The sequence below is a fragment of the Equus caballus genome, chromosome 3 (genome assembly GCF_041296265.1).
Source record: "Equus caballus isolate H_3958 breed thoroughbred chromosome 3, TB-T2T, whole genome shotgun sequence".
NCBI lineage: Eukaryota > Metazoa > Chordata > Mammalia > Perissodactyla > Equidae > Equus > Equus caballus.
In genome coordinates, this window is record NC_091686.1 from 123,956,696 (window position 1) to 124,520,453 (window position 563,758).

A 563,758-nucleotide genomic window follows, 5' to 3' on the forward strand; every position below is an offset into this window, starting at 1 on the left:
CTCTGGGCCAATCGGCGCCCGGCGCCTACTTAACATGCACGCCGGCCGCCAGTCAGCGAGCGCGGGGGCCGGGCCACCACGTGCTGTTGCTAAGCTTGGGCTTCTAAATTGTTACTACCGCGGCCGGCCTATCGGAGCCGAGCTTCGCATCTGTCAACATTCTCGGTCTGGCCCGAGGCGTTCGGCCGGCTCCCATTGGCCCCGGCGCGCCCCAGCACCCGCCCCCGGAGCCCCAACGCCGGCCCCTATTGGCTGCGTCGGCCGCCGCTCGCCCTTATGTGTCAATTTGAGGGCCTGAGGCGGAGGGTGGCGGCCCAGCGCGCAGCGAGTCCGCGGGAGTCGGGGAAGTGGGGCCGCCGGGCGCGCGGGGCGAGCGGCGAGCGGAGCCGGCCGGAGCGGGCCGGGCAGCAGCCGCCGCCGTCCCGGAGCGCGTGGGCGGGCGGGCGGGAGGATGGAGCTGAATTCCCTGCTGATCCTGCTGGAGGCGGCCGAGTACCTGGAGCGCAGGGACCGAGGTAGCGCCCGCGCCCCTTTGTGCGCCGGGCCGCGGGCGGGCGGGCGGCGGCGGGGCCGGGGCCGGGGCGGGGGCCCGCTGACCGCGCCGTCTGTCCGCAGAGGCCGAGCACGGCTACGCCTCGGTGCTGCCTTTCGACGGCGACTTCGCCAGGAAGAAAACAAAGGCGGCCGGCCTGGTGCGCAAGGCCCCGAACAACAGGTACCGCCCCCCGCGCGGCCGCCCCTCGCCTCGCCTCCGGCCCGGGGCCTGAGCTCACCCCTTCGTAGCGTCCTCCCCTGGCCCGAATCCCCGGCCCGCAACCCGGCCGCCGCCGTGCTTCCCGGCGGCCAGCCTGGAGGAGGAGGCGCGCCCGGGCCGCGGCTGCAGCCCCGCCCGGCCGGCCCCGCCCGCGCCGTCGCCATCTTCCCGCGGCCGCGCCTCCTCGGCCTCTCGCGTAAACAGTGCCACGCGTACAGCGCCCGCCGCCCGGGGTCTCCTCCCGCAGCCGCTCCCCGCCCCCAAGTTGTTCTGGACTTCTCCGGGCAGGAAAAAAGTTGTCAGTGGGCGCTGGCCGGTACCCCGTGGATCCGGGGAAACTGAGGCTCGGTGCAGAGCAACGTGGGCCTGCCTGCCCTGACCTCTGCTCGCCGCGGGTGGGTGGGCCGCATCTCTCCGACAGTCTTCAAGGGCCGAGCCTACTTCTGGACTGAGCCCCATACCCCCAGGTCACTGGACAAAGAAGGTGCCCAGAGGCCCTGCCCTGGGCCCCCAGCCCTCCCTTGGTGCCCACCACTCTCTGCCCAACGTCTTGACACAAGTGAAACTGCAGCGACAAGTGTAGGGGTCCCCTTTTTTGGGATAGGAAGCCCTTTTTACCAGGGCCAGAAGAGGGGCAGGCTGCTATGCAAGAGCCCCTCCTGTTGCCAGCAATCCCCCCCTCCTTGTATCTAGGCTGCAGAAGCCTTACGGCTGGGATGCACATCCCAGGGTGGAGTGTGGGGACCCTCAGCTAGGGTTCCCTTGGGGTTCCACTCTCCTGGCTGTCATAGGACTGCAGCACACCTGGCACTGCCCAGGGGCCGCTTTGGCCCCAGACCATGTCACCAGGCTGGGAGCTGCGATTGCAGGGGGCTTCAGGGCCCCTTGGCAGAGGGTGCGGCTCATTCCTGTGGCCTGCCTGTTCTTGGGAAACAGAAAGGCTGGCACAAGGACCAATCTCCTGTGACGTCTTGGCGCCCTGGGCCTGGCAAAGAATTGGTTGGGTCTCATCTGCCCTGGCTGGACATGCCTCTGAGTCCCAGCCCCTGCTCCCCTGCTGGGGACAGTTTGGGAAAGGACATGAGTGTGCGGAGGGTGGGGGGGTGGGTACGACTGCCTCAGGCCTCCTCAGTGAGCTAGCCAGGCTCCTGCTGCTGGCTCTTGCTGTCCCCAGTGCCCAGCCACCCATGGAAAACTCTGGGACGTGACCTTGGACTCCCATGGCATGGGGTCCCCAAAGCTGATCACCAGAACCGTAGTTAGGCCTCTCCAAGTGCTTCCTGTGTACTAAGTTTTTAATGCACGTGCTAATTAATATTGACCCAAGCCCATGAAGAAGATATTATTTTTATCTCCATTTTTGGGTGGAGGAAACTGAGGCATAGAGAGGTTGAACTCCTTGTCTGGGGCCACCCTCTCACCTCTGGGACTTCTGTTCTGAGGTGGGGCACTGGCCTTCTACATTCTGCCGGGATGGAGACCTTGAGGGTGCCAGGGAGGGACCTAGAGGGTCTCCCGGGCCCGGGTGCACCTCCCTGCTGGCTCCTCTGGGCAGAGCCTGACCCCACCAGTGCCTGAGGCACTCCAGGGCTCACAGAGATGGCTCCTCAAGGCAGTCCTGGCCTGGAGGATCCCGGGCTCTGACTTGGCAGGGCAGCCCCACGCCTGCAAGGCTCTGCAACTGCTAGCACAGTTGGGCCTAGGCTGCAGGGTGGGCAGTGGGGCAGGAGGGCAGCATTTGGGGCAGCAGCCCCAGTAGTTGCCAGGGCTTTAGGACGGACTTTCAGGAGCAATGGTTCAGCAGGAGGCGACTAGAGCCAGCCTGCTGGGCGTCAGGTCCTATAGGAAAGTGGACAGAAGAGAAGCTATCTCAAGGGGTTAAAGTGAGGACCTAGCCAGGCGATGCCAGGAGTGTGCTTAGTATAACCCCAGGGGGTTGTCCCACCTCTCCCCAGGCTACCACAAGAAGCATGGCCCCAGGACAGGGTGCTCCTGGGACCTGAGAGAGGACTCTCCCTAGAAGGCTGCCATGGGTATCTGGACCTGGGAGGAGCCCCAGGAAGGACTTTGGGCCCGCTCCGTCCCCTGGCTGCCCCTCTTCCACCAGGACGGGGTCCAGCCCAGCCTGCGAGGGGGCAGGCAGGCAGGCTTCTCTATGTTAAAGGACACTCACTGGCCTCTCCCTGCTTCACAAGTGAGCAGACCTACGGACCCACACTGTCCAGCTGAGGTTCAGGCTGGCAGGAAGCTGGATGGCTGTGCCCCTCCTGGCCCTGGCCAGCCTTGGCAGAGGTTCTGAGGCTCCTTGCCCAGCCCATGTGACCAGCAAGCCCTCGAGGTCCCTGGAACCTGGGTCTGGAGCCTCTCCTGAGGCTGCACAGGGAGGCCCAGAAGCTGGCTGCCCCAGTGGGAGGAGGGGAGGTCTTGGGCCGAAATTCGCTGTGGTGGGGCCACGAACCATGGCCGGTGGCAGAGGCAGGCAGGATGGGCAGGCACTCTGGCCTGAGGGGTGGGGACAGGAGACATCTAGTCCTGAATTCCTGGAGCAGGAGAGAGTGAGCGCAGGCAGCCAAAGATCAGCAGAAGTGCCAGGAAGGAGTGAGGGGTGGAGGGCACAGGGCTCGGTCTGTGTGCGCCCCGAGGTGGCCTGGGCTCTCTGCTCACACCTGAGGCAGCCCGGGAGGCCTCTGCCTGGACTGAGAGGGTGACCTGGAGCTGGGAGCCTGGCCCCACAGCCTCGCTGTCCTGCAGGGTCAACTCTGGTGCTGCTCACTGCAGTGCTCGGGGCCCTGTGCCCCTGTCTGAAGGGGTCAGATGGGTAGGACTTGAGCAGCAGATGGGGCCACTGTCCCCAGAGAGGCTAAGCTCGGGCCCAGGGCGGCCAGTCCTGCCAGACCAGGGCCTGAGGGAAGTGGAAGGGCCAGCCTTGGTCTCCCCGCTGTCCACTGGCTCAGGAAGCATCCCCATCTCAGAGGCCCCCTTGTGGGCTGATCCCTCGTGAGCTGGGTCCACTCTGTCCCTGAGTGTCCCCATTGGTATGATGGGCTGTGATCATGCGGGTGTGTAAACTGACAGGGTGGGCATGGTGTTCTGGCTGGGGAAGTCTAGACAGGACCGCCCATGTCCCAAAGTCCTGGCTTCTGTGCTCACTTGCAGTTGGCCCTTTGTGGCAGCCTGTGTGACTCCAAGGACACTGCTGGCCTTGGGGAGTGGGCAGCAGAAAGGCTGGTGGCTCAGTGCCCGGGCAGCCTTGGGAGTACAGGGTGGATCCGCCCCAGGACCAGCCATTGCTGGTTGTTGGGCCTCGCCCGCTTCTGCTGGAAGGGGACTTGGACCCTCCTGCTGGCCAGAGCCCTCACGTGCCTCACTAGGTGAGCTGGGCAGCCCAGGGCACCCCTGGCCACAGCTGCACCTCTCTGTCTCCTGTCCGTGTCATGTGGTGAGAGGTCCCCCCAGCCTTAGGTCAGCAGCTGCTGACCTGCCCCAGTCCTCCCTGTCCTGGGCCATTCTGGGGCCTAGACCCTCCCCCACCATCTGCAAGGTCCCTGAGTAGAGCCTGGCTCCTGTGCTCTGGTGGCTGGGCAGCGGAGTGAGCTCTGTCTTTCTGTCTCTCTAAACAGGTCTTCACACAATGAACTAGAAAAGCACAGGTAAGCAACCCCTTGTCCCCCACCCCCGTCCCCCATGTGAATTGTCTGACATGTCCCACCCACACTTCTGCTGAGGGGATGCTGCGTCCATCCCCCCCTGTGTCCTGGGTATGGCTGATGGTGCTGCCACGTTGTGCCTTCGTCTTGGGAAGTGTCAGTCTTGCAGGAGGAGGCCGGGCTCTACTCTCAGGCTTCCAGCCTGGGAGGCAGGGGCAGGGGCCCAGGCCCTGCCATTGGGAGCTCAGCCTGGGGTCCAGAGCCAAGTAGGGGTCAGGGACTTGGGACAGGGTCCCTTGCATTGTAGGTCAGTGAGGGTCAGCTCCCTGGAGGAGGAGATCCATCCACTTTGGGGTGTCTGAGCCCCTTCGGGAGCAGCTCTTAGCCCTTGGGATGCTGGCCTCCATCCAAAACGGTTCAGCAGTCTTGGTCTGGGGCCCCCTGCACCCTGGGGCCTGCCTTCCAAGGAGCTGGAGTCTTGTCTGTGGGGCAGTGGGATGGGCAGCCAGTCCCAGGTCATGGCGGGCCTGGTGGGAAGCTCTGGCCCAGGGCAGGACCCAGGGGAGCCCATATCAGGCCCACCTGCTGACTGCAGGACCGAGTCTGCTCTGGGTCCTCCTGTGAGGAACAGGGACCTGCGGTGAGAAGCGAGAAGGGCAGCATGGTGGCCCAAGGATGGTTTCCCCTCTAGCCCAAGTCAGCTCCGGATTCCTCCTCTGGCTGGTCCTGGCCTAGCTGCTCCGGCTGCAGGCCTCGCTCTGCCCACGGGGCTCTGCAACCTTGGACCTGCCCTGCAGTGAGGATGAGGCACAGGCAAGTTCGGCCCCTGTGGATGGGTGCCTTTGTGGCTGATCTCAGCGGGGCTGGTGGAAGCCATGGGTGGGTACAGAGGCCCCGAGGGCAGAAGCCCTGATACCAGGACCAGGGGTGACCCCCCAAAGGATGCTGGGTGGTAGCTTTCTCCTGACCTTTGCTCCCATCTGAGAAATGGGCCAGTTCTTCTCTCCATTTTTGGGCTGGAGTGTGGGTGTGGGGGTCTGGCCTGCTGTGGGAAGTTTGGTGCTGGGCCAGTTCTCTCTGTCCCCTCCCACCACCACATCTACGCCCACGGGAGCACCAACTTCCGCTCCCCTGAGATCCAGGCCTCTGTTGGGCGGGCGCTGGGCAGGGACAGAACGCCGTGTTCTCTGGAGGAGCCACACTTCCTGGACTGGTCCTGTGTGTTTGAGGGGTTCCTGAGAGGCCGTGGGGGTGGGGCAAGTGCAGGTGCCCAGAGAGCCAGGCAGACCCTGGAGTTGCTCCCAGGCCAGAGAGGTGGCCCTCATTGACCTGGACCCAGAAGACTGGGCGGTCGTGTGGGGGTGTTTTGGGGACAGCTTCCTCAGGGTGGTGCCTGAGAGGACAGCCCCTCAATGTGGACAGATAGAAGGGGGATGACGTTGAGAGGGGGGTGGGTAGTAAGGGACTGGCAGCCTGTGGAGGAGGACAAAGGCTGGCCTTTGACCCCGTAACTGCCCCTTGACCCTGGCCTTGGTTTCAGCAACCTTGTCTCAGAGCCCGCCTTAGGCTGGGCCTCATGGGTCCCTTTTGAGACACACAGGTGGGATGGGTGGGCAGCCTGGGATCTCTGTGCACACCCCTCAAGCCCAGGGAAAGGGACTCTGTTCCTGGCTGGCCAATTGGCAGGTGTAGGCAGCCCTGAGGAGCCCACAGGCCTGGAGCAGGGACCTGCTTGGTCGGGACCTCGGTCATGGCTCTACCTGTGACTGCCCGATGCTGATGCCGGATGCCTCTGGCCACAGGAAGGGCTGTGTGCTGTCCCAAGGAAGGAAGGAAGCACCTGGCTGGGTCACCCGGCCAGCCCCCAGGGAGGCAGGCCCTGGACATTGCCTTTGCTGGAGGTGTGCCCGCCTTGGGCCTTTGGGCCTTCCCCTTGCCTGTGCTCTCAGCCAGCCGTGTGCCTCCTCCCCTTCCTCCCTTCGCAAACAGCAGCTCCAATGGGTCTGCTAGGGCCAGTGCTCAGCTAGTGACCCTGGGGGTCTGGGGGTCATGGGAGCCAGGTGTTCCTTGGCAGGATGGTCCCCCTGGGTCCAGCTCCAGGCTTTAGCTTTTGCATGTGTTGGGGGAGGGGGTCCTCAGTACCCCCCTGCTGTGGCAGGGCCTATCCTGAAGTTGGGCCCCTGCCCACCCTTCCCCAGCGTGGAGATGGTGGTCTAGGCCCTGGGTGCATCCCTCTGGGGGAGGCCTGCAGCGCAGCTGCCCCGAGCAGCTCAGGCCTCCCTGTGTGCTGCTGGCCCCCTCTGCCTGATGCAGCCCCATGCGGCCTTTATAAACCTCACAACGGCTAGAAAATGCAGGTGAGCAAAAAGGGAGAGTGGGGCTACGCTTCTCATCCCACCCCCAAGGGGACTACCATTCCTTCGAGCGCTGGGGGACCCAGCAGGAGCTCTGGATCCTCGGAGGAGGAGCAGGGCCTGTGGCAAGGACTAGGCTGCAGCTAGCTGCTCAAGATGGGAGCTGCTGTTAGGACTAATGGCAGCGATTCCCAGAGGCAGGTTCTGCCTCCTCAATCTACACAGAGTTCCTTTGGGAAGTGGTGGGTTTTCAAAGCTCCCAGGAATGCTGGGGACAGCCGTGAGGCACTGGCAGAGGGTCTGGGGCACTGTAGCGGCTTCAGAAAAGGGTTTACCGAGAGCCCAGCGCTGCCTCAGGCTGTGGGGCCTTGGCACCCTCCTCCAGCTCCAGGGAGGCTGTGGGGATGCCCACTCCCCACAGGAGTGGGACACGGACTCAGGGTAGGGACATGCCCAGGCCCCAGCAGCTTGCAGTCCTGTCTGAGTGCCCTCCTGGGTTGGGTGGATATGCTGTCTAGTGTTAAACATTGCTTGGGTATAGTCCGATGTCCTAGCAGTCTGTTCATGTACGTCACGGATGCTCATGGACCACCCCTGTACCCTACTCCAGAGACAGCTGTCCTAGGCAGCTAGGAGGCCTCGCCTGCATCCTCCTCCTTCTCCACGTGGGTACTAACTTGGATACAAAGGGGACCTTGGTATCCGCTATTTCCTAACTTGACCTTTCACCTGACACCGCGTGAGCACTGTCCCCGTGTCCCTGCGCTCTCTACCTCCTCGTCCAGGTGCCCGTGCAGGACACGCGGCCACACTGCAGGGTTCTTAGCGTGGCCCCTGGTTAACACAGATGCTGCTGCAGTGAACGTTGGTAAACGCAGTCTCTGCATCCCTGTGGGGCTGTTTTTGTGGGACCAAAATCCTAGAAGTAGAAATGCTGGTCAAGGGTTTGAATCGCTGCAGTGGCTTCAGAACTGCCGTCCTGTTGCTCTCCCACCAACGAAGCCCGCACTCCTTTCATTTCAGCCCAAATTAGTCACTCCCAGTGAGTTTTCTGCTGCCGGGTGACTGTGAGTTGGAGTCAGTTCTGTGTTGGAAGAGCTGTCTGTGTTCTGCAGCTTGCCTGTTTGTGTTCTTTGCCCGTTTTCCCGTTAAGATATTCTTCTTTTTTTTTTGATGTGTATGAGCTCAAAATGTCATGAATACTAACCGTTTGTCTTTTATATGTATTGCAAATATTTTTCTACTGTTATTTGTCTTTTAGCTATGTTTTTTCTTTCTTGTACAAATGTGTCTTTTTCTGATTGTAAAAGTAATATGTGGTTTGTTTTAGCATAGAAAACCTGGAAAATACCAAAAACAAAAAGAGCACAAAGCCAAAGAAATAAACGTTGCCAACCGCCTCACCTGGAGACGCATGCTTCCTGCTCTTCATTGTGTCATGTTGAGTCTCTTGTGTGCGTCTGCTGTTTTTATTTTTTTAAACAATATTGCGTCGCTTGTCACAAAGGTGGTTCTGTATGCTGATTTTTTCGCTTAACATTCATGATGCGAAAACACAGAATACACTAAAATGATGATGTGGTTGTCTCTGGGTGGTGGTATTTGGGGGTACTTTTCATTTATTTTCTTCTTCCTGTTGATTTGCATCTTCTGATTTTCCGCAGAGCTCACGTACTGCGTATGTAATCAAACGGTAGATTCTAAGAATTGCCATATGTTATAGAATGAGTGGGTGAGGGAACCCTGCTTTCCAACTTAGCTCAGGTGGTGGGACCGTGGGGCCCATTGTGGAAGGGGGTGCGAGCCCCTCCTTGAGCACAGAGCTGTGCTCCTCGGTGCAGCTCTGCCCCTCCCACCCCACAGTTCCTGGCCCCATTCTCAGTGGGGCGGCCGGAGTGCTCACCCCCTCAGAGGCGAGGAGGCTGAGGTTCCCTGGACTCTGAGTGGTCGTGCAGTGATGGCCTGGGACCCGGAAGTGTGAGTTTGGGAGCCCATCGGTGTGCCCCCTTCCCCAGCCCCTGTGTCCCTGTGGGAGTAGGGGCTCGTCTCTGAAGATCCTCCACATCGAGGGACAGTCTGGAGCCTCCTCACACGCAGGTCCCCAGAGCCCAGGCTATTCAGGCCCCAGCTCTGCGTGGCCCTTGGCCAAGCACAGCCTTCGTCCCATGTCCAGGACGTTCTTAAAGTCTGACTTGGGTTCACCTGGAGAACTTTTAGGCCCCAGAGTGCGATGGGCTGGGGTGCCCGTTGGGGAGGTGGTTTGTCATTGGGGTACTATGTGGATATGGGTGACAGACTAGGGCCATGGGTGGCAGTGCAGTCAGCCCTCCTCCTGCAGGGTGGGGCTGTTATCACCACTCTGCAGACGGGCTCCTGCCTCCCACCCAGCTGTCCCTTCCCTCCCTGGGCTTTGGGTACCCCCTCTGTCCAAAGAGAATAGCAATCCCTGCCTGCTTTCCTCCCAGGGTCCCTAAGGCTAAGTGAGACTGTGGACTTGCTGGGGCTTTGGGACATAGGGAACAGAGATGAGGTGGGACAGCAGTGTGGCACTCGCTGGAGGAGGAGCATGCGCCAGCATTGGCGATAGCACAGCAGTCAGGCAGCAGGTTGTCAAAGACACAGAGAAAACCTCCTACCCCTTGTCCTTGCAGTTCTTCTCCTAAAAGCTTAGCCTAAGCAGAGCATTGCAGTTCAGAAACAACCACGGCAGCCTGCAGGGGCTCTGGTGCCCTCGGATGCTGAGGCACGTGGATCATGTGGACGTGGCCGAGGCCCCAGGCCCTCACAGTGGCCAGAGTATGCTTTGGGGGTGAGCTTTAGCCACTCCCCTCTCCGTGATCTCCGCCAGTCTGCCCTCCCCAGATGAGATGCACCAGGAAAGGCAGCGTTTCTGCAAGGGCAGATCCCGGTCAAAGCCCCTTGCCTAAGGCCCCTATGTGGACAAATGCCACTGAGTCTTATGGCTCTAGTTTTGTGAAAAAACTGCATTCATCTGCATGAACAAAGGGACAAGATCTGGAATGAAGCAGTTCCCAAAGGGATTCCCGACTCGGGGTGGGAGGGACTGGTTCACAGCCTCCTTGGCCTGGATGGACTTGTGTTTCTATGGTGATGAGAGTGAGCAGAGAGCACCCTGCACTTGGTGAGGTGGGGGATGTGAACCTTGTCCGAGGCCCCTGGATCTCCGGAAACAGCCTGAGCGGTACCCTGCGCCGCCTCCACTCCCCGACCTTCTCCCAGTTGTCTCCCCTCCCCCTGGCCCCCTGGATTCCACTGTGGCGGGTGGTGACAGCAGGGTGAGCCAGGGCTCTTAGGCAGTCCCTGGCCGTGGCTCTCTGAGGCTCCAGGGGGCCATGGTAGGCTGGGTCCACACAGACCTCAGCCACAGGTCCTTTTCTTCTCCTGGGGCATCTCGAGGGCTGTGGGGTGCCGGGCTGCCCCAGGGGCCAGGGGCGCTGCTGGCCAAGTTGGGAAGGTAGCCCCAGAGAGGGACCCTCAGCAGGTCTTTGCAGGAGTCCAGCTGGCTGCCTTCTCCCCTCCCCCAGACCACTCTGCCTTCTCTGTTGCCCCTGCCATTGCCCCCATGGGCTGTGCTGCCCTGGCCTGATGGTTCTATTTCTGGCTCTTTCAGACGAGCCAAACTCAGGCTCTACCTGGAGCAGCTCAAGCAGCTGGTGCCCCTGGGCCCTGACAGCACCCGCCACACCACACTGAGCCTCCTGAAGCGCGCCAGGATGCACATCAAGGTGAGCAGGGCCACATCCCTAGCCACTGCCCTGGCCACCTCCCTCGGCTGACTCCAGCCTATCCCCATGTGCCCTGGGGGAGTGACCAGAGGGCCCAAGGATGGGGTGGGAGCTGCCCAGCAGGTGCACATCAGGCGCCTAGGCTCTCTGGTGGTTGGGGTATGTGCAGCAGCGGGAGCTGCTGAGGGTTGAAGAGGTCACGGGTGCATGTTGGGGTTTGTTGGTCAGTGGTGGGGGTGGGATGTAGCGGTGCCAGGCTGGGGGAGGTGGAAAGGGGTGACAGATCGCCCTCTGGGGCCCTGGGCTCTGAAGGGGCAGCAGCTGAGAGGAGAAGTGGGGCCAGGAGGGGAGGGGGTTCCTTCGATGCTATTGTTGTGAGGCCGACAGGAATTAAGTGGCCTAGTGGTGGGGGGATCTTCTGGGGTGGAGGGTGGGGGTTGGTCTCTAGGGGCTGGCAGTGGGGTATGGGCTGAGTGAAATGTTGCCCGGGGCAGGTTCCCAAGGCCTTTGGACTCAGATCTGCTAGTTTTGGGGTCTTGGGATACTTGGGCCACCCAGGGCGGTTCTCAACCCCTTCACAGGGTCCCTTGCAGGGCCCCCTGAGCCTGCACAGGCATGGGTACTCCCAGGCAGGATGGGAGGAGCTTAGAGAGATGCACAGCCTGTGCCCTGGGGCCCTCACAGAGCAGACAGCGTCTTAGCACACAGGAAGGTGTGGAGAAGGCGAGAGGGCAGGGTGAGGTGCTGCAGGCACAGGCTGGGTGAGGCCGCAGTGTGCAGGAACGAGCCACTATGGGCAGCGCTGTCCTCCAGGAGGAGGTACCAGCCCAGGGCTGGGTGGTGCTGTCCCAGGGTTTCAGGCCCACACATTACTTGGCCAAGCTGGCTGGTGACTGTGGGCCTTTTGGAGCTGGTCAGCAGATACAGAGCACAGGGCTGAGAGGTGGCACCAGTGTGACCACCTTTTGGGAGTAAGAAGCGGGTGCATCAGGCTTTTGGGGCTCACGCCATGTGGGGGATGGGAAAGGTGCCCTGCCCAGGCCTCTGTGCCCCAGTACCTGGTCCCTGTGTTGGGGAGGGCCTGACCGCCAGGCTCACAGCTCCCCCTACCCCCAGAAACTGGAGGAGCAGGACCGCCGGGCGCTGAGCATCAAGGAGCAGCTGCAGCGGGAGCACCGCTTCCTGAAGCGGCGCCTGGAGCAGCTATCGGTGCAGAGCCTGGAGCGCGTGCGCACAGACAGCACAGGCTCTGCAGTCTCCACAGACGACTCGGAGCAAGGTGGGGACATGGGGGCAGCCCTCACCAGTCCTTTGGGCACATACTTCATCCAGCCACTAGGTGGGAAGCTAGGAGGGTGGGGCTGGCCAGGGAGGTGGCCTGGGGAAGGGGTGGGGATGGCAGCAGTGGGTAGCAGATGCCCATGGGACAGTGTGTCCCTGGCACTGTCCAAGTACCCTGCGTACAGTGGCAGAAGTGATGGGATGACGAGGGCGAGGCACAGAGGCCAGGTCATGTGCCCCTGTGAAGGTCAGAACCTGGCTCAGGCTGGGCAGTGTGCTTTGGGGTCTGTGTTCATAACAGATCTGCAGACTAGGAACCCTGTCTTTCCCTGCACCCCAGCGACAGGCTCTGACTTTGAAAGGAGCCCTGGCTTGCACCCTCACAGTGTTTGACCCCATCCCCTCTGTTCTGGGTCTCCCCAGAAGTGGACGTAGAGGGCATGGAGTTTGGCCCCGGCGAGCTGGACAGTGTTGGCAGCAGCAGTGACGTGGACGACCAGTACAGCCTGCAGAGTGGTGGCTGCAGTGACGGCAGCTACGGGCCCCCCTGCCGGCGGCCTGGTCGCCCCAGCCTCTCGTAGGCCTGGTGCCCTCTGCTCCTTGGCCCGCCTGCCTGCCTGCCTGGCCAAGTGTGTCAACCCTCCAGTCCTCGCAAGCCTCTGCACAGGCCCACTGCTGTGCCATTCTGGAAGCTCCAGCTGCCACCTGGGCTGCCCGCCTCCGCCCGCCTGCCGGTCAGGGCCCACCGCGCCGCCCGCCCCTCCCAGCTGGACAGGGACCCCTGCAGGGAGGCGGGGCCCAGCTCTCACATCCCGGAGCCCAGCGTAGCCGCCCACGGTCTGTTCTCAGATTCCTAATCATTCCAGAAGTATTAAATATCATTGCTGCAAACCTCGGCGGGCGCCGTGTGAGGGGCTTAATGACCACTGCGGGGAGCTCAGACCCCAACCCTGGATCCCAGGACCGAGGAAGGAAGGAAGGCGTGGCTCTCCGTCCATCCATCTGTCCATCTATCTGTCGGTCCACGTAGGCTCCTGAGGCATGGACAGAGGGATCCATGAAGGGCGGGACTCGGGTGAGCACCCTGGGACAGGTGGGCGGAGAGGGGCCCTTGCACCCCACTGGTGTCGGGAGCCAAGGCTGGATTCCTGGGGTCAGGCTGGGCTCCTGGGGTCAGGCCGGGCCACCCCACACCAAGCTGGGCGGCTTCTGCTCTGTTAGGTCCCTCAGATGTACACACGCACACGCCTAGGCACACATGCCCATCTGCACACGCACCCACACACACGTGCACACACACACACACACACACACACACACACGATCACCAGATCCAGAGATCCCAGCACCCACAGGGCACATGTCCTGGGGTGATTGGCCGTCAGGGGTCACCTGGGCTAATGCTGGCTCCTGGCCTCTGCCTGGCTCCCCTTCTCCCCCCCAGCTCACCTGCCCAGGCTGCACAGGGCAGGGGGCTTCTCCTCCCAGCAGGGCTGAGGTGTGCTGGGGGCCAGCGAGTTGATGCCACTGGGTTCTCAGGGGGCTTTCTTATCTCCCTTTTAAAAAAAAAGCAAAAAAAATTGCTGCACTGCCTAGCAGCCCAGAACAGGGCTCTGGGAGAGAGGCTTTTCCCAAAAAACAAACGAGAAGCATTTTTAAAAAGAGAAAAAAGCTCTAAAGACTCCCAGCCAAGTGACGTCAGCGTGTGCCGCCTCTATTTCCTGTAGGAGATTTTTGTACTCTATTTTCCTAGCCGTTGTTGCGTCCTTGTTTGCTGAGGGGTGGGAGCAACCCAGCATCTCAGGGACTCGTCTGTCTGTCACCGTTGTCCAAGTGTGCCTTGTGTCCCGTGTCTGGCCCCACCCCGACCACCACCACCAGCATCTCCCTCGTGGCTCACGGGACGTCCCCAGCCTGCCCAGCAGGTGCCCTCCTTCCCTCCTCTCCATAGGGCAGCCCCTCTCAGCAGCCACGGCTCCCTGGGAGTGAGAGACTGCTGGGCCAGGTTCTGTCACCTGGCAAGAGGGGCTGTGATCGGCCCCCCAGTGCTGCCCTCCCTGGCAGCTGGCAGGGACCTGCTGTGCATTCTGGCCTCCTAGTTGGAGGCCTGCTAACCAGAGAAATACGTTCTCCCCTGTACCCAGCTTGAACCCTCCCCGCTCCCCTAGCCTGGGGCGAGGGCTCCAGATTTCAGACAGTGGCAGCTCATAAAGACAACTGTTCACCCTGGGTGGTCAGGCCTGAGCATTAGGAGGCTTATTCTGGCCTTTTGTTCCCGATGTCCTTGTCCCTGGGGACCATACAGCAATATTTGGGTGGCAGGCTGTGGGGCTGACCTGCAGCAGTGACTGCCTCCCTCTCTGGTGCATTGTAACCAATTTCCAGATCGTGGGGGAAAATTCATGTTTATCTTTGGTCACGCCAACAGACACCCCAGGGTGGGTGGCCTACTGAGGCAGAAAGGGGTCCCTGGAAAAGCTCTGGCACAGAACCTGCCCTACGGGGCTCGGGATGTTGGATGAAGAGCAGGCTTGTAGGGACACAGTGCGTGGAGCTGGGGAGACTGTCCAAACGGCTTGTTGGTGTTTGCAAGGAAAACTGTTCTGTCAGCATCTCCTTGCAGCTCCACTGGGGTGTGGAGTGCCCAGTAAGGGCTTCTCCTGTCTGCTTGAGCATGTCCACTGAGCGTTCCTTGCGAGCACCCCAACACCAGCTGAGCATGGCGGGAATGCCTGTGTTTGAGAGCCTGCTTCAGGAGACACAGTACCAGGCCCTGGGATGGTCTGTGTGCTGAATTTTTAAAGCATCAGGTCCCTGCCCCACCCCCCAACACCTGGGGGAGGTTCTGCTCCCACCTCTCGCCAGCAGAATCCTACGCAGGTGGCCACTTGTGGCCCTTAGTCAAACTTCCTGGCAGCTCAGCCTATAGCTTTTCAGGCCGTGGTTCCCAAGTGGGCTGGGGAGTTGGCCTCCCTGGCCACCCAGGGGTGCTGTGGTCCCAGATGCCCTCCTTGCCACCAGCAGATATGTGAGGGGTAGTCCTTGGGGGTCAGGTTCTGGTGCTAGGAGTTACTCACACATCCATCCGCCCTCCCTCTGGCTCCCTGCCATTTGCACAGGTGGCCACAGGGACCCAGACAGGGCCCTGCTGAGGCAACGCTGGATTGTTAAGAACATATCTGAGCATTGTGAGGTCTGTAGAAAGCAAATGGGATCAGGACAGGGCCATTGGGGTGCCTGTGCCCTCTGTCCATGTGCCCTTCCATGCCCATGTGGGCCACTGTGGCACTCGGTGGCCGAGATCCTGGAAACCCCAGGCTCAGGTTTGGGTTCCCACCCTCACTAGGAGGTGGCCCCCACATGCCAGGAGACTACCACCCCGGTGCAGGCCTAGCTAGCTAGGGAGGCTGTAGGAAGGCTTCCCTTCCTCGGAACCCTGGGCCCCCCTCTGCAGATGGGGTCTTGGAGGCATGGTGCCCAAGCCTGGTTTCCCAGGTGGATTCCTAACTATGGCCCCCTTTTCTGCCCCAGACAATCTCCATCTGCTGGATGTGGCAGGCTTCCCCCACTCCCTCACCCTTGTCCCTCTCTAGGCCAGCTAACCTGGGGCCCTCTCCCCACTGCCCGGCACACAGGACTCTGACCCCTGGCCACATCTAGGGCAGTAGGGCAGGTTCTGTGCCGGAGGCTGGGGCTGCCCAGAGGGCCTGGTGCTGGCCAGGTGGGTGCATTACAAGATCCTTGCTGGAGAGAGATGGGCCACCCACCCGCCTGTTCACCGGGAGGGACTGTGCTGTACCATTCTGTCTTTGTAATATAAATACAGATTTTTATACCTCACCCCTCTGGCTTCTAGTTCTTTCCATCTCCGTGTTTGGCTCTCCTCCCCTCACCCTCCTTAGGGAGCCTGAGCCCACTGGTGGCCTCGGTGGCCCTCACTGCCCTGCCTACAGCCTCTGCTTTCTGGGAGGCTCGAGAGACCACAGTCCTACCCCACCTGCCGGCTAGCCACTGCTGAGACCCCACCATCTACACCATCTACAGCTGGACAGTCACACCTGGAGTTGAATGAAGGTGGAGGTCAAGGTGGAAGTCCCCTCCTGCCCACCTTGCTCCCCCTGCCTGTTTGCCAACCAGGAGCTCTTGCTGCCAGCATTGACTTTGCCCCTGGCCCTGGGGCTAGGGCATTGCTTCATGAAAACAGCTTAGCCCTTAGGGTGCTCCTTGTTGGCCAGGTGTCCTCAGCCAGGTGCCCTGGACCAGGTGACCTCAGCTTGCTTCCTTGTGCTTATGCCCTTTCTGCACAGTACCTGCTGGCTCTCAGGGATGCACTCTGAGACACCCTCCTTGGCCTTGTCCTCAGCGACCCCAGAACATCCCAGGCCCAGCCTCTGCCTCCTGCCCTGAGGACATGCTGTGCAGGGTGGGGGTGTGGAACAGGGTGCCCCCGCAGCGGGCAACCAGGGGATGAAATGCCCACCTCAAGTGATGAAGAGTTGGCTAGCCAGAGCAGGGCTTTCCTGGGAGCTCGGGGTTGCCATTACGGCCACGCAGCCACAGCACACTGGGGTGGCTCAACGAGACCCACAGGCAGGGTTTGGGGTGTCAGTGGGAGAGGATCTGCAGGGACTCCAGAGGGGAATCTGAGTTCCTCCTCCCTCCCAAAGCAGGCAGCAGTACTCTGGCCTCTGAACCTGTGTGAGTCCCCCTGGGCTCCCCTAGAAAACAAGGGATTTCCTACTGGGAATGCACCTGGGGCCTCTTAGCCACACTGGGGATTTGGGTGTGAATATAAATGGGGGCATTTGAATTCCAAATACTCCTATGACTTAAAGTCCCCACCACTTTTTATTGAGGGCATGAGGGCTCCAGGAGCTGTGCTAAGCACCTGACATAATTAGCCCCTGATGTCCTCACACTGGGCCCATCTCACAGACAGGAAACTGAGGCTCAGGGTAGGTACCCACCTTCCCCAAGTGGGCCTGGGACCCAACCCTGGTCCTCTGTGAAGACCCTCTTGCTGCAAATTCCATCTCCATATTTCAGGCTTGGATTACAGCAAGCACCCCCAAAGTGAGACATCTGCCTCTGTCTCAACCCTCCACCCCATGCTCTTCTTGGCAGCCAGAATGACTTCAGTGATCTTGTTGGCCCCTAGCACCTCCAGGATTAACCCAAGTGCCTGCTCTCTTCCCATTGGCTCCTATGTCTTCAACTAGGCCTACTCCCACCCTTGCTGCCCTCCGTCCCTCTGCACTCACCACCCCCTCCTCAGCTCACAGCTCAGCTGGGCCACCTCCTCTGGGAGGTGGCCCAGAGTCTCCTACACCCCTTCCTGGTACATTTTTGCAGGGATTATGGCCTTCCAAATCAGGTGCTGGTCTAACCTGGGCTAATCAGCTGCAGGGCCCTTTCCATGCTGTTTCCTCTCCTCCAGTCCCTAACCAGGCCAGGCCCCATGCACGCCAGCCCCACAGGGATCTTTCCAGAATGTGAACGGGATTATGCCACTTACCTGTTTAGCTCGCAGTGGCTCTCAAGGTCTCCTTCCTCTTGGCCTTCTGCCTCCTCAGCTCATCCTGAGGCCCTTTTTGAGACCCTGCCCCCTTCTTCCCACAGGCCTCTAAGCATCCTCCCACAACTACCCCCACCTCCTGTCTGGCCATCTTGGTGAGCTCCTGACCCCAACCGGATTCTGAGTTTGAGGATTGAGTTTTCACCTTTATCGCATGAATGTCAAAGCGATGGAAGACAAACTCACTATACTCCCACCCTCCTCCAACCCCACAGTATAAGTGGTATCTTCTGTTTTCTTCCGAATAGGAAGGATTAATACAAAAAAGTTCCACTTTCTTGCTCAGTTGGAAACTGAGTCATCCAGACTTGCTCTCTCTGTCCATCAGCCCCAGGGTTCTGTTCTGAAGGTGGCTCTCTGCCCCTGCACGCTCTCATGTCACCCTGAGCCATCTGGCTCCTCCTCTCCCCAATGCATGGGAGCCTCCTTGCATCTCTCGCTTGCCTCCTTTTTGTCACTTTTGTTACTGCAGAATCAAGCTTCTAACACGTGTCTGAGAATGTCACTCCTCTGCTTAGAAACACCCCACTCCCCGTTAATTGAAGCATGGAGTCCTGCCGCCATCACTGAAAACTACATCTAAAAACAAACGATCTTTAATATCAGACTACAGTTTAAACATACCTGAAAACACATCATCCAAAACCTAAAGTACTTTTTTTTTTTTTGAGGAAGATTAGCCCTGAGCTAACTACTGCCAGACCTCCTCTTTCTGCTGAGGAAGACTGGCCCTGAGCTAACATCCATGCCCATCTTCCTCTAACCTATACATGGGACGCCTACCACAGCATGGCTTTTGCCAAGCCGTGCCATGTCCGCACCCGGTATCCGAAATGGCGAACCACAGGCGGCTGAGAAGCGGAACGTGCGAACTTAACTGCTGCGCCACCGGGGGGGGGGGGGGGGCCCCTAAAGTACTTTTCAATATCAATAGGAGAAAAAAGATTCCTACAGGAAGAAAAAAAGGACAAAAAGTCAACCACAAGAACACTTGCTGCTCGCAGCTCTGTTTAGTCCATTCTATCCTCATGGGCTTTCTCAGGGAAGATGCATTCCTGGGTTCCCTTTATCTTTTGACTCTGTCAGTACCCCACCAAAACCTCAAGGAATTTTGATTGGAGGAGAGAAAGCTTGTCCTGGAAGTAAGCGTAACATACTTGCTTTCTTAAAATCCAAATGCAACCTCAAGTGCAGAAATGCCCCAATAAGTAAAATTTCCAAAGAAAACTTTCTAAGTCTGTATAGTTAAACCTATTTTGTTTGTCATTTTATTTGGGGGGGGATGGGGGGGTGGGCGCTAATCCCATTGTGGTTTTTATTTTATATTTTTATGGCTTTTTTTTGGCCTCACAAACATCTTTCAAGCAAATAACTAAAGTCAGTAATTCAAACTCACATGGAGAATTTGTGGGCCCAGGAAACGACACAGGAGTCACCAGGAAAAGTGGACTTCTAGAACGGCCTCGTTTGCTCAGGTTCTCACTCCCCTGTCCCCTGGGAATCTTTCTATAAAGCAGCCCCTTTTTTTTCTGGCATCTTTACTTCTGTCTCCTCTGAGTTCCTCCTCACAGTCTATAAATATCCCCAAGTTCCTCTCATCTTAAAACAAAACAAAACCCAAACCCTCCCCTCAGCTCTGCATTCCCACCCCCTCAACTCCTGTCATTCTGCCCCTTCTCTCTTTCTCCCTCAATCTTTGCCTCCTCAGCAAAACTTCTTGAAGGCGCTGCCTGCACAGCCTCCACTTCCTCCCCACAAGCCAGCTCAGCTCCCTCCCATGCTGCACACCGACCCCATCCCTGCTCTCTCCTTGGGCCAAGGGAGCCCTCTGGTCCAGGGCCTCTAAGCTGGCCTCCCAGCTCACCAACAGGACAGACTGTCTCCTCCCAGGTCCAGCCCCCTGGTTTCAGGCCACACTGCTTTGACTTTTTCCCCCTATAATGCCTGTTTTCCGTTTGTTTTTAGAGTTTATTGACTTTTAGAAGAGGAGGATAAAAAAGTAGAAGAAATAAAGAATTAATAGGAAATATCTTCAACTCAAAATTCATTCATATCTGCCTTAGAACATTCTGTTTTCTGTTAAAAAGATTAAGAAAAATCCTCCAGAAAGACTTCTGCCTTTCCAGTGTCACACTAGACTAGGACATTGTCTCACAAGCCACAGTAGTATCATTTGATGCTGGGGGTAGGGGGAGTACTGACTATGTAGTAATGACCGGTATCCAAACCTCGGACATTTAGACGTTAATTTGTAGAAGATTGGTAAGTAAAAAATGATTTTTGTCCAGTAATATGCAAATGAATTCTGTCCAATATAAATGATAATGCCAAAGGTCTGGTGTCATTGCACTGTGGCCATCAACCAGATTTGCATCGAACTTTGCAATCTGATTTCAGCACTCTTTCATTGACTACACACGGCATCTTCCTTGGAAACTGCGTTTCACCTAGAGTTAAATCCGTCTTTGACACGTATCCACTCTTTGTTAATGTGAATTATATTTTCAACCTTTTAAAAGTTATATTTTGAAAATGGGATTGTGGGGGGAGTCAGCTTTTGCTTAGTGGTCAGGTGAGGCATTGGGAATCAAGTACTTTTTGCAAAATAACGTTCATTGTAAGAGACAGTAAGGGGAGCAGTAACAGTTAAACCCTAAGACCTCCAGGCACTGCTCCGATTGCTCTAGATCCACGAGCTCGTTCACCCCTACCTCTTCTCGAAGGGGAGGGTCATTGAAACCCTTTAGGATGCGACGCAGAGGCCACCGGGCCGAGAACTGCCGCGTCGCGCAGCAGGCGAGCGACAGGGCCGGGGGCTGGCTCGGGTGCGTGCTCCTGACCCCCGCTAGGCTTTCCCTTAAAAACAGCCCCATTGGAGGACGGGGACTCGGGGTATGCGGCGGGCAGAACTTAAACGCACGTGAAAGCTGAACTGGGAGGAGGAGCCCGCCGAGGGCCCAAGCGCAGGGCAGGGGCGCTTAGGGCGCGAGCGCCAGACTTGCGGCTGGAGGCCGACTCCAGTAACCGGGCAACCAGCCCACGACCCCTCCCCGCTCCGGCCCCGCCCCTGAGGCAGGGAGTCAATCAGCTCGCTTACTGCAGATGGACGTCAGATTGGGGGCGGAGCAGCGCCTGCTCAACTCCGCCCCCGCCGCCCGCCTCTTCCTGCAACGCTCCTGCGCAGACCGTCAGCGTGCGGCACCCCTGCCCCTGCCGCCGCCTCGGCTTCTGCGCGTGCGCAGTCGCGGCGCTCCCGTGAGGCAGTGCGAGGCGCGGAGAGCGGCGGCGGGTTCTTGAGGGGGCCCGAGCGGACCTCCCTGAGGTGAACGGCGCCGGGCTCGCGGTGTTGGGCGTCGCGGGGCGTGGGGCTGCAGGAGCGGCGCCGGTCGCCGGGCTGCCTCTTCTTTCCGGGCGCCCCTGGAGACTCCTTTCAGGCCTCGCGAGGAGCTGTCTGCGCGGCGCAGTCGCGGTCCGCAGGGCGCGGGGTCTGGGGCGCCGGCGAGACAGCGGTGGGGGCGGGCAGGTCTCCGGTGGGAGCAGGGGCTCCCGTGGGGCGGGGGCGCGGGCGAGAGCGGGGCCCTGTGGGGCGGGGCGCTGGGCCGCGCGGGCCTGAGGCGCTGTGGGGCTCCGCTGGGCCGGTCGGCTGGCTGGGATTTGCGCAGCTCGTGTAGACGCCGACTCGGTGGTTTTTGTGGATGTATCTTGTTAACGCGCAACCATGTCGTTAAGTGAACCGCACAAAACACAGGCGGAGACCTTGCCCCGAGTGCGTTACGTGTGTCCTCGGTCGTGCGGCTTGTCGCCGTCGCTGAGGTCCGCTCGGCGCCGTCGTCGCGGATTCTTGGGGGGAGCGGTGGTTGAGCAGGGAGAGGGCCGAGATGTTTGTGCTGCTCACGTCGAGGGTGGTGCTTAAACCTTCGCCTCGCTTTCTCCGCTCTAGGCTGGTCGCGTCCGGACGCGCGTTCTTGAGCGAATGGCGGGTGCTGATGGGGTCCCTGAGGTAAACGTTTATTTGTGTTTTCCTGGGAGACGCAGGGCAGAGAGGCTGCTCAGCCACAGGATGGCTTGGACTTGGTTGGATCCATTTATTTTGAAGTAAAAACTGAGCTGTTGCTGTATAAAATATATATTTTAAACCATTTTATCTTTGGGAAAAATAAGATTTTCTTGATAATTAGGTTTTCATGATTGTTGCAGTGTGCTAACTGATACCCTAATTGTTTATTTTGTTATCTTCATCAAACGTTGCAGCTGCAGCTGTCTCTGGGTTAGACGGTTCCCAAATATCATGTGACATTTATTTGTATCATCGTTTTAAAAATATAGTCGCCTTCTTTGTGGTCTAATACTTGTTTTTTTCCTCCCCTAGGAGATCTCATTATAGATTCTAGAAATATTTTTTCTCCTTCTCTCTGGACTTAACATAAAATTAGTTTTGTTTGTATATTTATTTTCTAAATCTTAACACCGTAAACCCATACCAGTTACAGAAAATTTGGGTAAACCATGAGTTGTGGAAAAGAGTTTGTGGACACATTAAAAAAAATTAATTATCCCAAAGCTGATATTCTTAATGGGGAAGATTTTGACTGGTTGTTTGAGACGGCTGAGGATGAATCGTTTTTGAAGTGGTTTTGTGGGAATGTGAATGAACAGAACGTATTGTGTGAAGAAGAATTGGAAGCTTTTAGCGTTCTTCAGCAATCAGGCAAGCCCATCCTAGAGGGGGCAGCATTGGATGAAGTTCTTAAAACCTGTAAAACTTCTGATTTGAAGACACCTATCCTGGATGACAAAGAGCTAGACAAATTAGAGGATGAGATCCAAACTCTGCAGAAATTAAAGAACCTGAAAATTCAGCGACGTAATAAATGCCAGTTGATGGCTTCGGTAACTAGCCACAAATCTCTGAGGTTAAATGCTAGAGAAGCAGCAGCCTCTAAAAAGCTGAAGCAGAGTCAAGGGATTCTTAATGCTGTGAGTACTAAGATCAGTAATGAACTTCACGCTCTTACTGATGGAGTTACAAAATTGATGATGTTCTTCAGACATTCTAATTTGGGTCAAGGGACAAATCCTCTGGTGTTTTTATCTCAGTTGTCCTTGGAAAAATATCTCAGCCAGGAAGAGCAAAGCACAGCAGCATTGACCTTGTATACCAAAAAACAGTTCTTTCAGGGTATACATGAAGTAGTTGAAAGTTCAAATGAAGAAAACTTTCAACTTTTGGATATACAATCACCATCTATTTGTGATAATCAAGAAATCCTTGAGGAGAGACGGCTAGAGATGGCAAGGCTGCAGCTAGCATACATTTGTGCTCAACATCAGTTAATTCACTTGAAAGCAAGTAATTTGAGGATGAAGTCAAGTATAAAGTGGGCAGAGGAGAATCTTCACAGCCGCACTAGCAAGGTAAACATAAGAAATGAGACTGGATTCATATTGTAATTCTTAGTAATGGAGGATGCAATATTGAGATTAAAGAACTTTAGAAAGGGATATAATAAGTAATTACATTGCTTGTTTTCTGTTTGTTCAGTGCTTAGCTGTGATGTGTTTCATGAAAACAGATCCTCGTGTAAGTGGAGGGCAGATATAATGATTGTAACCTCAACCACATTATCTAGCTAATTTTAAACAGAAATACTTTCACATTCTGAATTTGAAATTTATGTTGGTTCAGATATAGATGACACTGAAATTTCCTTTTTAATGATGTGTGGGTAAAGAGCCTCATTGCTGTGTTATGGGTATTCTGCCTTGTTTGCTCTGGCCAGAGCATGGTGCTAAGGAAGTCAGAGATCCAGTTCAGAAACCTGATTCTTTGTTGAGAATGTATAAGATGTATTGCAGAATATCCATCTGCGCTCTGGGAAAGCTTGTTTCTTGGTAACTGAACTGCTAGATAGTTGAGTAAAAATACAGCTTTTCTGAAACTGAATACCAGCACCAAGTTAGTTACTGTAACTGACATGAACCTCATAAGTGTGTGAAGAAGTCCTGTCATTGCTTAGAAGTGCTAAAATCAGCTACTGAGATAACTTTAAGAAAAACTTAAATAGCGTACATTTGCATTCAGTGAGTAGTGTGCTAATAATTTTTTTTGAGTAAGACAAGCATGATAAAATCTCTGTTTTGGTAGCCTTTACTGTATATATCTTGTACTAATAGCATTAAAATTTAGCACTTCACACTGTCTTTACCCTTGGCTCAGTCTACACTTTTCCTTTTTAAACTGAGGTTTTGGCTTTTGCTAATATGAAGTTGGTTTTTATTAGTGAGCATATTATCTGATAATCTAAAATGGAAAGTGAAAATAATTTTATACAGGAGGTTGAAATGTGATTGCTTTCTTTGTGTAGGCTCTTGGCAAAGATAATTTGGATGCTGAAGTTTCTAGTTTGAAAAGTGAGATTCTGAAACTTGAAGAACAAATTGCTCGTATAAAAGACAAAAGTTTGCCTGCTGTGGTAAAAGAGAATGCCCAGTTATTGAATATGCCAGTTGTAAAGGGAGATTTTGATCTGCAGATTGCTAAGCAAGACTATTATACAGCAAGACAAGAGTTAGTTTTAAATCAGTTGATAAAACAAAAGGCATCATTTGAACTTCTCCAGTTATCATATGAAATTGAATTAAGAAAGCATTGGGACGTATATCGTCAACTTGAAAATTTGGTTCAAGAACTTAGTCAAAGCAATATGATGCTCCACCAGCGATTAGAAATGCTAACAGACCCATCAATATCTCAGCAGAAAAATCCAAGGAATACCATTGATACCAAGGATTCTTCTTCTCATAGGTATGCTTCATTGTTTCTTTAGTGAGTATTTTTCCTTTTGTATTTTGTAAAATACAAGAGACGAGTTTGAACTAAAATTGTGGAAGTTTAAAGAAAATCTTTGCACTCCAATTTTGGCCTTTCTGTTCTTCCACTTTTCTTTTACATGCCTCTTTTTTCCTTTTTAATTTCTTGCACTCTTTTCCATTCACGTTAAATCTGGAAGTAGCTACTTTAGATCTGAGGATGGGTCAGAGGAATGAATATACACAAGGTCTTATTCACCTTTAGGCAGCATTTTACAGGATTTTACATTTGTGGTAGGAGTTTACAGCCGAAAGTTTGAATACAGCTTGGTGTGTAGTAGCTAGGTATTGCTGGGCAGAGAATTGACTGCATTTGGAGAAGGTGGCAATAGAGAGGAGAGGAGAATTCATTTCAGTGTTTAGTCGGGTGAATGAATGAGAATGAATGCTAGCTCCCAACCTTTTCTGGATGTCTAAGCAATTGATGGTATGGGGATACTGAAATGACAGGGCTAAAGTAGTCAAAAGCCTCAAAAATCTGGATCCTACTCATGGTTTTCCTCTAGGACTAGAGGAAAATCATCTAATCCTTTTATTATTAATGAAATGAGGGGCATGGATAGGGCTGCCTCATTGCACAGTTTCAGAGGGTTGCATTGACATCAGGATCTATGTGAATGGTGCCCCCTGGAATTGTGTAGTCACATCCCACAAGAACGAAATTGGCAGCCTTGGGCTTGAACCAGTTTTATGAAATCTGTTGCAACTTGTCCATGTAATTAAAACAATATAAATATATATACTTTTGAATTATAAGAAAAAGAGTAGACCCTTTTTGTCAGGTATGTGTAGAAGGTGCTGCCTCACATTTTTCCATTTGCCATGTAGGATTTTTCTGTCATTAATATTTGAAGTATTAAAGTGGCCTCATCGCTCATCATGAGTTTAATTTATCAACCAAATATGGACAAGACTGGAGTAGCAAGTTTACTGTTACTATTTATGTAGCTCTTTATTGTTTAGTTTTTTTACATTTTACATTGTTTATATTTTCAATTTTTTTCTTTTAAATCTACCACACTCCTTTAAAATAGGTGGGTTATTAAGATGTGGAAATTAAATTTCAGAGGTTAATAACCTAGGTTTCACCTAACAGCCAGAATTCAGACCTGGGTCTTCTGTTTCAAGTTCATTTCTGTTTCTACTACATCATAGTTGTATTCTGTGAAAGAAGTGTTTTCTTGGGAGATACCTTTGAAATGTACTTTGTTTGAAGTAGGCTAATGGCAGTTAAAGTAAAAAACAATTTTGTAACTAAAACTTGGGAGATGGGAAAACTGGAAATTCAAAAATAGTTAGAATATGTATTTCTGTAATGAGATAGTATTTTGGTTGGAATGTTTCCAGTTGCTTGATTTAGCAGCTGACAGATTAATAGTTTTAAGTTTTTAGCTATCCTCAAAGATGCCCCAATACAGTGGATTGTAATTTTGAAAACTGTACTGACTTGAGAATTTTTTCCTATAATTTTTACTTTCACGTTTTAGGCTTTATCAACTTTTAGAAGGAGAGAATAAGAAAAAAGAATTGTTTATAACCCATGAAAACCTGGAGGAAGTGGCTGAGAAATTAAAACAGGATGTTTCTTTAGTACAAGATCAGTTGGCAGTATCTGCTCAAGAACATTCTTTCTTTCTGTCCAAACTGAATAATGATGTGGACATGCTTTGTGATGCTTTGTATCAAGGAGGAAATCAGCTTTTGCTTACTGATCAGGTGGGTGCTTGCCATAGTAATTAAAAATGCTTTTAAAAATGTTCCTTGTAAAAGATATTAAAGAAAATGTTAACATGAGAAAATATTGCCCCAAATCCTATTGCTCTAATATAGAATTTATTTTTTTATATCTTGTAGTTTTTGTTCACATATATTTCTCAGGTAGTTTTGATCAGTGTACATGAAATTTTAAAAATTTATGAACTATTTCAGACTAAAAGGGTATGTAATGTTTATGCTAAGAATTTTTAAAAAATAATAAAACCACCACTTAATTTTTTTCACCTATCTTAGCAAATAGAGGATTGCCCTTCTGTCTTTAAAATCCTTAAAACGGGCTGGCCCCGTGGCACAGTGGTTAAGTACGCATGTTCCACTTCGGCGGGCCGGAGTTCACTGCCTCGGATCCTGGGTGAGGACATGGCACTGCTTATCAAGCCACGCTGTGATAGGCATTCCACATATAAAGTAGAAGAAGTTGGGCATAGATGTTAGCTCGGGGCCAGTCTTCCTCAGCAGAAAGGGGAGGATTGGCAGCAGATATTAGCTCAGGGCTAATCTTCCTAAAAAAAATCCTTAAAATCCTCTGTATACACTTAGTGATAGCATGCCCCTCCTAATAGCATTCCCCTCCCGTCTTCAAGGGCTAACTACTATGTTTAATTTTATAATTTGCTTGCTTTTATTTATAATTCTATTACACATATCTATTTCTAGACTGTATATTGTTTAGTTTTGTATGTTTTAGAACTTTATATACATGGTGTTATATTGGATATATTCTTTTGTAACTTCTTAATATTTTGATATTGAGATTCATCCGTGTTGATATATGTAAAGCTGTAACTCATTCTTAGTTTTCTCTTTTATATAGTTAGTATTCCATTATATGAAATTCCACATTTTAATAATCTGTTCTGTTGACAATATTTAGGTTATTTCCAGCATTTGCTATTGTAATCATACTGCTGTGGATAGTCTTGTTGCATGTCTCATAGTTGGGCATGCACATGTATGCGCACACACTCTCAGGCTTGGAATTGCTGGATCACAGCTTCAATTTTGCATGGTATATCAAATTGTTTTTCAGAGTGGTTATATCATATACCAGCAGTGTCTAAGAGATGCTATCTATCCACTTCCTTTTCATCACAAAGCATTGTCTGATTTATAAGTTTCTCTTAATCTATCGATGTAAAATAGCATTTCATTGGGGCTTTAATTTGCATTTCTCTCATCTATTAGATAATTGTGTAAAAAGCTCCTGTGATGGTGAATTTGAAAATTTCTCCTTGTAGTTCTATCAGTTTTTTATGTTTGAGTCTATTTTATGAGTTGTATCCAAGTTTAAAATTGCAGTGAATTATTATCCTGGTGCATTTAAATTGCAGTGAATTGAACCATTTGGCATTACATAATGACCCTCTCTATTCCTATTATGCTTTTTGTCTTAATATTCTTTTGTCTGATATTAATATTTCTATATCATCTTTCTTTTGGTTAGTATTTGCAAGGTATATGCTTTTTACCTTTACTTATGTATCTTTTTTTATTTTTTATTTTTTTATTTTTTATTTTTTTAAAAAGATTTTATTTTTTCCTTTTTCTCCCAAAAGCCCCCCGGTACATAGTTGTGTATTCTTTGTTGTGGGTTCTTCTAGTTGTGGCATGTGGGACGCTGCCTCAGCGTGGTCTGATGAGCAGTGCCATGTCCGCGCCCAGGATTCCAACTAACGAAACACTGGGCCGCCTGCAGGGGAGTGCGCGAACTTAACCACTCGGCCACGGGGCCAGCCCCGACTTATGTATCTTTTTTAATTCTTTTTACTTAGCATTATGAAATAAACATTTTTACTCTAAATAATTTTCTTAATTTTTAATGTTACAGTATATTTTTCATTTATTTGGTTGGTTTTTTTTGAGGAAGATTAGCCCTGAGCTAACTGCTGCCAGACCTCCTCTTTTTGTTGAAGAAGACTGGCCCTGAGCTAACACCATGCCCATCTTCCTCCACTTTGTATGTGGGACGCCTACCACAGCATGGCGGTTGCCAAGACGTGCCATGTCCGCACCCGGGATGTGAACTGGCGAACCCCAGGCCGCTGAGAAGCGGAACATGCGAACTTAATCACTGTGCCACCAGGCCGGCCCCTAATGTTACAGTGTATTAATTTAATTACTGTCATAATTTATGTAACCAGTCCACCATTGTTGGATATTTTGATAGTCTTCATTTTTTTCTTTTGTTTGTTCTTGAAAAACATCATGTATATCTTGCTTCTATAGCTTATTTTCATTGGATACTTTCATTTGGATGAATTCGTGAAAGTAGGATTATTGGATTCCTTGGGTATACACATTTTTTAGGGGGGCCTTTGATACTGCCATATTGCTTTTGAAAGGAGTCATACATGTTTACAATGCTACAGCACTATTTAAATGTCTACTAGACACCTCTGATCATATGTTACATCGTCATTTTATGAATTGCTAAGAAAGAAAAAACTTTCAGCTAAACTGACAGAATACTTTTTTATTTAGAATTTTTATTTCATATTTATTAGAAGTTATATTGCTTATTAGAAGATAATTTTAGGGGTAGGTAGACATAGATTTTGAATATATATTAAAAAGAAAAACATAAAATGGTTAGGCTATTTCTGAAGTTTCACACTGTGTCCAATTCTTTATTATTTGACTCAAAGTTGTTGTCTGTGTTTTTCCACACTGTACATCAAGAATGTTGGTGATATAAAAAAAATTAATAACCCAGTTAAAAAATGGGCTAAAGACTTGAATAGACATTTCTCCAAAGAAGACATACCAATGGCCAACAGGTATATGAATAGTTGCTCAATGTCACTAATTATTAGGGAAATGCAAATCAAAGCCACAGTGAGATACATCATCTTACACCTGTTAGAATGGCTATTTTCAAAAAAACAAAGACAGCAAGTGTCGATGAGGATGTGGAGAAATTAGAACTCTTGTGCACTGTTGGTGGGAATGAAAACTGGTGCAGCTGCTGTGGAAAACAGTATGAAGGTTCCTCAAAAAATTAAAAAGTAGAACTACCATGTGATCCAGTAATCCCACTTCTGGATATTTAAATAAAAGAAATCAGGATCTCAAAGAAATATTAGCACTCCCACATACATTGCAGCACTACTCATGATAGCCAAGATGTGGAAACAACGTAAATGTCCATCAGTGGAGGAATGGATAAAGAAAATGTAGTATATGCATACAATGGAATATTATTCAGCTTAAAAAAAAAAGAAATCCTGAAATATAGGAAACTATAGAAAACATGGATGAACCTTGAGGAAATTATGCTAAGTGAAATAAGCCAGTCACTAGGACAAATAATGCATGATTCCGCTTATGTGAAATATTTTAGTCAGACTTGTAGAGCAGAGACTAGAATGGTTGTTCCCATGAACTGGGGAGGGAGAAATGGGGAGTTGTTAACAGGTATAAAGTGTCAGTTATGCATGATGAATAAGTTCTAGAGATCTGCTGTGCAATATTGTGCCTGTAGTCAATAATCCTGTATTGTACTCTTAAAAATCTGTTAGGATGGGAGATCACATGTTAAATGTTCTTACTACAATAAAAGAAAACTCTTTTTAAATGTTGGCGATAAAGCATTTCTAATGAGTGTCTGGTCAATAACGATCACATGATGCTCTTGATTATAAAATGCATATTGATTTCAGATATGTTAAAATGTGAAAGATTGCGTCTTTGAATCACTAAAATATGAAGGTTTCACTATAATCTTTTTTTTTCCCAAAGATTTTATTTTATTCCTTTTTTCCCCAAAGCCCCCTGGTACGTAGTTGTATATTCTTAGTTGTGGGTCCTTCTAGTTGTGGCATGTGGGACGCTGCCTCAGCGTGGTTCGATGAGAAGTGCCATGTCCGCACCCAGGATTCGAACCGATGAAACACTGGGCCGCCTGCAGCGGAGCGTGCGAACTTAACCACTTGGCCACGGGGCCAGCCCCACTATAATCTTATTAGATATCATTATTTAATGTTTTTCCCTAGCCATGAGGTATAAAATCCCATCCATGTCAGTTTTTTTTTTGGTGAGGAAGTTTGGCCCTGAGCTAGCATCTATTGCCAATCTTCCTCTTTTTGCTTGAGGAAGTTTGGCCCTGAGCTAGCATCTATTGCCAATCTTCCTCTTTTTGCTTGAGGAAGATTGTCCCTGAGCTAACATCTGTGCCAGTCTATCCTCTGTTTTGTATGTGGAGTCACTGCCACAGCATGGCTTGATGAGTGGTGTGTAGGTCCGCACCCAGGATCCGAACCCATGAACCCTGGGCTGCCGAAGCAGAGCATGCGAACTTAACCACTATGCTGTTGGGCCAGCCCCTGCGTATCAATTTTAACTTGTATTTTTATTATTAATGAAGTTGAACATTTTTAAATATCTACATGAGTAGTATTTTAGCAACTGTTAAGATCTTCAGTATGGAAATTAAAGGTGAGATTGTTGTTTCTCATTATATTCAAGTTTACCAAGTTTTTCCTCAAAGAGAGATCACTTAATGTAGATATTAGTGGATTTTTTTTTTAAAGATTTTATTTTTTCCTTTTTCTCCCCAAAGCCCCCCGGTACATAGTTGTATATTCTTCATTGTGGGTTCTTCTAGTTGTGGTATGTGGGACACTGCCTCAGCGTGGTTTGATGAGCAGTGCCATGTCCGTGCCCAGGATTTGAACCAACAGAACACTGGGCCGCCTGCAGTGGAGCGCGCGAACTTAACCACTCGGCCACGGGTCCAGCCCCCTATTAGTGGATTTTTTTAAAAATGTAGTTTAAGAAGTACTGCTCCCTGGAACTGGCATTTATGACACATGTTAAACTGACATTCTTGAATTTGTACATTAGAATCACCGGAGCCTGTTGAAATATAGCTTCCTGGCCCTGTTACAGAGTTTGAGTAATTTAGTGTGGAGTGAGATACAGGAATTTATATTCATAATGAGCATCCTAGGTATTTACCATGCTCATGGACCACACTGAGAAGCTGTGGAAGGTTGAGGTAGTTAAAGCTACAGATTTTCTGAGAACCTTTTTGATAATACTGGCTGAAAATTTATAGGAGTAGAGTATGTGATAAGAAAGCCATGGAAACTTGTTAATAAACTACTTTTAATGTTAGGAAGTAAGGAATTTCAATTTAAGTGTGAAAGGTTCAGTATGTCTAGGTTCTTGAACAGGAGAATTACATGATAAGTCAAGATTGTTGAATGTCATGTGTAATTTTATCTTCTATAACAATGTGAAAAAGAAAAATGAGGATCTTTGTTGAGGTAATTCTTTTTTATTGGTAATTGCTTCATTTTAAGGCTTTCTCAGTACTGCCTATGTCTAGAGTAAACAAAGATTAGGGTAAAACAAAGTTTGATTGATTAAGCAGAATGTAAGTTCCATGAAGGAGATAGTGTGTGTTCTTGTATTTGTAGTCTCTGAAACAGCGCTTGGCACATGGTAGGCATTTAGTAATATTTGTTGAATGTATGAATATGCACAACAATTTACATATCAGGTACTCTTCAGTTTGCTTTGAGTCACGTAAAATTGCCTATCAGAAGTTGTTGGAATTGATGTTATGTGGAATTTATATTAAACCTACTATGAATTAATTGAGATTCATTTATTGTTAGAATTGTGGGAATAATTTTTAAATCATTTAGATTCTTTCCCTGTAAATTACACTTTAAATTATAATTGGTGTTGCAAATAGAGCTCTTGCATTAAAAGCATTTTTATTTTCTTTTTAGGAGTTAATGGAGCAGTTTCATCAAGTTGAATCTCAACTGAATAAGCTAAATCATCTCCTTACTGATATTCTTACTGATGTGAAGACAAAAAGAAAAATTTTGGCATCTAATAAATTGCATCAAATGGAAAGAGAATTATATGTTTATTTTTTAAAAGATGAAGATTATCTGAAAGATATCGTGGAGAATTTAGAAAACCAATCAAAGATTAAGGCTGTTGGTCTCCAAGATTGAAAATTACTAAAAACTGAGTCCTTACCACATATGCTATATTTTAATGTTTTATGTATTAAGAGAATAAACACTACTAAAATTTTAAGTTTGAAGTCAATGGAACATTTCATTTAATGAATTGAAGTATTATATCAATTTGTGGGTTTCCTTATATAATGTTCATAGTGCTAGTGCTTTTTATGACTTGAACATTTGCCTGGTGATACTTAATCCTGGTGACTTCTTACTTACAGGGAAAAAGCATTATTAAATAATGCAGACATTTTTAAATAAAGTTAGTTATATCTCTCTTTTACTATTTTTTTTGAAATAAATTTTCTCCTGTTAAATATTTTGAAAATTTGTGGAACTGTGAATTGACATGTTAGTATATGGATAGCCAAGTCTCCTCTTATTTGACTAAAGTAAAATTCTGTGACTCAGACTATTCCCCCATAATTCCTTGCTATAGACAGACTCCTTTAATGTTCCTACTTACATCACAAGAAACGTCAAGTCTCCACTGGCCATTGTTCACTTTAGAAGCTGGGTCCTGGGGACTCAAAATTTCTTCAAAACAGATCTCAACGTGCTTGACTTCATTGTAACTCATACATCATGAATGGCTTTTAATGAAATTTCAAAATTCCATAGAAATGGTTGCTCAAAGGATTTATAATGCTCATTTAGTCAGTTTCTTTGGAGTAAAAATGCTTAAGTGTTAGATTGTATTAGTTGGGATACAAATGTAGTATTTGGACAATTAGAAGTTATTTTAAGACTTGGTATAAAATAATTTGAAGTACCTCAACAGTTATTTACATCAAATGCTTCTTGAGTGCTTGACTTCTACATGGGCTATGTTAGATACCATGTAAGCTTTATAGAGAAAAGAGAAGATATAGATATTACCTTCAAGAATATTCCTGCTCCAAGAATATAGAATGCCAGTGTAAAAACTATACATTTTAGGTGGTCTTTATGGGATTTTTTAGCTATAGCCATCAGAAAATGGGTATGCTTAGGTGACAGCTGAGAGCTGATAATTTTTGTAATCCATTGAGCAAAAATGTTTTGCCGATTATTGTACATGTACATTATTTAAAAAATGTTTATTAACTAGGTCTTAATATGCTTGAAAAATTGGTAGCAATAAATTTTGTTTAAGATTTTGATATTAGCTCCTCATGGGTGACTGATTTTCCTGTTCTACCTTGGGATAGAGAATTTACGTAAAGTTTTTCTTTTCTCCAGTAACGTGGAAAAATATGTCACCTGGTTTCCTGGCTCACAGAACCACAAATTCTGTTTAGATTAGTGCCAAAGATGTTAGATGTATAACCAGCTACTTGATTTGTACTATCCCTTCCAGACCTTCACCCACTCAGCCCAGAGGGTCAGTATAGCTGAGTAGTAAAAGTGAAAGAATGTCAGATTGTGTCTGCCATAATTACCCAGTCAGTGAAACATTTTTACGTTATTAGATTTGTATATTTGAAGATTATATTTGTTTCAAACCTCAGGAAGTATTTGAGTAGGTTGCTTGCTTCAAAATGGGTTAACTAGAAAATACGTGCTTTACTTTGTTACCTGTTTACTGTAATACCCCGATTGAGCCTCTAACCGCTTTTGATTTTTGCTATCCTACCTGTTTTATGGGGACGACTGATACCTATTTCATGTGGTGGTTAATATAGTAGTTTTTATGAAAGTCTCAGTACATAAAATTTTTCAAATAACTTAATCATTTCTTATTTTAAACTTACAAAATTAATATATGGGTGTTTATCTTATGTTTAGGATTTTATGAAAATGGAAAATTATGAGGCATTTGTAGGCTTTGATCTCTCTAAGATACCACTCTCCACTGTTGCTCAGAAGATTATGTCTGCTATGCATTCAGGTGATTTAGTGGAGTCTAAGAATTGGAGAGAGAGTGAAAAGAGTGAGTAATTTTTAAGAACTTTTCTATCTTTTGTTACCTCAAATGTTCATTATTTATTTATTTATTTTGAGGCAGATGCGCCCTGAGCTAGCATCTGCTGCCAATCCTCCTCTTTTTGCTGAGGAAGACTGGCCCTGAGCTAACATCCATGCCCATCTTCCTCTACTTTACTTGTGGGACGCCTGCCACAACATGGCTTGCCAAGCAGTGCCATGTCTGCACCCGGGATGCGAACCAATGAACCCCAGGCCACCAAAACGGAACGCATGCACTTAACTGCTGTGCCACCGGGCCGGCCCCTCAAATGTTAATTATTCTTAAGACTAAGGTTTGACAGGCTGGCCTGGTGGTGCAGTGGTTAAGTTTGCATGCTCTGCTTCCATGGCCTGGGGTTTGCAGGTTCGGCTCCCAGGCACGGACCTAGGACCCCTTGTCAAGTCACACTGTGGTGGCATCTCACATAAAATAGAGGAAGATTGGCACAGATATTAGTTCAGGGCCAGTCTTCCTCACATACACACAAAAAAGACTGTTTGGAAATGAAATGTAGCAAAATTATTCTATAGAACTTTATATTGTGTAGGGAAGTTCCTGCCTCTGAATGATTGGAGCCCATCTTCTCCTCACTTTACACCATTCAATGATGACTGAGTTTCTGCTCACCAAATTTCATTTTCTCTTAGCTCTTACCGCTTTAAAAATGTAACACTCTCTTCCTCATTCCAGGAATTTCTGTCATACATTCCCTTAGAATCTGGATGAGCTATTTAAGTCACCTCAAAAGAGATGGGCTCTTTCACAGTGCCTCTTGCCTCAACCTTAGCTCTTGAGTCGTTGAACCTGGACATAGTATTTGCTTATTGTGTGTTGTCGACAAGAGAAGTGTTTTTGACAGTATGTGTGTTATACTGCCATAGAAACATGAACTCTTAGGTGTTAAAGATCAGTAGATCTGTGTGTATATGTTTATGACCTGGTCTAACAGAAAAAGCAGTGACACATCCTCACAACTGTGGCTGAAGTGTTTGGAACACCAATTTTTTTTTGGCTAACAAAGCAGTTTTTATTTTAGATTTCTAAGTCTGGGTGAATAATTTGTTGTTTGTTTCTTTTCTACAGAGTAAGTTATAAGTGAGTGAGATGTAACTCAGTAATTATATTGAGATGAAATAATTGAGAGTATTGACAAATTGTGCAAAAGCTGTTATAAATGCAGTTACTTGATTAAGAGATAGTACTACTTAATATTTTGATCTATTCATATTCAGGCATCTTTTGCATGTGTGCATCTTTACTGTAGAAGTCAGTCAGGAACTGGTATGGATTTTTGGATGTGGACCACGTACATAGCAATTAATAGTATTTTAGGGGGAATGGTGGTGGGGGGGAATAGTGAAGAAAGGTAAATATTTAAACATCAGAGAGCTTTTTCCTTATTCTGTGTACTTGCTTTCTAAAATAAAAGAGCAGTGTGCACTTGACAGAGGTGGAAATATACTTCCCTTCAAAAACTGATAAGAATAGTGAAATACTTCTGATAGGTATAATGTGAGTCTCTGTTGAGAAAAACTTATGGCTGTCAGCCCATCTCCTGAACTCTCTTGTCATGCTCCTAGATACCCTGTAAAAATCCTAGTTTACATAAATTTATTGAGGAGATAATGGAAAAAGATAAGGTATTACTTTTCTGTCATGTGTTCTTGGATTTGGAAAAGTAGTGGACTTCTCGTAAGAATTTTGTGTTATCTATTGCTGCGTGACCCTGTTACCATAAACTTGGTGACTTAACACACATTTGTTATCTTACAGTTTCTGTGGCTCAGGAGCCCAGGCACAGCTTAGTTGGCTCCTCTGCCGGGCTGTAGTGCAGGTGTCACTTAGGGCTGAAATCTCATCTGAGGCTCGAATGGGGGAGCATTCATTCCAAGCTCGCATGGTTGTTAGCAGAATGCAGTTCCTTGCAGGCTCTTGGACTGAAGGCCTCAGTTTCTCGCTGACTGTTAAGCCACTCTCAGTTCCTTTCCATGTAGTTCCCTTCATAGACAGCTTGCTTTTGCAAAGCCAGCAAGAGAGTGTCCCTAGCAAGACTGACATAGTCTTAGGTAATCACAAACATCCTGTCACCTTTGCTGTGTTCCATTGGTTAGAAGTGAGTCAGTAGGTCCCATCCACACTCAAGAAGAGGGAGTTACACAGGGTGTGAATACTAGGAGGTGGGGTCGTGAGACTGTCTTAGAGTCTGTCTACTACAGTGTTTCACCAGTTTTATTCTTACTTCATTTGAATCTGAATTAAAGTGTTGGTGGATTATTGATGAGTGATGCTGGACCTAAGACCTAATTGATTCCTGGACTCTTGTCATATGCTGAGCTGTTATTATGTCAAATTCTTATTTCTTGATAAGTAAAATATTATAAATTATTGTTTCATTTCTGAAAGCCCATTTAATACCAAATGTCAAAAATTGAACTCAGAAATCAGTGGAAATAAATTACAAATATTTGCTTTTACAAACACTTATTAGGTAAAATCAGACAATGTTAAATGTCACTTTGGGGTCTAATTTTCTGATCTGCTAGACTGACTGAGCTATCTCGATATAGAAATCTAAGGATGGGACTGTGTATATCTTTGTGCAGCAAGATCAATCTTTACTTAAAAACCCTTTGCTGTGAAAAAACAGAAGCTGCAAAAACTTAAAATACAACTTAATGAATTAATATAAAGAGGACATCTATGTAACTACCACTTAAATTGCCAACACCTCAAAATTTCCTTCTTAATTAAAGCCTTCTCCCTGCTCAAAGGTATCCTGACTTTTTGTGTCAGCCACTTCCCACTTTCTAATCATGGGCATTTCGTGTGTTCCAAAGGCGTTTTGGGCAGAGATGATTTGTCCGCCACACCAGGGTCTGTCCTTCCCTTCTGAGGCACACGATCAGACTACATGGCTCAGTCTCTGCAGTTAGGTGTGACCAAGTGACGGGTTCCCGGTAGTGGGTTGTGCTGTCAGGTGGTGTGTGCCATTTCCTGGGTAGACCCAAAGACTCCAACTCGCTACCTAGCTGGCCTCTTTTCTTCCCTCCACTTGGAACCTGAAATGATTCCTTTCCTACCCTGCAAATGATAACAGCGTCCTAGAGGATTGTGGAACACCATGCCAGAAGGAACCTGGGTCCCAGAGTGACTTCATGAAACTAATGCACCACCAGCTGAGACCACTCGCCTCAGAACATGAGAAAGAAATAAACTGCTTTTTCTTCTTTCTTCCGTTGTATTGTTGGGTCTTTTATGACTGTAAGCTTAGCTTTTTACCCTAACTCATGCACCTTTAAACTAGATTCAGAATTGGATTCATCCGACTTAACTGGTGCCATGTATAGGATTATGCATATGATTAAGTACATATTTATTAGAATATGTCTCTTTGTTTTAAGTACCAATAGAAATCAAATAACATTTTCCAGTACACATTTATCCAAATTCTGTTTTATTTTAACTTTATAGAGCTTAGAGGTGAATATAGTGTTTTCCAGTAAAATAAAAACATTTTTACAGACATTACAAATTAATACAAGTTTGAGACGCATAAAGGTAAATATCCAGCTCATTAATGTGGAAGTCTTTGCGATTTCAAGGACAGATAACAAAAACTAAATGAGAAAATGGATCTGTTTTGATTATATTCATTCTAGTCAAGAGTATATGGATAAACATTGTGTATTATTTTTATTTCTATCAAATAAAATCCTTACGTCCAGTCACTTAGCAAACTCTGCCAGGTGTTAGATTTGCATTCCCACTACCCTAATTCAGGCCTTCATTTCTTCTCTTTTGGATTTTTGCAGTAGTTTGATTGCTGTTTGCCTTCACTTTAGTGCCACTTTGGTCCTGCCTTTGCACCATTGCTAGAATTAGCTCAGCTCTTGTGCTTGCTTCTGCAAGATTTATCTACAGAAACATTCCCACGTATTCCTACAGGGTGACCTGGCCCCTGCCTGCCCTTTTTAGTCTTACATCCTACCACATTCTCTCTCGTACTTCATGCCCCTTTCACATTTGACTGTAACTTCCAGACATGGGACATTTTCCAACTTCATCATCTACTTTTTCTCTCCTTCACTCAGAACGCTGAGTGGTGAAATCAGCATTTTACAGGGCTCTGCTCAAATGCAGTGATAGTTCTCGCATTACAAGAGTGCCTTATTGCAAGTAAACTGCATTTGATTTATTTGCAACTCCACTTGTGGAACTTACTGTGAAGTAGTTTTTGGTATTTGTATAATGCTTGAACTCTTGGTATGTTTTGAGCTCTTTGAAGGGTAAGGAGTTATCTTTCTTCTCACAGGTGGGCTCATGTGTATTCAACTTGTACTGTTTTGTAAGAGCTTTCTACAAACATAAATATATGGAGGATTTTACTGTTTTAATATATATGTTGTAAATGTTTTCCTCAACATTTTTAGGGGGTCTTTTCTACTAAAAAGGTATTTTTTAAAAAAAGAAAAAACAACCAAAAACATGAAGTCCGTAAAAAAAAATTTTTTTTTTGCATACACAAGCGTAGTGAAAGGATTCAGATATACATTGTTTTCTTAGTTCAGGCTTTTTCTTCTTTGTTGAGCCCTCTTCCCTTATTGCTAACCCAAGTTAACAGCTTAGTATGTGCCTCTTATATTTCTGTTCATTTGTTTCCGTGATTATAATTTCCACGATTATAATTATAGCTTGTGTGTGCATGCACACTGTGTGGCTGTGCTTTGCCATCCAGATGAGATTGACTGAGGCCTTTGTTGCAACTGTATCACGTTTGAGCTTCCTCTTCACTCAGTCCTGCTTCCCAATAGCACCCCCAGTAAATTTCCTGCAGGCGAAGCTCAGTCTGGTTCCAAGGGAACCTGATCTGCTTCAGTTGGTGCCAGGAGTAGTCTGAGAAAGCTGACACGGCGTTTTGGAGTTTGGTCACCCTCAGGCAGGCTGGCACTGATGACTTCATTGCAAGTTGTAGGTGGAATGTGAGTGGCAGCAGTGCAGTGAAAACCTTCGCTAGAGTTGGCTGGTCTAGCATACCAGTGGAAGCAACTGCCCAGGCTGCTGGGACAGTCCTCATTTGAAAAGTACAAAGCAGTGGGAAACAATGCAATTGGTGGCTGTGGGTGGGAATAATAGATCCTTTGGAGAAGGACAAAGGCTGAGGGTGATTAATTAGCAATTAAAGGCTAAATGTGATAGATTACTAGAGGGCTTCCTTGGTAGCCTATAAAGAGACCACCTGCAACCACAGGCCCAGTGCCTAGTGCCGTCCTAAGACTTGTAGAGCTCCAGAGAAGGTTGAATTCTCAGACCTGGCAGGTGTGCTGCCTAAGGGTCAGGGCCTTGCTCAGGAAGAGCACCCAGACCCTGAGATATGGGTTGGGGACATCTGGATTAGTGCATTCACTTCCTCAATCCCAGATACCTCTGGGACCTGCAGAAGTGGCTACTCTTCTCTGTTAAAGGCCAGTGCATCACCCCCCTCCCACCCCCCAGCTTGAAGGCAATGCAAGAGGTTTCTGTCTTGAAAAGTAATGCATGCTCTTTCAGGAACTGCCACCCCCTTCCCTCCTGGCCCTTAAGTCACAACATAACCTGGTCAAGAGGTACTGGGCCTGTTAAAGGAGTGTATGAGACATAGGTCAGTCAGGGAACAGAAACTGTATAATTTGAACAGAGAAAGTTTAAAGCATTATTTGCTAGTAATGAGATTAGTTACTAAGGAATAAAGAGAACTCTAAAGAATATGGTAAATGCACGTGGAGCAGCTACCCGAAGTAGAGGGCCAAAGGAAGGAACAAAATTGGTATGACTTGGCCAGTTGACTTTCACTAACCTCTGTCATCTGCTGTGTTAGTACAGACACCTTGGGCTCTTTAATGGAGTAACCACGGGGCTGGGGTGGAGGCTGTGTGGGCACAACAGCATGCTGCTTTCACTCACCAGGGCTGATCTAGCTGTTGCCTCTGCTGAATGTCTAACCTTCCAACAACAGACCAAATGCTGAGTCTCCAGTAGTACCATCCTTTGAGGAGAACAATCAGTCACTTGGTGGCAAGCTGAAAGTGCTGAACTCGTTGTGCCCCCAAAGGTGCCGTGATTCATCTTGACTGGAATTGACACATATTCCAGGCATGGGTTTGCCTTTGCTGTTTGCAGAGCCTCAGTGAGCTCCATTATCCAAGGCTCACAGAGCATTTGATCCACTGACGCAGAATCCGCATAGCATCACATTGGATGTAGGGACCCACTTTCCAGCAAAGGAGCTGCAGTGGGCACATGATTGTGGGACCCACCAGGTTCCCTCACAGCCACACACCAAAAACACCAGCCTGATAGAGTGGTGGAATGGCCTGTAGCAGGCAGAGCTCAAGTGCCAGCTTGGAGATGACACCCTGCAATGATGAAGCAGTAATCTCCAGGGTGCGGTATGTACTGTACATCAGTGACTATTACAGGGTGCATTGTCCCCCATTATATGTAATTAAGGGGTCTGGGAACCAAAAGGTGGAAGTGGGAGTGTCCCTGGTTACCATCACTCCCAGTGCTGCACTCAGTAAATTTGTTTCTCTCCCCTCATACTTCTGGGTTCTGCAGGTTTAGTCTTGACTCCCAGAGGTGAAACCCACCAGGGACATAGGAAGAGTACCATTCAGTTTCAAGCTATGGCTGCTGCCCAGTCATTTCAAGTTCGTTATGCCAACAGACGGGCAAACAAGGAATGTAATCTCCATCCCGCTAGAGATGACCTCTTGGTCATCAGGAGAAGTTAGGGCTGCTGTTACATAATGGGGCCAGGGAAGCATATACTTGGCACCTAGGTGATGGTTGGTCACCTCTCAGTCCCCTGCCTAAATTTGATGGCCAGTGCAACAGCCATGGCCTGAGAAGGGCCTGGTGATTAGGGGCTTATACCTCTCAGGGATGAAGGTTTGGGTCACTCAATCAGGTAGACTACCTAAGACTAGCAGAGGTGCCAAGCCAGGGTGAGGTGACCTTAGAATGGGTGCTGGAGGAGAGAAATAAGTATCATTTGCAACTTTGAGACCAGCTGCAGCAACAAGGAGATGCAGTTTATCCCATTAACCTTCCTTGTGAAAGTTTCCCCCAGGAAGAGGCCCACCAGAATCCTGAAGGAGTCGCTCCCAGAATGTATGTGAAGAAAGTGGCTGTGAACAGTCCAGTGTAGTGAATGGTAGTGTAGGACTGTAGTGAACACCGTGGATGCCTGGACCCCCTGTGTTTATGCTAAACGATTCAGTGCCCCAGCTGCTGAGACTGTTGCTGGCTCGCTGCTCACACCACAGCCCCTCTTAGTGATTGCCACAGCTGCAAAGAGGTTTTTTTTTTGCCCACGGGCACACCCCTTTCCCAGGAGCAAACAATCCAATGACTGGTTGGTGCCGGGGTATAAAGGCCCAGCTCCCTTGATCCAACGGGGTACAACTCTGCATGGCCATGCCAGATCCAGAGCAGGCCTTTCTAGTCACTGCACCTTCGCCCAGTGCTCCTTCATTCCTGACAGACACTGATCCTGAAAGCACTCCCCAAAAACCTTTCTGAATGCAGGCCTTCATCTCAGAATTGGCCTCCCGGGGACCAGACCTGTGCCAGTGTATGTATATAACATACTCATAAATGTACATCAGTGGAGAGATTTGATCATTGTTTTAAAAAATGAGATCATGTTTTCACAGATTTCTACATCTTCAAGTCAACCGATATAACTCAAAGTCATTCTTTTTAATGACTATGTGCTTGCTTCATGATGTGGAAGTTACATAATTTATTCCTCGACTTCCCTCGTGATGAGTGTCTACTTTTCTTTCAGTCCTTTGCTATGAAGCAATACTGGCATAAACATTTTGGTTAAAACTTATTTACTGTTGCATATATTTCTATGAAACAGATAACTAGGAGTGAGGTTGGTTGGTTAGATGATTTATGTATTTATATCTCTGTTTTTATTGAGTAGCATACACACATACACATAAAGCACATATATACTGAATTATAGCTCAAAATTTCACAGTCTGAACACCCTTGTAACCTTCACCCAGATCAAGAAACAGAACAGTAGTAGTACCTTCGAGGCCCATCTCAGCTCCCTTTGGGTCCATCCTTTTCTTCCCAACTCCCAAGGGTGATACATGTATTTTTAATTTTAGTAAGTGTTGACAGTTTGCTTTCCAAAAAGATTCTAACTGTTCACATTTGTACCAGCAATGCATGACAGTACTTCTTCTCTTCCATCTTCAATTATGTTTAATTCACTGACTACTAGTGAGTTTGAGTATTATATCATGTTTATTTGCTTTTTGGATTTGCTGTTTTGTGTATTGCCTCTGCCTATCTTTTGCTCATTTTTCTCTTGAATTGTTTGTCTTTATTGGTCAACGTATAAGAAATTGTTGTATAATACAGTTGTTAACCCTTTGTCATTTTTGTTCCAAACAGTTTTCCCATGTATTATTTTCTTTCAGAAGTGGTGCTAGGGCCAGCCCTGGTGGCCTAGTGGTTAAGTTTAGCGTGCTTCGTTTTGGTAGCCTGAGTTCAGTTCCCAGGTGCAGACTTATGCCACTCATCGGTCAGTGGCCATGCTGTGGTGGTGGCTCACGTACAAAAAGAGGAAGATTGTTAGCTCAGGGCAAATCTTCCTCAGCAAAAAAGAAAATGAAGAAGAAGCAGTGCTAATGTACTATCCTTATTTATTAATCTGTCCTTTTCTACTGAATTGAGATACCATCTGTGTTGTATATTAAAGTATCGTAAGTCCTGCAGTCAGTTTCTGGGTTGTCTGTTCTGTTCTAGAGATCTTTTTGTCTGATCCTATACAAATATCATGTGGATTTGATTATAGTGGCTTTATAATGTGTTCTGATAATCTGGCAAGGCAATCTTCTTTTATTTATTTTTTTTAACTTAACTGTCTTGTCTATTTTCAGATGTTTAGTATTTAATATGTACTTTGAAATTATTTTTCAATTAAAAGAGCCCTGTAGCATCTCTGATTGGAATTGCATTAAATTTATATTTGGAAGAATTAAACATTTTATGCTTGGGCTAATGCTGTGTCTTTCCATCAGCATTGATGTTGTTTTATGCCATTTCATAAGATACTAAGTTTTCATCGAGTGCCTTGTGCCTTTCTTGTTAAATTTATCCTAAGTATAACTTTTTCTATTGTAAGTGAAAGATTTCCCCCCATTTGTGTTTTTCGGTTGTTCTTGTTGCTGTAGAGGGAACATGTATCACAGTGGTTATGAGCAGACTCCTCAGTCATGTCTCTGGAGTTGAATCCAGGTTCCATCACTTAATTTTCAGCCCAGGATTATTAAAATTAAATTTAAATCAAAAGTTTGTGTTAATGATATTTTACTAAATCTCTGTTCCATTGCTATAGTGTTCAGTCTAAGAATTTCTTCAAACCTTTAATACTTGCAACGTTCTGTAAAATGTTGACCTTGGGTTTTTGGACTCAAGTATTCAAATGCAAATACTAGGTAACAATTTTTAATAAACATTTCACGATTACATAGATCTGTCTATAGTAAGTTTGGAGATACTGTACATAAATGTTTATTACAATGCTAATATGCATTTTGGAGGTGATTTTATTACATTGTTTTAAGCAAGTAAATAATGAGTAAATAGCATGATTGTAGAGGCTGTTTCCAATGTTTAACTAATTATATGACTTAGATTTCAATATTTCTTTAATGCCTCGTTTCTTTTTTGTGTTTTTAAAAGCTGCAGAAGTGGTAAAAAAGTCCAGTGTTAAGAATTCAGTAGTACTTGAAGATGGGAAGAATCAATCACTGGGAAAAAAGGTAAATCATTCCAAATATGAATAATTCTAGACAGATAACCTTCACTCATTCAACACACTTATTAAGTGTCTACTGTATGCTAGGTGTTATGGACACAACGGTTAAAAACAAAGTTCTTCTTCTCCAGGAGCTTATAGTTTAATTTGTATGAGGAGAAGGGGAAGACAGAGAAGTACAATAGATCTCTGCAATACGGTGTATTAAGTGCCATGATGGAAGTCAGTCCCAAGTGCTTTGGGAATGGTAGGAGAGACATCTACCCACTTTTTGTGCTGTTTCATTTTGCTTTTTCGGGGTGGTGGGGAGAGAAGTCTGGGATGTCTTTTTGAAGTATGAAAAGTATATCTGAGTTGAGATCTACAGGATGATTAGGAGATGGTCAGCCTAAAGATCCCCACCTTTAGAGGGTAGGGAAAGGACTTTGAGAACATTTTTCAGGTTAAAGGAAGAGAGCTTGGAACTTTGAAGGAGTGGAAATAAAGAGAAGTTTACAAAGTAGGGGATATAAATTTCACAATGGATGAGTTACATGGTTTGGGCTTGAAGGAAGAGATGAGAAGAGGTCTTATCACCAAAGACCTTGTATATGAAACAGTGGTGGAGGCAGCATAGTGGTTAAGAGAATGGATTGTGGAGCAAACTACATGTGTTCAAATCACAGTCTAACTTCCTCTAATCTAAACTCCCTGTAGTAAAATGGGGATGATAGGACTGCTGCTTGGTTGATGGGATGATGGTTTGCCCCTGAAGTGGAGGGAGGGGCATTTTCAACAGAGAAGGGACTGTGCAGCCCTTTGTAAGTAAATTCTTTCAGCAGTGTTCAAATTGTGCTCCTTGGATCCCTAAGGCAGAGGTCTTCAAACCTTGTTGCTCCCTTTCTCTCAAAAGAATTTTGAAAAGCCATGCATCTTCTGACATTTTAAGTTGACATTTATAATATTTGCTGCAAATTTTAAAAGTTTCATAGGACATCATTTCTGGTGTATTGATAATGTTGACATTTTAAAAACTATTATATCATCATTTAGGATATATCCACTAAAATCTAAATGCTGTACTCTGGCACCTTGATATCCATAATCATCCCTTTAAAAAAACTTCAGCAGCATATTTTTGAACAATCTGAATTTTTGTATGTTCATTTTTCTCCTTGAACTCCTTTTCTTGTATATTCCTCCACAGAATTTTTAATGTAATATAATTTTATGCTTTAGTCTTTTCTTGAAGACCATATGATATTTCTCTGCAATGAAAATGAGTATAAATTTAAAATTTCTATGACCATGTGACCAACTGTTAAAACATTTTCTTTCAAAATTATTTTTAAAGTACTATTAGTGTATAATTGTTCAAAACAGCATAAATGTCATAAAATCTGAAAAATAAACATTCAAAATAAAATTTTATTGTAAATGAACCCATAGTTCATCATGTCAAATGGATAGGCATGCTTTTTTCCCGTTGGTTGGTTTGTGAATCTATGAATGAGTATTGCACATTGCTAGATCAAGATAGGAAGAGGATTGCTGCTGAGCCATATTTTTTTTTTAATTTTTAGTAGATAGATTAACATATCAAATAGTTGCGGTGATTTCATTTTCTCTATAAATGGTCTTTACTTGGAAGTTGTAAATTATTATTCTTCACTCTTACGCACATCTGCAACATATTCCCATCCATGGCATCTCATTACATGCACAATTTCAATACAGGGGTGTGGCTGGAGACTTTGTTGAACTCCTGCCTATCCCAGCTTATGATTCACATATGCACTCCTACCTGGGTTGAGAAAAATCACTGCTCTAGAAGACGCTATATAATTTCATTAGAAAGTTTATTCTAGATGATATGAAGCTGTGTTCCTACTTTACCTTAGATGAGTTTTATCAGAAATTAGTTTGGTTTATATATCTGTTTTATGAATCCATATTCTAATGAAATATTTTCCATTTTTTGATAGAATCTTAGTTCTTTTACAAGCCAGACATCAAGAGCTTCTGTCAAACTCTCTTCTCAGTTTTCCAGTATCAGACTCACAGATCAGCTGTCTACTGACCAAAAACAGAAGGACATCAACTTGTTGGCTCCTTCCAGTTGTTTAATTCCACAGTGTAACCAAGAGGCTTCAGTTCTACAGAAACTAGAACATAAAAGAAAATATTCCCTAAAAGAAAATATAAATAATGAAAATAAGGGAAGCATGAATCTTAAAAGAAAACATATTACATACAATAATTCATCAGAGAAAACAAGTAAACATATGGCATTGGAAGAAGATGCTGATGAGGTTGGACTCTACCTAAATTCTGGGAACTCAAGAGCATTCAAAAACCATTTTTGTGATATTAGGTATTTGGATGATTTGGAGAAAAGCCAGCTGATTGAAATGCTCAAACAGGCAGTAGCCTTGGCGCTAACTCTGATATATAAGGATGGTTCAACCCAGCTAAGAGCTGACCAGGTTAGTAAACAGTGTTGGTTTTTGTTTGTTTGTTTTGGGGTTTTTTTGGCACCATAAAAGAAATCCATTTTCTTAGTGTCTGATTTTGAGAGGAGAACTAGAAATAAGATTTTGAGCCTCCCCTTCTCCCTTAGTGGCAAGTGATTGATAATGCATAGTTCTCATCTGTTTTTTAAGAAACTGCCAAAATGTTTTCCAGAGTGATTGTACCATTTTATATTCCACCAGCACTATACAAGGGTTCCAAATTCTCCACCTCCTTGTTAATACTTGTTGTTGACTGTCTTTTTTATTTTAGCCATTCTAGTGGGTGTGAAGTGGTACTTCACTGTGGTTTTAAATTGCGTTTCCCTAATAACTAATGACATTGAGTATCTTCTCATGTACTTGTTGACCATTTGTGTGTCTTCTTTAGGGAAATATATATTCAGATCTTCTGCTCATTTTTTGATTGGGTTGTTTGTTTTCAGTTGCTTTATCTTGGATCTGTAAGGGTTCTTTATGTATTCTGATACAAGTCTGTTGTCAGATATATGATTTGCAATTCTCCAAATCTGTGGCTTGTTTTTTCAATTTCTTGATGGTGTATTTTGAAGCAGAAAAATTTTTTAATTTGGTGAACTCCGGTTTATCAGATTTTTTCTTTTATTTCCTGTGCTTTTGTTGTTGTATTTAAGAATGCTGTGCCTATCCCAGGTCATGAAGATTTACTCCTGTTTTCTTCTAAGTTTATAGTTTTAGCTCTTACATTTAAATCCATTTTGACTTAGTTTTGTGTATGGTGTGAGATAAAAACATAAATCTACCCTTTTGCATGGGGATTTCTAGTTTTCCCAGTATTATTTGTTGAAAAGACTCTTCTTTCTCTGTTGAATTTCCTGGCACTTTTACTGGAAATCAATTGACTATAAATGTAAGAGTTTATTTCTGGACATTCAATTCTGTCCATTCATCCATATGTTTTTCCTTATGACAGTACCATGCTGTCTTGATTACTTTATCTTTGAAGTAAGTTTTGAAATCAGGGAGTGTGAATCTTCCAGCTTTGTTTCTCTTTTTCAGTATTGTTTTGGGTAGTCTCGTTGCTTTGCGTTTCCATATAAAGTTTAGAATCAGTTTGTCAACTTCTGCAAACATCCAGCTGGAATTTGATACAAACTGTATTGAATCTATAGATTAATTTTGGGAGTTTTGCCACTGTAACAGTATTCAGTTTTCTGATCCATGGAGAGGGGGTATCCTTTCATTTATTTAAAACTTCAATTTTTTTTTAGCAGTTTTGTAGTTTTCAGTGTAGTATACAAATCTTCCTTTTTTTGAAAGACATTTTTGCTGACTAAAAAATTGTAAGTTGGTAGTTTTTTTCTTTCAGTAATTTAAAGATGTTACTCCACTGTTTTGTAACTTACCTTGTTTCCCACAAGAAATCTGCTGTCATCCATTTCTATGTTTCTATCTAGGTAGTATGCAGCCCCCCCATCTCCCCTACCCTGGCTTCTTTCAAGGTTTTCTTTTTATCACTGGTTTTAAGCAATTTCATTATGATGTGATTTGGCATAGTTTTCTTCATGTTTCTTGTACTTAGAGTTTATTGATCTTCTTGGTTCTATAGAATAACTTGGGAGAGTTGGCATTCTTATTATTTTGAGTTTTGTAGCCTTTGAGCATGGTATGTCTCTGTTATTTAGGTCTTCTCTGATTTCTTTCTTCAGTATTTTGTAGTTTTCAGTATACAGATCCTATAGATATTTTGTTGATTTCTAAGTATTTCATTTTTTGGAATAGTTATTATAAAGAGTAATTTCTTTTTCTTTAAAGTTCATTTTTATATGTTTATTGCTAGTGTATAGAAATACAGTTGAGATTTTTGTTTTGGTCTTGTATCCTGTAACCTTGCTAAACTCGTGTATTAGTTCCAGGAGTTCTTTTTTGTAGGTTCCTCTGAGTTTTCTATGCAGACATTCGTGGTATCTGTAAATAGGGACAGTATAATTCTTCCTTTCTGATTTATATGCCTTTATTTCTTTTTCCTATTGTATTACACTGGCTAAGACTTCCATTATGATGTTAAATAGAGAGGAGACCAGATTTGGAGAGTAAGATCATGAGTTTGGCTTTTGGCCTTGATTGTCACAAAAAGAGTTGTTTGTTTACAAATTTACAAGTTTTCTCTTTTCTCTCTGCTTAATTATAAAACATGACATATTTTTCTTAAATAAACACATTGTCTATGTTTAATATTGAAACTTTATTTTATTGTGTATTCACAGGCTCTAGTTTCCCCTGTTAAAGGAATTGTGATGTTACTACAGAGCCACACAGAAGGCAGCAGTGGTCCTCTGGATGCCTCAGCCTCTTACTGTGTTCTTGAGGAAGGCTTCACACCCAGTGATCAGTTTATCTACATAAAAACAGAGCTCTCTTGTATTTGGAGCCAGGAACAGGAGGCACATAGTCAATTTGCCAGGTTCGACATCTTCACTCATTACCTTAAATCTTACTTACATGCCTGCTTTGTCCTAATTTAAAGTTTCTGAAGCTCCAATTTTATTATGTAAACTTTTACAAGTTTTGTATGGGCACATGAAAATAAAATGGATCTAAATGACAGAAACCTCTACAAACATTGGCTCTCTCCCCCTCAAAGAGCTTCTGGCATGGAGGTTTCATCCTTTTGTGGGAGCTTGCTCCAGAATTTGAATCAACATCTCAATGAAAGTTGGTGAGGAAAACATCATCCCCAGGCCTGAAAACCCAGAGTCACTGCTAGAGTCCCAGATGATTTTCCTCATCACACTCGTTCACTCACTCACTGCATTAGAAAATGAATTTATCACTGTCTTCAAACAGTAAACTGTCCTCAATACCACCAAGATATTATGAATTTCAAAGCTTCATGTCTGTGAACATAAACAAGACGTGTCTCACTTGGACCTGCCCTCTTAGAATCTTAGAATAGGCAGGGATGCCCCTTCTCAATCCTGAAAAGTCCTATTGTAGGTTGGAGCCTGTGCCTCTTGTCACTCTTTCTTTGCACATGCTGTCAGCCCCGTTGAAGTTTCTGCCTTGGGTGGGGGCATCCACTTCCTGTCCGCCCAGCCCTCTGAGTTCAGGTCAATTAGTGCCCCGAGATTGCTCCTTAAAGCCGCTGCCCTGAAGAGGAGTTCAAGGAGGCTCAAGGATAGAAGGTGGGGAGCCTGGCCCTTCCTGTCTAATACAGTCTCAGTAGGCCTTGATGAGTTTTCGGTAACTGTTATGTGGGTCCCAGGCTATTGATAGTGATGCTCTCAGCTAGGAACTCCTGAGGCACTTGCCAGGGGACGTATTACTGGTAGTGAGCCCCCACAGACGTTTCCCCCACAGGGGCCAAAGCTGTGGCTGGACTAGCCTTTGTGGTTCTTATTATGATCACAGGACACACTTCAGCAAAAAACGTCAGGCAACTTAGAGACTATAAGATTTATTATTCATCGGTCCTGGAGCGTACCCAGCATGCCCGAGGGCCACACAGCGAGGTCTTCAGTAGACAAAGAGAGAGCATTGACCTAGGGCTCTGCTTTTATTAGGATCTGAGGGTGGGGTGCGTAGGGTTTCAAGGGTTCAGTCTTTATTGGCTAGTTTAAAGCCTAAGAGAGGGAATTAGGACACGGTAAGGGAGAAGCATGGTCACTCTAGTGGTCAGTTATCTGGATCACCCAGGGCCTTCTGAGGAGGGACCTTCATGGGTGGGGAAGACCTAGATCCTTATCTGCTTGGTTTGCTAATAGCTGTGTCATACAGCTGGCAACATGTCTACCCAAGATGGATGTCTTTTGAAATGGTTGCCTCAGCAATCAAAAGCTTAATGTCAAGTACTTACACTACAGTAACTTTGATGAGAACAGGACAGTGTTTGACTAATATAGCATTCTGCTCCCAAGAAACCCATAAGCTTCCTTTTACATAGTTTTCTTTTGAAAGAACAATTTGGCAGGTCTATTCTATGGAAGATCTCTGTGAGAGTAGAGCCCTAATATTTGGACAGCCTTTTCTGAATTCTGGATTTATATATCCTACTCGACATCTGCTTGGACATCTAGTAGTCACTTCAGCCTTAACATGTGCATCTGCCAGAGTCCCAGATTATTTTCCTCATCACACTTGTTCACTCACTGCATTAGAAAATGAAGTTATCACTGCCTTCAAACAGGAAACTGTCCTCAATACCGCCAAGATATTATGAATTTCAAAGCTTCTATCTTCCCTGAAACTTGCCTTCTACAGCCTTTGTTGTCTTAGTTAGTGTCACCGTTAGCCCTCCATGAGCTCAGTCCGTTATCTTTAATTTATCTCTCTTTTTCTGTATACTTCCTCTCAGCTCTTAGTGAATCCCATTGGTTCTGCCTTCAAAATACAGGTAGATTCTGACCTACTCTCATCCCCTCTGCTGCTGCCTTTCCTCTGCAGGCCTTTACCTCCTGACTGAATTGTGGCAAGGAGCCTCCCACCTCCACCTGCCCCTTCTGTCTGTTTTTAGCACAGCACCCACAGAGGTCCTGTTCAAACGTAAATCAGATCATCTCACTCCCCTGCTCAAAACCTCTAAAAGCTCCTGCTTTGCTCTGAAGGAAAGCCAAAGTTCCTACAGTGGCCCTGCAGGTCTACGTACCCAACCCCTCTGCTGCTTCTTGGTCCTCTTCTCCTCTTTCCCCACTCTCACTGCTGTTCCCGAATGTGGGGAGCATGCTGCTACCCCAGGGCCTTGTACCAGCTGTTCCCTCTCCTTCAGTATTCTTCCAGATATCTGCGTGATTCACCACCTCATTCCTTTGTGTTTCTCTTTAAACAAAGAAAAGCAAATTAGGAAAATACAAAGTAGAGAGAATGGTATAATGAGCCCCATATACGCATCCACCCAGACCAAACAGTTATCAAAGGTTTTTCCGTACTTCCTTTATCTGTCCCTTTTTGAGGGGAAGGGTGGGGAGCTGGGATTAAATCCCAAACATGTCCTTTTACCTCACTTGTCTCAGGAGTTAGCTCTAAAAAACATGGTTTTTTTTGTTTGTTTGTTTTACATAGCCACAATGCCATTCTCAAAATTAACTGATGTTATACCCAGGCCAAATTTTAAAAATGTCCTTCTACACTTGATCTACTGGGATCAGGACCAACAAGGTCCACATGTGACATTTGGAGATCATGTCTCTTCTGCCTCTTCTAATATGAGCATCCTCCTACCCTTCACCCCATCTTGCAGAAGGTCCCACTTTCTGGACGTACCTGTTTCCTCATTGTGGCAATCTTTAACTGGTTTTCCTTTTCTCCATATTTTCTGTAAAGTGGAGTTTAGTTCTACAAGCTTGATTATTCAAGTCCAACTTTTGTTACAAGAAAACTTCTCTCAGTGGTGCCATATGTTTCTTCAAACCATCTGTGATGCAGTTGGTGGCCAGATTTAGTAAATAAAACTACAAGATGTTAAATTTGAGTTTCAGATAAACAACTAATTTTTAGTATATCTCAAATATTACATGAGACATTCTTACACTAAAAGGAAAAATCTCCAAAAAATATTTACATTTTTTCAGATAAAAATTATTCACTGTTTTTCTGAATTTCAAGTTTGACTGGGTGTCCTGTATTCTATCTGGCTACCTTTATGATGCAATTGTGTTGTCCCAATACCATGATGCTGAGATAGAGCCGTGGGTCAGGTGGTGGCAGCACGATCCCGCCTTTGTAAACTTCCCCAGCAGACTTTCCCCTGTGGTTTGTCTATCGATGAGGGTCATTGGAATCATTTTTAAATTATGACTTGAGGATGATGATTTTTCTAACTATCATTTATTCCACATTTATTGGCTAAAATTTTCTGTATAGAACTTTCCTTCATTAACTAGGCTTTTTGTTCTCCTTGTCATTCAAGTCTTTACATAGGTATTACCCTATCAGTAAGGCCGTGCCTGACCACCCTGTATAAAACTGTACCCCATCCCAACAGCACACATGTTCCCTATCTCCTTTCCCTGCTCCATAGTTCTCTGAAATACCACCATTATCATTCTCTCTTACTTGCTTGTTTTGTTTACTGTACATCTACCCCAAAGCTCTCTGGAGGCAGGGATTTTTATGTTTTGTTCATTTTTATATCTCCACAGCCAAGAAAGTGCCAGAGAGCGTGTGCTTAATAAATATTTATTCAATATTATTACTCAATGAATGAGTATTGAGGTTTAATTTTTATAAGTTCCAGGACAATTATATGAAGACATTGACTCAAATACCATAAAATTGGAAGTAATAATCCCAATTCTATGATAGTATCTTTGAGATTCAAAATGAATTTAAATCATATTTAAATTAATAGACACATACATAATTTTTTTGCACAAAACATATTTAACAACATTTGTTAAATACCCATGCAAGGTCTTTTCACATACATGCTCTCTTTTCATTTTAACATTAACTGTGTATATTAGGTGTTATTAGTTCCATTTTATATGTGAGGAAACTGAGACTCAGAGAGATAGAGATAGAGAGGTAGTCATAGGTCATCCTTGAGATTTCAGCACAAGCCTCCTTTCTTAATACTCAAGTCTAGTTTTTTTATACCATAGCTGCCTTTTTGATTTGTAATTGGGACATAATTGACTTATATAACTGACTTATAAAACACAGTGTTTTAGCCACTTTGTCTTACAAGATATTCTTTTTGTTGTCTTATCAAGATAGAAGCATCTCTTGTTAGTGGGAGATATTGTGGTTATTAGATGACCTTGTTAAGGACTCCTGGGTTCCCAGCATACAAGAGCATCACAGTGGAAGGAACTCCAGTTGTCTCCAGTTCTTCTCCTTTGCAAACTTTCATCCCCCTTCCCCTTCTCTCCTCCTGTACACCCTCTCCCAAATCCAGTAGAGCCAAGACCTGAAGCTGTGCAACAGTTGGCACTTTGCCCTCCCTAGCATCCTGGCCCCTCTCTTCAAGGGAAGCCAAGCTAAAATCATACAAGAAAATGAAAAAAGCCTAAAAAGATCTTGTCTCTGGAGCAAGCCAAGCAAAATCTAACTATATGTTGACTTAGTGTGCAGACCTATTTGGGCTCCTAGTTTCTTTCTTCCTTGGCCGTTTCCAAAGACCCTCATTAATGTGTTAATAAATTGTTACTGTAGTAGGAGATTTATAGCTTGGGCCTTGGCAGCAGTTAGATAGGGTCTCAGACCTCAGCTTTGCCACTTAGCAGTTGTGTAACACTGGGAAAATTGTTTAACCTCTCTGAGCCTCAGTTTTCTTATCTGTAAAGTGGATCTAGTGCCTGCCTAATAGGATTGTGATGAGGATTCATTGCAATACTCCTTGTGAAGTGTTTAGCATGGGATCTGCTCCTGGGGAGTGTTTAATAAGTGTTAACTACTATGAATCCCATATTCATGGATCATGATGTAATGGGGAGAGCAAACTTTCAAAGTAAATTACACTATAGCAAGTGTGGTCCTGGCTGTAGCAGATGTCTGGACAGGAAGGAGGAGAAGGAACATAGCAGAGGAACAAAGCCCTGCCTGCGATCCAGGCAGACCCTCCTGAAAATAGCGCTTGAGCCGTTTTCAGGAATTGTGGGAGGAGAATTTTAGGCAAGAATACAGCATGTGCAGTGGCTCTGGAGTGTGAGGGGACGTTGCACAGTCTGGTGACAGAGGAAAGAGTATTCAGTGTGAGCCAAGGATAGAATGTTGGGAGGGAGTGCTGGGAGAGCAGGCTGGAGAGTTGTGTTAGGGCTGGCTGTAAAGAGCCCAAAATGTGTATGCTCTGCTCAGGAATTTGGGTGTTAGTCTGTAGGTAATGGGGCTTTGCCCAGGGATTGGCTCTGAACAGCTGTGTGACCTTGGATTTGTTACTTAGCCTCTCTGTGTCTCAGCTTCATAATCTGTAAAGTGCAGATAATAAGTAATACCAACCTCACAGGATTTTTGAATTAATCTATGTAAAGCTCTTAGAAGAATGTCTGCAACGAAGTACTATTTAAGTGATAGCTGTTAGTGGAGTAGCAATAATTTTTTTCCAAGATGAAAAGTCCTAAATTAATGTCTAAATCAGTGAATTTCCTTTCATCTTCTAGGGATGTGCTGTTTCAAATACTGAAATGTAAATGTCCTGTTATTTGTTTTAATGCAAAGGATTTTGTGAGAACAGTGCTACAGTTTTTTGGTGATGATGGCAGTTGGAAGCATGGTAAGTTATAGCTGGTTGGCTGAAAGTACAGGAGGCCCCGGACTTGGGACTGGCTCCTGAAGCGGGGACGGTCTTCTGGGGCTGAGCCCTTAACCTGCATTGTCTGCCATAACTTCAGGTAGGTAGTGTCAGAATTGAATTGAATTCTTGGACACCCAGCTGAAGTCTGCAGAGAACTGGAGTTGGCGGTGTGGAAAACCCACACGTGTGGTGTCAGAGGTGGTGTCAGAAAACACAACAGAGTACCCATCACCCAGTTTCAACAATTATCAACTTATGTCCAGTCTTCTTTCCTGTATAACTCCTCACATTTCCAAACCCTCATCCCCTGGATTATTTTGTAGCCAATCCCAAGCATCATATGATTAATCTGTAAATATTTCAATTATATGACTAACATATGAGGATTTCACTTTTTGTGTGTGTGAGGAAGATTAGCTGTGAGCTAACATCCATGCCGATTTTCCTCTGCTTTGCATATGGGATGCTGCCACAGCATGGCTTGATGAGTGTGTGTAGGTCCATTCCCAGGATCTGAACCTGCAAATCCCAGGCTGCCAAAGCGAAGTGTGCAAACTTAACCACTATGCCACTGGGCCGGCCCCTGAGGATTTCATTTTTAAGATGATACCATCATCATCTCCCCCTCAAATTAACAATAATCTTTTTTTTTTTCCTTAAAGATTGGCACCTGAGCTAACAACTGTTGCCAGTCTTCTTTTTTTTCTTCCTGCTTTATCTCCCCAAACCCCACTGTACATAGTTGTATATCTTAGTTGCAGGTCCTTCTAGTTGTGGCATGTGGGATGCCGCCTCAACGTGGCCTGACGAGTGGTGCCATGTCTGCGCCCAGGATCCGACCCAGCGAAACCCTGGGCCGCCACGGCAGAGCACGCGAACTTAACCACTCAGCCACAGGGCTGGCCCCTCCATCTTCTTTTTTACTTAAGGCATTATCTGTTCCATTTATTTGCTTTTGTGTGTTGCCAGTTTAATTTTTATTTCTGAAATGGCTTTTTAATTTCCCTTTCCTGAATTCTTCCATTTCTTCATTCATTTTTCTTTTTCTAAGTCACCTAATTTCTAAGTATTTCTAATTCTGGTTTATTTATTTTTCATGGCTTTTATTATTTTCTTAATGTTTCTTAGCTCATTTTAAATCTATTTTGTTGGCATTTCTTTTTAAACTACTGGCACTTTCTCCCCAGTGTGGAGTTTGTCCTAGCAGGCTTCAGTTTGTTAGTCACAAGAGTTTATAGGGACCAGCCCCCAGACCATTCCAGTGCTGTCAGACCTTCCCCAAGGATTTTCAAAAATATACGTTAAGAACCCTTAATTTTGGGCCATCAGAGCTTTGAAAAGGCAAATAGAGTGGAATAGTCCTACTGGGTCAGTTAGCATTGCTAGACAGTGCTATATGAAGTCATGCATAGTTGACTTGAGTGGCACGCAGCCAGAATGACTGCCGACTTTGTCTCGCCAAACTCTCCAAAGTTCCAAATCTACCAGTGTAAGAGACTCCCTAGTCATCAAACAAAGAAGTCATGATACTGACTGTTAGTAAATATAAATCTCTTAGACTAGTATAATTTAAAGATGCCAAAAAATATAATATTTAGTGTGATGTGAGCTAAGACTACAGTTTTGTTTAAAGACAAACTCGTTACTTTTGTATAGCACAATTCAAATTGTTAAAGTAACTTGAAGGCCGGCCCCTCGGCCGAGTAGTTAAGTTCACGCGCTCCACTTCGGCGGCCCAGGGTTTCGCTGGTTTGGATCCTGGGCACGGATATGGCACCGCTCATCATGCCACAACTAGAAGGACCCACAACTAAAAATATGCAACTATGTAGCAGGGGGCTTTGGGGAGAAAAAGGAAAAAAAATAAAATCCTAAAAAAGGTAACTTGAAAAAACAATCACATAGAATTCAGATTTATCTCTTAATTTATGAGCCCCTCTTTATCCATTTATAACTCCCCCTTCATATCTAAAACACTCTGATACTAAAATTTATCTATTTAGCAAATATCATTTTTATTTTTTAAAAAGCACCTTCACATATGTCTCACAGATAATTATAGTAATCTTTTCTCCCAGTTTTCAGATGAGAAAACTAACACTTAAGGGGCAAAGTGACCTCCCTGGCTCACAGGGTGGTCTGGCGCCCTGGTTCTTTTCACACATTGTGATGCAGCACATCTAGTTGTCTCACAGGATTTTCCTCGCATCAGGGTAAATGCCCAAAACATCAAGCGTCTTTGCCCTCGCACACACTGCCCAGCCTCCCCAGAACTCAATGACGAGGATGCCATTTGCTCAGGCAGCTTCTCATCACTCTTGCTTCTACTCACAAGACTTGGATTCCTGAACGTCCCAATGCGAGGCGAGGTCAAAGGTGGCCTAGGAACGTAGACCAGTGAGAGACTGGAGGAGGGGAGGACTTGGAAAGAGTGGATTCGTTGACATATGTGATTGAAAAGCCAGATGGGGGAGAGGTGCATGGGGCAGTGAGAGGCTTGGGAGCAGGGAGGGGAAGAGAAAGGTGGGGAAGAGGAGACAAGAAGTGTAGCTGAGGATTCTGACTTTGATCCCTTTTAACATTTTTGAGAGATCCAAATTCCAAGTTAGTTTGGAGTCTCCACCCCTTTTTAACTGTTTGGGATCCATTCCCCATGGAGATTGGCCATGTGGGACCTGGGGGGAGGATGCTCTTATCAAAGATTCGAAATTCTTTAGGAATGACAGAGCATCACTTTGATACTTAGCTGTGTAATTTGAGAGGATGGTAACACTATTATTATTAATTTGAACCTTGAGAACCTTGTAAAAGCAGGGAAAAGTACAATTATTCATTTTTCTTAGAATGATTAAAGGACCTTTTTCTCGTTAGTTGCTGACTTTGTAGGGCTAGATCCCAGAATCGCTGCATGGCTTATAGATCCTAGTGATGCTGCTCCCTCTTTTGAAGATTTAGTGGCAAAATACTTGGAAAACTCCATCACAGTTAAAGTGAGCAGCACATATGGAAATTCCTCAAGAAATATTGTGGTGAGTTGTTTTAAGATAAGGTTTTGTCAACCTTAATGTAACCCTAATTTTTCTCTAGAAACTTTTTCTGGTTCATAGACAGTCCAATAGTAAAGAATATTGCTGACATTCATTTTTACTTATTCAGCGCAAATGCTTTTTACTCTGACATTTCTGGAGGAAGATATTCAATAAGGATGGGTAATTTCTCTTCCTTCGTGAAACTGTTCCTGGGAAATCCCATTCACAGTGTGATCCTTCTAAATGGGTTCTCTGGTGTCAGAAAGTCAGCTGCTCCATGAGTGGAGAGCTGCTTGTTTATAAATTCTTAGTGCTGGTGATATGGCTGCTGTGACAGAGGGCCTGGGTTGGCCACTCCTCAGTCCACATGGGGAGACTTGTAGAAGCTGCTCCAGGTATGTCTCTCTGAGCCCCTCTTCTGAAGATGCCCCCGATTGTTAAGAACCACTGTCCGGAGAAGCAAGGGTGCTTGCAGCTTTGGAATCCTGCCTGGAGCTCAGTGAAAGGGAGACTTGACACATGGCAGGCTCCAGAGGAGGTGTCCCAGTGGGAGCAGCGTGGGCCACATGGGGCCACTCTGTTCAGGCTTCCTAGTTGTAAATTAACAGCTACACCTTAAAAGCACAAGTCAAAGAATATGCAGAGTACTGAGGGGGCACAGAGGAACAGGTGGCCCTGGGAGTATACCCAGCGTGAAGTACTGAGCCAGGAGATGTTGTCGTCCTGCATTTTATCCTACAGACCTTCTGTGAGCGAAGGTTCTGTGTCAATGGCTTGGGTTTGAGAGTACAGAAACTTGCTTTCCCTTAATTTAAAAAGAGTTCTGTCAGAGGAATATGGGGCAGCTCACAGACTCAGAGAAGAAGCAGAACCAGGCCTTGGGAAGTCAGGAGCCAGGCGGCTCTGGGGACCCACAGAGCGGGAGCCCACAGGGCCTGGGGTGAGAAGTGAGCCATGACCTTTTGATCCGTGTGTCACTTTTTTCAAGATTAAAAGTTCCAGCGCTTCAGATGTTTTGTTTCCCTCACTGTGTCACATGTCTGCCCTTGGCACGTAGGGCAGGACGTGGAGAGTAGAAGTCCTACCCAGATTCTATGTTGTGGGGAGGGAGCTTCCCCAAACGGAAGCTGAGATATTACTGAAAGAAGGAGTTGTCCATCTCAGTGTTATCAGTCCCAGTGTACAGATAAGTAAACCAAGGTGCAGGCCACGGTTCACACTTTGGATTTCTGACTCTAAAGTCCAATTTCTTTCTAGTATACACGTGTATGAGTTAGGGATGGGAGTGGCTGCAAGGAACAAAACGCCAACCACACAGGGTGTGTTTGTCCCTTACAAGAAGCTGCTGGCCCTCACCCCGGCTGGAGCAGCTGCTCACAGTGCTGTTGGACTCTTCCATTCAGCCACTCCCTTCGTGCCATTGCCTTACGGTTCCAGCAAAGCTTCATCCTAGGGCCCTCGTCCACACTCCAGTCATCAAAAAGGCAGCCTCGGGTAAATTTCCACTTGTGTCTTATTGGTCAGAAATGTGTCTCTTGTGGAGGCATGCAATACAGGAGTGGGTGGAAGACGGAAGTTGGGCCCACTAATCTATAGGATCTGCCAGCTGTGCTTCTTTGAACAACTGGTATGAATTGTTCAGGAAAATGAAAGGGTATTCGGGATAGAGCAAGTAGCATGGAAACAGTAGGGAATCACAGGAGAATGTGGCTCTTCTGAAGGAAGCAGCAAGACCTCACATGGTGAGAAGGAAGATGACTGTGGGGAAGGAAGAGGAGACACAGCAGGGCCTATGCCCGAAGGGTCTGAGCCTGCTGGGAAGACTGATCTTGTCCTGAGGAAGCTTCGGAGTTGGAGAACTGTTTAAAGTGGGAGTCGCTCAGCCAGCTTTGTTGTTTAGAAAGCTCATTCAGGCAGCACTGCGGCAATCTGCCAGGCAGCAGCTGAGAAATTTACATGGATGTGCTCATGATGCCTCTGGACTAGTTGTTCACAGAAGAGCCAAGACCAGGAATGACTAGAAAACACATGCCAGGGTATGTGCAGCCAGCCTTTGGCTCATTGTGGGGAATTTTCTCTAACTTGAGGCCTTCAGCAAAAAAGCTGAGTCTGACTGGCCTGGAGTCTGGAGAGTCATTTGGTGGAGCAAGGTGTTCAATGGGAGAAGCTGGGGCTCTGGGTCAGTGGAGGGAGAATTAGACTGAGCGTTGGGGGCTGCAGCTCATCCCATCACCCTATTTATCAGTTCAACACAGACCCTGTTTGTCCACTTCCAGGGCATCTGTGTGTGTCATCTAGGGCGAGGATGGACGGTGAGTGTGGAATGTGCAGTGTGGCTCCTCAGCTTGCTCATGGTGGGTGGAGGCTGTAGGAGTAGAGAGGTCAGGTCCATGTCCTCCTGTCTCTACTACTGTGTAGGCTTTGCATGTGGGGCATTTTGCATCTTTGTGGTTCATTTCCTGTAAAATAAGAAAAAACTGGGTTGGAGAGAAAGTGTGAGGTGACAAGTAGCTTGCATTTGCCCAATAAGATGCACGTTCTGTACCATGGGAACTCATCTACTTGAGGCAATTGGTGACACTGCCAGATGCATCATATCTGCCATGGAAAGACTTGTGCGACATAGCTGGTAAATATTTTTGTGAATTTTGTCACTTCCTAGATTGTGACAAACATTGCCACCAAGTTTGCCTAATTTTTAATTCTTTTGATCTTTTATAGAATCAGAATGTGTGTGCGAACCTGAGGATACTCTACAGACTTACGATGGGCCTTTGTTCTCAGTTGAAGGCAAGGCATTTTATTATAACTTCCGGTTAGCAGGCACTCTTGCTCACTGTTTGTCCAAGAGCTGTCTTTCATTCACACCCATACTCACAGGAAGCAATACCTGCAGTGTCTTTGAATGTGCAGGAAATGAAACATTGAGTTCTAAGGCCACCTTAAGCTGCACATCACTCATAAAAGGGTAGTCCAGATGACAAGACCTGAAGTTTTAAAAATGTTTTCTATAGGCTGAAAACAATTGCAATATTTTTTAAAAGCCTCCAATTCAAATGGAATATTTTTAATGCTGCAGTTAACATAAAAGCTGAGAGTTTATTTTACTTAATAGTGAAATGGACACAGCTCCACTCAATCAGAGTTTCATTGGGAAGCAGAGGGCATTCACAGGAATCATTGAGCAGAGATGAATGAAGGGACTGTGTACTGAGGCAAGAGCAGGGGCAAGGGAGCCAGCAGGGGATGGAGAAGCCTCCAAGGACAGGTACTGGCTAGAAGCTTTTCAACCCCTAAGCTTGAAGGGCAAGCTGTTACTAGGACCCTGGGAGAGCAATGGCGGCAGGGGGCTCCTGGTCAGGAGTCAGGCACCAGAAGCTGTGGCTGCAGGTGGAGAACTGCAGTCAGCAGTACACTGTGGGCTGGTGGGCAGGGTCCAGGTGGGAGAGAGGAAACCCACTTCTTTCTCCTTCTACCAGCCCCAAATTGGCAAAACCAGCCTGAGTGCAGAGAAGGAGTCCAGGTGAGGTGGCCTGGAGGGCATTAGCCCTTCCTCGAGAGTGAAGAGCAAGGCAGAGAATGGCTCTGGAGGGGCAGGTTGAGAATGTGAGGGCATAAAGGAAGAACAGATGAGGCTGAAGACTCTCTCAGGTAGCAGCAGGAAAGAATAAAAGAGATGGAAACTGATAAAGAGCTTGGAAGATGCTCTGAATAAATGGAGAGATGTTTCATGCTCCTGGAGGTGATGACCTAATATAAAGATTTCACTTCTTCCCACATTACTCTATAAAGTCAATGCAGAATCAATGAAAATTCTAGTTAAACTTTTGGAAATTCAGTAAACTATTCTGAAATTAAAATGGAAGACTAAAAGTCTACAAATACCTAAATCAGACTTTAAAATGAGAAAGATTAAAGAATATTGGGAGTGGGACTTGTCCTACCTGATATTTCTAAATATCTCTACCAGGTCTGGGTAATAAAATTGGATACTTGAAGGAAATAGTTCTATTAGGGAGGAGGACGGAGCAGAGGAGTGGCTATTGGATAAGAAACCAACCATGTCTTCTATAGTAGTTGCCTTAATTCTAGCTCAAGGAAATTAAGTAGGCTTTTCAGTGAAATGCAGATAAAAATAATAATTTAAAAGTAACATTGATATCATTTCTTCCTATGAAACAGATTTATGGTTTGTGGCAACTATTTTGTACTTTGGAGCTTCCTCTGATACCAATTTTGGCAGGTAAGTTACCATAAAGATGATGTACAGTCATGTTTCTAGAGAATTCTTTACATTGTTGGGAATGACTGTTTCTCTCCTAACTTATTTTAGGGTGGGTAGTGTATCATGGGGGCATTGAAGAGGTAGCAAGCCATTTATTTTCCCTTTCTGTAGCGAAAGGGGTTGGACCCTATCACCTCTTGATCTAGAGGGACTAGAAGGTTCTGACATTTTGGTCATATGGGATCCCTCTGTACTGTCCAGTTCTGCCAGATGCCCTGGCCAAGGAGTGAGCACTGACCTGACTCCCAGGGTCCTCAGAACAGCAATGTGGGGGAGGATGGCTGCCTGGATGTTTTACATGTCACTGTCGTCCCTGGTCCTGGTATACTGTCCTTTAACCTTTTCCTCTTTGTGAGAACTCCTAGAAGAACTGTTGCAGGGCTCTCCTCTGCCTTCACCTCTGTATCCCTCTCTCTCCCGCTCTGCCCAGGTCCTGCTGGGTCCCTAGGAAGTCAGAGCCTTGACCAGTGCCCTGCAGCCGAGCTGGTGGAGGGGCAACTCTATCCAGAGTGTGGCTGACCGGTGCTTGTCCCCAGGCCCACTGCCACCATTGCTGGGCTCAAATACTGGCCCTAATGGTCACTTCACTGAGGTCGGCTCGCAGCAGGTGCTGTCATTTTTGTCCTTATCAGGGAGTGAGGCTCACTCCTTGCACTTGAGTCTTTCACAGAAATGATTCATTGATGCAGCACAAACATTATCTGCTTTGGTTTTTGAATCACAGTAATGGAAAGCCACAACATTCAGGTGAACAAAGACGAAATGGAGAGGACTTCAGCAGTTCTTGGGGTATGTTATTATTTCAGACCATTTGTACTTGTTAGCTCTCTCCTAGGATAGGGTGGGTGTAAAGGTCAGAAAAGGCCTTTCTGAGTTCTTCCAGTGGTAGTTCTAGAGTGACTTCCCCTCTCTTCCCTTCCTCGTTTGCCCCAGACTGATGCTGCCACTGTTCCTCCTGTCTCTGACTCCTGCAGGGGAGTACCATGCATTGAAAAGATTTAAACAAGCATTATATCTGGTTGTTCCTCCATGTAGATGTGTGCATGGTTTAATGGATCCTCAGTGTCCTTCTCAAAGGTTCTTCTTGCAAGGACATTGCCCCCTGTAGTTTGGTGAGGGGAATTCATGCGTTTCTTGGATTCTTTAAAAAAGTAAAAACAAAACTTTCCAATTGTGAAAAAGGAAAAATACCGAGGGTTGGATAAAGATGCATGAAAACATGCATTAAAATGTTCTACTTAAGTTACTTTAAAGGAAACTTCAGTATAACCATCACCTTGGTCAAAGCATAGAAATTCCAGAAGCCCTATGTGCCCTCTTCCTGCTGCCAAAAGTAACCCCTCTCCTGACTTTTGTCCTCATTATGTTGCTTTTCTTTGCAGTTTTCCCATGTCAGTGCCTAAACAGTATAATTTAGCTTTCGTTTTGAACTCAGTTGATAGTTGTGCCTGACCTCTTTTACTCAGCCTCTGTATCTCAGCTTCACTTATGTCACTTGGTGCTGTAGTCTTCCATTGCATGACTCTAGCCCACTGCTGATAGGCATCTGAGTTGTTTCCATTTCGCAGTCATTACAAACCATGCTCCACTCTTGAGCATGTTTCCTGGGCCCCTGGGCATGTGCTTCTCTGGGGTGTAAGGCAGAATGGGGCTGCTGCAGCACAGGGATGGTATTGCTTAGCTTTATTAAGTAACACTGAATTGCTTTCCAAAGGTGCACTTACCAGAAGTGCATACAGGGGCCTGTCATTTCACATCCTCACCTGCACGGGTACCTCAGACTTTTAATAGTAGCCACTTTGGTGAGGACATGATGGTATCTCATTATGATTTTGGTTTATATTTTCCTGATTACTAGTGAGACTGAATAGCTTTTCTTATCATCATTAGCTATTAGGAGTTTCTCTTTGGTAAAGGATTTGCTCAAGTTTTTAACCCATTTTTGTATTGAGGGTTTTGTCTTTCTCTTATTGGGGCATCTTGATATATTCTTGTTACAAACCTGTTACATATACCTTCTCCCTCTTTGTCTTACCTTTTTACTTTCCTAATGACGTTTTTTTGATGAACAAAAAGTACATTAATTTTTAACTTAGTGCAATTTATTAATCTTTTTCTTTATGGTTAGTGTTTTGTGCATCCTGTTCAAGAAATCTTTCCTTACTTCAAGCTCATGAAGTATTCTCATGTGTTATGTTTGAAAGCTATTTTCATTAGCCTTTGCATTTAGGTTTACAACGTACCTGGAACTGACTTTTTCTTTTTATGTGAGAAAGAAATTACATACAGTGAACACTGCAAATCTTTTAAATTTATTGTGATAAAAGACACAACATAAAATTTACTGTCTTAACTATTTCCAATTACACAGTACAGTGGTATTAAATACATTCACATTGTTGTGTAACCATCACCACCCATCCATCCCCATAACTGTTTTCATCTTGTAAAATTGAAACTCTATACCCATTAAATAATAACTCCCCTATGATTTGGACTACTCTAAGTACCTCATATAAGTTGAATCATACAGTGATTGTCTTTTTGTGACTGGCTTATTTCATTTAGCATAATGTCCTCAAGATTCATCTATGTTGTTGCATGTTGTCAGAATTTCCTTCGTTTTTGAGGCTGAATAATCCTCCATTGTGTGTATATACCACATTTTGCTTATCCATTCATCTGTCGACGGATACAAGCAATTTGGCTTGCTTCCATGTTTTAACTATTGTGAATAATGCTACTATAAAAATGAATGTACAAATATCTCTTTGAGATCCTGCTTTCAATCCTTTTGGTTATATACCCAGAAATAATTGCTAGAACTTATGGTAATTCTGTTTTCAGTTTTTTGAGAAACCACCATACTGTGGTTTGGTAAAACCAAACTGAGAAACCACTGCATCATTTTATGTTCCCACCAACAGTGCACAAGTTATTCCAATTTCTCCACATCCTGTCAGTACTTGTTTTTTCTGTTTTTTTGGTAGTAGTCATCCTAATGAGTGTGAGTTGGTATCTCATTGTAGTTTTGATTTGCATTTCATTAATGATTAGTGATGTTGAGAATCTTTTCATGTGTTTATTGGCCATTTGTATATCTTCTTTGGAAAAATGTCTATTTAAGTCCTTTGCCCATTTTTGAATCCAGTTGTTTGTTTTTTCTTGTTGAATTTTAGGAGTTCTCTATATATTCTGGATGTTAATCCCTACTCATATATATGATTTTCAAATATTTTCTCCCATTCTTTGTGTTGCCTTTCTATTCTGTTGATAGTGTCTTTTGATGCATAATTTTTAAACATTTTCATGAAGTTCAATTTTTCTACTTTTTCTTTTGTTCCCTGTGCCTTTGGTGTCATATCCAAGAAATCATTGCCAAATCCAATGTGATGAAGCTTTTGTCCTGTGTTTTTCTTCTAAGAGTTTTATTGTTTTAGGTCTTACATTTAGGTCCTTGATCCATTTTGAGTTAATTTTTGTGTGTGGTGTTAGGTAAGGGTCCAGCTTCATTTTTCTGCATGTGGACATGCAGTTTTCTAGCACCATTTATTGAAAAAAGTGTCCTTTCCCCATCAGATGGTCTTGACACCCTTGTCAAAAATCATTTGGCCACATCCACAAGGGTTTATTTTTGGGCTCACTATTCTGTTCTCTTGGTCTGCCTGTCTGTCTTTATGCCCATACCACACTATTTTGATTACTGTAGCTTTGTATTAAATTTTGAAATCAGGAAATGTGCGTCCTCTAGTTTTGTTCTTTTTTCAAGATTGTTTTAGCTATGCAGTGTCCGTTGAGATTACATAAGAATTTTAGAGTGGATTTTTCTGTTTCTCAAAACAATGTCTTTGGGACTTTGATAGGGATTGCATTGAATCTGTAGATCACTTTGAGTAGTATTGACATCTTCATATATTAAATCTTCCAATCCGTGAAAATAAGATGTGTTTTCATTTATTTGTCTTTTTAAATTTCTTTCAGCAATGTTTTGTAGTTTTCATTGTACAAATCTTTCACCTCCTTGGTAAAGTTAATTCCTAAGTATTTTACTCTTTTTGATGCTCTTGCAAATAGAATTGTTTTTTTTTTTAAAGATTTTATTTTTTTCCTTTTTCTCCCCAAAACCCCCTGGTACATAGTTGTATATTCTTCGTTGTGGGTCCTTCTAGTTGTGGCATGTGGGATGCTGCCTCAGCGTGGTTTGATGAGCACTGCCATGTCTGTGCCCAGGATTCGAACCAACGAAACACTGGGCCGCCTGCAGCAGAGCACGCGAACTTAACCACTTGGCCATGGGGCCAGCCCCTAGAATTGTTTTTGGAAATTTCCTTTTCAGATTGTTCATGTGTAGAAATGAAACTGATTTTTGTGTGTTGATGTTATATCCTTACTTTGCTGAATTCAAAAAATTCTAGCAGTTTTTTTGTGGAATCTTTAGAGTTTTCTACATACAAGATCATATCATCTGAGGCTGGCCCGGTGGCACAGTAGTTAAGTGCACACATTCCACTTCTCGGTGGCCCGGGGTTCACTGGTTTGGATTTTGGGTGCGGACGTGGCACCGCTTGGCATGCCATGCTGTGGTAGGCATCCCACGTATAAAGTAGAGGAAGATGGGCATGGATGTTAGCTCAGGGCCAGTCTTCCTCGGCAAAAAGAGGAGGATTGGCAGTAGTTAGCTCAGGGCTAATCTTCCTCAAAAAAAAAAGAGAGAAAATAAGATAAAATAAAATCTCTTTAATTTGTGGCCTAACTTTTGGTCTATCCTGGAAAATGTCCCACGTACACTTGAGAAGAATGCATATTCTGTTGTTCTTGGGTAGTTTTCTGTATGTTTATTAGATCTGGTTGGTTTATTATTGTTTGAGTCCTCTGTTTTTGTACTTATCTTCTGTTTGGTTGTTCTATCCATTATTGTGGGTGGGATACAGTCATGTGTTGCTTAATGATGGGGAGACATTCTGAGAAATGCATCATTAGGCAATTTTGTTGTTGTGTGAACATCACATAATGTACTTACACAAACCTAGGTGGTATCACGTACTACATACCTAGGCTATATGGTACTGATCTTATCGGACCACTGTCATATATATGTTCCATCATTGGCTGAAATGTTGTTATCTGGCACATGACTGTATTCAAGTCTCCAACTATTATTGTAGAACTGTCTGCTTCTCCCTTTAATTCTTTTAGTTTTCCTTCGTATATTTTGATGGTCTGTCATGAGGTGCATAAATATTTTTAATTGTTATATCTTCTTCTTGTGTCAAATATAATGTCATTCTTTGTCTCTTGTAACCATCTTTGATTTAAAGTCTATTTTGTTAGATATTAGTTTAGCCACCCCTGCTCTGTTTTGGTTACTGTTTGCATGGAATATCTTTTTCTATCCTTTTACTTTAACCTGTTTTATCTTTGGATTTAAAATGAGTCTCTTATAGACAGCATATAGTTGGATCATGTGTTTTCATCCATTCTGCCAATCTCTGTCTTTTGATTGGAAAGTTTAATCCATTTACATACAGTTAATTACTGACAAGGAGAGACTTACTTCTGTCTCTGTGCTATTGGTTTTCTATATGCCTTATAGCTTTTTTGTCCCTCATTTCCTACATTACTGTCTTCTTTTGTGTTTAGTTGATTTTTTTGTAATGAAATATTTAAATCCCTTTCTCATTTCCTTTTGTGTATATTCTATAGTTATTTTCTTTGTGGTTACCATGGGGATAACATTTAACATTCTAATGTCATAACACTCTAATTTGAATTTATACCAGCTTAACTTCAATAACACAAAAACTCTGCTTCATTACAGCTCTGTCCCTCCCCCTTTCAGTTGTTGATGTCACAAAATTACATCTTTATATATTGTGTGTCCCAAAACATAAACTAATAATTTTTTAAATGCCTTAGTCTCTTGTATTATGTAGGAAACAAGATTTGGAATTACAAACTAAAGTTACAGTCATCCTAGCTTTTATACTCATAGTTGGTTTTCTTTGTAAATCATGTAGAAAACAAAAAGTGCTGTTACAGATTGTTACAATATTACTAGCTTTTATAATTGCCCATGTATTTACTTTTATTGAGGTATTTATTGTTCCATATGGCTTCAAGTTACTGTATAGTGTCCTTTTATTTCACCTTATAGGACTCCCTTGAGCATTTCTTCCAGGACAGGTGTAGTGGTGACATCTCTCTCAGCTTTTGTTTATCTGGGAATGTCTTAATTTCTCCCTCACTCTTGAAGGATGGTTTTGATGGATATAGGATTCATGGGTGATGGTTTTATTCTTTTAGCACTTTGAGTATATCAGCCTGCTATCTTCTGGTCTCAAAAGTTTCTGAGGAGAAATCCATTAATAGTCTTATTGAGCATCCCTTGTATGTGATGACGCTTCTCTCTTGCTGCTTTCAAGATTCTCTTTGTCTTTGTCTTTTGAAAGTTGATTATAGTGTGTCTCAGTGTTTATCTCTTTGAATTCATCTTACTTGAAATTCGTTGAACTTCTTGAATGTTTATATTCATGTCTTTCATCAAATTTGAGACCTTTTCAGTCATTATGTCTTCAAATATTCTTGCTGCCCCTCTCTCTCTCTCTTCTCCTTCTAGGATTCCTACAATGCGTATGTTGGTCCACTTGATGGTGTCCCATAGGTCCCTTAAGTTCTGTTCACTTTTCTTCAGTCATTTTGTTCTTCAATCATTTTTCTTTCTGTCCCTCAGCCTCAATAATTTCCATCGTCCTATTGTCAAGTTCACTGATTCTTTCTTCTGCCTACTCAAATCTGCCTTGAATCCCTCTAGTGAATTTTAAATATTAAATTTTTTCAGTATGTTTCAGCTCTAGAATTTCTTTTTGGTTTCTTTTACATTTTCTGTCTCTTTATTGGTATTTCCATTTTGTTCACACATCATTTTCTTGACTTTCCCCACGTCTTCTTTTGGTTCCTTGAGCATCTTTAAGACAGTTGTTTTAAAGTCTTTGTCTAGTAGATCTGCCATTATGTCTTCTTTTCAGGGACAGTTTCTGCTGATTTATTTTTTCCCTTTGAATGATCTATATTTCCTGTTTCTTTGTGTGCTTTGTGACTTTTTGTTGAACCTGGACATTTGAATCTAATAATGTGGTAACTCTGGAATCAGATTCCTCCTTTTCCTCAGGGTTTGCTCCTTTTGTGTTATTGGGTTTTTTATTTGTTTGTTTATTTTGCTTGTTGTAGGTTGTCTCTGTTTTGAGGATCAGCCTGAGCTGTAAACTTAAGGTGTTCTCAGTTCTTTTCTGAGCCTTCCCCTGGGCATGCACAGTCACTTTCTGTTTTCGCCATATATGCACTTGCTTTTGACTGTCCTTGTCTTTAATATCTGGCTTCCAAGAGGAGAAAAAGCAAAAAATGAAAGAGGAGAGAAAAGGGCACCAACCCTTTAAATCCCCTGGAAGTCACTTCAGTGGAGAGGAAGGGGCTTGCAACAACGGAGGAGGTGCAACGACAATGGCAGCCTTCCTCTTCATCTGCACCTCTTGTCAGAAGCAGCCATCAGAGCACAGATCCCTGATATTTGGAGGAGAGAGTCCTCTTTGCCCACCTTGATTCCCATAAGCTGTGTGCAAGCTGCTCCAGGAACACGTGCACAACTGCCTGCTGTGTAGTTGGGGGTGGGGATGGGTAGCTGCTTCTGTGCTAAGAGCTGAATTCGACCAAAATTAACCACTTTTACTGCCCAAGACTTCCCCTGGAAGTTGCAAGCCTTCAACAGACTCCAGAGTTCTAGAATGGTTCCATCAGACAGATTCTGCCAGCGCAGCTGTTGTCCAGGTGGGGAGACGGACTCCAGAGTTCTAGAATGGTTCCATCAGACAGATTCTGCCAGCACAGCTGTTGTCCTGGTGGGAAGACAGACTCCAGAGTTCTAGAATGGTTCCATCAGACAGATTCTGCCAGCGCAGCTGTCGTCCAGCACCCAGAAGGCTCCTTCTTGTCCCCTGTCAATCTATACCCCCAGAGATAGTCATTAATCTGATTCTGTCCCCAGTGATTTTGAGCTTCATGTAAATGGAACCACACAGTAGGGGCTCTTTCATTCTGGCTCCTTTTGCTCACATCCTGTCTGTGGGATTCATCCATTTGGTTGAGTGTAACAGAAGTTTATTCCAATAAAAGTTGCTGTATAGCACCCATTGTAAGAAGGCACCCTAATTTTTTTATGCCCTCTCCCTTTGGTGGGTGCTGTGATCACAGTGGCTGTGACTATTTATGTACATAACCTGTGGTGGATGTGAGTGCTGCTGTCTCTTGGTTTTATATCCAAAAGTGGAATTGCTGGGTCACAGGGTGTGCATATGTTACCTGTAGCAGATAACTTGCAAATAACTATTTGAATTGGTTGCAACCTTTTCCAGTCCCATTTGCTATATCCTCACCCACGCAGTACTATCGCTCTTTTCACTTTAGCCATTCTGATGGGTCTGTAGTTGTACCTGTGGATTTAATTTGTATTTCCCTCATGAGTATAATATTGAGCACCTTTCATATGATTGATGGTATTTTGGATATACTCTTCTGTGATCCAATTTTTCAAAGACTTTGCCTATTTTAAAATTTCGGTTAACTGACTTTCTTATTGATTTGTAGTTCTTTATATCTTCTGTATGTCAGTCCTTTATAATATATATTGAAAATATACTTTCTCCCAGTCCAGGATTTGGCAAACAATGATTTGTGGGCCAAAACTATTCTGTGGCCTATTTTTGTATGGCCTGCAAGTTAAGAGTGGTTGTTACAGCTTTTTGGGGTTTTTTGAGGAAGATTAGCTCTGAGCTGACAACTGCCCTCCAATCCTCCTCTTTTTTGCTGAGGAAGACTGGCCCTGAGCTAATATCTGTGCCCATCTTGCTGTATTTTATATGTGGCATGCCTGCCACAGCATGGCTTGAGAAGCGGCGCATAGGTCCACATCCAGGATCTGAACTGGTGAACCCTGGGTTGCTGAAGCAGAACGTGTGAACTCAACCACTGCACCACTGGGTCAACCCCTGGTTGTTACAGTTTTTTAGAAACAGACTAATAAACAAAAATAGGGAAGAGTATGTAATGGAGAATATATGTGGCCCATAGAGCCCAAAATATTTATCTGGCCCAGGCTATGTTTTAGCTTGTCTTTTCACTCTTTAATAGTGGTGTCTTTTGTTGAACAGAATCTCTTCATTTTTTGTTTTTTTGTTTTTGTGAGAGTAAGATTGGTCCTGAGCTAACATCTGTTGCCAATCTTCCTCTTTTTTTTTCACTTGAGGAAGATTGTCTCTGAGCTAACATTTGTGCCAATCTTCCTCTGTTTTATGTGGGATGCCACCACAGTGTGGCGTGATGAGCGGTGCTGGGTCCGTTCCTGGCATCCAAACCTGCCAACCCCCAGCCACTGAAGCAGAGCATGGAAACTTAACCACTATGCCACCAGGCTGGCCCAGAATCTCTTCATTTTAATGAAGTCCAATGAACCATTTTTTAAACATTTAAGATTTTTTTTGTGCTAAGAACTCTTTTTTTTTTTTTTTTGAGGAAGATTAGCCCTGAGCTAACTACTGCCAATCCTCCTCTTTTTGCTGAGGAAGCCTGGCCCTGAGCTAACATCCATGCCCATCTTCCTCTATTTTATATGTGGGACGCCTACCACAGCATGGCTTTTGCCAAGCGGTGCCATGTCTGCACCTGGGATCCGAACTGGTGAACCCTGGGCTGCCAAGAAGCGGAAAATGCGAACTTAACTGCTGCGCCACCGGGTCGGCCCCTAAGAACTCTTTGCCCTCTAGGAAAGATATTTTCCTGCGTTTACTTCTATAAGCTGTAGTGTTTTAAGCCTATCATCCATTTCAAATTAATTTTTCTATATAGTATAAAGTACAGTTAAGATTTTTTTTCCCCGAATGGATTTCCATTTATTTCAGCATCATTTATTAAAAGTGCCATTGTTTCTCCACTGAATTAGAGTAGTGTCTTTGTCTTAAATCAGGTTTCTGTATATGTGTAGATCTTTTTCTGGAATTTGTTCTGTTTCATTGGTTTATTTGTCTATCCTTGTGCTAATACTCCCCTGGCTTAGTTACAGTAGCTTTATAGTATGTCTTGATATCCTATAGTAGAAATTCTCCATCTTTGTTCTTCCACATGGTATTGGCTATTCTAGGCTCTTTGCATTTCCTTATAAAATTATGTGATATACTTAAAAAAAAAAAACCTGCTTGGATTTTGATTGTATTTTCAATGTGTATGACAAACGATTCCTATGCAGACTCTATAGAGAACTCCTATCAATAAGAAAAAGCCAGTTAACACAGTTTTTAAATGGGCTAAATATTTGAAATAATGAAATAATCTTTCTAATGAAAAATATGCAAACCTCTACCTGTGATGCCACAAGGACAGCACAATCAACCTAGCTGAGCCCAACCCAAATTGCCGACCCACAGAAATGGGAACAAACAAAATGGTGGTTGTTTTGGTGTGGTTTGTTATGGGGCAGTAGGTAACTGATGCAACCTGGCTCCAGCTTCCGCTCGTGAATGGAGCACTTTCAGTCCCTGTTTTGCTGCATGACCGGAGCTCCAGCCTGGCTGCTGGCCCCAGTGCCCAGCTGGGCCCTGGCCTCAGCCCTGCTGCTGCTTTGTAGTTCTCATCTATTTCTGCTCCAAAGAGACATTCATGTTTTGTGGGGGTTTTCCAAACTGTCTTCTTATTTTTCTCTGTTTATACTAATCCATTACTGCTGTGTGTTTAAACACAAAGAATGCATTAATGTGTGAATTTATTGTACTATTTTAGCTGGAAGCTCATGTTCTCTTAATTCTTTGAGATCAATTTGTTACTGAATTTTTTGTTTCCTAAGGTATGACTTATTCCTGAAGGGATCCATTATCTGTCTTTTAATGCTTTGGTCTTTTGTTTTTCTTGTTATCATTTGTTTCTTTGACTACAGAGTTTTGGCATACTTTAACTGAGAAAATTGTTTCTAGGTTTTTCTTTTTGCTTAGATACTATTTTTTGTATTATACTTGTCCCACTCGTGATTTCTCTGGACCCTATTTGTAAACTTCTTTCAGAATTTTAGCCTAAAGGCACTTCTCTTCTGATAAAGAGTAGATGCAGATGATATTTCACCAGAGTTGATTGGTTTAGGCTCTGCTCTCTCTTTTCTTTTATAATTTTTTTTAAAGTACTGGCCTTCTTTTCTGACTAAAATGGTGGGGAGGCGAGGGCTTTATTAATTCAGCGTGTCCTACTGCTCTGCTCTGCTCAGCGCTGTATTTATCAGCTATTTCATAAGGTATGTTTGTTTTTTTCACCTGGACCATCTGTGCCCTAGTGAAATGAAAAAGAGAAACCTTAACTACGTAGGAGTCAGGAAGGCCTGTAGGGGGAGCCCTCAAGCCCTATCATACACTGTCAGTTACTCCAAATAGAAAGAGAAGTATGCTTGCATCTCAAGACAGGAAAGTGTTTACTACTTTCCTACTGATGAGGAGGAAGGGAGACGTCTCTCCCCGCGAGACAGCAGCCCAGGCAATGAGAGATGCTGCAGCTCAGCTAATGAGAAGCTGTTGCTGCCCCCAGTGGACCATCCTTTGGAACAGCTCCTCCCTCTCCCCCTTTTTCTCTATAGAAGCAGCTCCCCTCTTTTGTTCTGTAGATTTGCCTTAGGTTTACCATAGCATGCACATTCAAAATTGCAGCTTTTTGGTCTATTCCTACATAGACTTGTTTTGCGAGTAAAACAGCTGGCTGCTTTTCTAAGTTGACACTCAGCACCACTCATCCCTGGCTGCGTCCCCGTTTGGGCTGGTGTGGCTGTCCAGAGTGCTGTCGCTTGTTTCTCCTGCAGCTGCTCTCTCTGTCAGGAGGAAAGCCTCTACATGGTCATCGCTGTAGTCACCATGTGGCTTGGTCCTGACTCTTCTGCCTTGGGATCTTTCGATATCTGGAAGTTTATGATGTGATGCTGGGTCCCTTTTCTAGTCATAATATTGCTAGAGAATTCATTCTTTCCTTCCTTCATTTTGGTGTATTATTTACTACTTTTGCTTCTTTCAGCTTGCTTCCTTAGGTTTGGTGGAGAATGATTCTATGAGCCTGAATATTCCACCATGAGTCAAAATATGTAGTTTTTAATGTCCATTTTGGTAAATTGTAGATTAGTTTTTATTCTCATAAGAGCTTTTGTTGGGATTTGTTTGATGAAAAAATTAAATAATCTTAAATTGTGAAAACAATGAGATAAATTATGTTTATCACATTCACAGTCTCGTCTCAAGGAATTGGAGCAAGAAGCCCATTTTGTTGCAGGAGAACAGTTTCTTATAACAAGTAATAATCAGCTTCGAGAGGTAAAGCTAAATTTTACTCTTTTATAAAATATACTTCTTATTCAGGGGTTAAAGGAAGATTCATTCTGAATTTATAAATATTATTTTACGTTGATTATCTTAAAACTATTTAAGTTATTCATGTTCTCTCACATTAAGATTCATTACTTCAAAGCCTTTAAATCCAAGAAAAGTATTAAATCAGAATTTATGCATTTTGTAACATCTAATCGGGTATGTCTTCTCTGGTTGGTCGCTTTAACTGTGTTATAGTGATGTTTGATTTTTCTCAAATCTGGGACTCTCTTATCACATGAAATTTCTTTTGTTGAAGATCCTCTTTGGCAAGCTAAAGCTGCACCTGCTGAGGCCAAGGGAGACTCTTCCCAAAACGGGGCTGCAGGGACACCTGTCCACATCAGAAGCCATGGTAAGGTTTGAGAATCGTCCTCTTTTTTTGAAATTGATAGTGTAACTGCACCACATGTGAGTCAACTCCCAGACCAGCCTGGCTTCCAGCAGTGGGACTTGCCAGCAGCAACCACCATGGAGCAGTTCAGTTTGATCGTTTCCTCTTTATGGCAGAAGTGCTCCTACCCCACGGTTGCCGTCCTCCCTATGAACCAAGGAGAAAGAGGCAGACAGTACAGTTTTCCAGAAGCAATCCGTTGGCTTGATTTCCTGAAAAGGACAATTTGGTGGAATTTTGTTCTGAAAACCAGATTCTTGACAATCTAGTCATGACCTCTTTGTTTCATGCCCCTGCAAGAGACTAGAAATGGGAAAGGTCTTCAGCCTTCTCCTTTCCCCAGATTTATTTTAGAAAATTTTAGGTGCTCTTCTCTTGAGAGGAATACATTTTTTAAAAGACAGGGAGTACTGAGATTCTACTCTATTAAAGTTGCAGAGTAGAAGTAGACATTTAGAAGCCAATAAGTAATATTACTGAAAGCATGCAGGGTAGAGGTCAGTAAATAAGTGGATTCATGTTATTATGGTGAGAACTAGGCTCCAATTTGTACATTCTGTTCTTGTTCAACATTTGACTTCGCAGCAGAGGAAAGCTTCCTTCTAGACTCCTTCTCTGTGCATAGTGCCCCTCCAGCACTACACTTTCTGCTTGTGTCAGCCCTGGAGGAGCCCCACATTCACTGACTCTCCCCACACCTGGCCCTCAGGGGGTTCAGGTGGCAGTTATCTATTGAGTCACGGACTTCTGTGGAGTGATGTTCTACTGAAGGGACTTGAATCTGCCTTCTTCCCCAAGTCTTCCTTATCTTAGTGAATGGCCTGTCCTCCTGTGTCCTTGGGGGCCAGCAGTGGGTGGAGCAACAGCAGTGGAGTCAGCCACCCTGCCTACCTGCACAGCTTGGGCCATGTTACTTGACTGCTCTGTGCCTTAGTTTCCTTATCTGTAAAAGAAGGATCATAATAGTGCCTCTCTACTTGAATCTTGTGAGGATTCAACAAGTGCGTGTGAGAGAGAGAGAGAGTGTGTGTGTGTGCGTGTGTGTGGGTGTAAAACAGTATTTAGGACCGTGCCTTACATATGAGTTCTCAAAAACCAATAAGTATTGGCTATTGTTATTAGCTACTTCATCCAAAAACCTACAAGTCATCTTTAATTTTCTTTCAGACTCACCCCACAGCAAGTCTCAGGATCTCTACGTACAAAAATATGTCTTGAGTTAGCCTGCTTCCCTCCAGCACTGTCACCCCTTAGTCTTCTCCCACTTAGATTCTTTAAAGCCTCCTAAGCACTCTCCCAGCTTCTACTCTTAGCCCTGCGGGTTATTTATCACATCCAGGCAGAAGGATCTTTTAAAACATTAGAAAAGTCGTGTTACTCCCCTGACTTAAACTTCTGATGGCTTCATGTGAGACTCAGAATAAAATCCAAGTTCTGGATTTTATTTAAGGTGTCCTCTGGCCTGTGGGTCTGCCTTGCCTCCTATCACTCCTTTCCTCCTTACTCCCTGCACCCCACTGAGCACACTGTTTATGCCATGGATTTCTGCACAAGCTCTTTTCTCGGTCTGGAGACTCTTCCCACAGATTTTGCATGGCTGGTTCTGATTGTCAGCTTAAGTGTTGCTTTCAGAAAGACCTCCTCTGGTCACACAGATGACAGCAAGGCCCTCATCACTACCTATTTCTTCACCTTGATTTGTTTTTTCCATACAACTCTCCATTACCTAAAGTTATCTCACTTACTTGTTTGCTTATTCCACTAAGATGTAGGTTGCACAGATCTAAGACCTCATCTGACTTGTTTGTCACCTCCCAGAACCAAACGGCCTAGAGCTAGCACCTGGTGGGGCTGAACTGAATGTCTGTTGTTTGTTCATGGAGCACCGTGACAGCAGGGAGCAGAACCCATCTTCCTGGAGAGACTCCAGCATGGATTTTAGCACCCGTATGACAGAGGTGGGCAGTATGCCCTAAAGTTCCAGCAATGGCAGTACCTGGGAAACCCACACCTGAACTGGGGGTCTCGGGCTGATTTATTCTCTGTCCTGGCACCAGCTGGCAGTGTTGCCCTTCCCTTTGCTGCTCCTTAGTGCTTGCAGACAACTAACAACGTAAGAAAGGAAATGTAATCTCTTCTGGTGTCGATGTGCTCTTTTGTAGACAGAATTGAGACAATGACCTTAATTTTTTTTCACAAAGATATGATTGACATCAATCATATTAGCCTTATTTTCTTCTTTAGTTAATCAAGTCATACTTTTAACATAAAAGTTAGTAAAAGATTAACTTTTATTAGGCAACACATGTGTGTGGTTCTAAATTTGAAATTAAGACTCCTTCTGCCTACTTCTCTTCACCTTCCCTATTCCTCTCCCCATGGGGAGGGATTTAGACTGGATAAAACGGGTGGCCTGGAATGGTTCAAAAGGACATGACTGTGGTCTTAGATATGGTTTTATTAGATTTTATTTTTCAGAGTAGTTTTAGGTTCACAGCAAAATTGAGCAAAAGGTGCAGAGAAGTCTTGTATACCCCTTGTCCTCCCCCCACAACAGCCTCCCCCACTAGCAACATCCCCCACAAGAGTGGTACATTTGTTACAATGAATGAACCTGCATTGACACATCATTATTACCTGAAGTCCATAGTTTACATTAGGGTTCACTCTTGGTGTTGTACGTTCTATGGATTCTAACAAATGTGTAATGATATAATGATGGATATAATATATCCACCATTATAGTATCATACAGAGTAGTTTCACTCCCTAAAAGTCCTCTGTGTTCTGCCTATTCATCCCTCTCTCCTCTCAACCCCTGGCAACCACTGATCTTTTTACTGTCTCCATAGTTTTGCCTTTTCCAGAATGTTGTATAGCATAGAATCATATAGCATTGGAATCATATAGCATGTAGCCTTTTTAGATTTGATTCTTTCACCTAGCAGTAATGCATTTAAGGTTCCTCTGTGTCTTTTTGTGATTCGATAGCTCATTTATTTTTAGCACTGAATAATACTCCATTGTCTGGATGGTCTACAGTTTATTTATGCATCTACCCACTGAGGGACACCTTGTTACTTCCAAGTTTTGGCAACTATGAATGAACCTGCTGTAAATATCCATGTGCAGGTTTTTGTGTAGACATAAGTTTTCAGGTCCCTTGGGTAAATACCAAGGAGCAGGATTGCTGGATCGTATGGTAAGAGTATGTTTAGTTTTGTAAGAAACCACCAAACTGTCTTCCAAATGTGGCTGTACCATTTTAAATTCCCACCAGCAATGAATGAGAGTTCCTGTTGCTCTATATCTTCATCAGCATGAGGTGTCAGTGTTTTGGATTCGGGCCATTCTAACATGTGTTAGCTATATTTTAAAAAGACCACTCTTGTAACTGGTTGGAGAATGGAGGAGTCTCATTAATAGGCTGCTGCTGTAGTGTAGGGGCTGATGTCTCAGTAGTCCAAGTGAGAACAGTGAAGATGGAGCAAAGCAGATGCATTTTCAGAGAACTTTTATAACAGAAGGGAACATCTGTGAGTGTGAGTTCATGTGAGTGTGAACAAAAGTCAGGAATGTGGAGTAATTCCTGGTTTTCTTAGTTGTGCACCTAAGAGATGGCCACTACTCAGGGAAAGCTGAGAAAAGAGTGGTTTATTGGGGGGGACATCAAGCTTTCAATCTTGGACATGTTAAGACAGAAGTGTTCACAAGACATTGACACAGAGATGTTGCACAAGCATTTGGGTCTGTAAGAAGTCTTGTGCTGGAGATACACACTTGGAAGTGGTCAGCTGATTTTTATTAAAGTTACCCTGGGATGGTGGTCCTCTACCTTGACAGGAGCTTTGGAAAAATGCCCGTGTCCAGGCCCATGACTGATCCACAGATCAGAGTCTGATTCTAATAAGCAGCCAACATTGATAACCACAGACTTAAACTCTGAGAAACTGACATTTAGAGGTCAGGGAGGAGGTGCCAGTGAGAGGCTATGGAGTGGTCAGAGAGAGAAGGGAGATGAGAAGAATGTGGTATCAGGAGCCAACACAGGGAGTGTTTGATAAAGCTTGTGGAGTGGCAGGCAGCTATGGCACTGTGCCTCTGCTCATTAACCAACTCTGGTAGGGCCTTATCCAAAGTTTTATGAAATCAAACACTCAGTTCTTTTCAAGTGTTCTCAGATGGCTTGAGTCAAGATATACAGGGAGACTGTGGTTAGAATGTTATTTTGTGAGTAAGGTATCAGGGTGGGGAGAGCTAGTTGATCTTAGGCAGTTTCTTGGCTAAGTATTTTCATACACTTTCATCCCCCAGGGATAGTTTTTCTAAGAAAACTGCAATTCTAGATTATACTAAGGCAGAATTCCTCCCCCTGGGCAATGCCTGCTCCAAGCACACCAATGTTGGTTCTCCTGTTTGTGTGTCCCTGGCTAGCCAAGACTCTTGTATCCTCAGTCTTTATTCAAACAGAGAGTGATACAATTCCATGGCTTATACTATTTCATTAAAATTATATCATCAGTTCTTCCCCAATTTGAGTTATAGATTCAAAACAATTCTATTTAAAACCCTAGCAGGAGTTTTTTGTAGAAATTGACAAGCTGATTCCCAAATTTATATGGAAATGCAAAAAACTAAGAGTGAATACAATCTTGGGGAGCATTATTAGAGGACTTAATCTATTGGATATAAAGAGTAATCATACAGCATAGGAGTTACTAGGAATTAATTAAGCAGTAAAGTGTAGTGTTGATTCAAGGATAAACAAATAAACCAATGGACCCAGGATAGAGAATTTATAAACAGACCTCCATATGTGTGTATAAAACACATGATCTCTGAGAGGGGTGGCACTGCAAAGTAATGAGTAATAATGCCTAGTTACATAAATGATAAGGGACAAGTGCATCTATTTCATACCATACACAAAAATAAATTCCAGAGGACTGATGTCAGCATCATGGCAGAGTGAGTTGTTCCCTTTGTCTCTCCTCTCTAAGTTACAACTAAATGGACATTCATTAACCAACAGAGGGTTCCATGCACAGTACAACAGGATGTCTGAGAGACCCACGCAGCTGTGCATCAGAAGGTGGGTGGACTGGATCCCTGGGAGGCAGTGGAACTAGTGGGTGCACCCCTCCCCCTCCCCAGTGACAGCAAGCCAGGTCACAGATCCTTACACAGTGGCTGATGCAACTGTAGAAGGAGGTGGGGGCAACCGGGCCCATTCAAATGCTCTGAATTGTAGCCTGGCCTGTGGGAGTGCCCACTGTGCCGTGGCAGCCCCGCTGGTGTGAACGCTCCCCACCGAGTCACAGTGTCTCAGCCCTGCAAAGGCACCTGCACACTGAGCACAGCGCAGGCAAGAAGGCACCCCTCCCACCTAGCGCAACAGCTCAGCCGGTCCCCTGCCAAGCACAGCAGCTCTGCCTGCATGAGAGCAACCCATCCACCAAGCACAGAGGCCCCACCTATGGTGCCCAACCTGCCTGCCCAGCACAGAATTCCTGCCCACATGAGCACAACCTTCAGAGCAGCTGTGGCCAGCTCACACAAACACAGAGCATCCCTACCTGCACAACTTCCAGCAGACGGGACAGGACCAGAAAACACAGCTTCTGCTCTCCTCCAATGGTGACACATGGATTCTGGAAGCTGAAACTACCACAAATGTGCAGGCAAAGGGTCAATTCATCAAACACCATGAAGAACTACAGTAACACTTCAGAGCAGAAGAAAAATGACAAGTCTCCAGAAACCAATCCTGAAGTCACAGAAATTTACAATCTAAATGACAAGAGAATTCAAAATATTTGTCATAAAGAAACTCAATGAGTTACAAGAAAGCTCAGGAAGACAGTTTGACAAGCTCAGGAATAAAATTATTGAGCAGAAGGAATACTTCACCAAAGAGATTGAAACTCAAAAAAGAAAAGGCAAATTCTGGATATGAAGTACACAATTAATGAGGTAAAAAAATAACCTAGAAACCATAAAAAATAGAGCTGATGTTATGGAGAACAGAATTAGTGAATGAGAGGACAGAAATATAGATATGCCTCAGGTAGAGGTGGAGGAGAGAAAACTAAGATTTTTTAAAAATGAAGAAATTATTTGAGAAATATCCAAATTAATTAGGAAAAGCAATATACAGATTATAGGTATTCCAGAGGGAGAAGAGAGGCAGAAAGGAGCAGAGAGGTTATTCAACGAAGTAATAGCTGAGAACTACCCAAACCTGGGGTACTTACAAGTACATGAAGCCAATAGAACTCCTAATTACATCAATGGAAAAAGACCTTCTCCATGGCATATAATATTAAAACTGGCAAAAGTCAATGACACAGAAAAAATATTAAGGGCAGCAAGGCAGAAGAAAGTAACCCACAAAGGAACTCCCATCAGGTTTTAAGAAGATTTCTCAGCAGGAACCTTACAGGCTAGGAGAGAGTGGAATGATATATTCAAAATACTGAAAGACAAAAACTGTCAGCCAAGAGTAGTCTATCCAGCAAAACTATCCTTCAGATACAATGGAGAAATAAAAGCTTTCCCAGATAAACAAAAGCTGAGGGAGTCCATCACCACTAGGCCTGCCTTACAAGAAATGATGAAGGAAGCCCTCCTACCTGTAACAAAAAGGCAAAGATTTATGAAGCTCTGAGCAAAGAGATAAATAAACAGACAAAATAAGAAAATTGCAGCTCTCTATAAGAACAGGTTAGCAAACAATTATAACTTAAAAGATAAAGGGAAAGAAAGCATCAAAAATAATTATAAACACTTCAACTTAGTGACAAACTCACAACACAAAAAAGAATAATTTGAGACAACAATAACTCAGAAGAGGAAGAGGAAAGGGATGGAACCTGCTTAGGCTGATGGAGATAAGAGGCTATCAGAAAATGGACTATCTCATCTATTAGATCTCTTATACAAACCTCATGGTAACCACTAAAAAAAAATCAGAGCAGAGCCACAAAACATAAATAAAGAGAAAACTGAGAAAACCATCATAGAAAACCACCAAACTAAATTGGCAGTCAGAAATACAAGGGAAAAGAAACAATAGAAATATAAAACACCAGGAAAACAAGAGAGAAAATGGCAGTATTAAGCCCTCATACATCAATAATCACTGTAAATGTAAATGGATTGAATTCTCAAATCAAAAGACACAGAGTGGCTGGATGGATTAAAAACAAGACCCAACAATATGCTGCCTCCAGGAAACAGATCTCGACTCTAAAGACAAACATAGCCTCAGAGTGAAGGGATAGAAGATGATACTCCAAGCAAATGGCAAGCAAAAGAAAGCAGGTGTTGCCATACTTACATCAGACAAAGCAGACTTCAAGGTAGAAAAGACAGTGAGAGAAAAGAGGGGCAGTATATAATGATAAAAGGGACATTCCACCAAGAGGGAATAACACTTATGAATATATATGCACCTAACACAGAAGCACCAAAGTATATAAAGCAACTACTAACAGATCTAAAGGGAGAAATTGAGAAGAATATGATAATAGTAGGGGACCCCAATACCCCACTTACATCAATGGATAGATCGTCTAGACAGAAAGTCAACAAGGAAACAGTGGCCTTAAATGAAACACTAGACCAAGTGGACTTAATAGATATATATATAAAACATTCCTTCCAAAAACAGCAGTATACACATTCTTCTCAAGTGCACATGAAACATTCTCAAAGATAGACCATATGTTTATGAAGACTGAAATCATATCAAGCATCTTTTATGACCACAATGCTATGAAGCTAGAGATCAACTACATGAGAAAAGCTGAGAAAGGCACAAATATCTGGCAATTCAACAATATGCTACTGAACAACCACTGGATCAATGAAGAAATCAAAGGAGAAATAAAAAAATACCTGGAGACAAATGAAATTGAAAACACAACATACTAACTCTTATGGGATGCAGCAAGAGTGGTGCTAAGAGGGAAATTTAGAGCAATACAGACCTACCTCAACAAACAGGAAAATCTCAAATAAATAATCTGAAACTACACCTAGTGAAATTAGAAAAAAGAAGAACAAACAAAGCCCAAAGTCAGCAGAGGGAGGGAAATAATAAAACTTAGAGCAGAAGTAAATGAAATAGAGACTAGAAAAAGAGCAGAAAGGGTCAATGAAACTAAGAGCTGGTTCTTTGAGAAGATAAGCAAAATTGACAGACCTGTAGCCAGACTCACTAAGAAGAGAGAAGGTGCAAATAAATAAAATTAAAAATGAAAGAGGAGAAATTACAATGGATACAACAGAAATACAAAGAATTATAAGAGAGTACTATGAAAGACTATATGCCAACAAATTGAATAAACTAGAAGAAATGGATAAATTCTTAGACTCATACAACCTCCCAAAACTAAATCAAGAAGAAACAGAGAGGGGCTGGCCCCATGGCCAAGTGGTTAAGTACGCGTGCTCCGCTGCAGGCGGCCCAGTGTTTCGTTGGTTCGAATCCTGGGCGTGGACATGGCACTGCTCATCAAACCACGCTGAGGCAGTGTCCCACGTGCCACAACTAGAAGGACCCACAATGAAGAATGTACAACTATGTACCAGGGGGCTTTGGGGAGAAAAAGTAAAAAAATAAAATCTTCAAAAAAAAAAAAGAAAAGAAAAAACAGAGAATCTGAATAGACCAGTCACAAGCAAAGAGAGAGAAACAGCAATCTGAAACCTCCCAAAAAATTAAAGTCCAGGACCAGATGGCTTCTCTGGAGAGTTCTACCAAACATTCAAAGAACAGTTAATACCTATCCTCAAACTATTCTGAAAATTTGAAGAAGACAGAACACTTCCTAACTTATTTATGAGGCCAACATTACCCTGACACCAAAACCAGACAAGGATAACGTAAAGAAGGAAAATTACAGGCCAATATCACTAACGAACATAGATGCAGAAATCCTCAAGAAAATATTGGCAAATAGAATATAGCAATAAATTAAAAAGGATTATACACCATGATCAAGTGGGATTTATACCAGGAACACAGGGATGGTTCAAGTTCCACAAATCAATCAGTGTGATACACTGCATTAACAAAATGAGAAATAAAAATCACAGGATCATCTCAGTAGATGCAGAGAAAGCATTTGACGAGATCCAACATCCATTTATGACAAAGCCTTCAATAAAATGGGCATAGAGGGAAAGTACCTCAACATAATAAAGGCCATATATCACAGACCCACGGTCAACATCATACTTAATGGTGAAAAACTGAAAGCCATCCCTTTGAGAACAGGAAGAAGACAAGTGTGCCCCCTCTGCACTCCTAGTCAATGTAGTACTGGAGGTTTTGGCCAGAGCACTTAGGCAAGAAAAAGAAATAAAAGTTATCCAAGTTGGAAAGGGAGAAGTAAAACTTGTGTTTGTGGATAACATGATTCTATGTTTTGAAAACCCTAAAGAATCTACCAGAAAACTATTAGAAATAATCAACAACTACAGCAAAGTTGCAGGGTACAAAATCAACCTACAAAAATCAGTTTCATTTCCATACACTACTAACAAACTAGCAGAAAGAGAAGTCAAGAATACAATCCAGTTTACAATCACAACAAAAAGAATAAAATACCTAGGAATAAATGTAACCAAGGAGGTGAAAGACGTATACACTGAAAACTGTAAGATATTATTGAAAGAAATTGAAGGAGACATAAGGAAATGGATATTCCATGCTCATGGATTGAAATAATAAACATACTTAAAATGTCCATATTACCTAAAGCAGTCTACAGATTCAATGCAGTCCCAATCAGAATCCCAAAAATATTTTTCACAGAAATAGAACAAAAAATCCTAAAATTTATATGGAACAATAAAAGACCCCAAATTGCCAAAGCAGTCCTGAGAGAAAAGAACAAAGCTGGAGGCATCACAATCCCTGACTTCAAAATATACTATAAAGCTATAGTGATAAAAACAGCATGGTACTGGCACAAAAATAGAGACACAGATCAATGGAACAGAATTGAAAGCCTAGAAATAAAACCACATCTGTGGACAGCTAATCTTTGACAAAAGAGCCAAGAACATACAATGAAGAAAGGAAAGTCTCTTCAATAAATGGTGTTGGGAAAACTGAACAGCCACATGCAAAAGAATGAAAGTAGAACATTATCTTACACCATACACAAAAACTAATGCAAAATGGATTAAATGTAATGTAAGCCTGAAACCATAAAACTCCTAGTGGATTAAATGTAATGTAAGCCTGAAACCATAAAACTCCTAGAAGAAAACATAGGCAGTACACTCTTTGACATCAGTCTTAGCAGCATGTTTTCGAATACCATGTCTACTCAGGCAAGGGAAACAAAAGAAAAAATAAACAAATGGGACTATATCAGACTGAAAAGCTTCTGCAAGGCAAAGGAAACCATAAATAGAACAAAAAGACAGCCCACCAACTGGGGGAAAATACTTGCAAATCATATATCCGACAAGGGTTTAATTTCCAAAATACATAAAGAACTCATACAACTCAACAACAAAAAGAACAAACAACCTGATCAAGAAATGGGCAGAGGACCTGAACAGACATTTTTCCAAAGAAGATATATGGACAACAGGCACATGAAAAGATATTCAACATCACTAATTATTAGGGAAATGCAAATCAAAACCACAATGAGAAATCACCTCACATCCGTCAGAGTGGCTGTAATTAACAAGACAATAAATAACAAATGTTGAAGAGGATGTGGAGAAGATGGAACCCTCACGCACTGCTGGTGGGAATGCAAACTGGTGCAGCCACTGTGGAAAACAGAATGGGTATTTCTCAAAAAATTAAAAATAGAAATACCATATGAGGGGCTGGCTCCGTGGCCGAGTGGTTAAGTTCACGCGCTCCGCTGTGGCGGCCCAGGGTTCGGATCCTGGGCGCGGACATGGCACCACTCATCAGGCCATGGTGAGGCAGCGTCCCACATCCCACAACTAGAAGGACCTACAACTAAGATATACAAGTATGTGGCGGGGGGTGGGGGGGGCGTTGGGAAATAAAGCAGGGAAAAAAAAAAAGATTGGCAACAGTTGTTAGCCCAGGTGCCAATCCTTTAAAAAAAAAAAGAAATACCATATGATACAGCTGTGTCACTACTGGGTGTTTATCCAAAGAACTTGAAATCAACAAGTCAAAGAGATTCATGCACCCCTATGTTCATTGCAGCATTATTCACAATAGCCAAGACCTGGAAGCAACCCAAGTGCCCATCAACTGATGAATGATAAAGAAGATGTGGTATATATATATATACACAATGGAGTACTACTCAGCCATAAAAAAAGACAAAATCCTCCAATTTGCGACAACATGGATGGACCTTGAGGGTATTATATTAAGCAAAATAAGCCAGACAGAGAAAGACAAATACTCTATGATTTCACTCATGTGTGGAAGATAAACACAAGGATAAAGAGAACAGATTAGTGGTTACCAGAGGGCAAGGCAGGGATGGGGTAAAGGGGTAAAGGGGCACATATGTATGGTGACAGATAAAAACTAGACTATGTGTCATGAGCATGATGTCTATACATTTAATGTACACCTAAAATTACACAATGTTATAAATGAAAAGAATAAAAAATAAATTCGAAGTGAATTTTGTATCTAAATATAAAAAGTAAAACAATAAATATTGTAGAAGATAGCATAAGAGAATATCTTCAAGACCTTGAGTTAGGTAAACATTCTTAAACAGGACACCAAATGCATCAACCATAGAGGAAAAGATTGATAAGTTGAACAACAGTAAAATTAAGAATCTCTGTTTATGAAAAGACATTGTTAAACAGTAATGAAGCAAGTCACAGAAGGATAGAAGATATTTAGAATAAATATAACTGATTAAAGAAAACCCTGTCCAGAATAATGAATTCCTACAAATAAAGAAGAAAAAGACACACAAACCAATTTTTTAAATTGGCAAAAGACATGAACAGGGGTTTAATTAAAGAAGATATACAATTAGTCAATAAATATATGACTACTATCCAACTTTATTAGTCACTGGGGAAATACATTTACTATGGTAAGATATCACTTCACATTTACCAGAATGGCTAAAATTAAGACCTAGGATAACATGCAATGGCAAAAATGTGCAACAGCTGCAACTTTCACATGTTGCTGATGAGGGCATAAACTGGTGCATTTACTTTGGAGAACTGGCTGTTATTATCTCTGCTACACTTGACCCAGCAGTTTCACTCTTCTTTATGTGTATATTCAACAGAACTGTGGACATATGTTAACCAAAATCTACATACGAGAATGTTCACAGCAGAACTATTCATAATAGCCCTAAAGTGGAAACAACTCACATATCCGTCAAGGGTGGAATAGATAAATAATTGTCCTACATTCAAACAATAGAATACGGCAGTAAAAGTAAATGAAATACTGCTTCATATAACAACATGGATAAAGCTTAAAACCATAATGTTGAACCAAAGAACACACACACAAAGAATACCTATGCTATCTCATTGATACAAAGTTCAAAAACTGGGAAAAGTGGCCTTGAAGATAGAGGTCACAGTGGTAGTTACCTGCGGAGGAGGACAGGGACCTGCTGGGGAACCTGGAATATTCCATCTGGGCAGCAGTACCCAAGTGTGTTCACTTTGTGATAATTTAACAAACCGTGATCTTATGATCGTGTACTATCTGGTATGTACGTTATATTTTGACTTTTTAAAATTAATTAAAAAACCCATAATCGTATTCTGGTGTTACCTCCCTGATATTGTGCCCAGATAACTGTGATTCAAATGTTGGATATTCCAAAACTATTGAGTTACACCTGTAGGCATTTTCTTAGTTTATTCTCCTATGTGGTATTTTACATGCCCTAGATTTAGATGTCACTTAATTAATTAATTAATTAACTTATTTATTTATTTATTGTTGAGGAGGATTGGCCCTGTGCTAACATCTGTGCCAGTCTTCCTCTGTTTTATATGTGAGATACCACCACAGCATGGCTTGATGAGTGGCGTGTAGGTCAGCACCTGGCGTCTGAACCCATGAACCCTGGGCCGTTGAAGCAAAATGTGTGAACTTAACCACTGTGCCACCAGGCCAGCCCCTAGATTTACTAATTTAAATCTCAAGAGAAATCTTATTTCCAAGCTCATGTGAACTGCGTTTAGCTCCCATGTAGACAACAATGATTTTGTAAGGGATTAAGATTAAGATGCTTGATAAACTGAGTTTATTGTGAATTTTCTTCTTGCAAACTATGCTCTATATAGACCGTTTATTATTAGGACTTTCTCCAGCTGGAAATAGTGTTTGAAATGTTTAAATTAAATGAAAGAATTATATTGGTGACATTTATTCTCATTTTTCAGTTAAATGTTCTGCAAAACTTTCATCCATTACCCAAGATAATTTTGGAATACAGGCAGGTAAGTTAATTTTATTTTTGTAAGAAAGTTGGTGCTGAAGGAGAATCTCATGGCACCACCTCTCTGTTCATAGAAGTCCATAATCACTGAAGTAGCCCTGACAGCATTCCAAAGGGAGTATAGTTTGTTCATCTTGGCCTTGTATTAGTACTGCTTGCTTGTACCCTGACATCATTTTACTCAAGTCTCCAATCAGCCCTGCCCAGCATTGTGAGCCAAAGGAGTCATAAATGGAAGCGGACTAATGAAAATTTGGAAGGAAATATTTGGTGTGTCATTATCGTGAGACTTCACTGTGAGTTAGACCTGCATCAGTACTGAGTTTAGAAGCCTCTCACAGGAACCTCCTCTGTTTCCCCATTTCTAGGCCTGGCGAAATTACTCCGTAGCAGTGTTTTATCATCTCACGTTAACGTTTACTGATTTATTGACATGCCCACCTTCCTCTTCTAGCTCCTCATGTTTTCTCTGTTCACATACCTGACCTTTGTTCTCTGTTGGTGGTGAACTACATTTATACCTCTTGTCACTGCTGACACCATTGGTCTATTACTTACTGACCCAATGGCTTGCTGTCTTTGTCAGGGCTTGGCAGCTGTTAGAGAGCGTAATGGTAGCAAATGACCCTTTCTCCTTGAAGTAATGAAAGGATTGAAAGAGAACTAAAAGGAACACCAGAGAAGACACTGGATCATGGGTAATTGGGAACTCTCCATTTATCTTTGCAACTTTTCTGTAAAAAAGAATTATTCCAGAATAAAAAATTTACTTAAAGAGGAGTAGGGTCATATCTTTATCTATGGATCATTGTTACTTAATTCTAGGTACCGCATAAGGCCATTTCAGGGCCTCCTGAAGTCATCTGAAGTGACATCAGTGGCACATGCCCAGCACTTTATGAAATAGTACTTTGGTGCTTTTTCCTATTTAAATACTTAAAGAAAATGATTATTTTTGTCTTTGTAATCTAGGTTCACAAGATCAAGTCAACCTTTGTGGATGGATTACTAGCTTGCATGAAAAAGGTAATTGAACCCAAAAAAGATATTGTGATTAGGAATATGGTTTACACATGAGTTCAGGTACATGTAGAATTTCTTTAAATTTTAGTCAATGATGAAATAATCTGATATTCTTGAGGCTATGAACCATGATTTTGTTATTATTCGGGTCTCTTTATAGCATAAATTGACATTATACCTTAAAACTTCATATCTATGTGGAAGCTCTGTGGCTGACCATATGCTTTCACATCTATTATTGCATCTCTTTTCTGCAGTCATTTGAGACAGATGTTTTAGTTCACACATGAGGAGCCTGCAGTCAGAGATGTTATGTGACTTGTCTGAGGCCACACAGCAAGTGACAGCCCCTGTCTGGGATGCACAACCCCACCTTGAGTCCATGCTGAGCCCCACCATGGCCTATCAACCCCCTTCTCCCCATGCACAGGATTTTTAAGTGACATAAAGACCAACATGTCCTATTGCAGTTTCTGCATGGGTTGGGCGAGATTCTCCTTTACCCACCCTGATCACACATCAGGAGTTTCCTAACATGCAGGGACATTTGGGGACTGGGAGTTTAGCGCCAGTAGCTCATGGACATCTGGAGGAGAGCAGTGAGGGTTGTGTGTTGTAGGTAAAGACACTGAAGAGCCCAGCACATTCTTGACTTCATATAGCATTGTCAGAGCTTAAACTGATTCTTTTTAACTGATTAAGGGCTCCATTTCTTCTACGTGGAATCAGACTGGAACTGTGACCGGAAGACTATCAGCCAAGCGTCCCGTAAGTTAGCTCTCCTGTTAAAAGCCAATTTCCGTGCCTTGGAATAGAATTGCCTAGATGTGTGTTTCCCTGCGAACTGTCTGTTTCTAAGAGGGGACACCATAGTGATGGATTGTGTTTTTGTCTTTTTCTTCATTCAGCTAATGTTTTTTTAGCGCCTACTATGTTTGGGGAACACAGTAGGGAAACAAGACACGTGGTCCCTACCCTCATGAAGTGCTGAGTTAATGAGGGCTTTTTCCCATCCAGAGAGTCATGCACGCCGCTGTTAAGGGCAAAAGGAACACCCCATTCCCACTCCCCTGTCTTTGTTTTCGGGTTTGTAATGGACAGGTAGCTTCTGATTTCCAGAAATATGTTGAAATATCTGATGCTCTGATGGCCACCTCCATTTTTGGTTGTTGCTCAAGAAAAAAGCCGTAAACGCCCTTGAGTTTGCGATGCAGCTTTAATGACACGTAAAGCAATTGACTTTTAAAATGGCTTTATATTTTTGAGTTAAAGGCGACTCATTACTAATTTCTCGTTACAGAACAGTTCCTCAAGTACAGACAAGAAATGTAAAAAAAACTAATAAAAGTCACCAGTTATTCCACCATGCAGAATTAACTGTGGTTAACATCTTGGTTAACATTAATTTGGTTAACATCAGACTTTTTGCTAAGCACGTGTATTTATAAAATACTATTTTTCTACAAAAATAAAACCACATTGTTTTATGTTACACTTTTTAATTTAAGATGTCTTGATGTCATACATCAATACATATTGATCTGAATCTATTTTTAGATTCAAATATTTGAAGTATTTAAATATTTACTATATAATACATATACATATGAATATATGTTCATGGTAAAGAAATTCAAGTAATGTGAAAGTTTATAGAACAAAAAAATATAAATCATCTTTCCCTTCCCTTCATAATATGTCTGTCTATCCCGTGAGTCCCCTCTGTTAATGCTCTGGACTGCGTTCTGCCAGGCCTTCATCTGGGCCTGTGCTGATATGGTATACCTAGTGCACCTAGGAAGAAGGGGGGTGACTGTGTTAGGAGGAGAAAGAGGGGCTGAGACTGGGTGGGCTTGCACAGGGGTGTACAGGAGCTATGGCCTTTTGGCACAGGATCTACCCGAGGACTCTAAGCTCTTGAGTCTCTGGCTCTCTCCAGCCTCACACCCACTCTGGGAAGGTCTTATTTTGGACATCCCACTTTAGAGAGCTCTTCTGTGGTCTTTATCCGGCTGAGTAATACTAGTACTTCTGTTAATAATATCTCCTCTGAAAGCAGGTGCTGCTGTTACACTGCCCTTCAGTTCTTTTCTCAACCTACTCTGCCCACTGCACCCTTTCTTTTAGGTGATGCTGCTTTTCATGGAGGAGTTATTTAGGAATTATACTGCAAAAACTCACTTTTTATGGGGGTCCTTGCTTTTCTCTGTATGAACTTATAAGTTCCCATTTTCTATTAAATTTCTAGATTAATCTCTTGCTGTGCTTTATTCTCTTCCAGAAATTTCTAATGTCTCTGGTGTGCAGGTAGCACTCCTCCCAGGTTTTCAGTGATGTTCTAGGTTTATTTATTTTTCTGTCAATTCAGTTGAACTTTTGGAAAGAGGAGATGTGAACATAAGGTGTACATTCAGCCACCGCCTTTAACTGGAGTCTACATCATTATTTTAATAGCTGCATTATAGTCCACTTAATGACTGTTCCTATTGATGGTCATTTAGAGTGTTTTCAGATTTAATTGTTTTATACAGAGATACCATAAACACATGTATATTTTTGGTATGTTTTTCTGATGATTTTCATAGCATAAATTCCTAGAGGTGGAATTTTTGAGTCAAAGTACGTGTGTATTTTTAATGCTTTACATTGCTAAATTGTCCTCCAGAAAAAAATTATTTTATATTCCCATCAAACAATATGTAAAATGCTTGATCCACTACATCCTTACTAATACAAGGAGTTCTCATTTTGGTTACTATTTCCTGACTTGTTTTTTAAATTTCCATTCCTCTAAAAATTAAGTGAGGTTGACTTCATAAAACGATTATTCTTCTGTGAATTGTCTGTTCATGTCATTTGCCCATTTCTCTGAGGGATGTATATTTTTTTCCTATAGGTATGGAAAAGCCCTTTATAATAAAGATTAACCGTTTGTAAGATGTTGAATTATTTTTCTCATCTTTTAATATTTTAAGATATATTTACAGATTAATATTTTAAATATAGATTTTGTTTGCTATACTTAAAATGGCTTTTTTATTATACGTATAATATATGATAATTCTAAAGAATTCACTCAATAGATAAAAATATAAATAACAAAGTAAAAGTCACCTGAAACTCCAGAGCTCTGTGATAATCATCATTAACATTTTGGTGACCATCACCTGGTTTATCTTTTTATGCACGCACACACTCTTACATTAATAGGATTAGATCATATGTGTTGTTTTTATTGTAGACACTCCGTCGCCACACTCATATCTCAGCCCCCCACCCTCAATCTGCAGGAGCCCATGTAAGCAGCCAAGTGTGTATACATTCATGTGTTCCTCCAGGCTTATAATAAGATCTTATACAGACCCATACGTATCTACACAGACATGTAATGACTTTGTCATTGTTTATTTTTCAGAATTAGAGTTTTATTTTTCTGCTTCTTGCTTTTCTCTCTCAGCAACAGCTCGTGGAATCCATGCAGGTTATTTGACAGAGTCCCATTTCAATTTCATTAATCTGTGTTCTTCTCTTTCTCTGGATGTTCCTCTGCTGGTGCATGTACTTCATGTCCAATTCTTTCCCTCTAAGAGCAAAGCTGCAATAAGCATCATGCACGTATGTCCTGGTGTATTGGTACTTGTATTTTTGCAGGATAGATTGTCAGATGTAGAATTACTGGGCCAATGGATATTACATTTTTACTTTTAATAGCTGTTATTAGATTGCCTTCCAAAATGCTTTCAGCTTTTGACATTGCCGTGAGCAATGTCTGTACTGAAGTGTCATTTCAGAAAGGCTTTCCTCAGCTCCAAGATTATTTAAATACTTACCTTTGTTTTCTTGTGGAACTTTCCTGCTTTCATTTATTTCACATGTAAAACTTGAATTCAGCTGTGCAATTTAACCAGATACTATGTAGGTTACATAAAATGGCTAGTGCTTGAATTACATTTTTTTTTGGTTTAAAGCATACAGTATACACTTGATTAATATTTTTAAAAATCAGATTGTAACTGTTTTACAACATTTCTAGAAAGCTAGTTTCTCACACACACACACCCTTCCAAGAGAAAGTTATTGCTATCACTTGATTACTGAAGCTCTTCATCACCAACCTTTGTGTTCTGTTTCATGGTTATTTCTGATAGTAGGAAAATGTAAAATGTTTTTGTCTTTTGATTCACCTGCTTCTTTCCCATACTTTGACATTTTAATGAAACATTAATTGGTTATGGTTTTATTTAAGAACTGTGAGAGAATAGTTTATTCAATTGTTTCAACTCCTGTCTCAGTAATATATATATATATAAAATAAGTATATTAGGGCATTTTTATAATAGCTGTTTTAAAGTCTTTATCAGATAATTCCAACATCTATATCATCTTGTCCTTGGTGTCTTTTGATTTTTTTCCCCCAAGTGATTTGAGATTGTCCTGCTTCTTCATGTGTCCAGTAATTTTGTGTTGTATCCTGGACATTTTGAATATTGTGTTTCGAGAGTCTGTGTCTTGTTTAGAAATCCCATTAAAATATTGATTTTTTTTTTTTTTAGTAAGCAGTCATCCTGGTTAGGTTCAGGCTGCAAATTGTGACCTGCCTTCCATGAGCTGTGGTTCCAATGTATGTTCGGTTTTCAAAGTCTTTGCTGTGCTATTCACATGTTCCAAATGATGGCTACCCACTGGTCAATCTGAAATCGAGTTGTGGTCTCTCTGTTAGTTCAGTTCTCAAAGTCTTTGGTGTACCATTTAGGATGATATCTAAACATGCGCAACTTGAAGCTGAGCTCGGTGGTCTATAAACAACTCTACAGTATTGTTTTCCCAAGCTCCTCACTCTTTGTGGTCTCCCTAGGTAATTTCTTGTTCTTTGGCACTCTGTTTTTTTTTTTTTGTCTTCTAGCCAGAAATCCCAGGCCTTAGTAATCCTGTTCTGCCACACACTTCATGCCATTGCCCCATGTCCGGAGGATCAAGAGGAAGAAATGATAAACTTACTGCCTGTTGGGTAGTACTTCAAATTCTGGTCTGCTTCTCCAGTCTACCTGCTGCTATTTATCAAAAGCTTCAAATTGCTGCCCTATACATTCTGTCCAGTTTTTACAGCTGCATTCAGTGGAGTGTGCTTACGATATCTTACCAAGAATGGGAACTTCAACTTCATTTTTTAACAGCTTTATTGAGGTATAATTGACACACAATAAACTTCATATATCAGAAGCAATTTGATAGATTTTGACATGTGTATATGATCATGAAACCATCACCATAATCAAGGTAGTGAACATATCCATCACCCCCAAAAGCATTCTTTTACCCCTTTGTAATCTCTCCCTTCCCCACCCCAACCTTCCCCCATGTCCTCAGGCAACCACTGACTTGCTTTTTGTCACTATAAATTAGTTTACATTTTCTGGAAATTTATATAAATGGAATCACAAAATAAGGGCTCTTTTTCATCTGATTCTTTCACTCAGCATTATTATTTTGAGATTCATCCACGTTCTTCTGTTTCAACAGATCATTCATTTTTATTCCTGAGTAGTATTCCACTGAATCTGTGTACACAATTTGTTTATAAATTCATTTGTTGATCAATATTTGGGTTGTTTCCAGTTCTGGGATATTATCAAGTTTGGGTTATTACTGTGCACATTCATGCACACTCCTCATGGGGACGTATACTTTCTCTTCTCTTGCGTAAATACTGAGGAGTGGAAAGGCTTGGTCATTTGGTAGGTATATGTTTCACTTTTTAAGAAACTGGCAAACTGTTTTCCAAAGTGATCATACCATTTGCCATTCCCACCAGCAGTGTATGAGAGTTCCCCTTCCTTCGCCTCCCCACCAGTACTTGTTATGGTCAGTCTTTTTAATTTTAGCCATTCTAATAGGTGTGTAGTGCTATCTCATTGTGGTTTTAATTGCATTGCCCTAATAACTAATGATGTTGAGCATCTTTCCATGTGCTTATTTGCCATCCACTTTTATTGTTCAGTGAAGCATCTAGTCAAATCTTCTGCACATTTCTTAGGGACTGTTCATTTTCTTTCTTTTTTTTTTTTTTGAGGAAGATTAGTCCTGAGCTAACTACTGCCAATCCTCCTCTTTTTGCTGAGGAAGACTGGCCCTGAGCTAACATCCATGCCCATCTTCCTCTACTTTATATGTGGGACGCCTACCACAGCATGGCTTTTGCGAAGCAGTGCCATGTCCGTACCCGGGATCTGAACCGGTGAACCCTGGGCTACCAAGAAGTGGAACATGTGAACTTAACCTCTGTGCCACCGGGCCAGTCCTGGATTGTTCATTTTCTTATCACTGAGTTTTAAGAGTTCTTTATATATTCTAGATACAAGTCCTTTCTCAGATATATACTTTGCAAAAATTTTCTGCCAGTCTGTGGTTTATCTTTTCATTCTTTTGACACCATCATTTGAAAAGCAGAAGTTTTCAATTTTAATGAATTCTGATTTATCAATGTATTCTTATATGGATCATGCTTTTGGCGTTGCATCTCAGAAATCTTTGCCTAAACCAAGATCATAAAGATTTTGTCCTGTTGTCTTATAGAAGTTTTATAGTTTCTTGTTTTACATTTAGGTCTATGATCTGTTTTGAATTGATTTTTGTATATAGTGTGAAGCAAGTGTGTAAATTCATCCTTTTGTAAATGAATAGTCACTTGTCCCAGCACCATTTGTTGAAAAGACCATCCTTTCCCCCATATTTAATTGCCTCGGTACCTTTATCAAAAATTAATTCACCATAAATGTAAGGGTTTACTTCGAACTCTCAATTCTGTCCAACTTATCTATGTATCTACCATACCAGTAATACAATGTTTTGATTATTGTCTATTTCTATTAAGTTTTTAAGTTGACATGTGTAACTCCTCCAACAGTGTTCCTTTAAGATTTTTTTTTTCCTGAGGAAGATTAGCCCTGAGCTAACATCTGTTGCTAATCTTCCTCTTTTTGTATGTGAGTCACCACCACAGCATGGCCAATGAGACACAAATGGTGTAGGTCTGTGCCTGGGAACTGAACTGAATCTGGGCGACTGAAGCAGAGCACGCCAAACTTAACTACTTGGCCACTAGGGCTGGCCCAGCCTTTTTAAATTTTAAGTGAAGGGATGTGCTTGCCATTCTGTAATGTATTTAGAGAAGTGTTTAAAAACATTTCTTAACGATGGTTGTATGAGTGTCCTATACAAGCAACTTTGAGAAGAGTGTTTTTTCAGGGAATGGATGTGGTAGCTTGTCTATACTGCATTTAGAGAAGTGTTTCAAAACACATGTATTAATGATGTTTATAAAAACGAGTTGTATGGACATGTATACGTATGTGCATGATACTTTGAAAAGGGTGTAGTATCAGGCAATGGATATGATAGCTCTTCTGTAATGCATTTAGAGAAGCGTTTATAAATGCTTGAAATAATGATGTTTATAACAGTGGTACCCTCTTGCTACAAAGAGTACAGTGCTTTTTAAGTGAAGGGATGTGTTTGCCCTTCTGTAAAGCATGTAGAGAAGTGTTTAAAAAGCACATGTGTTAACAATAGTTATATTAGCATTCTGTACAAGTTATTTAGCAACTTTCAACTATACAGTACAGTATTATTAACTATAGTCACAATGCTGTACATTACATCCCCAGGACTTATTTATTCTATTGTGAGCAATAGTCTGTATCTCCTCCAACATAGTTCTTTTTGGGTTTTTTGATGAGGAAGATTGGTCCTGAGCTGACATCTGTTGCCAACCTTCCTCTTTTTTTTTTTTTTTTTTTTTTTTAAAGATTTTATTTTTTCCTTTTTTCTCCCCAAAGCCCTCCGGTACATAGTTGTGTATTCTTCGTTGTGGGTCCTTCTAGTTGTGGCATGTGGGACGCCGCCTCAGCGTGGCTTGATGAGCAGTGCCATGTCCGCGCCCAGGATTCGAACTAACGAAACACTGGGCCGCCTGCAGCGGAGCGCGCGAACCCAACCACTTGGCCACGGGGCCAGCCCCCCAACCTTCCTCTTTTTGCTTGAGGAAGATTGTCACTGAACTAACATCTATACCAATCTTCCTCCACTCTGTATGTGGGATGCTGCCCAAGCATGGCTTGATGAGCAGTGTGTAGGTCCACCCCCAGGATCTGAACCCACAAACCCCGGGCCACCAAAGTGGAGCGCATGAAGCCAACCACTATGCCACCAGGCCGGCCCCCAACATGGCTCTTTTAAAAAAATAACTTGGTTATTCTGGGTCCTTCGTTTTCCATGTGAATTTTATAATCAGCTTGTCAATTTCCACAAAAAAAAAGTCTACTGAGTTTTCCATTGGGATTACATTGCCTCTAGAGTTCAGTTTAGGGAGATTGACAATATTTGGTCTTCAGTCCCTTGAAAAGGGTAGATCTCTTCATTTATTTGGGTCTTCTTTAATTTCTCTCAGCAAGGTTTTGTAGTTTTCAGAGTACAGGTCTTTTTGAATATTTTGTCAGATTTCCAAGTATTTTGTGTTTTTGATATTATCATAAATTATATTGTTTCAGTTCCTAGTTGTTCATTGCTAGCACATAGACATAAAAATGATTTTTATATTTTGATTTTGCATCTTGTAACATTAGTTCTAGTAACTTTTTTTGCAGATTCCATCTGATTTTCTATATAGATGATCTTGTTATATGTGAATAAGAAAGCTTTATTTCTTCCCTTCCAATATGTGTTCCTTTTATTTCTTCTTCTTGCCTGATTGCGCTGACCAGAACCTCCTGTACCATGTTGAATAGAAGTGGTGAGAGCAGACATCTTGTCTTGTTCCAGATCTTAGGGGAAAGCATTCAGTTTCATCAGTAAGAATGCTGTTAGCTATAAATTTTGCAGAAGTACCCTAACCAGCTTGAGAATGTTCCCTTCAAATAACAGTTTGCTGAGAGTTTTTATCTGGATATTGAGTTTTGTCAAGTTATTTTTTGCATCTATTGAGATGATCATACGGTTTTTCTCTTTTAATTTGTTAATATGATCAATTACATTGATAGATTTTCAAATGTTATACCAACCTTGCATTCCTGGAATGAAGCACATTTGCTCTTGATATATTATCCATTTTATATATTGTTGGATTAAATTTGCTAAAATTTTGTTTAGAATCTTTGCATCTATTTTGCTGATGGATGTTGGTTAGTAGTTTTATTTTATTGTAATGTCTTTGTCTGGTCTTGTTATCAAGGTAATGCTAACCTCAAATAATGAATTGGGAATTATTCCCTTCTCTTCAAATTTGTGGAAGAATTTACGTAGAATTATTTTTATTTCCTCCTTGACGGTTTGATAGAATTCACTAGTGAAGCCATCTGGGCCTGGATGTTTCTTTGTGGGAAGGAATTTATTTACAAATTCAATTTCATAGATATAGTGCTATTCGGGTACTCTGTGTCTTCTTGAGTGAGCCTTGACCATTTGTTCTTTCAAGGAATTTGTTCATTTCACAGATATTGTTGGATTTATTAGCATAAAGTTGTTCATAAAATTACCTTATTCTTTTAATATCTGTGGACTCTGTAGTGATGTTGCCTCTATCATTCCTGACATTGGTAATTTGTGTCTTCTCACTTTTTGCCCCGTGATCAGGTTTTGGTTTCATTGATTTTCTCTATTGTCTTTGTTTTCAGTTTCATTGATTTATGCTTTAATGTTTATCATTTCCTTTCTTCTGCTTTCTTTGGGTTTAAGTTGCTCTTCTTTTTCTTGCTTCTTAAGGTAGAAGCTGAGCTTATTGATTTGAAACCTTTCTTCTTTCCTAATCTAGGCATTTCTATAAAGGTCTCCCCGAGTTCTGCTTTCTGGCATCCAATAAATTCTCATATGTTGTGTTTTCATTTTCACTCAGTTCAGAAAACTTTCTAGTAACCCCTTCTTTGTCTTCTTTGACCCATGGATTATTTGGAAGTTTGTTATTTGGTTTCCAAATATTTCAAGATTTTCCAAATCTCTTTCTGTTACTGATTTCTAATTTAAGTCAGAGGATATACTTGGCATGACTTGAATCCTTTTAAATTTATTCAGACTTGTTTTATGGCCCAGAAAATGGTCTATCTTGGTAACTGTTCCATGTACACTGGAAAAAAATGTGCACTCTGTTATTGTAGTGTAGAATGTTCTATAATTACCAATTAGATCAAGTTGGTTGATAGGGTTATCCAAGTCTATTATATCCTTGCTGATATTCTGTCTGATTGTTCAATCAGTTATTGAGAGAAGGGTATTGAAGTCTCCAACCACAATTGTGGAATTTTGTTTTTCTCCTTGCAGTTCTATCTCTTCTATCTTCTTGTAGTTTTTGCTTCTTGTACTTGAAGCTCTTTCTTTAAGGGCAGAAATGTTAAGGATTGTTATGTCCTCCTAAGGAATTTACTCTTTTATGTCTATGAAATGACCTTATTATTCCTGGTAATGTTATTTTCTCTGAAATCTATTTTGTCTAATATTAAAATATTAATTTAAAATAATTAATAGAATAATTTTAGAAATAATAAAATTAATGAAAATATAATTTAATATTAATGTTAAAATAGCCACTGCAGTTTTCTTTTGACTGGTGTTACCATGGTATTGTCTGTACTTTTACTTTTAAACTATTTGTCTCTCTATATAAAGTACATTTACTGTAGGAAGTATATAATTGGTCTTGGTTTTTTATCCATTCTGAAAATATTTGCCTTTTGATTGAGATGCTCAGTCTTATTTACATTTTATGTGATTATTCGGAGGATTAGATTTGTTTACTATCTTGCTATTTGTTTTCTATTTATCTCAATTGTTCTTTGTTCCCCTTTTCCTCTTTTTTGCCTTCCTTTGGGCTGAGTTTTTAAATGATTCTCTTTTATCTTTTTTGATATGTTAGGTATAACTCTTTGTTATTTTAATGGTTAATTTATGGTTTACAATATACATCTTTAATTTGTCACAGTCTATCTTCACGTAATGTTATATCATTCCATGTATACTATAAGAACATTATAATAGTGTAGTTACATTTTTCTTCTCCTGGCCTTCATGCTATTATTGTCATATATTTTACTTTATACTTAAGTTATAAATTCCACAATATATTTTATTTTTGCTGAAATAGTCCATAATCTTCTAAATAGATGTAAATAGTAAAAAATAATTCTTGGATATTTATCCATGTAGTTACCATTTCCCGTGTTCTTCATTTCCTTGTGTACATCCAGGTTTCTATTTGGTATGACTTCCTTTCTGCCTAAAGGACACCTTTGAATATGTCTTATAGTGTAGGTCTGCTGTTGATGAATTCTTCAGCTTTTGTAGGTCCAAAAATGTTTTATTTCACTTTTGTTTTTGAAAGTTACTTTTGTGAGGTATAAAATTCTTGGTTGAAAATTTTTTTTCAGTACTTTGAAGATGTTACTTTTCTCTATTCTCACATTGTTTCTGATTTAAAAAAATCTATTATCATCAATGCCTTTGTTTCTCTATACATGTGTCTTTTTTTTTGTGGCTGTTTTTAGCTTTTTCTCTTAATAACCAGTTTTGAGAAATTTGATTATAATGTACCGTGGTATAATTTTTTTATGTTTCTGTGTTTGGGGTTCATTGAGTTTCTTGGATCTGTGGGTTTGTAGTTTTAATCAAATTTGGAAAATTATTGGCAATTTGTTCACATACTTTTTATGTTCCTCCTTCTCTCTCCTCTCTTTTGGGGACTCCACTTATGATTATATACATTAAGTCACTTGAATTTTTCCCACAGCTCACTGAAACTCATTTTTCTTCTTTTCCTCCGATTTTTTTTCCTGTTTCAATTTGGATAGTTTTTATTACTATGTCCTGGTAGTTCATTAATCTTTTCTTTTGTCAGGTAGAATCTGTTCTTAATCTCACTGAGTATATTTTTCATATTAAACTTTATAGTTTTCATTTCTAGAAATTCAATTTGGATCTTTTTTATGCCATCCATGTCTCTACTTAATTTTTTTCAACATATTAGATACAGTTATAATCATTGTATGTCTTTGTCTATAATTTCAACATCTGTGTCCATTATAGATTAGTTTCAGTAGATGATTATTCTCACTATGAGTCCATTTCCTGCTTCTTTGTATGCCTAGGAACCTTTTTTGGATGGCAGACATTGTGGATTTTACATTGCTGAGTGATGGGACTTTTTGCATTCCTGTGGATATTCCTGAGCTTTGCCCTGGGGCAACTTAAGTTACTTGGAAATAGTTTGTTCCTTTCTGGTCTTGTTTTTATGATGTGTTAGGCAGGTCCAAAGAGGTGCTTCATCTAAGACTAATTATTCCCCACTCCTGAGGAAAGACCTTCCCGAGTACTGTACCTAATGTTCTATGAACTAGGAGTTTTCTAAGAATGACTGGTGGGCGCGGGAACTCTTCCTGGCCCTGTGTGAGTGTCATACACTGTTTTCTGATCACTTTGGATGACTTTTCCCCAGCCTTTGGTAGTTTCCTCACATGCATGCACTGATCGGTTCTCTGCCAGATACTCAACTCTCTGCTGGGCTCAAGAAAAGTGATGATTTTATAGATTATCTGTCTTTTCCTCATTGTTAGGGTGGGAGCACTTTCTTTTCAACTGTTCATATCCCAAGTGGAAGTAGAAGCTCTCATCTAATACTTTTTAATCCATCTAAAATCCTGTATTCTTTTTGTTCTCTTAACTTGAATAGTTCATTAATCAATATTTGCTTTATCAGAACCTCAGTCTAGTGTCCCTCCTAGATATCCCTGTACTTCTCCTATCATGATGCTTGTTACATTGTGTTTTAACTGCCCGTTTATTTCTGTTTGCCTCACTGGATTGTAAATTTGATGAGAACAGGGACCTTTTCTTCTTGCTTTATTGACATATCCTGAGGCCTGGCTCTGTGCCTGGAACATGGTAGATACCGAGTGTTTATTGAATGAAAAACTCCATGTGTGATCCACTCTTGAGTCATCTTAGAATATCTCAAAGTCATATGGTTTGGGATCATCATCAAGATTACAATGTGTTGACAGTGTGGGCCAAGCTTCTTTTCCATGATGGACTGTCACACTCTTCACCCTGGGCATGAATTGGTCATGAGGTCTTTTGTTTGTCTAAATTCTCCTCTTCTCCCGACTCAGATACTTTAGGGTTCCTGCCTGTCAATCCCTGTTTTGTATGTTCCCTCTTAGAACTATCATATTTTTCACAAACGCCTTCTCCTGGTAAGATGTTGAGGACCTTTGTTCATATTGCACTTGCCAGGAGACACATTCTTACCATTTCTTCATCATCTAATAATACCTCTTTATCCAGTGTAGCTTTAGATGTCCCTTCTAATGTTTCTACATTAACAGGGCTAGTTTTTGTCAATGTCCTCATTTCACTGCAATCCGCTCATGATACTGGCTCAGAATTTATCAAAATTTTGTCATTCAAAATATCTTACCTTTCACATTGTATTTTTATGAATTCTTTAGTATCCTGAGTCTTCGTTCTTCTCCTAGCTTAGTATTTTAAATTTTTTAAAAATGTTACAATTTAAACTGTGTTGATTGGAAATGTTAAAATCTAGGCATTATTTAGCTGGATTTTTGCTTTGGTTCCTTTGTGAGTCTTTTTTCCCCTTAGCTTTCTTTATTTTTCTAACTATATGTCCAATATTTTGTTAGCATGTTTGTACTGGCTTTTTAGTATCTGAGTTGGAGCCAAATTAAGATTTTGTTGTATTACAGTTAATGCTGTGATGTAATTTATGATTCCTTGACCCCTCATGCTTTCCCTTGCCTTCAAGCCATTTCTCTTATCACTTCTGTTTAAATACTTTTTCTGCCCCTAGATCCCCAAACATATTGTCCTCCAGCCCAGCCTTCTTTGTCCGGTTACTGCCTGTTAGTTCTTCTGGTTTAACTCAGGGGACATGTCCATCAGGAAGCCATGTTTGACACTCCCACCCCATCGTCCCACTCCCAAACCTCAGATACATGCCCCTTCTCCTGTGAAAAAGGTATGGAACCTAATATGAACATCTGTGTGTCCATTATCCACTGAAGAGCTTTAACATTACCTGGGTACATTTAAAGCCCCTGTTTATCCTTCCCCAGGTGTGTTCTTCTCAAGTTGGTTCCCCTTTCTATCTCAAATTTAGTGTTTATCATCCCATTTTAATGCCTTAACTATATATTTCCTTAAATAATAGATTTTCAAAAGTATTTTTAAACTTTATATAAATGATGTCATATTGTACTTATCTTTATACAGCTTGCTCTTTTCATTCAAAATTATGTTTTTAAGATTTATCCATGTTGACAGAAACAACTTTGGTTCATTTATCTTGATATAGTATTTCATTGTATAAATATACTAGATATTTTCCAGTTTTTTACTATTAGAAACAATGCTCCAAGAAAAAAATAATGCTGTGCTGAATATTCTTGAACATGTACAAGGGTGTCTCTAGCATATCACCAGTATTGCCTGGCCACAGGGCATAGTGGTGTTCAGCTTTCTTGGTGTCACAAAGTACTCTCCAAAGGGATGGACCAGCTTACACTCTTGCCTGCACCAGCTGGGAGATCTCATTGCTCTACATATTCTCTCGCTTTTGGTGTTTCCAGACTTCTTACTTTTTGCCAGTCTGATGAGTGTAGGTTAGTATCTTATTGTGGTTTAATTTGCATTTCTTTAATTACTAATGAGGATAAGTATATTTTCATCTTTATTGGTTGTTTGGGTTTCTTCAGTGTTGCCTGTTTATCTCCTTTGCCCATTTTCAATTTTTCTTGTTAATTTGTAAAAGTTCTTTATATATTGTGGATGCTAGTCTTTTGTTCACTTATATAAATATCTTCTCCCAGTCTATTTTTGATTTGAGTTTTTTTTTCATGTTGTAGTCTATGTCTTTGAGTTACAGATGTTTTCTATTTTAATATCGTCAAATTTGTAGTCTGTTCTTTACAGTTTGTGCTTTTTTGTGTCTTGTTGAAGGAATCTTTCCTTACATGGAAATCATAAAAATTCTCTAATTCTCTTAATAGTTTTAGAGTTTTGCTTTTTACATTGATTCTGTAGTCCCCCTGGAATTTGCTTTTACATAGGTGTAAGGTAGAGATCCAATTGTTTTTCCATTTTTGGATAACTGCTTCTTATAACCACTGTTATTGTAATAACAAAATAATTTGTAATGCCTCTCTCATATATGAGTTTTGATAAATGCATGGGTCTGTTTCTAGGCTCTGAGTTCTGTGCCCTATTTGTCTATTCTCACGTGATCTTAACTTGGATAGCTTCATTATAGATGTGCATTCCCAGAGCACCCACTACTTAACTGATCACATAACTTATTCCCTTGCTCCAGCACTTGCCTCCCTTCTACTGCAGGCTTCTTGAGTCTTTCCAACGTTTCATCTCAGAAATGAGCACAGTGCCTATCGTATGATACGTAGTCACTAAATGTTCTTGAAGGAATGAATAAAATCAGGGACTTAAATCTTATTATCAAGTGCTAAATATAGTTAATGTATTATTGGGGGAAAACATTTTAGGGAAAGATAAATAGCATTAATTCTTACAACTTGTATTCATTAGGTAAAGGAAATTCCTCCAGTAGTTTATATTTATATAAATATTTATTATTTGGAGGTTGTGTGTGTGAGAAACTAGCATTTTTCATAATAGCTAACATATGGTAGGACTTTGATGAGCACAATGAATGAATTCTTCTACTGAAGGGAGTCTTTTTAAGAATATTTTTAACAGTGAATATATATTTAAAGGAGACTTTTTTATAATTTTGAGAAAAATTGTTATTTTTTCAAAAGGATATATTTAAAATATGTGGTATTTTGAAAAAAGAGATTGAATTCCCCATGGGCAATTTACCACCACCTGAAGTTCTTAGGTGTGAGTGGCAATTTAGTTTCGAAGGACATCTGGGTTGTTTCTAGTTTTTGGCTAGTACAAATAACGCTGCTGTAAACATTCATGTATAGATCTTAGTGTGAACTTAAGTCTGCATTTCTCTGGAATAAGTGCCTAGCGGTGCAATTGCTGGATCATACTTTTAAAAAATATATGCTGAATTCTATGTGCTAATATTTTAAAAGGATTTTTGTATGTATATTCGTGAAGGATATTGATCTGTTTTTATCTGGCTTTGGTATCAGGATAATACCAGTTTCATGAAATGGGAAACGTTCCTTTCTCTTGCATTTGCTGGAAGATATTGTGTGGAATTCATGTCAAATCTTTAAATATTTGGTAGAACTTGCTAATAAAATCATTTGGACCTGGAGATTTTATTTTGGAGAGTTTTTAAATTATTAGTTCAATTTCCTTAATAGTTATAGGGTTATTCATATTATCTGTTTCATATTGGGTGAATTTTGGTTGTTTGTACTTTTTAAGAAATTGGTCCGTTTTGTCTGAGTTGTGAAATTTATGTGTATATAGTTGTCCATAACTTTCCCTTTTCCTATTGATGACTGCAAGGTCTGAGGTGATGTTTCTATTTCATTCCTGATATTGGTAATTTATGTCTTCTTTTTTCTTTGTCATTCTAGCTAGAGTTTTGTCAATGTTTTTGATATTTTCAATGAACCAGCTATTTGTTTCATTGATTTTTCTCTGTATCCAATTTTATTGATTTCTGTTCTTTATTTCTTTTCTTTTGTTTGACTTGAGTTTATTTTCTTTTTCTAGGTTCTTGAGGTGTAAGCTTAGATTATTGCTTTGAAACTTTTACTTTTTTGTCATGTATGCGTTTTTTTTTAAAGATTGGCAACTGAGCTAACAACTGTTGCCAATCTTCTTCTTTTTTTTTTCTACTTTTCCTCCCCAAAATCCCCCCAGTTCATAGTTGTGTTTTTAGTTGTGAGTCCTTCTAGTTGTGGCATGTGGGATGCCACCTCAGCATGGCCTGACGAGCAGTGCTGTGTCCTCCCAGGATTTGAACCAGCAACCCTGGGCCACCGAAGTGGAGCACATGAGCTTAACCACTTGGCCATGGGGCTGGCCCCATAATGTGTGCATTTTTAATGCTATAAAATTTCTCTCTCAGCACTGTTCTAGCTGTGTCCTACCAATTTTGGATATGTTGTATTTTGTCAAAGAAAAATTGCATGAGACAGAAGGTAAACAGGCAAGGAAGAGTTTATTCAAGACTATTGCAATAGGGGAGAGAGATTAAACTCAACTCCGAACACAGCAAGGGCAACCAGAATAATAGCCATGGGAGGGGAGGTCAGTGGATGGAAAATTACTAAGAAGCACTTGGCAAGATATGAAGGGTGGGGGAATTCTTGCTAAACTTGTTAAATTCAGCCACAGTTTTTTCTGTGGTATTTGACTGGAGTAATACGGTTATTGTCTAAAGTTTTCTGTCTTGCTAGGCTGTTCCTTTCCTGTCCTTTGGTTAGAGAGAGCAGACATTTGTTGGTGCTTTTTTTGTCAGTGGCTGCTGGCATTTCTAGGTTGCTGTCTTCTCCAGAACCCAGTCTGGGACATATGAGGCAAAAAGAAGCCCGGGGACCTCACTTTTACGTCATTCTTTGGGTCCTGTGGTCCCTAGGCAGTCTGCCTTATTCTCTCCACCTTCAGAGTCACCTTATGTTTGTTTTATATATAATGTCTAGGGTTTTTAGATGTACCTAGTGGGAGGAACAAGGAGAATATGTCTATGCCACATTCCCAGAAGCAGTAGTCTCCCTAACGGCAGCTTTAATTGAACAAAATACTTGGTATCACAGGATAGTTTCCAAACACCATCTAACATGTATTTAATTCCCAGCATCTAACATATATTTAATTCCCAGCACCTCTTGCTGCTTTGAAACTGCTCACCCACTGGGGCTGAGGCCTTGGTTTCTTTGGAGGAAGAGGGGGATACAGCTGGGAATAAAGAAGTCCGTGCCCAGCTCTGGCTTTCAACATAGAACTTATGGAAGAGCAGAGCAGAAACAAGAAAAGTATCAGAAGTGAACATGAAAAAGTGTTTGAGGGTTTTTTTTAATTTTTGAATTTCCTCCACTGTGCCTGAGTGGAGGGGGAGTGACTGAGAGGAGAGAAAGGTCGGGCTTTGAGGTCTGTGCATCCTACGCTGAGCGCTTTTCCCCAAGAGTCTAAACTAGGTGATTAAAATGCCACTGATCCAAGTATTCGTTCAAATACTTTCGGCAGCAAATAACAGAAGATCAAACTCAAACTGATCTAAACGATTAGGATATTTCTCAGCTTCCCTGACTTAGAAGTCCAAGGAAGGGCTAGCTTCAGGCAGGTTTGATCTGGCGGCCTAAGTTAGATGGGCAGGCTCAGCTTCTGTCCCTTGTTTCTCAGCCTCTCTTCCTCAGCATCCCAGCAGGTCTTGGGATACCTGCTTCGTTTCTCTCCAGTAGGGATGAACAGTGTCTCTCCATGTAGCTTCCGTGGAAGTATGACGAAGCGTCTTCTACAGACGCCTTCAGGGAGCATCTCCTTCATCTCTGTCTGGAACAGCCACAGGCCATCCTTGAACTGGTCTCTGTGGCTAAAAGATGGGTTCTGCTGGGTGGCTTAATGGGGGTGCCCTTAATGAAAATCTGAGGGCCATTTTCTAAAGAAAAAGGAGAAGAGAATGCTGTATGATCCAAAACAACCAGTGTCTTCCACAAGTGGCAAGAATATGGGTTTTTCCCCCTGCTAGCAACAGAAATCAATTGCAAATTTTAATTTGTAATTTAATTATTCATAATTATTTGTAATTTAATTACAAATAAGTTACAAATTTTAAACCTACTACATAAGATTAAGTTTAATTTAACCAATATCCCTTTGAATGCACTAAAAAAAAGGTAAGGGCTATTTATCACTTATCTTTGTAGTTTTAACAGCAAATGTTCTATTCTGTCTTCCAATGCGCCAGCCATTCTTCAGTTGTTATTCAGTAAAGAGTCTTAGGAATTTTGTCTTTGGGCTCAGACTCTACTACCAAATAAAGAGGCCTTGCTTTCCTGATATAATTTTTAAGCTCTATTTTCATCCGTACCTGCGTGTTATAGTAGCTAATTTGAAATAATTCTAATCAAGGTGTTTACCTTGTTAGCATGTGATTCTTCTGCTTTGCTGATAAATATCCATCCCACGTAATATCATTTCAATATCTATGAAAATATTTATTAGCAATAATTTAATAAATCGGCTAATTATTGCTAAATCTACACCACTATTTGAAACCCAAATGAGATTTTTAAAATCTTTATATGATGTTAATTTGGCATTTAATATTTTCCTATTTCTATTTAGAGTAAAATGAGCAGTCCCCTCTTTCTCCATGGGTCACTTCACAGTGAGAGTGGAGCATTGTAGTACTTTCCGTGCATCTCTTTTTCATTGGGATCAGCAATTAGAGTATACTAAGAGCAGGTACCACTGTGTGCAGTGCATGCTGCTATTTTTTATTTTATTCAATTTCATCTTTTAAAGCACTGATCGCGACCTACTAAAGAATCTTGACTCGCAGCTAAACGGACTGTCAAAGCCAAAGAGTGGGCAAGGAGAGGAGCCTTTTCTCTGGAGTCACACTGCCCTTGGCCCCACTCGAGCCCAGGCTCCCTTCCTTGGCAGAGGCTCATGTGCTCTCTGGTGGCCTGTTTGCTCTGCTCCGCCATCTCCACTCTGCTCACGTGGTCAACCTGCTGATGGGGCCAGGGCTGCTGCCGCCAGACTGTTTCTGCCGTTCCTCCTGGCCCTGCATGGTGCTCCTCGTGTCCCCATCTCCCTCTCCTCTCTGTTGGGTCGGCCACCCTGGGGGACTTGTTCCCCTTCCCTTGCTCCCTCTTTCTTGCTGCTCTCTCTGTGCAGTGGGGGGTTCCCCTCCTCCCTCCTCTGAGCCCACTGCACACGCTCCTCCGCCACCAGCAGCTTCAGCCCCCACTTACATCCTCCTGGTCCTCAAATCTCTCTCTTCATTCAGCTTTCCTTCAGGCCTCCCACAAACAAAAAATGTTATGTCACAGTGATTTCACCATTTTATGCCAAATCTTTCTCAGTTTCCCTGGTCACTTAGGTGGGAACCCTGCCGTATCTAGCTGGTCATTGAGTCCTGTGGGATCTGCCTCCTGCTCTCCTCTGCTCTTCACTGCCCTTCTCATCCCACTTGCCTTGGCCTTCTTTGCCTCCCACTCCCAGGTTTCCACTCTCCAGTCAGTCCACCAGTGTCCTGTCCAGCAGCTAGGAAACCTCAGATGCCGGCCTGATGCTGTAGCCCCTTCTTAAAGTCTCCAGGGACTCTTTACTTAGCACCAAGGGCTCCTGATAGTCTGACCCTTGCCTCCTTCTCCAACCCCACTTCCTACCAGTCCCTTCATTCATTCACTCATTTACTCAACAGACGTTTATTGAGCACTTCCTGTGTGCCAGGCTGTTCAAGGTGCTTGTGCTGAATGGGTCAAAACTTCTGCCCTCATGGAGTCTTGGGGGCTAGAGGGCATGAGACAGACAACAGACATTCTAAATAAGTCATTGATATGGAAGATGATGAAAGGTTGTGGAAACTATAGAGTCAGGGGAAAGAAGGCAATGTTCATGAGGGGAGTCAGAGGGGCTGATCAAGGAGGTGACCAAATGAAAGCTTTCAGGAGGTAAAGGAACAGGCACACGGATGTACGGCAGAGGAGCATTCCGGGAGAGGTCACTGGGTGCACGCCATCTGAGCTGCTCACAGGGCCCCCAGCACCACGCAGGTCAGGGCACGCCCCTGGGGCTTCAGATCAGGTCAAGGAGGGGAGCACCAGCCCAGCCTGACTACTGTCGTCTGGAGTGTGTCCATGGGGCCCTTCCTCAGTTCTCTGTCTTAATTGTCCTTTCTGTGATTGTGTTGCCATGATTTTTACTTGTTTTATTTTCCCCTGTATTCTTAAAAAAGTGACTTCAGGAAATATCTGACAGAACTCTGGAGGCAACAGAGCCCTCGTTTTAGGCAGACCTGAGTTCAAATCCCAGCTCAATTACTAGCTGTATGACTCTAGCAAGTTATTTAATTTCTGGAGAGCTCAATTTTCTCATCCATGAAATGATAAAAATAATGCCTTTTTTGTTAGATTACTGTGAAAATTATTTCTTTCTCATTTCACTTATTCAGCTAATATTCGTTGATCACTCCTGTGTGCTAGGGTCATAGGTACTGAGGACAGAGGGGTGACACCACAGGCATGACCTTGGGGGGCATTCTGGTAGAGCGGAGTTTGTTCATTGACTCCTCACAGCCTAGCACCTCCCGCGGTACTCGGAAGATGCTGCTGCTACTGTCACATAGAGATCAAGACAAAGGGAAGCCAGCATGCCTCGGGGTCAGCTGTGACCCTTGTTGTGATTATCACTCCCATTCGTTGTCACTCCAGAGGTTCCAAGGACATATTGAGAAAGACAGGGCTGCCATCTCTGTTACTGTATCTCTGCTGCCTTCTTGGGGTTTCACCTTCAGTTTGGAAACTTCGGTCAAACTGAAGATTACTGATTTCTGGACTGACAGTGGTACCCAGACACTCACAGTGCCTGAGTAGAAAGGCGATGGGATGACCTCCCTCATGGGTGCAGCTTCCTTCCCACACAGTTAAAACTATTCCCTACTTGGCATTTTTATTTACAACTACTGACATTTTAACAAAGGCAAAATTCTAGACTTAAAACATCATCTCTGCATCTTACCTTTTGCTGAATGTGAAATAAAGGCTGTTAACGTTGAATTTTTCTAGATCAGTTCTCTTATTTTTTTTAAACACACCAAAGTTCACCATGAAACAAATGCTAGGATTGTGCCCAGTTTTTATTACTAGCACTTTTTCTCTCCAGCCACTAATGGGAGCCTTGGGCTGCCCAGAGCAATTGAGGGAGGCTGAGAGAAGGGACACGGGTTCAGAGCACAGAGCATTTCCTGCAGTGGCTCTCCATGTCCTGCAGAAACTGGTAGGTTTATTTACACAAGAAACTTGGAAGTGGTTTTCATACACTGTGATGTGCACATTAGCAGCATAAAAATTTATACCTAGAGGAGAATAAAGTTGCCCCAATTTGCTTTTAATTTCCATAGTTTGAGGAACTTTTACAACAATCCTTCTGATGTATGATCTCATCATTGTGTGCTCACTCTGCGTTCTGCTCTAGAGTGTTAAAGAGGTTCATGGACATGGTCCAGCCCCCTGCACATTGGGTGGATCCAGGAGATTAAACTTTTCACTGAGTGGTCAGCGTTGGGAGACTAGCTGATGTCATGTAAATAATGATTGACTCCAACAAATTAAGTATTCTGACCCTCCTGCTTTCACACACAGAAACATTTAGATGTTGCCTTTCGATGTCAGTGTGGATGCCAACTCCTTGCCTGAGGAGATTAATGGGGAGTCCCACCCCTCTTGGCAACATGATATCTGCAAATAGTTCTTTCTTTCTTCTTCTTCCTCAGAAAGGCACAGTTCCTCCTGTGCATTAATGTCTGGTTTTGGTCTTTGACAGCATCCATTTGCTAGAGTGATGTCTCTCTTGGATGCTATCATGGGCCTGTGACAACTATGCTTCCATCTATGCCCCCAGTGTGCTGGGTGCTGCCCCCAGGCTTCGTCCATGTTCAGACTGTCACCTAGTGGAACCCAGCTCCTTCCCAGTTTTAGACTCTTGTTAGTTGTCTTATCCCCACTGTAGTCACTTTGATCACCCTTGGTGTTTGGTAACTCACATGCATGTACATTCATTGCTCACCTCAACAGACAAATGTGTGAGCACTAATTTGTGCACGAGGCTGTAGGGACAGCACTTTGTCTGATTGCTGTTTTTCTCATAGAGGCCAGTGCAGAAGCTCTGCTGCATTTCCTGTGTACATTTGTGAACATGAACCCAGGTACGTGAGCAGACGTCTGCAGACCTGGCTGGTACACAGTGCAGCAGAGCATGAGGAAAGGCATTAGCCATGGAAAGCTTGGCATAGGCTGATACCCTCCTCTATAAAGGGCTTGCTGGGGTGGACCCCAAAGGACAGTTAGGAAAGAAGATGTGTGTGCTTCTGTGACTGTTTCCTGTCTCCTCCTTTCCTGGAAATTTGTCGTGGCTGATTTCCCTCAGCTCACTCCTCAGGTACTGAAGCACTCTGTCCTTCCCTCAGAGCTCCCATGGAGATTTTCCTGTGGCTTTCTTTCAGTATTGTTCATTTGACCCTTGTGTTGTGTTATTTATGTGTGTGAGTCTCCCAAACTAGATGATAACTCTGGGAAATGTCTGAGTTCATTTTGTATTGCTATCCCTCTCAGGACTTCATATCACATTCTTTAAGTGTAGTGGTACATAAGAAATATTGGATGGATGGACGCAGCAGGATACAGAAATCAGAATTAAGTTAAAAATGGCAATTTATATATTATGTGTATTCAAGTTTTGATTATTGATATGCTATCAGTGCCCCTATGCCTCACTCATTCAGCAAACACACATTTGTTAAGCACTTTGTTTGTGCTGGCGCTGCTGGAAGTAGAGACCCAGAACCCCAGTTATACAATGTTGTGATCTGATTTTGACCAAGAGACTTGGAGGATGCTATCTGGAGCATCATGAGAGGCAACTCATGATTTCAAAAAAATGAAAAGTCTACCTACTGAATGAGAGAAAATGTTTGCAAATCGTGTATCTGTTAAGGTGTCTGTACAAAAAATATATAAAGAATTCATAAAACTCAGTAACAAAAAATAAACATCCAATTTAAAAAATGGGCAGATCTGAATAGACATATTTCCAAAGAAGACATATAGATTGCTAACAGGCACGTGAACATCACTCATCATCAAGGTAATGCATATCAAAACCACAATGAGATATTACCTCCTACCCATTAGAATGGATATCATCAAAAAGACAAGAAATAGCACGTGTTGGTGAGGATGTCAAGAAAATGGAACCCTTGTGCACTGTTGGTGGGAATGTAAATTGGTGAAGCCACTATGGAAAACAGTATGGAGGATCCTCAAAAAATTAAAAGTAGAACTACCATATGACCCAGCAATTCCACTTCTGGGTATTTATCCAAAGAAAATGAAAACACTAATTCAAAAAGATATATGCATGAACCACCATGTTCATTTCAGCATTATTTACAATCGCCAAGACATGGAAACAACTTAAATGCTCATCTATGGATAAATGAATAAAGAAAATGTGGTGTGTGTATATATACATATATATAATGGAATATTATTCAGCCATAAAAAGAATGAAATCTTGCCATTTGCGCCAACATAGATGGACCTTGAAGGCATTATGCTAAGTGAAATAAGTCAGAAGAGGATAAATACTGTATTATCTCACTTATAAATCAATACGGAATCTAAAAAAAACGAAAAACAAAACTGAGCTCATGGATATAGAGAACAGATTGATGGTTGCCTGAGGCAGGGTGTGGGCAAAATGGGTGAAGGCGGTCAAAAGGTGCAAATTTCTAGTTATAAGATGAGTATGTCATTGGGATGTAATGTACAGTATGGTGACTATAGTTAATAATGCTATATTACATAAGTAGCTAGAAGAGTGGATCCTGAAATTTCTCATCACAAGAAAAAAAATTTGTGATTATGTATGGTGACAGATGTTAACTGGATTTATTGCGATAATTTTGCAATATATGCAAATATCAAATCATTACATTGTACACCTGGAACTAATATAATATAATGTCAATTATACCTCAATTTTTAAAAAAAGGAGGAAAAGGGGAGCCAGATCACCAAAGAGGGCCAGATAGCATGCTCTGTTGGAGAAGCTGCAAGTAGCTCAGTTTGGCTGGTGTTTGTCTGTGGGGCAGTGGTGAGAGACGCAGTTGCAAATGGCGATCAAGATCAAATCATAAGGGCATGAACTCTATCCCCAGGATAATGGAAAACTACTGAAATATTTGAAGCCAAGGAGTGAAAAGATGAGTTTTGTGTTTTTGAAAGCTTACCCTGGTGGTAACCCTGTTCCTAGCCTGGGTGACATCTGCTCAGAGAGGTGCTCTTTGATTCACCCTCCCCATTCAAAATTATAGCACCCTGTTATTGTCTTGCATGATTACAATTTGTAACGATGCATACTTCTCTCTTTTTTCTCTCTAAAGTGTACGCCCCTCAGAACAGGACCCATGTCTGTCTTGTTTCATTTATTCTTTGCCTCTTTCCACTAGAATGGAAGCCCCATGGGGGCAGGAACTCTGCCTGCCCTGTTCACCACTTGTTTTCCCAGCTCCTAGAAGAATGTCTGGAATAAATTGGGTAGCCAATAAACAGTAGTTGACAGAGTGAATGATACAGTTGCTTCAATCATGGTTGGGAGAATGTTGTTAGAACCCAGGTAAGATGAGACAGGACACGGGCAGTGCAAAGGATGCAGAGAGAATAAACAGGAAGACATCCAGGCGGTAAAGCAGATACAGGCTGTATGGAGGGGAAAGGACCAGAAGAGTCTAGTGACACGCCTCTTTGGACTTGTGAAACTATCTGGAATGGAGGCACCATATGTTAGTTGGTTTGTTTAATCTAGGGGTAACAGATAGCCCATAACCATGTAAATACATAACAAATTTCCATTGTAGTAAGTGCCAAGGGAAAAATAAACAGGGAAAATAGGAATAAAGAGTTAAGGGGGTGGGGGTGCTACTTTGGCTTAGATGTTCTAGGAGGGCTTCACTGAGCAGGTGACATTTGAGCTGTGGCTTCAAAATTGAGAAGGAGCTGGGCTTGCTAAGGTCTGAGGGAAAGTAATGTTCCAGAGAAAGACCAAAAGTCAAAGGCTCCAAGTAAGGAACAGCTCTGGACGACTACACGCCTTGAGATGCTAAAAGGAGTTCTGTAGAAAAGGGTTCCTTAGCTAACTAAATTTGAGATACGCCGCAGGCCAAATTCTACAGGGTTTTCCCTCACAACCTAGTGAGCTATTACCTGTAGGGAATTTGCAAGTCCTGAGTTGCAGGCCTGTTTTGCCTCTTGCTGGTCTGAATCCACCTTTTGCTGCTGCAAACCTCTTCTGACCTTCAAGACCCAGTTCAGGCTGCAGTCTTCTGTCCATGCCAGCAGTCTCCACCGCTGCAGCTGACATCACCTCCCCCTCCTCTGGCATTTTTGCCAGGACCTTCGGTTTTCTGTTTGGTCAATTAATATTCTCCCCACATAGAAAGCTTTCTCACAACACCACCCCTCTTTCAGTTTGCTTCTCTCACTGCATACAGAAAAATGCTTGCTGTGATAACTTCCCACCCCTTAAGTGTGGGCTGCACTTAGAAACTTGCTTTCAAAGAATACAGCATAGAAAAGGACAAATAAAAAAATAACTTTTCAATGGAGAACCTAGCAAGCACCACCTCAGATCAAGGTCAATATCAACAGTGATAGGTCATGTTGATAGCATGTGCCTTTGATACGATGTGATGGGAAGGGCACTTTACCTCTGTGGTCTTCTTCCCAAAACCAATAATCCCAGTCTAACCATGAGAAAAACATCAAGCAAATCTCAACTGAGGGACATTCTGCCTGACCAGTACTCCTCAAAACTGTTAAGGTCATAAAAAAGTCTGAGAAACTGCCACAGCCAAGAGGAGCCTAAGGAGACATGACAACTGAATGTAATGTGTTGTCCTGGATGGGATCTTGGAGCAGAAAAAGGACGTTAGGTAAAAGTTGGTCAATTCCAAGTAAATTATGGAGTTTAGTTAATAATAATGTGTTGATGTTGGTTTCTTAGTTGTGACAAAGGTATCATAACAATGTCAGATGCTAGCAATATGGGAAACTGGGTGAGGGGCATATGGGGACTCTATACCATCGTCCCAACCTTTCTGTAAAACTGTTCTAAAATAAAAAGGATATTTTTATTTTTAAAAAATTTAGCATAATAGAAGATTTCATAGATGTTTTTGGTGCTCTCCATCAAAATATTCTGGTCCTATTTTTAACAGCTGTTTTATTTAATTTTAATAACTTATCTCTAGGCATATTTGGGACACTTCATAAAAGCAGTTCTGATTGAAAATATTTTATTTTTTCTTGTTCAGTAATTTTATGTTCCACATCTCCAATAAGAATGCACAGCTTTTTTATCCAGCTTGTTTGAGATTGACTTAAAGGAACTACTTACTATTCCTCTTCTTTCCCTGTAGCACAACAGTAAAATATTGCTGTTCCTGGTTGAGATTCTCTGCCATAGTCAGATGCCAAAGCTCTCATTCATGCCTTGGCAACTCACCATGGACAGAACTGCTATTGCAGGATAATAGAAAAGAAGAACCCATTTGAGATTAGTGGGAGTGCCTAGGAGTCAGGCTGATATCTGTCAGCAGTGACGGAGGGGAAAAAAAAAAAGAGCTAAAACCTTCAAGTCCCTTCTTGGGATTGCATGCTTCCATACGATCAAAGAACAAGATATACATTTTAGCTTTCCTTAAAATGTTCAAATTATAGGGGCTGGCCCTGTGGCCGAGTGGCTAAGTTTGCGTGCTCCGCTTTGGCGGCCCAGGCTTTACCTGGTTTGGATCCTGGGCACACACATAGCACCACTCATCCATCAGGCGCTGCTGAGGTGGCATCCCACATAGCAGAACCAGGAGGACCTGCAACCAGAATACCCAACTGTGTACTTGGGGGGCTTTGGGGAGAAAAAGAAAAAAGAAGAAGAAAATGAATTTTCCCTTTTAAAAAAGTTCAAATTGTAGAACATATTTAACAAAGTGTGCTATGTAAGTTAGATATTTAGTGAATTTTCTTTTTTTTTCCCTTTTTCTCCCCAAAGCCCCCTGGGTACATAGTTGTGTATTTTTAGTTGTAGGTCCTTCTAGTTGTGGCATGTGGGATGCCGCCTCAACGTGGCCTGATGAGCCATGCCATGTCCGCACCCAGGATTTGAACTGACGGAACCCTGGGCCACTGAAGTGGAGCACGGGAACTTAACCACTCGGCCATGGGGGCCAGCCCCTAGTGAATTTTCTATTATCCTATTGTTTGTTATATTGTAAAACATAAAAATTGGCATTTAATTATCAAAAGGCTTCCTTCATATTCATCTAAAAATAATCAATTTAAACTTAACATTACTGCTTTCTCAGAACAAATAGGAAACTTATTTATCCCTCTTTCTTTTGGTAAAGCAACTTTCATTAAAACTGTTATTTTATGTGCTGTGGGAGGGAAATGATTTTAGGAATTGTGCACTTGTCTGCTGGGTGATCCTGACATCCCGCTGTGCTTACCAAGAGCTTTTAGCCGGGTACATTAGTTACGGTCTGATCTGATCCTGATTTGACATGCTACTTGATAGAGAACACATCCTATTTAATATAGCTGTAGACATTGAAATTACTCAAAGTGAATAAATTGTAGATACTCTTTATTAGGTTGAGAAAAGACTCTTTTTCCTAGTTAGTTGAGATACTTTAATACGAGTGAATGCCAGATTTTTTTGAATGCTTTTAATATTCTATGATGATGATGATGTGTTTCTTTTTCTTTAGTCTACTAATCTGATGTATCATATTAATGACTTTTGGATTTTAAACTGACCTTGCATTTCTGAGGTAAATCCCACTTGGTCATGGTATATAACCCTTTTTGTATGTTGCTAGATTTAGTTTGCTAATATTTTATTGAGGATTTTTGTGTCTGTATTTATGGAGGATATTGTATTTGATCCTGGCTTTGGTATCAGAGTAACACTGACCTCATAGAATGAGTAGGCAAGCTCCTCACTCTGCCATTCTGGGAGTACCTCTCATTGCTGAATTTTTTGAGAATTCTTTATATATTTCAGATCCAATGTGATTTGCAAAAAATTTCTCCTGGTATGAGGCTTGATTTTTCTTCCCTTAAAAGTGTCCTTCACAGACCAAAGGTTTATGCAAGTTTGATAAAGCCCAAATTTTCAATTGTTTTCTTTTATGGACCTTGCTGTTTGTATGTTTCTAACAGCTCTTTGTCTAACCCAAGACCACAAAGATTTTCTATTGAGTCTTCTTCTAAAAGTTTTAGAGTTTTACATTTTGCATTTAGATCTATGATCCATAAATTATAGAATCAACTTGTTGATAGCTATGAAGAATCTTCCTGGGATTTTGATTGGTCTTGTGTTGAATTTATAGATCAATTTGGGGGTCATTGGTGAATTAATATTGAGTATTCTAATCCATGAACATGGTATGTCTTTCCATTTATTTAGAGCTTCTTTGATTTCTTTCATCAGGATTTTATAGTTTTCAGCATACAGGTTTATACCTAAATATTTTGGGGGTGTATTGTTTATTAATTTGAATGTCCAGTTGTTCATTGGTAATATGTAAACATACAATTGATTTTTGTATATTGACTTTATATCCTGGTACCTTGGTCAACTCATTCATTAGTCCTAGGAACTTTTTTGTAGTTTCCATGACATCTATGAAGATTTAGACAATTGTGTCGTTAGTGAATAATAAACATTTTGTTTTTTCCTTTCCACTGTATGCTTTTTATTTCTTTTTCTTGCCTTATTGTGCTGGCTAAGACCTCCTATGTTATGTTGACTAAAAGTATTGAGAATAGACATCCTTGACTTGTTCCTGATCATAAGGCAAGGATGAATCTTTCACTATTGAATCTTTCACTGTGAAGGATGATGTTACATTTAGGTTTTGTCACAGATTTTCTTTATTATGTTAGAAGATTCCCTTCTATTCCTAGTTTGCTGAGAGTAGTTTTTATCATGAATGGATATTTAATTTTGTCAAATGCTTTGTCTGCACCTATTAAGATAATTACGTAATTTTTCTTCTTTAGTCTGTTACTACAGTGAATGATATTAATAGATTCTCAAAAGTCAAACTTTCCAAGGCTGGAATTTTGGGGATTAACCCCAGTTGGTCTTGATGATTGTTCTATTTCTGGATTTGATTTGCTAATATTTTATTTAGGATTTTTTGTATCTGTATTTATGAGGGATGTCGGTCTGTAGTTTTCTTTTCTTGAAATGTATGTGTCTGGTTTTGTTATTAGGATGTTACTGGCCTCATGAAATGAATTAGGAAGTATCCCCTCCTCTTGTATCTCCTGTTAGAGATCATGTAGAATCAGTACAATTAGCAAGACAGAGGTCAACACCAAGGGTAATGGAGGAGGGGGTGAACAGGGTGGAGAGACCTAAATTTTCACCTTAAAATACGTTTTGAAAGGAAAGTACAATATACAAATTTCACAGAAATCTATATTTGGTATATTATGTAGGAATTTTAAAGTTAACTAAGTTTATAATTTTGGCTGCTGATAAAAGAATTACTGTATGTAATTATGATAAGGCTTACATTCGCTGATTATATTTAGTGGTGCACCCACCGAAATTATGTTTCAGTATTAGACAGTTGTGTTAAGTATTTATATGCTTATGCATACATAATACGTTGGCATTAGTTATTTTGTTAATGTTTAAGAAAATTTGACACATTTTTAATACCCTTAAATATACAGATTAATTTAAGAGTAGATACTATTTCAACTAAAGCTATTTTCCTCTTATTATTAGCAGAATATCCAGGGTATCTCCAAGCATCCAATTCAAATTACTAAACCTCAAAATTTTAAAGGTATTACATTTCTTTCTATTTTGCTAAAGTCTTGAGTAACATTTTAAAAAAATCTACAAGTGTTTGTACTTGCTTTTCTGTATAACTAACTGCTTTGCTTTCCTGAAGTTCTCCTTTGTATGACCAGGATTTAAATATACATTGAAAAAGAAAACACAGCTAAAGTGATATGGTGCCTCCCTTTTAGCAGTTTACATGTTAAAATAGATGATAATTATACAAGGAAAGTAGCTCTCTTCCTACCATCTCTCCCCCACCAGCTTCTCAGTAAAGAAAAAAACAAGCAGACATACAATAGAACTGACTTTTATTACAGCCTGAAAATTACTGGAAATGTTTATAAAAGCATACTAACGATCTTCTTTCTTTTAAGCTCTTCCACTGTAATGCTGATGGTTACGTTTCTAAAAAACACAAAGGTCAAATCTGAGCAAAGCAGGGTTCTGTGGCCCATTCCTAGCAAACTCCTGCCCCCGTGGCTTTGGGAACTGCTGCCCCAGACGCCACAGCAAAACAAGGAAGTGTGATGAGCAGTCCTTCTTAAAATACACATAATCATGCTTAAACAGGACTCATGGAAGGTGACGATAAGGAGATTTATCTCCTACCGCCCTTTGAAATGTGTTCAGTGGGAGAATCTTAGAGTTCGTGCTTCTCCATGGTCAGTCTTCTAATTAAGGAGGCTCGCAGAGTCTCTAGATTGCTCTTATTGGAATACGTCCAAGTGTCAATATTTCATCTGTTCTTCATTACCTATTCCAGACTGAACAGAAAATTTTAACAACAGAAAATCTAGTTTACTTCCAGTAGTAATATTATATTTTCAGATTATGTTAGTAAGAACATTCAGAAAAATCAGAAATCTAGACTCTTTTGACTTTAGACTGATGTTAAAATAACTTTGTATGAGGAATAGCTGTGAATCAGCTCGTGACCAACTCACCAAGTGCTTTTGAAATAACAATTCAGGTAAGGAAGATGACATCCTCACCATCTCCCCGAGGACCATGTTTGTCTCATCTGAAGGCCACACCTTCCTGGCAGCAGGTATGTGCAAGCTATGGTGGAGAGACGCTGTGTCATTGTAGCTCACATTACGCGTTTTGCACAGTTCAAATATTTAAAAATTTAATAATTCAAAGGTATTCACAGAACTCATTCTTTAAATCCTAAGGCAAATATTTGTATGAGGCAAAGATTTCTTATGCATAGTAAATAAGAACAGATCTGCTTCCTGGGTCTCTTACTTCACCATAGCTAGATCCCAAATATCTCTACGTGGTCCCACTCAGTCTGCCCCTTCTTTTTCCTCTCTGTCCTCGTCACCCACGGCTCTCTGTCTTGCTTGCTCTCTACAGCCATGCTGGCCACTCTGCTGTCCTCCAACACACTAGCCAGCTCTACCTCAGGCCCTGCGTGGGACCCTCTTCCCCAGATATCGTCTTGCTCCCTCCTTCACTTCCTCTGTGCCTTTGCTCAAATGTGCTTTCTTGATAAGGTGTACAGTGACTACCCTATTTATGACAGCAACTTCCCTATGCACACACTCACTCCTGAACCTTCTTATCTTGATCTTTTTCATTTCGTTTCTCACTGTCTAACATACCAAATAATTCATTCAAATTGTCTCCCCCTCCTAGAATGTAAGCTCTATGAAGGAAGGGATTGTTGTCTGTTCTATTGATGCCATATCCCCAGCACACAGCTTGGCACATAGTAGGCCCTTTCTAAAATTCTGATGTATAGAATGAATGAATGAATAAATACAGCCCACCCTGGAGGCATGACCGGCCTCACAGAGGCAGAAGGGGTCTCTTGGACTTTCAGGCACAGGATGTCCAGTGGCCCTGAGGCCAAAGCACCCTGGCAGGTGGGAGGTGGGGATGCTGACCTTAATACCTCAGCAGGGAGGGAAGATTGAGTGTTGGCTAAGGGGTGGGTAGCAACAATGAGGGACATTGTTGCTAGATTCTGAATTAATGCAGAACTCTATCTAATAGACTTTTCACAGATTGAATTGCGCATTCTTGCACACTTATCTGGGGATCCAGAACTTCTGAAGTTATTCCAGGAATCTGAAAGAGATGATGTATTTTCTACCCTGACTTCACAGTGGTAAGATATATGAGTTCACAATATTATCAGATCTGCAGGAATGCTGACATGATTTTAAAAGCCTGAAGTTATTCCAAGGCTATTTTCATAAGAAAGAAATTATGTTTTTCTCTAGTAGTTAATCTTTTTGAAAAGAAGAGTAGATAACTAGGATGCCAAGAGTTTCTCAATTATGAAAGAAGCTATAGCTCTTTACCACTAAAAAAGAAGTCAATTGCTAAAGAATGTAGTAGAAATATTGGAAAAATTAAAAGTGCCAGTCATGCGTTCCCTCCAGATGAGTGCCAATGCAAAGAAGACAGAGCCCAGGGTGCTGGGTGCGTGTGCCTCGTGCTTTGCAGAGGAGAGTGAACATCCCTGCTGCTGCCGCGACCCTGTCAAGTGGGCTAGGAGCACATTGGGCTGCGAGTGACAGTCCCTGTGTGACAGTGACTTACACTCAGAGAGTTCTAGAGGCAGATGGTCTCAGGTTTTGCTGGGCAGCTCAACAATGTCAGCCCATCCTTCTTCCCGAGTCAGTATTCTTAGGATCTTGGCTTTTCTTCCTTCTGGTTGTGAAATATCTGCCACTGTCTCCACAGCAGGACAGAGAGGGCAGCTGCAGGCTCTCCTCTCACATCTTCCCTTGGGTCTGGAAGGTAGAAGTCCTCCCCGAGAGCCCCACCACAGACAACTCTTACACCTCATTTTCCAGAGTGGGGTCGTGCAGCTGCCCTAGCTGTAGGGAGGCTGATGATGGTAACCCTCTAGAACAAAGAGGCGCAGTCACGGTTTCTCACCAGGGCCAGGTACGTCACTGCCTGGAGCAGTCGGGATTCTGCTGAGGAAGAAGAGGGGCCTGGATAGGCCTGCTGCTGAGAAGGTTGCTGTGCCTGCTGTCACCGTCCCCTCCTTCAGCAACTGCAGGTGCCAGCCTCCCTCTCACCTCAGCCTCTGCCCTCGTGCTGCTCTCTCCTGTGGACCCCCTCACCCTCTCATCCCACATTAGCTGGCCGTCACCTTGCTCACCCTCAGAGCCACCCTAGGGACATCACTCCATGAGGTCTGTCCCTCTGTATTCTCAAGCCCCTGCATTTTTCTCCTCATACACTCACTCTTTGTTGTTGTCACTGTCTTTTCTGAAGGTATATGAGCCCTACAAGGGCAGGGCCACATCCCCTTGTCCAGCACAGGTGCTGGCCGCTCTCTGCCTCACTGCCTCCCACCCTCTCCAGCCACTGGAGCTAGATCCCAAATAAGGCCTTTCCCCCAAGGACTCATCCTTTACCTGGTCCACTCGGCCCTGGTGGCATTCCCTCAAGGACCTTCCATGACCACCCTATGCTCACTTTCCTTCCCAGCACTACCGCTCCCCAGTCACATGTGTTCTCGTTTGTTTCCTGACTGTCTGTCCCTGCTGCAATGTCAGCTCCGCGAGGGCCAGGCCACTCTGCTCTCGCTCCTGCTGTGCCGCACAAGGTATGGAGACTCAGTGAGGATCTGTCGAATAAATGAGTAAATAGCATGGAATTCAGAGTTTTCAGTTGATCAGAAAACATCTCCTCTCCAAAAACACCACCATCACAAGACTTATTTGAATTTAAAAAATTGGAGGAGAAATGTTATATCTCAAGGTAACAAAGGAATGAGAATGTTACTATTTGCTGAGCTGGATTTTAAAGAGTGGTTGTGGAAATTGTTTATGATGGCAGCAGCAGGGAAAGCAAACAAAACCAAAGAATAATGGAATAATGGCCTGGCGGAAGAGACGTGCTAGGGTATGAGAATACGACGGTGTAAGTAAAGCAGTCGGGGCCCAAGCCCAGCTTCTGAGCGTTAGCCTTGAGTCTCCGCTACCTGCCCTGGGCCGAGGACCTCCTCTCGTTATTCCCTCTGTCGCCCTCTGCACTGTCCTTTGTGCCTGGTCTTCCCCCACACTGGCCTCGCATCTGCTGCTTTTTAACACAAGTGACCTCCATCGTGACCCACCTCATCCCCCAGGCTCATCACACCCTAAGCTGTTTCACACCTAGATCTTGCAGAAGTGTGGCCTGGGTTCCTCTCTCTGACCCCAAGTTCTTCATCTCGGAACTCTCTTCTTGCTGGCCTTGCTCCCACCCTCCCAGCCCACCAAGCCCTCCTCTCCTGTGCGTGCATCTATCATTTACTGCACCTCACAGTGATTCCTGGCCACACTGCAAGTTCAGCACCGTGAGATGCAGCCCAGACATGTCTTCTGCGTCCTCATCACATCCTGGGCGCTCAGTAATGGCCTGCTGGATGAGTCACTAGGCATATGAAGACATGATGGACCCCTCGCCCTCCACTAAGCCCTCCTCTTAGGGCTCGGTGCTCCTTTGACCTCCCTCCCTGGTTGCATGTTCCAGCCCAGAGTGATCCCCACTGTCTGCTTTCCCATCTCCCACCCCAAGGTGCTGGAGGAAGCCACAGAGTGGTGGTGAGAGAGTCCACTATAAAGTTGAGTCATCTGACCTGAGAGGGACCCTTACATCTCTACATCATGTCGAGAGGGACATCTCTACATTTTGTCTCATCAGCTGCTCCAAACTCTTTTTGGCCTCCCACAGATGTCTACTCTTCTCTATTAGTCTTGAAAAAGAACCTCCCCTCTTATTTGAATGACAAAGTAGAGGGCCTCAGACTCCTTTCCACTCTGCCTCAATATGTCATTGTATGTCCTCCTCCCAGTCTTCAAAGGTTCTTGTCTCAAAGGAAGAAGCATCCTCTATTGCCAAGATCAGGACTGTGCATTGCACATCTCTAGGTGATGCCACACATTTAGACATCAGTGTGAATAGCACCTCCTAGAGTTGTGCAGTGCACAACCTTATGTGGCAGTTCTCATCCATATTTCCTTTATTTTCCATTTTTACTCCAGCATTGTTAATATCTTCTTTTGACTTCCATCTTTCCCTCTACTGGGGAAAAAAACAAAAAACCAACTGTTTAGGGTTACCCTAAAGACAATGCTAAATAGAAATTCTTTCTTCAACCCCACTGCAGCTCTCATTTACTCTTTAGGTACAAAACAAGTCTATACTTACTCCCTATGCTTTCTCACTACCGGCTTATTCGTACTTTTTTGAATAAACTTTCCTTTTACCTACGTAGGCTTTACTTCTTTTAATTTGAAGCTCAGAACTCCTTCCATCTAAGACAATAATTGGCTTTCTTCGGGGTGCAGTTGGCCCTGAGGTCCAAAGCAAGCAAGAGCAGGCTCAGACCCTACCGATCTCCGTTCCTCCAGCTCCAAGGCTCTGCAGGCATCTGTGCTGACATGTAGCATCACTGACTCTCAGTGCCTCCAAGTCCCGATGCTTTCTCCTGGTCCACTACTCCTGGGCAAATGCCCTTCTCCTTGGCGTGCGCTATTTATCCTTTTTCAAATTGAGATATAATTCACATACCGTAAAATTTACCCTTTTAACATGTATAATTCAGTGGGTTTTAGTACATTCACAAAGTTTTGCAACCATCACCACTGTCTAATTCCAGAACACTTCCATCACCTTGAGAGAAACCCCATACTCAGCCATCACTCCCCATTCTGCCCTCCCCTATGGAAACCACTAATCTACTTTCTGTCCCTATACATTTGTCTGTTCTGGACATTTCACATTAATGGAATCATACAATATGTGGCTTTTTGTGACTGGCTTCTTTCACTGAACATAATGTTTTCAAGGTTCATGCATGTTGTAGCGTGTATCAGTGTTTCATCCCTTTTTATGACTGAATTATATTCCGTTATATGAAATAATGTATTCTATATATTTCAGTTTAAACAAGCAAATAATATTCCATTTGTTTATCCATTCATCAGTTGGGTTGGACATTTGGTTGTTTCCACCTTTTGGGTATTGTGAATAATACTGCTATGAACATTCATGTACAAGTTTTTGTGTGGACATATGTTTTCATTTCTCTTGGGTATATACTTAGGAGTAGAATTGCTGGGTCATATAGTAATTCTATGTTTAACTTTTTTCTTACTATTGTAAAATAATGTAGTATAAAATTTACCATCTTAACCATTTAAAAGTATACAATTCAGTGGCAACTATATTTAACTTTTTGAGGAACTGCTGAACTAGGTTCCAAAATAGCTACACCATTTAACACCCCACAAGCAATGTATGAGGTTCCAGTTTATCCACATTCTCACCAATACTTTGTTATCTGTCTTTTTGATTCTAGCCATCATAGTGTGTGAAGTGATATCTCATTGTGGTTCTGATTTTCATTTCCCTGATGACTACTGCTGTTGAGCATCTTTTCTAGTGCTCACTACTTATTCTTTATCTTTGTCTCTTTTCCCTCCTCTATGCTTTGAACACAAGTGTACCCTGGGATGTTTTGCTCACCCTGGATTTCTCTGTGTACTTCTTCCCAGAAGATGTCCTTTCTTCTGTTTCACTTTTCCTCCATTAGGATATAAGATAATATAGAATTCCTAAAGCATGTAATAGATTTAACAATACTCCTGGCATTTCTCCAGAGGTGTGGAAAGTCTTAGAAGATGGTTCCTGCATAGGCAGGAAGAATATTTTGCTTATTTGGTTCACTCTTGAGTTTTGTTGCCATCTTAGTGCTTTGATGGAATAGTGCTCTGGATATTCTGCTTTATAGTGTGTGAAAGAATCTATCTGTGATTCAAGAAGAGTGTTTGTGCATAAATTGCCAATCATCTGTTTTGCTCAGTGGGCCCAAAGCTACTCTGGCTGTCACTAGCCAAGTATAACAGCAAAACATTTTTTTCTTTTCCTTCTTCTTCTCCCCAAAGCCCCCACCCCCACCCCCACCCCCGTACATAGTTGTATATTCTACTTGTGAGTGCCTCTGGTTGTGTTATGTGAGACATTACCCCAGCGTGGCCTGACAAGCAGTGCCATGTCTGCACCTGGGATCCAAACCAGTGAAACCCCGGGCTGTCAAAGCAGAGTGCGAACCCAACCACTCAGCCACGGGGTCGGCCCCTACAGCAAAACATTTTTGTCAAAGTATCAGGCAAAGGATGCAGCTAAAGCAGTGCCAAGAGGGAAATGTATAGCACTAAATGCTTGCATTAAAAAGGAGGAAAGGTCTCAAATAAATAATCTAACTTTCTATCTCAAGAAACTTGAAAAGATAAGTAAAATAAACCCAAAGTAAGCAGAAGGGAGGAAATAATAAAGATAAGAGCAGAAATCGATGACATTTAAAATAGGGAAACAATAGAGAAAATCAATGAAAGAAAAGCTGAGTTTTTGAAAAATCAATAAAATTGATAAACTTTAGCAAGACTGACAAAATAAAAATAGAGAAGACATAAATCATCAATATCAGGAATGGAGTTGAAGATATTAGTACAGATCCTATAGATATCAAAAGGATAATAAGAGAATGCTATTAACAACTTTATGCTAAAAAATTCAACAATTTAGAAGAAGTGGACCAATTTCTTGAAAACCACAAACTACCAAAAACCAACTAAAATTAAATAGATAGCCTGAATAGTCCTATAACCATTAAAGACATTGAATTTGTAATATAACAGTTCCTGGAAAAGAAATCTCCAGTCCCAAATGGCTTCCTTAGAGTATTTTACCAAACATTTAAAGAAAAATTAACACGAATTGTATACAACTTCTTCTAGAAAACAGAAGAGGAGGGATCATTTCCCGATCATTCTGTGAAGGCAGTCTTACCCTACCAAAATGAGGCAGAGAGTAAAAACAAAATAAAGCAAAACAAAACTCTACTACAGACCAACGTCACCCCCAAACTTTGATGCAGAAATCCTTGGCAAAATATTAGCAAACTGAATCTAACAATGTCTAAAAATAATTATACACTATGTCCAAGTGGGATTTATTCCAGTTGTGCAAGGCTGGTTAAACATTTGAAAATCAATCAGTCTAATTCAGCATGTGATCAAATTAAAGAATAAAAATAATATGATTATATCAATTGACCCAGACAAAGCGTTTGACAAAATCCAACACACATTCATGATAAAAATTCTCAGAAAGTTAGAAAGACAGAGGAACAACCTCAATTTGATAAAGAACATCTATAAAAAACCAACAGCTAACAGCGTATTTAATGGTGAAAGGCTGAATGCTTTCCCCATAAGATGAGGAGAACTTATTAATATTGAATATTGAAGTTCTAGCCACTGAATAAGGCAAGAAAAAGACATAAATACAGATTGGAAAGGAAGAAATAAAATTTGCAGATGACATGATTGTCTATATAGAAATTCCCGAAGAATATACAGGAAAAAACTTTTTTAACTTCTAGAACTATTAAGTGAGTTCAGCAAGGTCACAAGACACAATATCAACACACAAAAACCAATTTCATTTCTATAAGCTGACAATGAACATGCAGGAATCGAAATTAAAAATGCAGTACCAGGGGCTGCCCTGTGGCCGAGTGGTTAAGTTCACGCTCTCTGCTTCGGCAGCCCAGGGTTTCGCCACTTCGAATCCTGGGTGCAGACATGGCACTGCTCATCAAGCCATGCTGAGGTGACATCCCACATGCCACAGCTAGAAGGACCCACAACTAAAAATACACAACTTTGTACTGGGAGGCTTTGGGAGAAAAAGGAAAAATTTAAAAATCTTTTAAAAAAATGCAATACCATTTACAATCACTCCAAAGACAATGAAATACTTAAGTATTCAGTTAACAAAATATGCTACAATCTGTATGTCTAGAATTACAAAATGCTGATGAAAGAAATCAAAGAAGATCTAATAAATGGAGAGACATACTGTGTTCATAAAATGGAAGACGCAACATGGTAAATATGTCAATTCTCCCTAAATTGATCCATAGGTTTAATGCAATCCCTATTAAAATCCAAGCAAGTTTTTTGTAGACATTGACAAGCTTATTCTAAAATTTATATGAAAAGGCACAGACCCTAGAACAGCTAAAACAATCTTGACAAAGAATAAAGTGGGAGGAATCACTGCATGATATTAAGACAATATATAGTAATCAAGAGAGTGTGGTGCTGGCAGAGGGACTGACACATAGACCAGTGGAGCAGAAAAGAGAAGCCAGAAACAGACCCACACAAGTATGCTCAACTGACTTCTGAAAAAGATAGAAAATATCAGGCAGAAAATAATTCTCTTCAGGTTCATATTAAAGCTCATCACTCAGAAAGCCAACTTGGCAAGTTCATGTCTGTGTTGGGGATTGTATGTCCTTCCTGTGTTTTCTTAGCTTGATTATTTCTTGAGAGAACTTCAAAAATAAGAAGCTTTAACATTTGCATGATGTTGCTCCTAATTCCCCACCAGCAGCAGTAATCCAGCACTTGTGCCTTATGCTGTAATTAGTTGCTGTGGAAATGATTTTGATGGTCCAAACAGAGGACTAGCATAGCACATGGTGAAAAAGCAGCAAGATCAAATATACTCTTAAAAATGTTTGTTTCACGTAAATGCCTTTTTGTTTGAAACACAAAAAACAAAAAGGCAATTTGACATTATATTCTGAAATATTTAGTAACATTTTCAAAGAATAACAGTTTCCTTGAAAAAGTTTTTAAAATGTATAGATTATATATAAAAATGGAGACATGGAAGAAGTCTTAGAAATCACTTGTAGAACTATGATTGATTGATGAAAGTCTGAGACCAGGAGAGCTTGGACCTGCCCACGGAGTGCACATCAGAGCCAGAACCAGACCTCAGGGCTGCTGCCTCCCACTTCAGCATTGTCAAATGCACATGGAAGACACGGCCATTCTTCACCGTGGGGTCTAAGACAGGCCACCTAGGTGTCTTTGCAGTAATGATTACATATTTGCCTGATTAGGTGGTTTCCTAAAAGTTTTACAAAACGCAGATTAAAAAATTCTTTGTTGGCTGTGCCTTAAATTGAACATTTTCAGACTGAAACTTAAAAGAATTTTTCACTGCAAAATATATTAGTTTTTCTTCTGCTTAAGACTTTTTTGAGGTGCTTTTCTGAAATATTCTCTCATAAGGAAGTATGGTAGACAGTGTTGTGGGCCGCTCCCCCTCTCTGGAGGAAGCTGGTGCTTCCCTACCCAGTAGATGTCAGACTTGGGCATGTGACTTGCTCTGGCTAATAAAATGTAAGTAAAAGTGACATGTGTCACTCCTAAGCTGAGGCTTTAAGAAACTACACATAATCCCTCTTGATCTCTTTTCTCTCTATTACCACAGCTGACAAAATTGATAGAGGTTGCTCCATCATCCTGCATTATAAATGGTGGGCCAATCTGTATTGGAAATGTCGTGAAAATGAGAAATGAACTATTCTTGTTGCAGGCAATAAGATTTTGGAGTGATTTATTATGGCGGCATAACTTGGCCTATCATAGTATCTCTAGGACTTGGTGCCAGAAGTAAGAGGCTGCTCTAGTGAATCCTAAAACCTGTGGCACTGGCTTTGTGGCCAGGTGGTGGGCAGTGAGGAGATGTTTATTGGAGGCTGGAGGATGGCATATTGTAAATGGTATCACATTTGGTAAAATTTCACCTGTCATAACTTGTGAGGCAATTAATATCCTAATGAGCTAAGGCTGTAGGCAAAGGGGACCAACAGAATTCTGGAACATGCTTGGTTGCTATTGTCTACATGTGAGAAGGGATGATAAGAAACAAACAGAAAAAAATTGGCCAGTGAACAAGTAGGAGTGAAAGGGAATAAAGAGATTCCATAAAATTGAAGTCTTACACTCTTGAATATAGACATGATTCTCATCTCCAACCAGTAAAAGATGAATCTGAAAAGGGCTTTGAGCAACAAAGGCCGATTAAAACACTCCCTTTTAACAAATTAACAGTGTGGTCTTAAGGCCTACTATTAATGTCTCTGAAAGAATTAAAGTGGCACCCATAAATCCTCACCGTTAGACAACATAACTCTGGAAAAAGAGACTAACAATGGCTTTCCCACAAACTCCTGATAAACTCAAGTTACCTGCAGTGAAGTCTAGAGAGAGGATACATCTCTAAATGAATTGTGGGTATGTTTGTTGACTCATGGAACTGACCGAAGTCAGATAGAACTAACTATGTTTCTGAGAGTTGTACTTTCCAAAGAACCACCACTCTGGGCTAAGAGAGACTGTAATTGTTTGAGACTTAAAGCAACCCTTGGGCCCCATATCTTCAATAGGCAAGAATCAGTCTGAGAAATATGTTCATCCACCAAGGAAAGAAAATTCTTCAGTGTCCTCCTACATGCAGCCAAGAAAGATAATGGAAAAGGAAGTCCCAGGAAATGGAGCAAAGGGCCATGGAGAACCATGGACTAGGAAGATACTCCCAGGGAGCAGATTCAGGGCCTAATCAAGGGCCCTTTCCCACCCTTAGAGAAGGGCCCCCTCAACCTACCCAGTGAGAATTCAGAGTTGATGTGGACCAATGGCTGCCATGTGTCTCCCACTCTTCCCCTTTCCAAATGGTAGTGTTTGTTGTGGTCTTCCTGTCCCTGCCCCACCACTGCATATCACATGTGTGGAGTGAAAGATAGACTTGACTTTTTATTCCACTGGACTTCAGATCAAGAGGAGCCACATCAAGACCTGATATAAATATGATCACAAAATCCTGATGCCCTAATCAGATGGGACTTTGGATTATCACCCTTGGCAAGGGGGAGGAAAGCAAATATGTGTGATCAGAAGGGTAGACTGGTAGAATGTATTATTATTCAAAAATATTTGTTATTCCTTGCCCTTTGACTCAGGCTTGGCCGTGTGACTTGCTTTAGCCAATAACATATGAATGGAAATGATGTTTGTCACTGCTGGGTAGAAATTCTAAGACCCAACACATGGTTCTCCATATTCTCTTCTTCCTCTGCCATGGCAACCATCAGTGTTCCAGATGGTAGACTGGGCTCCACTCCTAAATCACAGAATGCAGATTACGTGGAGCAAAGCCTCAGCTCCTGACCCATGATGGACATGTTGCATGAACAAGCAATAAGTCCTTGTTTGTTTGTGTAAGCCTCTGAGCATTATCTAACCTATCCTTGCTACACAGCAAAGGTGCAACCGTTTGTTTTGTCACCATTTGGGTATGTCTCCATTAAAGACGAAATTAAATCCCACGTCCTATCTGCTTCATTAATGAGTTGCACTAGGCTTCGGTAATCTCTGAGTATGCAGATTAGTGTTGCAACGAATTATATGAGTGCTCTGGGTACTCTAGGCTGACTTTCAGTGACCATCTGAGATATTTTTTGCCTGGAAGGCCAAGAACAACTTTGGATGAGGCCTGTGTTAGATGGCCACTAACTACTGAAGAATCTCCCTGCAACATTTTGGTTTAGGGTCCTGGGCCACACTGTTACATGATGGAGGAGCCCAGTTCACAAGCCACATCCTCTTGAAAGTTAGTATGACTTCCTCTGCACCTTTCTCCTGATGCACACCTCATCCTGTACTGTATCAGATGTCCTGAAACATGGTTATTTAAAAAAATGTGTAATTCATTAGGAAATTAAATGATAAATTTCTAGTTGAGATGTGAAAAATCACAGGAGACTGTTGCTCTAACCCTAACAATCAAACCAAGATAAACAAACTACAAAATCAGTTTTTCTTTTTTTTTTTTAAAGATTGGCACCTGAGCTAACAATTGTTGCCAATCTTCTTTTTTTTGCTGCTTTTTTCTCCCCAAATCCCCCCAGTACATAGTTGTATATTTTCAGTTGTGACTTCTAGTTGTGGCATGTGGGATGCCGCCTGAGCATGGCCTGACGAGCAGTGCCATGTCCACGCCCAGGATCCGAACTGGCGAAACCCTGGGCCCCCGAAGTGGAGTGCGCAAACTTAACCACTCGGCCACGGGGCCGGCCCCAAAATCAGTTTTTGTAAACTTGCCAGACAGCTGAGGATACAGCTAAGTAAACAGAGCTCCAGAAAGTAGTAAATCCTTCACAGAAAAGAAGAAACCCATGGCTTCTTTCTTCCCTGTTGGAGTGGCAGGAGGAGGAGGTATCTGCCATAGGAATCTTCCCCAGGGGGAAGAAGAGACCAGCTAAACCTTAACTACATGCAGTCTGGTGTGACAGAATTCTAAAGAGCTGTTACACACCCCGTCATTCATCAACTCTTTCCCATGAATCTGTAAAAAGTGTCTAGGGGCATACATCAAAGCTGGGGGCAGGGCAGGACAACTGAGAGAAATCAGCCCAAGGCATTCCAGACCTTCAGCTGCCAAGGGCTGGGGTAAAGCAGAAGAACTGAGAGAAACTCCTCCAGGCATTCTGGTAGAAGAGAGATCTCCCAAGGTACAGAAAGCTGGGATGAGACCGGAAGGCAAAATGAACTTCCTAGCAAACCAAAAAGCTGGCAGCTGGTTTGTAATGCAAAGAGAGATCTCCTATGCTCTGAAATGCTTACAGCTTAACTGTAAAGCTCCAAGAAATCCTGCAATTGTGCCAGTTCTCAGACTCCAGACCTTGTAGAAGGGAAATTTCTGATCACACTCTCAAAACATTTCAAACTAATAGTGAACTGAATCAAACTAAAGTTGCAATAAAGTCCAGACCCAACCTAAGCACAGATCAAATTGACTTTGCTCCCAGTTCTAGTGCCTAACGTAGGAAATGATGTTTTTAGGAAGCAGATATTTACTTCAGTTTCTACTGTCCTTTTATACAAAATGTCTAGCAAATAATAATTTTTTAAAAATTTAATACCTAAGAAGAAGTAAGAAAATGTGACAAGAGAGTAAGCCATCAATAGAAGTTGACCAAAGAGATTGCCCAGATGTTGGACTATCAGATTTTTTTTCAATTCTGATAAAAATGCTAGAGTATCTAAATGAACAGGTAGATGATATGTGTTAAGAGATGATTAATTTTAATAGAGATGTGGAAACTGTAGAAAGAACTCAAATAGAATTGTAAGAGATGAAAAATACAATATCAAAACTGAAGAATCCATTAGATCAGCTTCACAACAAGCTGACTCAGCATAGGAAAGAATCCATGAACATGAAGACAGGCCAATAGAAAGTATCCAAAATGAAATACAAAGAGAAAAAAGTGAAAAACAAACAAACCAGAGAGTCCAAGATCTATTGAACAGTATCAATTGGTCTAACTTACATATATTTGGCATCTCACAAAGAGAACAGAGAGAGAATGAGGTAAAAGAAATATTTTAAAATATGATGACTGAGAACTTTCCAAAATTGATTAAGGATATCAATCTACATATCCAAAAAGCTCAACAAACCCCAAATAAGTTAAATACAAAGAAAACCACACATTAGGCACATTAAAATCAAACTCATGAAAACCAAAGCTGAAGAGAAAAGTCTTGAAAGCCGCTAGAGGGAAAAAGACACATTATATACAAAGAACAATACAAATTACCACTGACTTTTTACCAGAAACAGTGGAGACCAGAAGACAATGGAATAACGTCTATAACATTTTGGAAGAAATAGTCAATCTAGAATTCTCTATCCAGAAAATTATCTTTCAAAAGTTAAGGCAGAATAGGGGCTAGCCTGGTGGTGTAGAAGTTAAGTTTGTGCACTCCACTTCAGCGGCCTGGGGTTCACCGGTTCGGATCCCTGGCACGGACCTGTGCACCACTTAGCAAGCCATGCTCTGGTAGGCATCCCACATATAAAATAGAGGAAGATGGGCACAGATGTTAGCTCGGGGCCAGTTTTCCTCAGCAAAAAGAGGCAGATTGGTGGCAGATGTTAGCTCAGGGCTAATCTTCCTCAAAAAAAAAAAATTAAGGCAAAATGAAAACATTTGAGATTTACAAAATCTGAAAGAATTTATCTTATTAGACCTGCACTATCAGAAATGCTAAAAGTTCTTCAGGCTAAAGAGAAATGATACCATATGAAACTGGCTCTTCAGGAAAAAATAAAGAGAACCAGAATGGGTAAATATTAAAAAATTTTATCTTTATTTTACATAGTTTATTTTATATAGTTTTGAATTCTTGAAAAGACTCTATTAACAGGTTTTTTTTTAAAAAAGGTTTACAACATAGAATTAAAATATGAAGCATAAAAACTATTAACAATGGAAGAGGAGTCAATGGAATTATACTATTGCAAGGTTCCTACACTGTCCATGAAGTATCATTGTATTATTTAAAGGTAGGCTATGGTGACTCAAAGATGCATAGTGTAATTTCTAGGGCACCCTCTAAAATAATACCAAAAGAAGTATAGCTAAAAAACATCAATGGAGGAGGCAAAGTAGAATATTAAAAAATATGTGATTTACCCAAAAGAATTCAAGAAAGGAGGGACAGAGAAAAAAATGCAAATAGAGTAAATAAAAGTCAAATACCAAATAGGGAGCTTAAACTACAAAAAGAAGAGTGTTCCTAGAAATAAAGAGGGATGTGTCAGAATGATAAAAGACCAATTTGAGAAGATATAACAGTCATCAATTTGAATATACCTAATAAGAGAACCTTAAAATACTTGAAACAAAAAAAATGACAGAACTAAAGAGAGAAATAGAATTTACATTTCACTCATTCCTTCACTGAAAAAGTCTTATGGCTTTTCCCAGAAGGGAAATTTATTTTTAAATGAAGTTTAATAAATATGTAATTAGGATGTCATATTGTATCATTTAGATTATTGCTCTTTTAAGATGCAATTTGTGGCACTGATTTCAAGGTTGAGACATTGTTAAACGTGTGATCACTACACATATGATTTTTCCTGGATCCCGTGTGGTTCCTCCATAAGAAATTCTGCCATAATGATTAATTGTACAAAGGACTCCTCTCGTGATTAGTTCTGCTTCAGTGGGTTTTTTTCTTATCCAGGCATTTTCTCCTAAATGATATTGCTTAATCTTTCAGATTCTTCTATTAAGAAGTTGATCAGATCTCTGGTACATTTAATTCCTTCCAATATTCCTACAAATGTTGGCAATTTTAAAACAATTTTAGTGTTTTATCAGCCCTCAGAGCTTCGTAATGTTACATATACTCTAAAACAGCCCAGTAGCGACGTACACAGATTAATAGGCAAAGCAAGATAACCACCTCCTATTGATGAACACAATCACCAGTTTCAGTGGGAGAGGGTTATTCACTCTTTTTTCTGGTTAAAGAGGAAAATGGCCTCGCATGCATGATAACCATTGGCGTTGGGCTGCCTCTGGCTCAAAGACTAGTGCAGCAGACGAAGGGGTACCAGCAGGCAGGAGTAACTGTCAGCCCAAACTTCTGGCCCCACCAGGGCATCTCTGGTCAACCACAACCGAGTTCCAGAGTTTAAGCAACACACAGAGTCACAGTGCATACCTTTCAATGAGAAAACCAGGAGGAAAGAGTGGGGACAGAATCACCTTAAGAGTAATCTCAAATTTGAAGGACTTCAATACATATAAATCAATGAATAATTTATTCTGGAGCTATAATAGGGATTTAGAAGAAAAGTTGGCAGAATTTACTCTTCTATTCTGACCGCCTGTGCCTGTCCTCCCTTCTGTGCCCAGAGTTTTCTCTCCTTATTCTCTGCTTTCTATCCCTTTAACAATAAAAATAACGAATACTTGCTGAGTCTTACTATATGCTTTGTGTTATTTTAAGTGTCTCATTTAATACCAACAAAAATCCACGATACTGTTATTCTCCCATCTTTTGGATAAACTGAAGTCAAGGTTGTTTAAGTAACTTGCCCAAGGTCACACAGTCTCCACATTAGCCCCACAATCCTAGACAGTTTGATTCTAGAGCTGTGTCTCTTAATCCTTGGGGTTTTAGGGAGTCAGTGCCCCATACATCTTCCTTAGCCTCCTGTGTTTGGAATCATGATAGTCAGAACCTCCGCTGGGATTTTCCATTTAAAGAGGGGACCACTTGCAGAGATGTGGCAAGGCAAAGAGGGCACAGAAGGGCAAAGGACCAGCCCTAGAGGGAGCGCTTGGAGGAACGCATTCCTGGAGCCTGGGCAGTGCCAGGAGGGCCTGGCAGGAGCTGGAGATGGAGGCTGCCTGTGAGGTCACAGATTCTGTCAGGGTGGCAGCTCCCGCAGGGAGGGTGGGAACACTCTGATCCTCCATCTTCCCCCCCTGAGATCTGCCCCGTTGGCCCAGCCTAAGCGAAGCCGGAGGGCGCTGGGTCTGTCTGTGGAGTCCAGTCCCTCAGGACACCAGACAGTGCAGGGATTTAGGGAGGTAAAAAGGGAGACGCCACACAGAAACCCACTGAGAAGGACATCAAGGGAATGGAATCCAAACCACCAGCTTTATTCTGATGGAGCCAGATTGGAAAGCATGGCTTGCACTGTGGTCAGATGGACTGTTCCTACCTGCCCCTAAATTGGACCTAACCCCACACTGCAGAAGTTGCCCTGAAAGGGCTGGACTCACCACCTGGGAGACAGACCAGAAGGTGTCCGAGCTGTAGCTGAGCATGCTGGTTCCTCCCGAACTTACCAGTTAACCAGGTCACTCCTCCTGCTGGGCTAAGAGAGCAGGTGCTCCAGGGGCCCTGTACCTTCTGCCTCCCAGTGAAGAGATTCCCAAGGCTTTATCCAGGGCCCTCTTCCCATCATCCATGTGCTCCCAGGACACCCTCCTCCCTCCCCTGGTTCCATCTGGGCTCCAAGTCCAGGTGTGTCATTGGCTGCTATTATGACCTCAGATTTTTCTATTTATAAAATGAGAATAAGGATGCCTAACTCCCAAAATGATCATCCATTCATCCACTCAACAAATAATTGAGCATCAATCACATGTTGATACAGCCATGAAAAGACAGGACGCCCAGCCTGTGGAGCCTGTAGTCAGTGGGGAAGATGGATATTATGCAGTGCAACTGAATATTTCATTGCAATTTTTAAAAGGTCATAAAGGAGAAGTACAGATACAGATAGGGTATCAGACAGTCCTAGCCTGGGGTCAGGAAGCCTCCTTGAAGAGATGAGGTTGGATTGAGCTCTCAAGAGTGAGGAGAAATACAGCAGGAGGAAGAAGCATGGCTTATGAGGCAGAGGGAGCAAAGGGGCAAGGCCCTTAGGAGCAGAACATTTAGAGGGTGCCAGAGGTGAGACCTGGGTGAGCCTGGAGCATGGTAGACCTCGGGAAGTGGTGGTGCAACAGTGCCATGGCTGTTTGGTCATCACAGTGCCTCTCTGTGCTGAGCCCCAGGCCAGGAGCTCCACTTCTCAGCGGTGGTTTCCCTGGCTGTCTCACGGACACTTCAAACTAAATAAATTTGGAGGGAGCTCCGCACCAGGGCCCAATCCATGCAAGGGCTGTCCTGACTGCCCCCACCACCACCTCCAGTTCCAGTCAGGCCAGTGTTCCTTGTGTCCTGGAGCTCCTTCCGTCTGCCTCCGCCTATACCTGCTGTTATAATAATTTCCTAACTGGCCCCCTACTCCAGACTCCCCCTTCGCATCCATCCCCTACTACCTCCACTTTATCTCGCTAAGATGCAGGCAGGTCACGTGACCTCTATAGGCTGTCACTGGCTGATAACGCTCACCACCACAAACAAGCAAACCATGGTAAGCTCAGGCATGAGTAGCAAAGCTCCCCTGTGAGATTCAGGAACAGGATAAGTCGCTGTCCTGCTACTATTTACGATGATTCTGGTTGATGTGATGAAGAGAGAAGCCTAACAACTGGAAAGGAAGAAGCAAAGGATCGTTTTGTGAAGATGGTCTGATTGCCTGCCTGGAAACCAGGAGAAGCAACTGAAAGAAAACTATTAATACTAGGATCTGGAAGAAGACTGACTACAAATACTAGGATCTGGAAGAAGACTGACTACAAATACTAGGATCTGGAAGAAGACTGACTACAAATGAGTACACAGAAATCGCCTCCCTCAAGATAAACCACCACCAGCTAGAAAATGCAATGGAGGAAAGACACAATGAAAAAGATGCAATACCTATGACAGGCTTAATAAAAAATGTGCAAGATCTAGATGAAAAAAGTTCAAAATAGAGAAGCACAGAAATGGAGATAGGAAATCTCAATTTTATAAAAATGTTAGTTCTCCTTACGTTAATGTATAAATGTAGAAATGTCAATAGGAAAAAATATCAATAGGGTACTTTTTAGTAACTAGACAAACTAACCTGAGGTTATGATGCAAAAATAACCCATAAATAATCATGGGAAAAAATTTAAAGAGGAGAAGTAAGGAAGACCAAGTCCTACCAGATATTACAGTACATTATAAGGCCACAGTTGTTAAAACATTGTGGTGTGGATACAAAATGGAATAGATCAATAGAAAAAACAGTCAAAAAAAATAGACCCACATTTATATGTAAATTAATACATGATAAAGGATATGTTAATTTAAGTGGAAAAAAAACCTCTCAAATGATTTGTTAAATAATCAGATGACAGACCTGTGGGTTTTTATTTAACTGATGCTGTGTTTATTAGAAGAGGAGACTGCTAGTAACACCCTTCTCATTTAACAGTCAAGTCATATAAGTATTTATATGGATTAGGAATCCAGCATGGTTTTAGCATTATTCCCAGGGCAAAAAATTAACAAGTAAAAAGTAAGAGAACCTATCAAAATTACAGGATTCTTTTGAGATGGTTCTCACAGGACACGGTAACAGATTCTGAAGTCTGAGAGTCTTGCAAGACTTCCAAGGGGAAATTACAATGAGAGAAGAGAGAAGGTTGCAGCAGTTAAGGATATTCATGCCAGTTTTCATATTTCACAGGAAACCAGGAAGGATGTTCATGTGAAATTCCCCACTTAACGTCTTTTCAAATTGGGTCTGTGAATGATGTATCTTCCTCCACAGCTGCAGGGCAGAGGGACCATCTCCTTCGTTTCTTTTTTAGACTCCTTTTTTTAAAAAAATTATCAATACTTGCATTTTTAAGGCCGGACTCTGAGATGCTCTAGGTAGCATTATAAGCAAAAAGCAGACCCATAGAGATGACTTTCACTACAAGCAATGAAGCTTGTGGAGAAGTTTATCCAAGAGTGAAATGAGCAGCACATGAAGTGTTGTCTTCTTCAAGGGTGTTCAGATGAGCTGAGGCCTGAGCGGGGACTGCCAGATTCCGCACTTTGAGGGTCCTTGGAGAGCTTGTCAAGATCAGCTTCAGAGGAGTGACAGAACTCAGGTTTCCTCAGGATCTGGTGATCCGTGGTTGTCGGTTCATAGCTCAGAGTGAGGTGATAGAGGGTTGGTCAGAGCTCCTAGTCCGATGCACAAAGATTGTTGGTCTGCAGACCTCACTTCAGAGTCATCAGGCTCTTGGGCACAACGCCTGGGCCCCCCAGCGCCCAAACATAGAGGTCACTTTTCTAGGGCCATCAGTTCCTGTAGAGAATCCTCCTCGTCCTCCTCATCTGGGTGGGAGAGTAGATGCCTGGCTAGACTCACGTTGTGTGTGTTTGAGGTGGGGGTGATTGGTGATGAGTCAGAGAGAGGGGGCTTGACCATTCTATGTATACGCGTTCAATTCATTTCTTTCAGTCCCCTCCCCGCTTTTAGCCTCACTTCTCTCCCCTGCCATGGGCCATACCTGACAGTCCCAATTCCAGAGCCTTCCTTGGCTCCCCTGGGCCCATAGCTCCCCTCTCAGCTGCCACCTCCTGTGCGCGTTCTCAGAGCAGCGTTGTTAGCCCTCACCCCAACCTTCCCCTCGTCTTTCATAAATGTGCTGAAGTCTCTTTCCTGCTGATAGTCCCTCTCCTGTTTTCTTTCTTGTAGCTAGATTATCTTTTAATTCCTTTCCTTTATTTTAGTGGAATCTCAGGAGGGAGCAGAGAAAGACATGAGTGACTAATCTGTCATCTTCAACTAGAAGCCTATTGGGTGGTTTTCAGCAAGGAAGCGTTTGCATTTCACCGTGGCTGCTGAGCAGAGAACGGGCTGGGCCGTAGGGCGAGAAAGGCATCTGGGTGAGGGGTCACAGGCTCATTCGTTTCAGGGAGAAGTGGGTAGAGGTGGCCGAGCCAGTAGGAGCAGAACTGACAAGATGTGGGATGTAGGGAGTGGGGGAAGGGTGAGTCAAGGATGAGCAGCAGGGTGGATGATGGGCTTTTACTGAGGTGGCAAAGGAGAGGGCAGAAGCCGGTGTGCTGGGTGGAAGCAAGAGTCCAGCCTTGAACATGTGGACTTGAGCAGTCTCTGCAGCATCCATGTGGAAGTGCCAAACAGTTAAGTTTACGAGACCGCAGCTCTGAAGGGAGGTCTGGGGGGACTTGGTGGATAATAAATGGTGACTGTCATTGTTATTGCCCTCGAGTTGGACATAACTCTGTGTGTGTGTGTGTGTGTGTGTGTGTGTGTACCCTGCTTGTGCATATTGCTGAGGGGGAACCAATCTGATTCACTGTCACCCTAGTGGCCCAAGCACAGCACTCACCTCACCTCCATGGAGTAAGCACATGGAGGGGGTGCAGGTGGCATGAGGGAGGGGACCGTGGGGGGTGGCAGTGATGGCTCACCTCTGGCTGGAACTCAGATCGGGGCCCAGGAGCTGGGGAGTGGGCAGCCCTGATCCATGATCCGAAGCTGTAATCTACCATCAGGGCCCTGCTTCCTCCCGAGGCCACAGATGCAACTGTCACAGCTCATGTGGTCTGACCAGGGCAGCAATACCCCAAGGCTGGCCTCAGAGGCAGCATGGACCTCTGTTGCTCAATCAAATCTCACTCCAAAGAGTTTTATTCATTAAGGTCTCCAGGAGTAAAGAGTTCAAGGACTGATCTTGACTTCTGCTTTCCTACGAGATAAAAGTAATCAATTCTCATATATTCCCAGTGGGTAAAATGGTGCAGCCACTGTGGAAAACAGTCTGGAAGCTCCTTAAAAAAGTTAAACATAAAGTTACCATATGATCCAACAGTTCCACTCCTTGGTATCTACCCAAAAGAAATGAAAACATATGTCCATACAAAAACTTGTACACAAATGTTCATAGCAGCATTATTCACAATAGCCAAAAGGTAGAAACAACCCAAATGTCCATCAACAGAACAGGTAAACAAAATCTGGTTTATCCGTACAGTAGAATATTATTCAGCCATAGAAAGGAATGGAGCACTAATACATGTTACTACATAGATAAACCTCGAAAACATTCTGCTAAGTGAAAGAAGCTAGTCACAAAAGGCCACATATTATATGATTCCATTTATACGAAATGTCCAGAATAGACAAATGTGTGGATACAAAAGGTAGATTAGTGGTGGCCAGGGGCTGAGGGGCAAGGGGAATGGAGAGTGACTGATAATAGGTATGAACTTTCTTTTTGGTTGATGAAAATGTTCTGGAATTAGATGGCAGTGATGGTTGACAGCATGTGTGAACATAGTAAAACTCACTGAATTGTGCACCTTAAAACAGTGAATATTATGGTATGTGAGTTATATCTCAACAGTAAAAGCTAAAAGCAATCAGTTACTCCCCTAACAATTTATAAAATTAAAGTTAAAAATAAATGGAGGGGCGGGCCCTGTGGCCAAGTAGTTGGGTTTGCGGGCTCCACTTCCGTGGCCCAGGGTTTCACTGGTTCAGATCCTGGGCGAGGACATGGCACCCCTTGTCAAGCCATGCTGAGGCAGCATCCCACATGCCACAACTAGAAGGACTCACAACTAAAATATACAACCATGTACTGGGGGAAGGGGGTTGGGAGAAAAAGCAGAAAGGAAAAAAAGAAAGAAGATTGGCAACAGTTGTTAGCTCAGGTGCCATTCTTTAAAAATAAAAAATAAATAAATAAATGGAAATGTGGGTACAGTTTCACTTTGGGATGATGAAAAGTTCTGGAAATAAATAGTAGTGATGGTCACCTAATATTGTGAATGTGCTTAATGCCAGTGAATTGTACACTCAAGCATGATTGAAATGATAAAAGTTTAAGCTACGTATGTTTTACAAAAAAAAAAAAAATAACTAAACTAGGGGAAATATACCTGAGTCATAAACAAGCTGTTTTTAAATGAGGACCTTTGTCACTCACTGTGAGGAAAACACTAGGAAATACAGGTCTTTTTGCCTGCAGATTCAATGGCTCTTAACAAACGTACTGTAACTCTGAGCTTGAGTGGGGCCTGGGGTGGACAGCTCTGGCCCTTTGGTCCTGCCCCTGACTGGCTTACCTTCCTTCATTTTCCGCACCTGTTTTCTCTGAAATCAAACTAGTTCTCTGCCCGTCTCATGGCGTGGGGCAGGCGTGGACGGGGGCCTGGTCAGTGGCAAGCAGAGTCCCCAGATGCTGTCAATGGGCCCGGCATCGCCCTCAGGCCTGGTTTTCAGGCCTGTGTGGAAACCCCCAGGAAGTCCAGTTTTGGCCAGAGGCTTGTGTCCTTCTGCTTCCAGGAGCTTGATGGCCGGTTAGGGTCTGCACTTCTGCCCCTTGGTGAGTTTTGCGGAGTCCCCTCTCAGGCGACTGTCCCACTCTGCATGCCAGAACCTGTTTCCCTCCATCCTTGTCATTCCTCAGTATGGCCACACTTCGTTTTTGCCAATCTGCTCTGTGAAAAGTGATGTCTTATGATCTTTATTTGCATTTTAGAAGACTAGTAAGTTTCTATTAATTAGCCATTCTGATTTCCATTTCTAGAAATTATCCATTAGTATCCTCTAGCCAGTTTTCTGTGAGATCATTTTTTCTTAATGACTTATAGAGTCCTTTATATAGTCTGGATACTTCCCTATTTCTCCTTTATATGCCCAGCGTATAGTGTTTAATTGTCTCAATTTTTTCTGATGCTTTTTATCCTACAGGATTTTAAAATTGTGTTGTAGACTACTTTATCATTTATTTCTTATTGTTGGTATTGTTTGTGTCTTTTTATCAATATTCTCCTATTTGTGGGAACTTATATTCTTTGTTTTCTTTAACTGTATTTAAGATGTGCTTTTTGTGTTTGCTTCATGTTTAGGCTTTTAATCCATCCAGACTCTGAATTTGTGATTTTGTGATACATGAAAACAAACATCTCATTTGATTTTTTTCCAACATGGCAAGTCTCTTGTCCCAGTGCGGTATGTGGGAATGTCTATGCTACATGGCTTTGCCTCTGTCCTACACCAAGGCCCACGAGCCACAGTTCTGCTTCTGGGTTTTACATTCTGTTCCCTACAGATGTTTTTTTCTCATCTTTTCATGATATCTTTTTTTACTTTAATTTGTCTCTAACTTATTTTGTGTATGTTATGAAGTAGGTATTTAACTTGATAATTTTACAAATAATTAATGAATTCCAACCCAATATAGATTTGAAATGCCACGTCATAGACTACATTTTTATTTATACTATGGCCCGTTTGGGGCTTTTGATTTTCCTCTGCTGACTTCTCTATTTTACATGACTGTCAGTTCTGAGCCCTCCCTGTCTAATACAACCGATATTCCCACAGTGTTCACCCTTTTTAACATCATCATGACGGTTCTCATTGGGGCTGGTTTTCAGATGAACTTTAGATTCAGTTTATAAAGTTTTCACCCCAAAATCCCACCAGTACTTTGATGAAATTGCATTAACATAAAACTTAATATGGTAGAGTTGATGTCTTTTCAGTGTTGCATTCTCCTATCCAGGAGCATGACATGTGTCCCTTAAGCTCCCTTCCTTCAAAAGATCTGGCACATTTCTTCTGAAACTTACTGTCAGATATTTGGGGGTTTTTATTACTATTTTGAGTGCAGTTTGTTTATTTTATTACATTTTCTATCTCGTTGCTGGTAGGAAAGTTACTGATTCTTCTGTGTTTACTGCGGGATATTTTTTATGGCCTAATTTTCCTTTAGAATTTTCATTGGTTAGAAAAAGTTTAAATAACAAAAACCAAATATCCATAAGCCCACTAAAGTTCTTCCTGGTTTTTTCCCCCTCCTTATTTATCTACAATTTTATGATTCAAAATTCATTCATTCTATATAAGCTATTTTGTAACCTGGCATAATTTTTTGATCTATTTTTACAATAAACTTTTTATTTTAGAACAGTTTTATATTCACATACAAATTTATCAAAAAAGATACTACAAAGAGTTCTCATATATCCCACACCCAGTTCCCCCTATTATTAACATCTTACATTAATATGGTATATTGGTGACAATTAATGAACCCAATACTACTGGTATATTATTATCAACTAAAGTCCATACATTCAGATTTCCTCAATATTTCCCTAATGTCCACTTTCTGTTCTAGGATCCCATCCAGAACACCACATTATATCAGTCGTCATGTCTCCTTAGGGTCCTTTGGGCTGTGACAGTTTCTCAGACTTTCCTTGTTTTCAATGACCCTGACAGTTTGAGGAGTGCTGGTCAGGTATTTTGTAGAATGGCCCTTTATTGATATTTGTCTGATGTTTTTCTCATGATTAGACTAGGGATATGGGTTTTGGGGAGGAGGACCACAGAAGTAGGGTGCCATTTCCATCACATCATATCAAGGGTGCATACCATCAGTATATGACCTATTACTGTTTGTTTGTTTCCTTCTTTTGCTGAAGAAGATTAGCCTTGAGCTTACAACTGCTCCTAATCTTCCTCTTTTTTTGCTTGAGGAAATTAGCCCTGAGCTAACATCTGTATCAGTCTTCCTCCACTTTATATGTGGGATGCTGCCACAGCATGGCTGACGAATGGTGTAGGTCTGTACCCGGGATCCAAACCCACGAACCCAGGCTGCTGAAGCAGAGCATGCTGAATTTAACCACTACGCCATGGGGCTGGCCCCACCTGTCACCGTTGACGTTGACCCAGATCACCTGGCTGAGGTGGTGCTTCTCAGTTTTCTCTTCTGTAAAGTTCCTCTTTTATCTCCCTTTTCCATACTGTACCCTTTGAAAGTAAGTCACTAGCCACAGCTCACGCTTATGGAGTGGATCTTCTTAAGGACAGAGCATCTACAGAAATTGTTTGGAATTCTTCTTCATGGGCTGTCTATTCTCCTCCATTTATTTATTTATTCAGTCACTTATTATATTGGTGTGGACTCATGAATATTTATTTTTACTTTGGGTCATAATCCAGTGCTACTTTATTTTCTTGCTCAAATTGTTCAGCTTTGGCCATCGGGAGCTCTTTCAGTTGGCTCTTGTGTCCCTGTGACGTACCCTCTTCAGTGTATGCATGTGTTTATCACTTCCTTATGCTCTGGCACTACCATGCTCCAGGCTCATTTTGTATATTTCCCGCCCAGTCCTGGAATCAGCCATTTCTGAAGGAGCCCTGCCTGCTTTTGTCGGAGAAGGATCTTAGAAGCCAAGATCTGGGTGCTGGGCGTGCTCTTTACTCTGGGAGTATTCTTGCTTCTGGGCCCTCTCAACTGACAGAGCAAGGAGATAAAAGCTGAACACTAACCTGTGTATACACACGTCTATAAATGTTTCTGAATGGAACCATCTGTATCCGTATGAAGCTAACCGTGAGTTCATACTGATGTCTCCAGCTCTAATCCATTACCACGCAGAACAGTCTACCCTCCTCTCCTGGCTTATCTGGCTAAACTTAAACTTACTAAGACCTCTGTGGCATATTTTCATTTCATTAAATAGTCTTCTACAAAAATATTTTAAATAGCTATATAGGATTCCACTGAATGGATATATGCTAATTTAAACAATTTCCTGAATGCCTCTTAATGAATATCCTCAGACCAAATCTACTCCTTAGGATAAATTCTTAGAAGAGGAATTTTGGGGTCAAAAAATATATGCACATTGTAAGGATTCTGATACATACTCCCCAAATGCCTTCAAAAAAGCTTATAATAATTTATTCTCCCATCAGAACTATATCAGAATGCTCTTCACCCTGCACTAGTGCTAACAGCACATACTTCAATTTTGTTTAACGTTTGCCAATTCGATAAGTGAAAAAGTCTCTTATTAATGCACTTAATTACATTTGCTTAATTTTTAATAGAAGCTTTACTTTTATTTATTCATTGATCATTTCTTTTTCTTCTGAGAATTGCTTATTTATTCCATTTGCCCATTTATATCAGGATATTCCTTTTTTTTTAATTACTCTTTAGGAACTCCTTCTGTAATGAATTTATTAGCCTTTTGACAATTTGAAACAAATATTTCTCCCAGTTTTTTATTGGCCTTTAATTGTTAACTCTTTTTAATGTTCAAACATTTTTAATTTTGTACCATCAAATCTATTAGTCCTTTTATTGCTTGTCTTTGATATCATCTTTAAAATACTCTTCCCCACCAAAATTATATAAATAATCACCTGTATTTTTCTGTCTTTTCTGACTTAATTTGTTATATTGAAATGCTTGATCCATGTGGAATTTACTTAGCTAATGGTGGTAGGCAGGGCTCTCCCTTCATTTTGTGAGTCTCAGGCCCAGAGGGTTGAGGTAATCATACTCAACAGTTAATGACACATTATCGTCACAGGTCCTGGAAAGGCCTCATGATAAGATTATAAACAAAATAATATATTGCAAAAATACCCTTGGTGTTAAAAAAAGAAAAGAAAAGAAAATCGTAGAAAAATAAGAAAGTTTGGAAATTAATGATAAAACACAATATGTGAAAAAAAAAACCACAATATGTGAAAATTTGTGGGACACAGCAAAAGTAGTACTTAGAGGGAAATTTAGAACTTTAAATACATTTATCAGGAAATGGAAAATGTTAAAAACAAATGAGATAAGTATTCAACTCAATAAGTTGGAAAAAGAACAACAAATCCAAATACACAAAAAAGAAGATAATTTATAAATGGCAGAGATTTTAAAAATCAAGGAAAAAATAGAAAAGATTAAGAAAATAAAAATGATAATTCTTGTCCTTTTATTATTAATTTCTAAGTGTATTGTAGTATAGTTAGGAATATAATTTGTGTAATATGGCTCCTTTGGTGTTTAGTGGGGCTTCGTTTTTGGCCAAGCACGCATCCTCACTGTGTTGGTTGTGAAGTGTTACGTGTATCTAACAGCTTGAGCTTATTAATTGCTCTCTTCCGATCTGCAATTTCTCTGCTTTTTGTTTGTTTGCTTGCTTGATCTACAAGTTTCTGAGAGGAGTATGCTAGAGTCTCCACTTATAATTGCCGATCTATCTATTTCTCCCTGAGGTTTTGTAAGTTTTTTCTTTTTTTCTTTTTTTTTTTTTTGAGGAAGATTAGCCCTGAGCTAACTACTGCCAATCCCCCTCTTTTTGCTGAGGAAGATTGGCCCTGAGCTAACATCCATGCCTATCTTCCTCTACTTTATATCCGGGACGCCTACCACAGCATGGCTTGCCAAGCAGTGCCATGTCTGCACCCAGGATCCAAACTGGCGAACCCTGGGCTGCCAAAGCAGAACATGCGAACTTAACCACTGCGCCACTGGGCAGCCCTGTAAGTTTTTTCTTGAGAGGTTTTGATGCCGAATTGTTAGGTGTTTATGTGTTTATGATGGATGTATCTTTTTGTTCTACTTTCAGCAGAATATAATCTCCTTTGCCTTTATGACTTTTTCTTGGCTTAAATTAAATTTTTATCACATTAAGATTTCTTTAGAGAATATTTGCCTTATATATCTTTTCCTGTTCTTTTATTTTCACCTTTCTGTGTCTTTTGTACATAATATGGAAATTTTAAAATTCAGATTATGAGTCCTTTTCTTATTTGGTGAATTAACTCACATACATTTGTTATAATTACTGATGTATTAAGCGTTTTCTGTCTTCTTATGTCATATTTTCGATATACTGTGTTTTCTTTTCTTTCCTATTTTCCATTGGATAGACCATGTTTTCTTCTGGTAGTTTACGATCTTCATCTAAATTTATATCTAACTTTCCTTTCTTTTAATTTCCTTGTCAAGTTTTGAGTTAGAAAGTGTTCCTTCTTTTCCATTCTCTGGAAGAGTTTATGTAAGAGTGGTCTTGTTTCTTCCTTAAATGTTTGGAAGAAATCATCAGTGAATCAGCTGGGCCTGGGATTTTTTTCTGGGGGATTCAATTTATTTAAGAGATATATGACTGCTCAGTTTTTCTACTACTTCTTGTATTGGTTTTGGTGTATTGCGTTTCACATTGAATTTGTCCATTTCATCTATTTTTTCAAATTTATTGGCATAAAGTTGCTCATATTATTCTCTTTTGATCATCTTAATGACTGTAGGGTCTGTAATGATATTCCATTTTCATTCTTTATATTGATAATTTATGCCTTGTCTTTTTCATTCTTATTCAATTTATGCCTTCTCTTTTTCATTCTTATTTAGTCTTTCTAGGGACTTGATATTATTAATCTTTTCAAAGAACCAATTATGAAATCTCTTTGTTGTAGGTTTGTTTTCTATTGTATTAATTTCTTCTCTTATCTTTCCTATTTCCTTCTTTCTACTTTCTTTGGATTTGTTATGTTGTTCTTTCTTTTTCCAACTACTTGTGATAGAGCGTTGGTTTTCAGATTTCCTTCATTTCTAAAATGGATTTAAGGCTATAGTTTTCTTTCTAAGCGTGACTTTAGCTACATCTCATAAATTTTGCTATGTCTATTTTCACTGTCATTCAACAAAAAATATTTTCTAATAGCCATTGTGATTTCTTCTTTGACCCAAGGCTTGTTTAGAAGTACAATGCTTAATTGCCAATATAGTGAATTTTCTAGTTTTTGTTGTTATTGTTGCTACTGGTGATTTTTAGCTTAATTCTACTATGGTCAAAGAACATTCTCTGTAGGATTTAGGTCCTTTGAAATATGTTTTAAATGGCTTTACAGACCAGCATGAGGTCAGTTTTGTCCTTTTGCATTTGATAAGAATGTGCAGTCTGTCCTTATTGGGTTCTGTGTATGTCAGTTAGGTCAGGTTTGTTAGACATGTTGTTCACATCTTCTATGTCCTTCCTAATATTTGTGTGCTTGTTCTATTACCTTTTAGAGTTGAGTTAAAGTCTCCCATTATGATCATGGATTTCTCTATTTCTCCTTTTGGTTCTGTGCATTTTTGCTTCATACTTTTGAAGCTATATTATTAGGCATATGTAAACTTACAACTATTTTTTCTGATATGAATACAGCTAAACCAGCTTTCTTTTGGCTGGAGTTTGCATATTATCTTTTCCCCATTCTCTTATTATACTTCCAACATTTCTGTGCCCTTATATTTAAGATTTGTTTTTTGTAAGCAGCATATAGTTGGGTTTTGGCTTTTTGTCCAGTCTGACTATGATATTCTTTTAATTAGAGATTTAGTCTTTTACAGTTAATACAATTACTTGGGGTTTTTTATCTGTGTTGTTCTACTGTTTGTATTTATCCTTCCTGTTTTATCTTCTATTTTCTCTTCTTTTTTGCCTTCCTTTTGGATTAATCACTTTTTCTCTATTAGCCATTGGTTTTACAGTCTTTTAATATTCTTCTAATGGTCAGATTATGACGTGAATCATTGACTCACTGCAGTCCAAAATAAATTAATGTTTTGACTACTTTCCCAGACAATGCTCTGACTTCAGAACCTTTCAACTCTCTTCACCCTTCTTGCCTTTTGTGTTATTTCTGATCATACATTTTAATTCTACATATATTTAAACCCTATAAGATAATAATACTCTTGTATTTTACAGTCAATAATCTATTGTTATGAAATGTTCTTCAACTTTAGTAATTTGTCTTATCTTAAACTCTTGTTTGATATTCTCTACAAAGGTATTATTCAGCTAGTGTCTTCATCATATATCTTTTCCATCTTTTTGCTATCATCATTTCTGTGTTTTTATACTTATGGTGTACCTTGTGTATGCAGCATTTTAAAAATGTAATCCACTCTGACAATCTTTGCCTTTTAATTGGAGTATTTTGTTCGTTTACGTATAATATAATTACTGATATATTTAGGGATAACTCTCTCCTTTTGGCATTGTTTTCTATTTGTCTCACTTATTCTGTGTTTCTTTGTCTCTCCCTTCTTGCCATTTTTTGGATTAAGTATTTTTTGTTATTTCATTTTCCCCTCTATTACTTTGTTAGATATATATTCTTTCACTATTCTTTTAGAAACTATTCTAGAGATTATTACAAGCATCCTTCACTTATAAAAATGTGATATAAAGTTGTAATTTTACTACTTCTCAGACTATGTAACACTTTAACTCCATTTATCTTCCCTTCCTGCCTTTTGTACTTATTGCTGTAATATATTTTAATTCTACATAATTTCGAACTGCGCAAAATATTATGATATGGTTTTAGACAATCAATATTCATTTTAACTTTACTGATATCCTTTCCATTGCTCATTATTCCTTCCTGCATCTCTGTGCTTCCATGTGGAATTATTATAGTTTATTCCATCTTTAGCATTTCTTTTAGTGCAGGTATTCAGATGACAAATTATCTCAGTTTTTGTTTGTCTGCCATGTTCTAATTTTACGTTTATTTTTGAGCAATATTTTTGCTGCATATAGAATTCGTGTTTGGCAGTTACTATTGTAATTTTTTTGCATCTTGATTATTTCATTCCATTTTTTCTATTTTCCATTATTTCTGTTAAAAAGTCACTGTTAGTTGTGTTGGTGCTTCTTTGAAGGTAATCAATTATTTTTTTCTAGTTGTTTTTAAGATTTTTCTCTTTGTCTTTGGTTTTCAGAAATTTTATGTTATGCTCAGATGTGATTTTCTTTGTATCTACCTTGATTGTGGTTTGTAGTGTTTCTTTTATCTATGGCTTGATGTCTTTCATCAACTTTGGAAACTTCTCAGTCATTATCTCTTTAAATATTACTTCTACTCCCTTCTTTCTCCTCTCCTTCTGGGACTATGGTTAAACTTATGTTAGAACGTTTCACCATGTTCCATATATCTCTTATTTTCTTTTCTGTATTTTCCATCTTTTTTCTCTACATGCCTCAGGCTGGATATTTTGTCTGATCTTCCATTCTTTTGTCTGTATTCTATTCAGTAATCTTTTCTACAAGAATAGCTATTAGACTGTTAAAATTAAACCCTATTTGAGTAAACTTTTGAGTTCTTAATTTTATTTATTGCATTTTTCACTTCTACAATCATCCATTTAATTGTTTTTCATAGTTTTCAATTCTCTACTCAAATTCTCAATTTGTCATCTATCTTAAACATATTAATCACAATCATTCTAATGTCTGTAACTGGTAACCACAATATCTATGTCTCCCATACATCTGTCTCTGTGGTTTCTCTCTTGGTTTTCAGTCATTTGATCTTATTTCCTGGGATGCCAGGTAATTTTTGATTGAATAGTGTGAATGAAAGGATAGAGGTTACTTATGGGTATGAAAAGTGTTATCTTCCTCAAAAGATGATTTATTCTTGCTTCTGGCACACAATTAAGCTGGGGGAAGACTGCCTTAGTCGAATCAGAGATTAATTCATTGGGAAGATGGGCTTTGGTATTTGTGAAAGCTAGTAAATTACTAGGGGATCTTTTCCCCTAGAGTACCAAGGACCTGCTTTCTTGATAAGCCCTGAACTTCAACTTTTTCTCCAGTCTCGTAGACTTCTGGAATCTGTACTCAGCTTTTCAACCATCACTTGAAAATTAGCAGATTTCTTAAGAGAGAATGTGGCACCAAACCTCAGGGTTACATTTCTGCACGTCTCTTTCTCTGCAGTCAAAGCCTCTCAAGTTCTTACTGCCTTGGGTTTTTTTCTTTCTGCTCTCTCAGACCTTCAAATAGATGCTTTTTTTCTTTTGGTGAGGAAGAGTGGCCCTGAGCTAACATCTTTTGCCAATCTTCCTCTTTTTGCTTGAGGAAGATTGTTGCTGAGCTAACATCTATGCCAATATTCATCTATTTTTTGTATATGGGACGCCACCACAGCATGGCTTGATGAAAACTGTGTAGGTCTGCACCCAGGATCCAAACCCACGAACTCTGGGCCACCAAAACAGAGCACATGAACTTAACCATTACTCCACTGGGCCAGCCCCCAAATAGATATTTTTTTTAATATTTTCTCCAGTGTTTATAGTTGTTCTGCATGGGAAGGTTTATCTACAACATGCTGGTCGGCATCTACCAAAACTGGAAAACTCTTCAGGTTTTTTAAAAGTTATATGTTTAAAATTTGTTCTTACACTTTTTGCCCTTAAGAAGCATACCTATTCATTTCTTCATTCATTCACTCACTAACTACTTACTGAATATTTACTATGTTACTGTTTCAGGCGCTAGGGTAAATACTCATGTTTTTTTGTTATTCTTTTGATTACTTAAAATGATCAGTATTTACATCTTCCTTCTAATAAAACACACCATTTAGCATGTCCTTATGTCCCTTTAAGCTCCCCTTTCCACTCCACTCCTGTTAATGTTGTCTAGAGTTTTCGTCCTGTGCAGTTACAGATATTTTCTCTTTTATTTGATCTAAGCTTTATTGAAAAAAGAAAAACCAACAATGGATTTTGCCAGAACATTGTATTCCCCTTCTTTCCCATATCTCTTATAGCAACAACTGAAGTTGTTTATTTTATTACTGGAATACTTCTTCCAAGAGTTTTTGCTGAGGATCTTTGTATGGCAAACTTTCACACCCTTCAGATATTCTATCAAGTTCAGTTTTCTGAAGAAGTCCTTTCTGGAGCTTTCCACCCAGCTCCAGTGTGGACTCATCGCCTTCTGTACCTGGTGCACAACTGTCGGCCTGGGGCTTCTCCTCATCATCACCTGGGGTCCCCTTTCCCCTTGTCCTATATTGGAGCTCCTATTTCCTACTTCCCTTTCTTGGGTTACTCCATTGTCTTGGTAGAGCATATCCTTACATGGCTCCCTCAGAAATGGTACGTGGAAGGTTAATTTCTAGAGACATTACATGTCTGAAAATGTCTCACATTTGGTTGATAATTTGGCTGGAGATAGAATTCTATGTTGGAGATTATTTTCTTTCAGACTTTTGAAGGCAATATTCCCTTGTAATATTTTGTTGGGTTTTTTTCCTTCATTTGTTAGAAGTTTTTCTTCTTAATCAGTCTTTTCCAAGGACCATCTCTTGTAATGAGATTACCATGTGCAACTCTCTGCTAGTTAACTTGTAAGCTTTAATAACATGAATGATTTTCTAGGAAAATATAAATTACCCAAAGGGATCCAAGAAAAGACAGAAAACCCAAGAGACCAATAACCTGCTCAGAGGAAACAGAAAAAGAAAGAACTACACTTCCATAAGCACCAAAAAAAGCAGCTGGGCCAAGTAGTGCTTTCAAACCTCTGAAGAACAGATGATTCCTGTGGTTTAAGCTGGTCCTGAGTCCCAGAACACAGAACAGGTCCACACTTACTCTAGGGCTGGCCTGGCACACATGATCAAGTGGGAGTCATTCCAGGAGGGCAAGATGGTTTACTGTTAGGAAGCAGGTTGACATACAGCCAGCAGGAGTAGTCAAAGACAAACCCATGTCGTCATCTTCCATTTCCTCTCTGTCTGCTCCAACACATCCTTTTCATAATCATAATCATAATGCAAGTCTGTTTCTGACAATTAGGTTATCTCTAATTTTCTGGCACCTTTCCTATTCTTCCTGTTTCCTTCCAGTTAGAATCACTGAAACTGGATGCTGTTTTGTCCTTTAATGTGTGCGTTCTCACAAATCTGGGACAGAATTCACGCAGAGTGGCTGCCTCCCCTCATTAGTGCCTCACCTACCTTAGATTTCACTTTTCTGTTGATGGTGCTTGCCAGGCCCTTTCCAGCTTTAAGATAATCCTCTTTCACCAAGGGATCAAAAAGCAGTGAAGAGCCCGTGTCTCTGGGCCCTCTTGTGTCTGTGGCCTCCAGGCAGGTCGTTAACTGTGCTGGGAAGGCATTTTAAGTGCCTCGACCCAAAGAATCTGGCTCAGTAGGTCTGGAGTCAGGGTGGAGGAACATAATTAAGATGCTCTCTCAGTGATTCTGAAGCAGTCAGGTTCATTGATGCAGGCCGTCCCACGTTCTTTGGAGGGCTTCAGCTTGAGGCTGCCTACAACTGCCATCTGTCCCTAGACACCCCTCACTGGATACAGACCACAACTCGAAAGAAGTGCTCTAGTGGGACCTTAGAAGGTTGGTCTATCTCAAAATGCACATGCTAGAACTCATTGCCTTCCAGAGCTGGTCTGCTCTCCCTCTGCTTCTGGGTTACTTGCCACACCCTGGCTGCTGGGCACTGCCCACCTTTGCTGGCCATGCCATGCAGTCCAGGCTCAAGGCCTGTCCTAGCAGCCCTGTTGGAGGCAGTGAGGTTCTTCTGCCTCCTTTTCCCCTGTGGGATTCTGACTTATCTGTCCTTGGGTGGCCCCTTGCCAGGCCTTTCTTATTGTGAGCTTCCTGTGCTCCTGGGTGCAAAGTCTTCCGTCTCTACTCTCTGCTCAGTCTCTGCCAGGGTATTTCTAGGCCTGATTACAGTCTCATCCCTACTTCTTCGATACCCAGGGATGGCCTCTGGTGTAGATGCCAAAGTCAAGCATAAGTTTGACAAAGGATTTAGAAAGAATTTCACTTACATCACTTTTATACAAATTCCATTCCATTTTTCCATTTCTTAGCAACTGAACAATAATCCAGGTTTGGCTTCATTGAATTGGGGAACCTCTAACCTCTTGCATACTCTGACCCCTGGGACACCCACTGTGACTGTATCCATCTATTGTTAGTTGGCCAAGGCCATGTCTGTGGGGCATTTTGTTCCTCATCCAACATCTAAATCACTGTTTCCACTTAGCTTTGTCTTCTTTTGGCTGGCCAGAATTCCATTCCTATTCGTTCTTTCTCTCTATCTTTCTCCCATACACACTTTTGATTCCTATTACTTTGTGGGTTTTTTTGTTTTCATAATTTGGGTCTCATTGTGTAATCATTTTAAATACATTATGGTTCATATGCTTTGGTAGTCTGAATAATGGTTCCCCAAAAGATATCCACGTTTTAATCCATGGATATGAATTGTTACCTTATATGGAAAAAGATCTTTGCAGCATGATTAAGTTAATTATCTTGAGATGAGAAGATTATCCTGGATTATTAGAATGGGTTCTAAATGCTGTCACAGTGCACTTATAAGAGGGAGATAGAGGGAGACTTCACACAAACAGAGGAGAAGGCCATGTGACCCCAGAAGCAGAGATTGGAGTGATATGGCCACAAGCCAAGAAATGCCAGCAGCCACCAAAAGCTGGAAGAGGGGAGGAATGGATTCTCCCTCTAGAGCATCCAGCAGGAATGGGGCCCTGTTGACCCCTTGACTTTGGCCCAGTGGTACTGATTTCAGACTTCTAACCTCCAAAACTGTAAGGGAATAAATCTCTCTTGTTTTAAGCCACCAAATTTGTGGTAATTTGTTATGGCAGCCACAGGAAGCTAATGCATAAGCCAACCTCTCAAAAATTCTTTCAAGCTCCAGGCATATTAGTTTATGGAACATCTGCTGTGTGGCTCTTAGTGGCCACTTCAGCAGGTAAGTGCAGTTAATGAAAATGTTATACTTTTTTCCTGGTATGCAATCCCAAGAGAACACAGGTGACCTTCTTCTCTGTCATTGTATCTGAGCAGAGACATATGGAGCCAGAGCAACTTGCTCTTCACAAAGGCCCCAAATTCTCCCTAACCCTAGAATTGGTAGTGAGAAATACAGTGTGAAATCCAGTGGATGAGAACCTGAGTTCAAAACCAGTGCATAAAGACTAACCAGATAACAATTTGAATAGCTGTATTAATATCAGACAAGTTAGATTTCAGGACAAGGAATATTACCAAGGATAGAGAGAGACATTTCATAAAAGGGCCAATTCATCAAGAAAAGATAACAGTTGTACGTAGGGGGTGCACCTAATAAGAGAGCTTCAAAATACATGAGGCAAAACCTGGTAGAACTGAAAGGAAAAATGGACAAATCTTCAAGCAGAGTTGGAGACTTCAATACTTCTTTCTCAATGATTGATAAGAACAGGGAAAATCAGAAGGTATATGGAAGACCTGAATAACATTATCCACCAACAACTGCAGAATTAGATTAGAAATTAATTAGGAATTAAATTAGAAATCAGGAACAAAAAATATATATGGAAAATCCCCAAATATTTGGAAAATAAAAAATACATTTCTAAATAACCCATGAGTCAAAGGAAAAGGTCACAAGGAATATTAGAAAATATTTTGAGCTAGAGGATAATGAAAACACAACATGTCAGAAATTATGGCATGCTGCTATAGAAGTACTTAGAGAGAAATTTATGACATTAAATGCTCCTATTAGAAAATAAGAAAAGTCTAAAATAAATTATCAAAGCTTCTAAGGACCTAGAAAAATAAGAGCAACTTAAGTCCTAAGTCAGTAGAAGGAGGATAAGAGGAGCAGAAATCAGTGTAAATAAAGGACAGAAAAATAGAAGAGAAAATCACAGAAACCAAAAGCAGGATTTTCAAAAAGATGAATAAAATTTATAAACTCCTGGGGAGACTGATCAAAAAAAAAAAGGAAAAACCACAAATTACCAATATCAGGATGAAAAAGATTACATCAGCATAAACTCTACAGATGTTAAAAGAATAGGGCAATGTAATTAGCAACTTTATGTCCATAAATTTTGTAACTCAAATTTCCTGAAATGTACAAATTGCCAAAACTGACAAAATAAGAAATAGATGGTCTCAATAGCCTCTTATCTGTTTAAAAAGTTGAATTTGTAATAAAAAGCTTCCCAGTGCTACATGGCTTCACTAGAAAATCTATCAAACATTTAAGGAAGAGGGAACGCCATCCTTTGCAAATACTTCCAGAAAATATAAGAAGAGTGAATACTTCTCAACTCATTTTATGAAGCCAGAATTACCTTGATACTAAAACAAAGACATTATGCAAAGAGAAAACTACAGACTAATATACCTCATGATCATACTCGCAAAATTCCTTCACAATGTTAGCAAACCAAATCTATCAATATAAAAAAAGGACAATACTCCATAACTAATTGGGGTTTATCCAGGGAATGTCTGGTTAGCTTAGCATTCAAAATCAATGTAATTAATCATATTAAGAGAATAAAGGAGAAAAACCATGTAATCATCTCAATAGATGTAGGAAAGGATTTGATATAATTCAAGACCTATTTATTATAAGAACTTACAGTAAACCAAAAATAGAAGGGAGACTTTCTCAACATGATAAAGGGCATATATGAAAAACCCATAGCTAATATCTTACTTAATGGTGAGAAATTCATTGCTTTCCCCCTAAGAATAGGACAACACAAGAATGTCTGCTCTCACAACTTCTATTCAACATTATACTGGAGGTTCTAGTCAGTGTAATAAAGCAGAAATAAACAATAATAAAAATGAAGGGAATGCAGTTTGGAAAGAAAGAAGGAAAACTATCTTTATTTGAAGACAGCATCATTGTGTATACAGAAAAAGCCTAAGGGATCTACAAAAAAAATGATATTAAAACCACTAAGAATATCACCCCAAAACAGCAGGTTACACATTCTTCTCAAGTGCACATGGAACATTCTCAAGGATTGACCATATTTTGGGAACCAAAGCAAAGATCAATAAATACAAGAGAGTTGAAATAATATCAAGCATCTTTTCTGATCACAATGCTATTAAACTAGAAATCAACTACAAGAAAAAAGCAGAGAAAGGTGCAAAAATGTGGAGACTAAACAACACGCTTCTCAACAAACAATGGATCATTGAAGAAATTAAAGAAGAAATCAAATTTTATCTGGAGACTAATGAAAATGAGAACACGACATACCAAACCATTTGGGATGCAGCAAAAGCAGTCCTAAGAGGGAAATTCATCGCAATACAGGCTCACCTCACTAAACAAGAAAAAGCTCACATAAGCAACCTCAAACGACACCTAACAGAACTAGAAAAAGAAGAACAAACAAAACCCAGAGTCAGTAGAAGGAGGGAAATAATAAAAATAAGAGCAGAAATAAACGATATTGAAACAAAAAAGACAATAGAAAGGATCAATGAAACAAAGAGTTGGTTCTTCGAAAGAATTAACAAAATTGACAAACCCCTAGCCAGACTCACCAAGAAAAGAAGAGAGAAATCGCAAATTAATAAAATTAGGAATGACAGAGGAGAAATCACAACAGATACCAATGAAATACAAGAGATCATAAGAGAATACTATGAAAAACTATATGCCAACAAATTGAACAACCTGGAAGAAATGGACAAATTCCTAGACTCCTACAATCTCCCCAAACTGAATCAGGAAGAAATGGAGAATCTGAATAGGCCAATCACAAGTAAGGAAATAGAAACGGTAATCAAAAACCTCCCCAAAAATAAGAGTCCAGGACCAGACGGCTTCTCTGGAGAATTCTACCAAACATTCAAAGAAGACTTAATACCTATTCTCCTCAAACTGTTCCAGAAAATTGAGAAAGATGGAGTACTCCCTAACACATTCTATGAAGCCAACATCGCTCTGATCCCCAAACCTGACAAGGACAACACAAAGAAGGAGAACTACAGGCCGATATCACTGATGAACATAGATGCAAAAATCCTCAACAAAATTTTGGCAAACCGAATACAGCAATACATCAAAAAGATTATACACCATGATCAAGTGGGATTCATACCAGGGACACAGGGATGGTTCAACATCCGCAAGTCAATCAACGTGATACACTACATCAACAAAATGAAAAACAAAAACCACATGATCATCTCAATAGATGCAGAGAAAGCATTCGACAAGATCCAACACCCATTTATGATAAAAACCCTCAGTAAAATGGGTATAGAAGGAAAGTACCTCAACATAATAAAGGCCATATATGATAGACCCACAGCCAACATCATACTCAATGGACAAAAACTGAAAGCCATCCCTCTGAGGACAGGAACAAGACAAGGGTGCCCACTTTCACCACTCCTATTCAACATAGTACTGGAGGTGCTGGCCAGAGCAATTCGGCAGGAAAAAGAAATAAAAGGAATCCAAATAGGTAACGAAGAAGTAAAACTCTCGTTGTTTGCAGACGACATGATCTTTTATATAGAAAACCCCAAAGAATCCACAGAAAAACTATTAGAAATAATCAACAACTACAGCAAAGTAGCAGGGTATAAAATTAACGTGCATAAATCAGTAGCATTTCTATACACTAACAATGAACTAACAGAAAAAGAACTCAAGAACTCAATCCCATTCACAATCGCAACAAAAAGAATAAAATACCTTGGGATAAATTTAACCAAGGAAGTGAAGGATCTATACAATGAAAACTACAAGACTTTCTTGAAAGAAATTGACGATGACATAAAGAGATGGAAAGACATTCCTTGCACATGGATTGGAAGAATAAACATAGTTAAAATGTCCATACTACCTAAAGCAATCTACAGATTCAATGCTATCCCAATCAGAATCCCAAGAACATTCTTCACAGAAATTGAACAAACAATCCTAAAATTCATATGGGGCAACAAAAGACCGCGAATTGCTAAAGCAATCCTGAGCAAGAAAAACAAAGCCGATGGAATCACAATCCCCGATTTCAAAACATACTACAAAGCTACAGTGATCAAAACAGCATGGTACTGGTACAAAAACAGGTCCACAGATCAATGGAACAGAATTGAAAGCCCAGAGATAAAACCACACATCTATAGACAGCTAATCTTCGACAAAGGAGCAGAGGGCCTACAATGGAGAAAAGAAAGTCTCTTCAACAAATGGTGCTGGGAAAACTGGACAGCTACATGCAAAAGATTGAAAATTGACCATTCTTTTTCACCACACACCAAAATAAACTCAAAATGGATCAAAGACCTAAAGATTAGGCCTGAGACAATAAGTCTTTTGGAAGAGAATATAGGCAGTACACTCTTTGACATCAGTTTCAAAAGAATCTTTTCGGACACTGTAACTCCTCAGTTGAGGGAAACAATAGAAAGAATAAACAAATGGGACTTCATCAGACTAAAGAGCTTCTTCAAGGCAAGGGAAAACAGGATTGAAACAAAAAAACAGCTCACTAATTGGGAAAAAATATTTACAAGCCACTTATCTGACAAAGGGTTAATCTCCATAATATACAAAGAACTCACACTGCTTAACAACAAAAAAACAAACAACCCGATCAAAAAATGGGCAGAGGACATGAACAGACATTTCTCAAAAGAAGATATGAATATGGCCAATAGACACATGAAAAGATGTTCATCATCGCTAATCATCAGGGAAATGCAAATCAAAACTACACTAAGATATCACCTTACACCCGTTAGATTGGCAAAAACATCCAAAACCAAGAGCGACAAATGTTGGAGAGGTTGTGGAGAAAAAGGAACCCTCATACACTGTTGGTGGGAATGCAAACTGATACAGCCACTATGGAAAACAGTATGGAGATTTCTCAAAAAGTTAAAAATAGAAATACCCTATGACCCAGCCATCCCATTACTGGGTATCTATCCTAAGAACCTGATATCAGAAATCTCAAGAGTCCGTTGCACCCCTATGTTCATCGCAGCATTATTTACAATAGCCAAGACGTGGAACCAGCCTACATGCCCAGAAACTGATGATTGGATAAAGAAGATGTGGTATATATACACAATGGAATACTACTCAGCCATAAAAAAAGACAAAATCGGCCCATTCACAACAACGTGGATGGACCTCGAGGGTATTATGTTAAGCGAAATAAGCCAGTCAGAGAAAGACGAACTCTATATGACTCCACTCATAGGTGGAAATTAGCATATTGATAAGGAGATCTGATCGGTGGTTACCAGGGAAAAGGGGGGGTAGGGGGAGGGCACAGAGGGGGAAGTGGTGTACCCACAACATGACTAACAAAAATGTACAACTGAAATCTCACAAGGTTGTAATCTATCATAACATTAATAAAAAAAAAAAAAAAAACCACTAAGAATATTTAGCAAGGTCATAGGAAACAAAGTTAATGTATAAAAATCAATAGTATTTGTATATAGTAGCAATAAACGTTGAAAAATAAAAACATTTAAAACAATGCGATTACAATAACATCCAAAAGTATAAAATACTTAGAGATAAATTTAATAAAATAGGTGTTTGACCTGTACACTGAAAACTACAAACATTGCTGAGAGGAATTAAAGACCTAAACAAATGGAGAGATATATAGTGTGTCCATGGATTGGGAGGCTCACTACTGTTAAGATGTCAGTTTACCCCAAATCAACCTATAAATTCAACATGATTCCAATAAAAATCCTAGCAAGACTTTCTTGTAGAAGTTGCAAGAAATTATAATAAAACTCTTACATTGGCACTTATGTTGAGAACAGTTTTGAAAAAGAACAAAGTTTGAAGAATTTTACCTGATTTCAGAACTTGCTGTAAAGTTACAGTAATTGAGACAGTGGGTTATCAGTATAAGAATAGATACATAGATCATTAGAACAGACGAGAATCCAGAAATAGACCCTCATATGTGTGATTAATTCATTTTCAGCATAAGTGCCAACGTAATTTGATGCGGTAAAGAATAATCTCTCTAAATGATGCTGGAACAACGAGATATCCACTTAGAAAATATGAGTTTTGGCTCTTACTTCATACCATATACAAAAATTAATTCAAAATGGATCATAGACCTACACATAAAAGTTAAAACTATAAACTATTAAAACTATAGTTTTTATAAAACTATAAAAACTACTGGAAGAACACAGGAGAAAATCTTTTCATCTTTGGGGTTGACAAATATTTCATAGATAGGACACCAAAGCACCAACCATTTAATTTACTTTAATTTAATTGAAAAATTGATAAGTTAGACTTCCTCAAAATTTAAAACATCTGCTCTAGAACATCATTAAGAGGAAGAAAAGGCAAGCCACGGATTGGGAGGAATTATTCACAATACACATTTCTGACAACAGACTGGTGTCCGAACATATACAGATCTCTTGTAACTCCATAATAGAAAAACAAGTAACCCCTCCCAAAATAGGCAAAAGTTTTAAGCAGACACTTCACAAAATAAATGCCAGTGAGCACATAAAATATGTTCAGTATTACTAGTTATCAGGGAAATGCAAATTAAAGCCACAATTAGATACCTCTCCATACCCACTGGAATGGCTAAAACTAAAAAGACTAATAATATCAAGTGTTGGCAAGGATGTGAAGCAACCACAACTCTCATATATTGCAGTTAGGTGTGTAAATCGTGTAGCCAGTTGGGAAAAAAATAATCCTTTTCTTATAAAGTGAACAGACACTTAGCATACAACCCAGCAGTTCTACTCTTAGGTATTTATCCGAGTGAAATGAAAATATATGTATAATAAAAGACTTGTGCATAAAGTTCTTAGTAACTTTATAATAGCCATAACTCAAAAAAATTTAAATGTCTATTAACAGGTGAATTAATATACAAATTGTGTCATATGCTTACAATGGGAAAGTATCAGCAGTGGAAAGGAATGAACTAAGGATATACACAGCAGTGTAGATATGTCTCAAAAATATATGCTAAGTGAGAGAAGCCAGACACAAAAGAGTACTTACTGTATGCTTCCGTTTATATAGGATACAAGGCAAAGCTAACCCGCAGTGTCACTAATCAGATCTGTGCTTCCCTGGGCCTGTGTAGCGGGGCTGATTTGACTACAAAGGGGCATGAGGGAACATTTTGGAGTGATAGAAATGTTCTGTATCTTGATTGTGCTGGTAGTTATACAGGTGTATGCATTTTTGAAAATTCACTGGACTGTTCACTTAAAATGGGTGCATTTCACCATATGTTAATTATACTTCAATGAAGTTAATTTTTTAAAAATAACCAGAGAAAACACCAAGAGACCTGGCATAGTTTCCCAGCCACAATGACCTCCACTTCACAGTTTAGCCTTCAGCTTAACATCCCAAAAAGTAATCATACTTCGTGTTAAGCCACTCCAGACTCTTCTGCACCCAGAAGGATCAACAAACCTGGGCTACTTTGGGGCAGATCAGCTAAGGTTTTGCAACTGCTTGATCACTCAACAGATGCCAAACCAGAATCATCCTTGGTTGCCAGGGGCCAGAGGCCCTGCTTAAAGGTGGCCACCGGGGACCAACAGATCAAATGTAGCTCATGCCTTTCAGCCATTTTTATTCTTCCATAGGATTTTTTTTGTCTTTGTTTCTTCAATTTTTAAAAGTTCTTTGTAGTTAGGGATATTAGTCATTCATCTCTGATATATGTTACAAATATTTTCTCCTAGTTTGTTGTCTTTTGACTTTGATTATGGTATTTTATGCCATGCAAAAGATCTGGTGTTTTGTTTTGGTTTTTTGGTAATCTATCAGTCTTTTCTTTTATTGCATCCGGATTTTTGTTTTTTTGAGGGAGATTAGCCCTGAGCTAACATCTGTACCCATATTCCTCTATTTTACATGTGGGACACCTGCCACAGCATGGCTTGATAAGCGGTGCCTAGGTCCGTGCCCAGGATCCGGGCCGGCAAACCCCAGGCTACGAAGCAGAACGTGCAAACTTAACCACTACACAACCAGGCCAACCCCTATGCATCTGGGTTTTGAGTCATAGTAAGAAAGCCTTTCTCTGCATGCAGATTATAGAGGAATGCGCCCATGTTTTCTTTTATCTTTTTCCAAATGTCTATCCTGTTGTCCCAGCACCATTAATCAAGTCCATCTTTGCTCGGGTGACTGGAGATGCCATCTTTATGATGTTAGATTTCTGTATGTAGGTGAGTCTGTGTCTGAACTTCCTGTTCTGTTCCAGTGGTCTGTCTATTCACGTGCCTGTGCCACACTGCAATGATTATAGAGAACTCCTAGTGTGTTTGTACATAGGTGAGTCCTGCTGCCCCTCAGAGCTCTTCTATTCCATTTTCCTACCTATTCTTATGCATTTGTTCTTCCATATGAACTTTAGCATCACCTTGTCTAGTTCCATAAAAAAGCTTGTTCGTATTTTTATTGAGATCACATTAAATTCACAAATTAACATAGGGAGAGCTCATGTCTTGATGATGTTGAGACATTTCAATCAAGAACAAAGGATGCCTGGGGCTGGCCCCATGGCCAAGCAGTTAAGTTTGTGCGCTACACTTCGGCAAGCCAGGGTTTCACAGGTTTGGATCCTGGGTGCAGACTGCTCATCAGGCCGTGCTGAGGTGGTATCCCACATGGCACAACCGGAAGGACCTGCAACCAGGATATACAGCTATGTGCTGGGGGGCTTTGGGGAGAAGAAGGAGGAAAAAAAAGATTGGCAACAGATGTTGGCTCAGCTGCCAATCTTTAAAAAAAAGAAGAACAAGGGATGCCTTTCCATTTAATCAAGTCTACTTTTGTGTCTTTTAGGAGGTTTTAAAGGTTTCTTCATATAAGTTTTACACATTTCTTGTTAGGTTTATTCCTAAGTATTTTATCTTTTTTGTTAATATTTTATTTGTGTATATGAAGGCTATTGACTTGTTATATTAATTTTATTTCCTGCTATCTTTCTGAATTATTTTATTGTAGATTCTCTAGGGATTTCCAGGAATACTATCATGTCATCTGCAACTAGAGATTATTTCTTTTTTAATTTTCCAATTTGTATGCCTCTAGTTATTTGACTAATATTTCCAGAACAATGTTAAGTAATAGCAGAGGTAGTGGGCATCCTTGCCTTGTTTCTGACCTTAGTAAGGATGCTTCTGGTGTTTCCCCATTAATAAGATACTAACTTTAGGACTGAGGTGTATTGTTTTATAATTTTAAGGAAATATCCAGCTATTCCTATTTTCTCAAGAGTTTTTAAGAGTAGATGTTGAATTTTGTCATAGCTTTTTTTTTCAACAACTATGTAATTTTCTCCTTGGTCCTGTTAATGTGGTGAGTTACATTAACAGATTTCCTAACGTGGAACCAACCTTGCTTTCCTGGTATAGACTCTGCTTGGTCATGGGGTACTATTTTTTTTAATGTAGTATTGGACTCTGTTTGCCAATATTCAATCAATATACATAGGAAATATTGGTCTGTAATTTCCCTTTATTATACACTCTTTATCATGTTTGTCTAACTGTTATACTTGCTTAATAAAATAGATTTGCAACTTTTTCTTCATTTTATAAACTCTGAAACAGTTTATACAGCATGGGACTCTGGTCTGTAAAGGTTTGATAGAATTCTGCTTTGATCCATCTGGGCCTGGAGCTTTTGTGTGGAGTGGTTCCTCAATAATTTTCTCTGTTTCTTGTATGGATGTTGATCTGTTTAACCTTCATCTCTCCTGGGGCCAACTTTTATAACTGTGTTTTCTTAAGAAATTGTCCATTTCACCTGGATTTTCAAATTTACTTGCATAGAGTTGTGCAAAATAATTTTTTAAAGGTTTTTCTTAACCTCCTGCCTCTCCGTGGTTACTTTCCCTTTTTTCTTATATCGTATATCTGTGCTTGCTCCCTTTCGATTAAACCAGTTAATGGTTTGTCTATTTTATCTTTTATAAGAACCAGGATTTTTATTTATCAGTTTGATCTCTTGTCTTGCTGTTCTCAGCTTTACCGATTTCTGCTCCTCAGTTTATTTTAGCTTTATTATTTCCTTCCTTGTGTATTCTTTTGATTTTCTTTGTTGTTGTTCTTTTTCTTACTTTTTGAGTTGAAAACTTAATTCATATACTTTTGTTCTTTTGTTTTTACTAATATAGGCATTTAAGCCTATGAAATTTTCTCACTGCTTTAAATGTAATCCATTGGGTCTGACACATAGTGTTTTCATTAGAAATTATGTAATTTCTGTTTGTATTTCTCTTCACCCAAAAGTTGTCTGATAGAAGTGTTTTTTGTTTTATTTCTAGATAGATGGGCTTTTTTGGGTTTTGTTTTTGTTTTTAATTTCTAGTTTTCTTGCTCTGTGATCAGAGTGTTACTTTAATATTTCTAGCTTGTGCAACCTTTTGATGTTTTCTGTGTGCCCTCATGGGTGATGGGTTATTGTGAATATGCCATATGAGCTCGAGAAGAAAGTATACTCTCTATTATCAGAGCATGGTTTTGACATATGTCCATAATATCTTTTATTGATTATATTGTTTAGATCTTGTCATGTTTTGGCTCTGTAGGAAAAAGCAGGTTCTGGAAGAGTTTAATGCTGCTTCCTCAGAACTTTCTAACTCCGTTCAGCACGCTGAGGGGAGCTCACCTGTGCAGTTTGGTTGAGGGGCATCCTGCTTCAAAGTGCCTCGCTCCTCTGCCTCCCTCCAGTTGTCTTCAGATCCATCTGTTTGAGCCAAGGCATCGTCTGCTTTCATTGCGGGTGGCCCTCAGGGGTAGCAGAGAAAGCTAGTCTTAGTTTGTCAGCAGTGTCTTTCCCGGGCAGGTTTGGAGCACCTGTGGGGTTTCCAAAATAAAGGGAACTAGGTGGGGAGTGAGGGTGCCTGGTGACGTAAGAGTTGACACATGTTAGTTCTGAGCCTGGGTACATTTTAGCTTTTTGCTTCTTATCTAAATACAGCTGTCAACAATGCCAAGTTCAAGGGTGAGATAAACAAGTAGGCAAAATAGCTTAACACAATGGGAAAATGACAAAAGGAAATACATTGGTACTTGGAAAGCAGGTGGTGAAAGTAAGAACTCTAGGATGTCAGTGAAAATGGTGAAGTACGCAGCTCCGAGGACCTATTCCCTGACAGAAACATCCCAAATCAAGCAGAACTGGTCAGAACCAACTTTGTCAGATCTCTGGAAAGCAGTCAACAGTTTACAGCAACCAAACAAATGCTAAATCAAAAAAAGGCAACTTGAAAACAGGAGGAGAACTTTGTGGTATTTTCACTTGCTCTCCCCCCACCAGCTCAACAGTCCATGCGCCCAGTGTGGGACCCTGCTCCCTGGGTCCCAAGGGAGCAAGCAGACATTATTTGCAAAGAATTGTGTTTGTCTCTTCTGATTTGTCTGGGGGCTGCCTGAAGGATGACATGGGCCTTGTTTCACCTAACTCAGAACTCACTCGGGGCGGAAAAATGGCGGGCATTGCTCAAAAACCTTGTAAGATAAACAACCTGCAGCCGCTTGGAGCAAAAGATTCTATCTGAGGCAGATAATAAAGCATTGACAGCTTGGGAGGAAAAGCTGGAGGGAGATTCTTTGGGAAGTTAGGGCATTCAAAGCGCCTGTGTATACTGGGAAATTTAGAAAGCCGAGTGTGTGCCCACTCGGAAGAGACCTGAGGAGACTCTGAGCTTTCACGTTAGGCTGGTCGCTAGGCTCAGTGCCAGCAGCAAGTGAAAACTAAGGGCATTGTCAACGGCCTTGCTGAGCACTGAGGGAGGGCCCAGCACAGAGCCCACCACGAAGATGGGGACAGATTCCTTTTCCTTTTTCCTTATCCTTCTCTCTGTCTCTCTGTCTTTCTCTCCCTTCTCCTGAATCTGAAGTGTTCCCTCTGTTGGGGAGACTTGGTCCAGATGAGACACATGGCTGCCTAGGATGGTCTAGCAAGGAGCAAGGGCTCCAGATGCCCACTAGCCCCTGCGCTCCTCAGACGTCTCAGTTCTAATCTTTGCAGATCGCTGTGGTTCACACGCCGGTCAGATGTTGAGTTGATCCTTATTCTGTCTGAGTGCTGCAGCCCCAGGCCAGGGCTCACCCGCCAGGCCCTCTATCTATGGGAGGCAAAGCAGAAGATGCTCATCCAGTCCTGCAGAGGAACCAGACACCAGGCCCCAGAACCCCAGCTCTGGAACCAGGCTTTCCTCAAGTTGGGTTGGCACTCCTTTCGTAAAAGCATTTTTGGTTTTGGTTTGTGGATGCCCTGGGAATGGCCAGCTGCAATGGGCTCACCATCAGCATCTCTTCGGAGGGCCTATGCTGAGCCAGATGCTGCAGACATTGAATGTCTCCCCTACATAGATGACAGGCCTGATCTGAAACCATTAAGAACCTCCAGAGAAAGAACTGTGATGGGACAATGTCCGTGGTTTGGACTCTCGCGGCTTCCTCTGCAGACAGGGTGCCCATGTGCCTGACATCATGCCATCTTTCCCCATAGGAAAGACATTCCCTCAGAATGCGTGACCCACGTGGAGAGAGAGCAGACCAAGAAGGTGGTGTACTCGGTGGTCTATGGAGCAGGTAGGCCGCGGGCCCAGCTGAAGTCTTGGTGTCACTTGTAGGCCGGATGGAGGTGGCTTTCGTCGTGTGCCTGTGTTAAATGTGGCTGTGCCTTAGAGAAATCATTCTTGGCCTGTGAAGCTCCTTTTGTGAGTCACTGTGTATGATTTACACAAACAGTGATGACGTTTGTGACTCACCAAACACCAGTCAGACCACTCACAGCCGTGAACTGACACCAACCTTTTCAGATGAGAGAATGGAGGCGCAGAAGTGAGTGTCGTCCAAAGTTGCCCCACTAGGAGGAGTGTTGCAGGGCACACCTGGGCAATGTGGCCATGGCCCTGTGCTGGGGACCATTTCTGTGCTTTGAGATGCCAAAGGAGACCCTCACCCCAACCCTCCTGCCTCTGCTCCCTGCCTTCCCCTTCTCTCCTCCTCCTCCCCTTCTCCCTCCTTCTCCTCCCCACCATTGACCCCCTTGTTCCCCCCCTCTCCTTTTCCAACCCCAGGACCCAGGGCAGAGCAGGTCTTCTCCTCCCTTCCACTCTCCCTCCTTATCCTCCCCTTTGACTTCTTGACCACGGGCTTTCTGGGCTTTTTAAATTCTTTTCTCCCTCTAAGTCATACTGAATCAGTGAAACCTGGTGTCCCCTTGGTAGAGCAAGGGAGAGAGTCAGGAGAGGCTGTGGGCATCCAGCCCTTCCTTAAGGAAGGGTCCATCTGGCTGTTGGCCAGACCTGTGTGGACCTCCTTCTCCCTTGTATCAGTTCTGCTTTGAGCATCAGGGCTTGTGCAAAGACACTAAGAAAAGGTTTCATCTCCCTGCTGTGGAAACCCTTTGTTCATCCAAAGAAAGGCAGCAAAACTGAACAAACTTCCAGTGCAAGAATATATGGGCAAAGGCGTAGTTGATTATATGTAAGAGCCACTTTGCACTTCTCCAGCGTGACTGTGGAGCCACTTGACGTGCTTCCAAAGTGCCTGTTCCCAGGACTGTAAGTGACCCCCTTATGATGGGTCTGGAACCCAGCGCAAACCAGCCAGGCTGGCTCCCACCGCAGAGCTCTGCTCTTGCCATTCCCTCTGCTGGAACCCCAGCGCCCAGGTTCACAGAGCTCCCCCTTCACTTCTTTCAGATCTCCGCTCAACTGTCTCCTTCTCAGCTGTCTTTGACCACTGTGTTAGTTTTCCATTTCCGTGTAACACAGTCATTATCGCAGTGTCTGTGGGTCAGGGGTCCCTGCACAGCTTAGCTAGGTCCTGTGCAGGGCTGCAGTCCAGGTGTCGGCAGGGCTGTGGTCTCTCTGAGGCTCTACTGAGGGGACACGCTTTAGCAGGCTTCAGTCTCTTGCTGGCTGTCAGCTCCTGAGTTCTTGCCACATGGGCCTCCCAGCACAGGCAGAACCTAGAACACGGTAGCTTCATTCTTCAGAGCCGGCAAGGGAGGGAGAGATGCCAGCTATGGAATCACACAGTCGCATAATTCCTGTCACCTTCGCCGTGTTCTGGTGGTTAGAAGCGAGTGGCAGGTCTGCCTGTATTCTAGGGGAGGCAGAATCATGGAGGCCACCTTCAGAGTCAGCCTGCCACATGCCCTTTTTAAGCCTCTGGTTGTCCCCGCCCTGTCCCCATGCAGCACTTTCTATCCTCTTCACTGCTTCCTTTTCTCCAGAGCACCTGCCGGCTCTGATGTGCTCATCTGGTCACCGTCCCACTCTCCCAACGCAAATGAGCTCCATGAAGCAGGAGCTTCTGCCAGCTCTGCCCACTGCTGGTGCAGAGCAGGTGTACAATAAATACTCACTGAACAAATTATTGAACTTTGGAGTCTTTCAGCCCTACTTTTGAAAACATTCTGTGTACATAGTTTTGGGGAAATAGACTAAGAGACTTTGTTTTAAAGAACTGAATTTAATGAGTGATAGCAGGGTGACATTGGGTTGATGCTCCTCAGACTTGCTTGGTGCATCTCCTCCTCTCGGCCTCCTCTCTGCTTTATTCCAGAACTGTCCTGGGTCTCTGTCTGGTGGGGAAGGCAGCGTTCCGCCAAATTATATTAGATTTGTGTGCCTTGTGTCCTTGCTCCAGAATCATGTGTTACAGACCTACCATTAGCTTTGGCTTTGCAGGTAGAACATTGCTTCTGCTTCCCCAGCCAGGCAGCCCAGGCTGGAGTCCTGACTCTGTCCCCTCCTGGCTGTGTGACCTTTTTTTTTTTTTTTGAGGAAGGTCAGCCCTGAGCTAACATCTGCTGCCAATTCTTCTCTTTTTGCTGAGGAAGACTGGCCCTGAGCTAACATCCATGCCCATCTTCCTCTACTTTATATGTGGGATGCCCACCACAGCATAGCTTGATGAGCGGTGCCATGTCCACACCCGGGATCCGAACTGGCAGACCCTGGGCCACCAAAGCAGAATGTGCAAACTTAACCACTGTGCCACCGGGCTGGCCCCTGTGTGACCTTTTACGAGGCCCTCCACCTCTCTACCCCAGTCACCTGCTCAATTAATGCAGAAGTAGGGTAGTTGGAGCAGTACCTGGCACCAGCTAACTCTCATCTTTAGCATCTGCCACCATGTCTGAGTTCAGTGGTATGCTAGTACCCACTGCCAAGACTGGGCAGCTCTGTGGGGTGGTGGGAGCACTACCCCAGATTCAGTTGGGAGAGAGGGACAGAGGGTGAGTGTGCTGAGCACTGGTGTGAGGCTTCGTGAGGAGTGGGAGAGGATGCTCCCCTCTCCCACTGTTCCCTCATGCACCCAAAGTCAGTCTTTGCTTCTGTTGGTTTGGCACCTTCTAGAGAATTCACTTTATTTTTCTGGAAAGGAAAAGAGCTCTACTTTGTAAATAAGCAGTGAGTCATTAGCTATGATGTTGGTGAAAAGGGTAATTTGGCTGCTTTTAGCCCTCATGGTGACAGCGTTCCCACCCCAAGCCTCCGTTTCTGCTGTTCCTGTTGTCGCCGTCCAGCTTGACAGCCAGATTACCGTGCATCTGCTGGTGTCGGCACAGGGCTGCATCTATCCTCTTCGTGTGTAAAGCAGGAATCTTGTCAAGGGAATGTGTTGGGTCTTCTGGGCTGCCAGGGACACTTTGAAAATTGAGCAGAAGGGCTTTCAATCAGCTGGCTTTCATGGGCGGCAACGACATGTTTCACATAAACATGCCAGGGAAGTGTCCCGAAGCTGCTGCTCTGAATGCTGGGGGCATATGGCAAAGGCATAGCTTCATGTGGTGTGATCGTTGTGAGGACTACGATGCAGGACAGTAGAGGGAGAAGCAGGACTGTGAAATAAGTAGAGAAGATGCTCCAAAGGGACACCACATCTGTGCAGTCTTCCTGTGGCCTGTGAGGCAGCCTGCTCCCCACGCCTCCCTCAGACTCATTCTCGGGATGTTTAGGAGCTGCCAGGGCACTGCAGCAGAAGGCTCTTCCTCCCAGCGACCATGCGGGGCTGTGGAGCAGCTGTTTACCTGGGGGGCTTGACCAAAAAGGGCAGACCTACGGGCCCACTGCTCCTCCTTCAGTCAACTGAATTCAACACCTGCCAACTAACCATGCACCTCCCCACCCGCCCAACCCCAGTTCTACTGACAGCCCCCTCTGAGCCCTTCAAGAGTCAGCTCCTCCAGGAAGCAACTCCTGACTCCTCTGGTCTTACTCTGACCTTATATGGCCTGAGAGTCAGTTTAACACTTGATTCTTCTCAAATTGCTTGATATTTCTTAAGTTTTCATCCATATCCAGTCACATTTGACCAACAGGTATCACTGAGTGTGTGCCACATGTCAGACTCCACACTGGGCACTAGGAGTACCATGGGGGAAGGCATTTGTCAGAAGAGACCCACAAACAGGCCCAAGTGGACAACCCTGAGTGATCAGTACATGTTCAGGGATGTTTCTCGAGCTGAGGGAGCCCAGAGGAGGGCCCCTTGCCAGATAGGGCTGGGAGAGGTGGGCAGACCGCCCAGAGCAGCAACACCTGGGCTGAGTTTGAAGGATGATTGAACTGAAGGACATTTGGGACTTGGTCTGTTCCAGTTAGACCAGCCAGCACTCCTGGAGGCCCACTCTGTGCCAGGCAGTCGCTAGGCCCTAGACCTACGACAAGAGTGAGAAACTGTTAGCAATTATGCGTGAGGTGAAAGAGCACTTGGAGAAAAAGGAGTGAAGACTGTCTTCCTAAAGTTACAATTGTAACACACACACACACACACACACACACACAGGATGTACTTAGCCATCTGTGGGGAAAGTCAAACTGTGTGTTCATACAGGATTTGGAGATGGGGAGCACCGCATGCTCCCCCAAGAGGATCGTTGATCTCAGGGATGCACTTGGGAAGACATGGCTGTGTGTGATTCCAACTTAAACAGGAGAAATCTGGTCAATTGAATCGAAGTGTTGAAGAAATTTGTGGGAGAAGAAGGGGCCAGTCGACAAGAGGCCTGGAACAGAAGCCCTCACAGAGCCAGAAGTCGTCCTGTGACAGTGGCCTTTGAATGTGACGAGACCCACTTGCAAGGGAGCAAGAATCCAGGGCCTGGAGAACTGACTGGACCCTCTTCCTCCATCTCAGTCTTAGTCTCTGCTTCTTTTGGAGTTGCCACTTCACTTGCTTCTCCTGTAAATAGGCTTTCTTCATGATAGGGACCTTGCCCTTCAGACAGCCCGACAGCTAGATAGAAGAAAGGAAAAGAATTCTTTCTCAGCCACAGATATTGAGAAGAAGAAGTGTGACTTCTGGTAATGGCCAAGTAGCTCCCGTCAGACCACCCTCCAACAGATATCAACTATATAAAGTATGGAAAAAGTACAATAAACGACTACCTAAAGGTATTGAAAAGTAACCAAAAGCAGACAGCAATTGGAGGTGGGTTGACACTTGGAAGGAAGAAATGGTACAGGGTAAGCTTCCCATTTTATAGCTCTTCATCTGAAGGCAAGCCTCAGTTAGTGCTATGGGTGGCTAAAACTCTGATAGAAATCCATAGTCTTAACAGCTTGAAGAACCAGAGGACCGAGTTTGAAGCAACCAGAGAATCTGGAAAGCAAAGGGAGAAATCTCAGAAAGGAGAGCCAAAGGAGAACACCAAATGCTGGGTATGAACTCTGCCCAAACCTCTGCCTGACCTCTAACTATGCATAAGTAGGTTAGACTTCAAACAGCCCAGCTAAGGCTGAAAGACTGGTCTGACATTTCACCTGCTGCCCACTGCAGGGGGACAAAATTTGAAGTTAGACTTCAGCCAAATTAACTACCCCTTTAAAAAAAATCAGTGCTTCTGAGAAAAACGTAACAAAATCCAGAGTGTCTACAACATATCATTCACAATATCCAGGACACAATCCAAAATTACTAAACATATGAAGAAATAAGATAACTTGATCCATTCTCAAGAGAAAAGCAATCATGGAAGCAGATACTGTGATGACCCAGATGTTGAAATTAGCAGACAAGGATTTTAAAGTCACTATTATAATCATATAATGATATAATTCAAGGATGTAAAGGACAATATGCTCATCATGAATGAAAAAAAGGGAATTTCAGGAATTAAAAAGAACCAAATGGAAATTCTAAAACTGAAAACTTCAATATCAGAAATAAAAATTCACTCACTGGGCTTAACAGCAGTCCTGGCTTCTTTTTGGCTGATAAAAAGACTCAGGGTCACACCCGGCTGGACCAGCCTGAAATGTCTAGCCACCATCTGATTCCTGTCTGAAAGCCAGTGGGGTTTTCCATTAGACTGCCATAGCTGAGGAGCAGTGATTGGAATGTCACAGAAAGAGTTATCAATGGATTATTTCAGTATAATGTATTCATGAAGCTATCATATGGTCTTAATTAAGCCCTAAAAAGGAATTAGAGGTTTTTTTCACTTCTAGCCGAGTGACATAGAATAGTCAGGCAGGCCTGGGCAGAGAGAAAGAACTGAGGGCTCCAAGAGCTCTCTCTGCTGGGAGAATCTTTGGGGAGCACAGGGCACCCCAGCCTTTCCCACTCTTCCTGGACAAGCAATGGAAGCAAACATCTGCCCCTTCATTCTCCCAAGATGTGAGCACTCTGGCTAGAACCACTGAAAGCATCAGCTGGCCAGGGCCAGGAGTGGCCTGGCTGAAGAGAGGACTGAATCTGAGAGGTCAATCTATCCCATTCCTTCGGAGGTCTCTTCTCTGGTCTTCATAGACCCCACATCTCCACCCCTGTGGCTATGGTTTCTGGGCCATGTTGTCTGAAGGCCCCTTGGGATACTCTCTAGTGTGACCCCAGAGTTGACCCAGTGCAGAGGACAACAAGCCCACCCATTCCTTGTCCTGGTCATGCTCTCCCAGGAATTCAGGTCTTTAGCCACTTGTCTCTCTGGGGTTTCCTCCATTGATACAGCCCGTAGGAGCCCAGGGCTTTTCCCCATGATCCCACTGTCCAGCAAGGCTCCCATACCTGTCTTCATGGGCTCCTCGTTCTCTGTTTAAATTATTCTTCTTTTCTGGAGAAAAATGGGAGAGAATGACTGCATATAGAGTACCAAGTATAAGCCAGGCTCTGCTTGGAGCTTTACCTGCTTTGGCTCATGTGGTTCCGTTACCAACCCTTGAGGGTAAGGACTAGTGTTCCTAAGTCATAGGTGAAGAAACGGAGTGTATTGCAGGTCAGGTAACTTCCCCAAGGCCCCATATAACTTCCCATGGGTGATAGGGCTGGACTCAGACCCAGGTCTGTGTGTACCCAGCAAGCTGCACTGGAACTTAGGGTGCCATCCTGGCAGTTGAGGTACTGTCCCAACCAGAGACTTTGCTATAAGAAGCTTCACAAGAAGACCTGCATCCTCTAGGAACCAAATATTGGTCTGGCCCAAAAGTGTTTGTCTAAAAATAAAAATCCCAAGGATGGGAGTTCCTAAGTACCATTTTCTCATATTTGGCAATGGAATTTCCCTTCCTCTTTTCCTCGGCGGCCGTCTCCAGCTTACCCTTGTTCTAGAATCAGGTGTCCCTCCGGACAGGCTGAGAGCAGAGACTACACGTACTTCATTCACAGCTTCAACTGCAGCACCTGCAGGCACTCAGTTAATATTGTTGAATAAATAAATGTTTAACAGGCCCCAGTCCAGGTTGACCGGCACTGAGCACTCAGGTGTAAAGTCAAAGCCAACACCATCCTGACCAATCAGAAGAGACAGTGGTGCCAACTGGACCTTGACTCGCCAAGTCTTCTGAGAGCCCTTCTGTTGGCTCACTTCTGTGCCTAGCGGTCATTGCCTGGCAGCTTATGCTCTCAGTCCCTGCTGGGTGTGAATTAGGGCTTGCCTCTGATCTTGACTGTTTCTGCTCATACAGGGAAAGAGAGGCTTGCTGCTTGCCTTGGAGTTACTGTTCAGGAAGCTGCCCGGTTTTTGGAGAGTTTTTTGCAGAAGTACAAGAAAATCAAGGACTTTGCCCAAGCAACCATTGCCCGATGTCACCAGACAGGTGAGCCAGCTGCAGCCACAGCCAGTGGCTGGCCCCTGTCCCTCTCCCACGCCTGGCCTGCAGCAGCTGGGCGGTCTCCTGGCCCCTGCTCCTCTGGTGGGTGGGTGGACAGATGGGAGGGTAGTGAGTTGAAGGGTGGAGCGAAGTTGATGGAGGCTGGGTACTGGGTAGCTGGGAACTGGGTGAGTGTCCAGCCCCTGCTGGATAAATGGGACCAAAAACCCCCACATGAGAAGGGTCCAGAGCCAGCCTCTGCTTGAGGCAACAAAATTAAGAAGCTCGAGTTAGAAAATGATAGATGGATAGATAGAGAGAGAGAAAAAAAAATCCTGCACCTAAAAATGGAGAACATATGTTCCTATGAATGTGATATATTTATAAAATTTCACTACAATTTGGTCACAAATTCCAACGAATATCAAATAGGACATATTCTGTGACCACAGTGGGGAAAAAAGTAGTTTTATTTCTATCCACATGTGTGGCCATCCATCCATCTACCTATTTGGAAATTAATTGCACTCCTCAATGATTTAGAATTAAAGAAAAGAAGTCTCAAGGGGCCAGCTCCGTGGTTAAGTGGTTGTAGTTCCACGCACTCCGCTTCAGCAGCACAGGTTCATGGGTTTGTATCCCAGGTGTGGACCTACTCCACTCATCGGCCATGCTGTGGAGGCATCCCACATACAAAAATTGGCACGGATGTTAGCTCAGGGTGAATCTTCCTCACCAAAAAGAAAAAAAGAAGTCTCGAGAAAATTGTAAACATTTTAGGAATAAATGACAGTAAAACTATCTCACATGAGAAATTATGGAACATGGCCAAGCTGACAGCTCACTAAGAGGAGAAGGAATACTGTAAGAAAGTATTTTAATAAGAAAGAAAGAAATATGTGAACATAAATGGGTTGTATTCAACACAAGACATTTGGAAAAGAGCAGCAGAGTAAAGTAAAGATAGAAGAAGGAAGGAAATACATGAAAGAGCAGAAATTCATGAAGTAGACAACAGGAAATAGGATCTGTGATAGGTACAGGGAAAGCAGAGAACCCAGCACACACTTGAAACTGAAAAATGACCTCAGCTGGAGAAGCAGCCTCGGCAGCAACCTTCCCAGATGGCTGTAGCGCGTTCCCTCAGGCTTTTCTGGACTCTCCCAGAGGCTCGATGATGACTTTTCTCTCTGGAGCCCGTGCACAAGCCCATAAGTTCCAGTGGCTCCTCCACAGGCTCCTCCTGGGCCTGACCGTGCGTCCAGGCACTAGCCCACGTGGGGTCCTCCATGCGCACTGGGAACACTCAGCGCCCAGCTCCCTGCAGCCTTGGTGTGGGGCACAGGAAACCCAGCAAATTGTTTCCATCCCCTGGGGAGTATCTAACAGGCCTCAGGCTCCGCCGTGTGAGCCCCACCCTGTATCCTCGCTGAAGCCCCACAGGCCCTGACCATTCCTGGACCCAGGAGCCCCAAAATTTGGAAAGATAAAGTACTATCAATTTTGAAACATTAAAGTAGCGATAGAACCTAGTGTTGATGAGAGTATATAGAGCCAGTATCACTGTAGATGGGAATACAATAAAAATGTAGGCACTTATGTAGCACCAACCATAGGCAGAATTCCAATGTCTTTCCGTAAACTGCCTTACTTTGTAATCCTCACTGCAACTCTAAAAAGTGGGCAGTATCGTTATTCCCATTTTACAGATGAAGAAAACAAGTCACTGAGAGGTTAAGTAGCTTCCCAAGTTCACACAGCTAATGGGTGGTGCCTGGCTTGAACCCATCCCCAGGCAGCTCAGGCCTAGAGCCAGCGCCCTCCCGGGCTACTTGGCTCTGCATCCCTTCCTTTACTTGACTTCCTTGAAGGGCCACAGGGTTTAAGGATCCAAATGTGAAGTATGCACACCCATTGACCCAGCAATTACACTTCTGGGTGGACACTGTAAAGAAATACTCAATCATTGAATTCGTCCACAAACATCTGTTGAGTGCCTATCTCATGTCAGGCACTGTGTTGATGCCAGGGATATGAGGTCCTTGCTCTCCTGAGTTACAATTCATGGAGAGACAGGTAACCCACAAGTAAACAAGTACATTCAGACAGTGTCAGAAAGATGGGATCCTGCGTGTGAAAGAAACAAACAGGATGCTGAGGCAGTGAGCAACGGAGGGAGGCCCCTGAAGAAGGCCATTAGCCATGGCCTCACAAGGAGGTGAGACCTGAGCCGAGACATGAAAGGCCAGGAAGAACCAGCACTGGTGCCCAGAGTGGGCAGGTGGGGATGTGGGCAGGTGTGGAGCCCAGACCCTGAGTGGCGCTCCTCAAGCCATGGAAAGAACCTGGGTTTTGTTTTTCACAAATTATTCCAGCAACAGTGTGGAAAATAAATTGGGAGGAGAGACTGAGGTCAGAGCTAGCACACCTGGGGATTAGTCTAGAGGTGATGGGAGTGTTCGCTCAATAAATGGTGGGATGGAGGGAGAACCACAGGTAAGAGATGCCAAGAAGGCAGGACCAACAGCTGCAGAACAGAGGCGTGAAGGAGATTGTGTGGAGGGCCATGAGCATGTGCTCTCCACGCAGGCAGACCTGACCCCCCTGGGGTTGGAACAGGTGAATGAGGCAGATATACCATGATGTTGATGACGCTGAAGGTTAGGGCCCCTCCCAAGTCCCTGTGAGAAGACCTGCAATGTGTTCACATGGTCACATCTTTTGTAAAATCGGCAAAACCAAGGCATTTTAACTGCAATCGACTAAGACTGCTGCCTCTTCCTCTCCAGCTTCCTCCACCGTGCTCCCTTCACTGCCAGGTGGCATTGGAGTGGCCACAGCCATTTTTGGAATCCAGCTAAGGGGAAGTCAAGTTGGTGACTCATTTAACTCATATTTCAGTGTGGATATTCCTGTGGCTTATTGGTTCTTCCATGTGTGGTTGAAGGATGCTAATTATCCTGGCATAGGGAATGGCTTCCAGGAGCATTCCTTCCACCCCGTGACCACTCCCTGAACATCATGAGGGTGCAGAGCTAGAGGTAATCTCACAGCCTGAACTGGAATGATGATCACCAGCACTGCAAGAATTGAGTGGAGGAGAAACAGGATTGAAATGTGTGGAGCAGAGGCTTCCACTTTGGGCCACAAAGGAGTAACTAGGTTCATACTTTCCTCCCACCATAAACAACTAGAAAGCTGGACAATATATATGAAGCAATTGTTTCAGACACTGGGTCTTGAGCAGTATATGACTCTGGTCTCTGAGAGAAAAGGAACAAAGGAGGTGAGCCCTCTGAGCTCCCTGTCTCTAGAGGCACAGACCACAGTGCAGGAGGGGAACCCAAGCAGATTACAGTGGTCTCGCTGGGTGAAGGAGACAAGGATTAGGATTGGGGAGGCAGAGGCAGCTGGATTTTGCAAGGCAGAGTATCAGAGGGGAGGGAGCTATGCAGAGAAAGCATTCCATAAATCTTCAGAGGACTCCTCTGTTTTCGAGTGCTAAGATACATGTGAAGAGAGTGGAATTTAGACTAAGCAGAATAATTTCTAGGGAGCAGCAGGCTGAAGAATTCCAGAATTCACACAGGGCAAGGAGATGTTTGAATTTTGACCATCAAAGTCGAGAGTCCTTGCTGGACATCTGGAATGTTCAATAGAGACCCCAGAAGGGTCACACCTTAGTAGTAGATCTAAACTAGCCCTAGATTAAAGGCTACTCTAAACCCACCCTAACAAAGCTTGAAAAGAGGCCTCAACAGAATCAGGTGATCAGCAAGTAACCTGGACCTGCCTGGCAATCTCAAAACGAAGTCATCAAATTCCAGCACTCAGCAACATAAGACTCACAATACCCAGCATCCAGTCAAAAATCACTAGACATGTTAAAAAGCACAGACTGAAATGTTCCCAGTCAGAAGCACGGGCTCTCTTTGTCTTCCCTGCCAGTCACTATTAGGAGACTTTAATTATATATATGGCCTGGCATATAGTGGGCACTCAGTCCATTGTCATTTTTATAATTATGGTATGGTGGGAAATTCTTCCAGTCCTTAGACATGTAAAGTCATGAGTTGGGGATTTAGTTCTCACCAATACCTAGTAAAACAGAAGTCCTCTCTGATCAGGAATATACTCAACCAAGGCAGCATGTTTGTGTTTATTTTCTTAAAAAGGACCTCAGGGCCAGCCCTGATGGCCTGGTGGTTAAAGTTCAGGGCACTCTGCTTCGGTTGCCCAGGTTCATTTCCTAGGCACAGAACCACACCACTCATATGTCAGTGGCCATGCTGTGGTGGCAGCTCATATTAAAAAAAAAAGAAAAGAGGAAAATTGGCAACAAATGTTAGCTCAGGGCTTATCTTCCCCAGCATTAAAAAGAAAATAAATAAGGACCCTGGGGCCAGGCCCCATGGTCGAGTGGTTAAGTTCGCATGCTCCGCTTCGGCAGCCCAGGGTTTCACCAGTTTGAATCCTGAGTACGGACATGGCACTGCTCATCAAGCCATGCTGAGGTGGCATCCCACATGCCACAACTAGAAGGGCCCACAACTAAAAATACACAACTATGTACCGGGGACTTTGGGGAGAAAAAAATAAAATAAAATCTTTAAATAAATAAATAAAAAAGGATCCCCAAATTGTGGAGGCTTCAGGCCCTACGAAACTTGGATCTGCCCTCATCTGTGGGGATATGACCTTCAACTCAGGCCATCAGCCCCCTCCTTGAATGGAATATGAGTTAATGCCTTTCTTCCCCATTCCAGCTACCACAGTCCAAAATGACTTCTGTACCCAAGTCCCATAAGCAGCTTTTACAAACTCTATAATATAAAAACTGTCCTTTCTTGACCTATGTCAGGTCTAAGTGCAGCTAGAAGTCAGAAAGAAGTGCAAAAATGTGCCACCAGGCAAGTGAAGGCCACCCTATTGCTGTCCTCGCTTTCCCACCACAGAACCCACTTGGTGAACAGACAGACCAGGAGGCCTCTGGGTGAGGCTCCTGGCAGCGCTCTGATTCAGTGCTGCAGCCATGAGGGGTCCTGCTGGGGCCCGTGGACATAATCAGAGGAAATCCATGCCCGCAAAGGATGGTCCACCAGCGCACCACACTGCCTGTTTGTTTCTGCCTCTCACCCTGCTTTTCCTCCGTGTAACCCAGGCTATGTGGCGTCCATCATGGGCAGAAGGAGACCACTGCCCAGGATCCGTGCACAAGACCAGCAGCTCCGTGCACAAGCAGAGCGGCAGGCGGTGAACTTTGTAGTGCAAGGTACCCAGAGCCCCTCAGCTTGCCTCCTGCATCCATTTGCTTCTTGAGTGACACCCACTAGATTATTGTCACGATATTTCCTGCTCCTGTCCTGCCTGGAGATGCTGGTGAAATAACGCCTGGCGCACGGCAGGTGCTCAGTACCTGGTTATCTTTATAATTATGACATTTCCCCGCAAAGATTGTCTGAAGCAATGCTGTCCCTGTATCTACAAATGAGAGACTGAGGCTTTAGGAGTCTATCCAGCCAGCACTAGGCCAGGCCTGGAGCTCAGTCCTTAGACTCTTGGCCTGGGGCTCTCCATCATCCCGCTCATGCCTGGCAGGTATGAGACCTTGGCATCCAAACCCAGCATTCCCTCCACATCCCGCAGGCCTCAGCAGGAGGCGGGCTGGAAGACTGATGACACATTGTTTGCCTATAGTTATGAAAACCCCATAATCATCTTTAGCCACAGTATTCAAATAGCTCAAGTCTCTGCGTGGAGGTGATGTGAGACAGCTATAATCAGAGGCTTCCCACGCTGCATGCCATGAGCTGTCCCTGTGAGGCCTCAGGGTAACCTGGGAGTTGGGCACCACCCCCATCTGTGATCCCGTAGGTCACAGATGGAGAACTGAGGCCTCCAGGGCCCAGGGAGGAAGCCTGGAGGTAGGATTCCAGTCCAAGGGCGGCTACTGCACCACCCTGCCTCCAGAGTGGGGTTCTGCAACAAGAAAATGGGCAGGGACCCCAGCAGACACGGAGCAGGCTTGGACTGGTGCAGCACGAAAGTCAGGGCCCCAGCAAATCCTGCAGAGAGGCAGGTGTGGCGGCGCTGCCCGGTCAGCCTCAGCCTCTGTGCTTCCCTTGGAGAACAGGGGGGTTGGCAGCAGCTGGCAGGGCGATTGCTAGGGTCTGGCCTGGGCTCAGTACGGAATCTTCGGAAATCCTGTCTCTCGGTGTAACCACTCAGACAAGAGCTAAGGAGGGTGACAGCCCTCCAAATCCTGATATGGTTCTGATTCTAAGGCAGGTTCTCAAGTGTGAAGAAGTTGTCAGGTCATGACCATGTATCTCTGTTCACTAGGTGTGTGCAGGGCGTGTTCACTAGGTATGTGCGAGGTGTGTGCAAGGTGGCACTGAAGCTGTTTTAGAGAGTCCTTCCAGCAAGAATTGTGCATAAGATATGTTCCTGTGAGCAGCTGGCTAGGAGGCTTGGCCACAGAATCGAGCTACCATGGATGGCTCATCTACCAGCTGAGCCACCGCCCTGTGTTATCTGAGTCTCTGAACAAGTGACTTGCCAATCATCCACTTAACAAACATCAGTGCTCAGCTCAACTAGGCGCCAGGAACAAACAGTGCCCACAAGAAAGTTCTGCCTCCACGTGGGCAGACAGTCAGCCAACAAGACCAGCCCCGGAGCCCCTGCCTCCCTGGGTTTCCCCTTCACCCATACTCTGTTCTCTCTCCACCCCGGCTCCCTCCTCCTTGTTTCTCCAGCTCTGTGCACTTTTCCTAAAGTAGCAGGCAACTTGACAACCCATCCCAGAAGAGGGTTCTCGTGGCCCTGAGGCCCCTCACAGCCAGCAGGTCGGCCTCAGAGACCAGACTTCCATGTCCAGCATTCCTGCCATGCTCATGGGAAAAAAGCAAATCAGTATTCTGGGGGCGTTGCCTGGCAGTGGAGGAAGGCAGTCCATTGAGGACTTGTACTTCTTCATTTACCTTAGGAACCAGGAACAGCTAATGCAGTTTAAAACTGCCAATGGAAACCTGAACTTCAGTCTGTTTCCCACGATCAGAACCAATTAAGACACCCACTATGTGCCTGGCACTGGAATAGGCATGTCCCCTATGCTGGCCAGCACCTTGCAGGGTGCCTGACACAGTGTTGGATGAATAAATGCCTGACTGGTGTAATTTATCCCTACCAAAACCTAGGAGGCTGTATCGGAGCCCCCTTTATACTTTGGAAAGCTAAGGATCAATGAGATTGAAAGGCTGCTCAGCTGGAGGGTGGTGGGAACTTGGATTGAGCCTGATCCATGCTTGGCGTCATTCTGCTAGTTGGTGCAGTGGGCAGAATTCTAGATTCTATGCCCCATGTGCTTACCCCAAGTGTGGGCAGAACCTGTGAATATGCTGTAATATCACTCCTATGATCAGGTCATGTTACATGGCAAAAGAGGGTTTGCAGATACATGTAGGTCCATAATCAATTGACTTTGAGTTAATCAAAAGGGGAATTATCCTGGGTGGGCCTGACCTAATCAGGTGGGCCCTTGAAAGACGGTTTAGCGGTCAAAGTCAGAGATTCACAGCAGCAGATGCCCTCCTGCAGGCTGCGAAGGAGCAAACTGCTTGTCGGGGAGAGGGCCCATGGCAAGCACCCACAGCTGACAGCCAGCAGGAAAACAAGAACCTCAGTCATTCCACTACAAGGAAATGAATTTAGCTGACAACCTGAGGTCACTTGAAAGTGGGTCTTCCCTAGCGAGCTTCCAGCTGAGGACATGGCCAGGTCACATACTGATCTCAGCCAGTGAGACCCTGAGCAGGGGACTCAGCCACGCACGTTGAGCTCCTGGTCTGCAGGAGCCGGGAGATGTTAGATCTGGGTTGTTGCAACCTGCTGGACGTAGAGTCGTGCGTTACGCAGTGTAGCAAACAGAGACTGCCAGCCTAGGCTGGCAGTGCTGGGCAGTCCCTGTTGGCTGAGTCCCTGCCGCAGGGCCCTGGGCTTCACACTGTTCATGAAACAGAACCTCTTGTGCCCCACAGGCTCAGCCGCGGACCTCTGTAAGATGGCCATGATCCACATCTTCGCTGCAGTGGCCACTTCCCCCACCCTGACAGCCAGGTCAGTGAGTGAGTGGCCAACCTGCCCAGGGCCTGGCCCTGCACGTGGGCCTGCCTTTCCCTGGGCTGGCTGGCCTGTGTGCATGCTCCTCCCAGGACTGAAGCAATGCCTGCCATTTCCCATCTGCGGGTCCTGATTCTGACAAGCTGACCAACCCCAAGCAAGAGGACTCCCTGGAGCCTGAGTTCCTCTCAGCACTTCTGGGGGAGCCCTTTCTTCCCCGCTTGGCCTGGGCAAGGCACCCAAGGGCCTGCTCGAGGCAACTGTGGTAACCACAGGCCATTCACTTTGGCACACCAGGAGGTCTCCTGAGGAGCGTCACCTGGTGCAGAAATGCATCTCCCCAGGCCCCTCCTCTCACATGCGTCTGAACCTCTTCAGGCACAGCCCAAGGGCACCACGTGAAGCTGCCCACCCCGGAGGTAGATAGAACCCACAGCCCCTAGACAGGTTACAGGAGCTCCAAACTGCCCCCACTCCCACCCCTGTTATTGCCACCACCCCAGTCAGTGTGCCGGACTCCCAGCTCCTGCTGCTGCCTTGCTGCCATCTCTGCCCCCAGAGCAAATGTTCAGACGCACCTTGAAGGTGAGGGCTCCACCACTGCTGCCCCTGGGCCACAACTGTCTCCAGTCTCTGTCTCTGCCTCAGTTGCTCCCCATGGGGCACACACCCTGAGCATCAGGGTGGCTGAGTGACAAGGAGCCCTTGCCCAGCCTCTGCTAGCTTAGAACCACCCCCCACAATCCCACCCCTGGGCCTTGGCCCTGGGTGCAGGGGGAGGGGGTGGGTTCTCCTCTGGAATCCTGGAAGCTTCTTGGCAGCTAACAGAGAAGGCCGCTGGAGAAATGAGCGTGTCTGCCTCCAGGTCTGGCTCCCTCCCTCCTTGGTCCCATGTACATTTGCCAGTGTCAGAGGGGGCCTCAAAGAGGCCAGCATGAGCCCGTCCCTGCAGACATGCCCTTCCCAGATGGGTCAGCATGTCCACTGCTAGGAATTCAAGCTCATGTCAGTGGTGGCAGCAGCTTCTCTAGCCTGCAAAGTGTGAAGCTGTCTCCCCGGCCCCCTCCCAGGGGAGCCCTGCTCACTCCCCCAAGACCCCGAGGGCCTGTGACCAGCACAGAGGCCATCTGGCCTCCTCCTCCTCCTTCCCCGTGCAGCCTTCCGGACACAGGCCCCTGCTTGCCTGTGGCCCCCCTTTTCCATCTGAGCTTACAATTTACTCTTGGCTTCTGGTATCATTTCACATTCTCAAGGCATGATTTCTCCTTGTCTGAGGGCTCCCTTCTTTCTTCAAGAAGCCGTCTCCTATATTTCTTCAGACCTTTCCTACTGTTCATTTTGACTTCGGTGATTTCAGCAACTTTGTACAGAAGTTAGCACCAGACAAGGGCCTGCCCTGGGGTTTATGGGGTGGTATCTTAGTAAAGGGGAAGAAAGGAGACTGTCCCCAAGCCCCACAGAACCACTGTGGGCCTCGCCCCTTTGCAGGCCTGCAAGCACTTCCTCTAGTCCAGGGTTCACCTTACACGTTGGGAGAAACAGCATGGGGAGGAGGTCTTCCCTGGGCTGCAGCCAGGGGGGGGGGAGAAGGGATGGAAGGCCAGATGCCTGAGACCCAACAGGCACTGCCCCAGTCACCCTGCTGGTGCCTGTGCTGGGCGCTGGGCTGCTGGCTCTGATTGCTGCATTAACTCAAGGAGGAGAGAGGCAAGTGCAAAATGGAAGATGCTTTCTTCTCACTGAGTTTCTCCTGCCGCCTCTCACTGCCGTCTGCTCCCTCCCAAACACACACACACCAATGCCAGACGCCTCTAGCTACCCATCCCAGGGTTTCCTCATGGTTTTTGGATTAGTTCCTGAATCCATACATCCTGCTCACTTCTGTAGTTTCTGTAGGGTAAATTGGGAGGGGGTATGAGCAGGCTGTGCTAGCTCACCATCTTGGCAGGAATCAAAAGCCAAACTGTTATTCTGCGTCTATGATATTGTATGTCTAGAAAAGTCTGATCCGTTTTTGGTTTTTGTGGGACTGATCAAGGCAGTTGGTATATGAGGCTTTGGGGTCTTTTTTGGTGACAGAGTCCTGAGCTGAGCATAAACAATTCTTACCCAGGAATTTGACACCATGGCTGATCATCTTTCTATTATCAGCCCTTTACTGTCTTTAGGAAATGCTTTTCATAACAAAATGCATTTTGTTGTTTTAGGAAACAAAACATATTGGTGTGGAATTTCATACTCTGGTGGGGCATTTCATACTCTGTGTTTTGTGAACTTGATTTGTTCTCCCCCGAGTAATAGAAAAGGTTCTAGATTGTGTCTAGAAGGGGCAGATACCAGCTAAGTGTGAGCTTGTATCTGCCTGAAACAGCGTGAGTGAAGTGCATCACCAGGGGGCTCATGGTCCTACAAAGGGAGCAGGTACCCCGAGAGCCTCATCCAGTGGCCCCTAAGTGCCCCTGTGGGCTGGAGCCACAGGACAGTCTCTACTCGCTGCCCACAGGCCCAAAACAGGAAGGCCAGGTGAGCTTCTGACCCTAAGCTCTGCCTTTGCCCAGAGAACTCACTTGGTCGTTGGCTTAGTTGTTAGTGTTCGCGAGCCTACTGGCCAGGCAATCCAGCTCCCCTCTCTGTCTCTTCCAGCACGGGACCTCTGTGAAAAGGCCTTTCCAGGTGTTAGAACATATCAGAGCTAGAAAGAAGCTTCAGAGATTGTTGGCTGCAAGACCTGACTGTAGAGAAGGGGTAACTGAGGCTCAGAGCATGATGCAATGTGTCTAAGTTCACGCAGAGCTAGACCAGCACCGGGCCTCCTGCCTCAAGCTGCACTTTTCCCTTCACTGCCCCTCCATGGAGAGGACCAGGAGCCCCGCCTAATTCCCCACTCAGGACAGCGGTGGCCTCAGGAAGACACTGCCCCTCCATGGAGAGGACCAGGAGCCCCGCCTGACTCCCCACTCAGGACAGTGGCAGCCTCAGGAAGACACTTGCTCCTTTGCCCTGGGGCCGGTGGAGGGGTGTCTGTGGAAGACGGGGATATCTGCTCAGCACTGGGGCAACCCTCTGACCTCTGGCCACCTCACAGTGCAGCACAAACCGAAGGGTACCCTGTGTCCAGACCTAGCTCAGCACAGGGCACTTGTTCTCTCAGCCTCAGAAAGTGGCGGAAAAGGTGCCTGGGGCCCAGGGAAGGCGAGAGGACCAGCCCAGCAGTGGGGAGTGGCCTCGATGGACTGTGAGTGCTGGCAGGACCTGGACTTCCCAAGATGAAAGGGTGGCAGGCAGAGAGTCCTTAGCACCTCCTGAGCCCTGCTTCTGAGGGCAGGAAGGACACAGCCGTTTCAAGGCTGGACCATGATGGGCACAGAGGGACTGCGGGGCGCCCAGAAGGGAGCTGCCCCGGGCAGGCCACAGACAGGCAGATGAGCTAAGCCTTTTCCAGAGTGTTCTCCCATGGGATCACGGTTCTGTGTGGCCTCGGTTACTTCATCCCAGTGCAGGACAGTGGGATGGGAAGTTACCTTAGCGATCAGCTTGCTTCTGGGAACTGACGGAGTCTGGCACCTGTGATCATCTGCCCCATGCAGGGGCCTCTCCAGTTCTCCTTCTTTCCTGTGCCCCAATTTCCAGTTAGGAATATGGTAATGTCACAGTCAGCTGTGAGAGTGATGTGTAAGTGACTAGCAGTTCAAACCTATTCTTAGGTTGCTGCCACACCAGCAGCTTAGAATTTCACAATGTAATTTCAAGAAGTGTGAAAACTGTTTCTGCTAAATCTGGAAAAAGTTACAAGTGCCTATTCTGAGATATCTGCCCATTTAAAAACCTAAGTCCTTTGGGAGCCGAAGACTCCACTAGAGGCCTTGAAGTTAGTTTAAGAAAGCGAATGCTGCCAGCCTGGTCTGGCTTCTGGAAGGGCAGTGCTGAGAGCATTTGGCCAGAGGCTGCACATAACACACAGGCACACTCCCTGAGGGGCAGCCACGGGGGCCTGTGGGCCGGCAGCCTGCTCCGTGGTCTGGGCCCAGCATGATATCCTGTGCATTCACTCCCGTGAGGATGTGCACTTGCCACTAGTAACACCAGCCCAGCTGCAGCCGGTCAGACCCCTAAAGGTGGATTTTTCTCCCATCATGAGAAGTCCAGAGCACCACAGTTGCTGACTTTGGTTCAGAGGTTCAGGGCAGTAGGACTAAGGTCCCTTGGCTTCCTGGCCCTTTCCCTCTTGGTGCCACGATAGAGGTGGCTGCTTCAGCCATCATGCCTTGCAGGCAAAAGGATAAAGTGACAGTCAAAAGGGTACCTGACTCTGGGCTAAGTTAGCCCTATAAAGAGCCTTCCTGGAAGTTGTAAGGGATATACCTCAGGAGCCACCCCATCTGAGATAGAGCCCTGGGAAATGTTTGTAGCTGGGGACACAGTCCTTGCTCCACCCCACCCAATGACAAAGAAAGAGGAAGAATGGATCAGGGTAGACCCCTATAAATCTCTGCTCCCAAGTCCTGTGCATCTTCTACTGAAAGTGCCAGCACAGCCCATCTCTGCACTGGGTTTAAAGAGCTGCTCCCTCCCCGCAGCCAGGGCTCACCATCATGACGACCTGTTGCCGATGGGCCTCACCACACCTGCCCCAACTTCCTGGTGCCTCTGGGCCCATAGCGCTGCCGCCCGTGGTGGTCTGCCTGCTGCCCCTTCCCGCACATGCTGTGCCTACTGTGGACAGGCAGCAGTGACCCAACGTGCCCCCTGCCCTCCAAGGCCCAGCCCAGAGACAGAGACCAGGTCATGCAGAGGGCAGAGCACGTGGGACCCTCTGATGCCCACCATCCTTTCTAGAGGGCCACAGACCCTCAAGATCGTCCTGTGTGCCGCACTACACCCCTCCCCGAGTGTACGGTCAAGCCACCCTCATCTGCCGACCCAGGTCCCACCTACTAAAGAGCCTGTCGAATCTGGTACCTGCTGGCCAAAGCCAGCTACAGCTGTGTTCTGTGCAGCCAACATGGAGCTTCAAGAGCTGATCCCTCAAGGGGAGTGTCCCCCTGGGTCCATCCCTGCCCCATGCACACATTTGTACCTGCCGGCCCCTGTCACTTGAGTCTAAGTCCTCTTAAGACCCCTGCTCCCACACCTCCTTCCTTTCCCTACAGCATCCATGCCCACATCTCCCACTTCCTCTCCCTACTGAGGTAGGTAGGGAGAGCCACCCCTGAGGGGGATGCCTGAAGGGGTTTGGAGAGGGGGCTGCTCAGGAAGGGTGGGGACACACCGGGGGTGGCAGGGACACGGAGCCAGGGCAGCCTCCAGTACAGGGACTTGCCCAGCTGTGGGAGCCAGAATGAGCACCTGCCCTCTCTCAGCCTGTGATGGAGTCCGTGGGGCTCAGCCCTCAGGCCCAGAGCTGAGCAAGGAGAGGGCAGGTCTCTGGCAGGAAGTGGCCAGGTGTGGGCTTCAGCGAGGTGCCCAGGCTGTGGGCCAGGACCCACGAACAGGGACATGCTGAGGTCTTGTGCACATAGTGTGGGGTTGACTCTGAAAAGGTGCTTGTCGAGTCCTGGTGGGACGTCCCAAGTGGCGTCTGGGGTTGGGGACGGGGAGCTGGGGAGGTTTTTGTTTTGCGCTTTAGAATTTTGATGTACTTTCCAAGTTTTATTAAGTGTTTCTTTGACTTCAAAAGTAAATTTTTAATTTGCTTTTGGAGCATTGTCCCTCCCAACACCTTCCCCTAAGCTAGTTTTCAAAGTGAGGGTGCCCCCAGCTTCCCAAGAGGCCCTCACATTCCAGAGTCATCTCTACCCCCCATCACAGCAGGCCCAAACCCAGTGGTCAGCGGAGAGCCTCCTCCTAAATCCATGTCAGGGCCCCGTGCCCAGAACGGTCCAAGGGGGCTCTTCTCCCACTCCTGCTCAGACTTCCAGACACAAAATGCTCCTCCCCACTATGCCCTCGTCAGGTTCCCCAGGCCAGGACGGGATAGGGGGTTGCGTGGCCCCTTGCTCTGGGCCTCTGCCTCCACTCACTAGTCACTTCTAATCTGTGCCCCCTCCTCCCTGGGGGCTGTCCTGGTGATGCTGGGGTGACCCCAGACAGCAGGTCCCCAGCCAGGTCCTCCCATTCCCCACTGAGCCACATCCCCTCGGGCACCCTGTGCCAGAACCTTGAAGGATGGGGCAGCACCATCCCCAGCTCCCCACACTCCCCCAATGTGCCCCCTGGCTGATGCCCCCCCTTGCTGTGCAGACAGAGCACGGTGTCTAGAAGGCATGAAGCGCAGGGTGACTCCCTGCCCCTCCGTGTCTTCCAGGTTGGTCGCCCAAATTCACGATGAGCTGCTGTTTGAAGTGGAAGACTCACAGGTTCCTGAGTTTTCAGGTGAGCCCAGGGTAGCACAGAGTCACCTTTATTTCATGAATAGTTAAAGCATCTCCCCTGTGTCTGGCCCGGCGTCTGCCCACAGTGGGCTCACAGGCTCCTTCTGTCCTCGTGCTGCGTATCACTTGGACCCTGGCAGGCAGAGGGGCCAGCCTGGGTTGGGGACCCTTGAAAGGCGTAGACAGGCAGCGCCCTGGCCAGCAGCCCTCAGGGAATACACAGTGCTTTAGTGTGGGGCCAGGCCTCAGTGGAAGGGGCCCTGGAAAGATGGGGGGCATCAGGGCCTCCCAGGCTGGTGGGGACCTGGCTGTGGAGCCACAAGGGAGTTGGTGTTGGGGGGTTCAGATGGCTGATGCCCAAGCTCAGTGTGGACTCCAAGCCTGGGTCACCCTGCCCTCTCTGAGGGCTGTTGCAGTCAGCCCTCGGGGGTTCTTGAAAGACAGCGACCACCTGATCCCCCACTCAGCCTTCAGGGAGGACCAGGACCTTCTCCCTGTAACACAACCGCTAGTGGTGGAGGAGGGGACCCCTCTTCTGGCCTCCCTGGCCTCGCTGGTGAGAACAGGAGCCGTAGTGCCCCTCCCTGTCTTGCCAGGTCGGTGGAGGAGCCTGTGGGGGATTGGGAAGAGATTGCAGAGTTGGGCATTAGGGCTGGATGCCAGCCTTGGGACCAGCTCCCATGTAACAACTAACCAAGCCCTCCCCTAACCCCACCACCCCATCCTATAGTGGGGACCTCATCCTCCAGCGGAGACCCCATCCTACAGTGGGGATCATATCCTACAGCAGGGACCCCATCCTTACTGGTGGCCCCAACCTAAGTGGGGCCCCCACCCCGTGTCAGGGACTCCATCCTACAGTGGGGACCCCATCCTCAGTAGGGACTGCATCCTACAGTGGGGACCCCATCCCCGAGTGGGGACCCGGTCCTATAGCTGGGACCCCATCCTAAGCAGAGACTCTCTCCTAAGTAGGGATCCCATCCATGGTGAGGACTCTATCCTACAGCAGGGACCCCATCCTAAGTGGGAGCCTGTTGTACAGTGGGCACCCCATCCTAAGTGGGGATCCATCCTAGAGCGGGACCCCATCCTACAGCAGCGTCCTAAGTGGGGACCCTGTCCTACAGCTGGGACCCCATCCTAAGCGGAGACCCCATCCTAAATGGGGACTCCATCCTAAGTGGGGACCCCATCCTAAGCGAGGACTCCATCCCACAGCAGGGACCCCATCCTATAGCAGGGACTCTCTCCTAAGTGGGATCTCCATCCTAAGTGGGGACCCCATCGTACAGCAGGGACCCAATCCTACAGTGGGGACTCCATCCTGAGTGGGGAGTCCATCCTATAGGCAGGCTGTGTCACTTGAAATTGTTTGGAGATAATGGGCGTGAAAACAAACCCACCCCGTGTAACCATTTGATGGGTCTGACATGCGCTCGGCTGTTGATTTAAAAAAGAAAGGAAAAGTTCCAAACCCGCAGGGAGCCTTCTTAGGGACAGCCTATTTCCCCTGTTCTCCAGGCCAGCCCCTGGATGCTCCCTGTGGCTCCCTGTAGGACTTTGGGCCCTCAGGCCAGGCAGCAGCTGTAGAGGCACCACCTGGCCATGACACTGCCAGGGACTGCGGGACAGGTGAACCAGGTATTGAGCTGGGCCTCTGGCCACCTCTGAAGGACTGGGTGGTCAAGACACACCTGCCAGTGGCCCATGGGGCAGACACCAGGCTGAAGGCTCTGCAGCTCCCAGGACCAGGAACCCTGCCCTCATGGGCTGTGTGCTGGAGGCTAGGGAGGGTAGGGTGACCTGCAGGGAGACCCCTGGGCTGAGAGCCAGCTCAGCTCAACAGTCACTGTCCCTCTGTGCAGCAGCTGCTTGGGGTCACTCATGCAGTCTGTCGCAGAGGAGGGCACACGTAGGAGGACCTGGCGTTGTCTGCACACCCAGCTTAGCCCCAGCAGGGTGGCCAGGGCCCTCTGCAGGCTCCCCGAGGTGCATGCCAGGCCACAGGGGCTGCAGACAGTGCTGCCTACCTGCCACCCTGACAGCCCTATGGCAGTGACTACAGTGACCAGCTCCTCCTGCCACTGCCAGAGCCCTGCACAGCACAGAGGAGGAAACCAGGACACAGAGTCAGGATCTGCGGGCCTCAGGGAGCTGCTGGCCTTGCTCCCGCACCCCAGGGACCAGTGCCCCAGGGAATCGGCCAGTTAACCCTAGAGCCACAGAGGACAAAGAACAAGGCAGCATCTCCCCATTCCTTGGGTGTTTTTGTTGCAATCTTTGTACTGAAATGTCAGATAACTTAGTAGGATGGGATGAAATATTCATTTATCAAAGAGGCAAAAGAGTTCAGAGCAAACTGAGAAACACTGACCCAGCTGACCACCCCACCTGACCTGGACTGCTCCCTTTCCCAGGGCCCAAGCCCCACTGCCCCATGGTGACCCAGGCCCCACGGTGGGACCAAGTGCCAACACCATGGAGCTGCCCTTAGGGCCTTTACTGTTACCTGGAACAGGGAGTTTGCAGGGAACATGGGTTGCCTCGTGCTCCTCCCTCCTCTCAGCCCCAGAGCCTCTGGACAGAGAGCTGGAGGCCCTGGCATGGCACCTGCTCCCACCCTGCCTGGCCAGGCCCCATACCAGCAAGCTGAGCCTGAGGCTGAGTAGTGCTGGCCCGCAGCAGAAAAATGAGTGGGTGGGGCCACAGCATTGCTCTGGGACCTAAAGAGCTCTCCTCACCCCTGGGGACCCATGGTTGGAGCAATTAAGGCCCCTTCAAGCCTGTGCTGTGGATGTAGCCAGTGGGAGCTGCCAGACCAACTAGCGCAGGTGACCGTGTGGACTCGGGAAGCAACTGGGGAGCCTGTGGGGCCGGGGCAGGGCTGGGGTCTGATGTTCTCCTGCCCCCCTCTCTTTTCCCTTTGTCCTAGCTCTAGTCAGGGGAACCATGGAGTCCTTGCAGCACGTGCAGGCATTGGAGCTGCAGCTGCAGGTGAGGGGGAAGGGGTGGGGAGCTGGGCAGTCACACTCAGCCTCGTCAGGCCTCCCCAGCTGCACACTCACAGCCAGAGCTGCCCAAGTGGGAAAGGAGAGTCCACTTCCCCAAGGGGCCTCCCCCAGACTGCTGCCCTCCCTCACCTGCCCAGCCAAGGGGCAAAGTTACCCCGGATGACAAGGTGTGGCCCATCTGCCTGGTGAGAAGCCACAGTGGGTGTCCTCAGGGGCTAAGAACGCTGGGCCAGGTATCCCCTCAAGGCTTGGCGAGATGTGTCATCAAGCCTCCACCCGGTGCCACTCCCACCTACCCCGGGGCATGCCATCCTGGTCCCAGGCCCACTCCTAGCTGGTCATTTCTCGGAGGGGGCTCCAAGTCCTTGTCAGGAAGACTTCTGGGTCCAGGCTCCCCAAGGGTGGTAAGGAAGATGGAGGAATAACGAGGAGGTGGGAGTCCCAGAAGCCTGTGCAGACCACCCAAGCAGGGTCGGAGACATTTCTGTCACTCTTCCCTGTCACCTGGGAGGAGGGCTCTGGCCCAACAGGCACCTGGGAGTCACCTAGGAAGGGCTGGCTCTCGCCTCCTCCCTTGGTGGTCTCCACTCTTCTGGGTAAGGCTCTCCTCTCCCTCCTCGCTCTTCCCTTCAGTGTGCCGTGGCCATGTTCTGGGCCCCTGGTGTCAGGGCACGAATCCCATCATTAACTTCACACCCACAGCACCCCTCACCTCGCCCTACAGGCTGCAGCTTGGCCGGATGAAAGAGTGCCCACATGGGTCCAACCAGGGTTGGGAATTCCTGTGTTCCAGGGTAGTCCATGCTTGCTCCTGCAACAGGCAGAGACACTGGGGGCCCTGCGGTCCCTGGAAGCCCAGGAAGCCCCATCCTATCCCACTAGTAGTCCTGCAGGTGGCAGGGGCTGCCGGCGGCAGGGGGCCTACCGGTAGCAGGGGCTTGCAGCTATGGATGGCCTCCACTCTCCCTGGCAAGAGGGAGCTGTTAAGCCGTGGTCCAGGGCCTTGGGCAAGGGCCCACTCAAGATCAGGGTCCCGGGGAGGACTCTCCAGCTCCCCTGGCATCTCTCAGAGCTGATCCCCCAGGGAGCAGGTCCTGGAGGTGGTGAGCACAGATAGGCACCTTACCTGGCCCAGCCCCTGCTCAAGGCCTGCTCACTAGCACAGAGGCCCACATGGGTCAGCCAAGGTTGGGGTGTTACAACTCGGGGGTGGATGCAGTGTGAGCCTGTCTGCCTATTACTGCCAGTGTGCATGAGTGTACATCTGTCCGCAGCAGTGTTGCTGTGGCTGTGTCTAATCGTGTCTTTGGCCAAGTGGCTGCCTGTGCACTGTGAGTCCTTGTCCACCTGTGTGTGGGCCTGGAAGGTGGCCAGGGAGGCCTGGCCCGGGCTTAGTACTCACCTCTGGCTGCCACCCGCAGGTGCCCCTGAAGGTGAGCCTGAGTGCCGGCCGCTCGTGGGGACACTTGGTGCCTCTGCAGGAGGCCCCAGGCCCTCGGCCCAGCCCACGTCCTGCTGAGTCTCCAAGCAACCGCCTAGCCACTGCAGGGCCCCTCGTCAGCACCTACCCCCAGCGCGTGCATTTTTCTCCTTCATTTTGTCTGTAGCCCCAGGCAACAGCAGGAGGAGAGAACTAGTTTCCACCAGCCCATTGTGTGGCCTTCCCCAAGGTCAGCGGCACTTTGTACCAGCTCTGTGGCTAGAGCAGACCCTGGCAAGGGCCACATTCACCCCCTGGGTCATCCCCTGGAGTAAATGTCTTATGCAAAGCTGTCCTCATCCCTGTCCGAGTGAATTGTTCCCGTGGGTGGGAAATGCCATGTCTACAACCCTCAGCCACTTGATCAGAGTCAGGGCTGAGTGCCCCCAATGGGAGTGGCCCAGCCCAGCCCAGAGCGGGCACCCCCAGCCCTTCTCCCGTGGAGCTAGGGGTGGGTGCCTCCAGGTTGACAGCTGCACACCACCTAGAAAGTGCCTGAGGAGCAGCCAGCAGCCTGGAGGCCTCGGGGAGTCCTTCCTGCTGGCTCTGTAAGCCTTCCGCAACCCACAGTGGGGCATGCACCTTCCTCCCAGGCCAGCCCCAGGGGCAGGCACTGGCTTGGAGAGAACACCACACTGCAGGCATTGGGCGAGTGTTCCTAACTGACTCCTGTGGGGGGCCAGAGGGGCCTGTGCGTGGGTGCTCAAGTCTCCAAGAGGCCTGGCCAGGCTGTCAGGGCTTCCGGAGTCACATGCTCCTGGGCCCTGCCGTCTCTCCACAAGCCTCCTGCAGGCAGGTGACCAGTCCCTGGGAACGCACTGGCTCCCCCGCCCCCACCCCCAGAGTCTACTCTTAAAGCCATTCTCACAGACCTGCCAGTGCCAAAGGGAAGGGCCCAGCCTGTACACCCCAAGAGCCTCGCAGTGGCCTGTGACAGAGGCACCAACATGCTCCCCCATTGCACAGTGGGGCATGGAGAGGTGACACTCCGTGTACAAGTGCACACGGCTAGTAAGCGTGCAGGCTGTGTGAGATTACAGCCCGGGCCCACACTCTGCACCACTGCTCTGTTGCCTCTATCTCAGCCTCTGGGAATGTGCCCTGGGGTCCCATTTCCAGACCTCCCTGGCACCCTGAGGGGCTTCAGCCCCTCCCACTTGCTTCCTTATCTGGGTCTGGACTCCACGTGCCACCCTGTAAGTGGGGTGCTGGGTCCCGCGGCACCTGTCCAGGGTGGGGTGAACATGTTGATGGGTGCCCAGATGCAGCTCCAGGTCTGGGCAAAAGCACTGCCTCTTGCACGTGCCATGGCTGCTCTTGTTTGAATGGTGACAGGGTTTTACTCGCTGCCTCCTCACAAAGCCCACTGGACATGGCATCATCTTTTCAGGGTGACGCGGGTCTTCACAGTGTACTGGGCCCAGGCCCATTTTCCTCATGGCTTCAAGATATTGTCACTGGTTTCACGGGGTAGGCAGGATCTGGATGGCCAGGCCTGACCACTGTGTGACTGACCATTCCAGAATCAGGAGAGCTGGCCCAGAACTGCTGCTGGGCCCCTCCACTCCAGCTGCCTGTGTTGTGTCCATGTGCTGTGGCATGTGAGTAGCCACACTTCTGGCAGCCTGTTTTTATGCTGTGTCACCTGAGAGGCACAACCACTGCCAGGCTTCACATGGTACATCTCACTCAAAACAAACGAGTGGCCTCAGGAGCTGACTCCAAACATGCCTGTGTTCCCTGGGCACCGGGGGCATTTATGCCACGCAGGGAAGCAACCACGGGGTGGGCACATCCCAGTGCTGGTGCCTTCAGGCTTCAAGACCCACTGACACTGGTCTCATCCTAGACGCTCCCAGAGAAGGGAGCTCACCTGATGCCCTCCTGATGCTGAGGGGGCAGAGCCTTTGGGGAAGGAATTGCCAAGGTCAGTTCCTCCCATGAGGGGAGCTGGGCCAGGGTGGAAGGAGCATGACCAGAGGAAGGCTCACTGCGAAGAGCTGTGTCCACCCTGAACCTGCCTGTCCCTGAGCCCCAACTTGCCCTGCTCCTCAGCCTGGACCCCCCACCCCATGCCGTCCTCCCTTCCTTACAGACACCAGGCTGCCACCACCCCTCCCAGGTCACCCTCTCACCACCCCTCAGAGCCAAACTGCTCCTGGGAGGTGTGAAGCGGGTGGGCGGACACCCCAGCCTGCAGTGGGGTGCCTGGCTGAGGTTGCCAGCACAGAGACAGGGGCCTCTCAGCCCCACAGGTCACCCTGGGCACCTGCTCCAGCTTCCTGGAGGAGGAGCCCAGCGTCTCCAGGAAAGTAGCCCTTCCTGGCCCAGCACTGGGCGGGAAACAGCTCAAGAAAGCACGGGAGCCCAGTTCCGTCAACTCTGGTTTTATTGAAAAACAGCAGCATTGGAGGCCGTGCAGGCGGAGGGACCACACCGCTCCCCACCCCTCCTGCTGCTCACACACCCACAGGAAGCCTGGGACCCCTACCCACCCCTGGCCCTGAAGCCTGTCTCCTCTGAAACTTGGCCCGCTGCCCCTCCGGGCCCTCTTGGGGCTCTTTTGGCACATCCTGGGGTCTCAGGACAGTCACCATAATCGTGGGCTCATAAATAGTAAACCACAGTAAGTGAAGCCAGTCACCATGGCATGCTCTGGGTTCCGCTCTCCCAAAGACACGGCATCCATGCAGCTGTGGTCAGACAGCCTGGTCCAGGTGACTCCGTGTCACCAAATCTAATCTCGGCCAGTGTGGCTGAGTGTCACCACCCCTGCCACCCTTCCCACACGCTGAGATCCAGGCAAAGGCTCATCCTGGGTCGCCCCCCCTCCTTCATGCAGGCCCATCCAGCACCCTCTCCAAGGGGGAAGGAGCACTGCTCAAGGTCTGCTGGGCCCCGGGCAGGCCCCAGAGAAGGGAGAGTCATACAGCAGCAGAGCTGGGGCATGGTTACACAAGGACCCTGCTTCTGGGCACAGGCCTTAGGGCCAGCCTGTCCCTGCGAAGCACCTCCTGGCCTCCCCTTCCACGGCTGGAGCAGGAGGCCTTTGGCCACCAGGTTCCCTCCCTGTCACCACACGAGTGTGCACACACACACACAGCACAGGCACACACGCACACACACATGCACATACAGGCGCACACATGTGCATGCGCACACACACAGGCACACCCCTTCTTCAAAATGGCTAATTATTGCTGTAAAAAAAAAAATACATCCGACAATGGTAGGTCAGGGCTCACCCTCTTCCACCCCAGGCCCTGGGCCGCCCACTTGCCAGTGGACCTCACACCACCGCTGGAAGCACATCGCTGGCACCAAGGAGCAAACATATTCCAGGGTCTGCCCAGAACTCAAACCCTAAAAGCCTCAGCCATAGGACCACTAGGACAGGAACACAGGCCTGTGGCCAAAAATGATTCACAGAAGTGGCTTCAAACAGACACAGGAGCAGCAGGTAACACAGGACACAGCAGCAACACCACCTGCCTGGCCAGGGAGAGGTGGGGGCTCCCAGGGCTTGGGGGCTACTGTCCAGCCATGGACACTGACAGGAAGGTGGCCCCATGCGTGCCGCCCAGGCCCCCACCTGGCCCCAGCATAGCAAGGGCCAGGGTTAGGGGCCGCGGAAGCCAGCCTGCCCCTGGCAGGCAGGGACAAGCACTCACATTGCTCACGTGCCTCCCAGGAGAGCCAGGCCCTCCGGCCCAGAGAGCCCCCCAAGCACTTGCCAGCCACCCGAGGAAGCCACCTGAGGAGCATGCCCCCTGTCCCCTCTAAGGGCCTTCTCTGAGGAAGGATGCCCAGAGCAAGGTGGGGCCTGTCCAAGGACCTCAAGGCCTCAGGCCAGCTGTCTGTAGGGCCTCCCAGCCCAAGCCTTCTTGCAGGCCCAGTTCCCCACCTCCTCAGGGTAGGCTGGCCCCATCCCTCAGCCCCCTTCAACCAAGGGCAGCAGTGGGAGGCCAGGCTGGACATGGCCCTTCCCAGGGCCAGGCCACGGCTGGCCTCAGCACATGCAGACCACCCACACTGGCCACCCACCCTCAGGAGCCAGCTGTCTGCAGAGCCCACACTTGAGTGGTGGGAGCTGCCCCAGGGACGCCCACCAGCTACATGCCTGGACCCTGGTGGCACTGGGCTGTCCAGAGGTACAGGAGCCCTCAGCTGCCCAGATCTCACTGCCTGGAGCTGCCCATCAGGTCTGTGTTCCAGACTCATCCAATGAAGACATTCTGGAACATTCCACCTCCCGATTTCTGCTCCAAAACAGAGACTTCCAAACAGACAAGACAAGTCCTGGGAGCCCTGACCCCTGAGCACGGGTGCCAGGTCCAGGGCTGGCTTTCCCTGGGCCTTACCAGGCGGCACTGGGGGAGGCTCAGGAGGCCAGCAGGGCATGGGGGCCCCGGGTGGCCAACTCAGAGAAGCTGCCCAGACACATCACTGAGCAGGACCCTAGGAGGACACTTCACAGAGGTAGAAGAAGTAACATCAGAATTTCTACAAACGTATAAAATTCACATCTCAGTGCACGTTTGCGGAGCAGTTAGCTCCCAGGCTGGAGGGAAGCCACAGCCCCCTAACCAGCATGCCCAGCCTCCAGCCCAGGGAAAGAATGGGAGATCTGCCCGCAGTGGTCCTCAGGGGCCTGCCGAACCACACACAGGCCAGGTGAGGGCCCACTCCTGGGCGCTGCGCAGCCCAGCCTGGTGGGCACATAGATGCCTCTGCCTACTTCAGCAGCCAGGCAGCAGCTGGGCAGCAGGGTTCTGGACACATGGCCATCCTGCTGTGCCCCTCCCGGCATCTCTCCCAAGTCCTGGCAGCAAAAAAAAGGCAATAAAGAAAGGTCGAGAGTCCAGCCAGCCTCTAGGCTGTCCGACCGGGGAAGACGCAGCAGCTCACCCAGCCCACAGGTCTTGAGTGGACAGACAGATGCTAGCAGGACAGGAGAGGACCACACCACTGCCCTGGAGCAACACCAGTGAAGCGTTTTGGTCAACGTCAACCAGACGCTGCCATCCCAGAGCCCCAGGCTCTGACCTGGCCTCAGTGGGCTCCAGCAGCCCCCACCCACATGCCCCCACATGAGAGACCAGAGGCTCCAAAGGCACAGGATCAAAGGAAGCTGGCGGCGTCTCCGAGCTACCCCCTGACAGGATATGGCCGACCATGCTGACCCCGCACGGCCCCTGCCAGCCCTTTCCATCTGGCCAGGCCTCAGCTCTGCTGCAGCCCCCAACACACTCAATGCCAACTAAGTCCGCCCCCAAGCCGAAACCAAACCAAACAGAAAGAGGAAAAAGGCACAACTGTTTTCCATTTTGCTAAAACACTTTACGTCTGTCTGTATAATCCAGATTAACAAAATCTGAGAGCTGCAAGAAAATAGGGTGCCAATTTCTGTACAGTCTACAAAACTCCCATTCCCAAGCAGGGACCGGGCGCCACCAGGGAGAAATGTACAGGGGAGAGGGGTCTGTACAGTGTTCTGCAAACATCTCAAATCCTGACAGCACAAAAGGCCCCTCGGGCCCTGGGCTTGTTTCACTCATTTGCTAATTTCCAAATCGCCTTTTTAAGAATGTCCTCTCTGTGGTCCTGCATGGGGACCGAGATCTGTGGCATGCCATGCCTGCCACTCTCCCCTCCTCCATAGCCCCAAATAAAGGGGTCTCAGTGGGCATTTATGCCCCTCCTGCCACCACAGCGGGGTCCAGGCTTACAGCTGGACAGGTCAGCCACCACCTTCCTCTCCCCCTCTAGGCCATCCCACACATGATAGCCCCTGTCTCTGACCTCAGGAAAGAGAGGCTGGGAACACAGCTGGCCCCCTGAACCACAGGGGACCATGAGACCCACTTGCTCCTCCCGAAGGCAGCGGCCCCAACTCCTCCACCCAGAGGCTGTGGGGAATTTGCTCCCATCCTGCCCTCAGTCCTGCACGTCAGGGCTGGACAGAGTGGCCCAGAGCCTCCTTTCAAACCAGGCATGCTCTTTGGGGAGAAGTTATGCTAAATCAGGGTCTCCCTTCAGATTTCAAACTCTGAAATCCTCCACCCCCCCGGCCACCCACTTCCACCAAACCGGGCCAGAAACAGTGCATATTCTAGACCACACAGGTGTGTGTATTAAGGTATAAACTACCGTTTTGTCCCAAGAATTAAAGTCATGCAGAGTGCTATTCTGTCTAAATAACTTATCAAAAAATAGGTCGGTTTCAGGCTGGGAGAAGCTGTGGGCTCGGTGGTGTTGGCAGCGGCCTGGGTTAGTAAGATTCACAGGGCAGAGCCCATCAGCTATGAGGCAGGAAGGTTTTTAGGGAGGTCTAGGAGAGGCCACCATGATCTAGCTGGCGCTGGGGGAGAGGCAACCCCACGACGGCCTCTCCACCCTGCTCTCCTGAAGGGCCTGACACGGCTGTGCAACAGGTTGCTATGGGAACCACACCTGGGCGATGACGCCAATCAGCAAAGCCCAGGCAGGGAGGGGTGGGACCAAGAGGAAAAAAAGGAGACACGATGTCAAAGGAAAGCAGAACTAGGTGAAGCCAGGGGCAGCATGGATGGCCCAGCCCTCCAGAGAGCAGGTGGGTCACCGGAGGCTGGCTCAGAGCTGGGGCGGGGGCGCTCACCAGTCTGGGCCCAGTCTAGACAGGGCAGCAGGGCGGGAGGCTGTGGGCATGCGGCATGCTGCAGCCAGGCCACATCCTCAGCATGCACAGAGCAAAGCGGGGCCCACGGCCAGCTCGGCACTCCACAGGGCAGTGGCTGGCCAGCCCAACAGGCCACCCCTCCTGGGGACCAATGACTGAGCCACAGCCTGGCTGGTGGCCAGGAGCCTGCTGGGCGAGGGCCTCGTTGCAGAGGTTCTGTGCTTGGTGGGCAAGATTGGGCCTGCCCCAATGGTGGTGGGCCAGAAAAGGCCCCTCGAGCCGGGCCGGGCAGCTGCGTGGGTACGTGGTGGTCCATGCTGTCACTCTTCACGGCGTGGCCCCAGCAGGCTGGGGAGGGCGAGGGGCCGTGGCTGCAAACAACCGACCCACCCAAAGAGTCACAGATGAGCAACAGCTCCACACCCCCCAAGAACCAGCCAAAGAACCACGTGATGTTGAAAAAAGAAAAACCCAACACAAACGCCAAGGTGAATGTCTGAAAGCGGGCCCGGGTGGCGGGCAGGCGGGCGCAGGCGGACAGGGTGGCCGGGGTAGCAGGCTGGCAGGCAGGTGGCGGTCACTCCTCACGCAGCTGCAGGCGGTAGCGGTGGTAGCGGACCTGGAAGAAGAGGCGCTCGGCCAGCGAGAGGGTCATGCCGGGCAGCACGTAGTGGTCACTCGAGCCCATGTGTCTGAAGCCCAGAGACTCGTAGAGCTTGTGGGCGGCCACCTTGACGGCCGTCGTGCCCAAAACCACCGCGGAGTAGTTGTGCACCAGAGCGAACTCCAGCACCTTGCGGCCCAGCGCTTTGGCGATGCCCTTGCCACGGAAGCGTGAGTCCACAGACATACGCAGCAGCTCCACCGTGTTGTCCGCCTCGTGGGCCCGCGCCGCCACGATGCCCACAACATTGCCGTCCAGCACAGCTACCCAGAAGCAGGAGCCTGCGGGGAATAGGGTGGTCACTGCTGCGGGCACTGCTGCATGACACAGCTGCCCCTCCAGAGCCCTCTGAGCAGAGACAGCCAGGCCTGACCTGCCTGCTGCCCACAGCAGCCCTGGAGTGGCCCTAGGCCTGATGCTGGGCAGGGGAGGGCTCTGGGGCCAGAGTCCCTTCCCCAGAAAGCAAGAGCTGGTCAGGCTTCAGCCAAATGGGCCCCTCCCCTTCCCACTTACACCCATACCAAATGCCTAGACTTCAACAGATGACCAGGCCATGAGTGCAGCTGACCTGCCCTGGCTCCCAGCCACCTGGAGCCCATCACACTTGTCCCCACGTGTCCACACCATGGAGCTAGAAAGAGGTAGGTACCATGAGGGAGCATTTAGAAGGACCCCTACAAATGGGGGCTGAGAGGGTCCTGGGAGAACAGACTAGGGCAGCAGGGCCATCTTTGTGAGCCACAAGCCCGGAGGCTTCAGGGGGTCTCAGGGTCTCTGGCTCTGCCAACCCTGTGGCCTCCACTCTTCTGGGTCAGGGGCTGTTTAACCTGGGAGCCCTGTAGCCTGCCTGTGTCAGGATATAAAGAGGTTGGGCCCCTAGCAGGCTCGGGGGAAGGTCCATGTGGAGAACACTTCAGAAATCCAAGTGGAGAAAGTGGGATGGCCATGGGTACCACCAAACCCCTCCACCGACCCTGGCTTCTCCTGGTTGAAGGAGAAGAACGGTGGCCAGGCCAGCCATCCCCATGCACAGCCCAGACCAATCACAGCCCCACGCAGGGCAGGAGGAGGAGGGAGAAGGCCTCAGAGGGGTAAGGCGGGGAGAGGGGAGGAAGATGGGAGGGGAGAGGCCTGTAGGGCACAGGCCACAAGGAGAGTCTGGTCACCTCTGGTGACTGAAGACCCAGGGGCTACAAGAGGCCGGGGCTGGCCAGTGGGGGAGTGGCCGCTCCAAGAAGACTGGCCTGCACACACCCCGCCCACAGCCACTCCAGCCTCCATTGCCAGGTCCTCCACCAACCACTTCCCACCACCCCTCCCACCCTAGCCTCCCTCCTGGAGTGGCCGAACTCTCCCCATTAAAAGTTCTGCACCTGACCCCTGCCTGGAAGACACTCCTCACCCCTCTGCCCAACCCCTGGGGGGTCCCTCACTGTCTTGTCTGCTGATATGCCCATCAACCCATCAGCTCTGCAAGAGGGTCTCCTGTCTCCTTCACTGCCATACCCTGAAACCTGGCATGTGGCCAGAGCTCAGAAATGGCTGAGGGTGGTGCTGAGTACCCGCTGCCCCTCACTGTCCCCCTCCATCAGCTGGCCTGCCCACCGTCCAGGGAATCTGGCTCTCACTCCGCCAGGCCCACCAAGGCCAGACCACAGGTCAGGACAGTCCTGAGAGCCTCACCCCTTCACAGGCCTCAGTTTCTCCATTGTACAGGCAGCTCCCACAGGTTCCTGCAGACCCACCAGATGTCTCAGGGGCAGGGCCCCCTTCTGCTCCTGCAGCCTGGGCTTTGGTGCCAGCCAGGTTGGTCTCACCCAGGCACCTCCTCCCATCCCAGCAGAGCCAGGCTGAAGCTAGGGCTCCATGGAGGCTGATAAGATGCTTTGTGTGGGATTGGGAAAGAGTCAAGGAGAACCAAAGGTGCCCAAGGTCAGCCAGGGAGTGGCAGGGGCGGAACCAGTCAACACAAGATGAGCCAGCTCGGCCAGAGCCAGTGGGCACAAGAGCTGGCAGTGCCAGGGCAGGTCACCCTGGCTCTGGGATACCTTATGGCCCTGCCTCCCAGGACCCAGCCTGCCTCAGGGCCAGTCTGGACAGAGAACGGCCCCCAGGGGGCTGCAAGCTCCTCCAGATCAGGTCCCAGCCCCTCCCTCTACAGAAGGCCAGGAGGTTGGAGTGAGACCCTCAGGCCCAGTAAGTGGCCCAGAGACCAGAAGTGGAGGCCAAGACTCAAGACCCCTGCTTTCCCAGGGTCCTCATCTCCCCAGAGTGACCTCTGCCCTTCCCCGGGGCCTCTCCCTGCCATGGGGTCCTCTGCCCCTGCCATACACGCTCCCCTCCACGAGGGCCCTGGCACTGCAGGCCAGCTCAGAGTCCAGCAAGGCACACCAGGCAGGACCAATAAGAGGTAAGAAAGACCCCCATCCTCCTCAATAAGCACCAGGGAAAGGGCACCTGGCAGCATGAAGAGCAAGGCCAGGACACCATGGCCCTGGGCCAACTCAAGTCAGTCAGCACTCTGCCCTCAGAGGATACAGGACAGAGGCCCAGAGCCAGGCAGGCCTCTGTGGACACTCAAGGACCTTGGTTCAGCACCAAGGACCTAGCCCTGCCTCCCATAGCCCCTGCCACCCCACTGTACCCCCAACCCTTGGCCAGAGCCCTCAGTCACCCATAAGGCTCACATCATGGAGGCACTACAGCCAGGCCCACTCGTACCTGGCCTTCGCCCCAGGCCTGCCCTGATGTTGCTGGGGTGAGGGCAGCTCTGCCAGGAGAAGGAGGCTGGGGGAGAGGGCAGAAGGGGCAAAGGGAGGGGAGAAGGGGAGGCTGGAGACCCTGGGGACTCACCTGGGGGCTTCATGTAGTACTGCTCGATGTCAGCCATGTCCGTGTGCAGTGCGCAGTCTAGGTAGGCAAGGACCACCTTCCGGCTGTAGTAATAGCGCAGGCCCAGCAGCCCGGCCGGCACCAGGCACGTCAGCAGCAGCGAGCGGGTCAGGGCAAAGCAGAGCACTGCAGGGAGAGGTGCGGCACCATGAGCGGCAGCGGGGTGGGGCGCTGGGAGACCCATGGGGGGCCGGACTCCGGGTTGGGGAGATGGGCCCAGGCCCCCCCCTTACACTGGCAGAACAGCTGGCAGAGCGGCCACGCCGAGCCACACACTGCTGCAGGCCCCCTGGTAAATAAGCCAGTTAGGGACGTCGGCAGAGAAACCATGCCAAACACGCCATGACTGTTTCCTCTGGAGGAGCAGTGGGTCATCCTAGCTGCTCTTTCCTACTCTCCCTATCACCAAACTTTCTCCCCCAAGGACACGCCACCTTTATAGCCTGACATCATAGGATTTCTCAACATCCTGAGCACAACAGTGGCCTCTGGACAGCTACCCTCAATGGCTGGTGGGAGCAGCCCCAAGCAGGGCTCCTGGGGGATGGTCCATGTCCACCACCTATGTGGTCCTCCCCGAGCTGGGGAAGTGGCTTTTTGCACACCCTTGCCCACTCTAGCCTGGTGGGAGCCAAGGAGCTGCCTGTCCAGGCCCCTGGAGGCCGTCCCACCCTTGAGAAGTGGGGAGCCCCACCTTCCAATGGGGGACCCGGGCCAAAAGCCCTCCCGGGGGGCCAGCTTCTGGGTGTTGTGAGGACAGGGACCGGGGAGGGAGCCCCGAGATTGCTTCCAGCCCCATCTAAGCTGCCAGGAGGCAGACGCGCCTGCAGTGAAAGTCGCCTCTTCTGCGTGACCTTGGGAGAGTCGCACCGCCCCGCCAGCCTCAAGCTCCTATTCTGTGAAATGGGGAGAGCCACCCTCTGCCGGTAGAGCTTGGGTCAGGGGGAGCTCAAAGTTCCTGAGGGGCCTGCCCACCAGGAGGGCCAACTGCCCCCCTCGCGCCCCCTTGCTCTGCCTCCTCGGTGCACACCCTCCCCGGCACCCTGGGAGCTGGCTGTCTTCCCCTCATAAATTAGCACTTGGAGCCGGCGAGGCAGCCTCCCCCGCCCCGCAGATTATATATAGTTACACGCGCCAGGCGCGGAGCCGCAGCAGCGGGCGCTACCTGCCGTCACCCCGCCCCCACCGGGGATGACCTGGGAGGGGACCGGAGCGGGGGGGGGTGGGGGGGTGGCCGGCCAGAGTGGGGACGCAGGTGGAGACCCCGGTTCTCCCCCGCCCGCAGCCCCTGCCCTCGGCCCGCGCTGGGCCTACGCTCCTTCCCACGCCCCCGTCCGGCGCGCCTTGGCTGGGAGCCCGGGCCGGCCCCACCGCTGGTGGCCACCTCGCCCTGGGCCGCCGCAGAAAGCAGGTGCGCGCGGGTGCGTGTCTGTGCCCGTGCGAGGGAGCATGTAGGGGTCTGCTTCCCTCCCAGGCTGAGTCCCAGGCAGGGACAGGAGCGCAGCTTCGGCTCGGTCCCCGAAGTGGGGACTAGCGGGGCGGAGGGAGTCCTGTGATTGTGTCCCCAGAGGGGCCCGGCGGGCGCGGACTGCGGCAGGCAGAGCGCGGCGGGGCCCGCGGGCTGCGCCCGGCTCGGCCACGGCCCCGAACCCGCTGTCCCCCGGGGGTCCCCGCGCACTGACCGGCCAGCAGGGCGTAGAGCAGTTGCGTGCGCGGGTGATGCCGCAGGCCGCGGAAGGCCGTATTGGGGATGCGCTCCATGATGCCGTCGTAGAAGATGCGGCGCGCTGCCTCCTGCTCGGCCGGGCGGAACTCGCGGATGTACACGCCGCGCCCCTCCGGCTGCCCCGCGCCCCCCGCACCGCCGCGGGGCTGGGGGCCCGGCGCCGGCGGGGGCGCAGCGGGCGCGGCAGCCGGCCCGGGCGCGGCGGGCAGCGGGGGCCACATGGCGGCGGCGAGCAACGCGTCCTTCTTGGCCCCCGGCAGCGCCTCATGGTCCTCGGCGGCCACGATCTTCGTCTCGCAGACCATGTCGGGAGGCCCACAATGCATGCACCCGGCCAGGCGGCGCAGCGCGGGGACGCAGGCCGGGCTGCGGGCGGGCACAGCCCGGGCCCAGGGCAAGGGCGCGGCGCCCTCGGACCCGCGGCGGCGGCGGCGGCGGCGGCGGCGGTGGCGGCGGCTCAGGGGCGCGGGGCGGAGGCGGCGGGCGGCCGGGGCGCGCGCAGGGAGCTGCGCCGCATTTTGGAGAAGTATTTATAATGCAGCGGCGCCGGTGCAGTCGCGGCGCCCGGGGTCCCGCAGGGTCCTAGCGTCCACTGCATTGGCTGCCGAGGGTCACCATGTGATCTCGGAGGTGGGAGCAGACGCCGCCTCCGCGCCCGCCCGATGGCACACTTGGGCGCTGCGCCGCGGCCAGCGGGAGTGCGTCCGGGAGGGGGCAGCGAGGGCGGCCAGGGGCGCGACGAAGCGGCCGAGACCCGCGAGGTAGCTGGGGACCAGCGAGCGCGGGCGGGGTTCCTAGCCTGGATGGGGCGCTCCGTGGGGCTCCGGGCAGGTCGCCTCCTGCCGAGACCCTGCGCCCCGGCGCCGCCGCCGCTCAGCGCGGGCCTGGGAGCGCCAGGACCTGGGGCCGGGCCACCGGAGCCCGCAGCGCTCCGTCGTCCTCTTCAGCCGCCGGGCGCAGTCACGGAAGCATCTCCATCTCCATCTCCCGCTCTTTGTCTGAACGCTGCTCCAGGCCGGGGCTCCGGGGAGGGGGCGCCCCGGCTTCCCCGCCCGGCGCCCCTGGGAACCTGCGCCCGGGGCCGCACCAGCTGGAGGCGCGGAGAAGCGGTCGGAGCAGGGTCTGATGCCCACGTTGTCCGCAGCCCGGCGCGTCCCAGTGCGGCGCAGCACCCCCACGCCCCGCCACCGGTACGACACTGGACCCCGGCAGTGGGCACCCGGGGCTGTGGGGCCCGCAGGACCCCTCCGGGCTCGGCCCCCGCCTTCCGCGGCCCGCGCATGCGCCCCATGATGTCGGTGCAGGTGCAGTGGGGGCTCTCACCAGGTTCTCCCGGTCCCCAAAAGCCCGACCTAACGACGCTGCTGGCCTGGGGCGGCGGGTGAGGGTGGGGTTGGGGAGGACAGGTAGTCCCAGACCCCGCCCCCAGCACTTTACTAGCGCAAACCCCAGCGGCTCTGCATTCCCTTCCCCGCGTCGCCCAGCATTCCCTGCGGGTGACCCCGCGGGGCAGCCTAGAGCTGAGTTCATCACACCCGCGCGGGTGGGGACGAGGCCTAGGGGACCAGACCTGAGGACCCTCAGCCTGCGTTGGGGCCCAGAGAAGTGGCTATGGTCACCTAGAGGCCAGGAAGGGGACTACCCTATGGCCAGAGTCGCCGGAAGGGTCACAGGTGGAGTGTGGAAAGGGGGGCCCCCGGACTCAGGAGCTTACCTGGACCACAGCTCAGCACAAGGGCCGTTGGCAGAGGGACAGCCAAGATGGGAAGTCACCCCCACACCATGTTTCCGAGATACCAGGATTTGTCCCGGGCTGGCCTGTGACCTTCCAGGAGAGCAAAGTGGAACGATGAAAAATCTCAGAGGAACTCACAAATCGGTTCAGAGTCCCCTCGGTGTGCTGCCGAGCACTGCCAGAGGCCCCTGCCCAGCCACAAGGGACCAGATTCCGAGGTCCTGCGGTTGGCCAGGTGGATGGCAGGAGTGTCCCAGCAAAGTCAACAGCCTGTGAGGGGTCCAGGCAGAGAAAACCAGGAGTGCGAGGGGGCTGGTATGTTTGGAGGAGTCAAGGGGCTTCAGAGAAAGGGCAGTGTGGGCTGTGAATGTGTGCCTTGAGGCCAGATCCAGCGATCTGGGGAACTCTCTATCATGCTATGTGATGGGGGCCAGGAAAGGGGAGGACCGGGTCCAATGTCCAGGAGCGCCTGGGCAGTGTCCAGATCCCCGACCTCTGACCCCAGACTTGGGTGTGAAGGAGCCCCTCAGAGCAGAGTGGCCCAGCTCTATGAGATCACAGCCTCTGCTGGTTACTACCCACTCCACCTCACCCCCAGACCCTGAGCTCTCCTCCAGCCCCCAGCAGCCAGGCCCCAGGATGGAGGGAGGGCCTGGGGTTCGCACTCAGCATTACCTCCATGGGCCCCCTGGGTTCTGCAGACGCGTGTGGCCTGACCTCACCCTTCAGCCCACACAAGTCCCTGAAAGCCCCTGGGGTCTTGATGGCCTGGCTAGCCTAGCTCTCCAGCCCCCTGATCCAGAGGGACCTGGAGAGTGCCAGGCCGAGGTGGGGAGGGGGCAGCCAGACTCAGTTTGGAAGGGACAGGGCTGGACCCCAGGGATAGCCATTTGGAAGGTCTTGGAGACGTCAGGACCGGGGCTTTAACAAGCTTGGAGTGTGGGTGGCCTGCAAGGGGAAGACCCCGCAGGCAACAGGGCCGCCCCAGGCCCGTGCCAAGCCTCAGTTTCCTCCTGGGCTACTTGGGGCGCCACGCCCGCCGCAGGGAGGCTGCGCCAGGAAGCGGGTCCTCTGTCAGGAGCCCATTTTACAGACGAGAAAACCGAGGCTCAGCGAAGTCAGAGTCGGTCTGTTGTCCCTGTGCCTGCACCGGGGGGCTGCCGCCATCCCGCGACTCCCTCATGCCCGCGAAATCGCGCCCACTCCTCTGGCTTCTGCTGCTGGAGTCCCCTCCCCACCAGAGACCCCTTGGCTACCCGGCCACCCCGAGATTCCCGAGCACCGCCAGAGCTCCGCCGGTCCCAGGTGAGGTGGGGCGCGCGCAGCGGAGAGACCCCCGCCCAGATCCAGAGGCGGAGCGCGGAGGGCGCCCTGGGCCTCCGGCGCGCGGTGCGGGGACAGGGCGCCCAACACAGGACGGCTCGTTAGCAGAACAGCGCCAGGACCCCAGGCGAAGAAGGGACCGGCAGGCCGCGCGGGGCGGGGGCCGACAGACGCGTCCCCTCTCAGGACCAGGGTAGGGGGCTGTGAGCACGAAGCCTCGCCAGTTGGTCACAACTAGAGGGGGCCTGGGAAGGGGACGGGGCAGGACGACAGAGGTGGGTGGGTGGGAGCGCTGCAGGAAGGAGAATGGTCTGCAGGAAGTGAACCAAAGGCCCGGAGATGGGGAGAAAACATAAAAAACCAGAGGACCCGAGCAGAAGGCCCCTGGCGCAACTAACAGGAGCTCCACAGAGAGAAAAGGAAGGGGAGGAAACGACGAAGGAATGGTCACTTCCCCAAGCTAAAGGACTGGGCTCTTCATTAACACCTGTCCAGCGGACTTTCGGTCCCCAGAGCTTCCAGAGGGCGGGAAGGGAATGAAGCTCTGACAGCCACCCGCTGCCGGCACCTGAGGCTGATGGACCAAAGCTGCTCACCGCCCCACCCAGAGTCCATGACCCACCACCCATCCTTCTCTTCCACACAGGTCCGGTGAGTGCCCAGCCTCTATCAGACCCTGAAAAGAATAAAGCCCTGCCCTCCTGGGGCTTTACCATCTAGCAGGGGGTGGGGGGCAGGGAATAAACTAAGAACAGAGCTCTACACTCTACTATCCCTTAGGGACAAAGAAAAGTTAGGGGGGATAAGGGGCTGAAGAGTGAGGAGGGTTGTGGAGGAGGCCAAGTGGGTAACTCCATGGAGAGGGAACTGCACATGCAAAGGCCCTGAGGCGGGAGGGGTTATAGACTGAAGGTACTAGCAAAAGATATTTTCAGACAGGCCAGCTCAGAAAGTTTGCTTACCATACTGTTTTCTAGGAAGCCACCTGAAGACATGCAACAGGGAGAAGATGACATGGGATCTGGAAAACAGTGGCTCCAAACTAGAATAGTGAAGGGTGGGCAATGGGCAGTGGGACTGCCCAGCGGGCCAGGAGCAGGAGAGCAAGGCCCTGGCAGGGAACATGGGGGGAATGACTTGACTGCTGGAGAATGTAAGGATGTGATAAAGGCAGACAATGTGGGGACAATAAGGCAAACAAACTCCAGGAAAAACAAAAGCCGTCCTAAGATAATGCATTCCCCGCTCACTGCTTAGCCATGCTGAGGTTCATATTTACATACAGTCCTGAGAGACGCTCTTGACTGAACCAGCCTACAGACAAGCAGGAAAGCACGGTCACTGCTCCAGGACAGGACCTGAGTGTCACTGGCCTTGACTACATGTTAGGCTCAGCTCCTTGCAAGAGTTGTCTGTGCTGACTGTCTCCACCTCTGCTCCTCCCATGAAACTCCCCTTCAGGTCTTCCTCGCCTCCAAATAACCCTGTTCTTCTCAACGTCCACGATGACCGGAGCTGCCAAGGCCAGCGGTCCAGTCTTGGGCCTTGCCTGACCTCAGCAACATGTGCCATGCTGACCCCTCTCTTCCTCCCAAAGCCCTCACCCATCTCAGTGCTCTTCCTGCCTCATGGCTGCCCCATCTCCTCCGAGGGTCCCTCATCTCCCTGCCCTCTCAGGGCCCATCTCTTCTCTGTTCACACTCAGGCCACAAGGCTCTCTCTCCAGCCCCTTTTCCAGGTCTCTCTGTCCCGTTGGCCCCTGGACCTCTCTGCTCAGGCATCGAGGGCACACCTGAAGCCTAGCATGGCCAGCGCTGACCGTCCTTCCCCTTCTCCCCAACTCTACTCCCCCCTTCTCTCAAAACCCACCTGCAAATGGCAAATTCCACACTCTTCTGGCTCTCCTTTCAAACACAACCAAACCCACCTGCTTCTCACGCTGCCACTGCCGCCATCACCCAGCCCGGCCTCTCCTCTTCAGCTCTGATGACAGCATCACCTCCTCACAGGCCCCGATTCTGTCCTTGCCATTTTCAGTTATCACCCAGAAGCGCCCTGTCCAGATGTCAAACCGCACCCCTGCTTGCTCAATCTCCCCAAGGCTCCCCAAGAGGCCCCTCCATCACACTGTCCCCACTGCCTCCTGATCCCCTCCTGACCCCCTGCAGCTGTGATACCACTAGCCTGACAGACCAGGCACAGCAGCCTCCTGGCCCCTCTGCCCGTGGCTCCACACCCCATCTGCCCAGCTTCTTCCTCCCAAAGGGCACCTCCCCTGAGCAGCTTTCTATGAGAAGCGCTGATTGCTGTATCCATATTTTATAGGAACAGAAACTCCAATTTGCGCCAGGGTTTATGGCTGCCCACAAAATACAGGATGCCCAGTTAAATTTAAGTGTTGGATAAACAACAAATAACTTTTAGTACAAATATGTTCCAAATACTGCATGGCACATAACTTATACCAAAGGACTTGTACTTTTTATACGAAAAAGTATTTGTTGGTCCTGCATCTCTACCTGGCAACCTCAGCTGAGAGCCCAGGCTACACCTCTGCCTCCTTTGCAACCAAGAATATCCACGTGACTGAGGTCAACCAACAGGACGTGGCCTGTCTGGGCTGCCCTACAGGGAAGGCACCTGCCTCTGCCACCCCTCTGCTCCTTTCTGGGGGCCCCAGGACAGAAGGATACTGGTCCCTGCCATTGCACCCCACTCATACCCAGGCTCAAGGGCCAGCCTAGGCTGGCCGTGGCTTCAGCGCCCCTGTCTCCTTCTGGCTTGCATTAGAGCTCAGGGGCATCATCACCACCAGACTCTCGCTCGACCTCCCTCCACAGCCAAGGTGGGACTCTGGTTTGTTCACTTGGTCCTGACACCTAGATTGGCACCTGCGTGTCAGAGGCTTCTGGACAGAAAAGCACTGACAACAGGACAGGTCAAGGGCTGGAGGCCAGTGGGGTGGGGGCAGGGCAGGGCAGGTCCTGCTGAGCTCACGGCAGGAGTGAGGGTCTGAGTAGACACGTGTGCACATGTGGCACAAAGACAGGCAATGACGAGGTGACAGCCGGGGGGCAGGGACTGAGGAGCTAAAGCTCACTATCCTCTCGGGCAGTGAACCAGGAATGCCCAGCTCTCCCATCCTAGGCAGCAGCACAGGGGGTCATGTTGTGCAGAGGTGGCCACTACCAGGAAACTAAAGCTCCAGAGAGACCACGTGTCCCACAGCAGTCACTATGCTCTGCTGTGCTCCCGGGTGCTCCTACTCTGCTCCAGGGTGTTTCAAAGCATTGCTGTGACAGTAAAAAACATTGACAAAATGACTGGAGGGAGGGAGGGAGAACTCGCTTCACCTGGAGGCCTCCCACCTGGCACTGTGCACACAGGCGTGTGGATGTGAGTGTGAGCCTGTTGGCCATGGGTGTGACACCTGTGTTCAGGCCGAGATCTCTAGCCAGGAGTCCCCAGTGTCCAGGAGCCAGGCTGGGGGCTGCAGGAGGGGACCCAGCAGGAAGGGTGGAAGCTGTGGGGAAGGCCCCAGCCCTCCCTTCCTGGAGGAGCTTCCCCTCGCTGCCCAGTTACCCTCCCTCTCCTGCAGCCTCAGGCTCCTTGACCACCAGCTGGGCCTCCTGGGAGTCCCTGACAACACCTGTCCCCACTGCGGTCCATAGGAGTCTTGTGAGGCTCACTGCTGGGACAGCTGCTCCCGGGGACCAGGCCAGAGTCTAGACTCCTCTGGCTTCAAAACGAGGGCAGGTAGGCAGGAGAGCAGGTCCCTCAAAGGTGGACTCGCTGTGACCACACGTTGTGTCTGGGTACAAGGCCACACGTGGCCAGACATGCGTCTCTACTCAGTACTGCTGCTGGTGTGGGACAGGCGCCAAGAGGGACTCAGCTCACATGGAACAGCTGGGGAAACGAGGCTCAGAGAGGGGCCCAACCAAGGACTTCAGGGTGGGACACAGGTGGGCTCTGGGGGCCAGAGCACAGAGACAGGACACAGGCACGCTGGGCCAGGTGTTTATTGATGAGAGAACAGCACCGGCTGAGGGTCCTCAGCGCCCAGCCGGCCAGCAGGCACACAGGGCCCGGCGCTCGGCCTGCAGCAGGAGGGTCTCCGTCTGCAAAGCAACAAGGGGCCATGAGGGCGCTGCACAGCTGCCCCCGCTCACAGCTCCCGAGGGCCATCTCCTGGCTTCCCCCCAAACCCACTGGCAGTCCTGTCTCCGCCTGCTCCTGAGACTCTCCGAGTGAGCACCTGACTCTGTCATGACCCCCCCACTTTGAATGCAGGTGACTCTGCTGCCCTCAGGGCCTCGTCTCCCCTACTCCTTCCCACCCTCCACTCCCTCAGCGGTTCTGAGCCAAGGAGCCCGGCCATCACCCTCCGGGCCAAGGGGCTCACCCGCGCGTCCAGGCTGTAGGCCGTCTTCCGCAGGTCCTGCAGGGCGCGCTGCATGAACTCGAAGGCGTGGCAGTCCACGCACGGGCGGCCTGCGGGGGCGTGGGTCAGGGCGGAGTGGGTGCGCCCCAGCCCAGTCCCGCCCAAGCAGCGGCCTCTGCCGGCCCCCACCTCCACCTAGGGGCGGCCTCGAGCCGGGAGGCGGGCGGGGCGCAGGGACCGCCCCTGGGAACAAAGACCGGGCGCGGTCCTCCCGCGCGCCCCCTCCCGCGCGCCCCCGGCGGGGGTCAGGACCTCGCGGGGACCCCCCCACCCGCACGGCACGTACTCTGCGCGGGGACTGCGCTCCCGGCGGCGGGCTCGGGGCGGACCTGGGCGCCCAGCAGCGCGAAGCTCAGTAGTAGCAGCAGCAGCCGCGGCGCCGACGTCGGGGGCCTGCACGGCGGCGGGGGGGCCATGGCCGAGCCGAGGGAGCCCGGGGCCGCCCTGCAGCGGGCGAGAGGGGTCAGAAGCACCGGCCCCTGCACCCTCCTCCGTGCCCCCCACTCCGCCCCCCGCGCCCGGCAAACCCTCACTCCGCTCCCGGCCCCACCCCCTCGATCCCCCGGGCCCGCGAGCCCCCCAACCCCGGGGCCCACCCCCTGGCCCCTCGGGCCCACGAACCCCCACCCCATCCCCGATGCCGACCCCTCGGGCCCAAGATCTTCTACCCGGCCCCGCGCCCAGCAAGCCCCGACCCCGGGCCCGCGAGCCCCCACTGGCCCTTACCGCGGTTCAGGGACCCCGCGACAGCAGGGCGGGCGACTCGGGAAGACTTGCTGCGTCCGGCGCGCACCGCGCATGCGCACCGACCCGACCCCGCCCGGGTCCCCCATCTGACGTCGTCGTCATGGAAACTCCGAGACAGCGCGAGCCGCTAGTTTAAAGGGACCAAGGTGGCTCCAGGATTCCGCGTGCCCAGCCCTGGCGGCCTCCGGGGATGGAGGCGTCCACAGGTGATGGAGTCAAGAGGGCTGCCTGGAGGAGGCGGTGTCTGGGAGGAACCTCCAAAGCCACCGTCGGCGGGGGCAGAGCTGAGGAAGCGGGAAATCTGCTGCTGGAGCTTGGCTGTCCGCGGACTGGGGCGTCCCTGGGGCCAATCCTGAGGGAGGGGCTCGACGCACGCGAGGGGCTGGGGGGGCGGACAGTGAAGGCAAATGCTCGGCCTCTGCTTCCCCCGGGCCGGTGAGGTCCACTCGCGTCTGATGTCCCCGGAGAGATTCGGGCCAGGAGTGACCCAGGCCCGTAGGCCGGTGGGACATCCACCCTCTCCGGTCCTCACTGCGGCCCGGCCTCGCCCCGGAGCCTCGGACGAGAGGGCCAGGGGGAAGCCTGCCGACCTTCCCGGTCCCCGCCCCCCCCCCCGGGTAATCTCAGAGGGGTCGCGTGCCTCTCTGTGCCCTTCTCCTCCCCCGTGAATGCACAGGGGGGTGGGAAGTAAGGAGCCTCGTGTGGCGCCCGACGCGCGCGTTTTCGGGTCCCCGTCGGGCCCTCTGGGTGGGATGGCGTCCACAGGCGCGGCCCGCGTCCGGCCGCGTGAGCGCCGGAGCCCCCCAGCAGCCCCGGCAGCAGCGCCGGCCCCTTTCCTGGTAGGCGGCGCCGAGCCTAGAGGTCCTCTGCCCCCACCCCCGGGCCTTGGGTCAGTTGTCGTCCTGGCACGCGATGGGGACGTCGGCGGCCCTGGCCGGACGCGGGCTTCCTGACCCAGGGGAAGGGCAGTGCTCGTGGCCGCCGTTGCCTCCCCCTCCCCGGGCCGAGCGCCCAGGCTCGGGCTCTCCCGGACAGGGTCGCGCTGCAGCCCCGGGGCTGGAGACTGCGGGCAGCCTTCCTCCTCCATCCGGAGTCCCTCTCCCGGGTCTCGCGGTCATCGCCACCGGGTGGGACGCGCTCCTCGAGGACGCCATTCGGCACAGGTTTTCCTCTAGGGAGCTAGCCTACCCCAGAAGCAAGGCTCGGGCTAGACCTCGGGCGGCGGTGCTGCGGAACCGCGCTTTTCCTGGCACCGCGGCAGACTCGTCAAGCGCGTCCTGTTTAACAGGGAGGGGTCGCTGGTCCGCTGCGGCCCCAGTGTCCGCGTAGCACCTGGCTCGCGCCCTTTCGGCACCCTGGGTCCGTCCTCGCGCACCTTCTCCAGCTCTCCCCGCACCCTGGGATCCTCTCCTTCAGGCTCATTTCACCCCATGGTCCAGCCTAACTATCCGTGCTGGGCACACACGTCGACACCCTGGCCGCATCCTCACCGTGACCGTGCGCCCCTACCCAGGGGACCGCGCGGCCCCTAAGGGGCCGCAGGATGTCGGGGGCGGAGCCTCGAGCGGCCCTCGGGGCTGCGGGGTCCTGAGTGCGGGGGTGGCACGTGCTCCTGCTCCACCGCCGGCGCCCCAGCGCTGGTGTCCCGTCGCCCCAGCCGGCCTCCTCCTTCGCCTCTCCAAGGGCACCGGAATCTCCTCCACTGGGCCTTTCCCTTCCTGTGATTTCTTCTGTAGCCAAACAAAACAAACCTCCTGAGTCGCTCGCCTCCCCCCCCTAACGCCTCTCCTGGCTGTCCAGTTTCTCCTCCTTTCTCTCTTAGCCCACTCCTGTCCGGCCTGCGTCCTCGCGCTGCTCCGACCCATCTGCAGAATCCAAGGACCAGTCTTCAGCCCTCACCAGGTGGCCATCAGCGGCCCGTGGTCCCCTCCCCTCTGCGCTCCATCTTTGCCTCCCTCCTCCGGGGGCTGCTGGGCAGTCCTTTGCCCCCCATCTCTTCATATCCTCACCCCAAGGCCGTGTCCTTGGGCCTTTTCTTCACCTACACCCTGTCCTTTGTGACTGAATCCAGTCGTGGCTGCAAAACCAGCCATGTGGTTCCCACGTCCAGCTGCCCCCTGGACGTCTCCACCTGGAGAAGAGACTTCTCAACATGAGCTGGCCGGAAACCCATCTGCTTTCACCCTCCTTCTGCTCACCAGCTCTCTCCACAGCCTTCCCCATCCCAGGTGAGGGCAGTGCATCCTTGCATCTTAGACCAAACCTACTACAGTCCTTCTAGAAATGCTGTCCTGCCCACGCTCAGAGCCACCAGACTCCGTCTCTCCTCCCCGTGCCCTGCTAACCCTGGTCCACACTGCCCCTCACCTGGACTCTTGAGTCACATGGCTGTCTCCCTGTTGTCCGCCCCCTTGTGGTCCAGTCTCCATAAGACAACCAGAAGGACCTTTCCTAACTTCTTTTTATTGTGGTAAAATAAACATGACATAAAATATACCATTTTAACCACTTTTAGTGCAATTCAGTGGCATTAGGGATATTCACATGGTTGTGCAGCATCACCACCACCCATCTCCACAATTTTTCATTTCCCCAGAGAATCTGTGTCCTCAGCAAATTGACTCCCCATCCCCTCCCCCAGAGCCTGGCACCCACCATTCTACTTCCTGTCTCTAGGAATTTGACTCACTCCTGCATTCATCTTCCCAGAAGGGGGAACCAAGGTGGGGAGGTTGAGTCCATGGGAGTCACTGATGGACACAGGATGTGAGAGAAAGGGAGGAGGCAAAGACGGCGTCAAGTTTCAACTGTGAGTGAGATCATAAAGTACTTGTCCTTTTGTGTCTGGCTCATTTCACTTAGCATGATGTCCTCAAGCTTCAACAATATTGTAACCTGTGTCAGAATTTCCTTCCTTTTTAAGGCTGAATAACATTCCATTGTGTAGATGGAGCACGTTTTGCTTCTCCACTCATCTGTAGGTGGACACTTGGGTTGCCTCCATGTTTTAACTATTGGGAATAGTGGTGCTATGACAGGGGTACCTTTTAAATCATCATCAGATGTCCCCTCTCTGCTCACAGCCCTTCACAGATTCCCATCTCACCCCAGTGACAGTGCAAGCCCTGATGTGGCTGGGAGGCCATCTACTTGCTGACCTCCCCTCCCACCCCTCCCCTGCCCGTGCCATGCAGCCACACCTCCTTCTTGCCAGGCCAGGGACCCTCTGGCTGCTCCTGCCCAGGCAGGCTTCCCTTCGAGCTGGGCCTGCCTGTTTCCACAGACGGCTGCAGGCTTCTTCCTCCCTCTCTCAAGGCTTTGGTCACGTCCTTCCTCCTGAGTGAGAGCTGGCCTGCACACCCCTGCAATACAGCTGACAGCCCACCCCAGCTGTCTCAGTCCCTGGGGCTGCTATAACAAAATGCCACAGACCAGAGGCTTAAACAGCAGACACTTATTTTCTCACAGCACCGGAGGCTGGAAGGCCAAGATCAAGGTTCCAGCCAGTTTGATTTCGGGTAGAGGACTCTCTTTCTGGCTTCCAGACAGCAGCCTTCTCACCCTGTCCTCACACGGCCTTTTCTCAGTGCGTGCACACGGAGCAGGGCAGAGTCCTCTGGTGTCTCTCTCTCTCTTTTTTTTTAAATTCAATTTATTTAAAACAAAAACAAACATAATTCACCCATTTCTCCCACCTCCCACCCCCCGTCTCTGGTAACCACCCATCTGTTCTATCTATGAGCTGGATTTTCTTTTTTAAGATTCCACATATAAAAGAGATCTTATAGTATTTGTCTTTCTTTGTCTGACATTTCGCTTAGCATAATGGCTTCGAGGTCCATCCGTGTTGTCGCAAATGCCAAGATTTCATTCTTTTTTATGGCAGAATAATATTCCATTGTGTATATATATCACATTTCTTTATCCATTGATCCATCAATTGCTGCCATATCTTTGCTGTTGTAAATAATGCTGCAGTGAACATAGGCGTGCACATATCTCTTTGAATTAGTGTTTTAATTTCCTTCAGATAAACACCAAGAAGTGGGACTGCAGGATCATATGGTAAGTCTATTTTTCATTTTTTGAGGAACCTCCTTACTGTTTTCCATAGTGGCCAGGACAATTTATGTTCTCATCACCAGCGCACAGGGTTCCCTTTTCTCCTCGTTCTTGCCATCACTTGTTAATTTTTGTCTTTTTGATGATGGCCGTTCTAACAGGTGTAAGGTGGTAGCCCATTGTGTCTTCTTATAAGGACACCAATCCTACGGGATTTAGGGCCCACCCCATGACTTCATTTAACTTTATTTTCTTCCTTAGAGACCCCATCTCCAAATACAGCCACACTGGGCGTTAGAGCTTCAACATGTGGATTTGGGGCACATTTCAGCCAGAGTACCCTCCCCATCCTCCCCAGCCCCCCTTACCCTGCCCTACATTTTCATTTTCCTTGCATTTCTCACCTTTGACTCATTACATACTTTGTTAAATATGTTGAGCGTTCGTTATATCCAGAGATCTCGGAGTGGGGGGCAGTTTTGCTCTCAGGGATATTTGGCAATATCTGGAGACATTTTGGGTTGTCATGGCACGGGGGAGAGGCACTCCTGATCTACTTGGTAGAGGTCAAGGGTGCTACCAAATGTCGCATAGTGTGCAGGACGCCCCTGGAAGAGTGACCCGGCCGACGTCGTCAGTGGTGTTACAGCTGGGAAGCCCTGGTCTGTGTCTTCTCGCTGGACTGCCAGGCCCTCGAGGGCTGCAGCTTGTGTCTCTTGCTCCCTCCTGGGTCTGCAGCATCTAGCACCTCAACAGGCATTCAGAAGATGCACATGAAGTGTGACTGTGTGAGTGCCAGGGGCCCCAGTGAGCAGGAAACAGGCCTGGGTGGGCACAGAGAGGTGCTGGCCACACGGTTTAGGCCTGGGGAGGAGCTGCTTTCACCAGGGCTTGGACAAGATGGGACAAGGCGGGCACATGATGAGGAGGCCACTGCAGCCAGCAGGACGTTGGAGGCCAGTGGTAGGAGAAACAGTGCTCTAAGTGATACTAGGAAGCTCTGGAAATGAATCCGTCTGACGCCCCCCACCCCAATACCCAGAACCCTCAGCCCCTCCACACTCTTCGGCTGCCACCACTGTGGGACCCAGGTGTGGGTCTGGGGACATCTGAACACTGCTCTCAGGGACCTTGAAGAGGCCAGGTCAGCTGCCTCACACTTGCCTTGGGCTCTGCCTAATACAGTATCTCAGGGACCTTCTTCTCCTTCCAGAGCAGATGCACCCACGGGCCCACCACACCCAACTCTCAGCACTCAGGATGCCCTCTCCCCAGCTAACCCTCCTTCACCCCTGCATTCACCTTCTCAGAAGGCAGGACCAAGGTGGGGAGGTGAAGTCCATGAGAGTCACTGATGGACGCAGGATGTGAGAGAAAGACAGGAGGCAAAATGGCATCAAGTTTGGTCTGGTGGAGAAGAGGAGGCATGGGCTCCAAGGGTGGGGATCAGAGTTTGCTCTTCGTCATGACAGGTTAACTCAGCTGAGGCTTCAATATTGGAGCGGGGCTGGGAGAAGAGAAGAGAGAGCCAAGGCTTTCTGGCCCCAAAGGTTAGCTGGTTAATCTCTAGAGTCTGATGCACACACCACACATTAAGCAGGGAAGGGAGACCAAAGTAAACACAGCCCTCCTCTTTCTTGCCTGTAGGGCTGGGAGTTAGCTGTCTTGATATTGAGGGGGAAAGGAAGAGAAAACCCACCTGTGAGAGGCTATAATGTGAGTTCTTGATCCAGCATGGAATTGCAACTAAAATTTCTACCACTGAATGTGCCTAGAAAATACAACAAAGTTATTTAAAAATGGCTCTGGACTATCAGTGCTCATGGAAACTGGCAGAAGTAAGTCCAAATCATCCCTAGGTGAAGGCGTCTTCCTCTTAGGCCTTGGAAAACCCAGCAAACACCTTTTCAAGGGCAATGAGTAGTACATAGTTAAAGCACAAGGGAACAAAGCACCATGAATGGGAAAAAGAAATTGACCACAAGTGATCAGAAACACAAAAATTACCAGACACAGGCCTTAAAGTAACCATACATAATATATTGTATAAAAAGAAAACCTTGAAAATATCAAGAAATAGAGAACAGAAAAGAAGAAAAAGTGACAGGGAAAGTTTGAAAAAGAGCCAGATAGGAATTCTAGAGCTTAAAAATACAATCCCAAAAACCAAGTTAACAGGCTTGACTGCATATTGAACACAGCTGAAAAGAGTATTACTGAACTGGAAGGTAGATCAATCAAATGTCCAGAATTAAGAACAAACAGGTTGGTGGATTCTGGGAAGATGGCAGAATAGGCAGCACCAGGGATCTGTCTTCCACCTGGACAACAGTTGCAGGGACAGAATCTGTCTAACAAGGGTAAATTTTGGTCGATTTCAGCTCTTAGCACAGTAGCAGCTACCCATCCCCACCCCCAGCCATGCAGCAGGCTGCTGTGCACATGTTCCTGGAGCAGCTTGCACACAGCTTATGGGAACCCAGGTGGGCAAAGAGGACTCTGTCCTCCAAATATCAGGGATCTGTGCTCTGATGGCTGCTTCTGACAAGAGGTGCAGATGAGGAGGAAGGCTGCCATTGTCGTTGCACCTCGCCCATTGTCGCAAGCCCCTTCCTCTCCACTGAAGTGACTTCCAGGGGACTTAAAGGGCTGGCACCCTTCTTCTTCCCCACTTCCACCTCCCACTTCACTTCACTTTCCTCTTTTTTCCCCTTTTGAGAGCCAGATATTAAAGAACAGGACATTCAAAAACAACTGCATAGGGGCTGGCCCCGTGGCCGAGTGGTTAAGTTCACGCACTCCACTGTGGCAGCCTAGGATTTCACTGGTTCAGATCCTGGGCACAGACATGGCACCACTCATCAGACCACATTGAGGTGGCATCACACATGCCACAACTAGAAGGACCCACAACTAAAATATACAACTATGGACTGGGAGGATTTGGGGAGAAAAAGCAGAAAGGAAAAAAATAGATTGGCCACAGTTGTTAGCTCAGGTGCCAATCTTTAAAAAAAAAAAAACTGCATATATGAGAAAAATTAGTGACTGTGCATGCCCAGGGAGAGGCTCAGAAAAGACATGAGAAGACCTTAAGTTTACACCTTGGCACAGAGACAGGCTACAACAATGAAAAAAAGAACAATAATAAAAAAAAATAACACAAAACAACAAACCCTGCGTAAGGCAGAACATTCAATTTCCAGAGATGCCACATTATTAGATTCAAATGTCTGTGTTTAACAAAAAAAAATCACAAGGCATACAAAGAAAGAGGAAGTATGGACAATTCAAAGGGGGAAAAAATCAACAGAAACTGTCCCTGAAAAAAAGACCTAATGGCAGAGCTACTAGACAAAGACTTTAAAACAACCATCTTAAAGATGCTCAAGAACTAAAGGAAGATGTGGAGAAAGTCAAGAAAACTATGAAAAAAAATGGAAATATGACCAAAGAAACAGAAAATATATATATAAGAAAAAGAAATTCCAGAGATGAAAAGTGAAATAACTGAAATTTAAAATTCACTAGAGGGATTCAAAGGCAGATTTGTGCATGCAGAAGAAAGTATCAGTGAACTTGAAGAGAAGAAAGGAATTATTGAGTCTGAGTAGCAGAAGAAAAAAGATTGAAGAAAAGTGAACAGAGCTTAAAGGACCTGTGGGACACCATCAAGTGGACCAACATATGCATTGTAGGAATCCCAGAAGAAGGAAAGAGAGCAAGGGGCAGAGAGAATATTTGAAGATATAATGACTGAAAACTTCACAAATTTGATGAAAGATATGAATATAAATACCCAAGAACCTCCATGAACTCCAAGAAAGATGGACCCAAAGAGATCAACACCAAGACGTATTATAATCAAACTTTTGAAAGCCAAAGATAAAGAGAGACTCTTGAAAGCAGCAAGAGAAAAGTAGCTTGTCATATATGAGGGACCCTCAATAAGATTATCAGCAGATTTCTCATCATAAACTTTGGAGGCCAGAAGACAGTGGGCCAATATTTTCAAAGTGCTAAAAAAGAAAAAACAACTGTCAACCAAGAATCCTTTATCTGGTAAAATTGTCCTTCAAAAGTAAGGGAGAGGGGCCGGCCCCGTGGCCGAGTGGTTAAGTTCAGGCACTCCACTACGGCGGCCCAGGGTTTCTCTGGTTCGATCCTGGGCGCGGACATGGCACCACTCATCAGGCCATGTTGAGGTGGTGTCCCACATACTACAACTAGAAGGACCCACAACTAAAATATACAACTGTATACTGGGGGGATTTGGGGAGAAAAAGCAGAAAGAGAGAAAAAACAGAGAAGATTGGCAACAGTTGTTAGCTCAGGTGCCAATCGTTAAAAACAAAAAAAATTTTTTAAAAAGTAAGGGAGAAATTAAGACATTCCCAGATAAACAAAAGCTCAGGGACTTTGTTACACTAAATGTGCCCTCAAGAAATGCTCAAGAGAGTCCTGCAGGGTGAAATGAAAGGACACTAGACAGTACCTCAAAGGGCTGTGGAGATAGAAAGATCTCAATAAAGGTAAATACATGAGCAATTATAAAAGCTAGTATTATTGTAACAGCAGGGTCACCCATGATGGATGGGTTTCAGCAGAGCTTCCAGAGTAAGACAGGCTAGGAAGGACCCGGCCACTCACTTCCCAAAAAATTGGCCATGAAAACCCTATGAATGGCAGTGGAGCATTGTCTGACATAGCACTGGAAGGTGAGAGGACGGTGCGAAAAGACCGGGCAGGGTTCTGCTCTGCTGTATATAGGGTTGCTAGGAGTCAGAGTCGACTCAACAGCACTAACAACAGCGGTTTATAACTCCACATTTTGTTTTCTACATAATTTAAGGGACTAATGGATTTAAAAGAATTATTAGCTTATGTTTTGGGGCACAGAATATATAAAGATGTAATTTTGTGACATCAACAACCAAAAGGGGTGGGGATGGAGCTGTAAAGGATCATGGGTTTGTATGTTATTGAAGTTAAGCTGCTATAAATTCAAATTACAGTGTTATAACTTTAGAATGTTACCTGTAATCCCCATGGTAACCAAAAAGAGAACAGCAGTAGAATATATGCAAACGGAAATGAGAAAGGAATTTAAACATTTCACTACAAAAAATCAACTAAATCCGTAAGAAGACAGTAATGCAGGAAATGAGGGACAAAAAGGCTATGAGGCATATAGAAAACAAACAGCACAATGAGGAAAGTAAGTCCCTCCTTATCAGTAATTACTTAAACGTAAATGCATTAAACTCGCCAACCAAAACCAGAGATTGGAAGAATGGATAAAAACGCATGATCCAACTATATCCTATAAGAGACTCACTTTAAATCCAAAGACACAAATAGATTGAAAGTGAAAGGATGAAAAAGATATTTCTTGCAAATAGTAATCAAAGAGAGCAGCAGTGGCTATACTAATATCAGACAAAACGGACTTTAATTCAAAAAAGGTTAGAAGAGACAAAGAAGGACATTATATGGCAATAAAAGTCTTGATATGGCAAGAAGACATAACTATAAACATTTACACACCTAATGGCAGACCATCAAAATACATGAGGCAAAAACTGGCAGAATTGAAGAGAGAATTAGGTCTATAATAATAGCTGGGGGCTGCAGTGCCCTCCTGTCAATGAGGAACAGAACAACCAGACTGAAGATAAGCGAGAAACGAGAGGACTCCACACAACAAGTCACCCAGGTCTCACAGACACACACAGGACACTCCACCAACAACAGCATAGACAGTCTTCTCAAGTGCACATGGGACTTTCTCCAGGATAGACCATCTGTCAGGCCCCATATTAAGTCTCAGTAGGTTTTAAAAGATAGATACCATACAAAGTATCCTCTGCAACCACAACAGGATGAAGTTAGCAATCAACAACAGAAGGAAAACTGGAACTTTCACAAATTTGTGAAAAGTAAAGAACTAACGGATCAAAGAAATCAAAACGAACATCAGAAATTACTTAGAGATGAACGCAAAAACACAACATACCAAAACTTATGGAATGTACCAAAAGCAGTGCTAAGCGAGAGATGTAGAGCCATAAACACTTACATTAAAAAACAATACAGATCTCCAATCAACAACCTAGCTTTACAACTTAAGGAACTAGAAAAAGAAAAAAAAATTAAACCCAAAACTAGCCGAAGGAAGGAAATGATAAAGATTAGATCAGAGATAAATGAAATAGAGAATAGAAAAACAATAGAGAAAATCAGTGAAACCAAACGTTGGTTCTTTGAAAAGATCGACAAAATTGACAAACCTTTAGCTCTATGGACTAAGAAAAAAAGAGAGAAGACTCAAATTAATAAAATCTGAATGTTAATGGAGGCATTAAAACTAATTCTACAGAAATAACAAGGATTATAAGAAAATACTATGAACAACTGTACACCAGCAAATTGGGTAACCTAGATGAAATGGCGTAATTCCTAGAGACACAAAACCTACCAAGACTGAATCATGAAGAAACGGAGAATCTGAATAGTCCTATAACTAGTAAGGAGATTGAATCACTAATCAAAAATCTCCCAACAAAGAAGAGCCCTGGACCCAGTGGCTTCACTGGTGAATTCTACCAAACAAGTAAAGAAGAGCTAGTACCAATCCTTCTCAAACTTTTCCAAAAAACTGAAGAGGAGGGAACATTTCCTAACTCATTCTCTGAGGCCAGCATGACCTGATACCAAAGGCAGACAAAGACTTCACAAGAAAAGAAAACTGCAGACCTTATGAACATTGTCCTTATGAACATTGATGCAAAAATCCTCAGCAAAACACACGCAAACCGAATTCAGCCTCATATTAAAAGGATTATACAGGGAGGGGGCAAAGGGGTGACATCAGGATGTGGGTAATACTCTAGTTCTTGATTCAGATGTTGCAGACACAGCCTGTTTCCTTTGTGGAGGTTCAACCGCGCATTTATGATTTTGCACATTTTTGTATGTATAAAAAGTTCACTTGTATTTGTAAACAAAGAATGAGGCAAAATAAAGACATGTTCAGACAGAGACAGAAGCTCCTCGGGAAGGAAATTCTAAAGGATGTAGTTCAGGCTGAGATAAAGAGATCCCAGATGGAAGGTCTGAGAATAAATGAGGAGCAAATCAAGAGGAAAATCTGGTGGTAAACGTAAAGACACTATGGCTGCATTAAACAACAACAAAAATGTGGAATTAAGATATCTGACAACATATAAATCAGGAAGGGGTTCATGGAGTTAAAGTGCTCTACATAAAACACCCAGAGGACCTGTACTTCTGGTAGGAGGGTAAAGGTATTATTAAATTTATTTTGCCACATTTTTACAGGTTCATTCAGGTGTGATTGACATGCAATAAACAATGTGATCGATTTTGACATAGGTATACACCTATGATGCCATCACCACCAACAAGATAATGAACATACTCATCACCCCCAAATTTTCCTCATCCCCTTTGCAATCCTTGCTTCCTGCCTCTCACTGGCACCTCCTCTCAAAATAACCGCTGATCTGTTTTCTGTTACTATAAGTTAATTTGTATTTTATACAATTTTGTGTCATACATGTCATACAATATATTCTATTTTTTGTCTGTCTTCTTAGAATTAGTACAATTGTTTTGAGATTTATCTATGTTGTTGGGTGCATCAATAACACACTCATTTTTATTGGTGAGTTATGTTCCATTGTACAGAAAAACCACAATTTGTTTAAGCATTCACTTGTTGATGGACACTTGCTTAATTTCCAGTATTTGGCTGTTACAAATGAAGCTGCTCTGAATATTCACATCCAAGTCTTTGCATGTACACGTGCTTTCAATTGGGTTTTATTATATCTCTACTCAACATTTTTTTATTAAGATTATGATAGTTTACAACCTTGTGAGATTTCAGTTGTACATTATTGTTAGTCATGTTGTGGGTACACCACTTCCCCCTCTGTGCCCTCCCCCACCCCCCTTTCCCCTGGTAACCACCGATCAGTTCTCCTGGTCCATATGTTAACTTCCACCTATGAGTGGAGTCATATAGAGTTCGTCTTTCTCTGTCTGGCTTATTTCACTTAACATAATACCCTCAAGGTCCATCCATGTTGTTGCGAATGGGACGATTTTGTCCTTTTTTATGCCTGAGTAGTATTCCATTGTGTATATATACCATATCTTCTTTATCCAATCATCAGTTGCTGGGCACTTAGGTTGGTTCCACGTCTTGGCTATTGTAAATAATGCTGCAATGAACATAGGGGTGCACGGGACTCTTGGAATTGCTGATTTCAGGTTCTTAAGATAGATACCCAGTAGTGGCGTGGCTGGGTCATAAGGTATTTCTATTTTTAACTTTTTGAGAAATCTCCATACTGTTTTCCATAGTGGCTGCACCAGTGTGCATTCCCACCAACAGTGTATGAGGGTTCCTTTTTCTCCACAGCCTCTCCAACATTTGTCACTCTTGGTTTTGGATATTTTTGCCAATCTAACGGGTGTAAGGTGAAATCTTAGTGTAGTTTTGATTTGCATTTCCCTGATGATTAGCGATGATGAACATCTTTTCATGTGTCTATTGGCCATCCGTATATCTTCTTTGGAGAAATGTGTATGTCCCCTGCCCATTTTTTGATGGGGTTGTTTGATTTTTTGTTGTTGAGCTGTGTGAGTTCTTTATATATTATGGAGATTAAGCCTTTGTCGGATAAGTAGCTTGTAAATATTTTTTCCCAATTAGTGGGCTGTATTTTTGTTTCAGTCCTGTTTTCCCTTGCCTTGAAGAAGCTCTTTAGTCTGATGAAGTCCCATTTGTTTATTCTTTCTATTGTTTCCCTCATCTGAGGAGTTATGGTGTCTGCAAAGATTCTTTTGAAACTGATGTCAAAGAGTGTACTGCCTGTATTCTCTTCTAGAAGACTTATTGTTTCAGGCCTAATATTTAGGTCTTTGATCCATTTTGAGCTTATTTTTGTGAATGGTGAAAAAGAATGGTCAATTTTCATTCTTTTACATGTGGCTGTCCAGGTTTCCCAGCACCATTTGTTGAAGAGACTTTCTTTTCTCCATTGTAGGCCCTCAGCTCCTTTGTCAATGATTAGCTGTCCATAGATGTGTGGTTTTATTTCTGGGCTTTCAATTCTGTTCCATTGATCTGTGCACCTGTTTTTGTACCAGTACCATGCTGTTTTGATTACTGTAACTTTGTAACATGTTTTGAAATCAGGGATTGTGATGCCTCTGGCTTTGTTCTTCTTACTCAGGATTGCTTTAGCAATTCGGGGTCTTTTGTTGCCCCATATGAATTTTAGGATTCTTTGTTCAATTTCTGTAAAGAATGTCATCGGGATTCTGATTGGGATAGCGTTGAATCTGTAGATTGCTTTAGGTAGAATGGACATTTTAACTATGTTTATTCTTCCAATCCGTGTGCATGGAATGTCTTTCAATCTCTTTATGTCGTCATCAATTTCTTTCAAGAAAGTCCTGTAGTTTTCATTGTATAAATCTTTCACTTCCTTGGTTAAATTTATCCCAAGGTATTTTATTCTTTTCATTGCAATTGTGAATGGGATTGAGTTCTTGAGTTCTTTTTCTGTTAGTTCATTGTTAGTGTATAGAAATGCTACTGATTTACGTATGTTGATTTTATACCCTGCAACTTTGCTGTAGCTGTTGATTGTTTCTAATAGTTTTCCTATGGATTCTTTGGGGTTTTCTATATATAAGATCATGTCGTCTGCAAACAGTGAGAGTTTTACTTCTTCATTGCCTATTTGGATTCCTTTTATTTCTTTTTCCTGCCAAATTGCTCTGGCCAACACCTCCAGTACTATGTTGAATAGGAGTAGTGAAAGTGGGCACCCTTGTCTTGTTCCTGTTCTCAGAGGGATGGCTTTCAGTTTTTGTCCGTTGAGTATGATGTTGGCTGTGGGTTTGTCATATATGGCCTTTATTATGTTGAGGTACTTTCCTTCTATACCCATTTTACTGAGGGTTTTTATCATAAATGGGTGTTGGATCTTGCCGAATGCTTTCTCTGCATCTATTGAGATGATCATGTGGTTTTTGTTTCTCATTTAGTTAATGTGGTGTATCACGTTGATTGACTTGTGGACGTTGAACCATCCCTGTGTCCCTGGTGTAGATCCCACTTGATCATGGTGTATAATCTTTTTGATGTATTGCTGTATTCGGTTTGCCAGAATTTTGTTGAGGATTTTTGCATCTATGTTCATCAGTGATAGTGGCCTATAGTTTTCCTTCTTTGTGTTGTCCTTGTCAGGTTTGGGGATAAGAGTGATGTTGGCTTCATAGAATGTGTTAGGGAGTGCTCCATCTTCCTCAATTTTCTGGAATAGTTTGAGAAGGATAGGTATTAAATCTTCTTTGAATGTTTGGTAGAATTCTCCAGAGAAGCTGTCTGGTCCTGGACTCTCATTTTGGGGGAGGTTTTTGATTACTGTTTCTATTTCTTTCCTTGTGATTGGTCTATTCAGATTCTTTATTTCTTCCTGATTCAGTTTGGGGAGGTTGTGAGAGTCTAGGAATTTGTCCATTTCTTCTAGGTTGTTCAATTTGTTGGCATATAGTTTTTCATAGTATTCTCTTATGATCCCTTATATTTCTTTGATATCCGTTGTGATTTCTCCTCTCTCATTCCTAGTTTTATTTATTTGAGACTTCTCTCTTTTTTTCTTAGTGAGTCTGGCAAAGGGTTTGTCAATTTTGTTAATTTTTTCACAGAACCAACTCTTTGTTTCATTGATCCTTTCTACTGTCTTTTTTGTTTCAATATCGTTTATTTCTGCTCTAATGTTTATTATTTCCCTCATTCTACTGACTTTGGGCTTTGTTTGTTCTTCTTTTTCTAATTCCGTTAGGTGTCGTTTGAGGTTGCTTACGTGAGATTTTTCTTGTTTATTGAGGTGAGCCTGTATTGCAATGAATTTCCCTCTTAGGACTGCTTTTGCTGTGTCCCAAATGAGTTGGCATGGCGTGTTTTCATTTTCATTTGTCTCCAGATAATATTTGATTTCTTCTTTAATTTCTTCAATAATCCATTGTTTGTTCAGTAGCATATTGTTTAGTCTCCACATTTTTGCACCTTTCCCTGCTTTATTCTTGTAGTTGATTTCTAGTTTCATAGCATTATGATCAGAAAAGATGCTTGATATTATTTCAACTCTCTTGTATTTATTGATGCTTGCTTTGTTTCCCCAGATATGGTCTATCCTTGAGAATGTTCCGTGCGTACTTGAGAAGAATGTGTAACCTGCTGTTTTTGGATGAAGTGTTCTCTATATATCTATTAAGTCCATCTGGTCTAATTTTTCATTTAATTCTATAATTTCCTTGTTGATTTTCTGTCTGGATGATCTATCCATTGGTGTTAATGGGGTGTTGAGGTCCCCTACTATTATTGTATTGTTGTTGATGTCTCCTTTTAGTTCTGTTAAGAGTTGCTTTACAAATTTTGGTGCTCCTGTGTTGGGTGCATATATATTTATAAGTGTTATGTCATCTTGGTGGAGTGTCCCTTTTATCATTATATACTGTCCCTCTTTGTCTTTCTTTATCTGTTTTGCTTTGAAGTCTACTTTGTCTGATATTAGTATAGCGACACCTGCTTTCTTTTGTTCATTATTAGCTTGGAGTATTGTCTTCCATCCCTTCACTCTGAGTCTGTGTTTGTCTTTGGGGCTGAGGTGTGTTTCCTGGAGGCAGCATATTGTTGGGTCTTGTTCTTTGATCCATCCTGCCACTCTGTGTCTTTTGATTGGAGAGTTCAATCCATTTACATTTAGAGTGATTATTGAAATGTGGGAATCTGCCACTGCCATTTTATCTCTTGTTTTCCAGTTCTCTTGCATTTCCTTTGTTTCTCGTCCCATGATTTTTGGATTACTAATTCAGGTATGTAAATTTCTGTATTGGGTTTCTTCTTATTTGTAATTTGTGTCTTTATTCTTATTTGTTTAGTGGTTACCAGATGGTTTGTATAAAACATCTTATAGATGAGATAGTCCATTTTCTGATAGCCTCTTATTTCCTTGAATTAAAATTTTCCATCCCTTTTCTCTTCCGCTTCTAGGTTGTTATTGTCAGATCTTTTTTTCCTCTTCTTTCTTGTGTTGTGAGTTTGTGGTTAAAATGACAGGGTTATATTTATTCTTGGTGTTTCCCTTCCTTTTATCTTTAATGTTTTATTTAACTTTTGCTAACCTGTTCTGATGGAGAGCTGCTACTCTCTGTTGTTGTCCTTCTACTTATCTCCTTTGCTCTTGGTTTTGTAACCCCTTTCCTTTTTTTGATTTTTCAGGTATGAGGGTTTTCCTGAGCATTTCTTGAAAAGGAGGTTTTGTGGCAATGAACTCCCTTAATTTTTGTTTATCTGGGAAAGTTTTTATTTCTCCATCGTATTTGAAGGATATTTTCACTGGGTAGAGTATTCTTGGCTGCAGGTTTTTGTCCTTCAGAGTTTTGAATATATCATTCCACTCTCTTCTAGCCTGTCAAGTTTCTGCTGAGAAATCTGCTGATAGCCTTATGGGGGTTCCTTTGTAGGTTATTTTCTTCTGCCTGGCTGCCCTTAGTATTTTCTCGTTGTCATTGACTTTTGCTAGCTTCACTATTATATGCCTTGGGGTCGGTCTTCTTGCACTGATAAAGTTTGGAGATCTTTTGGCTTCTGTCACATGAAGTTCCATCTCTCTCCCCAGATTTGGGAAGTTCTCAGCCATTGTTTCTTTGAACAGGCTTTCTGTCCCCTTCTCCTTCTCTTCTCTCTCTGGTATACCTATAATCCTTATGTTGCATCTCCTAATTAAGTCAGATAATTCTCGGAGAGTTTCTTCATTTCTTTTTAGTCTTAGTTCTCTCTCCTCCTCTGCCTGTAGCATTTCTATATTTCTATCCTCCGAATTGCTAATTCTGTCCTCCATATTATCGGCCCTACTGTTCAGAGCATCCAGATTTTTCTTAATCTCCTCCATTGTGTTCTTCATTTCCAGTGTTTCTAATTGGTTCTTCTTTATAGTATCAAACTCTTTTGTGACATAGCTCCTGAACTCTTTGAGTTAGTTGTCTATCTGAATTCTCTTTTAACTCATTGAGTTTTTTAATAATGGCTGTTTTGAAGTCATCGTCATTTAGGTTATATATTTCATTGTCTTTGGGATTGTTTTCTGGGTATTTGTCATTTTCCTTCTGTTCTGGAGATTTAATATATTTTTTCTTACTGCTTGGTGGCGGAGATTTGTGCCTCTGCATAGAGATAGCGTTTAGTTACTGCTTCCACTTGTTTCTACTGGTGTGGTGGGGGAGCAGCTGTTTAGACTGCACCGACCAGGAACCCCATCAGCTGTTGCTAACTGGGCCTGGGCCCCACCCCATAGTCACAGTGATCCTGTGGGGTCCCTCTTTAGCTGTGGGGGCAGTCACAAGAGGGCTTCAGGCTGCGGGTGCCTACTGTTGCAGACCACCTAGACGTGCTCTCTCCTTAGGGTCTGCAGCGGTGTTATGGGCTTTCCCGGTGGCCAGGAGCAGGATCACCTATATTTGCAGCTCTGTCACTGTCGGAGCCCACAAAATCTCACTTGTCCACTATAGGTATCTTCTGCAGTCTGTGGTTAGCTCACCTAGCTATGATACTTTTGTCCCAGGGCCTTCCAGCCTTGTGATTGCCGGGAAGGGCCTCTCTACTAGTGCTTTGCAGAGGCTTTCGCTGAGGATGCTGTGAGACTGTAGAGTTTCCCCCTGGGCTGCGGAGCCCGGCCGCTGGAACTCCACCCAGCCCCAGACCACTCCCACAGGATCTCCAGGTGCCCCTTGCCCCGTCTGGGGGACAGGCAGAGTCCGTGACTCTGGCAGTGGCTGGTGGGCTGCTGCCCTGCCGGGGGTCTGCCTCTTCGGGACCCTCCTGGCGTTCTGAATGCTGGGCGGAACCTCTCCGCTAATGGCGAGTGGAGGTTTTCCCTGCTGCCAGAACAGGACCCTGGAGTTTCCCCCTGGGCTACGGAGCCAGCCGCCGAAACTCCACTAGCCCCTGTCCTCTCCCACGAGATCTCCGGGAGCCCCTTGCCCCGTCTGGTCAACAGCTGGAGTCCTTGAGACTGGCGGCGGTGGTTGGCGGGCTGCTGCCCCCGTTTGGGATTCTCTCCGGGAGCCTCCTGGCATTCTGAATCCTGGGTGGGGCCTGTCCACTAATGGCGAGTAGAGGCTTTCCCTACCGCCACCGGTGTGGGACCCTGGAGTTTCCCCCTGGGCTTAGATGTAATCACGGGGGGCTTAGGTAGGGCTGTAGTCACCTGTTTCCACCGTCGCTCCTCTGGTGTGCGCACCCTCCTGCCCTTGGTGCGTGGTGATGTTATGGGGGAGTCCACTGGAAGAAAGCCACTTGCAGGTACTAGGCTGTTCGGGGGTTGGGGTCGGAGAGTTTTCACCTATCTCCACCTTCTCCCCGGGGGAAGTCCATCCACCTTCCGATGTATAGCAGCACAGGTCTCTCAGGCATCCTGAGATGCTATATGGATATCCTTTGTTAAGCGATGAATGTCCAATTAGTTTAGATTCAAAGGGGGAGAGACAAAGAAGACTACTCACACAGCCACCTTGGTGACGTCCACTCCAACAACCTCTACTTAACATTTTTAATCTTTCTTCCACCTTCCTGAACATTTGGAATACAGTTATAATAACTTTTAACGCCCTTGGCCACTGAGTCTATCATCTGTGTCATTTCTGGTTCAGTTCTGATCGATTTTTCCCCCTCTCATTATGAGTTGTATTTTCCTGCCTCTTTGCGTTTATGGTAATTTTTATTGGATGCCAGATATTGTCAATTTTACAGTGTTGGGTCATGGAGATTTTTTATTCCTTTATACTTTTTTAAAAATATTTTATTTTTTCCTTTTTCTCCCCAAAGCCCCCCCCCAGTACATAGTTGTATATTCTTTGTTGTGGGTCCTTTTAGTTGCGGCATGTGGGACACTGCCTCAGCGTGGTTTGTTGAGCAGTGCCATGTCCGCGCCCAGCTTTCGAACCAACGAAACACTGGGCCGCCTGCAGCAGAGCGCGCAAACGTAACCACTCAGCCACGGGGCCAGCCCCCCTTTATACTTTTTTGAGCTTTGTTCTGGAATGTAGTTAAGTTACTTGGAAATAATTTGATCATCTTGGGTCTTCATTTCAAGTTTTGTTAGGCGGGCTCACAACAATCTTTAGTCAGGAACGATTTGGCCCTACTACTGAGGCAAAACTTTCTGAAGATTCTACTCAGTGCCCTGTGGTTGGTAGGAACACAGCCTATTTCTGGCCCAGTGTGAACTCTGAGGATTGTTCATCCTTGTTTGCCCCAGTGGTTCTTTCCCTAGCCTGGGGTGGATTCTGCATATGCATGTGCTGATCAGTACTCAGCTGGAAGCTTGAGGGGAACACACTGCAGAACCCCAGAGCTTTTGTTTTCTCTCTCTATGCAACTTTCTCCTCTCTTGTACTCTGCCCTAAAAATCTGTCACATTGGGTTCCCCAAATTCTGAACTCTGTGTCTTCAAGTCAGGGACACTGCCTAACTTTATTTGGGTTCCTCTTCCCTGTCCTGCAGCCTGGAAAATTTCTCCAGGAATAGGCCAAGATAACAGTAGAACTCACCTTGTTGTTTCCCTTTGTTCAAGGATCACTGTTCCGCACTGCCTGTTGTCTACTGCCTGAAAAACATCGTTTCATACTTTGCTCAGTTTTCAATGCTTAAAGTGGTAGATACACGGCCGTAAGTGGAGGTTAGTATTATTCATTTTAGACTATAATGAGCTAAGCAGACCCCTTGTGATTTCTAGTGAAACTACTAAAAAATAGAAAGAGAATGAATAACTTTAAACTAATGTGTGTGGTAAAATGAAAGATAAAAAAATAATCCAAAAGAAGACACAAAAGGGGAGAACAAACATATCAGTGATTTTCATTCAGTGACAATGGATAAACATTCTGGTTAACAGACAAAGATTGTCACCCTCAATAAAAAAGTAAAACCAACGCAACTATCCACTTGTGAAATGGATAAAAGAAACCTCAACTAAATAGGAGTCAGAGAGGCCTGTAGGGGAGCCCTCATGCCCTATCACACACGGTGGGATGCTCCAAACAGGAAGACACTAATCTTGGCCTCAGACAGGAAGGTGTTTGCTACTGATCACAAGGAAGGAAGATTTGTCTCCCCACCTGGCAACAGCCCAGCCAAGGAGAGACCATAGCAACTCAACCAATGGGAAGCCTCAATACTGCGGATTCCCAGTTTCCCCTCCCACTCCCCCTTTTCCCCTATAAAAGCAGCCCCCTCCCTTTGTTTATCTGGATTTGCCTATGGTCTGCCATAGCCTTCCTATCCCGAGGTGCAATTCTTTCAGTTATTCCCAAATAAACTCGTTTTGCAGGTTAAAACAACTGGCCAATTTACTTTTTAGGTTGACATACTCTTTATATAAGACACAACTACATCATAAAGATACAGAAAGGTCGAAAGTAAAAGAATGGATAAAAGGTATACTATGTAAATACGTATAAAAATAAGAGTGGTATCTCTATGTTAGTATCGGATAAAACAGATTTTAAGGCAAGAGAAATAGATGAATCCACTATTACAGTTGGAGAGTTAAACACCCCTCTATTGGAAATGGACAGATGCAGGAGGCAGAAAATCAGTGAAGACGTAGTTAAACTCAACAGCACCATCATCAGTTGACTATAATGGGCATCTATAGACTACTTCATCCAACAACAGAATACACGTTCTTCTCAAACTCACGTGGAACATTCACTAACATAGACCACATTCTGGGTTATAACACATTCCTTAACACATTTAAAAGTATAGAAATCATACAATGTCTGCTCTTGAAACAGCATGTAAAACATTGACCAGCTTAACCTAGTTTTGCTTCCTTAAACCTTGCTCAATAACAGAGACAACACTGTACATGTGCCAGGCGGGAACACACAGCCCCAGGATGACCCCAGAACCAAGAATCTTCAGAAAGATTGCCACCTGAGACCTTTATGAAGTGAGAAGTTCTTCAGTAAGGAAAATCTGGCTTCCAGCAGCTTGACTACCGTATATGGACTGACTCGAGATTAGCCAATAAGCTTCTGCCCCTAATTCCTTAAATTTTGCCCTGAATCCTAGATTGGGGAGACAGATTTGAGAGCCTTGCCTCCTATCTTCTTGCCAGTCAACCTCACAATAAAATTCTTTCTTTTCTCAAAAACTGGTGCCATAGTGTTGGCTTCTATGTATGTCGGGTAGCGAGCCCTTGCTCGGTAATACTCTCAGACCATAGCAGAATTAAACTAGAAATCAATAACAGAAAGATAGCTGGAAAATCCCTAAATACTTGAAGATTAAACAACACACTTCTAAGTAACACATGAATCAAACAAGAAATCTCAGGAGAAATTTGAAAATATTTTGAACTAAATGACAATGAAACACAACTTATCAGAATTTGTGGGATGCAGTGAAAGCAGTGCTTAGAGGGAAATTTATAGGATTTAATGCAAATATTAGAAAAGCAGAAAGATCTGTAAGGAGTAATCTAGGTTTCTACCTTAGGAAACTAGAAAAAGAAGAGCAAATTAAATCCAAAGGAAGCAGAGGAAAAGGAATAATAAAAATTAGAGCAGAAATTAATGAAATTGAAAACAGGAAGTCAATAGAGAAAAATCAATGAAACGAAAGCCTGGTTCTTTGAAAGCATCAATAAAATCGATGTCTCTAGCCAAGATAACTAAGAAAAAAAGAGAGAGGGAAATGTATACAAACATAGAATCATTATTTTGTACACCTGAAACTAATATACTGCTGTATGTCAATTATACCTCAATAATAATAATAAAAAGATAAAAAGAATAGAGAGGACACAAATTACTAATATCAGAAATAAAACGTGGGACAGATCCCACGGACATTAAAAAGGATAATGAGAGAATACTATGAACAACTCCATGCCCACAAATTTTTTCTAGAAATTGACAAATGGTTCCAAAATGGAAATGGAAATGCAAAGTACCTAAATTAGCCAAAATAACTTTGCAAAAAGCAAAGTCAGAGGGCTAACACCACCTGATTTCAAGATTTATTATAAAGCTACACTAATCAAGAATGCGGTATTGGTATAAAGACAGATAAATAAAACAGGATAGAAAACAGTCCAGCACATATATGGACAACAGATTTTAAATAAAGGTTCAAAAGCAGTTCATTTGAGAAAGGATAGTCTTTTCAACAAATGGTATTGGGACAACTGGATATCCATATTTAAAAACAAAAACTTTGACTTTCTAATTTTGCAATCTAAAGGGTGTCGTGAGTCATCTTGTTATTTTAATTTGAATTTTTCAGGTTAATGATAAGTTTAGGTATCGCTTTCGTGTTTCTCAGGTATTTGGGTTTGCTTTCCATAAACAGCCTGATCTTATCCTTTACCCACTTGTCTATTGGATTTTCTGTCTTTTTCTCACTAATTTACAGCTATTTCTTTTTTCATTCCAAATGTTAATCCATTGTTCCTTTTTGATATTGCAAATACCTCCTCCTGCTGGTCTGTCTTCTCTTTGTTAAGCCAATGGTTTAATAGAATTTTTCCTGATCACCCAGAATTAGTTTCAAGGACATAAAACTGAAGACTCAAATACACCAAGTACTATATAATCTATAGAAAGCTACAAACAGGATCAGAGTTATTTGGACTGTTTCGTTTTTGACTATTATGAATAATGCTGCTATAAACATTTGTATATGGTTTGCATACAGTGAACAAAAACTTTTATTTCAGCCAACCAATAGTCACAATTCAATCACTATTCGACAAATGGAGTTGCACCCAAATCTGCTCTTTTCCCAATAAATGTATTGTCATCAAATTTGACCTGTAATCAACTGTAAAACTATTTCTCGCCCTCAAACAAATTTGAATTATTAAACTGAAATTTCTTTTAGCTTCAGCACCACTTATTCCAGAACTTAACGCGTCAGCCAGTGACATGAAGGACTTTGCTGAATCAGATAATAGTTTTGAATACTGGAAGAAATACTGCCTCTGTTGTGTGTGCATGCGTTATTCACAAAGTAATGACTGCAGACAGCATACTTCTAAGTTTAATCTTCATTGTTAGCGTTTTCTCTATCGTTTTCTTTTTTGTTTTTCTCCTGTTAATCTGTCTTTTTATTATAGGGCTGTCTCAGCCAAAAGCCTTAGAAGGGTAGAGGGAAAATTTTTTTTTTTTTTAATGTCTTACTCTGTAATTTTTTTCTGTTGAGTTCATAATGGTTTACATCAATGTGAGATCTCAGTTGTACATGATTTCTGGACTGTCACCACATAAGTGCTCCCCTTCACCACTTGTGTCTCCCCCCCCCGCCCCCATAACCACTAAACTGTTTTCTTTGTCCACGTATTTGTTTATATTCCATATATGAGTGAAATCATCTGGTGTTTGTCTTTCTCAGTCTGGCTTATTTTGCTAAGCATAATTCCCTCCAGGTCCATCCATGTTGTTGCAAATGGGATGAATTTGTCTATTTGTATGGCTGAGTAGTATTCCATTGTGTATATATACCACATCTTCTTTATCCAATCATTGGCCGATGGGCACTTGATTGCTTCCATGTCTTGGCTATTGTGAATAATGCTGCAGTGAACATAGGGATGCATATGTTACTTTGGATTGTTGATTTCAAGTTTAGGTAGATACCCAGTAACGGGATAGCTGGGTCATATGGTATTTCTATTTTTAGTTTTTTGAGGAATCTCCATACTGTTTTCCATAGTGGCTGCACCAGTTTGTATTCCCACCAGCAGTGTGTGGGGGTTCCCTTCTCTCCACACCCTCTCCAACATTTGTTTTGTTTTTAAAAATTTTATTTTTCCTTTGTCTCCCCCAAGCCCCCTGGCACATAATTGTATATTTTTAGTTGTGGGTCCTTCTAGTTGTGGCATGTGGGATGCCACCTCAATGTGGCCTCATGAGCAGTGCTATGTCCGAGCCCAGGATCCGAACCCATGAAACCCTGGGCTGCCGAAGCAGAGCGAGAGAACTTAACCATTCAGCCACAGGGGCCAGCCCCCAACATTTATTTTTAGTCTTAGTGATGATAGCCATTTTAACAGGCATAAGGTGGTATCTTAGTGTAGTTTTGATCTGCATTTCCCTGAGGATTAGTCATGTTGAACATCTTTTCATGTGTTTATTGGCCATCTGTATATCTTTTTGGAAAAATGTCTGTTCATCTCCTCTGCCCATTTTCGGATTGGGTTGTTTTATTATTATTCAGTTGTGTGAGTTCCTTATACATTATGGAAATTAACCCCTTGTCAGATATATAATTTGCAAATATTTTCTCCCGATTGGTGGGTTGTCTCCTTGTTTTGATTCTAGTTCTTTTGCTTTGCAGGAGTGGGAACGATGAATTCCCACTTGTTTATTTTTTGTTTCCCTTGTCTGAGAGGACACGGTATTTGAAAAGATCCTTTTTAGTTCAATGTCAAACAATGTACGACCCTGTATCACTTTCTTAAGTCTAAACAATCAACGAAAGTCAGTCAAGCGCTGATTTATAGCATTTGCTGATGTTCACGGGGTAAACACTCCCACCCTGGCTGCGTTCAAGCTGCCTCTGCGACGCAGTGAAGCGGAGCCGGTAAAGCCGCAGCGGCACAAGGCACATGGCGGGTCTCCCACGCAGCTACAACAGACAGGCCCCAGGAAGGCCACCCGCAGCTGACCCTCAGTCCCTTCTTGGGACAGTGGCACGGCAAACGCAGCAGCACCGGGGACCAGAGACGCCGGCCAGGCTTGAGAAAGCTTGCCCAGGTCCCTTTCGCGTAAGGCGCCTCAGAACCGCCCTCCCGTCACCCCCACGCCACCTTCACCGTCGGACACTGCCCCCTGCCTCCGGACCGCGGGACGAACACAAGCAAAGCTCTGGGCCTGCCCTGCTCACTCTCGTTCCCCGGCACCCGGCACAGAGCACCGGCGGGGGCTCAGCGCACTCGGACCGCTGAAGGCAGGCAGGCCGTTTTGTTTCCGCACGGCCGTCAGCCTGCGCGCTCCCGCTCCGGGCCCGCCGAGGGGAAGCAGACGCGAGCCCGCCTCCTGGCCGCCCAGGGGGCGCCGCGCGGGACACCGGCGCGGCCGCCGTGTGCGTGGAGGCCCGAAGGGGGCAGCGCGCCCGGGCGTCGGCCAACCAGGCAAGCGCCTTCTCGCCCGTCCGGCGACTTCCAGCTCCAACGCCCGGGGGCCGCCGCCCGGCCTTCAGCGAGCCTGGGCCGTGAGCAGCCGGCCGCCACGCCCGCTCGCCACAAGGGCGCGACAGCCCTCTCCTGGCGTCATCTTCCGCGGCCGGCTCTCCGGACGGTACGCTACGGCGGCCGGCGGGCCTTCCTCCGCGTCGCCACGACGCGTCTCGCCGAGGCCTCGCCCCTCCGGTGACGTCACCGCGCCCGCCCCAGCGGGCGCCGCCATGTCGGGGGTCCTCACCGCGGGCGCGTAGGTGTCTTCATAAGATGCCGGCTTGGCGGAGGCCGGCTCTCCCCCCCCCAAGATGGCGTCCATGCGGGAGAGCGACACCGGCTTGTGGCTACACAACAAGCTGGGAGCCACGGACGAGCTGTGGGCGCCGCCCAGCATCGCGTCCCTGCTCACGGCCGCGGTCATCGACAACATTCGCCTCTGCTTCCACGGCCTCTCGTCGGCCGTGAAGCTCAAGCTGCTGCTCGGGACGCTGCACCTCCCGCGCCGCACGGTGGACGAGGTGAGGCGAGCGGAGGGGCGCGGGGCCGGCCTCCGGGGACCGAGACCCGGGCCCTCGCAACCCCCTCCTCCCCGCCCCTCCCCGGCCTCGCTCCCCCGCCGTCCCGCCTCCGCCGCCCCCTCCCCGGCCTCGCTCCCCCGACATCCCGGCCTCCCCCGCCCCCTCCCCGGCCTCGCTCCCCCGCCGTCCCGCCTCCGCCGCCCCCTCCCCGGCCTCGCTCACCCGCCGTCCCGCCTCCGCCGCCCCCTCCCCGGCCTCGCTCCCCCGACATCCCGGCCTCCCCCGCCCCCTCCCCGGCCTCGCTCACCCGCCGTCCCGCCTCCGCCGCCCCCTCCCCGGCCTCGCTCCCCCCGGCTCTTCCCTGCGCCGGTCCTCTGCCCCCGACCCCCAGGGCGCCTTGGCCCCGAATTCCGCGGGGAGCGGGCGGCCCATTGCGGGCCGTGGGTCCGGCCCCGCACTCCTGGCGGAGCAGGCGGAGCCCGCGGCCAGAGGGCGGCTCGGGACGGGCCGCGAGCCCCCGGCTGCCGGCCGCACCTGTTAGCGCCGGGCGCTGGCCGGCTCCCGCGCGGCGCCCACGCAGACGCGGATTTTCGGGAGCAAGCAGCGGCTAGCGCCTCCAATTCCGGAGCCGGGAGTTTGGGGTCGAATGTAGGAAATGCGGTCCTGATTTAACTGGGTTAGTGGCAGCGGCCTGAGGGCAGTGCTGCCCGGAGTCGCCTGCTGCTTAAGGCCCTCCCAGGTTTTCTAGGCTTAGTATAAGTTTTCAGTTACTGTCGACCTTAATTTTATTTTTATCTTACAAAGTATTCACATATTTAGGTCTGTTTTTTGGGTTCTTTGAACGTGCTGATGTTTTTGCATCCTTCTCATTAGTGGGCATGTGAGATCTGTTTTCTGTTTTTGTCCTTAAGGGTATTTTGTATCGCTTTTCGTGCAATATTAAGTAGTTTTTCAAAATATTGAGGCAGCATAGTTGTTTAAACATTCTCAATTACGTACTGTTGGAATTACTATTATATTGTTATAGCTTATAATTGTTTTTTGTTGTGAGATATAACGCATACAAAAGTGCACATTTGTTGGTTTAACGAATAATATGGCAAAGGGACTGTATAGTGACACGTCTGTGGTTCTCACGCAGGTGAAGCAGCAGCACCCTGCTCGCTCCTCAGAAGCCTCCCGCACCTTTCTTGGTCACAACCCTCTCCCCCTCTCCTCCCCCACCTTGGGAGGTCTTTATTTATTTACCGTTCTTTGTAATTGTATCAGTTATGTATGCATTTCTCAACAGTGGAGTTTGGTTTTGCCCGATTTGAACTTCATGTTATGGTGTATTTTGTGTATTTTGTGTGCGTGGTGTGGGTGTGTCTTCTTTTGGTTGACGTCTTGACAGATTCGTCCAAGTTGCCGCTGACTGTGGTTTGATTTTCATTCTGAGTAGTGTTCCATCCTCTGAGCAGGCAGCACTTTATCCGTTTTGTCATAGGGAGATAGTTGGGTTGTGGCCAGCTTTTTGCTGTTGTGAGTAATGCTGTTACCAACGTTTTTTTTTTCAGGTGCCTTTAACATCTAGGAGTGGCGTTGTGGGGGTCATGGCATTTTGTCAGCTTGTTTTTCACATCGGTCGGTCGTATCAACACCTTACCAAAGCTGGCCGGCCTGGAGGCTGTGTAAAGGTGGTGTCTGGTGGTTTTAATTTGCATCTGCCTTAATGCTAATGTGATCGAGCATCTTCTCATGTGTCTATTCACTGTTTTTGTTTTTTGTGAATTGTCTGTTCAAATCTTTTGGGTTTTTTCCTGATTCTTTTCTTTTTCATTGCTTTGTAGGAATTTTTTTCTTTTTTAGATAAATGTTGGATAGCTGTCTTCCTTTTTCACTTGTATATATAACAAATATCTTCCACTTGTGGCTTAATTTAGCTTTCTTCATGGAATCTTTGGATGCACAGAAGCTCTTAGCTGTAGCTAGACGGGTGTACCTCTCTTCTCCTTACCGCTGGGGTCAGTTTTGTCTTGTTTAGAATATGCTTCCCTGCCTCGGGGAGTGGGGGGACTCCCTGTTGTCTTGTCAGAGCTGTACAGTTTTACTTTTTCACATTTGAGTCTTTAGTCTACCTAGAATTGATAATTATGTGAAGCTGGGGTCCAGTTTTATTATTTTCCACATGAATATCCAATTAATCCATCACCACTGATCTGCACTGTCACTTCGGCTGTGGATTTGCTTCAGGGCACCACTCTGTTCCTTTAGGCTGTTTATATATCGCTGTACTGATAACCCGCTGAGTCCCATTAATGCCACTTTATATACAGTAAGTCTTGAGAGCTGATGGATCGGACCCTCCTGGTTTACTCTTCAGGAGCGGCTTTAGCTGTCCTTGTCCCTTTGCACTTCCATGTATATTTCATCTTCACTCCTCAAGTTACACACACACACACAGAACTAGTTGGGATTTCGATCAAGACCGAGTTGAATTTATAGTTCATTAAGATGAAAACATCTTAATATTAAATCTTATAAATTGTGAATATAGGCGTATCTCTCTATTTAGCTCTTCCTTGATATTTGTTATAAAGTTTTATGATTTTCTCCATAGAGGCCTTCCATCTTGTATTAGATATATTCCTAGATATTTCATATTTTTTCACGTTGTAAATGTTATCTGTTAAAATTTTATTTTCTTTTTAGATGAGTTTGGGAATAGTATCTGTGCCAAAGTCTCAATAATGCAATAATTTTGCTGTAGACTCTTCTTTATTTTTTTTGCGGTTACTATTATTTTCTTCTGTCTTCCAGTTAGTGTTTATTTCTTTTTCTTGCCTGTGGTACTCACCAGGATATTTTAGTACATTGTCTTGTTTCTGATGACACAGGGAGAACTTTTGAATGTTTTGCCAATAAATATTGTTTCCTGGGTTTTTTTGGTAGATACCTTTAATCTGGTTAAAGAAATTCTCTTCTATCGCCAGAAGACTTTTAAAAAAATTATTTTAATCATGAATTTTTTAACAGCTCTATTGAGATATAATTCACATACCATAAAATTCACCTACTTAAAATGCACAATTCACTGGTTTTAGTATATTCACTGAGTTGTGCAACCATCATCCTAGTCAATTTTAGAACATTTTCATCAGCCCAAAAATAAACCCTGCTCTCATTAGCAGTACCCCGCCCCCCCGGCCCTAGGCAACAACCAATCTATTTTCTGTCTATGGATTTGCCTATTCTGGACATGTTATATATATGGAATCATACAATATGTGATTTTTTGTGACTGGCTTCTTTCACTTAGCATAATATTTTCAAGGTTTATTCATCTTGTGGCTTATATCGGTACTTTATTCCTTTTTGTGACTGAATGATATTCCATTGTGTTGATCACATTTTCTTCATAAATTATTTGTCAGTTGGTGGATTTGGGGGTTGTTTCCACTTTTTGGCTATTATGAATAATGCTGCTGTGAAAATTCATTACACGTTTTTGTTTTTTGGGTTTTTTTTGAGGAAGATTACACCTGAGCTAACTACTGCCAGTCCTCCTCTTTTTGCTGAGGAACACGGGCCCTGAGCTAATATCCGTGCCCATCTTCCTCTGCTTTATATGTGGGATGCCTACCACAGCATGGCTTTTTGCCAAGCGGTGCCATGTCCACACCCAGGATCTGAACCTGCAAACCCCGGGCCGCCGAGAAGCAGAACATGCACACTTAACCGCTGCGCCACCACGCCGGCCCCTCATTACACGTTTTTATGAACATATGTGGTCAATTCTTAGGTATATACCTAGGAAAGGAATTGCTTGGGTCATACGGTAACTCTCTAACATTTTGGGGAACTGCCAAACTGTTTTGAGTGGCTGCAGCATTTTTACATTTTACACTGGTGATTTTTGAATGTTTCAGTTTATCACATCCTTGCCAACTCTTGTTATTATGTGTCCTTCTTTTTTTAAAGATTTTATTTTTCCTTGTTCTCCCAAAGCCCCACAGTGCGTAGTTGTATGTATTTTTAGTTGTGGGTCCTTCTGGTTGTGCTGTGTGGGGCGCCACCTCAGCATGGCTTGATGAGCGGTGCCAGGTCCGCACCCAGGATCCGAACCTGTGAAACCCTGGACTGCCAAAGCAGAGTGCGTGAACGCAACCACTCGGCCTCGGGGCCAGCCCCTATGTGTCCTTTATATATAGCCATTCTAGTAGGGGTGAACAGAAATTAATTTTTAATTTTATCAAATGCTTAAATATCTATTAATGTGTAACTCACCACCTTAATAGAATAGCATTAATTGTAAACCAACCTGCATTCCCGAGGTAAACCTGACTTGGTCACTTTATATTGTTGGATTATGTTGTCCTGATATTTTGTGTAGAAATTTTGTATCTCTGTTCATGGATGAGATTAATGTATAATTTTACTTTCCAAGTCTGTCTGTCAGATCTTAGTGTTGAAGTTGTGCTACCCTTATAAAAGGAGCTGTGGCTCATGCTCTGTTTTCCTCTTCTTTGGAAAGGTTGTTTAACAGTGGGGTTGTTTCTTCCTAACTGTTTGGTAGAACTTAGTAATTAATGCCATCTGGGGAACCTGAATTTTCTTTGTGGGAAGATTTTGAGTATTGATTTTTTGTTTTATGTTCTTCTTCAATGAAGTTTTGATGTATTTTTCTAGGGGTTTGACTATTTCTACTGAAACTTCAAATTTATTGTCATAAAGTAGTTAATAATATCCTACTGTCTTTTTAGTATCAGAAGCATTGGCAGTGATCCCTTTTTCTTTTTTCTTTCTTGATTCATCTTACCAGATGTTTGTCAATTTTATAAGACTTTTCAAAGTACCGACCTTTGGCTTTGTCAATATTTTCTGTAATGTGTTTGTTTTCTGTTTCACTAATTTTGCACTTTCATTATTTTCTTCCTTCTACTTTGTTTATTTTGTTGTTCTTTTTCTAATCTCTTAAGATGGATGCTGATGTCGTTTCCCAGCCTTTTTTCTTTTCTAAAATAGATACATAAAGCCATAAATGTTCTTCTAATCACAGCTTTAGTTGCATCCTGCAAGTTTTGGTAGTGTTTTCATTACCAAGTGACAATATTTTGTAATTTCTAAGAGGATTTCTGCACTAACCCCTATGTAACTTAGAAATGTTTCTTAATTTCCATATGTTGGAAGGGGAGAGGTTTTAGTTATGTTTTTATTAGTGATTTCTAGCTATTGAGTGCTTGTTAGAGAATATAGTCTATATTATTTCAGTTGTTTACAACTTAAGATTTACTTAATGGCAAAACGTATGGCCAGTTTTTGTAAACATTGCAAGTGAGCTTGAGAAGCATATTTATTCTCTAGTTTTGAGATTTGTTGCCCAGTATATGTTCATTAGGTCAAATTTGTTTAATCATGGTCTACTATATTCTTTCTGATTTTTAAAAAATTATTTTATCAATTAGTGAGAAGGGGGTATATTGATCGCCATTATGGTTATGGATTCGTCTATTCCTCTGTATAATTTTATCAACTTTTGCTTTATACTAAAATTTTGAGGCTGTGTTATTAGGTGCATATTAGTTTAGAATTGTTACAGTTGCCTTGTGACTGAACCATGGATCTTTATCCAGAGGTCTCTGTATCTGGTAATATTTTGTCCTTAAAGTCTATTTTTGTTCAACATTAATATAGGCATACCAGCTTGCTTTCTTTGTTAGGGGGGTGTGTGTGTGTGTGTGTGTGTATAGTTTGTTCTTGGGGTTGTCCATATTTACAAAAAATTATAGTAAAGCGCTCAGTTAGCTAGAGTGCAAAAGGACTAGGCCATTCTGAGTAATTTACTTTTCTAAAAAGCACTTTTATTTATATTCTTGATATTGAAAAAAACTCTAAAACATCCTAAGTCACTTAGCTTAGTTATCTTTCTTTGGTTATTTAAGAATTTGATCCCTTACAGATAGCATTCTGAAGATTAAACTTTTCTACACGGAACCATGGATACAGGGGGACTAGATGACTGGCTCTATGTGTTCCGCTCTGTATTACACATGGTTCTCCAGAGAAATAGAATGGGAGGCGGGGTATGTACCCTGTATATACCTGTGTATGCCATATAGAGAGAGAAAGAGAGATTGCTTTGTATTAAAAGGAATTGGCTCATATGATTATGGAATCTGAGAAGTCCCAGGATTTGCAGCCAACAGACTTGAGATCCAGGAGAGCTGATGCATAGTTCCGTTCCAAAAGCTGGTAGGCTGGAGACTCAAGGACTGATATTTCAGTCCAAATCCGAAGACTGGGAAAAAACCAGTGTGCCAGCTCAAGCATTCAAGCAGGAGGAGTTCCGTGTTACTCAGCTCTTTTGTTCTGTTCAGGTCTTCAGTTGATAGGATGAGGCCCACCCGTATTAGGAAGGACAATCTGCTTTACTCACTCTCATCTAGAAACATCCTTACAGACACACCCAGAATAAGATTTGACCAGATGTCTGGCACCCACTGGCCCAGTCAGGTTGACACATAAAATTAACCATCATATACAACATCTGCTGCAACTTGTGTTTCCAAATGAAATCCTGAAACAGTACACTTGTTTTGTGATGTATTTATTTCTCGTAGAAGCTAAGTAAACAACAGCTCTTAGCGAATAACAGGGAAGAGGAAAAGAGGTTTCAATGATCCAGTATTTTAGTTAATTCAGTGAGAGGGGTACAGAAGTGAGTTAGGACCCCTGCTCTCTAAGAATTTATTATCTAGTTAGGGAAGTCAGAATGATGTCTTGAAAATCAAAGCAGACTTTCAGGAGACAATGTATATGAGGTGTTTTGCTAACAACAAAGTGTCATAAAATGTAAATACTGACTTGATAAGGTTTTGGCTATATTTGAAAGGGCTTTGAGGAAATAATAAATGCTGCTACTGGATAAAACCAGTGATCCCTCTGGTCCTTGACATTGGCACCAAAGGAAGTTTTAGGGAGAGCAGAGGTGACTGAGATAACTGTTTAATATATAAAATTATCCAACTCACGAGACTACCGTGGGAAATCTTGGAAATTCCACTAATCAGTGACTGGGATAATTATGTACTTACCAGCTGGAATAACAAATAGATAAGGCCAGCTGCAAAGTGAGCAAGAAACAGTGTTCCTCCCAAGGACACTGCAGCCTTTTAGCCACTATGGCTGTCTTATTCACTGAGAAACTCTGTTGTCTAAAATCACAGGTTCTTGGAAACTCTGCTGTTTGAAATCATACCAGTAAGAATGAAACATCCCACTTGTGCTTGGAGGATCTAAGACACTTTGACACAGCGAAGCAGCTTCAATTTCCAGCCCAGGTGCAGATAAGAGTTGTCTGAACCTCTCACCCACATCTCTTACCTTTGTTGTTTCCAAGGAAACTGGATCCAGGTCCACGTCACAGTTTTGATACTGACCTTTTACACACAGACTCACCATTTCATTGAAGTTTTGCCTAAACTCCACCGTTCCCCCAGAATTCGATACCTCTCTTGTTTCCTTTCTGTGATCAGGCGCCCATGGTGCCTCTTGTGTATGACTGTCGTCACAATGAGTCAAGAACCTGATGTTGTCAGACCGTAGCTTTGCCCCTGGTCTCAAGACTACTGGCCTAGGACAGTGGCTTCACTTTGTAGTTCTGCAGTTTCCTATGACATGTTTTGTTGAAAAAGTTTTAAAGTTTATCCTACAGAATTTGTTGGGCTTCCCGAAATTATGGTTCTCTTTCATCTGTTCTAGAAAATTCTCAGCAATTATCTCTTCAAATACTGCTTTTGCCCCACTTTTCCTTCCTTTTCTCTCTGAATCTCCAGTTAGGTGTGTCTGAGACTTCCCTCTGTTTTCTGTGTAGCCTCTTCGTATTTTCTAATAATTTCCTCCCTCTCTTAGGTAACAGTCGGGATAGTGTCTGACTTATTGTTCCATCTCTTCCTTCTTCTGTTGTTAAACTTATTTACCGATTTCCTTTTCCTTTCTACGAGGTCTCTTCTGTTTTACTTATCCTTTATCTCCGCATCCCACTCCCACTTTCCCCATAGGTAGCAACCATTCTGTTCTGTCGAATACACGTCTTTTTGTAGGTGTTCTTTAAAAGTGTGTATTGTAGGGACTTTTTTTTGCTTTAGGAATAATTGCCAAAAACTGCCTGTATTTAAAGTGTACACAATGTGACATGTGCACACCTGTAAAACCACTGCAATGAAGATAACGAACAGATCACACCCTAATTCTCCTCCTGCCTCTTCGTAATCCTTCCTCCCATCCCCTTCCCCCTGCTAAGGTAACCACTGAAGTATTTTCTGTCACGATAGATTAGTTTGCATTTTCTAGAATATTACATAAATGGAATCATATAGTGTTTTTTTTTTTTTTTTTTTTTTTTTTTGAGGAACATTAGTCCTGAGCTAACTACTGCCAATCCTCCTCTTTTTGCTGAGGAAGACTGGCCCTGAGCTCACATCTGTGCCCATCTTCCTCTACTTTATGTGTGGGATGCCTACCACAGCATGGCTTGCCAAGCAGTGCCATGGCTGCACCCGAGATCCGAACTGGCGAACCCCAGGCCACCGAAGCAGAACATGCGCACTTAACCGCTGAGCCACTGCGCCAGCCCCTAGGGTGCTTTTTTGATCTGGCGTCTTTCACTCAGCATCATTATTTTGAGCTTCACCCATGCGCCATGTGTATTAATAGTTTACAGCCTTTACTGCTGATGGTGTTCCTCTGTGCGGACATGCTACATAGAGGGGTATGTCCCTGTGTGGACTGTTGTTCCTCTAGAGGAGACACCAGGGAAGGGATGGCCAGGTCCTGTGGTAGGTTTGTGTTTAACTTGTAAAGAAACTGCCAAACTGCTCTCCAAGGTGGTCGAATCATTTCACTTTCCCGCCAGGAGTGCGTGAGCGTTCTGCTTGTCCTTGTCAACATTTGTTACAGTCTTTTTAACGTCAGACATTCTAGTAGAGTTTAATTTGCATTTCCATATGACTAGTGATGTTGAGCATCTTTTCTTGTCTGTCTTGCCATCATAAGTCTTCTCTGATAAAATATCGATTTAAATCATTTGGAGCATGTTTTAACTGATGTAAGTTCTGCTGTCTTACGTACCTCAGTTGTTTTTAGCAAAACATTATTTTTAATACTCACCATGTTGCAGTTCGTCTAATCCAAAGGTCGGCACACTGAAAGCCTGTGGCCTGTTTTTATAAGATCTGTGAGCTAAGGATGTTTGAAACATTTAAGAGTTGTTAAAAAAAAAAGAAAGAAAGAAAGAAATGAGATAGAGACTTTATGTGGCCCACAAAGCCTAAAATAGTCACTGTCTGGCCCTTTACAGAAAAATAAGCCAACTCCTGGGCTGCGCAGCTGCGCCCGCTGTCGGTGTCCTTGTGCACACCACTCCTGAGCTCTGCATGGCAGGCTGCCTCCAGCTCTGCGCGGCGAGTAATGTCATGACACAAAGCCTCTTCCCGTGGACTGCCGTGAAGATTTATTTGGAATCTCTGCCCAGGGGTGGAATTGTTGGGTCATAGAATGTGTTTGCTTAAGCGGTGATGCTGTGATGTCCACACTCCCACCTGCAGGGCCTGAGGGGGCCTGTACCACCCCTCCCCCACCCAGCGCTTGGCTTTGTCCACGTTTTTGTTTTTGCAGATCACGTGCCTGGAAAGTGCTACCTCGTGTTCATTTGGGTTTCTCTGCTGCTTTGGGGCATTTGTCCCTGTGTTCGTTGCCTTCTCAGATCTCCTCTTCGTACATTGCCTATTAGTAGCATCTGCCTATGTTTGTGTTGGAGTTGCTGTCCTCTTGTTGATTTGCAGGGGCTCTTTGTACATTTTGGATATTAAGCACTGCTGGTCTTGAACATTACAGATTGCATCTGCCATTCTGTTACCTGCCTATTAACTTTTCCGTTTGCCCTTCACTGAGCAGAAATATTTTATTTTAATTCACAGTAGTAAATTTTTTGGCTTATAGTTTGTGGTTTTGGAGTTTTGTTTGAAAGTCATTAGATGTGCTTCTTTTGTTTCTCTTCATTTTGTAGTTCTCCCATTCACAGATAGGTCTCTGATGCATCAGGAGTACACCCTCGGATGTGCTGTTAGATTGGGAGCCAGTTTTATTTTTCTCTGTGTTCTGAGCCCAGGGTTCCCAACCACGTATTTAGATGCACACTGTCTCTCCTTTTCTCATGGATTTTTGGTGCCCTGTATGTGTGTGCATGCATGATGTTCCAGCAGCCCACGCCAGGTTGCCCCCTTGGCAAGAACCTGAAGCCCCCTTACTCATTCACACATCTGTCTCCCCCTAGAGACACAGCAAGGGCATCCCACAAGAACTTGGCTGAAGGTAGGATTCTTGTTGACGATTTCATTTAATCTAAAGGTGGGTGTCTTAGTCTGCTTGGGCTGCCGTAACAAAATACCATAAAGTGGGTGGTTTAGACAACAGATGTTTATTTTCTTACAATTCTGGGTGATGGGAAGTCCAAGATCAAAGTTCCAGTCTAGGTCCCAGTCTAAAGCTGGCCGATCCAGTGTCTTGTGAGGCCCTCTTCTGGCTTGTGACAGCAGGCAGGCTTCTTGTTGTGTGCCCACATGAAGAGAGAGAGGTCTGGGGTCCCTCTTAGAAGGACACTAAGCCCATTCATGAAGGTCCCGCTGTTATGACCTAATCACCTCCAAATATCATCACTTTGGGATTTAGGGTTTCAGCATATAAATTTGAGGGGGCCACACAAATATTCGGTCTTTTTTGTTTTTAACCTCCCTGCCTTTTTTTTCTTTAATATTTTTGTAAAATATTGTCCAGTTTGCCTCATGGTAGTTGGGTTGATTTGCCAGGGCTGTTGTAACAAAGTACCACAAGCTGGATGTCTTAGAACAGCAGAAATGTGTCACCTCACAGCTCTGAGCAGCCAGAAGTCAAGCCCGTGCCTTTCTCTGGTGGCCTCAGGTGTTCTTTGGCTTATAGAGGCGTCACTCCAGTCACTGGGCCGTCTTCCCTCTATGTGTGAGTGTCTCTGTGTCGGAGATTCCCCTTTTTATTAAGAACACCAGTCACGTGGGATCAGGACCCACCCGAATGACCTCATTTTAACTTGATCCCCTCTGTAAAGGGCCTATCTCCAAATAAGGTCATATTCTGAGGTCCTGGGGGTTGGGACTCCCACATTTCTTTTTGAAGGGGCACAGTTCAACCTATAACAGTACGTTTTTGTGAAACATAAATGAATTTTTTTGTGAGCTTTTTTTGAGGCCAAGTCCTGTGTCTTGCTCATTTAGAGATTTCTGTGTCTCGCTAACACCCCACCTTGCCTGGCTCTTTGGGAGGCTCTGAGCGTCTGGAATGGGTGAGTTACTAGCAGTTTGCGTTAATCACAAGCCTGTCAAGGTGGTGCTTCCCTGTCGTTGTGTATGTGGCAGCCTCGTCCTGTGTCCTGTTTTGCAGCACCTCCTTTATCTAGTTGGTCTCCCGTTGGTAGGCGTGGAGCTGTTTCCTGTCTTTTGCTACAGTGAGTTCTATCAGCGCGCATGTCATTTTGCACAGGTGTGCAAGATAGCAAGAGGATTTATTCTTAGAAGTGCTAATTGCTCCAGCCAAAAAGGATATATGTTATAAATGGTGATGAATGTTGCTAAAATAAACGTTGTAGAGATAATGGCCATTTAAGTTTCTGTTGTCAGTGTACGCTCACCTGCTGCTTGGGAGGGTTCGCCCCTGCCAGACGCTGCTCCTGGTGCTGAGGCTGCAGATGAGTGTTCCAGCTGATGCTCTTAACTTAGTGCAGAGGGGGAGATCGTGGCCCAGGGACGGAGCGGAATATGCCCACGCTTTCCCGGGAAGCAGTGACAGGTTCAGAGCTTGGCTCTGGGCAGTTGGACTAAGGAGCATGTACTGCAGAGCGCTTCGCTGTCCCACTTGTCCTCGGCCAACAGTAGTCACCCTGCTCTGCCCCGCCAGTCTCACACGTGGGAAGTGTGTCTCATCCAAGTTTTAAATTTTTCATTTCTCTTATGTCGAATGAGGCTGAGTATCCTTTGCATTTTTAAGAGTTTTGAATCATTTTTCTAATGACAAACTTTCTCTTATTGACTTATGGGATCAACCTCTGTATGTCTGTGTGCATATGTACTTTTATATACATGTATCTTTTTTTTAATTGCCTGTGATAGGAGTTGCAAGTATTTTTTTCTCAGTTTGTCATTTCTCTTTTGATTTCATTTATGGAGGTTGGAGTTTTCTGTGTGTTTTTCCATGTAAAAAAATACTTACAAATTCTTTTATGGCTCCTTGGTTTAGAATCATACTGAGGCTTGCCTCACTTAGCAGTCATCAAAAAGAAAGACTTCTATGGTTTCTTCTAGTGCTTTTATGGTCTTATTTTTCAAATTGAAATCAGATCCATTTGCCAACATTTGGGAATAAAGTGAGAGGTACAGAACGTATTTGGTCATACAGCATTTATAATACATCTTAATAGCTGGTAAGATTAATCTCTCTCGTCTTTTTAAATTTTCTTATTTTTGTTGATTTTTTTGGTAGGAAGTTTAGAATCAGATTGTCAGATGCTGTGGAGAAAATCTTTCTGGAATTTGAGTAGGGTCACACCAAAATTAGAGGCTGACTGAGGGAGGATGTCTGTCTTTATAGTGTTGAGAGCAGCATACTTGTCATCTGTTTAAGCCCTCTTAGGGCTCCTTATGATTGTAACATGTTCTTAGAGATTTCATGACATCTTAGGTGTATTTCTAGGTATGGTCTTTTCTGTTGCTTTTTTCACCTCCTGTTGTCTTGCTGTGTCTTGAACTCATTTCTCTGCTTTATGTCCTTATTTTAGAGACTTTTAAAAATTCTTAAAACTGTAATCGGTCACAAGTGTCGTTTGTTCTGTAGAAGCATTCATCTGGTAAATATTCATTTTTGCTGTCCTTTCTTCTTTTTGTTTGACTCTTTGGCTGCTCTTCTGCTAGTTTCTTTAGGATTCTAACTCCTCTTGACTGAAGCAGATGCCTCCTAGCCCAGCTCTTTCCAAGAACTTCGTGTCAGGGAGAGCCAGAGCTTTATTCCACGTGACAGAGACTGTCCCTTGGACACAGGCCTTTCCTTGTCTACACCGACGCAGGTTGGCTCAGCAGGACTGTCCGCTGCAGTCCCTGCCCTGCCAGCCCGCTGCCAGGCTGCCTGCTCCAGAGACGGCTCAGCTGTGGTTCTTGGGCACTTGCACTTCTGACATCTGGGGACATGGTGCCCAACCAGGGCCAGGGACACGCCTGCCTCTAGGCACGGACAGGGCCCCTTTGTTCTAGGCAGCCCCGGGTGTGAGGCCAGCTTTGGAGACTTCCGCAGACTCTGGCTGAGCGTGCCTCCCTGCCCTCTCAGGTACTTCCCACCTGTCTGTTCCCTCATACAGTTTTTCAAATTGAGGTATTCACATAGGATTCATTCTTTTAAAGTGTACAATTCAGTGGTTTTGGTACATTTTCACTGTGTGCAGCTATCACCACTATCTAACATCAGAACATTTTCATCATCTCAAAAGGAAACCCTGGGGGCTGACCCCATGGCTGAGTGGTTAAGTCCACGCACTCCACTTTGGTGGCCTAGGGTTTCGCCGGTTTGGATCCTGGGCATGGACCCAGCACCGCTCCTCAGGCCACGCTGAGGCGGCGTCCCACATAGCACAACTAGAAGGACCTACAACTAGAATATACGACTATGTACTAGGGGGCTTTGGGGAAAAGAAGATTGACAACAGTTGTTAGCTCAGGTGCCAGTCTTTTTTAAAAAAAGCAATAATTCAAAAAAAAGGAAACCCTGTCCCTATTAGCAGTCACTTTCCTTTCCCTCCTCCCCCAGCCCCTGGAAACAACTATTCCATTTTCTGTATCTGTGGATTTATCTATTCTGGATATTTCGTGGAAACAGAATCATACACTGTGTGCTCTTTTGTGACTGGCTTCTCTCACTTAGCATAATGTTTTCAGGGGTAGTCCATGTCGTAGTATGTGCCAGTATGTCTTTGTATTGCCACATAATGTTCCCTTGTATAGATAAACCACATTGTATTCATGCATTCATCAGGTGATAGACTTGGGGTTTTCACTTTTTGGCTGTTATGAACAAAGCCATTCATGTACAAGGTTTCAGGTAGACAAATGTTTTCCGTTCTTTTGGGTCTATACCCAGGAGAGGAGTTGCTGGGTCATGTGGTAACTCTGTGCTTATCTTTTTGAGGAAGCGACAGAACGTTTCCCCAGTGGCTGCACCATTTTACATCCCCCCCAGCAGTGTCGGAGGGTTGCAGATGCTCTACCCCTTTGCCAACATTTGTCATTGCCCATCTGTTTGATTCTGGTCTTCACGGGCACGTGAGGTGGTGCCCGCCCTCGTGGCCCACTCTGTGTCTGCAGCCTCTCCTCTCCTCTCCTGTGTTGTTATCTGGGAGACGGAGATTCCGAGTTTCCTCAGACAGGAAACTCAAACTCAGAGTCTGTCTTTGCTTCCTGTTCTTGATGCTTTCAAGTGATTGCTGAGGGTGGGACCTGCTGTCTTTACAGAGCCGCCTGAAACAGATTTAGACAGGAGCCTTTTTTTTTTTTTTAAAGTAATTTTAGCTTGCCAGGGACATGTGTTTATCCTTAGCTCATTATAGTAAGTGACAGGTAAAATTGTTAAATTTTTCATTTCACGCCTTTTTGTTTTTAATGTAGAACAGAGCTTATAGTTTAGCTAAATAAAAGGGAGGGACAGTGGTAGACAGGGCCATTATTCTATAACAACAACGAAAAGTCCCTCGCCACAAATGTTAAGTAAATGTTTGCCGTTTTTGCCACATACCAAAAGAACATAATTCCATGTATGTCAAGAGGTGGTCTTTTAGAATCAGGTCCGCTGGCACCTGACCCTGCATGTGGCCAACCAGAGGTGCCCAGTATGAGTAACAAACACCAGGACCTTGAAGGTTTAACCTCGATGGCACGTGTGCTCTCCTTGGAGGGGTGGGAAACGCACTGGGCCTTGGTACGGTGAGTTGGGGACGGCTGTGGTGCTGGTGAGGATGGCAGGTATGCCCCTGTGGGCCCAGGAGTGAGGGACTGTGTGTCTGAGGAATGGAAAGGAGTTCTATTTGGGCAGGGACACTGGACCCCTACCGCCTGGCCATTCCTGAAAGACTGCGTGATGGGGGTGAGGCTGCAGGCACACCCCACGTCTGTGACCTCTTGAGGTAGGTTGCCCTGTTTCCTGAGGGCATAGTGAGATTTAAGCCTAAGCATGAAAGGGATCCAGTTTGTATTTTTGAAAGATCCGCAGCACCGCAGTGAGGAGAATGGATCTGACAAAGGTGAAAGTGGAGGCTGGGTGCAAGCTGATGGCAGTCGGGGTTTGGAGGTGGCAGGTGGATGGCTGCAGGTCTTCTGAGGACAGGGATTGGGCAGGGGAGGAGGGGGAAGGAGGACTGTGTTCGGGTTCTGGCCTGGGCGTCTCATGGTTTGGACACCACAGTAGCACACAGGCTTAAACAAGGAGTGACCACCCTCTTGCACCCCGCGCCCCTTGTGGGTTGGTGACCGCCTGCTCTGCTCCACACCATTTGCACCTGTCAGGGGAAATGTGGCAAACAGGAGTGGGGCAGACACCTGCTGGCTTTCAGTGCCTAGGCGTGGAGGGTACACCGCTGGCCACAGCAATCCCTGGGAGGCGGGGCTCTAGGGTGGGCAGAATAGCACGGGGTGGAGAACTCAGCCTCCCAGGCATTGAAGAGGCACAGGTGGGGGCCCCTCGTCACCCTAGTCCTCTGGCGGGCCAGTCTGCTGCAGGTTCTTCTCTTTCTTGTGCCATCCAGAGAGGATAACGTAAGCCTGTCGCCCAGCCGTGGGGAATGCAGGACCCCAGCTCCTCCTGTTGAGGGTCTCCAGGAGGCTCCTGTTCTCCTGGTTGCCTTCCATCCCGAATCCCAGTGCCTGCTGACTCCAGCCCCCTGCGGGCAATCCTCTGTGCTGTGGGAGGTCTCCGCAAATGCAGGGCTGGCAGGTCACCTTCTCTGCCTGCCCAGGCACATGCCCTTTCCTGAGCAGCAAACGTGGCCGACACCCCAGCCTTTTGTGCTGCTGAGCATGTCAAGGTCACCCACCTGCCTTGGTGTTCCCCTGTCACTGTGCAGGACGCTTCCATCAGCAGGTTTCCTCAACGGGGGACAGTGGCGGCCTGGCTTACACCCTTAGCAACATGCACTCAAAGGAAGCAGGGACTGGAATGCGCCAGCTCGTCCTGGATGGCCTTCCTGTTTCCTGTTCTATCGGTACAGCAGGAGACTAACTGCTGCCAGGAACTGTCTGGGGCACTGCAGGGAGGTGCGGCCGCCCCAGGGGAGGGCAGGCAACAGGCTGAGGTGGGGGCACTAGATGCGAGTGGGCATTGCAACCATCATGGCCTGGGGGAGCCTGGTGGCAGCCCAGGGAAGCGGGATGGTCCTGGGGTAGGGGGCACAGAAGAAGGGAGCCTACAGGTTTCCATGAGGGTGGGGCCGGGCATGGGGACAGTTGCTGTAGAGGTTGGACGCTGCTTTGGGCTCCTCTCTGTGTTTGAAAGCACAAGTGCACAGATGCTCCCTTCTGTTCAGCTCCAGTCCTACATTCACATGCAAGGTGGCAGTGCTGCTCAGAGGAGCGGGCGATGGGTTCCCGGGGCAGGCAGGTTGGGGTTGGGGGTAGCCATGTGACTGCCCAGCGGGCTGTTGGCATCCTGCTCAAGACGATCATCTCTCCTTTCTCGGCAGATGAAGGGCGCCCTGACAGAGATCATCCAGCTGGCCACTCTGGACTCGGACCCCTGGGTTCTCATGGTAGCTGACATTCTGAAGTCCTTTCCTGATACCGGTTCTCTTAATCTGGATCTTGAAGAGCAGAATCCCAACGTTCAAGATATTTTAGGAGAACTTAGAGAAAAGGGTACGTCATATACATGTTTGGTTTATGCTCAGAGGAGGGAACTGGGTCTTCCTGAAAACATGTTTTCTAAAATGAATTTGACTGTGTCGCTTTGTGTACTGTGGTTCCTAAAATGTTACCTGTATACACCCCCCACCCCATATGCTGCCATCTGGCTTTTTGTCAATCTTTGAAGGAAAAGCCTACAGCAGCCCATAGGCCCCCTCCTCACTGCACTTGCTTTGTCTGAAATTACTTCTTGTTTTCACGCTCACACATCTCCCTGCTCAGCTCCGTGAGGACATGGCTCTGCCTACGCAGGGTGTGTGTCCAGAGCCTAGAACATTCCCGGCAAAGCAGATGCTGGAAACATGCGTTGAAAATATCAGCAGTTCAGCTGTTCAAACATGAACTGAAAACTGTTTGCGAATGGGCTGAAAGCACACAGTGAGATGAGGAGGTCTGCTCCTCTCCTGGTCAGGAGAATTGGAACTGGCAGCCCCTTGAAGATGGAACTTGTGCCCCTATGCTCCTGGCAGGGTTGGTGGCCTGACAGTCCCCTCGAGTCACTCCCGACCCTCTTCTTACCTACGAGGTGACCACTCACTCTTACTCTGTAGGTTTTCAGTTGATTTGTAACTGCACATGCACGAATAGGTACTTCAGAGCGTTGGGAAGCAAACCCAAGATGTCTCTGTCCTGGTGGTTAGCTTGATGGGGATCCAGAAGAGGTCCGCGCCCACCTGGCTGACGTTTCTTGGGTGGCGGGAAAGGCCTGCTCTGTCTTCCGCTCCAGATTGGCTTCTTCGCCTCCCCCAGAGGGGGTGGCACGGGGCGGGCAGGAGGAGCAGGGGTGGGTTCAGCTGTGCTTTCCCTCCAGGTTAGCTCATCAACTGTTCGAGGCAGCAGGAGCTGCTTGCCCCAGCGTTTTCTCTTGAGCCCTAACTGCTGGATGGACAGACAGGCCTAGGAAGCGTGCCTGGGCGCCTCTGAGGGCCAGGATTCGGCAGGGTGCAGGAGAGGCCACTGACCGGGACCATGGGGACTGGAGGAGGGAAGACTTGCTGGCCACAGACCTTTTTTTCTCTTCCTGCTGCTTAAGGCATATTTTGGCAAAACCTTCTGATGCTCTGGAAATGCATATAATAGCTGTACTGACGTGTGTCTGTGGTGCCTAAGGCTTACAACTTTCAAGCTGAGACATTCCTGACCCTCCTCCCTCACGCCCTTGCGCCCAGCAGTTCTCAGTAGGGCCCAGGTGCTGTGCCTTTAAAAAGCTCCCTGGGCATTCTGCTGGCTCCCTGCAGCTGGATGGGCTGCTAGTCCTGGACCCTCAGCCCACAGTGATGGCCTTGATTGCTGGGTGATGACGGTGATGGCAGAGCCGAAACTGGGGAGTCATTTTTGTGGATACTTGTTTTCTGTTTTGAAAACGAAGCAGAAGCTCTACAACTGTAAATAGGAAACTACATTTTCGGTTGTCTTTTCCTATTAGCTGTGAAAATCGTGCCTGTGTAAGGGAAACGTACCTCCTAACGTGTTGTGTTGGTTCTGAGCAGTGAATGAGTGCGAAGCGTCGGCCATGTTGCCGCTGGAGTGCCAGTACTTGAATAAAAATGCTCTGACGACTCTCGCTGGACCCCTCACTCCCCCAGTAAAACATTTTCAGTTAAAAAGGAAGCCGAAGAGCGCCACGCTGAGGGCAGAGCTCCTGCAGAAATGTAAGTGGCTGCCGTCTTCCTGCGGGTCTGGAGGGTGGGCGCGCCTGGCTGAGGGGCCCTCTGCCTTGGAGGTCCAGCAGATTTGGGAAAACTGACTGTGGAGCAAATCATGCTTTCGTCTTATTTCTGTAGTTTTTGTTTTTAGATTTCTTTTAGATTTTATGGTACCTAAAACTGTCTTTTCAGGACAGAGTTGAACATAGTGGGGTTTATTTTTTTAGAAATTTATTTATTGCTATCCTAAACAGTCCATTCTAAAAATCTGCTTTAGAAACTTCAGAATTTCCAGGTTAAAGTGTCTGTAGTCTTTGTTAAAAAATGAAGTCTGTGTTGAGTCTCACGCGTGGTGGGACAGGCAGCCTCAAAAGGCTTTCGAAAGGCTGGGTCCTTCCTCCTGTGACTTGACCTTGTTCTTTCATGGCAAATGATCTCAATTTGACCTTAAGATGTTTGGTCATTTTATCAATGTTTTCTAGAGAGAGGCTTATAAAACGTGTATGGTAGATACTTGCTGGGAAAAAGGCAAGGAAATTGATTCCTTCAACCAAAATAGCGAACAGATTTCAGTAAGCTGTTGTATTTTGAGTGGCTATGGAATTGATGTTAATAACATGCTGTAGTCCCCCCTTATCTGTGGGGGGATATGTTCCAAGACCCCCAGTGGATGCTTAAAACCAGATAGTACCAAACCCCACATGTCCTGTGTTTAAAGGCAGCCCTCTGCAGCTTCTCTTCAGCACATCTGAATTGCCAGCGTCACGACTCTTGCGCTTTGGGCCATTATTAGGTAAAATATGAGTTACTTGAACACAAGCACCGTGATAGCGTGACAGTCGATCTGATAACCGAGACGGCTCCTGAGTGACTCATGGCCGGTAGCGTGTACAGTGTGGATACGCTGGACAAAGGGATGATTCACATCCCTACTCAGAATGGCATGCAGTTTAAAACTTAGAATTGTTTATTTCTGAAATTTCCCATTTAATATTTTTGGACCACAGTTGATCTTGGGTAACTGAAATGGCAGAAGGCAAAACCATGGATAAGGGGCACTACTACATAAATGCCCTGTTTTCAAAAAATATGAATAAAACACAGTAGCCATCGTGACTCATGGTTCAGAATGGGCAACGTCCTGGGGCTGGCACTACTCTATAGCTTCACGGAGCTGGCCAGACACAGCCCAGACCTCAGGCCCACTGGGCAGCCTTTCGTGGTCTTTGCTCGGCTCCTCAGTCCGCTCCATGCAGTCAGCAGTTGCACCTGCCTTCCTGAGGCAGAACCTGGTGCTGGGCATGAGGGCTCTGTCCCTCTCTAAGCCGTGTCAGGAAAATCTCGTTTCCTTCCTCATGTTTATGCATCTGTGATGGGAAATGCTAGGCTGTGCCTGATGTCGATAGGTGAGGACACTCCACTTGGGCTGCCCGGGAGGCCCCATGGCCTGATTCTAGGCCTCACACGGGGCCCCTACGAGGCCTCCCTCCAGCAGGCTATGGGGAGAGTAAGCCCTTCTCAGACCCCTCTGGAGTCCTGCTGCTGCTTTCTGTGCCGGGCTTGCCCGTCGTCTCCTGGGAAGTACAGCCCCACAGCTCTACTTACTTGAAAGTAGTTTTCTACACAGAAAGTGTAGCTGTAACATTTCAGCTCCTGTAGGCTTCTCAATGAACCAGTGAATACTTAGAAAAACAGACCTCTGTGTTTGTGTGTGAATACCTAAAAAACATACTTCTTTGTCACTCAGATTGATTGAGGCATAATCCACATGCAGTGAAAGGTGCATTGTCACTCTGATGAGGACTGACACACGCATCCTTCTTACAGCCACCGAGACTGCCCAGCAGCTGAAGAGGAGTGCAGGGGTGCCCTTCCACGCCAAGGGCCGGGGGCTGCTCCGGAAGATGGACACTACAAGTAAGGCTGCACTCGTCCTGCCCTTGTGGCCCATGCGTACTGCTGTGTGTGCAGGCTTGAGAGCCTCAGGATTCCTCCTGCTTCGGGCTTGCTTATGGGTCAGAGCTGTCTGTTACTTGTCAGATAGGAAGCTTTCAGCTAAAAGGTACTGTTTTTTCTTGTTAGCAACGTCATTGCAATGTTGGCATCTCATCGGCAACAGGCCCTACAGCTGCCTTCCAGGTCTCTTGGTGAGCATTTGTGATGCGAGGAGAGAGCTCAGTGTTAATTTCAGAAGCTTTTACACTCACAGAAGGACCTGGAAGGATATGCATGAACACGCTAAGATGACGAAGACCAGAATTTGAGGAAAATACAAGTTTTTGCTTCTCTCTTGTCTGTGGCAGCTGTAGGTGGGTGTGGCAGCCACACAGCTGCGCTTGCTCCCATCCTAGTGCCCAAGGTCCTACTCGGCCGCGCTGGCCCCAGGTGCTGCTGTTGTGCTCCGAGCTTCTCCGTGGTGGGGAGCAAAAGTGATGCCGCCTGTGGATGGGGGTGCGGCTCCTCACGTGAGCTTCAAGACTGACTTAGCCAGTCAGCCCAGAGCCACGTTCTTAGGCCTGCACCTTCATCCTTGCTCCAGGGTTGGGAACAGAAAGCCCCGTGTGCACATAAGCAGAACAGATATTTATGATGAGAAAATGGGTTGCCCTGGAGCTCGCCTCCTGAAGGCACTAGACAAACAACTCAAAGGGCCAGAGGGCAGCACAGCCGTTCTCCGGGGCGCCCTTTCCCTCCCTGCCCTGGCACTGCTCACTCCCCAGGGCCGAGGGCTGGCCACACAGTGGAGAAGGCAGGTCACATGAAAACAAAGCAGACGTGCATGCCCATTGGAGGCAAAAAGAAAGCCTCTGGGGCCCAGTCCTGTCGGTTCACTTGCCGTCTGTCACATGCTGAGCCACGGTCCTGAAGCTTTCGTGTAGGAACTGCCCTCTTGGTGCTGGCTGACTTGTCACTGTGTGGGGGTAGTCCCCTGGCCCCATCACCTCAGGGCAGGCTTTTGCCCCAGTGCCTTGGAAGCACATCAGGTTGACATGGGCCCCTCTCTGTCCTTGCCTGCCCCCGCATGTTCATCCTCCTGAGAAAGTTTCCCTCACCTTCCTTTCCAAGCCCCAGTGAGGCACCCTGAGGACAGGGGCGGCAGTCAGCATGTCCTTGACCCAGCTTCTGGACGGTGTAGTGTAGTGGGTGCTTCTCTGCCCTGGTCCTGTTGGCCATCCTGAGAAGGAGCCACTTGTGCAGTGCGCCTGGGTCATTGTGTGGGATCTGAGAGCGAGTGGCCCCTTGTGTCTGCATGCTGAGCACTGAGACGGGTCCTGGTGCCAGTAATGGGGAGGTGCCTGCTGGCTGGGGAATGAGCCAGATCCCTTTCCGTCCCCCAGTGTCGAGTGACTTCTTGACAGATGTGGGACCAGGTCTGGGGAGATGGGGAGGGTGATTCTGGCTGCAGAGTGTGTGGGCATCTAGCCAGTAACAAATCCATTCACCAGGAGGCACAAGAAAGAAGTGGAGGTTGAGTGCTGTCTGTGCTGATAAAGACTCTGTGTTAGGGCAGGTGGTTGCAGATATGCTTTGTTTTGGTTCAGTGTTTTTGGCAAAAATGTCGTAAGCTGGCTGTGATATCACTGCTTCCCACAGCCTCACTCTTCTGGGCAGGCCAGCTCGACGCCGAGCGCTTCACTGCAGGGGAAGGGCCGACCCTCACTCCAGGGCGAGGACAGGAGTTGCAGGCATCCTGGGGACGTCACCCCCACCTGCCCTCATAGAGACGCAGGGAATCCATGGGAATGGGGCTCAGCCTGCTGAGGGGTGCCAGTGGGTGAGGCAAGCAGGCAGGCGTCTCCTTCCTCCAGAGCACGCTGGCGGCACAGCCTCTGCTCGTGATGGAAAAGCGTAGAACATACAAGTGGTGAGAGACAAGCCGTTCCCCACCATCCTCCCCTGGGGCAGCCCTGTCCTGGGCCATCCCTGCTGGTCATCGCCACTGACCACTGACTGTCTTCTCTGCAGCCCCACTCAAAGGCATCCCAAAGCAGGCGCCCTTCAGAAGTCCCACCACCCCCAGTGTCTTCAGCCCTGCCGGGAATCGGACCCCCATACCACCTTCAAGGACGCCTCTGCGGAAGGAGAGGGGAGTGAAGGTGGGCATGTCCCCTCTGGTGTCATGGCCCCGACAAGCCTGGCCTTGGTGTTCCTTACACTGTACTTAGGGTGGGTTTCTGTCTGTTTTGGCAGCTGCTTGACATTTCTGAGCTGGATATGGTCGGTGCTGGCCGAGAGGCGAAGAGAAGGAGGAAGACGTTGGGTGCGTAATCGGGCTTCCTGTCAGGGTCTGCGGAGGGAGAGGCGCTGTGCTGCTGGGAGGCTCAGCGAGGGCTGCCAGGCACAGGGAAAGGGCCACGCTTCCTGACCGTTCCTCTTCCTTTTCTCCTGGAAGCCTGCATTTCTTGTCTTACTGATGCCTTTCACGTCTCAACAAGATCATCTCTAACTCATTTCCTAAGGGCTCATTTTCTTCGCCTGGAGACTCGTGTTTGAAGTGCACGCTTGGTGTAGTGTTTCAGGACTGTCCTGAGCCCGCGTGGGTGACACATGCACCTTCTGAACCAGGTGGGCACTGACGAGGACTCTGCTTTGTCAACAGATGCAGAAGTGGTGGAAAAGCCAGCCAAGGAAGAGACAGTCGTTGAGAATGCCACCCCAGACTACGCAGCCGGCCTGGTGTCCACACAGGTAGGGTTTCAGTGCAGCCGCAGCACCTCCCATGACTGCCAGTGTCTCCCTCCAGCACCTCACGCAGCCAGAGTGGGTGCTCTCTTGTTCTGATTGTTAGCACTAAAATGTGTCCTGTCAGAGAATTTGTGTGTGTGTATATATACATATGTATTTGTACAGGTATGTATGTGTGTGGACATGTACATGAGGCAGTGCCAGCCAGAGCCCCTGACATGGGCCTGGCAGCCCGCTTTGGAACACGCATGTGCCACATGTGCTGCTCGAGGGGCTCCTTGGCGAGCCTCTTCTCCACTGCACCTTGGTTTCCCCTCTGTCCAGCGGAGGCGGTGATGCTTGCCTTGCGGGCGTGAGGGTGGGCTGGGGAGGGTGAGCACTGGCGGGCTGGGGTTGCCAGACGTGGCGCCTCGAGGCAGTTTGCTTCACTGTGCACAAGACCTCTGCCCGTGGGGATCGGTCCTGCCTGCCGTGGAGGAGGTTGGACAGCCAAGCGCAGCTCACTTCTTGGAGTCTCATCTGCGCAGACTGTGCATGTGCGGCTTGTGGCGATAGGTCCACAGGCAGGGCCTGGAGAAGGCCTTGTCACCATTGGTCATTTCTGTGTAATGGGTTACTTCCTTCCTATTGCATAGTTTTTTTTTTTCTCATTTTCTTATAGTGAGCATGTCTTCCTTTTATCATGTGCTTTTGTGGTAAGAAAAAACATTGTTGAACTTTCTTCTTTGCTGGTTTGGGAGGCTCCTTGACCAAACAGGAGCAGCCCAGCCCCCTCCTCCTCTCCGAGGCAGCTCCAGGTCGGGGCAGTACAGGGAAGGGCCTGGTCTGGGCTCCATTCCTGCCAAGCACAAGGGCTTGTGGTCTGGAGATGTCCCCTTGCCCAGTCCCTTGCCAGTGTCCTGCTCTAGGGTCGAGTGGGCCCTCCCATGGAGGTAGAGGTTCGTGTCCACTTGCGGGTGAGGCGCCCAGGCCCACGGAGGAGCCAGCACAGTGCAGCGTCTGGGGAAAACACGCACTGAGACCCGAGCCTTTTCTGGGAGGGCCCCATAAACTGTCTTCCAGAAACTCGGGTCTTTGAACAATGAACCCGCGCTGCCGTCCACGAGCTACCTGCCCGCTACGCCCAGCGTGGTCCCAGCCTCATCCTACATCCCCAGCTCCGAGACTCCACCAGGTGAGCGGGCAGCAGGGCCTCAGAGCCCTCAGCTCAGCCAGGACAGGCACCCTGTGCCGCGGTCAGCCTTCCTGAGGCCCTCCCCAGTGCCCACCAGGGAGGGAGCAGCATCTTCCCAGGACTTGCTCACACGGTGCTTCCTCAGGTGTCAGGACATCTGTCCTACGTCCTTCTCCTTCAGTCCTGCTGGTGCTGCCTGGGGTTGGGAGACCCTCCTGGCCAGCACAAGTTTCAAGAAATAAACCCAAAGTTTTCACCTGCTTTGCCCTTCCTTGGGAGAAGCAGACAGCTGCTCCTTGTACAGCCCAACAGGAGTGAGTCCCCGTTTGGGAGCAGGAGGGGGTTGCCAAGGTTACAGCACCTCAGGGTCCCCTAAGAGTCTCAGCATATCAGAAAGAAGGTATCTGAAGAAAAGGTAGGTAGTGGTTTTCGTTCTGAGGCTTTTGCTCCCTTGGGCTCAGGATTGCCTGCCAGGAACCTGGCCCCGTGGAGGAAGGCAGCCAGAGTGGGCCTTGGGGTCAGGCGGCCTTGCTGGTCTTCTCACCAGTGCCCAGGGTGGGGAACCTGGCCTACCAGGCCAGGAGCTGACCAGAGCTTGGAAATCTTATCTGCTGGTCTGGAAAGGCTTGAGAGCTCTGGCTAGAGGGTGGACTCTTGGGGGCTTGTGCCCATCACCTGGCTGGAGGTGCTATCCCTGGCTCCTGCCCCAGCTGTGGCCAGAGGGCCTCTTGCCGGCATGCACAGAGCCAGTCTCAAGGCAAGCACGCGGAATTCAGGCGCTGTGTGGGCCCCAGGGCAGGACGGGGTCAGCAGTCAGGGCCTGGGGAGTTGGAGCAGTCTGTCCACTTTCTCTGGGAGGGGTGGGAGGGTGGAGGTCCCTAGCCCTACTGGCACCCTCACCAGGCTTCACTCTGCTTGCAGCCCCATCTTCCCGGGAAGCCAGCCTGCAGGCCAGCCGGCCACCTGAGGAGCCCAGTGCCCCGAGCCCTGCGCTGCCAGCGCAGTTCAAACAGAGGGCACCCATGTACAACAGTAGCCTGAGCCCGGCTGCACCCGCGCCCACTCCCACAGCACCCTCCTCACCGCTGACGCCTACCACACCCCCGGCCGTCACCCCCACTGCCCAGACGCCGCCAGTGGCCATGGTGGCTCCACAGACCCAGCCCCCTACCCAGCAGCAGCCCAAGAAGAACCTGTCTCTCACGGTATGTGCGCCTTGGTGGGACCACAGGCCACCAGGCAGATGTTGCAGCCTCACCGGCCAACACCTGCAGTGGGGATGCCAGCTGTGCCTGGCATGGGCCTCCAGGTGGCAGGGGGGCGGCTGGCGGGGCCCAGGCACCCACACCCCTTCTCCACACTTGCAGAGAGAGCAGATGTTTGCCGCTCAGGAGATGTTCAAGACGGCCAACAAAGTCACACGGCCCGAGAAGGCCCTCATCCTGGGCTTCATGGCTGGCTCCCGAGGTGGGTCAACATGGCCTGCCCTAGTCGGGTGGAGGGGTGTGGGCCCCATTGGGGTGGGGGCTGGGCTCTTTGGCCCCAGGCACCCTGCCCAGCAGCCCCTGCTGTCTGCAGAGAACCCGTGCCAGGAGCAGGGCGACGTGATCCAGATCAAGCTCAGTGAGCACACTGAGGACCTGCCCAAGTCAGATGGCCAGGGCAGCACCACCATGCTGGTGGACACGGTCTTCGAGATGAACTACGCCACAGGCCAGTGGACGCGCTTCAAGAAGTACAAGCCCATGGCCAACGTGTCCTAGAGGCCGCCCCCTGCTGGCCTTGACTCAGGCTCCGGGGGACAACACCGCTGGCTTTGCCGAGGGACCGGCCTTGACGTGCTGCCGAGCCCCAGCCTGCCGAAGCTTTAGATTCATTTCTCTGGGGTGTTTTGGACTTACTTTTTAAATTTTAATATGGGTTACCTTTTGTGTGATTTAAGACACTTTTTTGGATTCAATATTCCATTTTTGAATGTTAAAGTTAACCAAAAAAGTTATAACTGCCTAATTTTAGCGACAGCTCTGCCTGTTAGACTTTTATCTTTTTTTATTTTTTTCCTAAATTCTACTGACCATGAGGGAGGGCTTTTCCTTGCTAGTGTAGCGCTCTCTCCACCCCCACGAGGTTGCGGGGACCAAAGGTGGCACCCAGCGAGGCTGAGAGCAGGGTGGGGCCGGTCCACCAAGGCCTGGGAGCAGGAGATGTCTGGCCACTCGTCGCCCGCAGGGTTTGTATTGTCTTTTGTACAGTTGTGAGCATTTAAGACCAGTCTTCAGGTACCTGTTTTCATTGTAAAAACTACCTGAGTAATTAAAGTTTAGCTTTTCTAAAGAAAGCCCCAGAGCTGTGTTTTGGGCCAGCTCATCCTCTCTGCTCCAGGGCCCCAGCCTCTCTCAGGACAGGTGACACTGTGGGGTCAGCACAAAGGTCATTCCCAATGACAGATGGGGAGAGGGGGCACATCAAAGGCTGGTTCTTGAGCAGACTGAGGGCCAGGAGCTCAGCAGCTACAGGGCTGGATGAGTTAGCAGCTCCCCTCTCCTGCCCGTTTCACCTTCAAGGGGGCTGTGGGAACCAAATTATCTTTAAAAGAAAGAAAAGCATTTTTCCAAAATCAGAACTACACTTCTGTTTCTGATATTTGTTATACTTCCCATGGGCACGTTAGCCTCTTCCCAGCAAGTCAAAAGCAGGATGACAGCTGAGGACAGGAGCCCTTCCCTGAGTGAGGGGGCGTCGGAGGACTGTGCCAGATGCTGTAGAATGACAGACAATTCAAAGTAACTGGAAAAGTGGAAAAAAGCCCAAAACTTCAAAATGCAATCCCATATAAAATAAGTTTAAGAAAAAAGCCTTTAAAATTTTTTTAATACAAAAATATTCATACACAATTTTCCAAACACAACTTCTCACTTTAAATGCTATTATCTCCCAACTGGCAGTTCTCAAATCTACATTTCAGTATATTCCCCCTAGAAGTGAATTTCAAGTTTTTAAGTCTGTCAAAACTGGTGATAGCACCCAATATTCCTAAACGGAGCCTGACCTCATATGGTATGAAGCTCAGACACCAATAAGGACATTTAAATTTATATTTAATTTCTGACAGGGCATTTCACATCTCACCAGGGTACGGTGGACACCATGACGCCCACAGACACAGCATTTTACTCTATTGACTAACATTCATCAAACACTACACTTCTCATAGGATCAAGAATTTGGCAACTGACAGTCATCTGCATTAACTTTCATTATACCAGGCTTATATTTAATTCCTGAAAATAAGGTAGTTCTGGAAGATGGGCACTATACACATTAAGGTTTATGTGTCAAGATAAATACTTGGAAGGCGTCAGAAGCGCAGACCTGAGTGTGTGTGGGGCCCGAGAAACGAGGGCAAGGCTGGTGTCCACACAGATCCTCGGAGGACAGGACAGACTGGTGCTTTCCACTGCTGTGGGTGCCAGACGTGTTTGCCTACAGTGGCCGCATTTTATAACTGCTGAATTAGACACATCCCTGTGACCTGCACAACGTGAGAGCCACCCACGTTCCCAGAGGCCATTGCTGGCACAGGCAGAGACAGCTTCACACGTGTGTGGGCACAGATTAGGTGTAGATCCTGGTCAGTTCCCGAGGCCGAGGAATCCTGAGGTGTTCAGACAGTTTTTGTTTTGTTTCTGCTTCACATTAGTGACAAAGGACTGAAACTGATGTTCAGAAAGACCAAATCCCTCCCAAAGCAGCTCTCAGATTCCCCAGGTAAAGGCCGCAGTGATGGCCATGTACCCTGTCGGCCCCGACGGGAAGGAAGGCCCTCCAAGGTCGGCTGCTACTCCAAAGCCTTGTTGTACTCAGATTCATTACTAGTTTGCTAGAGATTTCAAAGTTAGTGTTATTTGCTCATTAGTTTAACAGTTTTGGGAAAGAGGGCAACCATATTTAAAATAATTTTTCCAGTATTTCCTTCAGAAAGATCATAAGATAATTTGGAAATAATCTCAAAGTGACTCAGAAATCACTAGATTTTACTACTGTCAATACAAAAATAAGTTAATCTCCCCAAAGTGCACTGCAAAACCAATTCTGATGTTCTGACTTATGCAGAAGTCCCTCAGCTGGTAGGAAAGGACAAGTGACAACATCGGCCAGTGCCCAGGCCCTTTACTCTACAGAGCAGGGCCAGACCCACAGCAGCTGTGCCTGTGCCTGGCCTCAGGTGCCCCTTGGGCCCAGACCCGAAACACAGGTGTGGGAACACAGCCCGGTCCCGTCACTGGAACACCCTCTCAAGTTTAGGGCGTAAGGAGCATAAATCAATCCAGTACTTTAAGACAGTTTGATAGAAATCAGAGTTCTAAACTGAAATTCTCCACACTTCCCATGTCTTACCAGCAGGTGCGTTCCCAGGGATGGCTGAGCCCCACGTGTAAGGACAGCCATCTGATGACAGAGCTCTCGTTTCTCCTTTGGTCCTGTGTGTGGTTATGTTTTCCAGAATCATGATAGAAGGGCCAAAGGGACGGCCACAGTCAGTAAAACTCTCCTACTCGTCAGTGCTCAGGGGACACGTGGACCCCTCAGGCCCCAGGGAGCCTCACACCTGAAGCAGATTCGTCCCCAGGTCACAGCCTGGCAGAGACCACAGCCCCCAAGAGCTCGTATCACAAAAGCACAAGAAGTAGTGAACAGGGGTCTTGGGTCCAAGTACCTCCTGCAATTCTATAAGGCAAAAACAATAGAAATGAACAGAAGACCTCAGTAGCAGTTTTCAAGAATAGTTGTGTAAACTTTTCTGCAGAATAGATGTTCTTAGGTTGTTTGAAGAAAAAGCCAGAAAAAAGCACCTGCTGCTGAGTGTTCCCTTCCCTCTTATCACACATGTGGAGATGGGCAGGCCCCTCTGAGGGCACACGGGTGCCTGGAAGGATGCTCCCCTTTTCTCAGGATGCTCGAGAAACTCCAAGAAAGAAGGATCCAGTCTTCCACAGAGAACTTAGTACTTCCCAGAAGTTCCTCACTTTATGGGCTGGGCCTTTTAATAACTAAAAGTTAACGGAAATCTCACAGGGGAATGGGTCGGCCTGGCTGTCACAAGACCAGATGCCCACATGCCCGTCAGGCAGTGGTGCCCGGCACCCCTCAAGCCCCAGGACAAGTGCTTCTCGGGGGTGCTGAGCACATCTGACCAGCACAAGTCACGTTTCCCATGAACAGACCCACAAAGTGTGATGAAATGGCAATAACTTCATATGGCAATAGTTCTAAACTCTGGGTCTCTCCTCAGACCCTGAAAAGAACATTTTCTGGAAATGCTGTTTCCCACGTGCGCTGGGTCCCGAGGGGGAGCCCCTAGCAGTGCCCTGCTGCTGGAGCGTCGCCTGCGCTGCTACAGGGAGGGCAGAACACAGCGTTCAAAACCACGTCCCTAAGTTACCACTTGAAACAAACTAACCACAGGGGCCACACCCCTACCGAGTTCATTCCTTTTGCTGTGAGAACTCAGGGTCGCATCAGTAAATACACATTTCAGTCGGTGGTAATTTGTGAAACAAGTTTAGCAAAAATATATTGAGAATAAAGCCAGAAACTGATAAAGGAAAGCCAAATGGAAAAAAATATACAAAGTCTTTCCCCAAATGTTGGTAAGAACCTAGTGTGTTCAGGAGACAGGCCCAGGTGAGAAGCGCCGGACCAAGCCTCGTTGGGAAAGGCTGCTCCACACGACCCTACCCTTTAAAGGCCCACACAAGAGCGGCACTTAGTTCAAAGCCACAAGGAGAAAAAACCTACTGGGGAGCTCTTACAACAACACTATCACTATCACACTGCCCAGGGCCGCCTTCTCACTAGGATGGAAGAGAAGCATTTTGAGGAAAAATTTCACATTAGTATAAAAAAAATCATACAGCTGTTTCATAAGAGCAAAATAATGATCAAAATTATGGTTTCCAAGGAATTCAGGGTCTGAGTCCTTGCCCAGGCCCCACCCTGGTCTCTCCTGAGTGATGACAACAGGTAAGCAGGCTGAGTAACGTTGTTAAGATTAAAGAGATAATAGTGATCCTTTAGAAAAAATACTACTCTATACATTTCGGGTGAGATAAAAACATTTCATATGCCAATTAAATTTCAATCATAACTTTATCCTAAAAAAATAGAGTGGGAGGGAACCTTGACATTCTTAGAAATTCAAGTGTAGCTGTAATGCTGTGTAGTAAGGCTTGTTTGTCCTGGAACCTTCCGAACCATGTGGCTCAGACAGGTCGTCAGTGCAGAGGCAGCAGGCGCTGCTGAGGATGGCTCAGTGGTGGGGAAGACGCTCCCTCCCTAGGAGGCCTATACTCTGTCTGTGGTGGCTTCGAGCTGGGTCCTTTGGGCCAGTCCCACACTCGGCCCTCTACCCACAAGGCGGGCTGGCCGCCCAACGTCGCCTCTGGATCTGGCCAAGCCACCACCTGGCGCTATTTGCCTTCGGTGACCCTCCGCCAACACCTCCTTTTCTTCCTCTTCCCCTTTGACTTCATGGGTTCTGGAAAGGGTTTCTCAGTCTTGGCACTTCTAACTGACTCTGCCCCCAAGTCATGCTCACAGCAGTATGACCGCCCATCCTGGGTAGAGCTGAAGGCTGTCCCATCTTGGTGTTCCTTGCAAAACGAATTGGGACAAAAGTGGCAAAATGAAGTAGAAGGCTTGCCACACACGTCACAATGATGCCAAGGACATTCCCATTTCCCTGGAAAGAAACACAAAATATTACCAGACAGAAGTGATGGAATCACAACTTTTAACATTTTCATGGTTGAAAACAAATTTTAAAACTCTGTCTACTCAGATGAATACAAATTAAACAAGAAACTGCTTTCCATCCAACTCTTAAAACGTCTAGAGAAGTTAATATTGGTGCTCAGGCCTGGCTGGCTGGGCGGGCCTGGTGGAGAGCGCCACTGTGTGAACAGGCTCCGCCCAGCCACCTCTGAAGCCCAGGTTATGGCGCCTGCCAGCACAGAGCGGCCGTGGGGCCGCGTGCTGTGCCTTCTGCCCCGAACAAGGCTAAGTTCTGTGCACGTCCACTGATCGCTCTGGCTTCTCTTCTGTGACCTGCCTATTTGTAGCCTGCTGTAGCCAGTTTTCCATGGCGTATTGATCTTTCTGGCATTAATTTGTAGAAGCTCTTTGTTAGGTTAGGGATAACTATCATATTCGCTGCAAATACCTTAATATTTGTTAACTTTGTCATCTTTTGCCAAAATGCTTTTGTTTTGTTTTTTTAGTCAAACATGTTTGGCTTTTCTTTTTATAGCTTTTTGGGTTTTTTGTCTGGGTAAGGGCCTCTCAATTTTTCTTCTGAGATTATAGTTAATATTTTCACACTGATGCCCATCTCTCTGAAATGTGGTGGTGGCAGAAGGTAGAGACCACTCCCTTGTCTTCCAAATGGAGAGGCCGGGGTGCAGCTCCAGTGTCATCAAGCAGCTCCTCCTGACACACAAGTGCCATCTCTGAGGAGAGCAGCTCCACCTGTCCAGGCTGGCTCCCTGCACTCCTCCTTCCTGGGTCTGGTCAGCCAGGAAGGCGACAGACCCTTCCCTTCTGAGGAGAGCTCTGCTCCCAGGGCCACCTCCTTCCTCCTGTGCCACCAGCCCTGGCTTGGCTCATTTCAGGCTTCAGCACTGACCAGGCACCAACTTACAGAGCTGCCTCTCCAGCTGGGCCTGTAAGGGCTGCTGCCTGAGCCCCTCCTCTGGGTGATCTGAGCAGACTCCCTAGTCATTCACTCAGCAGATCTTTACTCAACGTGCAGATCTAGTTGAACAAAGAAAGCCTCTGCCACCCTGGGCTGGGGCACTTCCTGAATTACCAAGGACTCTGTGCCTGGGTGCGGCCTGGGCAGGAGAGGAAGGCCCCGTGGGGAGAGCAATGGACAGGGAAAGCCCGTGGTGCAGCCTCAGAACCCCAGAAGGCCACAGTGGAGCCTGTTCACCCACCGAAGGGCCGCTTGCCCAGGCCCAGGCATGACAGGTGGTAGGCCTTGGTGCAGAACTTGCGGTCACACAGCACCAGCTGGCCCCCGTCGCCACAGCGGAAGCACTCATCCTCAGACTTCTTCTTTCCTTCACCTTTTGTTCTACGCCTCCGGGTTTTTTTCTTGGTCTTTTTGCCCTTCTCCTCTGAAGAAAGGGATGTTGAGGTCTAGAATTAAGAATTAAATACACAGTTCACTTAAAAGAATTACATAGACTAAGGCAATAATAAAAAGCAAACTATAAAGAGAGAGATCAAAGCCAAAGTTACAATACAGGAATTTTAGAAATCTTTGGAGATGTTCTAACATCAAAAGAATAGAGGAGTTCTCTACAGTGAATAGGGAAAAAGATGCATGCCAACAGGACTGCTCCTCAAATAGATTCTTCCACTTCTTTTACTGGATGTAGGAAAGTTGAACCCGAAACAAGCACAAGCCTCCTACAATAATGCCTCTTGGCTCCAGCAGGGCCATGCCTCCCAGATCTGCTGATCCGACACACAGGGCCAAGGAGTGGCTCCTGCCCCCTACGTGGTGCATCCTTGGTTTTCTATTAAAAATTTCACTATGAATGAGAACAAATGTGAGAAGCAAAATTAGTCCCTAGGGTGAAGTAGCAGACACTGACATGGACATTCCAGCTCCAGGATTGGATGCCTGTGACTGGCCAGTGTTTCCAGGCCCAGGGTTTACACAGCACAGGGAGCTTGGGAAAGTGTACTGGGTGGAACAGTGTCCCCCAAATCCATGTCCTTCCCAGAACCTTGGAATGTGACCTTATTTGGAAATAGGGTTGTTGCAAATGTAATTAAGTTAGGATAAGGTCACAATGGAGTAGTGTGTGCCCTTAATCCCATGACTGGTGTCCTTATAAGAAGAGGACAAGAGACACAGACACACAGAGAAGACCGCGTGGAGATGAAGGCAGAGACTGGAGTGAGGACCTGCAGGCCAAGTATCACTGGAAACCAGCAGAAACTAGGAGAGTCATGGGACACATTCTCCCCAAGAGGCTTCAGAGGGAGTACAGCCCTGACAGCACTTTGATTCAGGATTTCTGGTCTCCTCAACTGTAAGAGACTAAAGGTCTGTGTCCCCAGTCTGTGGCACTTTGCTCCACGGAGCAGCCCTGGCACACTGATACAGAGAGGAACTTGAACAACAGATCTCCCACATTAAGAGAAAGGCTGGAGCTGCCCGGGGCCTCACATGCACCCTCCTCTGCCATCCTCACCCCGACCCTGCAGAGTCCCCACTCCCACTCAGCAACAAGTCAACTTGGAAGCAGCCACTTTTCACGAAAGGGATGTGTTTACAGACGTCTGAAACGCTGACATCAGTGAGGAAACACATGGAGCGAGGACTTTACCTTTGGTCTATCCCCGAGGAACCCGCTGCAGTTGGAGGCTCCGCACCGACAGACTGTTTTTTCATTACCCAAACAATCAAGGTTGTAGTTAAAAGTCAGCTCCGTCCCTGGGTGAGAGGAGACACCACACTGGAAACACTGACCTTCTTTTAAATAATGTCAAGAAGCTCTGATTAGGTCTACAAAATATGCTGCTATTTCCACAGCTACACTGGAACACCGTGACTTTTCAATTTTGCTTCATAAAATAGACATTCAAAACAAAACTTCAAAATCACCACCCCCACCCCAGAACCTCTCCAGTCTGGCCACACGCAGCATCAGGCAGTGGCCACTCTGCCTGCCGGCACAGCCAGGAGCCCCTCTGCAGAGCCCCCAGGCACTGTACCTGCAGGAATGTCACAGACAGCAAACAGGCCCACGCGAGTGTCACCGTTCACTGTCCACTTGAGGGTCTCACAGTTGGGCTGGCAGCTATGATTCATAAATCGGGAATAGTTTCCTTTGGGGCCAGCATCAATTATCCGGTCCTGTAAGGTACAACTCAAGTTTCAAGTACATGTATAGATGTGGTCAGTTCTTAGCCATGACACTCTTATTTAAAAGGAATTGTCACCATCATAAGATATGCTGGACAACTAATGTTGTACTGAAAACCATGGTCTCCCGTGTCCACTCGGACAGGAGACCCCCAAACCAGTACTGTTTCTCTCGCTCATGGAGGGCAGGTCAGGTCCACCTGGAAAGGACCGAGCCCTGGTGAGCACAGGCAGTGAGCTGGCACTCCCCAACACTGTCCATCAGATGACAGACAACGGAGCCAGAAGAAATAGATACTGAAGGTCAACACCAAGAGCCTACAGAAAACTCACACTAAGAGACAAGAACAAGACTAACTCAACTACAAAATGGGAAAGACATAAACAAACTTTCCCAGAGAGCAAATCCAGACAGACAAGCAGAAGTGAAGAAGTCCAAACTCCCAAGCAGTTGAGGAAACACAAATCAAATGACACTGAAGTCTGACTTCACATCCTGGCACTGACTGTTGGCCAAGATGGGACGGGCCGCCCCCTGGCTGGCAGGGGCAACTTTGAGACAGCAGTCTGGCAAAAGCGATGTAAATCACAAATAGAAGCCCACTGTGCTCCTGCCCTCGAGTTCCTGGGGCTCAACCCACTGAAAAGCAAGTGCTCATCCACACAAGCGTGTTTACATGGCAAAATCCAGAGAGGACACCATCACCCATTCACAGCGAAGTGGCAGACAGATCAGAGCAGAGCTTCAGGCTTCTTCACCCTAAGTCTCCAGACTAGCCACACAACCGGGAGGGGTCCCTGCTCTGTGATAGGAGCAACCGAGGTAAGAAATGTGGGGGAGCAGGAGGGTACTTAAAATTAGGCCACATCAAGTATCACAGTCACAAGTTAGCACAAAGTGAGGTCTGTGAGTAGGGGTAAATCAACATGGAAACACAGACACCCAGGAGATAGGTCTCCCGTGGCCCCAGGAGTGCTGCCCATGTGGGCCAGCACCCTGCCCTGTGACACAACTCCCCAGGACAGCCTGGCCCTGACGCATCTCTTCCCCACACTCACATCCCAACTTAATCTACACCCCTGCCAGTTGTTCCTTTAAAAAGAGAAGTGGGATCAGAACATGCTTGCTCTGCAGTGTGCTTTTCCCCTAGACTAAGTGTTGTCAAACAACCTAACTCTGTTCCTCTTAGCAGCTGCATGATATTCCTTAACATAGACGTAGTGATGCTCATCTGCGCCGCTATGGGTGAAGTTTTAAGCTGTTTCCCTTTTTTACTGTGACAATGCTGCAATCAACACCCTCATGTACATATGTTGACATTCGCACAAATACTTCTCTAGAACGCACCCTGGAATGAGGACAGCAGCAGCCCTCAACAACTTCAATATCCTGACGGGCCCGAAGTGTTTTAATCTGCACTTCCCAGATGATTAGTGAGGCTCAGCATCCTTTCCTTTGTGCTGGGCATGTATATTTTTTCATCTAGGGATGGCCCGCTATGTCTTTGTTCTGTTTTATTTATCTTTTTATCGATTTGCAGATATTCTCTATATATACTCTGAAAACTAGACCCTGGTTAACTGTGTCAAAATCCTTCTCATAAGATAACAGTTGAGTTTTAACTTTATAATGCCTTTCTTCACTCAAAACTTTCTCAGTTTTATGCAACTATTTGATCAATCTGTTGCTATATGTATTCAGAGTTTTAGCGTAACACAGCCCTTCCCTGCCTCTAAATTACAAAAGACATCTCCCCTATTTCCCTACCTCTTAAATTCATCTGGAATCTGTTTGGAAAGTGCAGAGATGGGGGGACATCAGTGCCTGCTGTGAAGGAGGGCCTTCGCTGCTGCCCCAGGCACGCAGGCGCCATCAGCAGACACGTGGCCCTGGCCTCCGTCCCCGCCCAACGCCCTGTCATCTGCTGCCCCGCTTGGGCCAATTTTCACAGGACTGCCACAGAGAGTGCCCTGACGCCTCCCAGAACACGTCCACCCCTCACAGTCATTTAAGGTACAGCAGCAGCTAGTCTTGCAGATTTATCACTCTATATGGGCTTTGGAATTGCCTGTCAAGGTTTATTTAAAAATTGTTAATATTTTTGAGATTACAATGAACTTATGTTTGGGAAGATTTATGTCTTTACTTCATCTCCCCACCAAAAACTGGTATGTGTTATCGTCCATTCATATCATCCTATATGTCCTGAAGTAAAACTATCAAAAGTTTTTTCCACAAAAACTTGCTCCATTTATGCATATGCATTTTCACTGTTTTTGTGGTTTTGCATATGTGGGAGGAGGGCAGAGAGGAAACCTGTGCACTCGACTTCCCTGTGTTGTTGTAACTCAGCTTAGCTGCCTCTCACGTGCCTCCTCTCTGCTGTTCTCCTCACTGTCCCTCCAGCACCTCCAGGATTAGGAGGAACAGCAGCAAGAGCACCCTGTCTTGTTTCTGAATCTAGCACGAATGTTTCTTTCATCTTAGGCATGAAGTTTGTGGCGACTTCTGACAGCCTTTATCAAACTAAGGAAGTTTCCTTCTATTCCTAATTTCGTGAGGAATTTTCATCAAAAATAGTTTCAAATTTTCTCAAATGATTTTTCAGTTTTCCTCCTTTAACTAATTACTGGTGTGTTAAACCATCCTTGCAATCCTGGGATGAACTCCACTTGGTCACAAGCGACTTCTTTTTATACTCCTCAGGTACACCCACAGCTGATCATGCTCACTCTTGTGAGCCCCAACCCCAACTCCCTTCTTCCCTGTCACATTCGCACCCAAAGTCTATTGCACTGGGCCTGGGATTTACCTTTGAATATGTGTATGTCTTTGAAAAATATATGCTGCCATTTTGTGTTTGTAAAAAGTGATTTACTTATTACTTCCTACTGTTTCTGTTTTCTAACTTCTAAATTTCTGCTTTGTCTTTAATTCCTTATTAATTTTGTTGTTCCTTTTTAGTCAGTGCTTAATTCATGCCAACAGTCTGCCCAGGATCTCTGCCTCTTACTAAGAGAAGATCCACAGTACACTGTCCTCATTTGTCTCTCCCCTGCGCCTCCCCTAACTGCTGCTTTGGGAAAGCTGCTGTGGTGTTATCTGGGGCACACTCCACAGAACGGATCTCGGCCCTGGTGGCTGCTTTAGCATGATAAATTCCTTCCTTTGTACCCACTGAATGTGGTGGGGTCTGAATTCCACCTTGTCTGAAAACAACCAAATTTTTCTAAAAATTTAACTTCACCTGGCATACGTCTGCACACAATTTTAACCTTTCAGAGTCTCTTTGTTCCTTACATACAACAGAGGATTAGGCTGTGCTTTATGAACCAGTCTGGAAATCTCTTCTTTTAATAGATGAGTTAATCCAATCCCTTTTTACAGATATGACTGATATGTTGGGCAAATTCTAACATATGGGTCTATTTTGTTTGTTTATATGGGTTTTAAGCCTTTCACTATGAAGTAGTGGGATTTTTTAAATCTTGATTTTCCTGTTGGGAACTTGTAATTTTTTTCCTACTGCTTGTCCTTTATAGAACACCCTAGGGGCCGGCTCCATGGCTGAGTGGTTAAGTTCGTGCGCCACACTGAGGTGGCGTCCCACATCCCACAACTAGAAGGACCGGCAACTAAGATATACAACTATGTACAGGGGGTGGTTTGGGGAGATAAAGCGAAAAAAAAAAAAAAAAAAAAAAAAGAACACCCTAGCATTTACACCTGTATATAACATCTTCAGTCTCCTCATTAAGCAGCAGTATCCAGTGACCCACGACTCTGGCCAACAATAAAATTAGCTGATTCCTCCTTCCCTCACCTCCCCCATCCGTACAACCCCAGTTTAATCAGTAGCTTAATTATCTTAATGCTTGCCTTTATTCTTAAATATGCTTAAATTACTATTACTGGGTTTTATCAACTCTGACTGTTAGATATCAGAGGTGAATTTATCCTCCTCTCTATTCTCTCCCCATTTTTGTTTCTGTTAGGGATAACAATTTGAGTATGTATTTCATTCCGTCATCCTCAACCCTGTCTGTTATTTGTACTGGAGCTTCAGTGGAATTACACTGACTATCTGAAATTCAGCCTTTAGCAATTTCTTCCTTTGGTTCTCTCATGTTCTCCCACCTGCTGTCTGGTGTGTCTCTGGCTTATACTCATGCATAGAAACTCTCCTCGGCCTGCTCCCTGTGTTATGCTTTTCCCTCTAGTCTTCCTTCCCACTGCACTTTGTTCAGCCCTCATTTCTACCCGTGTCTGCTCCTCTGCTTTCTGTTCTCTTACATGCTCCTTGTGGTTTAAGCTTTGCTTCAGAAATGGTTTTGTCTTTTCCTTTTATTTCATTCCCAAATTCTCCGAGTTCCCAGTTCAGCTACCCTTGCTGTCTGGCTTCTACTGGATTGACTAACTTTTCTTTATGTCTTTTTTCACTCTAATTATGTGGAAGTTACAACTTCCATTTCTACTCACTTGGGAATTTCCTGTGTGGTTTTAACATGGATACTTGACAAAGTATAAAGTTAATACACTGTTTCCCCTCTATCCACACAAAACAAGCAGCTCCCACTGGCTTCATCCCACCACTTCTGATACCCTCTGTGACCATCAGCACTTAACACTCCCTTACGGCCATACTCTCTCCTCCTGCCAATCATCCTTCATTATGTTATACAACCAAACTTACTTCGATGTACCCACATATCTGTGAACTTGTTTGTTCACGATTCCTTTTTGCACCTCAACTTCTGAAGTTCAATTTTCGTCTTCCTAAAGTACCTCTTTTGTTATTTCCTTTAGCCAAATTATGTTGATGGTCAGCTCTCTCAGTCTTTAACTGAAGTGCTAGTTTAGCAGGGCACTGAATGCAAGGTCAAGGGTTATTTTCCCTTAGGAAATGGAAGTGTCTTCTGGCTTCTACCACACTTTGAGAAGTCTGACCATCTAACTGTTGTTCCCTGGAATGTACTCTACTTTTTTCTCTCTGTTGCTTTTAATCCTCGTAGTCTTCGTTATCCTACAGGTTTGGTTTTTTTTAACAACATATCTAGGTACAGATTTATTTTTATTTCTCCTGCTCAAAACTTTGTCAGTTTCATCAGTAAGATGATACATGTCACCAAGATTCCAGAAAATTCTTTTTTCACATTACCTCTTCCCCAGTTCTCCTGTCTTTCCTTCTGGAACATCTACTTAACATTTCTATCTTCCATGTCTCTTAATCTCTTTTACAGAGTTTTCATCTTTTTATCTTTCTGTGCTGCAATCTAGATAATTTCTTTGATGCAGTCTTCTACTTCAGCAATTTTCTCTTAGCTATCTAATATCTCTTAACCCATCTACTGGGTTAATTTCAATGACTATATGTTAACTCCATTTTAATTGTTCAAATCAGCTGTGATTTATCCCTCAATGTCTTGTTCTTTTCTCTAAATCTCCTCTTATGGTTTTAACCATTTCTAACACACTTATTTAATATTTTCTTTCAGACAGTCTTATTATCTCAGGTTCTCACCAAAAGCTAAGCCTTCTGTGTGAAGGGTCTGCTTACGGAGATCTTGTTCTACTGTGCTTTGTAAACATTTAGGTAGGGCTTATTCTTTTATTTTTTTGTTTTTATAGGAAATACATGTTTTAAGCATCTCTCATGTGTCATGGGCTTTATCTTTGCTTCAGCCAGGTGCCCTAGGTGAATTACCATTTCAGGGACCCATCTGTGTGTTAAATGATCAACTTGGCATTTTTTACAACACACAAGTGGTTTAAATTTAAACGCCAAAACATGGTAAGGCACCGGCCTGGGGTTTCAATTTCTAATAAAATAACCTCCCTCACCACCCCCCCAAAAAAGGAAAGCGGATGGCAGAGGAAGTGTAAATTTGCTGCCCTGGGGTACTTGTGGTAACTAAAGGAAGCGCCCCAGAAAGGGCCTGTCGTTGTCAGGCATCAGTCATGGACCTGACAGCGTCCCAGATACACCTTCTTTTATCCATCCCCACTCGTAAACAAATCGTCTTATCTGTCCTTCTTCTGAGAAGAATGATCTCCCGTAGGAGACTTATGTTCCAAAGGGTTTATAAATCTGGGCTTCAGACAAGCAATGAACAACCAAAAAAACTCCACTATGTAACTGAAAATATGTATAATTCTCCTAATTTGTGCTTTTCTCTTCTTTTCCTTGACTGTTAGTATGACTGTTTAGTATATCCTTCATGCATCAGTGGGACCCATAAAGCTCCCAGGATGCTCTCACACTGAGAGGCTATCAGCTCTGGCCTTCACACACTTCAAGATACTGTGCACTTCAGAAGAAAACGTGCAGATGTTTGAAACAAAGCAACTACATAGATGAAATGACAATATCACCACAATGCAAGGCCCAGTGCTACAGATAAACCATCAGGGTACCAGGTTCAGGACACTGCAAAGATTAGCAATGAAAATATAGTTAGCATTACCTTGTCTATAGTGAGCATGTAAAAGTGAGTGATGTCGTTCTCATGTGCATATTTGATTCTTGCCATACACTCCTCTTCGTCTATCAGCTCACCAACATACTCATTCACAAATTCTCCCTAGAAATCAGAAGAGTGTGATGATAATAAAGAACAGACTGGCCAATTCTCAGTACCAGAGCTCAAGAGTCCACACCAGGAACAACCAGAGCAGGGCACCATGCACATTGTGATACCATCAGGAGCAGGGTCTTGCAAAGTCCCTATAAGGTAAAGTAAATTCAAATGACTTTCTACATATTTTCTGAAGGTTGTTGATGAAGAAATTATCTAAGTAACAACATTCTAACCCTTGCTTCCTACAATATCTTGTCTCTGGAGACACTGTAATGACACCCTACAAGCTTCCACATCACTCCCCATTATAGGTCTATTTCCCTAGTACAGAAAAAGTTTAGAAAGAATTTGACAGGCTACACTGCAAGAGTCTAGATGAATCAGCAATCAAGGCAGGTGGGGGAATGAAGCTGCTGAGGTTTTGCATGTTTCAAAGCAGCCTTTTCGCTGCTGCTGGGGATCAGACCTGGGGTCTGAGGCCGCCCACCCCTAGGCCACGCCCAAGCGTGGCAGAGCTGCGATAAGATAAGCAATTCCATTTGTCTCTTTCCGCACTGGATGCACATGGTAATTCAGTCTGAGAATGGAGGCAGACTGTGCGTGGTCTCCGGCATTTACCAGCAACTTGGTCCTGCTCTGTCCTGGATCTGCCTCTAACAAGAGCTGCCTCTTCACATCTGCTCAGTGATCCCTCCTGAGCATCCTGGCTGCTCATCTCTGAAAAGTGGTTAGTTCACAGATCTTTCACTTCATAAGAACAACCATCGCAATTCTGACTAAGGCATGTTTTAAGGGAATTTATGAATTTTACTTTGATGGGTATCTTTCTTGTAACACTTTACAATATTCAATTGTAGTAAGTCAAAAAAAAATTTTAAATACCATTCTTACATGAGTACAACAGCACAATAAGCAAATCTACATCTAAGTAACCAGCTGAACCATAATTTCTTAAAAGCCGGGGAGACAGGGGCATGGTACACACCTTTCTAATGTCCCTCTTGGCGACCAGGCCCCATCCTTTGCCGTCTGTCTTGATGATCTTGGTCTCAGGGTACTGGCGCTTGGTGAAACACTGGTTCTGGCAGTACTCTCCTGCAGGACACACCTGCGGGTGGCACTCAAACATCAGCATCCTGTTCAAACACTCCGAATCAAAGCCACAGGGATTCTCATCTGTGGGCTTACAGTTGCACTTCGGGATTTCGGAAATATCAGCTGTATAGATCTGGACTTTCCCGTAAGGCTTATTCACCTACAGGGAAAAAGTAAGCTGCCTTAGCCCACACATCAAACAGAGAGCTTCCTGATTGCCCTGCACATCACTCCTGCCACGCCACGCCCAGCCTCCTGGTGGTCTTTAAGCTTCAGAACCCAGCGGGGTCACGCAGGAGGGTCCCACAGCCTACACACTCATCACAACGGCCTCTTGCCCAGATCTCAGCAGGTGCTCCTCATAGCACAGGCGGCAGACAGGCCCATCCCTGACCCAGGAGCTTTAGAAGGCGAGCTGCAGTGCAGCTCCCATCCCAACACCCCCGTTCTTTAATCTTAGCATTTGTGTTCCTCCTTTATGAAAGAGAGCTGACATTTATCCAGTCGGGCTGTTGTCATGGTAAGAGAAACACATGCGACTGCTCAGCATAATGCAGGGCACCCAGCAAACACCTGGTGAGACCCGCTCTCTTCTCAGCACTCCACACACACATCAGATCCCTGCTTACCGAGCACCCACAGAGGCACCCAGGGAGCTGGTGGTGAGCACCAGGGCACAGTCTCTGCCCTCATGAACTCACGCTTTATTATTAATGGAACAAGAACAACCAAACAATGAAGCAGCAGAGGGAACTGAAAAGACACTGAAGCAGAAAGGAATAATTCTAGGGAAAATGTGGTGAAAGACACCCTTTTCACTGCTGTGGTGTGACAAACTATGCAACACTTTGGAAAACAATCTGGAAATTGACCTCAACAATCTAAAAGTTTCATGCTCTTTGACCCAGTATTCTGTTTCTGGGACCTTATCCCAAAGATAATTCTAAATGCAGATTGGTGTAGAGAATGCATCCTTTACAAACAAAGATATTGATTACAGCCCAGATTTTAGGAGCAAGACTGAGCCCTTGACCAGCAAGAAGATGACCAGCACACGTGTGTTAAGAGGCAGCCAGGCCCTGGACAATAGGATATAGGTGGCACCAGCTCACCGAGTGCAAACAGCTGTGAGGAGGGCACTGCTCTATCTCAGAGCCATGCCCTGGCTACGCTTCCTCCCACACTGTGGAGACGTGTGGACACCAGCTTCCTGCTGGGGCTCCTGGGGTCACTGGAGTAAACACAGGGACTATATTCAGGAACACCCCCAGGCCTTCCTTGCTCTCCACACCCTCTGAGGCAGGAAGATCATTTTATCTCAGGGGCTCCAGCTGAACAAGCCACGATTCGGCTGAGCACTGGCCCAGGATGACCACCTCTCATCTGAGCTTGTCTGCAGTGCTTGGTGATGGCATGGTCCAGGACTTCAGCTGGTCCCTCAGCCCCTCCTGCTCCAGGCAGCCTGGACCCCCTGTCCTTCCAGCCTCATGCTGGCTATCAGGCTGAGCCTCATACTCTAAAGCAAAACCGAGACCTCCCATGCAGAAACCCTCTGCCCTGTACCCAGTTACCCTCGTGTAAAAGGACACACGCTTGATGGCGACAGCATCTGCTATCTGCCTATGACTTCTCATGCCACTGTCCACCCTGCGGCTACAGACAGCTCGCTCATGATGACCCTCTCACCCGCCACAGCCTGGGAATGAAGAGTCTGCATGCCTGAGAACCACTTACAACCCCCTCAGCAATTACTTAATCTGCATGCGCACGGACATGGCCCTCTGAGCAGCCTCCCAGAGCCTGCTGCTCTGACGTCACCTTAATATGCTTGTAGGGCGGGGGCTTGCGCTCATTCTCCTGTGTCTCTCTGGCTTCCCTTTGGAGTTTGATTTCACGAAAACGAGCTTCGGCTTCTTGTAGCGCTAAAGAGTCAATGAAATAGGAGTAAAAGATTTCAGTATGTAAATACACCTACCCTTTAAGCTCTGTATTTTAATGGTTTGCTCAAAGCTTTCATTTCACTGCTAAGTGTAGTTTCCAGTTTCCATAAAACTAGAGATTATGGAAAACTTTAAAAGGGCAGGAGTTTTTAAATGTTGCAAAATGTTTTAAGCAGAAGAGTGCTTGGAGGACGCCACTGGCTTAAGAACCCTGGGTGGTGCTTTGCGCCACCTCACTACAAGGAAGGGCCCCCAGGGGCAGGTTTCCGTTCTACAGCTCACCACCCTCTGCTGTGATCTAATGACAAAGTACCAGGTATTAGTACTTAGGACTCACTGTCTGAAGACAGAAAACAAAAATGCAATTTTGTTCCTCTCAAGGAGAAAAAGGGCTCTGAGGAGTAAGCAACAGGCTGAAGCAAGAACAGAGGAACCATGAGCTACTAAGATGTGCCCAGGGAAGACAGCCCCACCTCAGCTCTGGGTGTGCTGGGGGCTTGCCTTGTGTCAGGCAGTCACCAGTCAGGTCACTTAATAGGTCTAGTTCCACAGGACTCCTGCATGAAGAGTCAGGAGATCGTGAAATCTTGACTTTACCACTTACCAGCTGACTTAACACTGAACACATTCAGCTACCACTCAATTTCAACATCTCTCTTAATACAATTTTTGAAAATCTTCTGATGCCTACCCATTCTCATTCAGACCTCTGAATGCCTACTGTGTGCTGAGGATCTGAAGGAGAGGAGAAGGCTCCCACTGCTCAGTGCAGCCTGCACCCTCTTTGCAGCTCATCAAGCCTCCTCGGCACCACCGACCACGACATGTTCCTGGCTCTCCCTGAACCAGCTGTGTGCACACGCTGCGATCTTCCCCTGCTGTCCTCACTCACTCCCAGCCCAGTGTAAACACCACTTCCTCCAGTCAAGTGGCCGCATTCCCATCCTGTCTTGTCACTTGAACAACACTGCATGGTCATTGCTGTCTCCCACCCCAGCTGTGGAATCGGGGGCAGGGCATCCTGTCTACCTGCCCACACCTGGCACCTTATGAAGCCCCTGATGCCCAGTGTCTGCTGACAGGTCGCAGTGTCTGCTTGTGAGCCACTGCAAGCAGGAGCGTAAGGTCTAGACTGCAGGAAAGTTCCTCCACTCTCCATCTTACGGAAAAGCAAGCTATAAGGAATTTCTGCAAATTAGTACTAAAATAATTTCTCAAAAATAACTTTAATGCATTTTAGTGAAATTAATCAGAAGCCAATGTTACAAAAGTTATTAAACAGTGTATGTTATCCTATGCCTCAACAATCAGTTTGCAATCCTACTTTTTTCTAATTTAAAGTACAGCTAGAATGCTTAGTCTAGTGTTTTCTACAGAAATCAAACTTTCAAAAAGCAGAAATTAGGATTAGGAAAAAGCACCCGAGATCAGTGTTTCACTCCCTGGAAATCTCCGTACCGTTTTTGAAGACTCTTCCGATCCCTCTGACCCCCTGGTAGCGGCTGCCCCGGTCCCCCTCCATGTACGGGAACACTCGCGCCTGATGTGTCCAGTAATAATCTTTAGACCCAAAGAAAAACACAGGGAATTCTCCAATCTCGTGCTTCATTTTCTGAATATTTGGGGGAACATTTTTGGGATGGCAAACTTCTGCCGGCCACCATCTATTATAAATATTAAAAACAGGATTCACAGACTCTTCAGAGAGAGTGACAATAATTTCAACACTTTAAGCACTGTAAAGTAAAACGAACACATTTGAACAAGGAAAGACATAAAAGCAGAGGATTCTATGTATCACACCTGTAGTTCCCAAGTTTAACCCAAATAATATCTTGGAAGTGGAGCTTCTTGCCGGCCCTGCAGTCATTGCAGAACCAGCTGCCGTCGGGCATCTCGATGTTCAGGCAGTCAGGGTGGAAGGCTGCTGGGCAGGACTCGCAGCACAGAAGGCTTCCCCCTGCAAAGGAGGGCGGGCCAGCTTAGGTTTGTCTCATATGGCTCAGCCCAGATTTGCCTCTTCACAATCTACAGATACTACACATCTCTTAGATGTTAGTTTAAAAACAGTAATCTGTATATAAACACAAAAGCAAATTTTATATTTCACCACAAATAATTTCCCATAAGTCTGAAATTATGATGGTTAATTTGGAAATATGTTATAATAATACATGTGAAAACACAGGAAAGATTATGAATATCAATACACACAGCTGGCTAAGCACAGAGCTCGCCCCCCACACATGGCTCTTGAGAATGTCCAGAAGAGCTGTGTATGTAGAGAAGCCGTGAGAAGCAGCACCCTTGAACCATTCAAATGATCCAACGGAATGACAATTTCGAACACCAGGTGGCAACGTTTGGTGCGCAAACTTGCCGTCCCGCCCTCACCTTTGGAGCACACAAAGCACCAGCTCACATTGACGTGAGCATGATGCCTTTTCCCCTTCCGAGCAGTGAAGTGGCCCGTGCAGATTATGCTGTTGGAAGCGATCACCGAGCAGCCTGCTGCCAGACAAGCGTCCCCTCCATGATAGGCAACGGGGCAGCGAACACAGCGCATCATTTTACCTGAAGGCAAAGAGACATACGCTGGAGACCCCAACACAGTGAACAGGGCAACCAGAAACAACCACACCTCCATGAATTTAGAAAGCTAATGCTGAAATAAATGACGTATTTGACAAAGAAAAGAACTAGGATGGGGAAGGTAAGAATATTTAATAGACGTCATGAAAACACATTTCCTCAAGGCAAAGGTCCTTCAAAACCACGTTTGGGAAAAGGGTCAAGCATTTAAAATGCCATATTCTTAAACAAGGTCGACTAGGGTTGCTCAGCCTGGACACCATGGCATGTGAGGCCCATGGGGGACCACCCTGTGCACTGGAGCATGTTTAGCAGCATCCCTGGTCTCTATCCAGTAGATGCCCCGAAAACATCCCCAGACGTGGCCAAATGTCCCCTGGAGGGCAAACTTGCCCCTGGTTGAGAGTCACTAGTGTCAAGAAGTAGAGATAACCTCCCATCCTCACAGCTAAAAACACGAAATAGTGCAGATATGATTTGCTTTTAAAATACTTTTTTCATATATGAAAGACCACTAAAACCAGAACAAACAGAATCTATCAAAATGGTTCAAAGGTCCTCTGTCCTAAAATTAAGAGTCTTTAAAATAACAGGGCAGGAAGAAGGGAGAATGGTGGGGGGCAGGCCCTTTGTTAAGAAAAACCCTAACCCAACCTGTGTGGAGTCAGTAACAGAAAAACAACTGTTATTCCAAATAAAAACTAAACATCCTTGGTGACAAGCCCAATAGCCACCCTGCCCACCTTCCATGCACCTATGTGACCATAGTGAACCAACACTGAAGCTCTAAAGGTGCATCTGTACCTTTCGACGGTCTTGGGTTTGAAGGGTTCGAAGCATGGCAGCTCACACAGCTGTGGAGAGGGCAGCGAAAGCCTCGACTTTCAAACACAGTCAGAGGGTATTTTCTCACACAAGCTTCATGGTAAAATTTTCCACACTGAGATACGACACAGCGCTTAACATCTGTCTTGTTCTCCTTACACACGAAACACGTGTGAATCCCTAACAAACGGTGAAAGATGGGCAGAGAGAGAAATGCAAAGAACAAAAAATAAATTGTAGATCCTAGGCCACTTGGATCAAGCGCCTCTCTGTGGGAGGTAGCCTGTGTTGCTAAAGCATCTGGCCATATTTCCAACCTTACTGACTAGTCCAAGCATGCTTCAGAAATAATCCAGCCCTCGAGGGTTACCTGGCTGCGATCTGAGCTCCAGCTTCACCTGGAAGACAGGAAAGTCTCTCTAGGCAGCCTAAGTGGGGACACCCACTCAACAAGAAGCTTGAAGGAAGGGACTCCTTTAAAGAAAGGTTTTAACTCTCACTCTTGAGATCAGTTAGCCAACTACAATGAAGAATCACTTAAAATTATAGGCAGGCAGGTGCCCGCAGAAGTCAGGTGGTGTTGTGTTGAATGGTCTTGACTTAGGGGAACTCCAGGTATCTTCCTGACCCAGGACATTTTCCGAGGAGAGCCAGGAGACCCTCAGGCCCGGCCAGTGGATAGGAGGTAGACAGTGACCACAGCTGTGCAGCCTGTCTTCCCATTATCCCCCAGACTGTTCTGCTGAAACCCAGTATGGCAGAACAAAAGCAATGATCACGCAGGGACAAGCACGGAGCCATTCTTTCTGCTAACACTGAAGCTCAGATTCACACTGCATCTCCACAAAGACTCCACATTCTTGTGAACTTCGGGGTTCTGTGACCAACTAGGTTACCTGTACTGATAATGCTGGAACCTCTGGTGCCAGGGCACCCCATGACAGCCACCCCACAGACAGAGCAAGGCTCACACTGCCCACGGGAAGGGGCATGGCAGAACCTGTGGCCTATGATCTCACCACTCTCCCATCCCCTTATGCTGAACTAAACTCTGAATGACACTTCTTCATTAAGGTAATAACACTGACCACCTGATGGAAGGTACCAAGGGGAGGGCATAAAATTGAAATCAGAGAGCAAACCGTGGGGGCCAAGAAGGGGTGAGCATGTCTGCCGGGGCAGGGCTGCAAGCACCCATGGGAGGTTAAGCACAGAGACAGGCAGTGAGGGGGTGGGCAGTGACTTGTTGTCTGCTGGTGTCAGGTCTCCAAAGGAAATAAATGCGTCAGGATGCACCTGTAAAGGCGGACCAGAGCACTCTTTGTGAAGGGAGCCTAGGAGGGAGACTCCGAGGCTGGAGGGGACGTCACAGAACTATCTGTCCTTGGGAACAAGCCTCGCATGAATTAAAAGCTACAACAAAACTTGCCTGAAGCACACTCGCTGCAGGTGAACCTCCCTTCTGGTCTCCGGGAAAGCCCAAGGCAAGCAAGGTGGAAAGCTCCGCAACAGGGGCCTTCGCAGAGCACGAGGCTGCCGGTCTTCTCACACAGCTGTGGGCGGAGAGGGGACAGCAGTGAAGCAACACCCAGCACAGCCCCTCTACACCCCTGTGCTACTCAGAGGAAGAGTTAAACATGCATGTGAGAAGCTGGCCTGAGCAGAACCCACAACACATCCGGTATCAGATTAAAACCCGGCGACAGGATACAGAAAGATATCCCTCAGCAACAGCAAAGGAAACAAACAGGATCAAAACGCTAAAGGACACACTCAAGAGGATTAAAATCAGATTTGAAAATCAAGAGAACTCATGCACATTTTCATCAGAAATCAAACTCATCCTAACGCAGTTGAGAGGTACAGAGCTGACCAGCATTTCTCATGTATTGACAGAGGGGGCTTCCCCACAGCCTCTGGCAGCTATGAGTTCATCTCCATCCCACAGAGGGGCCGGGGCGCAGAGAAGCTAAGTGACCAGCCCCAGGTCACTGTGGCAGAGGGACACTGACCCGGGCCTCTCCAGTGGGCCCAGCCTGCCTACCTGGTGTGCATGCCGGCAGTGAAACATCATCACAGCACCGGCCTCTTCCAACCACACAACGTTTTTTGTGGGAGTTTTTATTGCTGAGAAAGATTTGCCCTGAACTAACATCCATGCCAATCTTTCTCTACTTTTTAGTATGTGGGACATCAGAACAACATGGAGGCTAACAGAGCGGTATAGGTCCATGCCCAGGAACTGAACCCAGGCTGCCAAAGCAGAGTGCAAAGAACTTAACCACTAGGCCACCAGGGCTGGCCCATACACAGTTTTTACACACTTCAAAAACTATATATGCACATCTGTGTGTATGTTATATATAATTTATACATGAGATCCTACACATGAATGGATGATGCTACTGGGGCACTTAACCCCAGGATACAGCTGGCAGCTTAACACCTTCAAAACAAAAATTAGTGAGTGATGATGGGGTTGGGGGCAGAGGGGGTTTGCAGGGAAGAGAAAATGCATCAAGACTCACTCCTATCTACTGGGACCCAGGTGAGTACTGTAAACGATGGATCAAATGGCTCCTTCCCTCACTTGACACACCTACCCCTCACCTGACATGCGTACTCTTCTCTTGACACACATACTCCTCACCTGACACACGTACTCCTTCTTGGCAGTTACTCCTCTTTCAGACTTTTTAGACGAGACGGACACTTCAGTTTGCGTTTCGTCTGCACTTTCATATGGGGACTCCAAGGGCTCGTCTCCCTGGCCATCTGATACCTAGAGATGAAGGAGGTGGACGACAGTTCACTAGTCGCAGAGAGCAGCGGTGGTCACATGACTTCAGAGACACGCCACCCCCCCACTCACACACACACACACACACACACACGCGCGCGCGCGCGCACACGTTTTCTGAACACTCGCCGAGTAGTGCCAGTTATTTATTGCAAATGTACATCAACTGGTTTTTGTGACAATACAACTTGTCAATAAGCTGTGCAGAAATTCAAAACTGGACTTTATTCTGCTTAGTATTTAGTCTATATATGTATATAAGAGGCATAAGATTTAACGTTCTCTTAATATTCCTTAAAAATGAAGTAACTTATGAAAACCCAATTTGCTCTAACAGGTGACCTAAGACAGGCTTTGGGACCAAGAATCTTGACCTTTCTTACCCGATCTGTTAAGGTCCAACTATTTTAAGGTAAGAGAAACATGTTAATACCAAATGAATTTTTGAAAGAACCAAAGTGTGATGTCAAAACGTAAGCCTTTACACCTCATCTTGCTCAACTCACTTCTGCTGTGGTAGAGACTGAACAATTTCAGAAGCAGGTGCATATACAAGAGTGCTCACCCAAAGGTCAGGAAACAGTTTTCCAGACTTGTCGTCGCACCTGTAACTAACTGACCATCCTTTCTCCTGGTCCTCCCATCGCCTATTTTCCCCACCAGAGGGGTAAGGTGGGAGAAGGCAAGGTCAAATGAGACGACTCTTTTAAACGTGAGGCTAAGCAAAAGGCCTGGGAGAAAGACAGGGAATCTGTGAGCAAATGAAATGACTCACAGATCGTATTTCATCCATCTCGCCTTCATTCATCAGAGATCATTAAGACTGGGCTAAAAGCTCTGCCTCATCGTTGTACACAGCATTTTCCCTTTACTTGACCAGCAATAATCAATCTTTAAATAGAAATCAATAAATCTTTAATTAGAAATCTTCCTTGTATATCAAATTCAGATGTTTTTCAAAAAAAATACTAAAAACACATTTAGTATTTATCTGATGTTAGGTAAATAAATGTTGAAAATTTTTCAACAGAGCAAAAGTATAAACTACATTTCCTGTACACCTCAATAATCACAAGTAATCATGTTATAAGCTTGCTATTTGCCAGCGAACACAAAGCTAGAAACTGAAATTGGGCCACATTTAAAAAAAACAAAAACAAAAACCAAACCCCACCAGGCAATCCACCCAATTCTGTAGCCTTATCAACAAGCTTTTTCCAGATTTAGCTCACTGAAATTACAGGAAGTAGAAGGAAAAAACCCAATAAACACAGGGAGTTTTGCTCACTTAAAATTGGTTTCAGAGGGTTGACTTCTTTTGAGTGATTTGTTGGCTCTGACTGGAGTCTGTGGCAGGGTGACAGGTGTGTGGGCCCACTGTTCCAGCTTCACTACTCTATGTGTGACACATCCCACAACACAGTATCAAGAGAAAGCAGCCTTTTAAACCTGATTTCCTCACCTTTGCCGGGAAGATGGAAACAGTGTGAATGAACACTAAATTACAGGGGTCTCACATTGTAAGGTTTTGTTACTATGAGGCTGCCCAGATGGAGCCACCGTGGTCCACAGCCCCTCCCTATCAGCTCGCCTCCTGCTACTTTAACATTTACATCCAGAAAGAAGGCAACTTGAAAAAATGCTCTGAGTTCAAACCCCAAATTTAACATGTCCATCAGAGAAGGGGTCACAAATGGAGCTGAAGACTTGGAGGCATGACTGCAGTGGGCGCCAGGGGAGCCCGGGGCATCCGGAAGACCAGCTGCACGCCCGGGCCCTGGCCCCACTCAGAGAGTAACCCACATGGCTGCCCAAGGCCGACCATCTGAGGAGGAACCGAAGCCCAAAGAGAGCCCTCATCACGGGCTCAAGGGGAGAGAGCCCAGTGTCCTGCCCACCAACCCATGTTCTTCCTTCAGCGTGGCTGGAACAAATTTTAAAGCTAAAAAAAAAAAAGGGAGAAAATGCATGGAGAGAAAGACAGAAAACACAGACCAGTCCTGGGTCAAAGGAAGGAACAGCACCTTTTATTTAAGATTTACAGAAAAGTTAGCACGTTTCCACTTGGAGATATTTCCTAAATTAACAAAGTCTATTTTGAGGAAATAAACACTGAATACATATTTTGAATGGAAATATAAATGTTAAAGACACACATGAGGCTCGTTTCCTGATTGGGGTCTAAGATACACATACAGAATACAGACCTTACAATATTACAGTCCATGACACAGATTGCAGGAGATTCCGACTTTCACCCCACCAAACCCCTTCCCAGCAACTGACAGACAACTAGCACACAGTCGGGGGGATCCAACGGCTCTCCGCTGGGCAAACCACCCAAGCGGAGTGGTTTTGCAAGAAGAGCAAAGTAGGCAGGGCACCACACCAGCACGCCTTACTCCAGCTGCAGGCTCCACCTCCATGTGCACCAGGTGACGGTACTTACTCGGAGATGCCGTGTGTGAAAGTGACACATTCACCTGTACAGTCCCAACACAGTCCCAAATCTCAGTCTACGACATCTACGGTCTACTCCATATCCAATAGGATGCATTTGGAAAAAGAAAAATGTAGTAACTGAACGGACACAGACTCTGTCAAGAACTTTCCCGTTGCTTCCCGAATCCAACAAAGCCACGCTTGCAGCACTGATTTCCAAGCAGCTTAGTTCCTGACTTTTCAAAGTTTTCTTGAGTCTGAAAATACTTTTTCTACTCTCTACTCAGTATCGATAGTATCAAATTGCCTGTTTGCCTTAGAAATACATTATTTTATGGGCAGGGAATGCAATCTCCTTCATATATATTACAGGGATTTTTCAAGATGATATTAATGAACATAATGTAACCTAGTGAACACATTTGAACCAACTTCTAGAAACGATGTAACCATTTAGGGTGACTTATGCAAATCCCAGGCAGGTGCTCCTTGCTGTGACTGGAAAGCAGTCCCCTACGCCTCAGATGATGTTATACATAGTGAATTTTTAATTTTTTGACAAAACAAATCCCTTCACAAGTTGAAAACTACATCATTTTTGAAATACAGTTACAGACCTTGAACAATAAATATTTCTATAAACCAACATATTTTCATGTTTAAGTTACTCTTTTGTAAAGGAAGAAATAGATAACTAGAAGTACTTTCACATAGTATTTTGGATTTACAAATGATAAGAATCCTGTGCTCAGCAGATTTAATGAGCTTAAAATCAAAGACTAATCTCGAACAGGTCTTCCAAGCAGGCATCACAGTGAAATAATGGAGTGGAATTAAAATAATTTTTAAATTAGTAATTCAACACCTAAAATACTACAATTCATAACTTTTACTAAAGTGACCCTTCTAGATGACACAGACTAGAACTTTCCTAGCTGCCCCTAAATCCTAGGGCTAGGTCTGAGTTGTTGAGAACACACAAATCTCCAGTTCACACAGCATCGCTGTGCTCACACCCACCTTCTGACCTCGGCAGCTTCTGTGTAGTCCAACAGCCCCAGAAGGTGCCAGCGAGAACCATGCGGCTGCTGCTCCAGATTCAAGGCCAGTTCTCATCACAGGTAAAATGAGTTTCTGAAATGTCCTAACAACCCAACTTTGTCCAAACTGTGTCCTCGGCAGTGGCCATCCCGTAGAGAATGGGCTGTGGCGGGCCAAGGCTGGCCGGCAGCAGGCAACAGACTGTGCTCTGCCTGTCGCAGACTTGAACACAGTAACAAAACTCCTACAGTCGCTTCAGTTAGTATCTGCAGCTAAGCAAACACCCTCCTGCTGGGCCAGGCCACTCCCACCCCCACCCTAGTCATTTCTTGAAGATACCAACATGCCTGAATGGTTAGCATGTTTCAACATATATGCCAAAGAATTATATGCAAAAACCCAACTACATGAGGCCAGAAAAAATTATAAATGTGGATCTAACATGCAACTATGTAGTTACAAGAGCATCTAAGATGACGAGGTCTGGTGGGTTCTTAAACTGACACTGAGTGCCGCTGGCTGTTGGAGGGACGCCCTCGCTGGTGAAAACGCCCCAAAGGGAGCATGCCCCTTACCCAGATGGTACATAGAATAAGATGGATACAATGCATGTAATTTTCCACCTGCTAAGGACAGTCAATTGATTGTCACGGACAGTAACTATTCATTTTAAAAGCATAAAATGCTACAGTTTCACACTAAGTCAAAAGGGCTCTCATCCAGTCTATGTACAAACGTCTACCTAACCAGAACAACCTTAAAAATGAATTTAAAGAGGCTAGATATGTTTGAGAAGCATGTTAAGTTAGAAATCAAATGAACAAGAAATCAAGTAAACTTGCCAAAGATACAGCGATTATATTTTTCATCTACGCTTTCAGACATGAGGGAAGCCTCAGCTTTCGACCGGTCTTCTCGCACACCTCAGGCCCACACGCTGTGTTTATGTAAGTTACCAAAGCATCACTTGCCAAGCACTCTTCTTTCTACTGGACTGGATCAGATGAACGGAGGACTTTATTTAAAAACCCTTATACTGCTATTGAAATGATGAACAAAATCACAACTCAGAGTCTGCCACAGCAAACCCAATGTCCACTCACATCAGGCTTTGGGCCAAGAACAATCTCAAGGGCATTTTTTAATCACTTTAATTTTATACCCTTACATGGATATATTTTTTGCTTTGGGAACTAGATAATTTACAGTCTTACTTTTCTTCTTTTTCAGAAAATTTCAAAGACAGATTCTCAGCAAGTATTAGAGTCACCTGCCATTGGGCAAACATCGGCTCTGCTTTGCCCTCAAGTCTAGCCATTCTCACACACCTTTGGTCACAAATCTTGGGCAAGCAGGTCAGGGCCAAAGAGACTATGAGAGTAACAAACTTGTTACTGACAAGTTTGGTCTCAAGAGTTTTCCTCATTCTTTCTTCTAGTGTATTCAGCTGTTAACATCCCCAACTACATAAACCTCTTGAAATGGCCGTACCCTTGTCCAAATCTCCAATCCCTGAGTACTCCATTTTAAATCTTCCTGTGCACCTGTGTGAACTTTCAATGAAAACCACAGAACCAGGTACATCTGAAGCCGGGGATGACCTTACAGAGATTGTCTTTGAAGTAGGCTAACCTTCCTTGGAGGAGGTGGGACAGATGGACCCCTCCACACACTGCACAGAGCCACCCTTTGCTTTATGTTCATAAGCTTTGCTTCCTTGTCCTGAAACTTCACTTAGGTTTCTTGTTGGTTTTTAGAAACATCCTCTTAAAAATACTGGGGTTATTTTGAGTTGGGAAATATAATGGATACTAAAGCGAGTACTGAGATGCAACCACACCTAAATTCATCACAACTGAAGAACCGACACTTAACTTTTGTATTAACTCTGAAGAAAGGCCACAGGGGAGACAGGAATCTATCTATAGCAGGTGGGCAGTTTAAACGACACACCTACTGCCAACACACGCACTTACTTAAGGTGCTACTCTATTACAGTGGAGTACTTTCATTTTTAGAACAGCTACAACGTAACTTGTGTATATTCAGACAAGTTTTCACCTCTTGCAAATGCCTCATCTTTTATCCTAGAGAGCTCCTTCTCATAGTTACCTCCCCTTACCAGGCACAAATGTCGTATATGGAAGATGGTTTGAAGCAAGTCAATGTGATCATTACAACGATTCTATGTACAGCATAAGCAAAATTCATCTCAATAACAGGCAGTTCAAATGACTTAAGACTAGAATGTACTGGTGTTATCTTGACTTCTTCAGGAAATGAAGGAATTCCATGTTAAATTAGTAGCATAATGAATTTTCGTACTCTTGCAGACAAACTATTGCTCATCCCTGAGCTTTTTCAAAACAGTAGTCCTTTCCACTCACCTCCTTCAGGAAGCCATGGGTGGAGCCTCTCATGAACTCCACTCCTCCACCAGCATCCCTCAGCAAGACCACTACTGGCATTTGGAATAGGACAATCTTGCCATATGTGGGTCTGTCCCTCTCACTGCAGGATGCTAAGTACACCTGCTTCTGCCTGCCTGGTCACCTTCCCAAAATCCCCAGGAGGACGATGCCTCCTCCAGTTGCGAAACACTACATAATGCCCATCCTTGTCCCCCCATCCACCCCTATGTACTCAGCTGATACTAATTTTATACTGCTCTTGTAGGCATACCATCCAGTCATTTTAACAGTTCTCACTTTCATCATAGAGAGGAAAGCACCTATTCGTTGGCTGACTTCTAATGTAGCTATCACATAGCAGTAGCTGGCTGGCCATCTGCTCAAAATCATGACTATAATTTCAAATAAAGTCTCTCAATTCCTGTCAAAGGCCTTTCAAGCTAGAGTCGTTACTTTGGGTGAACATTTCTTGAACTAGGGCCATTTTTGTATCACCTTTTTTCACAGTCTTTAATTTAGTGACTGTTTTTTTTTTGAGAATCCTACATTATTCATGAGCTTTTTCATGTCCTTTAGGAACAGCATGACTTAGACCGTCTTTGAAGCCATAGATCCAATTATTTTTGAGCAGAGCCACCCCACCAGCCCTCAGTCACAGTCCAGTACCCTCAAATGTCACTCAAACCCAGTGTTTGCCACTTCTTGGTTTATTTTATCCCCACGTGCATAATGCAGTCAAGAGGATTGCTTTTCATGCCAAAGCAAAATTTATACTTTTGGATAAAAAGGGAATGATGGTGATTTTATTAATTTTATTGTTATAACCATTATTGTCACAATAGCGAACCACTGAGTCCTTGCAAGGCGCCAGGCACCCTAAGTGTCTTACATGCGTTACATTACTTAATGGTTTAGAACACAAGTATTAGTCAGAAACTTTCATTAAAGGTAAAACACATCTGGAGAGTCTGCTGGGAATGAACCAAGTGCTATTAACATGGTAACATGAATAGCACTCCTTCTGCCTCTATGAGCTGAAGGGCATGTGAGGCCTTTTCCTCATCATGCAAACATGCGGACACCCTGGGGCACAACCCCAGAAGGTCACCCAGATTGAGACATTTAACATGATGGCTGATGTTCTACAAAAGAACTGATGAAGTGGTTGGTGTAAATAACCTGATTATGGTATCCCCTAGATATTAGTCTTTGAATCAAAATAGTAGAGTTAAATGGTTCACAATGATACTGTAAATTATATTTTTTCCTACAAATTTACTATATCTAGTGTCATAGTAAAACTGTTTAGTAAAAAAGGACAGAATCAAAACTCTTCCTGCCTTTTATGTTGGAAATTAGTTTCATATCTACAGTACTGAATACATTCCATTGGCAATGAGAATAGGTGACAAGGACTCCTTTTAATGTGTGCTATTTGTTCTGGTTTTGAAGGTACAGATGCTGACATTTTTCAATAAAAATTCAGTAAGTTATGAACTATAGGAGAAATATGACCTTTAACAAGACTAACCCCTTCAGTAGGGCATCCTTGTCAAAGGTCCAGGACAGCCCCTGATTGAAGGGCATCCTTTCAATTTGAAATCTACATTGATCACTAGAATATGAACGTGTTTCTACTATGAGATGAATGTGATTGGTTAAATGGCCTTGATTAGGTATCTTACCTTGGTCTTAAAATTTGTTATCTGTTTTCTTCATTGTATGTGTTTATTAATACCAGTAAAAACAGATTATCACACATCTTCCATAAAATGATTGTGATAGGAATGTCACTTAGTGTGTACGATGATACCACCTGCAGCAGACATCTTGGAATATTACATCATTTTAAGTGCAGTACAGGGCAGCTGAGTTCAAATCCAACTTGACTGATGTGGGCTCCCATAAAAGCTGTTACCAGTGAAGGCGAAAAAAATAAGAATTTGCTCTACTAAGGGAATAAGAAATGAAGTTACAAAACACTTAAATCACAGTAATTCCTTCACAGGCCTCTGTCATGCAAGTGGGTAATTTTAATCCATCCTCTTCATTAGGGTGATGTAGTATTACGTAATAATTATACTAATATAAATTTTATTTATCACATATACTTTTTTTGAGAAGAATTTAAGCCACCACATGATCAAAATGTCTTAAAATACCAACCAAGTGAAAATTCCTTATTTCAATCAAGGGTAAGGAAGGAAGGCAATACAAACATGCAAAGGGCATGTGACCCAAATTAGGGGCCAGCATGAACCCCCAAACAGCAACTCCCATGGTTGCCTAACTTCCATCAGAATCAAACCCTGTGGTTTACAGGATGAACTTTATAACACTACACTTTACCTCACGCTGAAAGGGATTCAGCATGGTATACACTGTAAACGCATACTGTCATTCAGTAGTTAATACATAATAAGTAAGCCTTTTGGTTCACCTAAAGTGGTTTTAACAAACGGTATAATTCTGTAAAAAATGAACTCTAGTGGAAGATTTATATAAGCCACACAAAAGTGGCCTGATGGAAAAAGCCTAGTAATTTAAATCTTTTTTATAAGGAACAGAATGCACACTAAGTGATCTAAAGGATCTATGTATCACCTTCAAAATGCAGGAAGGTATATGATTTTAATGTAGTTAATATATAATATAAACGTATTTAATAATCTATCCATTTCTGAAGTTATAAAGAATCAAAAATCAATTAACTCTAATATTATAAAACGCTTCATCTGAGTCTTCCTAAGTTCAGAACAAATGTCTAAGCCAGAAGGATTAAACTCACCCTGGTCAAAATGAGTCTCAGGCTATTAGGCATGTCTACCCAATGTATTTCCATATCTGCCCTGCCAGCTGTGCCCTCAGGTGCTACTCTAAATCCAAGCCTTTAACACACACGACTTAGGATCAGGAACAACAGACAAGATTTCAGCAGCCTCAGCGTTTTTCTTTCAATTCTATCTGACAACAGTATAAGTAAAAACTCAACCAAATAAGTGGACCAAAATATGATGCAAGAAAAACTCATTAAAAATGTTTTTAAACAAAAAAGCCAACTTAAGCAAAAGGGTCTGTGGAATTGAAACATCTTATTTTTAGTATTCTTCTTCTTTAGAATTGCAGACCACCTTTCATTTAATTTTTTAGGATACTAATCTGCACTTGGACAAGAAAAAGAGGAAAAATATTTTGTAATAGAATTTGCCTTTTCACGTTTCAATAAGCTTCTAGAAGTTTAGTGAAGAATTCTTACTGCATTTTTTGGGTGTGCCCAAATGTAAGAAACATTTAGTTACCCTCGCATACCAAACTATAAGAAAGCCCCAGTCCCGCACATGTGAGCAGCTCCTCACCACTACTGAGCTGGCTCAAGTCCCTGAAGAAAACCCTACTCAGAGGAGGGCTCTGTATTTGCAAGATCACTGAAGATTCTGAGCAACGAGCTGCAGAGCACTCCACACCTCATCAGATTGCCTGGTCCCTGGGCTTCAGCGAGGGAAGACACCTCACACTGGAAGGCCCATCTCTCGTCTAACAGGAGGAAGCAACTGAGGCTGAGAGAGCAGGAGAAGGCCCAGTCCTCACCAGGGATCATGGCAGAGACGAGGTCAGAAGTGCCACCTGCTGACCCAACAGGGTGAGGAGTCTATCCACTCCCTGCCTTACTACCCTGTTGCAAAAAAGCCCAACGTTAGCATCTCCTCATAAATATTCTAAAAACAGGACTCATGTTGCCAAAGAGAAAAAGAGAATCACAGGGAACAAAATAACTAGGAATTAAAACCTGAAAATAAGTTTCTTGGGCAATCACTGAAATCAGGAAAACAAAACTCCCTCTGGACAAAAAAGTGTCCTCCCTGCATTCTGAGGCTCATGTTTGTTTTGTTTTTAGGAATGGCAAAGACTTTAGATTTGATGATGAAGTCTAGATGTCTTCAAACAATGATGGTAATAGCCTCAAATAGCTATTATTTTGTTATTATATATTTTGCAAGTCCAGAAAATAGGAGTCATTTTACCATGGTAGTTCTGACTCACTTCAACACTCAAGTATCTAAGAATATGCCAGAATTTAAAAGATCAAAGCCACGGAACATATAAGGAGGTTCCTCCGTGAGCCTAGGTCCAGAAGCCACAGGACTCCGGTATAGCATGTGAGCCACCCTTCATCCCACCTAGGGTGAGTGCACAATGACCAGAGTCAGCTCAAATGACACAGTGTGTCATATGAAGACCAAAGCGGACTTAGTTTCGTGTGAAAAATTACAACATGAGAGCTAAATAGAACACAGCATTTTTAAGACAGATTTCGAGAACAATTAAATGCGTCAATAATAAAGTATATCCACGTACATTTATACATACACTGTGTGCATGTGTGTATATTTATATTTGAAGTGCTCATATAGACTAAAATAGTGATTTTTTCCATTTCATGACTTTTACATAGTTGAGAGAACCTAAAACTCACCTACATTTCTGGAGAACACCAATGTTATGCTTATTAAGTCTGACCTTTACTCACGCTTCAACATGGGTAACTAAGTGGCCTTCATACGAACGCCATGGTTATCATTATTATTATTATTATTTTACCTCATTCTCAGTTAAGGATGCAGAAGGAGATGAACTTTTGCTAAACGCAAGAGCTGAAGACGCTGCTGCAGAAGCCCGATTTCGTTTCTTCAGTGGTTTGCATGCGTCAGACAGATGTTTCGTTGCTGTAAAATAATTTTGGTTTACAAAGTAAATTTGAAATCTTAAACCCTCAATGTCTTTACTGTTTTAAAATTACTCCTCTAATAAATGAAGTTCTAAAGATGAACCTCCTGGGCTCCTTTGTCATACTAAGGGCTTAGCTCCTCATTGTGGAAAAATCTGAATGTAAACAAAGGCAGACAAACTATACAATGAACTCCAATGCCCTCGCTGCCTGGTCCCCAAAACCATTAGCATAGGGCCGCCACGGCTCCATCCATACCTGGGTCCCCTCCCCCTGCCAGGTTCTTCTGAAGCAAATCACAAATATCATTTCACTCATAAAAAGTTCAGTACATATCTCTAAAACATAAGGTTTTACATATAACCATAATACTACTATCATACTTAAATGTAACAATCCCTTTATATCATCAAATATCCACTCAGTGTTCATAATCCTCACAAATGTCTTTTTAAGTTTGTTTTTTTTTTTTTTTTTTTGAGGAAGATTAGCCCTGAGCTAACTACTGCCGATCCTCCTCTTTTTTCTGAGGAAGACTGGCCCTGAGCTAACATCTGTGCCCATCTTCCTCTACTTTATACGTGGGATGCCTACCACAGCATGGCTTTTGCCAAGCGGTGCCATGTCCGCACCCGGGATCCGAACTGGCGAACCCCAGGCTGCTGAGAAGTGGAACGTGTGAACTTAACCGCTGCGCCACTGGGCCAGCCCCTGTTTAATTGATTTTTAAAAACCCGTACACACCTCATGCAAAACAAGGAAAATAGAGCCATTTGCAATCTTCATGTACTCATTCTCCCCTGAATATTTTTTTCCTTTCTCATTAAGAGTTGGAGATGGTAAGCTTTCTTTTAACAAACTACCAGACAGATACATCAAACAGATAATTGATGAAAGTTAAAAGACAGCCTGACTCTCCTTTCCATTGCTTTGACAGTTATTTTTCACAAACATTTAAACTAGTTTCTTCAACACGTCAAACAGAAAACTAGCCATTATTTTTACTTTTAGCTAATATACACAAAGAATCAGATACTGAAAATTGGTGGAATTTATAGCAACAAATTGGTGCCATCAAGTAAGAAACCTGGATATTTCTGATTTAAATCACTTCGCTAGTATAATTTTAAACTGAAAACAATAAAGCCAAGTAGAAATCAGTAGAAAAGTAACTTCAATAAAATTTAGCTGAATCATTAAAACAATTTACACATTAAAGATGTTTATTTAATTGCATGAGCACCTCCTTTCCACCTCCTCCTTTAGGTTCTAGCATAACTGTCAATTCCTCTGAAGTCTCCCTGGATCCCAGCCCAGCCTCCCCATGACACTCTCAGCTCTACCCCCACCTCCACTGGAAAGGAGGCTCCGTGAGGACAGGCTCAGGCCTTCCTGCTCAACCCCAGCCCAGCCCAGAGCACCTGGAAGGAGCTGAGAAGGAAGGAGCACGGGCCACATTACCTGCCTGGCTCTTCAGCGAGGAGGCTGCCTCTATGGCCTTGCAAGAGCTTGTTCGGGCTGTTTTGTCAGTGATCATCTCTCTCTGTTATTAAAAAAAAAAAAGAAGAGGAGAACGAGGGAAAAAGAAAGAAAGGAAAAAAATCTGATGTGAACTAACAAGGCTTGCTGAAAAGTCGCACGACAGAACTTCTTCCTTTGGAAACGCGTTCCCAAGTCATCGCGGCTGCCCAACCTTACCTGTCTTCTACAGTTGCAACCCATTCTCCCCTGCCCACCCCCAACCCCACTCTAGCATCTGCTGGGGCGGCTGACGGTGCCATACCAAACCTGACTTAAGTCACGTTGTTGAGATACCTTAAATGAGTTGTATTCAATATGCTACCTAAACTTTTCTCTGAATTCAAAGTGGAGCGTGAATTAGAGGAAATGGATCCTTCTACTCTTGAGGTTGCTCAGTCCAGTTCAAGTGGAGCTTCATTAAGTTAGTGCCAAGATCACCACTCTAACTCACTATACTGAGGATTTCCAATTCTCAGACAAGCTCTAGATAAAACTCCCAAAGATCATCAATTAACCACATTTCACAACTGAGAAAAACAGCAAAAAAAAGAGGGGGGGGGCGGAGATCATGAACATTTTGTCTAGAGCTCAGAATTTGAATAACATAGTTGAAAATAAGCTCTCAATAGCACTGTGGCAGTGCTACCTCATTCAATCTGCCACCCCAGGAGCCCAAGTTCCTGCACTCAAAGCCCACACCCCACACCTGCCCAGGACAGGGCAGGTAGAACAGGACTCCAGCAGGGGCAGTCACAGGACTGTGGACAAGGTAGCAGGTGCACAGCACCTGGAATGGTACCTGGCACAGAAAAGTGCTCGATGCATATTAGGAATTATACATTATATGGCTTACTCAGGTTTATAAAAACCAAACCAGAGGAGCCACTTCTACTCTTTTTATCATGTTATTTCCTGAGCTGTTAATAAAAACATTTTTACCTAGCTACTTAATGTGAATGTTGTTGTTTCAAATGTCTAGGGCCACACATTTTTTTTAGGTAAATTGTTTATAAAAATATTTCAAAGCAACCAATGTCAGTATGATTGCCAGTAAAGGACTGTTTTAGTAGTAGGAGGCCAGAGGAGATATAAAGATGTGCTTCCAGGTAACTTCAAACATTAGTGACTCAAAGTGAATTTTACCTAGCTCATTGCTGGACACTTGATCACTAACAACTTGACCTGACAGGTGCCGTGAAAGAATGCTTTGTCGGCCAGGAAAATGGGGCAGAGCCTGGCCTGCCTGCTCCCCTTAACTGCAAATATGGCCTTAAAGAAATAAGATAATATGGTGGCCACATATTTACACTTTAGCAATATATGAGATTTATTTTCCCTTCTTCAAAGTAAAACAAAACAATAAAAAGAGCAACTTCTTAATTCAGATGAGTAAAAGACAGTATGAACCTTTACTCAAAATCATAAATCAGAGTACAACTATTGTGTCAGAACTTTTATTAAATAAATATAAACTCGAATATAAGATACAAAGTCTATTTAAACTCTCAGTTCATGAAGAAGTTAACTCGATGTCTGAGATGGTTTAAATAAGTAGAAGTGCACCGTCATTAAGCACACGCTAGAGCTCACATCTTCCACATGCATGAGTGCCATACGCCAGACAGAATAATCCACTGCTCCTTTGGATACAAGGACCTTGGTCAGTTTCACTTTCCTCCAGGTACCAGGCAAACTCTGCCCCTTGACATATGCTGGAATATGCTAGAACGCTAAGGCTCTGGGGCTGCCTTTATATAAACAGGCCTACACAGCCTGCTTAGTATTCCCATTAAGTAAACAATAATATGAATTACTAATAAATTGAATGAGTGCATAAAATCTATTTTCAATGCCTTTAATGGATTTTTTTTAACTTTTCACTGAAGTACAACCTACATCTCTAATAAATTTTGATGTTTTCACGACAACTCATTATTTACACACTGAATAAGAAGCCCTACAGATAAGAGTCATTTTTAGTATACAACTTTGTTGAATCTAAACATGAAGTATTACTCAAACTGGATGTTTTTCTTTGATAGACAAGTATCAGAAGTTTGTGTTAAAGTCCCCAGCAGATAAAAACTGGCTCTCTTCAGTGGCCTTCTCAAAGGAGTTTCAGAGAAAAGCCAGCCTTACTACATTTGGAATGGTATCCACTGAGCACAACCCAGGAAGAACCACCAGGAGTGCCTCCTGCATCCTGTCTGCAGGGAAACACGGCCATTACAGTCACATAGCACGCGTCCCTCCACCCAGGAAAAACCCGGGCACAATTACCTTCCGAAGACCCTGCTTGTCGGTCCTGAGTCTTTTCCTGGGTGCATCCTCAACTTCAACGTCCTCTGTTGGGTCCTGTGTCCTCTTTGTGTGGTTTCTTTTTTTCCCATTTAAGTTACCTTGGAATGGGGATGGGGGAAACTTACATGAAAAACACTCTACAAGCCGCCCTCCAAAGCACTGAGCACCTACCCAGGGCATTCAATGTGCAAATCCAGCCCACGATGGGTTTCCTGTAATCCTGTTGATTTCCAGGGCATAGGTATTATAGATCAAATCTCTCCGCATTTTGCAAATTGCAAGGGACCACTTCCTATAACATCAAATACTGGAAATCCTTATCTAATCTAGGGATTATTATATTGGTATTTGTCATAATTATATTTTAATGTACTATAGTGTTAAATTTAAATGTGACCAGTATTTTTAAAAAATCCTTTACTTACTAATATTCAAAGACTAGTGGAATTTAAGTTGAACTTTGAAAAAATATACAACTTGCTACTTTTTATACATTTCCTTAAAGAAGTATCTTGAGTAGCAATACTACATTTGTATCTGCAAATTAAAGGCTTTCTACATGTTTGCTTAACTGTGCCATGTATTAGGTGTTCCCAGGAATATCAACTAATCCAAGATTTAAGGTGTCCAAACAGTACTGACCTAGGAAAATAAGACGTAAGATAAGAGTGCAAATTCTAGAGAGATGATTAATTTAAACATGCCAATGTTTATTTTGAATACAAATCCAGTATTTCCATTTGCATAACTGCTGTACAGAGAGGTTCAGGGTTTATTCCTGGACTGTTCATCAAACATCTTGTGGGAGGACAGTGTCATCCTCAAATCTTACTACTTGGTGGGACAGAGCACACCAGCCAGGAGTGCTCAGCTCTGTAGCGTCCAGCAGTGCCTTGGGAGAAGGTGCAGGTCATCCCACCCAAGGCTGACATGCACACAGGGCACTGCCTCAGGTCGAGGCCTGGTATTGCTAGAGAAGAGCCAAGCACTGGCCCTCACACCAGTCTCAGACTGACATGAGCCAGCCTGGCGACCGGCCTTCACTAAGCTCCATTCCTGGCCACGGTACCATGGGCTGGACACAAGGGAATACCAGGACGAGGCCTGCAGAGCGGTGGGCAATGAGATCTGCTCAGCTATTGCCTGAGTATAACCACTACAGGGCACAGCCTGACTTGCCAGAACCTCCTCAATCAGGTTCGCCCCTCATCAGCATGTGTTCACTAAGCTACAGACACCTGCCTGCAGCAACTGTTACCCAGTGCCTCGTCTTCCCACAGGTGAGGTTAAGTCACAGCCCTTTACATAAGGACCTCCCCCTATACTAGAGAGAGACCACAGTCGTTTTTCACAGAAATGAGCAATATGGGCATCTGTTTGAACTCCTAACAGTGAGACAAGGGGGACAGCTGACACCACAGACATGGCCCATCATCTTGGCTGTTAGCACTGGGGGCCCTGAAAGGGAGAGTTAAAGGGCATCCAGAGAGAAGCACACACCTGACACACACTGAGGGCAGAAATTGACCCCTGTCGTCCTCCTGTCTACTAATTACTCAGTGACAGTCCAAAATGACAAAATGTGACACACAATCAAATTCACACTTACTCTTCAAAGATAAGTTGAATCTGGCTTCAGGAAAACCTTTCTCATTCTTAAATACGCCAGTCACTGAAAAGGGATACTTTTCTAGATTTAGCGTACTGATGAAGAGTCAGGTGAACTTTTGCCTTTTAAAGAAAATACACAAGTCCTAAACATCCTCACTATTCTAAATCATAGTATTTGTAATGAACACTGAACAAATTGAATAAAATTCAATATTAATATAATCAGATAGTTGATGTGAAGATCTAGAAAGCCCTAAAATCAAGATGGAAACATCTGTGAACAAAACAGAAAGGTTATACGGTACGTGCGCAATTACAGTCAAATATACACAGTGCTGATCTAGAAGCACAAGCTAGTACACATAATGCAAATTGCAATTACTTCTGGGTCTCGGTCTCCTTTTAGGTGAGTCTTGAAACACTTTACGTTTGGCCTCTCCAAAACTCTTCAATGATGAACCTTGAGAGATACAGAATTTTTTTGTATTTTAAATCGATACCCAAATATGTCACACTTATTTTTACATTAAAAATGTCAGTTTTCCACAAAATGTGTGTCCAAGCACGCACAGACGACAAATCTGACCATTGTTACACATTTTCTCCAAAGCTTACAATGTTAAGTCTCCCTTCTCTTGCCATTGCCCAAAGCAAAGTAGCACTTTTTGTTTTTTAAACTGAAGGCCTAAGAAGAACCAGAAGGCACCCACATTTAAGGTCAGTCCACAGTCACCCTCCTCACCCTGCGAGCTTTCAAGCAAACAGGCCAGGAATGCCCCCTCCCCAGGTCCAGAGCCTCCAGCCCGCAGAGGTGAACCCCTCGTGAGGTGCAGGCATAGCCTCAGCCAGGAGGGCAACCTCAGTCGGGTACACAGGCCTGAAGTCTGACCCTACCACGTCACGTAAGCCTGGAGTACTAGAGACCGCCTGGGCTCCCTTCCTTCTGGCATCCTCCCTCACACCACCCCATCGACTGCAGAGACTAGAGCGCCCACTCCACTTGGGCAGAAGAGCGAGGGACCCGCAGGCCAGACAGAGGATCACACGGAACAGCTCTCATGACAACGAGTGAGGAAATGCAGACAGCAGAGGTTGCTTTATTGTGACCACACGCACTCTGGTTGCTGGCACAAGCACCACAGCTCAGAGCTGGGGAGAGCGGACACGCTTCCCTACAGTCCCAAGACCGGAGCTCGGTCTGCTACACTACACACATCACACCTAGGCAGAGTACACTAGCACAGCTTTACGTTTACCAGAGTCTTCTTCAGACTGGGAAGAGGCCACTAGGGCAAACTTTGTGTTATAGCGCGCTTTCTGTTTCTCATTGAGCATGTTCCACTGGGATCCAAGCAACTCTTCAATCTCCTCACTGGAGGCATCTGGGTGCTCAGCAACAACCTGTGAACATAGGAAAGGGTGAGGTAAGAAAGCCAAAAACCTAGAACTAAAAATCCAATGCACAGACCTACAGAACTCAGCATGTTGCATTTTTACTCCCACATCATGGAACTATGTCCTGTAAAAGCTTCAAAGAAAAATAGTGCTAGGGGACAGCCCAGTGGCGCAGCAGTTAAGTGCGCACATTCCACTTGAGCAGCCCGGGGTTCATCAGTTCGGATCCCAGGTGCGGACATGGCACCGGTTGGCAAGCCATGCTGTGATAGGTGTCACACATATAAAGTAGAGGAAGATGAGCACAGATGTTAGCTCGGGGCCAGTCTTCCTCAGCAAAAAGAGGAGGATTGGCAGCGGATGTTAGCTCAGGGCTAATCTTCCTCAAAAAAAAAAAAAGAAGAAGAAAAATAGTGCTTAACTGATGCTGTAACTCACTGAAAACTCATAAATGAATATAGCACTGGTAAAAACAAAAAACTAAACTGTATTTATGTAGATGCAGGAAATGATAAATGGTAAGAGAAAAAAATACTCTTTTCCAAAATCACTAAATTATCAGTAAGTTACAATTTTCTAGGCATCCTTGAAAAATCAGTAGTAGGAAAAGTCCTATAGAAACACTACCTCTAAACATGGAGGTGAGGTCTTGCCTTGGTTTTCTCATTGGCCATAGCACCCACACTCCTCTTTCAGGTACACACTTGGAAGGATGGCAAAGGTGGTATGCCAAGGAGTGCCCCCTGACCTCTGTCATAGTCCAGGCCAGCACACAAAGACAATCACTCTGCACAGCCAAGACACAGAGGTTCCCTGGCCCTCCAGCCACTATCAGGGCTGCCAGCATCAGCACCCTGGGAGCATGCTAGAAATGCAGACTCTCAGGCCCTATCCCAGATCTGCCAACCAGAAACCTGCATTTTCACAAGGTCTCCAGGTGATTCACATTCACATTAAAGTCTGACTAGCGGGTCCTCAGCCTTGGCTGCACACTGTAATAACCAGGGGAGTTTTCAAACCCATGGTGTTCAGGTCCCACCCAAGACCAATTCAATTCACTGGGCCTGGCATCAGTACTTTAATGGTTTCCCATGGGTTTCTAATGTGCACCTGAGTTTGAGAGCCATCAACAGCAGAGGTCCAGAGGTCAACAAACTATGGCTTGCAGGCCAAATCTGACCCACCACCTGTGTTTGTATGGCTTATGAACTAAAAATCGATTTTACATTTTTAAACGGTTAAAAGTAACAAGAATATTTCATAGCACATAAAAATTATAGGAAATTCAAATACTAGTCCAGAAATAAAGTTTTATTGGAACTCAGAGACAGGCGTTCATTTACATGTTTCCTATGGCTGTTTTCATGCTAAAACAGCAAAGTTGAGGAATCGCAACAGAGACTTCATTGTTCTCAACGTCCTTTCAAAAAAGGTTTGCCAACTGGTTCAGAGCACTAGCCAGCTTGCTTTTGAGCAGACCCTAGGTTCAAACTTGGCTCCTCCACTCAGCAGCTTCATGAACTTGGGTAAGTTAAGGTACTGTCTCCACTTCTCTCTGTGACACAGGGGCAGTAACACTTCACCTGGCAGTGGTAAGGAATCAACGGGTTAATGCCGGCTGGTTAGTATTACCACTTAGATCTACCACCTGCCCAGCCAACATAGGTAACCTCTGCCCCAAAACACAAACCCTTATGCACAATGTGGTTATCACAGCTTCTTATAGCCTCCTGTGTCCCCTGCACCTCACCATGTCCTCCTTGGCCCTGCTGGACACCGGCACATCACCAACTCCTGCCCACCCTCAGAGCTCAGGGTAGATGCCTTTCCAGGCAAGGGTGAGCGACACCTCACAGAAACACCCAGCCCGGCTCTGTCCTCCCATCACAAGGACATTTTCTGCAATCTGAAGTCCAAATCTGACCTCCTGCACTCCATCGGGTGTTCTTCTCAGCATCCCTCGTGAGTCGTCATGTTTCTTACTGTCACCACTCCCACCTCACCGCTGCCTGGGCATATCCAGCCCCACACACACCTGCTTCCTCCTCTCAAATTGGGGCACCCTCCCCTCTTGGCCCAGTAGGGCTCTATCCTGCCTGTCTGCCTGCCTGCCACCCCACTCTTCATTAGAGGTGAGCTCACCAGCCCCCAACACTTCAAGCACCAACGGTCTCAGACCTTCACACAGCAAAGGTTTTTGTGCTGAGTTTCAGATTCACAGGGCACTTGCCTTGTAGAACTCTCTACCTGGAGATTCCTCAAGATTAGCACATTCATTTGTGGACCTGCTGCCCTCCTCAGTCACCCACTCCAGACTACAATGTCCTCAATCATGATGAATCATAACAGCATTCACAGCTGATTCATCAAACAAGACTCTTTGACTCTCCCTTGAGGCCATCCTTCCTGTTGCACGTAAATCCATGTCAGGCTGGCCAGCTCCACTCCAGAACATCCTCATATCTGCCCACCTCCACCCAAACTGCCATGGTTTCAGCAACCAGTCCCATGGCTCTTGGGGCTGTCCATCCATCTGCTGACATTCCCATCCCAAAAGGTCTCCCTCCTGCAACCAGAGGGACCACAGCCCAGCCCACACCTTGGATAGATCCCTGCCACTCGGCAAGGCTTTCTATGGCCCCCATCACCCAGAGCCCATTCTCTTCCTACTTTGTCACTCCTGCAGCAACTCTGCATGTAAGCTACACAATGGACAGTCCCCAGCAGGCTGTGGACACAGCAGGCTCTACCTCTTACCACTTCCACAGGTTACACACTCTCCCTGAAACATTCTCCTCCACCAGGCTGACTTTCAGGCATCCTTTTAAGTTTCAGATACAATGTTGCTTTCATTCATTCATTCAAGCACTGCTGGTGCTAAGGACAGGAGACAAAACAGTAACAGCAGCCAGCATCCTGCCCCATGGTCCTCACTTTCTGGGGGAATCACCCATTCATTTTTCATCTCCTCACCATATACCGTGTACTCCAAGGAGGCCGAGGAAGTGTCTGCATTATCATCTTAGGTTAATAAAGCAATGGCTGCTCATCAAAGTCTACAGGTTTCATAATGACGCAGCACTGTACAACTGTTACAAGTTCTAAACACACACACATGTGCATATACACGCATGCACAATTAGGGTCAGGTCCCAATTCTACTTCCTGCTTGTGTCATCTCACTGGTCAAGGAGAGTGGCTTTACATCTTTGAGCTCACTCTAGCCAGCTATAAGACAGGGATAATTTATGCCAACCTCAAAAGACCATTATGAGAAATGAATACAATTTTTCATGATAACATACTGGCAACATATCCGACATATGGTAAACGCTCAATAGTGGCTACTTTTACATTTCTAATAAACTATTTCAGACATACAAAAAATACAGAAAACCAAATACCCATAAGCCCACATAGCTGACTAAAATATTACCAGTATAATCCAAGACTCTATGTACTCCTCAGAGATTGCACTCCCTTCCCTCATCCCACAGGCCACCTCACACATCTTTTGAGAGCTTTGTGTCACTTTTTAGACTTCTCAGAAGAATGCTGAAGTTGCCGTCCTCTAAGATGGCCCCCATGAGCCTCGACACCTAGTACTCATGCCTCCCTACTGAACAGCACTTCCAGTGTGGCCAAGATACGATGTAGACATAGTGGCATATGACCTCCATAAAAGACATCTGCCCTGCCCTCGGCTCACCTGCTCTGGGGGAAAGCAGCCTGCATGTTGTGAGGGCACTCCAGCAGCCCCATGGAGTGGGCCACATGACAAGGAACTGAGGCAGCCTGCAGGCACTATATGACTGCAGCACCTTGGAAGAAGATCCTCCCACCCCGGCCAAGCCTTTGGATGATTCAGCCCCAGCCAACATCTTAACTGTGACCTCTCGAGAAACCCTTAGGCAAAACCACCTGGCTAAACTGCTCCCAAATTTCTGACCCATAGAAACTATAAGATAATCGATGCATGTTGTTTTAAGCCACTAAGTTTTGAGGTAACTTATTATGCAACAATAGATAACTGATACAAATGAATACACAAAAAACTGAGACACAAAGCATTGGTTCAACTCTAACAGATCTATAAAAATTAGGGTCAGGGAAGGTTGAAAAGATTCTTTAAAAATTGGAAACTGAGGCCGAAAACATCTGCTAATGAAATTGCTACTAACTCTGGGGTCTTTGGTAAACATTTCCTGTGTTCAAGTTTACTGTTCCGACTCTTCTGGTGGGGAACCTCCTCCAGCTGCTCTCAGTTCCTCGCATGCAACCAAAATAAGGGCACTACACTGACTACTGCCAGGGTTGTCCACCCTCTCCCCTACTTAGGTTCACAGCAGTGGGCCTCCATACCCACTGTGGACTTCGTCTTCCAGAACACTCCTCACCTGCCCCTAGTCCAGCCCCTTTAGCTATATTCCAGGAATATCACAAAATATACTTATGAGCTGTACATCTAAACTAAGCCTGACAAAGACTAACCAGCAAAACATGTTAATGAAGAACTCAGCCCATTTCAAGAAGCATAATACTCTTCTTCATTTGCAAGAAGGAAGCTAGAAATTGACCTTAAAAAAAGTCAGCAAGTGGGGGCCAGGCCCGTGGCCGAGTGGTTAAGTTCGTGCGTTCTGCTTCGGCGGCCCAGGGTTTCTCCAGTTCGAATCCTGGGTGCAGACATGGCACCGCTCATCAAGCCATGCTGAGGCGGCATCCCACATGCCACAACTAGAAGGACCCACAACTACAAATACACAACTATGTACTGGGGGGCTTTGGGAGAAAAAGGAAAAATAAAAACTTAAAAAAAAAAAGTCTGCAAGTGTCAACCAAATGTCCTGAATAACCACAGTTTTCCATCTAGCGACCCTAGAAAAGGAGGGTTCAGGAAGCACAGGGAAGGCTCCATCCAACTCTGTCCCTCAAGGGCTGGCCACTGATTAATCAATTAACCACCAAACAAAAACCCTCCTTGGGTGCACCACCACTCCCCAAAAAAGAAAAAACCACCTAGCAAGACCCAGATTATCCTACAGGGTAGGATCGGGAGCAGCTTCCTCTTCAAGTCTAGAATTACCTGTTACGCAACCAGCACAAACATACTTGTAATAACAACAAAGGAAATGAAACAGTTAAAGAACATCCTAGTAGTCACTACTTATCTGACAACACATAATTACTTAAAACCAACCAGCACCCAAACCCAGCTGAGAGGGAAGGGGCTCAGGCGCCTCATTCCCCACAGGGACCAGGTATGCACAGGGCAGGGCGTTTGTCTCTAATGCAGAACAGAACTTTAATTGTGCATCTTCAGTTTGGTTTTTGCATTTAGTATGATGCCAGTGGCAAAACTGTGCAGCATGGGCTCTGGAGGGATGCTCAGAGCCAGACGAGCTGTGGCGTGAGCTTCAAAGGATCCAGGGCAACAGCAATGCTCCGAGTGCAGAGCACTCAACATGTGCCGGCCTTCAGGGCACAGCTTGTCAAGCAGTCTCTGGAGTGATAGGCTTGTTTGTTCTTGGTCCATTTCTTAGTGCTAAAAGGGTCGTCTGAGAGCAAGCTGGGTCCCCCAAAGCAAAAAAAGTAGTCTTTGGGAAGTGGTTTGAATTCTCAGGTACCCACTTTACTTCTATAATTTCAAACAAATGGGGAGACCAGAGAGAAACAGACTAGAACAGGCCAGAGTATGGCTGGCTGGGCAGTTCTCATCTGTCATAGCCTTGCCCTGCTTCCAAAGTCTGAGAGTGTGCAGCTCCTCACCAGGTGTGATGGGAACCCAGCTGTCAAATCCAGGTGGTGTACATTCAGAGCTTACCACTCACACTCTCACCCACGGCAGGTCCAATGCAGTAACTGTCCATACTGCTCAGTGCTCTGCACCATTTCAAATCCAACAGTGGCCATAGCTCCTCCACCAGGTGTCAACATCTCCCTGGGGTAGACCTCAAAGCTCCTGGACAGAGATAGGTACCTTCACAGCTACAGATTCACTCTTTTTGGATGGATATAGGTAGACAGGAAGGCAAACTAAATAGCGGGTATGTTGTACTTTTCAAACTTCATATAAGTTATAGGAGCTAGATATCTTTAGTAACTTGTTTTCCTCTTGGACACCTAGTGAGTTCACTTTAATTGCTGTACAGAGTTACACTGCAGAAACATCACAGTCTGTCATTTATTTAATAACTTTTTATAGTTTTGAAGACTGTACTGTGTCCTTGGGCGCAAGGGCAAAATTCCACTAGGGTAAATACGTAGGAGTGAAATTATAAGACAAAAAGAATGTGCATCTTCAATTTCACTAGATATTGCCAAATTTCTCTTGAAACCAGGTCTAAGAAATGATCTTCAACCAGCCCTGGATGGGGATTCCCACAGCTGCTCATCTTCTTAAGCCCTTAAGCCCTGCTTACCTGGTGACTGCGAAGGACTACCTTACTGTGATTGTGGCACACAGCTCCCTGGCTGCTGGTGAGGGTGAGCAGCATCTCTTCATGGACTCATTAGCCATCCAGGCTCTTCTGTAAATTGCCATTTTCATAGCTTTCCCCCTTTTTCCTCTGGAATTGTTTGAGCTCTGTACACATAGCTTGTCATTTTGTTCATGGTGTCCTTGGTACAAAAATTTTCATTTTACCATAGTTCCTTTATGGTCTGTGATCAGTTTGGCTTAAGAAGTGCTCCCCTCTTCCAGAGCGACAAAGTTCTTCTTCTGGAGTGGCTGACTCCTGAAATTACTGGTGAGGTCCCCGTGCCTGTCCTGAGCAGCCAGCCCGCTCAGCTGGCCTGCAGCCCTTTCCCATCTGCTTCCCGTCTCTGTTCTGGGCAATCTCACTGCCCTGAACGTCTCCAGCACAAATGTCACTGTTTTCAACAACAGAACTTCCTATGTGGGAGGGCAAGTCCTCAGGTCAAACTTCTCTTCAAATGTGGCTATGTTAGCAACCACTTAAAAAATGCACAAACATTCTCGTTGGAAATTTTATTAGAATTATACTAAATTCATAGTTTAACATAGGGGAAACTGACAACTTCAACTTCAAAATACTGAACCTTCCTATATATAAATACTCTATTTCCATTTATTTAAGTCTGCTAAAATACCCAAGTTATTTTTCTGTGAAGTTATACAAACTGTTATATTTATTCCTCAATACCTTTTATTTTTGTTACTATCATAAATTATATCTTTTTAATTTTTTTTTTTTTTTTAAAGATTGGCACCTCAGCTAACAACTTGCCAATCTTTTTTTTTTTTTTTTTGCTTTTTCTCCCCAAATCCCCCTAGTAGATAGTTGTATTTTTAGTTGTGGGTCCTTCTAGTTGTGGCATGTGGGATGCTGCCTCAACATGGCCTGATGAGCAGTGCCATGTCCCTGCCCAGGATCCGAATTGGTGAGACCCTGGGCCACTGAAGCAGAGCATGTGAACTTAACCACTCAGCCACAAGGTCGACCCCTTTAATTTTTATTTATTTTTCTTTTGGTGAGGAAGATTGTCCCTGAGCTAACACCTGTGTCAATCTTTCTCTATTTTCTATGTGGGATGCCACCACAGTGTGGCTTGATGAGCGGTGTGTAGGTCCGCGCCCAGGATCTCAACTCGGAAACCCTGGGCTGCTGAAGCAGAGCACACGAACTTAAGCACTATGCCACTGGGCTGGCCCCAAATGCTATCTTTTTAATACTACCTTTCTCTTGGTTGCTGGTGTTGTATAGTGATCTTCTCTCCACCAGTCCTGGCGAGCTCTTGTTGAGTCTAGAGACTCTCTGTGCATCTTCTCAAGTTTCCTACACAGGCCTCTGCAGACAGCGGTGGCTTTCCTTCTTCCTCTATGATTATCCTTCTTTATCTCTTTTTCTTATCTTACTGTACTGGTGAGTATTTTCACTACAATATTTAATATAAGTGTTGACAGAAAGGCATCCTGTCTTGTCTATGATTTTAAAGAGAATTCTTCTAAAGTTTCATTAAGTATGATGTTTGCTCAGTTTTTGATAGATGCCATTCTATAGGTTAAGGAAGTTCCCTTCTAATGCTGGCTGGCTAACTTTGTATCAAAGAGCAATGAAGTTTTTCAAATGCCTTTTCTCCATCTATTGAGATGATCATTTAATCTACGACATAGTGTATCACAATAATAGATTTTCTAACATCACTCCATTCTAGCACTCCTGAGAAAAGCCCTACCAACCCACTTCAAGTAATAGTGAATGTAACCAAAAATGGGAGCCCAATCCCTTCAGTGCTTCACAATGGAATCAAGTCTTTACAATGTACTAACAGATCATGTATTCTATGACAATGATTAAGAAAATTATTCAAATGTTTTAATCATTAACATATTACTGTCTTTTTAAATATCATGGAAATAAGTACTCAACATATTCAGTGCTAGTGGATACATTAGGTTTTGTAAACGGGTTTACCCCACACTGGCAGCTTCAGAACAGCCTCCTGGAGAAGATGCTAATCCAAAGCCAGAGGTTAAGGATAAGGCTGACCTTCCAGCAAAGGGAGCTCAATGAAACCCACTTCCCACTGTCCAGTGTCTTCTCATACACACTGGGAGGAACACTTTAGTAACCCAGAGTGAAAAGGCAAGTATTGTTGCCCCCAAGGGCTAAAACTGGCTGCTCCCTAACAATTTTTACTTATTAAATCTAAAACCTACATAATTCTCACTATAAACTGTGCTGATAATGCTAAGAAACAGATGATTCTGCACTGAATGGATGTTCCTCAAATTCAGAAACTCCCCAGAATGAAAACAAAACAACTTAGAACCTATCACAGCACCGACCTCATCCCTGTGCTTTTGACAGAAGACCAAAAACTGGGATGCCGCATCTCCCTTCCTGCTCCGCGGAGTGGAGGCTGTGGCCTTCTTCCTCCCAGAAGGAGATCCTACTCCCCTCTTAGAGTCACCCTCTGCTGTCTTTTGAGGAGTAGTCTTTACTGTCCCAGGGTCACTTTCTTGGTTTTCAGCAGAGCTAGGCAGCTTGGCTCTCCGCCTTCTCTTGATAGGAATGCCCTCTTCTCTCATGGGCTTGGAGTTATAAGCAGCTTCTTCAGTGACTCCTGAGGATTCCACCATTTCTCCCAGAGACTCCACAGCAATGCCTGCCTCCTTAGCTACGTGAGGGTTGAGACGAAGCTGGTCCCCCACGTAGAGGAAGGTGAACTTGGCTTTCCGCTCCTCTACGGACATGCTTGCAGCTTCTTCCGCTTGAACGATGCCCATTTCCCACTGGGCCCTCAATTTCCCTGAAATAGGTTTCAACAGCTGAAAAGAAAAACATAAGCCATCTTAAGTTTCATTATACAAACATAAAAGTTAACCCACTTTAAAGAAGGATACTTTCAGAATTTCACACAAATTTAGGAATCAAAAACTGTAATAACCAATTAACTTAAATGTTTCAGACAGAATTTAGCCCAATATAATAACTCTACTGTTTCTTTAAACTAAAAATCAATTCCAATCACATTTATCTAACATAATATACAAATATACTAATATATGATATATTATATATAATATTATACATATTTTTATATATATAAAGGAAAATAAAAATCATAAAACAAATTATCTCTGGGAGTTATCAAGTGAGTAAAAAGAATACATTGTGTCTCTAAAGAAACTTACTATATTTTATAACATAGCATACTTGGGCACAAGTAAACAATGAGAGACATAAGAAGCCACTACAGTATTTCAAGAACCAAAAGTTCAAAACAAGATAAATAATTACGAATAAAAATAAAAGTTTTGGTCTAAAATTGTACTTAAGGAACATCTATCACCTTAATTTTCTCAGCTTTCGTGGGTGCCTGCTTGGCACTTTCCTGGCATAATTTTTCAAACTGTCCTTCTCCTTCAAAAGTTACAAGGCTCTTCTCAAATATCCAAGCTCTTTCTGGGGCATCACCAAAGAACTGTACGTGATACTGGCGTGCACTCTTTTTCTGACCTAGTTTTTAAAATAAAATGTTAGAACTTGAAAGTTAGAATTCGGGATGAAATTAGACAAATCTATTAATAATTACTGATATGAAGTTGGGAGCTGTCTTAAAGTTGTTTTACTTGGTGCTGTTTGAGTCTGCTAACCTCTGAATAAATCCTACTCTTTTTATCCCCACCATGCTCCATGCCAAAGAGGGAAACGCATTTATGATAAGACTCAGATAAGGCTCAAAATTGACTGGGAAAGAAAGCTGATGAAATGCACTCCTTTAATTCCTCCCTTCCAAGGTCCATGTAAAAAGATAAGTAAGACAAGAGAGGACATCAGCAAAAGGGCCATTCAACAAAGAGGGGACTAGACAGCAGTGAAGGGGCACAGAGGGGTATCAGACAGCCTGGGTTCAAATTCAAGCCCCACCACCTACTAGTTGGGCAGCCTTAGGCTGGCCACTCACTGACAGTTCTCAGAGAGGGGATAAGGGCACCAATGACCTCCACACCTCCAGGGAAGCCATGAGGGCACAGAGTAACCCCTCAGATGTCCATGCGGTCACTCTTAGCAGAAACGAAGAAGCCACATCCTACAGTGCAGCCAGAAGGGACCTAGGCGAGGAAAGAGACACTTGGCCCAAAACCCAAGAGAGGGGGGTACCAGATTCAGCTGAGGTAGAGGTGAGGCTGCAAACAAGTAAGCCGGTTAAAAGGTCAGATCCCTGTGCCAAGTGAGGGGAGAAACGGGACTCTCCATCAGGCAACTGCCAGTCCCTGTTCCCTCATACAGAACGCTGACCACAAGAAATCAAAGAACACTTCCTAGAGAACCAACACACCCCAGAGGAAAAATCTCTTTACTGAGTCTTTTGAAGATTCCTCCAACTAAGTGGCCAATGGCCAGCAAGACTCTCCTAAATAAGGTATCAGTCTCCCCACACGCAGGCTACAGACAGCTCTGAGCGCTGCCCTCTCAGACACAAGCCCAGCACCAAGGACCCCCAGGACCCAGGGAAGCCTCCGGCATGAACGATTCCAAAATACACAGAAATCAACAGTCTCTGCAGGGCCACAGACACAACGCCAGGAAGAGAAGACACCTGACAAGGAAAACTCTGAAAAGAGAAGAAAAAAGAAAGAGCCATTAGAAATTTTAAAATACAATTATGAAAATAAAGTTCAAAAAGAAAGCTTGGAGGGTAACTTAAGAAATCTCCCAGAAAGAAGAAAAAGATTAAGATGAAAAACATCTACTCCCTTAAGAAACCTATAGGTTTCTTTCAATCCAGGAGGTACAATACCCAAATAACTGTCCTTCTAAAGAGAACCAGCGAAACTCCTCAAGGAATTAACAACATACGAACATGTCCCAGAACTAAAACCTCCCTAAATGCCTCATCCACCACCCACACCAGGGCACATCTTTGTGACATGCAAGCTGCTGGGAGGGGGAAGAGGACAGTCTCCATGTTAATAGAATGAGAAAGAGAATGGCAGAGTACTTCAAGAGGAACTCTGGAAGGAAATGAAGCAGGACCTTCAAAGAAGGAAATGTTAGAAGGAAATTAAGTAATATCTCCAAAATTCTGAGAATTATTATTTTCAACATAAATTCTATACCCAGCCAAACCATCAATCAAGTGTGAGGACAGAGAAGTAGCGTCCTCTGAACCACAGTGACTCAAATTTACCTCCCATACACACTTTCTTAAGATGCCAAAAATGTACTCCAGCAAAAAAGGAAAACTCATCAAGAAAAAGCACAGTATGGAACCACAAAAGATAATGCATGTAACTCAGGAAAGCATCTTAAAGAAAATCTAAGATTATTGCTATGCAAAAGGTTAAGAGTGCCAGTAATACAGACTGAAGTAGGAAAAAGGAAGATTCTAGAAGAGAGTTCCAGGGAAAGAAAAGATGAGAGAAAAGGATTCCCCTACACCAAAAAAGAAATCTGAGCAGCAAGGAAAGACGATTAACAGATGAGATAAAAGGAGCAGAACAGGAAAATGGGAATCAAACACAGCTTTTCATTTTTTTCCCCAATAGGAGAAACTAACTACATAATAAGGATGAGTTTTGAGGACAGAGAAACGAATACTTGGAAAAAATTAAGACTGTATGAACAGCAAAGTATATGATTTAGAAAGAAAGGCAATAATTAACTCGGTGGGGGGAAAAAAAGATTGTACAAGCAAGAAAATGCAATTACAGAATACAACTTGGTTTTCCACTGTATGATGTCCGTAGCCAAAATTACGTAAACACTTCTGTTTGATGAAATAAAAACAGTGAGTTGAGGCCAGCCCCGTTGCGTAGTAGTTAAGTATGCGCATTCCACTTTGGTGGCTAAGGGTTCGCAGGTTCATATCCCGGGCATGGACCTATACACCACTCATCAAGCCAAGCTATGGCAGCATCCCACATACAAAATGAAGGAAGAGTGGCACAGATGTTGGCTCAGAGACAATCTTCCTCAAGCAAAAAAAAAGAACATTGGCAACAGATGTTAGCTCAGAGCGAATCTTCCTCACACACACAAAAAACCCCCCAAAACAGTGAGTTAAATAGTAGTTAAAGCTAGAAAATATTCAAAGAGATAAACATACAGTAGTGCTCCCATTATCTGTGGGTAAATACATTCCAAGACGCTCAGTGGCTGCCTGAAAAAGTGGATAGTACCAATCCCTATATATACCATTTTTTTTCCTATACATATATACCCAGGATAAAGTTTAATTGATAAATTAGGCACAGGAGGAGATTAATAACAATAAATAATAATAAAAAAGAATTATAACAATACACCATAATAAAAGTTACCAACGATCTTAGCAACCTCAGCATACATTTTTTTTTTCTTTCCTTAAGTCAAGAACTTTCACCTTTTCATTTAAAAGAAACACTTTACAGCTTCTCTGCGGCATACGTTAATTGCCAGCATCACTACTCCAGTGCTTTGGGGCATTATTAAGATAAGGGTTACTTGAACACAATTGCAATACAGCTACCATCGATATGATAACTGAGAAGGCTACTAAGTGACTAATGGGCAGGTAGCACATACAGCATGCATCCACTGGACAAAGGGATGATTCAAGTCCCGGATGGACTAAGCAAGATTTCATCATGCTACCGAGAAAGGCTCACAATTTAAAACTCGTCAATTGTTTATTTCTGGAATTTTCCATTTAGTATTTTCAGACCACAGCTGACCGTTAATAACTGAAATTGCACTGTGGAAAGTGAAACCTTGGATATGGGGGGACTACAGTAGTTACCTCTGGGTAGGGGAGAAGACTATTTTTCCACTATTAACCTCTCCATACAATTTGATGTGTTTATAAGTATATATAATTCTTTGATTTTAAAACAGCTAAGATTAAAAAATATATCAAAGGATTTGTGACTTCTTCCGTTACTTTAATACTTTGAAAGAACTTTCCTTGGTCACGAAAATGAATATAGATATATATCATAGCATTTGCATAATAAAGAAAATCTGTTACAGGGGCCGGCCCAGTGGTGGTATAGTAGTGGTTAAGTTTACATGCTCTGTTTCAGTGGCCTGGGGTTCACGGGTTTGGATCCCCAGGGCAGACCTATGCACCATTCATCAAGCCATGCTGTGGTGGCATCCCACGTACAAAACGGAGGAAGACTGCCACAGACCTTAGTTCAGCAACAATCTTCCCCAAGCAAAAAGAGGAAGATTGGAAACAGATGTTAGCTCAGGGCTTTTGTTTTCCTCACCCAAAAAAAAAAAAAAGAAAAAGAAAATCTGTTACAGTACATGTGATGAAATACTATGAACTTAGATTTTTAATAAATAGTTAACGACACAGAAAAATCCCCCCTACATGTGAGGTAGAAAAAATCAGGGAAGAATACTATAGTCTAATCTCAAATTTGTAAAATAAATGTAACATTTTCTAAGTTCTTTCTTGCCCAGAAATTTGGTAACAATGTAACTCAATTTTCTCCTATTTTTATGGGTTTCTTTAATCTACATAAATTTTATTTTGATCTAAGTTGAGGGTGAATATCTCATTGTTTTATCACATAATTAATCAGTTGTCCCGGCACCATTTATTAGTAATCCTTCCTTCCCTGCTGATTTCTGATGTTCATTAACCACAGTTGGTATGAAATACTTGTACTGACTCCCCGACCCACATCCCCTTCTAAGAGAACCTGGCCTCCACCAACAGCCCAGGTACTTAACTTTGCACTACGTTCCTTTCCTCCCCATCACGGCCCATCAGACTCAAGCTGACTCCTGACCCTCTGGGCTAGACTAAGTCAGAGTCTCTCTCCAGATTCTGTGAAGCCTTTGAGTTGACAATCACAATTCAGGCACGCAGAATGGACCTCACAAAGAGACAAGGCTGCCCAGAGCTGAGGCTCCAGGGAGGAAAAGAAGCCATAAAGAAGGAGACAAGGCCAAGTGTCTACAGAAACAAGCACAGCGCAGGGACAAAGTCATAAGGACATGAGACCACAGAGTTCCCTGGGAAACAAAGGACAAGCATCACTATGCTTGAGTTTCCTGGTTCAGTCCCTGGGGGGCACCAGAGACCCAAAATAGGTAAAACAGAAACCAATAAAATTACAAGTAGAAAATGCCACATCCACTATCTAAGTGCAAGGTTTTAATACCTCTCTTAGTAGCTGATAGAACAAGCAAAAAGGAAAAAAATCTGTGAGGAGATTATACTATAAAATACCCCAAGACATGAGAAAGCCAGATTACCTGTAATATTTTTAGAAAATTCTCGAATTTAGAAATAAAGCAATGAGGGTTCCCTTCTATAACACAGAAAAAGCGACAGCAAAAACTTCCACAACAGAAAATTACTTGATTCCAGACCCCAGTTATCTAAAGAGAAGAATAGTAGGATCCAGGTGTGCCAGGAGATGGTGAAGCTCTCAGATGCAAGAGAATCCAGTTTTCTTCATAGTATACTATCTAAGACATATATTTATCTTCTGTTTTCGACTTAAAGCGTCAGGCCTCAAAGTTGCCAGTCCATCTAGATGCCCTGGTAGGCAGCAGCCAAGACAAGTTCTGCTGCTATATATCACAAAAATGCTATTAAGACTTTCATTAACTTAGATTTTCAAGGGAAATTTAAACTTTCAAAAGAATCTAGATTGAGCTGCAGCTTATGAGTTGTGTTCCCTTCTGCATGTACGTTATATTTCAATTTTGAAAATTTAAGTGCATTACTAAGATCAAGATTCAAGTATATCTATAAATCCCAAGCATGATCAATAAAAAGAAGAAAAAGAAAGAAAGAGAGAGATTGAGAGAGAGAAACAAACAAACAAACAAAGGAAAGAAGGAAAGAAAGAAAGGAAATTTGGTGTGGAAATAGGGGGTAGGGTGAGGGAGTTCCATCTTACAGGAAAAAAAAGTGCCTGCTTCACAAGACCCCGTGCTCAGCCAGCACCATGCCAGAAGCCATCCCTTCTTCATGTCCCTGTCCTTCTCCAACAAGGACACCTAAACCCCTAAAGCATGCCCTTCATTCGCCATCTCACTCCCACCATGGGGGTGCTGAACACCAAGTGTCAGGGAATTATAAATGGACCCAAGAGCTCCACTTGGAGCCAGGTCTCAGCACTGCCTGGAGACCTACTTCACACATCTCTGGTAGATTCTCCATTTCCTGTAGCAATGAACACAACCAGTGCCCAGGATCTGGGCTTCTACATACCATACTCTACTAAAAGCCCCCAGGTTTCCTCCAAGAAATGGCCAATTCCAGGAGTGGGATAAATAAGGTACAAAATGAGCCTAGAACACCTCACTGGGCCACATGTAAGGAAGTGCTGATGGAGACATGTCAAAAGGACACAGCTGAAAAGGACTTAATTGGACTCCCACTGGCCAAATTTGGGACAACCTGAACATTAAAAAGAGTAAGGACTGTAATACCTAACTAATTACTTTTAGGAGGGAGCTCACTTTCACAGAAAACTGTCAGCTAACTAAACACGGAAAGTCTGATAAAAATGGACAGTTACCATTTTATAAAGCCAATGGATCATCAAGGAGTGCTAAAACTACAGGGAAAGGTTATAAGGGAACCTGGTCTCCAAGCATGGCGACAGATCATTCATTAATGACAAAAAGAGACCGTGCCTTTCCACTGGAGAGTTCTGTTGGCCACCACCTACTGGGATGTGGGACATCTGACACCAGGAGCTCCTGATGCAATTCAACTAGTGCATGTGTCCTTCCGTTACCCTCATGTTCTTCTCCCAGCCTCCTCTGACCTCCTTTCTTTTCAAAGGTCATCTGAATCTCCTTCCATCTGGAGAGTGTTCACCCTGGCTGTCTCCCTTCTGAACTGCTTTTCAAACACACATTATCAATTTTCTGAAAGTGATTTGCTTGTGATTACAAGGGCTCCCTCCCCTGCATCCCAAAACAACTCCTAGAGAAGCACTGTTGGCGTTGCACCCCTTCTTCCTGCACAAAGGCCTTCAGTAAAGGGACAAGTGTGAGCCCCTTCCCACAATAACACCTCCATGGTGCTCCTGCCTAGCCTTGAGGACCTGAATCTGATCACAAGAGACCAGAGCAGTCAAGAAGAAAGGGGCTGGGAGCAGGGAGTGCTGTTCTAGACTGCAGGAGCCTGAAGAGACATGACAGCCTACCACAACACAGGTACCCTGATCAATCTCAGAGCGAGGAAAAAAGCAGGTATGGGAAACACTGAAGATTACTGGGGAAATCTGAGCAAGGATTACTAACGATGGATGTTACTAATGTAATGTTTTCTTAAATGTGGTTGGGGTGCTGGGTTGGTTGGGAAGCTGTCCTTGTTCTTAGAAGATCCTGCTGACATATTTAGGGGTGAAGCGCCATGACGTCTACAGCCTACATTCAGATGAGGTGGCAAAGGGGAGTGTGTTTATATATAGAAAGAAAGAGGTGGAGCAGGTAAAACAAAATGTTTAAGGGCAACAGATCTAGGTGAGAGTGGATGGGTGTCCACTGTACTACTCCACTTTGAACAGTGGGCTTGAAAAGTTTTTAAATAAAAAAAAAAAAGAGTAAACAATAAATATTTCACATAAAAACAAGGTAGAATCCACGTGTAACCACTTGGCATTGTTGTGAAAACTGGAGGAATAGGTGGTGACATAAAGGCACTAAAAATAGGTACAAAGTTATTAAAATTAAATGGCCAAACACTAGGATCCCGCAGCGGAAATAACTCGTCAAACAGGAATATTTTCAGGAAAGGGCCCTAGAGGTGATCAGGGGAAAGGAGACAGTTACAATAAAAATTCAGGTTTTAAAAGTAAAAAAAGAGGATGACAACAATCGCTAATATCTGAGCCCTCACTAGTCACTGCGTTAAGCCCTTTCCAAACAAGTGGTGTTATCACCAGCCTCATTTTTTCATACATAGGGAAACTAAGGTTTAAAGAAATTAAGTAGTTCACTACCAGATCAACCAGTTGAGTTGGACTCCTGCATGCAGGCTGACTCTAGAACCCATGCCTCAACTTGGAGAATAATACTGCAGTGTCTTAAGCAAGAGTAAAAGTGCTTAAGCAGAGTGAAGGGCCCAGGAGTAAAGAAACAGGAAGAGAGTGATGGATAAAAATGGTAGTGTGTCTGAATGTCATTCAGAAAGGCTGTTGTAGACTACAGGAATTATTTAACTCTAAATCAAGGGGAAGATGTAATGAAATTAAAGTTGAGGTAATTAATCCCAGTAGCTGGAACAAAGAGACATTCAAAAGACTCCTTCAGATACACAGGTCGGTAAATGGCAAATTTTATGTTATGTATAAGATGGTAAATTTTGCGTTATGTGTATTTTAACACAATAAAAAAAAAAAGAACCAGAACCACAGGAGACCTGTTTAAGTAAGAGTAAGAAAGAAGTTTGGAGGGGGCCAGCCTAGTGGCAAAGTGGTTAAGGTCGCACGCTCCACTTCAAGTGGCCAGGGTTCGCAGGTTCGGATCCCAGGCACAAACCTAGCACTGCCCGACCAGCCACACTGTGGCAGCATCCCACATAAAATAGAGGAAGATTGGCACAGATGTTAGCTCAGTGACAATCTTCCTTAAGCAAAAAAACGAGGAAGACTGGCAACAGATGTTAGCTCAGGGCCAATATTCCTGACAAAAAAAAAAAGTTTGGAGATGAGAAAGATTAAGTACAGAAGAGAAAAAAAACAGCCCAAAATGCAATACCTTTAAGTTTGGTATAGCTGTGAAGGAGTGGATCGGCAGAAACCATGCATGGCCACCAAGGGTAACCGGACACTTTGGACCACACCAAATCACCAACATTATATTTCAACAGGTGGTCTTTGTCTTTGCCGGTACTTGGACAGGACTCTTTCTTAGCTGGAATCTGAAAATGAACAACACAAGACATACTAATACATCCAACAACTACCCCTAAATCCATCCTTCTATCCAAGGATTAACCAGGATAGAAGTTCAAAACACATCCCCCCACAAAAGGAACATGCTCTCCTCACTGTTTTTCAGATGATAACCCTGCTATCACTTTATCAAAACTGTCTCTTCCCCTCAGCTACAGGGTCAGCACAGTGCCTGGCACACAGTAGGTGCTCAACCTTATGAAGTTCTCTACATAAATCTATTTCTTTGGCCTGGTGGATGGTCTTTAACAATGCCTTACTTACCTGATCAGAGGAGACATTCTCAAGGAATCCCGAATCCATACTGTGACCCTCCTGCCCCTCAGTCACATGTTTGACTGATATCAATTCTCTGGAGCATATGCATCATCCAACATGAAAGGACCCAGTGTGTAAAAGGTAAGGACATTAAGAGGGCCTGGGAGTGAGTCTCAGTTCTACCACTTGTGATCTGAGTCCTGAGGCCTTCTAAGGCTCAGTTTCTCCATCTTAGAACACAGGTCAGTCAGGAGGCTAAAGACCTGACAACAGCAACCTCCTGCCCACACCACTCTTGGTTCTGCTCTCCAGAAAAGCACAGTCAGCATGGCCCTTGACCTCCTCCTGAGTGAATTCCTGAGCCTCCTCCTAAGAGCTCCACATACTTGGGCAAATTGCTGAACAACTTTGGGCCTCAGTTTCCCTATCTGCAAACCTTGAAATCTCACTGGTTGTTACCAAGATCAGTGTACACGGGGACTGGCCTGGTGGTGCACTGGTTAAGTTTGCACATTCCACTTTGGCAGCCCAGGGCTTGCCGGTTAGGATCCTGGGTGCGGACATGGCACTGCTTGGCAAGCCATGCTGTGGTAGGTGTCCCACATATAAAGTAGAGGAAGATGGGCATGGATGTTAGCTCAGGACCAGTCTTCCTCAGCAAAAAGAGGAGGATTGGCAGCAGATGTTAGCTCAGGGCTAATCTTCTTCTTCAAAAAAAAAGATCAGAGTACATGATGGTGCAGGCTAGCACAGAGCTGTCACATTACACACTTTCAAAAGATGATAGGTCTCAGGGCCAGCTCCATGGCCTAGTGGTTAAGTTCAGTGCACTCTGCTTCAGCAGCCTGGATTCGGTTCCCACACACAGACCTACACCACTCATCAGCAGCCATGCTGTGGCAGCAACCCACATACAAAATAGAGGAATACTGGCACAGATGTTAGCTCAGGACGAATCTTCCTCAGCCAAAAAAAGATAAGTCTCAGATTATTCCACAAGCATCCCAGGCTTACATTTGTCATCTAAGCCACATGACAACCCCCTGAGAATGAGTATTATTGTCCTCATTCTGAAGACAGGGAGACAAAATTCAGGTGACTTCCCCAAGTTTTAACAAACCCACACAGCAGAACTAGGAATAACTGGCACCAGCCTCTTCCTCATGAAAGAATGAGGTTCACCACAACCATGGGCACTTCAAAAACCAGTGAATCAGCCCAAGTCACCAAGCTAGTCTTTTAAAAAATTGCCATTATAATTATATTAGAAATAGCCAAATAGCTCCTAAGCACTCAAAAAGCATCTTTTTAAACCCTCAAAGCAGGGGGCTGGCCTGGTGGTGCAGGGGTTAAGTTTGCATGTTCCACTTCAGCAGCCTGGGGTTTGTAGGTCCAGATCCCAGGTGTGGACCTATGCACCACTTGTCAAGCCATGCTGTGGCGGGCACCTCATGCATACAGTAGAGGAAGACGGGCACAGATGTTAGCTCAGGGCCAGTCTTCCTCAGCAAAAAGAGGAGGATCGGGGGCCAGCCCCGTGGCCAAGTGGTTGGGTTTGTGCGCTCTGTTTTGGTGGCCCAGGGTTCCACTGGTTCAGATCCTGGGCGTGGACATGGCACCGGTCATCAGGCCATGCTGAGGCGGCGTCCCATATGCCACAACTAGAAGGACCCACAACTAAAATATACAACTATGTATGGGGGGATTTGGGGAGAAAAAGCAGAAGAAAAAAAAATTTGCAACAGGTGTTAGCTCAGGTGCCAATCTTTAAAAAAAAAAAAAAAAAAGAGAGAGAAGGATCCCCAGCAGATGTTAGCTTAGGGCTGATCTTCCTCAAAAAAAAAAAAAAACCCTCACAGTTCTTCATTATTTTAACAATTTCCAGGAAATTTTGGATCTTTCCCCTCCTATCTGTAGAAATCGTAAATAAAATTCCTCAACTATAATTTTAAACTAAATATTCTAACACTGGTGATGATACCAACCCAAACTGTTTTAAGTTCCCTCTCCCCACTCCTGCAAGTGCACCTGGAGCTTCAACTAAAGCCCGAAGAATATCAGATGCCTTGTAGACCTTGTTCATCTAGACTGTCAACCCCTAGATGAACAGGGGAGGCTGTGGCACCTTCCTTAGTTCCTTCTGCCAAGGCCAAGCTTCCCTGGCTGTTTTATATGGCTGACACCCATTTAAGTGGTGGGCCATCCTGAGTGTCACTTTAAGGCCTGGTGATATAAACCACCATGTTCTTTCATCATAAGTTAGGGTTCTCCATCCCAGCCTTTGATGAGTGAATGCTCATTCACAAGTGTTAAGTGTCAGGCTCTGTGCTGGAACCAAGAACATGAAGGTGTAAGACACAGCTCCAATCCTCAAGGAGACAAACCCTTTGGACAGTGAACCTCCTCGAGGGGACAGTGAACCATGTGGGAAGGATGACAGGAGCGCTTCTGCACGGCATAGCCCTGCTTCCCACTTCCCACTCCTTAGTAGATGGTACAGATTGAAGAAGCCTCATGCTAGATCCCAGTGCAACTCCACTGACCATAATCAGGCTAAAGGACATCTTTGGAGAGGAGATCCAGGAAAACAGTATAGACTGAAGGTCAAGGGCTCTGGAACTGGCCAGAACTGGGTTCAGAAACTAGTTTTACCTCTTGTTAGCCATTTCAGTCTTTAACACTTAGTTAACCTCCCTAGGCTTCACAAATGGCTCAGCAACTGCTGTGAGGCCTAAAGGAGGCAACATCGGGGTATCCTGGAGCTGGGAGCCCAAGTCACAGCCAAGGCTTCATCATCGACCATGTGTAGACAAGGTGAGTTGGAGAGCAGACACAAGTAGCCTGTTCCCACCTCCACCCTCGCCACCCAGCATATGGAGGTGTCCTCACATGGTTCTTCTGTTCACAGGAACTGACTGCTGCACCCCACCCTATCCCTGACAGAACTCCTCATAAATACCTTTTTATCTGAGGGACCCGAGATCTTGGACACCAGAGCTGCTTCCACAAGGCCCTGCTCCAGCAAGGAGTCATATTTTATGCTTCTCTTCCTGTTCCTTCTTGCCTTATTTTCTGGTTTTTGTCCATTTTCTTCTGACTGGGACACAGTAGCAGCACCATCACCACAAATGGAAGATTCAAAGAGAGGTTTCCCATTCATGTATGTTTTGGTGATTTTCAGCTTAATTTCTGGAGAGCCATTTTTGATAGGGGTAGTGTTAGGTGGTGTCCCAATTCCTTTCATTTCCTGGGACTCAAAACGCAATCTGGCATCATGAGCACCGGGTTCTCCATTAAACACACGAGAAGTTAGATCTTTCAGCTTCTCAGTTGGAATAAAAGGAAGTGCATCGTGACCATTAAATTTCTGCATGACCCCCTCCTGTAGACTGGTAGAAAGTTGGGCTTTGCTGAGGAATACAGAACATTCGCGATTCACTTCACAGTTCTGTGTCTTTCCATTTGTATTGCCAAGGATTTCTGGTGCCTGCTTCATCTTTATGCACTTTACAACTTTCTGAACAGAAAGAGGATTTTTTTTGATGCTAAATTCCATTCAGCCCAGATGCTTCCGTTCTTAGAACACTACAATATTAAAAAAAACAAAAGAAAAAGAAACATATTATATTTAAAACCCAAGATAAGTATGCCAACACCCCTACAGCTTTGTGGGGGTTTTTTTTGAGGCAATTTATGATGTTTTACATAATGATTTAGGTCACAGGAGGCAGTTCTAATATTACAAAAATGACAGAATCACAAAATGATAAAGCTAAAGGAAAGCAATACGAATAATTTTTAAGAAGGAGAACACAAGTCAGGCAAGGAAACTTAAGTCGTGCCATCACCACTAACAAGCAATGTGGCCATGGACGCAACACTCAATCTCCTTAATCACTCTTCAAACGGAGATTACCACCTGTCACAGGTATACGTGCCAGAGGCAGCTAACACAAAGCCAGTCCCGTGCAAAAGGATAAAAGACAAGAGCTTTTTTAAAAACAAAACAAACAGTCCTTTTGTCACAGCTGAGGAGGACTCCCAGGCAGAGGTTCAGCGATGCACCCAAGGTTACCTGGTCAGCAAAGTTTAAAACCAGATCTTTCAATGCTTGGCACAGTATTAGTTCTAGACTATTGTGGGGGTGGGGGGAGCCGTTGCCAAAAAGCCAAAAGTTAGAAAGTGAGCAAGCACCCTGCATCAGCTCTGGTTTATGCTCAGGCTAGTACTCCAATCTCTATCCCCCTCCTCCTTCTGGCTCAGGCCCAAATTACATGCTTATCACAAGGAGCACTGCAGTAATGGTAAATTTTATTTAGCCATCACCTGAAGATGAACTAGTTGAGGGCAACACTGCTGAGCCACAACATGCACTACTTGCAACATGGCACGCCGGCCACATGAGGCCCAAGTGCAGCTGGGGGGTGGTTTTAGGAAGACTTCTCTGGCTGCAATGTGGTGATGTGGAGTCTTCACTGTACAGCTACAGTCCCCAGTCAGGGACAGCCAATGAAAGTGCCAAAACTCCAAAGGGTGGCTAGAAATAAGAAACAGGGAGGCACCCATTCCAGCTGGGAAGACACCTGCCAAGAGTGCAAAATGACAGCCACCAATGACACGCTCCCAAGAAGGTGGCAACCAAGAGCATCAGACTCTGGGGAGAAGTTGAGGGTAAGGACTGGAGCTACCCACCGATGTACAGGAGCAGTTCTCAACTGGGGATGATTTTGCTCCCCAGGGACATTGACACTGTCTGGAAACATCTTTGGTTACCAACCACCTGGGGACTGCTACTGACATCTACTGGGGAGGGGTCATGATGCTGCTAAACATCCTTCAACACACAGGACAGCCCTTACAACAAAGAACTATCTGGCCAAAAATGCCAGTAGTGTTGAGGTGGAGAAACTAATGTGCAGCAATAAGGGGCTGCCAATGACTGCAATCTGCAGTTTCCACAGAAACAAATGGGGTGGAAGCCAGACAGCTGAGGCAGGGACAGAAGAAAAGAGAGCAAATTTAACAACTCCAAGTTCCAGTTTAGCTTCACATGCCCAAGACAATCTTTTAACACCTGAACACATATAAAGGTGTTGTGTGTGACTCACACAATATTTTTCTTAAAAGTAAATCAGAGTAGGTTCCTATTCTAGCTCATGTCAGACTAATTGGACAAAAATATAAAAATCAACTACCTGACGGCACTGGAGAGAGACCAAAAGCAGGAAGATAAATGGAGGTCACCTCTTAAAGAAAGGAGCAGTGCTGGGCCAATGTCCGGGTTCTTAGTTTTGTGCCTGAGGAGAGCCTGAGGGAACCGCAACAGCTGTACAAAAGGGAGCACTTCTAACAGGAGAGAGCCAGGAAGGGAAGGGCCGAATTCCGCATATAAGCTCAGCCCAAATTTGAGGCTGACACATGTATGAGGCAGAATCCAAGTAGCCTAGCTTGTAAAATGACTGAAAGGAGACTCTAGTTGCTATACAAAAACAACTCAAAACACCACTCTAAAGACCAAAACTACAATGAGATACCACCTCACACCCACGAGGATGGCTACTATCAAAAAAACACAAAACAACAAGTGTTGACGAGGATGTGGAGAAACTGGAACTCTTGCGCACTGTTGGTGGGAGTGTAAAATGGTGCAGCCACTGTGGAAAATGGTATGAAGGTTCCTCAAAAAATTAAACTAAAACTTACCACGTGAGCCAGCAATTCCACTTCTGGGTAATACCCAAAAGAACTGAAATCAGGGTCTCAGAGACATATCTGTACACCTATGTTTACAGCAGTATTATTCACAATAACTGAAATGTGGAAGCAACCCAAATGTCAATCAACAGATGAATGGATTACCAAAATGTAGTCCATCCACACCATGCAATGTTATTCCAGCCTTAAAGAAAGAGGGAAATTCTTGCACGTGCTGTAAGATGCATGAACCTTGAGGACATTATGCTGAGTGAAATGAGCCAGTCACAACAGGACAGATTCTGTGTGATTCCACTTCTATGAGGTCCTAGAGGAGTCAAATCCATAGAGACAGAAAGCAGAATGGAGGTTGTTGGGGGGTAGGGGAGGGGGGAACAGGGAGTTGTTGTTTAATAGGTAAAGAATTTCAGATTTGCAAGACGAAAAGAGTTATGGGGACAGATGGTGCTGATGGCTGCAAAACAACATGAATGTATTTAATACCACTGCACTGTACATGTAAAATGGTTAAGATGGCAAATTTTCTATGTATCTTAGCACAATTAAAAATAAAGACCACTCTTGAGGCCAGCCCCATGGCCGAGTGGTTACGTTCGCGTGCTCTGTTGCAGGCGGCCCAGTGTTTCGTTGGTTCGAATCCTGGGCACGGACATGGCACTGCTCATCAAACCACGCTGAGGCAGCGTCCCACATGCCACAACAAGAAGGACCCACAACGAAGACTATACAACTATGTACCGGGGGGCTTTGGGGAGAAAAAGGAAAAAAATAAAATCTTTAAAAAAATAAAAAATAAAGACCACTCTTAAGGGGAACATAGAATCCAGAGTGTCTAAAGCATATCATTCACAATATCCAGGATATAACCCCAAATTACTAAACACATGAAGAAACAGGGAAACAAGAGAAACCAATCCTGAGATGGCCCAAATACTGAAATTCAGCAGATAAGGAGTTCAAAGTTCTATTATAACCATGCTCAAGGACAGAAAGGAAAAAATATTCAAAATAATAAATTGGAAATAGCAACAAAGAAACAAAAACAATGAAAAAAAGCCAAATGGACATTCTATAACAGAAATATAACTGAAATAAAAAAAAATCATTGAATGGGCTTAATAGCATAATAGATATGAGAGTCAGGAAACTTGAAAATTGATCAGTAAAAATTATCTTGCCTAAAAAAGAGAAAAAAATCTTAAAAAAAAAAAAAGAGAACAGAGCTTCAGCAATCAATAGAACCATATCAAAACGCCTGGATTCCCACTTCCACCCAGAAGGAGAGGAGGGAAAGAATTGGACAGAAAAAATGTTTGGGGGAAAAAAAAAAGCCAGAAAACTTTCCCAAATTTAGTGAGACAAATTTACAAGTTCAAGAAGTTCAGCAAACTCCAAGCAGGATAAATATCAAAAAAAACCCACCCAGCAGAGGAGATGAACAGACATTTTTCCAAAGAAGATATACAGATAGCCAATAAACACATGAAAAGGTGTTCAACATCACTGATCATCAGGAAAATGCAAGTCAAAACTACACTAAGATACCACCTTATGCCTGTTAAAATGGCTATAATCACTAAGACTAAAAATAACAAATATTGGAGAGGGTGTGGAGAGAAGGGAACCCTCACACACTGCTGGTGGGAATGCAAACTGGTACAGCCACTACGGAAAACAGTATGGAGATTCCTCAAAAAATTAAAAACTACCATATGACCCAGCTATCTCACTACTGGGTATCTATCCAAAGAACCTGAAATCAGCAATTCCAAAAGTTCCATGCACCCCTATGTTCATTGCAGCATTATTTACAATAGCCAAGATGTGGAAGCAACCTAAGTGCCCATCAACTGATGATTGGATAAAGAAGATGTGGTATATATATACAACAGAATACTACTCAGGCATAAAAAAGAACAAAATTGTCCCATTTGCAACATGGATGGACCTTGAGGGAATTATGTTAAGTGAAATAAGCCAGATAGAGAAGGACAATCTCTGTATGACTCCACTCATATGAGGAATTTATACATGTGGACAGAGAGAACAGATTAGTGGCTACCAGGGGAAAGGTGGGGTGGGGGGTGGGCACAAAGGGTGAAGGGGTGCACCTACAACACGACTGACAGACAATAATGTACAACTGAAATTTCACAAGATTGTAACCTATCATTAACTCAATAAAAAATAATAATAATAATATAAAAAAGAAAGAACGTACAGGGGCCGGCCCCGTGGTCAAGTAGTTAAGTTCACGCACTCCACTTTGGCAGCCCAGGGTTTCACTGGTTAGAATCCTGGGCGCAGACATGATGCCACTCATCAAGCCACGCTGAGGCAGCAACCCACATGCCACAAGTAGAAGGACCCACAACTAAAAATACACAACTATGTACTGGGGGGCTTTGGGAGAAAAAGGAAAAATAAAATCTTAAAAAAAAAAGAAGAAAGAAAGAAAGAAAGAATGTACAACTGAAAGCTCACGCTGATGTAAAACCATTATGAACTCAATAAAAAAACCCAAAAAACCAAAAAACCCCACCCAGGTGCACATCAGTCAAAATGCTGAAAAACAAAGATAAAGAGAAAATCTCAAAAGCAGTGAGAAGAAAAAAAGACCAATTACACAAAAAACTATCATGTGTATGATCATTTATTTCCCACAAGAAACAGGCCAGAAGACAGCGAAAGAACATGTTTTGAGTAACGGGGGAAAAAACCAACTGTCCACCTAGAATTTGATATCCAGAAAAAATATCCTTCAAGAATAAAGACAAAATATATTTGAAGAGAAATAAAAACCAAGAAGCTGTTACCAGCAGATCTACACTACAAGAAATGCTAAAGGAAGCTCTTCAGGTTAAAGGGAAATGAGAGCAGACTGAAACTCAGATCTTTAGGAAGAAATGAAGGGCACCAAAAATGGTGAATGTATGAGTAAATATAAAAGACTATTTTGGGGGCTGGCCTGGTTAAGTTTGTGTGCTCCACTTTGGCGGCCTGGGTTTGCAGGTTTGGATCCTGGGCATGGACCTATACACCACTCATCAAGCCATGCTGTGGTGGCGTCCCACATACAAAATAGAGGAAGACTGTCACAGACGTTAGCTCAGGGACAATCGTCCTCAAGCAAAAAAAGGAAGATTAGCAACAGATGTTAGCTCAGGGCCAATCTTCCTCACACACACACAAAAAGACTATTTGTTCTTCTTAGTTTCTTTAAAATTCACATAACTAAGCAAAATTTATAACACTGTAGGGATTATAACTTAACATGTATAATAATACACATAATACATATGACAACTGTAGCATGGGACAGGGAGCAAACAAATCTAGACAGTTGCAAGATTCTTGTATTTTATATGAAGTGGAACAATATTAACTCTAAGCAGACTGTGATGAATTAAGGATGCAAACTGCAATCCTAGCTAGAGCAACCACTAAGAAAATAATGCTAAGAAGTAGAGCCAATAGACAGATAAGAGTTTAGTTGCCAAGAATTAAAGTTTGGGATATTTTACACAAAAATTCATATTTCTGGCTTCCCTTAGGACATACCCAAGGTCACAAGGCTAGGAAATCATGGGACCAGGATTTAACTCCAAGCCTAAGTCGGTATTAATCACGACCTGTGTGTGAACCACACTTTTCAACATTGCTTGTTTCTGTTGTTATTTTCAAGTTTCTTTTAAATCCTTGAATATATTAAATATAATTTTTAAATACCTGGTCTTTGGAGGTCTGTTTCTACTGTTGTTTTTATTTTCATTCCTGGTGCTTGTTTCTTTGTGTGTTTTGTCATTTTTTTCCTCCTAATCTGACTGTGGATTGCTTATTTCCCAGGATTCTACCCATGAGAACTCTTAAAGGCAAGGGCCCCTCCAGAGAGGTCAAGCTTTTACTTTCTTCACAGCACTGCAAGTCACTGACCACTTAATTTTATCTTTCTAGGGTTTTTGATTTTTCCAAAGTTATACCAATAAGTTAGAAAATCTTTCACTTTGTCCAGAATTTCAAGAAAAATATAAAACCTAACCAAGAGGTAGAAAATCTGAAAAGCCCAATAACCACAGAAGAAAAGCCCAGAGAGCTTCACTGGCGAGTCGCACCACCCTTCAATAACCAATCATTCTTATATTGGGGGGGGGGGGGGGGGGGGTTTAAAAGAACAAGAGGACAAACATATACCCACCACTCCAAAATGACAATTTTTAGCATTCTGCCACATTTGCCCCAAGTCTTTTTTACATGAAAGAAAAAAGAACTCTGGATAACAACAACTACAGATATGTACTCAGTGCTTACTCTGTGGTACTCCTCCACACCTGAGAACTAGGAACGGAAACACATCCAGAACCTCAGGGGCTCCCAGGAGTGAGAAGCCAGACTCATCTAATCAGACAGCCTACCACCAAAAAATGCCCTCAGTAGCTTCTTGGCGGGTTCTGGCTCTTCACACCCATAACACTGCAAGGCAGCATTATTATTCCATTTCACAGTTACAGAGACTGTGACATCCAAGTCATACAGCTAGAAGACAGAGGGGCAGCAGCCAGACACAAGCAGTCTGGCTCCAAGTACTGCCTTCCACAGGTCTGCGGTGAAGAATGAATGAATAAAGCAAACATGCAGTCTACTTATTCTGGAAACATAAGTTCATTTACTCTCGCCCAAAGGCAATCCTCATCATGAATTTACTATGCATCCTTCCAGTCTATGGTATCTATCCATTAACACAGAACTCTCGTATGGAGTTTGTATTTCAATAAATGTTATCGTACTGTACCTTTGCTCTGTAATTTGATCAACATATCTTTACTTCCCCATGTTGATATACAAGTCTAGCTCAGTCTTTTCAAGTGCTGTGTATTACTCATTACATAAATATATCACTCCTATTGTTTAAATTATTCCAGAACATAGAAAATAATAGAAAGTTTCCCAAAACTTTACACAAGGCTGGCATGACTCTCATACGAAAACCAGACAAATGAATGCAAAAAAGATCTACAGGCCAAATTCAGTCGAGCATGATTGTAAAAAGAAAAATTACGAAACAGAAGTAAATCAAACCTAGTCATTACAATATTAACATAAGACACCACAGCTTAAGAAGGTTTATCCAAAAATGATGATTCAACATCAGAAACTCTATTAATATTATATCACTATGTTAACACATTACAGGAGATTTCCAGTGAAGACAGCCAAATTATTTCGTTAAAGAAAAAAGTTAATTCACCTAATTCAAAGCAAGAAAGGGAAATCTCTGGGTCCAGAAATGAAGAGGGAACAGCAATCAACCTAATAGGGCTCAGGTTCCATGGGGCAGGACTCCAGGCTTCAAGGGCTGGGCTTGGCAGCCAGAATACAGAGCTGAGGCACAAAGCAAGGGTCTAGGCTCCCTTCAGATAGCCCAGAGCAGGTCAGAAGGGTGTGGAGAGTGGCCGGCTAGAGTGGTTTGGAGCACAGAGTGTGAAGGCCACTGCCTGGGCTGGAATTCTGGCTCTATCACTTACTAACTATGGCAAGTGATTGCAGCCTCTCATCCACACTCCAGTTCTTGAGGACAGAGGACCAGCCCCACAGGGTAGTCATAGCCATTGAGGAGAAAGAGCAGGCATCACCCAGAGCAGACCAGAGTGTCTGCTGTCACAGCACCATCATCATCTGAGCTTTGCCACTGGCCAGCCCAGGACTGAGCCCTCAGCAAAAACCCACTAGAAGCCATTGGGGAGACAGAATCACTCTCAAGAAATCTGTCTCAGAAGGCTGTGGTGCCCCAAATTCTGAGCCAAGAAACTTACATAAAAATGGGTCTAGTATGCATGAAGCTGGCAGGGCCCTGCAAAGGCAGCTGGGAAACCGCTCAGGGGAGCTTCTACAGCCCAGAGCACATCTGGAAGATCTCTCTGCAGAAGTGAGCGAGGAGACAAAGATTACACAGCATGCAAAACCACCACCATCAGAGAGTAATACCCAATGAGCTAGGCATAGGGTAATATCAAAGGTCTTCCACAGAATAAGAAATATTTTTTTCAAAAATCGCAGATTTGGAAAGAAAAACAGGCACTAAAATAAAAAACTCAATAGTTGCACTGAATATAGCAGACTGAACACAGCTAAATACATAATAGAAGACAAATCCAAACAAATCACCAAGACATACGGCTGATAGATAAAAAATATTTAAGGGGCCGGCCCGGTGGCACAGCTGTTAAGTTTGCATGTTCCACTTCTTGGTGGCCTGGGATTCACTGGTTTGGATCCCAGGTGTGGACATGGCACCGCTTGGCAAGCCATGCTATGGTAGGCGTCCCACGTATAAAGTAGAGGAAGATGGGCATGGATGTGAGCTCAGGGCCAGTCTTCCTCAGGAAAAAGAGGAGGATTGGCAGTAGTTAGCTCAGAGCTAATCTTCCTCAAAAAAAAAGTATATAATTTAAGAGGGGTTAAGAGACATAACGTTCGTGTTTCATTCTTTCAAAAATTTACAGTGCTTACGATGTGCCAGACACTGAATTTTAGGTGCTAGGGTTACAGCATTGAACAAAATGTGATAAAAAATATTCTGCTGTCCTAGTTAATGCAATAAGACAAGAAAAGGAAATAAAAGATATACAGATTGGGAAGGAAGAAAATAAAACTGTCTTTTGTTCACAGACGACATGATCATCTACACAGAAAATGTGAAAGAATCAAAAAACGCTCTGAAAACAAATAATAAAGAACTCTTGGAACTGATACAAATAATTATAACAAGGTTACAGGATACAAGGCTAATACACAAAAGCCAATCACATCCTTATATACTAGCAATGAACAAGTGGAATTTGAAATTAAAAACACCATTTATACTAGCACCCCCCCCAAAATGAAATACTTAGGAATAAATCTAACAAAATATATAAGACCTATATGAGGAAAACTATAAAACTCTGATGAATAAAACCAAAGAAGAACTAAATAAATGGGAAGATATTCCATGTTCATGAATAGGAAGATTCAGTATTATCAGGATGTCAGTTCTTCCCAACTTGATCTATAGGTTAAATACGATCTCAATCAAAAGCCCAGCAAGTTATTTTATGCATATCAACAAACTGATTCTAAAGTTTATGTGGGGAAGCAAAAGACTCAGAAGAGCCAACACAATATAGAAGGAAAAGAACAAACCTGTAAGACTGACACTACCTGACTTCAAGACTTACTATGAAGGTATGGTAATTAAGGCAGTGTTGTACTGGCAAAATAACAGACAAAGAGATCAGTGGAACAGAATAAAGAGACTCATAAACATACTCAACTGATCTCTGACAATGGAGCAAAGAAAGCCTTTTCTACAAATGGTGCTAGAACAATGGGACATCCACCCACATACAAAAAAATGAATCTAGACACAGACTTTACACCCTTCACAAAATAACTCAAAATAGATCATAGACCTAAATGTAAAATGCAAAACAATAAAACTTCTAGAAGCTAACACAGGAGAAAACCCAGATGACCTTGGGTTTAGCACTGGCCTTTTAGATATAACACCAAAGGCAGAATCCATGAAAGAGATCAGTGATAAGACTTCATTTAAAAAGAAAAAATCTTCTGGGAGTATCTCTCTGTTTGCTAGATGGGATGCTGCCCTATTCATAAATCACTGAATAAAGCCAATTAGAACTAAAAAAAAAAAAAAAAATTCTGCTCTGTGAACAACGTCAAAAGAATGAAAAGACAAGCCACACACGGGAGAAAAGGTCTGCAAAAGACATATCTGATAAAGGACTGATATGCAACATATACAAAGAACTCTTAAAACTCAACAATAAGAAAATAAACAACACAACTAAAAAAATGAGCTGAAGACCTTAACAGACACCTCACCAAAGAAAGTATCCAGGTGGCAAATAAGCATACAAAAAGATGCTCCACATCATATATCATCAAGGAAATGCAAATTAAAACAAGATACCACTATACATCTATCAGAATGACCAAAATCTGGAACACTGACAACACCAAATGCTGGAGAGTATGTGAAACAACAGAGACTCCCATCCACTGTTGGTGGGAATGCAAAATGGTACAGCCACTTTAGAAGACAGTTTGGCGGTTTCTTACAAAACTAAACATACATTTACCATATGATCCAGCAATCTCACTCCTTGGTGTTTACCCAAGGGAGTTGAAAACTTATGTCCACACAATGGAATAATGGAATATTATTCAGAACTGAAAAGAAATGAGCTATCAAGCCACAGAAAGACATGGAGGAACCTTAAATGCATATTACTAAGTGAAAGAAGCCAATCTGAAAAGGCTACACACTGTATGATTCCAACTCTATGACATTCTAGAAAAGGCAAAACTATGCAGGAGATAAAAAGATCAGTGGTTGCCAGGGGTTCGGGGGAGGAAGGGATGAGCAGGTGGAACACAGAGGATTCTCGGGGCAGTGCAACCATTCTGTATGATAGTACAATGGTGAATACATGTCATTATACGTTTGTCCAAACCCATAGAATGTACACCAAGAGTGAACCCTAATGTAAACTACGGACTTTGGGTGACTATGATGTGTCAATGTAGGTTCATCAATCGTAACAGATGTACCATCTGGTGGGGAGTGTTGGTAATGGGGGGGCGGGGCTATGCATGTGAGGGGCAAGGGATATAGGGGAAATCTCTGTACCTTCCTCTTGATTTTGCAGTGAATCTAAAACTGCTCCAGAAACAATAAATAAAGTCTTCCCATCCAAAAGAATTTAAAGCAGTGACTCAAACAGTATTTGCAGCATTATTTCCAATCAACAAAGGAATAGATAAAATGTGGTATATCCATACAATGGAATGTTATTCAGCCTTAAAAAGGAATGAAGTTATGACACATGCTACAACAAGGATGAACCTTGAAAACATTATGCTAAGCCAAAGAAGGCAATCACAAAAGGATCAATACTGTATGATTCCACTTATATATGAAGTACCTAGAGTAATCAAATTCATAGAGACAGAAAGTAGGATGATGGTTCCAAGAGAATGGGGGAGAAGGGAATGGAGAGGTAGTGTTTAAAGGGTACAGAGTTTCAGTTCTGTAAGATGAAAAAGTTCTGCAGATGGATGGTGGTGATGGGTGCACAACAGTGTGAATGTGCTTATTACCACTGAACTGTACACTTAAAAATGGTTAAAATGGTAAATTTTTTTTTTTTTAAGATTTTATTTTTTCCTTTTTCTCCCCAAAGCCCCTCCGGTACATAGTTGTATATTCTTCGTTGTGGGTCCTTCTAGTTGTGTGGCATGTGGGACGCTGCCTCAGCGTGGTTTGATGAGCAGTGCCATGTCCGTGCCCAGGATTCGAACCAACGAAACACTGGACCACCTGCAGTGGAGCACGCGAACCTAACCACTCAGTCACGGGGCCAGCCCCTAAAATGGTAAATTTTATATTATGTATACTTTACTACCAAAAAAAAAAAAAATACTCTGCCCTCAGGGAGCTTACATTCCAATGGAGTTTCAGGAGAGACTAGGGAGGATGGGAGAAAAGCAATTTTCAAAAGGATAATAATGGAAATTTTTCCAGAGATGAGAGGAGATTCAACTATTTGAATTAAAAGAGCACCCAGAGTTCTGAGCAAAATATATAAAAACAAATCAATACCTAGACACATCATACTGAAACTAGAGAACATGAAGGGATAAAAAGAAAATCTTAAAACCTAAATACCCATAAATAACAAGTTAATTTGCCAGACTTCAGTACAAGAAGAGAAATGGTAACACAGACCATTATTTAGCCTCAACAGATAGGAGTAGATGATGGAGTCTCCTAAAAGTGTTAAGGGAAAATAACTTCCCATTTAAATTATCTTTCAAATGTGAGGCAAAATATATTTTCAGACATGCAAAGACTAAGGGAGTTTTATATATATTCTTTTCACAAAAGAAATGCTAAAAGAGGTACTGCAGCAAGAATGTAAAGTTAAAAGAAAAGGATGAAAAAGTAAGAGGAGAGTGGTCATTCTAAAACAGTTTTTATATATAAAAAGAACATGAGGCTTCCCTTCTCTCACTTATCTGCATTCCTTCCAGAAACCCCAATTAAAATGACAGTAAAGGAATTTCAAAAAAAGTATAAATCCACAAGGACAAAGACAACAGAGGAATAAGAGTTACAGATGTCAAAGGTGGGAAAGCTGATGTGGAGGAATCAAATCTATGTTAGAGACGTGCTATTGTAAAAGGAAGACTAGGGGCTGGCCCCGTGGCCGAGTGGTTAAGTTCGCGCGCTCCGCTGCAGGCGGCCCAGTGTTTCGTCAGTTCGAATCCTGGGCGCGGACATGGCACTGCTCATCAAACCACGCTGAGGCAGCGTCCCACATGCCACAACTACAAGGACCCACAACGAAGAATATACAACTGTGTACTGGGGGGCTTTGGGGAGAAAAAATAAAATAAAATCTTTAAAAAAAAAAAAAAGGAAGACTAATAACTTAATTTCTCTTATTCATAAATATTCTTCCCTTTAAAATGTCCTAAAATAACAAATGTAATATATAATCATTGTAAAAAGGAAAGACAACACTGAAACACTTAGAGTAAAAACTGAAAATATGGAGGGGCCAGCCCAGCAGTGTAGTGGTTAAGTTCACACACTCCACTTCGGTGGCCCAGGGTTCGCAGGTTCGGATCCCGGGCACGGACCTAGCACCACTTGTCAAGCCACACTGTGGCAACAAACCACATAAAACAAAGGAAGGTTGGCACAGATGTTAGCTCAGGGCCAATCTTTGTTATCAAAATAAAAAAATAAAAAACTGAAAATATGGAAGTTAAACCAGAAACTCACAGCTCAGAGTTATCAGTGGTTTTCCAAGGAAGCAGGAATGGGGTGGGGAGAGTTAAGCATCAGATTGCTGCTTTTTGTAATAAGCTCTTAAGAATTATGTAATTAATTCCTTACATTTCACACAATATATACAATATGACCTGACAGATTAAGTGGCTGGGGAAGCTAAGCAGACCCCTACAGAGCCACATGGAATAGAGGAGGGGTCCCCAACGTGGAGGGAAGGACAAAAGGAACAATCAACAGTCAGAACTAGTCACTGAGCACCAGGGCCTGTTCCAGCACTTGGAAACAGAGCAGTAAACAAAGCACGTAGCTTATTCTTGTGGAGCTAATATTCCTGAGGGAAGAGACAGAGATTTTAAAATATAGATATGATATGTTAGGGAAAGAGTAAAGAGAAAGATGGGATGGAGGGTGAGAAGGTGGCAGGAAGAACGTCCCTCCCAGACCAGGGCTAAGCAAGCCCCAAAGCTCCTTTCCCCAAGGCTCCGATGCCAGAGCCACACCAGGCCTCACTGTACCACCCTTCCAGTTGTTCAGATGTCCAGCCGCAGCCCACTCTGTTCATTCTGTGAATCTAACTGAGCAGAGAATCACCTTGAAGAGATCTCGATGCTGGGACAGTAGTAAGGCCTTCAGGACATGCCCCAGAGCCAAGCCAGGAGAGGAACCAAGCTCCAAGTCATTCCTCCAAGGAAAGGAGAGAGACTTAAATGGAAAATCAAAGTTTGCAAAAATAGTTTACATACACATACACCCTAACATTCCCTTGTTTTCTAACATTTCACACTAATCTATCTGGAAGATATTTTGGTTCTGCCTTCAGTGAATGATGACAGGATCTTCATTCTTATATCAAAGAACTCTATGTAAAGAACAACAAAATCAGTACAGTTTGCTAGAGAGCAGGAGCTGAGGGAAGTGACCACTCCGCTACTTCAAAAGAATTCTCTAATGAAAAGCTTTATTTCATAGAATTTAGAATTTACTTCCAGCAAAAGTTTTGCTTCTCTGCAGAAATGCATCTATGACAATGAAGACTTTCTAGCTGAACTGTTTCTTGTTTCATTTGGCTGCAAAAAAGCTTAGAGTCACAGGCAAAGCTCAATGTCAGCCTTGGGCCTACTCATCTGTGCTGCTTCTCTCCCCTGCAACCCCAATCTTAACCTTATGATGATACAGAAGTTGATATCTCTCCTGGTCCCGTTACTGAGTTTTGCTCTATATATTCTCAGTGTAATATGTCACACCTTTGGACCTCATACACCGCTGGGGTGGAGCACATAAAATGGTACAGGTGCTGCGGGAAACAAGCCAGCGGTTCCTCAAAAAGTTAAACAAGAGTTGCCATGTGACCCAGCAATTCCACTCCTAGGTATCTCCTCAAGAGAGAACTGAAAATATATGTTTATATAAAAACTTGTACAAGAATTTTCACAGCAGCATTATTCATAAAAGCAAAAAACAACCCAAATGTCCAACAACTGATAAATGGATAAAAGAAATGCGATCTATCCATACAACGGAATATTCAGCCATGAAAAGGAATGAAGCACTGAGACATGCTACAACATGGATGAACCGTGAAAACATTTATGCTGAGTGAAAGAGGCCAGTCACAAAAGGCCACATATTGTATGACTCTGTTTAAATGAAACATCCAGAACAGGTAAATCCACAGAGACAGAAAGTATGATGGTAAGTACCAGGGGCTGGGGGATGAGTGGGAATGGGGAGTGCCTGCTCGATAGGTACGGGGTTTCTTACTGAGAAGATGAAAATATTCATGGGGCCAGCCTGGTGGCGCAGCGGTTAAGTGCGCACGTTCCGCTTCTGCCACCTGGGGTTCGCCGGTTTGGATCCCGGATGCTGACATGGCACCACTTGGCAAGCCATGCTGTGGTAGGCGTCACACATATAAAGCAGAGGAAGATGGGCACAGATGTGAGCTCAGGGCCAGTCTTCCTCAGCAAAAAGAGGAGGATTGGCAGCAGTTAGCTCAGGGCTAATCTTCCTTTAAAAAAAAAAAAAGAAAGAAAGAACTCAAGATGTCCCAGAATCAAAAGGTCAAAAAGACTCATCAAGTGCCCAGCATAATAAATGCAAAAGAGACCTACACGGGGTGGGGCCGGGGCGGGGGGAGAGGGGGAGAGGACAGGACACAGACATAATGGGTCACATGCAAAGAATCAGAAACCCTGATAACGTTAGGTTTCTTAAAAAGAGAAAACACGCATGGAAAGCCCAAAAATAATGAAGCTATGTCTTCAAGTTTTTGAGAGAAATTATTTTCAATCTAAATTATATGCCCAGCCAAGCTATCAATCAAATATAAGCACAGAACAGATCATTGTAGCATGCAAAGTCTCAAAAAATGTTGCCTCCCACACATTCTAAGATAACTACCAGAAGATATATCACCAAAAATGAAGGTAAATCACAAAAGACATGAGACCCAAAAAACAGGTGGTCCATCTCAGAGAGTAAGAATGTACAGCTGTGCCTCAGGCCTATGGAAGAGTCCAGTCTGGAGCAGGAAGACAACCAGCTCCCAGAGGAAGGTCTCCAAGAAAAAAACAAGGAAATGACAGTCAACTGTAACTAACCATTGCAAAAGGCTTTTTATACAGTTCATTTGGAAAACCTGGGCTAGGTTAGTAATAGATGCACGGAAAACCAAGCAAATAGAAAAAGAACATAATTATTTCCACCAGGAAAACAAAAAGCCATACAAGAAAGTAAATATTACCCATCACAGTGCTTTAGCTGACCGATCTTAACAGCTGACAAATATTCACTTAAACCAAAAAGTATTATAAAACTGTGGTGGATTAAAGATGGCCAAAAATTGTTTGCCACCCCGCCCCCCACCAAGAGATAAAGTCTATTTCTCCACACCCTTGTGTCTGGCCTGGGCCTGTGATTGCTTTCACCAAGAGAATATGGCAAAAGCGATGCCAAGCCAGAGCCAGCCTAGCCTTTACAAGGACCGGCAAGTTTCAGTTCCTCCTCCATGGAACCTGCCACAAGGCTATGAGGAAGCCCAAGCAGCCTCATGGGAAGGCCCATATTGGGGAGAATTAAGGCCCATGTCCAACAGCCCCTTTCCAGCCAATAGCCAATAACAACACACCAGCCACACAAATAAAACAAGCTGACACCACCTAGGGCAAAAACAAGCTAACCCTGACACACCATAACCAAATTGCAAAACTAAATAAATAATGTTGTTGTATTTTCAGCCACTAAGTTCTGGAATAGCTTATAACGTAGGAATAGATAACCAAAACACCACAATATTGGGAAGAAGTGGAGAAGGGGAAGTAGGAGGTCAGGAGGGAAAGAAAGCTAAATTCTTATCTCCTGCAGATAGAACGTGACACATAAAATATAAACCTGAAAGTTCCCAACTCAGCAAAGCAAGCAAGTTTTTTTTTTTTTATGTACAGATATCCCAAGAAACAGCTGAAAGAGTAAAGCAGTTGCCTTGGTGGAATAGGGAGGCAGAGCGAGGCAAAATACTGTTATATTTTGTTATGACCCTCAGAGTAAACTGTCTTTAGAGTACCTGGTTCAGTTTGATAAAAGACAAATTGGAAATATACCCAAACATTTTGGTTGGTGAGATTATAGTTATAAGTTTCCTTCTACTTTTCTGTATCATACAAATTTTTCATAAAACATATTTTCCGATTATAAAATTATTATTAATAATAATTAAGCTTTTTATTTTTGCCTCAATGATGTGTTAAAAAATTGCACACCCATGAAAATAAGACTTTTATAAACTCTAGGCTGGAACTCACAACTCAGTTTCGGCTGCATCATACCCTGCCCATCATTCCTGTACCAGAAACTCACAAAGAGATACAAGGGCTGAGGGGTGTCGGGATCTGGGTAGCTAAGAAAAATCAGCTCCGAGATCTCTGGCCCATAGCAGAGAACAAGAGAAGCAGTCGGTGGAGACCAAGGGAGGCAACAATGGTTTCTATGAGACAAGGACAGCCCACAAAGAGGACACAGTCAAGAACAGTGGCCAGGCTCAAGTGGCCAGCAGCTCTACTCAAACACCCAGTGTGTGCCCTTTACGCACCAGTGTTATGCTCAGCCCCAAGGAGTCCTCGAGGGGCAAAATGTAAAGCAAGGGCAAGGTCCTATTAAAACACATTTTTCACTTCTAATGGGCCACTAAGACACAGATTTCCTCTATCACAGAAGTTTATCAACCTACAAAAATTACCAGGGCCCCTCTCCAAAGGAAGCAGAGAGGGTAATGTCCTAAGATTTATTCTGTTACTATTTCTTCTGAACCAGTAGATAGCTCTCAATAACACTCCACTGACTCACGGCAGGGGCCTGACAGTGGGGCACTGGTGCTGCCCTGTTTCTGCCCTTTACTGATATACTCTGCTAATTCACAGAGATCCCTAAAGCAGCCAAGAGCATACTGGTATCTGAGAAAAGCACACGAGCTTAGCCTCCAAAAGGTAGACACTGGACACACAAGAATCACTATTATTTTTTTCAAAGTTACAAGCAGTTGAATTTTAAAGAAATAAATTCTTAATGCAGATTTCAGAACTCAACAGAAAAGAACCCAAGAAACTGTTAACATGATACATAATCCTGACTCATCTTCCACAAATAAAGTACACAATTTTCAGATACAGAATAAAAAGGATAAAAACCTAACACACAACTTTCTCAGTCTCTTTTGTAAGCTTTTAAACTGGGTAGTGGTGCTTCCACTGAAATATGCTTTTTCTCTCCCACTTGAGGAAGAGTAAGTTGCCTGAAGTCAGACATTCTCTAAGCTCTCGTGTCAGTTCACACTGCCATCTCAGACTCTCACGTGAAAGAATTTGAACAGATGAGAAGCAAGGGGCCTCAACACCCAGACACCAGATAGGGCTCAGCAACATGCAGGTCACACACAGACCAAAACCTGAGGGCTTCTGAGCTGGCCACACTCCCTCCTCGCCATCCTCAAGTCTGAAGTGTGCTGCCAGCTCTCTGGTCTGGCTACAGTAATAGCGTTCAGCGCTGATATGACAGGCAGTCATCCATTCACCTCATGTACACTGAGTACCTGCTGGTGCAGCACAGTCCTAGAGACACAGAAATGAACGAGAGACAAGCACCCTGCCTTATGGAGCTTCCACTCAACCAAGAAGGGCAGGTGGGGGACAATAAACAAGGTGATGACTGCAGTGGAAAATAATCAGCCAGAGGGGATCAGGAGAATGTACAATTTCAAATGGGGGAATCAACATGGGCTTCACAGAGAAACTGTGCAAAGCAGTTTGAGCAAAGCAGTGAATAAAATTTTTAAAAATTCCTTATAGGCTTCTCCTTGTTTCTGAAAATTGAAACTGAAGTAAATGTAAATGCTTACCGAAAGAATATCTTGTCTGGACAGTGAATGGCACTTCCATCCATCTGGTTTTGTCAGACAAAAACTTAGGGGCCATCACTGACACCTCTCCCCCAACATCTCTCATACCCCAAACAACAGTTTTATTCCAGAATCCTTCCTAGCTAAGCCTATCTACTTCTCTCCACACCCACAATCTCAATGCTGGCCCACCACCACGGTAGTCTTTCACCAGGACTACCACCACGGTCTCCTAACTGGCTTATCAATGAGCAAACTAGCAGGGAGTAGTTCTCAGCATCGAGAGCATCAGAATCACATGAAGGGCTTGTTAGAACACAGATTGCTGGGCCCCACTCCAGAGCTTATGACTCAGTAGGTCGAGGGAGGGCCTGATAATCTGCATTTCTAAGAAGTTCCTAGGTGATTGACGCTGCCAGTCTGGTGACCAGACTTTGATAACCACTGAACTAGGTTATGGTACAGTAACAAGCCCAAATCTTTGGGTTTCTGTCTTGCTCATACTACCTATCTGTGTGTTTCCACAATTAGAGACAGAAAAAGGGAGTGTGATAAAGCAGACATCTCTTAGAGCTTCCAGTCAGAAGTTACATGTCACTTTTCACTGTCCAAAGCAAATCATGTGGCCAAACCAAATTTCAAGGGGGCAGGGCTGTTCCATCCTAGAGTACCCAAAGCAGGGATAATTGGAAAGACTCTAACCAGAACAGGCGGTAATCACAGATTAGTCTCCTGTACCCACTCTTCACTCTTCCCTAACCCTCCCATCACCAACTCTGCAGAGGACTCTCAGAAATGCACTTCCCAAAGAAAATAGATTCACATTACACCCACTCCCCCTGCTTAAAACACTTCCAGGGCCTCACATTGCTCTTAGGATGTAAATCCTTAATACAGCCTAAAAGAACCTGCCCCCCACCACCTCTGCAGCCTTGTTTTGCACAGTTACCCTCACCCTCTGCTCCAGTCAAACCAGCCTTCTTTCCACTCCTACCGTGGAGTCTTTGCACAGGTTGTCCCCTCATGTGGAATATTCATGCCCACCCTCTACCAAGCACTCTTCTGCTCTCTGCTCCAGCGTCAATCCCATCAGGAAGTCTCCTGATACTCAGTCCCCAGTTAGGTATAAGCTCCCTATGGATGCTACTAGAGACACCAATCTTTCCTTCATGACCCTTTTTTTTTCTTTTTCTTATGGAGAATTCTGAAGACACACATAGGTAGATAGAAAAGGGGGAGCCCCACATACCCATACCACCATCAACCTAGGCCAGTCCCGATCCAGCCACACACTCACCGCTCCTTCTTCACAGAAATGTGAAGCAAATCCCAGATGGTGTATCACTTCACCAGTAAATACCTGTATGCATCTCTAAAAGGTACAAATTCTTTTCTTAAACACAACAAAACCACTATGGTAGCTAAAGAAATAATAAAAATTCCTCAATAACCAATCTAACCACTGTTCCAATTTCTAATTGTCTCAAATATTGTAAGTGGTGTTTAGTCGTGTCTTTAACTAATTGGCCTGTCTTGGATGCAAATAAGCCCTACATAGTGCAATTAGTTGATGTGCCTCCAATCTCTTATCATCTACAGCCCCCTTCTTTTTTTTCCCTTATCGAAGAGATCAGATTACTGGTCTTTTAGTTTCCCACATTCTGAGTTCCACCAATGGTGATGCTGCACTGTAGTTTAACATGTTCCCTTCCCCCACGTATTTCCTGTAAATTGGTTGTAGGACATAGAAACTTGATCAGATTCAGGTTCAATTATTTGGCAAGACTATTTCACAGGTTTTTCAAAGCTGTCATCTTTTTGTCCAGTGTCTCTCCCCTGTTTCATCCCCCTCACAGGTCTGGAAACTCCACGGAACCAAGGACATAGGTTTTGGCTCATCACAGGCACACAGCTGATACTCAATGAATGAAGAAATGTCTGACAGAAGTACACTGCCACACTAACAAAAATATTATGGCCCCCCTTCCTATTCACATATAGATAGTGACACGTTAAAATGTCCCCTGAGAGGCAGAACAGTAAGTTCCCAGAGTACAGAAGCAGAGGTCAGGCCCTGCAGGAGTTCTAATTACTTACAGCCTTGTGACTTTGGGTCATTACTTAACATCTTTGGGATTCAGTTTCCTGCTGTGAGGAGTCAATGAGATGAGGTAAAGAAGATTTGCTGCTCAAAGCTTCACAGGGAGAAGCTCTACACAGATGGCACCAACTTCAAATCTTTGGGGGGAAGCAACACAGAAGCCTCTTATTTCTAACATAGATCTCAATTTTAAAAATCTAGGAATTCACATTTTTATGAAATAAAAATCTTTAGAGAAAAAAAGAAGACTCAAAAGCTATTTCAACTTGTTAACTGAATGGCTTTGGGCACTGCCTGAAGCCCAGAAGACAAGTGAGAGGGTCTTCGTCTTGAAAAATTCACAACCTGGAAAAGAGGGAGGAGAAAGAGCCCACACAATGTGCTGTCAAGACAGGACCTAGCATTCTCAAAGAAACGACAAACTTGGGAGCAGAGAAAAAACAAATGCACAGGGTGGCACAGAGCTGGCAACACTGGTGGAGACAGAGACGAAGGCTGGGCCACAAGAGAAGCACGGCAACGCCAAACAGGTCAACTTAGGGAGAAGCAACAGCACATGCAAAGACCCATGGGATAGAGCATGGTTCACCACTAGAGCTGCAGCAGCGTGACAATGAGATCTCAGAACAGCCACGAGGGACTGGCCAGCAAGGATGCTAGAAAAACACACAGGGATCAGACATCACGCTCAAGATCTAGGGCTTCCTCTTAGGGGTGAAAAGTAAAGCACCAGGGATACACATTTGCAGCTGGTAGATGAGACCAGAGCTGCTTTTTGGAAGGAACAGAGGTAGGTCAGAAACTAGGCCCAACTTCCCTTACACTAGTTCACAGTGAGATAAAAATGGTGCCCCATTCATCCAATCTTTCAAATCAAATTGTGAATACTAGAATCACCTGGGCCAACTCTTTCCTCCTACTCTGAGCCCCATGCTGTGACCTAGTTCATCAGTGTCGCTTTGGCCCCCTCTCTTGCATCTGTCCACTCTTCCCCCTACCTACTCTGCCTTGGGAAGGCCACTGTTCTCTAGCACTGGTCCACGAGCCTCCTTTCTGACCTCTGTCACCTGCCCATGGCCCTCCATCTTTCCAACCTCACACCAGGGCAAGCATGCTCATGCCACTCCCCTTCACCCAAACAACTTCTGAGATATATTATACACCCGACGTCATACAAGGGGCTAAGGGTCTGTTCATTCAAAGTCACTGAATGAATGACTGACAGTGACTCAAGTACCATTCTAGGCACTGAGGGTATGACAGCAATCAAAGCCAAAAGGAGAAAAATCCTCGCCCTTACAGTCATCTCAACTTAGTCAGGAACACACACAAAAAATAAGTAAAACACACATAACATCTGAAGATAAGTGCTATGGAGAAAAAGCTAAGGCAGATGGGGAGTGCCAGATGGGCAAGAGAGTATTTTAAATCAGTGGTCAGGAAAGGTGCCTGAGATGGGGAAGTTGGAGCAAAGACTTAAAGGCAGACAAGAAGTAAGCCACGCAGGTGTCCAGGGAAGAGCATTCCAGTCAGAAGGAACAGCAAGCGCATCAGCCCGAGGCCAAGTATTGCTGCAGTGTTTGAGGCAGGACAGAGGCCAGGATGGCTGTAGCAGAATGAGAATGGAGAGTGGGAAAGGGGGCTGAAGCACAAAGTGCTCAAGACATACCTACGAGGGCCTCCCAAAACAGGCAAGGAACCAAGGGTAGCTTTCTAGGAGTGAGCTCCAAGCTGAGAGCTGAAGTAGAGGGAATTAACAGGAAAAGCCAGCTGTGCCCACAGATGCATTGGGGTGTGTGCAGTGTGTATATGGAAGTGGGGTGGAGAGGAGAGGCAAAAACTGACCATGCAAACGCCCAAGGGAAAAGCATGGAAGCAAGAGATGGGCTGAAGAAATCAGGTGAGAGCAAAATAAGAAGGGCAGTGAGAGGCAGAAAGCCCGGCGAGAGACTGGTCTTGAACCCCAAGGGCAGTGGAGATCCTTGAAGAGTGGGGCCTCACATGATCACATGGGCATTTCAGAAAGGCCAGGCAGGGTATAGAGAGCTAACTGAGGGTACTAAAACTGAAGTCAGAAACACACTTTCTGATCTGTCAGCCTCTGTACTACAGCAGCAAAAACACATAAACTTAATTCATATCAACGTTTTCAATGACAACCCAGTCAACTTAAAAATGGAGGTCCCAACTCCTTCCAGTAAGATAAAACACTGTTTCTCTAGACACTCACTGAGGAAGTCTCATTACTGGGGGTTTTGAGCTGTAGGCCAGCATTCAGCTCAACCAACACTCTGCAATTTCTATCCTCATATATTTTGTTGAGATATACCCTTAAGTATTACAGAAATTAAGATGTTTTGAAAACTCATCTTTGGCCATTTGCTTTTTGGAACACAGGCTCAAGAACAAAATTAATTTGAGGTCTGTCTGGATTTTCTAAACTAGCAAACCAAACTTCATCAAATCAATCAACTCCTGCAAAAGCTATACTGCAACCAACACACAAATGCAAAATGCTGACAAATCCCTGGGGTAACCAACTTAAGTCTTTTTCTCCCCAAAGTGCTTACTGTAAATAACCATTCTTGAAAAAGAAATTAACAAATCATATAAAGATAGTTTGTAAAGTATGAACCTAATCCTCTAGAACTTACATGTCACCTCTTTTGTATTTTGTATACTTTATACTCTTTTTACCTTGCCCAGTGATACAGAGAAGTGCAGTAGAAACATCACTGCCTGCTTCATCTTGGCGGTAGGTACAGGTCTCTTCTATTATTTATTGTACTTATATGCTTGCAATGCTTCATAATTAATTTTTATTTAACATTTGAGTTAGCTACTATGAGAAGAGGAAAAGAAAGGAAACAGCTCTACCTGGCAAAAACGGTCTTAGCTCCCCAGTGAAAGCACGGCGAACTTAGGGCACCCCCTTACTTCTCATACTCCGTTTCTTCTAGAGGGTTCCTTTCTGCTCCAACATGACAGGCCAGATACTGGAATTAAAATGGACTGTTTGTTTATCCTAAGTTATACGCCCATTTATTCAGCATTTACTAAGTGCTTGCCATGAGGAGGCACCATCAGAGGCCAGGGTGCCCAAGGCTATGAGATTCCTACCTCCGAGAGTTCATCCAACAGGCGAGAAAGTTCACATATGGCCACTAAAAGGTTGGACACTCTGTGCTTAAAAAGGGAAGACAAGCAGTGGGCTACACCCAACAAAAGTTCATGCAAAGGCCTGAAGTCAGGACAGGGCACTACATATTTGGGGAACAAAGACACATTTATTGCAGTCTGGTAAAAGAGAAGAGTGAGGCTCAGGAGGCTAGGATGCACATTCAAAACTACATACATTCTATAACCAAGCAGTTCACCTCCAAAAAAAGAAAACATGTATACCAGAATATGTGAGTACAGTCTTATACCTTCAGTTCCTGCTGATTAACTAAAGCATTTATTTAGAAAGGTTATCTGTCCAGATTGAAAGGGCATGGCAAAATAAATTTGGATTATGAACTTCAGCACTACCTTACCACATCCTTTTATATGTGCTTGGTGACAAGAATCCTATATCTTCTATAGCACACATTTTATTACAGCGCTTTCTGTCCTCTCACCAGCACTTCTTAGTAAGTCCAATTCCACCTATTTTTACATCTTACACTGAAGCATCAAACCATAAAAAAGTAAGTAACTAATTAGTTTACATTCTGCCATATGAGTAAACCTTTGAAAGTTGGACTACTTATAGGCGAGGAGATCCAAATAGGTGGAAGGCTCGACCCACTCTTCTTTAACTAAGCCACAGGGTCTCTAATTCCTGACTTCTAATTCTTGCAATTCTGACTTCCTCTTCATCTAGTTCCTCACATTTAAGCAGGTACAGTTCTAACAGTCCTGAAAAAATCGGTTGCATGAAAACCATAAGCCCAGTAGCCACACCTGGTAGTCTGTTTACCTTACTGTTTTGCTCTGTATGTCTCCCCACATTTCAATTTATGTTTACACACTACATATGAATATATCACATATGTGCACATAGAAGAATAAATTGTCCATCGTTCTCCAAAATTCATAAAGTTACTTATCTGATACTCTTCAATTGGAAGGTTTACCTCTGGAATCAGAGGCCAACCTGATTGGTAGTAATGCAGTCAGGAGGGGAGGATTTTTGTACTGAATACAGCAGAGTTCTTCACAAAAGCTTACCCAAACGCACAACCTTGCAGTACGCCCTCACTTTACCAGCCATCAGCCCAGAACTGAAGGCTGCTGGGCGTCTGAGAAAATGGAAGAAAAGGAAAGGAAATGACTCAAAGTAATCGTGCTTAAGGCATGAGTCCTCTCCACTTCCAGCCGGCAGTTTAGATTTGAACTATGGCCCGTTGTGGGGTGTAGGAGCACACACCAAGCACACAAGGAAAGGGCTGTGCTAACACGACTTGCTTCCTTCATGTCATTGTTTGGAGTTGCGCTTTTCTAATATTGTTGCTCTCACCACATTGAAATACGTAACTAGGACATTTAAAACATTTGGGAAAATAAAAGACAGTCCCAGCTGCCCAAACGGGATGGCTTCTGACTTATTTTTTACCTTGATCATCTTGCTTAAAAAACACACAAAATAGAGTCAAGATAATCGATGCGAGACACCAATGGGAGGGACTTAACTTGCCGAGTGATTAAGGAACACACGTCTTGGTGTTTAACTCATTTAAAAGTCAAAGCCTTGCAAGTCTGAGCGTGGGTTGTCAGCGCCAGGAACTTCCCTAACCCGCTCCGAGCTCACGCCCCTCGCGCCGGGCTGCTCCCCGCAGGTCCTGCTACCGCGCGCACACACGCGCACACGCGCGCGCCGGAGCCCTAATTATCGGCCTGAAGATGATTAACTTCGGAAGGTCGCCGCGATACTAAGTTTCGACTTGAATGTCAAGCCCGCGGCTGGCCCGTCCCGGGCGCCGAGGGAGCAGGCGCGAACCGGCGGCGGGGCCACGCTCTCGGCTCCCGAACTCGAGACCGGCTCTTTTTAAATGCCGAGATTTTAACCGCCCTTCCTGCGGGCGGCGCGGAGCCGGCCGTGCGGTCGCGGCGCGTTCCTGCGCGGCTGAGCCGACGGCTGCCGGCGGCCGGGCGGGGCCCCGCGGCCCCTCCACCTGCCAAGGCCCGGCCGGCTCCCCGGCGCCCGCGCTGACCAACGGCCGGCGTCCGCGCCGCGAGTGTCACCCAGGGACCCTCCGCAGACAAAAAGCGCCTCCCCCGGCCGGCCCGCCCCTCCCACCGCCGGCCCCGGCCCCGGCCCGCGCCTCACAAAGGCCGGCCCGGCCCGCCCGGCGCCGCCGCCGCGAACAAAGGCCGCCCGGCCCGCAGGCCGGCACAGGTGCAGCCGCCGGCGGCCGGGCCCAACATGGCCGCGCCCGCCGCCCGCCCGGCCCCGTTAGCCGCGGCCGCCCCCCGCCCGCCGGCCTCCCCAGCCCTCCGGCGCCTCGGCCCCTCAGCCCCGCCGCCCCTCGGCGCCTCGGTCTTCCGACCCCGCAGCCCCTCGGCGCTTCGGCCTCCCGACCCTGCAGCCCCTCGGCGCCTCAGCCCCGCAGCCCCTCGGCCCCTCAGCCCCTCAGCCCCTCAGCCCCTCAGGCCCGCGGCGGCCGCGGCGGTTGGGCCGGCGGTTCCAATGACCTGTTGTGCGTCGCATCCTCCGGCGGCGGCTCTCCGGGCGCGGCGGCTCCGGCGGCGGCGGCGGACCGGGGAGGGGGCCGGGGCCGCGGGGGAGGGAGGGCCGAGGGAGGGGAGGGGGCGGCGGCGGCGGCGGCGGCGGGCGCAGCGCGGCCAGGCCGAGGCTCTCCGCGCGCGGCGCCGACCCCGCCCCCGCGCCTCCCGCCCGCCGCCGCCGCCGCCGGGCCGCCGCCGCCTCGCAGAAGCCGCGGGAAAGTGCGCGCCGCTGATTGGCTGCCGCGCTCGCGGGCTGCGGCCGGGCTTTTCAAATCCGCGCCGGGCGGGGGCGGCGGCCGGGGCCGGGCGGGGGGCGAGGGGCGGCGGCCGGGCGGGGGCCGCGGGCCGCAGGGCGGGGGGCGCAAGGCGGGGGCCGGGGCCGCGGGACCCCGCGAGCCGCCTCAGACCAGCGCCGAGCGCGCGCCCCGCTCCCGCTACTCGGCCGGGCGCGCGCCAGGCTGCGGCTAAACCGAAAGCCCGGAGCCCGGAGCCGGAGTCCGGAGCGCACGAGCGCGCGGTGACGTCACGGCCACGCGCCCAATCGCCGCCCGCGAGCCCGGGGCGCGCGGCCGAGGAGCGGGGACCTGGGCCCGCGGCGCCGCTCTCTCCGCGCCGCCCGGCGTCCACACGCGCCGCGCGCGGGAGCCGTCCGCGGCCGGTGTGGGAGGTGCCGCAGGGTCAGCCCACGTTCGTCGCGGACCCGGCGCCCAGCGGGTCGTCCGTGCCCCTGCTTCGGGGGTGGAAAGGAGGCGCCCGGGGCAGTAAGCGCGGTGGCGCGGGGCTTGGTCGTGCCGCCCCGATCGATTGGGGAAGGCGGAGGTCAAGTTCCACCTGCCCCCGCGCGCGCGGAAATCCAGCTGGAATTGCAGGGGAGCGCTCTGGAGGGGGCTCCGGGTACCGCAGAGAAGGGTGCAGAGGCCCCCCGCATGCTTGCGCTCCTGGAACCTGCATTACAGACTTGGCATAGGTGGCCACGACTACAGGAAACGGGGAAAACAGGCTCGAGAGAGACTGGCCGCCACGGTGGTGTTGGGTCTTTCTGTAGAGTATCTGTGGGCATGAATTCAGCCGTTCCCCCACCTCCCGGGCTCGAGTCTGGACCGGAGCTGAGTGCCGTGGGGTATCCGTGGTTAGAGCCAGGACTCAGGGTCCCTGAAACTGCTGGGGGGCGTGCCATACCAGTGAGGCTAGGGTGGGGTAGAGGGGCAGGGCAGGAGTGCCAGCGTGTGGTCAGAGTCCAGCTTTGGGAAGGTCACTGCGGCTGTGGTGAGGACAGTGGGCTAGTGGCGTGGAAATGTGCCACTCGAATGCCCTTTCAAGGAGGGTCTTCCTGACCAGCCTCCAGCTGCCAGCTCCTGCAGGGTCTGCCTCAGCTGCAGAGAGCCACCTCACTACTGATCTCGCCCTTCCCTGGGACAGTCACATCCATGACTGAAGGCATGGAGTACCAAGACCTGGTCAGTTCTGCCAGTGCCGGACTCGGGTAGGCAGCACTCAATTCAGGGAAGCTGGCACGTCAGACTTCCCCGCCTCAACCAGCCACAAGCTTCAGCTGCTTCCCATCACAGCATCAGAGCTGGGACTGCCCAGGGCATGCCAGGTCCTGGAGGAGGCCCTGCCCAGTGTCCCAGCTGAAAGGGATTGGGAATTGTTGACAATTCCATTCCAGAACTAAATGGTGAGGTCCTGCTGCGTGCTGCACTTCGGCATCCTGCACAACCAGAAGAGACATCCTTTTCCCAGCAGCCTCTGCCAGGATGTACCTCAGCCCACTGGGAGCCCTGGAAGGTGTCTAGCTGGGCGGTGGCCCATTCATATTTGCATTTGGCTATCCTCAGGCTGTGGCGAGAATAGGTGCCCTCTCTGGGCCCTTGGATCCCTCTGGGGCACAAGCCTGAAGACTGGCTGCCTCCCCAGTGCCTTTTAAGCCCTTGCAGTACAGGAAATACCACCATATCTCACTTGAGTTCAGAGATTTGGAGTTGAGTCTTCTCTTCTGAAAAAAAACTCTACATCGAGAATAGTGCAATCAATTTGTAAATTTATTCAAAACATGCAAGTGTGTGTTTGGATTTTCTTGAAAAAAGTTATTCGGGGCTGGCTGGTCTTTTCTCGCCCAGTGCAGGCCTCCCTGGGCCCAGGCCGGCTGTCTCACAGAGGGTCTGAGCCCTTGTCAGCCAGCCTGGGCAGGTGGACAGCCCCCACCACACACACACCAGGGGACTGGCCCCGTGGAGAGCGTATTCCCCAGGACCTGTCACCCTCCGTCAGTGGAAGAAGAAAGACACTCCACATGACTGCAGGAAGCCCCAACAGGTAGGCCCTCGTGGGCACACGTGGCCCTCGCAGGCACTCACACCTGAGGCCCGCACGCGGGCAGCTGTTCCTCGGGAAGCTACTTCGGTGCACACCCAGCTTGGAAGCTCTGAGAGCCTGGGAGGTTTCCCCAGCACCACAGACCGAGAACACAGGCGTTCTTGGCGAGCAGGCCGCAGGCAGGCAGGCGAGAGCCATGAGAGGCCAAGCCCCAAGCCTGGTGGGCCCAGAGGGGTGGGAGGCACTCAAGTGACGGCAGCAGCTGGGGCTGAACCTTGTTTTGGTCTCTCTGAGGCTCTTGTCATTTTTCTGAATGAAAACACAGGGGCCAGCCCGTGGGGGAGCATAAGTTCACGTGCTCCGCTTCTGTGGGCCGGGGTTCCCTGGGTTCGGATCCCGGGCACGGACCTACTCACTGCTTATCAAGCCACACTGTGGCAGGCACCCCACACTGAAGTAGAGGAGGATGGTCATGGATGTTAGCTCAGGGCCAATCCACCTCAAAAAAAAAAAAAAAAAAAACCCTCTGTACTCAGAGTGGGACGATTGCTTACAACGGAGGGACTGGGAATCCAGTCTTGACATAAAGTAGTGACCACAGACAACAGGCTTTTCAGAGGGCAAGGGCTCCTTGCTTTAGCCTGTTGGGGTTCAGCTGCCCTCTATCTCGGCTCGCACCTGCTGCCCCCCCACCCCCCAACAAGAACCTCTCAGGCCGAGGTCCAGCTGGGCAAGGCATTTAGGATCAGGGTACCTCAGGCCTGCCTGCTGGCTCTGGGACCAGCCCTGCAGCCATGGGACAAGGGGTCAGGGGGAACTGGAAGTCCCCTGGCAGCAAGGTCTGCAGCCACACCACCTCTGGCTGCCTGCCATCCATTAACCGCCCACTCCGGGCATACAGCTCTAGGAGGCACAGTCCACTCTCCCCTCCACCTTCTCTGTGTGGCCCTGGCTGAAGCCTGCTCTGCCTCCCTGCTCCTCTCCTCCACGGGTCCTACAGCTCATGGCCTGGACCTCCCTGTGAGAGCTGCCGCCAAAGGCAAGACCCAGGCCCCTTAAGCAAATGAGCCCCTGAGCCCTGTCTTGGCCTCCCAATCCCCCATGAGGGTCAGAGTCCCCCAGGGGCCAGGCTCATTGCTGTTTCCATGGGGATGCACGCACTCTGACCCCAGCCTTTCTCTATCCCTAGCCAAATAAAGAAGGCTTCCAAGTGGAAACCAGTGGTCTCAAGCTGCCCCTCCTCCTGTGCCCCAGGTGGCCCTTGCCTCCAAGGAGGTGTGGGAGGGTAGGTCCCCTCCTTGGCCCAGGGCAGGCCCAGAGCCCAGGCAGAGCAGTGGTGGGGGCCTCCCACCCCCAGACCTTCCTGGCAGCCCCTTGCCAGCCCTGACCTCTCTGCTCTCCAGGCTGGAAGCTTGCTTTTCCCAAGGCCTGGCTCTCCCTCAGCTCCTGCCCAGCCCAAGGACCACTTCAGTCCACTGGGACAGCCCCCAGGAGCCAGGGGGCAGTACTGCAAGGCCCCTCAGGGTCACATGGGCCAACCATCAGTTGAGTAGGATTCCCTGTCAGGCATGGACGTGGAGACTGAAACCCTGCTGAGAAGAGCACCCCACCCCACTCCTAGCTGAGAGGCCTGAGCAGGAGGCCTCCCACCCTCTCTGTCTACCTCTCTCTGCATCCACTTCAGGGGTGACCTACAGTGAGCCCCTGAGAGGCCTGAGGAGCCTGTCTACAGAGTCTCAGTGGTCACCTCCAGGAGCAAAACACAGCCCAGGACCAGAGTCTGGTCCTGGTGGCAACTGCAGACCCATCTTACCCCGCAAAGGCTGCTGCCTGGAGATTCCACCTGAGCCAGCTTAGGACTCACCCCACACACCCCTCCCCAGATTCCACTTCCTAAATCCTCCTCTAATCCAGTCTCTCCTCTCCTGCCTGCCACTCCGCCCCACCACTGCCAGGGCCTTAGTTCAGCTTCCTACTTGGAATTAGAAGGCAGCTTTCTCCTCACTGGTTCCCCACCCCACCTTCTCCCCCACCAGTCCATCTCTGCCCCCAGCCAGCGGAATTTTTCTAAATCACAAAATTGACCATGTCACCCACCTGCTTAAAATCCTGCTATGGCTCCCCAGTGCCCCTCACACAAAGCCCACTCCTCAGCCAGCCTCCCGTTGGACTTTCAGGAGTGGGGAGGATGTCCAGCTTTGCCTCTCCAGCCCAGCCCTCTCCCCAGAGCTCCCAGTCTGTGAAGCTGACTGCCCACTGGACTTGACCCTTGGACAGCCACAGGTACCCACCCTGGGCAGATACCGAACTGAACTTCCCCCTTCTCTTCCCCTCCCATGGCAGGTCTTAGTTGGAATCCTACTTTCTCCAGAAGTTCCCTCCGAAGGCTCTTGGGGAGAATCTTTCCTTGCCTCCCTTGCCCCTTCCAGCTTCTGGTGGCCAGCAGTCCTCGCCTTTCTTTGGCTCGTGTCAGCATCACTCCACTCCCAGGCTCCATCTTCACGTGGCCTTCTCCCGTGTCTCCACCTGTCTCTGTTTTCTCTTAGAAGGATACCAGTCGTTGGGTTGGCGCCCACCTAATGACCTCATCTTAACTGCATTACATCTGCAAAGACCCTTTTCCAAATAAGGTCTCATTCACAGACACAGGCGTTAGGATTTGAACATATATTTTGGGGGGACACAACTCAGCCTACAACACCTCTCTTAACCGGTTGTACAACCTGCAGGAAGGAAGGGCTGCGTTGGGTCGGAGCCCGCCTCCCCTGAGAGCGCGTGCTCGCTCCTGCGCAGCTGCCCTCCCTCCAGAACGCACGGGGGACGCCCGGGGCGGGGGCGGGAGTCGGGCAGGGCCTGTGCGGCTGGGCAGGCTCGCTCGCACGTCCTGGTGGAGGGATGCGGAGGCCAGGCCTGGCTGCTGGGGCATCAGGGTTAGGGACCTGCCCGGCCACCAGCCGGGCTCCCGCCGCCGGGCCCCACCCCACAGTGACCCGCCCGCCTCATTGGCCATGCGCCCGCCGCCCGGCCCCGCCCACCGCCCGCGGCTCCTTTTCCTGCCTCGGACCCCACGCCCCGGGGCCGGGAGCTGTTTGTTTTTTGCAGGTCCGGGTCCCTCGGAGGAAAGGAAGAGATGCCTGAGAACCGAGGGCAAAGGTGAGAAGATGGGCGTCCTTCGCCATGCCGCCCCACCCTTCCTGCGGCCTCTCTCCCCCATCCTCCGCGGGGCCTGCCCCAGATGGAGGACCACCCAGGGCAGGGCCCGCTGCCACCACTGCCTATTCACTCAGCCTTTGGTTAAAGAAACATTGTGTTGTACTAAAGGAGCTCTTCTTTTTCTCATTATGAAAGTTGTAGGAAATTAAAACCCAGAACAGCAGAGAGAAGAAAATAAAAGTTCTTCCTAAGCTCTGGGCCTGCAGCGAGATGTAAGCGTCGGAAACAGCTTGGGGAGCGCTTTGGGCCGCTTCTGTTCTGGACTGGTGACTGGCTTCACAACCTGAGTGGGGAGACTGACCAGAGACAGCAGGAACAGCCACTCAGAGCCACTCTGGCTGGCAGCTGCAGAGACACCAAGCCTGCCCTCTCCGCCACCACCCCTGCAACCAGGTGGATCCTTTCTATTATTTTTTTATTGGAATAATTTTACATTTACAGAAAAGATGCAAAGGTAATACAGAGTTCCCCCCGCGGGTTTCACCTAGTATCAACACCTTACATTTCCATGATAGCTTTGTCAATCTAAGAAGCCAACGCCGGTCCATTACCATTAACTAAATTCCAGACTTGACTCAGAACTCACTAGTTTTCCCACAAATGTGGAAGGATTCTTTTAAAAGCAAATCTGATTGAGGCCTCCGCTGCGGGCTCTGACGAAGAAGCTGTACCAGACTGGCCCTCCCACTGTAAACAGCTGGCACGTGGACAGAACAGATGAGGCAGCCAGTCTCAGGTAGGAAACAGAGACTGCTGACTGTCGTTCCCAGGGAAGGGAAATTCATGAGGTACACCCTGACCACCCCAGCTCTATGTTTGCGGGCAGTCTCCTACCACAGCACAGGGCAATGGAGTCCTACCAGGACACGCTGTCCCACTGAGCTGAGGGGGCAGTGACATAGTAGCTGGAATCTGTGGGGAGTGCACTGGAGGAGAGACAAGTGTGTCGAGGAATCTCAGATGTCCCACTGTCCTTGGCTGAGGACTGGGCTGCACATGCTTAGGATGAGGCCCCCAGATTTACCAGAGAGCAACTGCCATGGGAGCTCTGGCCCAGCCAGAGTGGAGACGTCATTCAAGACCGTGAATGTCCCTGGCATGCAGCTGGGACACCAGGATCCAGACCCTGGAACCTGGGGCTGCATCCTAGAGCAAACATTCTCCAGACACATCCTGTCTTAGTTATCTACTGCTGCGTGTCACATTATCCCAAACTCAGTGGTTCAAAACAACAGTAAACATTGATTATCGCATGCAGTTTCTTTGGTCAGGAATTCAGGAGTGGGTGAGCTGGACAGTTCTGGCTCAAGGTCTCCCATGAGGTCTCAGAGAAGATGTTGCCCAGGACTGCCAGCATCTAAAGGCCTGACTGGGGCTGCAGATGGGCCGCCAAAATGGTTACTCAGGTGGTGCTGGTCATTGGCAGGCGGCCTCATTTCTTCCCCATGGGGGCCTCTCGATGGCCTGCTTGAGTGTCCTCCTAACATGGGGACTGGCTTCCCCCCGAGGGGGAATGCAAAGGGGAGGACGCCAGAAGCTGCAGAGTCTTTAGTGGTCTGGCCTTGGAAAGGGCACATTGTCATTTTCAGTGGAAGATAACAGAATCTAGAGACTCTACAACATATCATCCACAGCAACCAATATACAATACAAAGTCACTAGGCATGCGAAGAAAAGAGAAAATGTGGCCATGATCAAGGAAAGAAACAATCAATAGAAACCAATCCCGAATCCAGTGTTAGATTTGACAGGTAAAGACTTTAACGCAGTTGTTTCAAGATACTCAATAATTAAAGGAAAATGTAGTTTAATGAGTGAAGAGAAAAGGAATCTCAACAGAAAAATGGAAGGTGTTTCGAACCAAATGAAAATTCTAGAAATGGAGAGTGCATAACTGAAACGAAAAAATCAGTTGGCACCCTTCACAGAAGACTGAAGGTGACATGAGAAAGAGTCTGTGGACATAAAGACAGACTATCAGTAATTATCCAATCTGAAGAACAGAGAGGAAAATGAGGAAGAAAATAAGTAATCTCAGGCACGCGACAGACAATAGTGAAGGGTTTAACAATATGGACTGGAACCTGAGGAGGAAAAGGTAGGATTGGGACAGAGAAAAGTACTTGCCAAAATAATGGCCAAAAATTTTCCAAAGTTGACAAAAACATTGACTTACACATCCAAGAAGCTCAGCAAACCCCAAGCAGGATTCAGCCTGCTGGGATGCAAACCACAAGTAGGCGCTTCTTAGTCAAACCAGAGGCACAAGCGGTAAAGACACAGACAGTGGTCTTAACCAATTGCAATCAAAATATCGCACTTCTGCAAACTTTACCAAAAAGAAAATACCCATGTGAATACACTGACTTGCCAGGGTCTCGTGCAGGGGCCTTGTTAGCTTCAGGACGACAGTGCCTCTAATTGGGACAACCGTGAGTTGGGTGGTGGTACAGGGAACAGCTGGTCAACAAGAGAGAAGGGAAAAGAAGAGAGAGTCCAGAAATACACTCCCATGTGCTGGAACTCTGACATAGGACGGTGGGACAGGGCAGACTGGGCGGAAGGAAGGACTGTTCAATCAGGAGGCCTGGGAAAGGGCTATGTTATCTCTAGGGTACAAAATGAAGTTGGGCTTGTATCTCACACTACATTCAAAGGTTCCTGGAAACTCTAGATGGATGAAGGTCTTAAATAGTAAAAGAAAATATTTCAATCTTTAGGTAGAAGATACAAGTGAATTCCCTTCTGACCTTAGGTCAGGGAAGATTTCTCTAAAAGGACAGGAGAAAAAACCCATTAGCTATCAAAGGAAAGATTTGACTGTACTAAAATTAAGAACTTCATTCATCAAACGACATCAAGAACATCCAAAACAAGCTTGAAGAAGAACAAGCTGGAGGTCTGACAGCACCATATAGCAAAAGAAGTTATAAAGCTACAGTTACTAAAACTGCTTGGTATTGGCTCAAGCATAAACAGGAAGCCCAAGCAACAGAATCGAGTGGCATGCATACATGGCCACCAGATTTATAGCAAAAGTGCCACTGTCATCCACTGGGTTATATTAGTTATTTGCTTCTGTAACTAATTCTTAGAAACTTAGTGGCTTAAAACAACACATCATCTTAAAGTTATATAGGTCAGAAATCTGATGCAGGTCTCACTGGGCTAACACTGAGGTGTCATCAGGCCCTTGCATTCCTTGGCTCAGGCCCATTCCTCCATCTTCGAAGCCAGCAATGGCTGCCCCAGTCTCCCTCCTGCTGCATCGCTCTGACCTCCTCCTCGGCAGTCTGTTCTCCCTCTGTCCCTCACTTCTGCCTCCCTCTCCCATTTCTAAGGATGCTTATGATTACATTGGGCCCAGCTGGATAATCCAGGAAAACCTCCTGTCTCAAGATCCTTAATATAATCACCTCTGCAAAATCCCTTTTTCTGTGAAGCAACATGTTCACAAGTTCTGGAACTAGGAGAGGATGTGTTCATTTTTGGAGGCCGTTATTCTGCCTACAGAAGGAGGAGGAACGTGGTCTTTTCAAGAGATGGCACTGGATCTATGTTGTACCCAGAGGGGAAAATAATCCTCGATCTCACCCTCACAGCCTACAAAACAAACAAACACCAATACCAAATGGTCATAAGCCTAAATGTGAAAGACAGAACAATTAAGTTTCTAGAATAAAACATATCAGAATATCTTCGTGACTTTGGGGTAGCAAAGATTTCTTCAATCACAAAAAGCACTCACCAAAAAAGAGATTAAATCATTAAAATCAAGAACTTCTATTCATCAAAAGACACCATTAAGAGTTGAAAAAGTAATCCACTGAACGGAAGAAAATACTTGAAATACATGTATCTGACTAAGGTCCGATATCCAGAATATACAAAGAATTCTTACAAATCAATAAGAAAAAGGCAGAGAACCCAATAAAGAAATAGACAAAAACTATCCTTACACAGGTACTTCATGAAAGAGGAGGTCCAAAAGGTCAAAATCATATGAAAAAGTGCCTCAAGGGCCAGCCCCGTGGCCTGGTGGTTAAGTTCAGTGTGCTCCACTTCCACGGCCCAGGTTTGTGGGTTCAGATCCCAGGCGCCAACCTACACCACTCGTCAGCCATACTACGGTGGCAACCCACGTATAAAATAGAGGAAGACTGGCACAGATGTCAGCTCAGGGCAAATCTTCCTCACACACACACACACAAAATGAGGACTGGCAACAGATGTTAGCTCAGGGCTAATCTTCCTCAGGGGAAAAAAAAAGTGCCTCAAAATTCTTAGTCATGAAAAGAATGCAAAATGAAACCACAATATACCCCACATCTTCCAGAATTACAATCACAATAACTACAAAAGCAAGGATTAATGGGGCTATGCAGTGACTCCCACTCTGCTGGCGGTGGGGGAAGCTGGTAGAACCACTTTGGAAAACTGTTTCCAAATGTTGAACTTAAGCACACTCTCAAAGGGGAAAAACAGACAAACCTGACTTGGCGGTAGAAGCCAGAGTAGAGGTCATCTCTGAGAAGGGGGGATGTCAGCAGGGGCATGAGGAGGCTTCTGGAGCTGGCAGCCTCCTGCCTTGATTGCAGTGGGGCCCGCACGGGTGTGTGCATAATGGAAAAATGCTTCAAACCGTACACTTAGGACTTGGGCACTTTCCTTCACTTTACATATACTGAAGTAAAAGTAAAACAATTTTAATTTTAAAACTAAAATTTTAATTCTACAGGTTTACAAAAATATACATTTGCAGTAATGCTGACCCAGCAATCCAGCTTCTAAGGGTCTGTCCTTGAATTTGTAATGATTAAGTTCAGCTTTATATACAGAAACCCCTTCAAATAACAATGGCTGAGAAAAGAGAGATGTTTTCTTGCTCTTATGTAAAACAAGTCCGAGGTTGGCAGTCCAGGCTCCTTTCTTTCCATTCCATCACCCACAGTGCTTGGCAGGCAGAAGAAAACAGAAGGGTCAAGGGGCCATCTTTTCTGTAAAGACCTTTCCCCTTAAGTCCCAGTTTTAGCTCCAAGAGAGGCTAGTGAATAGAGTGTTTTTTCCAGTAACCCCAGTAAAACCAGGGTTCTGTTATAAAAAGGTAAAGAGAGAATGGGTGTTGCTGTGGGGAGCCAGTAGGTTCAACCTCAGTCCCACAGACACCATTCTTGGGTTTTCAAGATCCAAAGGCACATCCCTCTCGCGTCCCAGCCCAGGGCCACCACCTCGGGCACACAGGTTGTCGCAATGCGGGGAGAGAGGGCTGGAGGCCAACCCCGGCTCCTCCCGCTGCATATGCCTGGCTAAGGCTGCTTCCAGCTAGAGGAAAGCACGCCTTCCCCCATAGGTGCTCAAAGGCATCCTGGCCCATCTGCTGCGAGGACCTTGCCCTCCAGCCTCACCTTAGGGTCTTCTGGGCTCACACCCTTGCCCTTGCCTGGCCAGTAAGTGCAAGCCACCCACCACCCCTGCTGTGAGCATCCCTCTCTTGCCAGCTTGCTTGCTCTGGTACCTGACTCCAAACTCCCTTCAGGCCCAGCAGGCCATACAGGCCAGTGATTGTGCCACCTTTCACTGTCCCAAGATGCCCCTACCTCCTTCTCCTTTCCTCTCTTGCACACACTTGGACTCCACTGTTCCTCTCTTCTTTCATCACACTTCTGGGCAAAATCCCACCCTGGTCAGATCTAACTCTGCCTGCCCTGTACCTGAGCATGGCCGGAGTACACCACACAGCCCTGCCAAGTTTTCCTCTGGTACCCTGACCTCTAACCTGACCCCCTAACCCAGTCCCTAATCTCACCCATAACCTCATCCCTAACCTGATTCTCTAAGCTCCCTAACTGGGGCACTCCTGCTGCCTGGACATCCCACCCTATTTCTCTTGACTCTGCCACTTGTATAAACGCAGAGCGACTATGGAAGGTTATGTATGATTTGTGGGGAGCATAGGGAAGAGGAAAAGGGATCCCCCAAAATAAGAGAAAAGAGAGAAAGAAAACAGCAAAAAGAATCCATGACATTAAAACATACCCGCTACGCCATGATTCTGTGCACTTGGACTGCTGCACGAAGAGATGCAGGACAGGAAGGCAGCCATTCATTTGGCATTAAGGATTCGAGATGCAGGACTTCTACTTGCTTCTTTACACTTATTTTTATAAACTTGAAATGGCTACACCAAGCACATGTTCTTTAAATAATCAGAAAACCCAATAAAGCTATTTTGACAGTTTAAAAATGAATTTTTCTAACACCCCACCCTTCCTGGGCTGCAGAGAGCATCACACATGGTGCCCAAAAGTCCCCAACACAGCACCAACCCCTCTATGGAGATCCTATTGTTGGCTCCTTTCTCCCACTTGTAGGTCCACATGCCCAGCTGGGCTAAGGCAGCAGGGTACCGTACCAAGAGACGGAAGAAATGACCCAGAGACAGCAGGCAAGACGTGCAGATTTATTGGGACTTACGTACAGGGAGAGAGTTCCGGGGCAGCCAGCTGGACATAGATCTGTGCACGGCTACTGCCCCCCAAGAGAAGCTTGTTTAAGTAGGCAGAGGAACAAAGGCTGTGTGCTTGCCAAGGGGGATCATCCGTCTATGACCTGCATTCCCAGGACCAGAGACATCCCTCCCCCCGCCCAACTGGAGGGCCTCTGTGTTTCCTCAGACCTCAAGGGTCTTTGTGCTAACTATTCCATGAGAAAGCAGCTGGGTTGGCCAAGCCCAGGACTGTTATCATCGTTAGTGCTGGCACATAGCCCAGACAGGAGCCTCAAGGACACATGGTTTTAAAGGGGGCACACCAGCTAGTGCCCCTACACCACCCCACCTGGCTGGGCCAGGGGTGAGTCATCCCAAGGGCTGGTGAGCAATGTTGTACACTTCCTCACACCCAGCTCCTTGGGCAATACAAAGGCGGGTGGGGCCTCCCGGTGTCCTTCAAAGTCCTGCAAAGACACTCTTGCCTTTCAGTTGATCACCACCTCCTGCTCAGCCCCATCTCCGGTGAGCATTGTCAGGGATCAGCTTTCTTGCCCGCTCTGTGGGGCCTCCCTTCCTGCCCCTGGATGGCTTTGGGACAGTCCTTGGGAGCTCAGGGCCAATGTCAGCTACTAGTACTAGGACATATTCCTACACTTTGGGCATTAAAAGCCCAGTCCTGTCTGACCCTGACTGCCTGTCTGCCCTGGTACAGGCCTAACCTGGTTGGGGCAACGAGGACTGTCTTTCCTTATACCCCCTTTGACTCCTAGGGGATAGGTAAGAAAGAAGCCTGGCTTTATGATTTGTCGGCAGTGGAGGCCTGGATTTCATGCATATGTGCATATGTGTGCTTAGATTAACTCTACATTTGACGTCTAATGCGCTCACTGCCCAGTCCCAATACAGGCACTTCATGTCATCTCCAAAGGGCCCTGCACTAACCAGAGCCACCTTCTCCCACCTGAGATGGGGACTCCAGGCCCATCCCGGTCCAGCAACTGGCAATTCTGGTTCAGGGTTCAGGAAAACCACTCCAGGCAGGCTACTTCTTCCAGATGGTGAGGGTCGAGTGATGGGGGAGCCTGACGGGATCAGGAACTCCTGCACCTGCTCCTGCACGGAGAACACATATGCACTGAGTGTGTGCTGCAGGAACCTCACCAAGAGGTGCCCTGGGATTACATCAGTCAACAAGACAGGCAGATGGGGCGAAAAGGATGGAAAAGACCTTCTAGGCAGAGGCCTGAGAGGAACAAAGGTTGGGAGGTGGGAAGCGGCGTGGCGAGGCCGGGGAAGGGCCTGGCGCCACTGGGTTGGGGTGCAGGCTGGTGGGAGTGGACCTCAGGAGCCGCCGATCCCCACCTTTACCCCAGCCTGCTCTCCCCGCATCACTTCATCGACCCTCCCACGCCCGTCGCGAATGTGACCCCATCTTAGAGAAGGGAAGGGAGGGGCTCAAAGGTCACGGCTGCCTGGTTTCTCCCTCCCGGCTCGGGGGAGAGGCTTCTGCGAGCAGGTGCTTGAGCGCTCGGCGGGGCGGACCCGCGGGCTCGGCCCAGCCCAGGGGGGAATCCCGGAGGCCCCGAGCCGGGTCCCCGCGTCCCCCTCGCGGACTGGGGGTGGGGCAGGCCAGCGCAGGAGGGCGAGGGGGCGAGGCGCGGGCGAGGGAGGATCTGTGTTGGGGGCACCGCCCTGGACCCCGAGGGACCCTCCCCAAAACGTCCCCGGAGCCGTTTTCCGCCCATCGGTGCCGGGCCTGCTCCCGCTCCGTTGCATACCGCAGCCGCCCCTCGGACGCGCGAAGACCCGCCACGCATGCGCCGCCGGCTCCCTCAGCGTGCGCGGCCGTCGCGCCGGGGTCGGGCGGCGGGAGGTGCGACGGAAACCAGGATACAGCACGCCGCAGGGTCAGGTCGCCCGGTGCTCGCCGGGACTTGTAGTTCGCAGCCGCGCAAGTCCGGCGGGCGAGGCCGCCGCGGGGCACGCCGGGACCGGTAGTCGGCCGCAGTGCCCGCCCCTCAGCTGGCCGGCGGCGGGCGCCCGAGGGGCCCAATGGGAGCGGCGGCCCGGCCGCCCCGCCCTGTAACGCCGGACGTCCGTGCCGGGGCATGGCCGCCGCCGGTGCCGGGCCCTTGAGTTGAGCGCCTGTCGCTGGGAGCCAACCGCCGCCCTCAACCGTCCACGCGGGGGCCCAGGCGCCGCCGGACCGGCGAGGAGCCGCGGCCGCCGCAGAGGAGGAGGAGGCAGCAGGAGGTCGGAGCGGTCTCCGCGGCCGGGCACATGGCGTCCATCTTACTGAGGAGCTGCCGCGGCCGTGGGCCCGCCCGCCTCCCGCCGCCCCGCGCCGCCGCCCCGAGGGGTAAGCCGCCCGCGCTCTGCCGACGGCGCGGGGCCGGCGCCGGGGAGGTGGGCTGGTGGCCAGGGGAGAAGGGCCGGGGGACGGGGCCGGGGTCGGGGCTTGGAGCCGGGGGAGGACTGTGGCCAGGGTCGGTGTGGGGACAACAGGGGCCGGGGGTGCAGGGCCCAGGGGACAGGGAGCCGGGGCCAGGACGGGCGGAGCGGAGAGGGCGTCGGCCCGGCAGCCCTGCGGCGCCCCCGGGGCGGGTCGGGGTGCTCGGACGCGGCCCGGGGCTGGGGTCACGCCGGGCCGGGGCAACGCCCAGCAGGGACCTTGGGCAGCCCTGCCCTGCACCCCGCCCTGACCGGCCCGCTGCCGGGGCGTGGTGAGCGTCCGGGCCGTGCGGGCAGTGCGCGCGGGGCGGCCGGCGCGGGCGGCGCCCGTGGCTCACGCGCGCTGTGACCTTAGTCGCCCGCCTGCTGGCCGCTGCGTCGTGAGCGGGGAAAGTTCTGACGGTCCGCCCTAGGATGGTCTCGGTGCTCCTCTCGTGGTTGAGGTGGGTGGGACGTGGCGCCCACTCACGAGGGCTCCTGAGATGAGACGGCCGGGGGCTGGCAGACGCTGGCGAGCAGGCCCTGCGGGCTGGCAAGACGTCTGTGGGGCTGATTCCCTTATGCTGTTATCGGGCCTCCATAGAGAGCCCCCAGGTGTTGCGGTGCATGGCCTGGGGCAGATCCCGTTGTACCTGGAGCGTCGGTGACCCTAGCTGTGACATAAACTTCGGGCCCTTAGGAGTCCACGAGTAGTCTTGTGGCACTCTCCCTCACTCCCTCTCTCTATTTTTCTCTTTTTAGATTAACCTTTCTGAGCTTGTTCCTTATTTTTAAGATCCAAGTAAAGATAAAACTTGCCCTTTGAGATTGAGAGATTCAAGTAAAATGATATACTTCAAGATGCTTTACAGTTTGCAAAGGCATTCTAAGAACCATGATTCTTCTAATTTTTAGCAATAATGGCTGGTTGGCTGCTTAGACCTTTGGAGCTGTGGAAAAGGATTTGAGCAGCAAGAACTGACTGTGTGTCAACTGTTGGGTGTCCGGTCCAGCTTTTAGCCTTTCCCTCTGCTGTCAGAGCTCTCTCTGTATCCCTTGCCAGTTAAGGGTGGTGATAATAGTACTTTGGCCCCTTCACTTTTCTGTAGCATGTTTATGGGTGAGAAATTAACTGAATTTGCTTTGTGGTTGTATCATTCCAGGAACACAAATGTTTCCTGAAGTTATCACTGTTCTTTATTACACAGACATAAAGGGCAGAGAGTGGGTTTGCTGTAGGACCAACAGAGAATCCAGAGCCTGCAGGACCCAGGGACAGTAGGGAGCAGGTCCCTGAACCCTCAGAAATGACACTCCTGGCTGGCTGGGCACGGCGGCCCTTATCTAGTGCACGTTTCCCCTTTTATTAACATCTTGCTTAAGTGTGGCTCATTGTCACAGGCGGTGAGCCAGTGCTGCCTGATGTTGTTAGCTGAGGCCCATGCTGTATTCGGATTTCCTTTTTTCTGTCCCGTACACCACTCTGGTCTCTTTTTCTGTTATGTACTTTTCTTTTATCTGCATGCACTTTATTCTGATGTCCTTTTTTTGTCCCAGGTCCCTGGACCCCATCCAGGACACCACGTTACATTTAGTCTCTATTTCACTTTAGTTCCCTCTTGGTGGTGACAATTTCTCAGATTTCCCTTGAGAGTTTTGAGGAGGACTGGTCAGATATGTTGTAGGATGCCCCTCTACTGGGATTTCTCTGATGTTTTTCTCATGGTTATGGGTTTTGTAGGGAAGACCACAGAGATGAAGTGTCCTTATCACATCCTGTCTAGGGTGCCTGCTTGCAATGTGATTTATCACAGTCGACGTTGACCTTGCTCACCTGCCTGAGGTGTGACTGCAGGTCTCTGCTCTGGATTACTCTTTTCCGCCTCTCCACACCGTGCTCTTTAGGAGGAAGTTGCTCTGTGGGGCACATACTTAGGAGTGGGCTAGAGCTCTGTAGAGGTGGGCTGACCAGATTCATCAAGGACCGGGTGTGAGAGCAGACAGACAGGAGGACTTGAGGAGGAGCAGGCTGGGAGAGTCCAGGAGTTCTTGGAACTCTTGAATGTGAGGTGCCATTGGACCTCTGGGTCTCATGTACCCGCAGGTATTCAGGTACAGAGTGCCTGGGGAGGATCTGGAGGAGTGGTAGAGAGGAACCTGCCAGGAGCAGCTTGGGGGAGAACCTGGAGAGTGTGGTCTCCTGGAAGCTAGATAAAGAAAGGTGTGGGATACAAAGAAACGTATTTGGTCTCTGTCCCTGGTCCCCAGCTCTTGGCTGAGCTCCTAAAAACCCTTCCTATTTCTCGAGTGATAGGAATGTCTTTTGTTCTTTGCAACGAGCCCCTTTTCCTCATACCTGAGTTCATGCTAAGGCAGAACCTGTGATTGTAAGGTTGGACCTTCCAGCCCCACGCTCAGCCTCCAGGGAGGGGAGGGCATCTGGAGACTGAGTTGGCTCGCCAGTGGCCAAGGTTATATTCAATCACGCCTAGGTAATGAAGATAAAAACTCTTGAACAGGGAGGCTTGGGGAACTTCTGGGTTGGTGGCGCATGCCGACCCCACGGGGACAGAGGCTCCTACACTCAGGACTCTTCCGGACCTCGTGCTATGTGCCTCTTCGTCTGGCTGTTCGTCTGTATCCTTTATGATAAACTGTAATAGTAAGTAGAGCACTTTCCTGAGTTCTGTGTTATTCCAGAAATTATCAAAACTGAGGGTGTCATGGGAACCCCCAAATTTGTAGTTGGCCAAAGTGTGGGTAGCCTGGGGACCCTACTTGCAACTGGTGTCTCAGTCTTGTGGGCCAGAGCTCTTAACCTGTGGGTCTGCATTCATGCCCGAGAGAGTCAGAATTGAATTGTAGGACACCCAGTTGGTGTCGCAATGGGGGAGATGAATTGGTTGTTGGAAAAAAGACCAGAAAAAGGGCTTCCAGAAAGAGGGAGTGGCCCTTGGCCCACATCTGTTTGGCGGAGGGGGTAGGACAGAGCCTGAAGCCCCGCCGGGGGCTTTCCTGGGAGGTCTGGGGGCAGAAGCCTTCAGAGTGAGGAGAGCATGTAGAACAGAGGGGATGTGAGTTCACGCAGCCTAGAGATGGGGGGCAGGCCAGGGAGCTCTGGGAGCTGTGACAGCTTGTCTGCTTGCTGGGGGTGGGGGGAGTACATGGGGCAGGGAGCCATTTCTGATCAAAGTTCTTGAGGTGAGGGGCTGGCCCAGGGCAGGGGTGGAGGGGACAGGCACAGGTCGGGGAAGGCTTCTATTTGGGAGACAATGTGGGCAGGTCCTCAGCTGGAGTGAGAAGGGCCAGGTGTGCTCTTTGCCAGTTGCTTTTTAATTTTAACTGAGAATGTGACATTTGAAACATAAAAGATTACTTTATAAACCATGGTGACTGAACACTCAGGAGCCCAGCTCCCAACTTAAAACCAGGCTGTCACCTGTATTACAAGATCTCAAATTTAGTGTTTGATGGGAATAGCCTTCTGCACAGGATGTGAGAGTTACCCATGATGACACTGGCCTCCTATTGAATTACGTAGTGACAAGTGGAAGTCCTTATCCCCAGAAGGTCCACTGGGAGCAGCTTGGGTCTACCCTGCCTGGCTTGCTCCAAGGGTGTCCAGGAGTTGGCACCTGTCCCCTGCCCTGTCCGTCTTCTCTCCTCCCTTTTCACACGGGCTCCCAGAGTGAGTTCTCAGCAACTCAAACCTGCTGTGGGCACTCCTGCTGCCTGAAGAGTCTTATATGATGCCATCCTGCTTTTCCAGGCTTGCTGCCTGACACCCCCCTAGTTCCTCAAGCTGCCTGCCACCCTGTTGGGATGGCACCTGTGGCCCCGCCACCCCCAATATCTGTCTTGTCCCTTCCACAAGCTGCCCCAGCACCAAGTTTGATCACAAGTAGGCCTGAATATTGGTCATGTGAGTGAACTCTGAATTTATGCTTTTGGAAAGTAGAATGAGTTAGGGAAAGTGTCAGAATACATCAAAAACCTAAAAATATGCATACACTTGTTAATATTGTTTATCCAAGAAATGGCTCACTCTTGGCTTTATTTTTCCAGTAATTCTCATTGCCTTCACCCCCTCATGTGGGCAGGGAGGGCATTGGGTCATTGGGGTGGGGCCCTTGCTTGCTCTGTGGGGCTGTCTGTGCATTGGGGGTTATATGCACCCTGGCCTCTGCCCACCAGAGCCAGCTGGAGCAAATGGGAGTGGTCTCACCCAGGTAGATCCACAGGCCCATGCTCCCCAGACCCTCCGCTGATGCAGTCCAGTGCCCACACTTGGGGTGCATGGAGCCAGCCCTACCTCAGGCTCCCCTTCTTCCCAAGGGGTACCCTGAGACACTATATTGCTAACTGAGGCAGACCCTTCACTTAGCAACAGTCTGAAACCTTCCAACACTCAGAACAGGCTTCCAGAAACTTACTCTACAAAGGAAATCAGCACTCTTTCAGACTCTAAAAGACGATATCAGTATAAAGCGCCTGGCTTGAGACTTATTTTCTTGTTTTTTCTTTGTTTTTGTCATAGGTAGTCTGGGGGATCGTGCTTGTCTCAGTTGTGCCAACACCGTGGGGTTGATAAGCCGCGTGTAAGTAAATAAATGTCACTTTCCATCTATTTGAACGTGGGAGCCTGAAAATGCTCAAGTGATTGTGACTCCCGATTTTGGGGGAGACAGTATCTCCTACTTTCCTGTTCTTTGTTTTTGTTTTTTTTAAACTTTTTTCTTTTCCTTTTGAAATATATGACCATATATGTATAGTGGTGAATCTTTGGAGAATAAATGAACACTCATAATCCCAGTACCTGTTACAAATATTATTAAAATTTGATGTATTTTATTCTGGTCTTTTTTCTTATATTCTGGTTTTTAAAACATGCAGTGGTAACCACAGTCTACATATAGTATTATGTATTTCTTGTGACAGATCTTTTCCATGCTCAGTTAATTTTCAGTGGATTTTCATTTTCCACTTGTGCAAAAAGACGTTGAAAGTGCCAGCTAACATTGTCGATGTTGGGCTCCATCAGTGAACACACAGACCCTTCCTTGCACCACATTCCGTCCTTCACAGAGCATCTTGCTGATCTGGTGCTGGCCACGGGGCTCACCCCTGCCTGGTTCTGGGAACGTATCTAGAGTGTGGTGGACTTAGCCCTTCCCTGTGGTAGGAGGTCCATGGTACTGCTGCAAGGGTGGAGGTCTTCCTGGAGGGAGTGGCATCCACACTTTGTGTCCACTCTCACACACGGACTTGAACTTACCTTGGAGCTGCTGTGATCTCCCACCTGCCATCCCCTCTGCCCAGCATCCCCAAAGTCTCCTGACACCCCTCACCTATGATGTGGGACACCCAGACCTCTCTCCTTGCTCCACCTACCCCAGACACCCAGAGTGGAGCTCACTTCTCCCTTCCAACATCCCTAGTTCTTTCTGTTCAAGAGTACGGGACCGTATCCCCAAGTGCTGTCTGTCTGGCCCCTCACAACCCCTTCCCATGGAGCTGTGAGGTCTTTTCGGTTTTCTTAGTCATTTGAGATTAATTTGTCACCTCATCCTGGCTATAAAACTTTTCTGGAGGACGCTTTTGGGAAAGATTTAATTCCCCGAAATGAAAACTACATAAGTCATATGTGAAAAATTGGTTGTTGTTAAAGGAAATGGTGCGTAAACATATTTTCAGTTTTATATCTTTTATAAAGTGCTAAAATGTGCAGCTGGACACACATGGCTTTTCACACATGTGTGAGTGTCTCCGTGGAGTGGAATCAATGCACGTGCAGTGTTTGGTGGGGACACGGTAAAGTCTGTTTACAAAGTCCTCCCAGCAGCAGCCCCTGCAGGGCCCACTTGCTGCCAGAGCACTCCCACCTGGCTCTTGGCTTTGATTTTGATTAGGTTTCTTTTCTGAGAGTCACAAGACTTTGTTGTCATGAAATCCTTTTTATGATGTGGAGCCATTGACGTATGAGTGTAGAACATCTTTGCTCTTGCTGAAGTGTGCTGTTCTAGATTTCATTCCAAAGTGAACTCTCTAATCTGTGGGTGGCATTTCAGGGACCTGGGGCCCAGCAGGTACCTGTAAACAGCATGGCCGTGACCCGGGGGTACAATCATGGTTGCAATGAGGGATGTGGCTCCGCAGGGCCAGTTCTTGGGGTTTTTCAAGACAAGTTGGAAGTCTGGGTTTTGGTGTCAAGTCTGAGGTGAGAGGACTGTGGTGTGGACCTGCTGCAGCCCCGTGTGGACCGCGTTCACCCGCGTGAGCCACCCCAGGCGTGTGGGGGCCGGTGCTGCGGGTCAGTGACCCTGGCAGCGTGCAGGGCTGGCTGTGCCTGTCTCCCTGTCCTGGAGCAGCTGTCGTGCCTCGGCGCTCTGTGCCTGTCGTTTACCCTAGTGCGTGCTCCAGCTGGCTCTCGTCTCTGGGGGACCAGGCCTCACGTGCCTTCTTGGACAGTCTTTCTAGATGAACTTTTGAATTACTTCAGGTGTAAAATGTTATTTTGGGGATTGTAACTGGGATGCCGTTAAACCCATAAAATCATATGAGAATATTTTAATATCGAATGTAGTCTTTACAGATGTTTTCTTTATTATGACCTTTTCTCTCAGAAAGAGGTGTGTCATTTTCTTTACATAGGCCACACGCGTTGCCTTTAAGACAGTTCACAGATGTGTTCTATTTGGTGGCATTAATGAGCCTCCTTTTTCATTATCTTTTCTAAGGGATTATTACTGGCATGTAAGGTACTAATTTCTATATATTTTCGTGTGCCTGGCCGCTTCACACAGCTCCATTGATTATTTTTTAGCTCACATTGTAATACATTTTTAATTAATGGTTATGGATCTTCCTAGTGCATGATAATAATTTTTGTCTCTTCCTTCCCAGTGCACTAAGCTTCTGTTGGGGTTTCAGCTCTTATCTCAGTAGCCAGATGTTATCAGAACAGCTGTAGTCATTCATGCATTATTACAACAGCAAAAAATAGAGTATCTAGTGTTTAACTAGTCTCTGCTGTTAGCTTCTGTTTTTGAGTACTCTGCCATGTCTGTTTATTCTTATCTTAAAGTGTTTTTATTAGAAATGGATGTTGAATTTGTTGAGCACCTTTTAAGATTCAAATGCCCTTGCATTTAAGATTTGTATTAAAACATAAAAGCTGTGCTTTATTAATATAAATTTTTTATAAGTTCACAATTTTTATGAAGTTAAACACTTTGTTTAGAAAGTTAAACCATGAGAACTGTAAAGCTGTTTTGCTGAACTCATATGCTTCAAATTAGGGATTATAGATGAGAGTTGAAGTCTTACATCAGTCTCAGCATCCAAAAAACATTTTTTTTGATCATGCAGTATAAGAAATCTTGAGCTAAGTAGTTGCAAGTGGTAACCATTTGTATTAGTTTTTTTAACAGTTACTTTGCAATCTCAGTCTTCAGTTGAAATGGTCCAGACCCCTGAAGGATGGAGAGTTTCTGATTCAAGGCAACATCGTGGACATTATCTGGCCACACTTCACCTCCTTTATCATAGAAAGAAAGGCAGAGAGAAAGGACCCAAAACTCTGCGTAAGCAGTTAAACATAGCACAGCAGCTCTGAAACCGAGCACACGCTGAACCTCATTCAGTGGGAAAACCTGAGCTGACATGAGGCTGTTTCTCTTCTTAAGTCTCCGTTAGTGTGAGTACTCATAAGATTTGCTGCAGAAATATCAGTGTGTTGGTGACAGGTACGGCCCTGGCCCCCGGGGGTGCTCTTGGCACATGGCACACTGGCTGTCATGCGGCCTCGAGGGCTCTAATAGGTGTTGAGGTGTTGGGGGCAGTTGTCTCCAGCTCCACAGCTGAGGGGCACTTGTCCTGCAGGCAGGCTTGGTTTCACCTCTTGTCTCTGGGCAGAGAGGTGTCTTGCACTTCTGGAATCATCCCTCTTGGTGGTGGTACCTGTTGCTCCATTGTCTGTCCATCCTTCCCTGTCTTGTTGCTGGGTCACTTTGCCCCTCCTGGCGTCATGTCCCTGGAGAACTGAGGGTGGCGTGTTAAGGGTTGCATCTTCCCTGGCCCAGCCTGAGGCTATTGTCTTGGCGAGTTGTTCACTTGGGAAGGGGACATGTTACCATGAGTTTAGTGGCCCACAGGTGTTATGCCTGTGGCATTTTCCCAGCTGTTTGCAAGAGTGAAGAAGTGCTGTGGCAGAGAGCATGTCTGGGTCCCTGCATCCCGCTCCCAGTGCCTGCCATCAGGTGGCTGTGTAGCTGATACCGGCACAGGAAATGCTCTGAACCCGTGAACGCTGTTCCTCTGCCAAACACTTCTTGGCTTTTTTCTTCTTGAAGGTGACAGCAAATGTCCAGGTTGAAATGGACATAGGAGTCAGCATCCTAAAGTAAAACGAGTGACTTAATGAAAATCTCAAGCTTTTTAACATGAACAAATGGGGCTTTCCTCTGGGGACCATGTGTTTCTGTTGTTATGTTGCTTTCACCCAGAGCATTTTCCCCCCCACTTTAAAGGTGATTTATCAAAAAAAAAAAAAGGGAAGGCAAAGAAAAAGCAGGAGAAAATCAGTTACTGGATGGTAGGAAGCTGGGCCCACTGGCCCTGCATGGATGAGCCGACTGGGTGCTTTTCAGAAGCATTGCCGAAGCCAAGGGCTCTGGCAGGTCAGGGCAGAGTGCGGTAGGCCTCAATGACGGGGTCTGTCCCAGACGCCCTCAGGAAGGCAGCAGTGCCCAGGTTAGTTTTGTTTTGATGGAAATTTTTTGAATAATAAATTATGCAATTTTATGTTTTTTGAAAATAGCTAATCCTTTCTGGCTAGATGGTTAGTAATAATACTCTCTCTAATGTGCTTGAAGACAGCCAGATCTTGGGGCCTCACAGGCCTTGACTGGGTGTGCCGGCTGCTTCTCTACTTGGTCTGTTTTCACGTGTCTCTGCCTTTGCCTGTTGCCTGCCCCTTGTGACTGCTGACGTTACAACTTCTCATGGGAGCCGCTCACTTCCTTGCTAATTGAGGGTTGGGAAATTGGATAATTAAGCTTGGTGAAGATAGGAGGTAAGGTTTATTTCTATGTGGGCACTGTCATCGCCCACGTTGAGAGGTGAGGCTGAGGCACAAAAGGCATGGGCTATGGCCAGCGTCTCGGAGCAGCAAGTGGCCGAGCAGCACTGTGAGCCAGCGGCTCTGCCATGCTCTGTGCGGCCTGTCCCTTGGCTACTGTGACTTAGGACAGGGTGGGTTCGAGGGACCCCCCCCAACCTCCTGGCTCAGGTGTTGACTCTGGGGCTAAGGAGCTCGTGGGATAGGATTGACCCTGCTCTTTGAAGCCGGGAGCAGGGGCTCAGGACAGAAGAAAAGTCAGCGGGGAGTCAGTTGGTGTGAGGCTGGGGGTGTCCTGTACCAGCTACACCTGCCCATTCTAGGCTGTGGGCTAAGACAGGCACATTCCTGCTTGTCCTTCTGTATTCCTCCTATTTAAAAGGAACAGCAAAATCACACATTTCCCAGCTTTCTTCCAGCCCTGACTGGTGGCTTTTCAGCTGCTCTGATGGGACAGTGGTAATAGATGCCACTTCTGTGGGAGGTGTTGCTGTGCGCCAGACACCATTCTGGGTACTTCAAATATATGAGCACACACATTTACCAAGGATGTTCCCAAAGTACAGAGAGGTTAAGTTACTTGCCGAAGGTCACACAGCAATAAGTAGTGGAGCTGGAATTTGGACTCAGTCTGCTCCAGAGCTCACTGCTGGTGGCAAACCAGGTACAAAGAGATGATTGGGCAGGTGGGAAGGAGCTGGGGTGTGTTGGTTATAAATGGCGTGCCTCTGAAGTAAGTTGGACTCTGCGGCCACCCAGAGGTAGGTTTGTGCATGAGCAGGGGAGAGGTTTCTCATGTGACAGGTGAGATGAGTAGAAGATTGTGAAACTGAAAGGGAATCGTCTGGGAAAATTGCTTCAGGATTGGATTGTGAGTGGGTTTGCATCACCGTGCTGCAGTCGGAAGAGTGTCTCTTCATCGCACACAAACCCTGGGCTGTGCCAGGCTCTGGCTGGCACTAAGAGCTTTGGAGGCCCGGCTCATGCTCCAGAAACTCAGACTGCAGTGGCTCTCCTCGCATGGCCATTTTGCGGGTAGACACTAAGTGGCAGCTGAGTGGGGCCCAGAGGAGTAGACTGGCCTGCTCTGACTGCTGGGAGTCCAGGCAGCCCTGTAGGCCTCAAGCAATGTGGGCATAGAAGGCTCTGAGGTTCTCAGTGACAGAAGCCCTTGCAGCTTCTCGCTATGGTTTGGAGGCAGCTCACGCCGGCTTCCTGCTGGGCCTCATGGAGCCTGAGGTCCAGTGGGGGATGGAGTGTACCTGGTGGATTTGAGAGTGGCACACGCTAGGAGGGCAATGCTGCCGGTCAGGGGGCCTGAGTGAGCCCAGGGCCAAGCCACTGGAGCCTGCGGGGCGTCCAGGCAGGGCACGGCTGCAGAGGCTCTGGGCCAGGGGCCTGCCCGTGTGTCAGGGTGCACAGACCAGTGCTGGAGCAGCGAGGGGAAGAGAGGGAGGAAATGGGCTTTGGGCTTTATTTGTTGAGTTTGCCATTTTGCACAGATGCCTTTGGTCAGCTGGTACATGGGTCTAGGTTGCCCTTGCTGATTTTCAGGACTTACCCAAGAACCACAGGTCTTTGTAGAAAGTCAGCTGTTAGAAGAGAGATCCTCCAAACTCCACGCCACAGCCCCCAAATTCCCAAGGCAGCACCGCACATCTCCTCCTCTTGGGAGCTGGCCTGTGTGACCTGCCCAGATGTTGAATCTCTCTAGCCCGAGGGTCAAGCTTTTGCTGGTTGTGTTTGTGTCCGGCCTGCCCCTTTGAGCCCCCCAACCCCCACCTGAGCTGCTCAGCGTCTTGGTGCTGCCCTGCATCGAGGCTGTGGGGACTGGTCATCCTGTGCTGCTCTCAGATGGGGGCAACTCTCCCTGGTCTCTCGCACGAGCCCTTTCCAAGCAGCTCCTTCACCTCCAGCTCTGGAGGGGAAGGGCTCCCCTGGATGTGTTCTTCAGGCATCAGGAAGCAATAGGAGTCTGTTTTATGTGCTGAGAAAATTGGGAGTATAGTTGTGATATGGCTGTGGTCTCTGTTGCTCTTGTTGGTATTTGGTGCTGGGAGGTCATAGAAAGTGACCAGCCCCTCATTGCTGTTTTCCTTTTTCCAGGAATGTTCCCTTTGGCTGCTGCGCTCCCGTCCACCCCATGTATCTTTCCTTCAGAGGCGATCCCCTCAGCTGTTGGACTCAGAGGCCTGAGCGCACGTGCACGGTGACTCGAGCACCATGGGCCCCTGCCTCGGCAGGTCTGGTTGTCACGGGGCCACAGTTCCTTCCTGTGCGCTGCTGGCACTCCTCGCCCCCGCTGAACGATGACTCCGTGGTGGAGAAGTCCCTGAAGTCCTTAAAGGACAAGAACAAGAAGCTGGAGGAGGGAGGCCCGGTGTACAGCCCCCCGCCGGAGGTGGCCGTGAAGAAGTCCCTGGGGCAGAGGGTCCTAGATGAGCTGAAGCACTACTACCACGGCTTCCGCCTCCTCTGGATTGACACTAAGATCGCCGCACGCATGCTGTGGCGTATCCTCAACGGCCACACCCTGAGCCGCCGAGAGCGCAGGCAGGTAATGGGCATGTGCGTGATCCTGGTCGGTCACCTTTCAGTGGCTTTAAAATGCTTTTATGGCTTTTTTCCTGCTGCTTTTGGTTTAAAAATAAGAAATCGGAAAAACCCATAGAAAAGTGAACTTCTGCTGTAATGCCACCACTGAAATTCAACACTGAAATTTTGATGTCTCTTCTGCCAGAGGTTTTTAATATACACATATTTGTCTTTTCTCCGTGTTTTGATGTTGTTCCACTGTCTTCTGGCTTCTTTTACTGTTGAGAGGTCTGTGTCAGCCCAATTGCATTTCTTTTTATTTTCATTTTTTGAAGAAGATTAGCCCTGAGTTAACTTCTGCCAATCCTCCTCTTTTTGCTGAGGAAGACTGGCCCTGAGCCAACATCCATGCCCATTTTCCTCTACTTTATATATGGGACGCCTACCACAGCATGGCCTGCCAAACGGTGCCATGTCCGCACCTGGGATCCAAACCAGCAAACCCCAGGCGCCGAAGCAGAACGTGCGCACTTAACCGCTGTGCCACTGGGCCGGCCCCTCAATTGTATTTCTTTTGCAGGTGAACTGCCTTTTCCACCTCGTTCCTTTCTGATCTCTGTTTTCAGGGCTGCGCACTTCCCTTCTGTATGAGTTTGTTTTTGTTTATTGTTTGGGATCTGAGCTCCTGATCCTGAGGTTTCATGCTGTCATTAGTTCCAGAACCTGCCTGCTTACTTGCTCTTGGGCTTTCAGAGCTTCTGGTAGGCAGCTCTTAAAAAAGATTTTTCCTTTTTTTTCCAGGTACCCAGAGCTTCTGGGTCTCACTTGTTTTGTCCGTGAAATAACTGACAGTTAACACTATAAACTTTTCTTTCTTCGATTTTTGTTCTTTTTTTCTTGGTCAGTCCCCAGGGGACAAGGAGCACTTCAAACTCTCAGTGCCCTAAGACCCTCCCCCCGACAAGGAAAGATGCAGAAATGTCCCTTCTCTCGAAGGTGACTACCAGAGGACTCCTTAGTAAGAAAAGAAGTGCTTTATTTTAATGCATCTTGGGAATTAGGTGTTACATGTGAGAGTAACTCCAGCTTTTGTTTTTATACTTGTTCTCAAGAATTTCATTGAGAACACAGGTGATTTTTTTTTTAACTGGTTGGCATTTTTCCAAGGGATGCTATTTTAGAAGGGAACAGATTGATAATTTGAAGAAGGAACAATTGTATTAGAATTTCAGAATCATCCTATTAGCATTTGTTGGACATTGAATGCAACGCACATTGTAGGTTAGATGATTACAAGTTAATACTTTATGACCCGGATTCCCTTCTGCTCCTCCCCCATCCCATTCTGCTGTGAAAGTTACGTGTTTTTGCTACTTCATTGAAGACAATGAGACTTGAAGGGAAAAAAGGAGCTGGGATAGCTGAGTAAGCCCCCGGGCCGGGTCCCTGTGTGGATGCCGGGTTGCAGTGGCGGCACATCCCTGTTGTCAGTGTTAGGAAGAGGGTTTCTGGAGCTGTGCTGTTTTTTTCCTTGGTTTAAGGCCTCACAGATAATTTTAATGTGAACAAAATTTTAGCAGTCCTGATAATTATAGAAAAATGACTCTTAAAATTATAATGCTTACAAAGGCAAAGAAAAACCACATAAGAAATTATAAGTAAAATTTGTTTAAGTATTGTTTAAGTGGAAGATAATTTTTTTTCCTGAGGAAGATTTAACCTCTGTTGCCAATTTTCCTCTTTTTGCTTGAGGAAGGTTAGTCCTGAGCTAACATTTGTGCCAGTCTTCCTCTGTTTTATATGTGGGATGCTGTCAAAGCCTTGCTGACAAGTGGTATAGGTCCGTGCCCAGGATCTGAACCCACAAACTCTGGGCCACCAAAGCAGAGCAAGCTGAACTTAACCGCTATGCCGTGGTGCTGGCCCCAAGTGGAAGATAATTTGATATGTAAATTTAAGCTGATGTAATTGTCAAATACTTGCTAATCATGTTGTATAGAGAATGACTGAAAATGTCTGATGATTGCTGTGAAACAGAGGCATTTGGAAAGTAGTTTTGTGTTCTGACTCTGGACCCTGTAGACCTGCAGTATTCGGGAGAAGGAGTGTTTCTGTCCCCCACATGCTCACCCTTGATACAGGAGACCCGGCTTACCCACAGAAATGCTTTAAAGTGACAGTGTAAAGGGAATAGCAGACAGGATCACATGGTAAAAATCACTCAGAATCATTACATGTAAGTGTAATTTTACACTTACAATGGGTGAATGTTACGGTAAGTCAATTAAACCTCAACAGAACTGCTAAAAAAAGAATGTCAAAAAACACAGGCACCAACTTGGAGGGTCCTTCCATGGCCAAATCTGGGACCATTTGAGCATAAAAATAAAAACTAATGAATTGTATACAAATGAAAAATATAGGAATCTATGAGTTGGTTTTGATAATACGTAGAAAAATGAATGTGCAAGAAAGCCAGGTTGGTGAATGGGGAGATAGGCTTGAGTTAGCAAATCACTCCTTTGTGACCATCAGAGTAGAGGAAGATTTGGGAAGAACTGTGGATGGTCGTGGTCTAGGGAGGAAGGTGGATCTTTGCACAGTCTCTGAGAGCCTCCTCACAGATCGCTTATGCATCACAAGTGGAGAAACAAGCTCTGCCTTGGAGAGGCTGCCCTGACCGGGTGATCCTGACAGACAGCGTTGAGGGGCCCGTGACTCCTCGCCCCGAGAAGGGGCACTCCAGTGGGAACCCAGTAATGAAAAGACATCACATGAGCCTGAAACAAGGCCATTTCTAGAAATGACATCACTCTTCAAAGACCATCTAATTAATTGCAGTGGAAATACAGCTCATGACCTGGAGAAGCATGTAGTAGCAGTTCCTAGGAGCCAGACAGTTGTGAGCGGAAGTAGTAGGGTGCTAGGTAGTGACTGATTGCTGGAAGAGAAAGTTGAGCTGCCTGGAGACTCAGCAGCGATTGTTCAGTGTCCCAGGGATTTTTGATTATTTGAAGTTGTGCATTTCTTTAATGGCATCAGCAGTTTACTCATATTGATGAAACACTTAGATACTTTTCTCCTCATTGCTATGTGGTATAGTCGTAAATCTAACCATCTCAGGAAACATAGGAGAAATGCACAGCCAACACTCTCCTTTCTGCAGAGTATTTAGGGTGGGTGGTATGGCCACAGCCTTCTCTGGCCTTTGCTGCCACCAGCAACATGAGTCCTCAACCTGTTGCTCTTGCCTGGCTCGCCTCTAAGCCCAGTGGGCAGCACTGTGTCTGTCTCAAGCTGTTTCTGCAGTACAGACCCACCCGTGGGCACCTGGTAAATGCCTCTGGGGGGTGATTGCTGGCAGCATCCAGTGATGGGTGCAGTTCTACGCCGTGTTAGCTTCCACCCAGCTTTTCTGAAGGCCATCCACACATGGTTTGGACACTCCTGAAAGAAATGGCCTTTGAGAGTTGCCTGCTAAGCTGTTTGGAACTTAGAACTCTTGCTGATCCCTGTGAGGTGTTGCCTGTCATTGCATCTCTGAATGATTGTATAGGAAATCCTCGAGTATCACCCTCTGACCTCTTCCTTCTCTTTCCAGTTTCTCCGGATTTGTGCCGACCTCTTCCGCCTGGTCCCCTTCTTGGTGTTTGTGGTGGTGCCATTCATGGAATTTCTGCTTCCTGTGGCTGTGAAGCTCTTCCCCAACATGTTGCCATCCACGTTTGAGACCCAGTCCATCAAGGTGCTGGGGCGTCAGGGGCAGCGAGCACCTTTCATAGCCAATGTTCAAGTGCTTACGATGGCTGCGTTGTTTGTGATTGACGTTTCTGATGTTAGGTGTTTTATTTTCTTCGTAATTCACTAATGCTGTGCTATGATTATTTAAGAGATGCTGGGTTTCAGATTTGTTTCTCTTTAAATGTGTTTTAAAATATGGTTTCTCTGGACCAGTTTTCTTCAAGCCACAGGTTGAGACCCATTTGTGGGGTAGGATCTGTCTAGGGCAGGATCGGCAGACTGCAGCCCACAGGCCACGCTGGCCCCCACCTGTTTTGGGCAGTGAGGTCTCTTGGGGACACACGCCCAGTCGTGTATGTATTGTCTGGCAGCTTTTGGACTGCCCCAGCAGAGTTAAGGAGTTGTTTCATACCACATGGCCCATGAAGCCTAAAAGCTTTGTTGACTGGCCCTTTATGGAAAACGTTTGTTGGCCCCTGCTCTGGGGGGGGGTGGGTCACACAAATTTTTTTTTTTTAAAGATTGGGCACCTGAGCTAACAACTGTTGCCAATTTTCTTCTTTTTTTTTTCTGCTTTTTCTCCCCAAATCCCCCCAGTACATAATTGCATATTTTAGTTGTGGGTCCTTCTAGTTGTGGCATGTAGGATGCTGCCTCAGCATGGCCTGATGAGCGGTGCCATGTCCACGCCCAGGATCCGAACCCAGGAAACCCTGGGTCACTGAGTTGGAGCACATGAACTTAACCACTCAGCCACGGGGCTGGCCCCCACACAAATATTTTTTAAAACCATGAAACAGAAGAGAAAGTTTCAGACTGTGTCACACCTGGGTGGGAGTAATCGCTGTTCAGGAAACATCAGTGAGGGGTCCTGGGTTGAGATTGTAAAATGCACTTCGTGCTGAAGTTCCAGTGAAGGGAGTGGAAGCAACTACTCTGACCAGTGCCGTCCAGGGAGTGGGGAGGAGGAGTGCAGCGCCCTCTCTTTGACCTCACAGGAGGAGAGACTGAAGAAGGAGCTGCGGGTCAAGCTGGAGCTGGCCAAGTTTCTTCAGGACACCATTGAGGAGATGGCCTTGAAGAACAAGGCGGCCAAGGGGAATGTCACCAGAGACTTCGCCGTGTTTTTCCAGAAGGTGCCGTGACGCTCCAGAGCTCCTTGTCCTGGAGTGCTGGGTAGAGCCTCAGGGCTTCCTTGCCTCATCTGGGGAGCACTCCTCATTGCCTTTCTGTCCTCTTTCTTACTGTACACACAAGAGCAGAGCTCCCTGGTGGGTGTTGGCTGGTGCTATAGGGTTTGGCCAGGAGGTTCCCCTGTGCACAGAGGTTGAGCCTGCTGGCCTGAGATCTTGAACCTTGCTGACATTCACAATTGCCTGCTTATGTCTCCAGACTTTGCAGCTGCCCTGGGGAGGTACAGTTTGGCAGATGAGGAACCTAAGACCTCGAAGTTGTGATAGGTTTGGGGGCCGCATTGGCGGGCAGGGGGTGGGGTGGAGACAGACTCTGAGGCTGCTCCGTAGCCACATCCATCGTGGGGAGAGAATGGCAGGGCCTCTCACCCACCCAGCATAAGGAAGCCTATGGCCTCTTTCCAGTTGGCAGCCATGGCTCCACTGGCACGGGCAGGAAAGGTCCAGGGGCTAGTGCTGCATTCTGCACAGAAGCATCACTCACAGGGAGCCCAGTGCAGGCAGTGCTCAGTGGTTTGAGTCTTTGAGAGGCAACTCCCCACGAGGAGCGTGGTGAGAAGGTAGATCTAAGGGAGGGCATGGATGGTCAGGGTGCTTCAGTCAGTTCCTTTATTTCCTCGCTTGAGGCATGTGGCCCGAGGCCATGTGAGGTGCTGAGGAACACACACCCTACCAGGTGGGTAACCCTTACAGTTGCTCCTTGCAGATCCGAGAGACAGGTGAGAGACCCAGCAATGAAGAAATCATGCGTTTTTCCAAATTGTTTGAGGATGAGCTGACCCTAGATAACCTCACACGGCCACAGCTGGTGGCACTCTGTAAGCTGCTGGAGCTCCAGTCCATCGGCACCAACAACTTCCTGCGCTTCCAGCTCACCATGAGGCTGCGGTCCATCAAGGCCGACGACAAGGTGAGTGCCTTGCAAACGTGGCCCTGCTTCCCTGGGTTTCACCTTTGGTTTCTGGTTACAAAAGCAGGTGCCTGATTGTGGAAGCTCTGGGCCATGCTAAACAATAGAAGAAGGAAAAATCACCAGGGGTCTTGTTGTTCCCAGACCGAGTCAGGGACAGTTGGTGCCTTTGTGCCCTCCTGAGTGCTCGGTGCGCACACTGAATGTGTGTGTGTGGTAGGGGTGTTCTACTGGAATACATGTTGGAATCATACAGCCCATACAATTTTACACCTGGCCTGACATTAGGAGATCTTCCCATGGCACTAAGTATTCACTGAAAAGATGAATTTTAATGACTGCCTAATGTTTAGTATATGAATGCATCATAACTTATTAACCATTACTTTAGCGAATCTTTTGCTACCCTAAACAACCTGTAGTAAATATCTTTTAACATGGATTTTTGCCCCACATCTTTGATAATTTTCATAAAAATAGTGACTTAGAATTGGGGCTCCTGAGTAAAAGGGCAGGAAGTCATAAGCAAGCCCTGGCCCACAAGCAGAGTGCTCCCACTGTGCTGACCCCATGTCCTCCCACCCGGCCTGCCCGTAGCTGAGTGACTGTACTCTGTGTACCCCAAGTGGCCTTCTCTCGAGAATTCCTGAAATGCCTTCTTTTTCTGTAGTAATGCTTCTTGCCTTAAAATCTACACTGTCTGGTGTTCTGATAGCTATATCAGCTTTCTTTTGGGTTGAGCTTCTTCCATCTTTTTACTTTCAAGCTTCCTGAGTCCTTATATTTACAATGTGTTTGTTGTTGTTTTCATATGGTCTGACAACCTCTGTTTTTTAATTGAAGTATGTAGTCTATATTCTTTTTCTGTTTGTCCCACCTGTTTTATGTTCTACTTAATTTCCTTTCTTGCTTTCCTTTGGATTAATCAAGTATTTTTTTATTATTCCATCCCTCCCCCCATTAGCTTGTTACTTATTATTTTAATGGTTTCCCTAGAGTTTAGAAAAGGCTTCCTTAACACTTAACAGTCTACTGGAATAAGTGCTTTTCCTGTCCCCAGGCCTTGCTGGCACCTGGAGACGCCCCTGCTGTGCTCTCCCGGGGAGAGCCAACTCGTGTGTACCGCAGAGCTACCCTCCTGTTGCCTTCCCTGCTCCCTGCACTTCTGTCCAGACCATTTCCTCTACTTGAGGACTTCCCTGGAACTCTTCTGTGCTGTGGATCTGCTGTGAGGCATTCTCTCACTGTCTGTGTGAATGTGTCTGTGTTTCCCTTTATTTTGCAGGGTATTTTTTGCTGAGTATAGAGCTTTAGAATTGCATTTCTTTTCTTTCTTCACGTTAGAGCTGCCACTGAGTGGGATCTCAGCTGGCCGGCCTATTACTGTTCCTTAGATGTCTGCCTTTTCTCTGCAGAGTCTAAGATTTTCGTTGTATTTGGACTTCAGCAGTTTCGCAGTAATGGGCCTAGGGGTGTCTGTGTTTGTGATGACCCTCTTTAATGATCAAAGTGCTTCTGTCATCTCATTAAACCCTGCTCCCCACCCCGTCTTCCCCTTGCTTGGAGCTGACGTTTGCACCCCCTTAGACTTGTCTCTAAGTCTGGCATGGCACATGTGCTCTTTTCTGTGCTTCTTGGCTTTCTCTACTTTTGGTCGACTAATCCTCTCTTCTTCTCTAATTACTCTTAAACTCATCTTCTGAGTTCTTGATTTCTATCCTAGAAATTCTTGCTTTGGGTTTTTTCCCTAAAGATTCAGTCCTCAGGTAAAAGTGTCCATTGTGTTCTCTGTTTTCTTGAACATGCTAATGGTAGTTCACATCTGGTTGTTCCAGTAACAGCGTGATCTGTAGGTCTTTTTGGTTTTCTTTCTTGATTTCGTTTGTAGTAGTTAGTTTTTATCAAATACATAGATGGTCTATGAAAAATTATGGCAGTTCTGGATGGTGCTGTCCTCCAGGAGGGGCCTGTCCAAGTCTGCTTTGCTGTAGAGGGGCTGGTCGCCCCCATGATCACGAACCACAAGTCAGGGCTGGGCCTGTCATTTCTGGTTTGCTTCCCCCACTGGGGTGGGCCCTTCCTCACAGTGATGCCTGTACACTATAGCCCGGGAGGGCTGTTCTCTCCTTCTTAGAGGCTTTCTGCCCAGCTCCTCACCCCTGCCCTGCTCAGCTGGAGATCCTGACACCAAGGCTGTTTCCTACACTTCCTTCTCCCTGGAACTGAAGCCTTCAGGCTTGTCCGAGCAGCCCCTTGCCTCTAGCTATTATCTTCTTAGCCTGTCAAGAGTCTCTGCCTCTTAGCAGTAGCATTTATCCTGGACTCTCAGCCTGTCCCAAGAGTTGGCAAATGCCACTGAGTCCCCGGTGGTTCACTGATGGACACCTCACACCTTGTGGTTGCCTGACCTATCCTGGTCTGCAGAATCTTGCTATCCCCAAGCCCTGCTTCTCTTAACTTTCCGATGCCTCCAAATGTGTGTTTGTGTTGTGTTGTGTTTTGTTGTGTTGTATCTGGCTTTTCCAGTTCTCAGTAGGGGCAATGGTCTGATGAAAAAGACTTCTCCTTGTAGCTTGAAGTAGCCAATGATGACTGTGTTTTCATAAGAATGAAAAGAACCTGTCTCTCTAGGGTGTGTCTGTGGGAGGGTGCTCAGGATATCTGCTCTGCTGGAGAGTGAGGGGCTCACGTGGGCAGTCCTCGACAGGCTGCCTCACTTGGGGAGAGCCGGTAGTGTGCCTACCCTCGCTTTCAGCTGCCCACCTTGGGAGAGGCAGCTTGAGGGCAGGCTGCCTGGGGTTGAGTCCTGGCCACTCACTTGCTTTGTGACCTGGGACGAGTCGTCTTACTGCTCTCACTGCCTCAGATTCCTATGAAATGGGATAGCTGCCAGACCTCCACTGTCAAGAAGGTGGAATGGATGTACTTTCTGCTGGACATTAAGTAAAAAGCAACATAAGAAGACTGAAAAGTAGGGAGAAGACCCTGGGACCCCAGGAACAACATGGTAGGTCTTTGTGCCTCATCGAGCCCAGCCTTGGGGCTGAAGAAGCTGGCAACCTAGAAACTCTGACAAGGGCAGCCTTTAAAAGCCATAGTGAAAGCCTGCACTCTCTGGTCAAAGAACAGGAAAGGAGCTGCTTAGCAGGACACAGGACTTCAGACAGTGACTGCTCTACTCCAGCCAGAGACCAGGGGAAACACTGAGCTCCCCTCATATGCAGTGATGGGTGGAGGCTGAGACCTCCGTCCCTGCCAGGATGTAATGCCTAGGATGGTGTCAGGGAAGGCCAAGGGGGCTGGCTTGTACATCCCTGGCAGGCAGTAATGAGCTGCCTCCCCCTGTTTTGTCAGTAGAGACCAGTGAGGGGCCTGGACCTCTATTCCCACGTGACAGTCCCAGGACTGGGATCAACAGAGGTCATGTGGGCCAGTAATGAGGTTTTGCTGCCCCTCCAAGCTAGGGAGGTTTGTGGAGGCCTACTGGGGATCCAGAATGCTCACCTACCCCTCCCTCCCAGCAGAAAAAGAAGTACGTCTCCCCCAGGGCTCAGTGGAGGCCGAATAGGGAACCTGGCAGTAATGAAGCAGCATCCCACCTGTTCCAAAATGTACCCAAAATGTAATTTATGGGTATAAGTGATGGCCTGGAGCACTCGGTGCCACTGAAAGGAGCTTACCGTTCACAGTTCCTCTAGAAATGGGGGCACGGCACCAACTCAGGGCCACATGAGAACTCGACACACCCGAGGACAGGAAGCAAGAGTGAGGGAGGGAGGAACTGGGACTTGGCCTTTAATATTAGTGTGGTGGGGGTGGCCCTCTAGAGACGTTTTTGATTGGGCAGGAAGCGAAACACCGAGGTTAGGGTTTGTGGTTGGAGGATTTGAAATACGATTTTCATGTGCCCATGAAAGCCAGGTCGCACGGGAGATGTAAACAACTTTGGCCGTTAGTTTGGATCAGTAGATGCCAGATGATCAGTTACACAATCTGTAAAAGTTGTGCAGAACACCACCCCTACTCCCATGCCAGAGTGGTGTCAGAGGGAGCCAACTAAGACAGAAGACTGAAATAAGATCCAGAGTCTCATAATACCCAAAATGTCCAGGTTTCAATTGAAAATCAGTCCTTATGCGAAGAACCAGAAGGATCTCAAAGTGAGTGAAAAACGGCAACCAGTCAGTGTCAGCACTGAGACAACAGAGAGGTTAGAGAAAGTGGACAGAGATCTCAAACAGTGATTGCAGAAGTGCTTCAACAGGCAGTTACCAACTGAGTCACATGAAAACATAGCCTCAGCAAAGAAAAAGACATAAAGGAGAATCAAATAGAAATTTAGGGGTGAAAAATACAATCCAAAATAAAAAAACTCAACGAGTGGACTCTACAGCAGAATGGAGAGGACAGAAGACAGGATCAAGGAACTTTTAAGGCAAAAGAATAGAGATCACTCATCTGAACAACAGAGAGAAAATAGTGAAAAAAATAAGTGGAGCCTCAGGGCCCAGTGGGACTATAGCAGAAAAGCTAACATACGTGTTCTGGGAGTTCCAGAAGGAGAGGAAAGGGCAGAGCTGGAAAAGTGCTCAAAGAAATAATGGCCAAACATTTCCAAATTCAGTAAAAGACATAATCTACAAGTTTAAGAAATTTGAGTGAACCTCAGACAGGATAAACCCAAAGAAATTCACACCAAGGCACATCATAGTCAAACTACTGAACACTAAGGACAAAGAAATAATTTTGAAAGCAGTGAGAGACAATGGCATCTTAGCTACAGGGAAAACAACTCGAATGACAGTGGATTCTCATCAGAAGCTATGGAGGCCAGAAGGAAATGGAACACTATGTTTCATGTGCTGAAAAAAAGGACTGTCAACACGGAATCCTGTATCCAGTGAAAATATCCTATAGGAATGATGGGGAAATCAAGACATTCTCAGATGAAGGAAAACTAGGAGAATTTGTCACCAGCAGACATGTCCTAAAAGAAGCTAAAGGAGGTTCTCTAACAGGAAGGACATAAGGAACCTTGGAACATCAGGAAGAAAGAAGATGGTAAAAATATGGGAGAATCCAATAGACTTTCCTTCTCCTCCTATGTTTTCTAAACAAAATACGATGGTTGAAACAAACTGGGGTGCTGTGTGGTGTGGCTGTCCGTGTAAGAAGGAGACATTCAGACGAGCACACTACAGGAGGGAGAGGATAAAGGGACGTCTAGGGGTGAGGTTCCCACAGTTCGCCTGGATGGGGACAGTGACAACACGTATGGACTGTGCTGAGTTATGTGTATCTGTGACACCTGGAGCAACCACTGAAAATGCCACGAGGCATACTCAGAAGCACTAGAAATCAGTCAAATGGGATTCCTGTAACCCACAGGGAGACGGCAAAAAGAAAAGAAACAAAAAGCAGCTTTTTCATGATAACCAAAACAGGAAACCACCCAGATGTCCTTCAGGGAGCAAATGGTTAAATCAGGACATTCATACCCTGTAGTGCTACTTAGTAATAAAAAGGAATGAATTATTAATACACACAAAACCTGCATGGGTCTTCAAGGAATCCCCCCAAAAAATGGGTAAAAGTAAAAGGAGGAATCCCATATATATATATAAAAATATATAATACCCTAAGATTCCCTTCATGTAATATGCTTCAAATGACAAAATTATAGAAGTGAAGCAGTGGGTTGTGGCTCCCAGGAGTTTAGGAGTTGGTGGGTGTATCTGTAAAAGGGCAACGTGAGGTCTTTGTGGGGGTAGAGACATCTTCCACCTTAACTGGCTCAGTATCAGCATCCTGGTTGGGATTTGGTCCTATAGTTTGGAAGATGTTACCGTTGGGAGAAACCTGGGAACTCTTTGTTGGTTACAACTGGCTGTCCATCTACAATGGTCTCACAATAAAAAGCTTAATTAGGACATAGGGTAATGGTACTGTCTACCTCTCAGGTCGTCATGAGGTTACATGAGGTCAGATGAGGTGGCAGGTGTGAGCCCCACCCAGCACAGGCGAGGTGCCACTGTGGTTCTTGTTTCTTCTCTCTCCATACCCCTCGGCCCTTAGACGGTCTCCTCGATGTGGTCCATAGCCTCTCTCTGTGGGACCCCTGTTTGCTTTGCCCACTTGGGTCACCATGACCTTGGGCTGAGGAGGAGGGGAGGGGAGGGGGCCTTTGGCTGAGACCAAGAGACATCCTTAGAGCATTGGCATCACCCCCTGTGCTCCATCCTTCCTCTTCCATCTTCTGAACCTCAAGAATGCTTGGGTCGGCAACGGGCTGATGGGATGGGGAGAAGTGCAGGGATGTAGGCAGCCAGGGCCTGTACCCTGAGCCCCTTGCTTAAGGTTCAAGTAGAGAGAGTGTCGTCTCTGGCCCTCCTAGGCAGGGCTTTCGCGGAGGTGGGCTTCTTCGCATCTTGGGGTTGGTCCTAGCTGTTGTGCACTTTGCTGGGGTCCTCGCCCTCTGTCAGATAGTTCTGATCACTGCAAACACAGAAATGAGGCCTTGGTGGTGGTGGTTTGTCTTATGCTTGGCAAAGCATATTAGGAAAGTGACTTATAATTAGACACTTAGTTCCCAAGGGTATTAGCGTAAATGCCATAAACCTCTAATAACCTTTCAAAACGATAATTAGTTGACTTTCTTTTACAGCTGATTGCTGAGGAAGGGGTAGACAGCCTGAATGTCAAGGAGTTGCAGTCGGCTTGTCGAGCGCGAGGTATGCGGGCCCTTGGTGTCACGGAAGACCGTCTGAGGGACCAGCTGAAGCAGGTATGTGTCTGAGGGCCTTCCCCTTCTGTCAGACCAGCACAGGCTCTTTGTAGGGAAACTCGAGGGAGGCTCCCCAGATTCTCGGCAGCAGCCAGGCCTTGTGAGGCACTTCTTTAGCCTTCAGCTCCCACCTGGTTGGGGGGGCCTGGACACGGGTAGATCTGTTGCATGCTCACGCACCCAGTGTTTGTGACTTCTGAGTATTGCCCTGATTTTTCTCACCTGCTGTTGGTTGATGTTAACGTCCTTACTGTCCCCTTCTCCTGGTCATCTGTGGATAGATGAGGACTGGATTAACTTCCTTGAAATTTCAGTATGTGTCTTTCCCTAGAGGCCACAGACGTTTGGGTAAATAGCACCCAGGCCAACCCGACCTCCGGAGCCCCTGCTCTCAGCCACTGGGTTTTAGCGCATGCTACCCTCCAGCTTGGAGGGGCCTCGGGCAGAGTCTAGAGGCCAGCTCTGCAACACCACAGGCTGGCCCCGACAGCATCAGTTTGAGTAGATTAGACGTTGGATAGGCAATATTCACAGCAACTCAGCTTTCACAGCAGAAGCCATAAAACATGCAGGGTGCCAGCTGTTCCCCCTCCCGACTCTACCTGCGCTGCCAGCACCTTCCCCAGCGGTTGTTCTCCAAGTGTAGATGACAGTGTATCAACGCCCTCTTCGCCTCTTTTGACGCAGTGTGTGTTACGCAGGCCCTCTCACCCTCACCTTTTCTCTGGCTGTGTCTCCACATGGTCACCAGCAGTTGTTCTCCAAGTGTAGATGACAGTGTATCAACGCCCTCTTCGCCTCTTTTGACGCAGTGTTTGTTACGCAGGCCCCTCTCACCCTCACCTTTTCTCTGGCTGTGTCTCCACATGGCCACCAGCAGATCCTTGCCTGCAGTGTGCGTTGGCCTGTGTCTGCCCTGTGTGCTGGGCCTGCCTTGGCTGTTTCCAGCCTCCTAGCATGCTCGGTGTGTGAGTGGGCCGCTGCGCCCAAGACTGTGGGAGTTGGGGTCCCGGTGCAAGTGCTCACGTGTCTTCCTTCTCTCATTATCAGACCTTCACTCTGCATTTGCTTCCTGTTCAGAGTTCCGTCTTGTCTCATCTTTTGTCCTGCGTCCAGTTCATGACAAATATTGTCATGGTCTTTTTTGTCAGTTTGAACCTTGTTTTTGTGTCACTAAAATAGCCTACAATAGTGATTGGCCCACAGTAGGCATCAAGACCTTGAATGTTGAGTGAACTCACAAAAGCCACCTTTGGAGTTTTTATGCCGTTTTTAAGTGAACAGCGCTGATAACAGAATCTGGTTGTCTCACTCGGTGATTTCCGAGCCCCAGCAACCTCACTGCCAGGGTGCTAATTAATGGTCCTGTGGGTGTCTCTTGCTCAGCTGACTAAGGTGGGCATTAAGACATAAAATGCAGCAATAAATAGACTTTTAGAACTAGAGATGTCTTTTTCTTGGGATAACCTGTTCCCGTGACTTAGTGGATCCATCTACTCAATTCCTGTTGTGGTTGTTGCCACCACTTTCCTCCCCACCACCCCCTCCACACCCCCACCAACCAGAATAGAGAGGAAAGTTCCAGGGCCAAAAGCCCTCAGCCAGGTCACAGGAGATGTGGGCGTGATGAGGCCAGCCCACAAGTCTGGTCTTGAACTCCCAATTCCAGTGGCTGGAGCTGCACCTGCATCAAGAGATCCCAACATCGCTGCTCATCCTGTCCCGGGCCATGTACCTTCCAGACACCCTCTCGCCTGCCGACCAGCTCAAGTCCACGTTGCAGACCCTCCCGGAGATTGTGGTGCGTGTTGCTAGGAGACTCCTCCTGCAGCTTGCCCTGTAAGGGGCCCTGCACTTTTTGGGGGAGGGGCCTTGGAAACATCCACCTCCTCGATCAAGGGAGTCCTCAAATCTGCCCTCTGATCATTCAGATCATATTCAGATCATTTCTCTGAATGTGGAGGACTCCTGTGACACGTGTGCAAGGTGAACCTCGGCTGCCTTGCACTGTGGTGACCTTAAGGTCCCCAAGTGTTTCCCAGCAGTCTAGGGTGCCAGCAGTGCACTGTGTTCCCTTTGGAAGCCCAGATGGTGACAACACGCAGAGATACAGACCAGGGCGCAAGGCGCTGTGTGGGCCTCTCTGGCAGTAGCTATGCCTACTGCACTTCCTCTCGAATTTGGGCATACCCCCTCCCCAGGCTCACTCACAGGTGTTCCCTCTCTGAAGGCGAAAGAAGCCCAGGTGAAAGTGGCTGAGGTTGAGGGCGAGCAGGTGGACAACAAGGCAAAGCTGGAGGCCACGCTACAGGAAGAAGCGGCGATCCGTCAGGAGCACCAGGAGAAGGAGCTGCAGAGGCTCTCTGAGGCGGCGGTAAGTGGCCAGTGGGGCCCCTGGACCAGCTCTCTGAGAGTAGGCGCCGTGGGGAGAGTTGGACAGAGCAAAGGTCATCCCCCTCCAGCTTCTCAAGAAACCCCGTCGTGGAAGTAGAGGCAGGAATGCTGAGAGTGGGGGCTGCAGCTCTGAAGTGGGGGCCTGCCAGAGGGGACCCTGAGGAAATGAGTTGGCCAGCTGTCCCTTGGTCCAGGTGCCAGTCAGTGCAGCCCACGGGCAGAGGGTCACTGCGGTGCTGCCTTCTCCTTGGTCCTCCCCTTGGCCCAGGCTCTGGGTATGCTCCAGCTCCCGTGGCACGTGTGCCTGCAAGATGTTCTCTCTGCAAGTCACAGGGCAGCTTTGTGGAGCCATCAGGAAAGGACTGAAGATGAAGTTAGATGCTGTGATCACTTTATAGATGGGCCTGAGGTGACCAGTAAACGTTGGCGCGCAACTACTTGAGTTGTGTCAGTGCACCTAGTCACACTAAATACACCTGCTTTGTGTTTGGTATATTGGAGAGTCCTGCAGTGAACCTTCCAGAAGGCAGGTCACCTGCTGCTGGTTGATGGGTGTTACACATCTCAGCTGTCACGTAGCACGCCTGTTCAAAGTGTACCCTCTGGCCCGTGGCATATGTGTGCCAGTGTGGATGCCCCAGGAAGGCTGCTGGTATGACGGGTGATGCTGAGCCAGCAGTGGCCTTGCATTTCAGAAGGAAGTGGAGCTGGAAGTAGTGGCAGAGGCTGCCCCTGGGAGGCCAGTGGCCGAGCTGCAGCCAGAAGTGCCCGATATGATCCTGCCGTCGGAGGCCCTGAAGGACACTGCCCCGGTCCTGGAAGGCTTGAAGGTAACCGCGGCTGCTCATGCCCGCCCTGGAGGGAAGCAGTGTTGGAGCAAGGAAGGGCCAGCTGAGGAAACAGTGCAGGGGCTCCTGAGGAAACAGGGCCGAGGAGGCCACAGCCTGGCTTAGAGTGACAGTGAATGGTTGAGGGGCAAGGACGGCAACGCTGCAGGTTGTCAGCGTTCCTGGGAGGCCGATGTGTTGTGACAAGAGTGAGCCAGGCACGGCTCTGAGCTTTGGGCCTGTCTTGAACTCCCAGGTGGGCCCTGGTACAGAGAGTGCTGTGGTGGAGTAGCTTTGGGGAGCGTGTTGGGTGGAGGAAGAACCTCCTGACAGATGGCAATGTCACTTTGGCAGCTGGGGTAGGAGAGGGACCAGGGCAGCAGATTTATGTCTGTGGATTCTGAGCAAGGTCACGGAGGGTCTGGAAGAGGGCAGCCTCCACATTGAGAGGCCAGAGGGGAGACAAGTCCCCTCTGTGAGATTGAGTGTGTCAATGCCTAGGTGGAGGGGGCTGCATCTGGTGGAGGGTGGACTTTGTCCAGTGTGCTAAGAGCCAGGTGGATGAGGCCTGAGGATTGACCCCCGACAGGCAGCATGAGGTCCATCAGTGACTTTGGCAGGAGCAGTTGTAGGACAAGGCAGAAGGAAAAGCCCCACTGCAGGGGACTTAGGGAGGAGCCAGGAGGACCGCAGCCCCCTCCGGGCCTGTGGAGACAGGAGGGCCCCACTGGAGAGGGTGCCAGGGACAGTGAGGTCTCAGGGAAGATCCAGACTGTTTGTGCAAGATGAGAAGGGATGAAGCATCAAAACTGGGGCTTTTGCCAAAGATGGCTGTGAACTACAGAGGTGGCATGTGGGGAAGGATGGGGCAGTGGGTGGGACAAGCTGTGTGAGGCTTGTGGGGCTCCTTTGGGAGACTGGCGTGGCTTGGGATAAGCCCGACGGCTCTCTACGTCACCCCGCTGATGGCCCTGAGGCCCTTGGGGAGAGCAGAGCTATCCTGAGATGTGGCACAGGAGACATGGAAACAACTGGCTGTTGCTGGTGGATTGAGGCTAGGAAGGAAGAAGGTCCCAGGAACCTGGCTGAGCTGGGCTTGTAGGGTGATCCCAGGAAAGGATCAGGAACTGAGGTACCAGGGTCATTTTTAAGGCTGTGCAGGACTGGGGCAGGGACAGCTGAGGAGAGGTAGAGCCCGGTCGGGCCCACAAAGTGCAATTCTGGAAGAAGGGGTACATGTTGGTAGACAGAGGAAGGTTGGATGTCTTCATGGAAATCCATTTCCAGTGGATTACAGACTTAGATCTGAAAGGACATTAGAACTCTTAGGAGAACTTAGGAACCAAGGATTGCCAAGGATTTCAATGAAGAACTTTGGTTCCTTGAAAAGATACCAGAAAGAGTGGGAAGAACGAGTGCCCTCGTCCCCGCTTGCAGTGCAGAGCTGGGTTTTATCACTGCTGCCCATCTGTGTTGGGGGCTGGAGACCTGAATAGCTCTACCTCATATAAGGAATTGAGTTTGCAGCTAAAAACCTTTCCACAGAGAAAGCCCCAGGCCCACGTGACTCCAGGCGAAGTTACTGGTGAGTCCAGACATGTCAGGGAGGAATTCTTCCAGTGCTATACAAACTCACAGCAGAAGGGTGAAGAGGAAGGAACATTTCCCATCTCGTTTTGAGATGAGCATTACCTGGTGCCAAAACCAGACAGATGTGAGAAAACTGTACAGCAGTGTCTTTCATGAACACAGATGTAAAAATTCTTAAAGTTTTAGCAAATCAAATGCAGGTAGTCTATAAAAAGAATAATACGTGATGGTCTCGTGAGGTTTGTCCAGGGAATACAAAAAATCTGTCAGTGTAATGACCATGTTAACAGACTCGAGGAAAACCATGTACGAGCATCTCAATAGATGCAGAGAAACCACTTGATGGAATCTAGCATCTGTTCCTGATTTAAAAAAAAAATCTCAGCAAACCAGTAGGGGGGACCATTCTCAACCCGATAAGAAGCATCTACAGAAACCCCCGCAGCTGGCGTCATCCCTGGTGGAGAAATACCAGCAGGAGTGTCTGCTCTCAGCACTTCTGTCCAGCATTGTACTGAGGTTCTGCCCAGGACAGTTAGACAAGAAAAAAAAAAAAAAGCCATATTGATCTGAAAAGAAGAAGTAAAGTTGTCTTGGTTCACAAGTGACGTGAGCATCTAAAAATCAGTTGTACTTCTCTGTATTAGTAATGAACAATCAAATTGACATTTAAAAAAATATATCATTACAATAGCATCCAAAAATGAACTACTTAGAGATAAATTTGGAAGGAGGAGATGTACAAGACCTATACCCTGAATGCTATAAAACGTTGCTGAGGTGAGTTAAAGAACTAATAAATGGGGAGATTTACTGCACTCGTGGATGTGAGGACTCAGTGTTGGTAAGATGTTCATTCTCTCCAATTGATCCGTAGATTCAAGACCATCAAAATCCCAGCAAGCTTTTTTGTTGAAATTAACAAAGTTATTCTAAAATTTATATGAAAATTCAAAGGACCTAGAATAGCCAAGACAATGGCTGAGCAAGTTTGGTGTGTCCACACAGTGGAATACCACTCAGCAGTTAAAAGGAGCACACTGCAACATGGGTGGCTCTCAGAAGAGGGGAGTGAGAGAAGTCAGATGTGAAACAGCTTGTGCTGCCTGGTAGCATTTGTGTAAGGCTCTGGCAGAGCAGACTAGTCTGTCGTGAGGGAAGGCAGGTCAGTGTTTGCAAGGGGACAGGGATGGAGGGAGGGGTCACAAGCACCAGGAGATTTTTGGGGTGGCCAATCTCGGGCGATGGTGGTTTCCTGGGTGTACACGTATGTCAGATACGCACTTTACAGACGTGCACTCTGGTGTAGGAGGGCACTGCGGAGAGTGAAGAGCGACTGTGTGCGGGCTCTGTTGGCCTCGCACCAAGTGCAATGTCAGCATACGACATGAACAGAAAAGTGGTACAGTCTTTGGGGAAAAAAGCCTTCACCCAGGGTATTTTGGGGTTTGCTTGTTTTCTTTACAGGCAGAGGAAATAACTAAGGAGGAAATAAACGTACTCAGCGATGCCTGTTCAAAACTGAAGGAGCAGAAGAAGTCCCTGACAAAGGAAAAGGAGGAGCTGGAGCTGCTGAAGGAGGACGTCCAGGACTACAGCCAGGTGCGGGCAGTGAGGGGGCAGGTGCCACAGCCTTTTCTCTCAGCTGTGCTCAGGTGACCAAGGTTGCGGGGTTTGCTCCTAAGATTAAGACTGAAAAAGATTAAGACTGAAAAATAATACCTCCGTCAAATATATATATATATATTTTTAGTAAGATTAGCCGTGAGCTAACATCTGCCAATCCTCCTCTTTTTGCTGAGGAAGACTGGCCCTCAGCTCACATCTGTGCCCATCTTCCTCTACTTTATATGTGGGACGCCTACCACAGCATGGCTTGCCAAGCGGTGCCATGTCCACACCTGGGATCTGAACCGGTGAACCCCGGGCTGCCAAAGCGAAACGTGTGCATTTAACCGCTGTGCCACCGGGCCAGCCCCTCCATCAAATATTTGATAAGCTGGACACAGGGTATTTGGAGAGAAAACTGGATTCTAAGTAAATTTTATTCAACAACTTGTCCACAGCCATTCCAGCAGGTCAGTTTTCTCCTGGAATCTGGCCATTCACCCTTGCAGATGACAAGCATACATCTCTTTTCATTTCTAAACACATAAAGGTATCAGATTAATAGTCTGGTCACTTGATAAATGAAATCTTATTTTCATTCGTGATTCCCTGAAAGAGGCTTCTTTATACATAGTAGTACTTTTTTTTTAAGGAAAGCATCTCCTCAATTTATAGCTATCACTTCCTAATCTGATTTCAAAACAACTATGTTTTCACAGCTCTACTAGGAAAAGATGACTAATTTTGAGATTGGTAAAAATTGCCATTTTCTGAACTTTCTCGTGGCAGCCTTCTTGCTGCTGGGTTCTCTGTCAGAAATCAGGTACTTAGTAGAAACCCTCAGCCTTGGTGCTCCCCACCCCACCTCTCATGCTTCCCATAGTGTTTGCTCATGCGGAAAAACTGACTTGGAACTGAAGACGGCATATACCATTCCTGGTTCGTTCATTGCTTTATTTATGCTTTTAACAAATATGATGAAAGTTGAGGTTCAGAACAGATTCCATTTCCTTTGCTACAAAAACAATGTTTGAGTTTGCAAAAATGAGAACAAATTTGTCTAATAGATACAAATAAGAGTTTGCAACTCTGTGGTTGGAATCAGTGGGTTTCTGCCTCATGCACAACCTGGAACGTCTTACCCTCATGATGCTAGTTTGGTTAATTTAATTACTGTACAAGGTAAACTTAATTATAAGGTTCCCTTTGCTTTTTAAGACTATCTTTTTACTTGGGGCCGGCCCGGTGACGCAGCGCTTAAGTGTGCACCTTCTGCTTCTCAGCGGCCCAGGGTTCACAGTTTCAGATCCTGAGTGTGGACATGGCACCGCTTGGCAAAAGCCATGCTGTGGTAAGCGTCCCACGTATAAAGTAGAGGAAGGTGGGCATGGATGTTAGCTCAAGGCCACTCATCCTCAGCAAAAAGAGGAGGATTGGCAGATGTTAGGGCTAACCTTCCTCAGAAAAAAAGGCTATCTTTTTACAACTAAATCATTTTGTTAGGACTTGCAAGAGATCAAGAAGGAACTATCAAAGACTGGAGAAGAAATGTATGTAGAAGAGTCTAAAGCCAGCAAGAGGCTGACGAAGAGAGTGCAGCAGATGATCGGGCAGATTGACAGCCTGCTCTCGCAGCTGGAGACGGGTCAGAAGGCCGGCAAGCTGGGCCCGGCTGCTGAGGGCTCGCCTGTGGGGTGAGTGTGGGACATGGACCCTCAGGGTCTTTCTGATTCCGAAGCACGTTTCTCAGCTTTGGTGCCCCACTGCCCCTTACCTTTCACCCAACGGTTCCAGCCAGAAACTCAGCCACACCTTATCAGTCTCCACTTCTTGGTGATGGTTTTACTGAAGTAGCTCTCAGAGCCATCTCTTCCCTGCACACGTGTGTGTTCACACACACGTGCATGCACTCACACATGCTCAAACACACTTCGGCTGCTGTCATCTCTCTGGAAGACCACAGTTGTGGCTTAGCTGGGTTCTCCATGTCCACCCTGGCCCACACCTCTCCAGGCTGTCGTCAAGCTGGTCCTTCCAGAATATATGCAGGATCATGGCTTCCCTGTGAACCCATGGCCTCTCCCTGCTCTCTCTTTCCATGGCACTCTCCCCTCCCCGCAGCCTCAGCCACACTTGGCTCCTGTTTCCTCGAATCATCAGGCTCTCTCCTGCCTCCTCCCTCCTCTTGAACCCCCCTACACACAGGCACTCAATAATGACCCCCATATGGGGTCAAGGGCTGCCTCTGCACTGGTGTGTCCCAGATGTCTGAGTATTGCATGAGTAGCTGTCTGGCGAGTGACACAACCAGGCCGTAGTAGCTGACATTGCACGCTCCCATGGGCAAGGCGCTGTGCCCACATCTCCAGGGGGCAGGCAGACTGGCTTCAGAGCCCCTGCTGTCCTCAGATTGGAGGTCCTTCACCCCCAGATGTCCCCTCCTATGTTGACCTGCTGTGCCTACCTGCGCTCACTTGTCAGAAGTCAGCGCAGCCAGACTCAGTCCCCTGGTCCTGACCACAGCACAGGCAGGCCTGAGGAACAGCACCCAGTAACCATGAGGCTTTTTGTCCTGCTCTCCAGTTTAGAGGCAGGGCTTGTCGGGGACTGCACACGCACGAGACCCTGCGCCGTGTGCGGCTTCCTGTCTTTGTGTCTTGAGTTGGCTGAGCATTCCCAAGGGAAGGGGCGAGGGAGCTTGGAGGGAGGGGTTGCCTGGGTTGGGGCTAACTGTGGGAGCCCCAGTGAGGCTGCAGCTGCAGCCAGCTGTGCCATAAGCAGTTTTCCCCCCTTCTCCCCCCGCCTCCCCCCCCGCAGGGAGACTGTCATCAGCGTCACTGAGCTCATCAGCGCCATGAAGCAGATCAAGCACATTCCTGAAAACAAGCTCATCAGCTTGGCCTCAGCCCTAGATGAAAATAAGGACGGCAAGGTCGACATCGACGACCTTGTCAAGGTGGGTCGCAGCCGAGTCAGGACTGCCTGGCCTGCCCCCATCTTGCTCTGGGGTTGGTGGGGGTCTTACCCAGAGCATTTTCCACATGTGTCTCCACTTGCAAGGCCCCTCCATGGCCTGATTTCAGCCCTCACTCTAAACATTTAGCTTATTTTTCACACGAAGTTAAGAAAAGTGCGGTAAGGGTGTCCCTCTGGAGCATGCCAGCTGCTTTTTGACCGGACTCTTGGCTTCTCCTGGGCTCTAGCAGGGCCCTGGCAGGTCTGGGAAGTACAGTGATCATGGGACAGCTGGGGTGCACAGACCCCCAGGGGAGGAGATGTGCCGGGTGATCCTCAGGGCTGAGCTTTGGGACCCCAGTGGCAAGCTGGTGGGCGTTGGGCCCTGTAAGTCCTGAGAGGTGACCCCAAGGTGCCATTTGGGTCCCTGGGGCCAAGAGCCTGGGCAGCCCAGGAGACTTGGAGCGAGATTCTGCCTTCGTGAGGTCGTCTGTGAACTCTGGTGTTTCTGAGCCGTGTGCCTTCAGAGGTGGTTCTAATGGCTCCCTATGTATCCAACCCATTGGTGATTTTTCAACATTTACCAAGAATATTGGGTAACTTATTTCAGTTTGGTTGAAAAGCAGGGTATTACAAGATGTACATGCTGAGCATTGTCACCTTGCCAGCAGCACAGGCTAGGAGGGCCATGCCCACCTCACCTGTTCCTTCTCTGGGGCCCCTCCTTGGTGTGGATGGCAGCTCGGATGTTTGCACCCCACACACCCCTGCCCGCTGCCCTGGGGGTGCCTCTGTCCAGAGCAGGCCCCCTCCCCAGCCCTGAGCAAGGACCTGGCCCACCTCCGTCGCACTCCTCCTTCCTGCAGCCCTGGGCCCCGTGGGAAGCACACCTGGCATCCTTGCCTGGGTTTGGCTGACCACATGCCTCCTACTCTCCAAGCCCCTCTCTCCGGTGGCTTGCAACCTAGCCTTGGGCCTTGGAGCCCCAGGGTGGGGCTCTTGGGTGGGGAATCTGGTACTCTGAGAACAGGGCAGCTGGAGGACCCAGCCTGGTGGCCATCCCAGCCTAGTGGCTGAGGAGATGGCTCGGAGGAGGAGCCATGTCCTGTCTCCCCTGAATCCCTTGTCTCTTTTCCCGCATAGGTGATCGAGCTGGTAGACAAAGAAGACATTCACATCTCCACCAGCCAGGTGGCCGAGATTGTGGCCTTGCTGGAGAAGGAAGAGAAGTTGGAGGAGAAGGAGAAGGCCAAGGAGAAGGCTGAGAGGGAGGCTGCGGAGGGGAAGAATTAGGGCAGCCCTGCTCTCGGGCACCTTGGTGGCCCTCCCTGTGTCTGCCTCCATCCCACTGCCCTGGCCGCTGCGGTCCTACCGTGAGAGTCATTGCTTTGAGGTGATTCTTAGTGACAAATTTATTTTGTCTGGAATAAATCAGAAACTTCCATAATCAAGTAATTTTTAATTTTCATCATTCCACGAAGATTTCATTTCATCTGGAATCCCTGAGCCCCTCCAGGGAATCGTGTCTGGACTCACTGGCACCCTGCTGCAGTGGCCCCAGTTGTGGTGGCCAAGCAGGCAGCCTGCCGGCGGCCCAGAGATCATGACCACCCACAGGCCCCTTGGCTCCAGAGGCAGCTTGGGCCAGACTGGGGCAGGAAGGTGCCTCCCTGCGTGTGCCAGTCGCCCATGGAGCCCAAGGCCTGCAGATGCGAGTTAGATGGAAACAGACAGCCCTCCTCAGCTCTGGAGAAGACACCTCTGTTAGTCTGTGGACTTGGGTTCCTGAATGTCGGTGTAAATAGGATCAATTCGTGCACATTGCCGATCATCTCTGTCGTGATTGAGAACGTATGTCCGTCTCTCCGTGGCCTCTGGAAAATCGTGGTTCTCTGACAGGAGTGTCTCGTGCAAGTTCCTGTTGTGTGTGTCTCAGAGATCGCTCTTGATTTACCTTTGATTTTCTCCTAATCCTTTAACCAATTAACTCCTACAGAATTTTCACACACAACAGTCTGCCTAACTCGTGAGTCGCAGCTAATGTAAATTAAGCTGAGAAACTAATGAAGCCCTTGGAAGTTAAGCATTTCATATTGAGATATTGAGTAACTTATTGTGTGCTGTTGTGGCTTTTAGAAAGTTTCCTAATTTGGGTTGTTAGCATCTTGTTGCCCTGTGGGTGATTGGGACTGATTTCACTGTGTCCAGTGATGGGCCCGGCCCTGGGGCAGCCCAGCAGGCTCCAGGTACTCTGAGTGTGCATGCCCCTGTCGCGGCTCTGCAGCATCAGGGCCACCACGTCCTCACGACACTGATTCCCTCGGCCCCAGGCTCCTTTGGAACAAGCATGCTGCTGGCTGAGCTCCTGGGGGCTTGCAGAAAGGCAACGCCTGGAGTGGCCTGGTGCAGCACATGGCCTGGGTTAGAAGCCTAGGGCTTGCCTGGTGCACCTCTGGGTGCAGTGGCGCACTTCCCTGGGCTCAGTGTCCAGCATCTCAACGCCTGGCAGCTCAGATGGGGTGGCACTCCATGGGGCAGGTGGGGTGGGTGGGGCTGGCTCATGTGGCCTCAGCCCTGTCCGACTCGTCCTTCAAAGGCTGGGTCTGGTTGCTGGCAAGAGTGTTCTTTCAGGGGAATCCAAACATAGGCTTTGGAAGACATAGGAATAGAGTGGCCAGGTTAGCCTGGAGAGGAGGAGTGGGACTCAGAAGCAGTAGCTTCTAAATTACTTGAAACCCTTTACTCAGCCGTTAAAGAAGAAACTTGACAAAATAGGAATAAGATTATATATTCTGAAACGTAAACCTTTGTAAAGTAACAGTTGGGTTCTAAAGGTTTTTTATTTCACTTACTTGAGAAGTCTGTTCTAGATGCTTAATTGGTATTTATGAATTGTCTCGCACTTGCTTTGGGGGCCTGTTCGACTGGGAAGGCGTGCTTGCTTGTGAGCTTTGCGGTTGCCAGTGTGCCCCGCGTGTGATCTTCTTTCTTGTGAGCCGGACTTTGGGGCCCAGGCAGCTGTGCCGGCTCCTGCTCTCACCCTTGCTGCCTCTGCCAGGCGCCCTGGGTGTCCCCACTGCTGCTGTCACGGCAGAGCAGCCGCTCCTGCGGGCAGGCAGTCCCACTGCCCCCCTGCTGGGGAACTGCCCGCTCTCTTCAGTTTGTGTAATGTGGGCTATGTTCTACTACAGGCCTTCCCCCTTCATTTTGGGTTTGTTTTTATTGTCCTGGACTTTATTTATTGCTGCTGAAATGAAGGTCCGGGTGCGGGTGTAACAGACGGTGGGTCTAGAGATGTGAGGGTTTTGTGTGACGAGGTTGTACGAGGCTGTGCTGCATCAGGGCTTGGCCGGCGCGCTCCCTCCCTGTGCGTTCTTGGGGGCACTCCTCTGTTTCCAGAAGCCTGCGGTGTCTACGCCTGCTTCAAAATGAAACAGATTCCTAGCAAGTGTTTCCTCCCTCACTCTACCCAAACATCCATGTTTTTAGTAGGGATTCAGGAAACGGGCATGTGGCTTCCACAGTCATTTTGGAATATCAAAATCCAGACTTTTTAAAAAGGAAGGGCACTTTGTAATTGTTGAGGCATAACCTCCAGGCAGTGGTTCTCACAGTGGAGCTCGGGCTGGCCAGGCACCTCCTAGACCCCATGCCACCAGCTCTGTCTCTATGTATCCTCCAGGGGGCCCGGCTCCCAGCACGCTGCCGCCTGACCCTCTGTCCTGGGCCGGCCATGTGTAAAAACCTTTTTTAGAAAGCATTTTTATTAAAATATCAAGTTATTGTCCTTGTAACAACTCAAAGTAAGATTTCTGAACCATGTGAAACATCAGAAGTCAAGATGGAAAATGTCAGTTGTCTGAGTGTCTGCTTTGTGACAGCTGTGTGGCTCAGTGTCTGGTTCTGGCCTCCCAGTAGAAGCGGGTGGCAAGTGGGCTGTGGGTTGGCATGCTGCCGCGATGCCCAATTCCAGAAGGAGCCTCACCTTCTGGAGCTCAAATGTGGCCTCGGGTGTTCCCCATGTTCTGTGACATTGGGCCCTGCTCTGCCGTCAGACTGTGCACCCAGACTGTTGCCTGTGCTAGTGACTAGACACGCAGTTTGCTGTAAGGGGAAGGGTTAATAAAGCTCTGTCTTGATGACTTGTCTGCCACACATGGTTTGTTTGTCCAGGTTGGTGAGGCAGCCACTGCCTGACCATGCTGTCCTCCCACCACAATCCTCAGGGGACACCTCCGGCCTCGAGGGGTCCCAGGGAGGAGCCAGTAACCCTTACGGAGACTCAGAAAGAAGGGTGCAGTTCTGTTCTGAAAGACTCTGAGGGCCCCGGGGAGTGGGGACAACGCTGCCCAAGGGCTGTGCCCTCCGCTGTCTGAGGGGGTCCCAGAGGAGGCAGGGGCTCTCCCCACACCGCAGCCTGCTCCCCAACACCTGGGCAAGGTTCAAAGAGTCTGAGGGCTTGTGGGCAGCCCACAGCCCCCACTTGGCCCACCACAGCAGCAAGGCTGCCCCTGTCCTCCCCCGCCCACATCGCTGGCTTCCAGCAGGAGATGCCCTACCCTGGGGTGGAGAGGTAAGGCCCAGCTCGGAGGGTGGGCAGAGAAGCCCTGGAGGGCCACCAGGCAGAGGATCCCAGCAGTAGGACAGGCACAATGTCCTGTTCCTCATCATCCCAGCCCCTCAGTGGACAGACTACCCCACTCTGAACCTAGGATGTCCAGCCTGTCTCAGGTGGCCTCACCCCTGTGCCAGCACCAGGCTCAGTGGGGACTTCTTCCACTCCTGCTGAGTCCAGACACCCTGCCCTGGTGCCACCCTTACCTGCATTCCATCTCTCCCTGAGATTGGCCTTGGCCACTGTCCCCATCTGCCCCACAGGTCCTGAGTGCTCAGACATGACTCCTGAACCATATGGAAGAGATGCTGTTTTTGTGGGTGCAGGTGTGGGCAGGAGGCTGCTGGGCCTCAGCCTTTGCCCTCCCCCTGCCTGGCCCCCAGACCAGCAGCTCTTGTCTGGGTTCATCTTGATGCCCTTGGCAGGCACCCAGACCCCTCAGGCTGTGGACCACATATGTTCACTCTGTGGATCCCTCCTCCAGCGAGGCTGTGGGAGTACGTGGCCAGGAACAGGGTCCATGTGGACCTGCAGGCAGCAAGAGGCCTGAGCTGGACTGCAGAGGATGCCCCAGGACACAAGGCTTGGGCTGCAGCATGTTTCTCGCTTCCACAGTTCCGGAGGCCATGTAAAGGCACCAGGGCTCTGACTGAGGGTGAAGGAAGGGATTGCATGTGGAGGTGGAGCTACCGTCCAGGGGACACAGCAGCCTGAAGGGACACCCCCGGCCAAAGGGAGGACAAAATGAATATCAAAAACTGTGCAGAGAGAATTGATTGTAAACAAAAATCCACACATCCATGGTGATACTCAAAGTCTTGTCTGCCCCTGTTGATGGGAATGATTACACCAGTTTCTTACTGTGAAAATAGGTAATTAAAAGGAAAATTTGATACTACCCTGTCTTCTCAGGAGGAAAGAAAGTCCATCCCAGGAAGCTTTTTAGGGAGAATTCCAGCTGATGGACCAGAAGAAACACTAGAATCCACCCACCCTGCACTGCAGGCCCTGGGGAATGGCTGCCTGGGGGTTGTGGGGTGACCCCCGGATGGGGAGCTGGCTATGAGGGCCTCTGGCCATGTGCCTCTGGCATTCCCAGCCTCCTCCCCAGTTCCGGCAGCATTCCTGCCCCAGACGCCCAGCCAGGAAAGTGATGACCCCACAGGAGCCACGAGCATGTCCAGAAAGGAAGGCAGAGCCTCCCACAGGACACAGCTGACTCCCTCAAAAACCACAGTCAGCGGGAGGATGGGCAGGGGCTGTTCTAGACTAGACACTAAAGAGAAACAGCCTGATGGGACCCTGATTTAAAACATCTGCCAGGGGCCGCCCCGTGGCCGAGTGGTTAAAGTTCAGTGCACTCCCTTTCAGTGTCTCAGGGTTGGCCGGTTCGGATCCTGGGTGCTGACCTACTCCACTCATCAGCCATGTTGTGGAGGCATCCCACATAGAAAGTAGAAGACTGTTAGCTCAAGGCGAATCTTACTCACAAAAGTAAATAAAACACCTGCCAACTGTGGTGGGGGAGATTGGGGACGTTCCGCTCTGGCTGGATGCACACATCTTTACATGTGTTGACGTGCCCCCTGAAGACCCTGGGACCCAGACCTGGTATTAGTGTATTCGCACCACCGCCTGGGGAAGAGGACGCGGGCGCAGGGTTGGGGTCCAGCCCAGCTGGGTAGGAGGCGGCCGTTGGCAGGTTGGGAACAAGATTCCGAAGGCCCCGCCGGCCAGGAGGCCTGGAAGGATGTGGAGTCACACAAAACAGGTGAGCCACCCAGGCCCCGAGGGGAAGGTAGATGGCCAGATGGGCCTGGATGTCCGAGAAGGCGGGGCTCGGGACACTCCGACGGCGGGCAGGGGTTCCACGGCGCCCTTCTCCCTAAGAACCCTCTGTGGCCCGCCCCGGGCCTGGCCGGACCCCACCGGCTCTGGGGCTCAGAGACGACGAGAGAGGGCTGGCAGGGCTGCGGGAGGAGGTGGGGACAGGCAGGTGAGGGCGGGGAGGCTGCGGGCGACACGGAGTACCGAGCTGCCCGTTCCCGCCTGTCGCGCCCCGACCTGCTGGCCCGGGCCCGCCCCTCCCCCGGCTGCCAGTCCCCTCGGAGTCCCGAGCGCACACCCGGAGTCCAGCCGGGTCCGGCAGGAGAGGGATGGGGGGTGCGGCGGGGACGCACCTGGCCGGCGCTAGAGGGCGCCTCTGCCTGCATTCCACCCTCCCGGCCTGGGCACTGCTTCCTCGTTCCCGCGCCAGGTTCCCCGCCAGGCTGTGGCCTTGCCGGCCACCCTCCAGGCCTAGGCCCTCGCTAGCCTCCCTCGCTGTCCTCATCACTGCCGCCGCGTGTCCCCAGCCCGCTGGACACAAACACGGGGTCTCTAGCAGGCTGGTGAGGGTCGGGGATTGGGAGCTTGGTGCACAGTGCCAGGAGAGCTTCCCGGAGTGGGGTTAAGGTATTGGATGGCACCAGTTATTCGGAACTAAAACCCTAGCAGCTTCGTCTGCTCTCCAGCAGGTGCCCTGTTGTGTCCTCCTGTCCTGTTTCCTCACTCCCTCAGGCTGTGAACTCGGGGGCAGAGGGGACGAGATTCTGTCACTTGGTCCTCACTGCCCCAACTAGCCAAGAATCAGCATGCAGCATCTGCCAAGTTACAGGAGTGTTGGAGTGCAGGGGGCACTGACAGAATCCAAGGGAGGGTGCCAGGCCTGGGCGGGGGAGGGCAGCCAGCCAGGAGCAAGAGTGTGGCCAGCATTGTAGACCCTTGGTCTGGCTCAATCAGGGGACCAGGTGGACTTTGCTTACATGCAGCTCTGTGAGGGGACCCACCTAGAAACCTCCCCATCCCCAGCTAACTGGATAGGCAGACGCCAGGGGGTTGGGTGAGGCCTCAGAACCAGCTGCAGGTGCCTGGACATGACCCCACCCAGACTCTGTGAGCTGGGGGCAGCCAGAGACCTCCTTGCACCACCCACCCCCATGATGGTCTCATTGCACCCTCCCATGGACACCACACTGCCTGCATTCCCTGCCTTTGGGGGTGCCAGACCGAGGCAATGAAGACCACTGGTGACCCTGAGATTCCGCCCTGCCAGCATTCGGCCCCCATGCAACTGGACACATCGGACCACCCCCATCCTCACCCTGGCTTTGCCCAGAACTCATCCTATCTGAGCCAGAGACCTGGGCAGGAAATCCTTGGAGCGCACATGGCCCAAGCTGCCAGTCCCAGTCTGGGGGCCACCTGGCAACAGCTGTGATCCCTTCGTCCTGGGGAGGGGCAGACGAGAGAACCTGCCCCAGGCGGGCAGTGAGGACACTGAGCTGCCTGGGGTCCCAGAAGGGCAGGAGACAAGAAAGCATGAAGCAGGGATCTGAGCCAGTTGTCCCTGTTTATTTTTTGGAAAGCACACTCCTGGTTTGGGCCAACACCTTTGGCCCCCACAAGGCTGGGGGCCCTGAGAACAGAGACTGCCCCAAGCCACTGCCTGGCCGGCCAGCTGACAAGCAGAGGACAGCCATCCGAACTTGGTAGGGGGGCCATTAACAGTATGAAAAGTAACAAAAATGAATTCTCAGCTTTCTCTCCCAAGCTTTAAAGGTAGCAGTCCAGGCTATAAAAGTGTAGAAGCATTGCGTAAGAAGTGTTAAATCTACAGCAAATACATCTTGTAAAAACTCAATAAATTATATATATAGATATATATAAACTTGTAACATCTAATAACATCTGAACCTGCATGCAGGACTGGCCCCCACTGGAAACTGCCTCCCCGCCCTGAACGCATGGCAATTAGAACTTGTACGAAAATACCAGCTGGCTTTGAAGTCCAAAAAAATAAATCTCCTAAAGAAAAATCCCATAGAAATCTAATTCCCCTGCAAAAGAAGGCCAAAGGAAATAAAATATCTTCACTGGAATCACCTCAAACTATTAACGACCCTTCAGGGTGAGAGGGGGCTGCTGCTCTGGCCTCGGGGTGTGGGCTGGGCGCACCCAGCGCCGCCACACTTTCTCAGGATAAACCTTCTCGGCTGTTAATAAGTTAAAACAAACCTCTGCCACACGGCTGGCTAAACACTACGAGCGGGGAAGGAATGGGGTAGGGATGCGAGTTCTGGGGGTCCATAAATAGCTTTACAAATATACAGGTCCAGGTACAATTTTTAAAACAAAACTGTGGTGCCGGAAAAGCCCCTCTATCCTCTGCTGGCTTTTGCGTTGGTCTCAGTGAGTTCCCCAGGGGTCCTCCCCGCAACCAGGGCACCCACCCCCTGTCTCCTGCACCCTCAGGGTCCCGTGCCTCAGTTGTACCAGGCTTTCTTCTTCCATATAGATATTTATATATATATGTATGTGTATATCATACACACAGTATCTATTTATATAAATGTACACTCATTTCTGGAATAAACCTTTCAGATAGAAGTTAAAGGCTCCCGCCTTCAGGTACCCGTAATTTCAGTCTCTGAGGAGCAGGGTGGGAAATGGGGAGGCCTGGAGGGGGGGCTGTGCACTAACACACCCCCGGACACAAGGTGCCACTTGGGCAGGAGGTGCGCCACACGGAGGCTCAGCTTGGGCACTGGGAGGGGCGGAGGCCCACCCTGGATGCAGGACCCCACCCCCCCACCCCGGGTACACCCTATGGGGCAGCAGTTGGGAGGGCAAGGGCGCCTGGGAGGGGCCCAGCTCTGCCCTGAGGGGCCTCATGGGAGGAGCCCCTTTACATTCTACATTCAGTCCCCTGGCGCTGCCTGCACAGGTGGCCAGGAGGTCACTGTACAGCAGGGTGGGCAACCCTGCACCAGGGCAGGGGGGGGAGGTTTCAAGACTCTCACATACAAGCACACGCACACACAGATGTGAAGTTGTCCGTCCATCCGTCCATCCGTCCCAGGTCTCGGGCCTGGACCCGTGGGCCCCAGGGGTCAGCGGCACACCAACAGCAGCAGCATGCTGGGCGGGGGCCCGCTCTCACATTGGTGGGGGCTCAGCCCCCAGGCCTGTGGCCCTTCATGTCCGCGGGCCCCCGCTGCTGGGTGGGGCTGGGGGCAGCAGGTCGTGGGCAAACACAGAGTCGTCCCCCGAGGAGCTGGAGCTGGGGGTGTCCTGGCTGCCCGGCGAGTACTGCTCGAAAGGCACCGACAGGTCCAGGTACTCCTGCGGGCGGGCGGGCAGCCGTCAGGGCTGTGCTCAGGCGGCACCCCCCGTGGGCCATCCCACAGCGAGATGGAGCGGGGGCCAGCACTCACGTCGGTGGACGTCACAGTGAGAATGCGGTCCAGGTCCTCCACCAGCTGCTTGAAGGTGGGCCTCTGGGAGGGCACAGCGTGCCAGCACTCCCGCATGATCATGTACCTGGGGGGCAGAGCGCTCAGGTCTGGCTCCTGGCCCAGAGCCCACCCGCACCAAGCCTGTGCCAGCGTCCACACCTCTCCCTCAGGAATGGCTTTGGGGGCCACGGGCCCCTTACCCTGCCCGGGGGGCTGAGGCGCACTGGGAGCAGGGAGCTCGGGGCCCTGGTGGGACCTGCCCTGTGGACAGGTGCCGCGATAGTGCACTCACAGGTCGTGTGTGCAGTTGGCCGGCTTGTCCATGCGGTGGCCTTCCTTCAGCAGCTTGAAGAGCTCCTCCACTGGGATGCCAGGGTACGGCGAGCCCCCCAGTGTGAAGATCTCCCAGAGCAGGACCCCAAAGGACCAGCTGTGGGGTGGGGGGCACCGCACCATGAGCCTGCCCTGAAGCTCATGGGCCCACCTGCCCCAGAACAGACCCCGTGGACCCCAAAGGGAATGGACCAGGTGCAGGCTCCTGTTGGGGTCCCGGCTCCCCCGGGAGCTCCCATGACCCCTCCCTTGGAGTAGCCTGTGCTCCACGCAGCTCCCCTCCCCAGCCCAGGTCTGGGGCCACATACACGTCGCTCTGGTGGGTGTAGACTCGGTCAAATAAGGCCTCGGGTGCCATCCACTTCACAGGCAGCCGACCCTGAGAGGAGGAAGGGGCACGTTGGCTGCCAGGAGGCCCCCCAAGCTCGCCCCTCACCCCCAACCTAAGGCCAGACTCACGTTGGTGGTCTTTTTGTAGTAGTCAAGGTTGTGCACGTCTCGGGCCAGGCCAAAGTCCGCGATCTTCATCACATTGTCCTCAGTCACCAGCACGTTGCGGGCCGCCAGGTCCCTGTGGATGCACTGGGGGGCAGGACCAGGCCTGAGGCTGACCCCTGCCAGCTGCTCCCCTGCTCCTCACATGGCCCTGCCTGGACCCCCTACTCCAGGGCCCGCCCTGGCCTGTGCCCCCTAGAGCCCTGGCAGGCCAAGGGATCCCTGCTGTGGCCTGTGATGGGTGGCGAGCTGTCCCCTCCTCCCCAGCCCTCTCACCTTCTGTGAGGCCAGGTACTCCATGCCCCGGGCCACCTGGTAGGCGCAAGACACCAGGTCCTTGAAGGTGAGCTGCTCCTCCGGCAGCTTGCAAGTGTCGAAGGAGTAGTCCATGCCCGGGGGCCTCCTCGCCCGCAGGTACTCCCTCAGGTTGCCCTTGGCCGCATACTCCACCAGCACGTACAGGGGCCCTGCAAGCAAAGGCGCCTCAGAGGGGACGCCTTGGCTCAGAGGGACGCCTCGGCCCAGAGGGGCCACCCGCCCTCCGGTCCTGAGGCCCGCCCATCCGTGGCGCCTACCGCCCTGTGTGCAGGCCCCCAGCAGGTTGATGATGTTCTTGTGCTTGCCAATCATCTTCATCATCTCCATCTCGGACACCAGGTCCGACAGGTCTTTGTCTGTGGCATCGTCTGCATGGGGACGAGGGTGCGTCAGGTGGCGCTGCCCCAGCCTGGCACAGGCTCCCCCTGCCACACTCCTCCCTCACCTTTCAGCATCTTCACAGCCACGGTGACGGGCTTGGCGGCCCGGTCCTTGTCAATGCCAATGGCCTCTGCCATGACCACCTGGCCAAAGCAGCCCTCCCCGAGAGGCTTGCCCAGGGTCAGCCTGGTGGCAGAAGCAGAGACAATGAGCACTCCCACCCGCTCGCAGCCTTGTCCCAGGCAGCCTTTGAGACCCAGTGCCATCACTTCCAGGAAACCCTCCCACACTTGCCCCTATAAGCCTGCTCAGGAGGATGAAGGACACTGCTCCTCTGGCCCCTTGCCCTGTGCCGTGTCCTCTAGACACAGCACTTTGTACGGGTGGGTCCTCACCCAGTACCTCCACCTGAGGAGCATCTGTCCCCAGGCCAGCCTCCTCCACCAGGCCCCAGCAGCACATCCAACAGTTGCCACACCGCCAATGGCCTTGATTCCTACCTGACTCTGATCTGAATTGAATCAGATCACTGAGTGGTAGCCCCTCTCCCCAACCATGGAAACCCTAACCCCTATGCGGCCCAGACCTCAGCACACACCATCCCAGTGCCACCACTGACCGGGCCCGGGACAGCTCCCACTTGGGGTCGGCGGGCAGCTCGAGCTCGGAGACATTGGCCAGCACGGGGCCCTCCCCCGAGGACAGCCGGGCGATCCGCACCAGGGGCGTGTTCGAGTTCATGGACGAGTTGGACTCCAAGGACACCTGCTTGGGTCGGCAAGGGAAGGTTGGTGCCACAGGGCTGCACGAAGCTTGCGGGGGGCCCCCAAGGACAGCAAGGCCATGGCTGTGCTGGGCCTGCCTGGGAGGGGGTGTCTGATTTTCTCACAGGGCCAACTAAAGACTTTTTAAATGTTTTGTGCTCCAAAGTAACCCAGGCTCCATGTGGTGACCATGAAGACATGGGAGAGGTTGGTCTGCCCACTGCAGAAACGTGTCCCGGGGCAGGCCCTAGGCCTTGGACACCACAGGGTGTCCCTGAGCTCAGGAACCCAGAAGAGTGGGTCATGGGGAGGTCTGGGAGGCCCGGGGTGGGCAGACAGGTGGCTCGGAACCTGGTATCTACTTTCTGTTACCTGTCGCTTGAGCGGGAAGCGGGAGACCTTGTGCACGGTGGGCGAGCCCAGGCCTTTCTTGGGGGGGCTGCGCAGGCGGCAGAGCGTCACGGCGGCCACCACCAGGATGAAGAGGAGGAAGCCCACCCCGTAGCTGAGGACACCTGCATACACGCTGCCGGCCTCACCAGCCTCCACCAGCTCCTCCTCGGCTGCAAAGACACGGGCGTTGGGGGCCTGGCCCAGCCTCACGAGAGCCCCCACAGGCCGCCCCAGGCTGGAGCCGCAGGCACAGTGGGGGTGGGAAAGGGGGCTGAGCCCCACTGGTGGGGCTGCGAGGCCTCAATGCCGCACTCATTGAGGATATTGCGGTCAGAAACGCCTGAGCCAGGAAGGGCAGACCCACGAGAGAAGGAGCCCAGCGGAGACAGCAGCACCCACACCCGCCACCCAGGGAGATGCCAAAGCCGCCACATAGGCTACTGGGGACCTGGCTGAGAACAAGGGGTCAAGGGATGCCCCTCTCGGCCAAGACAAGGTCGTGTCAACTCTGTTTCCATACCAGGCAGAGGGCCTGGTGCGAGGGCTCCGTGGAGCAGGGCAGCCATGAGCCGCAGGGTCCCCTGCCTTTCCCTGGCGGCTTTGGTGTGTCCCAAGCCAGCAGCCCTGAGAAGACAGGTGCAGAGCAAGCAGCAGCAGGAGCCAGTACCTGGCAGCACCACCAGCCACGCAGAGTGATGGGAAAACCCGATAGAATTGCCTGCCAGGCACGTGTACTCCCCCGCGTCCTCAAAGGTGACATTGCGTAAGGACAGAACCTCTAGCTCCTTGTCGGTGGTGTTAGCGCCCGCCGTCTACAAAGAGAGAACAGAGCGCGATAGGCGAGCGCCAGCACCTCCCATGGGCACCACAGCCAGAGTCCACACGGCGACGATCCAGCCAGGCTGCAAGGAAAACGCCGCCACCACCGCCACGGCCACGGCCACGGCGCCGAGGGTCCTCCGCCTCGTGCGTCCACACCGAGCCCGAAGCCAGTCCCTCCACCGGAGAGTCCTCTGTCCCAGGTGAGCGCCAGGCATGTGGCCAGCAGCGTGCCGCGCAAACACAGCATGCGGGGTTAGCTTGAATACAGGGAGGGGGTGCAGGCGGGTGGGCAGATGGACAGACACACAGACCGACCAACAGGAAGCGAGCAGGCAGCAGAGCCAGAGGCCAGAGAAAGTGAAGGCAGATGCTCACAGACAGAGGGGTGCAGCCCCCGTAGGGGCTGAGGGCCTTCAGGGGGCACACGTGGGGGTGCAAGCAGGGTCAGCACAGGCCGCAGGAGTTGAAGCAAGCAGTCTCAGCGGAGGCCAGAGGCGCCAGCGTTGCAGAGGCAGCCACGTCTGGAGTGTGAGCCGGGGGGTAGGGAGCGAGCAGGACAGGGGCGTGCAGACGGGCGCATGGCCAGGGCGTCGGAGCTGGAGCTCGGCGTGCCAGGCGGGCGTGGGACAGAGTTGTTACCTGCTTGGGGCCCGTGAACACGCAGCCAAAAGGCCTTCTCAGCCACGCCTATGAAATTGGAGGCTCGACAGAGGTACTCGCCCCCGTCGCGCGCAGACACATTGGCCAGGCGGAGGCGCGCGTCGGCCTCCACACTCTCACTGATCCAGGACTGCGGGGACAAGAGACCCGGCTCAGGTGCGCCCGCGGCAGCCCAGCCAGGCACGAGCGGCCGTGCAGGAGCGGCCCCAGTCCAGACCTCACACAAGGGCAACCCCCAATCCCGAGGCTTGGAGGCAAGAAGCAGGAGACCCCCAAGGAATGGATGGGGAGCTAGGTCATGACAGCCGGGAAGGCTGCTTGGAGGAGGCATGGAGGCATGCCACAGCAGTGGGCTGTGGTTTCAGAGGAGACGCCTTCTCCACGTCCGCCCCCCACAGCCCAGAGGGTAGCCCTGGCAGGCACCCCTCAGAGAGGTCCTCCCTGGCTGGTGCTCAGCCTGCCCACCCCAACGGGGCCCACAGCAGCCTCTCCAAGTCGGGTCCAGACTCCCACTCCCCGCCCGAGCGCCTGCTCCCTGCCCCCATCAGCCCATCTTTTCTCTAAACAGATGTTTCTCTTTGGGCTGCGAATGTTGCAACCATCCCGACTCGGGTGGCCCCCCACCCCTGGGGCCGTGGGAACAAAGCTGAGGCTGTCCTGCCCCGAGGGCCAAGGGAGGGAAGCAGGCGGGGTGGCAGCCACGCTCTGCACACACTGACAACGCCCAGGCGGGCTAAGCCGGGCCTCTTAGGCCCAGGGCGTGCTGGGAGGGTTCAGCTGCCACCTGCCTGCCCTGGGCCCTTGAGCTGGAGCCCACCCCTGGGGCCATGTGCAGGCCTGCCTCCAGGACTGAGGCTGACCCTAAGAGCAGACAGGGAAACTGAGGACTCACTGCAGGGTCGTGTCCTGCCTGTGGCCCAAAGCAGGGCCTCCCAAGCCAACCCCGCTCCCGTGCAGGGCCAAGCCCAACCGCCCTGACTCCCCGCCCCACCCCGTGCAGGTCCAAAGCCTGATCCCCAACCACCACCCTTTTAACCCAACGGGCCTCCTGCCTGGGACGCCCTCCCAAGTCCCCGGCCAAGGGGGCCCAGCAGAGCCAGGCCCGACAGCTCATGAGTGCACAGCCGGCGGCAGTGCCCACCTTGAGCACGGTGACGTAGGGTGTGCCATCGGGTCCCACTTTGCTGCCGTTCACCTCCACGTGCTTCAGCCACTGGATGTGGGGCTGCGCATCGCTGTACACCTTGCAGTGGAACTCCACGTCACTGCCCAGCACTGCCGTCTGGTTGGCTGGCAGCCCCGCCTGCAGGATGGGCCGGTGCGGGGAGCGCTCTGCGGGGCAGACAGGGGCTTAGGGGCTGCCCTGGCATGCACCCACCCACACCCACCAGCACTGGTCCTCACCCAGCACGTCCAGAGTGTATGTCTGCTGGATGCTGCCGAACTTGTTCTCCACAACACACGTGTAGTTGCCGCGGTCAGAGGGCACCACACTCTCCATGACCAGGCTCCACTGCTGGTGCCGCAGCTGCAGGTGGACACCCGGGTGAGTGGACAGCAGGCTGCAGCCTCCACCAGCCGGCACCCAGAGGCCCTGGCACCACCCACAGCCAGGCCCACCTTGATGCCCCCAATGCGATGCTCGCCTCGGAACTCCTTGCCATTCTTCAGCCAGGAGATGGACGGAGTGGGGTTGCCAGCAGCCGGACAGCGGAAGCGAACAGTGTTGGCAGCTGGCACAGCCAGCAGCTTCTTGTCCATCCGCTCGGGCCGCGTCCAGTAAGGGGCCCCTGCTGGCGGAGAAACACGTGAATGCCACAACCAGGGTGGGGAGGAAAGGCCTACCTGACTTAAGCTTCAAAAGCTGTCCCACTGTCCACCCCGCCGGCGTCAGTCTCCCCTCCTGAGTAGGGAGTATTGATTGCCCTTTCAAGGACCCCTGCCTGGGCTGGAGAAGGTTTCCAGTAGCCTCGACACTACCGCCTGGCACTCTCAAAGCCAGATCACATGTCTCCTCCCCTCCCTGTCTGCTTCTCCCAAACACACTCCAGCCGAGAGGGTCAAGGGCACCACACCCTGGCACAGGGGCCTTTAGGACACAGGATGTCTCTCACGGGAGCACTCACCCACACAGGGAGGCACACTTGGGGCAGGCCCACCAAGGGGGAGACCCAGCTGGCAGAGGGACTAGGTCAGCCCAGGTCACGAAGCCCAGCTGGATGGACAAGCAGTTAACCAGGAGGCAAGGCCCAGCCACCTACAGAACCAGGAGCCTTGGAGGCAGCCGGGCACCCACCAGAACTACAGGACCCCAGCCACCCTCTGTAGTGCTCCAAGGCCTGACAGGCAGCACGTGGGGACAGGTGACGTGGCAGTTCCCTCTCATCTGGTTTCTAGGACTGTCCTCACACTCGCCCTCACAGTCCAACTGGTTTTTCTCCTTCTTTGAGGCTGGGGTGGGGGCTGCATATCCCAGGAGGGAGGCAGCAGAGGCCCGGAACAGGGAGGGAGGCAGCCCCCTCGCCATACAGAAGCCATCTCACAGACGAGGGCACTGAGGCCTGGGGGGAGCAGTGTGGACAAACGCTGGGAAGAGGTGCCTCCTAGGGTTCTGAACGCTGGGGGGCAGAGGCCCCAAGGCAACCCCGAGAGCCTAGCAGGCTGTGGCAGGGGCTATACCCCGAGCCTGGGAGACCACGATGACTCAGCACTGCAGACCAGGCCTTCTGGAAGGCAGCCCTGCCAGGGACCCTCAGTGTCCTTGAGCCCACAAGGGAAGAAACATCAAACACCTGTCTGGGATGGCCAGGGTGGCTGGGGCACCAAGAGTGCCTGGTGGTGAGAGGGGGCGGCGGATGGGGGCAGCCGGGCAGGAGTTTGGCTCTAAACTTCCTGGCAGCCAAAGGGAAAAGGGAAAAGAGGAGAAACCCAACAGCTCCTTAGGTGGGAGCCTTTCCTGCCTCAGTGGGTCCTAGAGCCCACCCCAGAGGTGGGGCGCTCACACGAGCCCCTAGAGCCTCTCCCAGGACCCCTCCTCTCCCAGCTTTCCTCCCAGCTCCGCCTCCCTGGCTGATTCCTCACCTCCTTGCCCACTAGACCCCACAGCACCCCCAGGCTCTGTCCACACAGACCGCTTATCTTGGCATTTCAAACTCGGCTCCTCCAAAACCTCTTCCCTAACTGGCCCCTCCACCTCCACAGCTGGGCAAAGTCCACCTGCCAGCTTTCCAGGCCAAAATACCTGGGTGCTATCACCTCAGCTGCTCTCACACTCAAAGCCTGTCACCGGAACACGCTGTTGGCACTCCCTTTACAGTAACTATGGCCAAACCTGGTGTCCCTGGTGGCCCACAGCCACCTCCCTCTCTACCTGGACTGTCTCGGTTGCCTCTGACTGCCCCTAACCCCGCAGTCCACTGGCGCCATTGCAGACTCCTGAGCCCCCCTGCCCTGGTGTACCCACGCCTGGATGGACCACCTCACTCACAGGCTTCCCTCCTCCAGCCCTGGCCACACTGGCCTCCTCGCCACCCTGGAGCCCCACACTTCAGTCTCCTCCTCGTCTGCAGATGGCGTCTCCCTCCCCCACCAGCTTGCCACCCAGAGCTGAGGGCCGCGTATCCACCCCCACCTCACACTGAGGGGATCCCACACTCACTGGGCCACGGGGAGGTGTCCCTTGGCCTCAGTCTCTCACTTGCCCAATGAGCAGGAGGCCCCATACCTGGGGAGGTATGCGGGAAGCAGACCCACTGGCTGGGAAGACAGATCGTCAACCCCAGCCAGCCCTGTGTGTCTGGCACCTGATCTCACCTGTGTCTTCGGCCTCGTCCTCCCCATCTTCGTCATCTCCCGAGGACGGAGCATCTGCAGTGCAGGCGAGAGGGAACATGGAGGAGGAGCTGGCCCCGTGACAGGCAGAGCTGGTGCCCACTTCCAGGTGCCTGCAGTTCTCAACTGCGAGGCAGTGTCCTCTCCTCCCGGGTCTGTCTCTGGCCTGCCCAGGAGGGCCCCACGTGCCCCTCACAGGTGGGGCTGGAACCCCCTCGCTCAGAGAGCACCTCCTGGGCTGTGCCCTCCACTCTACCAATGACCACCAAGACACTCGGGGTGGTGTGCAGCAACCATGCTGCCCCAAGGCGCCCAGCCACACAAGGAGCTTAGTGGGCCCTGGCAGGCGCTCACCTGTCACGCGCACGCTGAAGTGGCACAGGACATGCTGGGTGAGCCGCTGCTGGCAGCTGTAGGCCCCGGCGTCCTCATGGGAGGCATTTAGCACCTGCAGCCGCTGAGGCCCCACCAGGATGCGGTCCGATGGCATCAGCCCCACACCATCCTTGACCCAGACGGTGGGTCCCATGGGACCACCCGCAGGCAAGTGGCAGCTCAGCTCCACAGTGTCCCCACTGCCAAAGACCAACTGCTCCTGCTGGCCAGATTCAGGTCCCTCTGTGGGGGAGACGGGTGACCATGAGGCAAGTGCCCCCGAACCAGAAACACTGGGTGCTCGACCCCCCAGGAGGCCCCACGGCATCCCCCTTTACAGACGTGCCAGCACAGGCTGCAGCAGGGGCCCAGGGGGCTGGGTAGAGGCCAAGGTGACCCCAAATGAGGGAGGGAGCTGCCCGCAGAGCCTGCGGACCTGTAAGCTGTCCCGCAAAGGGCTGGGGGCCAACAGGTCTCTGTCCCTAGAACAACTCTGCATTGTGGTGCTTACGTAGACAAGACATAAATCAACATGTGTGGCTGTGCCCCAACAAAACTTCACATGTGGACACAGAAAACCCAAATTTCAGTGTCACAAAGCATTATTCTTCCTTTGATTTTTTCAACCATTTAGAAACGCAAAATCCACTCTGAGCTCATGGGTGGGCTATACTTTGCAGACCCGCTGCCACAGCAGAGCCTCAGTGGCGGCGATGACGTACCCCAGAAGGGGGTCCCACTTGGCACACCCCTGTCCCTCGTCTTGGCTTCCAAAGCAGTTCAGGACCAGAGAACAGACATTCCCCACACAAGAAGGAAGCTGCTGCGGGAGGCAGCAGTGGCAGAACCTCCCAGAACAGCACTCGCTGCAGGCTGGTTCCCCAAAGCCGACACAGGCCAGGCCAGCCCGGGCTGGGGGCTCACGGGGCGTGGAACACCCTGTCCCTGGACTCAGACGGGAGTGTCTTGTGTGTGAACTACATCTCAGCAGTAAGTCAGAAGAAACACACACTAAGAAAGAGATCAGAAACACAAACAGATAGAATACCAGGTCTGGCCAGCGGGGCCTCACAGCCCAGTAGGGTGAGGGGGCCTGGGACTCCCATTTTACAGATGAGGACACAGGCTAGGGGGAGGAAGACGTCCAGACTCGGCCGGCGAGCGGATCAGAGAGGGAGCCCTTAGAGCCAGGCTGAGGAGCCCCAACCCACCCTGCCCTGCAGGGGCTGAGAAGTTGAGGTGGAGGGTCCTTGCCAAGGGTGATGCCCCCCTGCCCAGGGGCTGCCCGGATCCCAAGGGGCCAACAAGGCCTGACACCCAAGGACACAGCACTGGCGGGGCTGACCCTCCCCCGAGGCCTTCCTGCCAGGGTCAGACAATGCCCGGAGCAGGCGGGCAGCCTGGGCTTGGGGCCCAGGACAGGGGTGGGTGGTCCTGCCGCGCAGGCCTCCTTCCCCAGACCCAGCTGGGTCGGTGGCTCCATTACTTGTCATTCTGCTGACGCGTGGCCTAGATTCGAGGGCCCAGCTGCCCACTCTGGCCACACCAGCCCCTGGCTCCCTGGACAGGCCTAATTCTGCCCACCCACCTCAGGTGGCCCCACAAGCCCCATGCCCACCAGAAGGGTCAGCAAAGTGTCCACAGCGTCTGCATCCCCAGAGGCTCCTGGCCTGACCTCCAGACCCCCAGTCCTGGCCACCGTGTCCTGTGGGGACCACCCAGTGCCGCAAGCCTACTGAGGCCCCCCAGAAGGCTGAGAACAGGCTGGTCATGGCGGCCTCAGTGCCAGGCCCCAGCCCAAGGGCAACAGCGGTTGGTTCCGGTTTGGTCTGGGCAGCGACGGCAGATCAAGCCATCCGTACAAGTATTCACTTCAGCCTGGTCCAGCAGGGGACGGGGGACACAGAGCAGCCCGCAGGCCAGCCCTCTGCCGGCGGTGGTAGCGGGTAGGGCCCTGCAGTCAACCGAGGGCCGACCCCTGACCTGCCCACCACCCTTGCCACTAGGTGCCTGCAAAGGCCAGGGAACCCTGGACCAGGGAAGAGATTGGCAGCAGTCTCCACCACCTGCAGGTCTAATCCACCAGACCCACCCTGATCCAGGGGGACCCGGGGGGACCCAGCAGCATCTGAGTGGGTGGCCTCAGGCAGGGGAACATCTCATGATGGTCAGGGCCTGTGATGACAGGCACGGGGGACTAAGAGGCCAGGGTCTAGCTCTACCTGGAGAGAGGGCCCCTTGGTACCGGCCCCTAAAGTGGCCCCAGGAAGGGGTCTTTCTTGATCAACAAAAGGGGGGCCCACCCACACAGGCACAGGGCCCACAGACATCGTGCCATGAGGGGGCCCGCGTGCCACGGCGGGGTGAGCACAGGCAGAATGTCTGCCTCTGCCTGTGCTCCCACCCCACATGGAACTGAGCTCCATCAGGGACCGCATGCCAAGAGCAGCCCGTCCACACGGCCCAAGGAGTGCTATGTCCTGGAGGAGCCGAGCTGGGCCTGTGGGCACATCTCCCAGTCACAGAGTCCTCCTGACCCTCCACTCACTGGCCTGTGCCTCAGTTTCCTCCACTGTGGAGCAGGGTAAAAATCCTGCCAGGCGGGCCAGGGAAACCACCACAGTTAAGGCACTGGAACATGTGAAAGGACGGGGACATGACGCTCCCTGCCCGGGTCTACTGCCCAGGACTGACGTCCACCAGGCCACGGCCAGGGCCAGCCTGCTCAGGAGGGCTGCATCCCCACCAGGGGAAACTTGTTCCGGTTTGGGGTTCCTACAGGTAAGGTCCCCCCAGTGCAATGGGGGTGCACAGGGGTTGGGCAGCACTTCATCAGAAGGGCCGTAGGGGTGACCCCAGAGAACAGGCATCAAATTCAGCCCCAACTCAAAGGAACTCGCTGGAGCCGGCCACCCTGAGGGATCCAGGGTTTTTGGGTGAGACGAGGAACAAAGCATCTGGTTCTGGGTGTGGGAGCAGCTCTCCACTACTCTCCCGACCAGGGGCCCTGATGCCAGGTACATGTTTCAAAAATAGCCCAAGAGAGGAGGGGCACCCCAAAGGGACCCTGAAGTCACGGGTGAAGGTCTAGTCTTCCCACCTCCCCACCTGCAAACATTCTGAAAAATTCCATAACAAAGTTAGAAAAAAAAAGGGGGGGAATCGGAGGCCGGGCAGGCTAATGAGGGCCTCCAGGATTACCCAGCCTAATCCTCCCCAAAACCGGTCCATTATCCATCCTCTCAGACAGGTAAGGAAACTGAGGCTTGAGGAGGACACTCAGAGCCCCCAAGCAGGGCCTGGGGTCAGGGAGGCCCCCCTCCTCCACTCACAGCTCATTCACTTGTAAATCACTCAGGCTTGCCCCACTGCCCCCTAAAACGCACCCAAAACCCGTGCCTGGGCAGACTCTGGTCCCACTTCCCCAAGGAGACTCTCACTACTCTCTGGGTTCAGCTGTAAATAGGGTGCACCAGGCCCCAGATTGGGCCCCCCATGTGGGATCTGAGGCCCTGGGGGGTGGGGGCACTCGCTGGCTCAGCGCAGGGGCTCAGAGGCCAGAAGTCCAGCCTTGGGCTCAGCCCAGGTTAATGAACCACCCAGAGGCCCGTGGGGCTCAAAGTCCACCCAGATGAGGAGGGGGGTGGGGAAAGTTGCAGCCAGCACCTTCCTGGGAAATGCCCTGCAAACCCCAGAGACCCCTCCTGGCTGGGTGAGGTCAGACTGCAGGCAGAGTGGCCCCCATCAACCTCCCTGGTGGTGAGAGCCCCTGCCCAAGAACACAGCCCCGCGTGGAGAGGGAGGCTGCCCTGATGGGGCCTGGGGTGGCCAAGGCAGTCCTTGACCCCAGCCAGCTCCAGTTCCATAATTTATGTTCCCCGGGAAAGTGCCAGCCGGGACCTCTGTAAATTTCACGAGGCCTTTGTATTTTTACTGCCTGGCCCCTCTCCTTAAGGAACCGGATTAAGTTTATTGACCTATCAACTCACTACCTGTTTCACCAGCTCTACTGCAGAGGCGGCTGGGGAGGGGGCGGGGGCCAGTTCTGGCCGAGGGAGAAGGCCCTGCGCCTCCTACCCCCTACCCTGGGGTCCTCCAGCAGCTCTGCCCCAGGCCTGTATCTGGTGGGGCACCACAGGCTTTGCGCCCCAGGACCCGGCCTCTCAGGCTCTGTCAGGTCCCGGAGCCGGGGATGGAGGGAGCCACTGCCTCCGCCCCGTGCGCCGCAGGGGGTCCAGGAGAGAGTCTGAGCCCCGCTCACTGCCCCCTCCCCCGGGGCTAGTTGACATTCCCGGGCCGTAGGGAGTAATATCTTCATCTGAATGCGAATGCTAATGCGGGGCTCCCCCCGCGGCAGCCTATTCGGCACTCCTGGAAGCGGGGGCCTCCCGAGCAGGCGCTAAAAGCGCGCGCTGACCTCGCGACGGCCTCTGTCACGCCGCTGAATGACACGCACATTCAAGCGCCGGGCCCACTTTCATTCATAAAAAAATGACATTGTTCCGGGAGGCTGCAGCAGCCGCCGGAGAAAGGGGCGCGGGGGCGCGGGGAGGGGCGGGCCGCCATCTGCCTGCGTCCTGCCCGTGGCCGCCGCCTCGCTGGCACTGCGCGCCCGCAGCCGCTCAACTCACACCTCCCCGCGAGGCTGCTGCGGCGGCCGCCATCAATGCTCGGTCTGTGGCCGCACCGAGGTACAAAGGAGCGGCTGTTCGGGTCTCGCCCGGGTGGGGCGTGCGCTCACCAGGCGAAGGCCTCCCTCGGCGCGGCCGCCGGGCCGGGGCTAGGGGTGCGCGCAGCCCCCTCGCCCGCGCCGGGCCTCCCAGGGCCCCGGGGCTGGCTGTCCCCAGGGGCCAAGGACGCCCATCTCTGCCCGACAGCCGGGAGCCTGGAAGTCCGAGTGACGGGCGGCGGCGCGGGAGCACTCGGCCGGACCCGGCGGGGGGCCGCGCGCGCCGCACCTCGAGGGCCGCGGCGCGTGTGCGGGGCGGGGCCCAGAGCAAAGACACCCTCGCGCCTCTCCCCTGCCCTCGGCCTGCCGGCCCTCTGCTAGACCGTCCACGTCCCGCCGGACCCTGACCGCCAGCTAAGATCCGCGGCTCCACGCCCCCTCGAAGATCCGCCCTCTCACCTCCCGGCGCCCCTCTGGCGTTCGGCGCGCACCCCCGGGGAGCAGACACCTTCATCCACAGGGCGTGAGAGCAGGGTGGGGGAACCGAGGCACTGGAAGATGTCACCTCGTCACGCAGGCCACTGGAGGTCAGCGGCCGGGCCGCGGGCTGACGCACTCTCATACCTCCCTCCAAAGTCCGGCATCAAGCTTTGGCCGAAGCTGGCCATCAACTGGGGCCCAAAGAGGGGTTGGGGCAGCGGCACCAACAATAGGAACTTTCCATCAGAGCAGAACCAGCCGGGCAACAAGGGGAATCGTGGAGATGCAGCCTCGCGCCCTCCGAACGGCGCCTAAGGGCACGCTGCGCCCCACTGGGGAACTGCGGGGGCGGGGGCTGCGGACACCGCCGCCGCGCGCAGCTCCCCGCCGCAGCCTAGCACTTGGGTGGTAGCCCTGCGGCTCCAGGTGCCCCACAAACTGCCGCGCCAGCTCTGGCCGCGATCCCCAGGGAGGGAGGGCGGCAGAAACCCAGATACTGCTCCTGCGGTGCCAGCCCAGGGCGCGCCCTCGGGCCCACTCAGATCTGGAGCCCCCCAGTCACCCAGGCGCCTGTTCCTGGGCCCCGACGCCTCCGCCTGCGGAGCCGCAGGCTCCTCTGCGTACCCGTCGAGTCCTTCCTTACCTGCCGCTCTCCGCATGACGCGCTGCTCCATGCCCGGGGGTCCCGAGCTGGCGCCGGTCACGACCGCCACAGTCACGCAGAGCGCGAGGGCGCAAGCCGGGGCGCCCATCGCGGGCGCGTGGGTTACGGCGTCCTCAGGCGGCGCGCGCGGGCATGCTGCCCCCCATGGCCCGGTTCTGGCACCGGCGGGAGGAGGGCGCCGCTCTGGAGTCTGCGAGAGAAAGCAGGCAGCTCGTTACCCAGGCGGGCCGGGCGCGCAGGGGCGGAAGCGGCGGTGGCCCGGCTCCGGCGCCCCGGCCCCTCCGACCCCCGGCCGCCCCGCCCGCCGCCGCCGCCCTGGGCTCCCGGGCCGCCTGGCGCCGGCCGCCTCCTCCCCGCCGCGGTCCCTCCCTCCCTCCCCCTTCCCTCCCTGGCTGCTGCAGAGCCCTCCCAGGGCGGCGGCGGCGGCGGCAAACTTTCCAGAGCGGGAAGCCTGCGCCCCGGCCGGGCCCCGCCGCAGAGACCGCTAGGGATCCAGCCCCCCGCGCGCTCCGGCCCCGCCGCGCGCCCGCCTGGACCCCTCCGCGCCCGCCCGACCCCCGCGTACCGACCTGGCGGCCGCCGGCGCCCGACTCGCTGAGCGCGGCTCTTACTCCGGCTCAGTGCCCGCCGGCCCAGCGCCTGCTCTCCGTCCCTCCGGCCGTCGGCTCGCCGGTGCGCCCGTGCGCCTGGCCGAGCAAGACCGCGCGGCGCCAGCTGCCCGCGCCGCCGCCGCCGCCGCGCTCTGAGCCCCGGCGGCCCGGCGCGCTGCAGCCAGTGGGGGCCGGCCCGCTCCCGCCCCGCCCCGCCCCGCCCCGGCCACGCCCGCCCGGACTCGCTGGGGCGCGGGGACACGCCCCTCCCCTGGGGCGGTCCGGAGGCGGGGCCGCGACTCGCCTCGCCCCCGCCCGCGGAGGGGATTAGAGGGGGCGGGGCCGGGCGGGGGCGCCGGGCGGTCTCCGAGGGCGTGGGAGCCGGGGCTGGGCGGGCGAGGCCCCCAGCCATACCGCTGGGCAGCGCGCTGAGGGCGGCCCCGCGCCGGGCGGGCGCTCAGAGAGGCCGTGTGCAGGCCTCCGTTTGCGCAGCGCGCAGTCTGGGATACCACCCGCCGCTGATCAGGGGCTCAGGTTCGGGGATCGCGGGGCCATAGAGAGGGGTGGTCTCGGTGAGTGAAGCATGTCAGAGAGTCTGCACGGAGAAGTAGCAGCTCAAGCTGAGCCGCGAGGTGTGAGCAGCCAATCCTGAGGTGGAGGAGCACAGGACAGCATCCTCGTGGGGGAACTGCGTGTGCAAAGGCCTGGGGGTGAAGGACTGTTTCCCTGGGGCTGAAGTGCAAGGGGACTGCACCCCAGAAGCTGTGCTCACTGCTGCATTTATTAAGCGCACGGCCTGAGTTCTCTGCCGGAGGGGGTCATTGCCCCACTCCCCGAGGAGGAAACAAATTTAGAGATTGGGTGCTTGCCAGGCATCAGAATGGAGGGCAGGGGCTGGGGGCCCAGGTAGGGGATGCCAAAGCTTGGGCTCTAAGGAAGGACAAGGAGGGAGCCTGAGCTGGCCCAAGGTGTGGGACCAATCCAAGCTAGGGAGGACTCACTGTGGCAGTGGCTTCTGTGTCCACCTTCACAAGGAAGAGGGCTCTTCTCCCACTATCACACAAGCCCAGGGGGGCTGGGAGCCTACAGGAGCCAGGGAGAGGAGAGGGTGACACCTGGGCAAGGCTCTGGGCTGCCCCAGCCAAGTGCCTCTGGCCCAGCTGGCTGTGGCTTCTGGGACTCGGTTTGCTCCTCAGGAAATGGGCAGTGAAAGCCCGTCTGTGCCTGGCTGCTCCAGCCTCCCCCAGTTCCAGGGAAGCCTGTGTTGCGAGCAGCCAGCCTGGAGACTCCAGCTTCTGAGGCCAGACCTGAGGGCCCTGGAAGGACCCCACCCCCAGGGAGCCCTTACGTAGCCCCTCTGTGCCCACCTGACAGATCAGCACCTCTGCCATATGCCACCCTTGGTGCCTGCTCTCGTCAAGCCTGTGTCCCCCAGACTGGATAGGGGCCCGCTGAACCCCAGTGAGCTGTCCAGACCCCTCCAAGGCACAGCCCCAGGCCGCCCCCACCTAGGTCCTCTGCTGGGACACCATCCCAGGGGCCACAGCAGCACATTCTGCTCTAATCTATTAATCAGTTACTTAATATGTCAGGATGGGTGTAGACTGCTCTCCCCCTTGGCCCCCTTTCTCTTGGGGGCCTGGATTGGTCCGCCCTCCAGATTCCTTTGTGGCAGGAGTTAGCCTGTGGTGGGGCAGGGAGGAGGAGCCGCCTGAGGGATCGTCTCCCACGGGACCCTTCTAAGGCCCAGGAAGGGCTCTGCATTGTCTCCTGTGAATCATCTCCCAGGATGGTGCCCACAGCCCCTGCCTGGACCCCCAAGAAGGGCGTCCTGTGCTCCCTGGTCTCCGAGAGAAGAGCATCCATCTGTCTTCAAGCAAGCAGCTTTCTGCCTCGTGACCCCCAGGACTGTCTCCTTGGCAAAAGTGCCCATGGGGGATTGTGGGCCTGTGCCAACTGTTCCCCACATGCCCCCCGCCCCTTCTCCTGTCTGTCCCACAAGCCTGACCTCACACACAGCTTCACAGGCTCCCTTGCTTTCCAATTCTTTGTGGGTTTGTCCACTTCTGTCCTGCTGCCTCTCCCTCGGGCCTGCAGGGCAAGGGGTAAGCCCTCCTCTTCCTCCAGTGACAGGCCTGGGGTGACCCTTGGGTGTTTCACACCCTGTCCTCCTTTCCTAGGGCTGCTGGAGCAGATTACCACAAACTCCCTCACAGTCTGGAGGCCAGCAGCCTGAAATCGAGGCGTCACAGGGCCGCGCTCCCTCGGGAGGCTCTAGGGAAGCATCCTTCCCGCCTCTGGCAGCCGCACAGGTCCCTGGGCTTGTGGCTGTATCACTCCAGTCTCTGCCTCCCTCGGCACGTGGCCTTCTCCTCCTCCCGTCTCTTATAAAGACACTTGTCACTGGATGTAGATCCCACCCCAATAATCCCGGGTGATCTTGTCTCAAGAGCTTAGCTTAATGGCATCTGCCAAGACCCGTTTTCCAAATGAGTTCACTTTCCCAGGTTCTGGGGGTCAGGATGTGGACCAGTCTTTTGGGGACCCCCATTCTGCCTACCACACACCCCATGGTGTCTGGTTCCTTTGGTGCCACCCACAGTCTGAAGTGGTCCAGGGGCACTGTCTGGTGGCAGTTAGGTCAAATCTCAGGAGCATTTTCATGGCTCTGGGCCGATTCTGCCAAATTCCTCCCAAAGGGTCTGAGCACTGCCTGTTGCTAATACCCAAGGAGTCGCTGCCCACCTTGCCCCACCCCCACCACCAGAGGAGGGCACTGCTTCAAGGCATTATTGTTATTATTGACAAAATAGTGTCACTGTTGACAATTATTGTCTCTAAGTCAGTGGGTTCAGCTGGAATGGAGCACAGGTGTTTCACAGGCCTTCCCTTGACATCAGGGCGAGGCCTGTTCGTGGTGCCTTCTGCGTCGTGTTTCCAATTTTGGCAATGCTTCCTATCAATTAGCCATTAGAAGCCACTGTGTTATCAGAGCCCCCTTGATGGAGTGTCTCCACTGAGAGCCTTTGCTGTGTTACCTGGCTCAGTCCACCTGGCATTCCGCTGAGGTGTCCCCTCCATGGGCCCCTGGACAGGTGAGCAAGGTATATGTGGGTGGGGGGGGCAGCGGGGGGAGAGTCTGCTGATGGTCAGTGTGGTGATGGAGGGGTCTCTGGGGTGGCCAGCCCTGCCTGTGGGGCTTTCCACACTGCCAGACTCCCCTTCAGTGTTCACATCTCCCTGCCCACTCCCCCCATGCCCACCCTGTCTCCCAAGGCCCACACCTCCAGGGTCCTGAGTGAAGGTGAGTGTGGAAGGCTGGGAGCAAGGCAAGAGTCGGGGGGCTGATGGGCAGACCAGCCCAGCCTGGCCCAGCCCAACCCAGTGGGTGACTCAGAGCTGGGCGGCCCGGCTTGCTGGGGCCTGTGCGCTGAGCAAGAAGAGGGATGCCCGTGGCAGGGGAGCTGGCTGCCGTGTGCCCTGCGTACTGGATCACAGCAGGCTGTCAGCAGCCGGCCCTGCAACCACCCCTCCTCACCTCCCCCTGCCAGGCCTGGACTGATGCTGGCCACATGGCAGTGAGGTGTGCTCAGCAGTCGGGACGTTCCTGGTGTGGATTTGAATCCACATCCCGCCGGCTATCCACAGCACTTCTGGCAGGCCGTGGCTGTCCTGGTACCTGAGGAGCGCCCATCAGGGCCAGGACCGGGCCTGGAACCCAGGGCAGGTGGAACCCCCAGCCAAAGCCTCCGACTCAGCTCCCTCTCCGGGATGGAGTGCCTGGCCCAGAGGTGGGGCTTCCCTGTCTCAAGGCTGAGTGGAGACATGGGGGAAACTGAGGCCCCACGGTAGCTTCAAGTCTTCTCAGGCCAGTCCACCCTTCTGGGGGGCTCTTGGGACCCCCAGGAGGCCACTCGATCTCTCCCTGGGAGCTCCCCATCTGCCAACATGCATCCCCACCTTCTCTGGAAACCACTGCTGCCTCTCCTGCTGGCAGGGTAGGGCTGGGCCTCAGGAAGGGCAGGCCACCATGGGATGGCGGTGGGGGTTGGCCCTGCTACCCACGCTGAGCTGGGTTGGCTGACCCCCTCCCTCCAAAGAAGAAAGAGCAGATTTGAGAAAGGCTGTGGCTGTTGTGGATCCTGGGTAATTTCTGCCTTTTTAATTTATTCTCAGAAAACTTGAGGAGAATTAAAATAAAAAGCACAATTGATTTGCTCGTTATAACAGAAATGGAATTTTAAAGAACATGAGGAAGAGAAAATATTTCAAAATCTGTTGGCCAACACTAGCTACTACACAGGATCCTTAATTTTAGCTCTGAGCTTCCTGGCAGGCTGAGCAAAAAGGGCAACACCATGAATCATGTGCTGTTGGGAGGCTGTCTTCTTGGACGTGTTGTGATAGCCTCAGTCCAAACATTCTGGCCTTTTTGCCCCTTGGTTCACTCAGACCGGTAGACCTCAAATCCTGCCTTTACGTTTGGAAAATGTGGTTGCTCCCAGATGAGCAAAAAAAGGAGAGCAGGGCTGTGTGTAGAGGCATGAAAGTGGTGTCATGGGGTGGAGTGAGGAGGAGATGAAAGCTCAGGCTTTCCCTGGGCTCCAACCCAGGCTGGGGGTGAGGGGCCTCCAGCTCCCCACCCAGAGCCTGGCACGGAGGGCTGCTCTGTAGTGCAGAGGGGCAGGAGGTAGCCGGCAGGGGGGCAGATCTGGCCAGGGAGGGCCAGCCACGGTGTGGGGAAGGCCCTCAAGGGGGTGGGCAGGGGAATGAGGGCAGTGGAGAGGCGGCCAGAGCCGGCCAGGGAGGGGTTAAGGCCTCTGCAGCTCCCGGGGCTGGCGGGGGCCAGGCCAGTAGCCGCTGAGCAGCTCAGAAATCTATTTTCCTAAGCACTTGGCATTCGCCTAAAACCTCAAGTGTATTTTCCCTAAGTTTTATTTTTTCTTTGACCCCAAACTCTGGTAAATTTAAGGGAAATTTAATTATGGTGTTTTGGGTCCATTTACACTTAAACCTTCTCAGCATTTTTTCCAAGACCCTTTTTGGAGTTCAGCACGTCTTAGAAGCCTTCTAAATGAGCGTTTTTATTATTATTATTTTTTGAAAAGACTTCACTACCCCCTCCACCACCCCCAAGCAGCAGCCTTCCTGCCAAGAATAAACAAGCCCCAACTCCAGCTCACAGGCTCTGGCTGCATTAGGAATCCAGGCCTCGGGCCGCAGGGCCAACCCCACGGCACGCCCTCCTCCCTCCAGCCTGGCAGCCTCTGCCCTCCTCGGAATGCCCCTCTCTCTGGGTCCTGCTGGCCCTTCCCGGTGGGTGTCACCTGCTCCAAGAAGGCTCTGTGTGCGAGGTCTGCCTGGGGATCAGCCAGGGCAGCTCCTTGGGGCCCTGATCCCCAGCCCTTTGACCCTGCTGGTCCCCGCACAGGTCACCCGTGGACTAACCTCAGCCACACTTCCAGCCGGAGCCCACGAGTTCAGTGTGGCCAGCTGGGCCCAGTGGGCAGTGGGGGCCACAACCTCTGTTGCCAAAGGCTGTAGACACTGTCCAGCCCAGGTCGGGGCCAGGGAATCCCCTCCAAGACTCAGACTGGGGACGCCCACATGCTGTGGGACTTGGAATGGAGGCCTGAGGTTGGTGGGGATGGCAGCTCCTGATAAAGAGTCCCGGGGGGCCGGATCCTCACCAGCCCCATCAGCCCTGTTTGAGAGGTGGGGAAACCAAGGCACCGAGCCTCAGGTGGCATGGTCTGCCCAGGTACACAGCGACCAGATGCGGCTACCCTGCCCTGGGGAGGTTTCTGCTGAGTTTGGGAAGGGTGGGGTATTCTCTGAAGGACTTAGGGAGCCCCGGAGAGCAGGCCGGACCCCCAGCCTCAGGCTGGGGCGAAGTGGGAGGGAAGGCTGGACCATGCCCCCGCCCCGGGCCCAGCCGCCGGATGCTGGTGTGCAGGGCTACACGGAGCTCATTGCAGGAGACAGCTGTTGGCAGAGTGAACTCACTGAGCCTGGGCAGAGGCCACCAGCTCACCGGGCAGCCATGTCAGGAGCCCTCTTCTCCGGGTGCACCCCTAGCCAGGCCCACCATGAGCCACGATCCCCCGCCCCCCACACATACACTGGCAGTGTCCCCTCTGCCCAAGAGAACGCAGCATGGGGGACACAGCTCTTGCTCCTGGCTGCCCCGACAGCCGGTCCAGTCCGGGTCCCTAGCTGATGCCAGTGACACTGGAAAGTGGGGCTGGAGGCTGCAGCAGCGCTTGGCTTGGGGTGAAAGGTCAAAGCCTGGTGTCTGAGGCAGAGCCCGGGGTAGAGCCCAGCACCGCTGCGCCCCATTCTGTGGTCTTGGGCAAGCGGCAGCTCACCCAGGGCCACGCTCTCCCGTCTGTAAAGGGCTCTAACAGCACCTGCTCAGACGGCGGTTGGGAGAATGAGGCAGACAGGGGGTGGGGGGTGGGGCGGGGGGAAAGGGCTCAGAGAGGGCGCAGGGAGCAGGTGAGCCCCTGGGTGTCCTGGGCTTCCCGGAGAAGGGGGCCTGGCTCTGGGGATTCTGGGAGAGAAGGCGTTAGCTGGGCTCTGCTGATCCAGGATCCCCATGACACCCCAGCCCCTGCCCCTCCCCAGCCCCCAGGAAGAAGAGATGCAGAGTGGCTGGCCCATGGGAAGTGTCTCCCCAGACCAGCTGCTGGGCCTCTAAGGAGAAGGGCTGTAGTTCATGTGGGGTCTTGCCAGCTCCTGACTCGGGTGGGGCAGGCAGGGTCACAGCCGAAGCCAGAGCTCCTGCAGGAAGTCAGCTCTGGTCCCATCATCCTGTGAGACTGGGGCTTCTGTGGGTCCCCTGGGCCCTGAGCTTCCTGAAACCTTGATCTGTGGCAGCCCAGGGGTGGGACTATGTGCGCCATCCTGCAGCCCTAGCTCAGCCTGAGCACACCTAGGTGGGCACCAAGGGGGGTACGCCAAATGAGGTCAGCTCGCATGGTTTTACAGATGGTGAAACTGAGGCACAGCATCATGAAACACCTCACAAGGGTTCTATCCCAAAAACTGTTTGCTGAGGGTCTGCCCAGGAGCTGGGGCAGAATGGTTCTCCAGAGCATTCCCACTCAGGGGGAGGAGTGGGGTGCAGGTGCCTCAGGAGGTCTTTTGGGGCCGGGGGTGGGGGGTACTGGGGCACTTGATGCCTAGTCACCATGCAGCTCCCAGCCTCAGTTTGCCCCTCTGCCTAATGGGCCTTCCCTCCTGTGAGCCGAGTCCAGGGCGGGATGGGGGGCCTGATGGACAGTGAGCCCCCTGCCTGCCCCAAGCCTGATGGCTACCTCTGCCCATGCTGGCCCATTCCTCCCAGCACTCGGAGGCGGGGGCCGGGCAGAGTCTGCGGCCCCCTAATAGAGATGTCTTTGCCGGGCCTCCCAAGACTGCCTCCCCCACCACGCCTGCCTGCCTTCCCATGACCACTGACAGCTTCATTGTCTAGCTGGCCTGCCCTGCAGGGACTGAGGGCATGGTTGGGATAGCTCCCTGGGGCGTGGGGGACACCAACTACCACTCGGGCAGAGGGTAGCTGTCCTGGAGAGGGTGCCCAGGCAGTATGCACCCACCCTACACAGAGCCATGTCCACACCTGTGCCCACACTGGTCAGTAACCCAGGACAGACAGGGCCACCCAATGGGCTGCAACCAGGGAGTGGCCTCACAGAAGCCCCCAGGCAAAGGGTGAAAGCTAGTGGGAGCCAGATAGGGAGGCAGGAAGAGGTGTCCACTCCCAGGCCAGCAGGGCCAGAGAGGGCTGGGTACAGTGAGGCTGGGGTTGAGGGCCGCCTTGTGGATCAAGGTGAGGACCAGGGAGTTCCTGGGAGTGGGGGCACACTGGGCTCCCCTCCCTGGTGCCAGGCCCTCTCTGTGGGGTCCCCGTGGGGTCTTGGCTCTGTCACCCCTGCCCCAGCTTCAGAGCGTACCCTGAGGACCAGTCACCTTCCGCACCAGGTCTGCCCAGGGCTAGAGTGGGCGAGGGTAGCGCCCTTGGGGAGGGCGGCTTGGGGCAGCACTGAAGTTCCCAGGCCAGTTATCTCAGGATGGAGGTCTGTGTTGCCTCAGTGAAGATCAAAGGGCCTTATCAGGCTAGGGCTCCCTCCACACAGCCACCCCTCCTCCTTCTGCAGTGCTCTTGCGGCCTCCCCATCCAGACCCTGCCTCCAGCCTGTCCTCTGAGACAGCTTCTGAGGCCTTCCCAGCTGTGGTGGCTCCATGGCTCAGCCCCATATCGACGACCTCCCAGGATCCTGGTCTCCAGCTGGACCACGACTGGCCTCCAGGAGGGGTGACAGGGAAGCACCCTGCCAGGTGGGTAGTGGAGGGCCACAGGGCTTGGTCTTTGGAAGATATGTTGGTTCATCTTGCGGGTAGAAGGTGGAGTGGGCAGGACGGCCTGGTAACCATGGCAGAAGTTGGATACAGGGGGGCCCAGTGGCAGCCTGAGTCCTAGGAGGGACGCCCACCCCCAGCAGGTCCTCAGTGAGGGCCTAGAGCCTCAGAGGGACGCCCCTTTGAGCACACACACAGGGATGCTCACACAAGCCCATGTCTGCGTGCACGTGTGTGGATGCTGGCCTCAGGTGTCCCCAGGGTGCAGCCTGTGCCAAAGCCCTCAGCACATCAAGCCAACCGGGTGCCCCCAACAAGCCGTCGTGAGCCCAGGGTACCCAAGTTGCCGATGAGCAGCTCTGCGAGCTCCCCCTGACAGTGCCGCCTGCCGCCTGGGCACGGAGGACAGGCCGGGCCTGGAAAACTAGATCAGAGCAAGGCTGGGCAGGCTCTACATGCCCACATGAGCACGCCCCCGGCGAGGGCAGGGGCTTCAGATCCCAGCACACTCGCCTGGGTGCACGTGTGTGCACGCTCACGTGTGTGTGTGTTTGGGGGGGCATGAGCAGGGTCAGAGGCTTTGGCTGACAGCCTCTGCTCAGGGCTCTGAGCGTCCCTCTGCTCCACAGGCCCCTAACCTGGCTGAGGGCAACCTTTGGCCAGTGCAGACTCCAGCCTAGCTCAGTTCCCAGGCTAGCCCACAAAAGCTGGGTAGCCTGGGGATGCTGGTCATCCCCGGTGGCTCAGGAAAGGACTCTCTTCCCTGGTTCCTTGGATTTTTGGGGCTGAGGAGACGAATGATCTCAGGTAGCCAGACGAGGAATCTGCTTCGATTCAGAGAGTGCAGCAACCTGCCCCGGGCACACAGCAAGTCAAGAAGGGCTGCCCCCTCTGCATGCCTGTGGACAAGTGTCTCTGCCCTCCCAGGCACCTAACTTGCAGTGGCCTGACTTGCAGTGGCCTTGAGGCCCACGGCAGCCTCAGAGAGGTCTCCAGGGCTTCAGTGAGGCCTGTCCCCTTTGGGCTTGGGGCCAGCCCCACCCTGTTGGGTTCATTAGGGCTAAACGTTTATCCTCCTGGCGATGCGGGCCTGCGGGTGCAACGTCACAGGCACCTCAGGGCCGAGGTCCAGGTCCCCACACCCTGAGGCCCAGCCCCAGGCAGGCGAAGGGAGCAGACCAGCCTGGTCCCAGGCCCCACCTCACCGAGGGTGGGGGGCGCAGAGGGGAAGGGCTTCAGCTGCCCCCCACCCTCTGCCAGGTGCCTCCTCTGCTCCCCTCCCTGTCCATGGGCGTGGCTGGGGGACAGACCTCACCACAGCTGGCCAGGAGAGTGGGGCTGTCCTCACACCATGCTGGGCTGGGGGGCAACCCCACCCCCCGGCCCCGTTCTTGATCTGGCCCTGCTTTTGCGCTCCCTTGCTGCGTCCATCTCACTGAGGGGTGAGGAAGCAGCAAATCTCCAAAACCAAGATCCCCTCCCTCCCACGCCCCCACCCCTGCCCTAACCCTGTCCTGCCCCTGTCCATCCACCCTCACTGCCAGGAAGCCCTTAGTCCAACCCTGAGACAAGGCAGCCCGGCCAGGGCTCACAGGTGCGTGGCAGGCCCACCACCCCGCCCAGCTCCCAGGCTGGCCGTGCCCAAGCTTCCTGAAGCTTTGCAGCCCCCGACTCCTGGGAGGCCCCTGTGCTGCCCAGCATTGCAGGACCTGGCGGACTTGGGGTAGCACGCCCACTCCTTCCCCTAAGATGTGCTTGAGCATGCACACACACATGCATGCGTGCACACATGCACGCACACATGAGTGCACGCTTATGCACACAGACACGGCCCAGAGACCATGTTCTCCTTGTAAAGAGCTTAAAGGATTCCCAGCTGTTTGCTACCGTTGAGCTCACAGAACTGGTAGCGCCAGAAATCCAGCTCCTCAGGCAGGTGGAGACTCGATGGGGGCCAGCTCCCTCCCCAGGGCCTCTCTGCTCAGGTCCCCCCCCAGCCTGCCCTGCCCCGCCACCCCCCCCCCACCCCAAGTATGACCTTCAGAAGTGGGAGCGAGGCCCATGAGCCGCAGGCCCCTCTGCTGCAGACCCTTCCGCTCTCCCAGCCTCTGAACATCTCGGGGCCCCAGGCCCCACCCTGGGGCCTCAGCATCACTACCCCTGGCTATCCACAGCCCCACCCTTCCTGTCTCAGAGGTGGTCCCAGCCCAGATGGTACTGGGTGTAGGGGTCCCAGCTCTGCTGGCACTTGCTGAGTGATCTCAGGCACATCTGTAAAATGGGGACAGTAAACATGCCACTTGAGGGGGCAAAGTGACTAGGGTCTCTATTGGGGTGCCTGGGCCATGCAGGAGAGGGGCTGGCCTCAGACCCTTCCAGCACCCCTGCAGTTCAGCCCTGTTCTCTCCCTGCTGGAGGGATCACCCCCATGAGGTCAGACCCTGCCCACTGTCCTCCACCAGGGACACCCAGACGGGCGCTTCCTGAGGTCCCTCAGCCCAGGATCTGCTCACCCAGAAGAAGGCAGCCTCCACCAGCAGCTTAGCTGACTCAGAGATCCTGGGCCAAGGAGAATCTGGGCACAGGCCCCTTGGGGTGGAGTCTTTGAGGTCTCAGGGGTGTATATTTGTGACCCTAGAAAGTTAGAGCTGGAGGTCAGAAACCATTTCAGGGGTGACAACTATATGGCATGCGTGCCATCATGTGCCAACCTGCCCCCATGGCAGACATCACTAGTCAACTGCAGAATTGTCTCTCCCACTGTGGCTGGGGTCTTGGCCTCAGAATCCTTCTTCACACAACTGCCCTACTCATGGATCGGAAACGTGGCCAAATCTGGGTCCATGTTTTCAGAGCACCAAGGCTGCCCCTGGAAGGGGATTTATTCTGCTATGGGGGTCTCAGCCAGTCCTCCCTCCACCTCACCCCACCCTACCCCCCACCCCCAGGTTCTAGTGCTGCTCCCCAGGGCTCTGTCCTCAGTCTGGGACCACTGGGGCCGCTCGTCGAAGGAGGGGGCCTAGGATGCCGGGGAGCCCTCCCGAGCCCCTGCCCCGTGCAGTATTCGTGGAGGTGATCTGGGGCTGGGGGGTAGTTTCAAGCGGGATAGGAGGACTCTGGCCGCTAAGAGAAAGGCCCTGTGCCCCTAGGAAAGGTCAGTGGCTGCTCGGGCTGGACACGGCTGTAATCAGCCGCCTGCCTGTCCTGCCCACCCAGGCAGTGAGTGTGGCTTGAGGACGGCTGGCGGGGTAGCAGAGCACAGGGCTCACTCACTGCCTGCGTGGGGCTTCTGGAGCCCCCAGGATGCACACCCGTCCCTGGTCAAGGCACCCCACATCCGGGCCGTGTGCGGCTGCCAGCTGCTGCCAGCTGGAGCTGGGGCCTGCCAGCAAGGACACATCTGTCCTGCCAGGTGGGCGGGATTAGAGGCCCTTGAGGAGTACAACGGCCCATTGACAGTGGCCTGAGCACTGCCATCTTTACCCGGGATGCCTGCCAGGCCCTGGGCCCACCAAGCCCCCAGCTATCTCCCCAAAACCCAGGGCCCTGCCCTCTGGGAGCATCCAGGCAGGCAGACCTCAGCTAGACACGTGGGACACCAGGTGTCGGGGTCTGGCCGTCTTGCCACTCCCCACTCAGGGCGTAGCACTTTGCCAAGCCCAGCACCTGCCATTGCAACTCTGTCAGTGTCTTGGACACCAGCAGCCTCAACTCGAGCCCTTCAGGAAGAGGGAGCTCACGCCTGCTCAGGACACCCCTTCCACCTAGGAGGCAGCTCGGGGCTCAGGTAGGTCCTGAGGCCCTTGACAAGGGAGGCCACCTGTGCGGCAGGTGCCCTGTGTGTCTGTGTGTGTTGATGCCCTTGGGGACTGGACGGGATCTGCGGCTTCCCTGGGGCCTGAAGACTGGCTCTGTATGAACACGAACCAGGCTGAGGGCTGCCTTGCCTCCAGCCTCATTCTTGATGGCTCTCCTGACCAGGGCCAGGGTGCAGGGCCAGGTGATGGCTCAGCTAGGGCAGAGGCTATGCTGAGGCCAGGGAAAGGTTGGGCCCCCACTCTGTCTGGGCCTTGGGGCTGAGACAGAAGGAAAGCGCAGCCCGGGGAAGGAGGTACCAGGCATGTCTGCTGTGCAGATTTGAGCTTTAAGCTGCTGAGAAAATACAGCTTTTCACACTGGATTTATTTAGGCCAAGAAAAGAGAAACACTCCAGAACTTGGGGAAGGACTGTTATTACCCTTGAGCCCTTGGTTTGATCCTGAGCTCCCTGGCAGCCAGGGCAAAGAGAGAAAGAAGATGCTGCTGTGGCTCCCATGCCTGGAAAAGAGCAGTGCAGGAGGGTTCGGCTGGCAAGATGGAGGGCCCCTCGGAATTCTGTGGCCATGTTTCCCCTCCCAGGGCTGAGACCATGGCCCCCACATTGCTGATGTGCCCTACAGTGCACTGTTGCTCCACCTCAGTGACCTGACAACAGAGGGGCAGAGCCACTGTGCAGTCATAACCAGCTCTGGGCCTGGACCTCACTCCAGGCAAGGGGGAACCGAGGGACTCCGAGCAGGGTCATCTGGGGCTCAAGGAGCTGGCCCAGGCCTGGACATGCGGTGGGGCCGTGGGTGGGGTGGCACCTCTTGGATGGGTCCAGCCCTGCTGACTATTGTATCTTCCCAGAGCCACCTGACACAGACGTCCACATGCCTCCCCTCGGGCCCTGCCCCTCAGTCCCTCCTCCCCAGGCAGCCGAGGGTCCTGGTGAGACCCGCAGTGGACCACGCCAGTCTCTGCTCAGACCCCTGTGGCTCCTGGGCTCCTGCCCAAGTCTGAGCACAACTGGGGGCTCACAGGACAACCTCTCTGACCACGCTCCTGCTGGCTGCTCCTCAGATACGCTCAGTCCACCTCCACCTCGGGGCCTTTGTACGTTTGCTCCCGCTCCCTGGAGCTCTCCCTCTCCCTGGTACCCACCTCACCCACTCAGGGCTGTTCAGGCGCCTCCGGCTCAGCAAAGCTGTCCTGTTCACTCTCAGCCATGGGGAGGGGCCCCTCAGGGCAACCTACCCCCGGCGGGGGGCGGGGGGGGCCTCCTAACCCCAGGCACAGCCTGGACGCAGGCCCTGAGGGGCAAAATGACCCTGCGGGTTTGTGAGGAGGAGCAAGAGATTGCAATGCGGAGCTTGGCTCGACCCTGAGGCAGCGGAGTGGTAGATGGGCCTTGGGGTATGGGGCTCCCTGGGCCCCCAAGGCAGTGCAGAGCTCTGCAGCATATCCTCAACAGCCGAGGCCTGGCTGCCACCGCTGCTCCGCCCGGCCGGCTGAGGTGGGGGGACCGAGGCCACAGGGGCCCCTGGGCGGTGGCTCCTTGGGGGTTGGCCTCCTGCGTGCTCTACATCCTGACTCTGCTGGGCCAGCTGGCCCAGGGCTTCCCCTCAAAAACAAAGCTGGGGAGGGGTCCCCACACCTGTGAGGACAGCCAGGGCAGCCTGGCTCGAGAGGCTCTGACCACTACGGGGATGCCTGTGTGGAGCGGGGTGGGGGGTGGCCTTCACAGGCCTCGGTGTTCTCTGGACAACGGGGACAGCGAAGGGCCACCTGGGGACCTCACAGGCCATGTAGGGGCCACCCGCTCCACTCCACTCCCTGCCTCCGCCCCACACTTGTGAGTTAGGGATCATTTGCTGGCCATTCATTCATCCGTTCGTCCCACGCTGTCCCCGAGACCCTCCATGCACCTGGCACTGCCCTGGGCACTGGGGGCCTCACGTGAGCAGCACAGACCAAGGCCTGCCCTCCAGGCCTGGACAGTCAGGGCAGAGACAGCTAGGGACAAATTGCAGGCCGAACCCCTCGGTGGTGAGGACAGTGTGCGGCTCTGGCGGCAGCATGCAGGGGACGTGGCCACACCATGCTGACCACTGATGCCCAGACGTGACGGAGGAGAGCTCCAGGCGGACGGATGGCCCAAAGGGCCAGGCACCCTGGGGCCAAGGGCTCCAGCAGGACGGGGCAGGGGCGGGGCAGTGGGGACCCCGGGCGGCCTGCGAGTTGGCCTCTCCTCAGCAAGATGGCAGCCACTGGGGGACCTGGAGCCGAGGAGGGGCTGCTCTGACCGGGGGTCTCAGGGCGAGGGCAGTGGCTGGAGGCTGGAGGGGGTTTCTGGGGTGTGGACAGTGAGGGTAGAGTGCAGGCTGGGTTCTGGATGCGTTTTGTGGGAGCCCCGTAGTGACCTGGTGTGGCAGTCCTTGGTGGCAGGGGAGGGGGCTCCCTGTCTTTCGCTGTGTGGTCCTGGATCTGGTCCTGAGGTTGAGGTTGATATGGTCAGGCCGCTCTAGGGAGGCCTGGGGGTGGCAGTCCACATGGTCTGGGTGGCCAGGGCCTGAGGAGATGCCTGCCTGGGGCCCCCACATCTGCACTTCCCTGGGGGCTCCCATGAAGCCCAAACTCCACTCCCAGCACCATCACACCTTACTTGTCTGGGGTTCCTTGATACTGGTCTGGGGACATGGGCTGCTGTGCCCACCCCGGCCAAGGATGCCCCCCCTCCATACCCCAGCCAGCGCCCCCCATCCCCAGTGCACCTAGGAGACAGGTGGGTGAGCTCATCTTCCCAAGAAGGGTGGAAGGAGGTGGGGGCACAGGGACACCCTGCAGCCTGCAGGCATTGCACCAGCCTCCCTATGTCCCCCGAGTTCTTTCTCAGGTGGGGGCCCTGTCTACCAGGGCTTTGTGCCCCTTGGAACTACCCCATCCTGGGCTGAGGTTCCCTGGCACCCTGCCTGACATCCTCTTGCCCTGGCCTGAGACAAGGCCACTGACATGGCCTGAGGAGAGGAGGGGGCCGTGGGCAGCCACAGAGGGCAGCGAGGCCCAGGCTCTTGTCCTGTGATGCCATCTGGGTGGGGGTGGACACTGATGGGCGCTGCTCACCGTCTGGGTGGGGGTGGACGTTTCTCAGGCCGGTGCCTGGCCTGTGGCAGGCTCCACGAGCAGAGGGCAGATCCAAGGAGGAGGTGAGAACAGGCTCTCGGGGACTTGAGCTGCTTGATGAGACAGGCCTCAGCCCTTGGGGCCCACGTGGGGCCAGGAGAAGGGGCTGCCACCATGCCACCGTCATCCTCACTTCTCATAGGGCTGCCATGAAGGCAACGTGCCCTGTCTGCGGTCCCGGGAAACATGGCCAATGGGTCCTGGCCATGCCATGCTCATTTGCATTAAAACCTTGATTCCTGAAATACGTGTGGGTGCCCCTGAATGCCAGGCGCTGGACACAGGGCAGGGAACAGGGTCCTGCCTCTGTGGGGCTGACAGCGGGGGGATGTGGTGAAAGAACACAGGCAGACCAGTGAGACAGGATGGGAGCAGGTGACCGGACCGGATGGTCAGACAAGGCCTCTGGGTGCCACAGGGTGGGCAAGGAGAGTCAGCGGTCAGTTGCCCTGTGGCCAGAGGAGGAGCGTGGCTTTCGATTCCTGAGGGCATTGGGCAGCCCCCGAGGGCTCTAGGCAGGAGCGTGACACAATCCGATTAAGACACCGTCTCTCTGACTTCGGGGGAGGGGTGAGAGGGTGAAGGCCATTGGGGCAGTGGGCAGTCGAGGGGACCCAGGCTCAGGAAGGCCTGAGCAGGGTCCGCTGAGTCGCTGACGTTGGTAACACCCGGAGGGAGGTGGGACGGAGGAGGGGGTTCCGAGTGGAGGGGTGCTGACGGCTCAATCCCGCCCGTCACTGCTCAATGGGCCCTTGTCCCTGGCCATTGAGCGCCGCATTCCCGGCCCCCTGGCGACGGCCCGGCCATGGCCATCTCCGGGGAGGCAGGAATGTGGCGGGCGGGGCTCAGGCTGGGGGTGGGGGCTCCTGTTCTCACGCCCGCGGCCACTCAGGCCGACTCAATTGGAATTTAAATGCCGGCCATTGTTGTCCCCAGAATGGCCAGGAGTCAGCACTGCCCCGGGTCCTGCGCCAGGCTGGACAGGAGCAGTGGCCAACGGAGCAGGCCGGCCCCTTCTCCCCTGTAGGCCTTTCCCCCAGCCTTCTCCTCCATGCAGCCCTCCTGGACCTCTCCAGCCCTCTCTACAGCCACTGCAGCTCCGGTTCTGTCTTTCCTGGAGGGCAGGACAGCAGGACAGCAGGACGCGCTACAGGGCTGGAACCTGACTGTGGCCTCTACTTTACCTGGGGAGCCTCACCCACAGCCTGCTGTCTCCCAGACTGGCCAGGCCAGGCTCCTCTGGGAAGCGTGGCCCTTACCCTTCCTGGGTTCCCAGCGCAGGGTGTCGGCGGCCCCGGCAGGAGGGTGCAGCAGCTCAGGGCCACACTCTCAAGGCTCGCTGCAGGTTTCTGTGCACCCTCGAGTCTGCTGGTGGTGGCAGAGGAGGCAGGGGTGGGGGCAGGGCTGACCTCTGAGCAGAGCGGGAATGAATGTAGCCCACAGTCCCCTACAGGCCAGCGTCTTGGTGCCCAGTCACGTGTCCCCCGAGTTCTGGATTCGCAGAGCGGGGGTCCCAAGATCAGGCAGAGCACTGGCCTCCCGCCCTGGAAGGTGGCACGTCGGGGTCCCCAAATCCTGCCTGCCTACCACAGAGCTCAGCTCTGCCAGGAGGGTCACTCCTCTGGGCTCAGGGCTGTCTCCGGGTCCAAGCTGGGACCCCAGGAAGGTCAAGGATGTCAGCTGGCTTGCTGGGACACACAGGGGACCACATGCAAGTCTACCCCCCATCACCTTGGCCTCGGGCCTCCAATCCTGTCCTTCCAAGAGCACCCAAGCTGTGACACAGGACACACCAGACTCCAGGCCAGGCTAGCCCTGAGTCTTTGGGGGAGCCCTCTGTGTGGGACACCCCTGACTCCTAGGGCTGATACCTGCAAACCTTCCCAGACACAGCTCAAGACCCCCGTGCTGGGTGGGCATGTCCCCCGGTACCTCTGGCCGTCCTCTTTGTCCCCAGCCTGGGCGCCCTCCGAGGGCTGGGCCAGCTGACAGGACGCCGGCTGCCCCCACAGCCCCTTCCCACCACCTCTTCCTCCAACGAGACTTCATTCATTTATTTATTTGCTGAACCTCTGACGTCCCTGAAAGGGGCCTTTGTCCGCGCAGACAATCAGTGGCACAAATGGAAATGGAGTTGTGTTTGAGGAAAGTGTAGTGTGTGTGTTTGTGGGGGGGGGGGCAGTGGTCCAGGCCGGAGGTGGGGCGCACGGCCAGCACGGAGCCCGCCGCGGGAGACACCAGGCATTCTCACCCCAGGCCGTCATGAGCCCTCTGGGAGCAATAGACGCCCATGAGCAGGGGACACAGACCCCAATCCCCAGCCCCACAAGCCCCATGGGGGAAGAATGAAGAGCAAAATCCTAGCGTCCACGGCCACTGCGCTCATCATGGCCAGCCAGGCGCACCAACTCCATCTTTGTAGCAGCTGAGCTGAGGGTGGGGAGAGGAGACATTGAGTAAATGGCCCAAAGTCTGGTCCCTGACCACTAGATAGCTTGATCCTGATGTGCAAGGAACAGCGCTTCAGGCCCAGGGAACAGCCTCTGCAAGGACCCTGAGGCTGGGGCCTGCTGGCAAGTCTGAGGAACAGTGAGAGACCGAGGCTGGTGCAGATTGAGGAAGAGGGAGGAGGCCGGCCCATGGGTTACTATAAAGAGTTTTATTGGAGTGAGACGGCAGCCCGGGGGGCCTGGCCAAGGCGGGGATATGACCTGATTAAGGTTTTCCAGAGGTTGTGTGCAGAGGAGGGGCCGGTGAGGAGGTGGGCGCAGGTCCCAGCGGGAGGGGACCAGGCGGCGGGACGCGTTAGGCTCTGGTATGTCTTGAAGGTAGAGCCAAGTGGCCTTGCCAACGGCTTACCTGTGGATGTGAGAGAGGTGGGGGCATGTTTAGGAGAAGGTGAGGGATCCAGGTTTAGGCCGGCTGACCCCTCACTCCTGGCCTCCCCAGCCACCCCACGGAACGAAGTCCCTCGCGGTCAGGACTCACCCCCCACACGATGCCTGCTCATGCTCAGGGCTGATGCTGGGTGGGGACCTTGGAGGCCACTGGACAGAGCTGGGACGCAGAGGCCGTCTTCTTCCCAGAGGGCTTCCTGGTGGAGGCGTCTATGGCTGGAGCGGGAAGCAGGCAAAGAAGCATAATTGAGGAGCTGAGGCGGGTGGCATGTGTCCTCCTGGGAATGGCCTGGGCCCTTGGCCCAAGGGGGTGAGGAAGGGGAGGGAGAGGCTCCCTGCCTGCCCTGGGTGGCAGCAACGCTGACCCAGCACTGGCCGCCTCATCCCGGGCGCTGCTCCCGCCGGCGCCCGCCCCAGACAAAAACACCGCCCATTCACGGGCCGGAGAGGCCGGGAGTCAGGAGGCATCAGCGTCAGCCGGCTGGCCTGGTGGAGTGTGAGGGCAGCCGCAGCTGGCCTGGGCTGTCTGTCCAGCATCCACTTGTCAATCTTGTCCATGTCAGGTTGGCTGTGCCAGGCTGGTTCAGGGTGGCTGGACTCCCAGCTGCGGCCTCAGCCACCGCGACTGTGTTCTCGGGAGCCAGGGCAGGCAGGCCGGGCAGGAAGCCATGGAAGGGGAGGTCTGAGGATAGCAAGAGCCCCACTGCCCAGGGCCAGCGGGTAGGCTCAGGGACCCTAGCATCCCAGCTGGCCTTTCTCTGTGGACAGGGCCGCCTCGCAGGCCCCCTCGGGCTGACCTGCTGGTGCTAGGAGCTCCCAGTTAAGTCGCAAAGGTCAGCTCCCTCCAGGGACCCCCTCCCCCGATGCTGAGGGTGATAGATCACCCAAGGACCTCGAAGGGGTGAGCCGTGGGGCTCTGCAGACCCCCCTCGACCCCTTGTGCACCAGTGTCCCCTGGACCTGAGGGTCTAGCAGTGCTCCCTCTTGGAGGACACCTGCTTTAATCTGACCTTTGGATGTGCAGCGGCTGTGTGCCCTGGAATCATCAGCCCTGCCTCTGCCCCAGCCCTGGACTGCCCACCAGGGCACAGCAAGAAGACCCTGTCTCAGACCCCAGGCTGTAGGGGACACGAGGGGAAGGTAGGCACTATCCCTTGGGTGACCTGCATAGGGTCTCAGGCAGCCCCATCCTGCCATGACCACTACCCTCCACAGCGCCCACAGTCCCACCTCAACACCGCCGGCCGCCCACCCCGACTTGGTCCAGGAGGTGCCTTCATAAAGCCAACGCTGTGTGGCCTTGATACCCTCAGGCTAGTGTCCAGGGACAGAGCCCAGATGGGATGGGGTTCTTGGGGATGCTGCAGCTTGACTATGGGCTCAGGTGGGTCCTGTACTACCCCTCTTTCTGGGGTCCAAGTGCCCCCGGGGCCTAGAAATGTCAACAATAGCCACTGGGACCAGCAGCCTGGGCTCAACGGCCGTGGGGCTGCTCTCGGTCCAAGGGGCAGGTCTGGGAGAGGTGGCCAAGCCCAGGAGAGGCCTTTGGTCAGCCTGGGGGGGGGGGTGTCCTAAAGACCCCACTACATGTGTGGTCTGGGTCGGGGGAATGAAGGGCAGCAGGTGAGTGGACAGCTGGGGCTCCCGGACGAATCCCTGAGAATCGGGGGTGAAGAGGAGGCAAGGGAGAGGTGCCCCAAGCAGAAGGCCCAGCTGGGGCCAAGACCTGTGGGGAGGGGCCCAGCCTGGACCAGGGTCCAGGGTGGTGGCTGGGACACAGCCCCAGAGAGGGCTTTGGCAGAAGAAGTGGGTCATCAACAGCTGCAGGGTGCAGGGAAACAGCCAGGTGGGTGGGCGAGGAGCATGGAGACAGGAAAGCAGGGAAGACACTGAAGCACCACCCAGGTGACCAGCAAGGTGGCTGGACCCGACAGCCGCGGGAGGGCTTCGGACGCAGGGTGAGCTGAGAGCCGTTCTAGAGGGCGAGCAGAGGGCCTCAACCCCGTGGCCCAGGGAGGGCTGTGCCTGGGGATGGGGATCAGAGCAGACAGTGCTCCAGGTGGGACGCACACCCCCAGCACACCCCCAGACACGGAACCCCGGGGTGGAGCCACCCTCCCTGGGAGCTCCCATCACAGGGTCGTGAGGCTGGGCCAAGAAGAACAGGGCTTGGAGTTGGGGGGATCAAATGGGGCTTCCCACGGCAGGCCACAGCTGGGCCGGGGTCTGAGGAATGAGGAAGCACGTGGCCAGTGAAGGGGCCTGGGGGGGCAGCGGGGGTGCTACGAGACACTGGAGGGCTCCGGCAGGAGGCCACAGCTGGGCAAAGGCTCGGCAGACAGTGTGTAAGCTGGCCCGTCGTGTTAACCCTGGGGACAGTGGGGGCCCGGGGTGCCCGAGGGAGGCGGGTGTGAGAACTGTAAGCCCACACCGGTGTTCACTGCTGTTCCCGGCCCCCGTCCTGACCCAGATCTTGCTGCCATCTGAGCAGGAAGGGAGCTGCCATCTGAGATTGGGCCCCTGTCAACTCAGGGATGAGAGTGGGCCCCACTGTGCAGGAGGGAGACCAAGACCCGAGAGCCCCTCCCCTCCCCCACCTCCCCTTCCCCACCTCCCTCACTCTGGAAGTGGCTCCGGGTCCCCCTGGGTCCAGCCCCTGCCTATATCTAGGGCAGATCGACCTGGGAGGGGCCGGGACCAGGGTCCTGCTAATCTCTACTCTTGGGGGACAGCCTGCCAGGTTTGCGGCGGGGGTGGGGGGTGGCGGGTGGGGTTGGGTTTCCAGTTGGCCCCTTCCCAGGCGCCGACACCTGTCCTGGGTGCGACGGGCCCATTCTGCTGCTGTCACAGATAGCACCTCCAGCGCTCACCGGCTGTCCAGGGAACAAGGGCTGGCATCGGGCTCTGGCTGGGCAGGGAGGTGGGCATGGTGGGCCAGGGCCCAAGGGAGGGGCAGTTGGAAGAGAGATGCCTGCCCCCTTTCCCATCAGCTTCTCTCAGGGCTCAAACTGTTCCTGGCTCGTGAGTGGCTCCCATGCACCTCCCTGCCCCCAGAGCACAAAACCCAGTGCCCTGAGGGAACTGCAGGGAGGGGAGGCTGCCTGGAGGGGTATGGGGTGAGGGCGGAGCAAACTTGGGGGTCCAACGGGGGTCCCCTTCTCTCCAGAGCACAAACCACCCCTACACCTGACAGGCCCCAAACCCCTTGTCAATGAAGTGGCCCAAGAGGCGGAGGAGGAGGTGGAGAGAGGCTGAGGTTGGCGGGCCCAGTGACAGCATGGCACCTGGGTGGGCACAGGATCGGGGCCCAGCCCAGACCCGGCTCCTAGTCTGGCTCTGGTGACTCCTGGCCCGGTGCTGCAAGCAGGGGACCATAGGCATCTTTTAGTGGCTGTGACACCCTCCCTCCCACACCTTTGGTTTCCTACTGGTTTGTCCCTGGATCCCCCACCGTTGCTGGGTCTTTGGGCATGTGTGTGTCTGGGTGCCCACATCTCTGTGTGGCTTGGAGCTGGCTTTGGCCAATCCCCTGGTGCCCTAGCCCATCCTGGGCTCTCTGCCTGGCTCTGGCTCCCCCAGTAAACCAGGTCATTGCACGGCCTCCAGATCCCTCTGCACAAACTCAGCCTCCTCCATGACTGACCTCCTCCATGACATGACAAATATTCACTGAGCCCCATCCACATATGCATGTGCTGTGTGTCTGTGTGCATGGGGGGAGGGGAGGACAGGCTAGAGTCCTTGCTAGGACTTGCTGATCAGGCTCTGGGCCCTGGGGCCCCCTAAGTGGTTGGGTTGGCAGAGTCAGGGTCCCGATACACATAGCTGGACCAAGGCCTGTGCTCCCAGCCCACCCCCCATACACTGCCTGCCACTCCTCTCTGGGCCTCTGTGGGCTAAGATGGGGCCTCTGCCTGCCAAGACCCCTGTTCACCCCCCTTCAAAGGCTGGGGCCTCGCAGGCAGGGTCCAGAACTGGAGGGGACGAGGATAGGAGTGGGGGCTGTACTGCAAGGCAGACCTGAAGGCCCTTCGAGGCCCTGGCACTGAGAGCCCCCATCTGGTGGGCTGGGGGTGAGGAGGAGGGCTCCCGACCTGCAGTCCCATACCCAGTCTGAGCTGGGCACCCCAGGACAGCCTCAGAAGTTTCTAGCAAATTCCTTTGGTCCTGCCACTCCCCCTGCTGGGTCCCAGAGCTGAAGAGCCTAGAATGCCATGGCCTTGGATCCCTTATTCCTCACCACCATCCCCCTGGGCCCGGGCTACTCCTCTAAGTGGGAAGGGGCACCCCTGGGTCTAAGCCCCACAAGGTGCCGCCCCAGACCAATGCCAGGATGTGCACCTCTCATGGCCCACAGTTGCCTTCAGGGCGGCTGTCCACTTGAGGAAGCCCAGCTCTGCAGGACTGACCCTGGCAGGTCACTCGTCCTGTCCTTCCGGACCCCAGACCCTGCTCTGTCTGTGGGCCTCCTGACTTCTGAGAGCGTTTCCTGCAGGCTAAGGGGGCGCTTTGCACTGGGGCGGGAGCTGCAGGTTTCCCACGGTCAGGTACTTCTTCCTGGGGGGTCACAGAGCTCCGCTCGGCAGGTGGGCACAGATAGGGGAGTCCCTTGGGCCTCTCCTCAGGAATGGTCCCAAGTCACCCCACCCATGCCAACTCCGCCTCCACCCCGCCCTGCCCCCCTGGCGTGGAGCCCGCAGCCCGCGGAGCTCATTAGCGCCGCAGCAGCCCTGTCGAGCTCGCTTTAATTGGGGCCGGCGGGACGTGAGAACCCGGGGACCCCGTGCCCGGGCGCAGGGGGAGGGGGCACCCGCCTGCGCCGCCCGCGGCGGCGGCCCCAGATTAGCACAGCTCAATGGGCCCAGCGAGCGGTAATTAAAGCTGCCCGCCCGGGCCGCAGCAGCCGACGGAGGCTCTGGCGCTCGCCCCGGCTGGACCTGCAGTGCCTGCCCCGCGCCCACAAGTCCTGGGAGGCCACAACTGCCCATCCCAGCCAACCCTCACCCTCCCCGCCAGGGTGACCAGGGCAGTTGCTGCACACTGGAGCCTGCCTCAGTTTCCCCTGAAAGTTGGGCTGACATGGCCTGTCATAAGGTGTTTCAAGGTGGTGGGTAAAGTAAGGCTCATGAGTGGATTCTGGCTTCTGAGTGCGGGTGTGGCTGTGGCCAGCCAGTCCAGGACCCTCCAGGGACCTCCGCAGGCCTGCCTCTGCCTTGGGCCTCCCAGGAGCTGTCCAAAGGCCTGGCCATGCAGCTGGGCACCAGACCCTAACAGAGAGGCAGCCCAACGGGGCTCTGGGAGGCCCAGGCTGAGCCCCTATGGGGACATGTGTGGTCCCTGTACACAAGTCCGTCTGCGGGTTGGGCTCCCAGTGGGTGAGTGGTTGCAGGACACTTGGGATCCTTTGTTCCTCTTGACTTCGCCTGAGTTCCTCACTGTTCCAGGCCCTCACCTCAGAGCCTTGGGGCCTGGAGGCAACTCAGGCCTGGGACAGAGGGGCCAGCCTGGCACAAGGAGGGATGCAGGTAACAATGCAGGGGGCACAGCTTCCCCTCGTTCTGACACCCCTCCTGGGGATGATTCCAGAAGAGCAGTCCCAGAAGCTCCAGAAGGCCCTGGTAGGGGCTGGCCAGGAGGTAGGTGGCTAGGCTGAGTAAGATGCTGGGGGGCCCAATGAAGGCAAAGGCAGAGGGGGACGGTGCAGGAGGCCATGGAACCTGGCCTCTGGTGTCTGCTGTCAGTGGGAAGCGGAGGGTATGGGGGTCTGCTGTTGCTGATAGGCCCGTGATGGGGCGGCTCCGTCAGCTGGTCACCCCCACACCAACCCTGTCATTACTTGATCGGGTTTCTCGCTGCAAACCCCAGGCTCCGTGTGGTTTCTCCAGAGTCATAGGATCTGGCCAGGCCTGTCCTTGTCCTGGCCAGGGGGGTGGGGGCCCCTGGGGGGCCTGGGCCCGCCTCTCTCCTGCCTTTCCAGAGGCGAAAGGGTCACAGTCGGTCAAAATCTCCTGCAGCCAGCAAGGCGAGACTCTGGGACTTGTGTCATCCCAGTGGGGCCCAGGACCCAGGGAGACCCTGTCTTGGCCCTCCCACAGGTAGGGGTGCCCTCTCAAGCCCCACAGGTCCCACGCCTGCCTGCAGCTGGTCTTGAGCCATCTAGGGCCTCGGGGGCAGGGGCACAAGGAGACACAAGCAGCAAAGCTATGGGCCCATAGGCAGGGCAGCCTGGATTTCTGTCAGGCAAGATCCCAGGGCTAGATGGGGCAGCCCCGGGGGCCCCACAGGTCCCAAGGCTCACTCATCTAGACAGGGGCCAGGGGGCGGGGGATGCACAGTGGCCCAGCTGCATGCACATGCTCGAATACCAACACCTGCCTTGCCACATTGGTGCCCACCTGCCTGGTCCTACAGGCCCGCCCAGCCCCATGCTCCCCCACAATACCTGCCCATGTGGGTGCCAGGCCCCTGGAGTGGGGAGCTGTCAATGTTTTACCACCAGACTTGAGAGACCATCGTGACTCCAGGGTGGTAGCAAGAGTGGGGCCCACAGGCCGCCTGGGTCTGGTTTAGCCACATTTTTTCTCTTGGGAGACGGGCCTGCTGCTTCCTCTGGTGGAGATGTTTACTCTTCCTGGGGCGGGGGCGCTTGCTGTGGTGCGTGTGCATGCGTGTGCATGTGTGTGCATGCGCATACACGTGGGTCCCTGTATGCGGGTCCCAGGCAGCAGGTGGGGTTTGAACCGGCTTCCAGCAATGAGCAGGAACAGAGCTCAGAGCGGAAAGGCCCAGTCCAGACCACACCCTGGGATGGCAGGTCAGTGCTGCATGGTCCAGGCTGAGACACCCCCCCCCCCCACCCCAGGACCCAGTAATGTAGGCAGATGTTGAGTGCTCCTGGACCAATAGCTGCCCTAAACAGGCAGGTGGCTGGATGAGAGTGAGAACGGAGACTGTGGGTGTGAAAGTTGAAGGTCAAGTCCTCACTCCACACCCACTGGCACTGTGACCTTTGGCTGCTTCCCGCCATCTCAGTTTCCCCATCTATAAAGTGGGGTAATGGTAATACCACCTCGTCATTTAATCTGTGTCAGGTGTTTGGGACAGGGTGCAGCAGGCAGGCAGCACTCAGCAACTGTGCCATGCCTGAGTTCCATCTGGGGACAGCGTCCTCTTTGTTCTGCAGCGTCCTCTCTGGTGCCCTTGGGAGTCACTGGCCCCAGGGCCCAAGAATTATTTTGAGAGAAAAGGGTGAGATCCCAGCTGGGCACCAGGGGAGGGATGCTAACCCACTCATGTGATCTCGGGGCCAGGAGTTCCAGGAGGGGAGCGGGTTTTGGGGAGCTGGGGCCTGGAGCTCAGCTAGGGAGAATCCAGGCAGGCTGCTGAGGAGGCAGTGCTTGGGTTGGCAGCAGAAGGTTGGAAGCAAGGGCCAGAGGTGAGTGCGGGAACTGCCCTGCAGCAGTTCCATGGGGCTGGGTGGCCACTGAGAGACTCTGTGCCAGGCCACCCTGGCCTAGTGGGCAGCACTCTCTCCTCCTATTTGGAGACCACCTTGGACTAGTAGAAGGTGGCTGGGGCGCTCCCCAGGTCACCCCCAGGAAGCCGTGGAGGATAAGGGGGTGTGGGCCTCTCCAAGCCTGCCCAACTCTGGGTCGGGTAAGCAGGGTGAGCATCCAGGTCCACCGTGCTGTGGCCCACTGGCCTCCCGCCTCAGCCGCCGCCTGGCTCCAACGAGGGCAAAACTCCGACCCGATGCCTGACACTGACTAGGGGAATTCCTGCTCACCCCTGTCCCCCTGCCGGGCGCCCCTTCCCGCCCCTGGTCTGCCCCCCTCCTCCCCAGGCGCCCCCTCCTGCCCACGGTCTGGCCCCACCCCGGTCGCGCCCCCCTCCACCCTGCGGTCCGCCCCCCCACCACCCCGGGCCTCCCCTCCCGCCTGCGGTCCAGCCCCCACTCCGGGTGCGCCCCACTCCCGCCCGCGGTCCAGTCCCCCCACTGCTCCCCGGGCGCCCCTCCTGCCCGCGGTCCGGCCTGGGCGGGGCGGGCCGGCGGAAGGGGCGCCCCGGGCGCCGCTCAAAGGGCCGCTAATGTTCGCTAATCCCGGCCTTTCAGCGGCCGCGGCCCGGGCTGTTGGCCCAACAACAGGCGTCTGAAAGGGGCGCGCGGGGCGCGGGGGCCGCTGCCCCCGACCGCCCCGCCCCGCCCCGGCGGCCTCCCGCCCGGACCCCGATCTCGGCGCGGGAGCGGGGGTGCGCGTCGCGTCCGGCGGGGAGACTGAGGCCCGGCAGGGCGGGGGCGGGGGCACTGCAGGGCCGTGGGCCGGCCCGCCCCTCTGGCCGCGCGGTTCCCAGGCCCGGTGGGGCGCGCGGGGCCCTCCTGGCGCAGACGGGCCGGCCCCTCCGGAGCGTGACCCCGGCTTTCAGCGCCACCCCTGGCCCGGCCCCAGCGCCTCGTTAGGGATTTAATTAAGGAGCCGCCGGGGATTTGCATAATCTCCGAGCCGGGCTGGGAAGCCCCGGGACGGGAGGGCCCGGCGGGGGAGGAGCGGGCTGAGCGACTCTTTGGGCTGGGGTCTCCCAGTTCAGGGGACAGGCCTGAAGCAGGAAGGCCCCTTTTGTGTCAAAGCCGGCCCTGGAATTCCCCATCGGAGCCAGAGGGTCCCTCCTCCTCCCCAGCTGACTCGAGCTGTAGACTCAGCTGGGCCTGGGCCCCCAGGCTGGGGAGGGCACCCCCGCGGGCAAACAGTGAATGCAAACATTCCAGCCCCAGCCCAGCCCTGGGGAGCAACAACGCCTGCCACTGCCCGCAGGTCCTTGGGAGCCTGTCCCCCAACCCTGGTGGCAGCCGCAGTCAGACCGTCAGGGGTCCCCAGCCAGAGCAGAGGGATGGTGGAGGCTGCCCACCCTCCCAGGGCAGGGCATTCTCTCCCCAGTCGGGATGCCTGGCCTGAAGAGGGCAGGGACCAGGCTCTGTGCCCCAGTTCTGGCTGGACTTCTGTGCTGACTGCTCAGTGGTGATGGCCCCAGGATGTGTCCTTGGACTGTGGACCTGAGAGTGGAGGTTAGAGAGGGTCCTCCCAGGCTGGCCTTCTCCTGGATCAATAAGGCGACACTGTGATCAATAAGGCGACACTGTGATCAATAAGGCAGCGCTTTCAGGGGGGGTTGGGGAGTAGGCTTACTCCCCCTCCCACCCCCTACATTCCCAGAACCTCTGTGTCTATCAGCAGTCCAGGTAGGGAGACTGAGGCACTGTTCACAGGGCTTGCTCTTTGTGGCTGGGTCAAAGAGGATGGTATGTCCTGCTCCCCAGTGCCCACCAGAGTCTCAGATTGGGCAAGGCCATGACAGTGTGGCCTCCGAAGGGTGGCCAGGGCTCAGCCAGGAGGCCCTTTGGGCCACAGCCACAGCACCAGCAGCCCCTCCCAGTGCCCAGCACCAGCCTCCCCTGCGGGCATTCCCACAGCCTTCACAGGGCACCGTGGGGCCCGCAGAGGACAGGGCCAAGGCTTTTCATCTCCTGGGTGGTGGGCCAGGGCTGGATGATCCCTGGGGGCAGGGCCGCCTCCCAGGCCATTCCTTCTGGCACCCTCGTAGGACCTAGCACCCTAGCCTGGCCTGGGTTCTGCCCACCACATCAGGGAAGAACCCCAGGCAGAGTCAGGGGACAGAAGGGTAAGAGCGGGCCCAGGGCCCGCAGACCAGGGCCTGGAATTCCACCTCTCCCCACGACTGCTCAGCCCCCAGCCTCTCCGCAGGGCCTGAGCTGCTCCGCCTGCCACCCTGCCCCCTCCATCCATGTGCCACTCTCATCCGCAGTGGCTCCTGTGACCTCTGAGTCTAAGTCAAAGTCCCTGTAGTGGCCACGAGGCTGGCGCACCCGTGCTCTGCGGCCCCAGCTGCTATCCCCCCATCCCCCACCCTCTGGCTCCTTCTGCTACAGCCACTGGGCCACCAGGTGCCCTGAAACTCAGGGCCACTCAGGCCTGGCTCCTTCTTATCATTCAGGTCTGAACCCAAGAGTACCCTCCTTGAGGCCCCCTCCCTGACCCCCTTACTGCCCAGCTCCCCCCTACTCACGTCACTATCTAAATGTCCCCACTGGGAGGCAGGCCTTGCTCCAGTCAGTCTCGTTCATGGGATCCCCACCTCAGCTTGGAGGGAAGATGTGAGTCATTGGTGCCCCATGGGGCTGACATCTGCAAATGGCTGTGTGACCCCTGGGAAGCCCATTTCTTCAGCTGGGAGTCTGGGTTTCCGAATCCTCACAGGGCATAAATGGAGGCTCTGGTGAGCGGGGAACACCACACGTGCTCAGACAGGCCCAGGGCTGCTGCGTGCTGGCCCAGGCCCCAACTGAGCGGGGCTGCAGAGTGGGGACCACACCCAGGCCCACCGTGGGGTTTGCCTGCACGGCACCTCTCCTCCACCTTCTCCCAGGAGAGATGGTAGGGAGTCAAGGACCAGAGGTGGGCTGTGGTCAGTATGAGCCACGGTGCCCACTCTGGTCTGGTCAAGTAAGGCGGGCTTCCCTGGACTGAGTGTGAGGGGTGATAGCGGAGGAGGTGGCCTCATGAACCGGGCCAGGCAGGTGGGCCTGGGCTTTGGGACTCCAGGTTGTCCCTAGAGCTTTGCCTGGCCTGGGGACCCTGGGGAGGAGGAGCTGCCTGAGCAATCTGTTTTGGTCCCGGCAGCCCCTCCTTCCACCAGGCTCTGACTCAGTCCAGCTCTTTGTGGTCTTGGGAACCTCCACTCACCTGAGTGCATGGGCCAGGGGACAGGAGGGCCCTGGCTGTGGGACTGGAAGGGCCAGGGAAGCCAGATATGACCTGGAAGGGGACAGCCCCAGTCCAGGGCTAGGGCACAGTGTGGACATCTGGCTGAAGTAGGAGGACGCCCCTGCAGCCTGGTGGGGAGATGCAGGTAGAAGGGCTCTGGAGGGAGGTGGACTTCAGCTCACAGAGAGGCCCAGAGTGAACCCCAACCCTGACCGCCAGACCCCGTTCCCAGCTGAGGGGTCTGAAAGTCCAGACGGCACAGGCCACAGCTGGCTGCAACTTTGACAGAGAGCCAAGATGACCCTCTGCTACAAACAAGCCCTTGCTTGCCTGACTCGGTGCCTGAGACCCCACTAGCAGGCACCCATCCTGCCAGGGGACCGGGTTCAGGAGAAGCAACTCAGCCCTGTCCCCCGGCAGAGGTGCAGGCAGGAGGGAGGGAGGGTGGGCCTCAGGCTGCAGCCCCTACTGTGGCTTGTGGGGCTGGGGGTGCTCTGGAGGAGGCTCTGGAAGAGGCTGGGGGGACAGAGGACCTCACTCAGGGGGAGCCGCTGCAAAGGCAAGCTGAGGGGGCAGGGCTGTGGGCCGTCAGGGGCCTCCTTCGGGGGGGTGATGTGTGGCAGGAGAAGCCCACGCTCACTGCCTCCTGGGTCTCCACCCACTCCACAGGCCAGGGTCTATAGGACTCCAGAGCCCTCGTGGCCACTGGAGGAATGGAGAGAAGACCCCTAGTTTCCATTCATTTCCACTTAAAGTGTCTAACTATTTCCCTAGGCAACTCCCTGGCCTCCCTGACCCGGAGATGGAGCAGGCAGGAGTGGGCAGAAGCCTTGGCTGGGGGGCTGTGCCCAAGGGCTGGCCTCATTGTGGCCCTCACAGCCGAGAGCTGCTCTGTTGAGCGGGGCCTGAGCACAGGGCCTGGTCTCCCCTGCTCCCTCCTTCTCTGGCCCCCAGGCTGCCCTTGGCCCAGCCCAGACGCTGAAGGGAAGACGTGGCTCTTGGGGATGGAAGTGGCTCACCCAGGAACCCTGCTCTGAGTAGACCCCTCTGGCTGGGCACAGGCTAGCTCAGGGGACTCATAGGGACCCTGGGCAATTTCTTGGGTCTGGAGGAGCAAGAGCGAGGCCGCTGGGAGAGCATGCAGCAGGAGTCTGCTGGGCTGGGTGCAGAGCAAGTCCTCAGCCCCACTGGCTGGAGCTGGTCCCTCCTGAAGGGGCCTTTCTCTGAGGCCCCGGGGTGTGGCGGGAGCCCCCCGCCTGCCCGGTGCCCAGTCCTCCTGTCGGCGCCTCCCGGCCCGGCGGCCACAACCCTGATGTTGCTTTAATAAAACAAAGTTTTTCTTTCGTGCGCGGCCTCCAGTGGTGAAAGAGCCGATTTACGGAGCCCCCGCGCCCCCTCCCCGCCGCCCCACCCGCGCTGCGGTGGCGCTGGCCGCGGCCGGTAATTTATAGCTTCAACTTAGCACACTCGCGCTGGGCCAGCCCGGCGGCATGACTGGGGCCATTTATCCCCAGCCCCCCCAGCGGCCGCCGAGGACAGCCTTTCTTCCGCGCTCACAGGCGCCATTCACGGCCCGGCCGCCACACTCCCGCCCAGGCCACGTTCCTTATTAAGACGTTTGGAAACCCTGTGGAACCCCGTGGGTGAAAACAAGCTGGGCTGTTTGTGCCTTGGCAGCGTGTGGCCACCGCCCCTAACCCGGCGGGCCACTATCCCCTCCCGGACAGCGATGCCCCCTCGGCCGCCCGTTCCACAGGTGAGCAGACCTGGACCACTGTGGGGGGAGTTTCCGTTTTTCTGTCCTGGTCAGCCGGCCGTAAGTTCCCTCCCAGGAAGACGGTTGCCCGGAGGAGACTGGATTCAATCACGTCCCGGCAGCGTCGTCCTGTGTGCAGGCTCTTGGGTCCAGGGCCTGCTTGCCTAAGGCCAGGGAATGGCTTCATTCGTGGTGTGCTCATGGAGTGGCCAGGGCGGGCAGGGCCGCTGCCCATCCAGGATCCCCACCCCAAGGAGGAAGGTGTGGGGGTGCCCAAACCAGGGCTCGGCCTCCTACGAGAGGGCCTGGGAGACCCTGGAGACGGGCTGAAGCTCAGGGCCTTGAAGAGGGGGCAGCTGTGGTGGGCAGAACTCAGGTGCTCCCGGAAAGGAATACGTGTGACTCACGGATGCATGATGAGTGCCTCGACCTCAGCACCCGCCACACAAACCCACCCTGGTGGCCTTTCGGGGCCCAGGCCCAACTCCAGGTCGGCACACATGGGCCCATGGGCATGCACGCATGTCACCTGCACAGAGGAACACACAGAGAGATGCACACACATGCACACACGTGGACGCAGACGGATGTGCCCTCTAGTCAGTGCCTGCACTTGGACCCAGCTAATGGGCATCTTGATTGCGCATCCTGAGCTTGGCAGGGTCATGCCCTGCTCCTAACCCCTAACCCCACGCAGCTCAGCTACTGGCAGCTCCACACCTGACCCAGCTCTCAGGCCTGACCCCAGCATCCTCTTTGAGCCTGCCCACTCTCTAACCACTAGGGCATCCCACTGGACCTTGGCCTCCCCTCAGACCAGCCTTGTCTATACTCTTCTGGGCCATGGCAGGCACCCCTCACTGGTCTCCTGTGTCCACCTGGTCCCCATGGTCTGTTTGGTGGAGGAGTCCGGGGGAGATGTGGGTGGGCCACTCTCCTCCGCTGAGTGCCTGGCTGTCTGCCGGGGCTGAGGTCCCGAGAGCAGAAGAGGCCCTGCAGCGAAACCCTGACCTCTGCCCGGTGCCCTGGCTGCGTTGGGCTGGGCTCCCCACCCTGAGCCACCGTGAGAAGTCGGCCCAACAGCGGAGCAGGAATTGCGTCACTCTCCATTTCCTGAAGTCTGTGATTGCAGCCCCATGTCCTCACCCCAGTCCTATGCGGGGTGCTGGCCCAGGGAGGGATAGAGGGGTCCACTCCCAGGGGGTGGGGGGCTCAGGCCCAGGAAGCAGATTCTTGTCCACAGGGACCTGGCGCCTGGCCCCCTGTCTGGGCCTCCGTTGTTTCCTGATCTGGTCCCCACCGCAGGGGGCTGCTGTGAGCAGTGCTGGGAACTCAGTGCTTCGATGGCACCTCCTCCCTCTGCCGCTGCCCCCTGCCCCCCCCCTCCCCAGTCCTGGCCTGCCCACCTCCTGGGAGGGGCTGCTTTCTCCTGGCTCCCCTCTTTGGTGCTCTCTGTGGATTGTCCAGTGTGGCTTGGACTGGAAACTTCTGTCTGCTGCCCCACTTTTGCCCTAGGTCCCTGGACACCTCTCCTCCAGAAAAGTAAGACTCTGGGCACCCAGGCCTTGTCAAGGTCACATGGCAAGTCCAAGTTCACACGACAAATTCAAGGACACAGCTGGTGACAGGCCCAGGCCCAGCTCTGCCCCTCTAGGCAGGGGATGGGTGGGGAGTGGGGGGGTAGCAGTGCTGCTGAGAACCTCAGGGGGCTGGGAGCAGAAAGAATCAAATGGGGGGGGGGGCAACAGTCAGGGCTGTCGGGGTGCCCACGGTGTTCTTTCTACTCAGAACCCCTAACCCTGGGTCCTGGGGAGACACCCCCATCAGTCTCTAAGGAGCCTCAGAGACAGCGCCCCATACCTAGCCTCCTACCTGCCCACGTGCCCATCTTACAGGTGGAGAAACTGAGGCAGGAGGGGCAGGGAGGCCCCTGAATGGTGTGGAATGAGCGGGGAGCTGGTGTCTCGGCCATCCCGCCCGCCAGCTCTGTGGCCCACAGGGCTGCGAGTTTCCCTCCGCCTGTGTGAGGAGAGGTTCCGTGTGAGAACCGGGGAGGGGTGGCAGGGCTGCGCCTGGCAGGGGCTCCGGTCAGGAGGAGGGCAGGCTCCCACGCCGCAGGTAACACCCTGGCCGGAGTTCAGTTCCTTGTCAGAGGTCAGGAAGCAGGAAAGTCGCAAGTGTGGAGGGGAAGTGATGACGGATGGACGGGGCGTTCCCGCCTTGTGTCCGGCTGCCGTCCAGGGCTCTGTCTCACCCAGCGCCTCGGGCAGGGGACTGGGGCACAGGTTGCCTGGGTTGGGGCATCAGGGACCCAGGCTCCCAGGCCTGACTCTTTGGAGATGAGATTTTCACTTTGTTCCCAGTCTCATGGGGTCAGTGATGGGGGCCTGCTGGCAGAGGGGCGGCCTCAGAGCGAGGGCCCGACAGGGTTAACGAGCTGCCTCCTCTCCCACCGCTGTAGTTGGGTCATTAAAACCCCATCTCCTGCCTGCGTCCTGGCCCCCTCAGGGCCTCCAGGGCCTTTGTTCCACTTTCTAAGGCTCTGACAGGATCAGCTGGGTGGGGGCCCAGGAAGAGAGGGGCCCCGAAGCACACAAAGCCCCCGGCCCCCACCCCTGGCCCTGGCGCCTCCTCTGCCAGGATGCCAGCCTGAGAGCCACTCCCAGGATGCCCTCCTCGGGGGCTGGCACGGGCCAGGCCAGGCAGCCGTCCCCCAAGCCCAGCCTGGGGCGGATCCGCCCAGCCGCACCCCACGGCCACCCCTGTGCAGTTCCCAGGCCCTGTGGCGGAGAGCCCCCAGCCCTGCTCGAATTTGCCCACGCTCGGCTGCAGGTTGCTAGGAGCTGGGTGGGGGTGGGGGTGTGCGGCTGGCCTGGCGGAGGATCCGGGCAGGGGGGTGGGCGCCAGGGGACAAAGCCCGCCTGTGATTAAGTCATCTGCCCAACGGCGCCACGCATGCCCCCCAGCCAAGTGAGGCGCACTCCTGCCCACACCCGGTGGCCACCATAGTTCAACCAGCCTCCTGCCCTCTGGCCAGGCACGAGGCCCCCCACCAGGTTCAGGGGTGTCTGCCTTGGCCCACCCCACCCTGCCATGTGGCCTCTACTGCCTAGGTGCCCATGACATGCTCCCAGTTCTGCTGCTGACCTCCAGGTGACCATAGCCAAGGCCCCTTTGCCTCAGTGTACCCACGTCTTCTACAGGCTAGAGGACCATTTGAAGACCCCCGTGCCAGAGCTGCACTGTCCCCATACACCTCAGGGACCCGATCCTGAGCGCCTGTCTGAGCTGGGGTGCTGCCATGGGGCCCCAGGCCAGGGTGGGAGGTGGGCCACCTCACTCAAGGGAAGGAAGTGAGGAGGACCCTGTGCCCCCAGCTGCCTTTCCTGCTGTTCCCAATGTCCCCCCGGTCCCCCAGAGGCCTCCTCCTAGGTGGACTGGTCTCTGCCTGTCCCATGTCCCCACTGGCAGGTCCACATGGGCCTTCCCTGACAGCACCCCCAGCACTTGGAAGGAACAGTCCATCCTGGTGGGGACCATAGGGGGTCACCAGTGCTGGGACGGGGGTGTCTGGGGACACAAGAAGCCATGAGAAACACACACCTCCTCAGTGATCCCTCCCCATGGACTCCGCTGGCTCCACTGGGCATTTATGGGGCCGTGGCTCAACCCCAAGGGGACAACCTGGCTTCACCCTTTGGCCTCCAAAGAGAGAGTGTCACAGGGGGCCTTTCACCTGTGTTAGAGCAAAAGAGTGAGGAAGGCCCATGGGGGAGGTGGGGGTCAGCTCCTCACCCTCAGTCCTCTTATTCCTAGAGTGGGCCTGAGGCAGCGCTCTGGGCAGGGAGGGCCAGGCCTCAGGGAGAGGCAGCTGGGGTGTGCCAGCGGTGGTGGCCTCTGGGGCCAGGCCTGCCCCGGATGGGTGGGATCACTGTCTGGCTGAGCCAGGCTGCAGATGGGGTTTCAGGATGGGGCGGGAACTTCCTGGGATTTGCCATTAATCAGGGCCTGGGGCATCAAAGTTTATCTCAGCCTCAGCCACACTTATCTCTTCCTAGGGAAGGGGGCAGGGAGGGCCCTGGCTGCGGCAGGACCTCCGGGCCAAGCCCAGCTGAGGCATGGTGGGGGGGGGTTGGGTACCAAGAACTTTGAGGGGGGACCTGGACTGGCCCTCCCCAGGGGTGCAAAGGCTGGTGGGCTCTGCAGGTCTGGCAGCCCCTGCAGAATCCCCTGGAGGGCCAGCAGCTGAGAGGAGCCCATCTCAAGGTCCCAGAGCCCTCTTCTCCCCAGGCAGCTGCTCTGTGGCCTGGGGGGCAGTGGGGCATGAACCTGATGCCCAGAGAGGGTGAGTAAGGGAAGGGCCTTCTTGCCTGCTCCCTCTTGCTCACTGAGGGGAGGGAAACGGGGTAGGATTCGGCTGGACCCCAGGATCTTGCCAGAACCCCAGTTCCCAGCCCACTTGACTCTCCTAGGGGCCGTGGCCAAGTCCCAGAGCAGGCAAAGGTCTGGCATTCTTGGTTGTCCTTGGTGTAAACCTTTTTTCCCAGCTCTGTCTCAGCTGGGCCTGGGTCCTGGGCTATAGGAAGGCCAGGAAGTGATGCTCTTCACCCTGCCTCTGTCTCAGACTCCACCACATATCTGCTTAGCAGCCACCCGTGTACTCCTGCAGTCACAGGAACCGACAGCTCCAGCCCGGGTGCACATAGGGAGGACCCCCGGTGTCCACCCCACTCCAGTCGGGGCTCCTAGCTCTCCCCAGCCAGACCTACTGTCCTCACCACTCATTCTCCAGCGCCCTACTCAGGGTCACCACTTCTGGGGGCCTTTCCTTCACCTCGACTCACTCCTCACCCAGGGCAGCATTGACTGTGGCTATCGGGGGAGCCATTGACCCTCCCTGGGCTGAGAGCGGGTGTGGCCCGGTCTCTGTGTTCTCAGGTGTGGAAAGGGTCAACACTCTACCTACAGGCCAGGTACCAGGTTGGTCCAGGGCATGTGGCAATGACAAGACACCTCCAGACCTCGCGGGGGCCACTGAGACCCTCGCCAGCCTGGTGGCAATGAGAGGGTCTGTCATAACCCTCGGGTGCTGTGGTCCCCTCCCACTGCCTGCAGACCCCCAGTTGAGGAGGGCACATGGCTGGCCCAGAGGGTGGGCGCACCCAGGGGACGGCAGACCGTGCTGGCCAACTGGGCCTCTCCTAGCCCACTAGCCTGGTGCCAGGACGTGGAAGGACCCAGATCAGCAGGGGCTGACACCTGAGGGGAGGGGGCTTTCCTGAACCAATGTCCGTGTTGTGGGGGCACCTTCACAGTGAATCTCACCTTCGCTGCCAGGCATGAGAGGCAGCTCTCTGGGTGAGCTCCAGCTCGGGGCTGGTGGGGACCACCCTGTCACTCCCTGTGGCCAGATTCCAGCCAGGCAGTGATGGCAGAGCTGGACGAGGGCCTGAGGCCGATGGGTCAGCCACAGGGGAGGAGTTGAGGGTTCGGATGAAGATGTCAGCCGTTGTCCAGTGTCCGTTGAGGTGGGCGGAGCAGGCTGAGCCGGAGGTTTGCATGTGCTCAAGGAGGTCAGCCTGCGCCTGCCTCCACCACACCTGCTCAGGCCTGTCCCGTCTGGGCCTTCCCAGAACCCCAGGCTGCAGTGCCAGGGGTGTGTGTGTCTGTGCCGCCCCTCCCCCATTCCTGCGGGGCCCCTCCGTGCAGCCCCTTAGCCCATGGGATGGAGGCAGACCTAGGCTGTGGGGTCCCTCTCAGGCTTGCCCTAGGGCCTCTCGACAGAGAGAAACACTGTCCCCTTCCCTCACCCCGAGACCCAGCTGTCCCAAGGCAGGCCCTCAGTTTCTTCCTCAGGCTCTGAGTCTCCCCGTATACAGCAGGCGCTCACAGGTCTGTCCTGAGGCTTTCTCATCACTTCCCCCTCATGCCTTCTGCCTGCCCCCTACTCTCTCACCTCAGGACCTGGCACCTGCAGTCCCTCGGATGAAGGCACCCCCTGCCCCCCCGTCACATCACACCCCCTTACATTCGTCAGAGCTGGTGGGCACTCCACCCCTTTATTCTTTGGCCGTCTCCCCTGGCCAGGGTGAGAGCACAGCCAGTAAATGTTAGTTGGATGGACGGATGGAACAGGGGAATCGTCGATGGGTGACTGGTCCAGTGGCGGGATGGGAGGATGCAGAATGATGGGATGGTGGCCAGAGAAGTGGACACAGGTGCCTGGTGAGTCCATAGGTCTGCAGATGGCCATGGTGTACAGATGGCTGAGTGCACGCTGCAGGGTAAAGAGACAGGGATGGCCGGTGGGCAGATAGGGGCTCGGACAAGCAGGGGAGGGGTGGCTGGAGGAGTCTATGGAGGGTGGGTGGGTGGGTGAATAGGGTATATGGAGGGTGGAGAGTGGAAGTCTGTGTCTCCCAGAATCCTGGGAGCTGGTACCTGGAGTGTGTGTGATTTTCTGAGTTGCCAAGGTGATGGTGAAAGTCCAAGGTGGGCTTGGCCTGTTCCATCCCATGTGTCAGAGAGCATGACCTGTGGGCCTGCTGTGCCAGGTGGGCCTCGGGCTGGGAGGCAGCTGCTGGCATTAGCAGTGTGGGGGTCATGGGGAAGCATCAGGAAGCCAGAGTACCCCCAGGATCAGCTGGAGGGTCCAGCCCAGGGAGTCCCTGGCCCCCATGAGCATGGCTCTGCTTCCCCCACCAGGAGCAGAGCTGGGGGCCATTGGTGGTTGGGGAAGGGGTGAGCCTGGGTGAGAGATTACCCACACTGCCTCAGTGGGCCTAGCGAGTGCCTCCACTGTTGCTATTCTCAGCGGGCACGAGGCTGCAGGATGATGTCATGTCTGCCACGGGTGCCCTAGTGCCTGGCGGCAGGCACAGACCCCAGGGGCATCATTGGCTGGGGTGCCCTGTCCAAGGCTGGGCCAGGTCCCACCTTGACCTTGCCAGCCTCAGCTCACTCAGGGTCATCCCGGGGTTACTGAGCGGGCACTAGGAGGAAGGAGCCATCCACCATCCTCCTTGGGCAGACTCACTGGGTCTTCCCAGGCCCAAGCTTGTCTCCCTGTCTAGGCCCCTGCTGGGGGCTTTCAAGAAGCCCGGCCAGGCTGGGTCACCTCCAGGGGCACCACCTGCTGCAGAAGGTGGGGGGTCACGGTGGAGCCCGTCCCAAGAGCAGGACCAGGTGAGGCAAAGGCAGTCGCCCGGGCTGCTAGGGTCCCACAGGACACAGCCAGCCCTCTGCAACTTCCTGGACACTCTGGGAGGGACCCTCTGCTCTGTGCCCATTTTACAGGCAGGGCACTGAGGCCAAGCAGTGGTAGGGCCAGGGACTGCCCGCAGCACTGACTCCAGAGCCCCTGATTTGATGGGTTGGAGCCCCCCAGCCTAGGCCAGCATCAGCAGGGCCAGGTGAGGGCTAGGCCGGCCCAGGGCCCATCCACCCTGGCCCAATGCTGCCAACAATCTGGAGGGTGAGGCAGTCCCACCTGCATGCCCTTGCATGCCACCCCCACGCCCTCCTCACTGCCGTCATTCTCCTGAGCCCCTGGCCTCTACCAGCAGGGCGGGGGTGAGGGTGGTCCCCAGCCAGTGCAGAGGCAGGAATGGAGTCTCAGCCCCTCCAGGCCCCTCGCTACCCCACCCATCCCCTGATCACCATGCAAGGAGCTGGGCCTGTGGCCGTCCTGAGCACTCAGGCTGGGCCAAGCTGGGGTGAGGGGTGCAACCAAGCAGGAGAAAGGGAGGGGTCCTGGGCAGATGCCGGCCACCGTCTCCACAGGAAGAGAGCCAGGAAGGCTGAGCGGGCAAATCTTATTAGCCTGCAGACTTCCGAAGCCCCATCACTGACCGCCCAGCGACCTTCCTCCTCCAGCGCCCGCCCTGTGTGTGCACTGCCCCTGGGTGCTGGGTCTTCCTGAGCAGGTAGAACCAGAGCCTCTGGCTCCCTGTCAGTGCCCTCAGCTGGGTGGCGGCCACCCTGCTCCTCGCCAGCTCCCAGTTTTCACTGCTGCCTCTGAGAAGGCAGCCGGGTCTCCAGGTACTTCCCTGCCTGAAGGGAGCTGAAGGGGCGAGTGGGAGGCCCATCCAGCTCTGGGTCCCACGCCGCAGCTGGAACACGGGAGCTCAGGCTGAGTCCCCGCTCACCTGGAGCCAGGACAGAGCTGGCATTCAGCAGCCAGGGTGGGCTTGACCCTTCCCCACGGAGATGGCACTTCCTGACCAGTGTGTGAGGGACCCACATCCCTGACTCACTGGGCTCCTGTTGGCCCCTACTGTGTGGTCTGGGCAGGCCCACCCCAGGGAGCTCCCAGCTTGGCGGGGCCCCAGGTCAGGGCACCAACATCCCTGCTTCAGGCTGTACAGCCCCGCAGGTCTGAGCCTCAGTTTCCCCATCTATAACATGGAAATCATGACCAATAACAGCCACTCCTGTCCTGGGAGTGAGCTGGGCAGTAAGCCTTGTGCCACAGGCGCCGCTGTCACCCTAGAGGGGGCCTGTCCTGTCCTGCTTTTCTCCTCCCACCCCAGCCCAGTGCAGAGCGGCTGTCGACGGGGTCCCCATCTGGAAATGATTGTGCTCGTGGCCCTCAAAGATATAATTAAAATATATTGGGTTTTTATGCTCCTTCCTCGGCTGGAGTGGAATCCAGGCTGGTTATGAAACCAGATCGTGCTGACGTTGGGTGTGGGGAGCATCCGACCCCAACCCCGGCTGCCTTCACGGCCTCCAGTGAAGCATGCAGCATGGGAGCCTCTGAGGCCCCAGGTGAGGGCTTCACTGTGCCCACTGCCCCTTGTCTCCAAGTGATCCTGTTCGTATGGAGGGCATCCTCTGCACCGGCTGCTCCCAGGCCTGCGAGCAAGGTCCCTGTCCCCAGCGGAGGCTGTTCTCCTCCAGCCAGGTCTCCTGCCTGAGTGGCCGGTGGTGAGAACGCTCAGCTTCGTCCTGCTCCTCCTCTCCCAGGAGCTCCCTTCCCTCTCCCGCTTCTTTATCCTTCAGGCTTCACCTTCCCCAGGAAGACTCCCCAGCGGACGCTCCCATCCTAGCATGGAGTCCCCTGCCCTGTACATCCCCATCTGTGAGATGTGAGGATCAGCCTGGTCTCTAAGAAGTGTGTGTGAGCCCAGGGTAGGTTTGGGGTGTGAGAGGGCCTCGGGGGGTGCCTGCTTAGCTGGGCCAGCCCATCCCCAAGCCCGGGCGCCTCCTTCAAACCACAGGCTCCAGGGGCCGATGAGCACTGCCCAACAAAGCCTCCGGAACTGGTGGCTCCTGCGGGCAGAGCCCAAGGGGCAGGCGCAGGGCTGGTACTGGGCAGGCCTCTTCCTCCAGGGAGCCCTCCCTGCCTCTCCGTCAGCCTGCCACGCCCAGTTCTCATCCTACCCTGAGCTCAGGTTCCGCCGAGGGGGCCAAGGTGGCCACAGGCCCTGTCCCCTCTCCCTACCTCAAGTAGCGGCTGCCCTCCTGGCCCCTCAGCTCGGGTTGTCTGTTGGCCTCTCCCTGGCCTGGGGCTGGCATTGGTGGTCAGAGGGGCAGCCCTGAGCATCCGGAGAGGCCTGCTGTGTCCCGTCACTGTGCAGGGCTCCACACCACAGCCCCTCCGGGAGGCGAAGGAGCAGGAAATGATCGGGAGGCCCCCCAGCTCCCTGGTCCTCCAAGAGGTGGCTCCCACCTCGCTCCCCAGGAGCCCAGCCCAGGGACCTTCTGTGCAGGCCCCCAGGACAGGTAGCTCAGAATGGGTGACAGGCCCTGGCCTGGCTGTGCCCCCCACCTGCCCTCGGCAGCAAGGAAGCCCTGGGGGTGGATGGGGTGCTGGTCATCACTCAGGGAGAGCAGCTGGACATGGGCTGGACAGCATGCCTCCCGTGGGTTTGAGCTGAGGCCTGCATGCCTAGGCCTGGGGAGACCACATCACCCAGCCTCTGCCCCAGCCTGTGCAGGCTCAGAGACTGTCCCTGGCCATGATCACTCTCTGGGGCCTGGTGGCTGCTGCATTTTGGGCTCTCACCAGGCTTCCCCCAACCCGGCACCGGGGCCCACACCCCAGACCCAGTCCCCACAGCACCCCCAGCATCTCCCACAAGTCAGGCCCCAGAGTTCACCGTCCTCGCCTCCACTCTCTGAGATCCCTCCTCACCCCTGCTGTGTCTCTGAACTTGGGCCCCCAGGCAGGGTGCCCAGCCAGGCGCAGTGACTCACTGACCTTCCCTCCCCGCACCCTCCATCCACGTCCCCCAGCTGTGGGACCATCTCTGAGCCTCTGTCTCCTGGTCCGGGGAGTGGGGATGTGCCTGCTTCAGCTGCTGGGGGAGCCCAGGACTCACAGGCAGAGAGTGTTGGAAGGGCAGAGGGCCGTGCAAGCTGTTCTGGGAGGGCCTCCTCCCAGAGCCCCCCGCCCCCAGCAGATGAGGCCCCAGCCAATGTCGCCACACGGGGCTCAGCTGGAGGGACCACGCACAGGGCCTGCGTGGATGGGCCGGAGGCAGGAGTGTAGGCACAGCTGGCCTGCCCAGCAGGAGAGCTTGGTCTCACTGGTTATTGTCTCTGTCACCACTGCTGGTCTAGAGGGACGGTCGGTCCCTTCCCGCTGGTGGAGGTCAGTGGCCCGGGTTTGGGGGTCTGGGGACTTCAGAGTGAAGATGGGGTCCAGAGCCTGACCATGAAGGAGGGGACCGTGAGAGAGCGAAGCCCTGGCTTGGGGCCCCAGCTCTATGTCACTTGGTCCCCTCTGCTTTGTCTTTGCCGGAGGTAAGCCGTGCCCGGAGTCCTTGCCCACCAGCCACCACCCTGATCCGGCGTCCAGCCAGGCCCAAGGCACCTCCTCCAGGAAGCTGGCCTTACCCAGCGGTTCCTGGTCGGGGGAGGGGCATGTCAGGCTGGGCCTGGTGGGGCACCTGGGACCAGACAAGCCTGGGCTCGGGGTGAGGGCACATTCCTGCTTTCTGAGCATGTGGGGAGGGGGTTCCCAGAAGCGCTGAGGAGGCCTGGCCGGCAGCCCGCAGGGAGAGCCCCCGGCGCTTCCTGTTTGGCAAGAGGGTGGCTGCTGGAGCTCAGGAGAAACATGTCAACAACAACAATAACCATAACTGCCCTCCCTCATGGAGCCCTCCCTCTGCCCAGGGCCGGGGGTGGCCTCCCCTCCCAGGGATCCTGACCAGACGAGGCCCAGCCCCTGGTGTCCCCTGCCCTGGGCACAGCCTGCACCCTGTCACTGCATCTTTTGGTGCCACCGAGCCTGGGCTGGGCCCCTAACCATGGTGCCCGCTGGCCGCCCGCTGTTCTCGGCTCCCCGTCAGGGCTCTGCCCTGGGTTGTCACTGTCCATACGAGGACATGGGGGCTTGGGAACCCTTGGGGCTTTCCAGGAAGCAGAGGAGGGCGGATGATTGGGGCAGGGTGGGGAGCTGCCGAGATGGCTGTGGGACCTCGGGCAAGTCACGTCGCCTGTGGGGTGGGGTACTGCCACGGCCCGCCCTGCTGGGGTGGGGGGGACGGGGGTGAGATGAGATCATGCTGCTGGCAGGCGCGCAGGGAGCGCTCCTGGAGGGAAGCCGCACAGTGGGCACGTTGGGGCGGGTGCAGATCCGGCCCATGCCCGCCTGGCTCAGGCGGCCCTCGGGCTGGGAGGGGCCTCCCCGGGGGGGACACAGCGACCCCTTCAGCAGCTGAGAGGCCAGGCGTGTTGGGCACTGAATGGTGTTCGAAGCCTCCTTGAAGAGAGGCTCCCGCCTGGCAATGCCCACTCCCCCTCCAGAGCCCACCTCAGGAACCCCTCCTCTCAGAAGCCCCTCAACCCCAGGCTGGCCCACTGTGGTGTCCCCAGGGACAGGAGGGGTGAGCAGCATAGCTCAGTCCCCAGGCCTGGGCCTCATCAGCAATGTGGGGCGACCAGGCCTGGACACTGGGCCCTCTGCTCCACAGGCTGCAGGCTCAGCTCCATTTGCTGAGTGTCCTCCAGCGAGAGAACCCCAGAGCCTGCCTCCCGGGCGTTGCACAACCAAGACACGGTGGCTGGGGGTGGGGGGGTCTTTGATTCATTCCTTGAAGCCCAGCGGCCCAGGTCCTCCAGATGCCAGGCTATTGGGCCAGGAGGGGCACCCGCCTGTGAGCAGCCCTGACCGTCAGGCACACCCTCCAAGGGCCCACCTTAACCCGACAAGGTTGGGTGCAAAGGCATGAGGTGGAGGAAGCAAGCAAGCCAAACCGGGTGACGGAGGGGCTGAGACCAGACAGCGTGTCCCTGGTGCAGACGGGAGAGTGGGGGCAGGAGGGCCTAGCGGATCCCTGCCATCTGGGTCTGCCCTGGCTTGGCTCTGCTGGTGAGCTGCCTGAGGGCTGGACGCAGGGACACAGGGACGCTGGGCCGGCCTGGCCATGTGTTTCTGATTCCTCAAGGCCTCCCCAGCATGGCACTTATGCAAGAGGTGCCCCCCTCCTCGGGCCCACCCGGTGCTGGGTCTGCCTGGCCTGGTGCAGGACAACCCGGCCCATCCTGGGTAGGGAGCTAGCCCCTGGTGGGAGGCCGCCTTCCAGGTCCAGAGGAGCCTGAGGGTCATTGGCCCACAACCTCTGGCAGCACAGAGAGGGCATGGGGCCTGCCTAGGGTCCCAGAGCAGGGGCAGAGCTGGGCCAGCCCAACTACCAGCCTCCCAGGCCCACTGGTGAGCTGCTGGGCCAGTCAGGGATGGGGCTGCCTGCACCCCGTGGGAATGTTGGGCCTTGCCAAGGGACAGGGGCCGGCCCTCTCCCCAGGTGGGAGTAAGACCACCTTGGTCCCTCTCCTGTGCTCCCTGCTGCTCTGGCCTTGAACATACCAGGGATCCCAGAGCTTCTGCCTGGCTGGCATAGGTGGGGAGTGAGTACCCCAGCCCAGGAAGCTTAACGGAGGTGGTGAGCTCCATGGTGTGTAGGGGTTGGGGCAAGGGATGCTGTGAAGAAGCAGGCAGACCTTCCTGGCTGCAGAGAGCACCTGGAGCCCCCCAAATGACCTCTACCCTTTCCTCCCCACTCCTGCCCCCTCCCCCATGGCACTGTCCCCACCTCTCCAGACATGTTCTGATTTTGCCTGTTTATTTCTTCACTGTCTGCTCCCTTCACCCTACCCCCAGCCAGGAGGTCAGGTCCACCACAGTAGGGACTGGACCCGTCTGTCCCCCAGGGCCTGGAACAGTGCCTGGAATTGAGTAGGTGGTCAGCTCCCCTTTGTCATGAATGACTGAATCAAGTGTGCGAAGCAATCTTAAGAGTCTCAGGGTCCCACCCCGCCATTGACTGATGGGGACACTTGCCTTGGGGGCTGGTAGGAGTCTGGGTGGGGGTCTACTCAGTGCTGACAGCCGCTGCCCCACCTCATCCTCAGCACCACTGCTGCCTTCTGGAGCCGGCCCTGTGAGGGGCAGACGGGGCCTCAGCACCTGGGCATGGGCCGGGGGTGGGGGGTGGGGAAGGGGGCAGACGGCTCTGGACAGGGGCAGGCAGTCCCGAGGTCAAGAGATACTCCAGGGGCCAGCCAGGTGGCGCAGTGGTTAAGTTCGCACATTCTGCTTCTCAGCGGCCTGGGGTTTGCCGGTTCGGATCCCGGGTGTGGACATGGCACCGCTTGGCAAAAGCCATGCTGTGGTATGCGTCCCACATATAAAGTAGAGGAAGATGGGCATGAATGTTAGCTCAGGGTTGGTTTACCTCAGCAAAAAGAGGAGGATTGGCAGTAGTTAGCTCAGGGTTAATCTTCCTCACAAAAAAAAAAAGAGAGAGAGACACGCCAGGTGGAAGCCCTGGGGCCCATCAGGCTTCCCTCGGCCCCCTTGCTGCTGTGTCCCCTCAGGCCAGAGGGTCATACCCGCCTGTGGGACCTCCTGATTCAGCCCGAGGCACTGAGGTTGCCACGCCCCTCCCCATCGCCCGCAGGCGGGCATACCAGGGAAAGGGCGCCCTCTGGTGGGACCCCAGCTCGCTGTGACCCCAGCTCTCTGCCCTCAGGCTCTCCCACACTGTGTGCAGGACCCCCCCACCCTGCCCCACAGACCCCTGCCCCCTTGGAATGCTGCCCACAAGGTGGCTGCTGCCAGAACAGCGCCCAGGCAGGCCCGGGCCAGCCCCACGAAAGGATGGACACCGCGCCTTTGAAGACCCAGCGGGTGGACGCAGGCCCAGGCCATGCCCGTCAGCAGGCGAGGTGGCCCACTCAGCCCCACACAGTAGCCCTTTCTTCCAGGTCTGGAGACCCCTTGGCTGAGTGTCTCACATGAGCGCCCTCCCCCATAGTCCTACCTGCCCCGATCTCTATCCCTGCAGAGTGGGCTCCGGGAGCTGGCTGGGGGGTCCAGACAGTGTCCATGGGGCCAGGGAGTGGCGTGGGGGGGACGGACGGGCCTCCAGTGGACGAGGAAGGGCTTGCAGGGGAGGGACAGGCCTCTGGCAGGACGGGGTGCCCTGAGGACGCCACAGTGGGAACCTGGCCACTGCCACGCTGGGCACACCCCACTCACTCGTTCGCCCACTTGCCCACTCGCCCACTCTCCCAATTGCCCACTCACTCATTCACTCATTCACTCACTCACTCACCCACTCATTCATTCACTCACTCACTTGCCCACTCACCCACTCATTCACTCACTCACTCACTCATTCACTCACTCACTCATTCACTCACTCACTCACTCATTCACTCACTTGCCCACTTGCCCACTCACTTGCCCACTCACTCACTCACTCATTCACTCAGTCACTCACTCACTCATTCACTCACTCACTCACTCCCTCTCTCACTTGTTCACTCACTCTCTACCTCCCTCCCTCCCTCACTCATTTACTCACTCACACATGCATTCAAATGTCCTGTTATCCCACCCACTGTGGGCAGGGGGCATGACGCTGCCCTCATCTTACCCCCTGCCCTAGAGCAAGGGGGCCTGATGGGGGCCCCTGGTGTCCGCACATCCATCCATTCATTCATTCACCCCATGAACACCAGTGAACTGTCCAGCTTGGTGCCCAGTGCCAGGTTGGGGACAGGGTGTGTGTCTCTGATGAGTCTGGCTCACTCCTGAAGAACTCTGGAGGTGGGAGCCATGAGCCCAGCACACTCTGTGCTGAGTCCCTGGCTGGTGGTTCAAGGGGTCAGGGTGCAGCGTCCACCCCACCAAGGGGTTTCTCCTCAGAACATCACTGGACAAGGACTGGGGCAGGGAGGGAGGGGGCTGAGGCCCTGCCATGGACCTCGTCCAGCAGCCCCGCTTCCAGGCTTGCCTAGAGCCTCAGTGGGCAATGGTGGCTAGGGTGACTGGCCCCTCACCTGCCCTGGGCCTGGGCCCTCCTGCTGGGCTCTCCTACAGTGGCCAGGCCTGCCCTTCATAAGCTTGGGGGAGTCTGGGTGGTACACGGGGGTCCACTAGACAGAGGAGAGCTCGGCGGGGGGGAGGACCATTGCCCCTGACAGCCAGGCAGGGCCCAATGGGGAAGTATCCCTTCACGCCCCAGGGTAGAGATCTGGAAGACCCAGAAGACCCTGGCGCAGGAGGCCAGGCTGGACCCTCCCCAAAGGGCTGCAGCTCAGCCGGCCCATCGCCCTCTGCAGCTCAGCCGGCCCAACATCGCCCTCTGCAGGTCACTTGGCCCAACAACTCCTGGGCGGCCACAGCAGCCTGGGCCAAAAGCGTGGGGGCTGGGGCAGCTGGCATCTGGGAGGGCAGGGGTCCTGGGATATGGGGTCGGAAGGATAGAGGCTGCTAGGAGCCAGGGCCAGGATGCACTTTCCCATCCCCCACACATGGAGCCCCTATAGGCATGCTCTCCCCGTTGTGGATACACCCCAATGTGTGAGCCCCACACCCCAACACCCAAGAAAAGCCTCATCTGTGTCAGGACCCTCTTCTCTGGTCTTGTCCAGCAACTGCGGCGACCAGGCTGGCTGTTCCCCAGCACGCTCCTGTTTTCTGAGTGGCATGGCAGCCTGCTGGGCTCTGCCCTTTGGGACCTTCCCGACAGGACAAAAGGGGCATGAGCCCAGCCCCTCCAGGGCAGCCTGAGGGGCCAGTGAGGGAGGTCGGAGCCCAGGTTTGAGTGCCCAGGTCACATGGGCACCTGTGGGGACAAAGGTCACCAGCGGGTCCTTCTCAGAGGGTGGCGTGACATGGATGGGGTGGCCAACCCCTGGAGCCATCTTCCTTCACTGGGACTCTGAGGGGCCAAGGAGAATTTGGGGCTCAGCTTAGGCTGGGGGCAGCTGCTAGTGGAGGCAGCACTTGACTTTAGGGGGAGGCAATGGCTGGGGGTGACCTGCAGGTGGGCAGGTAGTGGGGTGTGGGTCCAGGGGAGGGGTGTGGCAGGAGGTGCTGTGGTTGGCCTGTTCTGACCCATCTCCCTGCACCCCATCCCGCCCCCACCCAGGGCACTCAGCCAGGGAGGGCCTGGGTGGAGGAGGGCGTGAGAGGATTACCCATACCAGCTCGGCCTCAGGGGAGCCTCTCAGAGGGGTGGGGGTGGACAGTGGTGCCCCGCAGACCTGGGCTTCTCCTCGAGTGGCTGGAGCCCCCCTGGGCCACCAGCTCAGGGTGTGGATGGCCACAGCTGCAGGGACGACAGGTGGGCAGTGGGTGGGCCTCAGGCCAGGCAGCCCTCGTCTCGGTGGGTGTCTTGGTCAGCTCAGCTGCTGTAACAAAATACTGACTAGCGCCTTAGGCAGCAGACATTCACTTCTCACAGCTCTGGAGGCTGCAAGTCCGAGATTAAGGTGATGGCCAATGTGCTTCAGGGTGAGGACCTGCCTCCTGGCCTGCACATGGGAGTGAGAGATCTCGTCTCTTCCTCTTCTTGTAGGGACACTAATCCCGTCGTGGGCGCCCCATCCTCACGACCTCGTCTAACCCTGATCACCTCCCAAAGACCTGCTTCCTGACACCATCCCCGTGAGGGTTAGGGCTTCAACACACGAGTTTCGGGTACACAGACGTTCAGTCCATGATACGGGGACTCCACCGCAGACTGGGGGCCTTTGTCCAGGTCTCTGGTGGCCCAGGCCCACCGCGCCACGGGGAGGGGTTGGAAAGCCGCGCCTCCCATGCCTGGGCAGCTGGGGGCAGCCCTGCTCCTGGGAGGCAGCCCCTCAGAGGCTCGGTCCACAAGGCCTCCGAAGCTGTCTCACTGATAATTCTTCCCTCCTACTCAGCAATGGCGACTCCGAGGTGGCCCCCCAGGACAGCTGCCATTTCCCCATGTCCCCATACTGGCAGGAGGCCCCGTGGTGCTGATGGTGTCGCTGTGCAGGGCACGCAGCGGGGCGGAAGTCCAGACCTGCTGCTGTGTGCCCGGCTCGGGTCGTGTTTACCCGCAGAAGGCCAGTGCCAGGGCCCCCGCCCGGCCTTGCGGCCTGTTCACTTGGGCTCCAGGATAAACACCCATTCAGCCACACAAGGCCCCTTTGTCCCAGAGAGAGGCTCCGGCCCAGGACGGCTTGCTGGATGGCCTGTGTCCTCCGTGCGGCCAGACTCCCCTCGTGGCCTTCAACAGGCAGACTCCTGGCCCAGCTCAGAGAGGCCCCAGCAGGGGACAGGGCCCTGGACAGCTCTCAGAGTGGCCGGAGAGACCAGACAGGCCGAGCTGGGTGAGGAGGATGCCCCTCCAGGCCCCTTCAGAGCAGCCCTGACCCTGCAAAGGGAAGTGGGAGCCCTGTAGCCATGCCGCCACCCTCCCTCTGGCCAGACCCTCCTGTGGGAAGGTGAGGACCGAGGAGCAGTGGCTCGGCTGTCCACAGCTCTCCGAGCCACGGGGCAGCTGTTGAGCCCCAATGCTGCAGGCCCTACCGGCTCCTCGTCCACCCAGGCCTCTGTGGCTCCCCCGCACCCCAGGCAGAAGAGGTGCTGCCCGTTCCCTGAGCTTTGCTCGGCCCCTCCCCAGCCAATGGCGACTGGTTCCCGTAGGCCTCAGTTTCCTTGTCTGTGAAGTGGGCCTTTACAGGCTCTTGTAGTCTCCTCAGCTTCTAAGCTCCTCCTGGGTGGGAGTGCACCCTATTCTATTGAGAGGTGGGCTGAAATGTGGGGGTACCTGTCAGGAGTGGGGGGGTCCCTCTGCAGGGTGAGTGGGATGGGGAGGTTCTTGTTGAGGGGCAGGGGTAGGGCTGACATGAGGTGGGGGCAGGTGTGGGGCTACCAGGTTTGGGATTGTGTGGGCACTGCATGTTGAGGGCAGGAGCCTGGGTCCTTCTGGGGAGGGGCCCAGTGTGACGAGGGATCACAGAACCCTGAGCAGAGGAGCTGATCCGTCCATGTGGGCAGCCAGGCCTGCCTGCTGGGATGCAGTGAGGGCTAGCCTCCGCACGGGTGGAACACTTATGCCTTCTTTACAATGAGGACCCGTGTCCTGGGTCTGGCCTGGGTGGGGATGGTGGGAGGGGTCCCCAGATGCCAGCACCCCCAGCCATACCTGGTTTGCATCGGGGGTGTCAAGGAGGCCTCCCTGAGAAGTGGCTTTTAAGCAGAGAAGTGATGGTCCTGCTGGCCCAGTCCATGGGCTTGGTCTTTATACCTGGAGCTGGGAGCCATGGCAGGTTCTTGAGCACAGGAAGGATGTCATGACTCTGTTATCAAAGGACTCTCCTAGTGTCTGGACTGAGAATGAGGGCAGCAGGGGAGACCAGATGGGAAGTACCACAGGGATGGGGGAGATGATGGGGCTGAGGGGGACAGGATGGAGAGGTGGGAGAGGCCTGGAACTGCCTCTCCCAGAGTTGCCCCTGCCCCGGTCCCCATCCCCTGCCTGGCCTTTTGTCCCCATACCAGGCACTTTCCCCCGAATGCGCTGAGCACAAATGCACCCTCCACCCGTGGGGTCCTGGACACTCCACTGGCCAGCCAGAGCCCCACGGTGGAGCTCCCCAGCGAGGACGTCACCACAGGGTCCCTGTGCCTTCGCTGCAGCTCACAGCCCACAGCGACCCCTGGTGGCAGCTGGGCGCATTGCTTCTGTCCACCTGCGGGTCAGCCCTGAGGAGGCTGGTCACCAGCCCTGAGTCACAGCCAACCACGGCGGCAGGTCTGGGCCGGCACCCTCAATGGTGGGGTGACTGGGCGCGCCTCAGCCCAGGTCCCTGTGTGGGGAGGCCCCCTCCCCATTCCTGTTGATGGGAGACGACGTTGCTTTGGTTGGCAGTCGCCTCAGGCCTGGGGGTCAGCGTTTCCTTATCCGTGGCCAGGCATGTGCACTCGCCTGCACCCGTTGCCTGCTTCTTGAGGACAGCAGCACCAGCAGCACCAGCACCACCTGCCACGGGCTAGCAATGCAGATCTGTGGCCTGCACACACCTACCGGTCAGGCGCTCAGGAGGCCCCACGACCTCTGGCTGGTTCTGGAGCCACGGTGTGAGGACATGGCTCCAGGGTATGGGGCCACATCTCAGGGCCCCAGAGACCAGCATCCAGCCAACTCTCTGTCCGTCTGTGTCCAGGGGCCGGAGTCCCCTGATACCAAAGCAGGCTGGGCCTCTGCCCAGTCAGAAGGGCTCCTGGGGGCTGCCTCATGCCCCCTGTACCTGTCCCAGCCTGTGAGGGCCCCCTTCGGCCCCATGCCCTGTACCACGTGGTCAGTGAATGAGAGACCAAAGTAAGGACAGTGCTCAGGCCACTCAAAGGGTCCTCTGGAGCAGGCCCGGGGGCCTGAGATGCAGCCCGAATGCCCACTGGGGCCTGGGGTGTCGACTCGGAGACCCCGCTTGTAGAGATAGAGCTTTTGTCGTGAGTTACGAATGTCTGTTCTGCTCAGAGTTCTCCAGAGGAGCCAGATCTCCACAACCTCATCTGTCTTATCTGATCCTCCTCCAAGAGGCTTTTCTCACAGGAAGGCTGATGAGTGCACGTCTGGGGGGAAACCTGAGTCTGCCGGGCAGGAGCTGACAGCTGGAGACAGACTTCTCCTCCCTCAACGAATGCTCTGCTCTCAAGGCCTTTCAACAGACAGGACGAGGCCCACGTGATTGAGGATGGTCCTTATGACTGACTGTGTTAATTAACCCCAACAACAAAATACCTCAGCCAAACCTTGTGAGTGATCCATTATCGGGATCCTGCAGCCTCGCCAAGTGACACCAAGCCAACCACCAGCTCAGCTCGGTGTGGTTTACTTCTGTACACTACAGCTTGAGTCCCTTTGGCTTTTGCTCTGTGGTCACAAGGCAGAGATGCACCCTCCCCACCCCAGAACCATGCGGCTGATGGGAGAAGGCAGGGGCAGGCAGGGGCAGACAGGGCGGAACCGGAGCCCTTCAGGCCGTCCCTTGAGCAGGGCCGCCCGTCTGCCCACCCACTGGGCAGCTACGAGGTGCAGGGTAGGGCCGAAGGCACAGTGGGTGACAGCAGCTGTGGGTCGGCTCCGCCAAGGCTGGAAAGCTTCATTTTAATCAAAACCAGGGCAAATTCAGTGCTTAAACTTAACAGAAACTTTATTTAGTCTTCTTTTTAAAGCAAACTAGTTTAAAAGTGAGTTGAGGTTAAGAGAAGAAAGAACATGAAACCTAATAGTTGGACAGACACAGACAGACAGACAGACAGGATGGGCACGGGTCAGGGGCTTCCACGTCAGATCTTTTCCATCTTGGATATGAGGTCGTCACAGATTCTGGTCAGCTCATCGTTTTCTTTAGTCTGAAGGAGAAAAGTGGGATCCCCAGACTTCTCATGACACCCTCAGGCACAGCACCTGGCCAAGGCGCTTGTCTGGCCTGGCCCCGGGATGTAGGGGCTGAGGAGGAGTAGAGAGGCCCGGCCTGGGAGCAGGCCACAGAGGCTTTCTAGAAGGTACTGCCTGACCGTCCCTGCTACAGGGCAGGTCCCAGAAGAGGAGTGGTCCTCCCCTCCTGGTCAGCCTGGAAGCCTTGGGTCCCCTGAGCCCACCTTCTGCTCCACGGTCTTCTCCAGCGAGTGGATGCGCATCTGCTCCTTCCTCAGGCTCGCCTGGAAGGCCAGGGCCTCTGCTTGGGCCTTGCTCCGGACCTGGGCGATCTCCTCGTTTGCCCTGGAGAAGCAGAGGGCAGGGCTGAGTGCGGAGGCTCCCTCATCCTCCCCGCCTGTCTCCTGCCCGCTGTGTCCTCCCCTCCCCGCAGCACTCACAGCTTGAGTTTCTCTTCCGCGTGGGCCTTTAGCGCGTGGTATCTCTGGCCTTCCTTTTCAATTCTCACTATGTAATCCTCAACGCACTTCTTCAGCGATTCTTCATTCTTTAAGTAACGCGCAGATGTTAATGGCTAACAGGGCACTATTCTGTTTGCGACTGCCCAGGCTTGGCTTGGGGGTCCCGGGGTCAGGTGTGGACAGGCCCTCTGGGACGTTAGTGGAACAGCAGCTCGAGCCTCCTCGGAAGATGAGGAAGGCCACGCGGAAACGCTTCCCATTTTTATTTTGTTAAAGACCCCTCCACACAGCCCCAGACCTCCTGTGGACGGTCCGCTGAAGCCAGGCTTGACACCAGACCCCTCGACGGCTGCTGTCACCCTCTACAGGCCCCCTGCCCATTCCCTCAGCCTGCCTGGCACATAGAGCCCACCTGTGCACCCCCCCACTATGCCCAGGCGCCGTGGGAGAAAGTGGGCCATGCACCAGGTCCACGGACAGTTCCCGCAAGCCCCCCACTTCAGGGGCCAGGTCTCCCTGCTGGCCCCAGAAGGGAAGACGACAGTAGGGAACATCTGGACACAGGGACACGGCTGTCTATCTGAGGGCCACGTGGGGACGGCCTCCTAGGCAGTCGCACGCCCGGCTACAGGTGATGACACCAACTTCGGGCGGAGGCAGAAAGTAGGCCACTCCATCTCCTTCCAAGACTCAGTGTGAAGGATCGCACCCCTGCCACCGTCTGCTCGTCACACTGCTCCATCTCTCAATGCCCTGCCCCCCAGCGTCCAGCAACTTGCCCATCAGGTACCAGGTCTCAAGAACAGTGTTTGCTCGAGACCTGTGGCCTTGTCTCCGGGCTGTGGAACGTTCTCGGCCAGCTCTTTCAAAGTGAGCCGTGTGGCCCCACAGCTCTCGGTCACACGCGGGTCAGGCCTTCTCGTTGCCTAGCCCACCCCTCCCTCGTCTCCCTCCTCAGCCCCAGGGACGCGGCCAGGCCCTTGCTCGGCGGCCCCTCCCCTGCCCATGGAGAAGCTTCCTGGCGGCCAAGCTCGCCCGCAGGCGCCCATCTTAAGTTTTGGCATATTTCCCAGTTCAGAGCGTCCGTCTGGTTCTCCTCTAGTTTTGAGGTCTTGACTACAATACTCCTTTGAATACAGACAACAGCTATTTTAAAGTCTGTATGTGTGTCCTCCAAGACGGGATGAGGTGTGCGAGGAAGCCCTGGGAGGGAGCCCGCACCGTCAGACTGTGGCTTGGCCACCCCAGGACAGGGCCGGACACTGCCAGCAGGAAGGCTGCTGGGGCGGAGCACCCTCAAGCCAAATGCACTGTCTGCCTCTCCCAGAAGGGGCCCGCTTCCCATCCCTGCCACGCACCCCAGCTGGGAGCACTGACAGACTTTGGGGCACAGCCAGGCCTGCCGACTGCTTGCGGCCAGAACTAAGCGCACTTCCACCACCGGCCTCCCCTGTGTACACTCACACCTGGAGCCCTGGGGCTGTTTCCAGTGACTATTTCTGATCTCCACTCGGACTTTCCTGTCTCCTGTGTACCTTGTTACGCTGTGTCGGACGTTATTTGGAAAGCTATCTTAGAAGAAATGGAAGGTTGACCTTTTCTTCCATAGACCCTTTGGGCTGGCTTCTGCCCGGCAGCCAGAAACGGCCACTGACCGCCCCCCAGACTCTGAGGTGAGACGCCATGAGCTCAGCTACAACCTTGCAGGGCCTGCTGGTTCCAGTCCAACAGACTTCCAGGGCCACCCAAGGGCCCTCCCCTTGTGGTGACAGGCACCACCTCAGCCGTACCCTCTGCAGTCACGGCCAGCTTCCTCCTCCCACACTTCAGGCAGCGTCTTGCAGGTCCAGCCCAGCCCTTCCCCAGGAGGCCGGGCTACTGTGCCTCTACCACCACTTCCACGAGCTCGCGCTCATTCCCCAAGCCCGGCTCAGTAACTGTGGGTCATCCCTGTGCTGCCCTCTGCTGTGTGGGTGCCCTCCCTCTGCGCTCTGGGAGGTGTATCAGCTTCTTTAGGTATCTCCCCTCACAGAGAGAACTGGAGCAATGCCAAGGGAGGCAGGGGTCCAGCTGGGGTCGGTGTGTGTGGGGAGCCCTGTCCTGGCCTCATGCCTAGGATGTGCTGTCCCTTGCCTGGCAGCCCTGTGTGTGGCCCCAACTGGGCCCAGGCCCTCCTGCAGAAGGCAGCTGCTGGCTCCTTGGGGCCCATTGCACATCTGGGCACTCCCTCAGCTGCTGTACCCTGTGGTTCCTCTGTTAACGTACCTGGCGCCTCCCCAGGCAGATGGCACCTCGCCAGCCCACTGGCCAGACTGGCCTCGCAGCCCTGGTGCAGGGGAACATGCGGCCAGGTGCCAAGTTGCGTTCCCTTCACAAAGGACCAGGGTGTGGAGACGGCCTCCAGCCTGACGGGGCTGGGGCTGTAACCCACAGCAAGTGAGGACACAGGGCAGCCCAGCACGGTCAGCGACCACTGCCCACCCAGGGCTCTGGGGAGGACAGGTGCGGCACCACCTACCGTGCGGTAGCCTTCGATCACCTCCTTCTGTTTCTCGAACCGCTTGAAGAGGTCAGAGAAAGACTTTTCCAAGGAGCTCAGGTCTGCAGTCAGTTGGTCTTTCTCTTTGAGAACCTTCTGGATCTCAGCTTTGGCAAGTTCCTTCTGTTTCTGAGCCTCCTCTTGAGAAAAAGAGAGCAGCCACTCGGGATTAGAGGTCACCCACACGCGGGTGCCGCAAACGACGAGCAGGAGGGGAGGGGAGTGGTGGTAAGGAGAGGCGTGTTGGCCGAGGCTCGCCTGGGATCCTGGTAGAGGCATGGTGACGAGGCCCCTCCCCCGTGATTCCCAGGAGCAGGGCCAGGGGCATGAGTGCCCAGAAACAGCCATCTTCTCAACACCAGCTCCAGCCAGAGCCTAAGGGGCTGGACAGGGAACCCAGGGCCCAACAGCAGAGGTCCTGAGGAAGAGGGGTGGCGCCGAGACCCACAGGGACACCTGGGGTGACTCTGCAGCTGGTCCTCACATTTGGGGGCCTCTGAGAGCCTGAGTGGTGCCTGGGGTAAGGGCCGGTGCTCCCACCCCCCAGCCCCAGCCTGGACACACCCAGTGCCCAACACCCACAGAGGCTGCAGCTGGACACACAGCCACCTGGCGGGGTGCGGGGGCTGAGCGAAGATGCAGCGCCCATGGAGGGACCCTATCTGCTTCCCACCACGGCCCCAGCTTCAGGGGCTCACCAATTTGGGGGCTGAGTAGTGCCAGCTGTATGGCACCACCTGACCGCCAGCCGTGCCTGCACTGGCCTTGGCAGCTCCTCTACAGGGGCTGCAGGCCGCGGGCAGCTCTCGCTCCCAGGGGGGCTGCTGCTAGGAAGAGGGGCCTGCGGGTGCCTGGCACTCACCCATCGCCTGGTACACCATCCTCTCAAACCCATCCATGATCTTCCCCATCTCCAGGTTCTTCGCCTGGAGCGCCTCACACTCGCTCCTGAGCGACAGGTTCTCTTTTTGTGTTGCTTCCACCTGCACAACCACACACCAAGTTGGTGCTGGGCACCCCTCCCGGGCCCCTGGTCTCTGGGGCGACGTGTCCGAGTCAGGTCAGGGGATGGGCTGCAAGGAGCCCAGTCAGGCCTTGTGCCTCACTTGGCAGATGTCCCCTTACAGGGTGGCTGCTGTGGTAGGGCCAGCAGGTGCCAAGTGAGAGAGCATGTCTCCTGGGGTGTCCACCTGTCAGAGCCCAGAGGGCTCCCCTTCGTGGGCAGGTGTGTACTAGGGGTCCCACTGGCTCCCAGGAGCCCACGCCTGTGTGTGGTGGGTATGGGTAGGGGAGGCCTCCTATTACAGGGAGGCTGGGAGAGCAGCCTGCAGAGGGGAGGGGCCCAGTGGCAGAGAGAACGCCAGACTGGACCGCAGATGGTCTGAGCTGTGAGCTGCTGGGCCAACTCTGAGCAGGCAGGTGGCCATGGGGCATCGAGACCCAGGAGGACACAGCTGCCAGTGGAGGCAGCCTGGGCGCTTCTGGGCAAGTGCATGTCCCAGCCTGGGCCCAGCACACAGGTCTACCGAGGAGGGGCCTGGTCAGACACCACCCAGGGCATCACTGGGGCAGTGAGGGGACTCAGGGGCTTGAAGCTCAGTCCTGCCAGCTGTCCTACTCTGCCATCCCTAGGGTGGCTCAGAGCAGTGCCTATGGAGGACACATGAACAGGGGCACATGGACGTTCAGACCCTCAGCATGTGAACAGGTTCTCCGTGAGAAGCTGGGTGGAAACAGGACTTTCAGCTAACTGGGTGATGGGCCGGGGGCTCAGTAAGTGGACATGCAATGGCACCTGCAGCAGCCTGGGAAAGGCCAGTGCTCAGAGCCATCCACTCCTAGCTCTCGATGGGTCTCTGGAGCAGTCCGTGGACACCACACCCAGGGCCGTAACCAACAGGTGGGGGCAGCACTCTGGGAAACCACCCTCCTCTACGCCCTGTCCTCACCACAGCATCCAGGTCCTTCTGGCTGTACTGTAGTACGTCCACGATGGGTCCCACGGGCAGCAGTGGACCCCCGGGCCCGAGGACACACAAAGGTGGGTCCAGCACCTGCAGGGGTGACAGAGACCAGCTGGGCAAAAGCTCCTCTTGCATTCACCTCTGTTTCCGACCTGTTATCAGGGAAGACAGGCCCTCGGAGGCTAGGAGGTTCCCGGGAGAGCACGGTGAGTGACCTGTGACAAGGAGCGGCCCTGCAGCCCCCAAGTGACCCTCTGAAACTTGCACATCCCTGGAAGATAAAACCCAGGCTCTTAAAACAACACACATCTCTTTACACCACAGAAGGGAGGAAGCACTTACAGGCACATCCGGAGGGCCTAGGAAGTCAAGTTCCACGAGATTGGCGGCAGGCGGATTTCCCGAGGGCGCGTCCACGTCCTGCACACTGAGAGACCAGACCAGAACATCAAGACGCCTTGTTTTCTTCCAGAGCAGGGCTCTGCTCAGGTTTTCCCCAAGGGCCAGAGAGCAAATGTTTTAGGATTTGTGGGCCACATGGCCTCTGTTGTGACTGCCTGTGCTCTGCTGCTTTAAGTGCTAAAGCAGCCACACAGATACGTAAAGGAATGAGTGAGACTGCGTGCCAATAAAACTTTATTTATAGAAAAAGGCAGTGGGCCAGACATGATCCACGGCCAGAGGGCTCACTCCTCCTGCTCACTGCTGCCTGCGCTGCTCTGACTGTGACTGACTTCCAGGTCAGAGCTCCACTGACTGTTCCTTTTCAGTCACCCTGCCTGCCCCCCAGCGGCCCCAGCTCCTCTGAGCCTGCTTTTCAGAGACTGAGCCACGAACATCCCCCCTTCACCTGGGAGTCTCTGATCGCCGGTGCACCTGGTAATGGCCGCCTGCTAGCCCGCCCACCCCAAGCCCCATAGACTGAGGGGCGCACCTGTCTGTCGCGGGGACCACGGGCGCAGGTCTCTGAGGGCTGTCCATCAGGAGCGGGTCGAACTTGAGGTATAAGGACTGCTTCCTCAGGGCTGACTCTTTAAACTGAGGGAGGCGGGCACGTCAATGGGTTTGTGGAGTCCCTGACAAACAACAGCCCCAAGGGTGTGGGGCCTCGCTCACTGGGCAAAGGGCCCGGGAGACTGTGACACACAGTGAGACCCCTCCCAAGGTGGGACTGTCCCCAGCAGAGGAGCAATGTGCTCAAGGCTGCCTCTGGGTGAGCGGCCAGCAGGGGACCCACTGGGACCACGGGATGCAGCTCAGGAGAGAAGCTGCAGGAAAAGGGGCCCTGCAGAGACCCAGACAACCATCATGGCACTGGGTCGGCCACATCCTGGTAGATGTGGACACTGCTGATGTCTGACCGGAAAAACTGCGGTGGCTGCTGAGCTGTGACAGTGGCATGGGGCGAGTCTAGAAAGCGTCCCTTTTGGAGACACCTCCTTCAGGAAGGGCAGCCGTGAAGGTGCGGGGCCCTCACCAAGCAAGTCCCGAACTGCTCCAGGTAGTCCACCTCGGCTCCTGCACCTAGAACTGAGAGGGAGCGCATCAGCACTGCCGCCACCAGCCCACACGTGGCGGATCACGGCTCTCCAGTGAAATAAATGCAAGCTCAGCAGCTTCCATGTCCACCTTGGAGGGAGCCCCACAGCCAAGTACTCAGCCTGTGCAAACACTGAGCTGTGACCCGCCCACTCCACCATCCATCCTGGACAGGGGTCTCTGAAGTGGGTTTTCTGGCCTCATGCTAATGACACTTGGAGTTGCTTGTTCTGTGGGCGGCACCCCCCAGGCATGACAACCAAAAGCGTCCCCTTGGGGGCTAAACTGCAGTGGTTGAGAACCACTGTTTCAACTACCATAGAAAAGGCCTTTAGGGGCCAGCCTGGTGGTGCAGCAGTTAAGTGTGCACATTCCACTTCAGCGGCCTGGGGTTCACCAGTTTGAATCCCAGGTGTGGACATGGCACCGCATGGCAAACCAGGCTGTGGTAGGTGTCCCACATATAAAGTAGAGGAAGATGGGCATGGGTGTTAGCTCAGGACCAGTCTTCCTCAGCAAAAAGAGGAAGATTGGCAGCAGATGTTAGCTCAGGGCTAATCTTCCTCAAAAAAAAAAAAAGAAAAAAAAGAAAAGGCCTTTAATTTCTTTTTTAAGATTTTATTTTTCCTTTTTCTCCCAAAGTCCCCTGGTACATAATTGTGTATTTTTAGTTGTGGGTCCTTCTAGTTGTGGCAAGTGGGATGCCGCCTCAGCATGGCTTGATGAGCGGTGCCATGTCAGTGCCCAGGATCCGAACTGTCGAAACCCTGGGCCACCGAAGTGGAGCATGCAAACTTAACCACTTGGCCATGGGGCCGGCCCCAGGCCTTTAATTTCTGATACTGTGACCTTCGTTTAAAAAAACCTCAGGCTGCCTCATGCCATATACAAATGTGACCTTAAAACAGACCAGACCTAAAGGTAAGAACTCTGACTCTAAAGGTAAATCTTCATGACGTTGGATTTGGTAATGATTTCTTACATTTGACACCAAAAGTACAAGCAAAAGAAAAGAATAGATAAATTGGGCTTCGAAGTTAATATTTGTCCTTCAAAGGACAACACTGAGAAAGTGAAAAGACAACCCACGGGGTGGGAGAAAATAAAGGATTCTTATCTAGGCTGTACAAGAAACTCTTCTAGTAAAAAGACAATTAAAAAATGGGCAAGGATCTGAGCAGACATTTCCTCAAAGAAGACACAGGAGAGGCCGACAAGCACAGGAAAGGATACTCTGCATCAGTTGCCATGAAATGCAAATCAGAACGAGGGAACACGCACACCACCTGGCTGACTGGAATCAGAAAGTCAGAACAAGTGCTGGCGAGGGCGCGGGGATGGGAGCCCTCACGCCCTGCTGTAAAGCGACTGCTAAATGGGGCAGCCGCTTTGGAAGACAACCTGGCAATTCCCCAAAAAGCTAACCACACAGTTACCATATGACCCAGGAATGCTACATCTAGATATATCTACCCAAAATAAGTGGAAAACATGTCCACACAAAAACGTGAACACGAACCTTCATAACAGCACTATTCACGGCAGCTGAAAAGTGGAAACAGCTCAAATGTTCCTCAACTTGGGAACAAACAAACAAGCTGGGGTCCACCCATGCAGTGGAACACTGCTCAGCCATGAAAAGGAATGAAACACTGGCACATGCTACACCACGGATGAACCTGGGCTGCACTCTCAGTGAAAGAAATCAGACACCAAGCCCACACGTGTAACTTCAGGCTCCCTGTGGGGCAGGCCTGCCCTGGCGGAGCTCATCCACGGCTCCTGGTCCCACCTGCACCGTGAGGACCCTGTGCTTATCCTGCCACAGACAAATGCCTCGTTCCAGCCTGTCTTCCCCGTGCCTGCTGGATTTTAAGTGACCAAAATTGAGGTCCTGTTACCTTGCCTTACATCTTTTAAAGCAATTAAACCGCAAGTTCTCCCTGAATGCACCTTAGATTAGTGACTGTTCCATGTCTGTCGTACAGAAGCACCACACCTAACACAGCCTGCGTGGAAGACCTGAGCTGCTCATTTTGTCACTGTGGGCTCTCATCCCAGCAGCATTTCTGATGATCAGTGAGGCCCAGCTGTTCACTATGTGCCTGCAACTGCGCAAAGCCTCACTTGTGTCTTCTGCCTGTTTCTCTGAGTCTACAACTCCCATTTCTAGAAATCCCCTATATTATAAAGGTTATCAGTTCTGTTCTCCTGAAAATGCCCATCTTTTGATAAACCAGAAGTTTCTGTGTGCATCACTTAAAGTCTGGGAACAGAGCAGCCTGTAGCATGATCACCCACAAACGCCAGTGAACACACATGCTCACGGGACGTATTTTAGGCAAATTGACAGCGGGGACAGATGAGTCATGACCCAGGGGAAACGTACCCTCAGCTGGGTCTCGGAAGTGCTCGTCACTCAGGTCTGAGGCTGGCTCTGGCCCCTGCAGAGGTGGGGACGCCGGTTTAGTGGGTGAGGCCGTCAGCTCACTGCATGGACTGCTGGTGGGAGCCAATGTGCCCGAAGAATTCACAGTTCCTTCCTGGAAGGGAGGTCAATGTCACCTTGGGTGGCTCAGTTTGAGCATCTCGTGCAGTCAAGAGTCCTGGGTGGGGCCTTTGCCTCATCTAGTCCCATCAAGATGGGGGGGGTGGGGGGTAGGGGTTGAGAGGCAGCAGTGTCCCACCTGGTCACCCTCTACCCTGTTATGATATGCAAATTGTGGTGACAGTGCAGGGATGTGCTTGTGCTTGTTCACGCACACGCATGCAATCCGTACCTTGCCGACTGCTCCTGAGGTCTCTGCTGCGGTCTGCACCACAGGTGTGTCATCTGCGGAGGCTGAAGGCACCTGCCTGAAGAGACGGGTCAGTAGGGCCTGTGCCGGTGTCATCCCTCCCTACCCCCTGAGCAGCCACTGGCACCGTGGACCCTCACCTAGGAAGGGAGGCACAAGGCCTAAGCTGAGTGGCCTATCAAAGCCACCAACCTCTCCTGCATGAGGATCACGAGCCTCGAAGGAGGTTTTGGAAGCAGGCAAGGAGCTCCGAGGTCGTTTCAACTCAGCAAAAAGCAAACCACAAGGATTCATTCATCCTTTCTACCAGGAAACTGGCAAAAGCCTGGAGGGTGGGGACCCCCTCACGGGGCAGTTCTGGGGTGGGGATGGCAGCCTGCAGGGCAGTCAGGGTCTCTGCAGAGAAGCTGCAAGTCTGAGTGCTGGCCAGCCACTGGCCAAGCTTCTCTCAGGACTGAGCACTCACAGCCACCAAGCAGCTGTCCCCAGAGAGCAGTGAGCATGTGAGGAGGTACCCACACCAGGAGACCCGACAGAGCCTTAGGAACCACGCTCAGTGCTAACAGCCGCTCTGTCAGTTTTGGAATTATATGTGTTTTTTCTTCTCTAGGTATCTTTCTAGAAATTCCAAATTCATTACAGATAGTGTTCTTAAAAACCATGATGACAGCCCCCATCCCGTGGCGGGGATGTAACAGGGTGTGGGGATGCTCTTCCCACTATTTCCCGCTAGCTGTGGCTGCTGTGAGCACCCTTCCTTGGTCTCGGGACTCAGGACGGGCCCACATGTGCCCCGAGGCCCCTTCTCAGGGGGCATGTAGGTGGCATTTCTGTTCTCGGGTGCTCCAGCACACACACCACGGAGCAGCCGCCCCCAACAGCGCCACGCCACACTCACTGGTTTGGAGGTGAGTTCTCCACGGCCGCAGGCCCAGTGCTCAGCTGTGCGGCCCCGGGCCCGGCGGATCCGTCCTGGGGGCGTTCTGAGGGCCAAGCCTCCCCACCGCCTCCGAACGGGCTGACGTTTGGGTCATCCAACTTGTCGCAGTCCAGGTTGTAAGACCCCCCGGGAGGGGGAACGGGACCCTCACCCACCTCCCTGGGGCTCTTTTCCTGCCTCCCCTCCGGCCTCCGTGAGGGAGCCTTGAGGCCAGGTCTCTTCCCCAGCTTCCTTGGTGGGGGTGGCCTTTTGCTGGCAGCCTCGTCGGAGAAGTCAAATTCTAGCCTTATGGGCCCGCTCCTCCAAGAGTCAGCCTTTTGGCTGTCGGCCTCTTCCTCCTGAGGACTTGGGGACGTGGTGCCTCCAGCCCCCAGAGGGCCAGCCTGGGTGGTATTCTCGGGGTCGGCAGGGGCCTCGCCAGGCAGGTCTGCAAGGGGCCCTTCTCCATGTGCTCCTTCGGGGGCACCTCCAGCAGGCAGAGTGGCCCCGGCTGCGGAAGCAGGGATCCTGTGCGAGCTTCCTCCTGCCACTGTGTGAGGGTCTGCAGTTCTATCTTGGGGCACCATCCCAGGAGGGTCTTCTAGAATTTCAGGGGTGGACATAATGCTTTTCTCTAAGGAATAAGAATGAACGTTTGCCTCCAAGTCTTGCTCAGGGCTGCCAGACATTCGTCCTGGAGATGGCACTTGGTTTTTAAGACTTTCCAGCGTCTGGGGAGAGCTTGAGGGATTCAAGAGGGCCAGGGGAGCTGAGGTGGGCCCGCCAGAATGCCTGTCTTCAGAGGCTGGTCTCATGTTCCCTGGAGGAGGGTCAGCATCCACCACTGCTGGTTTCTGGAGAATTCCATCGGTTGTTTTGGTGTCCACTTCTTTGGTCAACTGTTGGCTTTTCAGAAACAGACTTAGTTAATACTAAGGAACCGTGAAGTTTTTTAGCTTTTAGTCCACATGAAAACATTAGCTTAAGACAAAAAAAGAACGTTCAGTCAATCCTCTCCCTGGGATGAACTTGCACAAGTCTAGTCCCGTTAATCAAGGCTGGTGGGCAACCTAGGGACAGACAGGCTTCTGAGAGAGAGCAGAAACCTGACGGACAAATGACCCAAGTTAAGGTTTTCTGCCCTACCCTATTTCCCCCTTTAGGTTGGGGACTACTAGCTACACAGTCAGGGATGGTCAGGGCGCATGAGGGTCAAGCTCTTCACTGAAGAAGAGACTGAGAACACTGCCTTAGCAGAGCAGGGCCCCGGCTCCCAGGGCCACCCTCTCTGGGTCCTCCTGGCCTGGCCTCTACTTCTGCTCTGTGGCACTGCAGAGACCTGGCAGAGACAGGAACTGCCCTGGCCCGCAAAGCAGGTCAGATCCTGTGGCCAGGAGGTGGGGTCTGAGTGGCTGGGTTCCCTCCCTTCTTGAGGCCATTATAAAAGAACAGTATTTGAGTCACTCTAATCTCATCTAGCTGAATTTCAAAAAGGACAAAACTGAAGTTGAAAAGTAGCAAGGACACTTGGGGAGAGGGACAGATTCAGGCTCGAGGTTCTTCCACTGGGAGACAGGACCACAGCCCCAAGAACGTTTCACTTAAGTTAGGTGAAGGGTATGTTAGTGACACTTGATGCAGAGGGTCCCTGGGGGCCGCCGTCAGGTTAGTTCAGCACAATCTGGGGGTGAAGAGCTGCCACCAGGGCCCTCCCTTCCAGAGGCGGGAAAAGCCATGGCACTTGCTTAGTCGACCACCATGCCCAAGCCAAACACCAAACTCAGGGTGAGGCTGCCAAGAAGCTTCTCCAAGCCAGTGAGGTGTTTAAGACCTGGTCCCTGAGGCCACCCACATTCTGACCAGATCACACAACAGACAGCGCCTCTGCCTTTAAAAGAACACGGCTCAACGTGCAAGCAGGAGAGACACCCCAGTGGAACGAGACAAAAAAGGAAAAACCACAGAGCACCCTTCCTTGGAGACGTGACCAGGACATTCTGCGAAGCTAGAGAAAAATGAGCCCAACTTGTTGGCAAGGGTACGACAAAGGAATGGAACATGAATTTTAAACTTATTCTAAGTATTCCATTATCCATTTTTCCACTAATGACTTCTGATGCCGAATACTTGGGACCATGCACTGCACAAGCTCAGAGTAGAGACCAGGAGGAACCCAACCAGATGTGACAGACAATAAGACAGAATGTTCCTGCCAAGTCCGTCAGAGATGCTATAAATTGCAGGACACGAACAGCACCCACACTTACTTCTCTTTCTGCGTCCAGACGTGAGGAGGGTTTCCTAACCCTCTGGCCTCACCCAGAGCAAAGCAAGCCTCCGGTTTGCTGCTCACAACAGGACTTAAAACCCTGTGCGTCTGTGGGTCCCGCAGAGGCGTCTGAAAAGTCACCTGTTGGGGAGGGAGAGAACATCTGTTCAATAATTCAAGTCTTCAACCGCTATGTGGGTAGCACCCCGCCCTGCCAGCTCAGTCAAGTCACCAGGAAAGCAGGTTTCAGGGTGACCTGACATGTGACACACGGTAGATCTCACATGGGCACGACGCGCTCACCTTCACAGCTTTTGCTATGCTCTTGGGGGGCACATTTTCTTTCTGTGACAGACGAAGAACAGATGATCTTCCGGTAAGCTCTGGTGGTGAAAACAGGAAGTCACAGTTCTCTGCACTTTTGTCACCAGTGACATTTTCGTCATTGAAGATCTGCAGACTCATTCTGAAAAAGCAGACAGCCTTTGTCAGCATGAAGGCAGCGACGCTGTGGTGTCTCGATGCATTAAGGTAAAAACAACAGAGTTGACCCTGCACTGCTGCCAGGAGGATGTCCACCTTCCTGTGCAGCTGGGTCACACCTCAGGCAGCGTATTCTACCAGGCGGTCCCTGTCCTGCTTCAGGGGAGCCACCACCTCCCAGGCCCAAGGGCTAGAAGGGCCTTCAGCCTTTAGGGCACAGGAAAAACAAGGTGCTCGCAATAAGTTGAACTTTGTGGGTAAGAGTCAAGAGACAGCTAAGTGGTGGCCTGGAAGAAAACCGGAAGAGGCAGAGGAGGCCAGGGTCTCCCACAGGCAGGCCTCCACTCGAGGTGCTGAGGCCGTGTTAGAATTGGACCAGGTGGCAAAGCTGGCAGAAGAAAGAAAAGCAGAAAGGCGTGGCTTGCTCTCCCCCCACGGCGCTGTGAAATGGGGACCAGCTGGGGGCGTCGGGATGGCTGAGGCCTAGAGGAGGAGCTGGTGAAAGCAGTGAGGCGCAGAATAACCGGGTGGGGAGCTTCTACATCAAGGCCTGGAGTCTGGAAATACACTACCCTCCAGTCTGGCCCAAAAGGCTCTAGAACAGATTTCCTCCCTCCCACAGTCCTCATGACGGTTACCGATGTGACATTCTCAATCTAAGTCGTCAGAGACCTGAGTATCGATCTGCCCAAGGTGGCACCATGGGCACTTGCTGGTGGCGGGGGCTGTGGCTTGAACAAGGCCCAGGTGTCTGGGGCAGAAGGAGCAAGGGGGGCTGGGACGAGTGTGAAGTTGGCGCTTTGGAGGGCATTGGGGGGTGCTCCTTGTTTGTGTGTAGGACAGGAAGTGGAGAGTCAGAGACTCCTGCAGCAGGCCTGGGCGGGCGGTCAGCCCTGGCTTGGCCAGCAGGCCCCCTGCGGTGTGTGGAAGTGGGAAAGATAGTCAGAAGTCAAAGGTGACTGTCAGGTTCTCGGCCTGAGCAACTGGGTAAAACAGGGGAGGGGGCTGGATGGCCGTGGGACACACCAGGGGGGCCTAGAGAACAGGTTTTTGGCAGTCCTCTGCCTGGGGAAGGAGGGAGAACACTGACGGTGGCCTCTGTCATGTTTGGCTTCTACTGACAATGGGGACCAGGCCGGGGCTCCTGAGCAGAGGCCGCCCCGCTGCTGAGGACTGTGGTGGGGGCGGAGTGGGAGGGGAGGATCAGCAGAGCTGGGAGCTCCAGCCGCTCTGTGGGACAGGTGCAGCGGGAGGCGGGGACGGCGCACAGGTGGGGCTGGAGGAAGCAGCACCAAGCAGCCCCCACTGGAGGGAGGCGTGGCCACGCAGAGCCGGGAGGGGCTGGGCATCAGGAATCCCGTCTTGGACACCCGGGCGGGGGGCGGGCAGCGAGCCGGGCGGCATTCGGTGTCGGAGACGTGCATTTGCTAAACCACAGCTAGAGGTGGTATTTGAGGCTGGACGAGGTCACCGAGGTGGGGGGCGGCCCGCGGGCAGGGCCCGGAGGGACTCTGACACATGGACCTTCTGGAGGACCACCCTCCAGGAGGGTGACAAAAGGGACGGCGGAGGAGCCAGGAGGGCAGGCGCCCGTCAGGCGTCTCGGGAGGCGGGGCAGAGCTCAGCCGGCTCTGCTCCGGGCTGCGGCGGGCCGGCCGGTGAGCGTTGACCCGGCGGGAAGGCGGCCCTGGGGGAGGCGGGAGGAGCCGACGGGGCGGTCCCTGGGAGGGGGCGCGGGGGGGACACGCCAGCGCCGACCTGTCGCCGGGAGGAGGGCGCGGGGCAGGAGGGCGGCGGCAGTTCCAGGACGGACAGAGGCACGGGGCCGGGCGCAGGGTGGGGAAGAGGCTGGGATGGAGGCCCGGGCCGGGACCCCGCCGCCGCCTTACCTGCCGGCCACCGCGCGGAGCCGAGAGAGCGGGAGGCGCTGAGTCCGGGAGCCGGTCCGCCCGCCGCGGTTTCAAACCCCGACGGTTGGCGCGCGCGGCCAATCAGCGGGCGGCTGGGAGCGCGGCGCACGGGACGCCGGTGGCCAATGGGAGGCCGCGCTCCAGGCCACGCCCCCGCGCGCCTGCGGCTCCGCTTCCGGAGCGGGGGGAGGGCACGCTGGGCGAGGGGGCGCCGGAACCGCGGCGTGCCGAGCGGGCGGAGGGGAAGGGCTGCTCGCAGGCGGGCGGTGATGGCGGCGCTGCTGTCGCCTGGGGCTCTCGGGCTCTGCAGACGCGGCTAGACTGCGCGGAAGGCCCGGGGCCTGAGAGCCACTCGCCTGGGTCTCGGTTTTCCTAGCTGTGAAATGGGACTAGGTGTGGCGCCGGCCCCACGGCCCCCAGGGACGCCTTCCCGCCGGGTCAACGCTCACCGGCCGGCCCGGCAGCAGCCCGGAGCGGAGCCGGCTGAGCTCTGGCCCGCCTCCCGAGTTTGTGACAAACGCACGCCTTTGTTAATTTGTTCCTGGAGTCAGAGGACGGGTCTGGAGGATCATTCGAACCCTCGCGAGGACTGTTGCTGCAGCTCACAACTTCTGGCCGTGTGCTGGGAGCGAGAAATCCATTTCCCGTAGTGCCCCCCGGGACTCGATCTCTCACAGCGCCCTGCGCCGACTTGGCGGCGGGACTCCATCCCATCTCTCAGAGCTCTCCGCGGGCGAGGACTCCACCTCCCACAATGCTCCATGGGGACGCCCATCTCCCAGAGCGCCCCGCGGGCGGGGACTCCACCTCCCAGAGTGCTCCACGGCGGTCTCCCATCTCCCAGTGTGCTCCGCGGGCCCCATCTCCCAGAGCGCTCCGCGCCCACCGGACCGGGACGCTGGGGCCTGTTCCCGGTGCCGGGGGCTGCGGGACTGTCCCGGACGGCTCCACGGCGGTGGCGGCGGCGGCGCGATGGACAGCCCCGAGGTCACCTTCACGCTGGCCTACCTGGTGTTCGCGGTGTGCTTCGTGTTCACGCCCACCGAGTTCTACTCGGCCGGGCTCACGGTGCAGAACCTGCTGTCGGGCTGGCTGGGCAGCGAGGACGCCGCCTTCGTGCCCTACCACCTGCGCCGCACGGCCGCCACGCTGCTGTGCCACTCGCTGCTGCCGCTTGGTGAGCCGGCCGCAGCCCGCTCGGGTCCCCGCCCTGTGGGGAGAGTCGGGGAGGGCGCCCGGGGAGAAGCGGCCGGCCCCGAGCGTGAGGCTGCTCCGCCCGCCGGCCGCTCGCAGGGGGCGGAGGCGCTGGCTCGGACCCCGGGGGCTCCTGGGCGACGAGGTGGCCCTGCCCCGGGCCTTGGTCGTGGGCAGGGCAGGCAGAGGTGGGTGACCCTGGGCGGGGTTGTCACAGGTGCGGAGGCCGGGGAAGGCGTCTCTGAGGCCGGCACGCTCCCAGGTTGCCCAGGGGCTGTGCTGGGCAGTGCCCCAGGGGCTCGCTGGCCTCTGGGCGGCCGGCCTGTCACTGGGTGGACGGGGACTGGCTGGAGAGTGGGGGGCAGGCGGGGGTCTGGAGGACCCGCGGGCAGAAGCCGGTGTGGGAGGGTAGCGGCTTGGCCGCGTCTGCAGCTCTGTGGTCACGGGGGAGTGTCCTCCTGGCGACGGATGCAGCAGCCTGGCCGGTGTGGAGAGCGGCCAGAGGGGCCTGGGGCGAGGCCAGCCAGTGCATGGGGCTGGTGCCTGCGGGGAAGGTGGGCGGAGAGGAGCCCACGTCAGGATGGAGACAGGGCCAGCGCGGAGAGCTGGTGGCCATGTCCCCTGGGCCGACTGGTTACTTTGCCTGGTGTTGGGGTCACCGCCGGGCTCCTTCAGCCTGAGGACCCAGCACCCTGTGAGCAGGGCGGCCAGTTAGACTGCTGCCCAGACGAGGAACGTGTGGCTCAGGGCCTGGGCTCCCATGAGGATTGTGGGCTGGCTTCTGCCCTGGGAGCTCAGGAGCCCTGCAGCTTTCTGGAGCCCCTCTAACCCACCCTTTCTGAGGGCCTGTAGGGGGCTGGGCCTCCATCCACGGATAGACAGGGAAGTCGGAACTTACGGAGCTGAGTGACTCACAGAGGCCACACCTAGAGGAGGGCATGGAGCCTGGCCTATGGTTGGACACGGGATTTTGTTTTATTTTCCCACTTGTTTTGAGAAGTATTTTTTTTTGGTGGGGAGACTAGCTCTGAGCTGACATCCTTGCCAGTCTTCCTCCGCTTTGTACAGGGGATACCTCCGCAGTATGCCTGATGAGTGGAGTAGGGATCTGAACCTGCGAACCCTGGCCATGGAAGTGGAGCACGCGGAACTTTAACCACTCGGCCATGGGGCTTACCCACCACCCCCACCACTCCCCCTCCGCCAAAGGCTTTTTTTTTGTTGAAGCTTTGAATCCTATTTATTGGCACATGGCAAATTATCTTAAAACATGATTTCATCAACAGCAAACTTTTATTATTTATGCAATCTCAATCCTGTCTCTGCACCCCCTCGCTATCTACTTCATTCATTTTTTCTGTTTGTTTGTTTCTGAGGAAGATTTGCTGTGAGTCAACATTTTTGCCAGTCTTCTTCTATTTTATATGTGGGATGCTGCCAAAGCATGGCTGATGAATGGTGTAGGTCCATGCCTGGGATCCGAACCTGCGAACCTGGCTGCAGAAGCAGAGTGTGCCAGACTTAACCACTATGCCACAGGGCTGGCCCCTACTTCATTCATTTTGATGTGCAAAGTGGCCTCAATCTGGCCAGCAGGGGCCCCAGAGCTGGCTCCTGTGTCCTTGTCATGGCCCCCACCATCTGGCACATGATGTCCCAGGCCTGGGATGGGTCACACTCAGAGGGTGGGGTCGAGGGGCTAAGATCCCACCCTGGGGAGGGCGGCTCTGCATTTGGTGACACTAGATCCTTGCATTTGTTTTTCCCATTCTAGGTTTTGTTGCTTTTTCTCAGTACTCACTCTTGTGTAAAACTGAAGTAGTGAATTAAAAACGTTTCACTTCATGTTGCGTCACTGTTGGTGGCAAGGGCTTAGTTGGGCCATTGTGGAGGTGGGTGAGGCCCACCTGCTGTGGGTACTATGGCCTCGCCCTGGGAGCTGACCAGGGCAGAGGGCCAGGACCAAGGGTGGGAACAAGTGAAGTGCTCTCCCCCCAGGTATAGGGACAGCACTGTGGCCCTCACTGGGAGATACTTGGTAGTCGCCACCTTTGCTGAGGCTCACTCTGTTCCTTACAGGCTACTACGTAGGTATGTGCTTCGCAGCCTCGGAAAAGCAGCTCTACTCCCCAAGCCAGGCCCCGGAGGCCTGGCAGCTCTTCCTCATGCTGGCAGTGACCCTGCCAACTATCACCTGCACCCTGATCTACTACTGGTCCCGGGACCAGTGGGCCCACCACCCACTGGCCCGCACCCTGGCCCTTTACGCCCTTCCACAGTCGGGGTGGCGGGCCGTCGCTTCCTCCGTCAACACTGAGTTCCGGCGTATTGACAAGTTTGCCACGGGGGCACCAGGAGCCCGTGTGATCGTGACAGATACGTGGGTGATGAAGGTGACCACGTACTGTGTGTACGTGGCCCAGCAGCAGGATGTGCAGCTGACTGTGACGGAGTCACAGCAGCATGAGCTCTCGCCGGACTCCAACCTGCCAGTGCAGCTCCTCACCATTCGTGTGGCCAGTACCAGCCCTGCCGTGCGGGCCTTTGACATCCGGTAGGCGTGCCCGAGGGAGGGCTTTGGGGGCTGGGGCTTGCAGGAGAACGCGTGCCCAGCCAGCGCACAGGTTCGTTTTTGTGCCCCTCTGGGAGGCGATGATGCGTGGAGTGGCCACTCCAGCCATCCCTCCAGCGAGACTCTCCCTCTGAGCGCCCTGCCCACCCCAGGCCCGTCCTGGCCCCTTGGTGCCTTGCCCACCTCGCACCCTACAGGTTTCCTCTGCTTCCCCTTTCTCCAAGTCTCCTTTCTCAGCTTCTCTGGGGAGCATGCTGGGGACGTTTGGGAGTTGTACAGGGTAGAGGCTTGGTGGCTGCCTCAGCTCTGAGGTCGTAGCCCGAGCTGAGGTCTTGTGTCCCATTCACGCTGTGGCTGTCCTGCCGTGCCCCTCCTTGGACACATTTTGGGCCTGCTGAGGGGCCAGCCACTCTGTGTCTCAGTGGCAGTTCTCCCTGCGGCCAGTGGGGTCAGGTGAGCGGGTGGTGTTAGGTCTGTGGGCTCTGGCCTCAGGGCTATCTCAGTAGGCTGGTTTTCATCAGGCAGCTGGGCTGTCTGAGTCCCCACGTTCTGTTTGGTTGTGGGTGCTCCGGTCACCATCACAGCTTTGGCCTCTCTGCCACCTGCCCCAGGATCCTTGCCTGGCTGCTCGGGCACAATGGCCCTGCCCTACAGAGGGGCCTCAGTCCAGTGGCCCCAGCCCAGCAGCCCCCGCCTTCTTGCAGGCTGAACTCCACGGAGTACGGCGAGCTGTGTGAGAAGCTCCGGGCACCCATCCGCCGTGCGGCCAACGTCGTCATCCACCAGAGCCTGGGCGACCTGTTCCTGGAGACGTTTGCCTCCCTGGTGGAGGTCAACCCGGCCTATTCAGTCCCCAGCAGCCAGGTGGGGGGCTGGGCAGGGGCGGGCAGGGTCCCTAGGGTGGGGGATCCCATGGGGCCATCCGGCCATGCTCCCTGTGATCTCGGCCCACCTGCAGGAGCTGGAGGCCTGCATTGGCTGCATGCAGACACGTGCCAGTGTGAAGCTGGTGAAGATGTGCCAGGAGGTGGCTGAGGGCGAGTGCCAGCAGTGCTACTGCCGCCCCATGTGGTGTCTCACCTGCATGGGCAAGTGGTTTGCCAGCCGCCAGGACCCACAGCGCCCTGACACTTGGCTGGCTAGCCGTGTGCCCTGCCCTACCTGCCGCGCACGCTTCTGCATCCTGGATGTGTGCACCGTGCGCTGAACCGGCCAGGCCTGGGCGAGGGAGCAGCCTTGGGGGTCCTGGCCAGCCCTTCCAGGGCCCCTGCAGCCACCTTGGGGAGCAGCCAGGTCCCCAGGCCCAGAGCTCTTTTCCCAGCTGGAGGACTCACCTCTGCCCTGAGGCTGTCAAAGAGTAGGGGTGGGGGCCCTCCCTTTAGAAAGGTGGGGGCCCTTCTCTGTTGAAGGCATGGCAGTGGCAGCGGGGTGAGTCTTTGGCACCTCTGCCTCCTTCGCTCCCGTTCCTCAGGGTAGGGGCTGTGTTGGACACAGGGAACACAGCCTTGAGCCCATCTCCAGGGCATTCCAGGGCCTCTCGAGCTGTCTTCTGGGAAACCCCAGGATCTCTACCTTGGGCCATTTGCCTTATTTTTACTGAGCACACCTACCGCTGAGTTACTCTCGGACCCAGATTCCTCCAAGACTGACTGAAGCCTGTCTTTCTGCTCCTGTGTCCAAGCCAGCTGCTGGCCCTGTGGTGTTGGCGCCTCACCACCCCTCAATCCCCCAAAGGCTGCTCTGAGCACCCAGGGCAGAGCCTGTCTGTGGAGGGGGAGACCTAGGGTACCACCACTTCAGGGTGAGAGCACCACCCAGGGCTTCCCCTCAGAGGCTGGGTGAGGGGCTGGTTGCTCTTAGCTGCTGTTCCCTTAGCTGTGTGTTCGTGGGAGCCGCCCACCCCCTAGAGGCGCATTTACTCACATGTCTTTTGCTGCCCCTGAGTCCAGGGAAGGGCCAAGCCTCAGATTCCCAGCTAGGGGTGCGCATTGAGCTGAAAACCAAGTGCCACTGAGACATCCTATATCCAGACAACAGGGCTGTTGGGACACAGCACAGGGCTGGCCAGAACCCCCCAGGGTCCATCTGCTTCAGAAGGGGATATGCCCAGTGGTCAAGGGGCTGATGGGTGTGATCCCAATTTCTAGTGGCATAGGTGGGGAGGGGAGGGCAGTGCCAGGCCCCAGGGCCCAGCTCTGACAGCTGTGGCTGCTGGAGGGGACCCTTGCTTGGAGCCCTCAAGCCCTAGGGGGCCTTAAGTCCCCTAAACGTGGCTGGCTTAAGCAGGACTGATGGACCCAGTGGGCCTGAGTCACCCAAGGCCATACTAAACCCCGGGAACTTGGGAGCGGAGAAGGCCCAGCTCTGTGGGCTCCCAGGGCACTGGGCAGATGAAGGCCACCAGGGCTGGCAGCCAGGAGCCACGCCCCGCTGCAGCCTAGAGTTCCTGTGCTGCTAGGGGAGGGCTGTGTCTGGGGTAATTTTTAGCACAAAAGGTTAATTTTATAAAGAAACATCTGTTGTAGCAAAGTGATACAGTATTTAATAAAATGTTAGTTTGAAGTTTATACTACCTCTAAGTGGAATATTCTGTTTTTCTGATATACAAGCCGTGGTAACAGTTGCGGAGAAGCCATCTTCGACGTGCGCTGTAGGAACTTCCCGGCTACTTTCCCAGCTAGGGGCTGGTGGCTCTAGAAGCCTATTTCTAACACACCTGCAAGAGTGGGCGCGGTGGTCTTGGGCCTGGTATTTTGGTAGAGGGCAGTGGCCAGAGCCCTGGGGGCCCACGGGCGCGGGGCCTGCTGGTGGAGGCCTCCATCCCCGGCTGTGTCCCCTGAGGCGCGGGGCTGGCTTCGGGGGCCCTGGATCTCTGCCGGGTGAGCTCCCCGACAGCGTGCTTGCTGCTCTCACGGTGCTGCCGACCTGACGTTTCTAGGAAAGTGGTGCATGTAGCCGGCTGAAGCATGACAAATGGGGCCGAGGGCGCGGAGGGCCCGTAAGTGCAGGCGGGGCCGGGGGCGCGGAGGGGCCGTGGGCGCGGGCGGCGTCAGCGCGGGAGGCGGCAGAGCCCAGAAGGGACCGGCGTTCGCGGCGCGGGCGTCTCAGCGCGAACAACTTCCGGCTGAAACTGAAGACAGCGCTCCGCGCGGCCTGACGCTGCCGGCCGCCTCCCCTTCCGGGTTCCCGGTTCCCGCCAGCGCGGAGGCCGCCCCCGCCGGGCCGACCAATCGGAGGCCGCCCCGGCCTGACCAATCGGAGACGCGCCGTCTGCCGCCTCCCAACGCCCGCGTCGCGCGCCTCCGAATCTCCCGCCAATACCCCTCCCCCCGCGGGGCGCGCAGGTGGCGTCGGCGGGCTCGGTGCCGGCCGCCTCACGCCTCACGCCCCTTCCTCGCGGCCTCTCCTCCGTCCCGGCCGGCGTCCCCCTCCGGCGGCGGCGTCCGCGCCGCGCTCGCGCTCCCGCTCCCGCGCCGGCGGGCTCCCCGCAGGGGCCGATGGTCGCGCCCGGCGCGGCGCGGGAGCGCGGGGGCGGGGCCCGCGGCGCATAAAGGCGGCCGGGGCGGGGCGCGCGCGGTCTGTCAGCGCCTGCCCCGGAGCAGCGCGGACCCCTACTCGCGCCCCGCACGCCGCGCGCCATGGCCTGCCGGCCGCGAAGCCCGCCCCGGGGCGGCAGCCGCTGCGACGGCGACGCCAGGTGAGGCCGGCCGCGCGCCGGGGCGTCCGCGGGGTCGGGCGGGTCGGGCCGGGCGGGTCCTTGGGCCGCTCCCCCCTGACGCAGCCTTTCGTCGGCAGCCCGCCGCCCCCCGCGAGATGGAGCCTCGGCCGGAAGCGCGGAGCCGACGGGAGGCGCAGGAAGCCCGAGGACGCCGAGGGCCCCGCGAGGCCGGCGGGCGACCGCAGACCCGACAGGTGGGCCGGCCTGGCTCGCGCGGGCGCCTCCCGGCGGGGCGAGCATCGGGCCCGGGGCGGGACGCGGCCTGCGGGGCTCCCTCCCTGGCTAGTCAACGCGCCTGCCCGTCACCCCCCCCCCCCCCACTAACCACCGCCTGTGGGTTACCCCACCCCTGACTAGCCACGGCCTGTGGGGCACCCCACCCCCGACTAGTCACAGCCTGTGGGGCCCCCTCCCTGGCTAGTCAACGCGCCTGCTGGTCACCCCCGCGACTAGCCACGGCCTGAGGGGCACCCCACCCCCGACCAGTCACAGCCTGTGGGGCCCCCTCTCTGACTAGTCAACGCGCCTGCCCGTCACCCCCCCCCCACTAACCACCGCCTGTGGGTTACCCCACCCCCGACTAGCCACGGCCTGTGGGGCACCCCACCCCCAACTAGTCACAGCCTGTGGGGCCCCCTCCCTGACTAGTCAACACGCCTGCTGGTCACTCCCCCACTAGCAACGGCCTGTCAACCCCCCCACTAGTCAACACGCCTGCCCGTCACCCCACCACTAACCACGGCCTGTGGGGTACCCCCACCCCCCGATTAGCCACGGCCTATGGGGCCCCTCCCTGACACTAGTCAACGCACCTGCTGATCACCCCCCAACTAGTCACAGCCTGTGGGGACCCCCCTACTAGCCAGGGCCTGTGGGTCACCCCCCCGACTAGTCAACGTGCCCGCTGGTCCCCCCCCCACTTGTTACGGCCTGTGAGTCACTCCCCCCACTAGTCAATGTGCCTGCTGATCACCCCCCACCACTAGCCACTGCTTGTGGGGCACCCCCCCACTAGTCACGGCCTGTGGGTTACCCTCGCATTAGTCAACGGGCCTGCCAGTCACACAGCCCCCCACGCTGACTAGCCACTGCTTGTGGGTCACGACCCCCCCACTAGTCACGGCCTGTGGGTCACCCCCCCACGAGGGCACCTGTGGGTTGTCATCATCACCCCTCTCCCCAGCTAGTTAAGGTCTGCAGGTCACCACCCTGACTAGTTAGGGTGCCTGTGCCTCACACCACTTGATCAGTTATGGTTCCTGTGGGTCACCACCTTGGCAAGTTAGGTCACCTGTACCTCACCACGCTTGGCTAGTTAAGGCACTTGTTATCTCACCACGCTTGGCTAGTCATGGAGCTTGTGTTTTACAACACTTGACTAGTTAAGGTGTCTATGCCTCATCACACCTGACTAGTTAAGATGCCTGGGCCTCACTATACTTGACTAGTTAAGGTGCTTGTCTGCCATAACATGACTGAGGTACTTGAGGAGCCCGTGATGTGTCCCAGTGATAGGTGTCAACGAAAACTGGCTTCAACCTCAGTCACTCAGTGAGCCCTGTTGTGTTCTGGGAACGGCATCCTGAGCTACTGTGAACTTCTTAGAATGTTCCAACGCAGCTAGTCAGGTTGGCCTTTAACGGTCAGCTTAGAGAAGTTAGGTATCACACCAGAGTCGTAAAAGGTGGACACCAGGATGCAAACCAAGGTCTAAGCTTCAGGTTCCTCTTTCTGTCCTGACGCTCCCCAGGTACCCTTCACTGCAGCGTTTATGTGTGTTTGAGCATTTTCTAGGTAGGGCAGAGTGTTGGGGAGGTCGAGACACCTGCCCAACAAGATTTCCGTTTTTGTTGTGCCTCTGCCCTAGCGTGGGTGGGTCAGCAAGTCAGACGAGGTATTTCAGAGGGACGAGGAGTGGCTGAAGAAAACAAGCGGGAGGTGATGGTGGTGAAGGCTGGCGTGCTGTTCAGAGCCCGTGGTCAGGGAAGGCCTCTGTTGGGGGACCTTATGTGTGGTGACTGGGATGAAGTGGGAGGTGGTCTCTGTGAGGATCTGAGTGCCACAGCCCTCAGGTGGGGACATATTTGGCCTGTTTGAGGACTGACTAGAGGAGGATAAAGGGTGGGGGGGGCAGCTAAGTTCAGGTGAAGGGAGTGCTGAGAAATGGATGGTTCAGGATAGACTTTTTAAAGCAGGACTCGTACTTGCTGATGGGTTGGGGGGCTGAAGAGATGAGTCAAGATGATTCCAATTTTTTAGGCTTGGACTCCTTTGTCACTTGTGGAACCATTTATCAGGATGAAGAGGGTGGGGATGGAGCAGACCTGGCATGGGGAAGGAATCAGTGGTTAGGTCTAAGAAACTTCTCAGATGAGCAGGAAATATCAAGAAGTTAATGAGATCTAAGAGTCTGAATGGAGGAGGCCGCTCGCCTTAGGCACAGACGTGAGTTATCAGCGTATAGGGATGGCTTTTAAAGATTTGAGACTAGGGGAAATTATCCGGGAGGAGGTGTGAGTGTAGGAGAGGGCCTGTACAGCCCTAGGGCTAGATGTGAAGAGAAGGTAATCAAAGGTCATCACTGAGATCAAGCTCTGAGCCCTCCAAGTGGTCTCTCTTTTAGCTGAAGATAATATGTTAAATCGTTATATTGTTTTAAAAGTTCTTTGTATCCCCATGAGTACCCTTCTAGCTCACCAGTCAGCCACCTAGGCCTCCTTATTTTTCTAACATGGCAGGAAGGCTCATGTCCTAGGCCCTGTACACCTGCAGTTTGCTCTGTGCATAATGCTTTTCTCCCCACAATCCCCTGTGGTGATGAGTGGGGAATGCACGCAGGTACCTGGTGAGTAGAGCCAGCTACGTGTCCCTCACAGCATGCAAGGAGTAGTCCTTTTGGAGGGAAGTTAGTTCAGTGTGTAAAGTAAGTTTTGTTTTCCATTTGAGCAATTTCCCCAAAAGTACTCTTGTCCTAAGGTAGGGTAGGTGGTGAATATAATCTGCCTAATCTAAGAAATAGGTTTTAGTTCCACCAAAAGTATTTTTTATTATACTACCAAAATATGAGATGTAGCAAAACATCATTTGTAAGCACCTTGTAAAAGTTCAGGGATCTGTCACGGCTGGGAGACCCATCCATGAACCTCTTGATCTGGTTGTCCCCTGTATCTGACACAGTTATTGAGTCAGTTTAACCTTTGGTTCATTAATTTGATTTCAGACCCTGCCAATTATTTTTAGACTCTGGAAATTTACTTTTAAAAATCCAATTTGAGTTTCTCTGGGTGGGGTAACCAGAAGGGAAGAAACGATAATTGTGTAAAAGGATTCTTCACTTGCTGTTGCAATTGCATTTTCAAAGCAGGTCATTTGGTTTGCAGCTGGAATATATAAGGTTGCTTATTGTTGTAGTTGAAGTTAGTGTCTAGTTTTGATATACCAGTGGTGGCCAATAGAAAACTGAGGAGAAAAAATAAAAATGTAAGTTTACATCTAATCTACAAATAACAGACATACCAGAAATTCTAAGTGCCAGAATTCTTGGCGTCAAGCCTTATGTTTCAAGTTGCCTGATATTGACTAAAGATGTCCTTGAGTTCTAGATAAAACTGAGCTCCTAGATTGAGTTAACCCAACTTTGGCAGAGAGGTACCTTTACTAGTGGACTGTCCTACTGCAGCAAGGATTCCCATGTATATTCTGCCCTCCATTTTAATTACAGTGTGATATATTATTGTTAATTGTGTGCATTTAGAAGTAAATAGTAGCCACTATTTATTAGGTACCTTTTATGTGCCAGTCACTCTGCTTAGCGTTAAGCATGTGCTATCTGAAATCTTTTTTAAAATCCTGAAAAAAATAACTTCTCATTTTGAAAATAAAAGAACAAGTTGTATTAGGCACCTTCTCGGTGCTGATGATATCTCATTGACTTTGTCTGCCTATCTCCCAGTGGTCCGTGTCCTCATGATTTAGCAAATGCAGGCACATGGTGGATGCACAGAAGTAGCTTATTGAATGAAGCCCAGAGAGGCTTTCAGCAAATTGCCCAAACTCAGTGAGCTAATAAGTTACAGAGCAGAGATTACCCTGGAGCCTATTTCCTTGGCACTTTCCAAACAACCTCTGAACGTTTCTTGATGTGTGATTTGAAAGGAAACTGAAAGTGTGGTTCCAATGTGCATTTTTGTTTTATTGCAGCTTTACCACTCCTGAAGGCCCTAAGCCCCGTTCTAGATGTTCAGACTGGGCAAGTGCAGTTGAAGAAGATGAAATGAGGACCAGAGTTAACAAAGAAATTGCAAGGTATACATTTCAGACCACTTTGAAATGTTATCCATCGTCTTTTTAATTATATATTAAATTGAAAGTATGTCTTAGAGTAGTGGTTCTTAGAGGTCTGGTCCCCAGCCCAGCAACATCAGCAGTTTCTGGGAACTTGTTAGAAATGCAGATTCAGCCGGCTCTGTGGCCGAGTTCGTCCGATCTGCTGCGGCGGCCCAGGGTTCGGATCCTGAATGCGGACGTGGCACTGCTCGTCAGGTCACATTGAGGCGGCATCCCACATCCCACAACTGGAAGGACCTGCAACTAAGATACACAACTGTGTACTGGGGTGGCGGGGGGAGTTTGGGAAATAAAGCAGGGGAAAAAAAAAAAAGATTGGCAACAGTTGTTAGCTCAGGTGCCAATCCTTAAAAAAAAAAAAAAGGAAGATTGGCAACAGTTGTTAGCCTAGGTGCCAATCTTTAAGGAAAAAAGAAATGCAGATTCTCAGGCCCCTCCCCAGGCCTGCTGACTGGGAAACTCCAGGTGGGGCCCAGCCATGTTTTAAGAAGCCGTCCAGATGAGTGTGCGCAGTGAAGTTTAAGCACCACCGTCTTAGTGGCTGTCCTTCCGGGACGGCAGTAGGTGGGAGGTGGTACTGCTGGATCGCAGAGGACAGCCATGATGTGCTCTAACCTACATGCTGGGCGCGCTCACCCCAGCAAAGTGCGTGGAGGTGCTCTCCTCAGGTAGCATACTCTTGACTGACACCTGGCTAAGGTAATAGCTCGGAAATGCCAGAGCACAGGGAGGGCTCTCTCACTTGGGGTCTGTGAACTTGCACTTGTACCCAAAATTGTTGTGTGTATCCAAGTTCTCACCAACTCCAAGCCACTTCCCTGATTCATTACGGATCTGATGGTGCGTCCTTAACCACTACTTACCTCCCTTGATTAATTCTTGTGTTTTTAGGCTTTTCTCCCCTTTGATATCTGCCATCTAACCCAGCTGAATGAACTTAGAGTTAAAATATTGTGGCTCTTAAGTAGTTGAAGTATGTTGAACCAAGACTCCGTTAGTTCTTAATTCTGATGAGAAAATGTGTCCTCAGTGTCAAGCAGGGCCAGACTGCCTGCTCTGCCTCTGCAGTGGTTGGTAGTCTTTATAGTTGCCTCCTTTGGAAAGGCACGGGCACACAAGGGGGTTGGTTATGATCACTCAAGGGGCCACTTAATTTCGTTTAGGCATCAAAATGTATGTGTATGGGTAGGTTGTATGCCTGGGTAGAAAAGGTGGACTGGGAGTTGACAGACGTGGCCTCCAATGTTTTGAATGAGTTTTATTTATCTAGATCTTGATTTTTCCAACTGAAGTTAGGATGTTTGACTTGGTCTATGCAGTTTCTGTGTTCTACTCACAAGGCTCATCATAACTCTCAGCGTACCTATCTGTCCTGACCCCCGTCACCCCTTGCCAAGTACCTTCTGCAGCTCTTAGGCCACACGGGGAGACCCCTGTCTGTTGTGACCCTCTTGTCTTGACCCTCCTGTTGGTGGACCCCTCTTTTTTTCCTCAGTTGTCTCTGAAAATTGTCCTCTTTTGCAAAACAGGCCTGCTCTGTTTTGGGTCACTCTGTTGATTGCACCGTTTCTGATCGAAAGCTGCTGGTTTTAGAAACACCCAGGTGATTTGACCTGCTGAAGATGGTGGTCTGCCTTACTTCCCACCAGGAAGGGGGGTGTGAGAATTCAGCTCACTGTACTTCAAGGAGGGTAACACACACTACACATCAGCTGTCTGAAAATTTGAGAATGGGTTTGTCACACGTAAAGCCAGTCTTTGTCAGCTGGGGTTCTAGAGAGCATGAAGCCTGCAAAAAATGATTTGAGGGACTAGTTTCTCAGTTCTCACAGGATGGTACATAATCAGTGCTGTTCCACGTACACAGGAAATAACTTAGTTCGTTACTTTCTGATGTCCAGACTGCACTGGATGCCACAGCAAACTTGAGAGAGGTACAAGAATTTTAGATTTTTGAAGGAGACACAGTGATCTGGACATCTTTTAGATACTTGCATGAACTTCTAGCTTGAGATGGTTCATGGTTTCAGTGTTAGCTTGCAGTATGCTCCTTTGGTGACATACCTTTGCAAAGCTGGGTTTTGGTAGTTCTGTGATAGAAGGCAAATGCCTCATGAAGTCCGTGAGGCGCAAGACAGGGTGGGGGATGTTCATTCTCTTTTCAAGATCAGAGAAGGTGAGCAGTGCCCATCAGGCACACATGTCCCATTAATAAGTAATTGTGGTATTAGAAATAAACTTTTTAAATTCCCACGTATGTTTATTTTTTTCAAAAGGCTACAGGGTTTTGGGGGTGTAAATTTCAAGGTTGTTTGGATCTCACTACTTAAACTGAAAGTGTTAGGGTGTCTTTGGCCCAGAGCCCTCTGCGGTACAGACAGTGGCGCCTGAGGGCATTGAGGGAGGAGTGTTCTCTCTCAGCCTGGTTGCTTTAAGCACTATGTGATCTGGGCAAATAACCTTTATCTTCTTATAAAAGAAGGTGACAGAGGGAGGTTGAAAATACAGTCATGTGTCACCTAACATTTTGAGAAATGTGTTGTTAGGGGATTTTGTTGTTTTGCAAACATCATAGAGTGTACTTACACAACCTAGATGGTATAGCCTACTACACACCTCAGCTACGTGGTACTAATCTAATGGGACCACAGTCGTATACGTGGTCCATTGTTGACCACAACATCATTATGGGATGTGTGACTGTAAGAGAAACAACATGCTGTTACCCTAATCCACTTACCCAGACCACACCTCTCAGGAAGAAGGCTATTCCTAGTGGCTGTCTTTTAGCTCTAAGAGCATTAAATGTTAACTTTTTTTTTTCTTTTCTGCTTTTTCTCCCCAAATTCCCCCAGCACATAGTTGTATATTTTAGTTGTCAGTCCTTCTAGTTGTGGCATGTGGGACGCCGCCTCACTGTGGCCCAACAGACAGTGCCGTGTCTGCACCCAGGATCCGAACTGGCAAAACCCTGGGTTGCTGAAGCGGAGCATGCGAACCTAACCACTTGGCCACGGGGCTGGCCCCTAAGTTAATTTGTATACGTTTTTAAAAACAGCAACATTTATTTTGTTCCCAGATATAAAAGAAAACTCCTCATAAATGACTTTGGGAGAGAGAGAAAATCATCATCGGGAAGGTAAATGCCATAGAAATGTTTCTTTTCTAATTGTGAACACAAAATACTGGTTGTCTCAATAGCATCTACTGACTGATTAGTCTGTTCTTCACTGATAGGAAATATTGTATCATGTACTAAATTCCCCTATATACAAAGGTTCTGGAGTGTTCTGGGGTTAATATGGTTTGGAATCTAGAGGACAAATACTCCTTCATTATTGTGTTTCAACATTTTCTTTCATAATCTTAATTGGGAGGCTTGTTCAGTTGTTAATTTCATTTTCTTCAGTTCTGATTCAAAGGAGTCTATGTCTTCAGTGCCAGCCGACTTAGAGACGGATGAAAGTGTCCTGATGAGAAGACAGAAACAGATCAACTATGGAAAGAATACCATTGCTTATGATCGCTATATCAAAGAAGTCCCAAGGTAGTCTCGTTGCATTGGCGTGTCTTGATCAAGTCGTGTGGCATTGTAGTCTAGAGAGTTGCTTACAGGGCAAATCTGATTCTGGGAATAGTTCACACCTGCTAAGAACTGTTTGTTAATGACTTTCAGGTGCTTAGGTAAATAAATAAGAATGATTGGTGACTGAAAAACCAAGGACATGAAGATTTTAAAACGTAACATTTTCATAGTTTAGAATTGTTAGGTAACATTTTAGTCCTCAAGCAGTCTTGTAAATGGAAAGTTATTAAAATACATGATGGGAAAAAAAGTCAAGTTCAAGTCACATATTGTGAAGATGTTACTGGAGAAAAAATGAGCATTGCCCCATTTTGCACAAGCAGCATGCTCTTGCCTGTCATGCTTCCTCACACACATAAAGATACAAAGAAGGCTTTAGAGAGTGCATCAACTTCTTGGCAGAATTGGGATTCGTGTGTACTTTTCTGGAGCACAGATTGCAAAAGAATAGTAGAGTCAGAGGTAGTGCTTTCTTATACGTGCCTTTGCTCAGTTTGTACAATCTCAGTTGATTGATAACTTTTTAATAACACTGATCTCAGAGTTTGGTTGTCTTCACACTAATGCGCACATGTGAAGGGCTTGTGCTAGGGTAATCTTTTTCTCTCCCGCAGACACCTTCGACAGCCTGGCATTCATCCCAAGACCCCCAACAAATTTAAGAAGTATAGTCGACGATCTTGGGACCAGCAGATCAGACTCTGGAAGGTGGCTCTGCATTTTTGGGATCCTCCAGCTGAAGAAGGATGTGATTTGCAAGAGATGTATGTCTTCATTGCATTCTTATCCTCGACTTCTGAGATGCGTGTGGTGACTGACATCGCTCTGTCACTTGTGTGGCAGGTTGTTGTGGTGTCAAGTCTCCCTGGGAGTGCTCAGGGAGCAGAGCAGCCAGTTATCACAACTGCTTGTCTGTTTTCTCTGTGCAAGTGTAAAAAGCTGGCCGGGTGGGCTCTGGAGGGAGGGGTGTGCTTTCTGGATTGGATTTGCTTTTTGTGGCTAGAAACAATAGAGCTTAGCAAACCTAGAAATAAGTGGGTTTTTGTTGGTTTTTAAGATAAATATTCTAAAAAGTATTGGAGTAATTGAACTATGGAAATTAAAGGCCTTTTCTTTAATGAAGGAAGCCTTTTATCTTTTCATTATTGGTTTTTAAATTTGTGTCTAGTTGCAAAGATCAGGCCTGAATTTTTGCCACATCGTTAGGATTCCGGTTAAACAAGGAGGTGGAACAAATGGTCTTGCACTTACCTCCCTCTGTGTGGTATCTCTTCTCATCTCCTCTGTTCACCTGAGCCTCTCTCTCTCTCAGAGACACATTTATTTGTTCAACAAATATTTGAGTTTCTGCTTTGTGTTGGGGAAATTTATTAGGAACTGTCATGTTTGAAGCAGTTCCTAACATGGTTTTACAAATTTGGCCTCACGGATGTCGTACTGATTTTTTTCCAGTGTGACACTATTGTCGCATTCTCTTTATAAGTAGAAAATTGGAAAAATGAATGATGATGTGTACTGTGGTTTGTTGCAGTGTTCATCTCATTCCCCCCAAATTGGTCTTATTATTGATGCTTGTACTTACAAGGATGCTCGTGGATGTGTATAAGTAGTTTCTCTGCAGTTGAGAATGGGCTGCTTGTGGTGCGCCCTGAACCAGGCGAATGTTTTCGCCTGCAGTGACTGCCACCAGCTTTACATCTGTGATCAATTTGCAGCGGTTCAGTGCGGCACATGGGGAGTCACTGAAAGCTGTTCCGTCCTCAGAGAGCAGAGGAGACACGTGTCTGTCCTCCTGGGGCAGCGTGGTGTTGATGGCGTTTGTTTTAATGAACAGACTTGGAGAACTTTCCTGTGCCCCGTGTCTCCTGGCTGTGTTAGGTGGTGACTGACACGCCTGTTTGGCTTCACTTCACAGACATCCTGTCGACCTTGGGGAAATGGAGACGGAATCCGTGGACAGCAGCTCTGAGTCCCAGGCGAGCTCTCAGGATAACTTCGTAAGTACCTTTCCTCGGTTCTCTCTCTTAGTGTGGGTGCTTCAGGTTAGTTGTTGACAATATATGCCACTTTAGAAACTGAAGTTTAAGCCGAAGTTTGATTCTAGTGCTTATGAAAAAGGGACTCCTTACCCCTTTCTCTAACATCATCGAAATGTCAGATTTGATGGAGTTGCTAGGTAGTGGCCTTAATTTAAGTTTTCGTTCAGTCCAACTAACCAGTCCTACCATTTCCATTTACACGTAAAAAGCCTTTTCCCCTCTGGTTCCAGCGTCTTCACAAGCATTGTCACTAGCATTAATTTTAGGCTGTATACAATTTGTGCTGGTGAATTGCTAGTAGAGGAATCATCTGCTAATTGTTAATAAATAAAGGAATGCTTTGTGCCTAGGAGTTTTCCCCACATTTGCCAATTTAAAAAAATTACATGTTTTTGAGAAAAAACTTAAGATTAAAAGCAGCGTACAGAATTGCTTCATCTCCATTTCTGTAGTCACTGGTTGGGTGCATGTTCTCCAGATTTTTCTGCATGTGTACAAGCAAACACACATCAGCAGTTTACAATAAAAGGGTCCTTTTATTTTATTTATTTATATTTTTTTGTGAGGAAGATTTGCCCTGAACTAACATCTGTTACCAGTCTTTCTCTCTTTTTTTTTCCCCCCAAAGCCTGAGTACATAGTTGTCTATCCTAGGTGTAAGTCATTCTGGTTCCTCTATGTGGGATGCTGCCACAGCATGGTTGATAAGTGGTGTGTAGGTCTGTGCTCAGGATCTGAACTGGTGAACCCCAGGCTGCTGAAGCAGAGCGTGCGAACTTAACCACTTGGCCACAGGGCTGGCCTCCCTTTTATTTTATAAACGAGACTACCCCAATATTTACATAGGGAAATATCCAGCATATTAAGTGAAAAAATAGGTTAAAACCTATAGAACACAAATATTTGTTGTGAAGTACTCATCCTTTATATAAGATCATCCTGTACTGTTTGAACAGTTCAGAAGCTTATAAAACAAACGTTTATAGTTGCCTTTTCCTGCTCTCCTTTGATCTGTGTCACTCCTGGTGAGCCTGGTTTATGTCCTTCTAGTCTCGTGGAACATCTGCACACCACACACTCTTGTTACTGACAGTGTGTCACTGAGAGGTTAGAAATAACATAAATGTCCAACAATAGAGGAATGGTAAAATTATGTTGTTGTTATAAGGAATACAACTGTTACAGATTGGTTTTGAAGACTAATGACATGGGAAAATTGTTGAGATAAATAACAGGATATTTAATGAGAGGATGATCCTAGTTTTGTGGAATTTACACATAGGCAGGACTAAAAAGAAACCTATGAAGATCTCAGCAGGTCATATCCTCAGTTTGGATTAAGATTAACCCTTGTCCCGTCTCAAGAAATAGATTCTGAACATGCCACTTGCAGTATCAGAAGTTAGAGGGAGATGCACAGGCCTGAGGGGCCAGGGAGGGGGCTGAGACTGCACAGTTGTGTGCAGGGAGCCAGACCTTAAAGATGAGAGGCAGGGGTCCTGGTGGGAGATGCTGGGGGCAGCCACAGGGAGGGGTGGCTCAGAGACAGCTGGATGTGCAGAAGGAGGAGAGAAGGCTGGGTGAAAGTAGGTATTTATTTAGTACAGTGGACACCCAGTAGACAGAGACTGTCTGTCTGTCCCAGTGTGTGTTGCTTAACTGCTCAAAAGCAAGCTGCAGGGTGGTGGAGCTTCACCACTGAACACTGGACACAGCCACGATACAACTATCGTGCCCAAGAAATGTAACATTGATAATGTGCTGCTGTCTAATAAACAGTCCATATTCAGGTTTGTCAGTTGTCCCAATAATGTCATTTTTACGAATCTTTTTTTTTTTTTTTGAGGAAGATTAGCCCTGAGGTACTGCCAGTCCTCTTTTTGCTGAGGAAGACTGGCCCTGAGCTAACATCCATGCCCATCTTCCTCTTTATACATGGGACGCTTACCACAGCATGGCTTTTGCCAAGCGGTGCCATGTCCGCACCCGGGATCCGAACCAGCGAACCCTGGACTGCCTAGTGGAATGTGCCAACTTAACCGCTGTGCCACCGGGCTGGCCCTTTATGGATCTTTTTGATCCAAAATTTAATCAAGGATTATGTGTTTAAATTGCTGTGTCTCTTAATATCCTTTAGCTTAGAATAGTCTACCTACCTTTCCCCACTGACATTGACTTTTTATTTTGAAGAGTTCAGGCTAGTTTTTGTAAAGTGATATATTCCTCAATTGGGAGTTGTCATATTGTTTCCGTAAGAATTAGACTCAGGGGCCGGCCCCATGGCCGAGTGGTTAAGTTCGTGCGCTCCACTTCGGCAGCCCAGGGTTTTGGTGGTTCAGATCCTGGGCAGGGACATGGCACCGCTCGTCAGCCCATGCTGAGGCGGTGTCCCACAGAACTAGAGGCACTCACAACTAGATTATGCAACTATGTCCTAGGGGCTTTAGGGGAAGAAGAAGGAAAAAAAAGATTGGCAACAGATATTAGTTCAGGTACCAATCTTAAAAAAAAAAAAAGAATTTGATTCAGAGTAAACACTTTGGGCAAGAATATTTCGATGCAGGGGTGGTGTATATCAGTTTGTCCCACTATTGGTAATGTTAAATTTATAATGTGACTTGGGTGGTATCAACCAGATTTCTCTATTGTAAAAATAGAACTCTTTTTTAACATTGATTTAGAACTTTGGTTTTAGGTCATATAAACATACTTCATCTGGTTTAAACTCCCTAAGTTGTAAACTGACATTTGAATGTATGACCTTCCAGTTAAACTTTTTTTTTTTTGGTGAGGAAGGTTAGCCCTGAGCTAACAGCCATGCCCATCTTCCTCTTTTATGTGTGGGATGCTGCCACAGTATGGCTCAATGAGCGATGCATAGGTCTGCGCCCGGAATCCAAACCCACAAACTCTGGGCCGCCAAAGCAGAGCACGTGAACTCAACCACTGTGCCACCGGGCCAGCCCCTCAGTTAAACTTTTTCAATGAAAAAAACAAAACCTGTTCATTAAAGCAATCCAGAAATATATTGAACTAAACGCTGTCACCTCCTGTCTTGAGAGTCACTGTTCAGCCTTGCCTGGGCCTTCAGCATGCGTTCTTAGAGAAGGTGTACATGGCGTACACATCTGGACTTTGTGTTCTTATACTGGGCCTTGTAAATAGTATGTACTGTCCCTTTGATGGTATAATTATTAGGATCCCTGCTGAGCCGAAGTGAATGCACAGACCTTGACGTGCATTCTCTCACATGGTTCCTGGAAGTTGTGGGCTGTAGGAAGCGGCCCCCGTTTTTGAGGTGAGATAGGCTCGGCCCCAGTGCTAGAGCTGAGCCGGGTCTGCCTCGGTTTGATGTGGTTCTGCTTCACAAGTCCCAGTAGGTGACAGTGTGCATCTAGACTACACAGCAGCTCCTGTTAGAGTTGAGTGGCTGCGGCTCAGAGGCCTTCAAGGGTCAAGTGGTTCCTCATTGTAGGGGGTGAGGGGCAGTGTTAGTGGATAGGAGTCGACACATCCAGCTGAAGTAAAGTTTGATGTTATCCTTCAATTTTAGCTAGCTAATTGCTTTGGATTCTGTCTTGTGTGTTCCAGCATTCATAGACCCTTGCTGGTAAGGATCGGTCTGGGTCCTGGGGCACTGTGGGTGTAGGAAGCGGCGCTCAGTCCCTCGGTGGGGCTTAGCAGCCTTGTGCTTAGTGCCTTCTGTATGTCTGAGGAACTAGCCATGACCTGGGCTTCTGTTTTCTAGGATGTGTACTCTGGCACACCCACCAAAGTTAGACACGTGGACTGCCAAGTGGGGGACGAGTTTGATTTGGAAGCTTGTCTAACTGAACCCTTGAAAGACTTCCCGGCTATGAGCTAACTGGGGCCACCTGGAGGCCACTGAGAACAAGACTTGCCTCCACCTGTCTGGGTGGAGGGCCAGCCAAGCATGTGTCGTGCATCGTAACTGGATGGTTTCTGTTAATAGTTCGTTATCTCATGGTGAATTGTTATTCTTGCCTTATTTTCTTAAGAAACATTAATTTTATGTATAGTGAGTGTATTTTGCATGTTTTAACTTGTAAATGGAATTAAATCCAAGAAAAATTGAACTTGAAGCAATCTTGCAACAAACTTAATTGCTTAATTCCTACCATCTTTTAAGCTAACCTGACAAGCATATTTTAACTGGTTTTCCACAAGTATTTTAGATATTAAGTTGCCACTTACCAGATGGCTGGTTTGGATTTAACCATATATTCATGGGACCAAACTAGCAGCAGCTTTCTTTGAAGCATTCTCAGAATCAGACACCTTTAATATTTTCATGGAAACTTAATTTTTGGCCTTTCATCAATATGTCAAGGTGGCTTTTTTTTCCTCATATAGAGCACTGAATAGTCAAAGACGTTAAATTGAGCTGTTAATGGATTTTATGTAAGTTATACAGTCTTAATTTGGTACTTGTAAATAGCACTCAGTAGGCCTTCTACCCATAATACTCCGAGTTAAGGCAGCAGGATTTAGAAAGAACTTTTTTTTTTACAATCGATTTTCCATGTAAAATTGCTGTAAATGATAATGTGTACAGATTTCTGTTCGAATATTCAATTGTAAACTTCTTGTTAAGACTGTTATGTTTCTGTTGCTTTTGTATGGAATGACATTGCAAAAATAAAAAGAAAAGAACCTTCTTTAACTGATTTATTACATTGCTGGATGGGCTAACTGCCGTGATTCCTGTGTTTGGAGGGTTCGAGTCAGCATCTGACTTGATCATGTGGCGCTGGAGAGGATGGTGCATGGTGGTGAAAGAGTCATGACCAGACTCATCAGGCCCACCGCACCCTGTGAGGGGACCTCGTTTGATAGGTTCAGAGCTCCAACGTGGGATCTGGTTCGAGCTGGAGCCAGATGCAGAGCTCGGGTCAGTGCCGGGCCCAGCCACATTTGATGTGTGCTTTCCTTAGACCCAGGGTCTTCTGGTTGAAGGAAGTGGATGCCTGGCAGACTTACATAGGAAGCCGGGGACCTAGGCTTGATGCTTATTGAGCAACTAGAGTGACAGGGCCTTTCTCTGTCTCCTGAGACAGACCAGGGCTGCACAGTCTACCCTGGAGCCCAGTGAGCACTGGACCTGGGTCCCCAGGGTCTGCCCTGCCCATGGCGTGCCTTCCGCAGTCATTCACTTGGACGCTCACAGCTCTCCTGCAGACCTTGCCACCAGCCACGGCCATGGGCACACGCCCCAAGGACGCTCCCTCGGAAGTGATGCTGAACTCACTTCAAGCAAGGGATGAGCTTTGGCAACTTTGTTCAAGTTGTTTCAAAAGGGCAGAAACATTTCTTGCTCATTTAACACATTTGTTGAACCCATACTGTGTGTCAGGCACAGTCTAGCAGTCATTGGGGACACGGAGGAGACTGAGTGTCCCAAAGTCTGCAGTCACACTCTAATGGGGACAGAAGACAACATACGGTATCAGATTAAAGGGTAAGAGTAGAGAAGGCTGTCGGATGTGGGGAGTGGCTGGGTGGTGGGAAGTTGCAGTTTTTACAGGGCAGTTGGGAGATACCTGATAAGGTGGCATCTGAGCAATCGGGTGCTCTCGGGGGAGAACATTCAGCCCAGAAGGCAGCGAATGCAAAGGCCCTGAAGTGGGAGTGTGGTGAATAGACTGCCAACCAATCCTCAAGTGGGGGAGAGACTTTGTAGCTGGGCAGTGGGCAGGAGTTGAAAGGACCTTGAGAAAGCCTGAAGAGCTGTGAGGAGAGTGCTAGCTGGTGCCTTGGGGCTTTGAGGAGACTTCCAGTGAGGGTTGGTGGGAAGGTGTGGGAATACTGGGAACTGCACCAAAGCAGACCCTTACTCTGTAGTGACAGGAAGTAGCAGTACTGTTGCATGCGGTGTGGTGGTGGGAAATAGAAAGTATGACTGATGGACGGGGTGATGTAGGTAAGGATTTCCAGGCAGAGCGCTGACGGCACCTCTGGCTTCCTGCTGCTTCTGAAAGGCAAGAATAGAATGCAGTCTGTACAAAGGCTGAATATCATAATGTACACCTGAAACTCACAGTGTTAAAGGCTAATGTGACCTCAATAAAATTGTTAGAGTAATATTAAAAACCTTGTGGCAATAGACTGGTGATGTTTACACAAAACCGTGACTGTAATTAATGCCACCAAATGGTACATTTAAAAGTGTTTAAAATGGCAAAATTTGTTATATATATATCTTACCACAATAAAATAGGTAAATAAAAGGCGAGAGTAGAGAAGCTAAAGGAAGGAGTATTTAACATGAAGGAGTGGCACTTACTGGTCTCAATTATTCTCAGCCTTTCCAGATGGCAAACAAGGCTAACATTAAAAAATGGCTTTGAAGCAAAGATCAAATCCAGAGGACAGCCAGGAAGACGATCTATAATGAAGCTGAGGCTGTGGATGGAAAATGCTTTGTTAAGAATTTAGGATGTTGACAGCCTTTCCATCAAACAATAAGACTTCTAAGAAGCTTAAGAGCTTGTCCCTCAGTAGAAGCCCCAAACAGAGAAGGGCTTATTTGAGGAGACCTGTGCATGTGACTTTTGTCTAATGAATTGAACCCCAGTAAGATTCACAGGAGACTCAAAGCTTTTGAAAGAATTATATTGGCAAAAACTGCCAGTTTGGACTGAAAGGGACAGGCAGTATGAAATGAAAGAAGACTTTGGACCCTCAGGATTCTACTGGCAGGAAGCAGGCTGAGAAAACTACACAGCTGCAAACACAGGCTACGTTTCATGGAAAAAGAAAGATAATTCAGAGGGCGGGACTAGAAGTCCAGAGGCAGAGCCAAGAAGCATGGAGAACAGCTGATGGAACTGCCGTGGCCAGTGCCTCCCATGTGCCTCCCCTCTCTGCCCGCCCATCTTTGGACAGAGTGTCTGTAGCACTTACCCCAGGCCTGGCCCGTTGTCCACTGTGTGGGGATGTGGCGGGGGCGGGGGACAAAGGGCAGATAAGTTGTCTCCTTAGTTCAGGGTCTTCAGACTGAGAGCAGCTCCACACCAGGAGCTGTGCTTATGGAACTCCATCCGAGGAGAGCCAATTTCAGTGACGAGATTCTGGACTTAGGGCTGGTGCTGTAGTGGAACGAGACTTGGATTCTTTGGGAGGACTGTAAATAGTGTGTGGCCCTGCCAGAGGGTGGACTGGGTGGTCTTACAGCAGGGCGAGGAGCCTGGGCTGGCTGGAGGAGGGGGCAGTGATGGGTGAAGTTGGGGTTGGGGTGTGTCACAGTGTGGACTACAGCTTTCCCCTGGGTGAGGCAGCAGCCGCGGAGGTCTTAAGCAGAGGCTGTGATATCTGACTCAGGGTCTGGAAGAATCACTCTGGCTCTTAGCTTTTGCTTCACATTTAAATTCTTGAAATGTTCTTAAGCACCAAGGAAATCAATCTTCAGACTTTAGTTCTTGCCTTTTAATGCTGTTAACATAATCTAGTATTTTCTGTATGTGTTACAAATAACCATAGGCTAGGATTGAGTTGTCTTTATTCTTGACTCTTGTACATCGAACCAAGAAGTGTCAGAACTAAATTAAGTTTGTCCAACATGATTAATTCTTCACAGTTCCAGGCTGATTGCTATCTCGTTCCCCTTGCTAATTCATTTTCCTATCTTCCTGTGTATAGACGTGGTCAGCTTATCAGGGTTGTCATCCTACATCCCCCAACTTACTTTTTTCCATGCATTGTGAAGCCGTTCTTGTTTCTTGCTGGTCCATCAGGATCCTGTCCTCCAGGTGCTCTTTTTCAGCACTTCTGCCTTCAAGTTGCTGATTCCGCTATCCTTTTGGTGGGGAGATGTCGACAGAGCCTGCCAGGTGAGTCAGCAGCCTCTGCCTGAACCAGAAGCCTGCACTTTTGGCTTTCTGGACCCGTGAGGGTGGCTCTTCTGATTAACGGAGAGGTTACAGGATTGTTTTTTTCCCCACGTGGGCAAGTTTGAAAGGTCTGCCAGGTAAAGTCACGTTACAGTAGTTGGCAAACCGGAAGCCACTTGCAAATGGATGTGTTAGCTGTCTTCTTTGGACTTGGGTTGGCTCTGTGCGTATTTGGGAGGAGGGGAGAAGTGAGCCTTTTTGATCATCAGTCTGCATATTAACTTTGTGTTTAAGAATCTTGAGGGTTTTTTGTTTTGGGTTTTGTTTTGTTTTTTGGCTTTGTTGTCATTGCTGTTGTTTTGTTTGCTTTTTAACATGCAGGCTTTAATTGGACCTAAGCCACTTTGTAAAACTTGCACTTCAAAGATGCATGTAGAGTCTTCCAGAAAAAGACCCCCTCGGAATAGGAGCCCGGAAGCAGAGTCTTCAAATGTTGGCACGAAGGGCTCAGTGGCTGGTGTTCCACCAGAGGCGCCGACTGTGTGCGGTGCCCCTAGAGCGCACTGCCTGGCCTGTGGAGTGCGGAACACAGACCTGCCATCCAATCCCGGCTCTTAGCTGTGTGATGGGGCCTTCACGTCCCCGTCTAGAAAACTGGAATAATAACGTCTACCTCATAGGATGGCTTTAAGGATTAAAGGAGAGGATGAATGCCACACGCTTAATAATGCTCCATAACGGCAGCTGTTATGGTTGCTGAGGGCCCCATTTAAAGCGTTGACAAAGCCCTGCACGTCCATTAATTCCTTCACTAACAGGGAGCATAGGGATGGGCTTCAGGCAAGAGTAATAACAGCAGGCACTTAGGAAGTGGGAAGTCCACTACAGAGGCTTAGCTGCTCCACGGAGGCCCAGATGTGGTCGGGTCTCCCAGGGAGGGGTCCTGAAGCCCTGCCCAGTGCATGCTACTCCCCCATGTGAACACCAAGCTGTGCGAGGGCCATGTAGTATGTCCCCCAATGACCCCGAATGTGATTTTGAAAAGGGTTTTCGGGTGTGACAGCCATCAATGCACTTGCTGTGCTCTTTAGGGAAAAGGCAGAATTTGAGTCTCCAGAGCCACCTCCCTCCCCTCCTTAGGAAGAAGTGCCAAGGAGAGGCTGCCGTTGGTAAAGGCAGGTGGAGCAAGGCTGTATTAGTTATCTACTGCGGCATAACACATTTCCCCAAAACTTAGTGGCTTATGAGAACGGTATTTATTGTCTCAGTTTCTGTGACTTAGTTGGGTCCTCTCATTCAGGCTCTTCAAGGTGTGGCTGGGGTCTCCTCTGAAGGCTCAACTGGGGAGGATCCATATCCAAGCTCACTCACGAAGTTGTGGGCAGGATTCAGCTCCTCACAGGCTGTCGGCCAGAGATCGCCCTCCCTTCCTTACCAGGTGGGCTTCTCCATATGGCAGCTTGCTTCATCAGAGCAAGCAGGCAGAGAGAGCAAGAGCGAATGCCAGCAAGAAGGAAGTGACAGTCTCTCATTACCTGATTTTGGAAGTGACACCCTGTCCCTTTTGTTGGTTAGAAGCAAGTCACTGGCCAGCCCACTCTAAGAAGAGGGGATTACACAAGAGTGTGAGTACTGGGAGCGGGCCCGTTGGAGCAGTTTTAGAAGTCAGACCACTGCAGAAGCCCTTTCTCCTGAGCAAGGGGACATCCTTAGGCACACCTCTGAACTGCAGCCTGAATCTCACACGGCACAGAGTTAACTTAGAATGTCCCTCAGACTGAAAGGTCAAGTACAAAATTACAAAACTTGTAGAAAGTCGTGGGATCGGGGGCTAGACAGAGTTCTTAGACTTGGCACCAAAAGCATGATCCATCAAAGGAAAGTTAAACTGGACCTCATCAAAATGAAAAACTTTTGCTCTGCCAAAGACCCTGTTAAGCGGATGAGAAGGCAAACTGCAGACTGGGAGAAAATCTTTGCAAACCACATGTCTGACAAAGGACTTGTATCTTTAATATATAAAGAACTCTCAAATCTCAACAGTAAAAAAAAAATCCAATTAGAAAAAGGATAAAAGACATGAAGAAACATCTCACAGAACAGGATGTGCCAACGACTGATGAGCACATGAAAGATGGTCAACATCGTTGGTCATTAAGGAAATGCAACTGAAAACCACCCGTCAGAATGGCTAACGTAAAAAATAGTGAGGACACCAAATGCTGGTGAGGACTGGAAGAAACTGAATCCCTCATGCATTGCTGGTAGGAAGTAAAATGGTACAGCCACCCTGGAAAATAGTTTGACAGTTTCTTGAAAAACTAAACATGCAACTGCCATATGACCTAGTAATTGTACTCCTGGGCATTTATCCCAGAGATGAAAACATATGTTCACACAATCTGTGTGCAAATGTTCATAGCAGTTGTATTTGTAACAGCCAAAACTGGGAACAACCCAGATGTCCTACAACGGGCGAATGGTTAAACAAACTATGGTACATTCATACCATGGGATTCGACTCAGACTCAGGGCAGCACGCGGGATCCCACAGGGATGGGCAGTGTCAGTGTCAGTGTCCTGGTCGGGATAGTGTACTGTAGTTTTGCAAGATGTTATCCTAGGAGGAAATTATCATTCATGAAAACTTTCCTGAAACATGAAAGATTTGAAACCACATATTGAAAGAGCACACCACATTCCTGAATATATTGGCCCAGAATGACCAACACCAAGACAGTCTAGCAAAATTACTGGAGTTTAAAGAAAAAGGAAAAAAATCCTTTGGGCATCTTGAAAAAAAGCACGTTATTTATAAGAGAAATATTAGCTTATCAGACTTTTTGACAATACTTTATGCCAAGAGATAATGGATTAATATTTTTAAGATATTTGCAGACAGAAAATGTGCGCCAGGGAATTTAAATCCAGAAAAATTGCTTTCAAATATAAAGGACTGTGAGACGAATAAGAGGAACTTCAACTAAATTGGAGTCAGGAAGGCCTGTAGGGGGAGCCCTCACACATCGTCAATCATACCTGCCAGGAGGAGACCAGGCCACTGCTGAAGGAAGACTTCTCTACCCACCTGGCAACAGCACAGCCAATGAGAAACACCACAGCTCAGCCAATGGGAAATGCCACAGCTCAGCCAATGGGAAGCCATGGCCGTGCTGAACTGTTCCTCTCCCCCAATGAACCTTCCTTTAGAAGAGGCCCCCCCCCACCATTTCTGTATAAAAGCAGCTCCCTCCTTTGTTCCCTGGATTTGTCTGTGGTTCACCAGAGCACGCACATTCTGAACTGCAATTCTTTTTGCTATTCCCGAATAAACTCATTCTGCGGATAAAATAACAGGGGAATTTGCTTTTTAAGTTGACAGGGCACAGAGAAATTATCTACATGGGAGAGCTCAGAATTCTGAGAACTTGTTCCTGTGAGCCCTTCTTAAGGAATCCACTGGAAAATGAGCTTCAGACAGCTAACATGATCGGAGACATCAATTTAAGCACTGACGATGGTGTTACATGTGCGTTAGCTGTAGGGCTAAGGCAAAGTGAGGCTAAGATGGAGCGAGTGCAGCATGGAGCAGCTGTATGCTCTGGTAACTGTTGAAACAGATAGGGGAGAATGGGAAACGTGCCACAAAAATGTTTCCTGTTTTTAGTGATCATGTTGTTGGTATTAGTATTGCTATTCTGATACTGTTGGGAAAACCAAATGAGTACTTATAGGATCTTCTGATCCTCACGTCTCCTGTGTCCTCCTCAGTGTGGGAGAAAGAAAACACGTGTAATAAGTGGAGAGGAGCTTCTGGAGCTCTGTCGTCTCGGATCTGTGTTTGTAATGCCAAGCTGGGGACCATCCAGATGTCCTTCAACAGGTGAGGTTAAACACACAGTGGCACCAGCAGATCGTGGATCCTACTCCGCAACAGAAAGGGATGAACTACTGAGACACGCAGCCCTGACAGGTCTCCAGAGAATCACGCTGAGCGAATAAAGCCCATCTACAGGGTACACATTGTGTGGTTCCTTTTATATAACATTGATGAAAAGACAGAATTATAGAAATGAAGAACAGTGGTTACCAGGGAGTCCGTATATATATTGTGCATCTAGATCTAATCTAATCCAGACCTATATCTAATCTATATCCATCTGTCTGTACGTCTATATTTATATCATCTTTAGCTCCCCTCTAGCTCTCTCAGCTGAAAGGTCTAGAAAAAGTGACCAAGCCACAGCAATGACCATCCCTTGACCCCATATTGTGGTCTTGAAATACCCTTTGTCACTGAAATCTGAACCTGTGAACCCCAGGCTGCTGAAGTGGAGTGTGCAAACTTAACCACTATGCTACTGGGCTGACCCCATTGATTTTTAATCAGCATATTTAGACCATTTGTATTTAATGTAATTATCAATATAGCTGGGTATCTACTATCTTGCTATTTATTTTCTGTATTTCTGTGTCCCGTCTGTTCTTTGTCCCTTGTTTACTTGTCTCATGCCTTCTTTTAGAGTATTTTTTTATTATTAGGTTTTAGCTCCACTTTTGGATTATTATTTGTATTTGTTATGTGTGTATTGGATTTGAATTGGAGATATCAATTTAAACTCTGGGATATTTTTCACACACACACACACAATTTCCTACCTCTGTCTTCTGAAAGGACCTGGAAGTAATGATAGCCCAACAGCAGCAAGCACGCTTGGTGCCCAGATCTTGGTTTCTAAATACCGTTCCCCACTGAAGGGACCAGGGCTCCGTGGAGAAATGGCTGATTCCAGGGAGGGAACGGTAGGTACAAGGTGGGCTGGAGCATCTTGCTGTGACAAAAAGTGAGAGTGTACACATCTCCCAACACAGGTGAGCTTTGAGGACATTATGCTAAGTGAACTAAGCCAGACACAGAAGACAAATACTATATGATTTCACTTATTCGAGGTACTTAGTCACAATCTAGAGACAGAAAGTAGAATGGTGGGTGCCAGGGCTGGGGAGAGAGGGGATGGGGGGTGAGTGTTTAGTGGGGGCAGAGTTTCAGTTTTGCAAGATGAAAAGTTTCTGGAGATGGATGGTGGAAATGTTTACACAACAATGTGAATGTACTTAATGCCACTGCACTATACACTTAAAAGTGGCTAAAAATGGTAAATTTTATGTATATATTTTATCACAATAAAAAGAAAGAAATCAAAAAAGTTGAAAAGACAATCCTCCGACTGGAGAAAAAATGTGCAATGCACATCTGATAGAGGCCTGACATCCAGGATGGACAAAGGACTCCTACACTTCAATAACAGAATGACAAACAACTGGTCAAAACAGTGACCAAAAGATCTGGTCAGACACCTCTCCAAAGAAGATATATGGGTGACAAACAAGCACATGGGAAGATGCTCAACATGAGCAGTCATCACGGAAATCCAGGTGCAAATCACAGTGGAACACCACTACACACCCACTGGGAAGGCTGCGATCAAAACACAGGAAACAGCAAATGCTGCAGAGGGCGTGCAGCACCCGGCGCTCCCACGTGTCGCCGGCGGGAAGGCACAGTCATACACCCGCTTTGGAAAACCGTCTGGCAATTTCTGATAAAGTTAAACACATATTTAGCACATGATGCAGCAATCCCACTCCTATGTATTTACCCAAGAGAAACGAAGATTTGCGTTCACAGGAAGACTTAGACACAGTGCTCGTAGCAGCTTTATTGTAACAGCCCTGAACCAGAAGCAGTCCAAATGTCCATCAGCAGGTGGATGCATAAGCAAACTCTGGCACACCCATGCCGTGGAATCCTACTCAGCAGTTAAAAGGAATGGATTACTGATACATGCAACAACCTGATGACCCTCAAAAGCATTATGCTAAGTGAAGTAATCCAGCAGAAAGACTAAACACCATAGGATTTCATTTATGTGAAACTCTAGAAAAGTCAAAACTATAGAAAGCAGCTTCAGTGATTGCGGGGGGGGGGCGGGGGGGGAGGGTGAATGTTAACGGCACAGGGGCACGGGGGAAGCTTTTCGGGGCCATGGAAATGTTCTATAGCTTGATTGTGCTGGTCGTTACCCAACAGTGTATGCTGTCCCAATTCATTGAGCTGGGTGAATTTTCCAGCATTCAGAAAGGTTTCCTCAGAGAAATTACCTGCTCGGGCACCCCTTCTATCTGTCCCCTCTGACCCGTCGTAGGTGACCAGCTGCTGCTTTCTTATTTATCCTTCCTGCAACACAAGCAGACAGATGTCTACTTTCTTATTTCCCCATCTTTCTTACACGAAAGGGAGCGTTTAGGGACACTCTTTTGCACTTTGCTTTCTCAGCTGACTGGCGTAGCTGGATGTCACTCTCCATCCCTTCCAGAGACCCTCCTCCTTCTTCCTGTGCCCTTTGGATGGTCGCACCACGGGTTCCTCCACCCATTTCCAAGGAGGTGCTTGTAGGTTGTTTCCAGTGTTTTGCACTGATGATAATGCTGCCTGGAGTGAACTTGCACAGCTGTATTTTGTGCACATTCAGGGTCAGTTCCTAGAACTGGGTTTGCTGAGGGTGAATCATATGTGATTGTGGAATCAGTACCAAGTCTCCCCTCCCAGGGTCACCAGTTGGCACTCCCACCAGCAGCGTCTCACAGGGCCTGTTGCCCTGCAGCCTCACCAGTGCAATGAGGTGTCAGGCTTTTCCATCTTTTCCAGGGACCTTGCAGGTGTAGGTGTGCCCTGGAGATTCTTGGCCACCTTTGGGGTGAGGACCACCCCATAGAGCAAAACAGGGGAGCACAGACCGAGCTTGGGATGAACAATCTGCTCTCCAAAGGCCTGTGTGGCTCTTGTCAACAGCAGGTGTCTGGCCGGTGTCTGTTCATCTGTCTTTCGTTGTGAGAAGCAAAACCCTTCCCATACATCTCACTGTATCGTCCCACCATCCTATTAGGCTTTCTTTTAAAATGCTCTTTTGTGTCTTTTCCTGGCTTTGCTGCATTGGCTGGTTTGTTTTCTTTTATCTTCTCTCCTCCCATCCTGATATCTCATCGGCGGAGCTGATGGTGGAGAGACAGGCTGGGGCAGGGCGCCTGGGCACCTCTGCACCTCAGTTTCCACGTCTGTAGATGGGGACAGCAATGATGACCAGCTCACAGTCAGGCTGAGAACTGACAAGGCTGTGCGTGTGAGGCCCTTGGAGCTCCCCGGGCAATGGCAGCTCCTGGTGTTCCTCCACGGCCCCTGCTGTGAGCCCGACTCCTTCCTTCAGCGCTGCATTGAGAAATACACGTGATGTGTGCAGAAAAGTATAGAAAATGACAGTGAGAGCCCCTGTACCGACTACAAGTTTTATCAAATCTTTGCCCAGATGAATTCCAGATCCTTTTTGTTTCTTTGTTTTTATTGAGGTGAAATTCACATAAAATAAAATGGACCATTTAAAGTGAACAATTCAGTGGCATTTAGAGCATTCACAGTGTTGTGTAACCGCTCCCTCTATCTAGTTTCAAAACATTCCCATCACCCCACCTCTGTTAGCAGTCATCCCCCATTCCTCTTGTCCCCCTGCCCCTGGCCACCATTAATCCACTTTCTGTCTCTGTGGATTTGCCTATTCTGGACATTTCATATCAATGGAATCACATGATACATGGCCTTTCATGTCTGACTTCTTTCACTCAGCATCTTGTTTCCGAGGTTCATCTGTGTCGTAGCGTGGCTCAGTCTTTGTTCCTTTTTAAGCTGGATAATATTCCATTACATGGACAGACCACATTTGGTTTATCCATTTATTGGTTTTTGGACATTGGGTTGTTTCTACCTTTTGGCTGTTGTAAACAAGGCTGCTGTGAACACCTGTGTTCCTATCCACGAACATGGCACACCTCTCCATTTTATTCAGGCATTCTTTAATCGCCTTCAGTAATGTTTTGTAACTTTCCCCATAAAGGTCTTATATAACCTTATTGTGTTCACTCCTAGGAACCTGATTTTTGAGAATGGCACTGTGGAAATTAACCAAAGAAACCTTAACTAAATTGGATTTGGGGAGGCCTGCAAGGGGAGCTCTCACCTCCATCACCCATCCTCAATGACACCAGCCAGGAAGAGAGGGTCCTGGCATCTTCCACAGGGGGTCTAACTACTTGAGGATGAAGGAAGATTTCTCTCTCCACCTGGCAACAGCTCAGCCAATGAGAGACGCCGCAGCTCAGCCAATGAGAGACGCCGCAGCTCAGCCAATGAGAGACGCCGCAGCTCAGCCAATGAGAGACACCGCAGCTCAGCCAATGAGAGGCCGCAGCTCAGCCCATGAGAGATGCCGCAGCTCAGCCAATGAGAAGCCATGGCCGCCTGAACTGTTCCTCTCCCCCCGCGGACCTTCCTTTAGAAGAGCCCCCCTCCCCCATTTCTCTATAAAAGCAGCTCCTCCTTTTTTCTGCACATTTGCGGGTGGTTTGCCACAGCATAGCATCCTGAACTGCAGTTCTTTTTGCTATTCCCGAATAAACTCATTTTGAGATAAAGTAACAGACAAATTGCTTTTTAAAGTTGACAGCACTTTTCAAAAAATTCCATCTTCTGTTTGTTGTATGTGAATAGAATCATAATGGATTGTTGTAGATTGATCTTGTTTCCTGCTCCCTTGCTGGATATTATAACCTATTCATTATCACACATTGTATATTTTCTTGGTATTTATATGTAGAAAACCATACTGGATATAGATAATGGCAGTTTCAGTTCTTCCTTTCCAATCCTTATAACGTATTTGTTTCTTGTCTTATTGTGTTGATGATGACCTATAGTATGTCCTTAAATTTTTAGTGACCATATTTGAACTTATATTTTTCTATCAGTGTTAAGAATGAATCCGTATCTATGATGTGCAGGGTGGTTATCTTTCATTTACTCCCTGGATCTGCCCTCCAGCCTTCTCCATCCTGCTCTGATCCATGGGGACTGTATCAGTGGGCTCCTCTGTCCTCTCGAGGACCAGGTGGGAGCCCAGCAGGAGGTGAGAGGAGGGAGGGGAGTGAGGTCAGGGTGTGTGCCCTTGGGCTGCCTCTTTCCTTCCTCTGTAGGAGGTGTCTCTCTGCCGGGGCTGGTACCCACTCCTTCTCCTGGTCTCTTTGGTCCTGGTGGTGGTGACAGTGCCAGAACACTGCACTCACCCTGTGGTTTCTCCACATCTGCCCATGCTTTGTAAATACTCTGCGGAGCATCCTGATTTGAGCATGCCGTGTGTTTATAACCTTTCTCTCATTTCCTGGATTTTGTTGAAAATATCCAGAATTTTAGTTACAGGCTGCGGTGGGCTGAAAGATAGCCACATCAAATCCTGGAACCTGTGAATGTGACTTTATCTGGAAAAAGAGTCTTTGCAGGTGGGATTAAGGATCTTGAGATGAGGAGATCATCCTGGATTATCTGGATGGGCCCTAAAGCCAATGACAAATGTCCTTATAAGACAAGGGGCAGGGAGATTTGACAGAGAAGAGGAGAAGGCCAAGTGACATCAGAGGCAGAGACTGGAGTGATGTGACCACAAGCCCAGGAAGACCTGGAGCCACCAGAGGCTGAAAGAGGCAGGAGGGACCCTCCCTGAGAGCCTTTGGAGGGGCAGGGCCTCTGACACCTTGATCCTGGCCTCTGGCCTCCAGACTGGGAGAGAGCACATCTCTGTTGTGCTAAGCCAGCCAGTTTATGGTCGTTTGTTACCACAGCTCTAGGAAGCTAATACAGATGTGAGGAAGCTCTTTTGTCCAAAGTTTTAGGAATCCTTTCTACTGACAACTAAAAGCCTTCTGAAGAGTCTCGAAGAGCACACAAGCAGGAGCAGCATCCCCAGGCAAACACTCCCGCCCTGGGCATTGGAGAATCCAGAGGAGGCCATGAGGGGCTGAGCTGCCCTTTGGCAGCTGGTGGGGCCGCCTGGGGTGAGACGCTGGTAAACCACGTCCCCCCGGGGCTGGGACCCCATGAAAGGTCCTGGAAGCAAGGGTCATCTGATGCAAACCAGCCCCCCAGATGGCCGCAGAGCCTCCTGGTGGTTCTGGGAAACACAAGAAAAGTCTTTCTGGAAGGAAGACAAGATGATCCTCGGCCTCCGGTTATTTCTGTGTTTGTTTTGCCAAACACTGGGTTCAGCCCGTGATGAAGCGTGACCAGGCTCAGAACAAAGAACTTGGTGGCTGTGTCTGACAGCGGAATAGACACGGCTGAAGAAGGAATCAATGACCTGGAAGCTGGGTCTGCAGTGGCTTGAGCCACCCTCTAGGTGTCCTGAACAGCCATGGAGTCTCCTCGTCATGTGGCCGTCCCCTTTGGACAGAGGTCCTGGATGGGGTCTCCTCAGACTCTGGGGCCCACCACCGTGGTCTCCTGGTCAGCAGGCTTGGCCCAGTGATGTCCATGCATCTGGGGCAGAGGGGCTGGCTCTGGGGCAGGTGCTGGGCGAGGCAGAGCCGAGGTGCAAACCCCAGCCTGGCCCAGGGGGCTCTGCTCTTTGTGCTCACAGAGAGCTGGTTTTGGGGCCTGGCTCTCCCAGGACAGAACTGCAAGGGCTGCACTTACCCTGTTTACCTCGTGGAGGCCTTGTGGAGGCCCCCTGCAGTCTGACCAGCTCGCCCTGGGGGCCCTGGGCAAGCGTGGGCACTACCTCGCAGCCCGCGGCCGTCTCTGAGACCACCCTCCCCATCTCAAGCACAGGGGCTGCCCTGGGCCCTGGTAGCGTGTGTGCGCTGAGCCCTGGCCCTGCAGGGAGGGGCGGGCCTGGAGATGGAGGCTGCCTTGGGAAAGCCGAGCTCTGGGTGGCCAGGTACCACGAGCCATGGGGATGGGCCCCTCATGCCACCTCCGGGAAGGACCGAGGCACCTCCTTCATGATGGCTTGAGGAGGGAGGAGCTGAGTCTCCACGTTCCGTGGGACCCTCAGGGTAGAGGCCGTGGGTTTCGTGGGGTCTCTGCCTGTGCTGGCTGGTGGGCAGGGGGAGAACCGAGGCCCGGGGAATAAGGCTGCTGCCGATGCAGGCAGTTCAGCACAGACGCAGGAGGTGCCCCAAGCTGCCCCTGGTAGGCGGCCAGCTCCAGCCCACAAGTCCCAGGCTCGCTGGGGTCACGGGGGCTCCCGAGGCGGGTGTGGTGGGGAGCACGTCTGCACTCCGCTTGCCCCACAGAATGCCAGGCCTGGGCATGTCTGCGCTGCCCAGCCAGCGGGTGTGGGGAGGGAGGCCAGGCTGCCCACTCCCCTGCCTCTGGTCTCCTCACTCCCACTGCTTGGCCCTGGGCAGTGGCCACTCCTGTCTCTACTCATCTCCAAGCCTCAGCTTCCTCACCTACAAAACCTGGGGAACTTGGTCCGCTCTGCAGGGCTCCTCCCACTAGCCCTAAGTCCTCCCTCGGTGGGCACCCCTGGGACATGCGCAGCCCAGCGTCACCCACCCTCAGCCTCATCCACCACCTGGTCCCCTCGCCCACCTTCCCTGCCGCTGGCCCGATCTCCCTCCAGCCTCTGAGCCCCCGGCTGACCGCGCCCTCACTGCGGCCCTGGGCTCCTTGCGGTGTTTCAGCAGAGTGCTCTGCCCGCCCTGTCTGCACCCCGGGCGGCAGGCCTCTGCGCTCTTCCTGCTGGGAGGTGGCCAAGGGGGTGTCCCTGAGCTGGTCCCTGCACAGAGGCCAGGCCGTGCTCAGCTCAGTGTGTTGGGTGGAGCTTGGGCCCAGGAGTGAGAAGGGGACACTGGCCCTGGAGTCCTGGCGCCCAGTGCAGGGAGGTCAGTGTTGAGCGAGGGGTGAGTGTGCCTGGGCTGGGTCTCTGTGTCCTATCTGCAGAATGGATCTGCTAATGTGGGGAGGACGTGAGGATGAGCTGCCATGCCTCTCACTCGCAGCAAGAAGTGAAAGTGGCCGGCAGGTCTCTAGCAGCTCCTGGGCCTCTGGTGTTGGGGGTCCCGGTCACAAGATATGGAGGTTGGCCTTAGACTATAGCACCCGGCCCAGGCCTCGGGGGCCCAGGCGCAGCACACACCTGACGTGCTTGCTCTGCAGCCCTGCCCGGTGGGCTCCCTGCCTCTCCCTTCCCTCCTCGCCATTTGTTCTCTCACCCTGTCCTGCTCTGTCCTCGGAGGCCAGCTGCCTGTCCTTCAGCTGGATGCAGGGTCGTACCTTCCTTCCCGAAGCTTGGGGGCCCCGGCAGGGGCAGGCAGGGATGGGACGCTGGCAGGCCTAGCTGGAGGGCACTGGCTGCCCTTCTCCTGGCCACGAGGCTCAGCCTGGCTGTGGGTGCGGTCTCCACGCTCCAGGCTCCCTCCCTCTTGGCCATCCCGGGGAGCGACCCCTGGGGGTAGGCCCAGAACCATCCTCAGAGCCCAGTCTGGGCTCAACTGCCAACCAGGGAGGAGATGCAGCCCTCAGCTTGGCAGGCAGGCCACCCCTGGGGGACCTGGTGTGGCTCCAGCCGAGGTGCAGTCCCCAGAGGGATGGGGACAGGCGGAGCACCTGGGAGGCTGGGCGGGCACGTGCCCTCGTGCACACTCACATAGCTCCCGCTTCCACGCCCGTCCCACAGACCGCGTGACGGGGCGTCTCTTGGCAGTTCTGCCGGTGGGGTCTGGAGTCAGAATGGAGGGTTTGAAATCTCCCCTCCCCAGCTACTCAGTCCCCTCATCTGTGAAACGGCATGAAGACATTAGCTCAGAGGGCTGTTGGGAGGACTCAGAGTCGGGAGACCTGACGGGCTGTGAGTGGGGCCTGGCCCGCCAGAGGTGGCTGTTACTGTTCTGACGCATGGAGCCTCGCCCCCGGCTCGGAGCAGGCGGAGAGCGAGACTGGAGGGGCTGCTGCCGGCCCGGCACTCTCGCTGGGGAGGACATGAGGACAAATCAATGAGCCAGAGGATTCAGACCAGCTAGGCAGGTGCGAGGCCTCCCCGGGGCGAGCAGGAGGCAGCCACGGTTCCGCATTGGTTCAGCTGACAGCCAGCAAGGGCTCACCCCGAGGGGCTGGCCTGGAGAGCTGGGCACAGGGACACCCCCACCCCAGGGACAGGACCAGGCCTCAGGAAGGGCCGGCCCAGCTGGGCAGGGGCAGAGCACGCCTGTTCCTCCTAGCTGTGCCCATGGTGGTGGCTGGGCCGGGGTTGCACCCCAACAGTCGAGTTGGGATGAGGGCAGAATCTGCTTTTGTCAAATCTCCTGGATCCCGGGATAAGCCCCCTTACCAGTCGCACTGCCGCTGACGGGACGTGCGCTCTGCCACAGGTAAAACGCGTGCCTCCTCGGTTGGTGCCCTTGTACCCCCCAGTGGAGGATGAAGCTGAGGCCGTGTGTGGGCAAAGGGGCTTCCCCAAAACCACAGGAACCCCTTCGATGGTTTTAAGTCGTGGTTCGGGGCTGCAGGCCTGCTGGGTCCTGGACCACCTCTGCTCAGGCAGGCGCCCCTCCAGGTGGTGGACAGCTGGCAGCCCAGGCCCTGCGGTCACAGCCTCATGATGCCCAGAGAGGGGCCTCCTTCCTGGTCCCCAGGCTCACGGCCTCAGACCAGCCTGAGTTCGGGGACTGTCTGAGCCACCGAGTCATGGGCGTGGGACATGGGGGTGGGTGCTCCATGGGCTGGGCTGACCATGGCTTCCTCCTGAGCCCGCACGGGGTGGGGCAGCCCCACCCAGAACAAGTGGCAACATGTGGCCTGGGAGATGGGGTGCAGAGGACGGCCACGTCACTGCCCCAGACACCACTCACCCTTCTCCCTTTGTCCTGTGGTGACAGGATGTTTAGCTCAGGGCCACATTTCCTGGCGAGCAGTGGTCCTATGACTGGGTCTTGCTCAGAGGCATAGGACCCACTTCTGGTTATGCCCTGAAGGGAGGGGTGTGCCCTCCACTTCCCCACTGGCTGGAATGCAGAGGGGACAGCAGGGCTGGGCATCCCCTGGCAGCACAAGGCAAAGCCACAAGTTGGACATGACAGAGCAAGAGCAGGAGAAACCCGGGCCTGACATCCCAGCTGCGTCAGGATTCTGCAGCGACAGAGCCAATGTGTGTGTGCGTGTGTGTGTGACTGGTGTACACATACCTATGTGTGTATACATGAATATATAGAGAGAGATCTGTTATAAGGAATTGGCTCATGGGATTAGGAAGGCTGGCGAGCACAGAATCCGCAGGGTGGGCTGGCGGGACGAAGACCCGGGAATTCCAGTCTGAAGGGCGTCTGCAGGAGAATCCCTCTTGCGAGGGGAGGCTCGTCTTTTTCTTCTATTCAGGCCTTCAACTGATTGAATGAGGCCCACCCACATCAAGGAGGGCTTTACTCAATGTCCATCCATGTGGACGTTAATCTCATTCAAAAACACCGACCCGGGAAAACCCAGAATAACGTCTGACCGCCTGCGATCCAGCCAAGCTGACACACGAAATTCACCATCACACCAGCCCTGGGCCGACACGGAGGCCTCTCCTTCAGGGCAGCTGGGCCGCGTCCTCGGCTCCAGCGTGAGCCCACCGGGTCGCTGCGGTGCCACCTGGGAGACACCGATTTCTTGCTTCCCCAAAATGCTGTGTCAGAGCCAGGGCAGCCTGGAGCCGCCTATGATGGCTTGGGGGCCCCACTCCCCCGCCGGGACCCCCTCCTGGACAGAGGGCCAGTGTCCGCCTCCCTGCACCCCGAGCTGCCAAGCTGTCCAAGCTGGCCTGGCGTGCGGTGAGGCAGGCAGCACCCCCACCGGGCGCACAGCAGGCTCTGGGCTCCACGGGCTGGGCTCCCTTCCTAACTGGGCTCTGGCAACACTGCTGCTTCCCCCTCGGCCCCAGGGCTTCACTTGCCCCAGGGCCTTTGCCCCACCATGGGGTCCAGACCAAATCAAGGCTCCTGCTGTTCCCTGGGTGTCCCTGCCTCCCCCGTCTGTCCAGGGTGCAGGCCCTTGTCTCAGCCTGGCTGGCGGACCCTCCTGCCCTGGAGGAAGGGTCTTTCCCCAGAGGATCGCCCCTAAGTTCCTGTGCCCACTCCCCCAGAGCACAGGACACGTGCAAACCGAGGTGGCATGAAAGGCCCAGAGCCCAGCGCTCCAGGGGCGGCAGGTGGGCGTGGGTGGGGCTGCCACGTGGCACGGGGGCTCGAATGGCGTCCTGGAGTTGTGGCTGGCCGCCGGTCTCGCCTGAGCCCTCTCTCGGTCCAGACGGTGGCCCACCCCAGGGGCTGACGAGACTGATGCTGGGCCTGAGCAGGACCCAGACCCACTTTTGGCACGAATGTCACCACCTCTCTGGGCCTCAGTTTCCGCATCTGTAAAATGGGAGCTGAGCATGACCAGGCCTGACGTGAGCCCGAGGGGAGAGATTGGGCGCACCGGCGCTCTGAAAGGCGGGCGGCTCCATGCACGCCAGAGGCGTCGACATCAACAGACCGCTGGCCTTGCACCAGCTCTGTGGGCTGCTCCCACGGGCGCTGGGGACTCCAGAGGTGTGGGCAGCCCGGGGAGGTTCTCGCTTCCAGAGGTCACCTCCTGAATCAAACGAGGAGTTCTGTTCCTGCTGTCCCATCAGAAAACCATCAAGGCCCCTCATGGCCCACAGTGGCATTTCTAAAATTCTTCGCCGAAGCCCAGCCCAAGAGATGCTCTGGGATCAGAATGTCTAACTCTCTGGGAAATGCTGCATTCCACATGTCCTCCTTAGAGCTACCCAGACATCAGCACATGAAAGGCTCTGATAAGTCCTGCAACTACAAAGCCCGTATAGTATGGAGTTGCCAAGTGTGCCCACACTTATTGGATGGCAGGACTTTTTTTGTGAATGTCTGTGGACAGCACACAGAATGAATGGCAAAAGATGCCACGTTGTGGCTCCTTCTGGGACAAGATGGGGCAAGTCACTGGAAAGGCCACTCTGCCTCACATCCTATTTGCATCTCCTTTCTTCGAGCCCCTCGCAGACTTGCCACTTAGAGGCACGACACAGCAGAGCCAAGCGACCTGACTCACCGCTTCCTGGTGAGTCACGGCCTTGGCAGTTTTGGCGGGCGGCGGCAGTTGGCAGACTGGGACTCCTCTCACCTTGCCCAACTCGGCTTCGTGTCTCCCGGTGAGGGCTGGTCTGGGTGAGGGAGAGAGCGTCTGGCCGGCAGTGGGATCGCAGGAGCCACCAGGGCGAGCTGAGTGGTGGCCCGGGTTGGGGTCAGCTTCAGGCGGGGCCCGGCCCCACTCTGCCCTTCTCGGGTCATGACCCCAGCCTGCAGGGTCCCGGCTTCCTCTTCGAATGGGGCTTTTAATTCTGTGTGGAAGGTCAATGGAGAAGACACCCCAGGCCTGGAGAGTTACTAGGGCTGTGAAAACGTGGGGTGGGGACGTCTGACAGCCTGAAAAGCGGCTTGAGTGGTTTTCACCCTGTGTGCGCTGCCTGTCCTCCACAGGCCCCCACTCCAGGGCAGGTGCAGGCAGACATGTTCCCAGATGGGTGTCTGGAAACTTCCCTAGGAGGGGGGCTGTGCAGGGGGAGACGAGGAAGAGGCCTCTGAGTGTAGAGGGGCATCTCGTCCACGGCAGGAGCGGGGAGGCCCATGCCTGCTGCCCAGAGGCGACAGGTGCCCCTTGGGGCCCGGGGATAGGCACAGCGGCACGTCCAGGTAGGGCCGCGGCCCTGGGGACCATCCCCACAGGAGACTGTTGGCCTCGGTAGGGCGGGCTGTTCCCGTAGCTGTGTGGGTCAGGTGCAGGCCCTTGACCTGGGCACCCACGATGGCCTCTCCACGCCCGGCTGGTGTGGTGGGGGGCCGGGGCACTGATGGGCTCGGCCTGCCTGGCGCCAATTCCCCGTGTGTAGAGACTGCGCTCCATCTTGGGGTCCAGTACCAACGCATCCATCCAAGTGCTCCCTCGGGATTGCCCGGCAGCTGGGTGTCACGAAAGCTGGGCTTTTCCTGGTGACCAAGGGAGACGCAAGACCAAGCTCGCCAAGGAGGGAGCTGGGGGAGCCTGGCCTGGCGTGGTCAGGCCTGCTCTGGTCCCTGCCACCCAAAGCCACTCAGGGAGGAACGGTCTCCCCAGAAACCCGCACAGGACAGTCAGCGCAGCGTGGGAACGTGTCGGGGCCGAGGCCAGGCACCCTTCTCTCAGGGCTCCATCGACGGCCCGGCCTCTCCCCGATGGGAGTGGAGGCAGCCAGGAGTACGGGTGACAGTGACACCACTGATTAGGTTAAACTCAGTGCAACAAATACAGAGTGGGGTGCATTCCTGGGGAGCCCCGCCCTTGGGGAGCCCACGGTCCTGAGTCAACACAACCTGCTGTTACAAGCACAGTTTAATTTCTATAATCTCCACCCCCTTGAGCCCAGGCTGGGTGACAGCCGCGGCCACAAAACACGGCAGAAGCTTGTCAGGAGAAGCACGCAGCTTCCCCCTGGCTGTCTTGGGAAGCCAGGACCCCCAGGCCCAGCCCCGTCTCTGGTCCAGTCCTGCAGGGCCGCATCCTTCAAGGGTCTTTCCTCCAAAAAAAAAAAAAAAAATTAAAAATGACATTTTACAGTTGCACTGGTATAAAGACAAATAGGCTAATATATATTAACACTTTCTTTGATCTAAAGTTTCATTTTTTTCTTCTGATTTTAAAGGAAATGACAACATTTTTGTGTCCCTTGCAGGTCTCCCAGCCCAGGCACCGTTCCCGCTGTGCCTCCTGGAGTGGTTGGCCACAGCCCAGCCCTGGGCCTGGAGGGTCAGCCAGGGGGCGACCCCAGAGACTGAAGGTCCTCCCACAGGAGGGTCCTAGGGCCAGAAAGAGCCACTTTGCGTCCAGTGACCTCCTGTGCCAGCCGGCAGGGGGCCTCCTAGCCTCCCCCATCAGGCATGGGTGGCTGAGGCCGGGCGCTGCAGCCGGGACACCAGGTGGCCCAGGGTGGGCGTGGGGGCCTGCCCGAAACAGCTGTCCGGGCTTGGCACAAAGGGGTGTCAGAAACTGCCCTCCCCGTTAGGGCCCTTTCCTCCACGCTGGGGGCCGAGAGGAGCAGAGACATGAAGTGGGAGGTCAATCAGATCCTTCTGCCAGTGGCCACCAGGAGCTGGGGGTCCCAGGGGCAGGGAGGGGGGAGCCAGGGCATGTGGGACGGGCACCCCAGGCCCCTAAGGTGGGGGAGGGAGCTGGCCTGTTTGTGGGAGGGGTCCCAGGGTCTGGAGAGGAGGCAGGGGCTGGAGCCTTGCGGGGCTCTGGGTGGCGGGTGTGCAAGGCCCTGCAGGCGTTGTGGAGAGGAGCCTCCGGGAGACTCCCCTCGCAGGGCCCCCTCCAGGCCTTTGCCCACGCTGTGCCTGCTGCCTGGGGCGCCCTCTCCCGTTCTTCCTCTCACCTCCACCTGGCTTTAAACCCCAACATGGGCATCGCCTCCTCCAGGCGCCTTGCCAACCCAGACTAGACCAGCCTGCCACCCGCCCGGCCTTTCATTCAGGGGTCCGCTCCACGTCTGTGTGCCCACTACAGCACACATCTTCCATGTCTGTGTCTGTCTCCAGCTGGCTGCAGGTCCCAGGCCTCAGGGCCCCTGATGAGGACACAGCATACGGTGGGCATCCCACCCGCGTGTGCTGCCCTGTCCACCTGGCGCTGTCTCTCCCAGTGACAGCCCTGCTGTCCTTGAGACCAATGAAGACAGCTCCAGTCCCTCCTCCTGGAAGGTGCCTGCCACACGCCTCTTCTGGTTCCTGGCCCCTCGGGTGGGGTTAGGGGGTGCTTGTCTCCACCCACAGGGGGCAGGGAGCATATGTCCTCAGGGCCTTGAGAGGTCCTGGCACAGGGAGGACAGAGGCCAGCACAGCGCTGACAAGTGCGCGTTCTGCCTGGAGGGACAAGCCCCTCGGCCCTGAGCTCCAGCTTCCTCATCTACAAGATGGGCGTGATTCCAATGCCTTCCCGCAGGCTGGTCCCAGCAGGGGTCTGATGAACAGCGCTGTGACTGGGCGCCCAGCCAATGAGGGCCCAGCTCTCAGGACACAACACCACAGCGGGCTGAGCTCGTGTTCCAGCATGTTCCACACAAAACGTGGCCCTGATCTGACCCTCCCACACATGGCAATAATAATTACTATTATCCAAATAAGGGCTGAGGGGCAGGTGGATTTAACTTAATCAGCTGCAAGGCTTTTGACAGACACAAAGGTGACCTTGTTGACTTGAGCTGGTTGTCAGGGGTCCAGATGGGCCAGGAAAGACAACCCAGCTCCCCCTGCCCTGCACAGGTGCCCCCAGGTGTGTCTTGCTCTCGTCCTGGGTAACCCAGCCAGCACCCTGGACACTGGGCGGGGATTAAAGATGGCAGTGCAGAGGCCTGTGGGGCCCTGCGCCCTGGAACGTGCCCCGCCCCCAACCCCCTGTGCCTCTCCCACAGCCCCACCTGTTGCTGGCTGCACTCCCTGCACCAGCCAGGCTGTGGCTCTGCTCTTCAGAGGGCAGGGCACCTCTTCCCACCAGTCCTGGCTACAGGGGGCTTGGCTCCAAGCCTTTACAGGACCTGCCTCACCGGCCCAGAATCCACATGGAGGCCTCTGCCTGGCACCCAGGAGCTGCATCCCGATGCGACCCTGGCACTCACTGCAGGGACACCTGGGAGCTCAGGCCTCACCCACTTTGGGTCTCTTCCTGCTGCCACTCCGTTTTCTACCTGAAATAGCTCCCACCCAGCCCCCTCGTGCCTCACGCTGCACCACCAGGCCATCCCGCGTTTGTCCAGCCGCAGGACCACTGCAGGCCCCTGCCAGCGTGCAGCCCCTGCCTGCGCCCAGGCTCAGGGTGAGCCAACAGGACCCAGGGGGCAGGTGGCTTTGACCCCTTCTCACCACCCCATGTAAAGCTCGGGGACTCAAATGACGGAGGTCGGATCCCGCAGTCCGAAGGCCCTTCCCGGGGCGAGGACCGCCCCCGGCCCTTCCGCCCGGCGGGACCATCGGGCCGGGAACCAGCCGCACGAGCCAGGTGACCAGCAGACGGCCCCGGAGGGACACGCCTAGCCCGCGCGCTCCCGGCCCGGCGCCCGTCCAGCCAGGGCTGCCCAGGCCGCGGAGGGAGGGCTGCAGGGGACGTCCTGCCCCCGCCGCCGCCCACCTGCTGCAGAGCCCGGGCCCGGTCACCGCGGGTCCCCACTGCGGACACACGCGGCCGGTCCGGAGGGAGACGGGGCCAGCCACCGGCTCAGGGTCACAGGCGGGTCACAGGCAGGGCTCCAGCCGGACTCGGCGGGGGACGGCCCGGGGGTGGGGACCCCGAACGGCTGGGCCGCCAGCCCCCGGCAGAGGCCACCCTCCAGCCGGCTGGGTTCGCGGCCGCCGGCCTTTGCCGCCCGGAGCCCGACGTCGCGTGGGGAGCAGGCAGGCGCGCGCGGGGGCGGGGCTCCTGCAGGGGGCGTGGCCAGCACGGCGTACGCGCCTGGAGGCTCCGCCCACCCGCCGGCGCCGGCCTCTAATCCCCCCGCCGGCGCGGGGCCCCGCCCACTTATCAGTATAGGCCCGCCCACTCCGCAGAGCAGGCCCCGCCCCGTGCGCGCGGCGGCGGCGGGAGGGGGCCGGAGGGGGCCGGAGGGGGCCGGAGGGGGCCGGAGGGGGGCGGGGCGCCGGCCGCGCTCAGGCACCTTCCCGGCGTCGGCCCATGGGGCTCCGGCTGGGTGCGCGCGTGCGCCTGGCCCGCCGGGGCGGCTTCGGTCAGTGCGCTTGCCCGCCCGCGCGGCCCGACGCTTTTTCCCCAGCGTCGGTGCCCAGCGTTTTCGCCGCTGGGCCGGAGAGCGCGGCGGGCGGGGCGCTGAGGCGCGGGAACCCCCGGGCTCGCGACCCGGGTTGGGACTTGCGCCGTGCGCACGAGCCCCGGGACCAGCCCCGACCCCAGGAGACTCCTGCATCCCGGGATCCCCGAGCGCCGTCCGTACCTCGTGTGTCCCAGCACCCCCGCACCCCAGAACCCACCTGCAGCCCGGGGACCCCACGTGCACCACAGTACCCCACCTGCAGCCCGGGACCCCACCTGCACCACGGGACCCCACCTGCAGCCCGGGACCCAGGTGCACTCCGGGCCCCCATGCACCTCAGTATGCCACGTGCACCCTGGGACCCCCGCGCACCCCAGTACTCCCGTGCAGCCACGTCCCCGCGCACCCCACGCACCCTCGGGGGGTGACGGCCGCGCTGCCGCTTGTTGCAGCGACTCTCCGTGTCGCCGTTGCGAGGTGTCGCGGTGCTGAGACCTGGGCTCAGGCGCTTGTCATTTTGTAGCGGAGAGAAGCAGGAAGATTGCCGCGATAAACTGCGCATTGAGGGCGCCCCAGAGGCGGACCCGGACGGCGCCAGTGCCTCCGAGGTGGATGCGGAAGCTTCTTTCTCTGCCTTGACCGGAGGGTGAGTCTCTAAGACTTCCTGTGAGCCGAGAGGCGCCTTAGGTGGATATAGTCTGTTCTATTTTATTTCTTAGTGCAGTCGCAGATCTGAAACATTACACAGTCTGTTAAACTGGCTTGAGCTTTTATTTTTATTTTTATTTTTTTGAGGAACATTAGCCCTGTGCTAACATCTGCTGCCAATCCTCCTCTTTTTGCTGAGGAAGACTGGCCCTGAGCTAACATCCGTGCCCATCTTCCTCTACTTTATATGTGGGACACCTACCACAGCATGGCTTTGCCCAGCGGTGCCATGACCACACCCAGGATCCGAACCAGCGAACCCCGGGCCACTGGATCGGAACTATGCACTTAACGGCTGCATCATCAGGCCGCCCTGGCTTGACTTTTAGATTTTATGGTGGGGTACCTCTACTTTGACTCTAAGCTTCCATAACTTTAAAATATGTATATCTTAACTCGAGCTTGACCTGTTACTTAGTTGAGTTCATGGTGATCTCAGCATGGAGCACTTTTGAAGATGGTTTAGTTTGATTTCAAGACTGTGCTTCAGTTTCACAATAATTAAGAACTTTAACTCGAGCATGTAGATTCCGCTTCTTCAAACAAGTCAGCTGTCCCCTCACTGTCTCGAGCGTGTCCCTGATCAGAGCAGGTCTGGGAAGGAGGGGTGCAGCCTCTCGCTCTGATGGCGGAAGGTGGGGAAGGTTTGTCTTGGTTTTGAAGTTCTTGAATATATCCCGAAATTGAAACTGAAATTGAAATTTTTTAGAAACAGGGGCTTTCCTTCAAATGGGCTGGTTCGCGCAGGAACTCAAGACAGAAATCCTTTCCGACAACTAGACAGTAACTCTGGCATTTTCTCCACTACGTATTTCCAGAGCAATGAGAACTGTTCATTTCAGTTTCTCTCCTCAGTTGTTTCCCAGGTCTGGCACCATTGTCCCCCTCCGGAGTCCCCTTTGTGCTGTGGGCTGTGGCAGTCCTGGTCCCCTCCCGAGGCTTAACACACGATTCCCTCACTCCCCTCGCTGCCCCGTCGACTTAGAACCTGGTTCTGGAGCTCTCTCCTCTGGTGCCCTCTGTGATGCCCCTCGAGGGCCACCCTGCTAGGGTGGCAGTGTCGATGGAGCCTTAGGTTTTCTTGGCTTACTCTGGATTTGGGGGCCACAGAAAGGAGAACAGTTCTCGTTGCTCTGGAAATATGTAGTAGAGAAAATGCCAGAGTTACTGTCTTTGCTTTTTTTTTTTTTGAGGAAGCTAAGCCCTGAGCTAACATCTGCCAATCCTCCTCTTTTTTTCTGAGGAAGACTGGCCCTGAGCTAACATACATGCCCATCTTCCTCTACTTTATATGTGGAACGCCTACCACAGCATAGCGTGCCACGTGGTGCCATGTCTGCACCTGGGATCCGAACTGGTGAACCCCGGGCTGCCGAAGCGAAACACGCAAACTTAACCGCTGCGCCACCGGGCCGGCCCATCACAAGCTACTTTTAACATTCACTGAAACAGAGCAGTAGTTTAGAAAGCCAATTTGTCGCATTAGAATAGAAATTGAAGTTTTCAAAGGTGACTTACAGTATTTTTATGGCAAAATCTAGAGGTAAACAAGAGTAGAGAGTTGGAAACCTGCGCGTCCCCACGCCTGGCCTTGCGAGCGGGCACGGTCAGCCCCCGCCCCTGGTTCCGTCCGTACCTTCCCCCACAGCCCTCTGGTGATAGTTTTGCAGCAAATTCTAGGCACTTCGCCTTTGTGGATATTTCCATGTGTATCTCTGAAAGACATCTTTTCACGCATCCCCTGGCCCTGGCATATTGGGCAACTTGCTAATTGGAGCAGAGCTGTGCTGTCCTATATGTACTCTAGTCACATGTGGCTTTTTCAATTGAGATTAAAGTTAATTAAAATTAAACAATTAACTATGCTGTTTTTCATTGCACTAGACACATTTCAGGTGCTCGGCGTCTTTGTGAGGCTAGTGGCTACTACAGTGGACAGTGTCCATCATTGCACAAAGTTCTACGGGACGGTGCCAGGGGCTCGATCAGACTCACGCTGAGCAGACTGTTTTGTCATCCATTTGTCTGTTGACTGACATTTGGGTTGTTTCCACTTGTCAGCTGTTGTGAATAATGCTGCTGTAAACATTTGGCACGAGTGTTTGTGGACAAGTGTCTTCATTCCTCTTGGGCACATACCTAGGAGCGGAGTGGCTGGGTCACGTGGTCACTCTATGTTTGACCTTCTGAGGAGCCGCCAGACCGTCTCCCACAGCGGCTGCACCACTCGACATTCCCGCCAGCATGTGCGAAGGTTCTGATTCTGCACATCCTCGTTAACACTTGTCACTGTCGGTCTTTTTTAGTAAAGCCATCCTCGTAGGGGTGAGGTGGTATCTCAGTGAGGCTTTTATTTGCATTTCTCTGACGGATAATGATGTTGAGTGTCTTTTCATGTGCTCATTGGCCATTTGTGTATCTTCTTTGGAGAAACTCCTGCTGAGGTCCTTTGCCCATTTTAAAATTGGATTACTTGTCTTTTTATTGTTGAGTTGTAATAATTCTTTATATATTCTGGATACTAGTCCCTAATCAGATATACGATTTGCAGAAAACTTTTTGCACTTGGTGGGTTGTCTTTTCACTTTCTTGATGGTGCCCTTTGAAGCACGAAATTTTTTATTTTGGTGAAGGCCGATTGATCTCTTTTTTCTTTTGTTGCCTGTGCTTTTGGTGTCCTATCTAAGAATCCTTGGCCGAATCTAAGGTCATGAAGATTGACATCTATGTTTTCTTCTAAGAGTGTTAGCTCTTAAACTTAGGTCTTTGATCCATTTTGAGTTAATTTTTGTGTGTGGTGTGAGGCAGGGGTCCAGCTTCATTCTTTGCATGTGGATGTCCAGTGTCACAGTGCCATCTGTTGACAAGACTGTTCCTTCCACACTGAATAGCCTTTGGCGCCCTTGTCAAAATTTACATTTTTAAAAACTAAGTCTTTGAAACCTAGCGTGTCTTTTACACTTTGAGCAAATCTCAATCTGGGTGCCAAATTTTCCTTACAGAAATATTTGATCTGAATTTAGATTTCATGAAATTTATAGTTGAAAAAGTAGATTCATATACTCAAATTACCAAAAAGTTTGCCAAAAACTGAATCGCGTCTCTGTATTCAAACTAAAATGTAAGATAATTAAATGTAGATAAAATTAGAAATCATTGGTACCTCTGTCACTCTAGCCATGTGCTGGGCTGGGTCATTCGTCCAGCCCTCCCCAAGCCCTGCCATGAACTGAGTGTCGAGTGAGGAGGTCATTGGGTCAGGAGGACCCAGCAAGTGCTGGGAGCTGGGAGCCTGGCGGGGCCACCAACCTCAGTCCCAAGGGCTGGAGGCGGAGGCAGGCCCGTCAGACAGGGAGCAGACGCTTGTCTCGGGGTCCGTGTCCACCGTGCGCCATCGCTCTGTCAGTGCAGACGTGGTGAGCGCTCCGTGCCCGGCAGTGCTTGGCCCCGCACCTTCTTGTGGATGTCCTCCCACCTCGCCCCATTCGGTGTGGCTGGCTCCGTCATTTCATGTTCCTTCCTCTGGCCTCGGATGCCCTCTTGCTTCTCCCAAAGGCGCCTGCTCTCTTACGGAGCCTCCTGGCTGCCGGGGCTGGGGCAGCTCTTCCGGCCTTGCCTGCGTGGCCCCTGGGGGACGTGGGCGAGTCCAGCTGTGGCAGGAAGGACCTGGACGCACATGAGGCTGGGTCCGGTTCCCACTGCCCCGCCCCCGCCCCACTAGGACAGTGAGTGCCGTGAGGACCGCGGCCGTGTCCTGAATCTCCTGGTATTTCCACAGTGAGCGCACCGAGTCCGCATGAAGTGCTGGCCCAGCCGCGGTTTGGACGCGGGAGCTGGAGCAGCGCCGTCCCGGGACCTTTCTGTGGAGACGGAGGGTCCCCACTGTCCAAGCGTGGCAGCTGCTCCCCACACGGGCTTGTTGAGCGTGAGACGTGGCCAGTGCCATGGGGGAACTCGCTTTGTATTTTATATAATTTAAGTTTAAATTTCAGTAGCCGCCTGTGGCTGCTGGCTGTCAGCGCAGAGGGAGAGGCACGTCTCCGGTGGTGCCGATAACCTGGATGTTGGGGTGATGGTCACCCCTCCCCTCCGTCACCCCTCCATAGCCACGCCCCCTCTCCTCCCGCCAAGCTCTTCTCCGTCTCCGTGATTTTGCCGCTTCAGGGATGATCTGTGAATGGAGTCGTGCAGGATGTACCCTTTTGGGACGGGCTCTTCCCTCAGCACGATGCCCTAGAGACGCGTCCAGGCAGCTGCGGGGTTCAGTGGCTGCTCCTCTCTGTTGCTGAGTGCCCCTGTGTGAGGGTGTCCCGTTCGCCACGGAGGTGTCATTGCGGTTCTGGTAAAGACCCCACCACGACTTCCGTGGGACCCGACGGGCTGATGCTGGAGCTCTCACCTGGGCTGCAGGTTCTCTGATTTGTTCGTTCCTTTGCTCTGCGAGTCTAGGCCGGGTGAGGTGCTGCCAGGGACGAGGAGACACATGCTGCCCGCCTCGAGGGGCTGGTGTTCTCGTGGGAGGACAGGCCCGGCCGGCCCTGGGACCACAGGCGTGATGGCTGAGGAAGGGGCGTGGGCCGGGGCCTCATCCAGCTGCGGGCGCAGCAGAGAGGGTGGGAGCTGTAGTGGGGGGGAAGGTCTTTCCGTAGCTGGGCAGGTGAAGGCCCTTGGGGGCCATAGGGAAGGAGCACCAGCGGGCAGGGCAGGCGGGCCCTGTGTCACACCACGCTCGGGTTCAGGGCTGCCCCAGAGAGTAGGGACAGATGGCCAGGAAAGGGCGTCAAGATCCGATTGTGCTTGACGAGGTCATTCAGTGAATGTGGGCGTGTGCTCCGTGGTGGAGCTGTTCCAGATGCCCGGGAGGGAGCGCAGGTCTCCGCGGGGAGGCAGGCGGTGCGCGGGGTCTCGGGCAGTTGCTGTGGTGCGCCAGGGGAAGAATCGAGCGGGGCGCGGGCGTTGAGAGTTGACACAGGGCGGCCAGGCTGGACCTCAGTGGAACTGACATGGTGGGTGGTGAACCGGGTGGTCCCTGGGGAAGACCTCCCGGGGCGAGGACCCACTGGGTGGAGAGGGGGCTGGGGTGCCGGGCGTGGTGGGGGCCAGGTGAGCAGTGAGGAGGAGCGCCACTGGGAAGGGTCAGAGGCCCAGCCTGCCGCTGGCCCCAGTGGACGTGGCATAGGCCATCAGCACGCTGTGTGTCCTCCTGCGTGTCCAGCAGTGCAGGTGCTGGCGTGGGGTGGTGGAGAGCTTGGCTTTTAAAGACCCTTAGTGTAGAAACTGCTTTCTAGAGAGGACGCTTCACGTCCGTGAAATGTGCAGATTGGTGTGACGTTCAGTCGGTCGAGTTTCGCCAGTTGTGTTCACTGGTGACCTTGTCGCTGCCACTGAAAGCAGGCCGTGAACGTCTCCTCGTCCCAGGGTGTCCCCTGTGGCCCCACGTTTGCCCGTCCAGGAGTGATAGATGCACAGTTGTGCAGGGAGCACCTTTGGAGTCTGGTTTCTTTCACTCAGCGGGAGCACTCTGGGATCTTTCAGTGTTAGTGGTGTGTCCGTAGTCTGTTCCTTACTCTGTTGGATGGTATTTGTTTTCCTGTTGATGGACACTTGGGTTCTTTCCCGTTTTCAGCTGTTAAGAGAGATGCTGCTGAATGTTGGCTCAGGGACAATCTTCCTCACCAAAAAAAAAGGATGCTGCTGCTGAGCACGTTTGTGTGTAGGTCTTTTGTGGCCATCTGTTCCCACTTCTCTTGAGTGGAATGGATGCCCACAGGTGTCCACTGGTGGCTCCCCTGGCCTGCACCTTTTCCTGGCTATTTGGTTGGGTGTGGTGGTGGCTCCTTGCGGCTCTGACCTCATTTCCCTGGTGACCAATGAGATTGACATCTTTTGCTCTACTAATTGGCCATTTCTATGTCCTTTTGATGAATGACTTCAAGTCTTTTGCTCATTTTTCTTTTGAGTGGTATGGCTTTTTCTTATTGATTTGTAGGAACTCTTTATATATTCCAGCTATGAATGTTTTCTTGGATATGTGTTTTGCAAATATTTTTTCTTCTCCTGTGGTTTGCCTTGTCACTCTCTTAATGGTGTCTTACAGTGACAGAAATTCTAAATTTCAATGTCGACAAACGTATCAGTGTAACTCAGTGCTTTTTTGTCCCATTTAAGAAATCTTTAGGGGCCAGCCCCATGGCCTAGTTGTTAAGTTCGTCCCACTCTGCTTTGCTAGCCTGGGTTCATAGGTTCGGATCCTGGGTGCGGACCTATACCTCTCGACAGGCATGCTGCGGCTGCAACCCGCATACAAAGTTGAGGAAGATTGTCACAGATGTTAGCTCAGGCCGAATCTTCCTCTCCAAAAAAAGAAAGAAAGAAATCTTTGCTAGCCTGAGTCTTGCAGAGATTCTCCTGTGTTTTCTTCTAGAAGAATCACTGTTTTGCCTTTAGCACGAAGACCGCACTCTTCAAAGCTGAGTTTTGTGTGTGGGACGAGGTGGGCTGGAGACTGGATTTTCCTTTTCCCTTTGCATGGATGTGCGGTTGACCCAGTGCTGTTTCTGGAAACGACCGTCCTTTCTCCATCATTGATCTTGTGGGTTTCCTGCATTCTCATGAAACCCAGCAGCAACCCTGCATGAGCGTCCCACTGTCACTCCTGATCTAGGCGGGGCTGGCCCTGGGCACAGGATGCTCACAGGGCTTGCCCAGCCCCAGCCCCACTGCTCAGCCATGCCTTGCAAGGGTTGTTGCCCGGTTCTGTGGTGGAGGAGGCGATGAGACCGAGTCCCCGCGAGTGTGGTGGGGCCAGGCCTGCCTCGCGGGAGCCTGTGGCCTCAGCCCGCTGTGGTGCGCCCCATGGGTGCTCAGAGGCCGTCTCCTCATCCGGGCTCCTGGCACGGGCTCCGTCCATGGAGCCAGCGTTCCTCAGCCGCCCCACCTGCACTCACACTCAGCTGGACCTGGGCCCGGGTGGAGCCATTGGTGCTGGAGGGCGAGCCCTTTCTGGCTGGGTGCCCGCCTGGCATGTGGCAGAGTGCCATCCAGGCTTCCTGCCGCCCGCTGGGGACGGTGCCCAGGAGGATGGGATGGGCTGTGCTTGAAGAGAACCTGGGCCCCTGTGCTGCGAGGGGTGAGGGGAAGTGGCACTGACCGGGCCTGGGGGCGGCTGCCCATGGCTGGGGATCTGCAGCAACAAGGGGAGTGTCCAGAGCTGCGGCAGTGATCCCCACGGCCACGTGAAGCATGTGACAGATGGCTCGTGCATTTGCCGTGGGTTTTCTGGTTGTTACAGAGCTGCTGTCTCATCTGTTCCATCTGACCCGGGTCTCAGGCTTGGAGAACCTGATGGTCACCCAGTTCTCACACCTGCGCTGGGCTCCCGTCTTCCTGGGGACGCAGGACTCATGGCCCCGGGAAGCTGTCCGTCTTTGCACAGTCAGACCGTTGATGGGCATCTTTCTTCTGGGTCACAAACCCAACTTTTAACTTATTCCCTTTATGAGAAGCAACAAAGGGTTTCCTTTTTTAACTCCTGAGGTTGGAAATCATGTACAGCAACCCTTAGGAAGCAGGCGTAACTGAGAGGTTCTGTGGTGTGGTCAGGAAAGCTCCAGAACTGAGAGGCAGAGAGAGTCAAGCAGCCGCTGCGCCCAAATCTCATGCCTGGGCCCCGTGAGAGGGTCCTGTGTCCTCCCAGTGTCAGGGGGCTCGCCTGGGTGCCCAGCCTGATGGGGACGGCTGCACGACCCTGGCAGGACACGCCCCGCCTGTGTGCAGCCCCTGGTTCTGGTGGGCTCAGACCCCCAGTGCGCCACGCCCCTGAGCCTGGGCCGGGAGAGCGTGTGAAAGCAGACAGACAGATAGACACAATGAGTCGGAGCCGACTGCGGCTCGCCAAGGAGTCCCTTGGCCTTTGAGGGGCAGCGCGAGCCAAGAGAAAACCTTCTGTGGCTCCAGCTGGAGGGCAGCGCCTTCCTGCAGGCCCCTTGCTGCCGTGCCCTGCGGCTGTCCTGCCCTGTGGAGGAAGTCCCCGCGGCTGCTCCTGGACCAGGGCGCCCTCGGGGAGCCTGGCTTCGGGGCGGGTCCGTGTGGAAGCTGCCGAGGGTGAGAAGGGCTCCGGGGGAGTGGCTGCGTCGGGGGGTCATAGAAAAGGAGCAGAAGTGGACACACTCACGGCTTTTTGTTTCCTTCTTGCAATTGAATATTGTTAGGCTTTTAAGAATCTTGATTAAGAAAAAGTGTATTATGGGGGTCAATGCTTTTCTTTCTGATCACCGAGAAAGACAGCTGGGAAACAGAACTCGTTGTGGGATAAACGCAGGAGCATTTGTTGACCCAGCGCCATCTCCTCATCCTCGCGTGAGTCCTAGGCCCTGAGACCTCTCTTTCTTGTCACTTGCAGTATTCTGCCCAGAAACTGAGAAGCTGGGGCCATTTGATCCCTTTTGAGACCAACGGTAAGTGTTTAAAAGCCGGGCAGGTCTTCCTGGACTGCCCTGGCCACGGACTGCGAGCAGGGCTGAGCCGTGCTCCGGGCGGGAGGGGTGTGGGCAGCTCACCTTAAACAGGAGACGGGCTTTCGGAGCAAAAGTCCATGTACAGCGTGTCTTACGCGGAAGGTGGAAGGTCACGTGGCCATCCTCCCTCTGCTGGTCTGCGGGCCCGCCCAGCCAGGCCGCTCCCTCCCTGCGGCGATGGGCCTGGGGCTGCCTCACCCTTTCTGGAGAGGCACCTGGCAGTACAGAGATAGGATGCCCGCCCGTGGGATCCTGCGGCCCCTGGAGAAAGAACAGGATCGGGCAGGCGGCGCATGTGACATTTGCGCAGCTCCGGTGGTGCACACTGGGCCAGTGGTGTGCGGCGGGGGACATCCACGCCCTGGAGCCAGTGGGTCTGCTGGCTCACCCTCCCTCCAGCGCGTGTCCCCCGCACGTGCGCCCTGCAGTCTGAGCGGGAGCAGGCCCCGAGCGTGAGTGTGTGCAACAGTGTGAATGTGTGCATGTGAGTGTATGAGTGTGTGTGAGTGTGAGGGACTGTGTCAACGTGTGTGTGCGAGTGTGGTGTGCGCAAGTGTGAGAAGCTCGCTGGCAGTGGTGCTCCTGACAGCCTTGGCTTGTTTGTCAGTGGTCACCGTGAACTGTGTCTGTTGTGTGACTTTCGGGGTTGGACAGACCCAAGTCGAGTCCCAGGTCCTGCCTCCCCAGCCGTGGTCTCTGCGGTTGCGTGGCGGCCCTCAGCAGCTGTTGGCAGTGCTACCGTGTCGGGCGGCTCTCCCGACTGCCGGACTGCAGGGCTTTACCAGGTTCTCTCATGAACAGATGGAAGTAGGAAGTGTGGGCCCCACACCTGGCCTTCGATGCTCTGTCCTCACCTGGAGTCCATCCTGCACACGGGCTGGGCCTCAGTCACTTCCTGCAGGGCCCATGGGCTCAGCCCTGCTGTCCTCTCTGACGTGCCCCCTGCCACTCTCCCTCAGCCCCCCCAGTGCCACCCCAGGGCCTTTGCTCCTGTCTTTTCCCAGAGCGGGGCCTGGCCTCCTCCCTTGGGCCTGCGGCCTCGCACCCGGGTCCCTCAGCTGGTGGTGACTGCGGAACAGCTGGGGTGGCAGGGCTGTGGCCGCCCTCTGGGCCGGGTCAGCGGGAGTCCTGGCTTCACGGCGGCCCTGACTCCATGGGAGGAGACCAAGGAGACCCCATCACCTGGTCTGCCCCCGACGGTGGTCAGGAAAGAGCGTGGCCTGCGATGGCGGCCCTGATGGGTGCTTGCCAGGTCTGGGCGCCCAGGGGTTTGTGGAGGAAGCGAGGCTGAGGAGGGGTGCGGGTGGGCTCCTGGCGGTTCTGGAGTTTGTGTGGAGTTGCTGGCGCTGGGTCCCTGAAGACCCTGGCCCGGGGCAGTGACCTGCTCTCCGGGTGTCGGAGGGAGGGAGGTCGGGGGAGCCCCCATGCCGCACTGGCACCGCGTGCTGTGTGCGTGTCAACCGTTTGTGGAGTGCTGCTGACCCTGCGCGCTCGGGTCTCCTGTGACCCTCACAGCACCTGCTCGATGGTGAGGAAGCTCATGGTGTCCCAGTGTGCAGTCCCCGCCCCCCGTGCGGGCTGTGGGCTGAGACCTGAGGGGCGGGGGAGGCGAGCGCAGGCCTGGGGAGAGGAGGGCTCTGCTTGGCGCACCGTGAAGTGCCATCGGTCTTTGCCCACGTCCCTGAAGCAGACCCGGCGGCCGTTGAAGGGGCGGCTGTGTGGGACCTTGCCAGTGGGCTGCGCCTACAGGACCACTTGGCCACGAGCGGAGGACAGGCTGTGGGTGTCACGGAACAGGTGTGTTCTTGAAGCGGAATCAGGAGCAGCTCTGGTTGTTTTCAGGGAGCACTGGGGTGTCAACGCCTCCTTGGGACAGGCGTCTCCTTCCAGGAGATGTGAGGATGGCGCCAGGGCGGAGCTGCCAGGGAGGAGGCGGGGCTGGCGCTGACTGCGTCTGCACGTCTGCACTGTGGTGCTGGGTCCCACAGACGGGGAGCCCCCGTCTGTGATGGCATGGGGAAGAACTGGCCGTGGGGGATGGAGAGAGGCAGCGGTGGCCCATCTAGAGCGCCAGGTCTCAGCAGGGGAGTGCCTGAGCCGGCCACTCGAGGCCACTCCCAGCGGCACAGGCTCTGGCGTGGTGTGTGTGTGGGCAGCGGAGGGCTCGGCCTGGCTGGGAGATGCCCACCTGGCACCGAGGGGGGTGGCAGCTCGGAGGAGGCTGTGTGTGGAGTGTCTGTCTTGGGTATTTTAAGAGAGGAAAGACTTCTGCGTGTTTATATTGAAGGAGAAGAACCATTGGAAGAGGAAGGCTGTGCAGACAGGAAGGTGGGGAGCTGGGTGAGGGGGGGCCCCAGCACAGGGGAGGACGGGGATGTGGGGGACTCGCCTGGCGTGAGCCGCAGGGGTCTGATGGGGTTCACCTGAGGGCTGTGGAGGCAGCCGTGGGGTCGTCTGCCCGGCGGGACCCTGGGTGGGGGCTGCTGTTGGAAGTGGACCTGAGGTCCTCCCGGCCAGTCCTGTCCCGAGTGTGGGTCGGGCTTGTGGACACAGCTCCACACTCAAGCTCTCAGGCATCCTGGGGCTGGGTCACGTGTCAGACACCTGCGACCCTGGTGTGTTGGGTCTGAGTGGGGCCAGGACATGAGTCCCCCTGGGCATCTGCCGGGCAGTGCCGTGGTCAGCCGCAGGCCTTGTTGGCCACCTGGTGGCAGGGGGGTGGGTGTGCAGGGCTCTGAGGAGATAGCCCCCGAGGGAGGGCGTGTGGCTGATGCCCAGGGGACAAGCATGCTCTGTGAACTTGGGGATCCCTCTCAGGGTTGGCGTACCCCACCTCCCATGTAACCCTGGACCTGCCTCAAGTCGGTATCTTCTCTGTTGCAGACTTTAAAAAATTCAAAAAGCCTTAGCTCCCTTGATTATGAAGATGAGGATGAGGATGACACCCGAGTGAAGATGACCATGTCTTCCCCATATGACCCACACAGCCTCACACGCATCGTCACGCTCGGCTCCAGCCCATGGGCCCTGTGGAAGTGGGCGGCTGCTAAGGGCAAGGGCGAGAGAGGCAAGGACCCCAGTGACCGGGACATTGCCAGGGAGGAGGGCGTCTTCCCTCTGGGCTGCAGCGAGCTGGACCTGGAGCCGATCGAGAAGAACTGACTATCATGGTGGGAGGAGCCAAGGGCAGGCTGTGGCCTCTGGTCTGCGCGCCCTGTTCCCACGGAAACTGGTTATGTGTTGCTTTGAACATCAGATGTAATTTTTTTTTTTAAAAGATTTTATTTTTTCCTTTTTCTCCCCAAAGCCCCCCGGTACATAGTTGTATATTCTTTGTTGTGGGTCCTTCTAGTTGTGGCATGTGGGATGCTGCCTCAGCGTAGTTTGATGAGCAGTGCCATGTCCGCGCCCAGGATTCAAACCAACGAAACACTGGGCCACCTGCAGCGGAGTGCGCGAACTTAACCACTCGGCCGCGGGGCCAGCCATCAGATGTAATTTTGATTCAATCTTTCCTCAGGAAGAATTTCACGTTTGCGGCTTTGATAGTTCTGGAGCAAGCTTCTCTGTTTTGAAATGAGCTTTCAGAAAGGCGTTCTATGAACTGGAATCTATATACAGATCCCAGGCTGGGTTTGCGTCCCTTTTGTAAAACACCTGCCGGGCAGGGCGCCTGGCTGCTTGGAAACCTCGGGCGCTGGCGGTCCGGGCCCCTGGGGGACTTTGTCATCCTGTGCGCTGACCCACCAGCCCGCCGCCTCCAGGTTTATGCCTGCTGTTTGGAGCAGGGCCGAGCCATGGGGCTGCGGCAGGCGGTCGCTGCTCCCTCTGCCAAGGACGGTGCATGGGGCCTGGAGCTCCCGGCTGGGCTGTGAGGACGGCGGCTCTGGAGGGCGCTCCTGGCAGCGCCTGGTCTGTGACTTCAGTAAAAGGCATTTGCTCTGCACGTGTGACTTCTGCTTCTTGATTTTCATTTCCGGGTTTAAATAGAGTCTGAGGACACAGCATGGGATGTCCTATGTTTTTCTTTTTTAAAACATTGGCACCTGAGCCAACATCTGTTACCAATCTTTTTTTCCCTTCTTCTCCCGAAAGCCCCCCAATACATAGCTGTGTATTCTAATTGTAAGTCCTTCTGGTTCTGCCATGTGGGACGCCGCATCAGCATGGACTGATGAGCGGTGCTGGGTCCAGCCCAGGATCTGAGCAGGTGAAACCCTGGGCTGCTGAAGCGGAGCGCGTGGACTTAACCACTCGGCCATGGTGGTTTTATTCCTAATTTAATAAAATCACAGGGATTCCCACAGGAGACGTTGACCTGAGGAACTTTGGGGCAGAAGAGGGAGTTTGTGACAGCGAAAGAAAACATTAATAATCTTTGGAGAAATTTTCTTAATTGTTTTTCCTGACAAAATTTGTGTAGGTCGCTGTCATTTATGGAAACCACTTTCAAAACTGGTTTCTGCTGTAGATCAAGGTGGGCAAAGGTGGGAAGTGGCTGGGCCAGAGCAGCCGTCCGCCGCTGGGTGGTCCCCTCCTCCAGCAGGCTACCCCTCACAGCCTGACCTCGTGCCAGCAGCCCTGGTCCGACTCTTCGATTTCAGAGTCTGAAGTGGCCATGCGAGTGTGTTTTCAGGTTAAAGGATTCTTTTTCCCTTGATGTCTAGGCTGCAGTCTGAGGCCTGACACTTCCCGAGGTGCTGGTCAGTCTCGTTCCCTCACCGACTGGACTCCTGAGGAGACAGGCCGTCGATGGGTGTCTGTGTGGAGGGGCAGCCGGTTCAGCAGGCAGATGCCAGAGAGCCTCCTGCTTTGTTCTAGAATTGTCCACTGGTCCAGCTGGTGGCTCTCAGCTGTAGGGGAGTCTAACAAGATGCTGGTGGCCAGGACCGTCTGGGTGTCACCCAGACAGTGGGGTTTTGGGAAGCTGCCCAGGGTTAATTTAAAGAGGAAGATGGGCATGAGGTGCTGGGGGGACCCTGCGAGCAGCCGTGTGCTGGAATGCGGAGCTGCGTTTGTCCTCAGTGACATGTGAGCGAGTGGCCCGCCCCCCATGTCTGGATGGAGCCAGTGCTGCTTGACCTCCAGGGCTATGGTAGACTTTGGCCGAGTGTGGGCTGTGTGTGGACAGGAGCCTGTGGGGCCACCTGAAATGCAAGGGAGCCTCGGGGTCACGCCAGCTCCTGCAAGTGTCACCGCCCCCCCAGAGCCACCACCTGGCTACAGGTGCAGGAGGGACCTGAAGAGCCTTGGGAACCAGGGGCAGCAGGTCCTCGGACGGGGGGGTGATTGGCATCCTGGGCCCCCTGCCCCTGCCCCCAGCTCAGCCCTGCCCCCTGGAGGCAGCCCCTCCCCTGCCACTGCAGAGTCCCCACCTGTTCTCCTGGCAGAGGGGGCGTTTCCTGAGCTGAGGACACAGGGGGGGCCCGGGTGGGCTCGTTCTGCGCCCCCACCCAGCAGGGGGCCTGCTGCCCCCACACACCCGCTCTGAGTCAGGCCCTGGGGAGGTGGGGATGAGGGGCTGGCGCTGCGTGTCCCAGGGTGCCCCCAGCTGGTGTGGCAGGGGTCTCTGCACGTGAGGTCACTCCCCCCCTCACTGTTCAGTGGCTCCCGGTGGCTGCTGTTTAGTCCTTGGACAAAATCCAGCCCCAACAGTGGCCTCTGGGTCCTGCCAGAGCCTCTGTCCCCTTTGCTCACCTCCAAGCTCTTCCTCCCTCCTGGGGAGGCTCCCCGCCCCTCCCCAAACTCTGCCCCTTTCCTGCTCCACCCGCCTCTCCTGACGCCCCCAGCTCACGTCCAGGCTGCACCTCTGCGGGGGGGGGGGGGGGGGGGCGGTGATCCCCTCCTCCGTCTGTGATGGCACCTGACTGGACATTCAGGCTCGCTTCCGCTGCCTCTCCCCGACTTCCTGCCCCCCAGTTCTGCAAATCCTCCTTGTGTGTGCCCCACCTCTCACCCAGGCGCCCACTCTGTGCCCCGCTTTCCACTTAGGGGTCCAGGAAGACGTGCCCCGCCTGGCCGGCCTGTCTCTGGCCCCGACGTCCTTCCACTGGCTGTAGCCTGCTTTCCGTCCAGGGAAGTGGAGACTGGGGGCGGCCCCAGTGCTTCTGCACCCCAGCTGCGGCCTGCAGCCCGTGTGGGGTCCACGTGGCAGCCTCGGGTGTGTCCCCAGCCCCGGGAAGTGCCTGGGGGGGAGCTGCTTTAGCCTTCTCACCCACCGAGGGGGGCCTGGTGTCGGTGACAGCCCTTCCCCTCTGGATTGGGGGCAGGCAGGCGACCCCAGGGCCCTCTCAGGAGGCCCCAGAGCTGTGGGTGGGCAGCTGGGGACTGGCCCGCGGTGCAGGCCAGCCTCGGGGGCCTGGGGGCGGGTCCTTGGCATCTACCTCACCACTCAGCCCCCCATGGGGTCCTCTGGGTTGGGGCAGACCCTGCCCAGTCTGACACCTCGGCCCTGGGGAGTGGGCATGGGTCATGCAGCGGCCTTGGGGACAACCGTGTTCCTGGGCTGGGGGCCTTGAACGACCCCTTCTCTACCCAGAGGCTTGGGCTGCTCCAGAAAGTGTCCCCCCCACCCCCGTGGCCGCTGTTTTGGCCGATTGTGCACTGGCTGTTTCCTCCGCCCGCTGGCTCTGGGTGCTCCGAGGGAGGGGCCGGCAGACGGCTTGGGGCCTCAGCCACCGTGGGCAATGCAAGACTGACAGAGACAGCCTCCCCACCTCTTGTCCCTCGTCCTGGGTTTTTTCTGGCTGCCTCTGCCTGCGTGCCAGTGCTTGGACCCCATTGACCGCTCGCCTCCCTCCTGGCTGGAGCCAAGGGCCCAAGGGCAGTGACAGCCTGGGGTGGGGGATCTGCAGCCCCCAGCCCCGTCCTCCTGGCCGTGGCTTTCACAGCCCCCGCTCACTGGACGAGATAGTGAGTTCTTTGCTAAAAGCACGGTTTGTCCCCTCCTACTGGGCCCTCCCCTGCCTTTCTGGCCTCCGGGTAGAGGGGGCACTCCCTGGAGGGCCCTGAACCCCATGCTGGCCCTGTGGCCTCCTGAGGCCTGGCCTGGGCCGAGCAGATGCAGATGCAAACCCTCTACAGAAATGTCAGAAACCTGGGTGTGAGGAATCTACACACTTGCTCGTTAGGCAGATGCTGTTGGCCAGTCCTGGGTGCTGGCCGCTGCCATGGGCTTGGGGAGGCGAGAGAGGGGAGGGTGTGTGGGGAAGCGTGTGCCATGCAGAGGCCACAGCCAGCACAGGGCCCTGAGGCAGGAGCGTGCCTGGGCTGCTCGAGGGCGGTGGGAGGTGACGGGGCTTGGTGGCGAGAGAGAGCGAGGAGAGTGGGTCAAAGTGAGATGGTGGGAATGAGTTCAAATGTGTGGGTTAAGCCTAGTGAGTGAAAATAGACTAAAATCTCCTGTGAATGGAAGGGAGACCTACAAATTTAATTCTGCAAGTTACACGCTACGGCAAAAACCGGCAAAATTACAAGCAGAAAATCACAAATCCACTGTCCTAGTTGGAGATTTTTTGACAATCCTCTCTCAGTAGTTAGTTGGTCAAGTAGACCCAGAAAAAACAATATGGATGGAGAAGGTCTGGTCACCCTGGTTAGTGAGCTTCAGCTGGCGGATGACCAGAACGCAGCTCCTGACAGCCGGACGTCACATGACTTCACGCACACGTGAGGCTGCCGAAGGTCGACCACGTATAGGCAGAAAGAAAACATCAGTGCATTTTAAGGTATTGGTTATTACACAGATCGTATTCTCTCACCACAACTCAGTAACAAAAAGATGGCAAACAAAACCTCATATGCTTAGAAAATTGAAAAATGCACTTTATGTAACTCACGGGTCAAAGAGGAAGTCACAATACAAGTTAGAACATCCTTAGGACTGAATGATAATGACAATGGTCCCTGTTAAAACTTGTCAAATATATCTGAAGTTGTAAGTGGAAGGGAATTTACAACCCTGAATGGTTATATTTGAAAAATTAGACGTGAAAAACTGATGAGCTAAGTGTCCGATTTTAGAAATTAGGCAGAAGTCAGCAAACTTTTTCTTTTCCTGCTGAGGAAGATTGGCCCTGAGCTCACATCTGTGCTGGTCCTCCTCTATTTTGTATGTGGGATGAGGCCACAGTGTGGCTGACAGTGGTGTAGGCCCACACCCGGGATCCGAACCCAGGCTGCTGAAGCAGAGCACACTGAACTTGACCACTAGGCCACTGGGACCCCAGCAAACTTCACCCTGAAAGGGCCAGATTTTGGGTCCTGAGGGCCGCAGATGGTCTCTGTCACATGTTCTCTCCCTGCTCCTCCTCTTCCCAACCTTTCAGAAGCCGTTCTGAGCGCTCGGCTTGTGCACAAACGGCTGTGCACTGACCTAGTCCACAGGCTGTCGGTTGCTGACCCCTGAATTCAGAGAATAAAAGAACAAAGCCAAACAAAAAAGATGGGCAGAGATAAGAAAATAAAATCGGAAATGAACAAAGCTGAGAACAAAAGCAGGGCAAGAAGACCCACAGCGTCTTCTGTTTGATGGACTCAGAGAACTGACCAGTCTGGTGAGCTTGACTGAGACAAAGAGGGAATGAGCAAGTCGGTACCATCAGGAATGAACAGAGGGACCCCGCTGCGAGGGAGCAGCAGAGGCCATTGAGACAGTGAGGGAATGTTAGGAACAGCATCAGGGACGTGGATGCGCTCCTGGAAGAGTATTGCCAAAACTGACTCAAGAAGAAAGGGAACACAGGGGTAGTCCTACAGCCATGAAACGAAACGAAACAGCAGTTTAACATTTTCTGCAGAGAAAACACCAGCCCCAGGTGGCTTTACAGGCAGGTTCTACAGAATAGACAAGAAAGGGGAACTTCTGGTCATTCATTGTCTCTTTCAGAGAAGAGAAACCAGAAGCCACTCTCCGAGTGTTGCGTGAGGCCAATGTAATCCTGACATGACAGCCAGCTGAGGGACAGGGGCAACTGCTGAGGGGTGTCAGCTGACCGCTGTGGCCGAGGTCGTGGAGGAGCCCCCTCACACAGGCCTCCATGGGCCACTCAGACGCAGGGGCTGACGTCCTCCTCTCTGTCTCCCTATCTGGATGGGACCGTGGGGGCGGGGATGGGGCACACAGGGTAAGTGGGAGGCTCAGCTGGGCCAGGCAGGGCAGTGTTCCCCTGCAGCGAGTCCTTCCCACCTGCCCGCTCTCCATCCGACCCCCACATAAGGGGGTCCTGTTTGCATGAAAAAGCCCAGGCTGCTCCTGACGCTCCCCAGGCTCAGGGGTCACAGCCAAGCAGGATGCAGCTCCTCCAGCCTCACCCGCTTGGGATGGCCAGGGAGAAGGTCCTGGGCCCCCCACAGGGGCCACCAGCCCGCGGGTGCTGAGCCCCTCACTCCCTCCCCCTGGGCCCCCTGTGCTGAGGGGGCCGGCCCTCCCAGTGGTGCCCACAGCCCTGGGGCCTCTTGCAGCCCAAGCCTGGTTGCTGCCATCTGTAGGCTTCTGCCCTGGGGTCGTGTGGGATGGGAGGCAACTCCCCACAGCCCCACATCACACGCCTTTTTCTGTTTTTTCGCAGTTATGGGTATAGCTTTTTAAAACCTCTTTAAGTTAATTTCGGTAATTCATATTGTCTTAAGAAATTGTCCATTTCATCGAGAATATCCAGCGTCTTAACTTGTCACTGATATTTGCTGCCCGGACGCCCTCCTCTCGGGCCTCACGGGCGCCGGTGCGCTCACTCAGTCAATCGAACTGGTCAGAGGCTTGTTCATTTTATTTACTTATTTTGAGGAACCTGCTCTTGGATTTACTGACACACTCTCCCATTTTTCTTGTTTCCAATTCATTAATTCGCCTTTATCTTTACTCCCCACCTCCTGCCTCCCGTGGATTTACTTTATTGTTCTGTTTTCCCTCCTTGTGTCGAATGTTTAGTTCATTTATTTTCAGTCTCTCTTGCTCAGTAATAAAAACATTTAAGGTTGTGAATTCTCCGCCAGCTCCTCCTGACGGGGCTCCGGGGACGTGCTGAGGCGCCTTCCGTACGGTTGTAAACGCGTCTGTCGCGACAACTTTATTTACTCTCTGACGTGGAGTTACTTAGGAGAGCGTCTGTGAATTTCCAGATCGTCCGGCTTCTTTTTTAGGTTCTCTTATTAATTTCATTGCATTGGTTAAATAATGAGGCCTGCAGATATTTCACCATTTGCCATGTAACGAGATACGTGAGCATGTGTGCATACCCATGTGCATGCAAATGCATGCACACAAGTGCACACACCGTGCTCGCATATGTACATGCGTGCCCACATGTGGATTCATGTGAGCACTTGTGTGTTCACACGTGTCTATCTCACGTGTGCAACGTGTGTGACGTGTGCCTGTGAAGGTATATATATTGCATGTGTGTGCAACGCTCTGTGGTTTCTGACCAGGGCAAGTGCCACTGGGTCAAAGGCATCCCCGAGAGGACTCAGGCCCTCGTCCACTTTTGTGCACCTGATCCTGGGTCTCTGGGCCAGGGTGCTGTCCAGGGTGGTCTGACTGGCATTCCTCCTCGTGGCCCTTGGCTCCCCAGGTGTGCTCATGGCGGACGCTCCAGACTCACACCCCCGTGGAGGTCTGGATGGCCAGGACTGCTGGCTCGCAGGGCGCGAGGACGTCTTTGAGGCCATCCGTGGTGGCCTGGGAGGGGCTAGTTGGGGAATCCGAGGGTCTCGAGATGCTGCAGCAGAGGCCTCCTTCCAACCTTGAAGATGAGGACTGGGGCGCTGGGGAGGACCCGTGAGATTCTCAAACAGAGAAACTCAATTTTAATCCTAGTTCGCTAATTGTAAAATATGAACGGCTGTTGGATTTTATTATTTTTATTCGTCTATTGAGATGATCGTATGATGTTTCTCCTGTGATCTGTATATTAGTCCTGGGGCTGCTGTAACAAGCACCACAGACTGGGGGTTTAAACAACAGACATTTCTTCCTCACAGCTCTGGAGGCTGGAAGTCTAAGATCAAAGTGTGGGCAGGGCTGGTTCCTTCGAGACCCGTCTCCTTGGTGTGCAGACGCCAACTCCTTGTGTCCTCACGTGGTGGTCCCTCTGTGTGTGTCTGTGTCCTAATTTCCTTTTCTTATGAGGACTCCAGACAGATTGGATCAGGGCCCACCAGTATGACCTCATCTTACCTTGATTACCTCTTTAAAGACTCCATCTCCAATTTTTTTTATTACGGTAAAATACATATAATGTAAAATTTACCATCTTGGCCATTTTCAAGGGTATAGTTCAGTGACATCAAGTCCCTTCACATTACTGTGCAGCCGTCACCATTATTCATCCGCAGAACTTCTTCATTGTCCCAAACTGAAACTCTGTCCCATTAAATGCTAGCTCCCATCTCCCCTCCTCCAGCCCTGGCCCCTCCATTCTACCTTGTGTCTCTGCGATTGGGCTCCTCTAGGGACCTCACATAAGTGGAATCACACAGTATTTGTCCTTTCGTGACTGGCTTATTTCACCCAGAATAATGTCCTCAAATTTCATCCACATTGTAGCTTATTGCAGAATTTTCTTCTTTTTTAAAGGCTGAATAATATTCCATTGTATGGATGGACCACGTTTTGGTAATCCATTCATCCATCGATGGACACTTGGGTCGCTTCCACATTTTAGCTATTGTGAAAATGCTGCCACGAACATGGGTGTACAATATCTGTTCAAGACCCTGCTTTCAACTATTTTGGGTTTATACCTAGAAGTGGAATTGCTGGATCATATGGTAATTCTATGTTTAATTTTTTGAGGATCCTCCATGCTGTTTTCCACAGAGGCTGCACCATTTTACACTCCCCCCAACAGTGCGCAGCGTTCCAATTTCTCCACATCCTCACTAACACTGGTTGTTTCTGTTATTTTGAGAGTAGCCGTCCTCCTGGGTGTGAGGTGGTGCCTGTGGTTATTTTTCTATTTTGTTGCTGATGTCTAACTTACCTGCATTAT

At 49.5% G+C, this 563,758-nt stretch overlaps 13 protein-coding genes, 6 long non-coding RNA genes and 2 other non-coding genes across 75 annotated transcripts; 12 read left to right on the plus strand and 9 right to left on the minus strand.

Moving 5' to 3' along the window:
* Positions 1 to 302: 302 nt before the first annotated feature.
* On the plus strand, positions 303 to 15,622 carry MXD4 (MAX dimerization protein 4). Its single transcript, XM_023638508.2, has 6 exons — positions 303 to 515; positions 616 to 715; positions 4,375 to 4,404; positions 10,387 to 10,501; positions 11,618 to 11,780; positions 12,206 to 15,622. The coding sequence occupies exons 1-6, from the start codon at positions 452 to 454 to the stop codon at positions 12,361 to 12,363; spliced, it is 630 nt and encodes a 209-aa protein (XP_023494276.1). The 5' UTR covers positions 303 to 451; the 3' UTR covers positions 12,364 to 15,622.
* A 4,902-nt stretch (positions 15,623 to 20,524) lies between these two features.
* On the plus strand, positions 20,525 to 32,315 carry HAUS3 (HAUS augmin like complex subunit 3). Of its 3 annotated transcripts, XM_023638504.2 has the most exons (6): positions 20,525 to 20,679; positions 21,298 to 21,357; positions 21,727 to 22,772; positions 23,723 to 24,162; positions 25,715 to 25,943; positions 31,742 to 32,315. In XM_023638504.2, the coding sequence occupies exons 3-6, from the start codon at positions 21,864 to 21,866 to the stop codon at positions 31,973 to 31,975; spliced, it is 1,812 nt and encodes a 603-aa protein (XP_023494272.2). In that variant the 5' UTR covers positions 20,525 to 20,679; positions 21,298 to 21,357; positions 21,727 to 21,863; the 3' UTR covers positions 31,976 to 32,315. The 3 variants fall into 3 exon arrangements, with proteins under 3 accessions (XP_023494272.2, XP_070120157.1, XP_001489161.2); XM_070264056.1 differs by lacking the exon at positions 21,298 to 21,357 and having other exon boundaries at positions 20,590 to 20,679; XM_001489111.7 differs by lacking the exon at positions 20,525 to 20,679 and having other exon boundaries at positions 21,351 to 22,772.
* POLN (DNA polymerase nu) lies at positions 20,596 to 195,538 on the plus strand. 10 transcript variants are annotated; one of them, XM_070264051.1, is made up of 27 exons: positions 20,603 to 20,679; positions 21,298 to 21,357; positions 33,755 to 33,899; positions 43,683 to 43,762; positions 45,723 to 46,223; positions 48,494 to 48,690; positions 54,323 to 54,435; positions 57,328 to 57,485; positions 59,762 to 59,797; positions 60,207 to 60,275; positions 61,668 to 61,728; positions 62,495 to 62,559; positions 74,067 to 74,150; positions 74,464 to 74,559; positions 88,000 to 88,056; positions 89,028 to 89,081; positions 89,781 to 89,846; positions 119,610 to 119,667; positions 120,637 to 120,714; positions 121,668 to 121,782; positions 168,718 to 168,800; positions 176,132 to 176,263; positions 181,419 to 181,529; positions 184,297 to 184,375; positions 190,683 to 190,750; positions 193,685 to 193,746; positions 195,185 to 195,538. In XM_070264051.1, exons 2-27 carry the CDS (start codon positions 21,331 to 21,333, stop codon positions 195,368 to 195,370), a joined length of 2,781 nt encoding a protein of 926 aa, XP_070120152.1. In that variant the 5' UTR covers positions 20,603 to 20,679; positions 21,298 to 21,330; the 3' UTR covers positions 195,371 to 195,538. The 10 variants fall into 10 exon arrangements, 7 of the variants coding, with proteins under 7 accessions (XP_001489138.5, XP_070120152.1, XP_023494271.1 ...); XM_001489088.7 differs by lacking the exon at positions 59,762 to 59,797 and having other exon boundaries at positions 20,596 to 20,679; XR_011437649.1 differs by lacking the exon at positions 168,718 to 168,800 and having other exon boundaries at positions 119,607 to 119,667.
* A 2,076-nt stretch (positions 195,539 to 197,614) lies between these two features.
* Positions 197,615 to 207,692, minus strand: NAT8L (N-acetyltransferase 8 like). The gene is made up of 3 exons (XM_023638506.2): positions 207,140 to 207,692; positions 205,419 to 205,583; positions 197,615 to 202,846 (listed from the first exon to the last, which is right to left on the minus strand). Exons 1-3 carry the CDS (start codon positions 207,507 to 207,509, stop codon positions 202,479 to 202,481), a joined length of 903 nt encoding a protein of 300 aa, XP_023494274.1. The 5' UTR covers positions 207,510 to 207,692; the 3' UTR covers positions 197,615 to 202,478.
* Positions 207,693 to 214,247: 6,555 nt separating this feature from the next.
* NICOL1 (NELL2 interacting cell ontogeny regulator 1) lies at positions 214,248 to 217,444 on the minus strand. Of its 3 annotated transcripts, none has more exons than XM_070264065.1 (6): positions 217,332 to 217,444; positions 216,923 to 217,162; positions 215,412 to 215,814; positions 214,972 to 215,129; positions 214,647 to 214,735; positions 214,248 to 214,362 (listed from the first exon to the last, which is right to left on the minus strand). In XM_070264065.1, the coding sequence occupies exons 3-6, from the start codon at positions 215,516 to 215,518 to the stop codon at positions 214,297 to 214,299; spliced, it is 420 nt and encodes a 139-aa protein (XP_070120166.1). In that variant the 5' UTR covers positions 215,519 to 215,814; positions 216,923 to 217,162; positions 217,332 to 217,444; the 3' UTR covers positions 214,248 to 214,296. The 3 variants fall into 3 exon arrangements, with proteins under 3 accessions (XP_070120166.1, XP_070120167.1, XP_023494277.1); XM_070264066.1 differs by having other exon boundaries at positions 215,412 to 215,716; positions 217,332 to 217,437; XM_023638509.2 differs by lacking the exon at positions 217,332 to 217,444 and having other exon boundaries at positions 215,412 to 217,133.
* Positions 217,445 to 217,531: 87 nt separating this feature from the next.
* LOC138923672 (uncharacterized) lies at positions 217,532 to 236,758 on the plus strand. Its single transcript, XR_011437654.1, has 5 exons — positions 217,532 to 217,660; positions 218,142 to 218,241; positions 219,463 to 219,497; positions 235,172 to 235,276; positions 236,457 to 236,758. It is a non-coding gene; the product is annotated as an uncharacterized lncRNA (long non-coding RNA).
* Positions 236,759 to 240,156: 3,398 nt separating this feature from the next.
* On the plus strand, positions 240,157 to 268,146 carry NELFA (negative elongation factor complex member A). Of its 11 annotated transcripts, none has more exons than XM_070264059.1 (13): positions 241,507 to 241,978; positions 256,441 to 256,531; positions 257,150 to 257,605; positions 258,083 to 258,254; positions 259,793 to 259,954; positions 261,776 to 261,865; positions 263,915 to 264,045; positions 264,140 to 264,209; positions 264,549 to 264,637; positions 265,697 to 265,808; positions 266,730 to 267,013; positions 267,176 to 267,275; positions 267,387 to 268,146. In XM_070264059.1, exons 3-13 carry the CDS (start codon positions 257,579 to 257,581, stop codon positions 267,569 to 267,571), a joined length of 1,422 nt encoding a protein of 473 aa, XP_070120160.1. In that variant the 5' UTR covers positions 241,507 to 241,978; positions 256,441 to 256,531; positions 257,150 to 257,578; the 3' UTR covers positions 267,572 to 268,146. The 11 variants fall into 11 exon arrangements, with proteins under 11 accessions (XP_023494281.1, XP_070120160.1, XP_070120163.1 ...); XM_070264060.1 differs by lacking the exon at positions 241,507 to 241,978 and adding an exon at positions 255,243 to 256,331 and having other exon boundaries at positions 257,468 to 257,605; XM_070264061.1 differs by lacking the exon at positions 256,441 to 256,531 and having other exon boundaries at positions 241,715 to 241,978; positions 257,485 to 257,605.
* Positions 268,147 to 268,662: 516 nt separating this feature from the next.
* NSD2 (nuclear receptor binding SET domain protein 2) lies at positions 268,663 to 357,602 on the minus strand. Of its 9 annotated transcripts, none has more exons than XM_070264046.1 (24): positions 357,410 to 357,558; positions 354,611 to 354,729; positions 330,630 to 331,255; positions 327,216 to 327,378; positions 318,844 to 319,010; positions 317,837 to 318,319; positions 308,889 to 309,033; positions 308,015 to 308,092; positions 306,001 to 306,119; positions 303,661 to 303,742; positions 302,073 to 302,197; positions 291,430 to 291,561; positions 290,209 to 290,332; positions 288,759 to 288,959; positions 287,757 to 287,936; positions 287,166 to 287,322; positions 286,821 to 287,026; positions 285,241 to 285,344; positions 283,313 to 283,582; positions 282,214 to 282,330; positions 275,598 to 275,739; positions 275,210 to 275,316; positions 273,803 to 274,007; positions 268,663 to 272,550 (listed from the first exon to the last, which is right to left on the minus strand). In XM_070264046.1, exons 3-24 carry the CDS (start codon positions 331,224 to 331,226, stop codon positions 272,279 to 272,281), a joined length of 4,176 nt encoding a protein of 1,391 aa, XP_070120147.1. In that variant the 5' UTR covers positions 331,227 to 331,255; positions 354,611 to 354,729; positions 357,410 to 357,558; the 3' UTR covers positions 268,663 to 272,278. The 9 variants fall into 9 exon arrangements, with proteins under 9 accessions (XP_070120147.1, XP_014594085.1, XP_023494278.1 ...); XM_014738599.3 differs by lacking the exon at positions 357,410 to 357,558 and adding an exon at positions 356,331 to 356,978; XM_023638510.2 differs by lacking the exon at positions 354,611 to 354,729 and having other exon boundaries at positions 357,410 to 357,602.
* LOC138923673 (uncharacterized) lies at positions 274,715 to 291,996 on the plus strand. Its single transcript, XR_011437655.1, has 3 exons — positions 274,715 to 276,571; positions 282,335 to 282,480; positions 291,917 to 291,996. It is a non-coding gene; the product is annotated as an uncharacterized lncRNA (long non-coding RNA).
* On the minus strand, positions 275,852 to 275,976 carry LOC111773056 (small Cajal body-specific RNA 23). Its single transcript, XR_002807258.1, has one exon. It is a non-coding gene; the product is annotated as a small Cajal body-specific RNA 23 (non-coding RNA).
* A 4,962-nt stretch (positions 357,603 to 362,564) lies between the features above and the next one.
* LOC138923541 (uncharacterized) lies at positions 362,565 to 365,317 on the plus strand. Its single transcript, XR_011437276.1, has 2 exons — positions 362,565 to 362,911; positions 363,107 to 365,317. It is a non-coding gene; the product is annotated as an uncharacterized lncRNA (long non-coding RNA).
* Positions 365,318 to 369,412: 4,095 nt separating this feature from the next.
* LOC138923540 (uncharacterized) lies at positions 369,413 to 371,358 on the minus strand. Its single transcript, XR_011437275.1, has 2 exons — positions 371,240 to 371,358; positions 369,413 to 370,574 (listed from the first exon to the last, which is right to left on the minus strand). It is a non-coding gene; the product is annotated as an uncharacterized lncRNA (long non-coding RNA).
* Positions 371,359 to 371,439: 81 nt separating this feature from the next.
* Positions 371,440 to 409,688, plus strand: LETM1 (leucine zipper and EF-hand containing transmembrane protein 1). Of its 11 annotated transcripts, XM_070262844.1 has the most exons (16): positions 371,818 to 371,867; positions 373,633 to 373,746; positions 374,384 to 374,553; positions 376,429 to 376,489; positions 383,116 to 383,566; positions 387,146 to 387,289; positions 388,284 to 388,421; positions 389,185 to 389,388; positions 396,053 to 396,172; positions 397,842 to 397,973; positions 398,403 to 398,546; positions 399,262 to 399,396; positions 402,451 to 402,585; positions 404,095 to 404,285; positions 405,409 to 405,547; positions 406,690 to 409,688. In XM_070262844.1, exons 3-16 carry the CDS (start codon positions 374,538 to 374,540, stop codon positions 406,837 to 406,839), a joined length of 2,160 nt encoding a protein of 719 aa, XP_070118945.1. In that variant the 5' UTR covers positions 371,818 to 371,867; positions 373,633 to 373,746; positions 374,384 to 374,537; the 3' UTR covers positions 406,840 to 409,688. The 11 variants fall into 11 exon arrangements, with proteins under 11 accessions (XP_070118949.1, XP_070118940.1, XP_070118951.1 ...); XM_070262842.1 differs by lacking the exon at positions 373,633 to 373,746 and having other exon boundaries at positions 371,808 to 371,867; XM_070262846.1 differs by lacking the exon at positions 373,633 to 373,746 and having other exon boundaries at positions 371,811 to 371,867; positions 399,265 to 399,396.
* Positions 408,788 to 408,932, plus strand: MIR9078 (microRNA mir-9078). Its single transcript, NR_128101.1, has one exon. It is a non-coding gene; the product is annotated as a microRNA mir-9078 (primary transcript).
* Positions 409,689 to 413,533: 3,845 nt separating the features above from the next.
* FGFR3 (fibroblast growth factor receptor 3) lies at positions 413,534 to 430,398 on the minus strand. Of its 8 annotated transcripts, none has more exons than XM_023638523.2 (18): positions 430,192 to 430,398; positions 429,602 to 429,812; positions 423,789 to 424,052; positions 423,417 to 423,470; positions 421,224 to 421,393; positions 421,008 to 421,131; positions 420,745 to 420,935; positions 418,789 to 418,933; positions 418,101 to 418,291; positions 417,584 to 417,732; positions 417,029 to 417,150; positions 416,841 to 416,951; positions 416,542 to 416,732; positions 416,230 to 416,352; positions 416,079 to 416,149; positions 415,730 to 415,867; positions 415,417 to 415,522; positions 413,534 to 415,324 (listed from the first exon to the last, which is right to left on the minus strand). In XM_023638523.2, exons 2-18 carry the CDS (start codon positions 429,708 to 429,710, stop codon positions 415,178 to 415,180), a joined length of 2,406 nt encoding a protein of 801 aa, XP_023494291.1. In that variant the 5' UTR covers positions 429,711 to 429,812; positions 430,192 to 430,398; the 3' UTR covers positions 413,534 to 415,177. The 8 variants fall into 8 exon arrangements, with proteins under 8 accessions (XP_023494291.1, XP_023494289.1, XP_070118938.1 ...); XM_023638521.2 differs by lacking the exon at positions 418,789 to 418,933 and adding an exon at positions 419,583 to 419,733 and having other exon boundaries at positions 417,584 to 417,729; XM_070262837.1 differs by lacking the exon at positions 418,789 to 418,933 and adding an exon at positions 419,583 to 419,733.
* A 17,799-nt stretch (positions 430,399 to 448,197) lies between these two features.
* LOC111772987 (uncharacterized) lies at positions 448,198 to 463,145 on the minus strand. Its single transcript, XR_002807203.2, has 3 exons — positions 462,861 to 463,145; positions 448,546 to 448,670; positions 448,198 to 448,416 (listed from the first exon to the last, which is right to left on the minus strand). It is a non-coding gene; the product is annotated as an uncharacterized lncRNA (long non-coding RNA).
* An 18,255-nt stretch (positions 463,146 to 481,400) lies between these two features.
* On the minus strand, positions 481,401 to 497,741 carry TACC3 (transforming acidic coiled-coil containing protein 3). Of its 2 annotated transcripts, none has more exons than XM_070262851.1 (15): positions 497,536 to 497,741; positions 494,438 to 494,600; positions 494,133 to 494,275; positions 491,845 to 492,771; positions 490,929 to 491,004; positions 490,538 to 490,691; positions 488,087 to 488,139; positions 487,544 to 487,647; positions 486,952 to 487,036; positions 486,595 to 486,699; positions 485,508 to 485,628; positions 484,625 to 484,785; positions 482,086 to 482,192; positions 481,870 to 481,990; positions 481,401 to 481,620 (listed from the first exon to the last, which is right to left on the minus strand). In XM_070262851.1, exons 2-15 carry the CDS (start codon positions 494,597 to 494,599, stop codon positions 481,555 to 481,557), a joined length of 2,385 nt encoding a protein of 794 aa, XP_070118952.1. In that variant the 5' UTR covers position 494,600; positions 497,536 to 497,741; the 3' UTR covers positions 481,401 to 481,554. The 2 variants fall into 2 exon arrangements, with proteins under 2 accessions (XP_070118952.1, XP_005609001.3); XM_005608944.4 differs by lacking the exon at positions 497,536 to 497,741 and adding an exon at positions 496,507 to 497,262.
* TMEM129 (transmembrane protein 129, E3 ubiquitin ligase) lies at positions 496,717 to 502,860 on the plus strand. Its single transcript, XM_023638528.2, has 4 exons — positions 496,717 to 497,704; positions 499,801 to 500,275; positions 500,998 to 501,157; positions 501,252 to 502,860. The coding sequence occupies exons 1-4, from the start codon at positions 497,500 to 497,502 to the stop codon at positions 501,498 to 501,500; spliced, it is 1,089 nt and encodes a 362-aa protein (XP_023494296.2). The 5' UTR covers positions 496,717 to 497,499; the 3' UTR covers positions 501,501 to 502,860.
* A 775-nt stretch (positions 502,861 to 503,635) lies between these two features.
* Positions 503,636 to 530,715, plus strand: SLBP (stem-loop histone mRNA binding protein). 2 transcript variants are annotated; one of them, XM_023638530.2, is made up of 8 exons: positions 503,636 to 503,990; positions 504,089 to 504,205; positions 508,212 to 508,316; positions 511,438 to 511,497; positions 511,768 to 511,905; positions 512,559 to 512,708; positions 513,860 to 513,941; positions 529,812 to 530,715. In XM_023638530.2, the coding sequence occupies exons 1-8, from the start codon at positions 503,932 to 503,934 to the stop codon at positions 529,824 to 529,826; spliced, it is 726 nt and encodes a 241-aa protein (XP_023494298.1). In that variant the 5' UTR covers positions 503,636 to 503,931; the 3' UTR covers positions 529,827 to 530,715. The 2 variants fall into 2 exon arrangements, with proteins under 2 accessions (XP_023494298.1, XP_023494297.1); XM_023638529.2 differs by lacking the exon at positions 529,812 to 530,715 and adding an exon at positions 517,732 to 518,662.
* A 5,173-nt stretch (positions 530,716 to 535,888) lies between these two features.
* Positions 535,889 to 543,097, minus strand: LOC111772989 (uncharacterized). 4 transcript variants are annotated; one of them, XM_023638535.2, is made up of 2 exons: positions 542,960 to 543,097; positions 535,889 to 539,302 (listed from the first exon to the last, which is right to left on the minus strand). In XM_023638535.2, the coding sequence occupies exon 2, from the start codon at positions 538,683 to 538,685 to the stop codon at positions 537,717 to 537,719; it is 969 nt and encodes a 322-aa protein (XP_023494303.1). In that variant the 5' UTR covers positions 538,686 to 539,302; positions 542,960 to 543,097; the 3' UTR covers positions 535,889 to 537,716. The 4 variants fall into 4 exon arrangements, with proteins under 4 accessions (XP_023494303.1, XP_023494302.1, XP_023494299.2 ...); XM_023638534.2 differs by having other exon boundaries at positions 535,889 to 539,307; positions 542,960 to 543,093; XM_023638531.2 differs by lacking the exon at positions 542,960 to 543,097 and adding an exon at positions 541,911 to 542,227.
* Positions 542,399 to 555,714, plus strand: LOC102148637 (uncharacterized). Of its 2 annotated transcripts, XR_011437277.1 has the most exons (4): positions 542,401 to 542,856; positions 543,068 to 543,190; positions 551,654 to 551,708; positions 554,652 to 555,714. It is a non-coding gene; the product is annotated as an uncharacterized lncRNA (long non-coding RNA). The 2 variants fall into 2 exon arrangements; XR_290082.4 differs by having other exon boundaries at positions 542,399 to 543,190.
* Positions 555,715 to 563,758: the final 8,044 nt, after the last annotated feature.

What these genes read in the sequence shown, in the direction of transcription:
- MXD4 (XM_023638508.2), top strand. Translation starts at nt 452, where the DNA reads ATGGAGCTGAATTCCCTGCTGATCCTGCTGGAGGCGGCCGAGTACCTG. An exon ending in CCTGGAGCGCAGGGACCGAG is followed by an intron (nt 516 to 615) that starts GTAGCGCCCGCG and finishes GTCTGTCCGCAG; the next exon opens with AGGCCGAGCACGGCTACGCC. An exon ending in CGCAAGGCCCCGAACAACAG is followed by an intron (nt 716 to 4,374) that starts GTACCGCCCCCC and finishes CTCTCTAAACAG; the next exon opens with GTCTTCACACAATGAACTAG.
- POLN (XM_070264051.1), top strand. Translation starts at nt 21,331, where the DNA reads ATGGCGGGTGCTGATGGGGTCCCTGAG. An exon ending in GGACTTCAGCAGTTCTTGGG is followed by an intron (nt 62,560 to 74,066) that starts GTATGTTATTAT and finishes TCACATTCACAG; the next exon opens with TCTCGTCTCAAGGAATTGGA. An exon ending in ACAGGTTCCTGAGTTTTCAG is followed by an intron (nt 190,751 to 193,684) that starts GTGAGCCCAGGG and finishes CCTTTGTCCTAG; the next exon opens with CTCTAGTCAGGGGAACCATG.
- HAUS3 (XM_023638504.2), top strand. Translation starts at nt 21,864, where the DNA reads ATGAGTTGTGGAAAAGAGTTTGTGGACACATTAAAAAAAATTAATTAT. An exon ending in AAGGATTCTTCTTCTCATAG is followed by an intron (nt 24,163 to 25,714) that starts GTATGCTTCATT and finishes TTCACGTTTTAG; the next exon opens with GCTTTATCAACTTTTAGAAG. An exon ending in AGCTTTTGCTTACTGATCAG is followed by an intron (nt 25,944 to 31,741) that starts GTGGGTGCTTGC and finishes TTTTCTTTTTAG; the next exon opens with GAGTTAATGGAGCAGTTTCA.
- NAT8L (XM_023638506.2), bottom strand. Translation starts at nt 207,509, where the DNA reads ATGCATTGTGGGCCTCCCGACATGGTCTGCGAGACGAAGATCGTGGCC. An exon ending in GCTCTACGCCCTGCTGGCCG is followed by an intron (nt 205,584 to 207,139) that starts GTCAGTGCGCGG and finishes CTCTCCCTGCAG; the next exon opens with TGCTCTGCTTTGCCCTGACC. An exon ending in GTACTACATGAAGCCCCCAG is followed by an intron (nt 202,847 to 205,418) that starts GTGAGTCCCCAG and finishes TATTCCCCGCAG; the next exon opens with GCTCCTGCTTCTGGGTAGCT.
- NICOL1 (XM_070264065.1), bottom strand. Translation starts at nt 215,518, where the DNA reads ATGGGGGACCCGGGCGGGGTCGGGTCGGTGCGCATGCGCGGTGCGCGC. An exon ending in GAGCGCAGTCCCCGCGCAGA is followed by an intron (nt 214,736 to 214,971) that starts GTACGTGCCGTG and finishes ACGCCCCCGCAG; the next exon opens with GCCGCCCGTGCGTGGACTGC. An exon ending in CCTACAGCCTGGACGCGCGG is followed by an intron (nt 214,363 to 214,646) that starts GTGAGCCCCTTG and finishes GTTGCTTTGCAG; the next exon opens with ACGGAGACCCTCCTGCTGCA.
- NELFA (XM_070264057.1), top strand. Translation starts at nt 256,416, where the DNA reads ATGGAAAGGAGTTCTATTTGGGCAGGGACACTGGACCCCTACCGCCTG. An exon ending in GGAAGGAGAGGGGAGTGAAG is followed by an intron (nt 264,046 to 264,139) that starts GTGGGCATGTCC and finishes CTGTTTTGGCAG; the next exon opens with CTGCTTGACATTTCTGAGCT. An exon ending in CCGGCCTGGTGTCCACACAG is followed by an intron (nt 264,638 to 265,696) that starts GTAGGGTTTCAG and finishes ACTGTCTTCCAG; the next exon opens with AAACTCGGGTCTTTGAACAA.
- NSD2 (XM_023638510.2), bottom strand. Translation starts at nt 331,226, where the DNA reads ATGGAATTTAGCATCAAAAAAAATCCTCTTTCTGTTCAGAAAGTTGTA. An exon ending in CTCGCTGAAGAGCCAGGCAG is followed by an intron (nt 302,198 to 303,660) that starts GTAATGTGGCCC and finishes ATTATTTTACAG; the next exon opens with CAACGAAACATCTGTCTGAC. An exon ending in CGCCCTACAAGCATATTAAG is followed by an intron (nt 283,583 to 285,240) that starts GTGACGTCAGAG and finishes TTTTCCCTGTAG; the next exon opens with GTGAATAAGCCTTACGGGAA.
- LETM1 (XM_070262839.1), top strand. Translation starts at nt 371,742, where the DNA reads ATGGCGTCCATCTTACTGAGGAGCTGCCGCGGCCGTGGGCCCGCCCGC. An exon ending in CCATCAAGGCCGACGACAAG is followed by an intron (nt 389,389 to 396,052) that starts GTGAGTGCCTTG and finishes TTTCTTTTACAG; the next exon opens with CTGATTGCTGAGGAAGGGGT. An exon ending in AGAGGCTCTCTGAGGCGGCG is followed by an intron (nt 398,547 to 399,261) that starts GTAAGTGGCCAG and finishes CTTGCATTTCAG; the next exon opens with AAGGAAGTGGAGCTGGAAGT.
- FGFR3 (XM_023638518.2), bottom strand. Translation starts at nt 429,710, where the DNA reads ATGGGCGCCCCGGCTTGCGCCCTCGCGCTCTGCGTGACTGTGGCGGTC. An exon ending in CTTCAGCGTGCGCGTGACAG is followed by an intron (nt 423,471 to 423,788) that starts GTGAGCGCCTGC and finishes CCTGCACTGCAG; the next exon opens with ATGCTCCGTCCTCGGGAGAT. An exon ending in CCTACGTCACCGTGCTCAAG is followed by an intron (nt 419,734 to 420,744) that starts GTGGGCACTGCC and finishes TTGTCCCCGCAG; the next exon opens with TCCTGGATCAGTGAGAGTGT.
- TACC3 (XM_070262851.1), bottom strand. Translation starts at nt 494,599, where the DNA reads ATGAGTCTGCAGATCTTCAATGACGAAAATGTCACTGGTGACAAAAGT. An exon ending in GAGAACTCACCTCCAAACCA is followed by an intron (nt 491,005 to 491,844) that starts GTGAGTGTGGCG and finishes CCGTCTCTTCAG; the next exon opens with GCAGGTGCCTTCAGCCTCCG. An exon ending in CCTCAGGAGCAGTCGGCAAG is followed by an intron (nt 490,692 to 490,928) that starts GTACGGATTGCA and finishes CCTCCCTTCCAG; the next exon opens with GAAGGAACTGTGAATTCTTC.
- TMEM129 (XM_023638528.2), top strand. Translation starts at nt 497,500, where the DNA reads ATGGACAGCCCCGAGGTCACCTTCACGCTGGCCTACCTGGTGTTCGCG. An exon ending in CCACTCGCTGCTGCCGCTTG is followed by an intron (nt 497,705 to 499,800) that starts GTGAGCCGGCCG and finishes TGTTCCTTACAG; the next exon opens with GCTACTACGTAGGTATGTGC. An exon ending in ATTCAGTCCCCAGCAGCCAG is followed by an intron (nt 501,158 to 501,251) that starts GTGGGGGGCTGG and finishes GCCCACCTGCAG; the next exon opens with GAGCTGGAGGCCTGCATTGG.
- SLBP (XM_023638529.2), top strand. Translation starts at nt 503,932, where the DNA reads ATGGCCTGCCGGCCGCGAAGCCCGCCCCGGGGCGGCAGCCGCTGCGAC. An exon ending in GTTAACAAAGAAATTGCAAG is followed by an intron (nt 508,317 to 511,437) that starts GTATACATTTCA and finishes TTTTGTTCCCAG; the next exon opens with ATATAAAAGAAAACTCCTCA. An exon ending in TATATCAAAGAAGTCCCAAG is followed by an intron (nt 511,906 to 512,558) that starts GTAGTCTCGTTG and finishes TCTCTCCCGCAG; the next exon opens with ACACCTTCGACAGCCTGGCA.
- LOC111772989 (XM_023638535.2), bottom strand. Translation starts at nt 538,685, where the DNA reads ATGGATGCGTTGGTACTGGACCCCAAGATGGAGCGCAGTCTCTACACA.